This window comes from Xenopus tropicalis, chromosome 5 (assembly GCF_000004195.4).
Source record: "Xenopus tropicalis strain Nigerian chromosome 5, UCB_Xtro_10.0, whole genome shotgun sequence".
In the NCBI taxonomy this organism is placed as follows: domain Eukaryota; kingdom Metazoa; phylum Chordata; class Amphibia; order Anura; family Pipidae; genus Xenopus; species Xenopus tropicalis.
This window is the reverse complement of record NC_030681.2, coordinates 14790227-15282225: the sequence shown is the minus strand read 5'-3', so window position 1 is coordinate 15282225 and position 491999 is coordinate 14790227. Positions and strand designations below refer to the sequence as shown.

Here is a 491999-nt window from a genome sequence, read left to right as displayed (position 1 = left end):
ATCCATTATCCAGAAAGTTTTGAATTATGGAAAGGCCATCTCCCATAGACTCCACTGTAATCAAATAATTCAAATTTTTAAAAATGGTTTTCTTTTTTCTCTGTAATAATAAAACAGTACCTGTACTTTATCCCAACTAAGATATAATTACCCCTTATTGGGGCAGAACAGCCCTATTGGGTTTATTTAATGGTTAAATGATTCCCTTTTCTCTGTAATAATAAAACAGTACCTGTACTTGATCCCAACTAAGATATAATTACCCCTTATTGGGGCAGAACAGCCCTATTGGGTTTATTTAATGGTTTAATGATTCCCTTTTCTCTGTAATAATAAAACAGTACCTGTACTTGATCCCAACTAAGATATAATTACCCCTTATTGGGGCAGAACAGTCCTATTGGGTTTATTTAATGGTTAAATGATTCCCTTTTCTCTGTAATAATAAAACAGTACCTGTACTTGATCCCAACTAAGATATAATTACCCCTTATTGGGGCAGAACAGGCCTATTGGGTTTTTTTTCCAAGGCTATTGTGATACTAATATCTACAGTTAGTACTAGTGGTTGTATTTATAGTTTATGTATGTGAGTGTATAGATTGGTAGGTGTGGGTTAGGTGTGCTGGGTTTACTTGGATGGGTTGAACTTGATGGACACTGGTCTTTTTTCAACCCTATGTAACTAACTATGTAACTGTTTAATGGTTAAATGATTCCCTTTTCTCTGTAATAATAAAACAGTACCTGTACTTGATCCCAACTAAGATATAATTACCCCTTATTGGGGGCAGAACAGTCCTATTGGGTTTATTTAATGGTTAAATGATTCCCTTTTCTCTGTAATAATGAAACAGTACCTGTACTTGATCCCAACTAAGATATAATTACCCCTTATTGGGGGCAGAACAGCCCTATTGGATTTAATTAATGTTTTATTGATTTTTTAGTGGACTTAAGGTATGGAGATCCAAATTATGGAGAGACCCCTTATCCGGAATACCCTTAGTCCCGAGCAGTAAGTAAACCTTTCAAGTAAGTGAATGTAAAATTGATGAAAGTGCTACTCTAAGAACTTTGGTGATTTACATTGATTTTTAAATTCCAGGATATTAAGGGGATACATATAATGTTACTGTGAATGAACTTTCCTACAATGGCGCCACCTGGTGATCAGTTATAATTATAAAATTATTATAAAGCAGTAATAGGTGCATTGTTTTGCGTTAATAGGTAATACCCTCCCTTATAGCCAAGTTAACTTAAATGGAGACAATAACCAGTTTAAAGAACCCCCTCCTTTTACCCTTTTGATGTGACTGTTTAGGCTTACAGATTTGATTTCTCTATCTATCCTATTGCCTTTTACCAGAAAGTTAAGAACATGAGTAGCTTCAGTCTCTACATTTTCCCCAAATAGCATACGGAATGACAAAAAACCCATAGAGTTGTCCTAGTTAAAACAATAGAAGAGAGTATGATAAGCACCAGCCCTATTCACTAAACTCATGTTGGACAAGAGGGTATAATGTCCCACTAAGAATGCAGCCTTAGCACAGTACTGGGGTACAAACTGTATAGCCTGAAGCCTTTATTCTGTGTCAGCTTATATTAGGCATAGCAATACCCCTGTGTATTTAGCATCAATATTATATACATAGCAATGGTCTTTGGCATAATTCTTCATTGCCATAACACCTCATTGCTTATCTGTGTTTGACACACAAATCCAATTTTTCTTCCATCAAAAGCTAAGCCAGACATTTAAATGCTCCTGATTTTTTTTTTTGAGGTTTAGACAGCGTTAGATCCGCATCACACATACTGGTTTGAATTTTAGACAAACAGCTCTATCTTTGATTCATCTGACCACAAAACCTCTTCTCACAATGTAGTTCTAAAGGTGCCCATACACTATAAGATCCGCTCACTTGGCGAGCGGATCTTCACCCGATATCCCCACCTACAGGTGGGTGATATCGGGTAGCAACTAACTTAAAAAAAAAAATAATCCGATTACATTTGTGGTTATGGGGCAGTCGGTTCGGGGACCACATCAACGAGCCGATGCGGTCCCCGATCCGACTGGATTTTCTAACCTGGCCGATCGAGATCTGGCCAATTTCAGGCCAGATATCGGTCGGCCAGGCCGCTCTGTTCTGCCCATGCATGGGCCGATTAGCTGCCGAATCGGTCCAAGGGACCAATATCGCCAGCTATAGTCAGCCCGTGTATGGGGACCTTTACTCTCTCCTCGTCAGTTGGGTTTCTGGCAAACACAATTTGTGGACACTTGTGTGGACTAAGGAGGAAGTGGAAAAGTCCTAAATGTCAGTTGGATCAGGCAAGAAGAGTAGGACAATGGCTGCTACTGCATGTCTCTTTAAAATGGAAGAAAGGATAGCTCTTTCAGCAGGACAACGATTCCAAAGGCCAAAGTAACAATGGAGCAGCTCGACGACAAACAGATGAATGTAGCTCAGTCAAACACTAAGTGCAATTCATCTGACCATCTGTTTGGCACTATCTGAAATATCTGGTGTAAAAATATCAGCCAACAAATGAACAACCTGGAGGAAATGTGCCATAAACACGTACTTGCCCCAAAAGACTAAAAATGGTTATTTCTGCAAATGGTGGCTTACAAAATATTAAAGTGTGGGGGTTTCAATGCGAATGCATTCTGGGCTGCTGGGATACCGGGAAAAAACCCGGTGGCCCAGACACGATCCCTTTTACCGATCCCCCGGCCGCCGGTGTCCTCCCCTGACAAAGCACAGGTGCAACTACATCATACAATGGGACTTTCCATTTTGGGCAACGACATCTTGTATAGCCCTTTACTGTTTCTGCAAGATACCCCAGTGCACAAATACAGAATTCATTTGCAAAGGTGGGAGTGGAAGAACATGGATGACCTGTACAGAACCCTGACTTAAACCCAACTGAACACTGCATCCCATATAGATCAATTGGAATGCTAAGTGCAAGCTAGGCTTCATTCCCAACATCATTCCCTGATTAATGCTTTTGTGTTGTTTATGGCAGATGATTGCTGCTTGACAACTCGCATCAAAACTCTATGCAGCATAAATTGTGACAGAACAAAAGAGGGAGAAGAGAACCAATTAAAAGACACCGCCCACTAATCCCGGTTCAAGCAGTACAGTCGAGAATGGCAAAACCATAAGCAGATACTTAAGAAAACACTTTGGGTATGGCATATACTGTCCATCTTTTTAATATACAAATGTTGGAAGGCATGAGTAAGGCTGTTGCCATGACACCCCAGGATAATGAAATGAGTTAGTGGTGGGATGTGAGGAGTTGTAGTACAAAAGCATCTGGAGGGGAATGTCGAACATGACAGTTCCCGCAGCACTGAGATGGCCTGAATCTACTTTACTACTAAGCACCATTTATTGCTGGGGGGAGAGGAACCTTGTTTGCAGTGAAAGTGGCGTACACAGCATTATTATGGGGCGTTTTACATTCCATATCAATAGAGGAGTTTCTGAATACCTCACGTCAAGCGCAGATGACAGCTGAACAGGAACAAAAACGTAAATTACACCTTTTCAGCGGATCAAAATGAACATTGTTCTTCTGTTTGTACATTTAGTTCATTCTGAAGTAGCTCTGCGCAAAATCCACTTTGTGGCATTATAAGGATCCACGTTCTCTCGTTTCAGCACCAAATTAACCGTTTTCTCCGGTAACAAAAAGGTGAACATTTTTCTTCGACTGCAGCATCTGTGCGGCCCGCTCTGCCCCCACCACAGCAGCCAGTCTCTGGGCATCGTACTTAGAGTACAGCACCGTGCAGGTCCATGTGGCTTCCTCCCCGCGGTGCCATGCCTTCATCATATTGCACACTTCACTGTAGAAATGGGGATAAGTTGGGAGCTCATAGAAGATAAGGTTTCTGATACCTTTCAATGTGTATCTAAAATTAAAAGAATCGAGAGGCAGATACAATTATAATTATGGAGCATCCTGTGCAAACCCATTCAGCCAATAACAACCAATGAGCAGTGAGCTACTCTCGAGCAGGTCAAACCTTTGCTCATGTTACCATCTATCCCCCAGGACCAACTATATCTGTGAGATGCATTAGATAACAATGACGGGGTTGGCCCACTCACCTCTTGTAGAAGTGAAACCTCTCAGTGACAAGCAGAAACTGTCTCTCCCCCTTCAGGAAGAACTGCCGCGCTCTGGAGACTCCGGACCTGTTTGTGTATTCGCAGATGTGCGTGAAGTTCAGCTCTTCCTTCTTGAAGTAGTTCCGTAGTCGCACGTAATCGAAGTAGGAAGGGATATAGATGAGCGTATGAGACATAATGGCATCTCGATACTGCGGCAGAATCTTGCTGGTAAAGAACTCAAACCTGAGTGAGAAAAGAAGCTGCTGTCAGATTGGGTGCAATGGACTAACATTTGGGTACATCTCAGACGCAGAATAGAGTATTGGACCCCTCTTAAACCACACAAAAAATAAAATTCATTTGAAAGAAAAAGATAACTTTCTGCCTTCCTTCTGCTACAAATTAAGTGCAAGTATGTTTGTTGACACAGAGAAACCATGAAGCTACCAATACCTCCGAAGGTTGCAGAAGCTCCAGGTTTTCTATTGGGGACAGTGTAAAATGGACGCAGCAGACCTGAGTGTAATGAATCCGTTGCACACACCAGAAGTGATGCCAACCAGATTTAGAACCTTTTTAGTGCAATTGTATTTGATTCAAAGTGTAAAAGAAAACTATATCAATGTTAATACGTTGGCTGCAATTGTGTCAGTGCAACGCCCCCTGGTGACCACCAGGAATTATAGGAAAAAAAACCATTACATTGTGGGAAGAAGACAGAGCAGTTGTGTCCAAAATTGTACTTTGCACCCTGCAGCTGCAGTCATAAGTGAGCCCTATTGTATCAATGCCTTGAGTTACATTTCAAGCATTGGCAGTTCAAACTATCATGGGTCACCTCCCCTTTATTTGCATCTTAAGAACTACTCATGTATTGACCCATGTATCTGCACCTTCAGTACTGGGACTGGGAGGTCCTGTGACATACACTGAAATGCCACAGGTCTGCGCCAGAACAGCTAATAAAGATTAGGCAATACGGTTTAAAGGGCCAGAACATGATATTGTGGCATCAGGGTTGCATATATATCACTAATTTAATGCCTTAGTCCTATGGGTTTTAATGTCTTTGCCCTGGTACCAATTAAATAATGACAATGAGTGGAGATGCCAGCACCCTTATTCAAAAAATAGCAGCAACGTTTCGGGGGTGTACCCCTTCGTCAGGCATCATGCTTTGCTGCTATTTTTTTAATAAACACGCAGGGGCTAAGCCCCGCTTGCATTGTACTCGTTGTGCCAGTCAACTATTTTTTGCTGGACTGTGTTGGGAGTGTTGACTCTCTGGGCTGTGCACCGAGTAGGAATTGTTGGAGGAGGTAAGGGTGTGCTGGGTGAACGTTCTTTGATGCCAGCACCCTGTCAGTCTGGGGCAGTTGGGCAATTACCTTGCATCTATAACAGTAAGCAGGCTGTCTGCCTCTAATCTCTGGAAGACGTGTGGGAGCTGGACCACAACATGACTGATAGAGCCAGTAACGGGCATGTTCCTAACTGCCACCTACAAGAAAATCGAGACGATCAATTACATAAATAAGTGATTAAATAAGGAAATACATACAGTCTGTACATAGGATTTATTTTCTTTTTTAATGAGAGAAACTAAAACTACCCATAGGGGTAGGAAATTTGACATCACTTACCTCTTGCTTTGTCTACCCGCTCTTTCCTCACTCTGCTGCCAGTTTCAGGCTTGTGCAGACTAGTTTACCAATTACCTGGCCTTTCAATATCAGTGCCCAATATCAGTGCCCAGTGCAAATCCTCACAATGAACAATATACCTTTCAAAAGGCAAGTAACATAAAGTACCCCAATATAAAGGCAGGACATTAAACAGATGGCGCTTACCTGCCCGCAGTAATTAAAGCAATGCTTGTTGAATATAGAGTTTATTTGGGGCTCCTGCAGGGAGCTGAACAGCAGTGTCTGCCGATAGTACTTGGCCCAGTTGCTGAGGTTCCACATGCGGACACGAGAGAAATCAACCCCGTGAGAGTCTGTAGGCTGCAGGTTAAGGTGAGCCATCAGGTGCTGCAACAGAAGGGAATGATATCAGAGAGTGACAAATATAATACACACACACACACATATATATATATATATATATATATATATATATATATATATATATATAAGTCAAGCTGTGTGTCTGCACTCTAAACCAGATGGGTGCTGAATGCTCGGTTGTTTCCTAGGTTAAATATACTGTGTGAATACGTAGTCAAGGTGGCTAACATAAGTTTGAAATGAGAGACATACAAGGGAATCGTATTTTGTGTATATAAAAAAAAAATTATGTTTTGTTATAGATGTTTACACCATATGCACATTCTATGGATTTCAAACTGAATAAGTCACACATGCGTATACTGGCACCTATTGGTGAGAGAGAGAAATCACACTGACTTTTTTATGTATGAACACTATATACCATTGGATTGGTTAACTATATATGATTTGCACTGTGATGCAAATTATGATATATATATATATATATATATATATATATATATATATATATATATATATATATATGAAATAGTGATTTGTGATCCAGCAAACAATGCAAAAGCCTAGTGACCAAAATGACTTACCAACACATGCTCCCAGTTCTGCATCAGGTACAAATCTGCTTGATCCAGAATGAGAACCTCTATGGAGGACAGGAAATCGAAATCCCTTTTCTTCTCCCCCTCGCTGCCAATGATGGTACGCAAGCCAACGGGGGAGGCGATAATGATGTCCGAGGAGTAGAATGGAGAGTACAGCCTCATGCTCTTCTGCAAGATGGCCACTCCTAATAAGACATTGGCAAGAGTATAATATCACTATCCGCCGATGAACTACCACTCGGTATTGCCAAATGGGATGATCTGCCTACGTTTTGACTATGATGGGGGGCATTCTACAGCAAGCTGCAAAGGGAGGTTCTCATTCAACATGATACAGAGGGGCCTGTTTAACACAAATATCCAGTGCAACAGGACAGCTTTACCTATCCTAAAGTGATCGTCAATGTTTCCAGCAAACACAGCTTCATAATCTTCAGGCCTCTTCAAGTTTGGGGGTCTGTCTTCGGGTTCCGATCCAAATTCTTCCTTGAACCGCTTCTTATTGCTCACGTCGACTTTTCTGCCTCCGACCTCCATCAGGCTTATTAATATCTGCACTATGCGTAAGGCGGATTCTCGGAACGGCACAACAATGAGGACCTGAAAACATTAAAACACTATGCAGTCTTTAAACGGAAAGGATTTCATTTTACATGTTTACTCAATACAATGCTTGTTTTGTCCCCCTTTCAGTTTTAGGATGGTATTGAAGAAATGGACATTGCTTTTTTACTACCTCCAAACAAAAAACTATATGTATGTACAAGTCAGCAACCTGTAGCTTCAGCGCAGATCCCATTAAAAGGCTGCCCTTCCCTATAGCTGATAGACAGTATAGTACTAATACTAATAGACAGTATAGCCAGGAATTATGTGTGGCTCTTAAAGCGGATTAAAGCCATTTTATTCAGACCAGCAATGCCCCTGAGAGCTGTACTCACACTGAACAGAACATTTTTGGGTTAGGGTGTTGGCAGAAGGGGAGATTTGTTGCTTACGGTGGGAAAGCATTTTTCTGCTGTGACCCTGTGTACATATGGAGTATTTTATTGGATACCAAATGATGACTCCTATGGCAAGGCCAATGTATCATATGCTCCTGACCTTTGATTGGCCCAGCACAATAAAGCAACCCAGTGTCATTATCTGGTTCAAATGTGTATTATGGTATACTGCATAGCCGGTGGAAAGAAAACCAATAGATTGGAGGCACCTTAATACATATTTCTTTACCCAATATGCAATATTATTATTATTACAGCACATGCAAACCCTACATTTTCCTACCATGTTTATAAGTAAGGCCTATGAAGATTCTCATTCATCCAGGTCATGATATACAGTATCTAGTAGAATTAAGTCTAAAAACAACTGGACTTTTCTGAGTTTTTCCTTGAAATCCGAGTGGCTTCTTCAGTTCCAATGACTGGTAGGGAATTCCCCAGCATTTAAACCCTTGAGGGATGTCTGTGACTGTACTTACCCCCTCAAGGGTTTAAATGCCGGGGAATTCCCTACCAGTCATTGGAACTGAAGAAGCCACTCGGATGAAAGGTGAAATGTTTTCAAGGAAAAGTCCAGTTGTTTTAGACTTAATTCTACTAGATACTATATAAGTTAGGCATATCTTCCCCACACTAACCACATCACTTGTACTGCATATACCCCCTCCGCTCTCCAGCACATAACATTTTCCTAAAACAAACAGCAGCTTTCACCCAGTGGCCATTTTCACTCTCACACATCTTCAGTGACATTTACATCTCCAAACAGCACGTGCAAGTTCATGCAATGAAGAATGCAGGCTTACACAGGCAGAACCTACATTGATAAAAAAGTCCTACTTGGATTGAGCATTTGAGTAATGGTTAAGCTGAGCTCAGGAGAGGAGGTTAGAAGAAATATCTCCAGCAGAGGGCACAGCTAGAGCAGAGTTTCTATGGAAACCAGCAGCGCCATCTCGTCATTGGCTGCTACACTGAAGGGTGTCTTTGGTAACCTGAGTTAAGAAGAACTGAGCATGCTCAGTAGCCAAGAGCCAAAGTCAGTTCCTGAGGGAGGGGCCAAGTGAGTTACAGGAGAAGAAGGAATCCTAAGTGATTAAAGGGATGCTGCAGCCTTACTATTAACCTTTGGACACCCAGAGGGCAGCTATTTAAGATTTCAAAGAGGCTGGTCACTGATTAAATTTATTTGTGGGGGGTTAACATGTCCTTTAAGAGTACGGGCACTGGTCTTTAATAAAAAGTAATCCATTCATGTGATACCTTTGGTCTGGTCAGGCCCTGGTCCCTTAGGTCTTCTTCATCCAGTCCGGGTTTTTGATCTCTTTTCTGAGAGTTGTTATTCAATACCTGGGCGTTTGCTTTCAGAACATGGTTCAGCGCATGGAGACAGTACACATGTCTGATCTCTTCGCCCTGCGCTGTAGGGCTCCGTGCCGGGAAGAACAAGTCCCTGTAGGAGTTCATGATACTGAAAAGCTCTCTCTGTAGGGGGGTGAAATTCTGTTCCTTATCAACAGACAGGAAGGGACTGTTCACTTTGGGCCACGTGGAGAAGAGCGGCTTGTGCAAATACAGCTTCTGTAGGTCAGTTTCCTTCTCGACTTTTAGGGGCTGGAGCTGAGGAAGAGAGCTCGAGACACCCAGCTGACCCAAGGCCGGCCACTGAAACCAAAAGGGAACAAGGGATGCCAAGGAATGAAACAATTACATACAACGTCAGGTATACAAATGAGTGAGACAATAACCCAATGGTTCTGTCATATAAATATATGGAGAAGGAAAGTCATTTTAGCATTTATTAACAATAGATTAGCCACATAAGTGCCAGCTAGAATGTAATATTTATTCTGCAGAAAGCTTTACCATACCTGAGTAAAGAGCCCTAGAAGCTCCCTCCATTTACTTAAGATAGCAGCTGCCATTTTAGCTTGGTCTCAGTAGTTTCCTGCTGCAGCTTTAGGGGCTGGTAGCTCAGATCACACATTCTGATGAGAGGGGGAGTGAATTTTTATGGGAGGGGGGAGCAGGAGAGAGGGCAGACTCTGGCCCCAGGAATGAAGGATTTTTCTGATACAGGAAGCCTGATACTGAAGAACATGTATACACAAAAGAAGACAAGAAATCCTGTGTTTCTTTTGATAGAGGACTCGGTGCAGCGTTTCTGTGAGTGCTTATGGCTGTATTTACATAGACCTTTCTGATAAAGCTTACTTAGTTTTTACCTTTCCTTCTTCTTCTGTTCTTTTCTGTTTTTTTTTTTTATTTTAGAAACCAAAATTTTAATTGAAGCCAGTTAGTCCCCATACCTTGAGTGATGCTTTTTTAGGATTTGTTCCTATCTTACTGATGTCTTGCTCTTCCAGTTCCCTGCCAACATGCTGTACAAATGGGTCTGTAAAGAAGAAAAAAAGGCATCAGTCAGAATCTGCTACATATTTACTGACCCCCAACTCCAAAGCAGCAGCAAATATAAAATACCCATTAGAAGAGGCAATAGATTTACAGATGATGAACAGTTTTTTTAGCCAACTGAATAGTACTCTGCCCCCTACTCTGCCCCCTACTCTTATGAGCATCAGGCAGTTCCATAAGGAGTGCTGTATAACTGCTCTGTTCAGACAAGGCTAGCGAGTACTAAAACCTCACTGAACAAAGGCAAACGTGGATAAAATAAATAGAAATGTTATCATATTATACTAATAGGGATCCTTTAGTATGACAACGTGTAGGCAATTAAAGGGTAACTGAGAATGTAAACTCTTTCCAGTTCTAGACAGATGAAAAAAACACCAGTTATACCATTAATGACTTAAATACCATGATATGGGGCACAGGGCTAAGGTTACAGTGGGGTTCTCTTTGCGCCCATCATGCTAATTATTTTGTACCAGCCAATTGGAAGCACAAAGCATGGAAAAGAACTGGCACTTTGGTGTCAACACAATGACACCAATTTTGCTTATTGCTTGCCCCTATGGATGGGCACTGGGACTCATTGCGTGCCAGTCTGTACAGAGCAAATGCCCCACACAGCCCCAAACCAGGCATCAGCAGACACGAGACAGCCAACGTTACCTTCTGTAGCCACTGTGGGACAGGGGACACTCTCATCCTTGGAATCCTCATTGTCCTCATCCATAAAATTGGTTTCTAAACTGAACTTCGATTCATGTTTGGCATCAGTGAATTCCCCGGCTTCTTCTGCAGCTGGATCCCCAGCTCTCTCCTCCTCCTCATTGTCTCCCGCTTTCTCCGCCTCAACAGGTAACTCTGCAAAAATGACACCAATTTTTTGGCTTTTATAGGTGACAGAAAAACTTTAGAAATGTTATATTTGGGGGGAAAAAGCATTTTGTTTTGTTAATCCAACTAAAGTCTTAAAAGGGCCAGTAACACAAGGAAATGAAATTATACTAGTAACACGTAAAGGGGTGGTTCACCTTTAAGTATATTTCAGAATGTCCCATTTCCTAGCAACTTTGCAACTGGTCTTCATTACTTTTTTTTTTTTATAGTTTTTGAATGATTTGCCTTTCTCTTCTGCTTTGAAATGGGGGTAACTGACCCCAGCTGCCAAAGGCTATTGCTATGTGAGTCTACAATTGTTGTAGTTACTTTTTATTTACTTACCGTATATACTCGAGTATAAGCCGATCCGAGTATAAGCCGAGGTACCTAATTTTACCTAAGAAAACTGGAAAAACCTATTGACTCGAGTATAAGCCTAGGGTGTCACCAGTAGGGCTGGTGCGAGTGAGCCAGCACACAAAGTGTGCTCAAACTTTGGTTTAGTTGATTATCCCAAAAAAAGGTTGCATTGTGGGATAAAAATGGCAACTTACCAATTTTGCACATAACGCTTTTATATCTTTTTCCCCAATTGGTTGCCCTTCAGCTACTGCCAAGCGAATTAAAGTTCCCTCAGTCCCGCTCTCTGCCTAGGCCAGCTTCCCAGAAATATGCGCATAAGATATATAAATAGAGAAACTAATAAGATGCAATGATTGTGGGAACTAAGGGGGCAATGTACCAATCTGCAGATCAATACTACTCATTTGCAACGCAGACCAGGACCAGAAAGGAAAGGAAAGGAGGGGAATGAGACGGACTTGTGTCAGTGCACCTGCGCTCTCCCTATGCCAGCTTCCCAGAACCGCCATCCTGCTACCTGTGCGCTCAGACTTTCAAGATAAAATTAATTCAGTGGTTGCACACTAGGCTGTAGTGATGGATAAAAAATTCAGTGTCAGTTAGCTGGACAGGGTAGGGAGGGTCAAAATCAAGTATTCTACTCCCCTTTGATGAAATAATAACATTGACCCCTCCCCTATGGTGGCTGATACGAGTCATCAAAGGGAAGTCAGGCTGGGGGTGTTGGGCATGAAGTGGAACTTTGAGCTGGGTTGGGTGCAGGTTGGATGCAATGGATTAGGGTAATGGTTAAATATTTCTGACCTGTTCATAATTAATATCTCCAGTGCGCTCTTCTACGGTGTGCTCATCTCCGGTGCGCTCTTCTGCTCTGCTTGGCGCCGCAGTCGCGCCAGTGACGTCACGCGCCCGTTCAGTTACTCGTGGCCTGATCTTACAAGGTCTAAGATCAGGCCACGAGTAACTGAACGGGCGCGTGACGTCACTGGCGCGACTGCGGCGCCAAGCAGAGCAGAAGAGCGCACCGGAGATGAGCACACCGTAGAAGAGCGCACTGGAGATATTAATTATGAACAGGTAGCAGGATGGCAGTTCTGGGAACTGACATAGGGAGAGCGCGGGCGCACGGACACAAGTCCGTCTGGGGGATCGGCACAAATTATCATACTCGAGTATAAGCCGAGGGTTACTTTTTGAGCACATTTTTAGTGCTCAAAAACTCGGCTTATATTCGAGTATATACGGTATCTGCCAGTTTAGGCTCTCCTCTATTCATATTCCCAACTCTTGTTCAAACAACTGCCTGGTTGCTAGGGTAAACTGCCCCATAGCAACCCAATAGCTGCTAAAATACCAGACTGGACAAGCTGCTGAACAAAAAGCTAAATAACTGGAAAACCATAAAGAGTGAAGACCAACTGCAAACTGTCTTAGTATGATGCAGACAGTGACAGTCTAGTTAATTTAAAGGTAAACTACCCCTTTACAAATACATTTGCATAGCATTACCCCTAAAGGGGCATGATATAAACAGACCTACAGCATGTGCCTGATCTGATCAGTATGGCAGTTAGCAGTGACACCTTTTTGGTTACACAGTTACTGTTATTTCACATGGGGAGAGACTTACACTTCCAGCTCTAAGGATATGGGAACACTGAATATTTCTGCATCAAAATATAATTACCATCCATTTGCCCGTGGCCTTCCCCGTCACTCTCATCTTCATTATCCTCATCCTCTGCTTCCGATTCCTCACCCACCTCTTCTGCCTCATCTTCCTCTTCTGCTTCTTCTAGGGCTTCTTCTTCCTCATCATCACTTTCTTCTTCCTCTTCATCAGACACAGTATTCAAGGTGGCGAGCAGCTTGTGGTACATGTTAACCGGCTCGGGATCACTCTCTGCCTCGCTCTCACTTCGGGATTCATCCTCCGAACTCTCAGGCTAAAATACAGACAAGTCAGACTTATAGTAACTAGAAATATCAGCAACGCATTTGTATTTTATATAAAAGCAATGTACAGGTTTCTGTTATCTAGAATGTATTCCTGGGCTTTCTGGATAAGGGATCTTTCTGTAATTTGGATCTGCATGCCTTAAAGAGGTGGTTCACCTTTAAGCTAACTTTTAGTACGTTATAGAATAGCCTATTCCAACAACTTTTCAATTGGTCTTCATTATTTATTTTTATAGTTGTTTTAATTATTTGCCATCTTGTCCCAACTCTTTTCAGCTTTCAAATGGGGGTCACTGACCTCAGCTCAAAAAAAAACTATTACTCTGTGAGGCTACAGTGTTATTTTTACTTTTTGTAACTTTCTTTTCTATTCAGCCCCTCTCCTATTCATATACCAGTCTCTCATCCAAACCACTCCCTGGTTGCTATGGTAATCTGGACCCAGCAACCAAATAACTGCTGAAACTCCAGACTGGAGAGCTCTTGAACTGAAAATGAAGTAACTAAAAAAGCTACAAATAAAAAATGAAGACCAACTGCAAATTGTCTCAGAATATCACTCTCATACATAATACTAAAAGTTAACTCAAAGGTGAACAACCCCTTTCAGTCTACTAAAAAATCATTTAAACATGAAATAAACCCAACAGAATTTATTTGCCCCCAATAAGGATTAATTATTTCTTAGTTGGGATCATGTGCAGAGAATAAGAGAAAGATGGCCTTCCCTTAATCTGAAGCTTTCTGAATAACAGGTTTCCGGATAACGGATCCCATACCTGCACTAACATGGCTGGGTAGTAACATGAAAGATCACACACATACTCCCTTATGCCTTCACATAGATATTACAGTTCTACACCCATAATTAGTTGAAATATAAAGCTAAGGGGAAGTAAAGCCACAAACTATAATTCTGTATCTGTCCATAAAGTAGGTTTAAAGTGTTTTAACGTAAATTGAAATTTCCACCCATCTCTTCCATTGTGATTTATGTTTAAAGAAGGTTTTAAATAGACATTTGCAGTATATATTGGCAACAGCTACATTCTTGTTTAAACTGGAAGGCTCAGGCATTACAGTCACTCACCAGTTGAACCACCTGGGTTGTTTCTTGTTTCTTGGAGACTCTGCAAAGAGAAAAGGGATCAGATTTACAATGTTTAATAACAAGCTGGTGGGCCCACCAAGACATACAATCAGTAGTCTGTACCAACCCCCTGAACCTCAAAGTACCTACTAACCTAGCTGTTTAAAGGGGAACTCCACCCAAAAAATATGCAGCCTTTTCTTGATTTTTAATGTTATAATATGGTTTGGAACAGTTCCCTAAGCCCCGCCCCCTGTTCCCCTGCTGATTCGGCTGGCTACTTGGAGACTCAAATAAAATGTCCTCAGCCTGCCTTCAGCCTGCATCCTCCCAATCCCACAATTCCCTGCACACTGATGTCAATAAGGAAAGGAACATCACAGTACAATGCATTGTGGGTTATGTAGTTCCTGCATGCTGTCTGTATGCTGTCTGTAAGCTGTGGAGAAGTTGTTACAATTTGTAACATCAGTGTTTTACTCGGTTTTATGTTCCTGCAGGGTAACACTTACTATATATATATATCTTCTACTCATGTCCCCTTTAGGGCCTCTAATGTGGCCCCTGACTATCCATAAGGCATTATACATTATGTTGATAATACTGCAAAATACCACTCAGTGCAATTATTATTATTATTATTATTATTAACATTTATTTATAAAGCGCCAACATATCCCGCAGCGCTGTACAATAAGTGGGTTACATACATTGGACATACAGAGTAACATATAAAGCAATCAATAACCGATACAAGAGGGGAAGAGAGCCCTGCCCAAAAGAGCTTACACTCTACATCCAATATATTAACTAAAGGCACAACATTGTCTCTACTCTTCTTGCTCTTACACCTGTATGTGCCCCCAACATTCCCCTTGATATCGGGACATTTGGGAACAGGATAAGTAACATGAGTATAGTTACCGGGACACCGGGACACTCTGGGCTGATTCTCCATTTCCAGATTCTGCCCAATATTTATATTCACCTTCCCAGCTACCCCTCCTCTATCTGAACATGTCATTGATCCCTTTGTCCCCTCCCCAAGGCAATAACAGTAACTCTGGCCTATAATGTTATGTATCATTGCTGTTCCATGTGCGCCCCCAAGTGGTTACTCAGGGCAGGGCAGGGGGGGGCACTACTATGTGTCCCCCCTTTTACTTTATTTTCCTGACACTCAAGCTGCTATTTTAACTCTTGCATTGGCCATGGTGTGTTTGCCTGGGAAATGTCAGACTCTAAGAGAGAAGGTTTGAGTCCCCGCCATCCCATCCCATCCCCATACCCGGACGATATGCTCCGAGGCTACTCACGCATCATAGAAGGGGTGCTGCTCCCCAAATTCCTTCAGGTGCTTCTTCTGTTTCTTGCTCAGGGCGCTGCCAGCCTCCTCCCTCCGCGGCTTCCTCCGCTTCCCCATCTCTGCACTCTAACCACGTGTGCGCCTCCCTCTCCGATTGGCTTCCGGGTTCTGTCGCATAGTTGATGACGTTGACCAATAATCACAGAGAGGGGCGGTACTTTTACGCCTGGTTTTACCTCATGACGCAAACATCAGCCGACTGCGAGGTACCGGCTCCCAGAAGGCAGTGCGCCGCAGACAGCGCCATGGAGCCGGAGATGCAGCCGGAGTTAGAGGGAGAGTCGCTGGCCCAGCGGGGGCGCCTCCCTGAGCGGTTACAGAGGCGGGACGAGGAGCGGCAGCGGGAGGCGGACAGGAAGCGGCAGGAGAAGGAGGGCCGCGCTGTGCTGGAGGAGAGGAGCGCCCATTTTATCGCCTCTTTCGGCTCTGACAGGGCGGGGATCGAGGAGCTGTTGGGCAGCGAGGAGTCGGGGGCCCTGGGGGAGGCTGCGGCTCGGTTGCAGCGATTGCAGAAGCTTCTGAATGACAGCCTCATGTTCCTCCCGCCCTATGATATCCGCCAGGCCCAGGACTCACTGGCCCGAATGCAGGGGGCTCTGGGGGCCAAACGCCAAGCTCTGCAGCCCCGGGGCAAGTTTGCCTTCAAATCCCGCAGGAAAGAGGCGGCCCCTGCAAGTAATACCACCCCTGCGGGGAATCCCACCCCTGCAAGTAATCCCACCCCTGCGGAACCTCAGGCCAAACCCAAAGCGGCGGAGCCCCAGGCCCTGTGTGGGCTGCGCGGACTCTCAGGCCAGGCCCTGTGTATGGAGGCAGCTGAGATCCAGAGGAGAGATGTTGCGCTGAGCCAATTGCAAGACTGCACCGTCACCCTGAGGGGCTCCCCCGCCACCCTGCATATCCGGGGCCTGCGGGGCTGTAAGGTGCTGTGTGGCCCCGTCTGCACCTCGGTGTTTGTGGACGACTGTCGCGACTGCCTGTTTGCCTTTCCCTGCCAACAACTGCGCACTCACAGCACCGAGCGCTGTCGCTTCTACATTCACGTCACCAGCAGGGCCATCATCGAGGACTGCGCCCAACTGCACTTTGCCCCCTTCACCTGGTCCTACGAGGGGATCCTGGGCGACTACGAGGCGTCCGGCCTAGACAGGGCCAATAATAATTGGAACCAAGTAGATGATTTCAACTGGCTGGCCAGGGATGTCCCATCTCCAAACTGGGGTGTCCTTCCAGAGGAGGAAAGAGTCACCGACTGGGCCTGATGCTCTGGGGACATTGGGCGGCCAAGGAGGATTGGCACAAGTTCAGGTGGAAGCTGGACATTGCTTGGAAGACCCAAGAGGAAAGGATAAAGCATGAGCGCTACATTGCCTAAAGGGATTTATATTGGAACTCGCATTCCTGGCTTCTAAACAGTTGGAGCCTTTTGCCTCAACCCTTATTTGCTGGCCGTACAGACATGGTGCGGGCCTACAGGTGTTTGGGCAGAGTGACCGGCCATTGGTATCCAGTAGAGGGGACTTGCCTGTGTAAATAGATGTTATACGTCAACTGGAGCATCGGCGCTAAGGGGAGCAGAGGTCCCAACTGGAGCTGATGTCTCCGTATACAGACTGTGTAAGTCTATGTATCAGTGGGCAGTACATCTTCTAGAAGTGGAGTCACTGTTTCTAACGCTCTCTTGTTTGTGGCTGTGAATGGGCCCTGCACATAAGGCCGAGTAATTCATCAGGCTGCCAGCTGCACTAACCAGAGCTTGACTTTGCTTTTAATTTTGTTTTTTAATGGCTGATGTATGTAAAGGTGATCACTGGAGCCATTGGCCACAAATGCATGGAACATCTTGGGGTGGAGTTTTATTGTCCTACGTTCAACAGACAAAATACTGTGCCTTAACCATTCGGCTTGGCCCAGCTCCACCCACAATGTAACCGAGAGGGAAGATTCCATTTTACTCCGTGAGTCTGTAGTGTCTGTGCCGCTGGGAGGAGGAAGATCTAGAAGACGGGCTGCGTCTCCATGAGAAGATCGGGGCTCCTTGCCATAAAGCCTTTGCGCATTGCTGGGAGAAATAACCGCACATCTGGCGCCTCCAAGTTTTTAACAAAGAGATTTCTATAGAAATATAATTTATCTTTATGCTTTCCCTAATTATATTACATGTTAATTACCCCTGTGTATGAATGATCTGCCATTAAATTGTACTGTATTCTAGTTGGGACTCCAGCACTTCTATCTAACCAGGGGTTTGTTTTCAGATTGTCTGTGTGTAGCAATGGGGCCCGAGAGGCACACATGATATAAGGTTACCATACGCCTTGTTTGGCAGAGTCACACAATGTGCAGATCTGTCTAGTTTGGCCTCCCATGTACTGTTGTAAACTGAGCTATTTTATTAAATATCATACTGTGAGCCTACAGAGACCCATTGGGTGAGGAATATGTGAGCAAATGTCCTCAGCCAATGATTCTCAAACCTGGATGACTTTGGCCAGATGTCATTAGAGTTTGGCAGCCCCCATACATGGCCAATTAACTGCCAACTCTATCTGGAGGGGTCGATACATCAGCTTTTATCGGCCTGTGAGTGGCCACCTTAGGTTTACTCTGGGAAGATTATCTGTCTTCTGCTGGAGAGAGGCGGCCATATCCCAGCTTTGCAACACTGTAGCTAATTGTGGCCCATGCCATGCTGATAGGCTGTCGCTCAGCTGCCCATACTGCACATTTGCAGTGACACAGTGGCTTTTCTGCTACTTTAATTTATGGTGTGTGGTTCCTCTACTTGTGCTTAACTGTCGACTTTCAGTCAATTCAATGTGGGGGGTCCAAGGCTGAGGCACCCCGGCAGCTGGGGAACAGACCCTAAACTGACAGGATAGTTAGTTCTCTGTTGAGGCAAAGTCTGGGCTGTAATGGACCTGTGTTGTTTTTGTTCATTACAGTAATCATGTACATTACAGAGACCCCTCATACCCCCAGCTACTCACTCCTCTGGGACAGTCGCCTCACACAAGCATTTCATTGATGGCTGAAGCTCCACACACAGTGCTTGATTCATAGCAGGTAATGGAAAGATCCCTGTGAGGATTAGTAATGGGAGCAAACTAGCCGTGTAGCTTGTTATTGGCCCTGGGTTGGGTAGAACCATCTTTCCAGGTGCCGCTGCTCCACATGGGGGAACAAATGTGCAGTTATTAAGAATAGTTTGTGATGTATAAAAGCCAAACATATACTGACCCTGATTTTATGTCCCTAAACTTTGTTTTGCCGCAGTCCTATTCAGCAGTGGGTTTTTCCCCCCAGATTTAACACTTTCCTGGAATTTCCTCAGTTTTGAGGCTGTCACCTTGTATGAGGATCCATACAAACATCTGACTAGGTTTCTATTGTTGCATTAGTTTTGGCCAATGACCTGGATAATCCAAACCGCAGGACGTGAAGAGCCACATCACATGCTTTTTCATCAGGGCCAATAACCTTCGCTCTACCAGGATTGCAGGATTATCAGTCTAACCAGCCCTGTGACTGGCCAAACGTGCCCAGACAGTCGGGCAGTATGATGAAGTTTGACCAGATCTTGGCATGTGTGGCCATCTTAATGAAATAAAAGTTGCCTACCAACCTCAGTATCCTGCTAGGGACGGACAGTTGCTGGATGTGATACAGTGACGAGTAAAGGTGGTCATGCACGTGCCGTCGGCCAATGACCAGCCTCATATTAATAAGAGTTGAGCCCTCTTCTAGGCTGCGGGTGTGCCTAGGGATCTAGTATGATCAGGGGCCCATCTAGCTTTTAATAATATTTCTCTTTCTTTCTACACATCTGAGTGCACACACACCTTACTTACCTTCTGCCCGGGGCACCCAACCAGTGCCAAGCAGTGCAAGTAAAACGAAATATTTAAATACTTGGGGAGAAAGTGAAATAATATCTTACAAAAGCTAGATGGGCCCCTGATCACACTAGACCCCTAGGCTATAGCTTAGGTTACCCTGTGCGTTACTCTGCCCTGCTGATACACTCCCACAGGGCCACCATCAGAAATCATTGGGTCCTGTACAAGTCATGTGTCTGAGCCCCCGCCCCCCCTGAACACAGGTATGCTGTACCAATATTTTGGCCACACCCCTTATATGTACTAATGTGACGGTAAAAGAACAGGTAGGTGGGCTTTGCAATGATAAAGAGGTTGAACTTGATGGATGTGGGGGGGGGGGTGATACAAGCTCACAAAGCATTATACTGAAAAGCAGGGGTAATAGAGGGAATACCCTGCAACTGCTGGGGTGGGAAAGAACTACACAATGTCCAATTTGCCCCCAGTGTGATTAAACCCTTCCACAATCGGGGCCAGAACTATGGGGGAGGCAGAAGAGGCACGTGGCTAGGGCGCACCCTCTCCCTCCACTCCCCTAGTCAGAGCCCTAGTTGCCACTTGTCAGCGCCCCACAAACACACACACAGTGACACTGTGGGGGGAAGGGGAGTGCACACTAATGTGTGTTGTAAAAATGCTGAGGTGAATGAGCGCTGGCTAGTACATGAAAGCCCTCATGGACAGAAGTTCTTTGTAGATCCACCGCAAAGGAACAAATGGGTTAATGCATTTTTTTGCTATGGGTCAAATTGCCTTCTGCCTAAGTTCACTGGTTCCCAGTAATGCAGTGAGTACAAACCAATAGGGGTGAATGGGCTGCCAGAGGAATAAAAGGATAATAAAAACATCACATCTTAGTATTAAATGCCTGCAGCTAAATTCCCTTATACTCCCAGCAGGGGGCGCACCCTGAACAAAGATTCGTGTATAATTAAGCTTCTTAGCCTATTGCTGGTGGAGAGTAAATACCCTTCAACGGGATAAAGTGCAATGGGGTGTGTTTTGTGTAGAGGAAAATGACGATAATAGCTTAATGAGATTGTGTTTCAAATACCTAATTGCTGCTTTATGTTGGTGGCTGCACGCTATCAGTAAATGCTCATTTCTCCTTTTAAGATAAATGAATTTGAGGAATACTGGGTCTGTACTGGAGGGACTTCCACGGTCCTAACTAACGCCTTAGGTCTAATATATCACTGATAGATATATTTATATATTAGAGATGTTGCTCCTAATTAACTTCTTAGGCCTGATATATATCTAAACGATATATTACTATATTTTATCTAATAATAATCTACCTTTACCTGTAGGGAGAATTAGTGGTTTTAATAGAAGTCACAAACAAAGATTGGCCCCTGACACCTCCTGGGCCCCCCAGGGGCAGAATGGAGTTGGGAGGAGCTGGTGGGCGTGGCACTGTGTCAGGTTCAGAGCTGGAGGTGAATAAGGACAACAGTGTGGCCCCAGGTGCAACATGGGATATCACTAGGCAGATTCCCCAAGTTGTCTCGTTAACCTATTTAGTCGCCAGTTACTGCGCACCCATCTGCCAGCCGTAGTATGTCCGCTCTACGCACGGTCAGGGGCTTAACTCAGTTTACAAGGCTTATGGATGTCCTGAGCAAAGGCTTTTACTGCTTTAACCCCTCATCCCCTGTAAGGGCAGATTGTAGGAATAAGCACCTGCAAGAGAAACTGCCTCCGTTTCTATGGTTACTCTTGGACAAATGCCATGGCTCCCTGCTACTCTGGACACACGGTTTATGTCTTTAAAAGTGTCCAAACTGGGTGACCTCCTTGGGTCCATCACGTGTCACACTGGTGACAGAAGCACTTTATGGCAGTGATGTTCAACTGGTGCCCCATGTCTGTGGGGGTGCTGAGAGTTTATAACAAAAATGTTGAAATCACTGTTTATTTACATCATGCCCATTTTCCTTTGTAGTACAGGTATGGGACCCGTTATCCAGAATGCTCTGGGACCAAGGGTATTCCGGATAAGGGGTCTTTCCGTAATTTGGATCTCCAATAGGGCTGTTCTGCCCCCAATAAGGGGTAATTATATCTTAGTTGGGATCAAGTACAGGTACTGTTTTATTATTACAGAGAAAAGGGAATCATTTAACCATTAAATAAACCCAATAGGGCTGTTCTGCCCCCAATAAGGGGTAATTATATCTTAGTTGGGATCAAGTACAGGTACTGTTTTATTATTACAGAGAAAAGGGAATCATTTAACCATGAAATAAACCCAATAGGGCTGTTCTGCCCCCAATAAGGGGTAATTATATCTTAGTTGGGATCAAGTACAGCTACTGTTTTATTATTACAGAGAAAAGGGAATCATTTAACCATGAAATAAACCCAATAGGGCTGTTCTGCCCCAATAAGGGGTAATTATATCTTAGTTGGGATCAAGTACAGGTACTGTTTTATTATTACAGAGAAAAAGGAAACCATTTTTAAAAATGTGATTATTTGATTAAGATGGAGTCTATGGGAGATGGCCTTTCCGTAATTCGGAACTTTCTGGATAAGAGATCCCATACCAGCCGTTGTAGGAAAGTTCATTCATAGTAACATTATATGTATCCCCTTAATAGCCTGGAATTTAAAAATCAATGTAAATTGCAAAAGTGCTTAGAGTAGCACTTTCATCAATTTTACATTCACTTACTTGAAAGGTTTACTTAATGTTCGGGACTAAGGATATTCTGGATAAGGGGTCTCTCCGTAATTTGGATCTCCATACCTTAAGTCTACTAAAAAATTAATAAAATATTAAATAAACCCAATAGGGCTGTTCTGCCCCAATAAGGGGTAATTATATCTTAGTTGGGATCAAGTACAGGTACTGTTTTATTATTACAGAGAAAAGGGAATCATTTAACCATTAAATAAACCCAATAGGGCTGTTCTGCCCCAATAAGGGGTAATTATATCTTAGTTGGGATCAAGTACAGGTACTGTTTTATTATTACAGAGAAAAGGGAATCATTTAACCATGAAATAAACCCAATAGGACTGTTCTGCCCCAATAAGGGGTAACAGTACAGGAACTGTTTTATTATTACACAGAAAAAGAAAATACATTTAAAAATTCTGTATTATTTGATTAAAATGGAGTCTATGGGAGATGGGCTTTATGTAATTTGGAGCTTTCTGGATAACAGGTTTCTGGATAATGGATCCCATACCTGTACCATCTTATCTTCCTGCCAGGTACATTCTCTTGGCATGGGCATTAATGCCAACCTATTGCAACCAATAAAATGATTGTATTATGAGGTAGTGGGCATCCAGTAATCCCCCAGGAGCTAAAAGTATCTAAGAAACATTACAATACAAATCATAATATGCCCTTTGTACTTCTATCTATGTTGTTCTCCCCAAAGAGCCTATCTGATGCTGGGTCCCTGGATAAATGCCCTTTTTCCCTGCCCTTGGGCAGTCACTGAGCTTGGGGACTTATATCTACAGTTAGTATTAGTGTTTGTATATATAGTTTATGTATGTGAGTGTATAGATAGGTAAGTATAGGGTGTGGGTGCTGGGTTTACTTGGATGGGTTGAACTTGATGGACTCTGGTCTTTTTTCAACCCTATGTAACTCTGTAACTATGTTCTGAACCCTCTTGCGGAACTCATTTCTCCATTATCCCCTCATTCCGTGCCTCCTGGTGTGTGAAAGGAGAAATCCACTAACCAGTAAAAGGAGGATTATACCTGGTGCTTATGTAGTGGCCAGAGCTTCTCCCAAATGGGATGAAGGAGATTAGAGGTATTAGGATGACGTCTTGCGAATGTCAGTTTAACCACCTGAAACACTGAGTCTCTCCCTTCTTTGGTGGAACGGGGCCCCCAGAAGTAGGTGTAGGTGTTGTCTCTGCCGATTTCCCTTTCGTGATTGTGCTATTAATATCCTCCCCTTCGGTGACTCCAGGATTCCTCTTGCCCCACGTAGGGTCTCCAGTATGGAACAACGTCACCTCTTGCCTCCATTATTCGAGGACTGACTGCTAATCTCCGACAGATCTTAATACGGAAATATTGATATATCTGCTGTTTCTGCATCCCACCCATTTGCCACCATGGCCCTAATGAAAACGAAATTTAACCTAAAGAGGAGAGTGAAACTAGCCCAAGGGCTATGGCTGATGAACTGGTGCTGCGTCTTGGCAGGCATTGCCCTCTTCAGCATGGGGATATTCCTGAAAATCGAGCTGAGGAAGCGCAGTGAGATAATGGACAACGAAGAGAGCCATTTTGTACCCAATTCCTTGATACTGATGGGCGCCCTGGCCTGTGCCCTCAATGCGTTTGCAGGGAAAATCTGCTACGATTCCCTGGATCCCAACAAGTTTGCCAAGTGGAAGCCCATGCTGAAACCTTATCTGACCGTCTGTCTCCTCTTCAACGTCTTCATCTTCTTCACTGGCGTGGTCTGCTTCTTGGCCAGGGGCTCCTTGGACAGCACCTTGGCCCACGGCTTAAAGAATGGTATGCGCTACTATAAGGATACTGACACCCCCGGCCGGTGCTTTATGAAGAAGACCATTGACTTGCTGCAGATCGAGTTCAAGTGCTGTGGAAACAAAGGCTTCAGAGACTGGTTTGAGCTCCAGTGGGTCAGCAACCGCTATCTGGACTTCAGCTCCAAGGAAGTGAAAGAGTGAGTATGTGGAGGAGGCTGTAGTAGTGGCTTAGTAACCTGTTAGTAACTCACAACTGGGAGACCAAGAATGGAAACATACTGTAATAATGATACACACAGTAGGGATTGTTAACCTTACTCTAAAGAACTACAAACCCTTAGCACCCCCGTCCTCAAGTGAGCTGGTGAGGGGATTCCTAAGGTTGTCACTCCTACAGCAGAGGAACAGGTCCCTGTCCCACAGAGCTTACAGTCTTAATGAGGAATGGGACATAGGAAGGGGTAGGGTGCAGTTCTATAAGATTTATCACTATAGGGTGCTGTGGATATGTGGTAGCTCCATGCCCAGCTCTAATTGGTCTGGAAGACCAGAACATATAGTAGTGGTTTCTATATTATATATATCAGACATTACCACTTATAGTTAGCAGGTAACATTTATCCTATGCCTGATCTGTCAGCTCTTGTTAAACTACAAGTTCCAGGCCTCTCCTATAGGGAGTTGGTGGGAGGCAGGGGTAGTTCAGCAGCACCTAGTGGGCTATTGGACCTCTCTGTAAAGTACGGGATTAACTCCCGAGCCTGCCCTGGTGTCCCGGTTGCCCACTTACCTTCTCGTTAGCCTCCTAATCTCTCATCATGGCCCACCCTGTAGTTTTTGCCTTGATTGGCTATGGGTTTGTTATAGCCCCACCCACACTGAAAGTCTGTGACTCACACAGATATCCCTTGGATAAAATATGAGAAGCTGGGGGTCTTTACTCCAGTGAAACCCACCTCGCTACTGTATTAGCCCTGATAAGGAACCCCCATGTCTTTTGTACTATTTAAGATTATACATTTGGGACAAGCTTTTGGCTTTAAGAAAACTAATTTTATATATTTTATATATTTTTTTAATTATTTGTTTCTTAAAAAACACTGATTTGAATCACATCGTTCATAGTTTTTTGCCTGTAATTGTATCTTTGGGAATATCATTTTTTAGTAGGAGTGGCCCTTGGGCAGACGCTGGGGGGGGACTCTGTTATGCTTTGAGCTAATGTCCCACTTGGATATTACTGGCCGCTATGCAAGTAAAGGTATTCGTCCCACACGGAACAGAAATGTCAGCGGATCTTCATGGTGTAGCGTAACTACAAGTATCCCACAAGCCTTTGTGGTCGAGGCCTCTCTGCTCTAGAATAATGTTATTAATTTGACCATTTGGGCAGTTTTGTATTTCACAGATTCTCTTCCTATTGACTATTACAGGTACAGGTATAGGGTAGGTTATACGGAAACCCATTATCTATCAAGCTCTGAATTACAAGAAGGCCACCTCCTATACAGCTCATTATAAACAAATAATGTTCATTTTTACAAATAATTCCCTTTTTTCTGTAATAAGATTACAATAACTTGTAACTAAGCTGTGTGAATCCATATTGGTGGCAAAACAATCCTATTGGGTGTATTTAGTGTTCCGGAAATCCCCAGGTTCCAAACATAATAGATCCTGTACCTGTACCACTAAGCAAGGTTGGACGGGGCCTGCGGGACACCGGGATAAAACCCAGTGGGCTCTGCCGACCCAGACCCGATCCGCCCCTCCTGCCCTCCCTCCCCCAACTGCAGCAAAGGATAAGGTATGCATGCAGTGGGGGGAAGGGTATTGGGCAGGTGAGTGGGCAGTCAGGGGCCCCTGGGGTCCGACCCTGGCACTTAGCATTGCTGCCTTTCATCACTTGGGACCTAGCTGGGCCACTATCTGCAAGGGGCTTGTATGCTCTCCCTATGTCTGCGTGGGGTTCCCCACACCCCTAAACATACAGGCAGCTTTACTGGCTCCTAGCCTCCTGATCATCTGACCCTAGTGTGTGGGTGAATATGATTGGGACTTCAATTGTGAGCTATACATTGCCAGTCACTCATATCAACAATCCATCTTTACCCCCCCCGTCTCCTCTTTCTGTGGTTCTGCCCCAGGAGTTACACTCCCTCCCTGAGTCCTAGGGTTGCTGTTGTGTTTTACATTAGCCTTACATTAGCCTTACATTAGCCTTACACTAGCCTTACATTAGCCTTGCATTAGCCTTACATTAGCCTTACACTAGCCTTACACTAGCCTTGCATTAGCCTTGCATTAGCCTTACATTAGCCTTACACTAGCCTTACACTAGCCTTACATTAGCCTTACACTAGCCTTACACTAGCCTTACACTAGCCTTACACTAGCCTTGCATTAGCCTTGCATTAGCCTTACACTAGCCTTACATTAGCCTTACACTAGCCTTACACTAGCCTTACACTAGCCTTACATTAGCCTTACACTAGCCTTACATTAGCCTTACACTAGCCTTGCACTAGCCTTGCACTAGCCTTGCATTAGCCTTACACTAGCCTTGCATTAGCCTTGCATTAGCCTTACACTAGCCTTGCATTAGCCTTGCATTAGCCTTGCACTAGCCTTACATTAGCCTTACACTAGCCTTACACTAGCCTTACATTAGCCTTACATTAGCCTTACATTAGCCTTACACTAGCCTTACACTAGCCTTACACTAGCCTTGCATTAGCCTTGCATTAGCCTTGCATTAGCCTTGCACTAGCCTTACATTAGCCTTACACTAGCCTTACATTAGCCTTACACTAGCCTTACACTAGCCTTACATTAGCCTTACACTAGCCTTACATTAGCCTTACACTAGCCTTGCACTAGCCTTGCATTAGCCTTACATTAGCCTTACACTAGCCTTACATTAGCCTTACACTAGCCTTACACTAGCCTTACACTAGCCTTGCATTAGCCTTGCATTAGCCTTACACTAGCCTTACATTAGCCTTACACTAGCCTTACACTAGCCTTACATTAGCCTTACACTAGCCTTACATTAGCCTTACACTAGCCTTACATTAGCCTTACACTAGCCTTACATTAGCCTTACACTAGCCTTGCACTAGCCTTACATTAGCCTTGCATTAGCCTTACACTAGCCTTACATTAGCCTTACACTAGCCTTACACTAGCCTTACATTAGCCTTGCATTAGCCTTACACTAGCCTTACACTAGCCTTACACTAGCCTTACACTAGCCTTAGCCTTACATTAGCCTTAGCCTTACATTAGCCTTACACTAGCCTTAGCCTTACATTAGCCTTACATTAGCCTTACACTAGCCTTGCATTAGAGTTGCATTAGCCTTACACTAGCCTTACACTAGCCTTACATTACCCTTACACTAGCCTTACACTAGCCTTACATTAGCCTTACACTAGCCTTACACTAGCCTTACATTACCCTTACACTAGCCTTACATTAGCCTTACATTAGCCTTACACTAGCCTTACATTAGCCTTACACTAGCCTTACACTAGCCTTACACTAGCTTTACACTAGCCTTACACTAGCCTTACACTAGCCTTACATTAGCCTTACACTAGCCTTACACTAGCCTTACACTAGCCTTACACTAGCCTTACATTAGCCTTGCATTAGCCTTACACTAGCCTTACACTAGCCTTAGCCTTACATTAGCCTTACATTAGCATTACACTAGCCTTGCATTAGAGTTGCATTAGCCTTACACTAGCCTTACATTACCCTTACACTAGCCTTACATTAGCCTTACACTAGCCTTACATTAGCCTTACATTACCCTTACACTAGCCTTACATTAGCCTTACATTAGCCTTACACTAGCCTTACATTAGCCTTACACTAGCCTTACACTAGCTTTACATTAGCCTTACACTAGCCTTACACTAGCCTTACACTAGCTTTACATTAGCCTTACACTAGCCTTACACTAGCCTTACATTAGCCTTACACTAGCCTTACATTAGCCTTACATTACCCTTACACTAGCCTTACATTAGCCTTACATTAGCCTTACACTAGCCTTACATTAGCCTTACACTAGCTTTACATTAGCCTTACACTAGCCTTACATTAGCCTTACACTAGCCTTACACTAGCCTTACATTAGCCTTACACTAGCCTTACATTAGCCTTACACTAGCCTTACATTAGCCTTACACTAGCCTTGCATTAGCCTTGCATTAGCCTTACACTAGCCTTACACTAGCCTTAGCCTTACACTAGCCTTACACTAGCCTTACATTAGCCTTACACTAGCCTTACATTAGCCTTACACTAGCCTTACATTAGCCTTACACTAGCCTTACACTAGCCTTACATTAGCCTTACACTAGCCTTACACTAGCCTTACACTAGCCTTACATTAGCCTTACACTAGCCTTACACTAGCCTTACATTAGCCTTACACTAGCCTTACATTAGCCTTACACTAGCCTTACACTAGCCTTACACTAGCCTTACATTAGCCTTACACTAGCCTTGCATTAGCCTTACACTAGCCTTACATTAGCCTTACATTAGCCTTACATTAGCCTTACACTAGCCTTCCATTAGCCTTACACTAGCCTTACACTAGCCTTACACTAGCCTTACATTAGCCTTACACTAGCCTTACATTAGCCTTACATTAGCCTTACATTAGCCTTACACTAGCCTTACACTAGCCTTCCATTAGCCTTACACTAGCCTTACACTAGCCTTACACTAGCCTTACACTAGCCTTACATTAGCCTTACACTAGCCTTACATTAGCCTTACACTAGACTTACACTAGCCATACACTAGCCTTACACTATCCTTACATTAGCCTTACACTAGCCTTACACTAGCCTTACATTAGCCTTACACTAGCCTTACACTAGCATTACACTAGCCTTACATTAGCCTTACACTAGCCTTACACTAGCCTTACACTAGCCTTACACTAGCCTTACACTAGCATTACACTAGCCTTACATTAGCCTTACACTAGCCTTACACTAGCCTTACACTAGCCTTACACTAGCCTTACACTAGCCTTACATTAGCCTTACACTAGCCTTACACTAGGAAGCCAGCATTCTCACAAACTGCTGCACAGAATCCAAATTAAAAAATACATTTTTTGTACAACAAACCTCATTCAAATAATAATTACTTGTATATTTTATAGTTTCCAGGTTTTTATCATTTAATTATAATCTCGATTTTAACCTTTTAATTTAAACAAAAAAAAAAGAACCGGCAGGGGAGGGTTGGCCGACGTTAGCCAATGGGCCGGTATTTAGGAAGTGCTGTGTAGGCAGGAGAGGGGCTGGGGGGGGGGGGGGGATATAAATAGCTGCTGATCAGATCATTCTTATCCCTGTTTGAGGATTGGTCTCCACTAATCCCGGAGAAAAGACAAAAGTCCCACAATGCACCGTGATAAAGAGATGTCTTTGCATGGGAGGCAGCAAGCTGTGGGATTTCATTAACCCTTCTTGTGCCAGCAGGGCAGCCATTGCACTGACCCCTTTCATATACTGTGAAAATATTATTCCCCCCCCCCAACAGCAAATATGTTTCAAAGGAATTTGAATCCGAATTCATTGCTTTCAAGTGCTACAACAATGCGGATAAATTGCAAATATTGTTTGTAATGTTGACTAATGCTTTAAAATAAAGGGGCTCATTAAATAAGATTTATCAAATGGAAATCTTACATAATATCAACTGGGCAAATCCTTATTCCCTGCTTGCAGCGGGAGTCAGGGAGTAATGATTCCATAGGGTGTTAATGCTGCCACTGAGCTCTAACACCCCATAGAGCAGAATGGTAGCAGTCAGACACATTCTACCCAACTGATTCCTCCATCTTCCCATTTATTTTCTGCTTTCTTTCTGTGCAGTCGCATTAAGAGCAATGTAGACGGCAAGTATTTGATCGACGGGGTTCCCTTCAGCTGCTGCAACCCCAGCTCCCCCCGGCCCTGCATCCAGCTGCAAGTGACAAACAACTCAGCTCATTACAGTTACGATCACCAGACGGAGGAGTTGAACCTGTGGACCCGAGGCTGCAAGGAGGCTCTGCTGACCTACTACACCAGTATGATGAGCTCCATGGGAGGAATGGTGATGCTGGTCTGGATCCTGGAGGTAAATGGAAATCTGTTTGGAACTTTACTTCTTCCACAAGCTCTGGTTGTAGCACATCTTCTTGTATTGGAAACATCTAAACAAGTTGCCTAATCTTCTTCTATAGGCCAAAAATAGGTTTCCCCTATAGCAGGGATCCCCAACCTTTCTTACTCATGGGCCACAGTCAGTTGTAAAAAGGAGAGCAACACAAGCACCATAAAAGTTCATGGAGGAGCCAAATAAGGGCTGTGATTGGCTATTAGGCAGCCTCTATGCACCCTATCAGCTTACAGGGGCTTTATTTGGTAAGAAATCTTGTTTTTATTCAACCAAAACTTGCCCCCAAGTCAGGAATTCAAAAATAACTCCCTGGTTTGGGGGCGCTGAGAGCAACATCCAAGGGGTTGGGGAGCAACATGTTGCCCCTGAGCCACTGGTTGGGGATCACTGCTCTATAGGTAGTCTCCTCCTCCTCCAGGCTCGTCTAATGTTCTCCAGTGGTTCTGAATAGCTGTCTGAAAATGCAGGGACTGCTGTGAGTTGGACATCACTGAAAGTTTCTGAGCTTAGTGTATACATAGGAGAGGGCAATTCTAACCCCTCAATAGCTTCAATTCCAAACAATAAACAGAATTCATTTTTATCCAGCAGGCCATGTAGTTGCAGGCCATGTAGTTGCAGGCCATGTAGTTGCAGGCCATGTGTATTGCAGGCCATGTGTATTGCAGGCCATGTAGTTGCAGGCCATGTAGTTGCAGGCCATGTGTATTGCAGGCCATGTGTATTGCAGGCCATGTGTATTGCAGGCCATGTGTATTGCAGGCCATGTAGTTGCAGGCCATGTAGTTGCAGGCCATGTGTATTGCAGGCCATGTGTATTGCAGGCCAGGTGTATTGCAGGCCATGTAGTTGCAGGCCATGTAGTTGCAGGCCATGTGTATTGCAGGCCATGTGTATTGCAGGCCATGTAGTTGCAGGCCATGTAGTTGCAGGCCATGTGTATTGCAGGCCATGTAGTTGCAGGCCATGTAGTTGCAGGCCATGTGTATTGCAGGCCATGTAGTTGCAGTCCATCATGTAGAAATTTATAGGATAATGTAACACCTTAGTTGGAACCATAAGGAGATATTCAGTCATCATAGAGCCACAGCCATTTTAACTAGTAGGGCAAATATATCGTTTGGTCATTTCCCTGTAAATTATATCCTTATAAACGGTGCTTAGTGATGTCCTCAGTTATAATCGGAGCTTAGTGGTGTAATTTCTGTCACATGACTCACTGAAACTTGTATATTATAATAAACGTACCCCCTGTTGTAAAATATGAGGATATTAGAAGTCACCTTTGGCCTTGTGCTTTTATATGGTCATGGAACTCCTTGGTGACTTATAATATCCCTATATGTTACAATAGGGGGCACTTTATTCACTATATATTATAAGGAACTCCTCTGTGACTTATAATATCCCTATATGTTACAATAGGGGGCACTTTATTCACTATATATTATAAGGAACTCCTCGGGACTTATAATATCCCTATATTTTACAATAGGGGGTACTTTATTCACTATATATTATAAGGAACTCCTCGGGGACTTATAATATCCCTATATGTTACAATAGGGGGCACTTTATTCACTATATATTATAAGGAACTCCTTGGTGACTTATAATATCCCTATATGTTACAATAGGGGGTACATTATTCACTATATTATTCCATGAACATTATACAGATTTTATACTTAATAATCTAAGGATACTAGAAGTCACGGAGAGAACACCATTATAATATAAAGGCAACAGACAGAGGTCTCTTATAAACTTAACAGAACTGCAACCAGGTATTGGGGGTGGGACATTAGTTTTCATAATAAAGGTTTCTGTAATTTATGTCATACAAATGACCTCACTAATCATAACTAATGACATCACTTAGCATCATTCAGGGGAAAGACATCCCATTATATAATATTGTTGCCCTACCCATCCCATGATGGGTTTTTAGTCCGACCACGTTTGGGTGGTCACAGGTTGGACCTGGAAACGGTTTGGCATGATCTTTTCACTTACTAACAAGCTTCCTGGTATCTCATCTGCAGATGGTTGTTATGATTGGCCTGAGGTTTCTGCACACGTGTTTGGAGAGCATTGCCAACCCTGAAGATCCCGAGTGTGAGAGTGAAGGTTGGATACTGGAGAAAAGCCTAAAGGACACAATCAAATCCTCCTGGGAATTGGTGAAGAGTATGGGTAAGCTGAACAAGGTGGAGACCGCTGGTGGTGAGGGAGACAAAGAAGCAGGAGTAGCGACTGTCAGCTGAACGGACTGTCAGCCGGACTAAGTGGGACTTTTATTAAATAACCATCTCAATGTAAATATTCTCACTGCAAGCAAAGCCAAGTGGGCCGTCAAGCCCCCCTGCACGTGTCTATCCATCAGGCTTCTCTCTACAGCACAAGTGCAATGCCTCCGGCCAATAGGAGTGCTTCCCACCTTGTATCCACAGCACCTCATATAGAGTCCAACACTGAGCAATAGCTTTATACAATAAATACACTAATATTTATGACACGTTGGGTCATTGCTAAGTAAAGAAACCCCTTTTTTCTTATTTCAGACTTTGTAGATTGTCAATGAGAATCCCTGTAACCTGTATATAAGTTAAATGTTATTACATATGAAGCATTCAGAGACATTCACGCCCATCCTGTAGCCAAAAACTGTATAAAAGTCACCCACCTGGAAAAGCTTTGGTATTAAAGATGCCAATGTGATCCCTCTATATGGTTCCAGCTCAGCAGCCTGGTCTTTAGCACCTTAAATCAAGCTTTTCAGGGGCGGGAGTTCGTGAATACCATTTATCCAAATGTGAGTTTCAAGCTAAGTACATAAAAACTCACCCATGTTCTATTCATTCCTATGGGATTTTTAGAAGCGTATTAATCAATGGGTGAAAGTTAGAACTCACCAATAAAATAGACATGTGGCCGGTGCCTTGATCTAAGACTAAGGGGCAGATTTAGCCAAATGTGAGCTTAGAGCTAAATACATAGAAACTCACCCACGTTCTATTCATTCCTATGGGATTTTTAGAATTGTGTTTATCAAATGGTGAGTTCTAACTTTCACCCATCTAAAAATCCCATAGGAATGAATAGAACATGGGTGAGTTTTTATGTATTAAGCTCTAAACTCACATTTGGCTAATCTTAGTCTTAGACCAAAGCACCGGCCACATGTTTATTTATTCCCACTCATATTTTGAAATGAATATACTTTTATTAATTCTGACTTCATTATCATTAGAAAATGTAAAAATAATATGAATTTGGATTGGGGCACAATTGGTTTTCTCCTCTGCATTCACTTGTCGGTGTTGCACCTAAGGCTTCAGCCACCTGTTGCATTCACTAACTCTGCATGTCTGTCCCTTAGTTCTTAAAAAAAAAAAAGGGCTGGCCCATTAGCGTGTAACCTGGTATAACTGCTTAACACAGGTCTTGACCCGTTACCCATAATTCCATTTGAATTTGGCACATGGTATCATTGAATCTGTGAAGGCCAATCAGTGAACAAATGTACAAGGAACAACTGTATAAATGTATCTTGGGTTATGCACAAACATACAGCAATGGGATCCACTACCCGTTATCCAGAAAGATCCCAATTATGAGACGGCCATAGAGCCCATTCCAAAGTATTTTTAAAAATGATTTCCATTTTCTCAGTCATAATAAAACAGTTCCTCGTATTTGATGGGAAGTAAAGCTGCAGGAATCTCTATATGGAGGCTAAACAATCCTATTGGGTTTATTTCATGTTCCAATGTTTTATAGAAGGCATACTGTTAGATCCCTTATCTGGAAAACACAAGCATCCCAGATAACAGATCCCATATCTGTATGTGCAAACTCATTCCAGAACAAGAGCTCAGGTTCATACCTATGTCTTCTCTTAGTCCTTCCCTCGCCCCTTCCTTTATCCACGGAAATATCTGTAGAAGCGAGTGAGGAGTGAAAATATTCCGCTTTTGCACCTGGATAAAGTGTTTTCTACTGGACTTTCCCAGCTTTAGCTAAAATATCCCCTAGGAAATACAAAAAGTGATTGAAACAAAAACATTAGTTCTGTTGGCAGTGACGGAAGGTTTATGCAAAAAAAGTATGTAGGTTTTATGATTTTGCCACTAGAATTTTGGATAAAAAAACTTACATTTCTCTCCGTTAAATATTTTATTTCTGAGCATTTTAGTTAAGCACGGGTTTTTTTTTCCCCTTCTCCTTCTGTACAAGAATGATTTTTCGGAAAATGTGATTTTGCTGCTATTCGCTAAATCATTTTTGAAATGTATAAAGTGTTCACTGACGTTTCTCCTATGGTCAAAGCGTAGCAAGTTTATCAATATTTTATGGAAATTTTGTTTTCGAAAACACAAATTATTGTGAAATTTGAGGCTGGTTTATTTCGTTCCCCTAGGGAAAGAGAAAACAGAAGAAAAGGTTCTATAATGTTAGTGAATCTGCTCCATATTGTAATGAATACTGTTCTAAACAGTTTAGATACATTACATGGATTTTATTTTGAGTAGTATTTAAGGGGATAATACTCCTGAAATACAAATTAATATTTAAAAAATAAAACATTAAAAAAAAATGTACATCAGGCAATAATATATATATATAAATAGAATTCCATTTTGTGCAGGTTAGACCTTTAGACCTAGGTGCCAGCTATGGGTTGCTGAAATGCAGCGATACTATTGGCTGAATAGGATACAGGGCACATCTAGTGGGGCACCTAGCTGGCAGCTATCGCCAACGGATGCCCAATAATAGGGCAACAAATGTAGAAGATTATATTTGGGCAGTGGATTAGACAACTGCCCCATATTTGTCTGGTTAAAGGAACAGTAACACCAAAAAATGAAAGTGTATAAAAGTAACTAAAATATAATGTGCTGCTGCCCTGCACTGGTAAAAGTTGTGTGTTTACTTCAGAAAGTCTACTATAATTTATATAAATAAGCTGCTGTGTAGCCATGGGGGCAGCCATTCAAAGGAGAAAAGGCACAGGCACATAGCAGATAACAGATAAAACACTATTGTATTCTACAGAGCTTATCTGTTATCTGCTATGTAACCTGTGCCTTTTCTCCTTTTTTCCAGCTTGAACGGCTGCCCCCGGGGCTACACAGCAGCTTATTTATATAAACTATAGTAGGGTTACTGTAGCAAACACCCCAGTTTTACCAGTGCAGGAATGGCTGCCCCCGGGGCTACACAGCAGCTTATTTATATAAACTATAGTAGTGTTACTGTAGCAAACACACCAGTTTTACCAGTGCCGGGCAACAGTGCATTATATTTTTATTACTTTAAAGCTCTTTCATTTTTTGGTGTTACTGTTCCTTTAAGTATTCAAGGTGGTGCTAACTATCATATCCAAAGTCTTAGGTAGAAGAGCAACAATATAAAAGCAACTCTTTAATTAGCGGAACCTGTATCACTGTCCCCTTAAGGTGGCCATACATGCTAAGATCCGCTCGCCTACGGGTGGGTGATATCAGGCTAATCCGGTCGTTTATCCTTGGCGCCAAACTATCACATTATAATGGCGGGTATAGGCGTCATTCGGTTCGGGGTCCGAATCAATGAGCCAATGTGGTCCCCGATCCGACTAATTTTTTAACCTGCCTGATCGATATCTGGCCGATTTCAGGCCAGATGTCGGTTGGGCAGACCCGTCATTAGTGCCCATACACGGCCCGATAAACTGCCAAATCTGTCTAGGGGACCGATATTGGCAGCTAGAATCGTCCCGTGTATGGGGACCTTTAGTCCCTTAAGCCATGGCAGCAGGCAGCATTTGGGTCAGCACTGGAGGTTGCTGCTCACTGTGATATCAATCCCAACACAAGAGCCAATCCAGTGCCAAAAGAGAACGGGAACAACATGGCTTCCTTATATTTCAGAACATGAGTCAAAGAGTTGTTGCTTTTAAGACCCATTGGTGCTATGGCCAATAAAAAGTAAAAAAATATTTAAATACAGTAAATGACTATCCTGTCGAGCAAAATGGCGCTCTAGAATTCCATACTCCGGCAAGAAATCCGTTCAGCTACTACAAATGTCTTATTGTCGTTCCATTAACATCACAAGCATCAGGGTTGAAAGAACTGTGGCACTCAGCATTGCCAAACAATTATACACTGATTACATTACACATTGTGATATTACCAACAGCCCAATAAGCAACATTTGTGTTAGGGAAATGCTATTACCTGCAGTTTGTTACTCTAGCTTCTAATATTAAACATATTCTGCAAGAATTTCTTGTTAAATGAAAATATTACATCTTTTACTTTTGTCGTTGTGGCTTTCTTGCTTCAAAACCGTGTGTGTGTCGCTGTCTGTCCCACGTTTTTCATTTTATCTGGTCTTCGTCGCAGTTTTCTCGTTGTTTCTAATTAAGAAATATGAACATTTGCAGAAACAAGTTCCTACGTTAATACTAAAAATATATGAACCATCCTGTATTGGCCTTACATGAGTATCAGTGGGGTTCCCAAGAGTTGGCCAAATACTAAACCAAATCCAAATTTGTTTAAAGGGGAACTCTGGCTTCCAAACCAAAATTTCTTAAAGAACTCCACGCAACACAGAAACCTCTGTAATACCTATCACTGTAATCTGTGATTCAAAAAGTATGAATAAATATGCTGAAATCCACCTGCAAAACAGTTCTTCTCTTTCTGCATCATTTGAAATCCTGGCAGGGGAGGAGGGACTAAAACATTGATGTTACAAATTGTAACAACTTCCCCACAGCTTACAGACAGCATGCAGGAACTACATAACCCACAATGCATTGCACTGTGATGTTCCTTATTGACATCACGTGTGCAGGGGATTGTGGGATTGGGAGGATGCAGGCTGAAGGCAGGCTGGGGACAGGCGACTACTGTGACATTTTATTTGAGTCTCAAAGTAGCCAGCCAGATCATCAGGTGAACAGGGGGCGGGGCTTAGGGAACTGCTCCAAACCATATTAATTAATTACAAAACATGCCTATTTTTCGATTGATGTATATGGCAAAGTTGCTTTTTAATAAACTTAAGTTGGGTGCAGTTCCCCTTTAATCATAATTGAAGGCATTAGTAATATTCACATTTTTTTAGGAAATGGACTTTTAGTTGTCCAGTTTATTAGTCACACAAAACGAATGGTTTAAACTTAATAAAAGTACTCAAGTTTAGTTCAATCCAGTTCCCAAACTAAAGGCTCAGTTGGGCAGAACTCTACTCGTTTAGTTCATGTACGACGGGGAATCTGAGTTGAAGGTGCTAAGGAGGAGCTCAAATAATGTTTCGACTTCTTAAATGTTCTGTCCGCTCTTCTACACAAGTGGTGCTAAGTGGCCCTGCTTACACTAGGGTAAAGTAGCTTTGGGAGGGTAGCTTTTCGCTATAACTATATCTATATCATAATGTAGTTTTGCTCTTGGGGAGTCAGGGTAAGTTGGATTTTGAATCACTGGAGGCTGAGCAGCCAAATACAGAGAGAGTATCTGAGGTTGGAACTATCAGTAATTCTCATACTGGTGCTGGAGATTAACCATATGACTATACAGATGGCCGACTGAACTGTAATGTTCACTGTGTACAGAAGAGAGAGGGGAAAACTCAATTTCAACTCCTCATCTGTCAACCCAAAGTGCAGGGCTGTAAGCTCCACTGTGTCCAACGGAAGGGACATTTGGTTAGCAGAAAGATATACGGTAATAGCATTCCCAGCGACCATGAACTCTCAGCTCTGTATGAGGGATGTATAACTCCTGCCCCTCTGAGCAGCGGTAAACCTACAGCATCCCGCAATAGACTCTCAGGGACTACTGTGCCTCAGGAGAAATTGGGTGATGCAGGTTTTTAAGGTGTTTTGGAAGTTCTTAACTTGATGGCCCATATATAGGGTCCAAACCTTGGTTCCTTCTCTCTGAGTTGAGATCCATTAAAGGGGTTCACTTCTGACTCTTTCCAGCTTTCAAATTGGGGTCACTGACCCCGGCAGCCTAACAGCCAAAAAACTATTGCTCTGTGAGGCTACAGTTTTATTGTTATTGTTACTTTTTATTACTTATCTTACTATTCAGCCCCTCTCCTATTCATATTCCAGTCTTTCCAGAGAGCTACTGAAATTCCAAACCGGAGGGCTGCTAAACAAAAAGTTAAATAACTGAAAAAATACATGGATATATGAAAGAGATACTTCTGTGAGTAGTGATGAGTAGTGAAACGTCTTCAATGATTACTTAGCAAGTCTTTCCCTTCAGTTACTTTAGGCTAGTTCTATGTCTTCAATAAAGGTTGCCAAATTGGAGATACGAATGTCATCATTTTTAAAGGCCATTTTTTTCTTCCCCCTTTTCATTTTCATTTCCTGACCCCTATTAGGGAAAAGCTCTGTCATCAACATAGCTAAATGCAAGTTTACGAAAATGTGTCCCTAAGCATGGAGAATGGAAGAGTCCAGTCTAAAACGGACTCTGATCGTACAGGTATGGGATCCGATATCCAAAAACCAATTATCCAGATAGTTCCAAATTACAGAAAGGCCATCTCCCATAGACTCCATTATAAGCAAATAATTCCAATTTTTAAAAATGCCTGTACTTGCCAATTTCCATGGGCACTGATCCCATTCACATGCAGCCCCTCAGTACAGATTTATAGGGAGAAACAGAGAAGCCAGAAGGGCTACTGAATTGGGCCCACTGGTAATAATCAGAACCCTGAGTCAGGTGATTGTGGGGACATCCTAGCTACAGAGCTTTACTGCGGCATTTGGAAGTGTCCAACAACTGCCCTAATCTACTAAACTGCTGACGGAGCTTTGTAATGAATCACTGTGTCTATGTGGATATTAGGAACACTAATATCATAATCATCTTTAGAGTTGGGGCAGGTAAATGCAGATGCTGCACTTTCTAATATTGGACTAATCCGGAGCTTAACACAGAGAGACAATGGAGCACAAACAGTGCTGAGCCAGCCCTTCTTCAGCCCAATGCACCCGATCCGGGTCAGTCAGTTCAAGAAAAGGACAAAGCCGAGGACGGCTAAAGCATTTATTGATAAGTTGTGTATTTTTATACATATGTTACATTCAAATATTACAAGAATTTCATGTATATTAAAGATGGAGTAAAACCCTTTTTTTTCCCCCCAAATAGAATTCCATTCAAATATTTGTACATAGACATTTCTACAATAAACATAAATACATGCTAAGAAATATTACATGGAATAAATGAAGGAGAGATCAGAAGGAGTCAAAGGGGCGTCTGACCCTTTCAGTTCGGGGAGCAATGCCTTCCGGGCACGGCCGTCGAATGATTCCTATAAATCCATGTACAAAGGAGGATTCTGCCATGTAAATCAGTCTACGAGATCACAGCACCGTACGTCTAAAATGCAAAGGACTCATTCGAAAAACTTTTCACTACTACATGACGACAAGGGTTCCGAATTAGAGATAATTACGTTAAATTGAGAGAAAGGGGGGAAATGGCTAATGAAAGACCCATAGAAAAGTTGGGCTGAGTGATGAATGAAAAAGTGACCCTGTTTGTATCGTTACGGCTACCTAGTAGCCAGTGGCATATTGATCCTGTTTCAGGGAAAGCCTCCTTTGTAGAAGTGGAATCACGTCCCTACATGGGAACCCTCAGTCACAGCAGCACAAAGGGAATTCAGGCAGAACAATAAAGACAGCAGAGCCAGTTGCTTGCAAGGAGCCCACCAGTGTGCAAAGCATGCTGGGAGTCCTAGCCTGTGCAGATTTCCAATAGTTCAGTGTGAATAATCTGCATTAAGATTCACAGGGCGTAGAGACCTACTAGATTTTCCCATGTAGGAAAGTGATAAAAACATCACCTGGTCCAGCAGTTCGGCTCATGTCCCAATTCCCTTCCCAGTAAGCCAAGCGCCTATTAGTCTTTGAACAAACCACAAGCACCCATCATTTAAAATTATGCAAAAAAAAAAAAAAAAAGAATAAGATATACCCCAAGTTCAGGGTTTACACATCTCACTGCCGTAGCGACTTTACCTCGGTTTTGTAAAGGGACAGTGAAGGTGACCATTGGAAAATATATCCTAGAACCTGTAGAAGTTCTTTTTCATTGGTTATGGGAGCCCTTATTATCCTACCTAGAAAAGAAGAAAACAGCTTCCTAATGTTCACAGCCCATTTTACAGCTTCACACAAGCCAACCAACCACACGAACAGGCAGATATGAACGTCAAATCAATTTATGGCCACAGTGGGGCTTGTAAAAGGTATAACACCCAACAAAATTGGTGTCCCCCCATTATGGATGCCAAGCTTCCTATCCTCTGTATGTTCCACTGTGACTCTTTCCTGGCTCGGTGATGTAGAATTTGAAAGGAATATATTCTGCACACACAGGGCCCTTCATGCAATGATTATAGATTAAAGCCTATACTATATCCTCTGGGGGAGGCTAGGCCTGATATGTACACCGGCACAGTAGGAAAAGTGAATTCAGGGCTAATGCTTCTTGTAGTTGCCCCATTAAACTCGCCATGGTTATCTCTGCATTCAAATGGCCTGCTGTGCCGGGGCACTTTCAGGCAGGTATCTGGCACAATATTGTTTTCGTTATAGATAAGCGAGCCTTCTCTGCTATCTTCTGATACAGGTAAGAAGCAATGTGCATTTGAGGGGAATTACACACAGAAAAAATGCCTTGCGTTTAGTAGCAACATTGGCAGACATCAAAAATGTCCACAATCAATTCCCATTGACTTTAATAATAATGTCCTCAACTGAGTTATTAGTGTTGGCATGGGTCAGCCAAAACCTGCACGACCAAACTCTATCCATGGCCCCCACCCTGCCCCCAACATCAGCTAAATTATATATTTGACCCCGCCCTGTTCCCTCACATGACATCAGAGAGTCTGGTATAACAGTAATGATGGGAGACGGTAGGGCTGGGAGAAGGTAGGGCTGGGAGAAGGTAGGGTTGGGAGAAGGTAGGGCTGGGAGAAGGTAGGGCTGGGAGAAGGTAGGGCTGGGAGAAGGTACGGCTGGGAGAAGGTAGGGCTGGGAGAAGGTAGGGCTGGGAGAAGGTAGGGCTGGGAGAAGATAGGGCTGGGAGAAGGTAGGGCTGGGAGAAGGTAGGGCTGGGAGAAGGTAGGGCTGGGAGAAGGTAGGGCTGGGAGAAGGTAGGGCTGGGAGAAGGTAGGGCTGGGAGAAGGTACGGCTGGGAGAAGGTACGGCTGGGAGAAGGTAGGGCTGGGAGAAGATAGGGCTGGGAGAAGGTAGGGTTGGGTTGGATGATGGTAGGTTAGGGTTGAGCACAGACTTTTTGCCCACCCGTGCGTCACTGCTGCTCAGCGCATTCCCACTTCAAGTGATGTTTGCATTAAAAAATGTGGCAGTTTCGAATGATCACTGTGCACTGCCATTAAAGTCAATGGGAAGCGATTCTGGGCATTGTCAAGTAGACATCAAATCAACCCATTTTGATTGAAATAATAGCACATAATATTTCACTGCATTCTCTATTTGTTTAAAACCTCAAGTCAGAAATAACTGCATCTGTATAACAAAGTTGGTGACAATAAACCAGATCACAGAAAGATCAGATGGCATGCAATTTGGCCACAGATGGAAATAAACTCCTAGTTGCACCACACTTACACAGCTAGTTGGCCAGCCTTCCAAACACACGGATCCAATCCGACTGGGAATATCTCTGGCCAACACAAGGGGGTACACATGCAGACCCGTTAGCCTCATTCACGGCAAAATGCTGTTCTAGGTGGCCCTGGACTGACTAACTCCCCAAGCCCGGATGAAAGAATACACGGAGGGGGCATTTGGGCCAATACAAAGATGCAAAGGCTGTTGAAATTGGTTAAGAGTGCCGGAGTCAGCAGCTATCTGCCTGAGTATTGGTACATTGGGGGAAGTATTTCAAGTTCACACAAGCGTTTAGAATATAAAACTAGGTTATAACTAAAGAACTGCCCCGTAGCCACAGAGTGAGAGTGCTGCCCCCTTTAGTTTAGACTAATATGTTAGGCTGGATTCACACCCCATGCTATCTGTTCAGTAAAGCCTTACCTATATTATGGTTTGTACAGGAAGCACAGGAGTATATCGGTAAGTTTGTCATTTACGGATGACGTTTAAGGTGTTGCTAAGAAAACTTTGCTTTTTATTGGATAAACTAGACAGTGAAATATAAATTAAAGATCTGCATCTGTTTTGCGGTCACAGTTTTTTTTTTCCTTTTTTTTTTGTTGCGTTAGAAAAATGGACTGCTAAAAAATAAAAAAAAAATAGAGTCTAAATTATAAATGCTGCCATTCAATGCCAGTTAGAGTCTGATTGGCTTCTTGGGCATGGCCAATTTCCTCTGTAATACTGTGCTGCTGCCACAGCTTCTGGATCTTTTTGTAGCGTTCCTTACAGAGGTGCAGGGGGTTTCCGCGTCTAAACAAAAAGAAAGCAGCTGTCAGTATGTGATGTGTGTAGGAATGGAGGGGCAGTGAAGCTCACCATTAATGGGTAGTGAGAACAGAGGGATAAGCTCTCAGCATGCCAACAGGGCCAATTACTTCTTACCCTAGGGACCAATACAAGAGGATATACAGCATTCTGGTTGCTGCAACTTGTAGCCACTGCCTACTGCTGAAATCCCCAACCAATACCCCCAGTATAGATATACAGGTGAAGACACACTGAGCTACTAGTAGCAGCTACTTTTTCACGGCTACTAAACCCCAGAAAATACCCTGCCATATACAATACTGAGAATTGCCTCTGCTAAAACACACATAGAGGCAATTATCAGTAAATAATCAAGATTGTCTATTTTAGTAGCCACGACAAGTAGCTGCTACTAGTAGCTCTGTGTGTCTTCACCCTTAAAGAAAAAAAGCAGCAAACATTTTCAACATACCGGAGGCCTTGATCTGTCTCTCCATAGTCATCTAAGTAAGGAGGAGCATAGAAGCAGCCCTTTGTTTTCCCAGCCAAAAAGAGAACTTGACACTCTCTGACTCTGTAAAAAATGAGGACATTAAAGAAGGGGTTACAGTTTGGCAATGGCAGATGTCTGTACTGAATCTGTTCAGCGATGCATTATGCTTCTCTCTCTAATTATTATGGGGCAAACTGTGGAGACTCAAATACTAGAGTTCTCCGCAAAATCACTTTGGCACTTTAGAATTTGATGGTGGGTTTGACATGGAAAGTGCCACTGCCTGTAGCTTTATTATACACAGAAGACTTCTGCCACCTAGTGGAGAGGAAGCCCTGCTACACTTTGTGCATAATGATGTACACATAGCAATCTGCCAACCAGACACTACTGAGCAACGTTTTCCAAAGAAGGTTATTTTATGGCCTGGTTTAACTTACAAAATACATCTGCACAAAAAGGCACTTATTACATACATCTGCCTATGCGAAATTCTGTTGTCCGTTTGTCCTCCAAACACAATGTGAACCATTACCCCCCACCCCACCCATCCTCTTGCCTTGTTGACTATTGGTAGAAAGGATATAGAATCTGTATCCACCCATTCTAAGGTGCAGGAAGTTGAGCATTGTAATACAATGGCAAGTAAAATTCATAAAGAGGCTACTTAGGGTACTGGACACATGTTCTAGGCCACAGGTTAGAGAATAAAGGAGCACAATCCATTTAGCTATACTGTTTTGCATCTGTTGCAACTAACAGCACCAACTTGATAACTGAAATGAGTTGAATGTACATAAAATCCTGATGGAACTGAATAGAATGTAAGTGTGTGAGCTTTAGGGATGTTTGGAGCGCCACTGGGGCAGGGACTGGTGTGAATAATGAAAATGATGCAGAACATGTCGGTACTGTATAAATAATAACTTCATTAGTCTGAGTTTTTAAAGGAGACATATAGGATAAACAAAAAACCTCTTGTAGGCAATTATGAATAATATAAGGTGCTGGTTTCACTTTGGTCTAAAAATTAATTCTATCTGTATAATGGCTCCTTTATTGGAGCTCCCTATAGATTCTCTCAGGTCCCTGTCTGTGTTTGAAATGAGGGGAGGGCGTGTCCTAACAGTCCCTGCCAGAAGCACAGTAGGAGGGGAGTAGCCAATCACACTCCTGCACTCAAACAAGCAGAGAGGCTTCAGTTCCCTATCAGGTCAGCCTAGCTGCTGATCCTATCCTACAGTGCAGTGTGCTGAGTGCCGCCGGCCCCCCTGCACAGCCTGGGAAAGTAAACAGCAGGAGGTGAAACAGATGGGCGGGACTAGTGGGGTTTTTAAGAAATTTTCAATAAATCAGCCTAAAACACTACTTTTTAAAGCACATTCCCTTCTATACTTGAATACAAATGAATACAAATCACTGGCACAATATTGTTTTTCACACTAAATGTCCCCTTTTAAAGAGCATCTGTGTGTATATTTTTTCATTAGCTGCAAACATTTTAATCTCCTGACTTAACAGACATTTATGAGAGTCATTCTAAATCCCATTCAGCCTACTGATAAGTCAACAAAGTAACACGGCCCAAAAGTACAAACCGAAGGAAAATGCCCATGCCAGATCCACATGTGTAGGTATGGGCAGTGCAGGCCCCCACGTCGTCCCCATCCAGTTCTGTCTGGCAGCAGTAACTCTGGGAGCACAGCATGGTTCCACACACCAGGCAGAGCGTAGGGGCCCTGCTTTTGTCTCCACCAGATTTAGGGCACCTACAATAGAAAGAAAACATATAAGCTTGCCTATATTCACTGATACATTTGTACCTTGGCTTCCTCTTACTGCAATGCAGCTCCAAGATTAGAAAGGGAAATTTGGGGAACACTCCGTAATAAAGTCACCTCTACAGAATCCCCCAGAAGACAAAACAACAGAAAAGCAAAATACAGTCATGATTACTCACGTGAAATTAGATGCTTGATTAATTAGGCTGCTGTAGTCCTCTGGGAGATCGATAAGTTTATTTGATTCCCTTGGATAGCTGAACAGAATGGAAAATAAAGCTCTTTAGGAAATAGGACAGAAACCCCTGCGCTTACAGAACACTGAGCATCTGTTATGGGCGTGTAGAGAAGTAGCCTTTAAATAGTAATTTTCATCAATAAAAGGAAAGATCCCAACAGGTAATGTATCCCTTCATTTGGAAAGAAGTGAAATATAAAACACTTCTTAAAAAAACAAAAGCAACAGGTACATACAGTAACTAGGCTGCCCACTTCACAGTGGGTTGGCACAACATCCTTATGTAGATGTCATTTCTCAGTCCCCTGATAAATAGAACCAGATTTTTGATGGCAAGAATCTGTCATTAATTTAATCTGAGCCTTGGCTGTTTCTATGGATGAACATTTCATTTCAGCAAAGAGGGAAACAGAGATACAAGGCCATAGTCAGACTATGAGCAAATCACAGTTTAGCCAGTAGAACCTACCTAACAGCAGTGCATTCCCCATTCAGAAACCTTTTCACCTCTGCATGTTTACACCATCTTGAGTGAGAAAAGCAGAAAAGTAGAAATAAGTGAAGTCACAAAGCAATGGACACTATGGCAATCTACACACAATTGTCATAATTAAACCAACCGGAATTATGCATAAAGTATATCATTTTTTCCTTAGGGAATAAATGCAAAAGCTATGAGGCCCAACTTATGGCTCAGATGTAATATATGAAGGAGGAAAGTCAAAGGAGTTAGAATCCATTTAGGACTTAATAATATTATATCACATGCTGTAAAGAAGCAATTCAGAAGAAAAGAAAACAAGAAAATGATAATAGTTGTAGGAAACTATTCCAACAGGAAACTGAAGCTGGGTTATGAAACGATGGCAAGGGAGTCAGAAGAAGTAAATCCTCTTAATGAATTTACTCTCAGTATGTATAACAGAGGAGCCACTGCTACATGACAGTACTGAAGGCATAGCCCGAACAAATTGCCAAAAGACAGACAGAGGACATGGTAATTAAACACTAAAGGTAATATTTAAACCAGGCTCTGCTGCTTCATAAAATACAACCATAATGGCTTCAGTTTTAACCAGGCTATTACTTATAGTTTGCTGAGACTTGCTTACATCTGGTATGGGTCCAATCAACAACTGAAACATTTTAAAGAATGGTGTTGCAATGTTTACAGATGCACAGATTTCTTTGTCAAATGCAGCTGCTATATAATTATGTATGCATATAACTAGTAGCCTAAAACGCAATGCCTGCTTTACTCACCTATTTATTAATGTTTCCATTACTTTAGAATTCTCTTGAAACAGGCAGACCAGGTTGGTTGGCAGAGAAAGGTAACTACAGAGACAATCAAACTGGCTCATTCCACTCACTGAAAAGGCAAAATACAACTCATCAATAGACAATATATGAATTGTACATTCAGAATATATCTGTCTTCCCAGTCATACGGGAAATAGGGGACTATGGGCATATGAGCTGGGCCACAACCCCACTGGGAAACCTTGAGGCACAGGTTACATAGCAGATAACAGGTAAGCTCTTTAGAATACAATGGTGTTTTATCTGTCATCTGCTAAGAAACCTGTGCATTTTCTCCTTTGAATGGCTACCCCAATGGCTACACAGCAGCTTTGTTTATATAAACTTTCTGAGGCAAACACACCAGTACATTATATTCTAATTACATTTATACACTTTCATTTTTTGGTGTTACTGTTCCTTTAGGTAGGACTTATGTGTCTGTATCAAGTGCCAATACTGAACATCATAACTGGTTTTACAACAAATATTTACATACAGAACCATTCAGTTTCCCATGGCTTGGATAAGCGGCTACTTTTTTGTTTGGGTGTTATTAAATAACTATAAAACAGTGACGTGTTATCTTGCATTATTTTGAGAACTGTGTCCTAGTGGCTATGTTTGTAATACACAGGGGTGTGAATAAGGAAGGGAATGGTAGAACTGGACATGAAAACTCACCGAGAAACTCTGAAGGTGCCGGAACACCATTTAAATAATGGAAAAATAACGCAGCACACCTCAGGTACGGCAGGATTGAAGTTTTGATTGCTCTGCATAGGTGCCACCCAGAGGATAATTCTTTCATTGTGCTTAAATGAGAAAGGGAAACCATAAACCACCGAAATACACTTATAAACGATTAACAAATAATAAACTATCTTCCAGTTCAATGGTGTTTCTGATTATATAATAAATTCGTAGCTTGGTTTTGCTGTCAAAGTGATATAACGAACTTAGCTGTCAATATAATGAGAAATTATATTTAACAATGTTTACAGCAAATGCTGGGTTTTTTTGCCATTTACTAAATGGCACACACTGTTTAACGGATAACAATCGGAAGGTTTTAATGAGATTTTATCACTAATTGAGCTTTTACAGCCCTGTCTCCAGGTGTTAAAGCTAGAACCAACTGTGTCATCTATACCACACAGGCAGTAAGCAAGCCCAGAAATGGAATACAAAATATTTCCTTAATTTTCTTCAGGTAAGTGAAGCTAAGCATAAATACAGATGGAGAAAACTTTATCTAGACATTTTAAATTGGTTATTATCATGGTGAAATTAATGCTGTGATAAATGCCATGGCACTTAAAGTGTGTAGAAGTATTACTATGCCTTTTTTTTTTTCATACAATCTTCAGAAATGATTTCCAATGGTTGAAGCTCAACAAAGATGGGTTAGACAAACAGGGGAAGAGAATTAGAAACCAAAGCATGAAAGAGGCATCGCCCACCTTCCACTGCACCGACAGATGGTCCTATACAAAGACATTGCTGCCTGTTCTTCTTCTCCATCAGTGGATTCCTGCTCCATGCCATTTTCCTCTGTGAAGAATAATTGATAAAACTATGATTACTATGACCAGTTTTGTTGATTTTTTGTGCTTTACAAGCAAACCTTAATTACATGGAATACTCTAACACAACTCTTGTTTTCAAAGCTACATTCCTAAAGTGTGTCAACAGACTTCTTATTTTCATGCAATGTACCATAAAGCAACAAGAGAGGTGAAAGTATGCCATTTTTACCCACTGACTGTTTCATTAACTACCATGCTAAAGTACTAATGGATACACTAAACTAGGGCTCCCCAACATTTCTTACTCGTGGGCCAGAGTCAAATGTAAAAGGACTTGGAGAGCAACACAAGCATCATATAAGTTCATGGAGGAGCCAAATAAGGGCTGTGATTGGCTATTAGGTGCCTCTATGCACACTATCAGCTTACAGAGGCTTTATTTGGTAGTAAATCTGGTTTTTATTCAACCAAAACGTATAACTGCCAGGGGTTTGGGGGCACTGAGAGCAACATCCAAGGGGCTGGTGAGCAACATGTTGCCCCCAAGCCCCTGGTTGGGGATCACTGCACTAAACCATACAGGCAGTGTATATTTAGCTTTAAAGTCCCTAGTTACTTGCCAGTTACATTCTCCCTGACTTATTGCAGATCCCTTTACAAAGCAGATGTTTTACCTGTGGAGCAGGAAAGCACTATCTGGACAATGTGTGCCATGGTCACCAGATGGAAGAGATGGAGATCTCCTGTAGCAAGGCTGTTCCCTGAAAAGTCCTGACACTGTAGAGCTGGGAATGAGACCACCAAGCTGACCTGAAAGACAATCATTTATTTACTGGATGAAAAATCCTAAACTATTAACCATAAGGGGGTGGATGGGTTCATTTTATACAGTAAACATCTGTTTAAAGACCGGTTTTATTAAATCAGTTTAGGTATTTTTTCCTTGTAATACAGGAGGTAGATATAATTAACGAAAGTAATTTTTCTCACTAGTTGTATGATATAAAATATTGCTAAATTAAAAAGCCATGTCACAGAATACAGTTGCAGAGTTAAAGATATTTTAGGGTGCTCTTTGTTTTAAAATATCTCAGAAAGGGCATTAAAATCCACGTTTGCTGTAGGGCTGGGGGAGTGGTGCAAACAAGGCTCTCTCATGTTTTGCTTGCCCACTTAGGGAAAGTTGCAGTGACATGAGGTGGGTAACGCAGCGCTACTCACCAGTAAATGAAACATATCAATATCAAGTATGCATGGGGAATTCTCGGCATCCTCATTAGGCACAATTGCTGGAAAAAAGTAATAAAATATGCAGTCACATTAAGGAACTGTATCATTTACACCCCTCTACCCATGACACTAGAACATTTGCTAACTGGGCAGAGGCCACAGGGTTGGTTGACATATGGAGGTGGAAACACCCCCAGCGTAGACAATATTCATGTTATACTGTGGCTTCTTCTGCAATGTCTCGAATTGATATATGTTTGGGATTGAGAGATCTTTTACCTCATGTGACCGAAATTGAGTTCTTGACTAGGATGTGTTCTGATCATGCCCCTCTACTAATATCTTTAAGAAGGTCCAATAGCAACCCTCTAGGCCATTGGAGACTCCCTGCAAAATGGATAGTGAATCCCAAAGTAGAGGAACGGGTTTTCCCCCAACTAACACAATACTGGGACGTAAACCAGGGTACAGCCAAGGCCCACGTAGTCTGGGATGCTGGAAAGGCTTTCATTAGGGGAATGTATATCTCCTTAATTAAAGCAGCCCGACAGGAGTATGGCCAGACTCTCTCTCTTGCACAGGATGCACTGGCTAAGGCAGAGGCAGATTTATCTCTAGTACAATCAGACGAGACCGAGCTAGGTATGCAAACAGCACAGAGAGATATAGACTTGCTCCTTACAGAGAAGTACTCGCAACGTGAATTACACAGGACCGCAGCCTGGTATGACAAAGGTGACAAAAATGGAAAGCTACTGGCATTACTGGCTAAGGGAGATGTCCCTAGAACTGTAATACGTAGTGTGAGAGATGGGACAAATGAGCTTACTGATCCAGAGCAGATGACAGAGCATTTTCGGCAGTACTTTAAACGGACTTACCAAGTGCCCCTAGATAACTCAGTGCAGGGACTTACTGAATATCTAAATGACATAGAATTCCCAGAGGTGCCACTTGACCTGGTAAGACAGCTTGACAAAGACATCACTGTTGATGAAGTGAAGGAAGCAATTAAAGCATTCCCCTCGGGCAAAACACCTGGCCCAGACGGGATACCCATAGAATGGTACAAGAAATATGCCGACTTCCTATCCCCCAAAATGGTAGAGTTATTTAATGGCAATAATCAACCTAATACTTTGCCGGACTCCTGCTACGATGCCTATGTCACCCTTATTCTTAAACCGGATAAGCCACCTGAACAATGTGAGTCATACCGACCTATATCCCTATTAAACTCCGATATCAAGATATTTGCCAAAATATTAGCAAATAGACTCAAACTAGTAATACCAGAGCTGATTCATCCAGATCAGACAGGCTTTATGCCCTCTAAAGCCACAGATATTAATTTAAGGCGCTTATTCACTAATCTATCTATTTTGCATGAGAACCCTGGGAATAGAATTGTGGTGGCACTGGACACAGCCAAAGCCTTTGACACTGTCCAGTGGCACTACCTCTGGGAAGTGCTGACCCGATATGGCTTCGGTCCTAGATACAGAAACTGGATTCAGATGTTGTATGCACGCCCACGTGCCAAGATTCTAGTCAACGGCAGGCTTACTGAGGCCATATCTCTTGAGAGAGGCACGCGCCAGGGGTGCCCTCTTTCCCCAATGCTGTTTGCCCTAGCCATTGAACCTCTGGCGATACGTATAAGGGCACATGAGGCAATTGAGGGCTTACGCATAGGAAACATCACAGAAAAAATATCACTCTATGCAGATGATATGTTGTTATATTTGGCAAACTCACATCAAGCCCTGATGAATCTCCTGGCAGTGCTCTCTGAATTTGGTCGATATTCTGGACTTAGAATTAACCACTCTAAGTCAATTATATTCCCTATAGACCCCCTACCCCCAGGTACCCCGGAATACATATCACAATTACAAGTCGTGTCCTCATTCAAATACCTTGGTATCACGGTACATAAAGACTTAAACAAGTATGAACAACTAAACCTAAACCCAGTGGTGCAGGCGTTAACCAACAAAGTAGCTATATGGCAAGACCTGCCTCTCTCCCTCCCTGGCAGAGTCAATATTCTTAAAATGATTTTTCTCCCAAAATTCTTATATCCGCTGCATAATGCCCCAATAACTCCCCGAGCAAAATGGTTTAGTGGAGTGGACAGAATAATTAGGGAATTTTTATGGGCAGGAGACCATCCACGGCTAAATATTAAAATACTACAAGCACCTTCCTCCGGAGGAGGCCTAGCTCTACCAAATTTCAATTTCTACTTTTTAGCAGCCCAGCTAGTTTATGCCCACTGGTGGATGGTCCCCAACATTAATAATCCAGCAGTGGTCCTAGAGGCTGCCACACTAGGTTCATATGAAGCTCTGGCAAAGCTTCCCTACCGTGGCACCTCTCCTCTTTATGCCACTACACCCCCTATGGCCACAGTGGTACGGGCCTTTCAAAAATCACAAAAGCTGGCCCATGGCTCTCTTGAGACTTGGTCGCCACAGACCCCACTCTGGGGCAATAAACAGCTCTCACACTTGCATGCACTCCCGGATATTGCAAGATGGGCACAGCTAGGCATTAAAACTTTAGAGGACATTGTCGCTGGGGGTGAATGTAAAACATATGATACACTGAGACAAGAGATGCACCCCCCCCCCCGGATATGCTCTTTAGATTCCTGCAGCTACGCCATGCCTTTAACACCCAATTCCCTGTTAGGCCCTTAAGGGTAGCCCGAACAACTATGGAGGTCTATCTCCGCAGAGAGGACCTGGTAAAACCTCTGTCTTGGTTTTATACCATATTGTCTGCCGCAGGTCACTCCCCTCTACAGAAAGCCAAAACCAAATGGCAAAGGGATATCCCCGCACTTGATGATGAGATGTGGTCGGACGCCCTTAAACAAGTGACGGAAATATCAATCTGTATGAGGGACAGGTATGTTCAGATAAAATTTTTAAATAGAGCATACCTAACTCCTCACCGTCTGGCCAAAATCTTTGAAAATGTATCTGACCAATGTCCCAAATGCAGGAGTGAGGTAGGCACTTTGTTCCATGTTTTTTGGTCCTGCCCAGAGATACAGAGATTCTGGGGTGAAGTTTTACAGTTCCTTAATGAGAAACTTGCCCTCCCAAACATACGCTCTCCAGAGGTTTGTCTCCTAGGTCTAACCGGTGACCTGCAACTCCGCTCATACTCTAGACTGTGCTATCTGCAGCTGCTCTACTATGCTAAAAAATCCATCCTAATGCATTGGAAGTCCTTAGACCCTCCACCCTTCCAATTTTGGCGAAAATTGGTGGATGACTCACTCCCCAGCCAGAAACTGACTTATCTAGCAAGGGGATGCCCCGAAAAATTTAACGCCATATGGGATACGTGGCTAAACCTATAAAGTAGGTGAATATGAACAAATTTTAAATCTGTAGAGCCAGAACTGCTACCTTAGCCTCACCCCTTCCCCCCCCCTTTTTTCTTCTCTATCTCCCCCTTCTCTTTTTTCATCTTTAATATGTTTTCTACTGTTTAACTGTTTGTAATAAAAAACATGCAAAATAAAATCTTTTAAAAAAAAAGGAACTGTATCATTGCAGGTACAGGAGCTTTAACCATTACATCACATTAGTTGTGATTTGTAATGAAACAGCAGAATGATCCTATTGTTTGCACCACAGATATGCGCCTGCACTGACCCACCCTCACATTGACCTGCCACTCCATATATAAATAGAAGATTTCCCCCCCACAGGGTGGGATAGAAGGGCTAGGCTAGCGCTGAGTAAGGCAAACCTCCTGGACTCATGGATCAGGTGGGAAATACTAAGATCTGCGTGGAGAACATGGAGAACAAATAAGCCTTGTGTGTGTTTATATTTAAAAAGCTGGGCATAATCGGTGTGTATTTAATACAAAAAACACATTGTGAATATTGATTTGCACTACAATTGTCCTATTGTTATCTGGCATCTGTCCTTACTGCCTGCCTCTTACACTTTTCTGACCCAACATCATAAGTTTATGGCCTGGAACTTCAAAAGTCACTGGGTGGTTGCTGTTCTATGGGGATTAAAAAGCAGAGTAGACTATTTTATATTTAACTCACTAATGCCCAAAGCACATGATTGCACCCAATGGAGAGTGGATGAAAAATTTTCTCAATAATACAATCAAGGTCAGGATAAAGACTGAGTTCTTTGACACTACTTTGAGAACACAATGAAGCAATCACCTTGATGGACTTTCCATTAGAAGCAGACCAAACAAATAATTTCCCTTTACTGCTGATGCCACACGGGGCAGATTCTACACCCGTACCAATGCAATGACACAGGGTACAAGCACAACAATAAGATCTTTGAAGTGTAGGGGCAGATTCTCGGCCTGTGTCTATGCATAGCCCGAGAAACATTTTTATTTTTTGGTGTTACTGTTTCTTTAAAGGAATCTTTTCCATCGCAGCTGCCAGATTAAAACCACAGATATCTATCGGCATTCAACATTATAGATTTACATACATTTGTCACATATTCTTACTTTCAAATAGACGACTAAAGTGTTTTTCCATCACAGGAAGAGGGCACACTGTCCAATGTGCTGCAGCAAATCTGCTCAGTGATTTTAGGCAGTCATCCTTAAATGGAAAAGTAAACTAGATGAGAAAATATACTGGATTTTAAGCTTATATTACATCTATGCATGTGCATAAAAACAAAGCAGCACTAAAGCAATATGACGCTGAATATAAGCACCAGGAAACTGGCTGAAGGAGTACAGTACCTGTCTGCATGGCAAGTTCCCAAATAACGGCCTCTCTTCATCTGCCAAAATGCGTTCTATAAAGAGCAACAGTAGAGATCTGAGTAAAATTTTTAAAACCAATCTCATTGTTAAAGGGGTTGTTTAGCTCTCCAGTTTGGAATTTTAGCATCTATCTGGTTGCTAGGGTCCTGTTTACCCTAGCAACCAGGCAGTGTTTTGAATGAGAGACTGAAATACAGGTATGGGACCCATTATCCAGAATGCTTGGGACCTGTGGTTTTCCGGATAAGGGGACTTTCCGTAATTCAGATCTCCTACCCTAAGGGGCACATTTACTAACCCACGAACGGGCCGAATGCGTCCGATTGCGTTTTTTTCGTAATGATCGGTATTTTGCAATTTTTTCGGAAATTATCGCGACTTTTTCGTTACCAATACGATTTTTGCGAAAAAACGTGAGTTTTTCGTAGCCATTCCGAAAGTTGCGCAAAATCTGGCGATTTTTTCGTAGCGTTAAAACTTGCGCGAAAAGTCGCGATTTTTTCGTAGAGTTAAAACTTGCGTGAAACGTTGCGCCTTTTAAGTTTTAACGCTACGAAAAAGGCGCGACTTTTCGCGCAAGTTTTAACGCTACGAAAAACTCGCCAGATTTTGCGCAACTTTCGGAATGGCTACAAAAAACCCGCGTTTTTTCGCGCAAGTCGTAATGGCTACGAAAAACTCGCGGTTTTTCGCGCAAATCGTATTGGTAACGAAAAAGTTGCGATAATTTCCGAAAAGTCGTAAAGGCGCCGAAAAAATCGCAAAATGTTCGTTTTCCAATCGGAATTTTTCCAATTCGGATTCGAATTCGTGTCTTAGTAAATCAGCCCCTAAGTCTACTAAAAAAATAATATAAACAGTAATTAATTCCAATAGGATTATTTTGGTTCCAATAAGGGGTAATTATATCTTAGTTGGGATCAAGTACAGGTACTGTTTTATTATTACAGAGAAAAGGGAATCATTTAACCATGAAATAAACCCAATAGGGCTGTTCTGCCCCCAATAAGGGGTAATTATATCTTAGTTGGGATCAAGTACAGGTACTGTTTTATTATTACAGAGAAAAGGGAATAATTTAACCATTAAATAAACCCAATAGGGCTGTTCTGCCCCCAATAAGGGGTAATTATATCTTAGTTGGGATCAAGTACAGGTACTGTTTTATTATTACAGAGAAAAGGGAATCATTTAACCATGAAATAAACCCAATAGGGCTGTTCTGCCCCCAATAAGGGGTAATTATATCTTAGTTGGGATCAAGTACAGGTACTGTTTTATTATTACAGAGAAAAGGGAATCATTTAACCATTAAATAAACCCAATAGGGCTGTTCTGCCCCAATAAGGGGGTAATTATATCTTAGTTGGGATCAAGTACAGGTACTGTTTTATTATTACAGAGAAAAGGGAATCATTTAACCATGAAATAAACCCAATAGGGCTGTTCTGCCCCAATAAGGGGTTAATTATATCTTAGTTGGGATCAAGTACAGGTACTGTTTTATTATTACAGAGAAAAAGGAAATCATTTTTAAAAATGTGAATTATTTAATTACAATGGAGTTTATGGGAGATGGCCTTTCCGTAATTCGGAACTTTCTGGATAATGGGTTTCCGGATAAGGGGTCTGATACCTGTATATATTTCCTATATGAATAGGAGAAGGTCTGAATAGAAAGACAAGGAATTAAAATTAACAATAATAATAAAATTTTAAGTTCATAGAGCAATAGTCTTTGGCTGCCGGGGTCAGTGACCCCCATTTGAAAGCTGGAAAGATGTAGAAGAGGAAGGCAAATAATTTGAAAATAATAAAAAATGAAGACCAATTGCAAATGAATAGGATATTCTATAACATTTTAAAAGTTAAGGGGAATTCTTACCAATTGTTTGTATCGTGTACGCACAGCTTCCCCAGCACATAATTGGGACCCTTGGGTCCTGCTCGTTTGGGTGCACATTCAGCCCAACCTTATATGTTGCCGTCCCGAATGTTGTCAGCATCTCCCTAATGCTCTCTGAGTATGGATTTCTAAATGATGTAAAGGAAGTTGAGAGTTAATTAACCATTTACCTACGCTTGATTTTATTTTATAAAGTCACATTGCAGTGTATATATGGGTTAAGTTCTGCATGACGTAAAAGGATGGGCAGACATTAATGCAAAACAGAAGATATAATCATCATACTTTGGTTGGAAATCAGGCCGGAAACCTTCAGGAATATCCACTTGTGCTGGCATCTCGGAATCTGAACCAGCTGCAGAGAGTAAAGAAAAGCTGTTCACAAAAATCAATCCCTTTATTTTGGTAATATTGGTATTAGGCTCCTCTTTTCTGAACTCACCTGAACTGCTTTTCTCTGCATGCAGCGCACACAATGCTTTGAGTTGCTGAGAAGTAGTGCTAACCCATTCTGCTAAATCAGGCTGATCAGAGAAATCCAACCTGTGAAAGAATTAGCTGTACGTGAGAAGATTTACCCATAACAAGGAATAGGATGCAGTCAAGTAGATGAATCCTGGGACAAACAATTCATTATGGCTTAAAGACTAAATCCCTTTTTAAGCCTGGTTAGGTAAGGAAGAGTCACTAAAGGAAGTCAATATAGAAGAAATACTATATCTAAGCAACTCAGTGTTCATAACAGTCACCATGGGATGAACTGACCCAGTAAGAATAAGTTTTTCCTGCCAGTGGCATAACTCATACATTCCCTCCTCTCGCTTAGCTGCTCATTAATCTGCTGATGATGAAGAGAAGCTGTAAACCATGGAGAGGGAGAACCCACATTGTTCAGGGAGCCCTGTTCCCCTGGGTTCTGCCACTGGTTTCTGATATTATATGTGGTCTAATGAAAAACTGTGCTGATACCAGACAGAAGTTGTGCAAGAATATACCCCTTAGGGCCCATGCACTTACTTGCTGCTCCTTTTGAATGACCTGCAAACTCGGGTTTTCTCAACCTTCTGCCCCTCATCAATACAGCACAGCCTGTGTCCACAGTGATGTATCAGCACAGGTTTTTGCACTCTGTTCTGGGCTTGTGGGACAGGGAACTAATTGCATTGCACACTGCTCTGGGGTTTGCAAATGAGCCCTACATATAAACATACACTATAATCATTCCTTAAGGTGCCCATACACGGGACCGATATCGGCAGCTACTACCGACGGGCCTGCCCGACCGATATCTGGCCTGAAATTGGGCAGATATCGATCGGGCAGGTTAAAAATCTAGTCGGATCTTTGATGCGGTCCCCAAACCGACTTTACCTATACCCGTTGTTACGACCTAATTAGCCTGGATTCTCCCGATATCGGGAGAAGATTTGCTCGCTTGGCCACCTTTAGCGTACACTGCCTGAATGTGTCAAATAAGCACCTCCAAGTTTACACAGCACACAAAACAGGAAGCTGATTTTGGGTTAAAATAAACATGTTTACATAACCAAATAATCAGACTTGTTTGTACAGGTTCATATTTATTTTTAGGAGACAAATCATACATTAAAACATACTGAAGATATTAAAAACAAATCTAACCTGTGGTATAAACTTCTTGGTGGTGGAAGCATGGGGATGACGGTGTTACTTAGACACTCACAGAGGGGGCAGAGAAATTCACCATTTTCCACATCGTAGCTAGTATGTACCCGTAAGCGCTGCTGCCTTCTCTGCTCCTTGGCTTGCACAGCATCAAAGTACCTACAGAAGACTTGCATTAGTCACCATAAGAGCTCAACTAATCCACAATTAAAGTATACTCGCAGTTACCATTGTGTTTAAACTTATCAAAGCAAGCTTTGCATTATCCCAAAATCTAATGTATGTGGTAGAAATTATAAATCAGTACCTGTACTTGATCCCAACTAAGATATAATTACCCCTTATTGGGGGCAGAACAGCCCTATTGGGTTTATTTAATGGTTAAATGATTCCCTTTTCTCTGTAATAATAAAACAGTACCTGTACTTGATCCCAACTAAGATATAATTACCCCTTATTGGGGGCAGAACAGTCCTATTGGGTTTATTTAATGGTTAAATGATTCCCTTTTCTCTGTAATAATAAAACAGTACCTGTACTTGATCCCAGCTAAGATATAATTACCCCTTATTGGGGGCAGAACAGCCCTATTGGGTTTATTTAATGGTTAAATGATTCCCTTTTCTCTGTAATAATAAAACAGTGCCTGTACTTGATCCCAACTAAGATATAATTACCCCTTATTGGGGGCAGAACAATCCTATTGGGTTTATTTAATGGTTAAATGATTCCCTTTTCTCTGTAATAATAAAACAGTACCTGTACTTGATCCCAACTAAGATATAATTAATCCTTATTGGAGGCAAAACAAGACTATCTTCAAAACAAGGGTTTCTATAATATTTAAATGATTTTTAGTAGACAAGTAATGAGATCCAAATTTGGAAATATCCCCTATTCGGAATACCCCGGGTCCTGAGCATTCTGGGTAACAGGTCCCATACCTGTACTTCTATTTCAACAATTGACTCTGTAATTATGTATCTATGTATTATATGGACTAAAGATGAATGAAAGACACAACACTAGTGCACATCTGGTATAATGCTAAAATTACTTTCTTGCTAAAAAGAAACTTACATAAAATATTAGTGCATTTTTCATGAGAAATAACATTAAACTCTGCTTCTGTGTTTGCAACACATACAGGCTATAAGAAATGCAATAGTTTACCTCTGCCAGCAGTGAGCGTGCATTATATGTCCACAGCTTCCTGTGTGAGTGCCACAAGCCAAGTCTGGGTGCATGCACAGCGGGTCATATTTTTCTATATAAAATAAACGGGTTAAGGCATTACTATTAATAACATATATACAGATTCACCGTTTCTAAGAAAAACAGTTAACAGAAAGACGTATGGGCAGGAAGCCCCCAAGTGTTTGCATTATTATCTCTCTTATACTGTACATATCACCACTTGGTTATATCAACATGAGCTAAAGGTACAGCCCTGTGGGCATTTGGCAATGCTGCTGTGGCCAACTATGTTATGTGGCTTTTCAGTGAGGGATGCTGCAATTAAAACAATTGAGTGGAATGCCAGTGCGCATATGAGAATCTAAACTACAGCCCCAGTAAGGCTACATAATGTTTGTCTATTCAGTTGTGAATAATGTATCAGCATTTCATCTGCAGCAGACCTTGGGTGACAGCACTGTGGGTGGCTATGTTTCGGGGAAAGCTGCAAAATTCCCTTGGGACTTTTCCTCTCATGCCGCAAACATGATTTGTGGTTTTCCACTAAGGCTATCATGCTACCCCAATTTGATAATTATAAAAACATGTGTTGCCCATGTTAGGGAGCCATATTTATTCCCTTTCTTATATACAAATAAATTGGATATTATGACCATTAGCTTCTGGTCACTCCAAGTAAAATATACCTGAAAGTGCCTTTCAGAAGGCTGCCAGCCTTTCTTAACACAAACAAAACAAAAAGTTGCAAAAGTAGAATTAATCTCCTTCCTCTGGGGGCACAAAATACAAACTGGAAAGGGGGGTGAGGTGAGGTCCTAAAAGTAACAAATGCAGGGATTTATTTTAACAGTTAGTGCCCATCCTTCAAGCCTGGAGGCTTTAGAGGATGTTAACCCCCACAAAAAAAAGTTATCAGTGAACAGACTTTTTGAAATCTATAAATACCTGACACTTCTGTTGTTAAAAGCACTAAATCACTTAGGATTCCTTCTCCTCCTCTAACCCACGTGCCCCCCCTTAGGAATTGACTTTGGCTTTTTGCTTATTGAGCATGCTCAGTTCTTCTCAACTCAGGTTACCAAACACACTCTCCAGTCTAGCAGCCAATAAAAAGATGGCAATGTTTTTTTCTCCTAACCTCCACTCCTGAGCTCTGCTTAACCATTACAGAGCTCAATCCAAGCAGAACTTTTTATCAAAGTCAGATCTGCCTGTGTAAGCCTGCTTCAATGCATGAACTTCACAGCACACGTGCTGTTTCCAGATGTCAATAACATGGAGTATGTGTGAGAAGGAAAATGGCTGCTGGGTGAAAGCTGCTATTTATTGGAGGAAAATGTGATGGTGCTGGCAAACAGAGGAGATATATGCAATACAAATTGTGTGGTTTGGGTGGAGCAGGGGATGTGGTCAACTTATATACATCCTAGGAAAATGCAGGGTTTACATGTCCGTTAACCCGATACCAATGTCCCCCAATGCTAAGCAAAAGGAAAAACACAAATGATAATTTCCATAGGTGCAAAACATTCAGTCTCCACAAAGTTTATTTTAGCAATTATATTTTTGATCTAATAATTTAGTATTTTAGCAATGATAATTAAAACCCCATGTTTAAGTTACTACAGAAGTGTCTGATTGGTTACCTGGATCTGTAATGACTCTGCTCCTGTTCTTGGAGAATACCGTCGATCTCTGAATAAAAGCTGCAAGAACCATGGCTTTGTTGTCCACTGTGAAAGCTTGCTCTTCTTGACACAGGATGCAAGTAACCAGCTGCCTTGGTTCACTGATTCGGGTTTGGTGAGGACCCAAAGCGACAAGTTTGGTGTCCATCATTGCATGACAGCTGTTTGAACAAAGAGTAGGACCAATGACATCAGGATTCATTTTTAAGCAATGAAATGTGTTGTGAGAGACTTTTTGAAATAGATTCAAGCAAACATTTTTAAAACAGCAAAGGCAGAAAAACTAAGAAGAAAAGTGGATTATCGGTATTCCAATGCACTTTAAAGGAGAAGGAAAGGTAAAAACTACTTTAAGTAAGCTTTATCAGAAAGGTCTATGTAAATACAGTCATAAACAAAGCTGCTCTATCAAAAGAAACACAGGATTTATTTTCTTTTTTGTGTATACATGTTCTTCAGTGTCAGACTTCCTGCTCTCAGAAAAATCTTTAAGCACAGGCACAAGTCTGTGCAGCTCTCTGCTCTCTTCCTCCCTTCTCCTGCTCCCCCACTCATCAGAATTCGCTCCCCCTCCCAACTCTGTGTAATCTGAGCTACCAGCAGCTAAAAGCTAGCAGCTAGGAAGCTACGGAGACCAAGATACAATGGCAGCTGCTATCTTAAACAAACAGGGGGTGCTTTTAGGGCTGTTTAAGAATCAATTTAGGGTTCTAGCTTGCACTAATGTGGCTAATCTATTGGCAGTAAAATACCTTTCCTTCTGAAGTCTTGGTTGGAGGGGAGTTTATTTCTGACACATTGTTTTACATCGCAATAGCAAAGGACAGAGAGAAGCTACTTGTAGTTGCAATTTCATTTTCAAATAACTATAAAGAATCACTTTTTCTAATTTATATGTATAATAAACAAGAGCCATGAATACCTTGTAAATTGTATTCTTAGAAATGGCGCTTTTACTTAGAATCGGTACTCAGTGATGTAATTTCTATTATTTGACTGAAACATATGTATTAATAAATAACATGTAAAACATGAGGCTTTTAGAAGCCACCTCGGAGTTTCAGTGATAATAAAAAAAAAACTGACCAAACTGACCAATTTGGCCAATTTGCCAAATGTAGGCCATTCTATAACATACTAAAAGCTTAACCTGTGATCGTATGCAGTGGAAGTCGAAGCATTTAACTCATCAGTCGTCTGTTGAAAAAGCTCCCTATTTTCATCGATGAAATGTCGCTGCATTTCTGACATCTGAGCCATAATCTTCTCTCTACGGAGCCTGGCAATCTCAGCTTTTCTTTTCCTCTCTGCTTTGTCTTTATCACGAGTATTCTATTTGAGGGGAAAGAAAAAAAACATTGGTAGCCAGGGGTCAAGGTTTGCATTGGTGCCAGGGCAGGGACCCCCTAAAACATTGGTAGCCAGCCCAGGGCCCCCAAAACCATTGGTGGTCCTCCCTCAGTGTCCTCATACTATGGCCCGTTCCCCACTGCTTCCTGCTCCCCCCCGTTCCCCCCTGCATCCTCCGGCTCCTCACTGCGTCCTCCCTTTTATGAGGTTACACCCCGTGCGTACGTGTGACGTCAGTACGCACGGGGCGCAACCAATCAGATTACCCACTGACCACCAATGACATAATTATATATATATATATATATATATAATTTTATTTTTTTGTATTATGTACTTGATTTTGCACTGTCTTCTTTCTTTGCTATCCGCTCTTCTATTAATATTAAAACAATTAACTCAATTAATTAAATGTATGTAAAAATGTATTTGTAGAAGTATAAGAATAAAAATACCTCCTCCAAAACACTGCCCTCTGTTTCAACGACTGGGCTTGTAGATGGATTTTCTCTGATTTTTTTAATGTTACTGACCATCTGGAACAAGAAAGAAAAAATAGTGCCAAGCATATCCATATTTATTTACTTATATATTTTATACTACTTATAAAATATTCAGCACCAAGAGCTTAAACTTAATTAAAAAGATAACTAAAAATTGTTCTTAAATACACACCTTTAATATCCAGCGTATCATATCCTTATGCACTTCCAAGTGTGCTGCATTTTGCAATGTTTCTAACATAGCCAAGATGCTTGGTGATGCATTTGGGACTTCCCCAGGCCCTATATAGTGATGTACAAGAAAATAGGGTTCAATCCCCACAACAGCAAAAGCTTACAGTATTTTTTTAATAAAATGAAATAAACATACTTAAAACTTGGTGGCCATGGTGTGCAGGAGATTTGACTTTAATTTTGTGTTGTAAGCTTAAAACTCTCCTTATCCCTCCCTGCTGAATAGCTTTGTCAAGGAAGTCCACTTCACAGGATTGTGCTCATGTTCAAGCAACATCAATGGATAGGGGACAGTGGATTGGGGACAGTGGTATTTATGGGCTGCATTTGGACCAATATGATACCACAGCTGGTTATATTTACGTAAAGCAGCCCAATAACCCAGCTACCTAAGAAGCTGTTACTTCTTTAAGGGCAATGGTACTGGGTAAGATTAGATGCCTGTGGGTAAATCTGCACTACTGAGGGCAACAAATCTCCCAAAAATAACTTGCCAGTGACTAACATTGTGATCCTGCAACTAAAACATATTACTCAGGGTAATCTGTCTTACTCATGGGAAAATGTTAAGGGAACAATTTCCTGCGATTAAAGAGATACTGACACCAGAAATGAAACATTTTTTACATCTGCAATAATAATGACTTCCCATGCTATTTATAATTTTGCCACAAGTATTCACCTGATGCTTTTATATTCCCTATCTGATCCTCCATGTTCCTCTATGAGGGGGCTGCCATATTTGTGCAGCAGGAGGCCGTTAGCATTAGAAGCTATAACTGACAGGCTGAGAAGGGACAGTCAGGTTGGCAAAACAGTCAGGTTTAGGAACTTCAAGTAACAATTACTTATAAAAGCAGCCCTATCAGCGAAAAGTGATCAACATGACCTATAGGTAACTTTTTACGTAGATTACTATTTTAAAAAGTAGTTTTTTCATGTCAGTATCACTTTAAGGCAGATCACTGCATTGGCAAGGCACTCTAAGGAGATTTGTTGCCCATGGTAGAGGAGATTTGACCGCAGATGACAATCCTACCATGTACTATTGCCTTAGGGCTAAAGATGTCTGCTGTACTGTCGACAACTTATTGTGGTTTTATCGAAACTACATAAAAGGAAAGTTGACACGATTTGAGGTCAAGCCCTTCATCAGAGAAATCTATTCGGGCTGATCTGGATATGTACAGAAGACTGCAGCCTAAAACTTCCCACACATTTTTCACCAACTCTGTTCCAACCTACTTGAGATCTTTTCCGTGAAATTAAAGGTGACAATGTTGTCCTCACTGATATTCTGTAAGTGCTGGTGCTCTTCTTGCAATGCCATCCCAATCAGATGCAAAACCTGGAAAAATTAAACTATATATAAAATACAAATATTCCACACTATAGTTTAGAAAGGGTTACTTAAAGGGATATTTTTATAAGGGTACTTTTAATTTCTAAATTACACCGTTACATAGCAAATAATTCACTCTGCCATTTAACATTTTATTCTTGTACCAACAAATGTATTTGTAGCTGTAATATTGGTGTGTAGGCGCCATCTCAGTGCATTGTGCCTGAGTCTGAGCTTTCAGCCAGCGCTACACATTAGAACTGCTTTCAGCTAACCTACTGTTTCTATTGTTGGACTTGGATTTCTTACTATTTCTCACTATTGAGTGCTATTCTGATACCTACTGGGAGCTGCTATCTTGCTCCCTTCCCATTGTTCTGCTGATCAGCTGCTGGGGGGGAGGGGGGATATCACTCCAACTTGCAGCGCAGTAGAAAAGTGTGACTGAAGTTTATCAGAGCACAGGTCACATGGCTGTGGCACCCTGGGAAATGAAGAATATGGCTAGCCCCATATGTAATTTCAAAATTAAATATAAAAAAAAGTCAGAAGCCATCCCCTCAGATGAACTCCATACAGACTGATGGGAAGCCTCAACAGTGGTTTTTCTCAGTCCAAAAGGAATAACCATAACCAATAACCATAGCCAATTCACCATATGGCAGGAAGAGTGTCCCACATACAATTTCCACATCCCGCAAAGAAATTAAGTTGAGATCAAATTTGAAAGTAATTGTTTTTTTCTAGTTGGAACCAGAATTTTTTCAGTATACTTAACAAACATAAATCCCCCAATTAAAATGCTGATAAATGTATTTAGATGCATGGAGTCAAATGTATAGATGATGCTAGCTAGCTATTATTAAGGTTTGTGTTTGAGATTTGCAAATGTAATGCACTGATGTATCCAACACTTTTGTTGGAACAAGGCTGCTAACTAAGAAGGATGTAGAGGTAAAAGACACATCTCCGTCTATTTATTAGTAGATGTAACTTAGCATGCGTGCATGCCATTTAGTATTCAAAATGGCAGTGTTTCATTATTACTAGAACAATATATTTTTTTAATAATCCTGGGTATGGATTCCCCTTTAACAGCACAAAAGTAACTAGTGCATACCCTTTGAAGCATGGATTCCGACCATGCGTATCCATTTGGCTCTACTGCCCATTGCAATACAGTTCCCATGATGCACAGCATGACATCTGATTGAAGAATGTTAATCAAACTGGCAAATAGCGGACAGAACGGAGGCAGCACCGGTGGAGGGAGAGCTGAAACACAAAAGAATTTTGAGTACAGTTTTGGTTTCATTTCTTTCCAATCTTTTTTATGATGCTATAAACCCTACATTTAATTTTTTTATTACAGTTTTTTTTAGTTTCAAGCTTCTGTGACAGATGAACCCAATTTTATGCTTGATTTGCAATGACCCCTAAGCTTCTCTACAGATGCACAGAGCACAATGAGCATGTGCAGTGTCACTGACACTTCTAACAGAATGCAAGAAGGGGAGCTCAGCTGTGCACAGCTTTGAAGACCTAGATGATCACTGTTACAAAGATGCTGAACCTTTAGGACAGTGCAGTAAGTTAAGTATATCAAATATAGCAGTTCCCCTTTAAAAACATATAAAAATAAATAGCTTGAGACCTAGCCCTTTATTAGCCACATTTACATCATTTTAAATTACTGTTTGGTTCCACACAACTATTAATTATAAGTAACGCACCTGTATCTTCGCCAATCTGCCTCTTCAGTTTGCGCTGGGCCTCCTCTGCCTGTAAGGAACAGCAAAATACAAAAAAGAAATCTCACTTCTATACCCATTCAAGAATTGAGGATGATGCTTACAACTTTATTCCAATGTAAAAATGATCATGCATAATGTAAGAAAATACCAATAATAACAGAGGACAGAAAGGAATAAACAAATACAGCTATCAATAGCAATTACATTTTTGTTAAAGGAGAAGGAAAGGTAAAAACTCAGTAAGCTTTATCAGAAGGGTCTATGTAAATACAGCTATAAGCACTTACAGTAATGCTGCACTGAGTTCTCTGTCAAAAGATACAGGATTTGTTGTCTCTTTGTTTTCCTGTGCTAGAGACACGCAGCTCTCTCCCCCCCTTGCTCCCCGCTACCTCAAGAATGCTAAGAACTCCCTCCCCCCCCTTAGGAATGTGGATCTGAGTGAATCAGCAGGAAGCTGACTCATGGTCTAACTGAGCATGTACACTGGTCTTGGTGCAGGAGCGAGGCATTATGGGAACATTCTTTACACAGCTCAGCAGGAGAAATATGGGGAGACTTAAGGGCACTATTGAGAGAACTGAAGTTGTGCCTGCAGCTTGAGATTAACTCTTTATTAGCCTTTCCTTCTCCTTTAATAAACATACATTGGAAGGAGGGACACATCAAGCCCATGTGAACACACACGTGGGGGGGATGCAGAGTTCCGAGATGTATCATGTGTGCCTAAGTTTATAACATTTATGCAATGTTATAGACCACTGAGGGAAAAATAGCACAAATAGGACCCCCTGTTTATTGTATTTAGCTTGCAAATTTAAATGCTAAAGCTAACATTTTGGTCCCATTGCATAAAAAAAACATAACCACTAAGCTTAACATTTTAGTCCCATAGCAAGAAACTTGGCTAGCCTTGACGGTTTATATTAAAACTGTGTTTTTGATTTTTTTTCTACAGCTAAAGAGAAAAATTACCTTGGACTGTTCGGCCCTTGAGAAATGAAAGTAAAACAGGTTGAAATCCTTGGTACATTCAGGCTTCAGTTCATACAGTCCACGTCCTGTTAGGCCTGGTTTTCTTAATGGAAGCAAAAAATATGCGTTAGTGTTGCAAATTAATGACTTTGTGCATGTAGAGAAGCAGGCGTTAGGACTTACTTAAATGAAGCTATCGTTTCAATCACAGTCTCCATTCCAGTTTCCTTATTTTCCTGAAAGTAAAACACAATGAAGCTTTATTTATTATGACACAGGAATGTTGCTGCGGCTGAGCAGGATTTCAGCCTTTTGAGTCCTGTAGGTTGTAGGACCAAGTTGTAGCATAAATCTGTGTTTTACATATATTCAGATTTTGTGCAATCCAGATAAAAAATTTCCTCAATAACATATTTCAATTAACAGAGGCAGAAGAATAGTGAGTTTATTAGGTGCAGCTGCATTATACTACAGAGTAATGTAGGGCAGACTGTCTACTTATACTTACATCCTCGGGCAAAGCCTTGACCAGTTCACTGTGGGCCATTGGTTTGATGCTCAGCTGATGGATAATTTCACGTTTTATCACATCTGTTCCGCTGACTTGTCCCACTCCAGGACAGAATCTCTCCCCTATATCAGACAGCAAAAAAAAAATCATTGATTGGACGCAGTTCTGTCTGGAATATGGACCATAAGAAATTTCAAGAAATGTAAAAGACAATGTAATTGACAGCCACATTCATGGGTAGAGCAGACTACTCTGCACCTTTTAGTCACTATATAGCAAACGTTTTCAGTTATTTTTTTGTTTGTTTGTTTGTTTTTTTAAAAATTTAAGCTCCCCTTAAAAGGAATACCGTCAGGGGAAGACATGTTTTTCCAAAATGCATCAGTTAATAGAGCTTCTCCAGCAGAATTCTGCATTGAAATCCCTTTTTCAAAAACACAAACAGATTTTTTTACATTTAATTTTGAAATTTCACATGGGGCTAGTAGTGCTGGGCGGTATGACCAAAAATTTATATCACGGTATTTTTCAAAATTATATCGGTATCACGGTATTTGACGGTATTTTTTTTTCCCCATGCATGATTAGGTGACCACCCCAAACACCCGCCACCCGCACCCCCCCCCGCCACCCCAAACACCCCCCCATCCGCACGCAGCCCCCCCACCCGCACGCACCCCCCCACCCCACCCCAAACACCCCCCCATCCGCACGCACCCCCCCATCCGCACGCACCCCCCCCACCCCAAACACCCCCCCATCCGCACACACACCCCCCACCCCACCCCAAACACCCCCCCATCCCCTTCACATAAATATAACCCCCCACCCCGCCCCATCCCACCCCCCCCAAACACAACCCCATCCCCTTCACATAAGTATAACCCACCCACCCCCCCATCCCCTTCACATAAATATAACCCCCCACCCCATCCCACCCCCCCCCAAACACAACCCCATCCCCTTCACATAAGTATAACCCACCCACCCCCACCCATCCCCTTCACATAAAATATAATTACTGGCCAGGCACCCCCGACAGCTCACATTGGTATCCGACTCTGAATGCGTCCTAGCGATGGCGCTTTTGTAGAGTGTGCGCGCTGACGTCACGTGCGCGCTGACGTCACGTGCGCGCTGACGTCACGTGCGCGCTGACGTCACGTGCGCGCTGACGTCACGTGCGCACCCGGAAGTATTCAGCACACCGGTATGTCGAAAATTCATTCGGTTTAAAAAAAAAAACCGGTGATCGGTTTTTACCGGTATACCGCCCAGCACTAGGGGCTAGCCATATTCTTCATTTCCCAGGGTGCCACAACCATGTGACCTGTGCTCTGATAAACTCCAGTCACACTTTACTGCTGTGCTGCAAGTTGGAGTGATTTCACCCCCTCCCTTTCCCCTCCCCAGCAGCCGATCAGCAAAACAATGGGAAGGGAGCAAGACAGCAGGTCCCTGACACCTGTATTGCTAAAAGTGGAAAATATCAGGATAGCACTCAACACTAAAAATTCCAATACCGGCTTATGACTCTTTTAGTTACTTTGAGCAGGAGAAATAATAACTTGTTTAAATAGCTAATTAAAAGCAGTTCTAATGTGCAGCACTGACTCCTTCTGAAAGCTCAGACTCAGGGACAATGCACTGAGATGGTGCCTACACACCACACATTACGAGAATAACATTTTAAATGGTAGAGAGAATTATTTGCTATGTAAACAGTGCAATTTAGACATAAAAAGTAGGAAATAGATAGGAAATACTCATTCCATTCAGACTTAACCCTAACTGACCTTCAGGCTAAGCTCCCAGGGGCACCTTGAAGAGCAAATAAGCATTCTCTACAATTTCCCCTAACAGAAACAGATTTAGGACACAATTCACTACATCAGACTTCCATGGCCATCATTCTGCAGAATTACTTACAGGTCCCAAATTATTGTATTTCCAAAATATGTAGTGCGAAAAAAAAAGCTGATTCCACTTTCTCTAAAGTGCACAAAAGTAAATCTTAAAAAACTAGCATCAACTAGTCTGTACTTCATTAAATGCCAAAATCAAACCATATCATGTAAGAGCTTACCAACTATCATGATAATTAGATGCAGCATTTCTTCAATGAGTGTGTTATTCTGTTGAATTATATCCTGAAAGAGAATGGGTGGCATGTCAACTAAATAGCTAATATGCATTCTACTATAAATAATCCTTCAGTATAACTACATCACAGATACGAGTAACCTTATACATTCCCCACACAATGAATGCAATAGAAGTTACCTTATTTGTGTGTTCTTTCCGGAATCTCTTGCCGTAATCTGGAGTGCTAAAAATCTGATACAGTTCGAAACGACTGAGCACAATCATTAGAAAGTGGTTTGGATCCATCATAGACGCTCCAGCCTACAGGAACACACAATGCTACATTTCAAAAAGGATATTTCAATCATTATTTTTATTACCCTCTTTAAAATGAAATGAAAATCAGAAACTAATAGGGTCAGCCCCACCCTCTTTTTAATCACTAATACTGATTTATACAAACCCTCATTATCACATTTTTGTCTCACATAGAACACTAATGTTTCTACTTGGGTAACACCCATACGGCAAGATAAAGGGGCAAGATCCTGAGACCCAGCCCTGCTAAAAGACATGCTAAGACCCCAGGCAAGAGACAAATGTATATTCTCCTTTTAAATCACAAACAAAGTATGAATCCCTTTTAATGTGCACAATAAATCAACAATTCTTCTGGCCTCATTTGCAAACATTCAGTAATAATATAATATTCAGTAATGCCCCTCCCCCTAAAATGTCTAGTATGTATGTATGTATGTATGTATGTATGATGACACTAAATTGTGCAAAACTATAAGTTCCATGCAGGATGCTGCCGCTTTGCAGAGCGATTTGACAAAATTAGATAACTGGGCAGCAAACTGGAAAATGAGGTTCAATGTTGATAAGTGCAAAGTTATGCACTTTGGTAGAAATAATATAAACGCAAACTATCTACTGAATGGTAGTGTGTTGGGGGCATCCTTAATGGAGAAGGATCTAGGGGTTTTTGTTGATAACAAGTTGTCTAATGCCAGGCAGGGTCATTCTGTGGCTACTAAAGCAAATAAAGTGCTGTCTTGTATAAAAAAGGGCATTGACTCAAGGGATGAGAACATAATTTTGCCCCTTTATAGGTCCCTGGTAAGGCCTCACCTTGAGTATGCAGTGCAGTTTTGGGCTCCAGTCCTTAAGAAGGATATTAATGAGCTGGAGAGAGTGCAGAGACTGCAACTAAACTGGTTAAGGGGATGGAAGATTTAAACTATGAGGTGAGACTGTCGAGGTTGGGGTTGTTTTCTCTGGAAAAGAGGCGCTTGCGAGGGGACATGATTACTCTGTACAAGTACATTAGAGGGGATTATAGGCAGATGGGGGGGGTTCTTTTTTCCCATAAAAACAATCAACGCACCAGAGGTCACCCCTTTAGATTAGAGGAAAGGAGTTTCCATTTGAAGCAGCGTAGGTGGTTTTTCACGGTGAGGGCAGTGAGGTTATGGAATGCCCTTCCTAGTGAGGTGGTAATGGCAGATTCTGTTAATGCCTTTAAGAGGGGCCTGGATGAGTTCTTGATCAATCAGAATATCCAAGGCTATTGTGATACTAATATCTACAGTTAGTACTAGTGGTTGTATTTATAGTTTATGTATGTGAGTGTATAGATTGGTAGGTGTGGGTTAGGTGTGCTGGGTTTACTTGGATGGGTTGAACTTGATGGACACAGGTCTTTTTTCAACCCTATGTAACTATGTAACTATGTAACTATGTATGATGACTGCACGTCGCTCTGTACAGACAGCCTCTATACATCTAGCCTATTTCTGCATAATAAAGTCAAAATGTGTTACCTGAAGCATGACAATATCTTTGTCAAACATCTCTTTTCTACATTTTACATTGTGATAGTAATAAATCTGTGAAGGAAAGAAAAACAACAAGGATTAAACCATAACAACATTGCTTGAGTTTAACAGACGGGGTATATCTAAAAGGTTCATGACGCAATTACACATAATTTCAGAAGCCCAGTATTTAAAGTGGCATTATACACAAAAGCTCAATAAAACATAGCCTAGACGTGTTAAATCACATCAAGCACTTGTGTAGCAGCCACAACCTCTGATGAAGTTCCCAGAAGGGAATGAAATACATTAGGCTATAAGGGTATTATCTTGTCTGTACCGATTCTCTTGGAGAGAACAAAGCTGGAATAAAATGGTTGCTTTTTCTTTAAATTTGTATTACCTTCTGGGATTACTGCGGAGGAATCCATGTTACCAGTGCTCGACTAGCCTTGCCGCCATCCAACACTACATATGCAGTCCTACAGTGAGGTGAGCCTGCTAAATCTTCATTCTCGCTTGTTCTTTATACTCTAATTAATAATCAACTACTATACCAGATACATAGAAATGCACACAGCTGTTTTATAATTTTCAACGACCCCTTAGCTTAGCCAAGACTACACTGCGCATGTGCGGTGTCATTGACACTTAAAAGATTGCCTAACAAGATCCAAGAAGGGAAGCTGCAGTAGACAATTCTAAAACACAGTATATAAAGTACAGTTTTTTATCTTTTGTAGGCTTTAAATCTTATAGAAACATGAAACAAATTCCTTTACCTGATTCACTAATGAAAAGCCATTTCTTCTCCACATTCCGGCATGTACTTGTGCACATAACACCAAACTGCGGAGAGGATGCTCAATCAGCATCGGTGGGCTCAGTTCACTCTGTATGAATGACACAAGCCACAATTCAATCAACAGACACAGCAGCAAAAATCGCACATTTAAATACAGGTAAAAGAACAACAATATTGTGCGTAACAATATTCCTACTTTCTAAAGAAAAGCAACCAGCTAGTGAAATGTCAGAGACAAAGTACAGGTATGGGATCCATTATTGAGATATCTGTTATCCAGAAAGCTCCAAATTACAGGAAGGCCATCTCCCATAGGATCAATTTCAATCAAATAATTTAATTTTTTAAAGTTATTATCCTTTTTCTCTTTAACAATAAAACAGTAACTTAGTACCAGCTAAGATAGCATTAATTCTTATTGGAAGCAAAACAATCCTGTTGGGTTTATTTTTTATAATTTGTACAGAAAGATCCTCTTTCCTGAAAACCCCAGGTCCCAAGCATTCTGCATAACAGGTCCCATTTGTATGCTACTTTCTATAATAATCAAGGTTTACTTCTGCTGGAACTCACCATATTATACAGAACAGGCAAATTTTGGCCAGTTTTAGTTTGTTGGGTAATCTGTCTTTTCCCACCTCCATGTGGGTTATTCTCTTGCCCCCCCCCCCCAGACCCCCAAAAATATACTCTGCCCCAGATCATAAATATATCTGAAGCCAATGGCCATAAAAATAAATGGCTAGCGAGCTGGGCATAAAAAAGATCAGCGATGTATGAAACCAGTGGAGGAAGATACTTCAATCAAAATCAGAAATTTGATCATAAAAAAATATGGACATATGGAAATAAGGGTATAGCATTAAAAACAAATAATGTTTATGTTGTGGCTATAGTTGTCTTGTCTAGGCACTTTACACAATAATTGTCATCATAAATACAAATCACCAATACGCTAAAAGCATACTCACGAAGGGAAGCTGCTCTGGAAACTTGTAAGCTACTTCGCTTTTACTCAGCAAGGCATGTAGCCCTAGAGATCAAAAGAGAAAGAAAAACAGTAATATACACACGTTACATGGTTATACCTGGTTTAACATTTTTAGTGCCATGCCAGACAAGGAGATTAGTCACCCTGCGATTAACCTCTTCAGGCAACTAATCCCCTCTGAACCCTTTCCCACCGGCAATTATGTAAATCGCTGATGGGAAAACATACGAATCGCCTGGTTTTTATGAAGTCTTTTGAAGTTTACCTGCGAGGCAATTTTGGACAACTTCAGAAAGCCAAAGCGACTCTTATATTTTCCCTCTAGCGATTTACATTATTGGTGGTGGGAAAGCATTTGGAGGAGTTAATATAAAAGAGGGTTAACTGGTCCCTTACAGTGTGTGTGAATGGGATAGAGCCATTAGATTGTAAGCTCCAATAGTTTAGGGACTTTGTAAATGATGTATGATTTCTGTAAAGAGCTACAGAAAATGTTGGGGCTATATAAAGAATAAATAATAATAATAAAATGTCTAGAGGGTTATAGGCCTTATACTTACATTACCTTGGGATGGTATTATTGCAATGTAATTAGATATTAGAGAAAAGTAACAGCAGAGAACTCATATAAATGTCAGAACTAATATATACAAGAGGGAAAAATATTCAGTTAATGTGGCCCATTTTAACTCATTCTTGGGCTTGTTTGTCATTGGGTGAAAACACAAACTTCCCAAAATGAACATTATTTGCTTACCTGCAAGCAAACGTGAAACAGGCAGGTGAATGCTGACTTTCTCCTGAGAAACACAGTATCTTATAGTCTCTACTGAATGCCCCGATATACTAAGAGTAATAGGTTGCTCCCCATCAGTAAAACCACTGTGGCACTGCATCAGGACAATAAGGCACTTCTTGTATGCTTCAATTAGGACGTGTTCCTATAAAACAGAATGGAGACATAAGACCACCCAGTATACCCCAGCATACCGTCCCCCCCATGATGATGGGGACTGCTCCTAAAAACCACCCAAAGTGAAAAAAATAGCTTTGAAGAAAAACCTAAGGCAGAAATAATTTTAGAGTCCTCCAAATGCCCCACCCCTTTATAATGAAGTGAGTCTGCACACCTAAGTAAAAAAAGTTTAGCAAAGTGATTTTTATAGGTTTGAAAATTAATGGATGTTCTTAAAAGCAACATTTTATAAACCAGCAAGAAACTACTGCTCATTTCGCCACCCAGGTGGTGTGCAAAGTTGGGTTTAGAATCTGGGTCAGTGCTCAGATCACAAAATAGGCACCTATCCAGACCTGCAAGAAGACCACAGTCAGATATCAGTCAAGATATCAGTCAGAGGCCGTCAATTAATGCCACAAAGGGACCAATATCCTGCCAATTTGGATAAAGGTGGCCGGGTCTGCCTATAATACTGGTCTGTGTAATGCCAGGTTCAGACCACTAAGACAACAATTAAGACACTCCTTCTCCATGTATAACTCTCTCTGTGTACTAATACATATATTTATATATACACACATATATTAATACTCACTAACAAAGAGATGTAAGGGATCTATTGTCCTGAAAAGGTTGAAGTAAAAGTATTCGGTAAATTATAACGACAACTTACATCACAGGAACACCAGTCTTGAATCATTGAAATGATGTGAGTTAGTTTCATCTGCAAAGTGAAAGCTGCCTCCCACTCTGGCTCCATCTCAATATGCTGGCCAACCTGGCGTGTAATTGGGTCCATCCCCTGAAAGGCAAATGTGTATGTATGAGTGATCCTCACTTTAAATGATCTGTAACCAACAAAAGCCGATCTCAGACAGCTACAGGAAGGTACGAGGGGAACTGAATAAGGGGGGAAAAGCCACTGTGCACTTTGACTCTGTCAGTTTTTCTTATTAATTAATAAGCAAGCATTCGAGAATGCAAGTTTATTTGAATTAGAAAAACAATCTCAAATTCAACTTGAAAATTCATATATAAGTCCATAACTGTACACACACATACACAGTTATATATTTATACATCACACCCCGAAAAGTTATGAACCCAGCAACCACAGGACTTAAAAAATATACAAAAATCCTTTTGTATAAACTTTGCTCACATACAGATCACTGGGAACAGGATGCCCAAAAAACGTCAGCGCACGTAGATCCCAGTGCTCCGTATGTGCGCTAAATGGTTGCACATGTTTGATCCTTGGGGGGGGTGAAGGGGGGGCGGGAAATTTATTACAAAACCAGCGCTGAGTGCTGGGTTCATATTTTCTATATATTTATATATATGCTGCAAATCCATAATTCTGTGGTCAGAGTATATACATCAGTTATAATGCACAACACACCTGCATGCATTTTAGCAATTCAAGGAAGGCTTCAAACCCCTCTAGGAATTTGCAACGTAGGCCATCTGTCCACTCAAATGGCTTGCTTATTAGCACATACCTGCAATATAAACACTGATTTATAACTCATCAGACCCTTACACAGAAAAACAGTAAGTATGCAGTTCTAGCTCATGACTATGACTATGATATAAATGTTAAAAGCTGTAACTCGTTAAACTATCATAGCTAACAAATTATATAGTCGAGAAGTAGAGCATCTACATAAAAATTATATATATTAAACAATAAACTTACTGGTTCTCTTAAAGGGGAATTAAACCCTAAAACTGAATATGGCTTAAAATGCCACATTTTATATACTGAACTTACTGCACCAGCCTAAAGTATTAGCATCTCAATAGCAGCAATGATCCAGGACTTAAAACTTGTCACACTGGATCACCATCTTGGAAAGTGTCTGCAAAACTCAGTGGGCTCTGAGCGGCTGATGAGAAGCTGAGCTTAGGGGTCCTCAGAAATAATCAAGCAGAAAATTAAGTTAATCTGTCATAAAGGGTGATGTTACAGGGCTGATTATTAATTTCTGATGCTAACTGCAATGGTTTCTGAGCTGCCATGTAGTAATTATCTATATTAATTACTAATCAGCCTTATATTGTGTATATTCTATATATACAGTATATTGTGAGTGGACCCCTAAGCTCAGGTAAGTGACAGCAGCATAGAGAATGTGCAGGAAATCAGCAGAAAAGAAGATGGGGGGCTAGTGGGGCATCTTTGGGGGCATAGATCTTCCCTGCTAAAGGTCTGTTGGTGCCTTGGGCTGGTACAGAAGGCCAAAAGACAATGCACAACATTTTTTTTAATCTTTAGTTAGGATTTAGTTCTCCTTTAACCTCTTTTGAAGATGACCCAAACTGACCCAATAAATGGTATTATAATTACCTATCTCCTGTTGCCCTACACTAGTAAAAATTGTGTATTTGCTTCATAAAGACTACTATAGTTTGTATTAGCAAGCTGGTGTGTAGCCACAGAGCAGTAATTTAGGGCTCTGGCACATGGGGAGATTTGTCACAGGCGACTAAACTCCTTCGTGTGCCAGAGCCCTTAAGCTAAAAGAAGAAAAACAGGTTTACATAGCAGATAACATATTCCTACACAGGAAGATAAACAGGTATCAAATCTTAAGGTGGCCATACACGTGGCGATCTGACGATGTTTCGTACGACCATCGGTCGCACAAAACATCGTAAGATCCGCCACACACCATTCAGGGCTGAATCGGCAGGTAAGGAGGTAGAAACAATAGGATTTCTACCTCCTTCTGCCGATTCAGATCTGAAGGGAGAATTTTGGTCAGGCGCCTTCTGTGGCGCCTGATCAAAATTTTCCAACTGGTCTGATCGGCGAGTCGTCCGATATCAGCAGGTTCCTGCGATATCGGTCGACTCGCCGACATACCATACACGCACCGATTATCGTACGAAACGAGGTTTCGTACGATAATATCGGTGCGTGTATGGCCACCTTTATAAAGCTTCCAGACTCAAAATCTTTCCTATGCACAATGAAACATCGAACTGGGATCGACACATTCAAACTTTAAAATAAAAATTTGCTTTTGATGTTACTGGTCCTTTAACAGGAATCACAGAGGCCCTCTCTGAATAGGATCGGGACCCATTACTTGATGAAGGGGACAACAAATACCAACATGCTAAGAAAGACCCAGTTTTGGAGTCAGGGGCTTGTTGGGCCATGTATGGAGCCCTCCATTGGAAATATGGCGTTACAAACCACAAACACATTTTTATAAGCTTAGGCTGTTTCATTGTACAGAGAGACTCGTGGCCCAGATGCAGATAAAGCTCTCCAAGTATTTTCTATGAATAGTAAACCCACAATATGATAGTAAACCCACAATATGATAGTAAACCCACAATATGATAGTAAACCCATAATATAAAATTAACTGGACAGCACTGATCTAGCTCTACCCTCTCACACACTGCACCCTGAAGCTGTACTTTTCATATTTATAAGTCACTCACTTCAGATCCATAATGAGGCTCTGGACTCTCCTAAACTTGAAAGCTTGTAGAGCAGTATATCGTTCAAACTGAAATCTGCCCTGAATATCCCGTGTTCTCAAGTGGTCCATGAATGTCTTTATTACGGTTGCCATCATATTCTCTTCCGTGATCAGCATTCGAGCCTAGGGCACAACAGAATTAACTATTGTTGCGTCTACTATAAACAGTTTAAGATTTTTTTAACTAAGGAAATCCAAGGACTGGCATTTAGTTTTGGTAAAATCTCTCCAATTACAAAGCCACAGCATCCTGAAAATACAGAACCAACCGCTTATGGAGTACTTTAGGCAGTCAGGTTGCTGCATGCTTGATTTCTATAGCATACAAAGCAACAACTTAACTTCTGGTTCTCCTTGGGCAGTCAGGTCTTTATTTTCAGCACCAAAAACACAATGTTGACTACTATACATGTTAAAACTCCAGAAATTGGGTCCTGGAGATGGCTCGCCATTCTAAATTTTCATACCATATTTAAAACTTAAAAAGCAATAACAGTAATGATGACATGCGACAGGTCTTCCCAACTGGAAGTGCAAGTCAGACAGGTATGAATGGCAAGGGCAAAACAGCACAGTGGGTTGACTAGTTAGATAAGTTGGCTTTTCCACATCAGCTGATCACCCACTAACCATGCTGAACGCAGTCATCAGTCAACCCAGCCTGTTGTAATTACATTGTACTGAAACACGCACACAGTGTATGTTGATGGTGGTACATGCTGTACTTTTATGTAAGATCACCCATTTCTATCTTTTTTTCCCCATTCACTTATTTTTTTTTCTGTTATTTGACAACAAACAAGACAGGACAGCTAATGTTGTGTAATAGTCATGTGTTCCTATACAGCTAGGTTTTTATAGGGCACGGCAACCCAAAAAGTAAATGTTTGCCTAATAAAAGAAAACATAATTTTAAGCAAATTTGCAATATGCATTTATAGTTTTTAGTGATCTAAAAGTTATTTTAATTGTAATTGTTTTCAGTTGAAAACAGCATTAACTCAACTCCTGGTTTTGGCTTATTAAACCAGTGTTTTTCAACCTTTTTTGGGCAAAGGCACACTTGTTTCATGAAAAAAATCACGAGGCACACCACCATTAGAAAATGTTAAAAAATTTAACTCTGTGCCCAGCAGCAGTGCCCCCCTAGTACATTGGTGCCCAGCAGCAGTGCCCCCTAGTACATTGGTGCCAAGAGCAGTGCCCCCCTAGTACATTGGTGCCAAGAGCAGTGCCCCCCTAGTACATTGGTGCCAAGAGCAGTGCCCCCCTAGTACATTGGTGCCCTGCCTACGGCACACCAGGCAACATCTCGCGCAGTGGTTGAAAAACGCTGTATTAAACAATGTTGCATACGTCTCCTTCTAAAAATACAGGTCTCTTAATCAGCTGGTTTGTTTTACATTGTTTCAAAAGTTAGTGCCACTAGGGCAGAGGAAAGAAAGGGGAAAACATTGCTTTTAATTGCAATTACATATACAAAATAACTTAAAAACCATAATCAATGTACATTGAAAAGTTGCTGTTTTCCTTTACTGTGAAAAACTTTATTTTTTAGTTAACAGCGATTCTGAGCACATTGCTTACATTAATGCATACAAACACAAAATTCAGGCCCAATGAACATTAAAGGAGACATAGCCTATAAAAATTAAAAATTAAGAATGTACCAGAGAATTATACTCTTCTAGATATAGAAGGAATGTGCTTAAAAAAAGTTGTATTTCAGACTGATTTATTGAGAAATTCCACCAAAACTCCACTAGTCCCGCCCATCAGTTCCACTTCCTGCTGGCTGAATTCTCTGGATGAGCTGAGGAGCCAGCAGCCCTCCGTACACTGCACTATAAGATAGGAACCAATCAGCAGCTAGGCTGACCTGATAGGGAACTGAAGCCTGTCTGTGCTTGTGTGAGTGCAGGGCTGTGATTGGCTCTCCCCCTCCTACTGTGCTTCTGGCAGGGACCGTTAGGACACGCCCATTTCAAACTGGACAGAGAAGTGATAGGATCTATAGGGAGCTCCAATAAAGGGGCCATTTTTACAGATAGGATTCATTTTTAGTGAAACCAGCACCTTATATTATTCATAATTGCCTACAAAATTAGGGTTTTCCCATTTTTCCTATATGTCCCCTTTAACTACATCAATTTTTGTTACACTGTCAATTTAGATTCCAAATTTTTTTTTTCTTATTTTCTTATTTGGTTGGGTGATTAGAAGACAAATTTCACTTTTGAAAACAAGGTGTCCCTTAATGGTGTGTGCACAGTCTGTTATGGTTATTAACAAGTGTTGGCTGGATATTAACTTTATAGGTCTTTAAACAGACTTTAAGCTTTATCAGAAAGGTCGTGTAAATACACACTTACAGTAATGATAGATAGAGTCATCTATCAAAAAAAACACAGGATTTCTAGTCTCTTTTCTTGTAAACATTATGTTCCAGTGTCTGACTTCCTCTATCAGCAACATCTTTAATTGCTGGGGCCAGATTCTGCCCTCCCCCTCCCTTAGGAATGTGTGATCTCAGCTATGAAGGCTAGAGACTGCAGGAAGGAAGCTGCCTAAAATGGCAGATTCTATCTTAAGCAAAAGGAGAAAGCGTCTAAAACCGTTTACTCAGGTATAAATATATATTTTGTTCTAGGTGGCACTAATGTGGCAAATCTATTGGCAGTAAAATGTCAAAATGACTTTACTTCTCCTTTAATAAAGTATGAGCATCTTGCAGGCTTGTGTATAGGTGTAAAGTATCTCAAGTGAAGGCATGGTGTGTACCTTATAGGACTGAGTACAGACTGCCATGGATACTTATAAGTAAAGGCATGGTGTGTACCTTATAGGACTGAGTACAGACTGCCATGGATACTTATAAGTAAAGGCATGGTGTGTACCTTATAGGACTGAGTACAGACTGCCATGGATACTTACAAGTAAAGGCATGGTTTGTACCTTATAGGACTGAGTACAGACTGCCATGGATACTTATAAGTAAAGGCATGGTGTGTACCTTATAGGACTGAGTACAGACTGCCATGGATACTTACAAGTAAAGGCATTGTGTGTACCTTATAGGACTGAGTACAGACTGCCATGGATATTTACAAGTAAAGGCATGGTTTATACCTTATAGGACTGAGTACAGACTGCCATGGATACTTACAAATAAAGGCATGGTGTGTACCTTATAGGTCTGAGTACAGACTGCCATGGACACTTACAAGTAAATGCAAGGCGTGTACCTTATAGGACTGAGTACAGACTGCCATGGACACTTACAAGTAAATGCAAGGCGTGTACCTTATAGGACTGAGTACAGACTGCCATGGACACTTACAAGTAAATGCATGGTGTGTACCTTATAGGACTGAGTACAGACTGCCATGGACACTTACAAGTAAATGCAAGGCGTGTACCTTATAGGACTGAGTACAGACTGCCATGGATACTTACAAGTAAATGCAAGGCATGTACCTTATAGGACTGAGTACAGACTGCCATGGACACTTACAAGTAAATGCAAGGCATGTACCTTATAGGACTGAGTACAGACTGCCATGGACACTTACAAGTAAATGCAAGGCATGTACCTTATAGGACTGAGTACAGACTGCCATGGACACTTACAAGTAAAGGCATGGTGTGTACCTTATAGGACTGAGTACAGACTGCCATGGACACTTACAAGTAAATGCAAGGCATGTACCTTATAGGACTGAGTACAGACTGCCATGGACACTTACAAGTAAAGGCATGGCGTGTACCTTATAGGACTGAGTACAGACTGCCATGGATTCTTACAAGTAAAGGCATGGTGTGTACCTTATAGGACTGAGTACAGACTGCCATGGATTCTTACAAATAAAGGCATGGTGTGTACCTTATAGGTCTGAGTACAGACTGCCATGGATACTTACAAGTAAATGCAAGGCATGTACCTTATAGGACTGAGTACAGACTGCCATGGACACTTACAAGTAAAGGCATGGCGTGTACCTTATAGGACTGAGTACAGACTGCCATGGATTCTTACAAGTAAAGGCATGGTGTGTACCTTATAGGACTGAGTACAGACTGCCATGGATTCTTACAAATAAAGGCATGGTGTGTACCTTATAGGTCTGAGTACAGATTGCCATGGATACTTACAAGTGTAGGTAAAGTGCATACTTTACAGGACTGAGTACAGTCTTCCATGAACACAGTCTCTCACGGATACTTACAAGTGAAGGCACTGTGAATATCTGTACCGAAAGGTCAGTGATAGAGAATTCCCTGTCGTGGTCGTCTTTCACATAATCATTCTGCAATCGCTCATAGTTCTAATAAGAGGACGGTAAGAAAGACAAGGAATGGCATCTATCAGTTCAAACACAAGCATTTACTCACCAGAGTGGGTACAGTGAAGAGCTGAACAGACAGAGCAGCCACCGATACTGCTCGATCGTGATCATCCTCCATAAAATCTCTCTGCAACTGCTGGTAATTCTAGACAAAAGGGTGGGAAATTCACCTCTAATCCACACTGGTCTTGAATGTGATTCTTAAACCCTCTAATGATATTGTTAGGTGCTGTTACTCATGTCTATAGTGCTCAAAAACAGACCAATAAAGCTCCAAACACCCAATGCATTTGTTCTGACCTGTATCCTGTACAGCTGTTCCCATGAGCTATTTGTAGAAAAGGGAACTTATGATTAATTAGACCAGTAACAACTTAAATTAAGTCAGTCTTCTGTGAAAAGGTATTCAATGGCTTGCCAAAGCTAAAAATATTAAACCATCTCAATATATTTCCAGGAACCAAAAAAAAACAAAAAACATTTTGCAATTAGTTTAGGGCTGCAAAAGAAGCTTATATGGCTTATTTTGACTATGTATTTGGTTGCACCACGTCTTAAATCACTATAGTTTTATTGCGTTTAACATTTCCTTTCCCTTACAATTGCAGTTTTATTAAGGCTGCCATATTGGATGTCATGGGGTCAAGGAGTTGTTAGTAAAGCCTGGCATGTGAACAACATTCAAGCCTACAGTCCTACAAGGAGTGAAGACAAAGAATTCCAGGGCTAAGAAGCTATAGGGGCTACTGAGCTTGCAAAGGAACTTACTATGCCTTTGGAAATTTTTTAAAATCATTGTGACACTTATGAAAAATACTATTTTGTGTAATTAAAGAAATTGTAATTCTCAGCAGCTTTTCAAAATACTTCATTTCCACAACACAACATACATTTTGTGATTAAAGGAGAAGGAAAGGTTGAAATGATCCGGAAACCCGTTATCCAGAAAATTCTGAAATACAGGAAAGGCATCTCCCATAGACTGCCATAATTCAGATTTCCTTTTTTCTCTGTAATAATAAAACAGTACCTTGTACTTGATCCTGAGATATAATTAATCCTTATTGATGGCAAAAAAATCCTATTGGGTTTATGTTGGGTTTATTTATTTATACTTAAAGTATGGAGATCCAAAATACAGACCCTTTATGTGGAAAACCCCAGGTCCCAAGCATTCTGGATAACCGGTCCCATATCTGTATTTAATTTACTTACCCAGTACCCTGGGCCGGGCAGTTTTCTGCTAACAGGAGCACTGGCCCAGGTTCTTCTCAGCGAGCACCATGGAGTGATCATCTTTCTGTTCTTGCATGGGTACCCATGTTCAGTTAAGTAAAAAGCTAAACTTTAAAAAGAAAAAGCTGCTTTTCCACTTTACCACATTTGCATAGCCTCTATGGTAGTGAAGAAAGACGACATAGAGGATTGCTTTGTGGTGCTCGCTCAGAAAAACCCCCGCCCAGGGCAGTTTTCTACCAACAGAAGCACTAGCCTGGGGGTATCAGGTAAGTAAATAAAATCACTGGGGGGCACCCCCTTGAGATTTCACCTTTCCTTCTCCTTTAAAGAAAGAAAATGATGACAGAAGTATACAATGGACTGTGTGAATGGTAGACTTGGATGGAGAAAGCAGACTAAATCAATATTGTTTCAATGGTGCATATAGTCAGAATGAGAAGTGGATCAGCAAGGAAAAGATAAAAAACTGCATAATATATCAGTTTAATTTACAAAACAACTTTAAGAATAATTAAATATTTTAATTCATGTATATTGTCTAAAATTACATTTCCTTACACAACAGATTAGTCATAATTTATTCTTTTTTTAAATAGGTTTAAAAGCTATTTAACAGCTCACGATCTCTACATCTTCATGATTACAATTATTTTATGTAATCTGAAAGTTATTTATTACTTTTTATCAACAACATAAACAAGCATATTTGATGTGCAAAACAATTGCTTGGTGAAGAAAATAAAAAAAAAAATCTTAATTCCGGCTTTGTTAACTCATTCCTGGTGTATAGTCAGAATCATGCTATTTACATAAAACACCTTTAAATCTTTAACTTACTTTTGCAAAGCGAATGGCAAAAAGTTTCTTATACTTTAAATCCATTAGCAGACTGCTCATGAAAAGTTGGTGATAGCAGTTTCTAGCACCTAAAAGTAAAAAAAGAGCATGTTTTATCTAGCTTCTAACATGAATATCAATAAAAGGCACCCATGTGCATGGAAACGTTTAGAAACTTAGGGGCAAATTTATCAAAATGTGAGTTTAGAGCTTAATACATAAAAGCTCACCCATGTTCTATTCATTCTTATGCGATTTTTAAAAGCGTATTTATCAACTAGTGAGTTATATTTTTCACCTATTGATAAATACACTTTTAAAAATCCCATAGTAATGAATAGAACGTGGGTGAGTTTTTATGTATTAAGCTCTAAACTCACATTTGGCTAAATCTGCCCCTTAGTGTGAAGATTCTGCAAAACATTACAGAATCACAGGCCAGACAAATGAAATCATAATCATTCATGAATAGGAACTAGAGAAGTAAATGGCTGCAAGAAGGCCACAAATAAGAAGGAAGCATTAATAAAAATCAGGATGAAACAATGGCATATACTATTAGGCAGGAAAATGTTGAGGTCTGCCAGAACATGGGGTATTAATGGCATTAAAAACAGGGACACAGAAGGTAAATTCCATTTAAAGTCCATTTTACAATTCAGTAAAGCCAGTATAGACTTAAGGTGGCCATACACGCACCGATATTATCGTACGAAACCTCGTTTCGTACGATAATCGGTGCGTGTATGGCATGTCGGCGAGTCGACCGATATCGCAGGAAGCTGCCGATATCGGACGACTCGCCGATCGGACAAGTTTGAAAATTTTGATCGGGCGCCATAGAAGGCGCCTGACCAAAATTCTCCCTTCAGAGCTGAATCGGCAGAAGGAGGTAGAAATCCTATTGTTTCTACCTCCTTACCTGCCGATTCAGCCCTGAATGGTGTGTGGCGGATCTTACGATGTTTCGTGCGACCGATGGTCGTACGAAACATCGTCGGATCGCCACGTGTATGGCCACCTTAAGCCCCACACCAAATCAACAGATCAATCTCTCTCTCTCTTTGTTACAGCAACTCACCCAACAGAAAAATTAGGAGGGAGAGGGAATGGTTTCCTTCACGGCAATACTAGCTGGAACTTTGAGAGGAAAGTTCTGGCTTAGTGATGCCAAAGGGCTCAGAGAACATAAAATACTGCATAATGAAAGTCTTGTGGGAAGTGTGTACAGCAGAAATGGAGACTTGACTGAGGTAAACTGACATATAGTCAGGACCAGCAGTGCAGGTAAAAGCAAACTACAACAGATTTTTATTTCTGCAGCAAATACATTTACCTTTAAAGTCATTGAAATTTCTTAATTCATTTAATTTGAAATATTGGTTATAATTAAGTTTTTTAATTAAGTTAATTATCTGCTAATTTGTTTTATATACTTCTGCTGTCAATCCAAGCACAGGTCTGTAGAATTATATGAATGGAGCAAGTGAAGTGATTTATTGTTTTACCTTTCCAAAGTTTTGAATCACACAACATCAGTCTGTCTACAAGCGAAGAGTTTTCCCCCTCTGGACCTTCCTGTAAACCAACCTGGCAGAGGATGCGACGAAGTCCACCTACCAAAAAAGTATTAAAAAAAAAAAAAAAATCACTTATGCTAGATAAACCTGATGGAAAAACAGTACTGATACAGCTTAGCACTGGAAATGAGTTTAAGGAGAACTAAACCCTAAAAACAATTATGGCTAGAGTTGCGTCATGACTTTCATATTCTATACATATATATGCACTATATTGTGAGTTGGTCCCTTAGCACAGGTCAGAGAATGTGCTTTGAATCGGCAGAAAAGAAAATGGAAAGCTACCGAGCCATGGATCACAACTGCTTATGGTTTGTGGTTGGGCTTTTACAAAAGCCTAAAATATAATATGCAGTATTTCTACCCTATTTCTTTATTAACCTTTATTTGTCTCTCAAGGGTTCAGAACAACTTGATGTGGCCATCCTGAGTACTGGTACTGAAAGAACACAAATGTAGAGATCAGTCAAAGGCCCCTTTGCAGGCCCTGCTGAAAAAATACTAACTGGATTTTGATCCCTCCAGGCGGTGGTATAGTCTGGCAAGTAGGGCCAATGTAGCCCCCTGAGAGTGGAGCTTACTTTTATTGTCTTTGCCTGCTAGGTGGCTAAGGCATTTGTTGCCCATGTCTAATAAAATTACCAAGAGAAGAAAGCAGCTGAACATGTCAGCAATCCTGTCCCTAAATGCAAAAAAAAAACAAAACACCACACACAGTAAATATGTACCTGAGGACCCAATAACTTGGCCGAGCCAGCTGATGAGCTTCAACCCAAATGTCTGGTGTGCAACAATAGCAGAATGCATGACCTGCACTTTAAGAGGTTTTGTTTGTCGACTAGTGTTCCTCTGAGGAAAGACAGAATATTAGTAAGTAAATGACCTTCAGGTGACAAAGTGGCAAAAGAAATTGCTTGTTTTTGGTCCCCATAAAACTTAATTATTCTTATCTTATCACCAGCTTGCAAGCAGATACTGGTCATGGGTACTAAAATAGACAATGCTCATCATTTACGGATAACTCGTGTGTTTTAGCAGAGGCAATTCTCTGTATTGTCTATTGCAGGGTATTTTCTGCCATTTAGTAGTCATACTAAGTAGCTCCGTGTGTCTTCACCCTAACACAGTGATCCTCAACCAGTGGCTTGCGAGCAACATGTTGCTCACCAATCCCTTGGATGTTGTTCTCAGTGTCCCAAAACCAGATAGCCGTTTTTGAATTCCTGACTTGGTGGCAAGTTTTGGTTGAATAAAAACAAGATTTCCTACCAAATAAAGCCCCCTGTAAGCTGATAGTGTGCATAGAGGCCCCTAATAGACAATCACAGCCCTTATTTAGCTCCTCCATGAACTTTTATGATGCTTGTGTTGCTCTCCAAGTCTTTTTACAATTGACTGTGGCTCACAAGTAAGAAAGGTTGGGGACCCCTGCCCTAACAGGTGAAGTTAGCCTACAACTGTGTCCTCCCTGGCAACTAACTTGCCTTGCATAGCTCTATCTGAAGTGCTGTTTGGGGCATGTAGGCCTGTTGAGCATATTAAATCATTAAGGAAAGCTCAAGACTCGTTGTTTGTTACACCATGCCAGTTTAAGTTGTCTTTACGAACTTAAAAACAGATGTTTCTCACCACTATGACCGACTTTGCTTGCTCGCAAGACTGAAAGTCCCCATTTCGAACTGATCTCCGCCCCTTAAAAAGGAAATAACATAGTAGGTGAGAAATATAAACACCTTAATTAATATATATTTGCAATCATGCAACTGGCACAAATGCAATAGGAGTTGAGATACTTACATCCCTGTCCACCGTTGTTGCAAAACTGATGGCTTCCTTCTGGCTGCAGCTGACAGCTTTCTGAAGAGTGTATATAACCTGCTCATATGTGTGTACTTCATCATTAAAAAGCATGCAGTAATAGGTATCATCTTTCTTCCTGTAACAAATTGATGCAATTTTTAATAATAAGTGATAGCTATCACACTTTTACCTCTTTTAAAATTATAAAATGCTATAGAACAGTGCCCCCAGTGGACACATTACCATAAAAATGGAAGAATATTGGCTTGTTCGATAAAGTCAAGCAAAAGTAACCTTGTCATATTCTGAAAGAATCTCCATGCACACTATTTGGTTGTAATTATCCATTGTTTAGTATAAGGAGCCTTTTAAAAGGCGTGGTTCACCTTATAGTTAACTAGTATGTTATAGAATGGCCAATTCTAATCAACTTTTCAATTGGTCTTTATTATTTATCGTTTTTGAATTATGCGCCTTCTAACCCTTTGCGGCTTGCAAATGGGGGTCACTGACCCCAGCAGCCAAAAAACTATTGCTCCTTGAGGCTACCGTTTTATTGTTATTGTTACTCCATATAACAAATTTTTCTATATGGGTCCTCTCCTATAAATTTATCAGTCTCTCATTCAAACCAAGTCCTGGTTGCTAAGGTAATTTGGACCCTGTCAACCAGATATCTGTTGAAACTCCAAACTGGAGAGCTGCTGAACAAAAATTGAGATAATTAAAAAACTACAAATAATAAACAAGAACAATTGCAAATTGTCTCAAAATATTACTCTCTGCATCATATTAAAAGTTAACTCAAAGTTTAAAACTCCCTTTTAGGGCAGTCATCAAGTTTAAATGTTTATCCCCTTAGATTCTATGAGCAAGCCAAGCAAGTTTCCATTAATGGAACACCTAACAACTTTTAACTTGGCAGAAAGATACTCACACACACTCTAATCCATCAGGCAGCTCATTCTCCTTCTCCCAGGTCAGAATATCCACTGCGTAGCGAAACATAATGGCAAACATATTATATGCTCTTGCTATCATATCTTCTGACAAATGAATTAGTGGGTCCTGGGGAAAGTATATGATATTATTATTTAAACAAATACATATTAAATAGACAGATACGAGAGCAAAGACATTCTGAGTGACCAAAATAATAAAAAAACACCCTGGTAAAGGTAGCACTTGGGTTTTAGAGTAGGTGGTCCTGGAGTGCAACAGAACATACTAAAGTAGAGAAAACCAAATAATGTTTAGGATAAGTATAAGTGAATAACACCCTTAGGGATTTGGTATCCTTTACCACTTGCACCTAAATGATTGTAAATAGTTTAAAAGCGCTAAAACATTACATAAACTGCTTTACAACACTTATAAACTATGTCTGTGAAGATTCTTATTCATTCAGGTCATGGTATATCTGTAGTAATAAGTCAGATCAACTGGACTTGCTGTGGTTTTCTTAAAGATGTTTCACCAGTCATCCCTCAATTCAGAATCTTCTCAGGATCTTCATAATTCAGAATTGAGAAAGCCAGTGGGATGACTGGCGAAACATCTTTAAGGAAAACACAGCAAGTCCAGCTGATATGACATTACTATGGGGCGGGGGTGTTAGCGTGAGTCTACATGGCTCATTGACAATTACATACAAATAAATGTGAAGTGACCACACTGTAGCACTACATAATGTAATTCACATTATATGTTTAATCATTAAATACCTCTGTCTCACTTTCGGAGATATTCAGTGCATGTTTCTGGCAGTATGGCCCTCCTTTCCATGCTTCAGCATCTCCACAATCACAGAATCCTCCACCCCCTGACGTTGTCATCTGCAATAGATACAGAAAGAAATAGCACCTTGGATCCCCAGTGAGGTGTAGTAACAGTGCAGTCAAGTAACAAGTGATGTGCTCTTCAGTGCATTCTCTTTCTTACAGATTATTTCACAGTCAACTTGGCTATAACACACCAATCTACTATGCACAAAACATTTATCATCCTAACACTACAAAAGCATACAGGAATAAATTGATATTAATGTGGGATAGTTTTGAACAATGCTGTTAGTATCTCTAATTCCTTGACAAAGATAGAAGAAGCAACCTGCAGTAATAGGCAGGACATATCCTGTAGCAAGTACAGAATTCTGTGAATGCTATGAGTATTTAAATCAGTAGGAACCCATGACTTAGCTGTTTACTGAGTATTATTACCTAGGGCCTAGTTCAGTCTTTTAATATGAAAACTTACTATTAATACATCTCTTCTATGAACAAATAAGACACATGACATTAAACGTACCCGATATCGGTGCTCTCTATGAACACTTCCTAAAAAACACTCCATGCATAAAACGCATGTTGGGTCGACTGCACAGTCCCTGGAAAATATAAAAGCATAAAGAAAGGAGACTGAATAAAAAAGCTAAGAAAACATTGGTAGTTATAACACTTTTGCTCTACAGATCTATTAGATTTAGCCAACAGCATATATTTTTATAGACTTAAGTATTGCAGTAGAAAGAATTATTTTCCATGGAACTTCAGAAACAATTGTCATCCAAGCATTTTCCAGCTCTGTCATCCAAGCATTTTCCAGCTTGTCGGGTGGATTTCAACACTCTCATATTTGCGTCCGCTGGTGCATCTGGGGGTCAGGTTTGTATTGCTTGAAAAATGCCTTCAGCCAGTGTTTTTGACCAATCATCGCCTGACCAATGAGTGCAGCGTGATTCCCATAGGAACAAAGAAAGGGCAAATCTCAGAGTTTCGTCACTGAACTGGAAACTGTTCCTGTGACACATGGAACTGTCTCATCTGTTATTACCCTTTTGGTTATTCATTTTCACAACACTTAGGAACAGTTTTGTTAAAACTGTCCAGTTTGCAATACATCAGTTATGAAATCATTAAATGCAATAATTATTTATTAAACTGCTGTTTAAAGAGTTGTAAAAAATGTATCTTTTAATTTAATGCAATGCCTATGAATGGGAAATCACAGCGTCAAAAAATTTAATTCTTAGTGCTTATATAAATCAGTAGTACAGGTATAGGACCCATTATCCAGAATGCTCTGGACCATGGGTACTCCAGATAAGAGGTCTTTCCATAATTTGGATCTCCATACCTTAAGTCTACTAAAGAAATCAATAAACCATTACTCCAATCCAATAGGATTGTTCTGTTTTATTATTACAGAGAAAAAAGAAATATGTTTTAAAAATCTGAATTATTTGATTTAAATGGAGTCTATGAAAGACAGGGTTTCCGTAATTCGGAGCTTTCTGGATAATGGGTTTCCGGATAAGGGATCCCATACCTGTGTCAAGGAAAAACAGCAATAAATATGTTGTTTGCAGTATACCTTAACCATTTTTAACTGATTTCAATTAATTTATTTTTGTAAATTTATATTTTAAGAATGAATTACCGTCAGATACCCCAGTGACAACAGAGTACAACTCTCTAAACTGTTACAACCTGATACATTAGTTGCTGGTGCAATTTTATGTACCTTCTGTAATACTAAATATTGCCCCTTAACAGTGGGGCTTTGCTTTCACACTGAGCCTCTTACAGCTGTAATGTCATATGGCTAATCTGGTCACGTAAAATCAGAGCACTCACCACTCTAATGAAATGCAGCTTTATGGCACCCACTGCAAAGGGGAATGTACAGCTGTTTAAGGGACAGTATTAAGTTAAACCTTTTGAGCTGCCACTGGAGGTGATTTCGGAAACAAAATAAATTGATTGTTAAGACAGTAAAAAAACAAAGTACAAGTATGGGATCCGTTATCTGGAAACCCGTTATCCAGAAAGTTCCGAATTACAGGAAGGTCATCTCCCATAGACTCCATTATAAGCAAATAATTTAAACTTTTAAAAATGATTTCCTTTTTCTCTGTAGTAATAAAACAGTAGCTTGCACTTGATGGGAACTAAGCTATAATTAATCCTTGTTGGAGGCTAAACATTCCCATTGGGCTTATTCAATGTTTAAATTATATTTTAGTAGACTTAAGGTATGGAGATCCAAATTACAGAAAGATCACTTATTCGGAAAACCCCAGGTCCCAAGCATTCTGGATAACAGTCCCATATCTGTAATTAAAAAGGCATTTATCCTGCTTAAATTTATTATGAAGGTAAATTACCCCTTTAAATAGTAGCTGCCAGTGGGCGCCAATCACATCCCACTGGGCTCTACGGCAGAGATGCAAACTAAGAGGGTTGTTACTTCTAATTCCATGGCAGGGTTATTTCATTAACAGCTACTTTTGGCTGGCCATACCCCCCCCCCTCCCCTTTGCTGGCTTCTTGTAAAGGATGTATATGGTATCTATAACTTGCCAGCCTGAGAAAAATGGTATAATCAAGACAGAGAATACATTTGTCCAGCTAAAGGCCTGCAGGCTGGATGTGGCCCTCCAAGAAATTTCCTATGGCCCACAGCATGCGCAAGCCCTCTTTGTATGGCATCATTTGTCACTGCATGTTATTGTATGGCATCATTTGTCATCACATGTTATTGTATGGCATCATGTCATCACGTGATATTACAGATAACTGGCCCACAGCATGGAAAATCTTGGACACTGCAGAAGCAATAGGCAAGACTGAAACTACAAGCTGAGTCTCTAAAACACTAAGACAATCCAGACTAATCAAATAAAGAATGAAATATAGTTCTTAACATTTCTTTTAGACAAAAGGAAAATACAAGAACCGAGGTATAGTCGTCTAACGGAGGTCGTTTACGTGAAACCCTGCTACTATTAAGAATGAGCATGATGACAGGATCTTATGAGAAGCTATTTTGGGAAGCCGCTTGTAGCTTGATGACGGCGAGATTAGGTGAGACAGATAAGTGAGTCATTGTGACAGGAAGTGGTGCTGAACTGTAGCTTCTCGATTCACAGCAGAACTGTAATTGAGGTCAAGCTTACGGCTGGGTTCAAATATCTATTTCCTGTTTGTGAAAACCCAATCTATTTATTGAAAGCCACCATTTCAATTCAAGGAGATAGATAGTCTTCAAGAAATACTCTTCTACGATCAACTGCATCATGGAGTTCCTCCTGCAGACTTTCCGTCGGCTTCTACAGCAGAGACAACATATCTGTATACAAGAACCTCCTGAACAACTATGGACATATTAATACAGAAATGAATGCCGGCAAGAAGTTGCAGCTTAACAAAGTAGTGCAGGAGACACCAAATTATTATTTTTACTTGGCCACGTGTAAATGTGCATCTTTAATAGACAATAAAAAAATACACCTAAAATATTATAGAAGATAATACATTATACACACACATAAAGGTCTGCACTCAAAGCTCATAAACGAAAAATATTTAATCATATATGAAGTCCAAGTTAAAATTAATACAGAATGACCTCTCTCAGGGACCTGTATATCCACAAACAGTGAAAAACTACCTTCTCCACCCTAATAAGCCCAAATAGGCTCCAAAAAGCTTGTCACAGTTAATATGTGTTGAATAAGAGGATAATAAAAGTCACCTTGGAGTTCCAAACCTGTATAAAAGCACTCAGCCTCATGCCTTAAAGTGGTCATGGAACTCGTCGGTGACTTATAATATCATTATATTACAACAGGGGGTACATTATTCACTGAATATACTACACGGCCAAAGTGGACACCTGTCTGTCCAAAATGTCTAATGGCCCTCCCTCTGCAGCAATAATAACCTCTACATTCTGGGAAGGCTTTCCACTAGATGTTCATTACTGGTATATTTGCTTCCATCCATAAGTAAAAGGTTGAGCACTAATATTGGGGATCGGGCCTAGCCTGCAGTCAGCATTCCAGTTCATCCCACAGGAGATTGGTTAGGGTGAGATCCTGGTTCTGTACAGGCCAGTGAAGTTCTTCCGCTCCCATCTATGCAAAAAAATTCTTGCCGCAAAGTAGGAGAACACAGTCCATCAGCAGCTGGAACAAACAATTCTGTATACAGCTTGGTGCAAAATTTGGTTAAATACAAGTAATGTCTTGTCTGAAACATAAATGTCTCCAGAATTGCATGCAGATAGTGGGAGTCTCAAACTTGCCTCAAACACAAGAACTACTAATATTTCAGATATCTTTGTCTATGAATATGTATAGGAACATCTCTAATAAAAACAACTACATTTAAGCAGGACACTTATTTGCAATTAGTGCAGGTGAAGACAGCTTTATGCTACAACTGAAGTTGTATATTTTCAAAGCTCATTTTACCCAATTATGGCAAGCAAATCACCAGTGTAAACTCTAGAACTTGTTTTGAGAGCTTATTATATTACCTTTAAATACTTTAAACTACTTTAATTGTTGAGATTTAAAAAAAAAAAAAAAAAAAAACTTAGCAAGGGAAAAAGAAAACACAACCATGAATAGATAAAGTAGCAGAAAACTGGCAACAATGTTTCAATGGATGTCCTGGAAAGGGGTCATTATGGGATAATAATAGTTTCTTATTAAATACAAAAGAATTTTAAGAAGATTAGTTGTTAGTTTCCAAGTCCAAATGTGTTTTAAGTAAGGTTATTCCAAGAGTCTAAAGGTGGCCATACACGTACCAATTACGATCTTTCGCATGAAAGATTGTTCGTTTCCTCTATTGCTATTTAGGGTTGAATCATCGGATATGTAGGTAGAAACAACAGGGATTCTACTTCCACCTGACAATTCAGCCCTAAATACAGTTTTTGCTCGGGCACCTTCAATGGTGCCCAATCGCCGAGATGACTGATACACAAGGCTTTTGCCGATATCGGTCGTCTCATCGATCTGCCATACATGCAGCAAATATCGTACAAATGAGGTTGTGAACGATAATATCGGTGCGGTTATGGCCATCTTATATTTTGTCTGCTCTATAACTACAGTGAGATTATGTCTGCTCTGATTTCCTTGGATTATTTTGCTTGCTTTGCTTTTGGTTGACAATGTTTCATTTTATTTAACTAGACAGAATTATGATTGTGTTCTGTGTAAACAAACCCCCTGTAAAGTATTATATTTATTTTAGATTACTTTAAAATAACGTGAGGTGAACAGAGGTGATGTCTCTATGCATGCAGACTACACCCTCCTTTACCTTGCAAATCCAGATAAAGCACTTAGATTAACTAATAACAACACTCATACGGCCTACTCCCGGCCTCAGGATAAACTTGAGTAAATCCATACTATTTGCTATAGACCCTAGGCCCCCTAGTGCCCCCACACAAACTCAGGGCTTACCCTGGTCTGATACCTTCAAATATCTGGGGATCTGGATTCATAGAGACCTTAAGAAATTTGTGGACTTGAACCTTGCCCCAGCTTTTAAACTCCAAAATTAAGGCATGGGCATCTCTACCTTTGTCCCTTAATGGCAGAATAAATCTCTTTAAAATGGTCCTACTCCCTAAACTGACATACTTCTTTAGGGCTCTGGTACACGGGGAGATTAGTCGCCCGCGGCAAAACTCCCTGCTCACGGGCGACTAATCTCCCCGAGTTGCCTTCCCCCTGCCATCCCACCGACGAACATGTAAGTCGCCGGCGGGATGGCAGACGCGGCGGCGCGATTTCGCGCGATTTTCCCGAAATCGCCCCGCCGCGTCTGCCATCCCGCCGGCGACTTACATGTTCGCCGGTGGGATGGCAGGGGGAAGGCAACTCGGGGAGATTAGTCGCCCGCGAGCAGGGAGTTTTGCCGCGGGCGACTAATCTCCCTGTGTACCAGAGCCCTTAGGCAATCTCCCCTAATGATTAACCTTAAAATAACGTGGCAACCAATTGGAACTATTTGAAGTTTCCCAGATGATGGCTGGCAGTGCTGACTGTATTCAAAAGAAAAAAGAAGCACTAAATGGGCTATTTAGAGAGCTGTAGACCATCTCTAGCTTTTTTAACCCACTTTGCCTACAGGAGGAGCGTGTTTAAAGGGCACCTATCACCCTGAAATTGCTTCCCCTACCAAAGGTGCGGGCTAACAGAGCCCACAATCCTATTGGGGGAAACAATAGATTTTTTTTTTTTTTTTTTTTTTTTAAATAGCCCGCCTTCAGTGCTACAGCTCCTGGGGCGGGCAGCCATGGTGGGGCACAGACATGTGCGTAACGAGCGAACACCACAACTCGCACCTTTTGGGGCCCAATTATCAATATACGATTGAGTCCTAATACTAAAAATGTTTTCAAAGTTTTAGAACTGTGTGTATTTTCTACGATATTTTCGTTAATTTGCGTGACTTTTACATACTTTGTGACAATTTGTGTGACAAAATCGTATTTGACACAATGACTACGAAAGTAGTAGTATTGTTCCTTTGGCCAGGTTGGAGCTGTAGAGTGCCATTGAGTCCTATGGGAGGCTTCCAAAATCATGCACTGAAGGATCAAAGTCAGAAAGTTTTTTGCACCATTTATGATCGTTCGGATATGAAAATTTCGGAACTTTCAGATCGTACCATGATATTTTCATATGACCACAATGCGATCCGAAATTTTCGGATCTAATACGATTTTTTTCCCACTCGTACTTTTTAAAGTCAGACTTTGATAAATCATCCCCTACCTGTATGTGTCTGACATAGCGAGTGAGTTGCACCCACCATTCCTACGTCACACGCATGTGTATAAAGAGTGAGCAGAGAGCCTTGCTCTTTATGTGCATGCACCCTAAATAACATGGATACAAAAAAACCAATGCGTTTCAACCCCACAAAATGAGGCCTTCGCCAGGGGCACATGCATTAAAAGAATACATTTCATGCGCTCCTGATGAAGGCCCCTTTTTGTGGGGTTGAAACGCGTTGGGTTTTTTGTATCTAAGATGTAATAGATTCTTTTTTTTTTTCTATATTTTGGTGTGCTCTGCTCCTCAATCTATTGCAGATTAAAATTATATAGATCCTCAGTTTGACACTGTTCCTCTGAAATTCCAAGCAGGGGCTGCTTATGTGTATCATAAGGTTACTGACACGCTGCCAGCACATTTTTAGCGACGGAGAAATGTCTTGACACTGCACTGTACCCCCTCTTATTAACGTGAATAGAAACCATTGAAAACAGGTGACTTCCATTCCAGTCAATGACAGGAGGCCCAGGGGGTTCAGCCGTTTGGAAAATTCCAGTTACAGTAATGGGAAGTAATCCGAGACAGTTCTTGGAATTCTGCTCCCATGCATCGTCTCTAAGTAATATACTGATACTAAATATTGCATGTCCTATTAACACTGACGTGGCAGTGTACTCCATGAGCTGAGGGCTTGGGCTGAACACTGGCAGTAAAACCCCCCTCAATTGACCCTTTGTTGTCTAACAAGAGTTGTTGGTAACAAGAGTCCAATACACAGGGGGGCTGATATGTGGTAATCAAATTTTGTACATTGCACGCTTTAAGAATAGAAAAAGCAGCTTTTTATAGAATATGAAGACAAAAAAAAGAATAACCATTACCTGCATGAATATGTTGGCTCTCCCACTTTAAATACCCGGCCACACAGCTGAGATGGCTTGTTGGCTTGCTTAAGCTTTGGAAATCCAATTGCAGGGTCCTCGCCGCACAGATACCACTCCATAGGGCCCAACAGAACGTGCTGGACCACCATGTCCTCATTTTCTGGAGTTGGGTTGGAGCCTTGACAGTAAATTTTGGGTACATAGTAGGCAAGGTGCTGATAAACTTCTTTAGGTAGATCAGTTGCTTGGAGCCATTTCTTTTAAAAGGCAAACAAGACAAAAACATCATTTTAGGGAAGTTATATAAAGAAATGCTTAGTATTTCACAGGAAGTAGCCTTATTATAATTATCTGTATTACATTTACAGAAATATGACCACAACAGCAAACAGCAAGCGCCTACTATGTCACAACAGAGAATACATTTGCTAATCACTTGCAGTGCCTGCTCTTTATCAGCAGTGCCTAATGGGAAGCAAAGACCAACAGGCTTAAAATTATAGCTTAGTTTATAAATAAACACAACTGTAAACTAAGCAGTATTAAATATTGCTGGAAATGGTTAACAGGCATATGCCGCTGCCCATTACATCATTTCCTGCTTACAATCTATGGTCCCCATCACAATGCCCCACAATGTGGGTCAGCGACTCTGGAGACCACCAGAGTCGGCGGAAGAAAAAACTCTTACTAAACAAAATCCTACTTTTAATAGGATATAAACATGGCGGCTCCTACGTGTTTTCTTTTATGTTAAAAAATGTATTCAGTATTAAAAATTGGGAATTGATGATACTAACATTTTTTGCCTCTCTATTTCAGTATAGAAATGATCATAAAACACAGTAAATAACAATGAAACTAATACAAAGACAAAAACCGAACAATGAAAATACATTTCAGTGAATTAGAGCAAAAAGTAAAATTACCTTTCTAAATTCTACACATAGCCACAGTTTCAAATTTAAAAAAAGATTGTCTCTCTCTCCAAGGCTCCACCATTACAAAATCCCACTTAGAGCTTACAGGAACTAGTAAGGCCCCAGATACACACAGCGGCAAACCTGTCTCGCGTTTTTATGCGTATTTCTGCTACATGTGCCTGCACCCGAGCATATTCCATTCACTCAGGTGCAGGCACATGTAGGAGGCGTAGGGCGGTATTTTCGGCAAACGCTTTTCCGCTTGCCGAAAATATCCGCCCTATGCCTTGTCTGGCATTAGCCTTATTGAATAGAGAGCATGTAACACTGAAGATAAACAAGGCTGTCAATATGGTCCTATCTGACAGTTCTACACAGACACTGCCTCTGATTCAGGGACCAATCAGATGAGCTAAATTAGGACCATCTGGGTGACCAAACTAGGAAAAATCAGATAATGGGTTGTATCATTAGCATTAAAGATAAAATGCAGTTGTACAATACAGTACATACAATAAGAATCTGAATGAAGTAAGCACTGAGGTTAAACATGCAGAACACGAGGCAGGAATGTGTCCCCTTAGGGCTCTGGCAGACGGGGAGACTACGCGGTGCAGCGATTTCCCCGAAATCATGGAAGTTTCCTCTTTCGCCGGTGGGATGGCATTTCAGGGAGCATTTCTCCCCTTGTGCCCGAGCCCATAAAAGGTGCAGTTTATTATTTAGTTAATTATTTCTATACTGAACATTAGTTAATAATATTGTGCATGGACTTCTAAGGAAATGTAAATCCTACAATAACATTTTGCCTAATTAAAGAAATTGCCATTTTAAGCACTTTTCCAGCATCAATGAAATAAGTTATTCTGTGGTTTTACAAGTATACTGAAAAGCAGCGTCTATCTGTCCCTTTATTTCTATGCCCTGTTGAGCAGAAAGCTGAGCCTAAAGCAAATGGCGCCCAAGACATACCCCACCTCCACGGCTTCATAAACAATATAGAATACTGATCGTATTTAAAGTCTCTTATTTCCATGGGACGTAACTAAATTTTAATTATCACGCTAGCTTCCCCTATAAGGGGAACAACACTGGAATTACTGAGTCTGGGTTTTAAAATGTAAAGGTTGCTTAACCTGCACTACGGTTGCAGCAATATAGAATTCAAGAAGACCCTGCTGAGTGAGACTGGGGGTAGACAAGGGTTTAACTAATATCACTGTATTACTAAATTGCTACTGACAATTACCTATACATAATCAAAAGAGCATACATTGAAAAATGTATAATTTATTCTATACTTTCAAATCCACAGCCCTGCCTCTTCTCATACATATCTTTATCACAAAGTAAAGGTTATTTATTTTTACAGTAAATAGATACAGTAGCTAGGGTACACCAATGACATAAGGCCTTTGAGTTCATCAAGGTCGTGAAACCAGGAAGACCATTAGCTCTGGCTCTAAAAACACTACTGCAAAGCATCTACGCCTATCAACACGTATGCCACTACCACCATCAATATACATAACTAAACGTCAACTAAATTTAAACCAACCATGCCAAGATACCGTACTGGGCAAAAGGCATTTTTTAGGGTGCATTATTCTAATGGGAATACTAGTACTGTAAGACTAGTATTCCCGGTAAGTACTGTAAGAAAAAATTTGTTGCAAAAACATTCTACCAAAATTCCAGTCAAGAATCCTATAATTTATTAGAACTTTTATACTGTACTCTACAGAGCATTATGACAGCTGCCTCTCACAATAATACAAATTCATTGACACATGAACCACTCCATGCAGAATGCCCTGGCTCAGATTTTTTTTTGGGGGGGGACCTTCGTTTGCCATGGGCATTCTTTATTATTTTTATCATGCTGTGCAAAAAGTGGAGAGAAGTATTACCGGTGATGTTGCCCAGGGCAACCAATCAGCAATTAGTTTTCAACAGTTGGAAAACCAAAGCAACGCATCTGATTGGCTGCTATGAGCAACATCACCGGTAATGTTTCACTCCACTTTTTACACAGCGTGATAAATATACCCCTATATGACAGTATCCCAAGCCATTTTTTTTTTAATTTTTTTATTTTTAAACTGCAAATATATTTCCCCTAGAAGAACCCAATTTATAAATAAAATACATTACAATCTACACATATTACAGTATTTAAAATGTCTGTCTTTATTGCAGACTAGAATACAATATTAGCAATATGCGCGGAGATATGCTTATATTTAATAGCTGGAATACCTACACTATATAACTATATATATATATATATATATATATATAGTCCATGTAGATGGTAGCACGCCACAAACCAGGAGTTAAATGCCTGGGTGCTAATGCAAAAAATACATAAAAACTGCAGTATAGGCCAGCACTCACAGGACTTCTAGGATTAGGACTTCAGACGAATAAAGATGTTTTTACAAGAGATCTTGAAGCATGGTTCTTTATTATTATGGAACCATGCTTCAAGATCTCTTGTAAAAACATCTTTATTCGTCTGAAGTCATAATCCTAGAAGTCCTGTGAGTGCTGGCCTATACTGCAGATATATATATATTATATAATAAACTATATAAAACAATTACTGTGGTGGTTTATTTATAGCATATTAAGTGAATTGTGGAATTGTAGTGGTGCATATAAAGAAACGTACACAGACTCAGTCAGCTGTGCATCTGTGTTAATGAGATAAGTGCAATCTACCGCTTTCTAACTGTTGATGTTAATATTATACCTCGTCCAGCGAGAAACCAGTCTGTGGTGCATGCTGGGAATTGTAGTACAAGTGCTAGTAGGCGACAAACTGCTAAGGAGGTATGTGTGTGCTTACACCGTTACAGACACATATGACAGGGAGAACAGCTGTACCCCTAGCTGGCAGCTTCTAGTTCCCCTGGACAGGTACAGTCTGGTTCTACACCAGCTGCAAACACACAGCGGTACCGGGGAAACTATTCCCAAGTACCGACGGACCCCTGGCCTTTCTCGGCCACGTACCAAGGCCACCTCCCCGGCACAGCAGGCCAACAACTCGCTGTCTATTCCTGGCACTTCAGCTTCTTGCTCTGGAGCCGCCATCTTCTCCAAGCTGGAGACTGTACCGGAAGCGGAAGCGCGTCACAGCGACATTCTGAAGTAACTGTGACAGGCGAAAAACGTTCTGACTGAGCAGAAAATAGTTTCTGCCTCAAGTTCTGCAATCCCTCAACAAACCGTTCAAATGCATAAATAGAGTATCGCAGTTTAGTCTACAATCTATTCCAAGTGTGGGGGGGTGGGATCCATGTGCGGAATTAGTGATTTAGGTAAATTAGTCCAAAAATGCCCAAAATCGTGTTGTGAGTTGTGAGAGTTGTAGTTACGCAGTAGGTGGAGAGTTGCAAGTGTGAAAAGGTTTTTACCATAAGGGTGTTATTGTCTGCCTGACATTAAAACCAACCCTGCTGGTGATTGCAAGCTGTTGAAATCAGTAATATAACTTAAATTGCTGATTGATATATATATATATATTTTTTTTCTTTTAAATCTTTTATTAACAGGGTCGGACTGGGGGGTGCAGGGGCTTCTGCCTCAGGGGCCACTACATCCCAATGGTCCCCGCCGCCTTCACCCCCCCTGCCGAGGCCCCCAACACCCGAGCGCTTCTAAGGGCTCTGGCACACGGGGAGATTAGTTGCCCGTGACAAATTTCCCTGTTCACGGGCGACTAATCTCCCTGTGTTGCCATCCCACCGGCGAACATGTAAGTCGCTGGTGGGATGGCACACACGGCAGCGCGATTTCGGCAAATCGCTGAAAATGCCTCGCGAGGCAACTTTGGCGATTTGCCGAAATCGCCTGCGAAGCGTGTACCATCCCACCGGCGACTTACATGTTCGCCGGTGGGATGGTAGTTCGGGGAGATTAGTCGCCCGTGACAAGGGAGATTTGTCGCGGGCGACTAATCTCCCCGTGTGCCAGAGCCCTAAAGGGAGACGGCGGATTGCGGGAGCGCCCTGGGGGGGGATCAGATCTGGGCCACTAAGGCTGGGGATGATTAGGACTGTGACACATGGGACATTAGTCACGCCACGACAAACCTCCATTGTCGCTGGTGACTAATCTCCCCGCAATGCCATCCCACCGGCTAGAATGTAAATCGCCGGTGGGATGGCATACGCGGCGCCGAACTGGAGATTTGTCACGGCGTGACTTATCTCCCGTGTGTCCTTTCCCGTGCTCCTATATCTGATCCCCTGGCCCCTGGCTGCTTTCCAGTTTAGTGCTATTGTATTTTTAGCAAACATGCATAAGGTAAGAATTAGAGTTTGGTGCGCTCTATTGAGTGGCAGTTCTTCCACCTGGATGAGTAGTATAACTAAAGGGTCTAATGGAAGGATTACATCTGCCTTATCTTGTATGTTCTTAGGCTGATGCCACACCAGGCGTAGGGCTGATTTTTTCGGCAAGCGGAAAAAACGCTTGCCGAAAATTCAGCCCTACGCCTGCTACTTGTGCCTGCACCCGAATGAATGGGATACGCTCGGGTGCAGGCACATGTAGCCGATATACGCCCGAAAACGCGAGACTTTGCATTCTCTCGTGTTTTCGTGCGTATATCGGCTACATGTGCCTGCACCCGAGCGTATCCCATTCATTCGGGTGCAGGCACAAGTAGCTTGCGTAGGGCTGAATTTTCGGCAAGCGTTTTTCCGCTTGCCGAAAAAATCAGCCCTACGCCTGGTGTGGCATCAGCCTTAGCCACCTTCCCCAGAACCGTTGCGGCTTTTGACATGTCCATACCATATGAAGAAAGTCAGCTGGTGCGTGTTGACATCCAGGATATCCTTGGCTTGTACCTGTATTTATCTTGCTTAATCTTTGGGGAGTGAGATATGTACGGTGGAGATATTTTAATTGCGTCAGTCTATCCCTACTACTTATGACCCCCTCTTGCATAGATTCCAGTATATCCCCCCACTGATCTGGTGTCAGCTGGGGGAGGTCCTGCTGTCATTTATTATATATTTTATTCAGAAGGGTGGGAGAGAGGTTTTTTATAGCTCCTTCAATGTGTCATGGTCTCTAGACTCTTTGGGGGAGATTTACAAAGACCCGAACGCGTACGGACGCTCCTAGCGTATTCCCGCTGAGCGCCCACGCGAAAAATTCGGAAAGGCTCTGCCGCTGTTTGCAATGGTTCGGTACGAAAATTCTGTGACTTTCGGATCGCCAATACGATATTAACGTGACTAATACGATTTTTTCGTAAGCATTTTCGGGATATTTGCGATCTTCAGAAATTTTCGTTTCCAATCTGAATTTTTCCCATTCGGGATTCAAACTCGTTTTTTAAATCTGCCCCTTAGGAGCTGTGTTTATTGGTTGTTGGGAAATTGAGCTGCTGTTGCATGTCTTAACTGGAGAAACGTGAAGAACATTTTATGAGGGATAGAAACATTTGTTTTTATTCTGAAAAGTGTACTAGTTTACTCTCCACTATTATATTTTATTCCATGTTTTAAGCTGGTCATACACGCACCGATAATATTGTACAAAACCTTGTTTTGTACGATATTCGGTGCCTGTGTGGCTGCTCAAAGAGGCAACCGATATCACAAAAGGCTGCGGATATTGGTCGACTCGTCGATCGGCAAGGTTTAAAGATTTTGATCGGGTGCCATTGAAGGTGCCCGAGCAAAGTCTACGTTCAGGGCTGAATCAGCAGGTGGAGGTAGAATTTCTATTGTTTTTACCTCCATATCTGACGATTCAGCCCTAAACGTCAGTGGAGGGTGGGAACGATCTTTCGTGCGATCAAAGATCAAAATTGCTACGTGTATGGCCACCTTTACCCACACGTGTATCTGGAATTTTAGCTAAGTGTTGTAGATTGGGGTTGGCCCATAGGGGGGTATAGACAGAGCAGTGGTCCTGTAATTTGGGATATAACTGTATTGCGTTTTTCCACACCTAGTCATCAATGGTGTGGCTTTCTTAATTTGGGCTGTACCATTAAGGTACCCCTAAGCCCCCCCTTTAACTGGAAGCTGTAACATTTAAAGTGAGTTTCTTGGGTATTTCCCATTCCAAAAAAATGTTATCATGAAGCTTTTGAGTTTATAAAAGATTTTATTGGGGATCACAGTCGGAGCTTGTCTGAATACATATGTTAACTTGGGAATAACCACCATTTTAAATAAATTTATACGCCCCGTTAGCGATAGAGGTAGGCATCCCCAAGTTTTAGTTTTGGCTTCAAAGTATCTGAGAATTGGGTTAATATTAAGTTTGATATATTTGTTCAAGTCTATATGTAACCAAACCCCTATATATTTGAAAGTGTCTACCATATTTGAAAAGTGACAAAACATGACCTGTCACAAGTGTGCTTTGTCTTTCTTTACCTGGGTGTTGGTGCCCATCTCCGCAATGGTGTAAGGTCGGCGGCAGAATGGTGATGGACCGGACATCTTGCCCTGTTTTGGCATAAATTTGAAATAAAAGGACCCTGAGGACCAAGGTTCAATTCCTGATTATAGGTCTTACTTACTTTGTGAGTTCCTGGATGTGTTGGCCCCAATCTCAGAAAAGAAAAAAAAAATACTTTTTGTGGTACGTGATACTTTTTATTGACAGTTATATGTTAAAAATGCAAACTTTCAAGAAAAAAATTACATCACTTTATCAGGCATGATGTGACAGTGCATGTGCTGCTAATCAGTAGAAAAAAGATGGAATCTACTGGGGGGGGGGGGGCATACACAGAAGATCTTCACTACTAAATGGATTTGGTCACTTTGAGAAACCTAAAGCATAATACGTCATTTATCACTACTGGCAGGTGCAAAAGTGCAAAGTTTTTCACACTGTCTGTTTTTAGCACTTTGCATCTAGTGCAATATGCAGAATACAGGTATGATCCAGACTTAATTATCATTAAGGGGCATGATTATGTGCTAGCCTGTGCTAGTACTCATGTTCAGGGAATACATAAATGACCCCTAACGTTGGCAGTTTTCTTGACTGATCACCTACCAGGCACTCTGTAACCAAGGGGTTTGCAGATCCGTAATGTAACTCCTTTTTGGCTATAATAGCCCTTGTCCAGCTAGTTAGGTTAGAGCATGATGTCCATTGGACTCTCTTTCTTAGGTTGGGCTTCACTATGTGGAAGAGTATGTATGGAAGGTGTTGTTGTATTACACCTCCCATTGCCAGTTGTAAATAGTGAAGGAAAAGAAAGATGCCAGTTAACGTTTATTGTCCAAGACAATAGTAATGCCATATACCCTTGTCAATACTGTGGTCCCTTTGCCAAGGCAGCAGAGCCTGTAAAAGAGAATACTCCCGCTGAGTTCTTACTAAATAAACCTGACTCACTTTCTAGAAAGTGTTATAACAGTGTGCAGGAAGTGGTCATAAGGCACATAAGCCAATAATATACAGATAAGTAAATAACAAAATAGATAAATGGGCATCCGCCCAGTAACTGTAAAATAAGGAAGTGTTAGGGTTTAAAGCTATAGGGAATGTTAACCCTATAGTTTCCTACAGTAGTTACACCATGGAGAGGCATCTAGTTTCCACTGTCATAATAATAACCGTCTTGTGCTGCTATTTGTCCCATGCATTTTCACATGTACTGTATGTATGTATGTATATCTTTAGTTATAAAGCGCTACTTATGTACGCAGCGCTGTACAGTAGAATACATTAATACAAACGGGGTTATTAAGATAATAATAGATAAATACAAAGTATAACAATAAATACAAGATACAGTTGCAACTAGAAAGGGAAGTTTGAGAACAAACTTCATGTTGGGTTGAAAAACATGAAATCACTGAATGAAATCTGATTGGCTGTTGTTGGCTCTGCCCACTTTTTCTAACATTGGACCACTATTATATAGGTAAACCACTGTGCAAAGTTTGGGGACCCTGGTTTTAATAGTGTCTGAATGGCAGCAATTTAAATTTTCCCACTGAAAGTCAACGAGTGATGTCTGATTGGCGGTTGGTGGCTCTGCCCACTTTTTCTTACCTGGAACTGCAGTTACCCAGTGACTAACTCTGCAAAGTTTAGGGACCCTGAGATTAATAGTTAAAAAACGGCAGCAGTTTAAATTTAAACCAAAAAAAGTCAATAAGTAAATTGTGATTGGTGGTTGGTGGGTGTGCCCACTTTTTCTAACCTTGAGTCGAAGTCACCCAGTGACAAACAGTGGGCACCCTGGCATAAATAGTGTGAGAATCACAGCATTTTATATTTAAACCAATAAAATTCATTGGATGAAATCTGATTGGCTGTTAGCGGCCCAACCCACTTTTCCTATATTTGAACTGCAGTCACCCAGTGACCAACTTTGCAAAGTTTGGGGACTCAGGCATAAAAATTGTGGGACTGACAGCATTTTACACTTCACCATGGAAAGTAAATAGGTGAAATGTGATTGGCTGTTGGTGGCTCCGCCCACTTTTTTTTCTAACTTTGAACGGCAAATACCCAGTGACTAATGAAAGTTTAACAACCCTGGAATTTATATTTAAATAACGGCATTAGTTTAAATATAAACCAATGAAATCTAATGGGTGGAAATGGATTGGCTGTTGGTGGCTCCGCCCACTTGTTCTAACCCGGAATATGTAGTCAGCCAGTGACTGACTGTGCAAAGTTTGGGAACCCTGACATAAATAGTGTGAGAAAGGCAGCATTTTAAATTTAAACCAAAAAAAAAGTCAATAGTTGAAGTCTGATTGGCTGTTGGTGGCTCCACCCACTTTTTAAAACCTGAAAATGCAGTCCCCTAGTGACCCCGGTGTTAATACTGTGAGAATAGCAGGACGTTGAAATCTGATTGGCTGTTGGTGGCTCTGGCCACTTTTTCAAAACTAAAACAGGAGTCCCCTAGTGACAAACTGAGAAAAGTTTGGGGACCCTGGGGTTAATACTGCGAGAATGGCAGCAGGTTGAATTTCCCCATTGAAAGTCAATAGGTCAAATCTGATTGGCTGTTGGTGGCTCTGCCCATATTTAAAAAAAAAAACAAAAAAACTTGAATGCGTAGTCACCCAGTGACTGACTTTGCAAAGTTTGGGAGCCCTGGCATCAAATCAATAAAAATCAATAGGTGAAATCTGACTGGCTGTTGGTGGCTCCACCCACTTTACAAAACTAAAACTGCAGTCCCCTAGTGACCAACTGGGAAAAGTTTGGGGACCCTGGGATTAATACTGGTTGGATTTCCCCATTGAAAGTCAATAGGTAAAATCTGATTGGCTGTTGGTGGCTCAGCCCACTTTTCTAACCTTGATTTGCAGTTACCTGGTGCCTAACCCTGCAAAGTTTGGGGACCCCGGCGTTATTACTGTGAGAATGGCAGCAGGTTGGATTTCCACCAAGTTAATAGGTAAAATCTGATTGGCTGTTCACAGCCCCGCCCACTTTTGGGCATCCAACAATCATCATATTTGCATTCAGGCTGAGCCCATGACTGTGTGATTCAAGTTTGGGGAGTGTAGCCTCAAAGCTGTAAGTGTGGCAGCAATTTCCCCATAAAAGTCAGTGGGTGAAATTTGATTGGCTGTTGCTGGCCCCTCCTACTTTGGGGGTCATCCAACAAATGTCCCTGTTTCATTCGGGGTGACCCCATTATTATGTTATTCAAGTTTGTCGGGTGTAGCTTCAAATCTGTAAGTGTGGCAGCAGTTTGAATATCTTCCCTGTCAAAGTCAATGGGAAAATTGGGGGGTTCGGAGCGGCGCCACAAAAAGACAGGGGGCGGGATCACTTAGAAAAGCACAAGCAACCTGCTCCGCTATAGGGCGAAGATGTGTGGGGAGTTTGGGTGTTGTACCTCTAAAATTGTAGGAGGAGGAGTGTTTAGAAAATGGGGGGCGCTAAGAAGAAGAAGCGAAAGAATCAGCTGAAGGGGAAGAACAGTCTGTGGGGTTTCAGCCCAACACAATAAGTTAAGAGCCAAAGACACAAGAGGATGGAGGTCCCTGCCCTGTAGAGCTTACAATCTATATGGGAGGGTAAGAGCCAAAGACATAAGAGGATGGAGGTCCCTGCCCCGTAGAGCTTACAATCTATATGGGAGGGTAAGAGCCAAAGACACAAGAGGATGGAGGTCCCTGCCCCGTAGAGCTTACAATCTATATGGGAGGGTAAGAGCCAAAGACACAAGAGGATGGAGGTCCCTGCCCCGTAGAGCTTACAATCTATATGGGAGGGTAAGAGCCAAAGACACAAGAGGATGGAGGTCCCTGCCCTGTAGAGCTTACAATCTATATGGGAGGGTAAGAGCCAAAGACATAAGAGGATGGAGGTCCCTGCCCCGTAGAGCTTACAATCTATATGGGAGGGTAAGAGCCAAAGGCACAAGAGGATGGAGGTCCCTGCCCCGTAGAGCTTACAATCTATATGGGAGGGTAAGAGCCAAAGACACAAGAGGATGGAGGTCCCTGCCCCGTAGAGCTTACAATCTATATGGGAGGGTAAGAGTCAAAGACACAAGAGGATGGAGGTCCCTGCCCCGTAGAGCTTACAATCTATATGGGAGGGTAAGAGCCAAAGACACAAGAGGATGGAGGTCCCTGCCCCGTAGAGCTTACAATCTATATGGGAGGGTAAGAGCCAAAGACACAAGAGGATGGAGGTCCCTGCCCCGTAGAGCTTACAATCTATATGGGGGGGTAAGAGTCAAAGACACAAGAGGATGGAGGTCCCTGCCCCGTAGAGCTTACAATCTATATGGGAGGGTAAGAGTCAAAGGCACAAGAGGATGGAGGTCCCTGCCCCGTAGAGCTTACAATCTATATGGGAGGGTAAGAGTCAAAGGCACAAGAGGATGGAGGTCCCTGCCCTGTAGAGCTTACAATCTATATGGGAGGGTAAGAGCCAAAGACACAAGAGGATGGAGGTCCCTGCCCCGTAGAGCTTACAATCTATATGGGAGGGTAAGAGCCAAAGACACAAGAGGATGGAGGTCCCTGCCCCGTAGAGCTTACAATCTATATGGGAGGGTAAGAGCCAAAGACACAAGAGGATGGAGGTCCCTGCCCCGTAGAGCTTACAATCTATATGGGAGGGTAAGAGCCAAAGACACAAGAGGATGGAGGTCCCTGCCCCGTAGAGCTTACAATCTATATGGGAGGGTAAGAGTCAAAGACACAAGAGGATGGAGGTCCCTGCCCCGTAGAGCTTACAATCTATATGGGAGGGTAAGAGTCAAAGGCACAAGAGGATGGAGGTCCCTGCCCCGTAGAGCTTACAATCTATATGGGAGGGTAAGAGTCAAAGACACAAGAAGATGGAGGTCCCTGCCCCGTAGAGCTTACAATCTATATGGGAGGGTAAGAATCAAAGGCACAAGAGGATGGAGGTCCCTGCCCCGTAGAGCTTACAATCTATATGGGAGGGTAAGAGCCAAAGACACAAGAGGATGGAGGTCCCTGCCCCGTAGAGCTTACAATCTATATGGGAGGGTAAGAGCCAAACACACAAGAGGATGGAGGTCCCTGCCCCGTAGAGCTTACAATCTATATGGGAGGGTAAGAGCCAAACACACAAGAGGATGGAGGTCCCTGCCCCGTAGAGCTTACAATCTATATGGGAACTTACAGACACAAATAAGTATAAATGCCATAGGTCACAGTGGGCGACACTACAATAGAAGTGCTAGTTTCATATAATGCAACGTTGCCTGACAGTGTAAGTTTCAAGGCACCTCCCCCAGGCTAATACCCACATTCCCTTCAATACAGTGCCTGTATACACTCCCATAAGATTGCTAGCGGCGCGGTTCCCTGTATTTACTCCTGAGCAGCCCCCTCACAGCCCCCATTCTAGTGACTGGTCCGAGTGGGCGGGGCCGGGGATATCCTTTCCTTTCGTGCAGTTCCTGATAGCACCCCTCCCACACAGTATAGTGAAGCCAAAGCAGCCAGAGAGATCCCTTCCACCAATCATCTGACAACTTTATCGCAAACTGACAGAATGAAAAAAAACAAAAATGCAAACAGGGCTGTAAAGTAACAGAGGCCAATCGTGGGAGCCAGTACAGTAACCAATGAAGAGCGAACCCCAAAAACACCAATGACTGTCCGCCTTACATTTGCAACTTCAGGAACTTGCCTTTGGTTTCGAGTTTGCTCGGCAGAGGGAGGCTTGTGCATGGCCAATCCCTGCTGCTGTGCCAGCCCCACGGCTTGTGAGGAATCCCTAACGCCTTTCTGGGAGAATTCAGCCCGCTGACCCCCTGCCGCCTTTTAACATGACCACTGCCAGACTGGAAAGAAAAAGTGAAGGCACCAGAAAAATAAGGTAGAGCCCTTTTTATTGGTGGATTTTGCAATGCTTGAACTGTGTTTATTTCCTAAAAGTGCGTTAATACTGTAGCTGCATGTAGCTGTGTCCCGCAGTGCAAGTGGCCTGCAGCCGGTCGCAGCTGGGGCTGTCACTGCGCTTGTTGCACTCAGAGGTCGGCTTCCCCGCCTGCGGCTGTCACTGCACTTGTTGCACTCAGGGATCAGCTTTCGCTGCAGCTGTGCTTGTGCGACCGAGCGACTGTCAGCCTGCAGCAAACCGCCTGGCAAAGAACCCGTACAAAATGTCATTCTCAGTCGCTTTCCAATATACATTCAGTAAACGTTGTCAAGTGGTTTCAAAGTCAATTGTACAAAATGTCATTTTCTATCAAAAGCAGTATCTGCCCACTTCTGTTCCCTGCACTGTTGGTTGCGACTTCTGCTTTCAGTTGCAGTAAATTGCACGCTTTCAGTTGACTTTGCGACTGTCGTAATTGTGTCTGGAACTGCATTCTTTTTCATTATGCAAAGAACAGTTTTTGGGTGGAGGAAGACTTTTATGTTGCAGTGCTTGCCAGGTCATGCCCATTCTAACACATACTGTGGCATTATATATATATATATATACTGAATCAAACACAACCAGCACCAAGGGTCTTGTGGTTCAGATAAATATTAGTGTATTATAATTGCATGTACAACCGACGTTTCAGTCCCTTTTGGGACCTTTTTCAAGTTATTCTGTGCACAGGGACAGCAGTCTTTGGAGTGTGGTGCTGTTGCGTGGACTCTCATATTATATATATATATACACCCTGTTTCCCCAAAATAAGACACTGTCTTATATTTTTTTAAGCTACAAAATATGCACTAGGTCTTATTTTCGGGGGGTGCCTTATTTTTCGAGGGGGGTGAAAAATCAGGGGGGTGCCTTACTTTCGGAGGATGTCCTATTTTCGGGGAAACAGGGGTATATATATATGTATGTATAACTTTATTTATAAAGCGCCACAAGTGTACGCAGCGCTGTACAATCTTACAGAATACAAAATTACACACAGGGAGGACAAGTGATATAATAAATAAATAGAGTAAATATATATATATATATATATATATATATATATAAGTGCCATGTGGTATGAGACACAGTGGGAAGGAGGTCCCTGCCCCGTAGAGCTTACAATTATATATATATATAATACGTCCACAGAAAGCACTCACAGCAATCAAACTTCAAAAGATAGTCCTTTATTCAGTGCCCATCAACGCATTTCGATCCTCATAGGATGGTTGGTCAGCACCTGGCTAATGTCTTTAGAATGTATGTATTTAATGTATATAAATGTTTGTACAGGTATAGGACCCGTTATCCAGAATGCTCGGGCCCTGGGGTTTTCCGCATAAGGGGTCTTTCCATAATTCTGATCTTTTACCTTAAGTCTGCTAATAGAATTATTTAAACAGTAATTAAACACAATAGAATTGTTTTGGCTCCAGTAAGGATTAACTAGATTTTAGTTGGGATCAAGTACAAGCTGCTGTTTAATTATTGGAGAGAAAAAGGAAATCATTTTTAAAAATGTGAATTATTTGATTGAAATGGAGTCTATAGGAGATGGCCTTTCCGTAATTCGGAACTTTCTAAATAATGGGTTTCCAGATAAGGGGTCTGATACCTGTATATAATATATATAATCCACTGGAAGGGGCACTCAGTCCTGTTCTGCCCAAGTGCCGTTGAATGCAATACCTTGTACATTATATATATATATATAGTACACAGAGAGGAGCACACCCTATACAAGTCCAAATGCCCTTGGTGCAGGTCAAAACCAAAAATATAATAGAAAGAGTGCCGCGCACACAGGGGCTTGATACAAAATAAAACATTTTTAATGAAAAATTTCAACGTTTCAAACTCGAAACGTTGGAATTTTTTCAATAAAACCTTTTTCTTTTGTATCAAGCCCCTGTGTGCGCAACACTCTTTCTATTATAGAAAGAGTTGCTGTCATAGGGAACATAGATTATTACAGCAGATAACAGACTTTATGATTCAGTGAAAAATCCAACATCTGTTTGAATGCAGTGCTTTCTGTTGTCAGCAAGAGCTGGAGGACCCCAGGTTGGATATTACTGATGTTTAAATGAAATACTGATGAATTGTTTTCACATTTGATTTGATGTTGTAACTGGGTAACTAAGTAAATTTATTTTAGGGTCCCCTAAACTTTCAGAATATTTTAATGAAACTGCTTGTCATAGTACAGGTATGGGACCTGTTATCCAGAATGCTCGGGACCTGGGGTTTTCCAGATAATGGATCTTTCCGTAATTTGGATCTCCATAACTTAAGTCTGCTAAAAATCATTTAAATATTAAATAAACCCAATAGGATTGATCTGCCCCCAATAAGGATTAATTATATCTTAGTTGGGATCAAGTACAGGTACTGTTTTATTATTACAGAGAAAAGGGAATCATTTAACCATTAAATAAACCCAATAGGACTGTTCTGCCCCCAATAAGGGGTAATTATATCTTAGTTGGGATCAAGTACAGGTACTGTTTTATTATTACAGAGAAAAGAAAATCATTTAACCATGAAATAAACCCAATAGGGCTGATCTGCCCCCAATAAGGGGTAATTATACCTTAGTTGGGATCAAGTACAGGTACTGTTTTATTATTACAGAGAAAAGGGAATCATTTAACCATGAAATAAACCCAATAGGATTGTTCTGCCCCCAATAAGGGGTAATTATATCTTAGTTGGGATCAAGTTCAGGTACTGTTTTATTATTACAGAGAAAAGAAAATCATTTAACCATGAAATAAACCCAATAGGGCTGATCTGCCCCCAATAAGGGGTAATTATATCTTAGTTGGGATCAAGTACAGGTACTGTTTTATTATTACAGAGAAAAGGGAATCATTTAACCATGAAATAAACCCAATAGGACTGTTCTGCCCCCAATAAGGGGTAATTATATCTTAGTTGGGATCAAGTACAGGAATCATTTTTAAACATTTGAATTATTTGCTTATAATGGAGTCTATGGCAGATGGCGTTTCCGTAATTCTGAACTTTCTGGATAAAGGGTTTCCGGATAAGGAATCCCATACCTGTATAAGGGAAGATGAGTGAAAATATGGGTAACTGAAAGAACTCAGAATTCTCCAGGGATTTGGCTGTATTTACCATTGTGTCTGTGTGTTCTTTCAGTCGGTAAACATAGCAACGTATATTTAAGGATGTTACTGAAATCCTATTGGCCCGTGTCTGGATGACAAAATAAAGCCTGCAAGTTCATATATGCAGTTTATTTTCAAATTTTTCAACGTTCCATTGTTTGTTTTTCTCCAAAGACAGAAAAACAGCAACATACACAGGCCAATCCTGTCAGGTTGCACAAATACAAGAGATTGTCTATATGTTTGAAGAGTGTCACCTGTGTATAATTGTTCTGTGCCATTTTGACAAACACTATTAGTATATTTCTAATTAAAATTGCTGGAAGCAGGACGGCTGCCATACTGGTTACACAAGAATTTAGATTTTAACTCATTTAGGGAAAGGCTGTTTAAGGCAATTGCTGGCTGTTTCAGGTGTGTGTTTTGTTTTCTTAATCCCTAAATACAGATTATTTGGGCAGAGGTTTTCAACTGAAAGTCTCATCAGTTTTTTTTTTATTTTTTCAACAAATTCTTTCTTTGTTAATGAAAATGGCATCATGTGATAAGTACAGGTATGGGACCTGTTATGCAGAATGCTTGGGACCTGGGGTTTTCCGGATAAGAGATCTTTCCGTAATTTGGATCTCCATAATTTAAGTTTGCTAAACATCATTTAAATATTGAATAAACGCAATAGGCTTGTTTTGCTCCCAATAAGGGGTAATTATATCTTAGTTGGGATCAAGTACAGGTACTGTTTTATTATTACAGAGAAAAGGGAATCATTTAACCATTAAATAAACCCAATAGGGCTGTTCTGCCCCCAATAAGGGGTAATTATATCTTAGTTGGGATCAAGTACAGGTACTGTTTTATTATTACAGAGAAAAGGGAATCATTTAACCATTAAATAAACCCAATAGGGCTGTTCTGCCCCAATAAGGGGTAATTATATCTTAGTTGGGATCAAGTACAGGTACTGTTTTATTATTACAGAGAAAAGGGAATCATTTAAACATTAAATAAACCCTATAGGACTGTTCTGCCCCCAATAAGGGGTAATTATATCTTAGTTGGGATCAAGTACAGGTACAGTTTTATTATTACAGAGAAAAGGGAATCATTTAACCATTAAATAAACCCAATAGGGCTGTTCTGCCCCCAATAAGGGGTAATTATATCTTAGTTGGGATCAAGTACAGGTACTGTTTTATTATTACAGAGAAAAAGGAAATCATTTTTAAAAATTAGAATTATTTGCTTATAATGGAGTCTGTGGGAAATGCCCTTTCAGTAATTCGGAACTTTTTGGATAATGGGTTTCCGGATAAGGGATCCCATTCCTGTAATACATATTATATTTATGTGATAGCCTTAATACAACATACAAGCAATTGTTCCCATATTGTACTGGGCTCAGAAGCTGGGCATGATTTACTGTACTCATGTTGGAGCAAAGTTGTGGAAATGTATTGTCTTATTTATTTTTGTATGCTGAGTTAAAAAACACAAAATTTAGTAAAATGCAGAATCTCTCACAAATCAGTAGCCAATATAGGGCCTGTGAAGTCATTACTGCAGGGAGCAATGGTATACAGTTATACGCAACCTGTTATCCAGAATGCTTGGGACCTGGGGTTTTCCGGATAAGGGTTTTTTTTTTCCATAGTTTGGATCTCCTATCTAAAGTCTGCTATATCAATTAAATATTAGCTAATAGGAACCCAATAGGATCATTTTGTTACCAATAGAGATTAATTATATTTTAGTTGGGTGCTGTTTATTATTACACAGAAAAAGAAAACCATTTATAAAAAATGTTAATTATTTGATTAAAATGGAATCTATGGGAGATGGCCTTTCTGTAATTCAGAACTTTCTGTATGATGGCTTTCCAGATAACAGATCTCATACCTGTATGTGGATTCACATCACAATTGCATGTAATGTCTTAAAATACTGTGCATGTTCTATATATCATGCAGGAATAAAACGTGCCTCAGTTTGGAAAGCCTCTGTTCACAGAATCATTTGCGTTTACATTTTGCTGCAAAGTGGATAAGGTAGCTGTTTTTTTGAATGTTCAGTAATAATAATAATTAATTTGAACAGTATCACGAGAGGTAGGCTGGAGATGCAGAACTTGCTGCAAGTGCTTTTTATTGGCACAACTTGTTCCAAGCCCTTTGTCAAGGAAATTATTATAATTATTATTAGTATTATTATTAACACATACTTATAAAATGCCAACATATTCCACAGTATTGTACAATAAATTGGTGTATATATTAAACATACAAGAAAACATACAAAACAATCAATAACCGATACAAGAGGGAAAGAGTACTTAAAGGGCCAGTAACACTACAGTAATGAAAGTGGTCAGTATCCATGTGACTATAATGTACTGTGGGTACTAGTTAAACTGTGTATTTGCTTCAGAAACACTATATATATATATCATAGGTCATTCATTGGCAAGACATTATTTATTTGTAGGTGCTAAATAATCAGATGCAAATATTAAATATGAAAAGATTTACATGTAACCACAAGCAGCTCTCTGACCTTGCCGCCCCTAGTCCACCCATTTCTATGCCCCTGTGATTTTACCACCCTTTCCCCTTTAGACCAGTAACATTACCCAGGAAAAGTGATTGCCCTAGCTCCATTCTATTTTTCGTATTCGTTAATTTCAAATATTTTGGTCCTTGAACATGAGGTATGAGAAATAATCATTCCCCTATATTTCTAAAGTTACACAGCACTGTTTGAATAAATACTCTTTGCACAATTATGCAAATCCCCTTGAATGTATGTATACGTGTATATATGCAAGAAATATGGAAGCCCCAACTCATGTAGATGCAAATAGGCTTGTAATCATCATAACATAACCACAAGATGTTTCAATTGTAATGTTTTCATAGCAAGAGAAGGATGTCTTTGTTTGTTTGTTTGTTTGGATGTTTTTTTTTTAAAATATTTTATTCTGTATTCATTTTTGGTTAATGCGAGAAGGTTTTGAGCAAGTATACCCTCTTGGACTATAATGGTTACGTGAAAGTGTTATATTCATTCACCCCTAGTGCTGCATTATGGTTGTTATTTTTTTCCTGATTTGTACACAAGTGAGGTGTTAATTGGCTTCTTGTAGCTAACACTTGTCTGTAGCCAACATTTCCTCTAATTTCATGCAGTCCATAGAGTTCATTTACTATGCAGAATGTGTAGTGTAGGTTGCACTCTGTACTGTGTGCAATATGGAGGCCTCCATGCTTACAGATGCAAGCGAGCACTCTGGGGCACCTTACAGCCCCACACACTGTGCCAAGGAAAGGGCCATGCAAGGTGTTACCCAGGTCCTGTGCTGGCAGGGGTTAGCAGTGCGGTGCAACTCTGCCCTGAGCACTCACCCTTACAAAATTATGTTTAGCCTGTGTGTTTTGTGCCCCTAGAGCGGGGAGCACCAGCAAGTGCTAAATATTGTGTGGGCATGAACAGTAGGTGCATGAGGGGCAAACCTGGGAAGCCTCATTGCTGCCCCCTATGCTCTCTGCACTATAAGAGATGAATTCCCAGTCAGAAGATGGAGTTCAGCTGGCTCTGCTCCATCTCCGCTCCATCTCCGCTCCATCTCCGCTCCATCTCCGCTCCATCTCCACATAGAATGTTAAGTTGAAATTTTTTATACTGAAGCCAGGACAGTGCGCTGTATTTGCTGAAGGGCACAGTCCTATAAGCATTTGCAAAAAACAATTATTTTAGACTGATAGGGGTTAAAGAAACATATATTTATTTTTCTCCCAGCCCAGGGTTTTTTTTTCTGACCCGCATATCCCCGTTTTTAAAGGGGCTAGCAAGTTTAAAACCTTCCCCATTTGTAGCAGCTGTAAAACCTAACAAATCCCAAAGAATCTTGTGAAGTGTGTCATCATAACCCCACCCCAAAATTCACAGCCCCGTCCCCAAATCTTACTGCCCCATCCCCTGACATCACGCGTCTTCATTGCCCAGCAAATGGGGCTTCTCTTGTTATTCACCCTGCCTCATGGCTGAAAAGGGGCCTATTTACAAACATAGGTGCAGAAGTGCAGTTACTAATAGTAACCAAACAGCAATTTATTTTGAAAAGTCTACTTGAAGCTGGAAAAAGAAAGCAAAGAGCAGATTGGTTGCTACTGGCAATTGCACTTGTGCTGTTTAATCAGCCTTTTACATATAGGGGCATATTTATTATAGTGTGTAAGCCCACATTACCCACAGCAACCAATCAGCAATTAAATGTGGTTGCTATGGGCAACTTCACTGTTAATGTTGGCTTACACACTATAATAAATATGCCCTATAATGTTACCTGTTCCTAAAAAAAACATGCAAGCAAATTATTATGGTCTGTGAAGGCACAACAAGAATAAAATGCAAAAAAATGCAGATATCTTTGGTTATAACTATGGTTATTGCAAACTGTGCAAATGGGTCCTGTCCCAGTCACACCAGAAATAATTAGTGGCAGATCAGGTATGAATATTCCAAGTGATGCAGCATGTAATTAGGCTACACCCAGTTTAACCATTATTTCCCTGACACTGTGGGTTCTGGATATCGTTGGTCAGGTTAACAGTACATGTGGTATTTTACAGTCATATTTCCCTGAAAGCCAAACAAAAGTCTGACAGGTGTCTCTGTGCCAAGTCTGTCACTTTACTCACCCCCGTTATAAAAATGTGTTGGGTTTTTCTATTATCGCTACACACATTTCCCTGTGCATCAGTCGCACATACTTGTTTTTATTAGTTCAGCATAAGCACATGCCTTCCCTCAAACCTGGTTATAGAAAATCCTCCTTTTTTGTTTCGTTTTGGTGCAAACGACTTGTGCAGTATTTGCATTTAGCTGGCCTCCCTCAATCTGTCACATTTGAACCCAGAGAAGAACATTTATATGTCTGAGGCTCCATTTCAGCCTTGTTGTTTCACCGTCCTTGTTGCTGTAATATGTACAGGTATGGGACCCATTATCCAGAATGCTCGGGACCTGGGGTTTTCCAGATAGGGGTCTTTCCGTAATTCAGATCTTCTACCTTAAGTCTGCTAAGAAAATTATTTAAACAGTAATTAAACCCAATAGGATTCTTTTGGCTCCAAAATTATATCTTAGTTGGGATCAAGTACAGGTACTGTTTTATTATTACAGAGAAAAGGGAATCATTTAACCATTAACTAAACCCAATAGGGCTGTTCTGCCCCAATAAGGGGTAATTATATCTTAGTTGGGATCAAGTACAGGTACTGTTTTATTATTACAGAGAAAAGGGAATCATTTAACCATTAACTAAACCCAATAGGGCTGTTCTGCCCCAATAAGGGGTAATTATATCTTAGTTGGGATCAAGTACAGGTACTGTTTTATTATTACAGAGTAAAGGGAATCATTTAACCATTAACTAAACCCAATAGGGCTGTTCTGCCCCCAATAAGGGGTAATTATATCTTAGTTGGGATCAAGTACAGGTACTGTTTTATTATTACATAGAAAATGGAAATCATTTTTAAAAATGTGAATTATTTGATTAAAATGGAGTCTGTGGGAGTCAGTCTGATAGTTGCTAGTATGTGGTATACTTTGTAATGTATATTGGGAGGAATTTGCCCACAGAGTGAAGTTAAGGTGACACGTGCCAAGGTTTTTCAGCTGGCAGAGAAGCTCAGGAACCAGGATTGCAGCTTGTCATTTGCACGGACGCTGCCTGTTTTTCAGGCCCGAAACATTGCATTTCTACTCCATTAAAGCAAATAACTCGCCCCAGAGTCTCATTCGGTCACTCCTCCACTGAGCCCAGAATATGCCATGTGTGCCACAAGCCCAAGAACGTCAGGAATAAACTAGATCATACGTGGTACGGCTTGATATCACACCTCAGCATTCTGGTTGTTGTGAGACAGCAGGGAGTTATCCATTAATCTGCAATGTAGCAGGGACACCAGCAAGGGGAAACTCCAACAGTAACCAGCGAGGGCACGTTACTGAGCCCAGGAATATCGTGCCAATGGAAGACTATCCTACATTAATGGATAACTGATAATCCGTGTGTCTTGCCAGGTAGGCAATGAAGTTTTATAGATTCCAGATAAGATAGAAGAGAATTAGCTATGCAGGAATCGTTTGATTGGAGCGCTGAGAAAAAGTTTGTTTAATAAGTAATAAGGAAGCATTTAAGATATTCATATATATACAGGCATGGAACCGATGATCAAGAATTCTTGGGACCTGGGCTTTTCCGGATAAGGGATCTTTTTGTAATTTGGATCTCCATACCTTAAGTTCTGCATCCAATAAGGATTAATTGTATCTTAGTTGGGATCAAGTAGAAAGTATTATTTTATTATAACGGAGAAAAAGGAAATCATTTTTAAAAATTAAAATTATTTGCTTATAATGGAGTCTATGGGAGGTGGCCTTCCCGTAATTCGGAACTTTCTGGATAACGGGTTTCCGGATAATGGATCCCATACCTGTATATGAAACATTTAGGTAAGATATACAAAATTCATATAAGCACAAGAATTCTCTGCACTCACTGATTATCAGCTTGCTAAGGACATTATGACATTTTGTGCATTAAGCAACCAAAAAATTACCCCCCCTCCTTTAAACAAAACAGGGATTGTTTGTCCATATATTGCAGTGTATTCGAGTTGCAGGCAAAATGAATCAGATGAAAGTGAGTGTAGGACTGGCCAGACCAGAGGTGACTGACACAGTTGGCCAGCTTGTGTATACAGGTATGGGACCTGTTATCCAGAATGATCGGAACCTGGGGTTTCCGGATAAGGGGTCTTTCCGTAATTTGGATCTCCATAACTTAAGTCTGCTAAAAATCATTTAAATATTGAATAAACCCAATATGATTGTTCTGCCTCCAATAAGGGGTAATTATATCTTAGTTGGGATCAAGTACAGGTACTGTTTTATTATTACAGAGAAAGGGGAATCATTTAACCATTAAATAAACCCAATAGGGCTGTTCTGCCCCCAATAAGGGGTAATTATATCTTAGTTGGGATCAATTACTGGTACTGTTTTATTATTACAGAGAAAGGGGAATCATTTAACCATGAAATAAACCCAATAGGGCTGTTCTGCCCCCAATAAGGGGTAATTATATCTTAGTTGGGATCAAGTACAGGTACTGTTTTATTATTACAGAGAAAGGGGAATCATTTAACCATTAAATAAACCCAATAGGGCTGTTCTGCCCCCAATAAGGGGTAATTATATCTTAGTTGGGATCAAGTACAGGTACTGTTTTATTATTACAGAGAAAGGGGAATCATTTAACCATTAAATAAACCCAATAGGGCTGTTCTGCCCCCAATAAGGGGTAATTATATCTTAGTTGGGATCAAGTACAGGTACTGTTTTATTATTACAGAGAAAGGGGAATCATTTAACCATGAAATAAACCCAATAGGGCTGTTCTGCCCCCAATAAGGGGTAATTATATCTTAGTTGGGATCAAGTACAGGTACAGGTATAGGACCCATTATCCAGAATGCTCGGGACCAAGGGTGTTCCGGATAAGGGGTCTTTCCGTAATTTGGAGCTCAATACCTTAAGTCTACTAAAAAATCAATAAAACATTAATTAAACCCAATAGGATTGATTTGCATCCAATAAGGATTAATTATATCTTAGTTGGGATCAATTACAAGCTACCGTTTTATTATTGCAGAGAAAAAGGAAATCAGTTTTAAAATTTTGAATTATTTGATTAAAATGGAGTCTATGGGAGACGGGCTTTCCGTAATTCGGAGCTTTCTGGATAATGGGTTTCCGGATAAGGGGTCCGATACCTGTACTGTTTTATTATTACAGAGAAAAGGGAATCATTTAACCATTAAATAAACCCAATAGGGCTGTTCTGCCCCCAATAAGGGGAAATTATATCTTAGTTGGGATCGAGTACAGGTACTGTTTTATTATTACAGAGAGAAAGATGGTTAAATGATTCCCTTTTCTCTGTAATAATAAAACAGTACCTGTACTTGATCCCAACTAAGATATAATTACCCCTTATTGGGGGCAGAACAGCCCTATTGGGTTTATTTAATGGTTAAATGATTCCCTTTTCTCTGTAATAATAAAACAGTACCTGTACTTGATCCCAACTAAGATATAATTACCCCTTATTGGGGGCAGAACAGCCCTATTGGGTTTATTTAATGGTTAAATGATTCCCTTTTCTCTGTAATAATAAAACAGTACCTGTACTCGATCCCAACTAAGATATAATTACCCCTTATTGGGGGCAGAACAATCCTATTGGGTTTATTTAACATTTATATGATTTTTAGTAGACGTAAGGTGTGGAGATCTAAATTATGGAAATCCAATTGGGTTTAATTACTGGTTAAATAATTTTGTTAGTAGACCTAAGGTAGGAGATCGGAATTACAGAACGACCCCATATCCAGAAAACCCCAGGTCCTCAGCATTCTGGATAATGGGTCCCATACCTGTACTAAAACTATTAGGAGTGGCGCATCTAAAGAAATGACCTGGCCTACCATACTGCCTTTCTGTACATATAAGTGAACTGGGAAATCTATATTTTACTTATGGGTCCCAGACCTTCAGGAATTTTTTTTTTTTACCTGTTAATTGAGGTTTATTGCTGGGTGCCCAAATCTCACATAATCCACACATTAGGGGGCTGATTTGGTATACTGTTGATTTGGTGCCCCTTTTCTTTGTTACAGTCATGACTTTTTACATTGATTGCTTTATTTTTTTTCAATCTTTGGACTTTTTTTTTTTTTTTTACGAAAAAAAGGCTTTCCACTTAAAGGGGAACTCCGGCTTCTGAAGCAGCCCACCTAATATCCCTATTACTAATCTGTCCCTTCAAAAACTATGAATAAATACCATTTCATATGCTGAAATCCAGCTGCAAAACAGCTCTTCTCTTTCTGCATCATTTGAAATCCTGGCAGAAGAGGAGGGACTAATTACAAATTGTAACAACTTCTCCACAGCTTACAGACAGCATGCAGGAACAACATAACCCACAATGCATTGCCCAGCTTTGTTCCTTTCCTTATTGACATCACATGTGCAGAGAATTGTGGGATTTGGAAGACACAGGCTAAAGGCAGGCTGAGGACAGTTCCCTCTCTGCCATTTCAAATTTTATTCTTGAACCAACAAATGTATTTGTAGCTGTAATATTGGTGTGTAGGCGCCATCTCAGTGCATTGTGCCTGAGTCTGAGCTTTCAGCCAGCGCTACACATTAGAACTGCTTTCAGCTAACCTATTGTTTCTCCTACTCCCATGTAACTGGAGGAGTCCCAAGCCGGACTTGGATTTCTTACTATTGAGTGCTATTCTGATACCTACTGGGAGCTGCTATCTTGCTCCCTTCCCATTGTTCTGCTGATCGGCTGCTGGGAGGGGGGGGATATCACTCCAACTTGCAGCACAGCAGTAAAGTGTGAGTGAAGTTTATCAGACCACAGGTCACATGGCTGTGGCACCCTGGGAAAGTAAAAATATTTCATAAAAAATCATGCAAAGGCTGCATTTTTATCTTGATTTTTATATTGCAAAGTTGCTTGCTATTATGTTTACTTTTCAAAAATCTTTAGTTGTGTTTGGGCTGAGTTTCCCCTTTAAGACCTGGCAAGCTTTTTAGTTTTAAATATGATCTTGGAAAATAATTCATTAATGATACATGCCCTATTTATGCATGATGATTATCCTTTACTGCAGCTCCCCGGCACTAAGCACTGTAGTCAAGCTTGTTATCAACTTAATCCTACTCAAGTAGTAGTTTGCTTTGAAACTAAGAAAACAGTTCCCATTCTCATGTTGCTTATGATAATATTTGCGTGTCCCGCTGGAAAAGGGGCCACAAGTGGAAAGGGTTATAAGGTTATAGGTCCATTAGTTCAGGTAGCATTGGGACTGGCTTGTCTGGTCCCTATACATTGCTACTTACCAATGGGCGCCATTGCCGTTCATGCTGCATATTACAATGCATTGACACTACGGGGGAGTTTGATTCTTTTTCTCGATGCTCGATTTTTTTGAGCTTATAAAACTCAAAGTCAAGTTATGGTTCAAAAACTCGAATGTCTGGTATTTATTAAGTGCAAAAAACCCAAAAAGTCAAATGTAAACATTTGCCATGTAAAAGCGTGTGAGTTTCTATAGAAGTCAATGGGAGATGTCATAGGCAAAGTCAAGCCGTATTATCAAACTTAAATTTTTCGAGCTTTTAGAGCTCGTAAACTTGCAAAATTCGAATTTGAACGGGTTTTCCTTATTAATAAATAAGTGACCATTTGATTTGCAATTTTATTTGTTTAAAAAAAAACAAACTCGAATTCACAACTCGAAAATTAATAAAAAGACCCTACATCTTTGGTTTTTCTATTTCATAAATTGCCTGCCTGTCCCTGGAATGATTAGGGGAAATCACTGAAATAAATTCAGGCTGGATCCAGAGAAACGGTGCATAACACATTTATTGACTTGTGCATAGACAGGCTTTACTTTTCCTTTACGAGACATCCTGCTACACATCGACAAGCGTAGATGGAAAATCCATACACAAGAAGTGTTTTTGTCCTAGGTAAATTCACCATAAATAAAACCCTTCACCTTCATGATTTCAGGAATTATGAACCTAGAAATGGAAAGAAGTGTTGCTTGTATTGTTCTGTTATATAAAGGTTATAGTTATATAAAGGTTATTGTTTCCTCCATGGTAAGTGAAGTCTGTGAATGATATAGGTACTAAAGCTGCAGATCTGTGGGTTCTTCTTGTTTCTGGTAAGATATCCTGCCACTCACACAGCAATCTGTGCAGGAAGGATTAGTGCTAATGAGAGGGGGCTAGTGTGCCAACTGATATATGTTATTTTACACATTATTGGTGATACTTTCGCCACTGGGAGAACACTTGTGAGTAGAAACGTGGTGATTTGCGCATAAATTGCATATTTTACTTAGCTTTGCATTCATAAATGAGCCCTTTTCCATATTTTTACAATTTATGTATCTCTTGATACAGGTATAGGTATCGGACCCCTTATCTGGAAACCCATTATCCAGAAAGTTCCGAATTACAGAAAGGTCATCTCCTATAGACCTTTAATAATAATCAAATAATTCTAATTTTTCAAAATGATTTCCTTTTCTCTGTAATAATAAAACAGTACCTGTACTTGATCCCAACTAAGATATAATTACCCCTTATTGGGGGCAGAACAGCCCTATTGGGTTTATTTAATGGTTAAATGATTCCCTTTTCTCTGTAATAATAAAATAGTACCTGTACTTGATCCCAACTAAGATATAATTACCCCTTATTGGGGGCAGAACAGCCCTATTGGGCTTATTTAATGGTTAAATGATTCCCTTTTCTCTGTAATAATAAAACAGTACCTGTACTTGATCCCAACTAAGATATAATTACCCCTTATTGGGGGGCAGAACAGCCCTATTGGGTTTATTTAATGGTTAAATGATTCCCTTTTCTCTGTAATAATAAAATAGTACCTGTACTTGATCCCAACTAAGATATAATTACCCCTTATTGGGGGCAGAACAGCCCTATTGGGCTTATTTAATGGTTAAATGATTCCCTTTTCTCTGTAATAATAAAACAGTACCTGTACTTGATCCCAACTAAGATATAATTACCCCCTTATTGGGGCAGAACAGCCCTATTGGGTTTATTTAATGGTTAAATGATTCCCGTTTCTCTGTAATAATAAAACAGTACCTGCATTTGATTCTAACTGAGATATAATTCATCTATATTGATGACAAAATAATCTTATTGGGTTTATTTAATTTTTAAATGATTTTTCAGCAGAATTAAGGTCTGGCGATCCAAATTACGGAAAGACCCCTTATTTGGAAAACCCTAGTTGCCGAGCATTCTGGATAACAGGTCCCATACCTGTGCTAAAATTTCCAGTGGGGGTAAATAAGAATATGTTTGTTATTGTTTAGGGGCTGGTTTCGGTGCAGTGGGACAGAGGTCTGTGCGAGGTGACAAGGTACTTGCAATGCACAACGGTTTCAGTTTGTTTCCCTTTGTGTTTTTCGCCAAGACTGCTTCTGCGTCTGATTTTCGGAAACAAAAACTCCATTTGGGTTATTAATGCGCGAGAGACGACTAAACTACAGCAACTTGAGAATGATATGCGGTTGCCTTCAAACCTTGACCTTTAAAATACTTTGCTTTGTAGGTTTTACATAACAATTTCCTGCATGCACTTACATCAAGGAGGGTTTCCTAGTTCTTTTTATCATTTTACTCCTTTATAATAGGAAAAATCAGATTAGCAGTGTTAAATAGATATAGTCTCACAATTACACACATGGTGTAAAAAGGGGCTCATCAAAAAAAGAGAAATTTGTGCTTCTCTCATTGCTTTATAGTTCTCACACAGCAAACAGAATGTAAAGGTTAATAATACTGTTTGCTAATAAACCAGTCACCCCAGTTAAAAATTTAGTATTTTACATTTAGGTCTGTTTTAGCTTTAAATTCACCCATGTGACGGGTGGTTACGTTCACAGTAGTGATGAGCAAAATTTTTCGTCAGGTTTCCGTATGAAAAACGCCTATAGGCGCCAATGTCAAAAGAAAAAAAAAAGTCACACATCTTGGAAACAAGTGCACGAAAATACATAGATTGGCTTCAGTGCATTTCATTTTCTCTGTTTTTGCCATTGCACTGTCAGTGTGGTTTTATAAACTATTATAATTGTAGTTTAAAAGTATATCTGAGGCTGAAAGAAAGCATTATGTGGCCTATCTTTCTCATGCTTATTAATTTTGTAATTTTTTAATTGGGTAAAATTCGGATTAAATACGATAATTTCTGATGATCGAAAATGCTTACGAAAAATCGTATTAGTCACGATAATATCGTATTGGCGATCTGAAAGTCTTGAAATTTTCGTATGCGAACGATCGTAAAAGGCGGGAAAACCTTTCTGACTTTGAACCTTCTGTGCATGATTTTGGAAGCCTCCCATAGGGCTCAAAAACAGCAAAAATACACACAGCATGAAAACTTAGAAAAAATACGATTTTTTTGTATTTGGAAGCAATCGTACTTTGATAAATGGGCCCCTAAGCGTTCAGTTCATTATATGGACAACTGCAAATTGAGTTCCTGCTACTGAGATGTACTTGTTTGGGCCATTGAAACAAATGAACAGAACAATGCTGTTTGGCCATCCACATAGTCATCCAAAAGTTGATTGATCAGATACATTGGTAAGACACTCCAGTATGGGTGTTGCAGCAGAAAAGGATAGGGCAGATCATTTCATAAGATTCTTAGTTCTTCTACTTGAAAGAAGAGATTGATGCTTAAAGTACAAAGTAAAAGTTTCTTTCACACACATACCAAAAGCAACCGAGAGGAGGGAGAGAAGCAGGAGAACTGGAGAACTTGACTTAAAGCCATGGCTAAACTGGCCCAGAACATAACTTCAGATTCCTAAAGAAGGAAAAGGAACCACCTTGGGTGATAGATCTGATAGGTTTCTGCAGGTAGTAACAAGGGCTTGATTTTACTTTTTATATGACCTTTTGGGATCTCTGACCTCTCTGAGCTTTTAAATAAAACGGCTATTCATGGTTTTACAAAAGTTCCCATAGTTTTATAAAAGTTTTTATAAAATTAGGCTATCCGTATGGGGTTGTTAATAGTGATGAGCGAAATTATTCACCAGGCAGGGATTTGCAGTGAATTTCCGTGTTCCACCATTTTATTCGCGAAACGGGCACAAAAATTTTCACATGACAAAAAATTGTCTCCCGCGGCAAGCAAAATGAAAAGGAAATTTTAAAAGATTCGCGAATTTTTCAGTGAAGCAAAACGGGACAGATTCACTCATCACTAGTTGTTTGATTTCTATCCTCTGAGTAGTACAGAAGTCTGTATTTGGTATGTATTACCCTCTTTTAGTCACTAGGGGGTTTTAATGAGATCTACTCTATAGAATTCCTGCCTTTTTTATTTTTTTCAAAGGAACATATAAAACAAATATATATATACAGTAAGCAAAATAAAGTGCCTTGTTATGCATACGTTCCTGGACTAAACAACATACAGTTTTGATACAAATACATCATTAAAAATTGTGGTACATATTCCCAGAATCCTTCAAATATTGTGACCAACATTTTCAAACTTTTTCATATTTTGCTGGAATCCCTCTATGCATATCAACCAACAATCCAGCCAATGTAAAACCTAAAACCTTCTTATGGAACACATTTGTGTTCCATAAGAAGGTTTTTCCCACTTCACAACATTCGAGAGGTCTTCAGAAACCTATTAAAGAGCCACACAAGGAGCAAGGATTCCCCAATGGTCTTTAGAAGATTGGACTTAGATATCAACAAGTATGGTAGTATAGTTGTCAATATGCAGCAGCTCCAGAAAGTCTGGATATGGTCCCCATGTTGGTGTCACAGATCCTGCACATTATGGGAGTGCTTACAAATCTGTTTGCAATATTTTGATATGGCTTTTCTCTGAGGAAGCTACACAGCTACACATAATTGCAAGATCTTATATGGGAGGGCAGCTAATTTATGCCAAAATGTTGTATTGTGGACATATTTAGGTTCCTAAATTGTTCATGGTTGGAGATATATTAGATGATCTTGTGGGGAGCATATTCTTTAGTTTCTTCCTGGCAGATTTAGGGCCTTAGCTACCGATATCAGACAGTTAGGATTGAGCACATTCAACTTCAGTCCAAAAGACCATGAAAGATTCAGCTATACTCTGTTTAATAATAGCAACATACTATGGCGGTAGAAGTGTGAAGCTTTTGCGTATGCCTTTCTAAAATGTATAGAGGAAATTCACGTTGGGCTTGTTTATTCAGCCTAACCAAGGGAAACTGGGCCTATTCCAACCACATAGGTCCTGCTCTTCCTGTTTTAGGAGTTGCAGTTCTTTTTCTGTCTTAACCTTATAGAATTGTATTAAGTTTTATCTTGGCCAAAAAAGTTGAAAGTAAAAAGTCTTTCTATCCTGCCCAAAAATCAGAAACCTAAAGAGCGCTTTTTGTCACAACCAATCATTCATAGTCAGTGAACAATGTACCTTAGTGTATAGTGTTTGTAATGCTGATATATATGTTTTCACCTCCCAGTCAATAGCTATTTTAGCCTATCAATATGAGCAGAAAGGGGCCTCCAGTAGCGCAATACTGAATATCCACTTCCTATTGTCCCTGGCCTCCCTTCCTGGGACAAACCCCACCCACTTGAGACTAAGGGAGGTGACAGACGGGGAGATTAGTCGCCCCGCGACTGAGGTGTTTGCTACAGAAACCCTACTATAGTTTAGCCCCGGGGGCAGCCGTTCATGCTGGAAAAAAGGAGAAAGGGCACAGGTTACATAGCAGATAACAGATAAGCTCTGCAGAATATAATGAGGTTTTATCTGTTATCTGCTAAGTAACCTGTGCCTTTTCTCATTCGAATGGCTGCCCCTGGGGCTACACAGCAGCTTCGATTATACAAACTATAGTAGTCTTTCAGAGACCAGTTGCACCTTCAGGGTACAGCAGTATTGTAATTACTTTCAATTTTTGGTGTTACTGTTCCTTTAATGCTGCAGTGCTGCTCTGAGCTGCAACCATGGCAAAACCACTGTACGCTGTTGCACCCAGCCAACCACACTTTACCTTGTGTGACTGGGTGTAACCATATTCAGTTATTTGGCTGCAGGCAAAGTTGGAAGTGCTGAGTTTTACAGCAGGAATGGAAGCAGTGCTGACATACTTACAGCTGGAGTACAATTCAAAATCTGGAGCAGCTTCATTAAAGGGGGAGCTTTTAGGCTGAAGACACACGGAGCTACTAGTAGCAGCTACTTGTCGTGGCTACTAAGATAGACAATGCTGATCATTTACTGATAGTTCTACTACGTGTGTTTAGCAGAGGCAATGATCAGTACTGTCTATGGCAGGGGATTTTCTGGAGTTTAGTAGCTGTGAAAAAGTACCTGCTACTAGTAGCTCTGTGTGTCTTATTAGGGCAGGGCACTGCGTATGCTGTATTAATTAAATACATTTATACAAACAAGAACAGTTAGAATGTATGTTAAGTATGTAAAGTTTGCTAATTATATGGCTTCATTTACATTTTTAATTGCTAGTGCCAGCCCACTGTCTACACTACTTCTTATTTGTGACATTGACAGGGACCAGAGAGAATCTGTTGGGAGGCCCAATGAAGGCTTGACATCTTTACAACACCTTGTAAAATTTTTGGCTTCTTGCAAAGGTCAAGAGTCGAGTCTAGTCATCCAAAAGGAAAAGTGTCATGTTCTGTTTTATGTGGAGAATTATTTAAAGTGTCATTTGTTTCATGTGTAATCTTTTATTAAATCACAAATTCTACTTCATTCTTTTAAAACTCGGTGTAGTGTAAACATGTATTTCTTTTGTACAACTGGCTCAATTTCAGATGTTTGTTCTATGCTCACAGTTATTTTCAAGTTATTTTCCAAAAACCTTTTCATAAACTGTAAAGGAACAGTTCAGTGTAAAAAATTAATCTGGGCAAAATCGACAAATTGAAAATGTTTTCAGTATATCTAGTATAAATAAATCTAAAGCAACTGGACTTGCTAAGTAATCACTGAAGACGTTTCACTACTCATCCGAGCAGCTTCTTCTGTTCAACTGAACTGAAGAAGCTGCTCGGATGAGTAGTGAAACATCTTCAATGATTATATTATATATATTTTATTATATATATAATGATTATATTTATTTATACTTGATATACCATGACCTGGATGAATGAAAATCTTCATAGTCATATTGTTTTCAATATAGTTAGTTAGTGAAAAATCTATAAAGGCTGGAGTGGGCAGATGTCCAGCATAATAGCCAGAACACTACTTCTTGCTTTAAGCTCACTACGCTGTTAGTTAGTCAGTGACTTGTGGGACATAACTGTTCAGTTAGTTGCTTTTGAAACTGACCTGCAAACTCCCTGAACAGTTATGTCCCATGTTCCCCCCTCCCCCTATTCTTTATAACTAGGGCTCAGTGGTGGTAAAAAGGGTGCTGCTAGCAGTGGCTAATAATAGACGGATGCAAAAGAAATTGTTTTTTAAGGTCCAATACATCCAACATTTACAATATTCATGTTATAATTTTAAGAAATATGGATTTGAAAGGGAGTAGTTCTCCTTTAAATTAACGTTTACTATGATGCAGATTAGTGACATTTCAAGACAATTTGCAGTTGGTCTGCATTTTTAAAAAAAATTTTTTCTGTTTTTCAGTAATTTAGCTTTTTTTTTTAGCCACTCTACAGTTTGGAATTATGCTAGCTATGTGGTTATGGGGTCCAATGTACCCTAGCAACAAGGTGGTGGTATGAACAAGAGACTGTAATATGAATAGGAGAGGGCCTAGGGGTTTTGGCTGTTATGGGTCAGTCAGCACCATTTGAGAGCCGGCAGAAGAAGAAGGAAAGTAATAAAGAAAATAAAAGCTGAAAACAGTAGGTCAGAATTACCTACTAAAGGTGAACGACTATTGTAAAAAAAAATTGATATCACCCGTCTCTGCATTTATATAAGGAAGCAGCATTCTGCTTCTAAACTTTTCCTGTTTGGTTCGTAACCACCAGATATCTCCGTTTCATCGCTGCTTTACTGTTGCAAAATACACTTTACTCTTACGAGGATTCTAAAAATAAAAATGGATATTGAAAAACATCATAGAGACTGAGCTACGCGGGGCTATTCGTAGCTACGCGGGGCTATTGCTGGTCCCACTACGGCTACCAGACTTACCCCAATGAAGCGGCCGCGTCCCTCCTCTGTGTCTAATGCACTCAGTCCTCTTGGTCATCAGAGAGACCCTTTATAGATTCCTAAAGCGCCGGTATGGGCCTGTAGCCTCTGCCCTGGGGCTCGTGTTTAGCATCAGCAATGTAGTCCTCATAGCAGCAACACTAATGGGAAAATGGAGTTTGGAGCACAGGGCACAGAAAGGTATTACTGTAAAAAAATCCCTTCAAAATACCCTTCTTATATTTTAAGCGACAAACACTAAATTCTTGAGAACTATGTGGGTGCAGTCTTTATATACTTAATTGTATAGGTTGTGCTATTCCTGTTATTATAAAGACAACTGTTTACCGCCAGTAACTTCTCTTTAATCTGTGTGAAATATTAACGTAGGGGCTTCATCACCGGCCCAGTCTGGGGCTTTCAGCCTCTGGCTCTTTGGATTTTTTTCCACAGATCTTTAAAGGAACAGTAACACCAAAAAAGGAAATGTAGCAAAGTAATTAATTTATAATGTACTGTTCAACTGCGTCGGTAATATTTGTGTGTTTGCTTTAGAAACCCTACTACAGTTTATATAAATACTCTGTGGTGTAGCCATGGGGGCAGCCGTTCAAGCTGGAAAAAAGGAGAAAAGGCACAGGTTACATAGTAGATAACAGATAAAATGACATTATACTCTACAGAGCTTATCTGGTATCTGCTATGTAACCTGTGCCTTTTCTACTTTTTTTCAGCTTGAATGGCTGCCCCCAAGCCCCCCAACAGCCAGCATATCCACCGTTATTGGCACAGTAGTGCAGCACCTACCAGCCTTTAGCCTTGATTTGAAATTCATATGGTGATTGATTTATTACAGTCTGGTACTTTTTTTTTTACCAAGTGCTAACTGTGTTTAAACATAATACCTTTCACTTTCCTAATCATTAAGCCGCATTCATTTTCATTGTGTTCATTTTATCTCAAAACTTATTAATTTTCTTAGCAATATTGCTCAGCATGGAAAGCAGGAAAGGCCCCGTAACAGTTTAAAACGTTGGTTCTTTGTGTGCACAACTTCTTTTTTTTAATAAATAAACTTTTTTTTTTTTTTTAATATTTTATCAAGTCATGACAAATGCTTAGCCTTTTCTCTCTCTCTCTCTCTCTCTCTCTCTCTCTCTCTCTCTCTCTCTCTCTCCCTCCCTCCCTCTCTCTCTCTCTCTCTCTCTCTCTCCCTCCCTCCCTCTCTCTCTCTCTCTCTCTCTCTCTCTCTCTCCCACTCAGAGATGGACTTGATAGTATTGGTGCTCAAAGCATACTACTTTGCCCAGCACCCTGCTAGCCCCCTTCTCCCCCAAAATGCTTACTTACACACACCTGGGGTTTTCCAGATAAGGGGTCTTTCTGTAATTTAGATCTCCATTTGTTAACTCTACTAAAAAACTATTTAAACACTAAATAAACCCAATAGGGCTGTTTTGCCCCCAATAAGGGGTAATTATATCTTAGTTGGGATCAAGTACAGGTACTGTTTTATTATTACAGAGAAAAGGGAATCATTTAACCATTAAATAAACCCAATAGGGCTGTTCTGCCCCCAATAAGGGGTAATTATATCTTAGTTGGGATCAAGTACAGGTACTGTTTTATTATTACAGAGAAAAGGGAATCATTTAACCATGAAATAAACCCAATAGGGCTGTTCTGCCCCAATAAGGGGTAATTATATCTTAGTTGGGATCAAGTACAGGTACTGTTTTATTATTACAGAGAAAAGGGAATCATTTAACCATGAAATAAACCCAATAGGGCTGTTCTGCCCCAATAAGGGGTAATTATATCTTAGTTGGGATCAAGTACAGGTACTGTTTTATTATTACAGAGAAAAGGGAATCATTTAACCATTAAATAAACCCAATAGGACTGTTCTGCCCCCTGGCTTCCGCTGCATTGTTTCAAAAGGCATAGAAACGGACATGTTTTCAATAGCAAAATATATTAAAGATTTACAAATAACTGTAAAACAAATAAAAACATGTAATGAATGAAAATTGGAAAGTTGCTTATAATTCCAGTATTCTTCATTAGTGCTGAGTGTGGATCGTATTCGGTGTATGTACGAGATGTTTGTAAGCATAACTCCCCCGGAGCTCTATTTTAATTGTGGACAGACTAATAACTGTAATTTCTTGCAATGTCGTACTCTGCGTTACTCCTACACAGGGCACAGTTTTACTCACTTATACACCTACCAGTAATTCACATCCACTGCTGCCCCGTTACTGATAGTGGAGTTACATCCTCGTACTGCAACTCCCACTGACTGCAGCCAACACACAGCACAGGTGCAAAGGCGTTCATGAGAGGGAGAAACCGACAAAATTACACCTTGGGGATTTTTCATTCCGAGTTAAGTTTGTAGATTGATGTGAAATTAAATGACTTGTTCATTTTGCGAGTGAGCAAGAAAATGAAACAGGTTATTAGTCATAGGGCCCTTCATAGCGTTGCTTTGTACTCCTCTTTGTTTGGGTGTGATCTTACTATATATTACTCTGCAAATTTTCAAGACTCTTGTCCCATAGCACAATCCTAGATTCAAGGGAAACTATACCCACAAACAATGTAAATTGCATAAAAAAGCTCATATGTAAAACCCTGCTTCATCTAAATAAACCATTTTCATAAAAATATACTTTTTTAGTAGTATGTACCATTGGGTAATCCTAAATAGAATATTGCCATTTTAAGAATTAAGGGCCGCCTCCTGGGATCATAGGATTCACAGTGCACACAAACAAGCCAAGGCACACATACATGCTAGGCCCCATCAGCCAATGAATGGGCAGAGTTCTGTATTTTACTCCCACACTACTTTCTGTTACAGTTAGAGCTGCATCACTTCCTGTCAGCTGATCTCTGAGGGAGCACACAGCCCATCACTAAATGGCGGCTCAAGGGAAAGGATGTAAAAGAGCAATATTTACTGATATATATATTCCAGTTTGGCGAGATTTGTTAATAGGTCACTAAACATAATATAAACTAATTGTTGGTTAAGTATTCATTCTGTGGGTAGAGTTTTCCTTTAAAGAAGAATTTACCTATAGTGACATTTTTTGCAATAAATGTGGGGCAGATTTTAGAGCTTAATACATAAAACCTCACCCATGTTGTATACATTTGTATATAGTTGTATATATAGGGAATAATCTTCCCCCTGTTGTATAATATATACGGATAGTATAAGTCACCGAGGAGTTCCATGACCATATAAAAGCACAAGCAATGATTATAAAGATTGTACTAGACCAGTCCTGAGCCTCTGACACAGTTGATGATTTCACGTTACTTTATATTCTCTGCTTTTTTTAAAATTCAACAGACTGCACTGTCATGTGTCTCATCTGCTCTATAACCATCTTCTGTTGGTCACACAGACTCCGCTTCCTCTCCCCATTTATTTTCTTTTGGGGTAACTCAAGGGTCTGCTCTTTGAACCCTGCTATTCTCAATCTCTACGACTGGACTTGGATTTCGGTATTATCTTAAAGCGGATAGCACTCCTATCTCTCCATTCTGGGGCTGCCCTGTTTTCTAGCTCATGTTACAGCTTCTTTCATTTGTATTATTTTGTTGACTAAAACTTAATATGGACAAAATTGAACTGGTTAAATTTTCACCTTCTAATTTTGTTCTCCTAACTGCAATATATCCCCCGTTCTCCATGTACCCTATTTAGGAATTATTTTTGAGTCTTCTCATTCACTCCCTACAGGCAGACACTGACAAAATCTTGATTCTTTCAGCTTAGGAGTATTTCTTGTATTTGACCCTTCCCCACACATTTGATGATCAATGTTCTCAAACATGGTCTCATCATACATCACCTCATTAGTTACAAATTACGTCCCAAAGGGCAACCTACACTCTGCACATCTGCATCTTAAATTGTTATTCTAACACATGCAGATCACATTCTGTACCCATTACCTGGAATTCCCTTCCCAATTTCATCAGACATTCCCATAGCCTCCAGTTCTGGAACCCACTTCTTCAAAATAACAGTGTAAACCTTTCCAGCTTTTCATAACACCTTTATTCTTTGCCAACACCCCTAACTACTGGTGCCTTGATTTTTAGTACATACTAACTACTAATATCAAGACTTGGAGGGCAATACAGATAACCCTCTCCCTATGTTTTTCTCCCCTTCGTTTTAAGCCCTTTTGAGCAGAACCCTCTCTTTATAACTAACTACTAAAGGTCTCCATACACGGGCCGATTCTAGCTGCCAATATGGGTCCCTTAGACAGATTCGGCAGCTTATCGGCCCGTGTAGGGGCACTAACAACAGCCTGCCCGACTGATATCTGGCCTTAAAGGGGAAGGAAAGGCAAAGTCACTTGGGGGTGCCAAAATGTTAGGCACCCCCAAGTGACTTTAACCGCTTACCTTGTACCCCGGGCTGGTGCCCCTGTTAGGAGAAAATAGCACCAGCCCGGGGCACCTGGAGCGCAGCACTTCCTCCTTCCGCCTTCCACTTCCTAAACTGCCGGTGGCCGGGCATGCACAGTAGAGCGAAAAAGCCGACTTAAATGTTTAAGTTCGGCTTTTCACTCTACTGCGCATGCGCGCGCAGCGAAGCCGGAAGGAGGAAGCGCCGGCAGCTACCCCGGGCTGGTGCTGTTTTCTCCTGACAGCGGCACCAGCCCGGGGTAAAAGGTAGGCGGTTAAAGTCACTTGGGGGTGCCTAACATTTTGGCACCCCCAAGTGACTTTACCTTTCTTTTTCCTTTAAATCGGGCAGATCTCGATCGGGCAGGTTTGGAAATTAGTCGGATGTCTTGTTGCAGAGCGGAACCGACGGACGCCTATACTCGTCGTTCTAATTCAATCGTTTGGCTTCAGGGCATTATAGCATTAATCCTTACTGGATGCAAAATAATACTATTGGGTTTAATTAATGTTTTATTGATATATTAGTAGACTTAAGGTACGAAGATCCAAATTATTCTTCCGGAATACCCTTGGTCCCGAGTATTCTGGATAATGGGTCCTATACCTGTACCATTAAATTTCCTAATTAATTGTATTAGAAAATATATAAGCACTCCATTAACAACCTACAATTTACAGAAATTGCATTTGCACAATAGTTACAAGTAATGACATTTTCCTATAACAATGGAAGCTTTTCTGTTTGTCAGTTTGCAATGGACCAGTGTTATCTGCTATAAAGATATCTAACAATCTTTACAGAGCAAAGAAACATAAACTGATATGCATAGTCTTTGGGAGAAATATAAGTCATATATTAAACCTTTGATTGTGTGGATCATCTCCCTATAGCACAGTCGCTCCCCCCCCTGTCCTCTGGCCAAGTACATTTTTAGTGCAACTCTAGTTGAAAAACATTATGTTCTGAAATATAAAAGCCAGTCAAGATTATCTCATTGTGCTTGAAAATAAATAGGAAAATGCAGTTAACGATATTTTACTGCAACTTTTTCCCTAAAAATGCACTGAATCATGGGAAAAAAACTGTGATTGTGGGAAAAGATGTGATTGTGGGCTTACATATTCCCCTAAGCTTCTACTAGAGCAGCAAATAAATACCAACCTATGCATAAAAGAGGGTGAATATTATATGTATATTGTTGGATGTCAGAAGGAACCAGCATCTGATATTATATTTATTTCTGATCTTTTACTCCCAGCTAACAATTTAAATATATCTATCTGATTTGCTTTGCATTTACTTGCAGCTAAAAACAAGTAGATGTGCCTTGTATATTAGCTGTGACTGTAGAAGCATTTTTTATCAACAAAAATGGTTCAAGGTCAAAATAATGTAGGATTTAGGGACCAATTGCCATATTGACCATATGCAGGGTTCACATTTAAGCTGGCCATACACGCACCGTTAATATCTTCGTACGATATTCAGTGCGTGTAAGTCGGCAAGGCGACCGATATTGCAGGAAGCTGCTGATATCGGTCGACTCACCGATCGGCCAGGTTAAAAGATTTTGATTAGGCGCCATAGAAGGCGCCTGAGCAAAATCTGCCTTCAGCGCTGAATCGGCAGAAGGAGGTAGAAATCCTATTGTTTCTACCTCCTTATCTGCTGTTTCAGCCCTGAACGTTAGTGGTGGATTGGAGCGATCGAAAATCGCCACGTGTGTGGCCACCTTTAGTTTCTTGGTTCCAATTTAGTTCGGCAGATTTATTATCTAACAATTGTCAGATTCGTACACTGGATATAAAAGCAAGAAAACACAAGCGAGATTAAGGGCTGATTTATCAGAAATCAAGTCTGTGGAAAAAAATGGATGCTGGAAAAAAAGGGGTGAGTATTTTTTGAAACCTGGAATAGTTGTAAAAAAGTCACCAGAAAGGTTGTGTAGAAATCAGTGGGAATATTCTCTAACATAATTACATTGTTTATTTTCCCAGTTTATAACGACATTCAGCTTTTTCAGCCTCACTGAGAATGAATAGAAAATGTGATTCTCACTTGTGTCGCGTTTTTTTCCGGTGAAAAATCAAACCCAAGAATAGTCACATTTTTTTCTTACATAAGGTGCTGCTCAAAGAAAAAAATAAACTTTAATTTTAATCGTTAAGGCCCTAAGATCTCTACTTTTTCTTACTTTCTCTTTTTTTCCTACTGTCGTATTTTTACTTTTCCTGAAACTGATCCTAACATTGATCGTACTTTCTTTCTTCTTTTAATTGTAAAAATAAACCCCAAGCATGATGGATAATAAACTGCCCTTTAAGGTAATGTAATACTTTCACTCTTGATGACTAAAATTACCATTTTTTTAAAAAAATTTGTCTCAAATCTGAATATTGCAAATTAGGAGTCATATAGGGTTTGGTAGTGCATAATCCAGAACTTATAGATTCAATGGATCCTTTAGTTTAACCGGTATACCGTTTTTAACATACCGCTATACCGGTATGCGCGCCTCCTGCTGTTTTTCTCCAATCACATCCGGGTTGCGCCCGTGCGTACGTGACGTCGGCGCGCATGTGACGTCAGCGCGCACGCGACGTCGCTAGGACGCATCGCTGGAGCTGGAGGAACCACAAGTTGGGTAAGTTCTGCTGGGGGGTTGTGGCTGGGGTTGGGGAGTTGTGGGGGGGTTGGGGGGGCTGGGGTTGGGGGGTTGTGGCTGGGGTTGGGGGGGCTGGGGTTGGGGGGGTTGTGGCTGGGGTTGGGGGGCTGGCTGGGGGGGTTGTGGCTGGGGTTGGGGGGTTGTGGCTGGGGTTGGGGGGGCTGGGGGGGTTGTGGCTGGGGTTGGTGTTGGGGTTGTTGGGGGGGGGCTGGGGTTGTTGGGGGGGCTGGGGTTGTTGGGGGGGGGGGGTGGGGGGCCACCAATATTTATTATTTATTTTTTATTTATATACCGTCAAATACCGTGATACCGATATAATTTTGAAAAATACCGTGATATAAATTTTTGGTCATACCGCCCAGCTCTAGGATCCTTAGTTATGAATAAACAGTGCTATTCAGATCTTATTTTTTAAACCTAAAAAAAACCTTATGAGGTTAAAGGGACAATACACCCCTTGCTCAACACGAGTGCAATGGATAGGACTTGTACTGAATATACTTTTTGCCTATTGCTTTAATCACAACAGATTTATGGTTTTTGTTATTTCTTGAGCTAAACAGGTCAAACAGGGAGACAGAAGCGACTCCATGTTTGGTTCTTGCAAGGTGGAGATAATATTAAAGTGAAGATAGAACCCTGAATAATTTTTAAACCATTAGTCATTTGGGATAGTTCTACTGTGAAATTTAGCAGCCACTTAAGTTTTAATCCTTTGCTCGACCCAAACCTTTTTATGTACTTCTCATAGCCAAATGAATACCCTAGCAACCAGAAAGTGGTTTGGAAGCCTTGCTGCAGGGTGGCAAAAAATAAGAACTAATAGCAATAAGGTTATTTACATAATCTCAGCTTTAAAATATCACTTAAAATAGAACTAAATCCATAAATTAGAAATGACGTTTTTCATTTTTACCTTCAGACTTTATAAAGTGGTAGAATTACCTACTAAATTACAGGACAAGAGCTGATGTGCTGAGTAAAACATACCGATTTAAATGACTATGAAGATTTGCATTCATCCAGGTCATGGTATATCTAGTATAAATAAATCTAAAGCAAGTGGACTTGTTAAGTAATCATTGAAGATGTTTCACTGCTCATTCAGTTGAACTGAAGAAGCTGCTCGGATGAGCAGTGAAACGTCTTCAATGATTACTTAACAATCCAGTGGCTTTAGATTTATTTATACTAGATATACCGATTTATACAGGAACAGGCAGAAAACAATTCTGAAGAATGGGCAATTGGTCTGGGGGAGGAGGCAGCCCTTAATTGGGCTACTGCATGCAGTTGGATCATAGGCAATGTCACCTGGAGAAAATGGACAGGGGAAAAAGTCATTGACTCTGATGGAATGTAAAGAGCAGGTCCCTGGTTCTAGACCAGACAGTTCCTATTATATAGATATATTCACAGCAAGACCACCCCTTGATGATTCCCCCTAACAAATCATTTCTAGTGCCTTCTGTTTCCTACCATAATGCAACTGTTTGGTTCCACTGAAGGTGGACAGTGTGGGCTTCTCAATGCATGAGGTGGATAGCAAGGATCGGCATACAGTATAGGAAGAACAGTATGAAGAACATGTTAGAAATTGAGAATAAAAACAGCTCTTTTTAACGCTTTTTTGAAGCTTGATTCATTTGTTACAAAACATAGTTGCCTGTACCATTTATATTTTTCATATGGTTTACAGCTTAGCTCGCGAGAGGAGTCTACTAAATGGGATGTGGTTTCAGGGTTCCTGACAAGTAAACCAGGGTTTCCCCTTCATATGTTTCCCTGTATATAAACTGTTAAATGTTAATTTGTAGTACAAGTTAGAGTACTTTGGGTTGTAGCTTTAGCATCTCTTTAAATATGAACACATTTAACTATTTGTAGTTATATGACATTGTGTTCAATCGTTTTCATATATGCATATGTTTATTCACCTAAAGGCCCAATAGCATCAACTGAAATGGTGGTGTCTTCTGCTTCCTCATCATTAACTATGTTACGGGGAAAGATATAACAATTAAGGAGCCTCATTATTAAACTAAGTAAGCTTTATCAGAAAGGTCTTTGTAAATACATCCATAAGCACTCACAGAAATGCTGCACTGAGTCCTCTATTAAAAGAAACACAGGATTTCTTGTCTCCTTTTTTGTGAACATGTTCTTAGGGTATCTGACTTCCTCTCTCAGAAAAATCCTTCATTCCTTGGGCCAGAGTCTGCCCAGTCCTCTTCCCTCTCCTGCTCCCCCCTCCCATAAAAATTCATAAAACTCACTCCCCCCCACCCTTAGGAATGTGTAATCTGAGCTATAACACCTAAGCTGCAAGCAGGAAGCTATGAAGACCAAGCTGAAATGGCAGCTGCAATCTTAAACAAACAGAGAAAGCTTCTAGGGCTCTTTACTCAGGTATGGTAAAGCTTTCTGCAGAATGAATTAGGTGGTGAATCTATTGACAGTAAAATGCCAATATGACTTTATTTAGAAATGACCACAATGATCTCTTTATAGTGTGTGGAATAAAGATAAGTAATAACATTTCATAATAACTCGATCAGATTTAGCACAATGGATTTTTAACTCTTTCATCTGACATCTTTCTCGTATTGAAGAACAACAAGTCTTTTTTGAGGCAGCAACAAGTTCTTGCTTGTAGAGCCTTTATGGGTTCTGGTGGCTTCCTGTTGCTTCTATATCTTCATCACTGTCGCAGTGCTAAGAAAGTTCATACATACCCACAGGCAAGAATAAAGGGAGATTATAAAAAAAAAAAACAAGACAACAAAATGTAGAGTTAAACCTTTCAAACGTTTTTAGCTAAAGGTGAGATCTTGTAACAATAAATTTGCTAACCACAAAAAACAAAGATCAAGATGAAAAGGTGTAGCCCTTGCGTTAAAATGAACTCTTTCTTGCCTGTGAGACGGGATGGACACGTATTTGATACTGAGTCTCTTGATCAAGATCCATAGAATGTAGTTAACATGTTTATTATTATTATTATTATGTATATTATAAACATGATTTGCTTATACTGTTTATGTGAATCCTTTTCTCTAAGAAATAATGTTATATATATAAATGTTATCCACTCTGTAGGCTGTGTATAGAATGTTTTATCAAGGATACCCAGGAAGCTAGTGTTATATGAGATACGGCTCAGCGGTGCTATGTACCTTGTGTCAGCCTCAACTACTGCTGATATTATTTCTCACTGGAGTCCAGTAGAATATAGATGCCCCAGGCAATGGTTCATTAGCTTATGGCTATGCAGGAGGTATCCCAGTAGGTAGGCAAGGAGAACCTCTCAGGACATGCTGGAATTTTAAAAATGTAGAATAAATGCCAAGTTGTCTGTTATTGTGTATAGAATTGCAAGGAAGTGTCTTTAAAGGACAATGAAAGGTTAATATAAATTAAAAGTAAGTCTAAAGGCATTCTTTTTAAGTACTTACTGCATATCTAAATTCCCAGATCCCTGCTTGCTTCTCTGAGATATGGTGCTGGCAGCCTACAGCAGTGTGAAGCCTACAGTGACATCACTGAAATCTCTCTCCCCTTCCTGCAGGTGCCAGCGGCAGCCTTCCTATTCTCTGAGCATGTGTGTAACTTGATCCTGTCTCCTGTTCTGAGCTACACATACCCACCGGCCAATCAGAAGCGGATCTGGCAGAGGGGGGGGGGGAGGGAATGAAACACATGTGCAGTATGAAGCAAGGAGGGAAAGGAAGGGAGAATACCTTTTTAGAGATGGCTGCCTAAGTGTGACTGAGTAAATATTTGAGGTGAGCCAAAAGTGTGGCGTTTTTACTAAATAGGAGGAATATTGGGCAGTATGCTTTTTACATTTTGACTTGCAGTCTCCTATAAAGGAGAAGGAAAGCTTAGTAAGCTTTATCAGAAAGGCCTATGTAAATACAGCCATAAGCACTCACAGAAAGTGAGTCCTCTATCAAAAGAAACACAGGATTTCTTGTCTCCTTTTTTGTAAACTTGTTGTTAGGGTGCCTGACTTCCTCTCTCAGAAAAATCCTTAATTTCTGTGGCCAGAGTCTGCGCAGTTCTCTCCTCTCTCCCCTCTCCTGCTCCCCCCTCCCACCAGAATGCAAAGAACTCCCTCCGCCCTCCCTTAGGAATGTGTGATCTCAGCTATAACGGCTAGAGCTGGAAACAGGTAATTATTTAAAATGGCAGCTGCCATGTTAAGCAACCGGAGAAAGCTTCTAAAGCTGTTTACTCAGGTATGGTAATGGTTTCTGCAGAATAAATATATTGTTCTAGGTGGCACTAATGTGGCAAATCTATTGGCAGTAAAATGCCAAAATGACTTTCCTTCTCCTTTAAATAATGTAGATTAATCCTAAATAAAAGGGGTTGTCAGAAGGAAGGGCCTATCTTCAATACTGTTTTAGTACCCACAAACTTCACGGTTGGACTGATGTGTTGGTTTTTGGACATATCTTCCCTTCTCTATTGGTTTTGCCCTCTTTTTTTTGGAAATATATCTGCTTGCAAAGACTAAAGTACTAATGAAACATACAACCAATGAATGTGCGTCGGTCTCTGTTATTCTCCTTTAAAATACAAGTCAACGGATTTGTCTCATTTAAAAGAACTCTGCTCTGCTTTGTAGGGTAATCATGATGAGTATATAGAGCGTATAACACAACTCAGTCACCCTACGTTGTTCATGTATTTTGAGCAGCAAGAGAGCTTTTCCTTTCCCTGCCAAATACAACTTTGTAGCCATCTTGGATTTTATAAGGCTTGCCTTAAATACATGTACTGTCCTGCACATCTACAGGCTTTAGTATGGCACCATGGCTCACTGATGTAGTCAATCCAAGATGGCGGCCACAATGGGAGTGAATGCAAAAGTGTTTGTGCTGCAATTTTGAATGTGAAAAAACAGTGAAATATAGCAATTTGGGAGATAAAAATACATGAATAAAGGGACGATTTATCAAAATTCAGGATGGTGTTTTCTTTGTAATTCATGTTTTTCCAAAAAATGCAGTTGCACTTATTTTTTAATCTGTTTTTCAAGATTCAGCAAATTAAAAAGACTGAGTAAAAAAAAAATTCAGCGTCTAAAAGCTGGTGAGCTTCTGTAGAAGTCAACGGGGGGAGGGGTTATTTTCATAATTCCAGCTATTTTCGAATTTGAGTTTCCTAAAAAAAAAATCTTTTTCTATTTTTTTTTTTAATCTATTTTACAAAACTGAATTTTCAAAATTCATCAAATGAAAAAGACAAAAGTTCAGCAACTTAAAGCTGGCGAACGTCTGCAGAAGTCAACTGGGGATGTATGTATCAGAATTCAAGCTGTTTCAAAATTTGGGTTTTCAAAAAAAAAAAAAATAACAAGATATTTCAGACTTGTCAAAAGTGAATAATAGATGTTTTTAATGCAGTTGACTTTTCTCCATGTGATTTAACAAAATCACATTTTTTTCAGATTCCGTTTTTTTTGTAAATGCTGACAATCAAGAAAAACTGCTCAATTAAACTGGTCAATTTTTTTCTAATTTTAAAAAAATCTAAAATTCCATTTGAAATTTTTGTGAATCTGCCTCTCTATCCCGTAAAGCACGTTACCAAGTCTGATAAGCATACATTCTTTGCTGTGTATATTTCCCTTAATAATGTGATACTTATCTGAAAAAAGAAGAAACAGAAAGTGGGTATGGAGCAGTTTGGTGGGACAGCCCCTAGACTGAAACTCTCCCTGAAACACACACGTACCTGATCGTTCTACCTTTGCGGGAAACAGGACATTTGAAGTGGCCAAAAGCCTACCCCCCCACTCACTGCCTCAGCCTACTGTATGTACAGCTTGCACCCTCTCTGATTTACTATGAAACAGAAAGACGCAACTGAAAGTAGACACATCTGGTTAACCCCTTAGGGTATAGTGCTTTAATCATTTGAAATATGCCCTTTCCTTGCATTACATTATCAGACAGAGAAAAATGATTGGCTGCAAATAATGATTTATAAAAGTGCAAAAGTACAAGATAACGAATTCAACTTGGATGTTAAACTATAAAGTACTAAATAAAAAAGAATTTTAGGTAATATGCTACAAATGATGTGTATACGTTATCAAGAGGTAATGATTGTATAAGAAGGCAATGAACTGTTAATTCCTAGTTAATTACGTACACACGCAGATATCGTTTACCTAGTGAATTTATACACTATGGGGCACATTTATCAAAGTACGATTGAGTCTGAATACAAAAAATTTGTATTTTTTCCAATTTATAGAACTGTGTGTAATTTTGCGATTTTTTTTTTCGTACCTTGTGACAAAATTTAGGCAACAAAATTGGAAAGGGAAAGGTTTTCCCGCCATTTACGATCGTTCTTATATGAAAATGTCTTGACCTTCGGAGCGCCAATACGATAGTATCGTGACTATTGTGATTCTTTCGGAAGCATTTTTGTGACATTTCCGATCATCAGAATTTATCGTATTTAATCTGAATTTTTCCCATTTCGGGATTCGAACTCGTAACGAAACGAAAAACGAAATTCGTTTTTTTCTAACCTTGAAAGTCGTATAAACTTTACACGGTATAAATTTGAATTAAACTCGATCATTGTTGTATTTATAAAATGTCACAATAATGCTTGAATCGTTCGTAGGAAAATTTTAAGTTTACATTCAAAAAACCCCAAATTTTTCAAGCTGAAAGTATTGTTGAAACTTGAAAAATTTGAGTTTTAACAGACATTTATTTCCATGAATCCTCTTTATTTTTCCCAAACAGGAATTGCTCCAGCAGCCATTTTAGGAGCATTGGCGCTTATTCTTGGAAAACAATAATGTGTTTAAGTTTCACTTGAAACTGGGTAAAATAGAAAACAATAAGCGGGTTAACTTCTCTTTGAAACCTGGTGAACCAGAAAACAATGAGGGGATTCACTTCACCTTGAGAATGTGCCAAGGACAGGCTGTCACTGACTGTTCTGAGCCTCCATAGGACTCAATTGTACTTGACAAATCAAACCTGACGATTTTTTTTTTTTTTTTACAAGAAAAATAAATCACAAATTATGGGAGTTATTTTTGAAAAACTCAAATTTTTCAAGAAACAATATCAGAATAATCAAGTACTGGCAAAAACCCATTCATAAATTTTGAAAATATCTAGAAGTAAAAAAAAAAAAAAAAGGTGTAACTTTTTCTCAAAATTGCTCAATAAATGTGCCCCTAAACCCACGGAGCGGTTCAGCCGCCCATGACTGGAATACTCTTCAGTAGCCAAAAACTATTACAGTGCAACAAATTTGCTAATTTGTATGTATTTTTGCACCTAGTCAATTCCGCTCCTACTTGTAGAGGTGATGGACACTGACTTATATGTAAGTATGTAGGTGGGTTGCACCACCCGCTTCTACTGCTGTTTCCCATCTTGAATCTTTCTTTGTTGCTGCTCCTTACATTTGGAATGATTCTCTAGAGAGAAACTTCCCTCAGTCCATTTGTGCACTGATTATCCTCTTGTTGGTGTCTGTAAGTTACCCCCTACTTATCCCACTAAGATTAAAGGAGAAGGAAAGGCTAATAAAGAGTTAATCTCAAGCTGCAGGCATACCTTCAGTTCTCTCAATAGTGCCCTTAAGTCTGCCCATATTTCTCCCGTTCAGATGATCTGAAGCCAACCAGGAAGAAAAAACACTGAGCTGTGTAAAGAAAGTTCCCATAATGCCTCACTCCTGCACCGAGACCCAGACTCGTGTACATGCTCAGTTAGTTAGACTATGAGGAAGCTTCCTGCTGATTGGCTCAGATCCACATTCCTAAGGGGGGGAGTGAGTTCTTAGCATTCTCGAGGGAGGAGGGAGCAGGAGAGAGCAGAGAGCTGCATGTCTCTGGCACAGGAAAACAAGTCCTGTTTATTTTGACAGATGACTCAGTGCAGCGTTTCTGTGAGTGCTTATGGCTGTATTTACATAGACCTTTCTGATAAAGCTTACTGAGTTTTACCTTTCCTTCTCCTTTAAAAGCTGTGCAGGGCAGGAATCTCCTTTTGCTTGTCTTTTTAAGACCTAGGGGAATTTAACATTCGAGTTTTACCGCAATTGAAGCTTCTGAAACTCAAATTTGCAAAATTTACTAAGTGCCAAAAACATAAAAAACTTGAATGTAAATGTTTGTGAGTTCCCATAGAAGCCAATGGGAGTTGCTATAGTTTCCATCTCGCTCGTGGCGTCGGACCTAAATACAGCCCTGGTTCTACCTGCAACAGCATCAACACTGTACAATGTATGATTCACTTCCTTGTTGGTTCTTACCGTCCATACAGTGATCTTCAAGGGTAAACGTTAAAAAATATAAACCAAAGACCCACACCTTTATAAAAGAAAAAAAATATTTGTCAAAAATTGTGCAAAATATGTTTATATCAACAGTTATGTTAACCCTCTTAGTGCTGTGCCATCATGAAAATACCATGGTGCCAACACTGTAGCATTTACAGTTACTTGTTACCCTTTAATCTTTCCAGTTCTAGGTGTTTAGTGCTAACATGTGCAGCAGCAAAATCAAAGAGAATTGGAACTGGTATGGGATCTCTTATCCAGAAAGTTCCGAATTACAGAAAGGCCATCTCCCATAGACTCAATTTTAATCAAATAATCACGTTTTTAAAAATGGTTTCCTTTTTCTGTGTAATAATAAAACAGTACCTGTACTTGATCCCAACTAAGATATAATTACCCCTTATTGGGGCAGAACAGTCCTATTGGGTTTATTTAATGGTTAAATGATTCCCTTTTCTCTGTAATAATAAAACAGTACCTGTACTTGATCCCAACTAAGATATAATTACCCCTTATTGGGGCAGAACAGCCCTATTGGGTTTATTTAATGGTTAAATGATTCCCTTTTCTCTGTAATAATAAAACAGTACCTGTACTTGATCCCAACTAAGATATAATTACCCCTTATTGGAGCCAAAACAACCCTGTTGGGTTTAATTACTGTTTAAATAATTTTATTAGCTGACTTAAGGTAGGAGATCCAAATTACAGACAGACCCCTTATCTGGAAAACCCCAGGTCCCGAGCATTCTGGATAACGGGTCCCATACCTGTACATGAATTGCTATGAGTATGTGCCAGCCCAAGCCCATGCTAGGAATAGCTGGGCAATGAAGAAGTTGGTGGCCCAAGTCAAGTATCCTGGGCCAGTGCATTTGTTTATAGAAGAGGAGTATTGGCCAGGGGCAACTTAGTGTTTTTAATCATGGGGTGGTGCCTAATGGAGTGATACCCCCAGTGATTTAAGGTTTCCTTTTCCTTTAAACACACACAGAAACATATATTTGGAATCTTTGAGTCACATTGGCTGTCCACAGTCAGCCAAAGACAATCGGGTGGGTTGGTATATCTATAGGTGGCCCAGTTCCTCATGCAATAATTACTGTTAAACAGTAAAAGATAATGACAGAGGGTGAGGGCGGTGCCAGTAAGGGGAAGATATTGCTGTCTCTGCTGATCAGATGCCATTTGTTACTGTTCTCTGTGTGTTTATCAAGCCAGAGAGTACCGGTTACTGTATTTGGGTCAGTGGAACAGCGAGTGCCTTGGCTTTGCTATACGGTACAAGATACAAGAAGTGAAACAAAACACACTGGCCGACTTCACTCTGAGGTTACTAAATCACAGTCACTTTTAAAAAATTGGGGAAATAGGCAACTTTGTTTTTATTTTTGGGAATTGTAAAATATGAATAATGTCTGACTTTTTTCTTACACTTAAGAATTTTGTCACGCTATTAGGTTTTTACCACTAACTTTTAATTTCATTTACAGTCTGCCATGAAAGCCCTAGAGCAGGGAAAACCAACCTTTTGTACCTCTGAGCCACAATCCAACATAAAAAGAGTTGGGGAGCAATGCAAGAATTAAACATGTACCTTGGGGTACCAAATAAGGGCTGTGATTGGTTATTTGTAGCCCCTATGTGGACTGGCAGACTACAGGGGGCTCTGTTTGGCAGCACACATGGTCTATATGCCTCCAAAACTTGCCTCCAAGTCAGGAATTCAAAAATAAGCACCTGCTTTGAGGCCGCTGGGAGCAACATCCAAAGGGTTGGGGAGCTCCAGAGCCACTGGTTGGAGATGGCAAATTTTCCCATTTTAGATTTCCCATTTTTCCAATCTTCCAATCTATTTCAGTGAAGCTCTGATGATGCCTGACCGCATTCTTTGCTTTTTGTACTACTTCATACACTTATCTAAGGGGCACATTTATCAAAGTCCAATTGTTTCCGAAAACAAAAAAAAGTAGTTTTCAAACTGTGCGTATTTTTTGTGACTTTTATGCAACAAAGTCACCGAGTAGTAAAGTTTTGGATTCATTAAAGCTTTGGTATGGTGACTTTCCTTGGGCCAGGTTGGAGCTGCAGAGTGCCATTGAGCCCTATGGGAGACTTTCCTTGGGCCGGGTTGGAGCTGCAGAGTGCCATTGAGCCCTATGGGAGACTTTCCTTGGGCCGGGTTGGAGCTGCAGAGTGCCATTGAGCCCTATGGGAGACTTTCTTTGGGCCGGGTTGGAGCTGCAGAGTGCCATTGAGCCCTATGGGAGACTTTCCTTGGGCCGGGTTGGAGCTGCAGAGTGCCATTGAGCCCTATGGGAGACTTTCCTTGGGCCGGGTTGGAGCTGCAGAGTGCCATTGAGCCCTATGGGAGACTTTCCTTGGGCCAGGTTGGAGCTGCAGAGTGCCATTGAGCCCTATGGGAGACTTTCCTTGGGCCGGGTTGGAGCTGCAGAGTGCCATTGAGCCCTATGGGAGACTTTCCTTGGGCCGGGTTGGAGCTGCAGAGTGCCATTGAGCCCTATGGGAGACTTTCCTTGGGCCGGGTTGGAGCTGCAGAGTGCCATTGAGCCCTATGGGAGGCTTTCCTTGGGCCGGGTTGGAGCTGGAGAGTGCCATTGAGCCCTATGGGAGACTTTCCTTGGGCCGGGTTGGAGCTGCAGAGTGCCATTGAGCCCTATGGGAGACTTTCCTTGGGCCGGGTTGGAGCTGCAGAGTGCCATTGAGCCCTATGGGAGACTTTCCTTGGGCCGGGTTGGAGCTGCAGAGTGCCATTGAGCCCTATGGGAGGCTTTCCTTGGGCCGGGTTGGAGCTGCAGAGTGCCATTGAGCCCTATGGGAGACTTTCCTTGGGCCGGGTTGGAGCTGCAGAGTGCCATTGAGCCCTATGGGAGACTTTCCTTGGGCCGGGTTGGAGCTGCAGAGTGCCATTGAGCCCTATGGGAGACTTTCCTTGGGCCGGGTTGGAGCTGCAGAGTGCCATTGAGCCCTATGGGAGACTTTCCTTGGGCCAGGTTGGAGCTGCAGAGTGCCATTGAGCCCTATGGGAGACTTTCCTTGGGCCGGGTTGGAGCTGCAGAGTGCCATTGAGCCCTATGGGAGACTTTCCTTGGGCCGGGTTGAAGCTGCAGAGTGCCATTGAGCCCTATGGGAGACTTTCCTTGGGCCGGGTTGAAGCTGCAGAGTGCCATTGAGCCCTATGGGAGACTTTCCTTGGGCCGGGTTGAAGCTGCAGAGTGCCATTGAGCCCTATGGGGGACTTTCCTTGGGCCAGGTTGGAGCTGCAGAGTGCCATTGAGCCCTATGGGAGACTTTCCTTGGGCCGGGTTGGAGCTGCAGAGTGCCATTGAGCCCTATGGGAGGCTTCCAAAATCATGCACAGAAGCATCAGAGTCAGAAAGGTTTTCCCTCCGTTTACGATCATTCGGATACGAAAATTTCATGACTTTCGGATCGCCAATACGATATTATCGTGATTATTCCGATTTTTTCGTAAGCATTTTCGTGACATTTCCGATCATCAGAAATTATCGTATCTAATCCGAATTTTTACCCATTTTGGGATTAGAACTCGATTAGAACTGCGGTCTTGGTCTTGACTTGGCTAAGCATGTGAGTCCTTGGTGATAAAACTGATATATAATGCAACTGCGGTAGTTGTAGCTCAGTTATATAAAGAGCATTGCCCCTTTGTGACTGCAGTGCTGCTGGAATTCTGGGAAAGAACGCTGCATTGTGAATATAACACATGACAATTGCACTTTGCTCACTGCACTTGCGGACGTTCATGTGCCCTTATATGTTTTTGTGTTCACTTATTATTATAATAAGGTTTTTCTGGGCCAATGAAGTATGCACATTTCTCATGTTTAAATGTTTGTACTTATTGTGTAACTGTATGCTTGAGAAAGGGGCGTGGCCCCAAAATTTTGCACTTCCAGCAGTAAAGTTGCATGGGTTTGCCCTGCTGCACTTGCCCTTATTACATTTATTCTTAATTAATTCAGCATATGCTTTTGATTAGTTTCTCCCCAATTGCAGCATCTAGATTCCCTAACATTGCCCTGCACGCAGCCACCATGTTGCACCAAACAGGTACATGTGCCATGTAAGTCAACCATATTGGATTCCAATGAGTATTATCCAGTTTGGTGCTTTTTGCTAGGGACTGAAAGCAATGGGATTAAACATGGGGGCTGCAACAAGGGAATATGGCCCTTTTTGGGTTACAGGGGTTAGTGCAGGGGACCATTGTATTAATGATTTTTCTTCTGTTTTAATCACTGTAGATTAAAGATTTGTTTGGTTTTGCCTACCCTGTTGCAGCTGAATATTTAGTTAATATAAGTTTGCAGTAGCACACTTACTTACATTTTACTAATTGGTGTCCCTAGTGGGCCCCTCTGCCTCGAGCCCCCCGTATACCTGTGAGTACAGACTTCTAACAAGTTGCAGTATGACATGCCTATGTATAGTAGCTTTCTGTCCTATATGAGAAAACAACTTTATATGACAACTTTCAGTTTTAATGTATTGCTCATGTTCATTCACTTCAGACTTCCTGAGGTTTTTACCTTTGTTTCACACACACATCACCTGGTTAGTAAGTCAGAATTTCCCATAGCATAATATAATAATAATATACTAAATATCATGTTTTGTCATGTAGCACTTACAGGAGCCAAGTAATCAGAGATCTAATTACTGATTGTAGCTAGCCCAATGGAACATTCAATAAATGTGTATTCTTATAATTGAAAAACATTGCAACTGCAAGCAGCATTTTGGTTTTCATAAATGTACCACTAATGCAAAGAGATTGGTAGTTAGAAGGCACGTATGCCATTAATTCATTTTTTTGTTAAATGTCTTCATTTGAGCAAACGTGGCTGCTCCTAGTCATTTACATTAATACAAATAATGCTGATAAGAATGGCTCTGTCCAAAACATCTATGTCAATATATTTTGCTAAATATTCATAGAGAATTGCAGTGAATAAAAATACTTTTTAAGCATATTGCAAATCTAGTAGCAGTGTGGGACCTGTTATCCAGAATGCTCAGGACCTGGGGGTTTCCACATAAGGGATCTTTCCGTAATTTGGATCCCCACAATTTAAGTCTTCTAAAAATCATTGAAATACTAAATAACCATTAAATAAACCCAATAGGGCTGTTCTGCCCCCAATAAGGGGTAATTATATCTTAGTTGGGATCAAGTACAGGTACTGTTTTATTATTACAGAGAAAAGGGAATCATTTAACCATTAAATAAACCCAATAGGGCTGTTCTCCCCCCAATAAGGGGTAATTATATCTTAGTTGGGATCAAGTACAGGTACTGTTTTATTATTACAGAGAAAAGGGAATCATTTAACCATTAAATAAACCCAACAGGGCTGTTCTGCCCCCAATAAGGGGTAATTATATCTTAGTTGGGATCAAGTACAGGTACTGTTTTATTATTACAGAGAAAAGGGAATCATTTAACCATTAAATAAACCCAATAGGGCTGTTCTGCCCCCAATAAGGGGTAATTATATCTTAGTTGGGATCAAGTACAGGTACTGTTTTATTATTACAGAGAAAAGGGAATCATTTAACCATTAAATAAACCCAATAGGGCTGTTCTGCCCCCAATAAGGGGTAATTATATCTTAGTTGGGATCAAGTACAGGTACTGTTTTATTATTACAGAGAAAAAGGAAGAAAAAATTAGAATTATTTGCTTATAAAGGAGTATATGGGAGATGGACTCCATAATTCGGAACTTTATGGATAACTGGTTTCCGGATAAGGGATCCCATACCTGTAGTAAAGTGGCAATAACAACTATTAAATGCCCGGGTACTGATTCAGAGAGTGTGTATGGACAACAGATTTTGGGCAAGATTTAAAATAGATTTCTGTTCCTTTGAGTTTGATCTATTCAGTTAGGTAGGTACGTAGCTTGGCACGCAATGCCAGATTGTGCTGTAACATGTTTCTCTTGGCACACTCCATTTTAATCAAATAATTCAAACTTGGAAAACCTATTGGGTTTATTTAATGGTTAAATGATTCCCTTTTCTCTGTAATAATAAAACAGTACCTGTACTTGATCCCAACTAAGATATAATTACCCCTTATTGGGGGCAGAACAGCCCTATTGGGTTTATTTCATGGTTAAATGATTCCCTTTTCACTGTAATAATAAAACAGTACCTGTACTTGATCCCAACTAAGATATATTTACCCCTTATTGGGGGCAGAACAGCCCTATTGGGTTTATTCAATATTTAAATGATGTTTAGCAGATTTAAGTTATGGAGATCCAAATTATGGAAAGATCCCTTATCTGGAAAACCCCAGGTCCCAAGCATTGTGGATAACAGGTCCCATATCTGTATTTGATTCCATAGCGTTCATTAACAATAAACTAATATTTTCTATTACTTCAATATTTGGCCTCAGTTTTGCAGAGACCATAAAAAAGGTTATTTGTTTTTAAGTCATAATTAATGTTTGTTGATCTTGTAGACATAGAAGATTTGATCACGTGGCATTTGAACTAAATTCTTTTGTTTTACAGTCATACCAGTCTCAATATCTTCTGCGTATTTTTATCACACTCCGGCGTAGCAGTAAGAACCTTGGCTTCCTGTGCTAACATTTGCTCACCATATTGACCCCTTTTAATACAAGTGAGAAATGGAGCCGTATACCTTTTCTTATTATATAGAATGCTCGGGACCAAGGGTATTCCGGATAAGGGGTCTTTCCAAAATTTGGAAATCTTCATATCTTAGGTCTACTAAAAAATCAATAAAACATTTAATTCAACCCAATAGAATTTTTTTTCTGTAATTCGGATCTTTCTGGATAATAGGTTTCCCGATAACGGATCCCATACCTGTAATAGTTGGCAAATTCATAAAAAATGTAGCAACCTAAGACCTGACAAAAAGCCGTAGTAATCAATGGGAAGTATATCAAATTGGCATTTGTTTTTTAAAATATTCTTGAGTGCAGTTTAACTCCTGAGTGGTAGGAAAAGGGAAAATACGCAGGGTAAAATGACTTTTGAGGGGGGGTGGGTTATATAGGCAATAGTAATGTGCTGGTAGGGAAATACTCAACCCACTCCCCACCCGAACCCGACCCGGCTTCCTCCCTCAATGACGTCACAAAAAGGGGCGGGGTGTGCCGGGCGCACCCCTATAAATTAGGGGAGCCAAAAGAGGAATCCAACAGTGTAAGGTTGGGGGTGGGGCAGGTAAGCGGAACCCGCCCATAACCCTCAGTTGATGTGCCGCGGTCAGCCCGAACCTGCCCAACCCACGGGTCCCACGGGTATTGGGCCGGCCCACACATCACTAATAGGCAAGTATACTCTAAAACAGCATATATCCAAAGTGTTGCTTATTTTTTACAGTGCTTATGTGGAAAATCAATCACAACTTTTTTCATAAAACTTCAAATTAACTAACACCAGAAAAAATAAAATTGTACAAGACCCCCTAGTACATAACAAGTTAATAGTGGTAAAGAAATTTACTATATATATACGCTTACTAGCAGTGTGTGTATTAGGTAAGCATTAGTCATTTTCCCACGCTGAGTGAAAACCTCAAGTGAGGATGTTGCATGTTATTGATTAATGAGTGTGTCTGCTTAGTATCCAGTCCCTTGTGGGTCTGTGTGTGCTGCCCGCCGACTGTATATTCTGAGCAGCCATTTGTGCCCCACACACATATTCTACTAACGATAAAGCAGTGAGTCTGTGTGTGCTGCCCGCCGACTGTAGATTCTGAGCAGCCATTTGTGCCCCACACACATATTCTACTAACGATAAAGCAGTGAGTCTGTGTGTGCTGCCCGCCGACTGTATATTCTGAGCAGCCATTTGTGCCCCACACACATATTCTACTAACGATAAAGCAGTGAGTCTGTGTGTGCTGCCCGCCGACTGTATATTCTGAGCAGCCATTTGTGCCCCACACACATATTCTACTAACGATAAAGCAGTGAGTCTGTGTGTGCTGCCCGCCGACTGTATATTCTGAGCAGCCATTTGTGCCCCACACACATATTCTACTAACGATAAAGCAGTGGGTCTGTGTGTGCTGCCCGCAGACTGTATATTCTGAGCAGCCATTTGTGCCCCACACACATATTCTACTAACGATAAAGCAGTGGGTCTGTGTGTGCTGCCCGCCAACTGTATATTCTGAGCAGCCATTTGTGCCCCACACACATATTCTACTAACGATAAAGCAGTGAGTTTGTGGGAAACACAGAGGGATTTGCCAGGCCAAGAAGCAGATTTATTAAAGATTGAACGGGGGAATTTTGAAGGTTTCTCGGCAGTATAAAATGTTATTATATTTATTAGCACTCTTCTGAATGTCAGCAAAGTATTTTAACAAATTGGCTCAATTATCATTTTTGCTTTTTTAAAATGTGCTAGTTCATCAGAATAAAATCAAATGGTTCGAGAAGTTAAATTCAATTCTTTAAGTACTGCAAAAGCTAAAATATATATTTCAACCATAAAGGACTTGTAAACTCCACCCCCCCCCCCACACACACACAAATGTAATACTTGCCACACTTGTTGTCCAGAGGTTCATAGTGACGCTGTAGCATCCCCTTAATCACTTAGATTTCCTTCTCCTCCTGTAACCTACCAGCCCCCCTCCCTCAGGAATTTGCTTTGGTTGTTGGCTTGTGGGCATGCTCAGTTCTTCTCACATGACAAAACACACCCTCTATTCTAGCAGCCAGTGAAGAGATGGCATTGCTGGTTTCTGTAGAAACTCAGCTCTATCGTCTGCTCCTATTTTTTTCTCCTAACCTCCTCTCCTGAGCTCAGCTTAATCATTACGGTGCTCAAACAAAGCAGAACTTTTTATCAGAGACAGTTGTGCCTGTGTAAGCCTGCATTCTTTATGAAATGCCTGCTGAATAAGTGTCTGTGTGTGTATGCTGTTTGCAGATTTAAATGTAACTGATGTGTCAGATGAAAGCTGCTATTTGCTTTAGGAAAATGTGATGGTGCTGGCAAGCAAAGGGGATATATGCAGTACAAATGATGCCATTTGGGTGGGGGAGACGTGCCCAACTGATATACATTGTAGGCAAATGTAGGGTTTACATGTCCTTTGAAGGATTATAGAATAGTGGAATTGTCATCGTTGGAGCTCAAAAGACCAACAGTCCATCTTGCTTGGGAAAAGTTTTCCCCCAGTTCTCTTTATGCTGGTAAAAAATCCCTTTCTATGATTTGACCAAAAGACAGCATAAGGTGGCCACACAGGGGCCGATTTTATCTGACAATAAGGCTTTTTCAGTCTGAGTCGGGAGCTTATCTGCCTGCGTATAGGGCCCTCCGGCAGGCCTACCCACCTATATGTGGCTGAAAATCGGATTGACAATCTGAAATTACATCTAATATCTACTTTATTACTTTATTATCTATTATTGTCTGTTATTTCCTAGATACTATGCAATTTACTTCAAAATGTCTAAACCTTTAATAAAAACAGTGTGCAACCTGTATTTATTAGCTTCTCATGATAGTAAGTTTTGCAGTTGGCATTTGGTTGAGTTAATGCTTATTGGTATTTATTATACATGTATAGGACCCATTATCCATTCTACTAAAAAATCAATAAAATGTTAATTAACCCAACAGGATTGGTTTGCCCCCAATAAGGGGTAATTATATCTTAGTTGGGATCAAGTACAGGTACTGTTTTATTATTACAGAGAAAAGGGAATCATTTAACCATGAAATAAACCCAATAGGACTGTTCTGCCCCCAATAAGGGGTAATTATATCTTAGTTGGGATCAAGTACAGGTACTGTTTTATTATTACAGAGAAAAGGGATTCATTTAACCATGAAATAAACCCAATAGGGCTGTTCTGCCCCCAATAAGGGGTAATTATATCTTAGTTGGGATCAAGTACAGGTACTGTTTTATTATTACAGAGAAAAGGGAATCATTTAACCATGAAATAAACCCAATAGGACTGTTCTGCCCCCAATAAGGGGTAATTATATCTTAGTTGGGATCAAGTACAGGTACTGTTTTATTATTACAGAGAAAAGGGATTCATTTAACCATGAAATAAACCCAATAGGGCTGTTCTGCCCCCAATAAGGGGTAATTATATCTTAGTTGGGATCAAGTACAGGTACTGTTTTATTATTACAGAGAAAAAGGAAATCAGTTTTAAAAATATAAATTTTTTGATTAAAATGGAGTCTATGGGAGACAGGGTTTCCGTAAATTGGAGCTTCATGGATAAGGGGTTTCCATATAACAGATCTCATACTTGTACTGACATTGTGTCGGTGACAGGCAATACTTATTTTTATGGAGGGAAGATATCTTTATTGTTTTCTTGAACTTATCGGCAGACACATTTTAGCCCTACAAACTGAATGTCACAAACCAAAAAGAGAGGAAGCATTCGCTCATGTACGTTCCTATCACTGAGGGGGGGGACTTGCCCACAAAATACTTCTACCTCTAAAACCAATGAATTCATGAAACTGCTTATCGCAGGCCAAGGAACCAAACTGAACATGTATTCAGCTTTGTCTGGTGAGTGTCGCTTTTATTATTATTATTATTATATTTAGATTATTTCTTCAAAAATATCAGGAAAGACTATTAAAAGTATTTTCAGAAAGATTCGTTATAAATAAAGGAACAAATGTTTGAGCCAAAATTGGGGATTTTTACGTCTGCACGAGGGGTATTTAAAACTTGATTTCAGGGTTGAGACTCGCTAGAAATCAAGCAAATATATTTTATATGGATTACTAATTATTAACCTATTTTATGGTACCTGGAGTGCCTTGGCTGCTAACAGAACTATCCTGGGTTCCAAAAGAAACCTAAAGTAATAGTCTATTTTAACATTAATCATTTTGGGACATATTTTCTAATGGTCAATTTTTTTCCTGTTCAAAAGCCATTTTCCAGCTCGGAGGTGTAACTGGGATCTAATTTGAGCAGTGCCCCCGATGTCATTTTTATTTTGTGATTTGTATTGTACGACGTGTTTGTTATAGATAAATGTAAAGAGCTGCATAACTCGCCGGCGCTAGATAAATAAATGATAAATAAAGCCTAGTGCAAAAAATGTTGGAAATTTGACAAAATTCTATCAGCTTGTAAAATCACATGTAAAATGTCAGTAAAAAGTTCTGTGGTGTATGGAATTTCCTAAATAGTGTTCTAACTAAAATATATAAAGATCTTCACACTAATAGTAAATAGCAGGAATATATTTACCCGCAAGAAAAAAAAGAAACAGGAAGGAACAAAAGTGAAGCAGGTTTATTTTCCATTGTCAGTCAGTCAGTCAGTCAGGAGACTAACTAGGCTCTGTCGTACAAGGGATCTCATCCCTAAAATGATTTTACACAATCAAACAAGTAATTCTGAGCTACTCTCCTATCTATATATATATAGTAAGCGCAGAATTGAAATGTTTTCAAAATGATTTGTAAATGTAAATCCATGTAGTATTTGTTATCCATTTGGGTTTTACAACAATTTAGAAGTCAGTTATCCTCTGCTACATTGTGTCACGAGTTGGATCAAGTCCCATGAAAGGAAAAGTAATGTAAGTAAAGTAATGTAATAGTAATGTAAGTCATTCTAAGCAACTTTCAAATACAGGTATAGGACCCCTTATCTGGAAACTCATTATCCACAAATTACGTTAATAGAGTTCCCATAAACTCTATTATAAGCAAATAATGATCATTTTTAAAAATGATTCCCTTTTCTCTGTAATAATAAAACAGTACCTGTACTTGATCCCAACTAAGATATAATTACCCCTTATTGGGGGCAGAACAGCCCTATTGGGTTTATTTAATGGTTAAATGATTCCCTTTTCTCTGTAATAATAAAACAGTACCTGTACTTGATCCCAACTAAGATATAATTACCCCTTATTGGGGGCAGAACAGCCCTATTGGGTTTATTTAATGGTTAAATGATTCCCTTTTCTCTGTAATAATAAAACAGTACCTGTACTTGATCCCAACTAAGATATAATTACCCCTTATTGGGGCAGAACAGCCCTATTGGGTTTATTTAATGGTTAAATAATTTCCCTTTTCTCTGTAATAATAAAACAGTACCTGTACTTGATCCCAACTAAGATATAATTACCCCTTATTGGGGGCAGAACAGCCCTATTGGGTTTATTTAATGATTAAATGATTCCCTTTTCTCTGTAATAATAAAACAGTACCTGTACTTGATCCCAACTAAGATATAATTACCCCTTATTGGGGGCAGAACAGCCCTAGTGGGTTTATTTAATGGTTAAATGATTCCCTTTTCTCTGTAATAATAAAACAGTACCTGTACTTGATCCCAACTAAGATATAATTACCCCTTATTGGGGGCAGAACAGCCCTATTGGGTTTATTTAATGGTTAAATGATTCCCTTTTCTCTGTAATAATAAAACAGTACCTGTACTTGATCCCAACTAAGATATAATTACCCCTTATTGGGGGCAGAACAATCCTATTGGGTTTATTTCATGTTTAATTGATTTATTTAGTAGACTTAAGTTATGGAGATCCAAATTGCGGAAAGACCCCTTATCCAGAAAACCCCATGTCCCGAGCATTCTGGATCACAGGTCCCGTAACTGCATATACCGAGCTTTAAGTTTTCCCCATGATATTTCTTTATATCACTTTCTTGCACACACAAAAAAATAGAATAATCAATCGACAATATACCAGGGCAGAGCTTTGCCCTCAGGGGGTGGAAGTCACCTTTCCCTCAGCGTTACAGTAATAAGAGTCATCAGTAGCAGATGCTGTGTGACAGGACTGTATTCCAGGATATGATCACGTTCAAACTGAAAGTTTATAACTGGCACCGAAATGTTTTGAATGTGTATGAAATGGAGAAACTTAGTCAGACTTATAGAACCAGACTCGCTAATTCAGCAAATTTATGTAATGATCCCCGGTTTTACATTCTGAACTTATTTTTTTTTTCACTTCTGAAAATTTGAAACACAGCATTAAAAAATTCTGCCCAAAAAAAATTCTGCTTTTTTTTTGTTTGAGTATGCATATAATTGTTATTTAATTCTAAAGTTTTGTACATACTGTATATATTGAATTGTACAATTTATATACTTTTCGCCCAGACACGAAGGCCTAAAACTACATTCATGTTCCAGGTACCAGTGCATAAACAAAAAAGGAAAATAATACCATATAAAAAATGTATTCTCACATACAAATATGAGGGACAGGTATGGGGTCCCGGAAATCCATTATGTTCCAAATTACGGAAAGACTCCATTTTAATCAAATACCTGTACTTGATCCCAACTAAGATATAATTACCCCTTATTGGGGGCAGAACAGCCCTATTGGGTTTATTTCATGTTTAAATGATTCCCTTTTCTCTGTAATAATAAAACAGTACCTGTACTTGATCCCAACTAAGATATAATTACCCCTTATTGGGGCAGAACAGCCCTATTGGGTTTATTTAATGGTTAAATGATTCCCTTTTCTCTGTAATAATAAAACAGTACCTGTAATTGATCCCAACTAAGATATAATTACCCCTTATTGGGGCAGAACAGCCCTATTGGGTTTATTTAATGGTTAAATGATTCCCTTTTCTCTGTAATAATAAAACAGTACCTGTACTTGATCCCAACTAAGATATAATTACCCCTTATTGGGGGCAGAACAGCCCTATTGGGTTTATTTAATGGTTAAATGATTCCCTTTTCTCTGTAATAATAAAACAGTACCTGTAATTGATCCCAACTAAGATATAATTACCCCTTATTGGGGGCAGAACAGCCCTATTGGGTTTATTTAATGGTTAAATGATTCCCTTTTCTCTGTAATAATAAAACAGTACCTGTACTTGATCCCAACTAAGATATAATTACCCCTTATTGGGGGCAGAACAGCCCTATTGGGTTTATTTAATGGTTAAATGATTCCCTTTTCTCTGTAATAATAAAACAGTACCTGTAATTGATCCCAACTAAGATATAATTACCCCTTATTGGGGGCAGAACAGCCCTATTGGGTTTATTTAATGGTTAAATGATTCCCTTTTCTCTGTAATAATAAAACAGTACCTGTACTTGATCCCAACTAAGATATAATTACCCCTTATTGGGGGCAGAACAGTCCTATTGGGTTTATTTAATTTTTTTTGGGGGGGGGGGACATATTTATGAATGTTCTTTATTAAATCAAGCAAAATTGATTTACAAATGCTTGTTCTTTTTCAAGGGCTTACCAGGTTGGTCAGGTGTTATTGTCGTTTTCTGTCGCTGAACTCCTCCCACACAAAAATTTCCTTTGTGATTTTTATTTGTGTTCTTAAATCAAAGACAAATTGACACCATTAAGAAAAATCCCAAAGACTTTGATTAAACACTCGACTATTAGAAAGCATTAATAACATTAAAAACCCTGGAAAAACCATCAGCATTCCCCAATTTTGATAAATCTGCCCCTCAGGGGGTTATGTATTGACTTTTGGGTTAATATTATTTTTGTATTTTTTTTTTTTTTTTTTACTTCTAATAACCTTGAACTCTAAAAAAGAAAGTTTTACCTTATTTGTTAAAAACTACAAATAAAAAGACATGTTCAGATATAACCATGAAAAAACTTGAATTGTAATGTATTCATATTTTTCTCATCATTTTGAATGGGTCGAGAAGCTCAAACTATTTTTATAAAAAAACTCAAGTTGACTAAATAGTTGATATGTTGCCTAGGAGAGCTCCCATTGGCTTGCTCGTCACCTCGCAAGTTTTTGATGCTTAACTTCAATTCAATTTTTTTTTGCTTAAATATCGAATACTCTTGACTATGAAGATTTTTATTCCTCCGGGTCATGGTATATCTAGTATAAATAAAGCTAAAGCAACTGGACTTAAGTAATTATTGAAATGATTACTTAACAAGTCCAGTTGCTTTAGATGTATTTATACTAGATATCGAATATTTTTGTTTTTTTTATACCATTCTTCAAATTCATAATTTTTAGAGCAAAAAAACCTGAATTGCAGAATAAAAATACAAACCGGATTCCAAAAAAGTTGGGACACTAAACAAATTGTGAATAAAAACTGAACGCAATGATGTGGAGGTGCCAACTTCTAATATTTTATTCAGAATAGAACATAAATCATGGAACAGAAGTTTAAACTGAGAAAATGTACCATTTTAAGGGAAAAATATGTTGATTCAGAATTTCATGGTGTCAACAAATCCCAAAAAAGTTGGGACAAATAGCAATAAGAGGCTGGAAAAAGTTAATTTGAGCATAACGAAGAGCTGGAAGACCAAATAACACTAATTAGGTCAATTGGCAACATGATTGGGTATAAAAAGAGCTTCTCAGAGTGGCAGTGTCTCTCAGAAGCCAAGATGGGTAGAGGATCACCAATTCCCACAATGTTGCGCAGAAAGATAGTGGAGCAATATCAGAAAGGTGTTACCCAGCTAAAAATTGCAAAGATTTTGCATCTATCATCATCAACTGTGCATAACATCATCCGAAGATTCAGAGAATCTGGAACAATCTCTGTGCGTAAGGGTCAAGGCCGTAAAACCATACTGGATGCCCGTGATCTCCGGGCCCTTAAACGACACTGCACCACAAACAGGAATGCTACTGTAAAGGAAATCACAGAATTGGCTCAGGAATACTTCCAGAAACCATTGTCAGTGAACACAATCCACCGTGCCATCCGCCGTTGCCAGCTGAAACTCTACAGTGCAAAGAAGAAGCCATTTCTAAGCAAATCCACAAGCTCTGGCATTTTCACTGGGCCAGGGATCATTCAAAATGGAGTGTGGCAAAATGGAAGACTGTTCTGTGGTCAGACATGTCACGATTCGAAGTTCTTTTTGGAAATCTGGAACGCCATGTCATCCGGACCAAAGAGGACAAGGACAACTCAAGTTGTTATCAACGCTCAGTTCAGAAGCCTGCATCTCTGATGGTATGGGGTTGCATGAGTGCGTGTGGAAAGGCAGCATCAATGCAGAAAAATATATTCAGGTTCTAGAACAACATATGCTCCCATCCAGACAACATCTCTTTCAGGGAAGACCCTGCATTTTTCAACAAGATAATGCCAGACCACATTCTGCATCAATCACAACATCATGGCTGCGTAGGAGAAGGATCCGGGTACTGAAATGGCCAGTCTGCAGCCCAGATCTTTCACCTATAGAGAACATTTGGCGCATCATAAAGAGGAAGGTGCGACAAAGAAGGCCCAAGACGATTGAACAGTTAGAGGCCTGTATTAGACAAGAATGGGAGAGCATTCCTATTCCTAAACTTGAGAAACTGGTCTCCTCGGTCCCCAGACGTCTGTTGAGTGTTGTAAGAAGAAGGGGAGATGCCACACAGTGGTGAAAATGGCCTTGTCCCAACTTTTTTGGGATTTGTTGACACCATGAAATTCTGAATCAACATATTTTTCCCTTAAAATGGTACATTTTCTCAGTTTAAACTTTTGTTCTGTGATTTTTGTTCTATTCTGAATAAAATATTAGAAGTTGGCACCTCCACATCATTGCATTCAGTTTTTATTCACAATTTGTTTAGTGTCCCAACTTTTTTGGAATCCGGGTTGTACAAACATTGTCAAATACCCTATGTCTAAGCTTTTACAAAATGAATAACAAGAACCTGATGTTTGTAGCACTGGTAATGTTTAATTTTTAGACTATATATATAGCCCTTTAAGCCCCTAGGTCCCGGTCATAGCAGAGAAGTAAAGCTTAAGGGGCAGCTGCTTCTCCGTGCTACTGCGCGGCAGCCTGACTTAGGGGAAATGTATTAGTTCACCTCAGTGATAACTTTCAGTATGATGTGGATGATGTTATTCTTACATTATTTTATGTTATAGTGGTTTTAGTACCAGTGGAATATAAATAACTTAAATAGTAGAAGGACTGGATCATTTGGTCTATTAACAACAAAATCAAAAAGTGAAATCCAAATTTAAAAGGAAATACATACATTTCTCCCTTTCATTCTCATCCCCCTTCCCGAGCGAATAAGTACTTTAGCTTTTTCACTTTAGAGACAGGGATCCCCAACCTTTCTTACTCGTGAGCCACAGTCAGATGTAAAAAGACTTGGGGAGCAACACAAGCACCATAAAAGTTCATGGAGGAGCCAAATAAGGGCTGTGATTGGCTATTAGGCAGCCTCTATGCACCCTATCAGCTTACAGGGGCTTTATTTGGTAGGAAATCTTGTTTTTATTCAACCAAAACTTGCCCCCAAGTCAGGAATTCAAAAATAACTCCCTGGTTTGGGGGCACTGAGAGCAACATCCAAGGGGTTGGTGAGTAACATGTTGCCCCTGAGCCACTGGTTGGGGATCACTGGTTTAGAGCCAGCAAGGGGCTGATATTGAAGGGGGCTTTGAGGACAGAGGGCTCCCTTTGTGGAAGGCTTCTTATTGTAGAGATCTTTGACGTTGGAAATTATACCTTTAAACACCCTCATGGAGATGCTTTAAAGAATTTCTCAATAGAGAATAAAGGGGAAGACGATCAATGTTCCTAGTGTGTTCATGGCTGCACTGCTTTCTGATTTAGAGCAACTAGCAGCATTCACATTCGTAGCAGTAAAAATGGAATAGCCTACAGCAGTGATCCCCAACCAGTGGCTCAGGGGCAACATGTTGCTCCCCAACCCCTTGGATGTTGCTCTCAGTGCCCCCAAACCAGAGTTATTTTTGAATTCCTGACTTGGGGGCAAGTTTTGGTTGAATAAAAACAAGATTTCCTACCAAATAAAGCCCCTGTAAGCTGATAGGGTGCATAGAGGCTGCCTAATAGCCAATCACAGCCCTTATTTGGCTCCTCCATGAACTTTTATGGTGCTTGTGTTGCTCCCCAAGTCTTTTTACTTATGACTGTGGCTTACGAGTAAGAAAGGTTGGGGAACTCTGGCCTACATGGTACTGCTTGGTAGCGTCCATACGCAGTATAAAATTCATCAGTTTATAACGCAACCTGTATAACAAGTAAAGTTTATGAACTTTGTTTTGTATAGAAGAGACACGTACATTTTGTTTGTTTCTATTGTAACTGAGTGTGTTAACCTTAGTGATTGTGTGAGTGCTTTGTTTGCTATTAACCTTGATCATTTCATTGGTGGTTACACAAAGGCATTGAGAAGCTGTTTGCAGGTGTTAATACAGAAGGTCTGCCATTAGACCAAGCAGGGGTCAACTAGGAAATGTAAATATTTTTCACGTAACATGTCATTTATATCTATGCATGATTACCAATATATCTAAACCCAGTCATGGGACTTTTTTGTTAACAACCGCTATCTGTTTGTCCATGTCCCATTACATCCAGTTACTTTCCAGAAAATCTCCACACCCTGCCCATTGTTGACCAACAAACTTTTTCTCAGATCTGCTCTGGAAAATTTGAGACTGTTGGCAGGTATATTGATGTTTTGTAAAGTTGGCGACTCGAAGAATGATCTTAAAGGAGAAGCAAAGACATTTTGGCATTTTAGTGCCAATAAATTAGCCACAAAAGTGCAAACTAGAGCGCTATGTTTATTATGCAGAAAGCTAAGCAGCCATTTTAGCTTGGTCTCAGTAACTTCTGTGCTGCAGCTCTAGCTGCTGGTAGCTCAGATTACAGCACAGTTGGGAAGGAGGGGAGAGATGGGAGGGGGAGGAGGAGAAGGGAGGGGGAGAGAGGAGCAAACTGAACAGACCCGTGCAGTGCCCTGAAGGATTTTTTCTGAGAGAAGGAAGTCTGATACCAAAGATTATCTGTCCATAAAAGAAGAAGATAAATCCTTTTCTGTGAGTGTTTATGTCTGTATTTACATAGACCTTTCTGATAAAGCTTCCTTAGTATTTACCTTTCCTTCTCCTTTAGAGATATCCGACAGATTGGAGCATTACAGAAGCAATACTGACTGAATCATTTCATATATAAAATGTTTTAAATGGTCTCACTTGTATGTTATCAGGTATTATAGCCACTGTATATATATTTATATAAAGTAGCAAAGAACCAAATACACATTAGTAGTATATTCAGTTACATAAAGTAAATTCTATTCCGATGCATTGAAATGATTTACAGACAATACAGGAAGGATAGAGAATTTAGCGTGATTCACTTATTGAAAGCTCTAGTCTACTCCTCCAGTCGTATAATTTCCAGTAGAGAGTATAGGTGGGATTGGGGGGTTTGGGAATTCTACTGGCATTTTTTCCAGCAGTTCAATTTTTTTTATCCCACTGATTGTTCATTAGAAATTGTTCTCCTGCTTTGAGCAGCCACATTGTATTATACCCTAGTGGCTAAAATCTTGCAAGCCTGCTAAAAATTCACTGAAAAGATTTGTTAAGTTGCAAAAACTTACATTTTATATAGTAAATAGTGTTTGTGTAAATAGAAAGCAAGCTTATAGTATATCCCTCACTCTTTGTTTTATATATTCTCTCTCACTCGGGGCATAGGGCTCTTCTGTTGTATCCATGATGAGGAACTTGCTTTATGTATATTTTAGTGCTTTTTTCCTCTACCTGTTGGCGGGAATATATTAGCAATGCATACAGTGTCTGCCAATCAAAACGTTGCACCCTTGCCCCCATAGAGCACTGAGCTACAGATCTGATTGAACCCCCATCCCTTTGTGTGTGTAGCTTTCACCATACAACTCCCAACAGTATCATAGCCCTCTCCACCTTGTCTTACTTTGCAAACATAAATAGCGCTTGCCGTTTCCTCACATTGCCTCTCCACACTGGTGGTTTCCAGGTGTTTATACTTAGAACTTGTTATGGTTTTGTGACACACAGGAACTCACTTTGCCACATGCTGTTCCTTTGATTATTTATAGTGGTTTTTGCATTGTGCTGCAGTTTATGCCTTATTATATCATATATTTCACAGGTTAGGTGGATTCTCTTTTGCTAATGACAAATTGACATTTTTGTAGTGCCAGACCAAAATGGTGTAAGGGTGCCAGCCTACTGGAGCTGCCCAATTCTCACAGGCTGATTTGACACCATTGTTGTTGAATTTTTTCGAAGGATTAAAGTTGTACAGACACTCTGTGCTGTACCATCATTAATAAAAATAACATGTATCAAGATGCCCTTAGTTGGATTGACTTCTGTGAGATGGAAAGTGGGGAAAAGGGAAGAGAATGAATGTAGGTGGTTTAGAAGACTGGAATTTCCAGAGGGTATGGGTAAAGGGAAGGAAAAAAATAGGGGTACGAAATAGAGCAAAGTAGGGTAGGAGACTGGGAATCCCATCTTATTTGGGGATCCAATCTTCTAGATTTTATTTAAATAAGGCATGATACTGTATGTATAGAACCAAATTAGGTTAAAGGACAATGAAAGGTTAATATAAATTAAAAGTAAGTCTAAAGGCATTCTTTTTAAGCACTTAATGCATATCTAAATTCCCAGATCCCTGCTTGCTTCTCTGAGATATGGTGCTGGCAGCCTACAGTGTGAAGCCTACAGTGACATCACTGAAATCTCTCTCCCCTTCCTGTAGGTGCCAGCGGCAGCCTTCCTATTCTCTGAGCATGTGTGTAACTTGATCCTGTCTCCTGTTCTGAGCTACACATGCCCACCAGCCAATCAGAAGCGGATCTGGCAGAGGGGAGGGGGGAAGGGAATTAAACACATGTGCAGTATGAAGCAAGGAGGGAAAGGAAGGGAGAATACCTTTTTAGAGATGGCTGCCTGTTCTAGAAAATGTGCAGTAAGTGTGACTGAGTAAATATGTGATTAGGTGAGCCAAAAGTGTGGCGTTTTTACTAAACAATAGGAGGACTATTGGGCTGTATGCTTTTTACATTTTGACTTGCAGTCTCCTTTAAAAACAAAAAAACAGTATCATAAAATGGAAAAACATTTAATTACAATGTACTATTATTTTCTAACCTTATTTATGACACGACACAATGCACAAAATAATAGAACCATTTCCCTTAAGTCCCCCACAAACTGGTGTTATTTTAAAGCTGGCCATACCCGCACCGATATTATCATACAAAACCCCATATTGTAAGATAATTGCTGTGTTTATGGTGGATCGACGAGACGGCCGATATTGCAAAAGCTTCGGATAATGGTCGTCTTGTCGATCAGGCAGGACAAAAGATTGCGTTTAGGGCTGAATCAGTAGAGGTAGAATCCCTGTTGTTTCTACCTCTATATCTGACGATTCAGCCCTGAATGTCAGTGGAGTAATTGGTACGTGTATGGCCACCATAAGATTAATGCAGAGCTTATTCTTTTGGGGTAATTAAAAAACTGGTAGGGTGTTATACCAGAAATCAGTCAGATTTGAAAGAGTCAAACTATTTGCACCAAAGAACGATGGTTGTTTTTGCGTGTAATTTGTATGTTTGATGTATCTCGATGGAATTTAAATCCTTTCTGTTCCAGAACCCTCCATTTCTTTTACTTTTTAGCCATTCCTTGGTGGATTTACTGGAATGTTTAGGGTCATTGTCATGTTGCAAGTTCTACTTTTGGTTGAACTTCAAGCATTTTGGTTGAGCTTCAATCACCCTCTGGTACAATGAAGAATTTATAGTAAATTCAGTGATGCTGAACTGCCCAGGGCCTGATGCAGCAAAGCAGCCCCAAATCACACCTTAGCTTTATGGTTAGTTTCAGGTTCTTCTGATGAAATGACGGTTTTTAAATTTTGCCGCACATCTTCTGGTACCGTGGACAAATAATTTTTGCTGGTCTGTCTAGAACACATCATTCAAGATGTTTTTCTAGGTGTTCATGGGCAAACATTAGTCTTGCCATGACGTTCTTTCTGGTTTGCAAAGGTTCCTGCTGGTACACTTCCCATGCAAATCTAGGTTGTCCAGTCAGTTTGTAATGGCCATCGATAGTGGCAAGAGCTACCAGCAGATGAAATCCTGGATCTCTTTCTAGGGACTTTTTATTCATCTTCTTGCATTCTGCTCTCAGGCTGAACTTGCTGGGATGGGCTTGGACTGGGCTAGTTGACATTTTGAAATCTTCTAGACAGTGGAATGATTGATGTGCAACTGTTTGGAGACCTTTTATATTCCTTTCTATATAACTTTCTTCCTATAGGCCGCGGGGAGCTTTTTCATGGTGATACCACTTAATTTAACAACTAGTCGAAAAGCAAACAAAAAATAAGGCAGATTTATCTTGGGTTTTTAATCACTTATACCTAATCCGGTGAATCCAGTAGCATGTTTCAGCTAGTGATAAACATAGGGAGTATATTTGATTTGTCACATACAGAATTGTTCATGTTGTATAATGTTTATTTAAATTACACAGTGGACCGTAATATATAAAGGGTGCTAAAATGGTGATAAAAAATGCCATGGGGTGTACTTATTTTGTTCACAACTGGACAGTATATATTGTAGATTGTTATACCTGCATAATGCATACAAACCATATTCTCTTGTCTTTTAAAAGTAGATATTCATTTGTATTCACACTATATAGTATGGTCAGTGTGAGACCTGTGTGGATGACACCAGTGGAAAGTTTCATTCACGCTATAGGGAGTCTGTGTGTACACATCAAACGCAGCACAGAATAGAGTTACACAGATACAACACGCTGTGTGGTTACTCGAGAGAAACCACAATATTCTAACGTTAATGACAAAATAAAAGGCTATATACAGGATTCTCGAGAGAGAGTTTTGTTTAAACGAGGGTCTCTGCATATAAATAATATAAGTAGGTTCTTTGTTAGGTACAACGTATGTCGTTTTGTGCTTAGAAGTATAATGAAGAAACCACAGTGTTTTTGGTACCAGGACCCGCTTTCTCCGTCTCCAATGTCGAATTTAGCGAATACCTGTTGGCTTGCAGTGGTTTGGTTAGCTTGGCTTTTTAGCTGGTTGTTAATCATAAGCTCTTTGAAATAACCTTGTCTGAATGTCACATTAAAGAGAAATACCACCAGAATAAGTTTATATACTATATAAACTATATATATATACTATTTTAGCACGTGTGTCTTTCAACAAAGCATTGCATTTAGTATTGTAATAAAGTAAATGAACTGTTACAGTGATCCCCAACCAGTGGCTCCGGGGTAACATGTTGCTCCCCAACCCCTTGGATGTTGCTCTCAGTGCCCCCAAACCAGGGAGTTATTTTTGAATTCCTGACTTGGGGGCAAGATTTCCTACCAAATAAAGCCCCTGTAAGCTGATAGGGTGCATAGAGGCTGCCTAATAGCCAATCACAGCCCTTATTTGGCTCCTCCATGAACTTTTATGGTGCTTGTGTTGCTCTCCAAGTCTTTTTATATTTGACTGTGTCTCACGATTAAGAAAGGTTGGGGACCCCTAGTATAGTAGACACATAATTATAGACTTTAGACCACCACGTGGGTGACCATACAATGCAAGATTTACTGAGGTTGCCAAACAAATAAATGTAAGCCCAGTTTGGCCAAGCTAGGTGTCTGGTACCGAGTAGGCGGCTTTTATTGGCCCGGTAATTTTGATGTAAGTAACAAGGGCATTTCTGCACGTCTTCTGGTAAAAGGGTTTTGCTTTATTTACTGCTCAGTCATTTTGGAAGAGAATCTACAGAAGACAGCAAGACAGACAGTATTATGATAAAGCACAAAAATGTAGGTCACTTCCTTGACCGTAGTTTGTCATCTCTGCCGCTACAAAGCTGTCGTTATGTAAAAGCCTCAGTCAGTGAAGCAGAATCCGCAACCAAAAATGGAAAATCTAACTCAAGTGATATCCATAGCGCATAGAGGGACACACTGGTGTAAATACTGACTATTAGGGGCACATTTACCGAGCAATTTGGGGATAAAGTCGAATTATTTCTTCTAGATAAGTCAAGTACCATTGAGTCCTATGGAGGCTTAGATTAGCAGAGGAATAGAATAGTCAGTGACACATTTTTCAAGGACAAGTTAATCCCTTCATTGTTTTCTATTTCACACATTTTCAAGGGAAAGTTAACCCCCTCATTGTTTTCAGTTTCACCCAGTGTAAAATATTATTGTTTTCCAAGAATAAGCCTCAATGCTACTAAAATGGCTGTTTGGGAAAAATAAAGAGGATTCATGGAAACGAACGTCCGTTTAAAGTCGAGTTTTAACAATACATTCAACTTGAAAAATTCGTGATTTTCGAATTTATACCATTTCGAGTTTAAACGACTTTCAAGGGCAGAAAAAAAAACACATTTTTGTAAATGTGCCCCTTATAGTCATATTTACTGTACTTTCTACACAAAATAAATAATATACCCAGCAGCTGCTGGGGGCCCAGGAGTCTTGGGAATATTTTCGGTTATTTTAAAGTAGTAGGAAGGATTCAAACAACAACAAAAGACCCTCTGCACTCACCCATTAGCAATGTATAGAGGACATTAATGTTGTTGTTTATATGTATGTTGTGGTCATTATCTCATTGCACCCCTGCCTAATGGTGTAAAATGTAGTGCTTGAGCACACCTTCCCCTTGTTAGCTATAGTAGGAGGGATTTTATTATAAATTATAGGGGAACTCCAGCTTCCGGACCAAAATGTGTTTAAGAGTCCCATAAAACACAGAAATCCCAAATATACCCGTCACTATAATCTGTTTCTTCAAAAAGTATGAATAAACACCATTTTTATATGCTGAAATCCAGCTGCAAAACAGTTCTTCTCTTTCTGCATCATCTGAAATCCCGGCAGGGGAGGAGGGACTAAGAATTTGATGTTACAAATTGTAACTTCCCCACAGCTTACAGACAGGAACTACATAACCCACAATGCATTGCACTGGGATGTTCCTTTCCTTATTGACATCACGTGAGCAGGGAATTGTGGGATTGGGTGGGAGCAGGCTGAGTAGTAGTCAGCCAGATCAGCATGAAAACAGGGGTAACCATATTCCAAATCATACTACAGGTAAGGGACCTGTTATCCAGAATGCTCGGGACCCAGGGTTTTCCGGATAAGGGATCTTTCCGTAATTTGGATCTCCATAACTTAAGTCTGCTAAAAATAATTTAAATATTGAATAAACCCAATAGGGCTGTTTTGCCCCCAATAAGGGGTAATTATATCTTAGTTGGGATCAAGTACAGGTACTGTTTTATTATTACAGAGAAAAGGGAATCATTTAACCATTAAATAAACCCAATAGGGCTGTTCTGCCCCAATAAGGGGTAATTATATCTTAGTTGGGATCAAGTACAGGTACTGTTTTATTATTACAGAGAAAAGGGAATCATTTAACCATTAAATAAACCCAATAGGGCTGTTCTGCCCCCAATAAGGGGTAATTATATCTTAGTTGGGATCAAGTACAGGTACTGTTTTATTATTACAGAGAAAAGGGAATCATTTTTAAAAATTAGAATTATTTGCTTATAATGGAGTCTATGGGAGATGGCCTTTCCGTAATTCAGAATTTTCTTGATAATGGGTTTCTGGATAAGGGGGTCCAATACCTGTATTACATTACAAAAACCATAAAAAGGCTACATATTGTTTAATTGATGTATATTGCAGAGTTGCTTGTAATTCTGTTTGTTTTTCAAAAAGCTTAAGTTGTGTTTGGGTGGAGTTCCCTTTTAAATAAAATCAGTAGGTGCCACAGACGGGTTTCCTTTTTCTTTCTTTTAGATCATCTATGCACAGGGGCCTCTTTTTTGAAAAGCTAGGACTTTCCAAAATTGACTTTTCCTTATTCATTTAACAACATTTTCTCATTAATATTAAATGAGACCTGGTCCCCACGTTCAGGTAACCGCTCTGGAGAAAGTGAGGTCATTATATCATTAAAGGGATTCTGTCATGATTTTTATGGGGCACTTTTTATTTTTGAATTACACCGTTTACACAGCAAATAATTCACTCTACCATTTAAAATGTTGTTCTTAACCCAACAAATGTATTTATAGCTGTAATATTGGTGTGTAGGCGCCATCTCAGTGCATTGTGCCCGAGTCTGAGCTTTCAGCCAGCGCTACCCATTAGACCTGCTTTCAGCTAACCTATTGTTTCTCCTACTCCCATGTAACTGGAGGAGTCTCAAGCCGGACTTGGATTTCTTACTATTCAGTGCTATTCTGATACCTACTGGGAGCTGCTATCTTGCTCCCTTCCCATTGTTCTGCTGATCGGCTGCTGGGGAGGGGGGGGGATATCACTCCAACTTGCAGCGCAGCAGTAAAGTGTGAAGTTTATCAGAGCACAGGTCACATGGCTGTGGCACCATGAGAAATTAAGAATATGACTAGGCCCATGGGAAATTTCAAAATTAAGCATAAAAAAACTGTGTTTATGAAAAACAGATTACAATGCAGGATTCTGCTGGAGAAGCTCTATTAACTGATGTGTTGAAAAAACACATGTTTTCCCATGACAGTATTGCTTTAAGTACTTGAGTACATGCCTCCGGTCTCATCCCCACTTGTTTGCTTAGCGTTACTCCTATTTGGCACTCCGTAGCAGTAACACCAGGCAGATGAATGATGAGAGCCAGGGCACGTGCAAACACTATTAATGCAGAACTATCCCGACTGAATCTTTCCCTGCTGCTAATCTCTGCAGTTGAGTGAAACTCAGATCTGTATCTGAGCAGAAACTCAAGAGTTTGGGTAAGTGCATTCTATTGGCTACCACTTGGGAAAGACTTTGCAAAAGAAGTGTACATCCCCTTTAAAAACTGAAGTTGTTTTTTCAGCCTAAATGACTATGAGAAGTGGGGTTACAGTTACAGCCCCTTGATAACCATTGACTCACCGTCGCCTTCAGAAGTAAATCATTAAAATAACCGCCACAATTTCTGAATAAAAACCTTGATCACATTGATATTAAACAGATCCCAGTATTTTAAAGGAGAAGGAAAGTCATTTCGGCATTTTACTGCCAATAGATTTGCCACATTAGTGCCACCTAGAACACTATATTTATTCTGTAGAAAGCTTTACCATACCTGAGTAAAGAGCCCTAGAAGCTCCCTCTGTTTGTTTAAGATAGCAGCTGCCATTTTAGCTTGATCCCAGTAGCTTCAGTGGGCAGCACTAGCCCCTGGTAGCTCAGATTACACATACTGATGGGAGGGGGAGTGAATTCTTATGGGAGAAAGGAGCAGGAGAAGGGAGAGAGGTGAGAGCTGCAAGGACCTTTCTGATAAAGCTTACTTACTTTTTACCTTTCCTTCTCCTAATCTATTGGCATTAAAATGCCAAAATGCCTTACCTTCTCCTTTAATTCTACTGGATAATGTAAGCAACTTTGCAATACACATCAGTTAAAAATTATGCAGCCTTCATGATTTTTAATGTAATAATATGGTTTGAAACAGTTCCCTAAGCCCCGCCCCCTGTTCCCCTGCTGATCTGGCTGGCTACTTTGTGACTCAATGTAACAGTAGTCACCTGTCCTCAGCCTGCGTTCTCCCAATCCCACAATTCCCTGCACATGTGATGTCAATAAGGAAAGGAACATCACAGGGCAATGCATTGTGGGTTATGTAGTTCCTGCATGCTGTCTGTAAGCTGTGGAGAAGTTGTTACAATTTGTAACATCAGTAGTTTAGTCCCTCCTCCCCTGCCAGGATTTCAAATGATGCAGAAAGAGAAGAACTGTTTTGCAGCTGGATTTCAGCATATAAAAATGGTATTTATTCCTATTTATGAAATAACAGATGACAGTGATAGGGATATTAGGGGTTTCTGAGTTGTGTGGGGCTCTTTAACAAATTTTGGTTCAGAAGCTGGAGTTCCCCCTTAAGCTTATTGTATATGTGAGTTATATACTCACTTTCCCTTGGTGTTTGTATCAGTGCACAAAACTGCATGTATTTCTGCTCAATAACACAATTTAATGTCATACTCCTATTTCTGGTTATAGTATGTGACAGTTTCGGTGTATTCTTGTGGCTTAGGCATTGTCAGGAAAAGCGACATTTAGATGCTAGATAAGAAGGTAATTGCACATGTGCTGTTAATGCGCTTGTTAAGATCTACGCATTTCTTTCTTTAACTGTATATATATATAGAGTAATTAGTAGCACTAAGTCTAAAACAACTGGAGTTGGATTGAAAATGTTTCACTACTTATCCAAGTGACCTGGGTGTATGAGATCCTTCATAGACATAGTAACTATATACAGTGGTGTGAAAAACTATTTGCCCCCTTCCTGATTTCTTATTCTTTTGCATGTTTGTCACACTTAAATGTTTCTACTCATCAAAAACCGTTAACTATTAGTCAAAGATAACATAATTGAACACAAAATGCAGTTTTTAAATGAAGGTTTACGTTATTAAGGGAGAAAAAAAACTCCAAATCTACATGGCCCTGTGTGAAAAAGTGATTGCCCCCCTTGTTAAAAAATAACTTAACTGTGGTTTATAACACCTGAGTTCAATTTCTGTAGTCACCCCCAGGCCTGATTACTGCCACACCTGTTTCAATCAAGAAATCACTTAAATAGGAGCTACCTGACACAGAGAAGTAGACCAAAAGCACCTCAAAAGCTAGACATCATGCCAAGATCCAAAGAAATTGAGGAACAAATGAGAACAAAAGTAATTGAGATCTATCAGTCTGGTAAAGGTTATAAAGCCATTTCTAAAGCTTTGGGACTCCAGCGAACCACAGTGAGAGCCATTATCCACAAATGGCAAAACCATGGAACAGTGGTGAACCTTCCCAGGAGTGGCCGGCCGACCAAAATTACCCCAAGAGCGCAGAGACAACTCATCCGAGAGGCCACAAAAGACCCCAGGACAACATCTAAAGAACTGCAGGCCTCACTTGCCTCAATTAAGGTCAGTGTTCACGACTCCTCCATAAGAAAAAGACTGGGCAAAAACGGCCTGCATGGCAGATTTCCAAGGTGCAAACCACTTTTAAGCAAAAAGAACATTATGGCTCGTCTCAATTTTGCTAAAAAACATCTCAATGATTGCCAAGACTTTTGGGAAAATACCTTGTGGCCCGACGAGACAAAAGTTGAATTTTTTGGAAGGTGCATGTCCCGTTACATCTGGCGTAAAAGTAACACAGCATTTCAGAAAAAGAACATCATACCAACAGTAAAATATGATGGTGGTAGTGTGATGGTCTGGGGTTGTTTTGCTGCTTCAGGACCTGGAAGGCTTGCTGTGATAGATGGAACCATGAATTCTACTGTCTACCAAAAAATCCTGAAGGAGAATGTCCGGCCATCTGTTCGTCAACTCAAGCTGAAGCGATCTTGGGTGCTGCAGCAGGACAATGACCCAAAACAAACCAGCAAATCCACCTCTGAATGGCTGAAGAAAAACAAAATGAAGACTTTGGAGTGGCCTAGTCAAAGTCCTGACCTGAATCCTATTGAGATGTTGTGGCATGACCTTAAAAAGGCGGTTCATGCTAGAAAACCCTCAAATAAAGCTGAATTACAACAATTCTGCAAAGATGAGTGAGCCAAAATTCCTCCAGAGCGCTGTAAAAGACTCGTTGCAAGTTATCGCAAACGCTTGATTGCAGTTATTGCTGCTAAGGGTGGCCCAACCAGTTATTAGGTTCAGGGGGCAATTACTTTTTCACACAGGGCCATGTAGGTTTGGATTTTTTTTCTCCCTTAATAATAAAAACCCTCATTTAAAAACTGCATTTTGTGTTTACTTGTGTTATCTTTGACTAATAGTTAAATGTGTTTGATGATCAGAAACATTTTGTGTGACAAACATGCAAAAGAATAAGAAATCAGGAAGGGGGCAAATAGTTTTTCACACCACTGTATATCTTAGTTGGGATCAAGTACAGGTACTGTTTTATTATTACAGAGAAAAGGGAATCATTTAACCATTAAATAAACCCAATAGGGCTGTTCTGCCCCCAATAAGGGGTAATTATATCTTAGTTGGGATCAAGTACAGGTACTGTTTTATTATTACAGAGAAAAGGGAATCATTTAACCATGAAATAAACCCAATAGGGCTGTTCTGCCCCAATAAGGGGTAATTATATCTTAGTTGGGATCAAGTACAGGTACTGTTTTATTATTACAGAGAAAAGGGCATTTTGCATTATTTGATTAAAATGGAGTCTATGGGACATGGCTTTCCCATAATTCAGAGCTTTGTGGATAATAGATATCCAGATAACAGATCCCATACCTGTGATGTTTAATCCTCTCCCTGCCTCAGACAGCAGTTATGAGACACCAATATCTCTACTCCAGAGCAACTCTGAACCTGAATGTCTAAAATAATTGTTGCTATAGAGTCATAATAGGCCAAATATTTAATCCAGAATCCGGCCCCCCTGAAGGGAAACAGGTGCTGGACATATTGCAGATAAGAGCGAGCAGGTAACACTGATACGTTATTGTTATTAGGGTGTGCGAGAGGATTGTACAATGTTGTGCCCTACTTTTCCTGTAATTAGCTGCGGTGCCAAAGTAACAATACGCTCCCAGGTATATGTGCATGGATAACCCAAGCAGTATAATTACTGGAGTAGGCATGGCTTCTGTAAGCCTTTAAACCAGATTTGTCTGAATATCCACTTACATAACCGTTCCATGCCGAGGCCATTTAGCTAATTATTGATTTATTTTTTCTATTAAAGAATCAAGAAGTACATTTGGTGTGTATTAACGTACTTTGATGTATTAATATAAAACAGGGTATTTGCCCAGGATGGTAGAATTTATCACTGCTTTTAACACTATGGGGCACATTTACTAAGCAATTTTGAGAAAAAATTGTTTATTTTTAACTTCTAGATATTTTTGAGATTTACGAATGGTTTCCTACTCGATTTTTCAGATATTGTTTCTCGAAAAATTTATTGAAAATTTTCCCCAAAAAATGTTTTTCTAAAACAACTCAGATCATTCGTGATTTATTAACATTTAGTCAACTATTTTTGGCAAAAAAAAAAAAATGGAGACTGAGAATAGTAGAGGAATAAAATAGTCAGTGACAGCCTGTCCTTGACACATTTTCAAGGGCAAGTTAATCTGTTCATTGTTTTCTATTTCACCCAGTTTCACGGGGAAGTTAATCCCATCATTGTTTGTATGGCTGTGCTCTTCTGCCCGAATGAGGCAAATAGTATAATGTTATAATAACAATATAAAACATTTGTTATTGTGGAATACAAAATAACACAATGTGCATTTGTTCCCATACATAATAAAAAAATAGAAAAGTAGTTGTTATAAAATAGAAGAGAATGTTGGTGATTGGTATGATCCATAAAAAACCCAAATGATAGGCTTTATAATAATGTAATAAAGAAACGCCTGTGTAAGCCTACTTTACTGGAGTTAAAAGTGTCTGCCCTCTCCTCTGTTGTGCCATTACAGCCAGACTGATGCCAGTTTCTTATAAAATTTAAAACAGTTTGGACCACCCTCAGTAAAGGGGATTTTGCTAATAGGCACCCAAAGACTGACCAAAGTTTAAGGGCAGATTTGTCAAAATGTGAATTTAGAGCTTAATACATAAAAACTCACCCAAGTTCTATTCCTTCCTATGGGATTTTAAGAAACGTATTTGTGAATTCTTACTTTCACCTATTGTTTTGCTGATCGACTGCTGGAAGTGGGGGGATATCACTCCAATTTGCAGCGCAGCAGTAAAGTGTGCCTGAGTCTGAGCTTTCAGAAGGAGCCAGCGCTACACATTAGAATTGCTTTCAGCTAACCTATTGTTTCTCCTACTCCCATGTAACTGGAGGAGTCCCAAGCCGGACTTGGATTTCTTACTATTGAGTGCTATTCTGATTCCTACTGGGAGCTGCTATCTTGCTCCCTTCCCATTGTTCTGCTGATTGGATGCTGGGGGGGGGAGGGGGGATATCACTCCAACTTGCAGCGCAGCAGTAAAGTGTGAGTGAAGTATATCAGAGCACAGGTCACATGGCTGTGGCACCCTGGGAAATGAAGAATATGGCTAGCCCCATGTGACATTTCAAAATTAAATCTAAAAACTGATGCGTTTTGAAAATAACATGTTTTCCCATGACAGTATTCCTTTAATATAATTGTCCTATTGAAAGGGTTTTTGTCCAGTTTTAGTGTGAAAGAGTGTTGCTCTCACCGGCAGATCCGGGTTCGCTGAGAGCAGCCACAAACATCATATGGAAAAATAATGATACATTTTCCTTTTTTTAACAGATGCATTCATTAGAAAATTAGATGGAAGTCAAGGGAAAACGAAGCAATATTCCACCACAGCTTTTATGAATGTAGAGGTAAGATGTGTTTCTTTCTCCTTTAGCTGCTTTCCCTCAGCTACAGCTCCCATTGGGTCAGTGAGAGCATCTTGTATTGCCATTAGGTACCAGTAACGTACGCTTGGTGCAGGGCTCAGTACTTTCCTGAGCATTTATGGCTAAAACATTCCTATTTAATGTTGAAAATATTTTTTAGTTGCCTTAAGGCAGTGATCCCCAACCAGTGGCTCAGGGCAACATGTTGCTCCCCAAACCCTTGGATGTTGCTCTCAGTGCCCCCAAACCAGGGAGTTATTTTTGAATTCCTGACTTGGGGGCAAGTTTTGGTTGAATAAAAACAAGATTTCCTACCAAATAAAGCCCTCTGTAAGCTGATAGGGTGCATAGAGGCTGCCTAATAGCCAATCACAGCCCTTATTTGGCTCCTCCATGAACTTTTATGGTGCTTGTGTTGCTCCCCAAGTCTTTTTACATTTGACTGTGGCTCCCGAGTAAGAAAGGTTGGGGATCCCTGCCTTAAGGTATGGTCACCCAAATTACAGAAAGATCCCTTATGTGAAAACCTCTAGGTCCCGAGCATTCTGGATAACATAGTAGCTATAATTCATACATACAGTATTAGTTACGGTGACTTTTACCGGTGCCCAGTTGTTTCATCAGCTGACTCCTCGTTGAGCCCTCTGTCTCATTTGTCTGTTCATGGCATTTAGATATAATTTCCACTTCCCAATTACAAACCTTTCCTTAGCTTTGTAGTTTAGTCCTAAATGTGAAAACAATCAGAATAACCGTAAGACAGGTCTGCACTTCTGTTGGAAATTGCTGGGACACAACTCCAACTTTTCAGCCTTTTTCCCTGCTCGGCCCCCTCTCCAGCGACCTCTCTGCCTGTTGCTTCTCAATTCATCACCTTCTTAATTCATATTTTAAAAGGGAAATCTATCTTGGAAATAACCGTTAGTATGATGCAGATATTGATTTTATGAGATTAGTTTAAGCTCATTTTGTAAGATTTTGCAGGCTTTACCATAGGGTTGCCATCTCTCCTGCCTGGGAATTCCGGCCATGGAGGCGGGGCGTGATGTCACGGGGGCGGGGCTATGACACAGCGTTTGGCTAATCGCCACGTTAATGTTATAGAATCCTGCCCGTTTTCCAAATTGGGTAAATCGGCAGGTAGTTTTGAGCTGGACAGCCCTACCAAAAACCAGGCTGTCTGGGTCAAAACCATACAGGTGGCAACCCTACTTTACCATTTAGCGTCTGTGATGTAGAGTATGGCTATGGGCCATCAATGCCTGGTAATTGAATTACTGAATTTGTTGAATAACTTTCTCTCCAGACTCATCTTCCAATCCCCCATTCAAACCACAGTCTGGTTGTTATGAAAAGTGGGCAAACTTCTCTAAAGGAGAACTTAAGCCTTCATATGAATATAGCTAGAAACTTTACAGCAAGACACAGTGATTGTGTTTCAGATATTTTGCCATCCAGACTCTGCCCTGTTTGTTTTCCAGTCTCCCAATTTAAACCCCACGCGTGGTCACTAGGGCAAGTGAAACCCTGGCAACCAAATCACAGGTCGGTCCCTAACACCAAGAATAAAAAATAAAGACCAGTTGCAAATTGTTTTGGAATTCCTCTACAACGTGATAAAATTAATATGGAAGTGAAAAGCTTTATTAAAGGTTTGGTTCACCTCTAAGTTAACTTTAAGTACGTTATAGAGCACCCTATTCCCAGCAACCTTGCAATTGGTTTCCATCATTTATTTTTATTCTTTAGAGTATTGTATTGCTCAGAAGCTACAATTTAATTGTTATATTTACTTTTTATTAATTATCTTTCTATGCAGGTCCTATCCTGTGGATATTTCAGTCTCTCTATTGATCTACTGCCTGGTTGCTAGAGTAAATTAGACCCTAGCAACCAGATACCTACTGAAATACCAAACTGGAAAGCTGCTGAACATTAAGCTAAATAACTGAAAAACCATAAAAAATTAAGACCAGTTGAAAATTGTCTCAGAATATCAATGTCTATGTAACTACTAAAAGTTCATTTAAAGCCGAACTACCCCTTTAATGTGATACTTGTGGAGCAACCCAAGCTATGGATATAAGATATTGCATGTTTGTATAGGTTTCAGCCCAGCCTGACACTTTTTTATTAACCTACTAGACATTCCTGGTGATAATGAGTTTATCTTTGGTTTCAAAAACCTCTCAAACCACAAAAATCAGAATGGTGATCAATGGGCCCCTTTTGTGTGTTTCTAAGCACCCAGTTACATGGGAACGGCAGCAGATGTCTTGTCGATATATTTTCTATACAAGCTATTGCTAATCATGAGGTTTCTCTTTGCCTTTGCAGATGGATGGCCTTTACACAAGAATATCTCACACAGCTTATTCTTTATTGAAGATGTTGAGCAGCTCAGACTCCATTTTCTTCTGCACTTAGGATAAGCAGAGGGCCCCGGGGCACATAAATGGGTGCACTGAATACTTAATGCCATATAGTTTCTGGTTTCTCAGGGACTTTATCCTGTGTGGGCCTATGCCCAGAATATCAGGGGAAGATCACTATGGAAGATCAGCAGCTATTCAAGGGCAGCCTTGCGCTTGGCACTAACGAACATTTGTACTTTCAACAACTACAGAATGAAGCAAGCAGCCAATCTCTCGACCACAGCTACGACTCGCTGGACACGAATGCCTCAGAGTCTTCTTCGTCGTCTCCTCATTTATCCCAGGACTCCAGGGATCTCACTTTGCCCGCAGCTACTAAAAGTGTCAGATCTGTGGATGCAGCCGTGCCGGCCAATTGGACTTATTCTGGTTCTGGCAACCACGTCCAGGGGAGAAATCATTTAAACAGCTACGACCAAAGCTTGCCGTGGAATTCCCAGGCGCAAAGTGAAGTCATAGACTCTTTCCAGCTGCCCTGTTTTAATCAACTCAGCGAAAACCGATCCAAAATGACCAGCGGTGCTTTACACAAACTCGACTCATTTACAAAGGTATTTGCGCGGCAGAATTTACGCAATCCTTCCGCATCTCAGGGACTTCATGAACAGCCATCTCTAATGGATAGTGAGAGTGCGCTAAGGCAGCTGCTTTCTGTCAAGCCCGGGGCGGAGCAGCAAACTCTTACAGCGACCATGGAAAGGTTCCAACAAATGCAGCCAAACCAGGCAAATTCGGGCCAGAAGCACCAGATGCAGGCCATGCAGCACCCACAGCAGCATATTTACTATGAATACCCTCAGCATGGGAGCCAGATGCATTCACAGTCTTTAATGCAACAAGGGCAACAGTATTTGCAGCAAATGCAGTCTCATCAGGTATTGCCGCAGCAAGCGCAGCAAATGCAACAATCTCATTATTACATACAAGCCGCTCAGTCGGGGCAGCAACGTGCAGCTTCTCAGGAAATACAGCAGCAGCGCCAGTTCTCAGGTCAAGCGCCTCAGTATTACCATTCGCAGACACCGAGGCCGGAGCTGCACCCAACGTTGCAGTCGCTGCATCATCATCACGTGCAAATGCAACCGCCTCCGTATCACAGGGACTGCAATCAAAAGGCTGAGTATTTCCAGCAGGATCAGACGCAAGCCATGCAGCTCATCCAGCTGGGGTCAGTGCCGCAGTATGTCTATCAGAACTCACAGCCATTCAGGCACGTGTATAAGCAGAACATGGCGCCGCAGCAGCAGTCTCTGCACCAAGAGTCAAGCCAGCAGAAGCCATATGAAAGCCAGCCACAAGTTGTCATGGAAACTGCGGTTGGATTTACAAATGTAGACGCCGTAGATAATTATAATGATGTGGGTGGTATTGGAAACGCCATTTCCCAGCATGCTGTCCTGGCACCGGACTCTACATTCATGGTGAATAGCAGAGGAACCCATCCGTCTTCTACTGCTGCCTGGCCTCAGGTAAAGGGCCACACTATAACTCTCATACACAGATAGGTGGGGATCTCCCTATAGATCCTCTCAGGTCCCTGTCTGTGATTCAAATGAGGGGGGGGGGGGGGCATATCCTGATGGTCCTTGCCAGACGCACAGTAGGAGGGAAAGCCCCACTTTAAATGATGATCATCCAGGTGAACAGTAAAAATGTATAAAATATATATATTGATGATCAGCAGCACTGGGTTATATTTTGCAAAATTGTGTATTTTAAATATTTGCACAATACCCAGTGTGTATGATCTCCTCCCACCAGTGGGTGCAGGCCGGCCCTGTCCTTACCCTGCTAAACCTGGCTAGTGTTGGCCCACTGCTCCAACCATCAGCATCCAGCTGAGCTAGGCTTTGTGATATTCTGGCAACTTGGCATAAGATTTCATAGTGTTCCTAAAAGCAGAGGGGGTAATTTACATAACCCCCAGGCAGAAATGCAAGAGCAGTAAGGGGCACAAGGTTGCACCCAGGGATTGGCAGTGCTGTGCCACCGGTGCCAGTATTCTGGAGAGAGGGCAATGTTGGTAGGTGCAGGCTGGTCCTGCCATAGGGCAGTCATTAAGAACAGGAACCTGTTGGGGGCAGCACTGAGGGTATAAACCTACATGACTCTACTGACCAACTTCTCGTGGATTTCACCCGTTTCTTGCATTTTGCACACTGCCTTCCCTTTGGTGAATGACCCCTCGGGTGCTCAGTGTTCCAGACTGTATGACGCATGTTGTAAAGCAGGTTTTCTACTTCTTTTGTGTCAAAATGTTTGTTTCTGCATTTTCTCACCCAAAATGTATCTCTTTTTTAGATTGTGTCAGATGCCAGTCTTCCCACTGTTTCACCAGATCACAGGTACATTTTTCAATTGCATTGAGTTTAGTAAGTAAAATATACGATACAGACACATCCAGTGACACGGGTCCATACAGACACATCCAGTGACACGGGTCCATACAGACACATCCAGTGACACGGGTCCATACAGACACATCCAGTGACACGGGTCCATACAGACACATCCAGTGACACGGGTCCATACAGACACATCCAGTGACACGGGTCCATACAGACACATCCAGTGACACGGGTCCATACAGACACATCCAGTGACACGGGTCCATACAGTAATGGGCAGGACGGCTTGGGTGTGGGGGTTGGATCAGTTATAAGGGACACGTGGAGAAAACCTGGCATCCTATTCCTTGTACAGGTATGGGACCCATTATCCAGAATGCTCGGGACCAAGGGTATTCCGGATAAGGGGTCTTTCCGTAATTTGGATCTCAGTACCTTAAGTCTACTAAAAAATCAATAAAACATTAATTAAACCAAATAGGATTGTTTTGCATCCAATAAGGATTAATTATATCTCAGTTGGGATCAATTAAAAGGTTCTGTTGTATTTCTACATAGAAAAAGGAAATCAGTTTTAAAATTTTGAATTATTTGATTAAAATGGAGTCTATGGGAGACGGGCATTCCGTAATTCGGTGCTTTCTGGATAACGGGTTTCCGGATAAGGGGTCCGATACCTGTACTGTAGCACTGTCTAACCAGCAGCCTGAGTTGGAGTTTGTATAACTACAACTCCCATCATCTTCAGGTATGAGAGTTGCTAGAAGATGACATTCAGGAACCTGAGTGCCACCTACTCGTCAGTTCTGCCCCGTTAGTAAGTAAAAGCAGCAGCCTGAGTCACATGAGTCTAATTAAACACCTCAACTAAATATTAACAGAAAGATTATAGATAGAGATGTAGTTCCTGTAATTTTAACTTGTGTTTTCTATGTAGCAAACCACACGGGGAGCCCCTCCCTGGATTGCTCTTAAATGTCACAACTGTTAAATGGGGCTGTTGGTTCATGTATTCCCAATGTACTTAGATTTGCCCAGTTACAGCTGGACTGACGCCTCCATTTCTATATTTTTTTGGCACTTTGGATCAAGGAGTATAATATATTTGTACCCAATAAGTATGCAGTAATGAAGTGGCAATTAAATGTAGCTTAATTATAAAATAAAAAATGACTTAATTATAATCCTGTTCTAGGGGGTGGGATCCCTGACACTTAAAAATGCCAGTCTCTGTATGACAAGTGATTGAGCCGTAGGTGTGGTTTATATTTAGTTATTGTAACTCCCTGGAGCGACGTACCTGCACAGGAACAGACTTTGTCTTCCAAGAAAAACACCCGACTACACAGCTGCCTTGTCAGTCACATCCCCAGATGGAGCCCCTTAGTTTCCTTATTAGCCATTATTTTCAGTTCTAGCAGGCCAATACCCAGTTTAAAAAACAGAGGGGTTAGAGGACACCCCTGCCTTGTGCCACGTTTCAGTCGTATGGTGAAAAATCAGTTCTCCAACAATAACCCTTGTCTGGTGATGCACACTTAAAGGAATACTGTCATGGGAAAACATGTTTTTTTTCAAAATTAGTTAATAGAGCTTCTCCAGCAGAATCCTGCATTGTAATCTGTTTTTTAAGAATGCAAACAGATTTTTTTTTTATATTTAATTTTGAAATGTCACATGGGGCTAGCCATATTCTTCATTTCCCAGGGTGCCACAGCCATGTGACCTGTGCTCTGATAAACTTCAGTCACACTTTACTGCTGCGCTGCAAGTTGGAGTGATATCTCCCCCCTCCCAGCAGCCGATCAGCAGAACAATGGGAAGGGAGCAAGATAGCAGCTCCCAGTAGGTATCAGAATAGCACTCAATAGTAAGAAATCCAAGTCCGGCTTGGGACTCCTCCAGTTACATGGGAGTAGGAGAAACAATAGGTTAGCTGAAAGCAGTTCTAATGTGTAGCACTGGCTGAAAGCTCAGACTCAGGCACAATGCACTGAGATGGCGCCTACACACCAATATTACAGCTACAAATACATTTGTTGGTTCAAGAATAAAAGGTTAAATTGACCCCTGATATTGCTGGACAGCAGCGTGTTTTAACCATTTGGCTGTGCGAGGAATTGTAGGCCAGCCACATTTGGGTAAGGCATAGCTGAGCAAAATCATTTCTCTCTGTCTGTTGAAGGGTTCATTTACCCTTTATGTACTCCATACCCATCTCCATGTAATTCATTCAAGTCTTCTCCCTGTTTCTGTTTTCATCTTTCAAAATAAAGTCAAAATAGAGGCGTGTATTCTGAGAGGCCAGACTCCAGGAACCGACTCACGTGCTCCATGTGCTTTAAGGAATTCAAAAGCCTTCCTGCCCTGAACGGCCACCTGAGGTCCCATGGGGGGGTGAGACCCTCCAGCCTAAAGCAAGTAAGTCAGCAAACCCAATGTGCCTGTGTATTGTGCTGCCAGATAATCCGTCAGGTACGGCCTCAAAGGAGTTCGCTTGCTGCAGACTCAACTGCTCAGGCAACCGTGTCTCACAGTGTGCCCAGAACCCATGTAACAGAGGTAGCAGGGTCTCACTTAAAGGGAAACTACAGTGGTGTGAAAAACTATTTGCCCCCTTCCTGATTTCTTATTCTTTTGCAAGTTTGTCACACTTAAATGTTTCTGCTCATCAAAAACCGTTAACTATTAGTCAAAGATAACATAATTGAACACAAAATGCAGTTTTTAAATGAAGGTTTACGTTATTAAGGGAGAAAAAAAACTCCAAATCTACATGGCCCTGTGTGAAAAAGTGATTGCCCCCCTTGTTAAAAAATAACTTAACTGTGGTTTATCACACCTGAGTTCAATTTCTGTAGTCACCCCCAGGCCTGATTACTGCCACACCTGTTTCAATCAAGAAATCACTTAAATAGGAGCTACCTGACACAGAGAAGTAGCCCAAAAGCACCTCAAAAGCTAGACATCATGCCAAGATCCAAAGAAATTGAGGAACAAATGAGAACAAAAGTAATTGAGATCTATCAGTCTGGTAAAGGTTATAAAGCCATTTCTAAAGCTTTGGGACTCCAGCGAACCACAGTGAGAGCCATTATCCACAAATGGCAAAAACATGGAACAGTGGTGAACCTTCCCAGGAGTGGCCGGCCGTCCAAAATTACCCCAAGAGCGCAGAGACAACTCATCCGAGAGGCCACAAAAGACCCCAGGACAACATCTAAAGAACTGCAGGCCTCACTTGCCTCAATTAAGGTCAGTGTTCACGACTCCACCATAAGAAAGAGACTGGGCAAAAACGGCCTGCATGGCAGATTTCCAAGGCGCAAACCACTTTTAAGCAAAAAGAACATTATGGCTCGTCTCAATTTTGCTAAAAAACATCTCAATGATTGCCAAGACTTTTGGGAAAATACCTTGTGGATCGACGAGACAAAAGTTGAACTTTTTGGAAGGTGCGTGTCCCGTTACATCTGGCGTAAAAGTAACACAGCATTTCAGAAAAAGAACATCATACCAACAGTAAAATATGGTGGTGGTAGTGTGATGGTCTGGGGTTGTTTTGCTGCTTCAGGACCTGGAAGGCTTGCTGTGATAGATGGAACCATGAATTCTACTGTCTACCAAAAAATCCTGAAGGAGAATGTCCGGCCATCTGTTCGTCAACTCAAGCTGAAGCGATCTTGGGTGCTGCAGCAGGACAATGACCCAAAACACACCAGCAAATCCACCTCTGAATGGCTGAAGAAAAACAAAATGAAGACTTTGGAGTGGCCTAGTCAAAGTCCTGACCTGAATCCTATTGAGATGTTGTGGCATGACCTTAAAAAGGCGGTTCATGCTAGAAAACCCTCAAATAAAGCTGAATTACAACAATTCTGCAAAGATGAGTGGGCCAAAATTCCTCCAGAGCGCTGTAAAAGACTCGTTGCAAGTTATCGCAAACGCTTGATTGCAGTTATTGCTGCTAAGGGTGGCCCAACCAGTTATTAGGTTCAGGGGGCAATTACTTTTTCACACAGGGCCATGTAGGTTTGGATTTTTTTTCTCCCTAAATAATAAAAACCCTCATTTAAAAACTGCATTTTGTGTTTACTTGTGTTATCTTTGACTAATAGTTAAATGTGTTTGATGATCAGAAACATTTTGTGTGACAAACATGCAAAAGAATAAGAAATCAGGAAGGGGGCAAATAGTTTTTCACACCACTGTATACCCCCAAACAATGTAAATCCCTGCTCCATCTAAATAAACCATTTTCATTGGGTAATCCTAAATAGAAAACTGCCATTTGAAGAATTAAGTGCCGCCCCCTGGCATCATAGGATTCACAGTGCACACAAACAAGCCAAGGCATACATACATGCTAGGCCCCATCAGCCAATGAATGGGCAGAGTTCTGCCTTTTGCTCCCACACTACTTCCTGTTACAGTTAGAGCTGCATCACTTCCTGTCAGCTGATCTCTGAGGGAGCACACAGCCCAGCACTAAATGGCGGCTCAAGGGAAAGGATGTAAAAGGGCAATATTTACTGATATATATATTCCAGTTTGGCGAGATTCTTTAATAGGTCACTTAATATGATATAAGCTATCTGTTGGTTAAGTATTCATTCTGGGGGGATAGTTTTCCTTTAACAGGTAATTCCAAAAGTATTTCTATGAATCATGCTTAGTACTGCAGAATACTAATGCAAAACCATTGGTGGCTATATTGTGATGACGACAAATGATGTCAGATTTCACTAGCATGCTTCGTGTAAAGGGATTATAACACAATAGGAGGGCTATTTATCCCTACAGATTTTCAGTGGTAAATTTGGGACACATAGACAGCCTACGCTAAGCTGAAAGAGTGAGTAGGACATAGTAGAAATGGTTTATTTCATTAGTATTTTATTATCAATGTGTAGATTATTTAAATCTCAGCTTTGCCTTTAGAATTTGCACATAAAGTTTTTTGATATTTTATAAGATAAATATAATGTAGTTATTTATTATTAGTTAACCTCATCTCACCCTCTTTTCTTATCCACAAACTCCCAGAATGCCTCAATTCATTCTAGAGCTGCGAATGCCACATCATTTCTCAAGAGCTTGATGGGAGCTTGTGGATCAGAGCAGCTTTAGGGCTTTTCATATAATGGCTATAAGAATCCTGTTGGCTGAATTGTTTGTGCAGGAGGAAGGAGAGAAGCAGCAGGGGAGCGAGGCGGATAGCGTCCCCCCAATTGTTATGCCTGTGTCTGTGCCTGTAACCCTTCCCCTGCCTGAGCCTAGCCTGCAAACCAGCTGCAGAGAGGGGAAAGAGCAGCCCGAGAGCTGCGTGTCCGATGACGACATGCCAGTCCTTACACGGATGTCTTCCTCCCCGCCGTCCCCGCCCAAGGCGGTCAGCTCTTGTGCATCTTCTGTGAGTGCTTATCCTTTACTGCCGCTTGTTTCTTTGCCAAGTAACCATTCCACACTGTGTGCTACCGAGCCAAAGGCCTGGAGCTGCTGCTGTATTGCACTCAGATACCATTACACCATGATTATAATGGGTAAAAGTAGATTTCCCCAGTATTCATACTGCTCAGTAGCCCCAAAATACTTTCATATTGTTTCAGGCCTCAGAAGACTAAATGGTTTCCCTATGGTGACCTTGCACATAAAGGTTTTCTCTTTTAATAGTGATCCCCAACCAGTGGCTCAAGAGTAACATGTTGCTCCCCAACCCCTTGGATGTTGCTCCCAGTGGCCTCAAAGCAAGTAATTATGTTTGAATTCCTGGGTTGGAGGCATAAAGACCATGTGTAATGCCAAACAGAGCCTTCTGTAGGCTGGCAGTCCGATTAGGGGCTACCAAATAGCCAATCATAGCTCTTATTTGGTACTCCAAATACATTTTTTAATACCTGTGTTGCTCCCTAACACTTTTTCCATTTGAATGTAACTTGAGAGTAAAAAAAAGGTTGGGGATCCCTGCATTATCTGAATAACCACGTGGGAGCCATAAATTAAAGATCCCTGAGTGTAATACACAGTTCCTGAGAAGAACAATTTGTACCCGTTTTTGCTACACATGCAGTTCCGTGTGTTCTTAGCCCTTCTTTAATGTTGTATCATTTGTCCCTATTGTGTTGTATGTACTGTACCATGTGCTTTTTCCAGTGCCTTGCCCAAAAGCTTGCTTCTTGCACAGATCACATGTCCCTTTACCAATACGTAGAGCAAAATGTTTTGGTTTTACTGGGACAAACTGTAAAGGAAAGTGGAATATTGGGTTGGGTAAGTCTCCAACCAACGAATGGGGTAATTGTTGGTGAATTGGGCAGTAGCAGCTGTGAGTTTCTTGGGACAGGTTTCTTCTGGAGGAGTAAAACAATTATATACATTGGGGATGTGCAACCTGTACTCCATACCTCAGTAGCCTTTGTTTGCAGGGAGTAGCAGTTCAGCCCTTGCATTGCTCTATTCCCAATGCCTATTACAGAACTCAGAGTAGAAGCAAAGTCGCAGTCAACACTGGTGGCTTAGTGCTAGGGATTATCCTGTGTTTGGTGCATCCTCTTTACCTCCCTTCCTTCCGGCCACCTCCCATAACGTCACAGTTCATGAGATCCATATGTCCTACCTACTGATAGGTCAGAAACTGCCACCCAGTTGTGTGCATTATAGTATAAATCATTCAATGCATAAATACTATTAAAATAAGTTCAGTAGTAATAGTAGTAAGTATGCTCTTTGCCCCCAACTCAGTTTAGTAAGTATACCTGTTGACCCCAACTGGTTTTTATTGAGTTAAATTGGGTTTGTATATTGTTCCTGCATGTTCATTTGGGTGAGCATTTCAGGCAGTAATGTTATGGGCTCTGGATCTGATAAACTGGACTTCTGAGCTGCAGTAGATACTCTCAGCTAATTCATAATGAAGGACAATAAGTATATATATGCATGCTCTGATACAGGTTCACTTTTAATGGAGTAACTATAGGGGAGAGCAGACCCCACACTGCCAGGGCACTGCCCAGCACCAGTATCCCCAGTACCCCACCTCTCCTGACTGCACCCACTAGCCTTCCGACACCCCATGGAGGGGCAGTGGGCTGCGTGCCAGTTACTTTCTGCAAGACCCATGGTTGTAGAGTTAAGGTGGCCATACACGCTAAAGTTCTGCTCACTTGGGAAGATCGCCAAGCGAGCGGATCTTCTCCCGATATCCCCACCTACGGGTGGGCAATATCAAGCTAATTCGGTTGTTTGCCCATACACGGGCCGATAAACTGCCGAATTGGTCTAAGGGACTGATACCGGCAGCTAGAATCGGCCCGTGTATGGCCACCTTTACTCACTCACACATCCATAAGGCGGTGGAGGAGAAGGGCACATATAGTGACAAAACATTTCATGTGTGTCTGTGTATAGAATTTTTCCTGCAAACATGCCTGTAGTGCTAATTCTGGTGCAGGACAGAGGCCGATAGCTCAGCATGTATCTGCCTTTAACATAAAAAGACTATGAACAAATCCCCAGGCTGTTTCAGAGTGTCTCCCTCAGCCGCAGAACAATTAATAGTGTGGGTTATAACAGGAAAACCACACATATGACCACCCAGACCTGGCTATCAGCAAGGAAAATTGTGTTGGGTTAGATAATAGGGTTTCTGGCTAAAAACTGTGAAATTCTGTTTAGGAAATGATTAGAAAGATTCAGCAAAGCAGCTCGAAATCGGGCAACTCAGAAGAAAGCCTCAAACCTCAGCAGGAAAAGAGAAAGTACCGACATCGGCCAGAACCGCTCTTCATCCCTCCTCCTGCCTTCATTGTCAGCTCATGTCACTCGGGTGCCACCCTGTACCAAAGCCAGCTGCGCTCTCCCCGCGTCCTGGGGGACAGTTTGCTGGGGGGAAATCAGGAGTTACCTACATACACTCCCCCTCCCATGCTGAGCCCTGTGCGCCAAGGGTCCGGCCTGTTCAGCAGCGTCATCACATCAGTACACAACGCACACCTCCCGCTGACTCCGCTCACACCTTCACCCAGAGTGCTGCTTGGGCGGCCCAGTAAGTACCTGCTTCCCTCTTATGGCTATTAACTATTCCCAGCAACTTGGCAATTGGTCTTCATTATTTTTATTGTGTTTGAATTATTTGTCTTCCTCTTGTACATCTTTCAAATGGGGGTCACTGACCCCAGCAGTCAAACAACTATTGCTCACAATTTTATTATTAGTTTTACTTTATAGTCATATCCTGTTTTATTCATCTGCCTGTCTCTCATTCAAACCACTGACTGGTTGCTGAGGTAAACAAGACCCTAGCAACCAGATAGCTGCTGATATTCCAAACTGGAGAGCTGCTGAAGAGAAAGCTAAATAACTGGAATGCTGCAAAAACTAAAAAATGAAAACCGATTGCAAATTGTCTCAGAATGTCAATGTCTGTGTCATATAAAAGTTAATTTGAAGGTGAACCAACCACTTTAAAGGAGAAGGAAAGTCATGTTGGCATTTTACTGCCAATAGATTTGCCACATTAGTGCCATCTAGAACAATATATTTATCCTGCAGAAAGCTTTACCATACCTGAGTAAACAGCCCTAGAAAACTTTCTCCGTTTGTGTAAGATAGCAGCCGCCATTTTAGCTTGGTCTCAGTAGATTTCCTGCTGCAGCTCTAGCTGCTGTTATCTCAGATTACACAGCACAGTTGGGAGGGGGAGCAGGAGAAGGGAGGGAAAGAGGAGAGAACTGTGCAGACTCCGCCCCCAGAATGAAGGATTCTTCTGAGAGGAAGTCAGATACCGAAGAACGTGTTTACATAAAAGGAGACAAGAAATCCTGTGTTTCTTTTGATAGAGGACTCAGTGCTGCGTTTCAGTGAGTGCTTATGGCTGTATTTACATAGACCTTTCCTTCTCCTTTAAATTGCCCAGAATTATATGAGCAGTATAAACATTATTGCACATCTAGCAGCCCAAACAAGTAGTGGTTTACCTGCCTGGACAGACTACCTATTTGACATGTTTCTAGGCACATGTTTTTCTGAGCTATTACTGTACCATGACAGTGTTGTGCTTGTTATTCAGACAGCATTGATGTCGGCTGTACCACAGTAACACCGGGACCAGGAGAACAGACCACTGATGTTGAACCGTAAGAAATATTTTACTCACTATTTTTATTTATTTTATTTCCTGTTATTGATATAGTGCGAAACATTTGCACAGCGCTTTACAGAGAATTTTCCTCATTCCCATCAGTCCCTGTCCCAGAGGAGCTTACAATCTAAGGTCCCTATCACATTCCCACCGGTCCCTGCCCCAGTGAGCTTACAATCTAAGGTCCCTATCACATTCCCACCGGTCCCTGCCCCAGTGGAGCTTACAATCTAAGGTCCCTATCACATTCCCATCAGTCCCTGCCCCAGTGGAGCTTACAATCTAAGGTCCCTATCACATTCCCATCAGTCCCTGCCCCAGTGGAGCTTAAAATCTAAGGTCCCTATCCCATTCCCATCAGTCCCTGCCCCAGTGGAGCTTACAATCTAAGGTCCCTATCACATTCCCATCAGTCCCTGCCCCAGTGGAGCTTACAATCTAAGGTCCCAATCACATTCCCATCAGTCCCTGCCCCAGTGGAGCTTACAATCTAAGGTCCCTATCCCATTCCCATCAGCCCCTGCCCCAGTGAGCTTACAATCTAAGGTCCCTATCCCATTCCCATCAGTCCCTGCCCCAGTGGAGCTTACAATCTAAGGTCCCTATCACATTCCCATCAGTCCCTGCCCCAGTGAGCTTACAATCTAAGGTCCCTATCACATTCCCATCAGTCCCTGCCCCAGTAAGCTTACAATCTAAGGTCCCTATCACATTCCCATCAGTCCCTGCCCCAGTGAGCTTACAATCTAAGGTCCCTATCCCATTCCCATCAGTCCCTGCCCCAGTGGAGCTTACAATCTAAGGACCCTATCACATTCCCATCAATCCCTGCCCCAGTGAGCTTACAATATTAGGTCCCTATCCCATTCCCATCAGTCCCTGCCCCAGTGAGCTTACAATCTAAGGTCCCTATCACATTCCCATCAGTCCCTGTCCCAGAGGAGCTTACAATCTAAGGTCCCTATCACATTCCCATCAGCCCCTGCCCCAGTGAGCTTACAATCTAAGATCCCTATCACATTCCCATCAGTCCCTGTCCCAGAGGAGCTTACAATCTAAGGTCCCTATCACATTCCCATCAGCCCCTGCCCCAGTGAGCTTACAATCTAAGGTCCCTATCACATTCCCATCAGTCCCTGTCCCAGAGGAGCTTACAATCTAAGGTCCCTATTACATTCATTCACATCCACCTTACTGCCCACTGAGCCACTGTGCCAACACTCCCTTTTGCTTTTGTCTTGTAGGGAATTCTGGGAGGGGCTTATCATTTTCATAAGGAAAACCTATAAAATAGTTTATTGCCAGATTCCCTCATAGATTCAATGGGATTTTTGTTTTCAGATTCGATTGAATCCAGTCCAGGCAAACCATTAGTGTCATAGAAACCATTATTTGTAATAATTATGACCTTAAAAGAGGTTACGTACAGAAATGTATATGGATTATGTAACTGAATTCATAGGTTCTGATAACCAGAGTATAGTTTCACAATTAGATGAATGAAGGCCTCTCATAAGAGCAGAGTCTATTATTTTTACATGAATTCATGCAGATTACTCGGGATGAACGATGTTCCCAAGTGTGTTTGCAACTTCCTGTGGAGCTGTGAGAATGTCCTTAAAAGCCACACGGTTGGGCAGAATCCTGAGACCCTCGGCCTTAAAGCGCACGCTAAACTAAACTTTCAGGTGGAAGTTGTGTTCTCTTTAGCGAGAACTGAGCCTTAGGGAGATTTAGCAAATGGTGCTGAGGGCAACACCACTACTTCCCTCCCCAAAAGGTGCTTTACAGCTTATACCACATTCTTTAACCAAGGGGAAGGAATATTATTCTAACAATGAAGTAAATCTAATGAAACTGAAGAAATACAGACAGGACAGATATAGTACAACTCAGAAGGAGCAGAATACAGTATAATGGCCTTTAGTGACCGCATTACCATCAGGGGATTAGTTGGTTTCTCTAAAACGAATACATTTGCATGTCGAATGCTCACTTATTTATTAATAAGAAAAACTGAAATATGAGTTTGTAAACACGAAAAATTCAAGTTTGCAAATATGGTGTGACTTTGCCTAGGACGACTCCCGTTGACTTCTGTAGAAACTCGCAAGCTTTTAGGTGGAAAAATTTTCCATTCGAGTTTTCGATTTTTTAGCTCTTTATAAATACCAGACATTTAAGTTTTTGAACCATAATTAGGGCAAAAAAAAACCTCTATTTGTGAAAAAAAAAATCAAACTTGAACGTTGATAAATAACCCCCTTAATCTGGCCATACATGTGTAGCTCTTTAAAAGATCTTTTTGTTATCATTAACTAACGAATACAGGATTCGGTTTGGGATTCGGCCAAGATTCAGGCTTTTTCAGCAGGATTCGAATTCAACCTAATCCATGGTCTTGGCCGAACCAAATCCGAATCCTTGAAATCACATGACTTTTTGTAAAAAATACACGGAAGTTAAAAAATCTTCGCCATGCGCACAGCTAATCCTTTACGAAGAATTCAGGATTCGGCTGAATCCAAAAATAGTGGATTTGGTGCACCTAGTTATCATACTTAAATCGGTCACTCAGGAAAGAAAAATGATGTGTATGGCCAGCTTAAGTTAAGTTTATCATACACTTGCTGGTCCTGTACAATATCCGACCAATCGGCCTGTAGATACCATATGAGTGGTGACATTTGGGTTGTTCCGTTGTATTTGGGCCAACAACCTGAACATTCAGAACTGCAGGAAGTGAGGATATCCGTGGTACATAAATATTGGCCAGGATTGTCCAGACAGCACAAACATACTGAAAATCATATCACCAACGTTTGGTATGATATTATCAGTACATGTATGGCTTCAGCCTGATATACTAGTAGCAACACAAGCTTCAATAATCAACTCATGCTCCCATGTAGAGAAAACCCACAGTTTGTCTTTAAAATCAGGCCTGGTGAAAATAAGTATCAGAATAACTGCCATTTTTTCCCCATTCTATTTAAAGACGGATTAATATAGGGTCAAGATTCCAGGCAGAGATTCCAGAACTTCAGGCTCCGTTATCCCTTTTGGCAGAAGTGGACAATGCAACTTTGGTTTGGAAACCGTTGCCAGATCTAGAAAGCAGAGACTCCCAACAAAGAGGTATGTCTGTCCTTAACTCGAGTTAAATCCTTTCGAATGATGGCTGGGGGAGAAAGATTTCCAGTTTTCCCTACTCTTATTTTCCTAATGGCTTCAGTGTTCCTTTTTATTTTACCTCCTGCCTTGTACCCCCCCCCCCCCCAGGTGTTAATATCACTTTGTTTCTGTCTCCTTATTTACCCAAAGCCCCATGTCTCCTGTTGTGCCTTAGGCTGATGCCACACGCGGTGTAGGGCTGATTTTTTCGGCAAGTGGAAAAACGTTTGCCGAAAAATCAGCCTTACGCCTGCTACTTGTGCCTGCACCCGAATGAATGAGATACGCTCGGGTGCAGGCACATGTAGCCGATATACGCATGAAAACGCGAGAGAATGCAAAGTCTCGTGTATTCATGCGTATATCGGCTACATGTGCCTGCACCCGAGCGTATCCCATTCATTCGGGTGCAGGCACAAGTAGGAGGCGTAGGGCTGAATTTTCGGCAAGCGTTTATCCGCTTGCCGAAAATTTCAGCCCTACGCCTCGTGTTGCATTAGCCTTATATCTAAAAACTGTCAGACTTTCTCCCAATCTCTCTGCCTTCAAGAGATCTCTAAAAACACATTTATTTAGAGAAGCTTCCGCTAATCTAGTTTAACATAACCTCAGTGTGCTGCTAAAAGCAATACCCTGTGCCCCACCTTTCACAATTCTGGTCATGCCCATTCCCACACCTTGTGTCTCAACCCTTTCTCCTTGTAGATTGTAAGCTCTTTTGGGCAGGGCCCTCTTCACCTCTTGTATCGGTTATTGATTGCTTTATATGTTACTCTCTGTCCAATGTATGTAACCCACTTATTGTACAGCGCTGCAGGGTATGTTGGCGCTTTATAAATACAGGTAAATGTTAATCTATTCCCTTCCCTTTCCCACAGCACCTCCCCATACACTCTTCCATGCTCCATCACTTATCTCTCACTTGTGCTTTACATCTTTTATAATCTACCAAAAAACCCCACTCCCTTTATTCCAGTGGTTGTCAAACCTTTTAAGCAGGGAAGCACCCAATCCAGGATTCAGCCAAGATTTGGCCTTTTTCAGCAGGATTCCGATTTGTCCAAATCCATTCTGCTGGAGGAACCGAATCCGAATCCCTGCGCACTATGTACGCGGTTCTCTTTCACCCTTTTGTATCCTAATTTGCATTTGCAATTTAGGGTTACAATTCATTCCGATATTCATTCCGAATTTTTTACGATGGATTCAGGGTTCGCCTGAATCTGAAAATAGTGGATACAATGCATCCCTACTTTTTAAGACCCGCTAGAAGGTCCAACCTTTAGTCAAGGCCCACCTTATCTTATGAAAGCTAACTGACTTTTAATCTGGGTTTTGGGTATATCTAGGAGAGCAAATAGACTTTCTTTCCAATTCTCAGGTTGAGATCCCCCCCCATGCCAATACTCCTAACCCCAGGGGGGGGCAGCCCTACAGTTTAGGAACCCCTGTTTTATTCTCCCCTCATTGCACCAGCTCTGTCTTCTCACTTCAGTTTTACCATTTCCCTCTCCAAAGTTCCACCTCCCGTACTATATTCTTGCTATTGTTTTCTGTAAAGGAACTCTTCAATGTAACTTTCCATAAACGTATCTCTTATTGTTATTCCTTGTTTATATAGTGCTATTTGTACAGAGCGCTGTACAGACTTTTCACATCAGTCCCCAGAGGAACATACAGTCTTGGTTCCTATCACATTCATGTGACACAGACCGGGGTCAGTTTCATAAAAAAGATGTTAAAAAAAAGAGTGGCTGAACTTCTTGAACTAGGTAATTGGACCCAGTAAATAGGAGAGGTTATGTTAAGGTCCAGTGGCCCGGGGACTGGTAAAACAAGCCTCTTACAAAGCAGTTGCTGAGTAGCGCAGCTCAGGCACACACTTGGGAACACATCCAATCCCTGTTGAAAGCCGGGTCGGTACTTATTCTGCCGAGTGAAGCAATTTATTTGTTCTGCATTTCGCTGAAGGACACTAAATATTTCCTTAGAATTCTGGTTGTTGTTTTATCGGAACCCGAGTAGTGGTTGGGCAACAGTTTACTTACTTACAAGTGAAATGTACATTTTATTTTCCTAACTTACATGGTTGCTAAGCATCTTGCAAATGTATTTGGGGGGTAGTGGCAGGGTATTACTAATGAAGGGGGTACTTCATCTTAGTATGATGTAAGATGTAGTACAGGTATGGGATCTGTTATCTGGAAACCCATTATCCAGAAAGTTCAGAATTACAGGAAGGTCATCACCCATAGATATTGCATAAAACAGCTCATATGTAAATCCTGCTTCATCTAAATAAGCCATTTTCATATAAATATACCTTTTTAGTAGTATGTGCTATTGGGTAATCCTAAATAGAAAACTGCCATTTTAAGAATCGACGGCCGCCCCCTGGGATCATAGGATTCACAGTGCACACAAACAAGCCAAGGCACACATACATGCTAGGCCCCATCAGCCAATGAATGGACATTGTTCTGCCTTTACTCCCACACAACTTCCTGCATTACTTCCTGTCAGCTGATCTCTGAGGGAGCACACAGCCCATCACTAAATGGCGGCTCAAGGGAAAGGATGTAAAAGGGCAATATTTACGGATATATATATTCCAGTTTGCCGAGATTCTTTAGTAGGTCATTTAACATAATATAAACTGTCGGTTGGTTTTTATTCTGGGGGAATAGTTTTACTTTAAACATAACCTGCTGCCACGTTGCTGAAGCTTAGTTCCATACATGGGCCAAGAGATGGAATATTATTCTAACAAAGGACAAATAAGCCAAAAGGATCTGCCAGCATTTGGCACCTTCTTTGCACTCACTGGCTACTAACTACGCCCTGCCAACTGGCTTTCTTCTATTCTTTGTCTCCCATGACTTTGTTCCTCTCACACAGTGGACGTTTTCCTGAGCCTATCCTGTTCCAGCGTGGTGCCTGGGGGCGGAACCAATCTGGAGTACGCATTGCATGTGCTGTATGAGTGCAACGGTAACGTCACGGTAAGAAACCAATGGTATCACTACTCGTGGTAAATTATAAATATGTGTGTTTCCGTAGGAAAATATATGTGTGTGTGTGTATGTATATAATTAATTTAATATAATTTGTATTGATGGGTTATTAATGGCTGTAAAGTCAAAGCCAGTGTAATTTAGCTTAGGTTTGTTATTGTAATCTCATTTCACTTTGGCTTACTCTGTTCTACACTGCATTTATTCTGCTTTTGTGTTTTTCAGGGTGCGCTGGAGACGCTGCTTTTGAAATGTCCCCCAAGGCTGCATACCCACCCCTTAGCCAATTATCACTATGCAGGTATTATTATTATTATTATGCAGCACAGTGTCTGATATTTCCTACTGAACTTGGCAAGCAGGAGGCAAAACATGGAAACTCCTTTGACTTGAATGGTAATTCCCTGCACCTTGTCAGTGCTCTCAAGGGCCTGCCAGTTATTATAGCCGTAACTGACTGACCCACTAGTGCACCGGCAGGATCAAGGCATTTACTATACAAGTCATTGGAGGGGGCAGCTCATAGTCAAGGCATTTACCATACAAGTCAGAGGAGGGGGCAGCTCATAGTCAGGGCATTTACCATACAAGTCAGAGGAGGGGGCAGCTCATAGTCAGGGCATTTACTATACAAGTCATTGGAGGGGGCAGCTCATAGTCAAGGCATTTACCATACAAGTCAGAGGAGGGGGCAGCTCATAGTCAAGGCATTTACTATACAAGTCATTGGAGGGGGCAGCTCATAGTCAAGGCATTTACCATACAAGTCAGAGGAGGGGGCAGCTCATAGTCAAGGCATTTACCATACAAGTCAGAGGAGGGGGCAGCTCATAGTCAAGGCATTTACCATACAAGTCAGAGGAGGGGGCAGCTCATAGTCAGGGAATTTACCATACAAGTCAGAGGAGGGGGCAGCTCATAGTCAGGGCATTTACCATACAAGTCAGAGGAGGGGGCAGCTCATAGTCAGGGAATTTACCATACAAGTCAGAGGAGGGGGCAGCTCATAGTCAAGGCATTTACCATACAAGTCAGAGGAGGGGGCAGCCCATAGAGTTTTATTCACCAAGGTGAAAATTGGGTGGGTGGCAAATAGCTGGGAATTGCCCCCTGTGTTGTTGCCCTTAATCAGGGTCATTAGAAGTAAGAGTGGCTTATGTGAAAAGCTGTTGCTATTATGCTGCATCATGTTTTATCCCCTGACAATTATTCAGCATGGAAAATATAATGTGTCTGAAAACCATTGTGGTCACTGAGTGCCATGTGTATTGTAGACAATAAAACCACAAGCCGTCATTCAGTCGGAAGTGCTCCTCACACGGACAGTAAGCATAATAAGCACGGGGGGGGGGGACAGAAATCAGAATACTCATTATCACATGTGTTTGCAAGGAAGCGCTGTGGTTTGCTTATACTATACTTGTATAGGTTTATATGTACAGGGAGTTTATTTAGGCACAGTAATACGTGTGTACAAATCATAGCTTGTACCTTGGGCTGTCGGGGTCATTAGCTCACAGTATAGAGCCCAGCGTAACCATGCACTGTTCCTTGGGCCTTCCCAGCACCTGTACTGTGCGCACTGCAGCAGATTAAAGGAAAACTATACCCCTAACAATCTAGGTCTCTGTAAAAATAAATCACATAATTACAGTTTAGATGTAAAACCCTGCTTCATCTAAATAAACCAGTTACATAACAACATACTTTTTAGTAGCATGTGCTATTGGGTAATCCTAAATAGAAAACTGCCATTTGTACTAAGGGCCGCCCCCTGGGATCATACGCTTCACGGTGCACACAAACAAGCCAAGGCACACATACATGCTAGGCCCTATCAGCCAATGAATGGGCAGAGTTCTGCCTTTTGCTCTCACACTACTTCCTGTTACAGTCAGAGCTGCATCACTTCCTGTCAGCTGATCTCTGAGGGAGCACACAGCCCATCACTAAATGGCAGCTCAAGGGAAAGGATGTAAAAGGGCAATATTTACTGATAAACATATTCCAGTTTGGTGAGATTCTTTAATAGGTCACGTAATATGATATAAACTACTCATTGGTTAAGTATTCATTGTGGGGGTGTATAGCTTTCCTCAAAAAATCCTGTGTAAGGGAGCTTTCATTAAGGAGGTTTGTCACCTGTGATAAATCTGTGCTATTGTGGGTGGCAAACTTACATTTAGATTGCTGCAAGTAAAGCATTTTACTAGCAGAGATCCAGCTTAATCATGGGAAAATGCAAAAGAAGTCTCTGATTTCCCACAATTAAGCCCCATTGCCACGAGTAATGTGTTTTACTTGCAGCTATTCAAATGTCAGGCAATGGGAAGGCATTTTCAGTAGGTTTGTTGCCTTTGTTGCACAGATTTGCTATGGGTGACAGATCTCACCAAGTTGGATTGGAATGTATAAGTATTATTAGTAATGAAGGACCTCATCCCCATGTATAATAATAGGCACTAAGGCACTAAGTTTGCCCAGAGGTACTCGTGAGGTTTGTTAATAAAAGAAGACTATTGGGGTTATGTAATAAAAGGCATGACGTTTGCCCACATGCAGTAACCCATAGCAACCAATAAGATGTTTGCATTTAAACAGGTTACCAGGAAATTCTGCCTGCTGGTTGGTTGCTATGGGTTACTGCATTTGGGCAAACTTTGTGCCTTTTATTACATAACCCCAATAGTCTTCTTTTATTAACAAACCTCACAAGTACTGCTGGGCTGATGATTGGTTAGAAGGGATTTTTCTTATGTATGTACAATGTCCATGACTAAAACGTGACTTAAGACTTTGCTTGTCTGTTAAATTTCCGCCCAGAATAGGAAGGAGCCCAGAGAGTGCTTCTAATAAAAGAGTTGCTGGGTTGGGTTCCTATTTCCCAAAATAGAAAAGACCAAAATTAGAGCATTTCTGAATATGACTGTAAGGATGGCACTAGGTGACGTGGCAGAGCCAGGTGATATCGCAGTGGCAGTGGCAGTTTTTATTAGTGGGAGGTGGGTGGGTAGAACGAGGGGGGGTATGTTCTGGAGGAAGGGGCACATTGCCTGTAACAAGTGAGACGGAGCCTATGGCACAAGCAGGACTAACTGGTTTAATAAAATCTCTGGAATGTTTATTGTAGATATGTGTCTGGTTGTTCCGTGTTCACATACAGCAAGAGAACTAGTCAGGTACAGAACAGTTATGTCTTCCCAACAGTCTGGCAGCAGTGTGTCCTACTCGTCTCGCTGCTATTCTGCCCCATGCAATGCACTCGCGCTCACGTTACCCATCAGAAAACTGGGTTTCTGCTGATAATTCCACATAACTGCCTGCATAACGGGCAATCTGACCCAATTGGTTGGATCTCCTGACCTGTGCAGCACCTTATATACAAAGCTTTTTTTTTTTTTTTTTGCAAACAATTGAGCCACGTGGGGAACTGGGAGGGGACTTTGTGGCCTTTCCCAAAAAGTGACCCAAAAAGTGCTCTTAAAAAACAGTAACATCAAAAAATTAAAGTGTTTTAAAGTAATTAAAATATAATGTGCTGTTGCTCTGCAAAAAACTGGTGTTTTTGCTACAAAAAAATACTACTATATAAATAAGCTGCTGTGTAGCCATGGGGACAGCCATTCAAGCTGGAAAAAAGGAGAAAAGGCACAGGTTACATAGCAGATAACTAGTAGATAAGCCCCATATAATGGGGGTTTAGCTGTTATCTGCTAAGTAACCTGTGCCTTTTCCCCTTTGAATGGCTGCCCCTGGGGCTACACAGCAGCTAAAGGTCCCCAATACACTATAAGACCACCTACGGGTGGGCGATATCGGGTAGGAAGTTGCTTTAAAAAAAAAATAATCCGATCGTTTGGCCCTGAGGCAATAATCCGATCGTTTGCGGCCATGGGCAGTCGGTTCGGGGACCGCATCAACGAGCCGATGCGGTCCCCGATCCGACCGGATTTTCTAACCTGGCCGATCAATATCTGGCCAATTTCAGGTCAGATATCGGTCGGCCAGGCCCCTCGTTTCTGCCCCTACACGGGCTGATTAGCTGCCAAATCGGTCCAAGGGACCCATATCGGCAGCTTCTATCGGCCTGTGTATGGGGGCCTTAACTTATATAAACTATAGTAGTCTTTCTGAGGCAAACACACCAATTGTAGCAATGCAGGGCAACACTACATTATTTTGTTATTACTTTTATACACTTTCATTTTTTGGTGTTACTGTTCCTTTAATCTATATGTGAATGTCCCACATAGTGTATACATACAGCCTGTGTATTTACATAGTCTCATGTGGAAATAAAAGCAACCTAGAGCATGTTGATTTGCCAGTAGTGCCCTGAAAGAGAGAAATGCTTTATGGCAGCTGACAGTTTGTAGGACGGCAAGCAGATGTGTGTATTGCTATGGCAGCAAGCAGCTGTGTTCATTCTCAGGACAGACCATTCTACACGTTTAATACATAATTATTTTCATTATATTTTAGGGTCAGACAAATGGAGCGCTACAGAAAAGAAGAACTTTAACAAGGCATTAAACACCTGCAACAAAGACTTTTTTCATGTACAAAAGATGGTAAGTTACATTTTTCTATTAAATTTCTTAGATGTTTCTTTAGACAACATTTTAGCAGGACTGCATTTCTTTAAAGAAAACCTATACCCCCAAACAATGTAGGTCTCTATAAAAATATATAGCATAAACAGCTCATATGTAAAACCTGCTTCATCTAAATAAACTATTTTCATATAAATATACTTTTTTACTAGTATGTGCCATTGGGTAATCCTAAATAGAAAACTGCCATTTTAAGCACTATGGGCCGCCCCCTGGGAAGTAGGAAAAGGACATGGGGTTGATGACCCAAATAGGCGGGGATATGAGGTGATGGCAGGAGGGTGGGTTAAGGAGCGCATCTAGGCAGAGATAAAGCAAGTTCTTGCCAGACTGGGGCAGATCAGGGTACTACAGATTTAGAAGCAACTACTTTGCCAGTAAATTTGTAATTCCGGCCCTGGATTTGGCATGTGTTAGTGGCTAGGCTGGTTAATATACTGGCAAGGTGGCAACTCTGTGTATTATTGTGACACAATTACGTTTGGTTTACTGTTTTGGCTATTATTTTGGTATAACTAAAGCTTTGTGATTAGCCCACAATAGGGAGGCTTAATCCTAAAATGCCCTTCAGCCTCTGAGCAAGCAGATGATAACATGGGAATGCAAGGTTGGCCTAGGCTAGGATATATATAAGGTATATAGGCGTTTAACTAGCTGCTTGGGTTTGTGCTGCTAGGGTTGGGTTTGCTTTGTTCTTGCTGGTAATTAAGCTCCGTACAGCAACATATCAGGCACTGGCACCCACTGGCCGTACTTACAGTGGTGTCAACAGAGCTTAGAATTGATGCTTTTTTGTATGTTGCACTATTTGGAAGACGCTTGGCATTACATTCCATCTAGTGAACGCTTCCCAGCTTCCGCACCCCATTAGTTCTAGGATCTGACAGCCACAAGGCCCTTAGTCACTATTTCTTTTTTTTTTTTGTATAGTTGAGATGTGTGATGCTCTTACTGATTGATGCCCCTCCTGCATTTCAGATTAAGTCAAAGACCGTGTCACAGTGTGTGGAATATTACTACACCTGGAAAAAGATCTTACACCTGGGGAGAACTGGGCACAGAACTCGGTGTGCTGTGGTTAATAATGAAGATGGTATGGTAAGTGCTAATGAGAGTTGGCGACTTTATTTCTTTCACATATAAATAAGTGATGCATCAAATCCAGAATTCAGTTTGGGATTCGGCCTTTTATAAACAGGATTTGGCCAAATCCACGCTCCTGGCCAAATGGGATCCGAATCCTTAAAATCAGGTGAACACGGAACTTGGAAAAATTTTGCTGCACGTTTTGCATGTGGTTTTCTTTAACCCTTACGTATCCTAATTTGTATATGCGAATTCAGATTCAGTTCAGTTCGGTTGAATCTTTTAGAAAGGATTCGGGATTAGGCTGAATCTGAAAATAGTGGATTTGGTGCATTTTTAATTTAAATAAGAGCTAAGAGAATCTCCTACCCATGCAACATGACAATAAAGACCATTAGAACCTTAATATATAAATACAGATGATAGGAAACTTACAGAGGTACTGGGCTCCTTGGGATCCCCTTCAGCGCCTCTCTGTTTGCACTTACATTCCGTACAGTCCCAACGCTACCGGCACATTATGTGATTTGCAGTTTCTATAAGCAGAAACAGAAGTTTAACAGTGAATGTGCTGCTGCCGACTGGGGCCTTTTTCTTTTTTAAAAACCAAAACAAAGAGGAAAATGCAGTTGCCTGCTTCTAAATGAAATGAAGTTTGCCATAGGCTATACCACAAGTGCATTCATAAACCTTGTACATTTTATTAATACAAAAATACAACAAAAGCAATGTATTAGTTTCAATCTGATCTCAGCCTATTAAAAACCAGCGTGACCAGGGAAACATCCTTCTGGATTTCAAACATGACAGTTGGTCATATCTGAATTATTGTTGTTATTGCTTGAAAAATAGAGAGCTTTCTAATATTTGGGGCTGATCCCTGTAGGAGGCCCAAAGCAGTGGAAAGGGACCTATTACAGTGAAATTTGAGGGTAAATGCACAATTACTTTCTTAGATATCCCTGGAACAATAGGAGTGATTGTTATGGCCCCAGTCCTAAGATGCAGCAACAGTATAACCATAATAATCCAAGCTTTACAAGTTATCCACAGCAGCTGATCTGGTCAGGCCATTTTGTGTGTGTCAGTGGCACTGCACATGCTCAGTGGGCTGCTGTTAAGAAGGCCATCTTTTGTGTGTCAGTGGCACTGCACATGCTCAGTGGGCTGCTGTTAAGAAGGCCATCTTTTGTGTGTCAGTGGCACTGCACATGCTCAGTGGGCTGCTGTTAAGAAGGCCATCTTTTGTGTGTCAGTGGCACTGCACATGCTCAGTGGGCTGCTGTTAAGAAGCTGAGCTTAGGGGTTGTCAGAAACCCATTAACACATAAGCACAAAGTGGCATCACAGAAGCTAATGCTGCTGGGTAACCTGATTCTGAATTACTTACTAACTGCACTAGTATTTATATTATATATATATATATATATACACATACATACATACACTGTATATTGTAAGTCAGCAGACCCTAAGTTCAAGTACTCGGGGCATCTTCAGAGGCACAGATCTTGGCTGGTACAGAGCCACAAAACATAATGTTCATCATTTCTTGCCCAATTCTTTGTTGAGATGTAGTTCTCCTTTAATTATAAGGAAGAAGACTCTGTACATCTTCCTGTTCCAAAGAACTGCTTTGTATGTGGAAGTGGCTTTATTATGAAGTGTTCTACAAGGAAATGAAATCTGCCATTTCTGTTATGTATGAAAACGGAGCTGCTGTTGTGTTTCTACTGCGTGTTACTAAGCAACTAGGGTTTGAGCCATAGTACATTCTATGCTATTGGAGGGTATTATGTTGCCATCTTGTGGCTCAGTTTAGAACTACAAGTAGATTTAGAAATGCATTAGCCTTTATTCGAATATAAAGAGAATTACTTTTATCAAAATTGCACTATTTTATATGATATATACAGTGATATATACTGCTAGTGTGCCCATTGGGCCTGATGCAGTGATTGAGGCACAGGGTGCAGCACAGCACTGAACTTTACCCTTACTGTAAGTACAGGTATGGGACCTGTTATCCAGAATGCTTAGGACCTGAAGTTTTGCGGAAAAGGGATCTCCCTGTAATTTGGATCCCCGTACCTTAGGACTACTTGAAAATTATTTAAACATTTATTAATACCAATGGGATTGTTTTGCCTTCAATTAGGATTAATTATATCTTTTAAACACCCTTTTTATGAATCCATCTCACATCTTATTGATCACCCCAATATGAACAAACTTCGTATGATCTCCCAAACAAAAAGAATATTCCTTTCAATAGGAGAATATCCTTAAGATAAGGTGGGAGAAACGTGGTCCTCCTTTCTAGGAATAAAAAAATCACTTCTAAAGAACTATTAAAGGCCATAAAAAATTACAGAAATTGTATTAACTTAGAAAGTTGGATCAACAATTTTGATTTATTCACCCCCAGGTCATAGAACAATTTATCAGAAGACTCTAGATTCATATCATTGTGCCAGAAATGTAGGGAACATAAAGTAGACATTTTCCATTACATGCAGTTAAGCCCAGCTATAAAAAGTTTCTGGAAATGGCTTGAGTCATAAGAGATATAACTATATATAATATACAATTACACCCACTATTTGCATTATTAGATATAAAGAGTCTGTTTGACTGGTAAACAAAAATTAACCTTTTGCTTTCCCAAAGGAAATACTTAATTTCTGTTTTTTTATATTTAAATTGGATTAAAGAAAATGCTCCTAAAGTATAAGCTGTAATTTGATATCTACATAATCTTTGTTTACAAGAAGGTATAAGATATAGGGGGCCATTCACTAACCACTGGATTTTTTTTCCTTCCCGATTCGAAACTTTAGCACTAAAAGTCACCGGGAAAAAAAGTTGTGGCTTTTACGAGATTTACTATGCGTCCAAACGGCTAAAAATCTGAATCTGACAATTCCCCAGCTAAAACTTGCTGAGACCATGTAGAAGCCAATGGCAGATGTCCCTTCCCTTTCCTGAAAGATCCTTCTTTTGCCTTAAAACTTTAGAGGTTCCGGATTTTTGACGCTGGTTTTTGTGCAACTATTAAAAAAATTTAAGTTTTCGGGGCAACAATTGCCATTTCTGCAACTTTTTCAGTTTAGATTTTTTTTGTAAATGTCAGATTTGTGGAAATTAAGTTAAGTCAAAGGCGGCCAGTCTATCTAAAATCCTTAGATGTCAATAAATATGAAGGCATAGACTACAATGATGTTACTGTCTTTAATACCATTCACATTACTCACTAATCGTAATAGTAATAAAATTGCTCTGTTCAGAGAACATAAACGAGAAACAGGTTTATTTTATTTTATTTTTTTCTTGTTAATTCAGAAAGAACAATGTTTTCATACTTTGAATCAACAAATCCTTGTAAACATTCTGCTTATTTATTGTAAGACTCAAAGTGCAACAGGAGCCAAATACAGTAAAGGTCCATACTGGGCTGATCCAATTACATGGGCCGATGTGAAAGCCGACGCAGTGCTCCTGCACAGGATTTGCACATGTGGCCAATAGCTATCTGCCAGATTTTCGGTTACATATCAGTATACTGCATTGTGATTAAGTGATAATTGGAGGTGGTGATTCAGTACATTGTATAAACCCTGGAATTTCCTAATCAGGGCTTGAACTAGGGGAAGGCAGAAGAGGCAGATGCCTAGGGCACAACTGTGAGGGAGCACTATACATGTACCTCTTTAGCCTACCCCTAGTCCAGGCCCTTGCCCCCCCCTACCACCTGTATGACAACATTAACACCCTCCCCCAGACTTCAGTGCAGGTGCGGGCTCCTGTTTGCACACTCACGCACATGGGGGGGGGGGGGTTGCCCAATGAGACTGGCCAGTTTGCCTTGGGCACCCAGCCAGCTTGGCCCACCACTGTTCCTAATATTTGCTACACCAGAAGCATTGACTGATGGCCCTATTTATTATCCGTAAAACCAGATCATTGACATGGGTTGTATTATACAATGCCAAAAAAATAGTTGTTTTAAATTGGATGGGTACCAATAATCAGTGCCCAGAAAAGTTTGAGAAAATATAGACCCCCTGGCTCAGGGCAAAGCCCAGGATACACGAGGGTGCCCAGTGATTTGGCCTGTCTCTGTATACACTCACTTTACTGATGTTTAGCTGAACTGCAAACTGCCTTTGGTGTCACACTGAACACCCTGTGCCCCGCTGCTGTACATTGGTACCGAGCTGTACGCCACTGTCTTGCTGTAAATAATAACTGCACTCATTTGGCAGGTTTGATTGGCCCATGTGTGGCCACATTAACTAACTTTCCCCCATTTTATCATTCCCATTCCTTACAGAGCCTTTTCACACCACCCTCTTCCATGCTAAGCCCTGCTGCCCCACACCTCTGGAATTCAATGCCTCTTTGTATTCTGGAGAATATGTGAGTGGCACTTAAGCCGCAGCTCCAACTACTGTGAATAGCCCTTCACATGGTACATTTGTGGCTAAAGGGATCTTTAAGCACCGGCTCAGTATGTTTTGATCCAACACACTGTATTCCTGCTCTGCCAGGATCACAATATCTATATAGGCATTTATCTGTGCCCCTTTTTCCTCCATTGCAAATCTACAGCAGGGTGCTGCACTCCTACTGACCCCACTAATACCCATACATATAATAACTTCTTATTTTGTGCGTAACAGATCTTGCCAGACTAATTTAGTCGCCTTTTATGAGGAGGTGAGTAGGAACCTTGATGCTGGAATGGCAGTTGATGTCATCTACTTGGACTTTGCTAAAGCGTTTGATACAGTACCTCACAGAAGGTTAATGATCAAATTAAGGAATATTGGCCTAGAACATAATATTTGTAATTGGATAGAGAACTGGCTGAAGGATAGAGTACAAAGAGTGGGGGTAAATGGAACATTTTCTAATTGGGCCAGTGTGGTTAGTGGAGTACCGCAGGGGTCAGTCCTTGGTCCTTTGCTTTTTAACTTGTTTATTAATGACCTGGAGGTGGGCATAGAGAGTAATGTTTCTATTTTTGCTGATGACACTAAATTGTGCAAAACTATAAGTTCCATGCAGGATGCTGCCGCTTTGCAGAGCGATTTGACTAAATTGGAAAACTGGGCAGCAAACTGGGAAATGAGGTTCAATGTTGATAAGTGCAAAGTTATGCACTTTGGTAGGAATAATATAAACGCAAACTATCTACTGAATGGTAGTGTGTTGGGGGTTTCCTTAATGGAGAAGGATCTGGGGGTTTGTGTAGATAACAAGTTGTCTAATTCCAGGCAGTGTCATTCTGTGGCTACTAAAGCAAATAAAGTGCTGTCTTGTATAAAAAAGGGCATTGACTCAAGGGATGAGAACATATTTTTGAAAGTGCAGAGACTGCAACTAAACTGGTAAAGGGGATGGAAGGGTTAAACTATGAGGTGAGACTGTCAGGGTTGGGGTTGTTTTCTCTGGAAAAGAGACGCTTGCGAGGGGACATGATTACTCTGTACAAGTACATTAGAGGGGATTATAGGCAGATAGGGGGGTTCTTTTTTTCCATAAACACACCAGAGGCCCCCCTTTAGATTAGAGGAATGGAGCTTCCATTTGAAGCAGCGTAGGGGGTTCCTCACGGTGAGGGCAGTGAGGGGGTTGGGGAATGCCCTTCCTAGTGATGCTGTAATGGCAGATTCTGTTAATGCCTATAAGAGGGGCCTGGATGAGTTCTTGAACAAGCAGAATATCCAAGGCTATTGTGATACTAATATCTACAGTCAGTATTACTGGTTGTATATATAGTTTATGTATGCGAGTGTATAGATTGGTAGGTGTGGGTTAGGTGTGCTGGGTTTACTTGGAAGGGTTGAACTTGATGGACACTGGTCTTTTTTCAACCCTATGTAACATTTTTAGTACTTCATTGTTGTCCATTATCTGTTTTTCTAGTTAAACTGTTGTTACACAGGGAGATTTATCAGCATTTAGATTTCTATGGTTTTAGTGTAACCATGAAAAAAAAACTAATTTCCACTGATACCACAAATGTCTAGTCATTTATTAAAAGATTTGAATTAAAAAAGCAGGAACAAAAAAAGACACGGAAAACTGTGACTTTTTTTATACTGTTGCACAAACAAAAGTGTAAAAAAAAACCTCAAATACAAAAAAGCAAACGAATGTAACTATGTAAACTGCTATTATTGATTATGCACAAGAAAAAGAAGTTTCAAAAAACAAAAAAGCAAAGAAAGATCTTCCAGCTGTAAAAAGGAACCTGCCAGTGACGTCTATATGATCATGACAGCTTTTTGGTGTATTTTTTCTTTCGGAATTGTCGCATTATAAAATGCAAAACAAAATGTGAAAAAGAAACCGAACATTAGTAAATGCAGCCTTTATTGTAATCACGGACACAATCCCATTTTACACTGATTATAAATGATTATGTGAGATGTTAGGGGTGCTTTGACTGGTGCAGCAATGAACATAACCTGTAGCGGTTGAAATGACTGCTGTTTGGTGCAGGGCCCCATTGGGGCAGACAGAGATAGGTGGGGGGGGGGGGCTGTTTGGGCCTCTGTGTACTTGAAATGCCAGGGCCTAGTCTAAATCAGGGCCTGGTTTGGGGTTCTGGTTTTCCCTCTGGCTGGGTATGGTGAGAGTATTACTATGGTTTCTCTGTAGAACTGACCCTAACAGCCAAATTGTTTTCTGACAGACAAGTGCTGACGATGACGCAGAAGAGGACGAAGAACTGGAAGACAAAAGATATGAAAGTGGCTGTGAACTGATGCAGAAATCCCCAGACCTGCCTCGGGCCGCTGGCGCATATGGTGTTCCGACTATTGGCTCGTTTGTTTGTGAGATGGGCAACTGTGGCGCTGTAAGTCATAAACTCATAGACAGCGGGCACTTTCCAGGCTCATATGGGCACAGCCCTCTCTACCTCTTGTATTTGTCTTTTATTTATTTATTTTGTATGTTTATTGTATACATTCATTTATAGTTCAACGCTGTTGAATATGTTGACGATTTACCAATATATGTTAAAATAACATGGGAATTGGTAACGGGAACTATTGTAACAAATAAAAATATTATAATATAAGCTTCATCATCCTGACATCAGAAACTCTTCACTATCTGTTTCCCTCTCAGCATGAGCCTGTCTTCACTCTCTCTTCATGCAGGAGTTGGCTGTCAGATTTTGATTGACAGATAGAGGCAGATTTACTAAAGGTGGCCATACACGCACCGATATTATCGTACGAAACCTCGTTTCGTACGATAATCGGTGCGTGTATGGCATGTCAGCGAGCCGACCGATATCGCAGGAAGCTGCTGAAATCGGTCGGCTCGCCGATCGGCCAAGTTAGAAAATTTTGATCGGGCGCCATAGAAGGCGCCTGACCAAAATTCTCCCTTCAGAGCTGAATCGGCAGAAGGAGGTAGAAATCCTATTGTTTCTACCTCCTTACCTGCCGATTCAGCCCTGAATGGTGTGTGGCGGATCTGACGATGTTTCGTGCGACCGACGGTCGTACGAAACATCGTGAGATCGCCACGTGTATGGCCAGCTTTAAACTCTAACATTTCTTTTTTTTTTTATTCTAAAATTCAATAAACTTGTTTCCACGAATGTCTTACATTTACTAAAAGGTCTGAAATAAAAACATCCACGTGGGAAAAAGAGGCAGAAAAGTCGGAATTTGAAACGTCTAAAGTTTCAAAGCAAAAGAAGGATCATTCAGGGAAGGATCTGCCATTGACTTCATGATCTCAGCAAGTTTTAGCTGATGAATTGTCGGATTCAGATTTTTACGCATAGAAAATCTCGAAAAATTTGCTTTTCTTGTTCTCCAACTTTTAGCACTAAAAAACCCAAATTGGGGGAAAAAAATTCAGAGTGTTAGTAGATGGCCCTACATAAGATTTGGGGGACACTCCCTTTCCCCTTTTCCTGTATTAGAGCTCACTCAAATAACTGGTTCCAGCACAAAGTCTAACAGAATAGCTGACTTTAGCACAGATCTTGCATGTAGAGAGACAGTATTTCTGGTGATTTTAACAGCTGTAGTACATCTTCTAGGCAAAAAGAGGGCACCCCCAAAGGCTAAATAAGATCTGTCAATCAAAATCAGACTCCTCTATCCTGCATGACGAGAGAATGAAGAAATAAACAGATTGCGGAGAGGTTTAAAGTGAAGAGTATCTTCACTATTTAAGAAACAGTATAGAATTTTATATAGATTTTATTTAGAAAATGTCTTATTTCAGTGCGATAAAGCTTATAATTCATATTCATTAAATGAGTTAATTAGAATCTGGCTTATGGGTTCTGTGTATGGAATTTATGAGGAGTCGTACCACCTTCATTGACAGGAAATATAAACCTATCCAAGATAACATTCTCACCATGTCTGACTTCAGTACTTCTTCCCCTAATGCTTCCATCTACTTTTATCTCTAGTTCCTTCAAAGACCCCTTTACTTTTCTGTCTCAGCATTAAGAATGTCTCCTTTTGCCCCAAATATGCCCCCAAAGCTCAGTTTTACTAACCTTGCCAAAAGCCAAAGGCTCCTACACTTGTGAGGTCTGCCTAAGGGCAAAGACACATGGGGCAATTAATCGCAGCGACTTGAAAAATCGGTCTCATCGACTTATCGCAGTGACTTTCCCTCCATAGGGTTACTGTATAAGTCGCTGCAACTAATCACACATGGTTTTTCGCTGCACGGATTTGTCGCTGCAACTTTTTAAAAAAAGTTGAAGCGACTAATCGCTGCATGTGTCTTCAACCTAAAGACCTTTCTAAAATCTCATTTTATCACCACCCTGCAGGTTCCTACCCCTCCCCACAAAGCCCTCAGTCTCCCATCTGAGCTTTGCTTACAGCTTATATATCCCTAACTTGCAGATTATGAACAAACCAATGTGCATTTGAGAAAACTGCAGCAAGAAGTATCGTAAGGCAAGATGTTCTGTAATACAGTTGTATTTAGTGCAGTTTCACGTTTGGAGCTTTTGGAGGGCCATTTTGTGGATTTGTGGAGCTGGTTTTGTTGCTTGTAGTAATTCACAAGCTTCTGGCTCCCCACAGTTTGTCTTTCCTCTCCAGGTTTTGCTTCAGTGAATAACACTACAGGCATGTGTGTGAGGCTTCAGGCTGATGCAAGAGATTCCAGGGAAGCTGGAGCCTGACATACAGTCTATGCACTTACGCAAAGTGTAGCTTTCCTTGCAGCAGGATAAGAGTTTAATTTGCCAGGAGTTTTTTTTTATAAAAACTGGTGCTCGATAACAGACGCTACAGGACGCCCATGTAAAAGCAGCATTACGCTCACAACAGCTTGGCCTGGGGCTATCACTTTCATTTATCTAACCAGTGTAGAGATAAAACCAACAGATCCTTTACTTTCCTAAAATTTATTTTACTTGCTTTGCAGATATTTTGTTCCCGGCAGGCTCTGAACGGGCATGCTCGTATTCACGGAGGAACAAGTGTACCAACTAAAGGCTTTCCAGTCCCAGGTAGCACTAGAACAAAGTCCAACACTCAGAGTGGGTACTGCTCAGTGAAAAGCTCTCCGGCTCACAGCAACACCAGCGGAGAGACTGATATGTCCACAATTTTTCCGTGCAAAGTGTGTGGCAAGTAAGTACAATTTAATCATAGTCCTGTGCGTAGTTAATCAGTGAGCAGCAGAGTGCAGCATTGTTACATTTTGTGTTCTGTACAATTGTGAGTATTCAACACTCTCAATGACCTAAAAATTACTTGTGGCTTACTCTGTAGAAAACAACAAAACCTTTTGTAGCCAGCTACAAACAGCAGCAGAACAACTAGTTGTTTACGTGCCATAGTGTGTTATCCCCTGTGACCTGGCCATAGTTATGACCTCTCTTTTTGTCTCTATTTATCTGAGGTCTAAGGGCAAATACACACAGGGCGATTAGTTGCCCCGTGTGTGAGAGTGTGATTTGTCACAATGACGTCATTATACTCTATGGGCGAAAAGTAGCCGCCATTAGTTGCGGCAACTGGGTTAATTAAAAGTCGCGGGGCTAATTGCCTCGTGTGTCTTCGCCCTAAATGCCAAGAAATCATCATTAACGGGTCACATATGTCTTTCACAATAGCAGAACAAAAACACTTGTAGTAGCCCGATTTTACATTTCCCAGGGGACTGCGTTAAAACAGCACAAAATTCAGAAAATCATTAAATCGGGGAAAGAAAAAATGGAGGCAGACAGAACGGCATCAATTCAGGGAAAACGTAAAATTGGGGTTCTACTATGGTTTATGCTTTTTTGCATCATGACTTTATACATAAACACTTTTTAAGGTGGCCATACACGTAACGATCTGGTCGCCAAGCGAGCGGATCTTCTCCCGTTATCCCCACCTATGGGTGGGCAATATCGGGGGAATTTAGGCTAATTTGGTCGTTTGGCCCTGGGGCCAAACGATCGAATTATAACGACTGTTAAGGGCGCAGTCGGTTCTGGGACCGCATCAACGAGCCGTTGCGGTCCCCGATCCGACTGAATCTTTTAACCTGCTGATCGATATCTGGCCAAGCATGCCAGTCGTTGCTGCCCCTACATGGCCGATAAGCTGACGAATCTGTCTAAGGGACCGATAGCAGCTACAATCGGCCCGTGTATGGGCACCTTTAGTGTCCAAATCATTTACAGTTTATGTATATTCTTCTAATGTAATTGCTTTTCATCGCTGCACATTCAGGGTATTTTTCAAGATCAAAAGCAGGAACGCACACATGAAAACTCACCGGCAGCAAGAAGAGCAACAGAGACAAAAAGCCCAGAAAGCTGCAGTAGCAGCAGAGATGGCAGACACCATTGCAAGGACCATAGTAAGGACTACAGTGCCTGTTGAGCACATTCTGCCTTTCGATCACCCGAGCCTTGTAAAAAGCATGGAGCAAGACTTTGATAATGATGTTGCCCAAGATTTGGAGGATGTCCTAGAAGAGACAGACATTATTCATGCTGATCTACTCCTGGATGATGAAGATTTGCTTCAAGATGGGGCTGTTCTGTAGGGAAACCATTAGGGTCCACTGTGTTTTATTAAGAAAAAAATAGAAGTTTACTATTGGAGTGCCTGTTGTTATCTCCATATGAACTTGTTTTTTTATATGTGTCAAAGCAATTTGGGGCGTTTGGGTTCTATTGATATGTTAATAATAACTTTTGGTGCACCTTATTAAGCACTGGAACATTTTATGCAGAAAAATCCTCTCAGGGCTGATGCATTTGTAACCAGCTTACACCTTTTGCAGATAAGTGCCCCTTACTCCCCAAGATCCAGCCTTTAAGCAATCTTCTGAAGGATTAGTTTAAGTGTTGCACTTGAGGTACCTTGATGCATTGAAGACTCAGTTTGGCAGAGTATTCCATTTCTTTATCCAGATTCAGTCTTTCAGCAGTGTATTCAAGGAGGTGATTGAGCCGCAGGCCTAAATGGAGGTTCTTTGAAGCAGTGGAAGATGTTTCGTAGAAAAACCCAGGTGACTGGGTTCAGGATCTCAGATCTGGCAAATTCAATTCCCCCGACATTTTATTATTGTCCATATTTTACTGTTTAGGTGAATATACAAGTGCAGACAGAATGTTTAGATAAAATATGCTGTTTTAAGGCAAGTACAGGGGCAGAGATACAAATCTGGTTGAAAAGTATCCAGAATCAACTGACAGTATACCCAGCTTTAAAACAGTTCACATGTTTAATCTTGAAAGAGTAGCTGGCCAGTTAGTATCTGTATAAGCAAAATCCCATGTAAATATGAACTTGTAGACCTGCTGTCTGTGGCTATTCATTCTGGTAGATCCACCAAGAGAGACCTTTGCACCTTGTTTGAATGCCACCCAAATAAGATTGAGCAAATTATTCCCAATAATCCTTTTGGCCAATGATCGTATATGCTTGCCAGTGCAGTCACAGACTTGAAATTACCAATACGCTTGATTGGAGTCTTTTTGATTGTAAGCAGATTCCCCATTTGAATTCAGGTTGTTGGGACCCATACACCAGGTTAAGATGTTGGTCATTGTGGTCTAAAATATATTTGCCCATGTGTAATCATCTCTGATTTAAAAAAAATGACTTTCTTAAATAACTGTTATGAACGCAATGTTAAAACATCTGTTTAAAGAAAGAGAATGTAGTATATGCACAAAGTAAAGATTATCCAAGGGAACCAAAGATATACACCTGAATATTGTACATATTCTCTTGTACCAGGAAGTACTATCACAATCATGTATGTCCATGTTTGTGCCATTAGCCCCATGGATCTACCTGTCCCATATTTTCTACTTTTTTCTTTATTTTTGGGTATCAGTGATCCTTAAGGTGCAGCAATATTGCTCAGATACAAGACACAGCCTCCCCAGCAGCACAATGACCAGTATAGGCTAGACAGATGGATACATCACCAATTTTGTGTCCAGACTGAAAGCAAAGCCTTTCTAATGCCTTAATATATAATGTGTGGTGATCATTTGTAACAAATTCCTAGCACTAAAGAAAATACTGTAGTCACAGCCCTGAATAATGTGATATGTCAGGGTAGAAAAGAAAATATAAAAATTAAATGTCCTAAAATACATCACAACCAGGGGCGGGCCAACCCGACCGGGCGCCCTAGGCAACCCGGTTGGCCAACTCCGCCCACCTCCCCCCCCCCGAACGGCGCATGTGCGCCAAAGCACAGGAGGCGGTGCAGGGGGGGGCGGGGCGATTAGATCGGTCATTGCCTCCGCCGCTAATGACAAGCGGAGGAGGCAATGACAAAGTAGCACTAGGGGTAGGCAGGAGAGGTACCTGCCTGGTGCCCCTCAATCGTTGCGCCCTAGGCAGCTGCCTCTTCTGCCTACCCCTAGTTCCGGCCCTGATCACAACCCTGCCTTTCAAATAGTCAAAATGCACTAAACTATACAGCATTGCTACTTTTCTGTGATGCATTTCTTGGTAAAAAGTAGGACGGGTAAGTTGCCGGGCACTATACACAAACCATGGTTCCTTTTGCAAAAAAAAAACAAAAAACTGAAAAAATTGACATGGGACACTAGCTTTAGGCTAATGGCACACAGGTTGTTTACTTCAGCGGAGTATATAGGCCAGTAGCCAGAGGGGCAGATTTACTAATCCATGAATCCGAATCCCAAAAGGGAAAAAATCGTATTGGAAACGAAAATTTTGCGAATTTTTCATCGCCGTCGTGATTTTTTGTATTTGTCACGACTTTTTCGTCGCTGTCGCGACTTTATCATATTTTGTGTGATTTTTTCGTATTGAGCGATAGTTAACGGCAGAAAAACCTATCCGATTTTTTGTGACGGCGACGAAAAAGTAGCGGAAAATATACGAAAAAGTCGCGACGGCGTCAAAAAAGTCGCAAAAATACCGATCATTACCAAAAAACGCGTTCGGACGCTTTCGGTCCGTTCGTGGATTAGTAAATCTGCCCTTAAGTCTGTACGGTTCTTTAACTCTTTTGACTGAGGCTACAGTCAACGCTAGTATCCACCAGTGTTCACAAAACATTACATTGCATTCCGTGCCGTAGGAGACAGATTACAAACCAGGAAATGATGATGATGCTCACGAAGTTGATACTGTATAGACCTTTTCTGCACTTACATGGTTACGCCAAACTTACAGAGCATTTTTTTGTTAAATAATGTTAATATATTCCCAATAATGGGGATTTGCATTGAACTTTAAAACAGACTCGTGGAGTTTGCACTTATTGTCTAATTGTATGGTTGGGTTTCTTATTGGATTGTAAAGAATTAAAAAAAAAAAGTTTAGTTTGACCCTATCAGTCATGTGCCTTAATTCTATCAGCCGGCTGCCAAACAATGATTTGTAATGATTTATCCTACCGATACCATGAACTGATGCAGCACTAGAATTCCATTGCATATTGTATTTGTCTAAGGCTAATGTCCCACAGCGAGATTAGTCGCTGGGATTTTTAAAAAAAAGTAGGGATGCACCAAACCCACTTTTTTGGGTTCAGCCGAACCCACTTACTTAGCAGGATCCGGCCGAATCCTGAACCGAACCCTAATTAGCATATGCTGATTAGGAACGGAAGGGTTTAAAAAAATTTGTTTTCACTGCCCATTTAACCTTTTCGGAATTGTAATTAGCATATGCTAATTTATGCTAATTAGGATTCGGTTCGGCCGGGACCGCACAAACGGGCGAAACAGAATCCTTAACAAAACGCTGGGATTCAGTGCATCCCTATTAGAAAGTGAGTTCCAGCAACAAGTCGCTCGTCTTTTCCTAACAAGCGATTACAACAACAGATTCTATTTCCCACAAATCCAGGTGTCATATTCCCCGCCCACAATTAGAAATTACATTCAGTGCAATGGGGAAATCGCAGTGACTTCCCGCTCAGTGGGTTTTACTTTCAGTGATTCCAATAGTTCTAAATGACTGCTTACTTTGTAAAATGCAAAAAAAAGTAAAAAAATTTTTTTTTAACACGTGTTGAGATGGAAAAATGAAATGTTAATAAATAGGCTCCTTGGGCTTGAATATAGTACCTTTTTCTTATTTTCAATTGGAGCAAAATGAGTACATTCTCTCTGCTTTAAAGAATGATCGGGTTTGCTAAATATTAAAGAAGAAGGAAAGTCATTTTGGCATTTTACTGCCAATAAATTTGCCACATTAGTGCCACCTAGAATGCTACATTTATTCTGCAGAAAGCCCTAGAAGCTCCCTCCATTTGTTTAACATAGCAGCTGCCATTTTAGCTTGGTCTTCGTAGCTTTCTTCTGCAGCTCTGGTCGTTGGAAGCTCACATTCCTAGGGGTGGGGAAAGCGAGTTCTTATGAATTTTTATGGGAGGGAGAGAGGAAAGAACTTAACAGACTCGTGCCCCAAACCTGAAGGTCTTAGGGCTCTGGCACACGGGGAGATTAGTCGCCCGCGACAAATCTCCCGTGTCTCAGGCGACTGATCTCCCCGGATTGCCATCCCACCGGGGAAAATGTAAATCGCTGGTGGGATGGCACACGAGGCGGAGCGATTTCAGTGAGATCGCGCAAGTTTCCTCTCACTGAAATCGCGCCGCCGCGTGTGCCATCCCACTGGCGACTTACACTTTCGCCGGTGGGATGGCAGGTGATGGCAACTCGGGGAGATTAGTCGCCTGAGACACGGGAGATTTGTCGCGGGCGACTAATCTCCCCGTGTGCCAGAGCCCTTAAAGGAGAGAAAATCTGATACCAAAGAACATGTTTACAAAAAAGGAGACAAAATCCTGTTTCTTTTGATAGAGGACTCTGTGAGTGCTTATGGCTGTATTTACATAGACCTTTCTGATAATGCTTACTGAGTTTTTACCTTTCCTTCTCCTTTAAAAATAAAGCGTAGCAAGGCTGCAGCCCATGTTTGAAACATATGTAAGGATTTCCTTTTATGCTACCCTCTAACCATATGAGAATGGTGTTTGCTTCTCAAAACCAGATCTGATTGGTTGCCTCTTAGGTACACATGAAATTCCCAAATTCTGCTGCTAAATCATATCCCCTGTCTGAGCTCAAAAAGAAAACTTCTCAAAACGAGCTGTGCTATTCAAAAAGCTTTTTGGGTGTGAATTTCCTCTCGTTACATTATTAGTGGTGCTTGGGTAATGCAAAACAACATGCAGTTGATCTTAATCTCTGGTTAATAAGTTCACTGACCCTACCAATCAGTTGTTTGAATGGAACTTTGCACGAGAAATAGGCAGACGTGATAACATAGCTCTTTTAATAAATATTACAGATTGTAGATCTACTGCACAGTTTAAAAAGATAAGAGGGGTCATTTACTGACACAAGTGCAGTTGCAGTCATGCTAAATTGCACGCAGTCAGTGCCTTAAAAAAATCCTATTCATTAAAGGTACTTGAGTTAAAACAGCTCCTCACACTTCCATATAGTTGTGCTCAACACTGCTTGGCCCATAATGCCACCTGTTCTGAATGAAGCACATGGGAACCCTCCGAAGGTGGAGGTTGCTCCGTGGTTCCTACAGCAGCCTGTCTCAATACCCACAGAGCATTTCCACAATTGCTCAGATTTTGCTGCATCCCCCCTTGAGACCATAATACTTTGGATTTATGAGGAAATGCTGCTTTGTTTTTACCCACATTGCAATTTCGACCTAAAGTGCATTTGTGGGTTGTACATGACCCCCGAGATGTGTTCTCATCCTCTTCTGGGCTATGGAGAGGTAACCATGAAGGGCTCTCTCTTCTCATCAGTTTTTTTTTTTTCTACAAATTTTGCTTGTTGTAACTTTTTTAGATGTATTTTAATTACAAAATGTACAGCTGTATAAACAAGGTTGGTTGAATGAAATCTTTTCATATATGTCTGAGAATCGTTTTATTTTAGTTACATACAGAGTTATTTTGTGGGTGTTGGTATCTGCTTAAGCCACGTTGTACCTGTTTCAGGGTATATATAAGAATCTATTTTATGACATAAAAGTTATATTGCAAAAAGTATTGTAACTATTTTTCCATTGACAAGGTGTATATATGTTTTTTAGGTGTTTGATCTGTATAAAAATAGAGCCGAGTGTTATCTTTAACCGTGAAAATTGGTTAAATAAGAATGTAAGACAGGAAAACAAAACTTTTATAGTTACCAGAATGAACTTGTTTACTGCCTTTATTGTGTATTTTCTGGTTACACATTGTATGATCCATTGTACTTTTATACTGTGTATTTTGAGTTAAATTAGTCACTGTACAGCTGATGTGGTTTTTACATTTAGCACTTTGTACAAAATGCTGTCTACATCTCATAACCAAGAGAAGGCAGTCAGCATTTTATTTTCTTGTTGAAGTTTTTGTATTTCAGAGTAATACAAATAAATAAATTGCGGGTAAATTTGTGTTTTGTTTTTTTATTCTGTTCCTCTCTAATCCACCTCTTTTCACAAAGAAGTATATACATGCCCCCCAGCAAAAAGCGCCTATAGATATGAAAGAGGATACTCCAGGCAAGAGAATTACCCCAACATTTTGGCAAGATTACATTTGTCAAGGAAGAATTCCCTTGACAAGGCACTAGTGATGTGTCGAGTCGAGCTGACAAGTACAGTAATTATGCAGTTTGTGGTTGGGCTGAGCTCTTCCTACGTCCTCCCCATATCTGTTCCATTCTTCCAGCTCTGACACCATCTGTTTATAGACGCGCCCTTGCTCCGTCCCCTCCATGACTTCAGAGGCAGGGAGGGCACAAGTATATAAATGGACTTAGCTCAGAGTGCCAGGTCGGATGCGGGTAGCTAGAGAGCAGGTTATGGTTTTTTTCGACCCCCACATCACTACAAGATACCCCATGACAATGTGATTACAATGTAATATTTGGTGAAGATTATTCTTAATTGCAATACCAATTCTGTGCATTTGACTTTTTCAGTGTGCAAAATATATTCACTTTTAGTCTGTATTGATGCTTTAATGGGAAAGAATTTGTTAATCTTTGCACCCGTGTTTAGATTTATAACGGTTTATGGATAAAGTTTTGTTGTCCCAGGGTGCCCCCCATTCTTCTTTGATTTTTAAATAGAGGTTTCAGCAGACCTATCAGAAAAGGATCACATCTACAAGTCAAAGCGGTTCTCTGCTGACAGGAATTTTTATGTCTGATAGATATCTCGATGATGCTTAGACAGAAATAAGTCCCACGGCCCATTGGTTTGACCCCATACACTGTCAAAGAAAATAAATTGGATTGTGTATGGCCAGTTTAGCTTTTTTCCTCTCATCATAGTTTTACTTTCTTCTTTTACCTTTTTCTCCTACCTTTGTTCACTCCTCTTATTGTGTCACTCTAGATCAGCCAGTTCCACATTTGTCTTCGCTTTTTGCTTGTTTGCTCTCTTGTTATCTTTTGTCTTCTTTTCCTTTCTCCTACTCCACTTATTTTTATCTTCTTTGTTGTCTTTTGATTTCTTCTTCTTTAATGACCACTTATTTCCCACTTCAAACTTTTTTATTTTCTCTGTTCTATTTTTTTCCATTCAGGTTAACAGCTTTATTGCTAAAACAGAGTGTTAGAACACTAAGGGGCTGATTTCTCAAAATTCGAGTTTGCGTTTTTTATCACGAATCAAGAAAAAAAATCATGAATAGCCGGTATTTATTGAAGAAAAAAAATCAATGAAATTATATTATATATATATATATATATATATATATATATATATATATATATATAGCAAAAGCTAGCGAGGTTCAACAGAAGTCAATGAGAACTGTCTCAGACTCAGGCACAATGCACTGAGATGGCGCCTACACACCAATATTACAGCTACAAATACCTTTGTTGGTTCAAAAATAAAATTTTAAATGGTAGAGGGAATTATTTGCTGTGTAAACAGTGTATTTTAGAAATAAAAAGTACACAATAAAAATCATGACAGAATCCCTTTATGGATAACCAGAGAAAAATAGCTGTGGACCATTGTCTAAAGTGTGTTAACCTCTCTGCAATTTTGTACCTATTATTAGTCTGCCCTGCCCTGCCCTTTCATACAAACACTTTTCACTGTTTCATAGCCTTGGACTGAAATCAAGGTCCCAAAACATATTCACCAGCGCATCGCCCACCATTTTTCTCTTGACCAGCAAGCTCAGCTCCTGCCTCTAACAGAATAATCTTAAAAAAGCGCACAGTTCTATTGCCCTCTGTAAAAAAAATATTCTATTTTGTCCAGCGCAGTGGGGGGAGCAGTTACGTTTCTTTTGCCAACAGATCCTACCCTCCACTAAGCCATTTTTCCACTATGTCTGGCATGATAATAAGCAATCTCTGTAAAGTGGAAACATGTCAGCACTATAATAAGAAAAATCTGCACTACCCTTCACTTCTCCTTACAGATCCAGCTGTTTAAACTCTAACAAGCCCATCAATATGTGACCAAACCATACCAATTATTCAATCAAATTCACTCTACCGCAATATTGGCCAGTATGTCGTCAGCTTAAATCTACTGCAGTTGTTAATTTGCGGACATCTTGTGATTACTGTTTAAGACACCAAAACGGACACAAAGCACATAGGGTGCTTTAAGCTAATGCCAGACAAGGCCTAGGGTGGATATTTTCGGTGAGCGGATATCCACCCTACACCTTGTCTGGCATTAGCCATTAGGTTAGTCAATACAAGTCTGTCAACTTCTGAACTTAATATGTATTCCTTTTTTTGCCCCCTTTTTCTGCTGTAATTTTCCATAGGTAGTAACTATTTATTGGGCCTGTGGGGGGCTGTTTGGGTCTCTGTGTACCTAAAATGGCAAAGCATATTTTGAATCTGTCTGGACCTAAAATTTACTCCAACTGGCTTTGAGCAGCATTACCGAAATATCTACCTATGGTCTGAACTATCAGCTTGCCTGCTAACCAGCATGTTGGTGCAACTTTGCAATACACATGTCCAAACTGCACTGATATCTAGCCATCTGGTCAGGGAAATAAGGACATCACTAAGTGCAACGGCATTGAAGATTTCTGGTATTTTGCACTTCTGCACTTTCAAGCATTTCTCGATGGGGCCAATAGAGGGCGTCGGAGTTCTGATGTCATGTGTTCAGGCTAGAGGGAAAAAAAAAAATCCACAAGGCAAATTTCCCAGTGTGCCATTGCCCTGAATGTTGGCAACATATGGGCAACACAACAATGCAAGCATTAAACGAGAACGTGCCAGTTTACAAACAAGCACCTCTCAGAACACAACGGCACTTGATCGAACAGAGCACACGTGGATAACGGCCACTTTTATTTCTTTTCTTCACATCGATTATATAAATCCAGCTAAAATAAAGTAAGAATAAACGCTCTTGGTTTTAAAAACTAGAGTCATAAGTAAATGATAGCTTAATTCTAAATAAAAGCAATTATGGTTTATAGGATTTGAGAATTTTTTTTTTTTTTTGTTATAATGTTTTTTGAGAGTGTGTGTGTGTGTGCGTGTGTCCCCATCTCCCTGTGCGCTCTCTCTCACTCTCGCTCGCTCTATCTGCTCCTTGTGGCTGAGAGAGGCTCATGTTTCTCACTCTCTCTCTCTCTCTTCCTACACTGCCAGCCCCTGATGTGATGGCGAAGAAACCCCGTTGACAAGGCACTGCTTTTTCATGACGGTGAGTTTCCCTTTGAGTGTATTATAATTTTGTGATAAAAATTTCAAGGAAAAAAAAAAAAAAAAAACACACAAACCTCCTTCCTCCCTTCCTTCGGGGAGGGAAAAAAAAATGAGACGGGGAAATCTATCTCCAGACAGACAAGAGAGGGGGAAAAAAAAAAGGAGTAAATTTAAAAAAAAAATAAAATAATTAAATAAAAAACCCAGTTGCCAAAAGCAGGATATTAGGTTTCAGCCTACAGAGCTATTGGCTCTCACTTTTTTCTCTTTTACTCCTCTCTTTTCAGAATTTGGCAGCTAAGAAAATGTCTTGTGGAGAGAATAATAAAATATTTATTTCTGGTTAGATGGCAGGGGGTGGTGGTTGAAGGGAGGAGGAAGAGGAGAGGGTTGTTTTGTTTCCTTCCCTACAGGAGGTGGCAATGAACCCCCCCAAAAAAAGTAGCCTTTGACAGGGAAGAAAGCAGCATATTAGGTGACAGGGCTGGCTGGGAGGGGAGTGTGTGGCCCTCCAGCTGTGGAAGCACAACTCGCAGGGCGTTGGGAGTTGCAGTTGCACATGTGGAGGGCCACAGGTTGCCTTAGTCGATGCAAATTGAAGTAGGGAGGGAAGAGAAGCCTTCTTCCAATGACTCATTGATTTGTGCCGGTTTTAAAATACTTTTTCCCCCCCTTTCTACTCCCACCTCCCATGTCAGAACCGCCACCCTGGAATCATCATCATCATCACCATTAGGGATGGGAGAGACAGGGAGGAAAAAATAGAAGAGAAAACTAATCTTTAGCAATCCCCTCCCCTCCTCTCCTCTCCGCTCCTATTACCCGCTTTAAGCTCTTCTGGTCGGCCGCGGCGCTGAGGGAAGGAGGCTGCCGCCAGGCATGTCCGGCCCCAAGCTCTCTGGGCTCCGCTGGCTTGCGATCCTTCCGCCGGGCTCCGAGCGCCGCTGCCTCAATACAATTCACTACAGTCGGCACCTTTTTACCTCGGAGTTTCTTCTACCGCCGCCGCCGAGTTACGGGTTTTCCTGTGGATATTATTCCGCACTGGAAGACGCGGCGAGGCCGATAATGGAGGAAATTTATTTTTTTTTGTTTTGTTTATTTTTTACTATTCGGATTTGATTAACCTGTCATTTTATTGATACGTTACTGGGATTTTTTTTTTTAGAAAATCTATTTTATGCCGCCGGAGGACCGAATAAGACAGACGCGGCCTCCGCACTGACGGAGCTTGTTTATTCGCATCGTTTCAGGGGTTTTATTTCCGTGCGCGGCACTATTTCGTCTCTTGTTTGCGGTGTAGGAATACATGTTGTTTTCACGTTGGATGTGTGTGTATACACTGTCCGTGTGTATATACTGTGTGTAACTGAGTGTTACGTGTTGTTAATGGGGTGCGGGGAACATGGCGGCTGCTCTTGGCTTCAGGCCAGGCAGGATGGCGCACTTCTACTTCGGCGTCCATTTTAGGCAAATGCCCTTGTGTTGGTGCTGTGTGAGATTTATTCCTTTGTTTGCGCTTAAGTTTCGTTGTTAGTCAGGGCTATCTTGTACCGAAATTGATATAAAGCGGGGCTATTTGTCATATAGCTGTGTCCAGGTATTTGCAAAGCAATTTCCTTTTTATGGTACAGGTATAGGACCTATTATCCAGAATGCTTGGGACCAAGGGTATTCCAGATAAGGGGTCTTTCTGTAATTTGGATCTCCATTCCTTAAGTCTACTAAAAAATCATTAAAACATGTATTAAACCCAATAGGATTGTTTTGCCCCCAATAAGGGGTAATTATATCTTAGTTGGGATCAAGTACAGGTACTGTTTTATTATTACAGAGAAAAGGGAATCATTTAACCATTAAATAAACCCAATAGGGCTGTTCTGCCCCCAATAAGGGGTAATTATATCTTAGTTAGGATCAAGTACAGGTACTGTTTTATTATTACAGAGAAAAGGGAATCATTTAACCACTAAATAAACCCAATAGGGCTGTTCTGCCCCCAATAAAGGGTAATTATATCTTAGTTGGGATCAAGTACAGGTACTGTTTTATTATTACAGAGAAAAGGGAATCATTTAACCATGAAATAAACCCAATAGGGCTGTTCTGCCCCCAATAAGGGGTAATTATATCTTAGTTGGGATCAAGTACAGGTACTGTTTTATTATTACAGAGAAAAGGGAATCATTTAACCATTAAATAAACCCAATAGGACTGTTCTGCCCCAATAAGGGGTAATTATATCTTAGTTGGGATCAAGTACAGGTACTGTTTTATTATTACAGAGAAAAAGGAAATCCAGTTTTAAAATTCTGAATTATTTAATTAAAATGGAGTCTATAGGAGATGGGCTTTCCGTAATTCAGAGCTTTCTGGACAACGGGTTTCTGGATAAGGGATCCCATACCTGTACATTTCTCTGTAATAGTGGTGCATTTGTAGTGAAGCACGGTTAAAACCTTAGGTTGCTGTGTCTGGCAAGTTAACCTGGTAACATTGCACCCCTTCCTCCGGGTTGGAGAAAGGAAAAGTAAGGGCACAGGTGGTATATCATGGAAAACCATTTCTGCCTGGAGTGGACACATTGCTCCATTATGTTATTGGGTGTAGGTGACACTCCTGTATATAGTAATTAGATTTGCATGTAAGGAATAGGGTTGCCACATTTTCTGGGGAAAAAATACCAACCTTACTGTATGTTTAATCTCATTTAATTGGCATACTGGCCAGGTGGCAAACCTAGTAAGGACCCTACAGCCTGGAGACATCCGGCTATTATGGAACTATAGTGAAATTGGTAGGATTATGGCGTTATAGAGTGTAAATCTGCCTGCACACAGACTGGGCCAAAAGGGGCTCTAGCAGATTAATGTTGAAGGCAGAAAGTAGATTGTTGTATGATGAGTTTTGCACCAAGCCTGGACGGTGACCAGTGTTGGACTGGGATGCCCGGGGCCCACCATAAAACCTTAGACCATGGGCCCACTCTCCAAAATATTTTTCATAACTCAGTCTTTATTTTTTTCTAGTTTTTTTTTTGTTATATCTTTACATACTATAATCTATTCTAAATATTTAGTTGCATTGTTTCCATAGAAAAATAAGTAATGACCATGAATTAGGCCAAATGGCTAGAAGCAGGAGGGCCCACTGAAACCTGGGCCCACCAGGAATTTTCCTGGTATCCCTGTGGGCCAGTCCAACACTGACTGTGACTCAAACGCCCTGGCTAAGGCTACCGCAGGCCCATTAGTGGGGCCTGTTTTTAAAAATGTCTATGACAGATTTCAAGTCTGGATCAATCCATGTGATAATTACTTTGATTTTAGTGAAAAATGTTAATGTTAGATGGTGAAATGTCACTGGATTTGTTAGGTGATGTTTGTGTCTGTGCAGTCCTTATGAGCCTAGGAGCTTTTGGTTCAGTGACACTAGAGCAATTTATTCCCAATTGTTCCTTTTTTGAGCACTGACTGGGGAGCACACCGAGTTTTGTCAAAAACTAACTAAACTGGGTGAACAGTTCTGATACTTTTTAAAGGGGAAGGAAAGGCTAAGTCACTTGGGGGTGCCAAAATGTTAGGCTTAGATCGCTTACCTTGTACCCTGGGCTGATGCCCCTGTTAGAAGAAAAAAGCACCAGCCCAGGGTACCTGTAGGAAGCGCTTCCTCCTTCCTTTCTCTTCTGCCGGCGAAATCCGTCGGCCGGCGCATGCGATAAGGAAGGAGGAAGCACTCGCTGCTACCCCTGGCTGGTGCTGTTCTCTCCCTACAGGGGTAAAAGGTAAGCGATCTAAGTCACTTGGGGGTGCCTAACATTTTGGCACCCCCAAGTGACTTAGCCTTTCCTTCTCCTTTAAAAAGTCACCCACCGCAACTAATCGTCATGTGTGTCTTCGCCCTTACTATCTATGCTGTCACACAGTTGCCATCCATTTCAAGAAATTAAAGAAATATTTTAAAGTTATATGGTTTTAATTTTTTTTTTAATACTTTCGCTTAGCATACAGCCATTTCCCCCCCCAATTTATATTCTGTAGTTTGGTATATTCTGAGCTTGTATAATTTTTACTTGGTAGTTAAATATTAATGTAACTTGTTTGTATTAAAATCATACTAGTTTTATATTGCTGGTGTCCTGAAATTGTGTGTTTAGTTTGTAAAATTATACAGCAGCCTGAATCGGAAAGTTACAATCACTGGGGCACGCGCGTGACATCACTTCCGCCGAACTATCCGACTCCCTACCCCCACTACCCTACCTCTCGTCGGATTTCCTATGGAAATTCATGGTGGACACTGGGCAATATTTTATTTATTTTTTTAATAAAAACAAAATACATGGGCACCTGAGGGTCGCCCCCAAAAGCTGCGCCCTAGGCAAAGGCCCTTGGGTGCCTTATAAATACATCCTTGCCCCCCAGTGATAGTAATCAAGTACCTGATACACTAAGCTGGTGCTCCTGTTAGCTGAAAACTGCACTGGCCCCGGGTTCATGCAAACGAGCGATCCTCTTCTTTTCCTCATTTATCTTTGGAATCCCGGGGTCAGAGCATGCACAGTAGAGTGGAAAACATGTTTTTTTAAGACAACATAAACTAAGGGGGAGATTTACTAATCCACAAATCCGAATCCCGAAAGGGAAGCAATCGGATTGGAAATGAAAATTTTGTAAAGTATTTTGCGCGACTATTTCGTCGCCACCGCGATTTTTTCTTATTGAGCAATTATAAACGGCGGGAAAAACCGATCTGATTTTTTCTCGGAAAATATACGAAAAAGTCGCAAAAATACCATTACGAAAAATCGCATTCAGACGCCTTTGGACCATTCGTGGTTTTTTAAATCTCCCCCTAAATCTGATTTTGTGTTAATCCACTTCTGTAACCAGATATAGGGCTTCAAATAAGAAACTAAATTATGTATATTTTTCATAATATACATATTCAAATTATAATCTCATATTAACTGAATGTTTTTCAAATCAAATACAGGTATGGGATCTGTTATCCGTAAACCCGTTATCCAGAAAGCTCCTAATTGCACCCATAGGCTCAATTTTAATCAAATAATTCAAAACATGGATAGCAGGTCCCATACCCATATATTTTTTATACATGAAAATACAGCAGATTTGGAAAACACCATGTCTCTCAAATGTCCCAATACCAAATGTGTATATATTTATGGAGATTTCTGACTTTAATAGATCAAAAACTTTTCTTTGTTATGGTCAGATAATTGAAACTGCAGTAAATGGAAATTATCTGCTCTTTAATTTACACAATGACACGAAGCATTGGCAGATAAAGATTTCAAACAGGACTATGTGATAGGACTGCAAGATGTCAAAAACAATACCTGACATTACAAATATAGGCATATATGGGCAGCTTTTTATTGAGGTTAACAGGTGCATACTGGACACAGTATTACCAAATGCGATGAACAACTTTTTGTGCTAAAAACGTCAGCTCCCCACTTGAAATGGCCCTGCATATTTTGATCCCCCCGCCCCCATCTCAATCACCTCAGAACACTTAACTCTTTCAGTGCTGTCTCTGATCTGTATGTGTTGTCTTTTACATAAATGTTCATCATACAGAAAAGACCAAACTGCAAATGTACAGCACTGGAATTATAGTTTTTTATGCATGTGCCAAATATTCTACATTATTAAAGGAGAATGAAACCATTCTGACAACCACAGGTCCCCCCTAAGTCTCGAACGGCACCACCAAGGACTTGCAAAACATCATCTACTGATTTTCTTAACTGAAAAATGCAGAGTAGTGCAGCAGGGTTGGCAAGCACTTTGTCCCACTATTTAATGTCCTCTTCACTGCACAATTGCTTGCAGATAGCATGGACAGGTGAAGCCTAGTCTTGATTGGTTTTAACTGAGTATACTCCTATGGCGAAGATCGCAATGAAGAGAAGCCAAACACAAATAGTAACCACTGGGCTACTATGAATTTTTCAGTCAGAAAAATAAATAGTTTAGTGAGCCTTTGGTAACATAGTTCGGAAGGAGGGGGAGGCAGGCCTGGGGTTTTCAAATAGCTTTAATTTTTCTTTAAAGATCGTGTAAAAAAAAAAAATGATATAACTAAAAGAGGGTAATTATATGATGATAGTGTTCCTTTAATATGAAACCTTACTTATCAAAAAGAATGTGCTTATGTTCCCTTAGTAAGATACATTCTTTAATAAGTAGCCATCTGAGGAGTTCCGAAACCATATAAAGCACAAGACCGGCAGCCCTGTGCATTAAGAACGGTCACAGAACTGCAGGGTGACGTCCAGTATTCCACTTGCCTCTTCACTCACTTTATCTGTCAGCACTCTCATTGACCTCTATGTGGAAGAGATGACAGAAACAATATAGCAGTCGCTAAGTGCATCTCAGTGCTCTTATTGACAACCACAAGCATTCCTATTACCATTTAGGTATGAGCAAATGTGTTAGCACTTCTGTGCTGTGCCTCTTTAAGTTATAAATGGTGAGTTTTGACTGTTGATATGGTTATCGTTCTCTTCCCTGTGGGAAATTTAGATAATATTGTGGATATATTATATTGCTATGCTCTATTGAGGCATATCCCTTTAAGTATGATATTTTTCTGACTGGCATTGCTTGCTATATATACAACCTTCTGTGACAAGTACTCATAAGGATATAAAGTGCCTAAATATGTTTTAAACACAATATGCATAATATTACAGTTAGAATGACCCATAAAGTTCAGTCCCTTAAAACCATTCCCAAAGCATATATGTAGCAAATAAACTACCCCTATTGAAAAAATAGGTGTTTCATGACCATTATATCCTTATAAACAATGATATCACAACAGATAGCGTACATGCTGTTATTAGATATGAAGACATTAGAAGTCACCTTGGAGTTCCATGATCTATATAAAATAGCCTTTTGTCTATATGTGATCATGGAACTCCTTGATGACTTATTTATATCTATATCATATCCTTAGATTTTTATAGGGGGTATATTATTCACTATTTATACAGACCGCAACAAGAGATCCTGTGCACATACCCATTATCAATATATATATATAGGACATTAAGACATTCTATACATTGAGCTACCAATAAATGCCCTACCCTTTAAAGGAGAAGGAAAGTTAAAAACTAAGTAAGTTTTATCAGAAAGGTCTAGGTAAATACAGCCATAAGCACTCAGCACACAAAAAAGCTGCACTGAGTCCTCTATCAAAGAAACAGGATTTCTTGTCTCTTTTTTTGTAAAGATGTTCTTCGGTATCAGACTTCCTCTCTCGGAAAAATCCTTCGGAGCATGGGCATAAGTCTACTGTTTGCTACCAGCAGCTACAGCTGTAGCATGGAAGCTAATGAGACCAAGCTAAACTGGCAGCTGCTATCTTAAACAAAAAGAAGGAGCTTCTAGGGCTGTTTCTATAGAATAAATATAGCGTTCTAACTTAGAACAAAAAAGGAGACAAGGAATCCTGTGTTTCTTTTGATAGAGGACTCAACGCAGCTTTTCTGTGAGTGCTTATGGCTGTATTTACATAGACTTTTCTAATAAAGCTTACTTACTTTCCTTCTCCTTTAAAAAGGTATAACAATATAAATTCACCTCCGAGTCACGTGATTCGTCTCACCAGGTCTCAGTGATACCAGTGTACTCAGTGTAACAGAAAAATATGTCTAACAGTAACTATAGGTCTAACTCTACAAAATTATGTAAATACAGGACCAAAATGTAGTAACATCTGATGTCTGCTTGCAAATACAATGGTATTGAAGCTGTAAAAATTGAACACCCCCCCCCCAAAAAAAAATCAGCCCAGTACTCTAGAAAACCAAACCCTTCTTCTCTACACTACGACTTTGTCCCCTCTGAATCTCATCTGCTGTAGAGATGACCAGATTTAATTCATCAAAGTTATTTTATTACACCTCCCCATGTAAGTACAAAACTTGTTATTCTGATAAAATAAGTAATTTTGTCTTTAAATGACTGTATTCCAGTAAATATAATGCATATTTTTTTTGGCATAAAAATAAACTTTAGTTTTGATGATAGTGTTCCTTTATATCTCTTTCCTCTATTCACAAGAGAAAGCTACAAAAACTCCTTCTTCTGCTCACAAGGGATGGCACTGTTACATCAGTTGTTCTTGAAATAATGAATTCCCATGAGAAATCCCTGTACTGAAGCTGCATGTATTTTTATTTGTTAAAGGGGCAAATAAAAAATGAAAATACTTGATATATATGTATAGATACTGGATATTAATAGGTAGTGTAAATAGTTAATCTGTTTTCTGTTATACACAAGACCATAATGCCCTACTAGACACACTATGGGGGAGATTTACTAATCCACGAATGCTCCAAGTGTTCGATCGGCGTATTTTCGGCAACTTTTTTGTACCTGCGCGTATTTTTCGTACTTTGCGACAAATTCATATTGTCGCGCTGAGTACGAAAGTTTCGGATTCATTCAAGCTTCGTTATCGTGACTTTCCTTGGGCCAGGTTGGAGCTGCAGAGTGCCATTGAGCCCTATGGGAGGCTTTCCTTGGGCCGGGTTGGAGCTGCAGAGTGCCATTGAGCCCTATGGGAGACTTTCCTTGGGCCGGGTTGGAGCTGCAGAGTGCCATTGAGCCCTATGGGAGACTTTCCTTGGGCCAGGTTGGAGCTGCAGAGTGCCATTGAGTCCTATGGGAGACTTTCCTTGGGCCGGGTTGGAGCTGCAGAGTGCCATTGAGCCCTATGGGAGACTTTCCTTGGGCCGGGTTGAAGCTGCAGAGTGCCATTGAGCCCTATGGGAGGCTTCCAAAATCATGCAGTGAAGGATCAAAGTTGGAAAGGTTTTCCTGCATTTTACGATCATTCGGATACGAAAATTTTGTGATTTTCAGATCGCCAATACGATATTATCGTGACTAATACGATTTTTTCGTAAGCATATTTGTGATATTTGCGATCTTAAGAAATTATCATATCCAATCCAAATTTATCCCATTCGGGATTCGAACTCTCGTTTTCATGAATGTGCCCCTATGACTGGTTGCAAATGGTTTCTATAAACTGCTGTTATATATATATATATATATATATATATATATATATGTTCTCCTGAACATCAACAATCGCCAGTGTGAGACAGGGATTCAGTTGCTAAGAAATTACCCTGGTTCCTTTGTAAGCTCTCAGACTATTGGATGCCTTGCAGTTGGAGTCATCTTTGATGGTCAACCACTTCTAGATACAATAAAAACGGTCTTGAATTTCCTCCATTAGTACACAATCTGTTTGACTGCTGTTGATTGGTGGAGTCCAAACTCTTTAGAGACTTTTTTTTGAGGTTCTCAGAAACCTGCTTTGTTCGAACCATGATACACATCCACATATATGTGATCAGGCTTTGCTAGATCCCCATGCTTTAAATAAAACTGGGTCTCTCACTCACACCTGATTGTCATCCCATTGACTGAAAACATCAGACTTTGATTTCACCTTCAAATTATACGATAATCCTAAGGATTCACTTACTTTTGCCACATGCAGATATGTTACTGGATCATTATTTTTCAATAAATACATGACGAAATATAATAATTTTGTTTTATTTCTTTAACTAGGTTTTCTTCATCTACTTTTTAGACTTGTTTGAGAATCAGATGATGTTTTAGGTCACATTTAAGATTCACAAACTTTTGAGAACTACCGTATATCACTGCTCTGAATTATTGAACCAGCATAAATTTTGCCCATATAACCACATTGTCTTATATTTAATGCTGAGGTTACATAGTGCTTTACAGAGATTGTATAACACTTTCTATTGATCAATGCCCAGTGACACATTTCAAGGTCCTACACACATTAGGACATTAACAGTTTGATCAGAACCCAATTTACCTATACTATACATTTTTTTGCAGTGCAGATGGAAACCTATGCAGATAATGCCCTGTTCAAAAGTAAACTCAAGACCCCAAAACTGCAAGGTAATAATGCTAGCCACCAAGAAACCTAAACCCTGAGTACCTTAGTGATACCCACATGTTCCTATAAGGAACATATCAGTATGGTTGGGTTGCACTCCAATACATTGACACTGACACATTGCTTTAACTAGTAGAAGTGTGTCAGTTTCCCCCCCTAAGCCACACCCAGCCCATCAGAATCTACCTTCTGAAAGGGTGAAGAGACACTGGGCTACTAGTAGCAGCTACTTTTTCATGGCAACTAAACTCCCGAAAATTCCCTGCCATAGACAGTACTGAAAATTGCCTCTACTAGAACACACGTAGACACAGTTATCAGTAGATGGTTAGCATTGTCTGTTTTAGACAAGTAGCTGCTACTAGTAGCTCTGTGTGTTTTCACCCTAAAGAAGGGCTAAAGTGGTTAAGCACAGCCTGTGACAGTATCACACCACCTCTCAACCCAGCATGATAAATGGAAGCGATGTTCTCTCTACAGTAGGTGTAACAACTGGGCCACCAGAGTACTCCAGGATCTAATGGTAGTTCCAGTGGGCCTGAACCAAGGACAGTTACCATCAGACAATATAACACCTACAAACCTTAAAGGGGACCTGTCACCCTAAGATATAATTCCAAATTCTTATCTTTTGGGTTAGTCAAGCATAATTTACTTCATTTACACTATATAAATTAATTAAATCTTGTTTCCTTTAGTCTTGTAATTACAACACTACAGCATGCACGTAGGAACCACTTTGTTAGTAAGGATAGCTTGCATCATGCCAAACTCTTGTTTATGTGCCAGAATGGGAGACTGGTGTCCATGCCCATGCACTGGCTACACAATTAGATAGTGAGGAGGGAGGGGGAAAGTGAGTGTTGAATGGAAACTAAAAGTAATTGTCTGCCCCGCCTCTATGCCTAATAAAATGTACCCAGTGAGTAAACAGAAACCTCAAGCTTCCAGACTATAGAAATATATGAAAGCTGATGTGTAAGTAACAATGAAAACTTGTTTAAGAAATGCGGTATAACTGTAATATAAAGGGGGTAATATGTAATGACTGTCTCCCTATAAAGAACAGTTGTTGCTAAGTACAGTCCGTGGCTGTTGAAGATTCAAAAGCAGATGTATTAAAGATTGAACTCAGAAATGAATGACAGTTAAATAAAGAATGTTGGTATGTAAGTCTGAGGGAATTTATTATTTTATTTACAGCAGATACCTTCTGCTCGTAACAAGATTACAAATATTTAAAAAGATTTTTTTTTTTTTAAATAGTCAATAGTTTAATCAACATCTGTAATATTACGTAAGCATTTAACCCCAAGTATTACCCACCCTGGCCTGGCCATGTGTTTTTATTTTTTGATTTGTTTTACCCAATCAAAAGACCCCTGTACATGCTCAGTTAGTAAGACTATGGGGGGGATTTATTAATGCACGAACGCTCTGAATGCGTTTTTTCCGTAATCGTGTTTTTTTATCGTGTTTCGTACCTAGCACGACTTTTTCGTTGCTTTCACAACTTTTTTGTACTTTGCGACCAAATTTTCGCGACACGAAACACGAAGTTTCGGATTCCTTCAAGCTTCAGTATCGAGATTTTCCTTGGGCCAGGTTGGAGCTGCAGAGTGCCATTGAGCCCTATGGGAGACTTTCCTTGGGCCAGGTTGGAGCTGCAGAGTGCCATTGAGCCCTATGGGAGACTTTCTTTGGGCCAGGTTCGAGCTGCAGAGTGCCATTGAGCCCTATGGGAGACTTTCCTTGGGCCAGGTTGGAGCTGCAGAGTGCCATTGAGCCCTATGGGAGACTTTCCTTGGGCCAGGTTGGAGCTGCAGAGTGCCATTGAGCCCTATGGGAGGCTTTCCTTGAGCCAGGTTGGAGCTGCAGAGTGCCATTGAGCCCTATGGGAGGCTTTCCTTGGGCCGGGTTGGAGCTGCAGAGTGCCATTGAGCCCTATGGGAGACTTTCCTTGGGTCGGGTTGAAGCTGCAGAGTGCCATTGAACCCTATGGGAGACTTTCCTTGGGCCGGGTTGGAGCTGCAGAGTGCCATTGAGCCCTATGGGAGACTTTCCTTGGGCCAGGTTGGAGCTGCAGAGTGCCATTGAGCCCTATGGGAGACTTTCCTTGGGCCAGGTTGGAGCTGCAGAGTGACATTGAGCCCTATGGGAGACTTTCCTTGGGCCGGGTTGGAGCTGCAGAGTGCCATTGAGCCCTATGGGTAACTTTTCTTGGGCTGGGTTGGAGCTGCAGAGTGCCATTGAGCCCTATGGGAGGCTTTCCTTGGGCCGGGTTGGAGCTGCAGAGTGCCATTGAGCCCTATGGGAGACTTTCCTTGAGCTGCAGAGTGCCATTGAGCCCTATGGGAGACTTTCCTTGGGCCAGGTTGGAGCTGCAGAGTGCCATTGAGCCCTATGGGAGATTTTCTTTGGCCGGGTTGGAGCTGCAGAGGGCCATTGAGCCCTATGGGAGACTTTCCTTGGGCCAGGTTGGAGCTGCAGAGTGCCATTGATTCCTAAGACTTCCAAAATCATGCACAGAAGGATCAAAGTCGGAAAGGTTTTCCTGCATATTATGATCGTTCGGATATGAAAATGTTGTGACTTTCGGATCGCCAATACAATATTATCATGACTAATACGATTTTTTTGTAAGAATTTTCGTGATTTTTGCGAATTTGTCCCATTCAGGATTCAAACTCGTGTTTTAATGAATCGGCCCCTATGAGTCAGCTTCCTGCTGATTGGCTCAGATCCAGATTCCTAAGGGGGGGAATGAGTTCTTAGCATTCTTGAGGGAGGAGGAGCAGGAGAGGGGAGTTTCTGGCAAAGGAAAACAAGAAAATCAGACACAAGAAATCTTTTGACAGAGAAGTCAGTGCAGCGTTTCTGTGAGTGCTTATGGCTGGCTGTATTTACATAGACCTATCTGATAAAGCTTACTGAGTTTTTACCTTTCTTTCTTCTTTAATATCACATGAATTTATACCACTGGACAATTTAAAGTGAAAATATTGGGAACGATTTTTACTCATTTGTATATGCAAATTAGGATATGGATTTCGTGTGGGATTCGGATAAACCTTTTGAGGTAGATTTAGGGGCACATTTACTAACCCACGAACGGGCCGAATGCGTCCGATTGCGTTTTTTTCGTAATGATCGGTAATTTTGCGTTTTTTTTCGGCGTCTTTACGATTTTTGCGTAAAACCGCGAGTTTTTCGGCGTCTTTACGATTTTTGCGTAAAAACGTGAGTTTTTCGTAGCCATAACGAAAGTTGCGCAAAGTCGCGATTTTTTCGTAGCGTTAAAACTTGCGCGAAACGTCGCGCCTTTTAAGTTTTAACGCTACGAAAAAGGCGCGACATTGCGCGCAAGTGTTAACGCTACGAAAAAATCGCGACTTTGCGCAACTTTCGTAAAGACGCCGAAAAACTCGCATTTTTACGCAAAAATCGTAAAGACGCCGAAAAAATCGCAAAAAATACAAAAAAGTCGCAAAATGTTAGTTTCCAATCGGAATTTTTCCAATTCGAGTATTATAGTTTTAGCAGTCAAATATTTTTTAAGGCGATTTTTATGAAAACATTTGAGATTTTGTAGAATGAAAATGAATAGGAGAATGTGATTTTAGCGTTTTTGCTATTTAAGTTCTGTTATAAATAAGCTAGCAATCAGGATTTTAGAGAATTCAAGTTTATTTGAAGCTTTTTATTTGAAAAACATTTCTATATTTTTTTAATGTTTTTTTCAGCTTTTGTAAATTTAAAGCCAAAAATATCTTTAAAAAAATAAATAAAATCAAGGATATTGAGAACTATGATGTAAATAGTAACATGATTTTTATTTGTCTTTTAGGCAAAAGGGCTATGTTTCGTAAATCTGTCTTTCGTTGCAGATTATTCTTGATCACAATGGACTGGTTTCAATTATTGGAACATGGAGTCACCTATAGATGGAAACAACAGAAGTTATGTTAAAACTTTGGAAAATAAGGTACTTTCTGGAATTAGTGCATAAAAAAAAGTGTCGAGATAATCAATGTAGAGATTTTTTGGGAAGCAGGCCAGGTTCTTAATTATTGTTTTTACAACTTGAACATTTTTTATTATATACAGAAATTTGCATTAATTTTCTGTTTGGCTTTACAACCCCTTATTTTAACTTGGTGTTCAGATTCTGTGTATTTGTGGTGACTGAATCTACAGTTAAGGGTAAGCTGCAGATTGTCAAATTGCATCGTAAAGATTGTATGACTAAGTATGTATAAGAACAAAGGTGTTCTTTTTTTTTTTGTACAGCTAACATGGATGATGACTCTGGTCTTCTTGATTTCATTGGGTAAGATCACATGTAAAATCATTAGTTAATAGTTACAGAAAATTGTATTTTCTTTAACAGTCTTTGAAATGTAGAGTTATTACATGTCTTGGAGATGTATATAGTTATAACTTTAGGAGATTAATCTAATTTGATATAGATGAATTAGCCTATCCATTAACCCACTCAACTGATTAGCTGTAATCAAAAACTCGTTTGAGTTGATTTTGTCAAGGAGATCTGTTTATAAATAATAACCATAGTTGGGTGCGTCCCTGGTTATGGGAATCTAGCCTTGGAGGTTTGGTGTGTTGTGAGGAGAAGCCCCCAACTTTTCATATTGTTTTCCATCTAGATTTTCAATGTAGTCTATTAGCTTGTAGATTGTAAGCTCTTTTGGGCAGGGCTCTCTTCACCTCTTGTATCAGTTATTGATTGCTTTATATGTTACTCTGTATGTCCAATGTATGTAACCCACTTATTGTACAGCGCTGCGGGATATGTTGGCGCTTTATAAATAAATGTTAATAATAATAATAATAATAATAGCTGGGGATTGTGCCTTGTGTTTGCAACTTCATATAAACAATGGTCTCCTTTCCTTTCAAAGCATATTTGGTTTTAGGGTTGAGGGAAGTACTTTTTTAATGTAACTGCTATAAACATCATTTTTCAAAACAAAAAAAAATATGTTTGTGAATATTTTAATTAATTCAAATTTTTCAGAACTTGAATTTTAAAGATTTAGCAAATAAAAAAAACCTGAAAATTAAAAAAAAAAAAAAAAAATCTCATTGGCAGCTATTTTTATTGAAATTTAATAGGAGAATGTGATTTTAGAGTTTTTGCTATTTAAGTTCTGTTATAAAAAAACTAGCAATCGAGATTTTAGAGAATTCAAGTTTATTTGAACTTTTTTATTTGAAAAAAAAATAAATCATTTTTTTTTTTTAGCTTTTGTACATTTAAACTATGGTACTAGTACTATGGTACCTACTAATGGTATTAGGGATGTGCCAAATCCAGACTTTTTTTGAAGGATTCGGCTTTGGCCGCGGGATCCGCGGTCCTGGCCGAACCAAATTAGCATACATTAGCATATGCTAATTAGAATTTGGAAAGGGTTAAATGGTCAGGGGGAAAAGATTTTTAACCCTTTCCGATCCTAATCAGCATATGCTGATTAGGATTCGGCCAAATTCTTCTGGCTGGGTTCGGGGGTTCGGCCGAACCCCAAAAAATGGGTCCGGTGCATCCCTAATTTATATATATATTTTTCCCTGAGGAAGAGCACAGTTAGTGCTCGAAACGTTGGATTTCTTTGCTTAAATAAACTTATCATTTTTTGCCAAGTCCTGGTGTGTGCAGCTCACTGTCTTTCTTGATAAAGGTCCTAATGAGGACCGAAACGTTGGTTTTTAAACAATGAGTTTTCAATAAAAATTTTTTTTGAATTTTAAGGGTGTGCCGGCCATGGATTATTTGAATACTGAGATTTTGGCTGTGCACCCCACAGAATACTAAAGCCTTGGAGTGCAGACACCATCAGGACTGATATATATATATATATATATATATATAATTTTTATAAATGTTCCAAACATTGCAACATATTTGGAAGATACAAGGAAATAAAACAACCAGAATTTACAGAGTAGGTAGGTAGACCAATCTTGGCTGTCATGGGAGAAAAGTTATATTTTTATATTGAGTTGTGATGTTTATTATTCTATATGCTTAAATTAAGTCCCCTCTTTTTAAATTTTGGGCCTTGTTCTTTTGAGGGCATGCAGGCTTCTTTTCTCCTACTAGGGCAGTTGTGCCTAATGGTCTAAGTTTTAGTTTGCTTGTTGCACCATCAGAAACCAGTGCCATCTTCCCTTTACATTACTCCCCACTTTAAGAAATGTTGATTATCCCAAAAGTGATCACGCAAGGGTATAACTGAGGCTGTTATTTGCATTAGGGGTATCTGAATACAGGTATGGGACCTGTTATCCAGAATGCTTGAGACCTGGGGTTTTTCCGGATAAGGGATCTTTCTGTAATTTGGATCTCCATACCTTAAGTCTGCTAAAAATCATTTAAATATTGAATAAACCCAATAGGATTGCTTTGCATCTTAGTTGGGATCAAGTACAGGTACTGTTTTATTATTACAGAGAAAAGGGAATCATTTAACCATGAAATAAACCCAATAGGGCTGTTCTGCCCCCAATAAGGGGTAATTATATCTTAGTTGGGATCAAGTACAGGTACTGTTTTATTATTACAGAGAAAAGGGAATCATTTAACCATTAAATAAACCCAATAGGGCTGTTCTGCCCCCAATAAGGGGTAATTATATCTTAGTTGGGATCAAGTACAGGTACTGTTTTATTAATACAGAGAAAAGGGAATCATTTAACCATTAAATAAACCCAATAGGACTATTCTGCCCCCAATAAGGGGTAATTATATCTTAGTTGGGATCAACTGTTTGAGCAGGGGTGATGTCTGGCAGCATCTTAAGTAAGACTTCATTCATTCCTATATTGAGATCAGTAAAGGCTTTTGGCAAGCCTTTAAAGCATTGATTGTTTGTCCTGCAGTCTAAGGGGCTGATTTACTAACCCACGAATCCGACCCGAATTGGAAAAGTTCCGACTTGAAAACGAACATTTTGCGACTTTTTCGTATGTTTTGCGATTTTTTCGGATTCTGTACGAATTTTTCGTTACCAATACGATTTTTGCGTAAAAACGCGAGTTTTTCGTATCCATTACGAAAGTTGCGTAAAAAGTTGCGCATTTTTCGTAGCGTTAAAACTTACGCGAAAAGTTGCGCATTTTTCGCATAAGTTTTAATGCTACGCAAAATGCGCAACTTTTTACGCAACTTTCGTAATGGATAGGAAAACTCGCGTTTTTACGCAAAAATCGTATTGGTAACGAAAAATTCGTAAAGAATCCGAAAAAATCGCAAAACAAACGAAAAAATCGCAAAGTACCGATCATTACGAAAAAAACGCAATCGGACTCCATTCGACCCGTTCGTGGGTAAGTAAATCAGCCCCTAAATGTTGCTTGATCTTGTATAATGTCAGTGACTTCTCAATTTGTGCACATTATACTCTTATTTCTTCCACTGCCTCCTCCCTACCTACAAGCTGACTTAAAGTTAATTGAGGGGTAAAGGTAGCTTATCGTAAAACCCCAGGTGTTATATTGGCACTTTAGTTTCATGCCCGTTCTGGCCAGTCCAAGCAATGGTGGGTGGCAGGTTCATACAGGTTATAAAAATACAATTTCCCCCTTAGCCTTTAGTCTATATGTACCATTCTGGCACCTGATTTAATGACACGGTTTTATCTAAATTTTTCTTCTTTTTTAAGTGACACCCAAGAACTGAATTTCTTTTGGCATGGATCTGGAAATAAAACCGTAAGTTTTTCAAACAAATTTGGCTGACAACAAGTTCAAATTATTAAAGTTCTTAAAAATGATCATTTCCTACCTTACAGGTTGATGAAGAACTAACAAGTACATCTCTTTCTGCTCCTAACACAAATTCCATATTCAGCAGTGGTAGTGTAAGTATCAGAATGGATAGTAAGAGTAACGTTATGGATAGCAATGTGTTTATGTTGCATTAACTAACTCTAAAGACCTTAATCATGTGGATGACCTGAATGCAGCAATATAAAACCTACTGGGGATTAATGTTATAAAATATACAATGTTTGCTACTGGTTTTGTAACCCATAGCAACCTATTGTAAAATGTGTGCTACATGATATTTATAAAGCTTTTGTAATAGTTTTCATGATTGTTTAATTTTAATAAATATTTATGTTTAATAGTAATTTATTTTTAATTATTAGCATGCTGATCCCAAATCGTCAATCAAAGGTGTGCATAACCAAGCAGCAGAAGGCCATAACGATGGATTACAGTCTTTAAGCAGTCTTCATTTTCTTGATGATGAACTTGAAACCTCCCCTATTCATGATATCAATGAAGACCAACCCTTTGACATTCTTCAAAAATCACTGCAAGTGGCCAATATCACCGAACAGACATTGGCAGAAGAGGCTTATCTGGACGACAGTGTAGTCTCCAGTCAACATTTTGCAACTGCTTCAGTTCATTCGCATTCATCCTCATCCTTTACTCAGGCTACAAGTATCCCTAATTACTCAGGTCAAACACTGCATTCAGTAGGAGTGCCTCTTGTGCAGCAGCAAGTAGGCACATCATTTAGAAGCAATACAGTAGGTGTTCAGCACGGTTTTATGCAACATGTAGGAATTATTCCTAGCCAACATATTCCCAGTAGTAACCAAAATTCTTCTGGACAGATTCATCTAATTGGTTCTATTAATAATCAGCCTCCAGTGATGGCTATTAATAACGTAGATGGATCACAAATAATACTCAAAAGTGGACAACAAATGCCTGCAAATTCTAGTGGGGGATCATTTGTTCGACAGAATGGAAATGCAATGTTTGGAAGCCCTGATTCCAGCCCAGCAGGGCATCCTGTCGCAGTTACATCTTGTGGAAGTAACTTTCAAACCTCTTTACCTGTTCATAACATTATTATACACAGAGGCTCTGTCCCTAATGCTAATAAAATGCCTATTAACATTCAGCCAAAGCCTGTACAAGCTGGACAGATACCATATAATGTGAATAATTTAGGTATGCAACAACATCATGTGCATCAAGGGATTCCCTTTTCTTCTGCTAATTCCCCACAAAGTTCAGCAGTTAGCCAGCAACTGCCTGTTCATCAGCAAAACCCTCAGAAACCAGTAGGTCAACAACCTGGAAGCAGCATTGTCATCCATTCTCCAATGGGGCAAGCACATGGGCATACCAACCAGTTTGTTATACCTGCAGGTCTTTCTGTAAATTCTAATCCAGTACAACACATTCAGTCCATAAATACACAACTTGTACAGACCCAGACAGCCCATCTTGGTCCTCATCAAGTATCTGCAGACCATGTAATGCTTAGTGGAAACATAGCTAATATGGTTAGGCCTAGTCAGCCATATTCTGGGCAAATGCTAAATAGTCAAGGGACAGCCGTGCAGCTTATTTCTGGTCAGACATTCACTGGACCCAGTGGACAATTTATTGTTAACCATGGAACGTCTCATATTGTTGGAGGACAGATGTCACAAGTATCACCTACAGTTTTACACTTGTCACCGAGTCCGGGTAGTAACACTCAAAGTAGATCAACTTTTCCTTCATTGCCACATAGCAACCCCAACATGTCTTCTTCGGGTCGTTTCACTGTGTTAAGTTCTGGAACTGTAATTCAAAGCATGGGACCATCCTTTCACACTTCTACAGGCGATCAGCAACAAAGCAGAAGCCATTCTGGAATAAGTGAATCTCATGTTCAAACCTCAACTGGCCAGCCTGCTAACATTTTTAGCTCCACGTCTGGCTCTCAACATACATTTTCCTGTGGACAGGTATGATATTGTTTCCTTTTGAATTGATAAAATCATTTATTTTTTCCAAATGTGAATAGAGGTACTTGGAGGTTTTAGATTTTGTGAATTTTTGTGCAAATTAGTAGAGACACAACTATTTTTGATTGGCTGTCCGGTTTTGTAAAGACATCAGGAAAGAAGGGTGATGGAGCTGCTCTGGATATTACAAATCAGATAAAGCTCCTTAAACCATTTCCCTGTTAAATTATGAAACAAAGATATGTTGTTGAGCATATTTAACTTTAAGGTATTAGGGCTCTGGCACACGGGGGAGATTAGTCGCCCGCGACAAAACTCCCTGTTCGCGGGTGACTAATCTCCCCGAGTTGCCATGACCCGCCATCCCGCCGGCGAACATGTAAGTCGCCGGCGGGATGGCACACGCGGCGGCGCGATTTCCCGAAATCGGCGGAAAAGACTCCCGAGTCTTTTTCGGCGATTTCGGGAAATCGCGCCGCCGCGTGTGCCATCCCGCCGGCGACTTACATGTTCGCCGGCGGGATGGCGGGTCATGGCAACTCAGGGAGATTAGTCGTCCGCGAACAGGGAGTTTTGTCGCGGGCGACTAATCTCCCCCGTGTGCCAGAGCCCTTACAGATTGCAGGTATTAAATAGGTGTTAATTCGTTGTAGTACCCATTGTCACCAGTTGTGGACACTTTTTGTTCGAAGGGTAAAGGAAGAATGTCAGAAACACATTGCACTGCAAATATATGTTTTTTGAAATAGAGAAACTTTTCAATGTAGCATTCCCTAGCTAAATTGGCAGAATTATCATTTTAATCAACAGAACATGGTCTATGACATTTCATTTTTTCTGAAAAAAATAGGTATTTACTGGTAAAATCAAAAGTGCATAATGTAAAGATTCCCAGGCACACCTGTTTAAGCAAGTTATGCTTGGCCCGCCACCATGTTTCAGTCAGCATGTAATAGTTAAACAAAATACAACTGCTGGTAACACACCATATTTCTGTGCCCATTCTCAGCTTCTCAATTTAGATATGGCATGTTGGGGCCTAAAACATTCCATGCAAACAGTAAAATCAGTGTGGCGCAAAGTATTTAGTGCACCCAAGGCTAGAGATTCATGAGCGGGTAGAGGGGAGTGATGAGAAACCCAGAACCCTTGCACCTTACTGCTTGCTATGTTGGCATCGACCAATCCTTCAGGACCTGTAGCCAAAACAGCGTCTATAGAAAGTTCTTACAGTCACCTGTTAGAACCCAGTGTCACTATCATCAGCTGTTATTTTGTGTTCAAGAAAATTTTTAACTGCCTGGGAACTGATCTGAATTGAACTACTGAAAAAAAATCAGAATTAAATAAAAAAGTATAACGGAGTGGTTTCCCCAGGATTAAGATGGCTGGCCTTTTCTTTTTCTTCTAATATGTCAGGCCCAGAAAGAAGTTATGGACCACGTGTCTCCTGTTTCATCACTGAATAACCAGGAAAACAGCAGACAACACCAGCTGTGTACCACCTCACTAGCAGGTAAATACAGCACGAGAAACAGCAGGATAAACTTACTATTTATCTGTTGCTTGTTTGGTTGCACCGAATCCTGGGTTCAGCCAAATTCTAGCATTTTTCAGCAGGATTTTAAACATGGGTTTAGTGCATCCTAAGTTCCTAGGCATTTGAGCAGAGCACATATTTGCCAAGAAGTAGAATAATGCTAAAAATTCTTAAACAGCAACTATTTATTTTGTTTCTCCTTTTGCTCTACAGTGCTACTTTTATTCTTTTTAAAGACAAAACATGGATTTGTGGCCCGTTAATATAATAGTTGTATTTTTGCTGTTACTAAAGCTGTTTCATTTTAAATAATTAATAAATGCTTTATATCACAGGGCACCACTCTGGAAGCAAACAGATGCATTACACTGTATCGCCTGCACAACCACAAGAAAATATAGCTGGGACACAACTGCGACCTGTGGAGGTTGGGAATTTAAACTAAATGCATATTCATTTATGTGACGCCCATAAAAAAAAGTCTGGCTCATTTCATTTATCTTTCTGTGGCCCGAGGCAGTTCAACATGTTCATTAAAGGACATGTAACTCATCAAAAAAAGATGAATGTAAAACTGCTTAAAGTGCTCTTCTAGAGATTTTTGCAATTGACAATTTTTTTAGGAGTTTATACTTTGCTAATAAGCAAACAAAAGGAATTCTGGGAATGAATTCCAGACTCTTGAAAAAAATCCCATTTACATGGGTTTATCCTATAGGCTACAGCTCACCCACTGGGTTTGAAGCTGAAGCCAGGACAATAGCTGATCAGATTCCCAACTACAGACCGGCTTCACCCTTCTTGGGGGCTCATCAGTGTAGTGCAGGGTTTTCTGATCAGCTTAGGTAGAGTCACCATGTGGTTCTACAAACAAATAAATAGGGTTGAGGAGACTGTCTCACACAGACAAAAGCAATTTACTCTGCTAATATAATTACATTTTAGAGAAGACGATCAAAGTCTTCTCATGTTATTCTATTTAATAAAGACAAGAGGAAAGTTTGATGTTTATCCGATGTTTCCTAAGCAGAGTCAGTCCCGGATTTGTGGAGAGGCCACAAAGGCCCGGGCCTAGGGCGGCACAAACTTGGGGGCGGCATGCCGTCCGGCCGCAGCAAAATCCTAAAATGTTGTTCCCATACGGAGCAATGGGGACTTCTCCCCACTGCTCCGTATGCAAGTGCGGCCTTCCATGCATGCGCGACGACCGGGGGCGGCCTGTTTGGAAATCTGGCCCTGAGCAGAGTAACAGCTTAGTTTGCTCTTCTGAAATTTACTCCTGACTGTAGCCTGGTTGGCCAAACAGACTAGCATGTGGCTGTGTTTCTTCAATTTCATCAAATTAACACTTCAAAAATTGCTAATATCTTGCATCACTTGTTGCTTATTTTTTGGGTTTTATATTTCTCTTATTTATCTTATGATAAAAGCAATAAAAAAATTGCTAATATCTTGAAATCTAGTAAAAAAAAACATAAATACATGTAAATTACGAAGGTGTTTTGAAGAACACTTTTGCATTTATTTGTTTTGAGGGATTTGTGATATTTGCCTGCTATATGTATATGATGTGGGTGTGTTGAGAGTGGGGGGGGGGTAATATTTTGGCTGCTAGTATTTTAGTAAATATATTTGTGATTGCTTTCTATTCTTGAAAACATAGTATGATTAAAAAATGTTAATTTAGATTTTTTTTTCTAATTTAAGGTTGATGGACGTTCAGGAGTAATGAAGATGTCTGGTCCTAGGCAGCTTAGAAAAGCATCTTTGTGAGTTGATTTCTCCTTAAATTTGTAATTGTTTATTTTCAGATAAATTTATTTTGCACCTTTTTGGTATTTTAATGATTAAATGAAGTCTGCTGTCGAATTGCTATGGTCAATGTGAATGTAGTTTGTAAATGTATTGCCGGGATAAAGAGTTAAAGAGCAGTTAACTTTGGGGCAGACTTATAAAAATGTGATATTGTGATTTTACCCAGAATTAATTTTTTCAATTATTTTTGTATTTCAGTTTTCTAAATTAGAATTTTCAAAATGTAGCTAACAAGAAAAATCTCAAAAACATAAACTAAATCATTCGGTAGTTAAAACCTACCGAGCTTCTGTAGAAGACAATGAGAGGTCTATTATTAATGCTATTATCAAATTTAAGATTTCTAGAATTCAGATTTTGCAGAGTAGAAAGTTATTTAATATGATATACTATTTGCATGATTTTATGTGACCAATATTTTGAGGTTTTAAGTATTTGGGGGAAAAAATACAATTTTCAAATGGTTTATTAGCTAGCACCTTGAAGAGTTTTTAAAAAATCGTAAAAAAATCTAATTATAGGGTATACCTGTCTCCTTGTGTGTTGGTGCAATATTTATTTCATTTTATAGTTCTTTACAATTCAGACTAAAAAATCTTGAATAGTTTAGAAAAACCGTGGAACGATTTGTCCCATTGAATTCACTAAATTTAAGATGCTGATTTTTTGTAATTCAAGCTTTTCAGTTTTTTTATGCTTTATAACGATCAACATTTTATGTTTTAAAAATTTGAAATCATAAATATTGCAGCAGTTGTGGTTAAACTGCAAACTCAATTATCTAGGACTACTGCTGTTTATATCATCATAATTATAAAAGTGGACTGCCCCATCACTTCAAACAACACAAAAACATGATAATCAATTTCAGATTTTCTTAATATATCACTGTATACATAAGGTATAAGAAAACTATAAGGTACACTTTCTATTAAGAGATTTAAGAAACTGAGTATTTTGATCCCCATCATCCTTTTAGATCAGGCCCTGTATTTTGATACAGGTATAGGACCTGTTATCCAGAATGCTTGGGACCTGGGGCTTTCCGGATAAGGGATCTTTCCATAATTTGGATCTCCATACCTTAAGTCTACTAAAAAATAATGTAAACATATTTAAACCCAACAGGATTGTTTTGCCTCCAATAAGGATTAATTATATGTCAGTTGGGATCAAGTACAAGGTACTATTTTATTATTACAGAGAAAAAGGAAATCATTTTTAAAAATTAGAATTATTTACTTATAATGGAGTCTATGGGAGATGGCCTTTCCGTAATTTGGAACTTTCTGGATAACGGGTTTCCGGATAAGGGATCCTATACCTGTACTAGTTTATCCCCCAAGTAAGGCTAAAAAATACTGCCATCATTTTCACCCTGCCCAGAATGACAAATGAATCACCCATAAATATCACTTATTAGACTATTGCAATAATTACTTTTGGTTGGCCACAATAAATGAGATGTTTGGATGCAGGGGATAAAGTGTTAAATGGATTCAGTATAGTATTCAATGGATATACCTGGTTTAGTCTTATAAAGGTAACATATGCCTGTTCTTTTTCTTTAGAATCCTTCAGCGATTACACAAGGATCAGCAGCATGCTGTTTTTCTAGATAAAAACCCATTTGAGTCTTTGAGTGATGCTGCTGAAAGACTTCTCCCATACCATGTGTTCCAAGGATCACTTCCAACAGATGATGATTTGAAAAAAGGTATATTCATTTAATAAACCTTTTTTGAAAATGTTTAACGTTACTTTGTTTTAAAGTTGTTTTTAGACAACCAGCTGCCAGCGCTATGGTTCCCCCACAGTTAACTCTAGATAGCTACAGGAATTGGACCTCCAATCAAGTCAGAATATTATGTGTCATCAACTGTCTCAATTTGCAGATTTAGGGGTCACTTTGAAATACTAAACTGCATTGGCTTAATGGTGTGGACTGATACACTTTGATCATTTGCAGGACCAGGCATTCCCTGCTTAGTAAAGGGCTCTATATCAACAAACATATAGATATAAAACACATACATACATACATATATTTATTTATATACATAAATTCTCTCTCTCTTTTCCTACAACTGAGGATACCCCCCTAAACATTCTGAAAAAACTTCCATTATCATTGATCATTTTTATTGCAGTGGACAATGAATTTGAGTCTGCTTCAATACATCTTCTAAAGAAGACACAGTCAATGCTGAACAAGTATCGCTTGTTGCTGTTGGAAGATGCAATGGTATGTAAAGTGAACTCCATATTTTTTTTATTAAATCAAAAAGCTAAACATGGCATGGCAACTATGATTTCTGTGTGGCTGCCCCCAAAGTGGAACTAAAAGCACTAAATTAGGGGTCAGCCTGAAGTAGTATAAATGTTAGCTTGGCTTAATATTTTACAAAGCCAATGTTTTGTGTTAATTGCGGTTGGTTTCATTTTCTATTATCAGAGGATAAATCCTTCGGCGGAGGTTGTAATGTTGGACAGAATATTTAATCAGGAAGAAAGAGCTACCCTAACATGTGAAAAAAGATTTGCACTGGTTGATCCAGGTGAGTTGAAATATTTACTTAAAGAACCTTTAAGACAATATAAATTTATTTATATAAACTAGTAATTTACTTACAAGACCTGAATATATCTGAAATAAGGCCATACATCAAACTTAATGTCTCTAGCTTTGCTAAAGCGCTCTTAGGTAAACTTTTTGTTTCTTGACCAGGAGAAAATGGCAGTAGAGTTGTGGCAGTTGAAATGCATGCAATTGAAGGCTTTGTAAGTGCACACCATGTCATGTCATCATCCCTTTGCAGTTTACTTACTGCCATAGATCTTTGCACCTGTGGTGTTTGTTTTGTACCTGATGCTGGAAATGTGTTATAAAATGTTGCATTGTTGGTAAAAAAATAAAATGAAAAAATGGTGCCTCTTATTCACACTTCTTTAGTAAATAAGCCATTGAACTTATATTGAAATAACCTTCCCCCCTTCTGGGCCTCTTTCCCCCAGCATCAAAATTTACATTTTTCTTGGCTTTTTACTTTATTTCTTTTTTTTTCCTCCCCATTTTTAATTTGATTGCCCAAGTGTCGATTAAGATTTTATGTTCTCCTTCCATCTGTACTCACTGTATATTTTGGCACAGTGACGTTTCAGTAAAAAACATGCTTCTTTATCATTATTTAATGGGATGGATTTAGCTTTGAAATACCTTTCCCAAGAGCATTCTATTTAGGGAGCAGCAGTGCTCCACCTGGGATGTTTTTTTCCAGTCTGGCATAAATGGCCTCTTTCGCACTTCTTTTAATCTGTCTTCTCGGTCCAAAATATGCACATTGCTGTCCTCAAAAGAGTGTCCCTTTTCCTTAAGATGTAGATAGACTTCTGAGTCTTGAGGAGTTAGCCCTCCTATGTTGGGCCATTCTCTTACAGAATGGTTGTTCTTTCCTCAATGTATAGATCTGAGCACTCTTCACTACACTGAAAAGTGTAGACCACATAACTTTTCATTTGCATTGATGTTACATAGGGTTGAAAAAAGACCACAGTCCATCAAGGTTAACCTTTCCACGTGATCCCAGCACACACAAACCAATACTGACCTATCTATGCACTCACATACATAAACCATATATACCAACATTGATACTAATTGTAGATTTTAGCATCAGTCTAGCTGTGAATATTATGTTTGTTCAAAAAATCATCCAATCCAATTATTTCTACCAAAGTGCATAACTTTGCACTTTTTAACACTGAACATCATTTTCCATTTTGCTGCCCAGTTTTCCATTTTTGTCAAATCGCTCTATAGTCTGTCAAATCTATCTATCATCTATAGCTTATAGTTTTGCATAACTTAGTATCATCAGAAAAAATAGAAACAGTACTCTCTATGCCCACCTCCAGGTCATTAATAAACAAGTTAAAAAGCAATGGTCCAAGGACTGACCCCTGCGGTCCTCCACCAACAATTCAGGCCCAATGAGAAAATGTTTCATTTACCACCACACTTTGTAATCTATCCTTCAGCCAGTTTTCTATCCAAGTGCAAATATTATGTCCCAGGCCAATATTCCACAATTTCATCATTAATTTCTGTGAGGTACTGTATCAAATGCTTTCAAAAAAATTGGGTTTGTTGAAAATTATGAAGTTCTTCTGATGTTCGCCTGCTATGGTACTCCCCTCTGTGTTGGTCTAGTCCAGTGGTTCTCAACCTTCCTAATGCCGCGACCCTTTAATACATTTCCTCATGTTGTGGTGACCCCCACAAAAATATTTTGACCATGCCCACTTTGTGGCCACGCCCCAATTGGCACACCCCATTTTAAAAATAGTTAAAATAGTACCCACGATAACCCAATAGACAGAACCCCCATACAGTGCCCCCCATACACAGTGTCTCATTTACCCCCATAAACAGTACCCCCCCATAGACAGTGCCCCCAATTGACCCCATAGACTATGCCCTCAATTGCCCCACAGACAGTAGCCCCCATAGAAAGTACCCTTCATACACAGTGCCCCCCCATACACAGTAGCCCTCCTTACAGTGTCCCCCCATACAGTGCCCCCCATACACAGTACCCCCCCATACACAGAGCCCTCCAATTGCTCCCATAGAGAGTACCTCCAATAGAAAATTCCCCCACAGACTTCTTGCGGCTCCTGCTCCTTATTCGGCTCCTCGTACGGCGGCGACAGGACCTTTTATAAGGTTGCGCCCGTGCGTACGTGTGACGTCACACGCAACCTTATAAAAGGAACTGTCGCCGCCGTACGAGGAGCCGAATAAGAAGCAGGAGCCGCAAGAAGAGACGGTGCCGGAGCGGTCGGCTGCAGCCAGCGCGTCCCGCTGGCCTGGATTGTTTAATGAATGTTCTGCATTTTTCGTAATGCGGGACATTCATTGAACAATCCGGGACAGCGGGACGCGCTGTAAAAACCGGGACTGTCGCGACCCCTGTGAAAGGGTCATTCAACCCCCAAAGGGGTCACGACCCCCAGGTTGAGAACCGCTGGTCTAGTCTTTTTGCTTGACTTTAATTTTGTTTTGATAAAGGCCCAGTCTGAGTACCCACAAGTTTTAGAGCTCCTTGCAGATGTTTGTATTTATTCTCTTTAGCCTCTTCATTGGTTGCCACAGTTTTAGTCCTTAGAACCCCCAGTTTATGTTCCAGAAGGTGGTAGAAATCAAAGAGCAAGTACTGATCAGTGAGTTTCTTGTATACTTCAATATCCAGGTTCCCCCCTCTTTGATAACTATTGCACAAAAAAGAGCTTCTCTGAAAATACTAGTTTGTCTTTCACATCTTCCCTCATGAACTTGATGTTTTTGTCCAGCAAGTTTATGTGTTCAGCGAGGGCTGGATCCTCATGTGCTTTAATTTTGACCCAGGTGTCATCCACATATCTGATTTGGTGTGGTTCTCTTGAAGGTGTTCAGGGCTTTCTTTTCCACTTCTTCCATGTAAAGGTTTGATATGAATAGAGACACAGGCAAACGCATGTCACAGCCATGTTTTTGTTTATAAAAAAACTTCCATGTGCTTAAAGTAAGTGGTATTAAGACATAGGTCCAGTAAGGAACAAACTTGTTCTGGGTTCAGATTTGTTCTGCTGCTGAGGGTGGTGTTTTGGTCCAGCCAATTCCTCACTGTATTAATTGCATTGGTCATGGGTATACATGTAAATAGAGATGTAACATCATAGGACACCTCATGCACTTTGTTAACAAAGTTCATGGAGTTATGAATGTGGTGTACTGTGTTGCCAATTGGCCTCAGAGGGGCTCCTTCCTTGTGTATTTTTGGGAGTCCATAAATGCATTGAGTGGCTTCACCTGGGTCAAGGCAACGATACAAAACCAGACTGATGGTAGACATGCATATGTCTACCTTCATAGACGTATGCATCCAGAACCATTGATTCATGTTTCCTCCCAATTTTCATGGGAATTTTTTTGGTTAGGCACACTAGAAACATTGTCCAAGTATTGCTTATGTCCCAATGGATCAGTCTCACCCATATCTCTTCAGCAGCACTTTATAATATGGTTTTAAGTTAGTTACATACTAGACAGTGAACCAGTAAGACTTTTAAATGTTGTACTCCTAAAACTCTAAATACTTTCTATGCATCAAAAAGTTAAATGTGATTATGTTTCAAATTATTAATTTATTAGAGTGTTGGTTTAATAGCCTTATACTTTGTTTGCAGATGGCTACTTGTCAGAATTTTGTTGTTCATCCAAATATCAAGAAGAGTCTATGGCTGAAACGCTGCTTGCTGAGCTTGATGTAAATTCCAGCAAAACTGTAGCAAATTGGTGTCAAAACCTTAGAGATAAAAAAGACCGAAATGATTTAACTGAATCCAGCAGAAATGATATTATTGGCCTTGTACCTGATAGCGTAACACCACAGATACCCAATGCTCCATCATTAAAAAAAGAGGAGGTTTGTAAAGATGGGAAGCTAAAGAAAATAGGCGTCTCTCCAAGAAAACATCAGCTTGGTGAAGGATGCAGGCAACATCCTTTAGGATTATGTAAAGTATCAGAGGAAGAAGACAATCCTAAAGGTCCTAAAAGACCCAAGCTAATTTCTGAAGGAACAATGGGAACAGCAGAAGAGAAGTGTCTCCAAGCTACAACTTCAGGACCATCTGCAAGAAATTATAATTCACCTTCGAGCATTTTAGGTCGATCTGATCCAAATGTGAAAAGCTTAATACACAGTTCAAAAACAAACGTGTTGGACCAGAAATTAACAGAAAAGCACTTAGAGAACAAACCTGGTGGAAGCAGTTCAAGACAAACAAAGTTTTTGAAAAGCTCACCCACCGCATCCAATGAAAACTTTGTGGACAAACGATTTTCAGATACCCGAGAGAGTGTATCAGAAACAGATTCAGTTTTAGAAGCAGCTGTAAATAGCATCTTAGAGTGCTGAGAGAGATTTTTTTCTTCTCCTGAAGGAAAACCTGCATAAAATGCGACTCAAGAGCAATAGTTACTGTATCCATAAATGGGCCCTCGAAAGCTGGGCTATTTGCTAAAAGCATCATTTTAGTGCTCACCTGCTCTGCTTCAACGTTTATGAGCACGCCTGCCATAGACAATCAGGATGGATATAGAACTACAAATCTATTTTTTTTTTGTTGTTTTTTTTTTTTAGGTATACATTAATTAAAATCAAATTGATTTAATTTTATTTTGTTCTTCTTAAAAGCTGCAATCTTCTCAAAAGCAACAAATACAAGCACTTTTCATTTTTTGTTGAGGAATAGCAGCTGTGGATAGAAAGGTACCATTACATTACCTGTGAAGGATACCAAAAGAGTAGTCTCCATTGTCGAGTCACTTCATTCTCATGGGTCAGAAAGGCAACAAATACCATAGAGCAAATTCTTTTCTATCGCATTCCTCAGAATAGTTCAGTACTAATTAGGTCCATTTAGCTCCATTTACGTCCATTCAGTTGCACAAACTGAAAATACTGCAGCTTTATAGAAATAATTGAATGTTGTGCTTTTGCTGGGAAAAATATTTTTTATCTTTTAAACCATTGTCAGCAGCTTGAAACAGAACAGAGCCAGAGCCTCTCAGTTGATGCGTAATGTATGTCTTTTTTTTAATCAATGTTATTGGTTGTATGGTTAGGAATCATTTTTAGTTACAATAACAAGAGTCAGTGGCAAACATAAAAACATCTACGTTACCAAATTTCACTGTGGTATGGAATATTTGGGGTCAGTTGAATGGTTACTAATCTGGCCTTAACCAAGTGCATTTAAGGAAATATGATTGTCAGCAATCCAAAGACCCAGAGATAAAATTGTGCTGCTGTTACATTCCATATTTAGATACTGAATAGTACCCAATATATGCTTTGTGCTATTTTCATTTGGCATAATTACATTTAGGGTCTTTGTCCTACTGCAGTGGATTCATTGGCCCAATGTAGATAAATCACCCACTGTAGCTAGAGTATACAGTTCACATTAAATTATCACCATGCAATACTTTAAATTCACCACATTAAAGATATGCACAGCTGCACATTCAGTTGGTTGCCCCCTTCAAAACAGAGTAGCAACAGGTTTATAAGCCCCAGTGCATAATATGTTCGTGTTGCTCTCAAACACAAATGCCCTATCTATTTTAATACATTAAAAATCGTGACCCTTTGCTCATTCTCAAAGCACATTGTGGCAGGGGCAAGTTTGGGAATGAATAGGGTGCAGGACAGGGCCCTATGTGCCTCCCATTGCTAGGCCTTTATGAATACAGAGCTACTAAATCCCTCTACAACTGTGTAAAAAAACATAGCGGCTTGGTAAATGCGACTTCTGACCACTGGGCAATACTAATACTATAATACCCATAACTCATTCCTGCATTTTTGTTGTTCTTACATTTAAAGCAGGCATTACATGAAGTAGTATGGTTGGTAAGTTTGGTAACAGTTAAGTTACCCAACAGCCCCAGGGCAAAAGATTTCATATACCTTCATGTGATACCGCTACACTGCAGTTGGTTAATGGCCAATAGAGAACCTGGAATTAACTAGACTTTCTTCTTGCTTCCCATGTGAGCGATAAAAGTGCCAGGATTCACAAGATTAAAATCTGCACTTCCTATGAAAAACCATTTATACTTCATTGCCTAAAAGCTGTCTATTTTATTAGTGTGCACAACTGTACTCACAAGGAAACAAGTTGGGTGGACAAACAGAAAAGAGACATAAATATGTACATCCATTTATTCACACATGGCAAATGGCGTCAATGGTCAGTATGTAAAATTTCAAATCTTTAATGGAATATTTTAAAGGCACCACGGCCCCAGTTAGTGATTTCTGGATACATACTGACATTAGGGGACCAGCTAGAGGTCTCGCCATTAGGAGAGACGTACATAAATAAATGCAGCACTCATGTAAAAAAAGTAGCGACTTAAGACATTTTGACGCCTAAGAGGTGGACGCAAGATGTCTCACATGCCGTGCCTGACTGGGACTGCCCATTCTTCTCCTGTTTTGCACATTCTTAAGTTTATCATTCTCGTAAAGTGGATTGGCAACATAATTTTAATAACTACAAATTATATATCTGGTCTGTTCATTTTTATAAATTAACCTAGATCATCATTAGTTCACACCAGGGGTGTCTAGCTATTGTCTAAATTAAATTCCTGATATCCTTAGCCTAGAGCTTTATGGAGCACTAGCCCAGTTAAAATCACCTAATGTAGCTAGCTGCCCTTAGGCAACAGATTCAAGTGCTAGGGCTAGGAAGGCATTTGCCTTTAAAAAATTCTATTAACATTTATAAGGTAACAGCATATTTCACTGTAGTGTACACTTCAGTATAGAGGTTAAGTCATCTCTATGCTTGAAACTACATATCCTGTGACCCCTGACAAGTTAACTAAGATAGTTTCATTAACTGCTATAAAACGCTATACTCAAATCTAATTAGGATACAAGTGCTATATAGATACTTTCTACTGCCTTCTTACTAGAAAGAATGGCACACTCCATATAAACACAGAGAAATAAGAGGGGTGGTTAATGGACTAGTCAAGGAACAAGAACTGAGGTTAATGGACTAGTCAAGAAACAGGAGTGGAGGATAATGGACTAGTTAAGGAAACAGAGGAAGTACTTAGTTTACCGAACTTTCCATAGGTGCTGCAATATGAACTATATAAAGTAGTTATTGTAGAAATCTCAAACTCTGGTGGTGGGCTTTACCTATATTGTTCTTCCCAATACTGTTACGAGAGAGGTACCCAGACTTTATTGATGTGTGGTCTACTTTTAGCAAAGTTTTTACATTTGGACTTTCCACCTCAAATCTTACATTACAATAGAAACTGTTGTTGTATTTGGATTTTATAGAAATTCCAAACAAGTCAAATAAGGCAGCCCAGTAGATTAGCTGGACTGCTGATCTACTGGTCACCAACTGAAGAGCTACTAGTAGATCACAATCTAAATTTGGGGTACCCCTGCAAGACTAGATGGACACTTATAAAGACAGTAGTATACAATATACATCAGCATATGTACTTAGTAATAGGTAAGGTCTATAACATTTTAGATAGATATGTTAGAGATTGTAAAATGCGGTTACAGTTTGAAGGCTAGTGTTTTAAAGTAAATCAAACAAGAAACTAAATCAATAATGGCCACAATTTCCCTCCACCAACACTTATTTTTGTGTTAAGCAGTGCTTCTCAAATTGCAGAGCAAAAACATCAACAAAAGTCTCATATAATATCAAAATAATATTTCTTTGGGGGGAAAAATGTTTGAATTTTGAATTGTCACTGGTGGTTTTGCTGTTTTTTGTACCCACTTAACTTTGTCACCATTCTCACTAATTGCAAGCACAATGGTTTAAAATGAATTCCTCAAAAATCTGACCGGATAATGTGGTGGTGTGGGGCATACATTTTGCATTTCAAGTTATGGACAAAAATACCTTTTGGGAGACTCTGGTGGCAATCATTTTATGTTTGCTCCTGTTTAATATGCCACAACAAAAATGTCTGTAGGAATTAACTCCCTCATGTAATCATGCATGTTAAAGCTGTCTAGCTACCATGTGTTATTTTGCAGAAGGCCACAGTTTTCTCTATTAATTAGTACTGTTGTGAAAATAAATATAACTAACATTGTTGCAAGCTGCCATATATTATTCTCTTCAGCAAATTTCAGACAATTTTTATTGCTGCTGGAATGTGGAAAATACATCTTGACCAAGGGCACATGAATGAGTATCAGGCAGAGATATTACAATGTTACACCAGTTTTCTAATCATTTATCTTACTCAGTTTATACTGATATAGCCCTTGTACGTTTAACGACATATTGGGGGATAGGATGATGATATATCGGTGATAGATTTAGGGTCTTACAGTCTGACATACCTGAAAGAATGTATATGTGAATAAGTAATGTGTGAAACCTTTTTTCAAGGAAGGTCTTTACTTTTTTCTTATTGTCATTTTGTTTTATTTTGTGCCATTTCTATGAAATAAGCTGATCAACATTCCCATTATTATGTTTTAAATAGCAATCCTTAATGACAGTTATACCTAGGTGCCTTGACCTAGATAATTGACAAACCTGCCCTTGTTATTCTAAAAATGGGATCCAAATGGGATGACTGTCAAGGACCGTGCAAAGCAGCAGTTGTTGGTAGGAAGAATGGGGTATAGAGGTCAAGGCAGCAGCAGTCCAGACAGCAGTCAACAAAAGTCCAAAAACTTTGGGGTGACAGTTTAAGAGGCATTCCCTTACTATCTAAGGGGCAGAACTTAATATAAATTTACATTCTGAGTTTAGAGCTTAATACATTAATACTCACCCATGTTCTATTTATTCCTACGAGAACTGTAGAAGCATATTTATCAGTGGGTGATCAATTTATCAGCATTTGATAAATACGCTTCTAAAAACCCCATAGGAATGACTAGAACGTGGGTGAATTTTAATGTATTAAGCTCTAAACTCACATTTTGATAAATCTTCCTCATAGTGTTCAACCGTCTTTGGCTTGGCGCACATATGACATATTTTACCAGATCACTGTCCATGTGCTAAGCCAAAAGCTGAATGCTGGGAGAGCAGAAAAGATAGCGCTGGGGAGTGACATTTGTGTTTAGGGAAACTACAATTATAAGAATTAGAATTATAACTTATCATTATATACAAATATATAGTGGCTGGTCTCCTTTTGGTAAGGCAAAGCCTCCCTATATCTTCACTATTCTCCTCCTATGAACTCCCTGTTGGGGCCTCACAAATCGGTACCGCTCAAGTTTTTGCCTTGTGTTATCATTTAAAAAATACCACCAAGGGGCAAAAGGTTGGACAGTCAAATGTTATATACATAATGGAGCCCTACAAAGTATTTTTAGCCTAGGACCCCACAACTACTAATGCCCTTGTTATTCATTGCTGATATGTGTCCAGTTTAAACTGGCCATACATTGAAAGATCCGCTTGTTTGGTGAGCCCCAATACGTCCATATTGAGGTGGATGGGAATGCAGGCTGTCAGGGCAAGGACTGTATCAATGATCCTTACCCCAGCAGGAATTCCAAAACTGTCTGATTGATATTTGGACTATTTCTGACCAGATATCGGTTAAGCAGGGTGTGCGAGGGCCCCACACAAGCTTCCAACTTGATCAGATGGGGCCAAATCGGCAGTCTAAAACTGCCGATGTATGGCCACCTTTAGTCACAAGGGTACATGCCTACAACCACAATTTTGGTCCCTGATTCAACATGGTACATTATTCAGCACTTGGAGATAGATACAGTAATATAGAATTTCTGACTAACTTCAACATAAAGGTTTCAAGCAATATATATGTTTGTGTTTGTAAGCGTGTGTATGTCATATTAGTACTACTAACTACTTTACATGTCAGTGCGGGTGTTTCAGTGCTTGTACCTTACAAGAGACACTTTGGGAGTTAGAAATCTACCTGTAGGCTAAGAGGCAGGTTTCTTCATTTTTGTGAGAGGTATGGTTTGTAATCACAGTTTATTTTTGCAGCGATTTTCATATTTAAGAAAAATCTTGAATGGCTTAATCTTCATCATGGGAAAAAAACCTGCACATAAACTAAACCGATTATCAGTTTGTTTAAAAGCTGATGTTATAAGTCCTGTTGAGTTGTATGGCATGGTGTTAGGTGGCAACAATTTTTTTTTGTTACAAGTTTGATTTGATGAATTGTAAAGATCATGGGAGTTGAGGCATGGCCATAACCTTCAGTATGAATAAATCTGCTCCTACGTGATCTTTCAAGTGAACATGGGTCTAATTCCTTTTGTACTAATGCCAACTTGTGGATCACTCATCACTTTGCTCCAGCTTCTAACACGTTTAATTCATGCTTCCCAATACAGACCTTAACTTGCGCCAAAACCAGTCCTGCCCCTTTTTTATAATCTGTATTTTAGGTCCACCCTTTAGAAAAAAAACAGAAAGGATTTGTGTGATTCAATAATTCATATCTGATTAAATTGACCCTAGTGTGTGCTCTTTGTAGGGACCCATTGTGAATCCACTCACTGTAGGACCCACTGGTACAGGGACTAATGTGAATGATGAACAATCTCTGTAAAGCGCTGCGTAATATACCAGTGCTATATTAGTGATGCATAATAATATCTTATTGGCTTCTCACTCTGATCATTTTGTCTAAACTTTACCCACCTTTTTCGGCACAAAAACAAAGCCTTTTAGCTGCCCTGTTACTGCCAGATAATGACAGCATATAAGATCACGTAAGACATATAGTGCTAATTGACACATACAGTTCAATGTGAAAAGAAATCACTGCCTTATACTGTGCATTAAGTGTATTCATGATCCGTGTTGTAATGCTCAGACTGACGCGCTTTCTACCATGTTTTGTACTTTACCATTTTGAATCACGTTTTTTTTTTTTTTAATAAATATACTTTTGAAATGATAGCATATTTTATTAGAAATTTAAAGCTGGCACTTACTGGAGTGGAAATAGGCATTTGCTGTAAGCCGCTGCATAGAAACAGTTTATTCGACCTTTCTGTTTGTTCATTTATTAAGCGTTTTTGCTGAAAAAAAGCATTTGTTTGCATAGAATGTCTCGCAGATTGCTTTGTATACATTTTGTAAAAATATTTATAAAATGTTTTGTAAAAAAAAATATATATACAACAAAAAATAATGAATTCCAGTTCCATTTTGTTATGTTGGTTAAATGCTATTTTATGACACAAGCTGTGAATCCACTGTTTAGTTCATGGTTAGAAAGCTATTTGGCTGTAAATTACACATTAAAATGACCAATGCAATATAACCAAATACTTGGGGAAAATGTGAGACTGTGATTGTCTTGATTGAAAATTTGCACTATATGAGCTGTCCCTCTTTACAGAAGATTTTAACAAATTATATGAAGGTCTTTGTAAAAGGAATAATTTTGAAAAGGTACTGGAAAGGCAAGTCCACCCAACTTTACTTATAACCTCAATAATGTGGGATAGTACAAAGATACAGTGGCTTGCAAAAGTATTCGGCCCCCTTGAACTTTTCCACATTTTGTCACATTACAGCCACAAACATGAATCAATTTTATTGGAATTCCACGTGAAAGACCAATACAAAGTGGTGTACACGTGAGAAGTGGAACGAAAATCATACATGATTCCAAACATTTTTTACAAATAAATAACTGCAAAGTGGGGTGTGCGTAATTATTCAGCCTCCTTTGGTCTGAGTGCAGTCAGTTGCCCATAGACATTGCCTGATAAGTGCTAATGGCTAAATAGAGTGCACCTGTGTGTAATCTAATGTCAGTACAAATACAGCTGCTCTGTGACGGCCTCAGAGGTTGTCTAAGAGAATATTGGGAGCAACAACACCATGAAGTCCAAAGAACACACCAGACAGGTCAGGGATAAAGTTATTGAGAAATTTAAAGCAGGCTTAGGCTACAAAAAGATTTCCAAAGCCTTGAACATCCCACGGAGCACTGTTCAAGCGATCATTCAGAAATGGAAGGAGTATGGCACAACTGTAAACCTACCAAGACAAGGCCGTCCACCTAAACTCACAGGCCGAACAAGGAGAGCGCTGATCAGAAATGCAGCCAAGAGGCCCATGGTGACTCTGGACAAGCTGCAGAGATCTACAGCTCAGGTGGGGGAATCTGTCCATAGGACAACTATTAGTCGTGCACTGCACAAAGTTGGCCTTTATGGAAGAGTGGCAAGAAGAAAGCCATTGTTAACAGAAAACCATAAGAAGTCCCGTTTGCAGTTTGCCACAAGCCATGTGGGGGACACAGCAAACATGTGGAAGAAGGTGCTCTGGTCAGATGAGACCAAAATGGAACTTTTTGGCCAAAATGCAAAACGCTATGTGTGGCGGAAAACTAACACTGCACATCACTCTGAACACACCATCCCCACTGTCAAATATGGTGGTGGCAGCATCATGCTCTGGGGGTGCTTCTCTTCAGCAGGGACAGGGAAGCTGGTCAGAGTTGATGGGAAGATGGATGGAGCCAAATACAGGGCAATCTTGGAAGAAAACCTCTTGGAGTCTGCAAAAGACTTGAGACTGGGGCGGAGGTTCACCTTCCAGCAGGACAACGACCCTAAACATAAAGCCAGGGCAACAATGGAATGGTTTAAAACAAAACATATCCATGTGTTAGAATGGCCCAGTCAAAGTCCAGGTCTAAATCCAATCGAGAATCTGTGGCAAGATCTGAAAACTGCTGTTCACAAACGCTGTCCATCTAATCTGATTGAGCTGGAGCTGTTTTGCAAAGAAGTTGGCAAGGATTTCAGTCTCTAGATGGGCAAAGCTGGTAGAGACATACCCTAAAAGACTGGCAGCTGTAATTGCAGCAAAAGGTGCTTCTACAAAGTATTGACTCAGGGGGCTGAATAATTATGCACACCCCACTTTGCAGTTATTTATTTGTAAAAAATGTTTGGAATCATGTATGATTTTCGTTCCACTTCTCACGTGTACACCACTTTGTATTGGTCTTTCACATGGAATTCCAATAAAATTGATTCATGTTTGTGGCTGTAATGTGACAAAATGTGGAAAAGTTCAAGGGGGCCGAAAACTTTTGCAAGCCACTGTATATACATATATAGAGCTGCTTCAAGATTGCCAGATGAATGACTGGACCAAAGATTGAATCACATAGGGAACCCTGTGCAGTAGCAATGCATTAGTAGAAGATTTTTTGACCCACACCAACCACCACCTGACCCATGGCTGACCTGCCCCATTTCTGACATCATCGGAGGAGTTGGGAGGGAGGAGCATGAGTATATAAGTACCGTGGCGCTGCCCCATTGCTAGTTGGATTGGGACAGCATGGAGAGGCAATTGGGGGTCAGATGCTTGGGGCCAACCCGTGCAGAGACATTGGCTGTATATTGCATAGGGATGAAATTATTCACTTGCTTTGATCGATATTTAAATAGGCCCTTACTAGATATCATTTGGCAAGCTGACATTTTTAGTCCCATTCAAAATGAATTGCAGGATTAATAGCCATTGTCTGGCTAAGTACAGCCATGTTTTGTCTAGGGTGGGGGCTCCACTGTACTTAGGAATGTTATAGAAAGGACATGTTGGAGGTTAGATTTCCTAAGTCATTTCAAAAAGACTAAATTTAGAGAACATCCAGCCTGTTACAACACGGACATTGTGGGGTCCATTCATGAAACCACAAATTTTTTTTTTGAGAATAAATCGTATTTTTTCTAATTTTGTTATGCCCACGATATTTTGTGCCATTGAGCCCTATGGGAGACTTTCCTTGGGCCAGGTTGGAGCTGCAGAGTGCCATTGAGCCCTATGGGAGGCTTTCCTTGGGCCAAGTTGGAGCTGCAGAGTGCCATTGAGCCCTATGGGAGACTTTCCTTGGGCCGGGTTGGAGCTGCAGAGTGCCATTGAGCCCTATGGGAGACTTTCCTTGGGCCGGGTTGGAGCTGCAGAGTGCCATTGAGCCCTATGGGAGACTTTCCTTGGGCCGGGTTGGAGCTGCAGAGTGCCATTGAGCCCTATGGGAGACTTTCCTTGGGCCGGGTCAGAGCTGCAGAGTGCCATTGAGCCCTATGGGAGACTTTCCTTGGGCCGGGTTGGAGCTGCAGGGTGCCATTGAGCCCTATGGGAGACTTTCCTTGGGCTGGGTTGGAGCTGCAGAGTGCCATTGAGCCCTATGGAAGGCTTCCAACATCATGAATTAAAGATTTCAAAACCAGAAAGATTTTCACGCTGTTTACGACCGTTCGGATCCGAAAAATTTGTGACTTTTGGATCACAACCACGATATTTTCGTAGACCGAGAAAAGAATTTTGGTGACATCTTCAAACATTAGAAATTATCGTGGTTTTTTCCAATCGTGATTTTAAACACCCAGAAATCGTGGTTTCATGAATGGGCCCCTGTGTGTTTAAACCTAATTTAGAAAGTACAGATATGAAATAACATTACTGTTTGTAATTTTTAGATACGTATTTATCAAAGGTACGAGTTCACCACTTGATAAATACGCCTCGAAAAATCCTGTAATAACGAACAGAGTAGAGGAATTTTACCAATAAGGGGTAATTATATCTTAGTTGGGATCAAGTACAGGTACTGTTTTATTATTACAGAGAAAAGGGAATCATTTAACCATTAAATAAACCCAATAGGGCTGTTCTGCCCCCAATAAGGGGTAATTATATCTTAGTTGGGATCAAGTACAGGTACTGTTTTATTATTACAGAGAAAAGGGAATCATTTAACCATTAAATAAACCCAATAGGGCTGTTCTGCCCCAATAAGGGGTAATTATATCTTAGTTGGGATCAAGTACAGGTACTGTTTTATTATTACAGAGAAAAGGGAATCATTTAACCATTAAATAAACCCAATAGGGCTGTTCTGCCCCAATAAGGGGTAATTATATCTTAGTTGGGATCAAGTACAGGTACTGTTTTATTTTTACAGAGAAAAGGGAATCATTTAACCATTAAATAAACCCAATAGGACTGTTCTGCCCCAATAAGGGGTAATTATATCTTAGTTGGGATCAAGTACAGGTACTGTTTTATTATTACAGAGAAAAGGGAATCATTTAACCATTAAATAAACCCAATAGGACTGTTCTGCCCCCAATAAGGGGTAATTATATCTTAGTTGGGATGAAGTACAGGTACTGTTTTATTATTACAGAGAAAAGGGAATCATTTAACCATTAAATAAACCCAATAGGGCTGTTCTGCCCCCAATAAGGGGTAATTATATCTTAGTTGGGATGAAGTACAGGTACTGTTTTATTATTACAGAGAAAAGGGAATCATTTAACCATTAAATAAACCCAATAGGGCTGTTCTGCCCCCAATAAGGGGTAATTATATCTTAGTTGGGATCAAGTACAGGTACTGTTTTATTATTACAGAGAAAAGGGAATCATTTAACCATTAAATAAACCCAATAGGGCTGTTCTGCCCCAATAAGGGGTAATTATATCTTAGTTGGGATCAAGTACAGGTACTGTTTTATTATTACAGAGAAAAGGGAATCATTTTTCATTTTTAAACATTGGATTTGCTTATGGAGTCTATGGGAGATGGCCTCTACGTAATTCAGAACTTTCTGGATAATTGTTTTCCAGATAAGGGGTCCTATACCTGTATATGTTTCTGAAGCTAAGAGGGGTGGGTGGTCTCTACAGAAACACATAAGCCCCATCAGACACTTATGGAACCTTATCTAAACTCATGCCCTGCTAACGGTATCCATGCAGCCGCTCCCCTCATAGGAATGACTCTTCCACTCCCCGTGTTTGTTCCTATCTGCTCATTCCTGTCAGTGTATCCCACAGCTAAGCCCTAGCCCCTGAGCCTTCAGGCACAGTTATAAAGTTACCATATTTCCTATGACCGCTTCCTCCCGGGGCCCGAGTGAGGGCGCTGTGTTCCTGTCAGGGGGCAGAAAGTGAAACAGAAAATAGAAGCGCCAGTGGCCCGTCTAGCCTAGACAGGATCGTGTTGCGCAGCTCGGGTGATTGAGCTGCAAACCGGATTGGCGAGACGCTGAGGAGCGCAGGATAATTTGTCCCTCACTTCCAGAAATTACGGTAGGACGGATTCCCGCGCTTTGGGATATTTCTGGGACGCGTTTCCAGTCAGAGAGAATGGGGAGTGCGCATGTGTGGAGTTGGCTGCGGTTACAATGTCATATGCATGTCAGTGCGTGTATGCAGTATGAGTGCTCTGACCCCCAATGCTATAAAACAGTACTGTGTCAATAGTTGGGATTTAGAAGCCACAATATAATGAGACACGGCCACAGTTGTGGTAACTGGCTTTACCTTCTTGCCCCAGGTGGGCTTAGCTTCACCTTGTTAGGGTGAGGTACTTAGTAGCAGCTACTTGTCACAGCTACTGAACATCAGAAAATACCCTGCCATGAACAATACCGAGAATTGCCTATTCTAAAACACACATTGAGACAATTATCAGTAAGGGTGAAGACACACAGGACTACTTAGTAGCAGCTACTTGTCACAGCTACTAAACATCAGAAAATACCCTGCCATAAACAATATTGAGAATTGCCTCTGCTAAAACACACTTTGACAATATGTGACAATTAGGGCTCTGGCACACAGGGAGATTAGTCGCCCACGACAAATCTCCCTGTTCGCGGGCGACTAATCTCCCCGAGTTGCCATCCCACTGGCGACAATGTAAGTCGCCGGTGGGATGGCACACGCTGTGCAGGCGATTTCAGCAAATCGGCGAAGTTGCCTCGCGAGGCATTTTCGGCGATTTGCCGAAATTGCACCGCTGCGTGTGCCATCCCACCAGCGACTTACATTGTTGTCGGGATGGCAACTCGGGGAGATTAGTCGCCCGCGAACAGGGAGATTTGTCGCGGGCAACTAATCTCCCCGTGTGCCAGAGCCCTTATCAGTAAGGGCAGTGACACACGGAGAGATTAGTTGCCGCGTGACAAATCTTTGTTGTTGTGGGCGACTAATCTCCCGCAATGCCATCCCACCGGCTAGAATGTAAATCGCCAGTGGGATGGCATACGCGGTGCCGTGATTTGCCAAAGTCACGCGAAGTTTCCTCTCAAGGCAGCTTTTCTTAGGGCTGCAATTATAAATTAGCCCTTTTCACGTACCCTTGAATATCAGGACAGTGCTGGCTAGGGTAGTTTAAGCAGGCAGCAATATAGGCTGATCCTTATAGATGGCCATCAAGGGTTACCATGGAAATTTGAGCAAATATGACTCTGGGGTATGGTTCTACAATATGCAATTATGGGTATACCACACACAGGTTCGTAGTGGGTATCAAAAGTCTGCTTTGCAGGAGGCCTAGGGATGGATTTAAATTTAAGTGATTTGTAAATTTGTAATTAACACTGGAAGCAATATCCACCTGTCCTTTGTTATCCCTTCTGCTGTTTCTCCTGACTAAATTTACTGTGGAAACAGTGACAACTCTCCTCTAGCCAAAACTCCAGTTCCCATAATGCCTTGCATGATCTGTAATGAACAGACCTGTGAAGACGGAGAATCTCCAATGTGTGCAGGGCATTGTGACAACTGGAGTCTCCTCTGAAAGGTGAGATGATTTTATCAGCATTATTCTGGTGCTATACATAGTCAGAACCAGCAGTGCAGGGAAAAGCCAGGGCCACACTGATGCTGCTGTCTATATCAGTTACCTCTACACATTTTATTTACTTTTATTTTGTTTGTTCCCATTAGATGGCACTGCAGTGCAGTATATATTCATAGAAAATTAGTCAGTGGGCTGACATGTCTATGGAAAACCATTACTGACCACATTTAGCTGTCCGCACCCCCTTGCACTGATATGAAACTCGCCCACTAGCTTCTTGAACATGAAATAGTAGGAAACTGTGGGAACTGATAAGAAGGGCTGTAGACAGCCAGCCCAAAAGACAGAGTAGTGTTAGTAAGGCCACGAAATATCACAGTTTTGACAGCGGTCCAGGTAGTTTGAAATATTGTGTACCTGTATTTTCCAATTAAGTATTGGGATCTATATGATACTAAGCTGCCACTGTCTCAGGCTGACTGGACACAGCCTCCCATCTTATATCATGTCATACCAGTGCTGTTAAACGCCACTCTGAACTATGTTCTTTAAATTGGAACAATGCAATCCTATATTTATTGGTGCCAATAACTGGCATGTTATAATCTGAATATTTGGGTGTAGTGCTGGACTTGACAAATCCGGGATGCACCTAGCCATAGCTTCCGAAGGGAAAAGGGATTGGTTTATAGCCCATACGTTATACATACTATAGCAAGGCATGATGGCTTTTGTACACAAATGATGATTAGCTGATGGGCAGGCCCAGACTGGCAACCTGCTCTATTTTTTCTTAGCCCCTTAAGTGCCAGCAGAATTTCACATTTCAATTATGCTCAGTGCCAGACATTTTTGAACATTTTGTGCTCTCTCATTTTAGGAGCATTTACTGTGGGGGGTAATTTAGGTAGGAAAACTATAAATCATGTTTTTTCAGGAGAAAATAAGCTTTCTAAATCTTCCTGAGTTTCCACTGGAACAAGATTTAGTACAGGTATATGACCCGTTATCCAGAATGCTCGGGACCAAGGGTATTCTGGATAAGGGGTCTTTCTGTAATTTGGATCTCTATACCTTAAGTCTACTAAAAATCAATAAAACATTAATTAAACCCAATAGGATTGTTTTGCACCTAATAAGTATTATTTATATCTTAGTTGGGATCAAGTACAGGTACTGTTTGATTATTACAGAGAAAAGGGAATCATTTAACCATTAAATAAACCCAATAGGGCTGTTCTGCCCCCAATAAGGGGTAATTATATCTTAGTTGGGATCAAGTACAGGTACTGTTTTATTATTACAGAGAAAAGGGAATCATTTAACCATTAAATAAACCCAATAGGGCTGTTCTGCCCCCAATAAGGGGTAATTATATCTTAGTTGGGATCAAGTACAGGTACTGTTTCATTACTACAGAGAAAAAGAAAATCAGTTTTAAAATTCTGAATTATTTGATTAAAAAGGAGTCTATGGGAGACAGGCTTTCCGTAATTCGGAGCTTTATGGATAATGGGTTTCTGGATAAGGGATCCCATACCTGTACTCTAAAAACAAAAAAAAAATTGCTATTTTTCTTATATTTTTCAAAATACATGATTTCAACTGATTTGGAAAGCTTCATGTCTGTTGAACGTACCAATACCAGATATGTATAATTTTATGGAGATTTTGATATAAATCAAAAACTCCCATCAGTAAATTGCAGAATTTTCAAAGCACTACGCAGAATATTATAGATTCCAAAGCCAAATATCCTGGAACATTAGGTTTTCCCAAGGAAACCATATATTTTTGACACATTCTGCCAAATCTGATATGGGTAGCCATGTCTTTCTGCTCCTAAGTACCAAAAAGCAATACTTTTCTGAACTTTGCAGTTTCTATAAAGATTTATGATCATTCAAAAAAATTGCTTCATAGCTTCCAATCTCAAGCCCAAAATGAAGTAAGTGCACACAAATTGCCCTGGAGATCACTTCAGCTACTAAACTTCAACACATTTACATCATTTTTGTGGGGTAACAACACAAAAAAATACATTGACCCCCCCCCCAAAAAAACCCCATGTATTTTGGAAAGTACACATTCGGGAGAATTCAAAATGGGCACCCATCACTTTCTACTTGAAACTATGAAGTCACGATGCTTTCCTAAAACTGACGGTTTTGATTAAATACATACAATGAAAGGTTAATATAAATTAAACGTAAGTCTAAAGGCATTCTTTTTAAGTATTTACTGCATATCTACATTCCCAGATCCCTGCTTGCTTCTCTGAGATATGGTGCTGGCAGCCTACAGCAGTGTGAAGCCTACAGTGACATCACTGAAATCTCTCTGTCCTTCCTGTAGGTGCCAGCGGCAGCCTTCCTATTCTCTGAGCATGTGTGTAACTTGATCCTGTCTCCTGTTCTGAGCTACACATGCCCACCAGCCAATCAGAAGCGGATCTGGCAGAGGGGAGGGGGGGAGGGAATGAAACACATGTGCAGTATGAAGCAAGGAGGGAAAGGAAGGGAGAATACCTTTTTAGAGATGGCTGCCTGTTCTAGAAAATGTGAAGTAAGTGTGACTGAGTAAATATTTGATTAGGTGAGCCAAAAGTGTGGCGTTTTTACTAAACAATAGGAGGACTATTGGGCAGTATGCTTTTTACATTTTGACTTGCATTCTCCTTTAAAGCATCCACTTTCAAGCACCTTATCTTTCACACAGCATTAGGTACCAAGAAAAACCATCCTAAATATGAAAGCCAAGGGTCCACTGAACAGCTTGATGCCTATTGTGCATAGGATTACCAAAGTATACATATTTCATGGCATATATTTCTACTACCAAAAAATACACCGCCTTATTTATGTGTGGTAAAAGTGGCAAATAAGTAAGTTGACCCCAGAAAACCTCATATTTTCAGAAAATACACATTCTGCCGAATGTAAAATGGGTAAATATGTCTTTGTATGGCAAAGACATATCAGCAAAGCTAAGCTAAATGTAGTGATTTTCATGTAATTTCTGAAAATTGCCTCAAAGCTTGCAATTTACCCTGTTATATACCCCACATTTCGTAAGTTGCAACATAAAACATTCTAAATATGAACGCCACAGGCCTAATGAACAGTTTGATGCCCTATATGCATAGATTTAGCAAACTATGTGGGGTACAGAGGCACCCAAATGAAAATAGTGCATATGAATTTTCATGTCTGACACTCTGGCTGCTCCAATATAAGCATCCATTATGTGCAATAAGACCCCCCTAACTGTATAAAGACCCTAGAAAACCATATATTTTTGGAAATTACACATTCTGACAAAGCCAAAATGGGTAAGTGCGCCATCCTATCAAACTACAAAGCTATGCTAAACGTTGTGGTTTATATGAAATTTCTAAAAATCGTCACAGCGCTTGCCAAACATTTTGTAACGCACCAACATAAAACATCCTAAATATGAACGGTAGCGGTCTACTGTTTAAATTTACTGTTTAACTATGTGGCGTACAAAGGCACACAAATTAATATATAGCAGGCAAAAATCAATGCGGAATGCAATAAAATCACTAAAATCCAATCAACACATTAAATCAATGCTTTTTTTCCTCCTAGTATAATCAGAAGTCAGAATCACAGTCTGAATATTTTGCCTTGGCCAAATGAGTTTTACAGAAAAAAAAAAGTAACAACACCTATGCAGAATTGAAAATGTAATAAAATGGGCAAAAACACAATAAAATGACTAAAAAAGCACCAAAAATATTATCACCGAAATAACATACAAAAGGTTTGCGCAGTATGGTTAGTGAATACACTTTTCGCAATGGCAATAAAGCATATCTTCTCTGCAATAAAAACATCACAATGCACTTAAAAAAGACGTATTTACCCATATTGACGTATACCCATTTTGGTTTTGTCAAACAGATTTGTTTGGCGATAATATAATGTAATATATTTATATGTAGTTTCCCAAAAATCGGCACTCACCATTCAAATAGACATAGGCCGGGTGCTGACCCACAAAATGCATCTAGTCCAAAGAGAGCACTCACGGGCATAGGAATCAGTGAAAAAGGTCCTTTATTCGGACATACAGTAGTCTCTACGCGTTTCGATCCACAAGGAATTGTCATCAGGATCCCGGTGACGATTCCTTGTGGATTGAAACGCATAGAGACTATGTCCGAATAAAGGACCTTTTTCACTGATTCCTATGCCGTGAGTGCTCTCTTTGGACTAGATATATATGTATATATATATAAGAGTAGAAGACCATTGTGTGTTTAAAATGGAAATTTCCATCTTCTGGATAGGAAAGATCTGAGAAAGTTATGTGAGGTTTCAAATGTTTTTCCCAATCGGAAGAACATCAGATCATCACCCTTATCCTTCTCCTGACAACGTTCTCAACAAGTGCTTTGACTACTTCATGTTTGGAAAGTGCATTCATATTAACAGTACTTTAACCCTTGATATCTTGGAGTTAAAAAAAATAAATAAATAATGAATGTAGATAGCAAAAATGCTTAGAATAGCACTCAATTTTACATCAACTTATTTAAAGGTTTAATTATCCTTTGAAAGTAAAAATCTCTCTCTAGCCACACCCTTGAGGAGTTTGACATGTAGCATTTCAGTTGTTAATTAAGTGCTAAGGAGAGGGACAAATAACCAGTAATTTACATTGTATCAAAATAAAGCTACAGTTACTTTCATACCTATATTGATCGTTCATATCTGACCAACTTTCATTTTTCTTTCCTTTCAAAAAGCGAAGTATTGTTTCATGGGTTTTCTAAACCACAGAACAGTTTGGTCAGACATACGTTATATCTCAACAGGAAACTGATTCACTGATTGCTATTAATATGGCTCTATAAATTTCCTTTATCTCTGCATTTAAAATAGTAATATGTGCCTTGTGTCAGAGTATGTAGGCATGTAGGTGTGCGTGTATGTATGATTGCCCGTTTTGGTTAAAGCTGCACAACTGTCCAATTAAATTAAGTATTTTTTTTTCCATTCCTCATTTCCCATTTACTGTAAGTAGGGGTGTGAAGAATCTTCAGAGATCAAACAGGAAAAGGAGGGTTTCATTTCCTGTGCTTTACTTTAGTAGCTGAAAGCACTCAGCTAAAAAAGCTGCTCAGCTGAACCCCTGGAAAGAGGAGCTCTGTACGGCCTGTAAGTAGCTCTGATTCTGCTATGTATTCTAATGATTTACTTTTTATCTTGCCACCCCTTACTGGGTGGGGCGGCATATTTTAGAATTAAATTATAAATAGCATAAATAATAGAAATTTACTTTTTTTAACAATGGTTTGAACATGGCAGGTATAATCTTTAAAAGTTAGCAATATACTAAAAGTAAGGGGTCTGCAGCAAAATAAATATAGCATTTTGCTAGAGGACAAGGTGGAGTATTATTTAGCAAAATTTAATTGTTAGGGGTTTTCCTTGTCTTTAAAAATCCAAAACAAAGCAAAGGGAGCAGCTTGTACAGTCAGGGTCTAAAATACATGGTTCTTTGAAGCTTAGATTTCTCTGATGCTTCTGCATTGCACGTCCTGAATGATGCACAAAGTAGGGGCATGCCAGGCACTGCCCATATGCCGCCATTATATTATGCAGCTTATATCTCTGCTGCAAACATCTCTTTCATGCTAGCCTGGTTTCCCAGACGTAAGAAGAATGATTCCAGAGTTTTGGAATTCATGATTGGCATACAGCTTGACTGGCTTGTTTGCAGCAGGGAAAATGTTAGGAGGTTTAGTTTAGTAGAGGTTTAGTAGACCCACTATAAATATTGATTATTAACTACATTTTGTTATTTCTTCTCTGGAGGATCCATCATGGCCTGCGAAGACCTCTGTCCTCTCCCGGTGACACTTGGGAGACAGAATTCCAGCGCAGCGGTTTCTCTGGACTTTGTTCCCAAACAGGAGTACTTATTTGTTGAACAGTTGCAAGACCGATACAAGTGTGCCAGTTGCCACCTGGTTCTTCACAATCCTCACCAGACAGGATGTGGTCACAGGTTTTGTGAGAAATGCATCTCCAACTTAATGTACGTTTGGTTTTTACCTTGATGGGTATGTTTCAGTTTCTCATGAAAGTGCTCCCTGCATAACCTTGTTGTCAGCCTGAGAATAACTGTGATTATATTAGTGTGTCAATGTATTTATAAGCCAAGTTAGACAGATTCAAGCACTGGTTCCATGACCAGGTCCAGGCTCAGGTCCACAAATAAAAACCATAAAAAATACAGAAATGGAAATCCAATGAAGAGATGGCATTGCTGGTTCCCATAGAAACTCAGCTCTAACTGTCTGCTCCTATTTTCTTCTTCTAAAGCAGAACTTTTATCAAAGACAGTTCTGCCTGTGTGAGCCTGCATTCTTGGTGAAATTTACGCTGAATGAGGGTCTTTGTGTATGTATACTGTTTGTAGATTTAAATATAAAAGCTGCTATTTGTTCTAGGAAAATGTGATGGTACTGTCAAACAGAAGGGATGTATGCAGTAAAAATGTGTGGGGGAGATGTGCCCAACTGATATAAATTGTAGGAAAATGTAGGCTTTATCATGTAATTTAACTGTTAAGCTTTGCCCCCTTGTCACTTCTCCAAAGCCCAGATTGCAGGGCCATTAGGGTATGTTTTGGGGTGAACTCTTATTTTTTGTTGGAGGTGTTGGACTAAAACTGGAATAAAATTATTTTATATATCTGTAACCTAAATGGGGCAATGGCATGTAAAGCAAAACTGACTTCTATCCATTGAAAAGGATAAATGATAATGGAAAGAGTGGGTTGTGTGGGAGGTTATCTTTTATCTGTAAGGTAGCAAGAACCTAGATGCACTGAAGAAATCCTTTCCACACAAGTAAAGCATCACATTCCTACATCTGCGCATCACTGTCCTTTTCTGTATTTGTTAAGAAAACAAAACTGATTCTTTTTTCTATAGAGAACTCAGTGAAACTCCACAATGTCCAATAGATATGGAAAATATAAAATCACATGAGGTAGGTAAAATATTAGTACAGTATCTTTGTTTTTCTTCTTTTAAGGAATCCGTTTGTTTTTTCATTCTTCATTGGAAAGAGAGATGTGTCGTACATGTATCTAGCTTCTTTCCCATTACATTGTCATTTTAATTTCTTTATTTGTTGCTTTTGTCTCACACACCTCCTATACCCAGAACACTAAAATTCAGCTCATTTTCACTACTGTTTAATAGAAGAACTGGAAACAGAGTCAGTGACCACCCCTGCAGTGAATGGGTTATTAGTACAGTCAGAATGAGCAGTTAGAAAACCTAAAGTTAGTAGGAAGGTTCACACCCCCAGTGTTCCTGTTATGGAATTATTTAACCTACACATTACCTGTTTTAAGGAATCTTCTTAGAGATCTAAAAGCAAGGGGAGGGTGAGGACATAACAACAAAAACAAAAAAAGAAAAAAAAAAACATGAGCTGAATTCCTTAAAAATCTTGATCAAATAAGCGTATAATCATCATAAAATGTAATGAAAATTCAAGCAGTCTAAAAACTGCTCTACCAGTGAAAGGTTATGAGAACCTTATTACTGTACTGTAACTTTAAATGTAAAAAAATTAAAGAATAGCTTGGGGCAACTTCTGTTATAGCATAACTATTTCATGAAATTTTATATAGGGGGCAGAAGATTTACCAGTAAGCTCTCAATAATATCACATAATAATTTTTTTCAGATTTTTAAGGACAACTGCTGTAAAAGGGAAGTCTTGAATCTGTTAGTCTACTGCAAAAATTCTCCCGCTTGTGATGTAAAAGTTATGTTAGGACGATATCAGGTGAGTAGAGAATTGCAATTGTTCATAGTCACAATCAATTATTCCTTCTCGAATTTGTGTGTGCTCACGAGTGCACAGCTTAGAGGGAACATTGGTCAGGATCCCAGTATTAATATAATTGTTCCTAATAAGGAAAGCCTAATTTCACCATTATAAGGGACCATCTCTCTGCAGCAGCCTGTTACTGACACTGTGCTCTTTGATTTTCTCCAACAAGAAAACTTGTGAACATGTTTGTTTCTTTTTTACTGATTGTGAGTGCTTGTGCAATATCAGTCCACAGGGAAACACAAAGCCATGGATTTAAAAGATAAGAATTGCACCTTGGCTCCTGTAATAATTACACTTCATTAAATTTTATATAGGGGGCAGAACATTTCGTTACACATTCACTTGGGTAAGGAAAGATCCCCCCCATGCATCCATTGTGATCCATTTACCTAAAACAGAGCTTAACAAATCAAAAACTTGTTTGCACAGTGACAGAGCCACCAACACACGTGTTAGATGGCATCTTATAGAATCTGTTTTTAAACTTTTTTCCCACAGCCAGACAAATTGTTGCATTAATTTGGAAATTGCCTGTGATCCCTGAGCCCCAAAAAGTACATATGAGAGAAAGAGTAACTGCATACGCTTCCTCATTCTCTTTTACTATTTATGCAAAACATAAAATACATTGGATATTAACAATTCTTAAGGATAGTAACAGTTTACACGGATTTCCCAAAACCACTTTTATTTATTCATCCAACCGTTATGCTCTGGTCACAGGAGCACCTGGGGCAATGTCTGTATGAAATGACCCTGTGTAGCAATGATGGATGTCATGACCAAATGATCCGGAAAGAACTGAAGGGCCATCTGGAATCAGAGTGTAAATTAAGACAAGAAGCATGCATATACTGCAAGCAAACGATGGCTTCCATCAACCTAACGGTAATGAATGAGATATTGTATATTGCAAATCATCCTCCTGGCTCTTGATAACCTTATTCCCACATTACTACCTCTCTTTCTCATTATTTAGATGTTGCTTGCATGTGGCCCATAACCCCATTTCAGTCCCTCCTGTCAACTTTTCCTGTTCTTCATTGCTTCCTACTGACTCTTCTGTCATTAAACTTGTGGTATTGACAGTCCTTTAACCATGAGTAACAGCTTTTGCTCTCAGTGAAGGCCATTCCCTTCTGTTTTTTGCCCACCTTGCTATGTTTACATTTCCTCTGTTATTACTATCCTCCCATCTATCTGTGATCACATTAACTTCTAATGACCAGCAGTCGGAGGGTGCCCTAGCAACCACATAATGTAATATGTCTATTTCTAAGCTTTAAATCTTTATTCTTACAGATTCACGTAGGCCTGTATTGTCAGTTGTATCCAGTTCCCTGCCCAAATGCCTGCCCTGTTACATGTCCAAGGGCTGAGGTACGTCCTGAGTATTTTTCCTCTTGCTAAAATAATAAAAACAAGAGCCATTCCCCATAATGACACAGGTCACATTCACATGAATTTGCTTTCTGTAACCCGTTATCCAGTGGCACCCCACTTAATGATTATTAATAATGATTATTTGTAAAAAAAATCTAATTACACATACCTGGTGCTACATAAAGTGGAATGTTTTTTTAAGCGGCAAAAAATGTTTACAAAAATACACTTGCATAATCCATCACCATTTTTTTAAAGAAAGCATGAAGGAACACATCAAATAAACCTCCCTTCCATATAAAAAAATAGGACCTAATGGGGTCATCTTTGGAGGCACCAATCTAAAGCATTGGGGTTGCCTTGGGATGGTACAGAAGCCAAAAACATAATGTACAGCATTTCTTTCCTACTTCTTTAGTTAAGCTTTAGTTCTCATTTAAACAGTAGGCTGAGCCAGTAACACTTTTACAGAATCTAGGAGACAAAGCAAGAGGCAAATTATACCACTGGAATACATTATACCAATACCACAAGAAAATAAAAAAATGAAGGTATTGTAGCCCTATATTGTCAATCGGGGTGAAAGGTTGAAAACCCACATTGGTTGTACATAGAACCATATCCAATTCTGTACCACGGGGTATTCAACAAGTCCCTCTGCTTAGCCTGTCTGGACTACATGTTCTCTTGCAGAAATAATTACAAGAAGATTTTTTTTTCTTTTCAGCTGGATAAGCACCTGTGTGAGTGCCCTGAAGCTGAGCTACAGTGTACTTTCAGTAACTATGGATGCAATGTGATGGTATTGTATCATTCCTTATCGGTTCACTTCTTGCTTTGAATATTTCTTTGGGTGATAGTGCCACTAATGCATTTAAATGCCAAGTAAATTATTATAACTTGTATTTATTCAGTTGATTGTGCTCCTGCTAATCACTGATTGCTTGCTATAGGTTACTGCCCAGGTGCAGATGTGCTATTCAACTGAGCCCCACTAAGCGTCTAATCGACCCTAGAAAAAGACAGCATAGCAGAGTGCTCAATAGAGTCAGCTCCCAATGTGCACACAAGAAGCATTTATTCAGTTTTAATCCCTGCAGCCAATAATGAAGAGTTGTCCCAGACATGAAGGCGTATGGACTGCCTGTCATCCACAGAGCCCCCCCACATTGCATTTTCCCCAGGACCCTCTCAAAGCGTGGGAGTACTACAGATTATTAAGGATGCTGTACTAGTTACTAAAATGTAAAAGATTAGTTTCCATCACCATTTAAAAGCACACAGCCATAGGCCTAGTGATGTTTATAAGCCTTGAAAATTACAGTAGGGAAAAAATAAATATATACTGTATATATATATATATATATGCTGAAAGGATAATATTTCTCTCAAGTAGTTTTGTGCGACATACTGACCATGTAGTAAAATTTCTCCCACCAAAAAGGACAAGTGAAGCGGGATTCAGTGGGGGTGCTTCAAGGAACACTGGCTCAGGGAAAAAACAGGGATTAAATTCACTGGGATTAATATATTGGCTTTCCCAGTGAAATGGGTTGTCATTGTACTTTAATAGAGAAACAAACATTGCTTCCTTCCTCTAGGCTGAGATTTTTTTTGGCTGCTGTTGATTCATTTCCCTCCCCCCTGCTCTAGGTAAAACGAAGTAAAGTAAAAGAACATGAAGATACGTTTCTCAGGGATCATATGCTCTATGTTTTGAACAGGAATATGAAGTTAGAAGAACAGGTACTGTCTGTTCTGGTTTGCTGTAGGAGACCCAATCATGGCCACTCATGCTGTACTTATTTTTGTTTATTTATTCATAGCTGAAGTTTTGGAACTAATCTTAACACATAGGGGCACATTTACTAATCCACGAACGTCCGAAAAGCGCCCGAATGCGTTTTTTTCGTAATGATCGGTATTTTGCGATTTTTTCCATAAATTGTCGCGACTTTTTCGTAAATTGTCGCGACTTTTTCGTAGCCGTTATGACTTGCACGAATTGTCGCGACTTTTTCGTAGCCGTCGCACCGAGTACGAAAGTTTCAGATTCATTCAAGCTTCAGTATCGTGACTTTCCTTGGGCCAGGCTGGAGCTGCAGAGTGCCATTGAGCCCTATGGGAGGCTTTCCTTGGGCCGGGTTGGAGCTGCAGAGTGCCATTGAGCCCTACGGGAGACTTTCCTTGGGCCGGGTTGGAGCTGCAGAGTGCCATTGAGCCCTATGGGAGACTTTCCTTGGGCCAGGTTGGAGCTGCAGAGTGCCATTGAGCCCTATGGGAGACTTTCCTTGGGCCAGGTTGGAGCTGCAGAGTGCCATTGAGCCCTATGGGAGACTATCCTTGGGCCGGGTTGGAGCTGCAGAGTGCCATTGAGCCCTATGGGAGGCTTTCCTTGGGCCAGGTTGGAGCTGCAGAGTGCCATTGAGCCCTATGGGAGACTTTCCTTGGGCCGGGTTGGAGCTGCAGAGTGCCATTGAGCCCTATGGGAGACTTTCCTTGGGCCAGGCTGGAGCTGCAGAGTGCCATTGAGTCCTATGGGAGGCTTCCAAAATCATGCAAAGTCTGAAAGGTTTGCCCGCCGTTTACGAGCGCTCAATACGAAAAAGTCGCGACAATATACGAGCAAGTCGTGACGGGGACGAAAAATCGCAAAAAATACAAAAAAGTCACAAAATGTTCGTTTCCAATCCGATTTTTTTCCTATTCGGGATTCGGATTCGTGGATTAGTAAATCAGCCCCATAGAGAAGTGGTTATTGATCTTAAAGCACCGCTATGCCATCATTTTTAATCTCTGTTATCCTTTTTATGTTGTTTATTTTCACTTCTCTATATCCCTTTCGCCCTTTTCTTGTCCTATCATCCATGTCTGGTTCCCTTTCCTCTTTTTTTAACACATTCTTTACTCTTTTGCTTCATCTTCCTCCTATTTAACTGTTTTTATCATCCCTTTCTGCTTTGTCATTTGTTGTCTTATGGTCCTTTGTCATGTTTTATTTTCTGCCCCTCTTCACCCCTTTTCTCTGGTGCTCTCCCTTTCTCTGCTTCATGTTCTGCTTTTTAATATCCTGTTGGATTTGTCCCATTACCTTTCTGTTTTGCTATGAGCTTGTCTTATCGGCTCCTTATGGTTTCAGGATGAGGAGAAGGTATACATTTTGTAAACATGGATATTTGTCCAAAAAGGCAATTTTCAAGAGTTACATTTTGACAATTAGTTTTAGTAGATTTAGGTAGTTAAATGGTAAATCTGCCCAAAGTCTTGTTGAGATATCACTTCCCCAATCCCATAGCTGAATGCTTTTAGGGTATTCTGTGACTGTAAGTTTCTGACCTTGATGCATTCCAATGGTGCTTCTTATAAACTGCTGATGGGGGGGGGGGAAGAACTGCCTCTTTAGAAAACATAAGAAAACATTCAGCTGGTTGGAAAGTAAAATAGTTTTTAATGTCAAAATCAATTACTTTGGTAACATTTGATGATGATGATGATGATGATGATGATGATGATGATGATGATGATGGTGATGATGATAAAAATGAGGGAAACTGTTGGAAAAGCTTTAAAACATATTATATAAAAATGTGACAATATTTATTTCTCTCTCCTCCCTTTCTCCAGAAACCTCCACAAACCTCAACCTCGTATATTTTTCTTTCTTTAGCACTATAGATATCTTTGTACATTTACATCTGTTTCTCAGGTGCTGGGCTTACAGCAGAACCTGGATTTAAAGGAGCACCAGATCCAGCAGCTATCAGACACAGTTAAATGGTGTGAGAAAGAATGTCACCAATTTGGGCAGTTTACTGGGAGCAATGGGAATTCTCTCTCAAGCACTAAGGTAATTTGATTTTATATATTCCATAACTATGCAGAATAAAGCCATTTCATCCTCAGGCTAGATCTTGTTTAAAGAATTGTTGTTTATAGACAGTTATATTGTTAAAGCTATGCGGCTGTAAGAACATTGCCTTATTTAAATTTCTATTTCCTCCCACTGTTATTACCTAGACCCTGGCCAGTTATATTGATAAATCTATGTGGCTGGAAGAACAAGTCATACAGCTGGTAAGCAAAGAACACAGTCGGCTTGACCTGCGGCCAATTTTAGACACCTTGGAGTCTACCAAGCAAAGGCTAAGCACCTTGGAGGCCTACAAGGATCGTATAGGTATATTTGCCTCTGTGCTTGTGTATTTGTTTTTCAGTCTTCTGTAGTCAGAGGCTCAGTAAGAAGTGTTAGTAGGCTGCTTGGTGTTTATACACAAGAAAGTATGCACATAACAGTGCTTTGTAAACAAAATGCAGCCCTTAAATGCTATATTTAATCAAATTATTGGTTATATTTTGGTATACACAAAAGAAGCATTGGCTATCCCAAATAATTTGTCATATGCCAGATCATTAGAGCTTCCTAGTTGAATTTCTAGGGGTTAATTTGGTTACTCTGCTTAAAATATGTTGACCTTAGTTGGGATAGATAGGTATCCAAAAAAAGTTCTTATTACCTTCTGCCATCTGAATTTAATTCCCCTAGGAATCAAGCTTTAAAAATCTATCCATCTAGGATCTCCCAAAAAGTCATTTTGGCATAGCTCACTCCCTATCTGTATATGAAGCCCCTGCAATTTATGTCTATTCACCTCTTATTTGGAAAAAATTTAATGAATTGCCAGCAGCAGTCTTGGAATCTCAGCAGTGAAATTCAGGGCTTAGGCCACAACCCTGAAGGTCAGTTGGGGTAATAAAGAGTGAATACTGATGTATTTAACCCAGAAACTACAGCAGGATTATTTGGTGAAGGTGAATGAGATGTCGACTCGCGATCGGGCAGGTTAAAAGATTTTGACTGGGCGCTATTGAAGGCACCTGAGCAAAATCTACCTTCAGGGCTGAATCAGCAGAAGGAGAAATCCTATTGTTTCTACCTCCATATCTGACGAATCAGCCCTGAACGTCTGTGGAAGGTGGGACCATCGGTCGCATGAAAGATCGAAAATCGCCACGTGTGTGGCCATCTTTATGCTCTGTCTTCGCCAGATCAGCTTATATCAAGCTGTTATGGTCATATTGGGCTCGCTACTTTACCTGTTGGCTCTAATTTAATGTTAGAAATGTTAACAGTTGTGACCCTGATGATTTATTCCCTACTTCTGACACATTTTGTTTATCTGCAGATAACCTGGACGGTCAGTTCAAAAAACATGACGTGTTGCTAAGTAATCATAAGATGCAAATGACTAGCAATGAGGAGCGGTTTAGACTCGTAGAGGGTACAAGTTACAATGGCAAACTAATATGGAAAATCACTGACTATGAGAGAAAGAAAAGAGAGGCAATGGAAGGGCGCGCAGTATCCATATTCAGCCAGCACTTCTACACCAGTTGGTGCGGTTACCGACTCTGCGCTCGGGCCTACCTAAATGGGGATGGCTCAGGGAAAGGGTCCTTTCTGTCGTTATATTTTGTGGTAATGAAAGGTGAGTTTGATTCCATCTTACTCTGGCCTTTCAAGCAGAAGGTGACACTGATGTTGCTGGACCAGAGTGGGAAGAAGAATCACATCACAGATGTTTTTAGAGCTGATCCTAACAGCAGTAGCTTTAAGAGACCTGACAGTGAAATGAACATTGCCTCAGGCTGTCCTCGATTTGCCTCACACGCGCAACTGGAAAACCCAAAGAATGGCTGTTACATTAAAGATGACACCTTGTTCATTAAAATTGTTGTAGATTTAACAGACCTGGAGGAGGCGTAAAAGAGAAAACTAACCTATAAATTATACTGTATCATATAAGAAGTGCAATACTCAGAGAATGTAATGATATAAATTAATTTATTTGACATTTTTTCATATACCAGTTTGTGTCTCATTCTCTAAGAATAATAGTAATAGTTAATAGTTTGGTCATGGAAAGGAACTCCCTTTTACTACAGGAAAGGAGCAACATTGGAGAGAAAGGATAAGGAAAGTCAAACCACCCCCTCAAAATCACCCCCAGTAATTGTAATAGCTTACCTGATACCCCGGGTTGGTGCTCCTGTTAGCAGAAAATTGCCCCGGCCCGGAAAAAGACTCCAAAGAAGATGGCAACAACGATCTTCTGCAGAAATACCCTGGGCCAGTGCAGTTTTTAGCAAGCAGGAGCACCAGCCCAGGGTATCAGGTAAGCTATTACAATCACTGGAGGGTGATCTTGGGGGGGGGGGGGGGTTGACTTTCCTTCTCCTTTCTCTCCAATGTTGCTCCTTTCCTGTAGTAAAACTTCTCCTGTAATCCCAATATGGGTTAATATTTCCATGACAACAGTAAAGGGTGCAGGAGAGCAGTAGAATTCTAGCTGCCACTATTGCACCCAAGTAAAAAAAACACACAGAACACCTTTGCTATGAATGGGGTGCAAGTAGTGGATTGGATAGAGGGGACTGTGTCACTTTGACACTAGCATCCTATTTGCTGGGCACAAGTCTATTGTCACTATTTATGCAACCAGGCTGAATCAAATCCAAACTAAGAATTTACCCAAGTGCTATAGAAAGTGCTAGAATTTGGTGCATCCGTACAAGAGAGCCTATTGCGTTAAACACGCCACCATGTGCTGCTCATAATGAAGGAAAGGCAGCTTGCATGACATTTACAAATGGGAGCAAGTGTTTCACTTATGTAGCTTAAACTTTGAGGCACAAATACTCATTGCTGTGGGGTTGTGGTGGCCTTGGTAAAGTAAACAGTAACACAAACCTGTTAGCATTTGAGTAGCGGATTCAGTAAGACATGAGTAATTGTGGAAGTGGTTGCTTAGAGTTTGTAGAACAGGCCACATTAATATTTGAAGAAGTGCAGAAGTGAAGGATCAGCAGAGGGATGATTCTGAGGTGAATGTCTCTACAGCTGCAAAGATTGTTCTATTAATGTGAACTGTTAGATTTGTGAATGTTGTACAAAGGCAAACAACCCCTTTAAAGAAAAAGTAACACTACATTTGTTTTAAGTAAAAAATCTATTCTACCCTGCCCCAATAATTGCCCTATCCTTCCCAGCGATTATTATTTTAAATGCTTTATTAGAAAATACCTTGTAAAACGTTGCATCCGGTCATTTCAAATACGGTGATCCGGCGGTCCAAAGATATGCAGAATCAACTATGCGAGATGTCTCTCCTTCTGCCTCGCAAATTGCAGTCTGTCTGCTTAGGTCTCTCACCTCTAAGAAGGTCCTAGAATTCTACAGCAATACTACTATCCAAGAAGCTGTGAGGACCCCTTTTTCCTAATAACCATTAACTAAAATTGGCTATATTCACAAGCCATGGTCACTTAGGCGGTGGTCTGTGCTGAGGTTACATTGCCACAGCTCTGCTGCAATATTTTCTGGCATTCATTAATGAGGAAAATATAAATGAGATATTTCAGTAAAAATATAGTAGCTTGCAAAAGATGCGCCTCAGACCAGGTGTGACCTACCTCACACCTACGTAGCTGCCCTACGTAGCTGAATGATATTGGCCCCTTAGACCGTTTCGGCATTTTATCGGCCCGTGTAGGGGCACTAACGACGGGCCTGCTGACCGACATCTGGCCTGGAATAGGCCAGATATTGATCGGGCAGGTTAAAAATGTAGTCGGATCGGGACCGCATCGGCTCGTTAATGCGCTCCCTGAACCGACTGTGGCTATTACCGTCATTCTAATTCAATCGTTTGGCCCCCAAGCGAGCGCATCTTAACGTGTATCGCCACCTTAAAATTATTTTCAATTCCATTATGGAAATGGCACACAGGGCAGTTGCAATCTTTATGCCACCTGAGTTGCCTCCCTATTGGTTCCCAAAGCAGTGAAGTTAACAGCCCGAAGAACAATTTGGGTTATATGCTCTTTGGTCTCGCACTTAGCCTATCCTGTAGCCAATTAGGGGTAAATATATATATATATATATATATATATATATATAGTAGAAGCTTTGTAGAAGCACTAAAGAAATACTAGAGCAATGCTAGACTTCCAAAAGTCTAGCTTTAAATGGGCCAAGAACACATTTCCTAATCTGATACCAATGGTTATGATTCAAAAATGTGTTGCATGTTGCCCATTGTACTTTGCCCCTTTAAAAGTTTTGTTAATTCAGAATATTTACGCAAGGTAGTCCTTAATCAAAAAGGGTTTATTGGATAACAAATCAAGACATTGACCATTTTTTGGTCACATTCAGATGATTTAGGTGGTCTTGCAAAAATCTGTGGCTAGGGAAATTGGCCACACGTGAGTCTCTTATGACCTCCCATTCTTTCAGGCGTCTCCCCGCAGCATGGCCGTATTCCTGTTCCTTGGTCATATAAGGGCGACTTATCCAGTATTCTGTTTCTGCTTCTACCTCCAGGCGCTCAATCATATTTCGCTTCATCTGCCAGGTCACAGGCCTGGGCCTCCTGTACTTTCCGATCCACTGGCGCCCGGGAATTCCTTTCCGAAACAGTATATTAGTCAGAAACATGTTTCTTGGTGTCTGAAATAGAAATAGGAAATGGAATATGTCAGATAAAGCCTGTCTTTCCAGTAACATATGAAGAGCTTTGGGTTATTCTACAAAAATTGAGGCAACTGTATCTTTTTATTAGAAACATTTGGAAGGTATTTTGAGTGAACATGACTTCTAGATGAATCTGTATAGAAAGCCTAGTCATATACAAGTGGCAGGAAACGTAATGGCTGTGGTTAGTACAGCAAGCGTGGGAAAATCTACAAGAAATGTGTCCATTCGGCTTTCTTAAAGGGGAAGGTAACCTTTAAAAAAATGTTTACTTAGAAAATAAACTAAGGAACCTTTCAGTTGGACTTGATGTTATTAAATTTTCTATTCTGCCTCTCCCCTGTCTGCCCCTGAAATATGCTCGCTGGTTGTCAGGATTGACCCTGGCAAACCAAAAAGCAACAAAAAACAGCTTCACTTGCTTCAATTAATCTTATATTATTAGTCTTTCTATCCTTGTCCTCACCTCAACATCTTGAATTTTTTTAATTCTTGCTATTGATTATTTCTGTAATGGATATGCATGGCATTAAAGCATAAGTAAAACTTAAAACAAAATTGCTTCTTTTGCAATTTACCTTCATTATATTTTTTTTTCAGTTTCAGAGCTATTTTAGTTTTTATTAAATTATAAAATTAATTTTGTAACAATAGTGCCACCTGCTGGTCAGTTCCTATAACTGCACAGTCCAGTCAGAGATATAACTTCAGAAGGAAAACAGAGAAGTGTTATGATGTTGCTCTGCTTAGGGAAGAGATCAGAAGGCTCAGATGCCCTTTCCCATCTCCTTCCTGAGTGAAGCAACATCAGAAAATGTTTATGTTTTCCTCTTCTTTTTTAAAAGTTTACTATCTTTTAATATATACATATTCATACATATGCCCCTAACAGTCAGCTTTGGACTCAATTCATTATACAGGTTATTTAATTACAATTTTGCTTGAAAGTACAAGATTTCAATGACTTAAAAAGGGATCATGGAGACCCATTCTGAGCAGGGACCCATAGCAAACAATCCCTGTACCAGAATGCCAATGCACAAAAAGACAAAGCGCAGTGTTCATTATGTTTGTATTATACTCAGTGATGGCTTTTATAGAATAAAAAGTGACTGAGAAAAGCCCATTGAAGTGGTTAAGTGAGGAAGTGTGCTGGCCGCCATGTTTGAGAGTTGCAGGAAATATCTACACCAAGCACAGTCCCACCCTTTTCTTAGGCTGCAGTTTGCAGGGCATGGATTGTGTATATTTACAAGATTTAGCAATATAAAGCCACAACTAGTCCTTCAGAGAGACAAACACCATGAAAATAATGTAAGTTAGTATAGGAACCAGCATAGTGTAGGCAGGGGGTATCTGTGCTCAGCTGCATATGTGCCAATCTTGGCATTAGTAGGTATCGAACTGGAGCCCAGGGCAAACCCATGGAGGAGTAGAACTCCAATCCATAGCTAAAGGGAGAGTTCACCAAGTAATTTCCTGCACCAATTGGAATTACACTATGATACAGGAGCCAATTAAGTTTCTGAGCTCATTAAGTTGGATTGTGTAGGAAATGTGCATAAACACTATTTTAACTAACTAACTAAATATATATATATATATATGTGTATATCTGATTCCACATAGAGGCAGGGGGACTCCTAGTCCCAGAGTCTATCACTTCACAGTGGAATAAGGTGGGGTTGCATTACATTGTGATCCTAGGGTTTAGGAAACTGTTCCTACAAGTAACATGGCTTACACTTAAAGGAACAGTAACGCCAAAAATGAAAGTGTATTAAAGTATATAAAATATAATGTACTGTTACAGGTAAAGTTGTGTATTTGCTAAAGTAACAGTACTATAGCTTATATCAGTGCTGTCCAACTTCTGTTGTACCGAGGGCCGGAATTTTTCCGACCTACGTGGTGGAGGGCCGATAATTGAAGCCAGTTTTGACCACTCCCCTTTTTGAAACTGCACCCACTTGAAACCACACCCATGTTATCACATGACCATACCCATATGAATGGTTGTAGTACAGCAAAAACCTGCCATACTCTGCCTGTGTGTGCCATACTCTGCCTTCCCTACCCTGCCTGTGTGTGCCATACTCTGCCTTCCCTACCCTGCCTGTGTGTGCCATACTCTGCCTTCCCTACCCTGCCTGTGTGTGCCATACTCTGCCTTCCCTACCCTGCCTGTGTGTGCCATACTCTGCCTTCCCTACCCTGCCTGTGTGTGCCATACTCTGCCTTCCCTACCCTGCCTGTGTGCCATACTCTCACTGTGTGTGCCATACTCTCACTGTGTGTGCCATACTCTCACTGTGTGTGCCATACTCTCACTGTGTGTGCCATACTCTCACTGTGTGTGCCATACTCTCACTGTGTGTGCCATACTCGGCCTGTGTGTGCCATACTCGGCCTGTGTGTGCCATACTCGGCCTGTGTGTGCCATACTCGGCCTGTGTGTGCCATACTCGGCCTGTGTGTGCCATACTCGGCCTGTGTGTGCCATACTCGGCCTGTGTGTGCCATACTCGGCCTGTGTGTGCCATACTCGGCCTGTGTGTGCCATACTCGGCCTGTGTGTGCCATACTCGGCCTGTGTGTGCCATACTCGGCCTGTGTGTGCCATACCCTGCCTTCCCTACCCTGCCTGTGTGTGCCATACTCTGCTTGCTCTATGATGCCTGTGTGTATGGCACACACAGGCAGCCTACAGTGACACAATGCTGGCACTGCTCCTACAGTCTGCACAATAACTATATATTAAAAAACGTTTTAATTGCAGTACCACCTCAGTATATGTTCTTTTTGTAGTGTGCAGGAATTATTTGTGGGTTTCTACTGCTCCTGAGGTGTGAACAGGGAACAATGTGGGTGATTACAGCCTGAGTCTGAGGTGTGAACACTGCAGGGGGTGAACAATGCAGGGATTAAAAGGTGTGAGCAACACAGGGGATTACATATTTAAACAATACAGCCTGATTACAGCCTGAATCTGAGGTGATAACCATGCAGGGGGGCAGTTAATCACAGTACTGATACCATTTAAATCTTACACAAGAGTAAGCCATCAAAGCAGCCAGACAGGTGGGGGGCCACATAGAGGGGGGTCGCGGACCGCCCGCGGGCCGCCAGTTGGACAGCACTGGCTTATATAAATAAGCTGCTGTGTAGCCATGGGGGCAGCCATTCACCCTGGAAAAAAGGAGAAAAGGCACAGGTTACATAGCAGATAACAGATAAGCTCTGTAGAATATAATGGGGCTTTATCTGTTATCTGCTATGTAACCTGTGCCTTTTCTCCTTTGAATGGCTGCCCCCTGGGGCTACACAGCAGCTTTGTTTATATAAACTATAGTAGTCTTTCTGAGGCAAACACACCAGCTGTAACAGCACAGGGCAACAGTACATAATATCGTAATTATTTTTATACACTTTCATTTTTTTAATGAAAATCTTTTTTTAATCTGTGGAATCTGGTATGTCTGTGTAAAAAAACATATTTATTTCTGATTGAGACACAGCCTGGTGTGGCACCACCTTGTAACTGGGGGTGCTGTTTAATTATGTAAAGTATGTAAAGAATAAGCAAAAGCTTTACAATACATAATACAATAAAGGGTCAGGTAACTGAGACTTATCAGCACTCCAGCTGAGTCACCCATATTTATATCCCTGGTTGGGGTGAAGCAAGGGGGCATGAACAGTGAGTAACAGGGTGGGGACAGGGGTGGCCAAAAACCTTTTGGATTTTGCTCCTGGGAGATTGACATCTCCAGTAATCTGTAAAGAGAGGATTGATCATTAGGGCTAAACTCCACAATCGTTTGTTTTTTTGAGAACGGATCAACAAACACATGACAAATCGCATGTAGTTGTGCGCGTCAAAATATAATGGGACTGATACAAAAATCATGCAACTTTTTTCCTTCTGACGCGAATGTCAGATGTGAACACAGCATGCTGCGTCCGTGTCCCACGTGATATTGTTGCATCCAGAGATTTTTTTTTCTGCATTAAAAAACATTAACTGTCGCAACTTTATCTGATCCAACTTTACGTTACAGCCTATGGAGATCAGATTTTGTAGGATCCTACTAAATCTTGTGCTGTTGCATGGAGAATCAGATTAAATAAGTCGCACAAAATCTAGTGAAAAACGCTTGTGGAGTTTAGTATGGTGGCCATACACAATAAGATCTTCTCCCGATATCCCCACCTATGGGTGGGCGATATCGGGCTAATTCAGTCATTTGGCCCCAATTAGAACGACGGGGATAGGCATCAACGAGGTCCCCAATCTGACTAAATTTTTAAACCTGCCTGATTAAGATCTAACTGATTTCATTAGGCTGTCGAATCGGTCTAAGGGACCAATATTGGCAGCTAGAATCGGCCCGTGCATGGGCACCTTAAGGCTAATGCCACACAGAGCATATTTTGCGCAAGCTGAAAAACGCTTGCAGAGAATACGCTCCTACGCTTGAAAATCTTCATACCTCTGCCTGCACTCAATAGCATTGAATACACTCAGGTGCAGGCACACGTAGCTGATATCCGCCAAAAGACACAAGACTTTGCATCTTCAGCGGATATCGGCTACATGTGCCTGCACCTGAGTGTATTCAATGCTATCGGGTGCAGCATTTTTATGCATATGTAGCATATTCTCGACAAGCGGTTTTCGGCTTGCTGAAAATATGCTCCATACGCTCGTGTGGCATTAAGCTGGCCATATACTCACGATAATATCATACAAAACCTCGTTTCGTACGATATTCGGTGCGTGTATGGCAAGTCGGTGAGTTGACCGATATCGCAGGAAGCTGCTGATATCGGTCGACTCGCCGATCGAGCAGGTTAAAAGATTTTGATCGGGCGCCGTAGAAGGCGCCTGAGCAAAATCTGCCTTCAGCGCTGAATCGGCAGAAGGAGGTAGAAATCCTATTGTTTCTACCTCCTTATCTGCCGTTTCAGCCCTGAATGGTTAATGGCCGATTGTACGATCTTGGTCGCACGAAAGATCGGAAATCGCCATGTGTGTGGCCACCTTTAGTCTTATGCTGCTTATTGTTCTTCATGAGGCCCAGGGTTACTTCCTAAATCCAATCAGCAGTACTTCTGGCACCAACAGTTAAGAGTTTTAGTTAATTATCTATTGTAGTCTATTCAAAGATATTGACAGTTTTATGCTGCTAACACCACCCCTTCGTCTCAGCAGCTTTTAATCATCACGATTGCGCCCCACGACTCGTACCAGAAGGCACAGGCCTAGATGAGCGAGCTGTCCCTTATGTCCCAGGCGCAATTCACTAACCTGTGCAAATCTGTCGCCTCCTACAGACTGGGCAAAATAGTGCATTGGTTTGCAAAAAATGCAATTATGCTGGAATTCTGGAGAAACTAAAAATAAACTTCATCTCATGGAATCAGGGTACTTGCTAAATACAACCAATAAATGGGGCAAGTCCCACACAGTGGAAGCCAAACCTTCTATAATGAGCCAGACTAACTGTATCTGAGCCACAATCTCTATAAATCTAATACAACCACTTACCTGTCTGGCAGCTCCCTCTCATCTACCAATCACCCATATGCTCTGTAGAACTGCCAGTCCGGAGCACTTGGGATTCTGACAGCAGCAGTACACGCTCCTTCAATGTCCTTCAACATCCGGTGATACAAAAGCAAACGGAAGCATTATCCGCCATATTATATGAGGGCAAAACTGGGAATGTAACTCTTGCTACGGAACCTTATTTAGGCAACGGATGCCCCTAACAAACATGGCTGCCTTTGGCGCACACAATTGCCGGCTGACGCTTGAGGAAGTTACGTAATAGAGACGGAACGGACATGGCGGCGCTGGGAGACTTGCGGAAGGAAGAGTTCTGATGTATAGAGAGAGATATAGATTTTGTTAAAGCTTTCCCAGCCTGTTGCAAGAACAAGGTTTGTGTGTGAATGGGCAGCCTTTATTGGGAAGGAGCTCTGGGCCAGGCTTATTACCCGAATTCGCTACACTTGGTATATGAGCCACAGCTCCCAGCTTTCTAAGCAAGATGTTAGCTTCATTTTTTTAGGTGGGAGCAAAGTTTGTTGAATCCTTTTATTAAATAGGCAACCAGTTAGACTGAGACTGATGAAAGGAAGGCTATACGTTTTCTGAATGGCATTGTCTGACTTACATATTATAGGAGAAACAGAGTCAGCTGACCCCATAACACTCACATTCACACTCTCACTCACCTACACTCTCACACACCTACACTCTCACACACACTCACACACACACACACTCTCACTCACCTACACTCTCACACATTTACACTCTCACACACACTCACTCACTCACTCACTCACACACACTCTCACACACTTACACTCTCACACACTTACACTCTCACACACTTACACTCTCACACACACACACTCACACTCTCACACACACACACACTCACACTCTCACACACACACTCACACACTTACACTCTCACACACACTCATACACACTCACACACACTCTCACACACACTCTCACACACACACTCACTCACACACTTACACTCTCACACACTTACACTCTCACACACTTACTTACACTCTCACACACTTACTTACACTCTCACACACTTACACTCTCACACACTTACACTCTCACACACTTACACTCTCACACACACTCATACACACTTACACACACTCTCACACACACTCTCACACACTTACTCTCTCACACACACTCATACACACTTACACACACTCTCACACACTTACACTCTCACACACTTACACTCTCACACACTTACACTCTCACACACACTCATACACACTTACACACACTCTCACACACACTCTCACACACACTCATACACACTTACACACACTCTCACACACACTCATACACACTTACACACACTCTCACACACACTCTCACACACTTACACTCTCACACACACTCATACACACTTACACACACTCTCACACACACTCTCACACACTTACACTCTCACACACACTCATACACACTTACACACACTCTCACACACACTCTCACACACTTACACTCTCACACACACTCATACACACTTACACACACTCTCACACACTTACACTCTCACACACTTACACTCTCACACACTTACACTCTCACACACTTACACTCTCACACACTTACACTCTCACACACTTACACTCTCACACACTTACACTCTCACACACTTACACTCTCACACACTTACACTCTCACACACACTCATACACACTTACACACACTCTCACACACACTCTCACACACTTACACTCTCACACACACTCATACACACTTACACACACTCTCACACACACTCTCACACACTTACACTCTCACACACACTCATACACACTTACACACACTCTCACACACACTCTCACACACTTACACTCTCACACACACTCATACACACTTACACACACTCTCACACACACTCACACACACTTACACTCACACACACTTACACTCACACACACTCACACTTTCACACACACTCACACTTACACTCTCACACACTTACACTCTCACACACTTACACTCTCACACACTTACACTCTCACACACTTACACTCTCACACACTTACACTCTCACACACTTACACTCTCACACACTTACACTCACACACTCTCACACTCACACTCTCACACACACTCTCACACACACTCACACACACACTCACACACACACTCACACTCTCACACACACTCACACTCTCACTCACACACACTCTCACACACTCTCACACACACTCACACTCTCACACACTCACTCCCACACACTCACTCCCACACACTCACTCCCACACACTCACTCCCACACACACACTCCCACACACTCACTCCCACACACTCACTCCCACACACTCACTCCCACACTCTCTCACACACACACTCTCACACACACACTCTCACACACACACTCTCACACACACACTCTCACACACACACTCTCACACACACACTCTCACACACACACTCTCACACACACACTCTCACACACTCTCACACACTCACACACTCTCTCTCACACACTCTCTCTCACACACACTCTCTCTCACACACACTCTCTCTCACACACACTCTCTCTCACACACACTCTCTCTCACACACACTCTCTCTCACACACACTCTCTCTCACACACACTCTCTCTCACACACACTCTCTCTCACACACACTCTCTCTCACACACACTCTCTCTCACACACACTCTCTCTCACACACACTCTCTCTCACACACACTCTCTCTCACACACACTCTCTCTCACACACACTCTCTCTCACACACACTCTCACACACACTCACACACACACACTCACACACACACACTCACACACACACACTCACACACACACTCACACACAGAGAGTGAGTGATGTCAGGAGAAGTGGGTATATAAAGCAGCGTGTAGGGCTAGGATGGGTTAGGCACAGTTAAGGTCAGAGTAGGTTGAAGAATCTTTAATCTGTAGTATTTATGCTGTCGCGTTTGCTTGATCTTCTTCCTTACGTTGTAGGCAATGGCAGACAGACATCAGGATAAGTCAAGTATAAGGTCCACATCCTCCTGTGAAGAGAAAATACACAGAGGTAAGTTGAACCCTGTTTTATATAATTAATATTTTGCAGCTCACTTGAAGATACATTTCACATTTACAGGGCAAACGCTAATCTGTCATGTCATAAACTGACCCCTGCAGCCTCTGTCTCTGCACTTTGGCTTCTCATAATCAGAAGAGACCAAGGCTTGAAACTGTGTTTATTTTGTGGACTTACATCTCCATCTTTTTTGCCAGAAGATATGCTGATGTGTTTTGAACCCCTTGGAAAGGCTTTATAAATGGGAGTGTTTGCTAGCACACATCATTCCTTGCTATATTAATTGCTTTTTACACTACTTCAACTCTGAATTATATAGCACCATCTTTATTTGTGTTAACTTACAAATCGAACTGAAATTTATTTAAATTAATTGGTAGGGCAAGCAGTGGTCTTGATGCTCAGTGAGTCACGTGGATTTTAACCCATGAAAGCAGTCGCACTGCAAGTCCTGGAGGGCATTGTCGAATGCTGTCACTTTGAACAAGAGTATCAGAGGATAAACCTTGGACATGATGTGTTTGTGTTTTGCTTTAGAAAGGGAAAAGAGGAGACGAAAACGTAGCAGAAGTCGATCATCATCTGTGTCGTCCTCTTCTTCAAGCTCCTCCTCGTCTTCATCAAGCTCCTCCTCCTCTTCACGCTCATCGTCATCTTCTAGCTCCAGCAGCAGAGGTAAGTTATGGCTGCCCTTTGTATATCAGGGGGAAAGGCCCCTTGTTAATTCTCAAGCATAGCAGTTTTAACCTGCTGTATAATCATATTATTCTGTGGCTGAAGAAGTAAAATAATTTTTTTTTTTACTTTAGATTCACCAAAAGCTAAATCAAAGAAAGCAGCAAAAGAAAAACATAATAAAAAGGTAATGTTTTTTGTGAAGCATTTCTTTGACCTGTAGAATTTCCTGTATCCTGAAAAACATTTTACATACCGTACATAATTTTAGGGCTTGTTCAGATTTGTGTGTCTGTTGGAGTTGTATTTTTTATCGTTCCAATACAGTACAGCTGTAATTCCTATTATTAATGCGATGAGTGTCCTATGATCTGATTTGGCTAATCAGTCTGGGGAGTCAGAGTCCGTTATGATTAATTATAACTGGAAAGACAGCAATTAGTACAGGAATGCAGGTTAAGTGAGCTTTGATCTATGGCACAAGTGTGTTTTGCTGCCCTCCAGCAGAGGGCAGCAAGATGCCTGCCTTCTATCCTGATAGAAATACATTAAAAGCACCAAATTGAACCGAAATGGAGCACTCACGGCACAGAAATGAAAGCTAAGTGAAGTATGCCATATTACTGCCTAATGCACATCACCTATGTTGTGTTTCATTCATTGTTGCCAGAAAGACAAAGGCAGTTTGTGCACTGCTGTTTTCTGTCTGATTGCAGTGTTGGACAAAATGCTGTACCTTTAAGGAACAGTTCAGTGTAAAAATGAAACTGGTAAAATAGACAGACTGCGCCAAATAAAAAATGTTCTCAATATAGTTAGTTAGGCAAATATTTAATCTATAAAGGCTGGAGTGAGCAGATGTGTAACATAATAGCCAGAATACTACTTCCTGCTTTCAGCTCTCTAGGCTGTTAGCAGTCAGTAGCCAATCAGTGACTTGAGGGGGGGCCATATAGGACATAACTGTTCGTTTTCTTTTGAATCTGACCTGTGTGCTCACAAACTAACTGAACAGTTATGTTCCATGTGACCCCCCCCATAAAGTCCTTGACTAAATAAGAGGTATGAGAGCTGAAAGCAGGAAGTAGAGTTCTGGCTATTTTGTTAGACATCTGCTCACTCCAGCCTTTATAGATTATATTTTTGCCCAACTAACTATATTACAAATATTTTTTATTTTGCGCAGCCTGTCTATTTTACCAAGTTCATTCTTACACTGGACTGTTCCTTTAAGGTTGATGCTACACAATGCTACTTCTCTCTGTCTCTCACATTCGTTAGGGCTTATCCTTTGCTCACTGGTCCATGACTTGCTTGTTGTGTGCAGTGGTAGCCTGGAGCTGCATCATCATGCTACTTACTCAATAGGGAGCACAAATTAAATCTAAATCCTTTTCTGTCCTGCAGAAGAGGCATAAACTGTCCAAAATAAGGAAGAAGAAAGAAAAGAAGAAGAAGCAGCAGCAGCAGCAAGAGGAGTCCAAGCCTGTACAAATATCCAAGGTAAATAGCAACTTAATGAGGTGTATACTCTGTGGGAATAGGGTTACTGCCCTTGTGGTGGATATTCACACTAGCACCCAGCATTCATATACATACAATATATACAATCACCTTACTAGAAATGGTGCCTTTGGTGACTTCAGGCTTCCCACAGTTGAATATAGGAAGGTAATAGAACATGAAAGTAACCAAATCCCCAAAACAACCCTTGGCACAGTCCTTGCTGAAACCTGATTTTTTTACAAACCTTGTGAGAGCAGGTTTTTTTTGTATTATTTGCCCCTTTATACTTGAATTGTGGTCTCGTATTTCATCTAACTTTCCTAGCTGTGTTTCATCATCATTCCTTACAGTTTCTAAAAGATAAAAAGAAGAATGAGAACTATAGTATGATAACTGGAAAAAAGATAAAGATGAAAGTGAAGAAGAGCAAAGAAGATAAGGAGGTAAATATATAGGAGTCTGCTTTCCTGGGTAAAATCCATTTTAGGGCTCTGGCACTTACATGTTCGCCGGTGGGATGGCGGGTCATGGCAACTCGGGGAGATTAGTCGCCCGCGAACAGGGAGTTTTGTCGCAGGCGATTAATCTCCCCGTGTGCCAGAGCCCTTAGGGGTGCATGATAAATATCTTGTAAATGAAAAGACACTAAGGAGGTTATGTAATTAAAGGTACTAAGCTTGCCTAGGACCTGTAACCCATTGCAACCAATCAGCAAGTAGAATTTATTGATGACCCGTCTAAAAACAAACATCCTATTACTTGCTATGGGTTACTGCTTCTGGGCAAACTTAGTGCCTTTTATTACATATGGGCGTAAGATACCATATGGAGAAATTTGCAACAGATGTACGTTTAAAAGTGGTAACCTAAAGCAATAAATATGAATTGTTCAGCAGAACTATGTTTGACTTTACTCCTGATTTGTACCATTCATCCCCATTATGAAGTTAAACTGGTGTTATTTATAAAGGTTTGTATTTTGGTTTACTCCAAAAATGGTGTAAGATGGCCATACACATGCTGATAAAAGCCGTCAACTTGTCCCCTAAAGCTTAGCCAGCAGCAGGCCCAAACCTGTAAGAGGGGCTGCTTGCTATTGATTGAGCCTGTGGGGGCTGTTCGGGCCTATTTTGAATCCCAGTCTAGACTTGGTCAGCTGCTTATTGGCCTGTATATGGGGCTCTCACGTTAGTCTGGCTCAAAGATCAGCCAAATATCCATCGGGCAGGTTACAGAATGCCAAAATAAATTTTGTGGAATGTAATAATAGAAGTATTATGAACTCCAACTATGTTTTTACTTTTTATACTCTTTTCCAGAGAGATAGAAATCGGGCTAAACTTCTGGAGTTCCTGAACTCGTCTATGTAACTGACAGACCCTCTAGTCACCTGTACATTTTTAATAAACAAGGTTTTTTTTTGTTATTTTCATGCATTTAAAAATGGAAGCCTTCACAAAAAAAGGATTCTGCTGAATTAAATGGCCACTCCAAGCAGCAGGTAATCTTCCAAATGTCACAACTTGCCACTTTGGCTGCTCCTTCTTGCTCAGGTGGGGTGGTTTGGCATGGAGTTTGCTTTTATGATTTTTGTTGCAGAATGCATATTGTGATTGGTTACTTAGTAAAGGCTGCTTGCAAGGCTCTGTTACATCAGCCATTCTCTGCATGGATCTTTGAGCCAAATGATCGACTATGGGAAGAGCAGCCAAGAGCCGACAGTTTTTTGTTTCTTTGGGAGCAATTGGTCACAATCGGAGCCCCTTTCCTCACAATGACACATTGATAGTGTAACATATACTCTAAAACAGTGTTTCTTAAAGGGGTTGTTTACTTTTACATTAACTTTTAGTATGAGTAGACTGTGCTGTTCTGAGACAATTGCCAATTTGTGTAAATTTTTCATTTTTTATGTTAACGAATTAGGTTTTTGGTTCCAGTTTGAAATGTCAGTAGCTATCCGGTTGCTGTAGTCCAGTTTACCATAGAAACCAGACAGTGGTTTGAATGAGACTGGAAGATACATAGAGGGTCTGTATAGACAGACAAGTAATAAAAGTAACAATAAAACGATTTCTCGGAGAGAAAGTGGCTCCATGTGTCAAGCCAGAAAGAGACAAAAGAGCAAATAGTATAAAAAATAAAGACATGGAAAAGTTGCTAAGAATATAACATTGTATAATATGCTGAAAGGTAAGTTAAAGGTGAACTATCCCTACCTTTTTTTTTTTTTGACAAGTTGTGGGATCAGCTTTGCAACCAGAAATGCACCTCGTTTCAATAATTTATGTTCATTTGGAGAAAGACATTTCACAATATATTATGCCTCAAATGCAGCCTCTATGTTTAGCCCCAGGCATATTCCTAAAGCTGTGCTGCCCCTCCATCTTACATGCAGTTGCCAGGCAGCCCTCACTGCATTTAGACTTGTGCATATACAGTATACTCCAGTTGTCTGGATTTAATAAATTGTGCAAATCAGTCAACCCCCCCCCCCCCCCCATTGAATTCAGCTTTCTTTGTCCCATAACTTTCATTCATTTTACTTTATTTTTAATGTTTGTGTATCTAGAGAAATTGCCTAAATGTGCTTGAAGGAACAATGGTGATTTCTGTGAAAATGTATTTAATGTCCTAAATATTTCTGAGCTATGGCTGATAAAGTAATGTTTCCATATATCTGTAACCATGTTATGGGCTTGATGCATAAGTCCACAAAGCGCTGCTTTAACAGAAGATATTGCAACAGACCTATCAATCAAAGTCAGGGATCATTTCTATTCCCCATATTATGAAACTGCAAAACACTGTTGTATGTGACGCATCAGCCAACTATAACTCTCAGACTCTGCTGCCAGCCAGAGCCTTGCCGAGCTCTCCTATATCCATCTCCTGCCAGCCAGAGCCTTGCTGGGCCCTCCTATATCCATCTCCTGCCAGCCAGAGCCTTGCTGGGCCCTCCTATATCCATCTCCTGCCCGCCAGAGCCTTGCTGGGCCCTCCTATATCCATCTCCTGTCAGCCAGAGCCTTGCTGGGCCCTCCTATATCCATCTCCTGCCCGCCAGAGCCTTGCTGGGCCCTCCTATATCCATCTCCTGTCAGCCAGAGCCTTGCTGGGCCCTCCTATATCCATCTCCTGCCCGCCAGAGCCTTGCTGGGCCCTCCTATATCCATCTCCTGTCAGCCAGAGCCTTGCTGGGCCCTCCTATATCCATCTCCTGTCAGCCAGAGCCTTGCTGGGCCCTCCTATATCCATCTCCTGCCAGCCAGAGCCTTGCTTAACCACCCCCATATCTATCTGCTTCCAGCCTGAGGAGCCTTGCTAGCCCCCCTGTATCCATCTGGTTCCAGCCAAAATGATAATAGCATTATATCATTTTATGACAGCAACTTGTCCATTTATATATCTGTATGTTAAAAATGATAAATCCTGCGATGAGGAAAAGGAGTGACAGCAAATAGATCCTTTTCCTCATTGCAGGATTAATAGTTCTCTTGATTTGTTGTTTTGTTGTCCCATGTCTTTCGGATGATTGTGAGGTTCATTTGTATATATTTTGTATTTTCATTAAAAAAACAATCATATTTCTACAATGCAGTCACATTGTTTTTGTTCAAGATTGAAAATAGAACCCTGTACAACCCTATACACTATATGGCCAAAAGTGGCAGACACAGGGCTATATCTGCCATATAGGCACCCATGAACCTATACCTAGGGTGGCAGGTTTAGGGGGCGGACCATGGGTCTATATAGCAGAAAAAAATCTCTTACAAGTAAAAAATCACATTTGCCAATTAGGGGCAGGCTGAGGGCCAGTGCCTAGGGCAGCAGCAAACCAACATACAGCTCTGGGCAGACACCCTTTGTAGAGTGGGGTGTTTAAGCGATACCTAAGCATATAGCCATGTAATCTTCAGCAAATATAAATTGGCAGGAGGGTCATACTGAAGAGCTTATCGTCTTCAATATGGCATAATTATACAGGTATAGGAACTATTATCCAGAATGCTCAGGACCAGGGGTTTTCTGGTTAAGGGCTCTGGCACACGGGGGAGATTAGTCGCCCGCGATTAACTCCCTGTTCGCGGGCGACTAATCTCCCCGAGTTGCCTACCCCTGCCATCCCACCGGCGAACATGTAAGTCGCCGGCGGGATGGCAGACGCGGCGGCGCGATTTCGCGCAAATCGCCGAAAAAGACTCGCGAGTCTTTTTCGGCGATTCCCTGAAATTGCCCCGCCGCATCTGCCATCCCGCCGGCGACTTACATGTTCGCCGGTGGGATGGCAGGGGTAGGCAACTCGGGGAGATTAGTCGCCCGCGAACAGGGAGTTAATCGCGGGCGACTAATCTCCCCCGTGTGCCAGAGCCCTAAGGGGTCTCAGTAATTTGGATCTCCTTTGTCTACTGTCTACTATTGTCATTTAGACAATAATTAAACCTAATAGGATTGTTTTGCCTCCAATTAGGGGTAATTATATCTTAGTTGGGATCAAGTACAGGTACTGTTTTATTATTACAGAGAAAAGGGAATCATTTAACCAATAAATAAACCCAATAGGATTGTTCTGCCCCCAATAAGGGGTAATTATATCTTAGTTGGGATCAAGTACAGGTACTGTTTTATTATTACAGAGAAAAGGGAATCATTTAACCATTAAATAAACCCAATAGGGCTGTTCTGCCCCAATAAGGGGTAATTATATCTTAGTTGGGATCAAGTACAGGTACTGTTTTATTATTACAGAGAAAAGGGAATCATTTAACCATTAAATAAACCCAATAGGGCTGTTCTGCCCCAGTAAGGGGTAATTATATCTTAGTTGGGATCAAGTACAAGGGACTGTTTTATTTTTACAGGGAAAAGGGAATCATTTTTAAAAATTTGAATTATTTGCTTGGATTTTATTGGAGATGGCCTTCCTGTAATTTGGACCTTTCTAGATAATGGGTTTCCGGATAACCGATCCTATACCTGTACAATGCCACCTTTGTCACATTTCTGCCCTGCTAGTGCTGTCCGGATTAATGATTCTAAAGAAGCAATGACTTGGAGCAACAACAAACCCACACTGCTTTCAGAATGACATATTGGTGTCCAGATGCTTGGCCATATTATAATGTAATTATAACTGATTCCTAACTGTGAAATCAAAGTACAGCAACCTTTAAAAACACACTGGACTGGTTAACTGAAGTTAACATTGTTTTTTACTGGGCCTTTACCAATCGTGGTGAAGTGCTGTATGACATGAGAAGCGGCATATTGGGTATTGTGTCCATTCATTGCATTCAGCAGTCCCATTGACACAGACCCTTACACATGAGCATTAAGTCAGTGTCGCCTTTATACCACTGTTGTTCTCTTAGAAAGTATAATTTTCCGACTGGCTAACATGATACAGCACCATTACCTAGAACAGGGATCCCCAACCTTTTATACCAGTGAGCCACATTCAAATGGAAAAAGTGTTGGGGAGCAACACAAGCATGAAAAAGGCTCCTGGGGGTGCCAATAGGAGCAATAATTGGCTATTTTATAGCCCCTATGTGGACTGGCAATCTACAGAAGGCTCTGTTTGGCATTATACTGGGTTTTTATTCAACTAAAACTTGCCTCCAAGCCAGGAATTCAAAAATAAGCACCTGCCTTGAGGCCACTGGGAGCAACATCCAAGGGGTTGGGAAGCAACATGTTACTCCTGAGCCACTGGTTGGGGATCACTGCCCTAGAATCATATTGAACCTGTGATGGCTGCAGAATTACAGACAGTATCATGAGTGCACTCTCCATTGTTCCTTTATTTATTTATATAAAGTCATGCCAAATAACAAGATAAAGAAAATGTTATATATAATCTTACAAATCTCATCATTCTTAATGGCTTCTCCTATTCTAGAAATTGAAAAATTGCTCCCAAATTGAGAAAAACAGCAGAGGAATGTCCAATTACCAACATTGGTGAAACAGCCATTGGCTAATGCTCCAGGCCCCTTGGCCAAAATAGTCAAAAGTCCCTCCCACACCCTGTGCCCAAAAAGAAATGCCATATGGGCCTCAAAACTGCCCTTAGATTTAATGCAGTGAGTTGTAGCTATATAATATAAATCGTACAGCATGTGATTGGTCACAATATAAATGATGCCAATAGAATGGTTCCCAAGAACACTAATAAACCTATCACGTAACAACTAAATATGTAACGAAATAAAGAAGGAACTTCCATAATACAGTACGGAGTGGAAAACAAAGGCTGGAGGCCTTTGGGTGACTGTTTTCCTTGAGTTCATATGGGCATTTAGTACAGACTGAGTAATTAACAGGAGATCTCTAACAAAGTCAGATGTTTCTAGAAAAAAAATCAAAATGATTGGCCATAGAAGTATTTGGTGTTGTATCACATTTTATCATGCTGAAAAACGCATGGTGCTCATTAGTGATTTCAACACAACTAAATGGCCATTTATCCCTGCGTAGAGCAATATGGCAGCTGCCCATGCATAGACCAAACAAGCGAGTTTGCATTGCCCAAGAATGCTGAGGTGCTGTGAGCATCTTACTGTATATGTTAATAAAGAATAGATTGTTTTAATCCTTTTTTAAGGTTGAATTAGTTCTGGTCATTGGGTTGCAGTTTCCATCGATTGGGTGAAGTTTAGTCATCTTTTGTGGTACGGAACTCCGGCATGCTCCATACTCTACGGGCGGGTTCAGCTTCTCGCTCAACATCCTCAGAAATAGTCTTAATGTCACTCATGAAAGGATAGATTCGGGCTCTGGACTTGAAGGTGGTGAGGGACATGCTCATGGCTCTCTTTGTGGTCCACTGTCGCGCCAGTTTCTTGACCTCATCTTCCTCTTTCATTTTCTCAGCCGCTTCCTGCAGGACTGATCGAAAAAGGTGAGGAACCTCCTTGACATCTGGGTCATATTCTGCTACAATCTGCCTGAACCTGCATAATGGCCAAAGAGAGAAATGTTATGTGGAGGAAGAATTAGCTGGTAGAAGGTGTTTGACGCACCTTTGTAAGCAATGTCCTGCCTATATGAAATGCCACTGTAATTCAATATATCTGACCTTTGCCTTGTATAACATTCTGATGCATGTTCTATACAAACACTGGCCAAACTGGACTCACTACAAGCCTAGTTTCTCATGGGAATCTGCTCAGAATAGAATATAGTTGGATATGTTGGCAAACCCTTGGCATCAGCATGTTCAAGAGAATTACAGACAAATGGACACTCTCCCAACATCTCCCTAGATCTCCCAAAAGATCCAGGTGTTCGTTTGACTGGCAAACTGGATGTCACACTTTTTGGACAATGATGTTGCAAAATGCAACAATTTGCCACTATTCTTCTCTTTACTGACCTTTCTGGGGGATATCCTAATTTGTGCTTTCCCTGTTGAAAGGGTTGTTGGTTTCATCCATTTGCATTCTAAATCTTGCATGGGCCTATAGGCTGAATAACAAACACACTCAGGCTCATTTATCAATACTGGGCAAATTTGCCCATGGCACGAAACCCACAACAACCAATCTGTGCTTGGCTTTTTTTCAGCATCCAGCTGCAGATAGAAAAATGAATGCAACAAATTGATTGGTTGCCATGGGTTACTGCCCATGGGCTAATTTTCCCAGTGTTGATAAATTACCCTCACTGAGTTTTTATAGAAATTGGCTTTCAATATTTAATGTGCAAATACAGATAAAAGCACCTGAACCAAAGCTGGCTGCATGTGATATCTACTGAACAGAACATTGGATTCATTAGAGAATTGCTCTACATAAAGTTATGTCAGACTTTTTATGTTGAACAATTTGCATTTGTTAAATGTGCGTTATAAAGCAGAGTGCAAGGAGGCCCCAAGGTGCAATTAATAGGAGGATAGTCTAAAACTTCTTAGACTATTATACATATATATCCTATTCCCACTGAACAAACTCTGCTGTAAGAGAGGAACCTCCAAGTTTGAGGCTGTGTACACTGATCAGTGTCCATCTTGATTTCTACAGTTACCCAAGCAGCCCACCCAGATGAGACTGAATGCACATTCACCCAGGAGGTGTCATTATATGTCTATGGGGCAGATTGCTAAATCTGTAGAGAGGATCCAGGAACAAGGAGAAGATGTGATGCTCCTACACTAATACCCCAGGCCAGTGCAGTTTCCAGCAAACAGGAGCACCAGGCCAGGATCTTGGGTAAGCAATTATAATCACTGGGGAAAGCCTAATATTTTCCATACATGAGCCACTGAAAGCAGGTGAATCGTCCCTTCCAGATTGAGATGTCTCTCACTGAACCTATGAGTGGTGCCCACTGATATGCCTGCCCAACTAATATATGGCCAAAAATCAGCTAGAAAGCTATCTGGTAGGTATCTCAATCCAGTCAGGTGAGTACAACATCAGCATGTGGATGTTTTCCTTTCCCAACAGATCTCCGTAGGACACCAGTATGATCCAATATTTGGCCAGGAGGGGCCAAAAGATTTATTTATTTGCCAAGCTGTATGGTCAGTTTCAGTAATAGGCTTCATGTTAGCACCTCATTCCTTCAACTACGGACAAGGCAATGGCATTGCACAGCTGTAACTAGGTTACTAGTCTGTATATTATTGTGGTGGAAGGTATTGTTATGATAATTATTTATCAGTGTTTTGTAACTATGTCCACCCACCTAAGCTATTTAAATATAAACTTCAAAAAGAAATACATAATAAAATGCTCTGATGTTGGTCTTTGCATTCAGATAAAAGCGTTATATTCAGCCAGCTGTCCAACATCAAACCCTAATTAGCAAGGATTATGAGTTTATTTTTATCTACCTCCTGTGTACAAAGTACCTTACCCTGTATTATCCCATAAATGGTAAAACCCCATTATAGGGAAACCTCACAGTGGAGCATCTTTCAGTGTATTCACTCAATTTCAGGGAATTTATTAGACAAGTAAGTCTCAAACTATGGAGCATGGGCAGTACAAATGTTATTGTATCAAATTGGTGATTGGTAACCAGGCCAGAAGGCAACAGCAATATCAATAATTAAATATGACTGGCTGCCCTTTAAGCATCTAATCACTTTTTAATACATAGTACAGGTATGGGATCCCTTATCCGGAAATCAATTATCCATAAAGCTCCGAATTACGGAAAGGCCATCTCCCATAGATTCTATTATAAGCAAATAATTCTAATTTTTAAAAATTTCCTTTTTCTCTGTAATTATAAAACAGAACCTTGTACTTGATCCCAACTAAGATATAATTACCCCTTATTGGGGGCAGAACAGCCCTATTGGGTTTATTTAATGGTTAAATGATTCCCTTTTCTCTGTAATAATAAAACAGTACCTGTACTTGATCCCAACTAAGATATAATTACCCCTTATTGGGGCAGAACAGCCCTATTGGGTTTATTTCATGGTTAAATGATTCCCTTTTCTCTGTAATAATAAAACAGTACCTGTACTTGATCCCAACTAAGATATAATTACCCCTTATTGGGGGCAGAACAGGCCTATTGGGTTTATTTAATGGTTAAATGATTCCCTTTTCTCTGTAATAATAAAACAGTACCTGTACTTGATCCCAACTAAGATATAATTACCCCTTATTGGGGCAGAACAGCCCTATTGGGTTTATTTCATGGTTAAATGATTCCCTTTTCTCTGTAATAATAAAACAGTACCTGTACTTGATCCCAACTAAGATATAATTAACTTTTTGGAAGCAAAACAAGCCTATTGGGTTTATTTAATATTGAAATGATTTTTAGAAGATTTAAGTTAAGGAGATCCAAATTACAGAAAGATCCCTTATCCGAAAAACCCCAGGTCCAGAGCATTCTGGATAACAGGTCCCATACCTGTAGCTGACTACTTGCACACATGAAATGAAAAAAAGAAGGAACAGTTCCCTATTCATTAATAATGGGATGGCATTTGGCACAGGTGTAGGGTAGAAACCAGCATGGTGGCCGTACCTGAGAATGATAGGGCCGCAGTACGATGGGTGCACCTTGCTGCATGCATCCTCCAGTTGCAGCCTTTCTCCGGGGCTGATATCGAAGCTGTGCTTGGGGTAACTGACCAGCCAGCTGTAATCCACTCCCGTCTTAATCTTCCGATACTCGTTTTCTTTATCCCGCTGTAGCCTCTCGGCCTGCTTTATCTGCCAGCCCAGCTCCATCATGAGTGTGTCCACTACCATGTCATTGGGGTTTCGTGAGGGAAGCCGTAACTGGGAATCGCTCCATCGGAACCAAGAAGGGAAAGCCATGGCTCGCTGGATGAAGGACACATGAACAAAGATGTCAGCGTATAATGGGAAAACATACTTTATTTTCTTTTAGGATTTATTATGGTTTAGTTACAGAGTTACATATTAAATTTGGGATGAAAAAAAGACAAATGTCCATCAAATTCAACCCTTCCAAATGATCCCCCAGTGCATCTATACACATACACATATACATATAGAGGCCTTATATCAGGGGGCTCAAACTCAATTTACCTGGGGGCCGCAGGAGGCAAAGTCAGGATGAGGCTGGGCCGCATAAGGGATTTCACAAAAAAAAGTCGTGAGCTGCTGATTGCGGAAATGACGTTACGCCATCATAACAGTTATTATGGGAAGACGTTCTGTGTGCACAATTAGCTGCTAACGTCTTCCCATAATAACTGTTATGATGGCATAACGTCATTTCCGCAATCAGCAGCTCCCGCCCGCCATGCCTTGCATTATCCCTTGAATCGCAATAAAAATCGCGATCCATTTATTCGGCGTTGGTGCGGGCCACAAAATATTGTACCGAGGGCCGCAAGTGGCCCGCGGGCCGCGAGTTTGAGACCCCTGCCTTATATACTGATACCTGAGGCTTCTTGCTGCCCCTGGTAACTTTGGGGGTGCTGCTGCCTGAGGCGAGTTTCTTAAAGGAACAGTAACACCAAAAAAATGAAAGTGTTTTAAAGTAATTAAGGCAAATGTACTGTTGCCCTGCAGTTATAAAACTGGGGTGTTTGCTTCAGAATGGCTACTATACTTTATAGAAATACCCTGCTGTGTAGCCATAAGGGCCAATATTCAAGCCGAAATAGGGATAAATGGCACAGGTTATATAGCAAATAACAGATAAGCTCTGTATAATACAATGGAATACAACACGGTTCTTATCAGCTATCTCCTATGTAACCTGGGCCTTTTCTCCTTTTTCAGTTTGAATGGCTGCCCCCTTGGTTACATAGCAGCTTATTTATATAAACTATAGCTGCCTTTCTAAAGCAAACACACCAGGTTTACCCGTGTAGGACACTAGTACATGATAATTCAATTACTTTAAAACGATCATTCTTTTGGTTTTAATGTTTCTTTAACCCGCCTCATGGCAGCAGCACCTTTAGGAGATAGTGACCCCAGAAATTATACAATTTGTACATCCATGGTAACACTTTGCATGTTGTTTATAGTTTTTTCTTAAGATTATGTGTCCAATATTTTTACATTACTTATTTGACCCCCATGTTCCTCTATGAGGGGGCGGCCATATTTGTGTAGCAGGAGTCTGTTAGCATTAGAAGCTGTAACTGACAGGCTGACAGTCAGGTTGGCAAAACAGTCAGGTTTAGGGACTTGAAGCAACAATTACTTACAACAGCAGCCCAATCAGTGAAAAACAACACAACAATTTTTAGTGTCAGTGTCGCTTTAACATCACACCCCCAGATCCTCCAATACAGTAATACAGAGAGGGGAAGAACCGCAGACACTCCAGTAGGAAAACTGGAAAGGTAATTACAGTGTTATGTAAGGGACCTGAATTCTCTGGTAAACACGTCCCAGTGGGCTGACACCAGCGCCACACGTGTAATTATTTGTAGTCTCATCTGGAAATGGAGAAGATATGTGAGCAGCCAACAAACAACAGTGTGCTAAAGCATAATAATAACAGGTACATGGATGATAAAGGTAGATAGTTAATAGATAAATCATTGATACAGACTGATCATGTTGATGAGTGTCCTTTGCACCAGTGGAGCTTACAGTCATACAGGGTCAGCATGTCAGAAGCCAATTAACTTGCCAGTATGTGGAAGGAAAGTGGAGGAGTGGCCAAGGGAGACCCACAGGCCTGGACTGGCAGTCAGTGCAGGTTCGGACTGGGTCTGCTGAGTACTGGAAAACTTTCCAGTGGCCCCTGGCCCTGATGGGCCCCACAAGCCCAGACCTGATCCCTACCCGCAGCCCCAGTGGGCCCTGCACCCCCAGTCTGACCCTGAGTCTGTGAGATGCCATAGACAGTCGCTATTTATTGGGCTGGGGGCTGTTTGGGTTTCTGTGTACTGGAAATGCCAGGGTCTATTTTGAATTCCAGTCCAGACCTCGAGACACACAGACTCAATCCCTGAGCAAGGCCAAACAAAACAAAGGATGGCCCTCACAGCTTTGTATCAGTAGGCGTTTATCACTTCCCTCTCCAGCCCTTTTTGCATCACTTGACATATAACCCAGTTATTTATAAACAGATCACTGATTCCAAGACGGCATTAATAGGCCATGTGAGGAGCTAAGCTGGCATGGGCATTAGCGCGGGCATAAACAAGCTCTGCCGTCTGCATCAGATTTGTGCTCCAGAGACATCAGATTACCCCGACCTTTCCCCTTAATTCTTCCAACCTTAATGCTGATTAAATCAACTGTGAAATAATTAGAGTGCAATATGGAAATGCTGTTTACTATCCGTGCTTGGGAACCACTGCTTTATAGGGTTCCCTTTATAAACTGTACTCTGGCATCAAGCCACGGTTACGTATAGCTGTAAACTGTTCCAGCACTTTCCATGTTGTTCCAGCAGCTGCTTCAGTGCATTTATCTGTCTCACAGGGCTGCATTATAAGGTTGCCCTACTGGAGGCCCAGAGGCCAGATGTCTCAATAATGATGGCCTACAAACTGCCCAAGGGATACACAGACTTATTTTGTGTGACGTCATAATGTTATAATTCTGCCCCTAAACATTTGCTCTGTTGATTATTTAGTGCTCCTTGTGACGCACAGAGGTTTAGCCTACTATGTGGAACAGTGGTGAGTTTAGAGCCATATGGTTAACTAAGCTGCCCAAGGCTGATTGCTCCTGCGAGCTCCAATTAATGTGGGATTTAGGCAACAGTGTGTGTATAGGAGACGGTGCAATGCAATATCCTTCCCTCTGACCAAATGTATTTACCAATTGCACTGTCCTGTGGCTTCCAATGCAAATCCAGCTTCTTGCTAGGAACCCCTTTACAGCGTATAGATATTGTAGAATGGGTTGCTGAAGTATAATGGTTGCTGGGCATCAAACATATACAGAATCAGACTGACTGGCCAGATAACCCACTGGCCCCAGGTCCTGGTGGGTGCCAGCCAAACATTTCCATCAGCCAAACATTTCCCACAATCCCTTATTTCCACTTTAGGACAATATACTACCAATAACATTGAGCACCACCTACATCTAATTGTGGGACCTTGCTGTCAGGTTCTCTAGTCTACAGGGCCCCAGTCCAACACTGTCTCTTAATTGCATCATATTGGACAACTGGTATGACCATATCCTAAAAGTTTTACTCTTAATAAAAAAAATCTTAAATAATATCTAGACCTAAACCATGCTGTATGTATCGCTGCAAAATAAAAATGATTTCTTTTGGAATGATGGCACTAGAAAGACATATGAAAGCTCCTCTGAGTCATACTACATGAAAAATAGCTTAATAAAAGCAGCTTAAAAGTGTCAGGTCTGCGTTCTAAATACGAACATTAGTCATTGTCAGCAGCCATAGTCTGAATCTAAATTATCTGTAGTCTTGGTGACCAGGATTCACTGTATTATTAGTTCTGAAAAAGAGTTATACATTAGCGTATGAAGATGTGTAAGATAAATACTAAATCGCTGACCCTGCCCCAGTCTGTAGGAAAGGGACGAAACAATATCTTGTAGTACACAGGGATGGTCATATTATATATTTACTATACAGTGATTCACATCACTAGTTCCAAATCAGTTCATGCAGTGTCCCTTTGTTACACTTGTTTGGCAGATAATCCCATACTGTAGGTCTTCAACTCCAGGGAAATCAAAGCTGTATTTAGAGGCCCAGCCTGAGGCCAGTTAGGGTGACAGTCAGGGAAAATACTTGATTGCTGCCCCACTTAAGCTGGCCATACACATTACCACCACGTTACAATTCACGCAGGAAACATCGTTCGTTCCCTCCATTGACGTTCAGGGCTGAATTGTCATATATAGAGGTAGGAACAATTCTACCCCTATCTAATGATTTAGCCCTAAACGCAGCTTTTACTCGGGTGCCTTACACGGTGCCTGACCAAAATCTTTTGTCCCATCTGATCCGATATTCGAAGCTTTTGCGATATCAGTTGCCTCATCGATCTGCTATACACACACCGAATATTGTACGAAACCTAGTTTCATACAATATCGGTGCGTGTATGGCCAGCTTTACTCTTGGAGGCTCAATCTGAATTCAGATTAATGTATGTAACATTTACATGTATATATATATATATATATATATATATATATATATATACAAGTGCAGTAGAGGCCAGCACTCTCAGGACTTCAAAATAATATCATCAGAAAAAATAAAGGTTTACAAAAAGTATTCCAGCATGGTTTTTTATTGTCCGACGTTTCAGTTCCAAACAGTAAGAAAGTTCCTGTGTGGAACCGAAACGTCGGACAATAACAAACCATGCTGGAATACTTTTTGTAAACCTTTATTTTTTCTGATGATATTATTTTGATTTATTAAGTCCTGAGAGTGCTGGCCTCTACTGCACTTGTATTTGTATTTTTTGCATTAGCACCCGGGCATTTATTCCTCTGTATGTGGTGTGCTACCCCTGCTGGGACTATATATATATATATATATATATATATATATATATATGTGTTTGGGGGGCATCATGAACAAATATAGGACAAAAAGTAGGGTACTTAAGTTTTACTGCGAAAAGTTCACAGGCTACAATACACTCAAGGGTGAACTTTTGCCTAATGGTGATGATGATGTGCACCATTATGCACGATACAAAATCACTTAGATGCATGCAAGGGGTTCTTAAACAGTTACACTGATTTACACTTGCAATAATGAGCAATTACATTTTCCAGAGAACTACACGTTGGCCTTTGCAGGGCTTGCCCTCAGGTTCCAACAATGAAGTTTACAAGGCTCTTTCCAGAACAATATTATGGAAACCCTCTTCACTTGTCTACAAACACGGGTCCCTTAACTGATGGGGATTGCTTAGCCAGGTCTCCAACCCTACTCACACTCCTGTGTGTATTTGAAAGTAGGATCACACTCTCCACTAGCTACCATAGGGCTCATTAGCTACCATAGGGCTCATTAGCTACCATAGGGTTCATTCTTCACAGGGACCTCCTAGTTTCTGCCTTTGCACTACTTCACTGAGAGGGTCTCCAACAGAAAGATGGACTTTTATTGCCTTTTATTTATACATCAGGGGGTCACATGTCACCAGTTAGTCCATGATAGTGCTGCTCTGGGAAACACTATCATGACTGCTGTATTCCATGCCATTTTGCTGTGGGGAACCATAAATACATAATGTAGGAAATCATGTCCACTCTATTTCTACACTTTACTCCTGTACTATCTGTACAGATCTCCTAATTAGGGACTTGTATGCATTGGCTGGAGTCATCTAGATCAGGGATCCCCAATCTATTTTACTTGTAAACCACACTCAAATGTAAAAAGTGTTGGTGAGCCACACAAGCATGAAAAAAGTCCTTTGGGGATGCCACATAAGGACAGTGATTGGCTATTTGGTAGCCCCATGTGGCCTGCTGGCCCGCAGGAGGCTTTGCTTGGAGAAAAACTGAGCGTCCAAAACTTGTCTTCAAGCCAAAGATTTAAAAAATGGGCACCTACTTTGAAACAATATTAAAGGGGGTGATGAGCAACATGTTACTCCCGAGCCACTGGTTGGGGATCACTGTCCTAGACATATATTTTGGATTCTGACACTGAAAGGGTTAACCACCTTCCTCCAGATGCAAATAAAATGTTCTAGTCTGCTTTTAATGACTCTATGGGAAACAAACCCTATGAAATACAGGTATGGGACCCATTATCCAGAATGCTCAGGACCTGGGGTTTTCCAGATAAGGGGTCTTTCTGTAATTCGGCTCTCCTACCTAAAGTCAGCTAAAAACATTATTTAAACAGTAATTAAATCCAATAGGACTCTTTTGCCTCCAATAAGGGGTAATTATATCTTAGTTGGGATCAAGTACAGGTACTGCTTTATTATTACAGAGAAAAGGGAATCATTTAACCATTAAATAAACCCAAAAGGGCTGTTCTGCCCCCAATAAGGGGTAATTATATCTTAGTTGGGATCAAGTACAGGTACTGCTTTATTATTACAGAGAAAAGGGAATCATTTAACCATTAAATAAACCCAACAGGGCTGTTCTGCCCCCAATAAGGGGTAATTATATCTTAGTTGGGATCAAGTACAGGTACTGTTTTATTATTACAGAGAAAAGGGAAGCATTTAACCATTAAATAAACCCAATAGGACTGTTCTGCCCCCAATAAGGATGAATTATATCTTAGTTAGTACAAGGTACTGTTTTATTATTACAGAGGAAAAGGAAATCATTTTTAAAAATGTGAATTATTTGATTAAAATGGAGTCTATGGGAGATGGCCTTTCCGTAATTCGGAACTTTCTGGATAATAGGTTTCCGGATAAGGGGTCCGATACCTGTATGAGTAAGGAGTATTGCTGAGGACCCCATCACACATTCACACAAAACCCCTATACACCTAAACCCCCAGCAGGGACTGAGTCTGCTGTCTCTTGTTTAGCCCCCAGGAAAGTATATTTATATATAAAGAAAGAAATGACTACAAGTCAGTTGCTTGCTAGCTGAAAGGCAAACTAGTACACAAATACATTGGAAACAGGCTGGCATAAATCAATAGATAATATAGAATTTACCTTTGATGTAACAAAAATATGGAGAATTATCTGTGCAGCCTTTTTGCTTGTTATCCAGACCCCCTTGTCCTGCTCTCCCCAGATCCAGAGATCAAGGAGCTTCTCTCGTCAGGCATGTTCCATGGAGCCACAGGTGTGAGGAAGATGAAGGAGGGGACTTTAGCTCCACAGGTACATGATTATAAGAGCGGGGATGATAAATATTATCCTCTGATGTTGCACTGGGTGTATGCGACGATGCTCAGCTCTCTGGTTATAAACAAAGCTCAGTAGGATTCACGTGTTGAGGAGCAGTGAGTGCAGCAGGCAGAGTGGCTCCAGTTATTGAGGGATAATATGTGTAATCAGTGAGAGGCATTAACCCAAGTGCATTACTTCTTAAAGCAGATTAGCAGAGACTGGGGGTAGTCGGGGTTAGGGGATCTATAGCAAAGGCAAGAGTCCAGCCCTGGCTAAGGGACTAAGGGAGTGACTTCAACTCCAGCAGATATTCCGCTATAGGCAAGATGGCAAGTCAGCCGAGATTCATAAGCAGGATGATAAAATTAAAGGCACACATCAATTCCCTGCCTCTGTTTAATCCTCTTAAGTCATAAATAGCTGCCATAAATATTTCCCTTACATAACTGATCCAGATTTCATGAAATGATCAACTTTAAAGAAGTGTATCGCTTCTTCTCCTTTAATTGCATCGGATAAAATATTACAAAAAAGATCAAATATATATTTTTGCTCTTTATGTGTTTCTTTAAGAGGGAAAAGTTCAACAAACAAATCACAAACATTTGATTTCCAAACTGTTTTTTTTTTTTTATTGACTCTTCTTCTTTAAACAAGGGAATGGAAGAGCACGTTCTATGTCTGATATCTGTCTAAATGCAGAGTGTTACATCCATTTTTATGCTAAGAGGGAATAAAGACTCCCCCGCTGCTGTGGTTTAGTTATATAGTTGCCTAGCTGCAGCTTTCCCTAGTGCAAGGCGCATTTATTATCCTACTGAGGCTCCAAGCTAAACCTGACTGCACCCCTTCCTTTCCTATTTACCTGTAAAGCTGGACCCTGCTGTGTCTTCCTTCTACATTATCTAATCTTGGGCACCAAGAAGGTAACAGGCTCTAGGGTTCAAAGGGCACACTTTCCCCATTAGGCCAGGGCATTATACATCCACCATTCATCTCAACAGGCCACATAGCACAACTATGATGTTACATGACAGGCCACTGCATTGTGGCATCACTCTGCTATAAATACAGGAATAGACTGAGACAGAGATGCCCAACTGACATTTACACCTGCCCAACTATTTCCCTTTTACATCATACTGAGTGATATACAAAGCATAGAACAACCCCTAGATAGATGGACATTAGGACCGGCTGAGTAAAGCTGCCATTAGTGGGTCCAACCAAGAGTGACTCCATGACTCCAGTGACTCCATGGGGCCCTGCATAAAAGTGGGGCCTCATAAGCCAGAATTTTAGCTAGAAAGCAGGACAGACATTATATTGGGGAAATCCTTTAGATCTTATTGGGTCCCACCCAGCGATGGACATGTCTATTCCTGTTTCTATGATAAGTCCTAGACCATGTAACAGCTATAACAGTTTCAATAGTGAAAACAGCAGCACTCTGGTTATTTTGAAAACAGTGACTTTTACTTACTGTAAGTGCAAAAGGCAACGTTTCGGGCTTCAATCCAGCCCTTTATCAAGCCTAATAATACAAATACAATAAAGTGTTCAATACCCGCAGGAAGAGGAGGGACCATCACTGCTGCCCTCCATTTAACCCATACTATTCAGTGCACAAATTTTTTTATACAAAAACCAAAGTGTGATTCCATAATCTGAATATAATACAATCATGAATATTCTGTGGTAAATAAAATGTGACAAGTTGCCCCAAATATATAAGGACAATAATAAATATCTTACTTCAATGCATTTCCATCAACAAAAATTATTTATGGCTCCAATGCCAATAACAGCTATAACAGTTAGCACTGTCTACGTCTAATTGTCATGAAATCTAAATGCCAGGTTTGTTGTTAGACCCTTAGAATCCCAGTCCGCACTGCCCACCAACAACCAAAGGGCAATATGTTAGACAATTCTACTTACTGTATATATAAAGAGGCACAGCCAAATTTGTTTTACTTCTGTCCCTTGAGACCATTTATTGAACAATAATTTTCCTATAATGATCTGATCTAGAACAGGGAAATCTGTGCATATAATATATATATATATATATATATAATATTAATAGATATATTATTGTAATATAATTTCTAGAAGCATTTCAGTCTCACTGGGTTAATAATTAGTCTGTCTCCATGCTGGGACAGCAAAGCATTCAGTCTCAAGGGCCCGGGAATCCTTAGGGGATTCAGACAGACTGGGATTAAAGGATATCCTTGCCTGAATGTAGGGCTTTCAAACAAATTGGCAGACAAACTGGGCCACACTGATACTGTAATGTTCATATAGATAAAGTTATTTCATAGACAGGAATTGGTTTGTTGGTCAGTAACACCAGGAAAAGAAAATGTTCTATACGCATTGATACATAACTACCAAGGGTGTAAAGCTGACCATACACACACCGATATAATCATATAAAAATGGCTGTTTGAAAATGAAAAAGAGACTTTCCCAGCAACTTGGGCCCTGGACCGACGTGTAAATGGTTTCTTAAAAATTCTGTCCCCTTTAAATGTTTTGTGATGATGCTGTTACACAGGTGATACGGGGACGTGTGTTCTCTGCATCAGCACCAAATTGCTCCCAGGTACCACCTTTATCCCGAGGGACGGGGAAAATGCACCCGCGGGTGTCATTGTTTCCCTAAAGGAAAGCCGCAGGGGTAAAGAAGTTTATCATTTGATGCTGCCATGGAGACCAATCTAAGCCTATTTGTCTACAAATGAGTATTATGTGCTCGCAAAGCATGTCCAACACAGGCTACATGGAAACACGCAGGATCAGATTATCAGCACAGGAGGCGCTTAGTGAGGCAACTTTAACCCCTTCAGGGATAGTACAAATCCTTATCTATACAGTCTTATGTACATCCATTTCTTTAGCTTTACACTCCTGTGGTGTTTAAAGTACAACTTTATTCATATATTCTATGGGATAGGAGGCTGGGACTGGCAATACCAGTACAGGTATGGGATCCGTTATCTGGAAACCAGTTATCCAGAAAGTTCCAAATTATTGAAAGACCATCTCCCATAGATTCCATTATAAGCAAATAATTCTAATTTTTTAAAAATGATTCCCTTTTCTCTGTAATAATAAAACAGTACCTGTACTTGATCCCAACTAAGATATAATTACCCCTTATTGGGGGCAGAACAGCCCTATTGGGTTTATTTCATGGTTAAATGATTCCCCTTTCTCTGTAATAATAAAACAGTACCTGTACTTGATCCCAACTAAGATATAATTACCCCTTATTGGGGGCAGAACAGCCCTATTGCGTTTATTTAATGGTTAAATGATTCCCTTTTCTCTGTAATAATAAAACAGTACCTGTACTTGATCCCAACTAAGATATAATTACCCCTTATTGGGGGCAGAACAGTCCTATTGGGTTTATTTAAGGGTTAAATGATTCCCTTTTCTCTGTAATAATAAAACAGTACCTGTACTTGATCCCAACTAAGATATAATTACCCCTTATTGGGGGCAGAACAGCCCTATTGCGTTTATTTAATGGTTAAATGATTCCCTTTTCTCTGTAATAATAAAACAGTACCTGTACTTGATCCCAACTAAGATATAATTACCCCTTATTGGGGGCAGAACAGTCCTATTGGGTTTATTTAAGGGTTAAATGATTCCCTTTTCTCTGTAATAATAAAACAGTACCTGTACTTGATCCCAACTAAGATATAATTACCCCTTATTGGGGGCAGAACAGCCCTATTGGGTTTATTTAATGGTTAAATGATTCCCTTTTCTCTGTAATAATAAAACAGTACCTGTACTTGATCCCAACTAAGATATAATTACCCCTTATTGGGGGCAGAACAGCCCTATTGCGTTTATTTAATGGTTAAATGATTCCCTTTTCTCTGTAATAATAAAACAGTACCTGTACTTGATCCCAACTAAGATATAATTACCCCTTATTGGGGGCAGAACAGTCCTATTGGGTTTATTTAAGGGTTAAATGATTCCCTTTTCTCTGTAATAATAAAACAGTACCTGTACTTGATCCCAACTAAGATATAATTACCCCTTATTGGGGGCAGAACAGCCCTATTGGGTTTATTTAATGGTTAAATGATTCCCTTTTCTCTGTAATAATAAAACAGTACCTGTACTTGATCCCAACTAAGATATAATTACCCCTTATTGGGGGCAAACCAATCCTATTGGGTTTATTCAATATTTAAATGATTTTTGGCAGACTTCAGGTATGGAGATCCAAATTATGGAAAGATCCCTTATCCGGAAAACCTCAGGTCCCGAGCATTCTGGATAAAGGGTCCTATACCTGTACTATTAATTTGTTAATTTGATCTACCACTCCCTGCCCCCTAGCAAAATTCCCTGGACAGTAACTTTTTGCTTTTCCAAATGTTATTATTGATATTTTAACACTAACCATTAGACAAGTATATCTAGTATAAATAAATCTAAAGCAACTGGACTTGTTTTGTTGCTTTAGATTTATTTATACTAGATATACCATGACCTGGATGAATGAAAATCTTCATAGACATTAGACAAGTAGAAACATTACATTATTACAAATCGGCGTATGAAAGGAAACAGAGAACAGAGAGTACCAAAATAGCCGTAAGGACATATCAATTCAATAGTTACCAGATATTTATCAAAACAATCTATTTAACTTTGTCTCTGCTTAAAGTAAAAGCATTGACCTAGTTTTGTGTTTTGTTAAAGTTTTACCACTATAATTAAATCAGTTGAGGGGAAGATAATGCCCAGAATGTGGAACATTTAAGGGGAGGGGGGCTATGTTTTGGAATTACACACACATGTTTGTATTAATGTCATGTCTGCTGCTTTTAACCCTTTCACTGCCAGCCGTTTTGAACAAAGCGGAACTTCTACTGCCAGACAGTTTTTGAACATTTTGCACTGTTTCACTTTAGGGGCCTTTCCTTGGGGGGACTTTTAGTTTACCCAGGAAAACAATATATTGTTTTTTTCAGGACAACCTAAGCTTTTAAAATATGGTAGAATTTTTGTGTAATTCCAATTTTGTAACAAGATATAGGCTTCTAAATGTCTAAAAAATGAAAAAAAATTATATTTTCCATAATATAAACACACATACCAGAAACAAAAATTATTTTATGCATGAAAATACACCTGATTTGGAAATTCCCATGTCTCCTGAACGTGCCAATACCAAATATATATAGTTTTATGGAGATTTCTCACTTGTATAGGTCACAAACTCCCAGCAGTAACCTACCAAATTTCCAAAGCACTGCTCCAGAAAGCTGCATACTTTAGATTTTAAGGCCAAAAATTCCGCTAACAGAAAGTTTATCCCAGAAAATTTTACATTTTTAGAAAGAAGAGATTCTGGGGAATCCAGAATAGGCACAACTGTCTGTCTACTCCAAACTATCAAGTCGCAATGCTTTCCTAAAGTTATTGGTTTTTATCAAAATTTGTGAAATTTTTTTAAAATCGCTTCAAAGCTTCCAGTCTATAGTATCTTAACTCCTAAAGGTCATAAAGTAACCAAATAAAACACCCTAAATATGAATGCCAGGGGTCCACTGAACAGTTTGATGCCCAATATGTATAGGTTTAGCTAAGTATGTGGCATGTAGGGGCCCCAATGTGAACATACCCCCATATGTACTGTCATTTCTGTCATTTCAGCTTCTGCAAAATCAACATTTACATCATTACATGTGGGATAATGCTAGTAAAAAGTACATTCACCCCAGAAAGCCATATATTTTTGGAAAGTACACATTCCCCCGAATCTAAAATGGGTACCCATGTCTTTCTACTCCACAGTACCAAGCCGCAAAGCTTTCCTAAAGTTGGCAATTTTGATAACATTTCCAAAAATCCACTCAAAGCTTCCAGTTTCCAGCATCTTATCTCCCACATAGCATTAGGTACCAAGATAAAACACCCTAAATATGAACGCCAGGGGCCCACTTAACAGTTTGATGCCAAATATGTATAGGTTTACCTAAGTATGTGGCATGTAGGGGCCCCAATGAGAACATACCCCCATATGATCTATCATTTCAGCTTCTGCAAAATCAATAAATTTACATCATTTATGTGGGATAATGCTAGTAAAAAGTACATTCACCCCAGAAAGTCATATATTTTTGGAAAGTACATATTCCCCCGAATCTAAAATGGGTACCCATGTCTTTCTACTCCACAGTACCAAGCCATAAAGCTTTCCTAAGTTTGACGATTTTTATGGCATTTCCAAAAATCACCTCAAAACTTCCACTATGCAGCATCTTATTTTCTACAGGTCATTAGGTACCAAGACAAAACACCCTAAATATGAACCCCAGAGGTCTACTGAACAGTTTGATGCCCAATATGTATAGGTTTACCTAAGTATGTGGCATGTAGGGGCCCCAATGTGAACATATACCCATATGTACTGTCATTTCTGTCATTTCAGCTTCTGCAAAATCAACATTTACATCATTACATGTGGGATAAAGCTAGTAAAAAGTACATTCACCCCAGAAAGCCATATATTTTTGGAAAGTACACATTCCCCCGAATCTAAAATGGGTACCCATGTCTTTCTACTCCAAAGTACCAAGCCGCAAAGCTTTCCTAAAGTTGGAAATTTTGATAACATTTCCAAAAATCCACTCAAAGCTTCCACTATGCAGCATCTTATTTTCTACAGGTCATTAGGTACCAAGACAAAACACCCTAAATATGAACCCCAGAGGTCTACTGAACAGTTTGATGCCCAATATGTATAGGTTTACCTAAGTATGTGGCATGTAGGGGCCCCAATGTGAACATATACCCATATGTACTGTCATTTCTGTCATTTCAGCTTCTGCAAAATCAACATTTACATCATTACATGTGGGATAAAGCTAGTAAAAAGTACATTCACCCCAGAAAGTCATATATTTTTGGAAAGTACACATTCCCCCGAATCTAAAATGGGTACCCATGTCTTTCTACTCCAAAGTACCAAGCCATAAAGCTTTCCTAAGTTTGACGATTTTTATGGCATTTCCAAAAATCACCTCAAAACTTCCACTATGCAGCATCTTATTTTCTACAGGTCATTAGGTACCAAGACAAAACACCCTAAATATGAACCCCAGAGGTCTACTGAACAGTTTGATGCCCAATATGTATAGGTTTACATAAGTATGTGGCATGTAGGGGCCCCAATGTGAACATATACCCATATGTACTGTCATTTCTGTCATTTCAGCTTCTGCAAAATCAACATTTACATCATTACATGTGGGATAAAGCTAGTAAAAAGTACATTCACCCCAGAAAGCCATATATTTTTGGAAAGTACACATTCCCCCGAATCTAAAATGGGTACCCATGTCTTTCTACTCCAAAGTACCAAGCCGCAAAGCTTTCCTAAAATTGGAAATTTTGATAACATTTCCAAAAATCCACTCAAAGCTTCCACTATGCAGCATCTTATTTTCTACAGGTCATTAGGTACCAAGACAAAACACCCTAAATATGAACCCCAGAGGTCTACTGAACAGTTTGATGCCCAATATGTATAGGTTTACCTAAGTATGTGGCATGTAGGGGCCCCAATGTGAACATATACCCATATGTACTGTCATTTCTGTCATTTCAGCTTCTGCAAAATCAACATTTACATCATTACATGTGGGATAAAGCTAGTAAAAAGTACATTCACCCCAGAAAGTCATATATTTTTGGAAAGTACACATTCCCCCGAATCTAAAATGGGTACCCATGTCTTTCTACTCCAAAGTACCAAGCCATAAAGCTTTCCTAAGTTTGACGATTTTTATGGCATTTCCAAAAATCACCTCAAAACTTCCACTATGCAGCATCTTATTTTCTACAGGTCATTAGGTACCAAGACAAAACACCCTAAATATGAACCCCAGAGGTCTACTGAACAGTTTGATGCCCAATATGTATAGGTTTACCTAAGTATGTGGCATGTAGGGGCCCCAATGTGAACATATACCCATATGTACTGTCATTTCTGTCATTTCAGCTTCTGCAAAATCAACATTTACATCATTACATGTGGGATAAAGCTAGTAAAAAGTACATTCACCCCAGAAAGCCATATATTTTTGGAAAGTACACATTCCCCCGAATCTAAAATGGGTACCCATGTCTTTCTACTCCAAAGTACCAAGCCGCAAAGCTTTCCTAAAATTGGAAATTTTGATAACATTTCCAAAAATCCACTCAAAGCTTCCACTATGCAGCATCTTATTTTCTACAGGTCATTAGGTACCAAGACAAAACACCCTAAATATGAACCCCAGAGGTCTACTGAACAGTTTGATGCCCAATATGTATAGGTTTACCTAAGTATGTGGCATGTAGGGGCCCCAATGTGAACATATACCCATATGTACTGTCATTTCTGTCATTTCAGCTTCTGCAAAATCAACATTTACATCATTACATGTGGGATAAAGCTAGTAAAAAGTACATTCACCCCAGAAAGTCATATATTTTTGGAAAGTACACATTCCCCCGAATCTAAAATGGGTACCCATGTCTTTCTACTCCAAAGTACCAAGCCATAAAGCTTTCCTAAGTTTGACGATTTTTATGGCATTTCCAAAAATCACCTCAAAACTTCCACTATGCAGCATCTTATTTTCTACAGGTCATTAGGTACCAAGACAAAACACCCTAAATATGAACCCCAGAGGTCTACTGAACAGTTTGATGCCCAATATGTATAGGTTTACCTAAGTATGTGGCATGTAGGGGCCCCAATGTGAACATATACCCATATGTACTGTCATTTCTGTCATTTCAGCTTCTGCAAAATCAACATTTACATCATTACATGTGGGATAAAGCTAGTAAAAAGTACATTCACCCCAGAAAGCCATATATTTTTGGAAAGTACACATTCCCCCGAATCTAAAATGGGTACCCATGTCTTTCTACTCCAAAGTACCAAGCCGCAAAGCTTTCCTAAAGTTGGCAATTTTGATAACATTTCCAAAAATCCACACAAAGCTTCCAGTTTCCAGAATCTTATCTCCCACATAGCATTAGGTACCAAGATAAAACACCCTAAATATGAACGCCAGGGGCCCACTGAACAGTTTGATGCCCAATATGTATAGGTTTACCTAAGTATGTGGCATGTAGGGGCCCCAATGAGAACATACCCCCCTATGATCTATCATTTCTGTCATTTCAGCTCCTGCAAAATCAACACATTTACATCATTATATGTGGGATAATGCTAGTAAAAAGTACATTCACCCAGAAAGTCATATATTTCTGGAAAGTACACATCCCCCCGAATCTAAAATGGGTACCCATGTCTTTCTACTCCAAAGTACCAAGCCATAAAGCTTTCCTAAGTTTGATGATTTTTATGGAATTTCCAAAAATCACCTCAAAACTTCCACTATACAGCATCTTATTTTCTACAGGTCATTAGGTACCAAGATAAAACACCCTAAATATGAACCCCAGAGGTCTACTGAACAGTTTGATGCCCACTGTACATAGGTTTATCAAAGCACATGGCACTTAGAGACCCCCAAATATACCTTGTGCACACTAATTTCATGGCTTATCTTTACCTAATTCATAAACACATGGCAGTTTTATGAGGGGTAGAAGCTGCAGAAATGTAGGGTGACCCCTAAAATCCCTATATTTTTGGAAAGTACACATTCTGACAATTCCAACAAGGGTAAAGAGTCCTTTCTACACCAAAGTACCAATCTGCAAAGCTTTTCTAAAGCTAGCGGTTTTTATGACATTTCAGAAAATCACATAAAAATATTGCAGTTTGCCGCATTTATCTCACACAATTTCTTGCATACAATGGAAAATCACCCCAAATAGGAACACCAGAGGCCTACTGAACAGTTTGATGCCCAATATGCATAGATATACCAAAGTCTGCGGTATGTACTGACCCCAAAATGAAAATAGCGCCTAAGGATTTCTCGCCTGCCAGCTCAGCTTTTGCACACAGAGCCCCCTGACAGCCTATTATATGCAGTAAGACCCCCAAACTACACAGGGCCCCCCAGAAAACCATATATTTTTGGAAAGTACACATTCTGACAAATCCAACAAGGGTAAAGAGTCCTTTCTACAGCAAAGTACCAATCTGCAAAGCTTTCCTAAATCTAGCGGTTTTTATGACATTTCAGAAAATCACATAAAAATATTGCAGTTTGCCGCATTTATCTCACACAATTTCTTGCATACAATGGCAAATCACCCCAAATAGGAACACCAGAGGCCTACTGAACAGTTTGATGCCCAATATGCATAGATATACCAAAGTCTGCGGTATGTACTGACCCCAAAATGAAAATAGCGCATAAGGATTTCTCGCCTGCCAGCTCAGCTTTTGCACACAGAGCCCCCTGACAGCCTATTATATGCAGTAAGACCCCCAAACTACACAGGGACCCCCAGAAAACCATATATTTTTGGAAAGTACACATTCTGACAAATCCAACAAGGTAAAGAGTCCTTTCTACACCAAAGTACCCATCTGCAAAGCTTTCCTAAAGTTAGTGGTTTTTATGACATTTGAGAAAATCGCATAAAAATGTTGCAGTTTGCCGCATTTATCTCACACAATTTCTTGCGTACAAAGGCAGCTCACCCCAAATAGGAACACCAGAGGCCTACTGAACAGATTGATGCCCAATATGCATAGATATACCAAAGTCTGCGGTATGTACTGACCCTAAAATGAAAATAGCGCATAAGGATTTCTCGCCTGCCAGCTCAGCTTTTGCACACAGAGCCCCCTGACAGCCTATTACATGCAGTAAGACCCCCAAACTACACAGGGACCCCCAGAAAACCATATATTTTTGGAAAGTACACATTCTGACAAATCCAACAAGGGTAAAGAGTTCTTTCTACACCAAAGTACCCATCTGCAAAGCTTTCCTAAAGTTAGTGGTTTTTATGACTATTGAGAAAATCACATGAAAATGTTGCAGTTTGCCGCATTTATCTCACACAATTTCTTGCGTACAAAGGCAACTCACCCCAAATTGGAACACCTAAGGCCTACTGAACAGATTGATGCCCAATATACATAGATATACCAAAGTCTGCGGTATGTACTGACCCCAAAATGAAAATAGCGCATAAGGATTTCTCGCCTGCCAGCTCAGCTTTTGCACACAGAGCCCCCTGACGGCCTATTATATGCAGTAAGACCCCCAAACTACACAGGGACCCCCAGAAAACCATATATTTTTGGAAAGTACACATTCTGATGAATTCAAAATAGGTAAAGTTATTTTTGTACACCAAAGTTACACATGGCAAAGCTACGCTAAAAACAGATCAGGAATACTAATATAGGGATAAAAATGTGCAAATCAATGAAACAACAAAATAAGTCACACAACAGCATAATTAGTGGTCAGAATATCTGATCCAATAGTCACGCTGTCAAAATAAACAGTTTTTGGGGGAAATAAAAAAAAAAAAAAGAAGTAAAATGAAAAAAAAATAAAAAATTTTTAAAAAAGTTTTTGGGAGTTTGTGTATACATGTGCACATGTAAAAGTTGTGTGACAGTGTGTATATGAGTGTATATGAGTGTATATGAGTGTATATGAGTGTATATAAGTGTGCAAAGTTGGAAAAAAAAAAAAATTACAAAAAAAAAAAACCTGTGCTAAATTGTGTTGTATGTGTGTATAAATGTGTATAAATGTATGTAAGTGTGTGTAAAAGTGTGTATAAACAAAAATAAAGTCACACTTACCTGTCCTGAAGATCAGATCGTTTCCCAGCTCCTCCATGCTGCAGCCGTCTGAAGGAAGTAGGTAGGAGGCGGCTCAGGGGGGAAGCAGGAAGCAGTACAAGCAGCAGATGCGATGCGATCGCATCTGCTGCTTGTAGGATGGTCCTGCGTCAATCGCATCGCAGGACCATCCCCCCCAACCCCCTCGGCTCATTGCCGAAGGGGTTTGGGGCACTTCTATCTCTCTGCACCGGCGGCTTTTGCCGCCGATGCAGAGAGAATGGCACAGGGAGGGAAAACGTAGGTACTACGGTGTTGGCAGGAAACTGCCTTTTTTAAAACAACGTAGTACCTACGTGGGTGGCAGGGAAAGGGTTAAAGTCTCTAAGTATATGAACCAAGCGTCTATAAAATATTCCTTTGTTTTTAATTTCCTTATCTAAAATGTACCGCTTCTGGCAGACCAGGTACAGGTATAGGACCCATTATCCAGAATGCTCGGGACCAAGGGTATTCCGGATAAGGGGTCTTTCCGTAATTTGGATCTCAACACCTTAAGTCTACTAAAAAATCAATAAAACATTAATTAAACCCAATAGGATTGTTTTGCATCCAATAAGGATTATTTATATCTTAGTTGGGATCAATTCCAATGTACCGTTTTATTTCTTCATAGAAAAAGGAAATCAGTTTTAAAATTCTGAATTATTTGATTATAATGGAGTCTATGGGAGACAGGCTTTCCGTAATTCGGAGCTTTCTGGATAACGGGTTTCCGGATAAGGGGTCCGATACCTGTATATGGATTTAGGGGCAGCTGCAAGAGCAAGAAATGCAAAATCCCCAATTTCAGGGTCAGACTGGGGGGGACTGCTGCTGCCCCAGTGTCCCCACACCCCCCAAAGTGCCCCGCTGGCCGTGTCCCCCGCAACCCCCTCAGGGGCCTCTGTTGTGCCCCACTAACCCTCCGCTGGGGCCCCCGCAACTCATCCCACATCCTCCCCTTCTGAGGACACCTTCGGGAAAGGAAGCAGTAACAGGAATTGGGGCCCACAAGGGCCGGGGCCCACTGGGTTTTTTCCCGGTATCCCGAACCTGCTCAATTTTGTCAACAAATTTCCTTTTAGTGACAGGATTAGTTTTACTTACTTCATATAAGGAGAGTTAGTTTTGTATGAAACGTGCCACCCCCCCCCCCAACAGTGGGAAGACCCATAACTGAAAGACTTGTTGATCACTTTGGCCTATGACTGCCTTCAGGTCTTACCATATGTAAACCATTATTGGCTTTGGGTCTGTATCAGTCAATACAGAATGCCCGTTCTGTTTTTTTGTACCAAGCCTGATATGGGTGACAACTATAATTTATGTGTCCAGATCTGACGGCCTAAGTTTAACAGTGGGACACCTATAAAATTTAGAGTATGAGCTGCAGAACTGAGGGGGCCTTTAGTTTAGGTTTTTAACAGCCCCAGTCATACATTATAAATCTCACTCACCAATAGCAATCTAGTGCTTAAAGCAGAGGAAAACTCACAGTTGTTGTTCTATCAGATCTCCAGGAGACGCTTCCACTCAGCCTGCTGGGAATGAGCGTGTACGTGCTCTCCTCGGAATGTCACAATATTTAGCTCCAGCAGAAAACGGAATGTGTTTCCCAAGGGTAACAAAGACAGATAAAGACAGTCGAGGTGCTTATCTCCTGCATTGCTGCCACATATTGTTTGAGCTTGTTCAGCCTTAATTATGGCTTGTTATTACCTGCATCTTCTCACCCTTACTCATGGTCCAATAGCAACATACAAATAAAAATAATGAATTTGAATTGACAATTGATTTTTTCATCCGGCACGTGTAAAATATTTCGGCATGTTTGCTATAATCTCTGGTGTCAGCAAACATATCGTAATTGTTGTCTGTGCAAAGGCCCATCCAGTCATTCAGGTTCAGTGGAGGTTCCATAGAAATTCATACTTCTTAGTAAAAGCATTGCCTAGATACACCGATACACAAGCTCTTTTTGGGGGGAATATTTTTGGACACTAATATCTAAACACACAGACACATCAGAAACAGCAGAAATAATTAATGCAGTATTATATTAAGTTGAATGAGATGATCACAGCTGACTAGTAATGCAGAGTATAGAAGAGCACAAGGTTCAAGTACAGTTGCATAGCTTGGTGGCCTTAAGGAAAAAAGGCTAAATCTCTAGGGGTGCCAAATGTTAGGAACCCCCCAGTGATTGGAATCACTTACCTGATACCCCCGGCCGGTGCTTCTGTTTGGAGAAAACTGCACTGCAAGTGAACATTCCTCATCCCAGGGCGGAAGAAGAAGGAAGAAGCAATGCTCACCCACATATACCCCGGCTGGTGCATTTTTCTCCTAACAGAAGCACCAGCGCAGGGTATTGGGTAAGTGATTACAATCACTGGGGGGTTCCTAACATTTTGGCACCCCCCCAGTGATTTAGCCTTTCCTTCTCCTTTACCTTCTTTGGTCTTGTTATGTGGGCTTTTTGATAGACCAAATCCAATAAAATGATACCCTTAATGGCCTATGGAGGTCTTAGTCTTGCTGAGGAGAATCATAATGATTTTAGAAATCACAACTTGTTTAAGGGTCTCTAGCTAGACAGTCCTGCTCTTAAACAAAAAAATGTGCTGATACTATGAAGGCCACAAAGTGTGTACACAACTAGTAGGTTGGTTAGCTCTCTTAAGACCTAGGATATACATAATGAGTGATGTGGAGGGTCAGGCTCTAGTGTAACTGACAAAGAGGGAAACCCAGCAAGTGTATGGCCACCTTTACTCTGCTTCCAGTCTTCTCTTTGTCTATGATGTTATGGACTCTGCTTCTGATTAACCACCTGCTCTTTAATCATAGGATGTGGTGGTGTAATGTCATTGTGGCCATGCCCAGTTAATAAGTTCTGTAAATTCCATAGGGCAGTGATCCCCAACCAGTGGCTCCTGGGCAACATGTCCCCAACCCCTTGGGTGTTGCTCTCAGTGCCCCCAAACCAGGGAGTTATTTTTGAATTCCTGACTTGGGGGCAAGTTTTGGTTGAATAAAAACAAGATTTCCTACCAAATAAAGCCCCTGTAAGCTGATAGGGTGCATAGAGGCTGCCTAATAGCCAATCACAGCCCTTATTTGGCTCCACCATGAGCTTTTATGGTGCTTGTGTTGCTCCCCAAGTCTTTACATTTGACTGTGGCTCACGAGTAAGAAAGGTTGGGGAGCCCTGCCATGGGGGAACCCAACAAAGATGCCCACTCTCTCCCTCTCTCTTTGCCCCAATAATTGTGCCTCCGACTGCAGTGGTTCATCAGTCCACTAGGATCAATGGCTTCAAGTTCGGAACAACTGAGGAATAGCTCTCACTGTACGGAGACAACATTTTCCTGTTTGGCTGATCCCAGGGTCTCTCTTAGGAAAGAGCTAGACATTATAAAACTCTGGCTTAAGATTCAACTGGGACAATTGAGTGCTCTTTCCTGTTCCTCTACTTGATTTGCCTCCAGACATAACCCCCAACGACAACATTAAGTTTAAATAACTCGGAATTACTATTACTTCTGATCTTATTCAATATACCACACTTAATCTAGATGAAGTGTGGGTCAAGCTCATGTTAGGGGCAGAAATAATAAACACAAAATATTTTTTTCCCCCAAAATTACTTTATGTCCTTCAGTACTCTCCAATGTACCTCCCTAACTTAATATTTACTAAAATCCAAGCCATAATCACACCCTTTATTTGGAACAATAGAGTTCCTAGATTTGCATGGAGAAAATGTACAGCTCCCATAGACATTGGAAGACTTGGCCAGGCATTGTAGTAATACAAAAAAGTTTTCTGAGGGATATTTACAAATCAAAAGTATAAAGAATGCAAAAAGGGTCCCAGTATCACGGGGGAACCACAACAAACTTACAAAATGAGATTTAAAAAACAGCTTTATTTATCCTCATATAAAATATATTAACCCCGCGCTTATTGGGCTTACACGTTTCATGCCCATATGGCACTTAGTCATAGGCAGTCATGATGAGCCAATTATTAAGTGCCATATGGGCACGAAATGCGTAAGGCCAAGAAGCGCGAGGTTTCCCCGACACTGTAGCACAGCTCAAGTAAGTGGGTTGGTGGTTGTCAACTGATCCTGAAAACACAATGACTACTTTTTGTCACGGAAGTTAGATTTTTTTTCACCAAATACCTTAGTTTGCTATAGGAAGAAACCAGAAAGGTTAGGGTGAGAAGGGTTAGTGGAGCTCAAAAAGTCTTTCCATTGTGATAAGCTTTGCATTCTCACACAATTTCACATTAGAACCTGATCAAGATTTTTGCAGAGTTGACTACAGGGACTTAACAGGGGTAATTTGCACAATTCCTTCTATAAAAGTTTAAAATATCACTTTGGTTGTAAGGGACATTTATGTGAGCAGCACAAGGCATACCAATACCTTCTTTCATGGCTGAGGCTGCAGTTGTTTCCTACAGAAATCATTAGCAATGGAGACATCTAGTGTTGGACATGGGGTGTTGCACCTAGAGATTGTAATCAGGCTTTTCAATTAAATGCAGGAATATTCTCTGTGAATTAGTTAAGTAGATATATAAGATATTAGGGTTGATTCACTAAAGCGCGTTATTTTCTATCGCACGTTTTTTTGAGTTAAAATAGACGAGAAAATTAGCGCGCGATTCACTACAGTATTACCGCGTGCATTAAGTCGCATATCACATGCGTTAATTGGCATGTATGGCTAACATGGCGTGCGAATAAACGCACTATTTATATGCTGCTACAAGTGATGAAATGTTTCGCCAGGCATGGATTTGCAGCGAATTTTTGGATGTGTGGCGAATTTTTTCATTCGTTTCACAAAACAATCCGCCAATGGCAAAACGCATGAAAAAATTTGCCGCGGAAAAATTCGCCGCACGTGCAAAAATTTTCACAGGCGTCAAAAAATGATAGTCGTGGGCAAAAATTTTTTGGGCCGCACGACATTTTTGCCGTTTTGCGAATTTTTCGCTAAAGATAAACGGAACAGATTCGCTCATCACTAGCGGCTACTATTTATAAGCAGCTACTAATTATATGTACCATTTATATGTGGCGACAATGTACCGTCAAATACTGAACGAAAATAGTCTTCGTGAGTAAATTAATGCAAGTGTGCTTTTAGTGAATCGTGCGTTAAGTCGTGAAAATTTAGACGCAATAAAATTTTTACCGCACGATATAGATAGCGCATGTTTTAACGCACTTTAGTGAATCAACCCTATTAAATGTAATAAATATAAATATAGTATTAAACCCCCCTTATTGGTTATACAAGTAGCCAGGTTTTGCAGGGCATGGAGCTAATAGAAAATTGTAAGGGTTTTATACAGAAACATCAATGCATATGGCTGTATAGCAGCACAGGTTGAACAAATGATAGAACTTTAACGTTCAGAGTCATACAGAAATACTCACCCAGAGGAGATTATTATGATAAGAAGGTTTAAAGGGGTGGTTCGCCTTCATGTTAATTTTTACTCTGTCATAGAATGGCCTATTCCCAGAAACTTTTCATTTTTATTTTGTATAGTTTTTGAATTATTTGCTTTCCTCTTTGGACTCAAATGGGGGTCACGGAACCCGGCAGCCAAAAAACTATTGCTCTGTGAGGCTACAATTTTATTTTTAAGCTTACTTTTTATTACTTAGGTTTCTATTTGGGCTCTTCTATTCATATTTCTGTCTTTCTTTCAAATCAGTGCTGGGTTGCTAGGTTAAACTGGACCCTAGCAACCAGATAGCAGCTGAAATTCCAAAATGGAGATCTGATGAATGAAAAGAAAGGTAATTCAAAAACTGCGAATAATAGAAAATGAAGACCAGTTGCAAATTGTCTCAGAATATCACTCTCTACATCATACTAAAAATTAATTTTAAGGTGAACAACCCCTAACTAACCTCACCTAAATTAGGTAAGGCTAGATACGGAGACTAATTAGTTAGCACTTCTGCCTTCCATGTTGTCTGTGCAGGTTTCCTGTGAGTGCTCAGCCTTCTTCCCTCACCCAAAGGGGTGTCGTTCATCTATGGGCAGGGCTACTAACATGGACACCCCCTCTAGAGGGCACCTGTTGACTTGTATAAAAGCTCAAATGACGTGTAAACCCCCCCAAAAAATTAATTGAATCAGTAAACAATCTACTAAAATCTTTACATACCTGCCACTCCGGTTGTTAAAAGGTTAATAGTAAGGCTGCAGCACCCCCTTAATCACTTAGATTTCCTTCTCCTCCTCTAACCCATTCTGTCCCCTCCCTTAGGAACTGACTTTGGCTATTGGCTACTGAGCATGCTCAGATCTTCAACTCAAATTACTAAACATGACCTTCAGTCCAACAGCCAATGAAGAGATAGCATTGCTGGTTTCCATAGAAACTCTGCTGTAGCTGTGCACTATTCTGGAGAAACATGTTTTTCTACAAACCTCCTCTCCTGAGCTCAGTTTAAACGTTACAGGGCAGGACTTTGTAAGTAAGTTCTGCCTGTGTAAGCCTGCATTCTTCATTGCATGAACTTTACAGCGCACATTTGCTGGTTGCAGAGACAAATGTCACTGAAGATGTGTCAGAGGGAAAATGGCCGCTGGGTGAAAGCTGCTGTTTGTTTTAGTAAAAAAGCGTGATGGCGCTGACAAACAACTTTTATACATTATAGAAAAAAGTAGGGTTTACTTGTCCTTTAAGGAAACAGAGCAGAAACGTTAAAACAAAAGTACATGCTATGTACCATACTAGTATTTATATACTAGCTATTTCTCTTCTGTAGGATCCATAAGTAGACATAAACCCCATTGAAAGCCACATGCAATTTGTCAAGTTGCACCTTCAAAAAGGTGATTTGGACCTGTCCCTGGATTAGCAATGCACCAGTAACCCTGATTTTCATTGGCTGTTGTAGGTTGGGGTAAAGATCCACTGTCCAAGGGCTGAACCTACTGGAAAAGAAACAAGGGTCCCTCCCTGCCCTCATAAGCAAAGCTCCCATAAAGAGCCTTTATAAGGTCGTAGAAGAATGAAGCTGACCAATCATTGCCTTGTGTGTGTCTGGTCGGACTGTAGGTAGAAATGGGTGGGTTTGGGTTATGGTTCCACTGTATCAGACCCACATAGGACTCCAGTACCCCTAAAAATAATATAGCTACATATAGCCTTGTGGTTATAAAAGGAAAGTTTATTCATTTTATGAGTTCACCTTAGTACAAAAGAAGTTTTCGCATATATTAGTAAGGCATGCCTCCCAACATTCGAAAAATGAAAAGAGGGACAAAAAGATTTGGCGCGCCCAGCGCAAAATGTGCTATACCCTCATACTGTACTACCTAAGGAAAACAATAAAGCAACTCCTACATATAAATACAAATATAGAGAGAAGGCAGTCAGTTATAAGTGAGTTATAACTATGTACCAGTACCCTCCCATACACAGTGCCCCCAATGGCCCAATAGACAGTACCCCCCATAGAAAGTGCTCCCAATTGCCCCTATAGACAGTGCCCCAATTGACCCCATAGACAGTGCCCCCAATTGCCACATAGACAGTACCCCCCCATACACAGTGCCCCCATAGAAAGTGCCCCCATTTAATACATGCAGTAATACTACAGCAGATACCCAGGGAAAAATATTCCTCACACATTGGAATGATTATTTACCGGAAGGAAAGTTCTATGGGCAGTGTGCAATAGTATTAGATTCAGGGATAGCTTTGCAGTGCTGGGGGGGGGAGGCAGCAGGGTGCTGTCTGTGAGGCCCGGTAGGGGTTTTATTGAACCCAGGCTGCCCAGCAGTCTGTATAGGATATATAGGACATATGATTGTTATTATTTGGCACCTAAACATTTTGGATGGGATCACTGCCCCCTACTCCAGTATGAGCACTGTATAACCTGAGTACTGAGCTGAGGGAGATACAAACCCACTGGGCTTGTCTGTACTTCTGAGCTTTGTGCAATAACTGTACTGACATTTTACTGTTTAATATGCAATGTATACCTTTATACTTGGTATTCCAGGCCCTCCGTTCCCACTCAAACATCGGCACAGTTACTGGCAAAGTGAGAATATTTCCATGTATTCACCTGACAGCAGCTCTGTATTGGCCATACTCCATTAGTCTATGTTTTGACCAAGAATAAAATGCATTTCGGTCCTAGGACTTCCTTACTGTGTTAGGGGGTAATAAGTCTTCCTTTAAGGTGGCATTTCATTCTTAAATGAACATTTGGTATGATTTTGACCCGGTTTTCACAAGGGCTGTCCGGCTCAAAAACGCCTTCCCGGTTTTCCCACTTTGGAAAACTGGGCAGGACTCTTTGAGACTGATGTGGCGATCAGCCAGTCACTGATCGCCACATCATAGTCCCACCCAATGACATCACCACCCTCCGCCCTGCCCAGAGTTACCGCAAAAGGTGGCAACCCTAGGTATGATGCAGACCAGATCTGGACTGAGATGCAAACTAGACCCATTTCAAGTACACAGAGGCATAAACAGCCCCCCCAGCCCAATAAATAGTGACTGTCTGTGGCACCTTACAGCCCCCCTGGCATTCCCAGTACCCAGAGGCACAAACAGCCCCCCCCCAGCCCAATAAATAGTGACTGTCTGTGGCACCTTACAGCCCCCCTGGCATTCCCAGTACCCAGAGGCACAAACAGCCCCCCAGCCCAATAAATAGTGACTGTCTGTGGCACCTTACAGCCCCCCTGGCATTCCCAGTACCCAGAGGCACAAACAGCCCCCCCAGCCCAATAAATAGTGACTGTCTGTGGCACCTTACAGCCCCACTGGCATTCCCAGTACCCAGAGGCACAAACAGCCCCCCCCCAGCCCAATAAATAGTGACTGTCTGTGGCACCTTACAGCCCCCCTGGCATTCCCAGTACCCAGAGGCCCAAACAGCCCCACCCCCCAGCCCAATAAATAGTGACTGTCTGTGGCACCTTACAGCCCCCCTGGCATTCCCAGTACCCAGAGGCACAAACAGCCCCCCCCCAGCCCAATAAATAGTGAGTGTCTGTGGCACATTACAGCCCCCCTGGCATTCCCAGTACCCAGAGGCACAAACAGCCCCCCCCCAGCCCAATAAATAGTGACTGTCTGTGGCACCTTACAGCCCCCCTGGCATTCCCAGTACCCAGAGGCACAAACAGCCCCCCCCCAGCCCAATAAATAATGACTGTCTATGGCATCTTACAGCAGCGCCTCTGGCATTTGCCGGAACCCACAGATTGCCAGTCTGGGCCTGTTGGAAACAGTTAATATTGAAAACAATTTGCAGTTTGTTGTTACTTTCTTGTTTGAAATATTTTAACTCTTTGCTCTGCAGCTTTCCAGTTTGGAATTTAAACTGTTATTTGGTTGCCAAGGTCCCACTGACCCTACCAACCTGGCAGTGGGTTGAAAGAAAGACTGGAAGATGAACAAAGGAGGGTCTTTAATGATGGGTCACGTCCGCTTGCAAAAACTCTACAGATCCCTATGGGCACACCATTCTGATTTGATATGTTGGCGCCACCTTCCCAGAACTAGAAGAGATTAATCCAGGCAGTATTTTAAATCATAATAACCCAAAACTATTAATGACAAATTCCATCAGTTAATAGAGTTTCTCCAGCAGAATCCTGCACTGTAATCTGTTTTTCGAACCTGTGATCTGATAAACTTCAGTCACACTTTACTGCTGCTCTGCAAGTTGGAGTGATATCCCCCCCCCTCACCCCCAGCAGTCGATCAGCAGAACAATGGGAAGGGAGCAAGATAGCAGCTCCCAGTAGGTATCAGAATAGCACTAATTAAACTAATTGTTCAGTGAAATACACAACCATTTATTGGCTCAGAATTTAAACACAAAAAATCAAAAAACAAAACATACTATATCAAATGGAAAGGTACATCCCAATGCCTCATGGTACCCACTTTCTTCCTCTGATGAAGCACCCAATGGTGCGAAACGCGTTAGGAGAGTGGGTACCATGAGGCATTGGGATGTACCTTTCCATTTGATATAGTATGTTTTGTTTTTTGTGTTTAAATTCTGAGCCAATAAATGGTTGTGTATTTCACTGAACAATGTGTTTAATTAATGGTATGTTGTTTCAGGACCTTTCAGTGTGATATAACTTAGGTTCTCCTTCTCAATCTTATTTCTTATTGATCAGAATAGCACTCAATAGTAAGAAATCCAAGTCCGGCTTGGGACTCCTCCAGTTACATGGGAGTAGGAGAAACAATAGGTTAGCTGAAAGCAGTTCTAATGTGTAGCGCTGGCTCCTTCTGAAAGCTCAGACTCAGGCACATTTTACTGCTGCGCTGCAAGTTGGAGTGATATCCCCCCCCCTCCCAGCAGCCGATCAGCAGAACAATGGGAAGGGAGCAAGATAGCAGCTCCCAGTAGGTATCAGAATAGCACTCAATAGTAAGAAATCCAAGTCCGGCTTGGGACTCCTCCAGTTACATGGGAGTAGGAGAAACAATAGGTTAGCTGAAAGCAGTTCTAATGTGTAGCGCTGGCTCCTTCTGAAAGCTCAGACTCAGGCACATTTTACTGCTGCGCTGCAAGTTAGAGTGATATCCCCCCCCCCCCTCCCAGCAGCCGATCAGCAGAACAATGGGAAGGGAGCAAGATAGCAGCTCCCAGTAGGTATCAGAATAGCACTCAATAGTAAGAAATCCAAGTCCGGCTTGGGACTCCTCCAGTTACATGGGAGTAGGAGAAACAATAGGTTAGCTGAAAGCAGTTCTAATGTGTAGCGCTGGCTGAAAGCTCAGACTCAGGCACAATGCTCTGAGATGGCGCCTACAAACCAATATTACAGCTACAAATACATTTGTTGGTTCAAGAATAAAATGTTAAATCGCAGAGGGAATTATTTGCTGTGTAACAGTGTCATTTAGAAATAAAAAGTACTGCATAAAAATCATGACAGTATCCCTTTAAATTGTTAGCAAATCAAACAAACCTTGTTCCTGACAGAAGGTTTCACAAAGCTTGAACTCAATGAACTTCCATTCCGACCAGGGCGCAATGCTCTGCCTTGTGATACGGCTATAATGGTGCTTTACATTGGGTCCTGGCTACTTTCCAAGAAATAACCTTGATCCAGTGCATTTACTGATAGCATAGTCATAACTCGAGCCATTTTTTTTTGTTTTTTGGACTGTGCATGTTGATGAAAAGTTGGTGCTTGTATCAGCTGGAGTTAATAAGTACCCAAGATTCCAATGTTAGGGGGAAATTACACCCACCCCATTTTATCCCATTTATTCCCTAGTGTGTTTGTGGCTACAAATTGCAGCTCAGCTATCCAGATACTTGACCTCTCCACCAGGTGGCAGAGCAGGAACTGATAGTTTATTCAACTGTACCTTTTCCAACCCTAGGGGGGTTAATACATACATTCTTTTACTGGGTTCCTATACATTCTGTTCCAGGAAAGGGCAAGATAAGGCAATGCAGATGTGGTTAAATATCCTGACAACTGTAGCATAATGGGTAGCATAAGGGTCACAGGCTGCATAATAATTACTGGAATGGTTTCTTATTATATACGGGGGATCACTATGCTATTATATTATGGGGAGTTGGAGTGCAGTGCTATTCTATTATGTAGGGGTGCTGGGGTGGGTAATGTGCCATTATAATAGGGGGTGATAATGTGCATTATGTTATGGGGGACACTGTACCATTATATTATGGGGTTATAATATTATGGGGGACACTGTACCATTATATTATGGGAGATCATATTTACATTACATGCTTAAGTTAGAAATGTGGCATTATATTATGGGGTGATAATGTGCATTATGTTATGGGGGACACTGTACCATTAAATTATGGGGTGATAATATTATGGGGGATACTGTACCATTATATTATGGGGGATCACATTTACATTACATGCTTGAGTACCGTTATATTATCAGGGGGACACTGTGTCATTATATTTTGGGGAACGCTGTGCCAATATATTTTGGAGTGACACTTTGCTATTATATAATGGGGAGATAGTATTGATGAGCTATGTGAGGGTGGTGTGGCATTATATTATGGGGTGACCCTGCATTTTATTATGGAGGACACTGTACCATTATATTATGGAGTGATAATATTATGGGGGACAGTGTACCTTTATATTATGGGGGATCATATTTACATTACATGCTTGAGTTAGAAATGTGCCGTTATATTATGGGGGACACTGTGTCATTATTTTTTGGGGAACGCTGTGCCAATATATATTGGCATGACACTTTGCTATTATATAATGGGGAGATAGTATTTTATTATGTGAGGGTGGTATGGCATTATATTATGGGGGACACTGTAAAATATAATTTGGGGGTTACACTTTGGTATTATATAATGGAGAGATAATCATATTATGAGGCGGGGGCGGGGTATATTATGGGGGTAAGCACTGTGCCATTAGATTATGTGGTGATACTGTGCTATTATATTATGGGGAATGCTGAAGCATTATATTTTGGGCTGACACTGTGCTTTATATTATGGGGGACACTATACCAATATATTATAGGGTTACACTTTAATATATATAATGTGGAGACACTGAGCCATTATATAATGGGGGGGGGGGGCATATTACATTAAAGGCTAGCATTAATTGTGCCTGGAATCACTATGTCCGTATATGTCACCATGTGGCCCAATTTTTTTTTTGGCAGGGGGCCCATTAACATCAAGTTACATTCCTGTAATAAACAGTTATTTATGGAACCTTTGCTTTATTACCACGATCAAATGAAAGAATACAAAATGAATATGTTCTCCTTGGCAACCATCCTTAATCCATGGATGGCAATGTGAATAAGCCTTTGAAGTTTAAATGAGAAAATGCCATGTTGCCATAGTATAAGTAAACATGCAGAACCAGCCCTTGGTTATCTTACATTAATCTGCATTCTTATGGATCTTTTGTAAGCACCGAAAGGAGCCCCGGCAGTTACTTGTGTGAGCAGCGATCCCTGATTCTTAATGTAAATACACCATGAAATGTGCAGAGGTTGTTACCTTCTATCACACTGAGGAGGCTGACGATGAGATCTTTGCAATTACTTGTAGCACCACCAACATATGTGGCCCCCAGACTGGCAATCTGTGGGTTCTGGCAAATGCCAGAGGGGCTGCTGTAAGTTGCTATAGACAGTCACTATTTATTGGGCTGGGGGGGCTGTTTGTGCCTCTGGGTACTGGGAATGCCAGGGGGGCTGTAAGGTGCCACAGACAGTCACTATTTATTGGGCTGGGGGGCTGTTTGTGCCTCTGGGTACTGGGAATGCCAGGGGGGCTGTAAGGTGCCACAGACAGTCACTATTTATTGGGCTGGGGGGGCTGTTTGTGCCTCTGGGTACTGGGAATGCCAGGGGGCTGTAAGGTGCCACAGACAGTCACTATTTATTGGGCTGGGGGGGGGGCTGTTTGTGCCTCTGGGTACTGGGAATGCCAGGGGGCTGTAAGGTGCCACAGACAGTCACTATTTATTGGGCTGGGGGGCTGTTTGTGCCTCTGGGTACTGGGAATGCCAGGGGGCTGTAAGGTGCCACAGACAGTCACTATTTATTGGGCTGGGGGCTGTTTGTGCCTCTGGGTACTGGGAATGCCAGGGGGCTGTAAGGTGCCCCAGACAGTCACTATTTATTGGGCTGGGGGGGGGCTGTTTGTGCCTCTGGGTACTGGGAATGCCAGGGGGCTGTAAGGTGCCCCAGACAGTCACTATTTATTGGGCTGGGGGGGGCTGTTTGTGCCTCTGGGTACTGGGAATGCCAGGGGGCTGTAAGGTGCCACAGACAGTCACTATTTATTGGGCTGGGGGGGGCTGTTTGTGCCTCTGGGTACTGGGAATGCCAGGGGGGCTGTAAGGTGCCATAGACAGTCACTATTTATTGGGCTGGGGGGGGGGGGGCTGTTTGTGCCTCTGGGTACTGGGAATGCCAGGGGGCTGTAAGGTGCCACAGACAGTCACTATTTATTGGGCTGGGGGGGCTGTTTGTGCCTCTGGGTACTGGGAATGCCAGGGGGGCTGTAAGGTACCACAGACACTATTTATTGGGCTGGGGGGGGCTGTTTGTGCCTCTGGGTACTGGGAATGTCAGGGGGGCTGTAAGGTACCACAGACAGTCACTATTTATTGGGCTGGGGGGGCTGTTTGTGCCTCTGGGTACTGGGAATGCCAAGGGGGCTGTAAGGTGCCACAGACACTATTTATTGGGCTGGGGGGGATTGTTTGTGCCTCTGGGTACTGGGAATGCCAAGGGGGCTGTAAGGTACCACAGGCACTATTTATTGGGCTGGGGGGGGCTGTTTGTGCCTCTGGGTACTGGGAATGTCAGGGGGGCTGTAAGGTACCACAGACAGTCACTATTTATTGGGGGGGGGGGGCTGTTTGGGCCTCTGGGTACTGGGAATGCCAAGGGGGCTGTAAGGTACCACAGACACTATTTATTGGGCTGGGGGGGCTGTTTGTGCCTCTGGGTACTGGGAATGTCAGGGGGGCTGTAAGGTACCACAGACAGTCACTATTTATTGGGCTGGGGGGGCTGTTTGTGCCTCTGGGTACTGGGAATGCCAAGGGGGCTGTAAGGTGCCACAGACAGTCACTATTTATTGGGCTGGGGGGGCTGTTTGGGCCTCTGGGTACCTGAAATGCCAGGGTCTATTTTGAATCTGGGCTGGGATCCCTCAAAACTAAAATGAGAGCTGTGTTATCATTTGCCCCAGTGGGTGCAGGACTTATTCCGTTCAAGCCCCCATTGAGGGCCACCCTTAGGTGAGGGCCACCCTTAGCTCATTACAAGGCTAACACTGAAAAAACATTTGCTCATCAGCCATTAGTCCCATAAATATGTGACAGCAAATAAGTGTTTAACTGCAACAAACTGACCTTCGAACTGAGCTTTTACGTATATAAGATGGCTAATAGGCATTCTCCTTACATCTCACTTAAATAAACTGTTGTTAAGCTATTAGTAAACTTTATTAACCATAAACTTTCTATTTAAAGGAACATTAAATTAGGAAGGTAATTACTAGTATGGAACCTACTATCTGGAATGCTCTGGCCCGGATACAAGGTTTTTTTTTTTCCCATTATTTGGAGCACCATGCCTTAAATATAGATTTATTTAATTTACTTCCCATCAAGTACAAGGTAATGTTTAATTATAACATTGAGAAAGGAAATCTTTAAAGAATTTCATGTTTAATTTGCCATCTCGCAAGGCTTTTTCGGCGATTTCGGGAAATCGTGCCGCCGTGTGTGCCATCCCGCCGGCGACTTACATGTTCGCCGGTGGGATGGCGGGTCATGGCAACTCGGGGAGATTAGTCACCCGCGAACAGGGAGTTTTGTCGTGGGCGACTAATCTCCCTGTGTGCCAGAGCCCTAAGGGTGAAGACACACAGAGCTACTAGCAGCAGCAGTTGTGGCTACTAAAATAAACAATGCTGATCATTTACTGATAATTGTCTCTATGTGTGTTTTAGCAAAGGCAATTATTTTCTGGCGTTTAGGAGCCTTGAAAAAGTAACTGCTACTAGTAGCTCTGTGTGTCTTCACCCTTAGAAAACAGGATGATAGATTCCATACCTGTAAGGTATCAAGGTCAACTAACTGGACCTACATAAAAGTTTGAACCCATTCAGAAGTAAAAATACATAATGGGTTATTTATGAAAGTCGACACAAATGCAGTTGTGTTAAAATGAACACAAATGTTGTTAGTTGACACGATAGTAATAAAGCAAATAACCCCCACAAATGCAGAATGCGTATTTACTCACCAGTAGAAATGCTGGCTTTGGGTGCAAAGCCCCAACCCTATAGCCAAAGGGAGCAAATCAGACCAGTAACTTTATTAAGTTTACATGTCCTTAAAACCGTCTTACGTGTTCTGTGCTGCAAGGCGAAATTCCAAAACACATTCTCCAATGGCGGTGTCCCATTTACAACATTTGTGTCTGTCCAGCCTCTACTGAATTGTGTGCAAGTGTGCCTATTGATGCTGGGGAACCCTGGAGCCATCGGGCTGGATTTATATACGTATAGGAACCTGTGGACTAATGCCTAGGAAAGCAGCTTTAGGGGGGCGTCCCAAGGGTTCCCATATATAACCACCCGACCGATATCTGGCCAAAAATCACACAGAGGAGCACATCAGTGTATTGTTACGGTCCCAATGCCATGAATCCCATCAATGTGATCCAATTGTTCAGCACGAGGGCCGAATAATCGGTTCAATGTAATATCGCCCACTTCATGGTGGGGATTTCGGGGAAAGATCCGCTTGTTTGGTGACCTTCTTGTGTACAGACAGCTTGAGGCAATCCTCATGCGTTCACGTGAGTTCTACCATCATGAGTTCTACTATCAGGTCATTTCATGCACTTCCCAATGAGAATTTCCATGTTCATTCTGACTTTTTCAACTTGAAAAAAAAACAAGAAAAGGAACAATACATTTGCTCAGACACACAGAGTACGACTCTGTATAAATGTAAGTACTAAGGTCAGGCCATTAACGGACCCAAGAAAAGACTCTATTCTTCACTCACAGCAGTTCTCTGCATCGTAAGTACATAGATCCCTTTAGGGCTGAATTCTTTTATCTCATAACTTCTTACCCAGTGAAAAATAAACTGTTACACAGTGCCGCCTGTAACTGTAATAATTAGTTCCATTAGTTACGTTTCCTTTGGTGAGCCCCTGTGCAATATTGTGTTATGAGTACCCAGACAATCCTATCTGAGTGCCCACTGTGTGTGTCGGTTTTATAAATACAGTCATTATTCTTCATTGTGGATGTCAGTGGATCAGGATCCAAATCTGTAGAAGACTATGCCATTACATTACCTTAGCCCAATGCCTGTTGGACTTTTTATCTGTTCATGATCACCTTGGATGTCCGTCATTTAGGAAGGGCCCCCTTAGATCATGACCAGGTTACAGATAAGGGGAAAAATGTATATATCATATATATAGATAAATAGATTGTAAGCTCTACGGGGCAGGGACCTCCATCCTCTTGTGTCTTTGACTTTTAACTTATAGCAACTGTATCTTGTATTTATTTGTATTTATTGTTTTACTTTGTATTTATCTATTATTATCTTAATAACCCCCTGTTTGTATTAATGTATTCTACTGTACAGCGCTGCGTACATAAGTAGCACTTTATAAATAAACATATACATACATACATACATATATCAGTGACTTGGCCATGTTTTCAATAATGTCTAAGCAAATATGTTTCTGAATATGAACAAATTTGGGGCTTAAAATGAATATGTTATTATTGCTCTCTTAAATGATCCATAAGGTCGAAACATGTTCTCCTGTGCTGGCCAATTAGAAATGGAAGGTTAGGGGGTAAGACATGGGCAAATAATGATCTGTACATTTGAATAATATACAAAAAAAGCATTAGGAATAAACATGTTACTTGGCATTTGTGCTTTCCTTGTGCAATTATAAATGTGTTTGGCTAATACTACACTAAGCTGTTTCTCGGTTCCAAAATGCTTATACGTAGGCCTAGAGACAGTCCAGTGTGGCATTAGCTTTAAGCTGCCCATATACGCACCTATATAAACTATATTTAGTATGATTTTTTTGGACTATATGCATTCGTTCAGATATTGAGGCCTATCAAAGAATCTATCAGACTGGAATATATATATATATCAGTAAATATTGCCCTTTTACATCAGAGATCACATGACCAAAAATAATGCAGCTCTAACTGTAACAGGAAGTAGTGTGGGGGTAAAAGGCAGAACTCTGTCCATTCATTGGCTGATGGGGCCTAGCATGTATGTGTGCCTTGGCTTGTTTGTGTGCACTGTGAATCCTATGATCCCAGGGGGCGGCCCTTAATTCTTAAAATGGCAGTTTTCTATTTAGGATTACCCAATAGCACATACTACTAAAAAAGTATATTTGTATGAAAATGGTTTATTTAGATGAAACAGGGTTTTACATATGAGCTTGTTTATGCAGTATATTTTAATAGAGACCTACATTGTTCAGAAATATAGGTTTTCTTTAATTTCTGATGGAATTTGAACCTTGCCTTATTTTGATCTGTAAATACCCAAACACTAAGGGCTGGTTTGACAGGAATAACCTACAGGTACAGATGTAAGAGACCAGTAAAATATCATCAGAAAACAAAAGCCCAGAAAGACAGTCAGTCTGAGTCAATAAGGTGTTTGACTCCCCATGGGAACGAGGCGTGGGAGTCACGGGATTACTGACTAACTACCGGTCATTCGGGATTTGCTAACCTGGGGGCAGGTGGAATCCTATGGACTAGAATAGTTTGTGTTCAGTGTAAATGAATGAAGGGGAGTATTTATAAGCTATTAAATAAACCAGTGGGAATTGAAATGTATAACTGGGCACCACTGGGTGCAATGTCACCTGCTCTATACACATAAGGAATAAGAATAGCAGGGGACATGCCAGAAAGCAGAGGTATAATCTAAAAATGGAGATTTTGGAGATAATTAACTCCCCATCAACAAAAGCCCCCATCGAGTGTTGGACTGGCCCACCAGAATACCAGGAATACTCCCAGTGGGCCCAGGGGTCAGTGGGCCCTCCTGCTCCTGACCATTTGGCCTACTTCATGGTCATTCCCTATTTCTGAATAGGAAGAAAGAGGAGAAATAGATGGAAGAATAGATGCTAGCATGTAAATAAAAGAGACTAGGAGAATAAAGAGGTTGGGCGAGGTTTGGAGAGTGGGCCTGTAGTCTATGGTTTTCTGGTGGAAAAGGCATCCCTATTTGTGAACCTGACATATAGATGCAACGTTGCGCAGGGCGGTTCACAGGCACCAGCTTCTGTATCTTCAGATTTTCTTCGGATCAGTTTGCCAACATGCCTGGTTGGAGCTAGGGTGATGAGGAGAGAGGATGACAAGCGAGGGTTTTTTTTCTAATATACAGAGTGGCAGCAGGCACCATGCACCAGATCTGCTTATTCCCGCAGGGGCCAAGCTGACCTAGGCAACCCGTTCGGCCACCTCGCCCCTGCACCTTCCATCCCCCCACCCCCTTGCGTGTGCGCGCATGCACAGTTCTGTCAAGCGGGGAGCGGGTCATTATGCGGTGGAGTTATTGCCCCCACCTCGTAATGACAACCAGCGGGGGCAAGAGAAGGGAGCGCAGACTAAGGGTAGGCAGGAGAGCGGGTGCCTCTTCTGCCTACCCCTAGTTCCGGCCCTGCATTCCCGCAGTCATGTGATGTCATTGCCCAGTGTCTCTCCCTAAGGTCCAGTAACATTACCCGGGAAAGATGGAAACTTTAGATACAGACTTCAGCTGAGGGAAGGGAGGGGTTTGTTTAAACAGAGACCATTATTTCTGGGAAAGTGGGGGAGGTAGTCCAGGTATAACAAAAAAATTATCATTTAGTGCTTTATAATAAAAAACAATTAGGAAAATATGGATTTTGTGAATGAACAGAAAAGGCAGAAAACATTTCCAGCACCTGTGTATGCTGTATGCGTGTACGCTGCCCCTTTAGAGAGATGTGTGGTTTTAGAAATAAATCTAAATTACACCTGAAACATTCATCCCAATTAAGTACTTAAGTATAACCCACAATTGTGTTTCTTGTAACAGCCCCAGAGGACCGTGCGTGCTGGCATTGCTATATAAATATGTGTGTCCCCTAGCAGAGCAGTATGTGGAAATCACAAGAGGCCGTGGGTACCCATTTGTCTTGTCAGAGGATAACTATGGGGAACTCTTGCTTCTGTCTCCACGGTAACGAGCAGTGATTCAGGTTTTTTGCTAATTCACGTTGGCTTGTTGATAAATTGGCCCTCACAACTCAGCCTACTCCCCTGGGATCCGGAGCAGCGAATGCGTTCGAGTATTGGAACGTTCCACGTGTTTACGAGGGAGATGCCAAACTTTCCTGTGAATCTGCCAGGACTTCAGATTTAATTACAAGGAAACATGTTTTGCATAGCGTGCTATTATTTACTGCCCCTTAATTAGACGAGAGATCATTTATCTGAGCAGATGTAGTATCACTGGGCATTCCATGTGCCAATGTGAATTTTAAAAAAAAATCTAAGTTGAAAATGTTTTAAAACCCAGCAATGGGCAGCTCTGATCAGGAAAAATCCAAAAATAAAAATCTAAAATTGCTTTGAGTGCTCCTCCTCGGGGACTGACACCTGGGGGTAGGTCTGTACTGGGTGTCTATATAGGCCCTGGCATTCCCAGTACGCATGAACCCAAACAGCCCCCCAGCCCAATAAATAGTGACTGTCTATGGCATCTTACAGCAGCCCCTCTGGCATTTGCCAGAACCCACAGATTGCCAGTCCAACCTGCACAATGGATGGGACGTGGTCAGTACGGTGCCAACTTTTCTGGAGAAAAATACTGGCCTTCCTATATATTTTTCTTTTTTCCCCTGGAAGCATTGGCTTCCAGTATCATCTTTACTGGCCAGGTGCCAACCCTAGTGGTCAGACATGGCAACTGCCATCCCCATGGCTCTACTCTTTGTTCTCAGCTCTTTAGATGGGGTTCAGAAGGGGTCCCTTTGCTTGGGGATTTAAAAATCACAAAATGGGGGTTTGTTCTCTTGATCCAGGGACTGGTCTGATTGCCATCTTGGAGTCAGAAAGGAATTTTTTCCCCTCTGCGGCAAATTAGAGAGGCTTCAGATGGGGTTTTTGCCTTCCTCTGGAACAACTAGTAGTTAGGCAGGTTATATATAGGCATTATGGTTGAACGTGATGGACGTATGTCTTTTTTCAACCCAACTTACTATGTTACTATGTTACTATGAATTGTTCGCAGGCAGTTTGGAGTTGTATTGACGTTTTCTCCACTAGTGGAATATGCCATGTATGCCATTGAACTTAAATCTCCCCCCACAAAGAATTCCAGTAGGGACTAGTGATAACCGCAGGCATGGATTCGCAGCGAATTTCCGCATTTCACCATTGGCAAATTGCTTTGGGAAAATTCCATGAAAATTTGCCTCAAAAAAATTTGTGCTCTTGCCAAAATAGGCACGGTTGTGGAAAATGGCGCCTATTCTGGTGCGACCATGACTTTTTTTGACATGCAAATTTTTTCACAGCAAATTTTCGTGTCAAAATAGGCGTGGTCGCGTAAAAAAAAAAAAAAGATGCGCCAGACAAGAAAAATTGGGTGTGACAAAAGATTTGTGCAACAAAACGCGTTTTGTTGATTTTTTGCAGATTCGCTCATCACTAGTAGGGACCAATTGCACTTGGCTTACCAATGAGTCCACTCTGTACCATCATGAAAATCATCTGGCGTTTGACAGAGACCCGGCATTTTACCTCAGATATCCAAAGGGAATGATATTATTATAGGGAAGGAGAGGATGATGGATCTCAGTGGCGATGAAGTTGGTTGGTGTAAGAGTAGAGCAGTGAGGCTCCATCCCCCTCTCCATGCTCAAGTTAGGAGAAAAAACAACAAAACAGCTGGGAGTGTTTGATTGCCCTCCCCACCCCCACAATTTTGGGAGAGTAGGGCTCCCATCCCCCATGCTGTGTGCAGTAGGGAGGGGGATTCCTGTGCTGGGGGAGCTGGCTAGATGCTGCGGATAATACTGAGCTTGGGCTGCCCGAGTCCTTGCAGGGCTGCTGTGGCTTCTCCCTTGCCCAGAGGTTTGCACACTTGTTCAGTTCATGCTTCCCCTTTAAAGACCAAAATTTGGTCAGGACTGATAAAAAAGCTACATTGTTGCAGCAACTATGTAGCCATCTAGCCCAGAATATATACAGGATACCAAATCAGTGTTTCCTAATTCTAACCAGCCCCCCAGCTGGGCTTCCCAAGGGTGAATGTGTATTTGCGCCTCTAGATATTCCTCTACCTATGACCCCCTATCTGTATGTATTCCTAAATCTAAGGGGAGCAAAAATCAAAGGTTGGTCCTTCAAGCGGGGTCCTGGCCTAATGATGGACCTCCAAGTGGGGCTTGAACGGATAAAGGTCACTGTCCTAAGGGCTTGGAACTAACTGGCAGGTGATTGGGAACAAAAGGAGAATCATTCCAATAGGTGTGTAGTTGAGACCAGGTCAGGTCTGTGGTTCAAACTAGGTCCTGGCATTCCCAGTACACAGAGGCCCAAACAGCCCCCCCCCCAGCCCAATATATAGTGACTGTCTATGGCATCTTACAGCAGCCCCTCTGGCATAACCGGAACCCACAGATTGCCACTCTTGCATCCTTGGGACACAGCCAGATATGGATCAGCCTGCCTTAAATGGAACCTATCACATGGTTCCCCCCAGTGGAGTTGCGGGCTAACAAAGCCCATACTTCGGTGGGGGGAAACTATAGGGGGCACGCGCAGGAGCAGTTTGACTGTTAGCTCAGGAGGCCAAATAATCAGATCATCCTATGGCCTCATTATCAAACTGGCCAAAGATCACCTTAGCTCCTCCTAGGCTAATGGCACACAGTGAGCTGGCTCCCCATTGCCCTGTCCCACCTACCCCTGCCCACTGGGAACCCCTGAAAGTTCTGATACTGACACTATTTTTACCCAAAATGAAGAGCACAGTATTGGGGCAGCTTTTCCTGGTGTAACTGGGTGGGTATAAGGCCGTACAAACGCTGATTAAATTGTCACCATTAAGGGTCTGGGAGAGTTCAGTAAGACCTGTATGTGTGAGGCCCAGAGACAAGCCCAGCTCTCTAGTGGAAATATCCCTGGGAAAGGTTAGGAGCCTCTTGTCTCTGCGCCGCATAACTAAGTCACAAGATTGGTCATGGGGCAAATCTTAAGCTTCATCCAAGGAATATATTGTTAGCGCTGATCCCTGCATGGTTCTGACTCAGGAACACTGAGCCTTTAATGTTTCAGAGGCCGAGGAACACTCAGTATCTGTCAGTTTAGCTGCTGAGAGCTGTAGTTCTATGTTTGCCACATCCCCCCACCCCCCTAAAATCCACATCCCATGTACCTAATTTGCAGGTTATTTAGATGCAATCTGCATGGCTAAACAGAAAGCAGTGCAGGCAGCAGTATTTAATAGCCCTGAAGCATGAGCAAGTCAGCATAGTAACTTCAAATGAAAAAAGACTTAGTAAAGCCGGTAAATGTAACCAATCCAGAACACACTGCATGTTTAAGGGACAGTTCACATTAAAATGGGCTTTTAGTATAATATAGACAGAAATGTAGTAAGACCAGTTGCAGTTGGTCTTTTTTATATTTACATTTATAATTATGCAGTCCTCAGGCTTAACATCTCAATCTGTTTTTTTCCTGGTTGCTAGGGCAATTATCCTAGCAACCAGGCAGCAGTTTGGAAACAGAGGATGAATAGGGCAGGGCTTGAAATGGAAAGTAAACAATTAAAAAAATGAGAATGCCATGGACAAAACTGCAGCTCTTGAAAGGACTATACTGGATAAAAGAGGAAAAATGCTGCAAATCTGGCGTCACTGGACAGACTTGGCACCCCAGTCCCCTTTTCCCCAGGAGATCCCCCACTGATAGCAACCACCCCCCAGTAACAACTCCACAGCTCCCAATCTCTATAGGACTGCCTAAGGTCCAGACCTTTATTAGTAATAACAGATCATTTTTTTTATTGTTTGCCAACTTGGCAACCAGATAGAATTGTTAGTTGCAGGCTGAAAACAGGTATAATCAGGGTTGCTGCCCGACAGATCAATATCTGTCGGGCAGCAACCCTGATTATACCTGTTTTCACCAGATTGGCCGGTAAAGTACTAGTCAAAGTCAGGTCTGAGGTCTGGTATATATATATGTATGTATGTATAACTTTATTTATAAAGTGCCACAAGGGTACGCAGTGCTGTACAATCTTACAGAATACAAAATTACACACAGGGAGGATAAGTGTTATAATAAATAAATACTATATATATATATAAGTGCCATGTGGTATGAGACACAGTAGGAAGGAGGTCCCTGCCCCATAGAGCTTACAGTCTAAGTGGTTGGGTAACATATAGGCACAAATTGGAAGGTAAGAGTGCACTAGGTATGGGCATTTGCCAAACAAATTTAATGGCAATGTATCTATTACACCCCCTGATCCAGCCCAATACGCACATCCAACTCTAAGGGTCCCCCTAAGGTTTTGAACCCGACAGTCCTGCTCTTAGTAAGGTTGTCTGCTTCAAACCTAGATATTGGGATTTCTGAGCTCTGGAAACAAAGTGCTACTGCAGTGCCAAGTCTGCCAATATCTGCCCGTCGTGTCATTAACCTGCCCCATAATTCCATCAGAGTGCCCTGAAATGCCATCCCATCTCCCCCTCAACATCATAGGTCCATCCCCTGTCCGGTTTCACTAATTGTCCGGTTTCACTAATTGTCCAGTTTCACTAATTGTCCGGTTTCACTAATAATAAGGTTGCAATCCTATACCCCCCCATCACCAACCCTAGTCACAAAATTTCTGTCACTGCCCCGCCCCCTCATGGTCCCGCCCTACTTCCTGCATGGTGAAGAAGCTGCTAACCCTGTGCTGCTTAAAGGCGGCCATACCTGGTCCATCTGCAGCTTATCAGCCTGTGCATGGAGCCCTTTGATGTGCCTACCTGACCAATATCTGGCTGAATATCTGGCCAGACGTCCATCCAGGAGCGAGGAGCATTGGCTTGTTAATACGGTCCTCACACCAATGGCCTGCATCCTGTCAATGTGATCCAATCGATATTGCCCACCTCATCGGGAAAAGTTCTGCCCATTTGGTGACCTCGCCAAACTAGTGGATCTTTCAGTGTGTGGCAGGCTGCATAAAGATGCATAATGCTAATAACTCAAAAGCCATCACATATCAATGGCATTTCATGGGTTACACTTTATATTGTTTCCTTGCAATGGCCAAAATAAATAGACATTTTTTGTATGCTTGTTAGTTCCTAATATGTGTCTAGCTTTTCAGCTTTAGTGGCTATTGAATTGGATAGTGAATCAGCCTTTTTTAAAGAATACCAGACCTTCACCTGCCCTGAGCATACAAAAAATATGACACTGAGCACTAGTCATGTGACCACAAACTGCCAACCTCTGAACCCTGGCCCTTATCAGCAATAAATAGTCTGTAATAATGTCCATTCTTAAGGTCCCCATACACAGGCCGATAGTAGCTGCTGATATTGGTCCCTTAGACCGATTCGGCAGCTAATCGGCCCCGTGTACCGACGGGCCTGCCCGACCGATATCTGGCCTGAAATTGTCCAGATCTCGATCGGGCAAGTTAGAAAATCTAGTCAGATCGGGGACCGCATCAGCTCGTTGATGCGGCCCCCGGACCGACTTTGCCTATATCCGTTGTTATAATTCGATCGTTTGGCACCAGGGTTTAGATTTTATATGTGCAAACATGGGCAGCTGAGTCAAGTTTGGCCAAGTCAGCACTGAACATCATTCTATATACTGTATGGCCAACATTAATCCGCCTCTGGCTGTAACTCAGAAACCCATAATAGTCCTGGGTAAGACAGAATGCCACACATCTGTAATGAGAAGCCATGTTTATTGTGCAAACTCCAGCACACGCAGTACCACATATTTGCATGTAGCACCCAGATTAACACACAAACAAATGGAAAGGTGTATTTGCTCATGTCGACCTAATACCTAGCACCTCGGGCTGTTTTGTAGCCTAAGGATCCTGCCAAGTGTGACCAGTGCAAAAACTGGCTACTCAGCTTCCATTGGCAAATGTTTGTATAAAGCATGTGCTGGCAGGGCCATTCTGTAGCAGAATGTGGCGCCTTGTTGCTAAAGAAAACGGCAATGCCCATTTTCTAAACATTGCATAGCCCTTTAGCCTTAATAACCAGTCAAATCATAAGCTAAATGCAACTTGGAAAATCGTTTATGGTAGGAAAATAGTTGGTCGTGGTATCTGGGCGCTACATCGAGAAAAGTTCTACAGCAGTACGAGGAGGTAATAAACGACTGCTTATCAAGATCTCTCAGCGATTGCCCTATCAGTAAAGCCTCCAGCCAATAGCTGAGCGAGTTTGCACTTTAGACTTTTTATGGGCTGTATCTGAGAATCTCAGCATCTTGGCCAAATGAAGTGTTTATTCAGCAGATGGCATCTAACCTTAACCCGGGCACGTCACCCAAAAGGACCTGAGGCTGAGGGATTATTGCACAGTTGAACTTTATCATGGGATCCTGCCCGGCTGTACTGGGACTGGGTCGGCTTGTTAAGATAATAAAGAATAATATTATGTCATAAATGGACGGATTAGAGCATGCAGTATGACTTGCTGTCTCGTAGAGATTCTCAACCCAACCCCCGTGACCTCAGCAACATCTTTCTACATATACGAAACCTAGTTTCCTTCGATTTTCGGACCATGTGGGCCCCGACTTATCGTCCCGATAATTTTCATACCATGGGGATCGGTCGTTTAGTTGATCGGCCAGGTTAGAAAATTGTTGTCGGATAAGGATAAAATCTGCGCATGTATTGTGTATCGGCCGATATCCTTGGGGGCCCTACAATGGGAGTCACTTTCGTACGATTGGTGCTGCCAACTATTTCATGTTCAGAACATCCTCCCATTTGTTTTTTTTAGGGCTTTATCCTACAATTTCAGTCTGAATGTTTGTTTCAGATCGCTGTATTTAAACGTACGACCGATATCTAAACGTTCGTCGTATTAAAAATAAAATCTGTACGTGTATGGCCAGCTTAAGATCATTTGGTGAAATTGGACTCGGTTGGGCCAACCGATCGAATTACGATGAGAAGAACAGCATCCGCCAGAGCGAGGAATCGCATCAATGAGCCGCTGCGGTCTCCACTCCGATTGGAAAATGAAACCTGCCTGATTTACATCTGCCCAATTTTAGTCAGATATCGGCCGGGGAGGACTGTCAGATAAGCAGATAAGCTGCCTAATCAGCCTGTAGGACTCAAATCAGCAGTTTAAATCTGCCCATGCATGGCCACCTCTAGGCTATGGGCACATGGGGCTGTTTCTCAGACTATGTATAAAAACAAGCTGAGAAAGGGCTGCTCCACTCTTCCCAGCTGGCTCCTGCGTCTGCATGAATAGGCACTGCGTGGGCACGTGTGCAACACATTAAGCAACTTTTTCGTGGAGGATTATAAATCTTTTTTTTATCCATTCACCAAGTCAAAACCTGTCCTCAGCTGAGCAATGCAATATTAATGCACTTTTGGGGAGTTTTCTCTATGAGAGAGACTGGCAGACAGCAGAAATTGTGCTCTGAAGGGATATTGGATTACTGTGGTTATTGGGCAGGCAAGCCCATGTTAATTAATAGGAGGGGTAAGCCAAAGGCACAAATGAATCAAGCTGTTATTGACGCTCCCCAACACAATCTCATATAGTTTGCACAGATCATTTGCTGGTCAGGTAGTGTAAAACAGGCATTTATGTGTACGATTACATAGTTCAAAGCATTTATTTATTAGCTGATGATGGCCCAGTCACTGTGGATTACATTCAGAATACCAATTGCAGGTCCCCTTTTTCATATGAATGAAGGCAGAGGTAAGGATAGATGGGAATTCTGACAGTATCTTAATCCCTACAATAAGCTTAAGGGTAAGAACCCACAAAGCAGTTAAGTCACACGCGATAGATCGCTGCTATTGCGGGTGCAGTGGAAAGCCCATCGCTTGTTTTTCCGAAGATGTACAAAGTTTCTTGCAGGAGGAAACGTCGGGCAACTTCAGATTACTGAGGCGATGCAAAGGGCTTTCTTCCGGCGACTACTATTGTTGCTGGTGGAAAGCTTTTCAGAGCGGTTTGTGGCCCAAGATAGCAGAGATCTACGCGGGCGACTCAACCGCGCCGTGGGTTTTTACCCTTAGGGAGAGGGAGATAAGGTCTGCAGTCTCTAGTTTCGGGTTGATAGGGTGCTCCCCCCCTTCCTGGTCACTGGCTATAAAGTCTTCAAACTCAACGCCGAGGAGTCCATAAAGGAGCCACCAACCCTTTCACGTGTTTTATTTAGACCCAGAACACTTTCAGAGCATGTGTACAGACTGCTGACGTTTATAAAATCCCTACTGGTATTTGCTACTACATTTTCTAAGCCAGTTTCCACCAGCATTGCTTAATAACCAAAAATTGGTTGTATAATGGGCTAAGAAAGATTGAAACATTGGAGAGGGGCACACATTTTTGGGCATCCCTTTAGAGGACAAAATTACTTAATTCTTCCTGGGCTGGTAGATTTTCTGTCTGCTCCCAGGTGGCCTGTGCTTGGATTTTACTTGGGCCCTTGTGCAGTTCAATAAGCTCAGACAAGTTAGATGCTGCACAAGGGAGCGAGAACCAATAGCACAGAACTCTGGGGAAGAGAAAAAAAGATAGCAATTGTTCTTACTTGACTTGTAATTTGCCCCCTCTATGTTCCAGGCTTTCCTAATCCCTTCAGTGACGAAAACATGTCAAATACTCCGACCCATATTTAATTACACAGGTGTGGGACCACTTATCCAGAATGCTTGGGACCTAAATGTATTCCGGATAATGGCTCTTTCTAAAATTTAGATCACCATACTTTTAGTCTACTAAAAAATAATTTATACATGAACTAAACCCAACAGGATTGTTCTGCCCCCAATAAGGGGTAATTATATCTTAGTTGGGATCAAGTACAGGTACTGTTTTATTATTACAGAGAAAAGGGAATCATTTAACCATGAAATAAACCCAATAGGACTGTTCTGCCCCAATAAGGGGTAATTATATCTTAGTTGGGATCAAGTACAGGTACTGTTTTATTATTACAGAGAAAAGGGAATCATTTAACCATTAAATAAACCCAATAGGGCTGTTCTGCCCCCAATAAGGGGTAATTATATCTTAGTTGGGATCAAGTACAGGTACTGTTTTATTATTACAGAGAAAAGGGAATCATTTAACCATTAAATAAACCCAATAGGGCTGTTCTGCCCCCAATAAGGGGTAATTATATCTTAGTTGGGATCAAGTACAGGTACTGTTTTATTATTACAGTGAAAAAAAAAGGAATACTTTATAAAAATATGAATTATTTGATTAAAAATGTACTCTATGGTATACCTTTAAAAATAAAAAATTAATCTTATGGGAGATGGTCTTCCCATAATTCTGAGCTTTCTGGATAACAGATCACATACCTGCACACTGCAACATAAAAAGAAAGAAGGCATTTAGTTTCTGACTATGCCAGGCTACTGCAGCACCTCAAGTCACAAAGAAAAGGAACATTAAATCAACACAAGCAGGAGGGAGCACCGCCGCGCAGCAATGATGCTGGGAGGTACCAGAGTTGTCTGAAAGAACAAACTGAAATACGTTACACTTTTATAATAGAATCTGTAACATTCACAACCAAAGAGGCAAAAACATTCCATAACTTGAGAAAAACATTTTATATTTTAAAGGCATGAGTCTACAGCAGCTGACAGAATTAGTTGCCATTTCCCAGGCAGGCCGACAAAAAGCTGCTTTGCCAGTACGGCAGCATCAGCCATGTTGTATCTAGAAGAAGTACTGAGGCCGCGCGAGCGATCATCCTTGAGAAGGAGAAGCAGCGAAGGCGCGTTACTTGTCACTCATGCACTGAGCAGCAGAGAGATGATCAAGGGTCAGCAGCCACCAAATATTAGATATGCCATCGAAACAGCTAGAGATAAATTAAAGTAAATAAAAAAAAGAATTCTCTGATAAGAGACTGCAAATACTACTCAGTTACCGTCGGTAACGGCAGCGTGTTCTGGGTGAAGCAAAATATAAAATTGTAACAACGACATAAAAAGTTCTATGAATGTCAACTGAATCGTAGTACAGTCCCGACAAGTGGAATTGTTCTGAACATCGCATCATAAAAACTAGCCGGTCCATGTTTCCCTTTACAGGGGTGTAAATCGATGTCCATAAAGGTAAGAAAACTAAAACGTCATGAAATAAAGCAACATTTTGGTATCAAACGCTGGGGTCTACATTCACCTTCAGCTCATTGCTAGGCTTCTCGGAAGCATTAGTCCTTTTGGTTGCATGCTCCGGAGATTCGCTGATCATTCCTAGACTGGAGAAAGAGGCGGCGCCACAATTTGACTTTTTTCCTGAAACGTTCTTTTCCGTGCTCCCGCAACACTGCTTTGGCGCACACTGAGTTCTGCAGGACAGCTCACACAGGGAAATTCTTGATCCCGATTCCACGCTTGAAAATTCCGGCTGGATGGTAGTGGCGTGGATGCCTTCGTCGTGAAAGAAGTCTTTAATACGTTTAGCCACGTCCATGTAAGCGGTAGGATCATGGCACTTTATGTGCGCAGTGGCAATGATGCGGCTTTCGGCTAGCTGCCAGACGTGGAGCTCGTGAACGGCTTCCACACCGTCTAGGTTTTTCAGTTTCTGCTTCAGGGACGATATGTCAATTTGCTTAGGAACAGTTTGCAAAAGGATCAGGGCGGACTCTTTCAGAAGTGGGTAGGTGGTGTACAGAAGAATGCACACCATGATCACACACAGTGAGGGATCGAGGTAAAGCACCCAGCAAGGCCCAGCCATTTGTATTTCAGGAGGTGAAGAAGTGTTGTCTGGATTCGAGGAGAGAGCGGAGACATTGACTTTTTTATCACAGTGGTCTTCTACACAAGGATTAATGCAGCCTTCGTCGCTTGGACACGGGTTAAAAACAAAGTAAAAGACCAAAGCATTTAGCACCACGATAACCGAACCCAACGCATCTCCAAGAACGTGCAGGAACACCCCACGCATGTTAAGCTGAGTGCCATCTTCGTGGATTTCTGGCAAGTTGTTCTCAATGACGTTTCCATTTACTCGACCGTCTACGATATTCTCTGCCAAGGCATCTGTTACAGGAGGAAAGAACAGAGATGCAAGTTAAATATTTCCCCTGCTACTGCAGTATGTGTCAGTTACGGAAATATATGTACCACGTAATGCCTCCTACACGAAGATATAAGGATATTAAAGGAAAAGGAAAGGTTCATTGATGGGGGGAGCAAATGTGAAGCACCTATCGCTTATGGAAAGAAGGGAAAAACTGGATTGCCCGTTTCCGTGTACCCCAGGTTGGTGCAGTTTTCTGCTAACAGGAGCACCAGCTTGGGGTATCAGGTAAGTAATTACAATCGCTGAAGGGGTGCCTAACATTTGGCACCCATAAACCTTTCCTTCTCCTTAAAGGTCACCAAGTAGTTAGGTGACCATATAAAAGTGCGAGAGAGAAAACAAAGCTAGGAATGCACAGAATCCTGGGTTCAATTTAGTATTTGAAGTGAGAACTAACACCTAAAAAGAATTATGGCTATAAATGCTGCACTTTATATACTGGACTCATTGATGATCTAGGCCTTTAAAGTTGTCCTGTGGAGGCTTCCAGTTTGGATCTTCTTTAAAAGTGTCTGTGGCACTGCACATGCTCACAGTGCGCTCTGGACAGCTGATCGGAAGATAAACTTATGGAATGTCGGGAATTATTATGCAGAATATGAGGTCACTTCTGTTGGAAGTCGGTCCCTAAGCTAACATTATTGACCGCAGCCCAGAGCATGTGGTGGGAAAGAAGATGGGGGGCTACTGGGGGCATTTTCAGAAGCACAGATCTTCCCTGCTAAAGGGCCATGGTAGCCTTGGGCTGGTACAGGAACCCAGATGTAATGTTCAGCATTTATAGCCTAATTAATGTTAAGGTCCCCATACACGGGCCGATTCTAGCTGCCTATATCGGACCCTTAGACTGATTCGGCAGCTAATCGGCCCGTGTATGGGCACTACCGACGGGCCTGCCCGACCGATATCTGGCCTGAAATCGTCCAGATATTGATCAGGCAGGTTAACAAATCTAGTCAGATTGGGGACCGCATCGGCTCCCCAGGGCCAAACGATCGAATTACCCTGGATTCTCCAGATATCGCCCACCCGTAGGTGTTGATATCGGGTGAAGATCCACTCGCTTGGCGACATCACCAAGCGAGCGGATCTTAAGGTGTATGGGCACCTTTAAGCTTTAGTTCAGGGCAGATAAAATCACTTTTTCCCCCCACACAGTGCATCCCAGAGGAACACTGTACAGGGTGGAACTGGACAGTACAGTAAATACCTACAGAATAATATGCCGCTCCCAGACTGCAATGGAAATGGCTGACACCGCAGTTATGTTACCCATTAAGCATTATGTGGTGTCACTAAGGGCGAGGCTCAAAGTTGAACTTCACTTACTGGCAATTCAGTGGCAGCCCAGAATGCTTAGTAGGCAACATAACAGCACCTCTCTGCAGTATCGGCCATTTGCACTTAAGGCTGTGGGGGGGGATACAGATGGAAATGCATAACCGCTTTTTATTGACTTTACCAATCGCTAATGACTGTCTATGGCATTTGCCAGAATACACGGCTTATTAGTCTGGGCCTGACTGAATCCGAACCCTTAAAATCACATGACTATCTTTCTTTGCAGGGTTTTGATCTAGCCAAATCCCAAAACAGTGGATTTGATGCATCCATAGATTACAGTGGCTTCCATGGGTGCTAGTATAGGGTGAATCACGTAAGTGGGTGCAGTTTAAAGGGGAGGGCAGAGTGGATATTTTTCCTGATCCATCAGCATCGAAGGAGCCCCTGGGGGGAAGAGATAGATAAAAGCACAAGGCTTTCAGCTGAGTTAGAGATGCCAGGTAGGAATAGAAGGCTACCGGACATCTTATTAATGTTATCCCATCCCTGATAGGGAGGACACACTTATAACATTCACCCATGACACTGACCAGACCAACCTCCCAACTACAACAAATCAATGTGTGATTCTGTAAAATCCCAGTCAATTGTTACGAACATAAAACTGTTACTGACAACCACAATTCCAGCCCCCGAGACAACCAATCATATCACTTAGTCGTAACCACATGTGTGGGGCAAATCACAAATAAATGGGATCAAACAACTGTGAAACAGGCTGCCGAGGGTTAATGAGTGACTTCAGGGATTGTATATAGAAGAACTAAGGGACATGGCATCTGGCCCAACGCTGAATGAATGGGCTCCTGGAGAAGACACATTCATCCCTAGAGAATGGCTCAGCATGAAGCAGGAGTAATAGTGGGAAGCGCTGTAGGCACGCTCAGTGGGAGCCAGTCAGGCAGCAGGGTCAAACTGATAGGGATTGCAGTTGCTTGTGGGACACAACAGTTGGAAATGACCCAGTTTGAAGCAGTCCAATAAGCAAAGCAAGCTGTGCATAGGATCCTAGCAGCTGTGCCGCAAAGGCTTATGGGGCACCTAACAGAGACTGCTCATCATTTCCTTCAGTCCCACCATTCCATTAGTCCCTGCTAGGGATGCACTGAACCCAGTTATTCGAGGGGGGTTAGGGGGGGGCGCGGGCCCTGGTGGGCCCTCCACACCCCAGTCCGACCCTGCCCAGTGCTGCCTACAATCTAAGATCCCTATCACACACACTATCACGAACCAATGAGCTTGTTGTGAGCCTGCATGGTTTTGGAGAGTGAAAAGAATCTCTCCAGTTTGGTATTTTAGCAGCTATATGGTTGCTAGAGTCCAAATTACCTTAGCAACCAGGAGTGGTTTGAATGAGGGACTGGTATATGAATAGGAGAGAACCTATAGAGCAATAGTTTTTTGGCTGTGGGGTCAGTGACCCCCAATTGAAAGCTGCAAAGAGTTAGAAAAAGAAGGCAAATAATTAAAAATCTACAAAAAAATAAATAATGAAAAGATAAACCACCCCTTTAACAACTTGTATTTGGGAGCAACAAGCATCAAAGAACAAAAAAAAGTTGTTGTGGTTAGCCACAAAGTGACAAGTCTTAAATCTTTAACCAGCAATCCGTGCCCACCGCGTTACACAGCAGCGCAGCAAATAGGGGTGTGCCGGCATTAACCCCACAATTTATAGAACACTGTTTAAAAAAACGACACCCTCCCCCCCCCCCCGATACACACACACTTCTGGCAGTTATTAAAGTGTAAAATAACATTTGGGAAAGAATGCGGGTCTCTGGAGGCATGTGGGAGAGATTATGCACTGGCTCTGCTTACACAAGAGGTGTATAAGTCACCGGGCCAACGTCACAAACACAAAACGGCATTTGTCATTTTGCACTCGGCCAAAACGGCTGCGACTTTGCACTCAGCGAGGATCCGACGCTCTCTGCCCATTTTGCACTCAGTTAAACACATGAGCGAGTGGAAGCTGCTCCCGGCACTAGAGAGAATGATTGTTCTCTTCAGCGCACGCTTATTCAGCAAATACTGGGGGTTTTTTTTTCTTTTTGTGCGTGACAAAAGTCAAGATACAGGGAAGTTTCCAGAAACAGAAGGCAGGGACGGCTCGAAGCGATGTATCATGATATTCTGGAATCTGCACTGAAGGCACAACTAGAGGAATAGAATTCAGGTCCAAAACACTAAACTGCATTCACTGAAACTCTGAGCTGTGAGGGTTAATAAGTTCCTCGATTACTTGGCATTTGCTCGTATTTACTTAGCAATTCTATTTGCTTAACCAATTCTTTGGGAGGAGATGCTTTCTGTATGTGGTGCCAGGCTGGGGCAGAATATTCCCAAGAACAATGGTGCCATACAGAGCCAGCCCTAGCTAGGGATTATTCTATAACCTGCAGCGACTTTGTGGGCGAGATTTCTAATCTGTAAAATGCACTGGCAACAAATGGGAAGAACCCCGAGGCTCAGGGGGGGCTGGATATTATGAAACATCTAATAAATGTTCCTTAGCCTACATGTGGCCCCACACGTTAAGATCCTCTTGTTTAATGAGGTCAGATATTGCTAAGATGGGCGATATCGGGCTAAATTGATCATTTGGACCTAGGCCCATTGGATTGAGGACCACATCAATGAGCCGATGCAGTCAAACCTGCCTGGACAATTTTATCCAGATATTGATTGGGGAGGCCCGCCGGAGGGCCCCATACACCGGCACTTAAGCTGCCAAATCACTCCTAAAGTAGTTGAAATGGTAGCTTAAATCTGCCCATGGGTGGCCACCTTTACACAGAGGATTAGGGACCTTATCTGGCCAATATTGACCAGTCATATTAATGCTTAGAACTATGGAGAAAAAAAATTCTGTTGCTTTTAGAGAGAAAGGGTCTAAAGGAACATAACTGTGGATTCAATGGTCCAATATTAGGCTGGAATATAACAGACAGAATAGGAAGGCCACTGCCATAGGTGGGTGTAAGTGAGGCTGAACAGATGCAATAGGCTGATAGGACTTGCAGTAGGAGGATGAACTACATATCAAGTGCAGAAGGGGCATCATTTGGCAAGATGAGATAGTAGGGACTAAATATACCCCCAATGTACAGGGCCATGCAGAACCCAACTAAACAGGGCCATTAGGGGTTGGGAAGTCCTATTTGTAGAGGGTGGGATCCAAACAGCACATGGGGCCTGCCTCAGGACCATTAGATACAAAGTCATGGCCAGTGTGTGTAGATGATGGGGAGGGATACAGGGAGCAGAAGCCATAGGTGCTGATCCACAAGGAGAGGAAAGCCCCACCCGTGGCCCTGCAGCCTACAAAGAGCTGAATGGAGCAGTCTCAATGGGGTTAAACTTGAAGCTTAACTACACCTGCCATAGGTAGAGGGGCACTCGCGGGACCTGCCATAGGTGGGGGGGGACACTCATGGGACCCGCCATTTTACCTGTCATAGGTGGGTGACACAAGCAACCCATGGGACCCCTGGGGGGGGGGGGGGGTTACAAGAAGCCTAGAGGGTGACTACCAGGTGCTGAATGGAGCTTACCAGGTGGGGTGGGAATAATAAATGAATGGATAAATGGATGCATGAAAAAGACTTGACTTTTGTGACAGAAGGGACCCCTATTGGTACTGTCACACAGCAGCTGGGGGGACCCCTATTGGCACTGTCACACAGCAGCTGGGGGGACCCCTATTGGCACTGTCACACAGCAGCTGGGGGACCCCTATTGGCACTGTCACACAGCAGCTGGGGGACCCCTATTGGTACTGTCACACAGCAGCTGGGGGACCCCTATTGGTACTGTCACACAGCAGCTGGGGGACCCCTATTGGTACTGTCACACAGCAGCTGGAGGGCCCCTATTGGTACTGTCACACAGCAGCTGGGGGGACCCCTATTGGCACTGTCACACAGCAGCTGGGGGACCCCTATTGGCACTGTCACACAGCAGCTGGGGGACCCCTATTGGTACTGTCACACAGCAGCTGGGGGACCCCTATTGGTACTGTCACACAGCAGCTGGGGGGCCCCTATTGGTACTGTCACACAGCAGCTGGGGGGCCCCTATTGGTACTGTCACACAGCAGCTGGGGGGCCCCTATTGGTACTGTCACACAGCAGCTGGGGGACCCCTATTGGTACTGTCACACAGCAGCTGGGGGACCCCTATTGGTACTGTCACACAGCAGCTGGGGGACCCCTATTGGTACTGTCACACAGCAGCTGGGGGACCCCTATTGGTACTGTCACACAGCAGCTGGGGGACCCCTATTGGTACTGTCACACAGCAGCTGGGGGACCCCTATTGGTACTGTCACACAGCAGCTGGGGGGCCCCCTATTGGTACTGTCACACAGCAGCTGGGGGGCCCCTATTGGTACTGTCACACAGCAGCTGGGGGACCCCTATTGGTACTGTCACACAGCAGCTGGGGGGCCCCTATTGGTACTGTCACACAGCAGCTGGGGGACCCCTATTGGTACTGTCACACAGCAGCTGGGGGACCCCTATTGGTACTGTCACACAGCAGCTGGGGGGCCCCTATTGGTACTGTCACACAGCAGCTGGGGGACCCCTATTGGTACTGTCACACAGCAGCTGGGGGGCCCCTATTGGTACTGTCACACAGCAGCTGGGGGGCCCCTATTGGTACTGTCACACAGCAGCTGGGGGGCCCCTATTGGTACTGTCACACAGCAGCTGGGGGGCCCCTATTGGTACTGTCACACAGCAGCTGGGGGGCCCCTGGGCGAGTCTAATGCTGGGGGGGGGGGGGATCGCTGAGGCTATGGGGGTGCGGGCCCTATAACATGTACCCCAGCCCGGTGTCTCACCGTGTTTTCCCGGCATCCCCTCCGCCGCCGCGGCTGCCAGCGAGTTCCCGCAGTTCTCCACCAGGATGTTGGTTTCCTCCCGATCCAGGGCGGCCGATTCCCCCGCTGCTCGCTCCCGGGGTCGGTGCGATTTCTTGGCTCCGTGCGAGTGTCCGTGCCCCCCGTGTGAGTGCCCGTGCCCCGCACTGTCCCGGAACATACACAGCCCAATGAGGTTAATGAGCAGCCCCCCGGCACCCACCCCCATCACTACCAGCGGCTGCTCGATGGCTTGGGGCTCGGTGAATCGCTCGATGGCTTCCAGCACGATAGTGAAGCACAGGGCGGTGAGGAACACGGCATTGACCAGTGCCCCCATCACCCCGGCCCGGATCCAGCCGAACGTGTTCTTGTCCGTAGAGCGGGTCTTCTGGGCGAAGCGCACCGCCACTAGCCCGACCACCAGCGCGATCACGTCCGACAGCATGTGGAAGGAGTCGGACAGCATCGCCAGCGAGCCGGTCACCCGACTCACCACCACCTCCACCACGAAGAAGATGAAGGTCAGGGCCAGCATAAAGAGCAGCCGCACCCGGCTCGACTCCCACATGGCTGCGCTGCTGCTCCGGCTACCGAACCCACAGTCGGAAGGTCGCTGCGGCTTAGAAGCAGCGGCGGCGCACGGTAGCTTCCGCCTGTCAGTGGGACGGGGGAGGCGAGCTGAGGGCGAGAGGACCGGGGACCGGCGGCGCAGGCGGCTTCTCTCTCACTGGGCATCGCTGACGTCCGGAGGAGGAAAATAACAGCAACTTTTGCACCCGAAACCCGTCTTTTCCACACGGAGCGAAGCCGGGGGGCGGGGCGCGTCCCCTGGGCCACACCCCCTAGCTAAGGTGTGATTGGCAGGGGGCAGAGTGTAGCTTCCTGCAGCCTAGCAACAGGCGCCATTGCCGGGGCCGCGGCCTGCCCTCTCATTGGCTGAGGAGACGCACAGGGTGACGGACAAGATGGCACCGAATGATTGTCCTCTCTGTGCTGGGCTGTCATGGAGTTTTACCTACCAGGAGCCACATAGATGGGGAACATTCTCCCAGTCAGGACCCGAGTGAAAAATGGGAGGGCTGGCGGTGAAGGGGAAGATTTAGGGATAGGTCTGGCTTTGTAGCTATTGCTAAATGGCAACTTTAGTCCTGTTCCTGAGATCCTAGGAGCTTCCTTTTTAGAGATTATTATTTATTAACATTTATTTATAAAGCGCCAACATATGCCACAGCGCTGTACAATAAGTGGGTTTTATACATTGGACATACAGAGTAACATATAAAGCAATCAGTAACCGATACAAGAGGTGAAGGGAGCCCTGCCCAAAAGAGCTTACACTCTACAAGGAGACATACAGAGTAACATATAAAGCAATCAATAACCGATACAAGAGGGGAAGGGAGCCCTGCCCAAAAGTGCTTACAATCTACAATATTATATACCTGTTTCCCTTTCTATTCTTTATACTGCTATTTCTGACTCCTGAAACAATGTAGGGTAACCAACTCCTGCCCAGCCAGGACTAGAAGCATATATATATAATGTATATTGCAGGTCACGCCCAGAGTTGCAGCTTTTGTCATTCATAGAATAGAGCACAGAAAACATTGCTTTTCTATTTTACAGCCCTGCTTGCATTCCTTAGGCCTGTATTGGGCTAGCAGTGTAACAGCTTGCTTATATATGTACATTGTGCTTGTACCTATGGCCTTGCCCAGACCCACACAGGTTGCGTGCGACTCTCCCCTCTCACATACTGGGGGGGTAGGGGCGCTGCTACCCTGCAAGTTACCAGGGGTGGCAAGAAAATGTAAGAGACGAAATTCAATCTATTAAACTGAAATTTTGTCTCTTTTAGCGCACAGAGTGCTAGCGCTACGGTACAGATTGCGCTTTCTGCACTAGTGATGCACTTTGACCCACTCAGTCACTTCATTTGTGAGGGTGGGGGGACAGGCTTTCCTAAAATTAAATATAAACTGTTTATTAGCTGAATGGGTCGCACTCTCAGTTAAGGTGGCCGTACACGGGCCGATTCTAACTGGTCCCTTAGATTCGGCAGCTAATCGGCCCGTGTATGGGCACTAATGACGGGCCTGCCCGTCCGACATCTGGCCTGAAATCGTCCAGATATCGATCGGGCAGGTTTAAAAATTTAATCGGATCAGGGGCCACATTGGCTCGTTGATGCGGTCACTGAACCGACGGATGCCAATACCCATAATTCTATCGTTTGGCCCCAGAGTTCGTTTGCCCACCTGTAGGCAGGGATATCGGGAGAAGATCTGCTCACTTGGCGACCTCACCAAGCGAGCGGATCTTAGCGTGTATGGCCACCTTTACTCTTACACTTTTGGATGTAGTGCACACAACACCCCAGTACTCACAGACTGGTGAACTAGTTCCGCACTAGGGAAGCACATAGTGGTGTTTTACTTCAGGACCTCCCAGGTACAATTGCTTACGTAGAAACAAATAACACATTATTTAGAAATAGTTCAACTTAACTTTTCATGTTTATTCCAGTCCAGTCCATTCAAAGTCCCAATACCCTCAAGGAATTATGCGCTTACCCCCATATGCTAAAAAAAAATAAAGTTTGCCCAGGAGCAGTAACCTATAGCAACCAATAAAAGGTTTGCTTTTAAACCAGTGACCTGTAAATGATTCCTTCTGATTGGCTGTTATGGGTTACTGCTTCTGAGTAAAATTACTGTCTTTTATTATATAACCCTGTTTGGGGCATCCACAGGGTGCGGATCCTACACTAGAGTTCTTCACATTTGTACATAAACATACAGAATATAAAACTTTGGGTCAGGCTTCTCCATGTTCTTACAACTTACCATATTATTAACAGGACCCACAGGAGTAACTACGAAGGAAGCAGACCCTGCAACTACAAGGGGGCCCAGGAGGTATAGGGGCCCCATAAGGCTCTAATAATTATACATTTTTATTAATAATAAAACAGGTCAACCTCTAGACATTCTGGGGGTCTAAAAATTAATTTGTTGTGGGGCCCAGAAATATCTAGTTACACAAATGACAGGGCCCCAATTATTATCCCTTTGGGCAAGCCTATTAAAAGATCCAAATGCCTCCAGCCCAGCCTGACAAACACAACTGGCATTCTGCTCATGGGCAAGGCTGTGTTTAGGTCCATAGCTAGACTAGGCACCGGCCTAAATGTGCCCCCTAGTGGACGGAAGTGATGTAACGCGTGTGCGTGACGTCAGCACCAGATGTAACAAAACTTTGTGCCCCTAGGCACCCCTGGCTGCTTGCACCCTACCTGCCCCCCAATCCCACACTTACACCCTGACTGCTTGCACCACCCTCCAATCACTGCATAATGTCACATATTCCCTGCCAACGCTCCTGCCACATGTTTCTATGTGTTCTTCACTGGTGACTGGGAGTGGTGGGCGATATTGGGCTAAATTGATCCTTAGGGCATAAGGGCCTATAGACCAAGGACCACATGAACGAGCCTATGCAGTCCTTAATGCAATGGAAAATCAAACCTGCCTGATCGAGATCTGGGCAATTTTAGGTCAGATATTGGTTAGGCCTGTCGGGGGTGCCGATAAATGGGCAGATAAGTTGCCGAATTGATCTGAAGGATCCGAATTGGCAGCTAATCTGCCGGTGTATGGCCATCTAGGTGCTACTAAGCAGACAGTATCACACATGCTACTTTTTGCATGATATCCTTATCCTACTATGATTTGCTTTTTACTACCTATTGATAAGCTGTCGAGCAGTAACTTTTTAAATATGTTATTATAGGATTTTAGAACAGTGATCTTCCCATTTTAGCTCAGAATGTTGGTTAATTTATTGGGGGGTCACTCAACAGCTGAAGATCTTCATTTTTCCTGAAAATCTCATTTTACATTGTATTTATTACAGGCATAGCAAGTTCTGAAAGATAAGATGGCTGCGTGCAAGCCTGATGTCAGCAATGGAAATCTGCTGAGGAAGATAAAGGGAACATGGCTCAGCACAAGCTTTATCTGAGGACTTCGTCATTCTTGTTTGGGAGGATCGCTGCCTGCAAGGACAGTACAAAAAACAATACATTGGCCAGATGAATTGTGGGTTCTGGCAAATGCCAGAGGGGCTGCTGTAAGATGCCATAGACAGTCACTATTTATTGGGCTGGTGGGGGGGCTGTTTGGGCCTCTGTGTAATTGAAATACCAGGGCCTATTTTGAATACCAGTCTGGACCTGCACTAGTGCTTCTGCCAATACAAGTAGCATAAAAAAACGGTATCAGCATCTGATTCAGTTACGACTATGGGCACAAGCCATTAAAGCTTACCATGGAGCAGGGCTTTCTAAATAGAAAGGGGCGTAATCCGTAGTGTTCAAGATTGGCTTTACAACAAACTTTGGTCAGGTACAAAACCAGATCCCAACTGGCATAATGGTATGAGAATGCTGAGAGTCTATGCAAGTAGCCTTATCCATACAGTGGTTCTTATAGGGAAGCATCCCCAGGTTACCCAAACCCATAGGAGCTAAGCAGAGCCCATGTGAGGGGCAGAGGATGAAGAAAGCAGAGTGAGAGCCTGGGGGACCCTGGTTTTGGGGGAGAGATAGACAGTACAGCCCATTTGTTTATAGTTAACATGTGCCCCCTTCCAGGGGCTCTTTAGCTGGGAGAGGTGTATATCTTCTTGCATTTGGAGGAAGACTAGAACTAAATCATTTTCATTCTATGTCCAAGGGCTAGTAGGCATCATACACAGCAGTCATTCAACATGTTCCTTTCATAAATATATTTAACAATTTCTCTTAGTATTATTATTGTATAAACATCAGTATCCTAATGTGCTTTGCAATACATTTTATTTGTTTTTATTGTCACATTTTTTCCTTTTTTAACTCACAGGTGTGGAATTTGAACGGCTCTCTGGCTTAATTAACCTAGCAGCCATACAGCTATTAGAAAGTATAGGAGAGAGGGCCAGACAAAATAAGAACAACAATAAGGTTAAAGCCTTACCTTTTATCGTTATTTTGGCTTTTGGGATCAGCGACCCCCTCAGTCACCTCCATATGTTTTCAGTTCCAGGTTTGAAAGAAGCAGAATAAGAAGGCTAATACATCAAAACCCATAAACGATACAAAATGAAGAGGTACTTAGAAAAGTGAACTTCCCCTTCATTTATCATCTTAAAGGATATATATATATACTGTTATACGCATTTGTGTGAGAAAAGAGGGAATAATTCATTTTTTTCAATGCCTCCGAATATATGAATCTGGGTGATTTTTTTGCCCATTTCCCTATTCAGCCCGGCTCCCACCCTGTTCCACCCCACCCATCCTCCACACCCACTAGGGATATAAATACTGTGACTGGGGATTGGGTGCATATGCTGCTAGAAGCTCCATATTTTCACTTGTAAGTGTAACCCTTGGGGTTGCAGTTACCAAATACTGAAATTGTACAGCGCTGTGGAAGATGTTGGCGCTTTATAAATAAATGTTAATAATAATACTGAAATGAAATATTCTGCTGACCTAATTAAATTGGTAAGCTATTTGACACCTTGCCAGTAGGTGTCACTGTATCTTTCAAGCTTTCAGAACATTTTAGTTCCTTTTTCAAAAAAATGTTCTGAAAGCTTGCTATGGTTATCTTAGTTAGCCAATCAAGGTATCACCTATATACCACTTTTGTTATTTTTTATTTCAAAAGGGTTACCCTGTAAACATTTTTGACCGGCTAACACGGTACATCACCTTTTCCTGTATCTTTCAAGAAATCCCTGATCTGTGGAGAGACCAACAACCCCTGTCTCTGGAGAAAGAGTTTTAGAGGACTACTTCTTTCTGATTTTTGGGAGCTACAGGGACTGCTACATTGGGAGAGAACCCATTGTTAACCTTTATAGAGGGTAAGACCCCAGGGGAATCCTCTCTTAGCTGTTAGGATTAGCCAGCTTGTGTTGTGGGTCAGCACCCACTTAGTGCCCGTCAGGGTAAGCAAGCAGCCCAAAGCTCCAACAGAAGGTTAGTGGGTTAGTACCCTGGTTGTACACAGGAGACACCTGGAAACCCACAATAGGGGCCTTAGCGATAAGGAGGGTGTTTCTTTATAGAGAGGATTGCCATTCTACAAGCAGTGTTCATTGGCAGACCTGGCTGGGTGTGACCATAGAGCATTGCTCATATTTTTTTTTAAAGGTTATATTGAATTATTTACTGCTGTTTTATTAATTCACTGTCACCACTGTAATGTTATCCTTCAGTTGCTGCATAAATAAATATACCTTCTAAAGAATTCTTGGCACCCATTACTTTTCAATTAAATTTACACCACAACATTTCTGATAATCCTCTCACTACAAACAAAGGGCCCAGCCCTGAGTGAAAGTTCCTGGTGAAGACACAGAGCTACTAGTAGCAGCTACTTTTTCACGGCTACTAAACCTCAGAAAATCCCCTGCCATAGACAATACTGTGAATTGCCTCTGCTTAAACACATGTAGAGACAATTATCAGTAAATGATCAGCACTGTCTATTTTAGTAGCCACGACAAGTAGCTGCTACTAGTAGCTCTATGTGTCTTCGCCTTTAGGGCTCTGGCACACGGGGAGATTAGTCACCCGCGACAAAACTCCCTGTTTGCGGGCGACTAATCTCCCCGAGTTGCCATCACCTGCCATCCCACCGGCGAAAATGTAAGTCGCCGGTGGGATGGCGCACGCGGCGGCGCGATTTCAGGAAATTGCCGAAAAAGCCTTGCGGGGCAACTAATCTCCCCGTGTGCCAGAGCCCTTATACTGATGGTGTAGGCCTCAGTTGTGGTGGGTCAGCTGTCCAATGGTACTATACCTTATCAAACATATCTCAGGTAGATGAGATTGTACAGTGAGGAGCATCATTTATCAGCTTTTTTCCAGTATTGGAAGTGGGTCATCTCCAAATAAATACTATCATCTTTCTAATTATAAAAAGTAATATTCTCAGGAGAATGCAATGGTACTTTCCTAGGGCTATCTTCTCCACTAACCCCCAGGGTTCTGTTTTGTGAACATGGCATGAATAGAAACTGTTCCGTGAACCCCTCTACCCAAAACCCAGCACGATTGGGGCAGTCCTCGAAGATGTGGAAAAATGTAATTCCAAACTCTAATATTTACTTTTTATTAAGTCACAGGGCCCACAAAATGGATTTCTGATGGTGAATCAAAGGACATGACGCTGCAGAAATGTTATATACCTGGCTATAAATGGGTAGCATTTCCTCTTATATTCCCAGACAGGAAATGCCCCAAAACACTGGCACAATCAGATTCTTCTTATTTAGATTTGTCAGCATCTTGTGCTTCATTACATCTTGTGGTTATATCCCTGATGTTCTGTATTGTAGCATGCAACTTGGATTGAGCAACACCCTTAACGAAACAAGTGCAAATCACTTAATAATCCTTTTTTTTTTTTTTTTTCTATAAAACCTCTTCTTAAACAACGTCATATGAAATGAGCAGTTTCCTCAATAAAGAAATTTACCATGTATAAATAAGAAAATGTAATACAGCTATGGGACCTGTTATCCAGAATGCTTGGGATCTGGGGTTTTTAGGATAAGGGATCTTATATAATTTGCATCTCCATACTTTTTATACAAAAAAAATCATTTAAACATTAAGTAAATAGGATGGTTTTGCTTTCAATATAGATTAATTATATCGTAGTTAGAATCAATTACAAGCTACTGTACTATTTATTGGGCTGGGGGGGGCTGTTGGGGCCTCTGTGTAATGGAAATGCCAGGGCCTATTTTGAATCCCAGTCTAGGCCTGGCACAAATAGAGGCAGATTTAATCATTTCTTAATAGTGGGGAAAAAAATTGTGACTAATTTTGTTTTTCTGTGATTGCTATTTTATTTGAGAAAAAGCTCAAAAGTGTTTAAATAATTGTGTTAAATTACAGGAATAAAAAAGCCGATCACAAACAAAAGTCTTTTTGTTTCATTCACTTATAATGAGACTATAAAATCTAATTTTAATACTTGGATACTCTAGCATTTCCCAGAACTCACAGATTGCCAGTCAGGGCCTGTTTTGTTCTGTCCAGTTAGTCTGGAACGAAGAGGGTTAACCTGCCTTTCAGGCCCCTGTACTGGTGAAAGAGTAACAAAGGTATATAAATAAAACTGTACCATAATGAAAAATATGTTTGTCAGGGATAGCCTTCCTGGTATGACAATTGCCCCTTACATTCCAGTCCCAAGCCTGTGTAAATCATTAACTGAAAATATTTGTGCACATTGCTACATAAGGGAATTATGTATAATATGAAAGAACTGCCTGGTGCCCTTATTGTGGATTTTAATGACATGGCAATGTCACCAGCCCAAATGCCATAGTCACTATTTATTGGGCTGGTGGGGAGCTGTTTGGGCCTCTGTGTACTTGATATGCCAGGGCCTGTTTTTCAAAGGGTACAAATAGCAGATTGTCTGCTTTTGTACATAGTTGGTGGAAATCAGATCCACCTTCTTTTGCTCTTTTGTATCTGTATTGACAGACCCGGCGTTCGCCTGTGTGGAGCTACACAGTGTGGAGACTTTACACAGACTGATGCTGGGCTTGTCTATGGAGCTAGAGGGGTGAGCACCTGTGTATAAAATTGCAGGTAGAGGAGAGGTGACAATTTGCTATGTGTGCCCTTAGGCCAGTGATCCCCAACCAGTGGCTCGGGGCCAACATGTTGCTCACCAACCCCTTGGATGTTGCTCTCAGTGCCCCCAAACCAGGCAGTTATTTGTGAAATTCTGACTTGGGGGCAAGTTTTGGTTGAATAAAAACAAGATTAGAAAATGTTTTTTTTCCAACATTGGTGGAAAGGGGTAAATACTTTGAACAAATTGATAACAAAATTCCAGAATGTTTGGACAAGGTTAATAAATGTGAATTAAATACCAGAAAAATGTCAGGAATTCCAATTAAATTATTTAATATATCTCACCCTTTTGGCAACTGTCTTAATTTGTGAATGTCACCAAATGAAATGACTTTGGTCCACTGCTATCTAAGTGCTATGTACAGGGAGAGAAGTCCCGTATAGAATACAATTTTTAGTCATGGTCAGTATAGTTTTGGGCAGGATAAGATGTACCAAAATGGTCATAAAAGACAATAGGCCTATCCACCCAGTTTGTCAAGATCCTGCTGCAAGGATACCACATCCTGGATGGAATTAATTGGGCTGCACAGTTTTGTGTCTTTGGCAAACACTGTTACATTGCTTACAATACTCTCCCATAAGTCATCAATGAACAAATGAAGTTAAATAAAATTGGACCAAATGCAGAACCCTGTGGGGCCCCACTAAGAACTCTATTAAAATAAGAAAATGTACCATTGACAGCCACCCTCTGTACCTGGTCATGAAGCCAGTTTCCTATGCATGTAACACAAACATTGCTAAGACCTTAGCTTAGAAAGCAGTCGTTTATGGGGCACTGTATCAACTGCTTTTAAAAAATCCAAATAGATCATGTCTACTGCAACCCCACTGTCCAGCTTCTTACTAACCTCATCATAAGAAGTAATTACATTTGTCTGACATGATCTGTGTCAGGAGCAGCCACAGGTGGGTGGCTGGCAGATAGGAGCCTATATGCTGTGTAATATGGATATAACGGATACTGTTGTATATAGGCAGAAGGCATATTGAGATGCAGAGACATTTATTAAGGATTCAGCAAGAAATACAAGTCCCTAAAACAGGCCAGTGGTCAGAGGCAGGCGGCAAAACAATACAAGTCCGTTAAGCAGGCAGAGGGTCAGGACTGGCAGCAGGAAAGGAGGGTCCGAATAACAGGCAGTGGTCAGGGGCAGGCTGAAGACAGAGAGTAGTCAAATAAACAGGCCGAGGTCAAATACTGGGAGATCCAACTGCAGTCAGGGACAGGAGACGAGGAACGGAACCAGGCAGGAGTCAGGCAGGTATGGTCACAGGAACACGGGCAGGTATGGGTGCAGGAACCAGGTAGGAGTCAGGCAGGTACGGACACAGGAATCACAAAAAGGGCTTAATGAATTGTAACTGGCTTATAAAGCCCGATAATTGTCCAATTGCAACCACCTGGCTTACTAAAGGGAGGAGGAGGCGACGAGTCAGCACAATGGGGCCAAGAGGGATGATTATAATGTTTAGGGCTGGATGCCCAAGGTCTCAAGTGGCTCAGTGAGGTAATGCAGAACCTGCCTAATATAAAGTCCAGAGTTTGAGTACAGGCAGGTCCTGAATCTGCCCTAATACCATTCTCCAGAACATCATTTTGAATGTGGTCCCTTCAAATAACTTGCCCACTACTGATGTCAAGCATACTGGCCTGTAATTGCCAGGCTGAGATCGTAATCCCTTTTTTAAATATAGAAATTACATCAGCTTTTCTCCAATCCATAGGTCCCACACCAGATGAAAGCAAGTCTGAGTAAATAAGAGACCTGGCTAAAACTGAACTAAGCTCTCTCAGTACTAGTGATGAGCGAATCTGTACCGTTTCGCTTCAGCGAAAAATTCACGAAACGGCAAAAATGTTGTGCAGCAAAAAAAATTGATTTTATTATTCTTTTGTCGCCCGCAGCTATTATTTTGTTGCACGGCTATTATTTTGTCTCCTGCGGCTATTATTTTGTCTCCCACGATTATTCTTTTGTCGCCTGCGACTATTATTTTGTTGCGCGGCTATTATTTTGTCTCCTGCGGCTATTATTTTGTCTCCCACGACTATTCTTTTGTCTCCCACGGCTATTCTTTTGTCGCACGGCTATTCTTTTGTCGCCCACAGCTATTATTCATCGCGCAGCTATTCTTTTGATGCCGGCGACAATTTTTGGACATGTGGCGAGTTTTTCCGCAGCAAATTTTTTCATCCGTTTCGCGAAACAATCCGCCAATGGCGAAACGCCATTACTACTCAGTACCCAAGGGTATATTCTATCTGGCCCTGGCACTTTGTTCCAATTATTTTTTGTAAACCTTTGGGTACCATAGCTTGCGTGCATTTGCCACTGACAAGACTGAGCTAAGCTATCTGTGCTCCTATAGGGTGGGTCCTCAATTGTATACCCTGAAGGAAAAAACTGTTTTAGCACATTTTACCTATTCTGTATGCCTTCTTGCTACCAAAATGGAACCACACAGTGACCCATCCAGCAAAATCTCCTCCACCAATATTTATCTTGGCTTGAATTCCTGCACTTGGCACGAAATAGTAATAAAGCTGGCACGCTGGCATTTCCCCATAGCCACTGACTAACAATGAATTACACAGATGTTATGCTGCATAGCACAGAGGGCATAATTAGGCCAACATGAGGAGCTATCATACATTATAATCATGATATGGCACACCCGGGAATGGCTAAATATACCCTGTGACTAAGTGGACTGACTACATCACTGAATTTACTTAATAATGAAGTAGGAATGAAAAGGAGATCATTTATTAACTCCTCAGTCCCCCACCCAAATTATGTCTGGGCCCCTTTTGTCCACGGAAAAAGGGAATGAATATTTCAATAACTGATCTTTCTGGGCCCTTACCCCCACCCCCCCAGCCAGCATTGGGGTCTGCTCCCTATGTGTGTGTGTGTTATAGCCTATTGAAACTGCACTTTTATATACACAATAAACAATAGGCCACACACCTTTTTAAATTAGCAAAACAACTTTTATTTGGCAAACATAAAAACAAGTTACATCCTGTATCACTTTTCTTTGGGTTTATATGGATGTCATGGTGATGTTTGGGTACCACCTTTCTGCACATTGCCCTGAGGGTTTTTTAAGGAGGGCGGGGCTCGATTGCACTGTTGAAAGGTCCCAAGTAGGACCGAAACGGTGACTAAATAAACTTTTATTTTAAATTAAAAATAATTTTGGTCCCTTGAGTGCTATATGGACAATTAAGCGCCATTACCAACCATCTGATTTTTTTTTCTCGTTTTGTATTTTTTCACTAAAAGTCACAGAAAAAAAACGTCTTTTTTTTAGCTTTACTATGGGGGAGATTTACTAATCCACGAACGGTCCAAAGGCGTCCGAATGCGTTTTTTCGTAATGATCGGTATTTTTGCGACTTTTCCGTCGCCGTTGCGACTTTTTCGTATGTCCCGCGATTTTTTTGGCGCCGTTGTGACATTTTGCGTATATTTTCCGCTACTTTGCCGTCGCGAAAAAAATCGGCTTGATTTTTCCTCCGTTTATTATCGCTCAATACGACAAAAATCGTGACAGCGACAAAATAGTCGCGCAAAATACGATAAAGTCATGGCGGCGACGAAAAAGTCGCGACAAATATGAAAAATCGCGACGGCGACGAAAAAGTCGAAAAATTTCCGTTTCCAATGCGATTTTTTCCCTTTTGGGATTCGGATTCGTGGATTAGTAAATCTCCCCCTATGTGTCCAAACGGCTAAAAATCCAAATCCAACAATTCGCCAGCTAAAACTTGCCGAGATCACGTAGAAGTCAATGGCAGAGGCCCCTTCCCTTGAAGATCCTTTTTTTGTCTCGAAACCTCAGAGGTTTCAGATTTAAGATAAAGCGGAGGTTTTGCTGTGAGTTTTCTCCGTGACAATTCGAAAAAGTTGCAGTTTTTCCTGCACCGACTTTTCATGTATTTTTTAGTAAATGTCAGACATGTCAGAGGACAGAGTTTAGTCAAATTTGAAAAAAAAAGAGAAATTATAGAGTTTCAGTAAATCTGCCCCTTTGTCTCGCTAGAGACACCTTTTCTTTAAAAACAAGGGATTTGTTATCGCTACCTTGCACCCTTGGAAAGAAGGAGGCGTGGCTGCGTATCTGTCTGCTACAGGCGGCAGTTTTTCCAACCACAAATAGCCTTCTGAGAATTATTTTTCTAAGTAAAGCAAAAAGAAAAGAGGAATGAGAACTAAGAAATATGCACCATGCATGCTAAAGGGAATGGGAAATCTCATTGCATGCTAATGTACTTTATTGTAACATATCTCTTAAAGAGACAGGGACATTAAACTTTTTTTTTATGGTACAACATATCTCTTTGGAAAACGTCTTATTATTAATATGCTATTATTATATATTATATTATATTGCACTGTGCATCAGAGAGAAATGTCCATTATTCACATCAATTCTTCCACACACTAAGAAAAATAGTGATATATTTGTATAATGATATAACTGTTAAGGGGTTTCCCTAGATTCCATAAACGTGTTACTGGCTCTTCTTGCAGCTTCTGCTTTGTCATTGGTTTCTCGGGTTCTCCAAACCCTCCTCTCTTTATCTCCTTCCAAAGCCCTCCTGTCTGCTTACATTAAACCAGAATGGGTAGTTTGCCAGATGGGTAGTTTGCCAGCCAGCTAAGGGCAAGTGACCTTGTGCCACAGGAGGCATGACTAGTTGTAGGCAGGGACATATATTCTATATAGGCAAAAAAAAGCTTAAAAGAATACCCCCCAGCCACTTAAATATAACTCTGGAGGAGGGTCAAGGGGGGTACCCACTTTCTTCTGGAGTCAGTTCATATTCAGACTGTCCTGCAGATGAACCAATCAGTGAGGGAGGGGGCAGGGTGAAATCCATTGCTTGGGGCAGCCCCCACTTAAATACAGTCCTAGCTGTCTGAAGGTGGATCTATGGATAGGAAAGGTTGGCTTCTGCCTAGGGTGCAGTCATGGGGGGTGCAGATCCCAGCAGACTGTTAGCAGAGGAGTGAGTAATGAGTGACAGCTAGAGGGGTGGTGACAACATCTCGGGGGGCAGAATGGAGTTAGTTTGTGGGAATAGGGATAGATAGCAGCAGGGAGTTGTGAGTGTTCAGGAGGTAGGCTGGTAAGGCGCTGGGCCAGGTAGTATTGACTTGGGCAACCCTAGCAAGGTCTAGGCAAACAGCAACAGGAACACCCTACTAAGTTTACCATTGGTTTGTTCAGAGAGATATAATATCTTCCAACAGAGATATTTAACTGTATTAAGGCCTATCCTACAGGATCAGCCCCTGGAGTTTGCTCGTTGCCTGTAGAAATAGCACAAATCCATGTCAGAGCTCAGTAGGTCAGAAACCGCCTCATAAACCACAAACCAACTCCAATAAAGATGTTTGCCTGTATGTTTTCCTCTGATTTATATATTTTGTTTGCTCATTTCCCCTCTGTTTCTGGTGATGCAACTTCTTTCTTTGGAAACAGCCACATCATCATATTGTGTGACTTAAATGACAGAAATATTTATAGCAGTACATGGTTCACCAAAGCTGCAACAAGATCAGTTGTTATCTGTCTAAAAGATATGAAGATATAATGGTATCTGCTGCAGGGTTTCTTAAGGTGGCCATACACACTAAGATCCGCTCGCTTGGCGAGGTCGCCCAGCGAGCGGATCTTCTTCCGAAACCCCAACCTACGGGTGGGTGAGTCTAACTAAATGGTACGGCGGGTATAGGCACCATCGGTTCAGGGACTGCATTAACCAGCCGATGCGGTCCCCTATCCAAGGGAAAAATTAAACCTGACCAATTGCAGCTATCAGTCAGGGAGGCCTGTCGGTGGTGCCCATACATGGGCAGATAAGCTGCCGAATCGGTCAAAAGGACCAATATCGCCAGCTACAATGGCCACCTTTACTATAATAATATACAGGTATTATCCAGAATGCTCGGGACCCGGGGTTTTATGGATAAGGAATTTTTCCGTAATTTGAATCTCCTTGCCTTAACTCTACTAAAAATTATTTAAACATTTAATAAACCCAATAGGATTGTTTTGTCTTCAATAAGGGGTAATTATATCTTAGTTGGGATCAAGTACAGGTACTGTTTTATTATTACAGAGAAAAGGGAATCATTTAACCATTAAATAAACCCAATAGGGCTGTTCTGCCCCCAATAAGGGGTAATTATATCTTAGTTGGGATCAAGTACAGGTACTGTTTTATTATTACAGAGAAAAGGGAATTATTTAACCATGAAATAAACCCAATAGGGCTGTTCTGCCCCCAATAAGGGGTAATTATATCTTAGTTGGGATCAAGTACAGGTACTGTTTTATTATTACAGAGAAAAGGGAATAATTTAACCATTAAATAAACCCAATAGGGCTGTTCTGCCCCCAATAAGGGGTAATTATATCTTAGTTGGGATCAAGTACAAGGTACTGTTTTATTATCACAGGGAAAAAGGTAATTATTTTAAATTGGAGTTAAATTGGGTTCAAATGGAGCCTAGGGGACATGGCTTTCCCATAATTCTGAGCTTTCTGGATAATGGGATTTCAGATAACATATCCCATACCTGTAATACAACATTGAGTCCATTTTAATACGATCCAGTATTGCCCTGCCCTGTATCTGCTTTGGTTGCATATTGTTCCATAAAGAATCCACACAGACCTCTGCAACACTAAGTGCAAATCACATGGGTGAGAGATGGTGCCATAGCCTATAGCAGTGCTGTCCAACTTCTGTTGTACCGAGGGCCGGAATTTTTCCGACCTACGTGGTGGAGGGCCGATAATGGAAGCCAGTTTTAACCACTCCCCTTTTTGAAACCACACCCACTTGAAACCACACCCATGTTATCACATGATCATACCCATATTAATGGTTGTAGTACAGCAAAAACCTGCCATACTCTGCCTGCCCTACCCTGCCTGTGTGCCATACTCTGCCTGCCCTACCCTGCCTGTGTGTGTGCCATACTCTGCCTTCCCTACCCTGCCTGTGTGTACCATACTCTGCCTGCCCTACCCTGCCTGTGTGCCATACTCTGCCTGCCCTACCCTGCCTGTGTGTGCCATACTCTGCCTTCCCTACCCTGCCTGTGTGCCATACTCTGCCTGCCCTACCCTGCCTTTGTGTGTATCATACTCTGCCTTCCCTACCCTGCCTGTGTGTGCCATACTCTGCCTGCCCTACCCTGCCTGCGTGCCATACTTTCACTGTGTGTGCCATTCTTGGCTGGTTTGTGCCATACTTGGCCTGTGTCTGCCATACTCTGCCTGCCCTACCCTGCCTGTGTGTGCCATACTCTACCTTCCCTACCCTGCCTGTGTGTGCCATACTCTGCCTTCCCTACCCTGCCTGTGTGTGCCATACTCTGCCTGCCCTACCCTGCCTGCGTGCCATACTTTCACTGTGTGTGCCATTCTTGGCTGGTTTGTGCCATACTTGGCCTGTGTGTGCCATACTCTGCCTGCCCTACCCTGCCTGCGTGCCATACTTTCACTGTGTGTGCCATTCTTGGCTGGTTTGTGCCATACTTGGCCTGTGTGTGCCATACTCTGCCTGCCCTACCCTGCCTGCGTGCCATACTTTCACTGTGTGTGCCATTCTTGGCTGGTTTGTGCCATACTTGGCCTGTGTGTGCCATACTCTGCCTGCCCTACCCTGCCTGCGTGCCATACTTTCACTGTGTGTGCCATTCTTGGCTGGTTTGTGCCAAACTTGGCCTGTGTGTGCCATACTCTGCCTGCCCTACTTTGCCTGTGTGTGCCATACTCTGCCTTCCCTACCCTGCCTGCGTGTGCCATACTCTGCCTTCCCTACCCTGCCTGTGTGTGCCATACTCTGCCTGCCCTACTCTGCCTGTGTGTGCCATACTCTGCCTTCCCTACCCTGCCTGTGTGTGCCATACTCTGCCTTCCCTACCCTGCCTGTGTGTGCCATACTCTGCTTGCCCTATGCTGCCTGTGTGTATGGCACACACAGGCAGCCTACAGTGACACAATGCTGGCACTGCTCCTACAGTCTGCACAATAACTATATATTAAAAAACTTTTTAATTGCAGTACCACCTCAGTATATGTTCTTTTTGTAGTATGCAGGGATTATTTGTGGGTTTCTACTGCTCCTGAGGTGTGAACAGGGGAACAATGTGGGTGATTACAGCCTGAGCCTGAGGTGTGAACACTGCAGGGGGGAACAATGCAGGGATTAAAAGGTGTGAACAGTACAGGGGATTACATTTTTAAACAATACAGCCTGAATCTGAGGTGAGAACCATGCGGGGGGGGGGGGGGGGGGCAGTTAATCTCAGTACTGATACCATTTAAATCTTACACAAGAGTAAGCCATCAAAGCAGCCAGACAGGTGGGGGCCACACAGAGGGGGGCCCGCGGGCCGCCAGTTGGACAGCACTGGCCTATAGCATTTAGGAACAGACAGATTTAATATAGACAATTAAGAAAAGAAAGAAAGAAATAAGAGCACTATCACATGGGGCAATTTTGGGCATTTTCCTGCTCTGTTGTCTGCAACATGTATAAATTTATATACATATGTACATACACACAACTACATAAATACATAACAGTGCACATAGAAGAAACATATACTGTATATATTTCCCATATTGATATTAGCGTGCATATTCACATTGTAAGCAGATATCCCAAATGTCCCGCCTCTTTCCTCATCAATGGTAATTGACACACCCCTTTGTTAAAGGGGCAGATTTACTAAAACTCTAACATTTCTCAGATTTTTATTTTTGAAAATGTGACTAAACTCATTTCCACAAATGTCTGACATTTTCAAAAAATCGGAACTGAAAAAGTCAGCAAGGGAAAAAGCTGCAGAAACTGTGACTTTTTAAAACGAGCGGAAAAAATCCAAAAACCTCCAAAGTTTCTAGGCAAAAGGAGGATCTTTCAGGCAACAGAAGGGATCTCTGCCATTGATTTGTACATGATCTTGGCAAGTTTTAGCTGGCGAATTGTCAGATTTTGATATTTAGCTGTTTGGACTCATAGTAAATCTCAAAAAAGCAAAAAAACTTCCAGATATATGTTCAAACTCATAACTTGACAAATTTTGTAAAACGGGAGTGGCATTTAGGGGGGGTGGTCACAAAAATGGGTGTGGTTTAAATGATACAAGAGGGTATAGAAATATGGATGCCGTACACTGCTAAATGCCTGTATAGGAGGGCCTTTTTCTAAGAAGGGGCAGGGTACAAAGTTAAAAAAAATGGGCAAGAAATTTCCCCCCACCAAGAACCCTAAAATATTGGCATAGATACCTGCGCTCCAGAATGGAACACAAAGACCTGTGCCTTTCTCTTGAATACAGCATTGTGTGTAACAGAGCAGCAGCAGTGGGTGGGCGCACCCTTGTTATTTAGGCACAAAAGTTAGGGAGTGCCAATAGGTACAAGGTGCTAGGGAGCCTGTACTTACCCCTGCCCTATGGGATGCTCCTAAGTACAGATTCTTAATCATACAATATTCTGGGTTAAATAAACATTTTACAAATTACCATCCTACCTACAGGGGGAAAGGACATGATTTTGTATGTGATTTTGTATAGCCCATAACAGATTGCAAATGTAATTTAATAAAATCTGATGTTTTTCCAGAATAGTGATGCCCTGGTATTTAAATTGCTTTACCTACTATAAGGGCAGATGAGGGGTTTAGACTTACACCAAGTGCCATTACAGCTGATTTATTCTAATTAATCTGTAGACTGGAATATAACTCATAATTAATTAGCAGCACTATTTAATTAAAACACTGTAATGACAGCATCCATTTATATTGCGTAAACTTGTACTATTAACCCTCCAGTAGGTATGAGACAAGCTCAGTGGGTTAATGACCCTATATTAGCCTACATTTCAGATCCAACCTATAAACTTATATAGGTCAGAAGGAGGAACAGCAGAACTTTTCATTTCTACATATACACATTAGGGGTCATTTACTATGATCCCAGATGAAAGTTCTAGAGCGCTAAAGAGCTGAAAAGTGTGCCCTGCCGGGAAATTCGCCTGATATTGCCCACCTTAGGTGACCTCACCAAATGAGGTACGTGTATGGCCATCTTAAGACTTGGGAGTATGGAAGAGTTGGTACAGGCAGGGTCGGACTGGGGGGTGAAGGGCCCACCGGGGCTCCCGCCCCAGGGGCCCTGCAGGTGTCCCCTAACCTCCCCCCGCAGGTGTCCCCTAACCACCCCCCGCAGGGCCCCCCCCTAACCCACCCTGCAGGGCCCCCCACCCAATGTCCTACCCTGAGCACGTAAATTTAACGCGTCAGGGGAGGAGCGGTCGGGCAGGGGGAGCGCTGAAAGAGTCAGGTCCGACCCTGGGTACAGGCTGAAATAGTTCCCCAGTAATTAAATTCTACATGGAGGCCCAGGAGTTCTAGCTGTGCCATTGCCAACAATTTAAAAAAAGTGAACCAAGAACCTAATCTATAGTAAGGAAAGGAACATTAAGAAACTGTTGTAGGAAAAATTCTGGTTAAAATTTGTTCAGAAGAGATTCGTGGGAAAGAGTGGTGGAGTTGCGAAGAGTTAAATAAGCCACCTCAACTGTCCAGGCATGGCAGATCCAGTATCTGTATGGCAAATGCAATAGAAGTAATATTGACTGCTATGTTAGCAGCAAGTCTAGTCATTGGTTGTTATGGGTTACTAGTCCTGGGGCAAAGTTTGTAACTTTTGCACTCTTCCAAAAAGCTGGTCAGTGGATTGAATCTGCCACTGTATGAAAATTCAGCACTCAATACTTTGGCCCAAATATGCAGCAAATATGAGTTACCAGTGGCCCTGATATCCCATGTCATTAGCCAAATAGCCCTCTAGAATGCCCAGACAAGCCCCGGAAATCTCACAGTATAGCAGGGATCTCTGTGAGCCACACTCAGATGTAAATAATGTTGGGGAGCCACACAAGCATGGAAACAGTTCTTTGGGGGCCAAATTAGGGCTGTGATTGGTTATTTGGTATCCCCATGGGGACTGCTGGCCTGCAGGAGGCTCTGCTTGGGGTAAAACTGTGCCTCTGGCTTCCAAAACTTGCCTCCAAGCCAGAAATGTAAAAATGGCACCTACTGAGGCCACTGGGAGCAACATCAAAGGGGGTGGTGAGCAACATGTTACTCCTTACTTACTGGTTGGGGATCATTGTATTATAGGGTGTAAAGTGTAATAAAAACAAGAACACGTGAGGGAGTAGAATAGGTCAGTTGCTGCCAAGCTCTATTTCTGGAAATTCTATACATTAGAAAGACATTTATAATAATAATGACAGATATAATGAGCAGAACATTTTGAAAAACTTTTCCAGGAAAAATCGCATCTGTAAGTAAAGAAAGAAGAGATAAGGAGCAACGTTATCAGTAAAGGGCCGGGGTAATTGTATCTGAATGCAAATCATATCTGTGACCTGGTTATCAGAGTGCAAAGCTGTCAGATTTCTGTAGGGCCGCCTGACTTGCACTTGGACTTTCCCAGGTCCCGTCCCTGCCTCTCTGGGTGAGGTGAGACAAGAGCGAGGGGGTTTGGGGTTTTTGCTGGATTAAAGGCCTTTGCCTTGGCATTCTTCAGATCCATGCAGGTCCTTAGGCTAATGCCACAGGGGTTAGATTCTCGGCCTGCAGGCACCCACTACTACATTGGCATCAGCCTTTCCTTGTGTCTGTGCCCAGAGCAATGGGGTCAGCCAACGGAGCAGATTCTGAGTAAGCAAAAAATGCCCTCCCCTTTAAACAAAACATGAATTGTTTGCTCCATGTTGTAGCTCCCATCATTCCAATCTACAGTCAGGTGATCCCAGTGGTGGCCAATAAAACTGTCTGGTTGTTTTCATCCTAAAAGCAAGCAGCTAAAACTTCATCATTGTGAGAAATGGATAATGGAGCAGTAGAATTTTTAATGAATCAGATAACAGTGAGTGTAGGACAGGCCAGACCAGGGGTGAGTGAGTGTAGGACGGGCCAGACCGGGGGTGAGTGAGTGTAGGACAGGCCAGACCGGGGGTGAGTGAGTGTAGGACAGGCCAGACCGGGGGTGAGTGAGTGTAGGACTGGCCAGACCGGGGGTGAGTGAGTGTAGAACTGGCCAGACCGGGGGTGAGTGAGTGTAGAACTGGCCAGACCGGGGGTGAGTGAGTGTAGGACTGGCCAGACCGGGGGTGAGTGAGTGTAGGACTGGCCAGACCGGGGGTGAGTGTAGGACTGGCCAGACCGGAGGTGAGTGAGTGTAGGACAGGCCAGACCGGGGGTGATTGAGTGTAGGACAGGCCAGACCGGGGATGAGTGTAGGACAGGCCAGACCGGGGGTGAGTGAGTGTAGGACTGGCCAGACCGGGGGTGAGTGAGTGTAGGACTGGCCAGACCGGGGGTGAGTGCGTGTAGGACAGGCCAGACCGGGGGTGAGCGAGTGTAGGACAGGCCAGACCGGGGGGGAGTGAGTGTAGAACTGGCCAGACTGGGGGTGAGTGAGTGTAGGACTGGCCAGACCGGGGGTGAGTGAGTGTAGGACTGGCCAGACCGGGGGTGAGTGAGTGTAGGACTGGCCAGACCGGAGGGGAGTGAGTGTAGGACTGGCCAGACCGGGGGTGAGTGAGTGTAGGACAGGCCAGACCGGGGGTGAGTGAGTGTAGGACAGGCCAGACCGGGGTTGAGTGAGTGTAGGACTGGCCAGACCGGGGGTGAGTGAGGGTAGGACAGGCCAGACCGGGGGTGAGTGAGTGTAGGACAGGCCAGACCGGGGGTGAGTGAGTGTAGGACTGGCCAGACCGGGGGTGAGTGAGGGTAGGACAGGCCAGACCGGGGGTGAGTGAGTGTAGGACTGGCCAGACCGGGGGTGAGTGAGTGTAGGACTGGCCAGACCGGGGGTGAGCGAGTGTAGGACTGGCCAGACCGGGGGTGAGTGAGTGTAGGACCGGCCAGACCGGGGGTGAGTGAGTGTAGGACAGGCCAGACCGGGGGTGAGTGAGTGTAGGACTGGCCAGACCGGGGGTGAGTGAGGGTAGGACAGCCCAGACCGGGGGTGAGTGAGTGTAGGACTGGCCAGATCAGGGGGGGAGTGAGTGTAGGACAGGCCAGACCGGGGGTGAGTTCAGGACTGGCCAGACCGGGGGTGAGTGAGTGTAGGACAGGCCAGACCGGGGGTGAGTGAGTGTAGGACAGGCCAGACCGGGGGTGAGTTTAGGACTGGCCAGACCGGGGGTGAGTGTAGGACAGGCCAGACCGGGGGTGAGTGAGTGTAGGACAGGCCAGACCGGGGGTGAGTGAGTGTAGGACTGGCCAGACCGGGGGTGAGCGAGTGTAGGACTGGCCAGACCGGGGGTGAGTGAGTGTAGGACAGGCCAGACCGGGGGTGAGTGAGTGTAGGACTGGCCAGACCGGGGGTGAGCGAGTGTAGGACTGGCCAGACCGGGGGTGAGTGAGTGTAGGACTGGCCAGACCGGGGGTGAGTGAGTGTAGGACTGGCCAGACCGGGGGTGAGCGAGTGTAGGACTGGCCAGACCGGGGGTGAGTGAGTGTAGGACTGGCCAGACCGGGGGTGAGTGAGTTTAGGACTGGCCAGACCGGGGGTGAGTGTGACGTAGTTGGCCAGCTTGAATATTTCAATATATGGACAAACAAACCCTGTTATGTTTAAAAGAGAGGGTATTTTTTGGTACTTAATGCACAGAATGTCTTAATATTCTTAGTATATTGATTATGGGTGAGTGCATAAGTTGCTGTCTGTATGAATTTTGTGGTCACACCCTCATTGCACCCCCGCCTAATGGGTTAATATGTAGTGGTGCAAACAACTTTCCCTTTTTTTCTAAAGATTTTCTTATATCACAGGTTTATATTATTGATCTCTCTCGTTTGCTCTAAATGCCCCTCCTTTGGTAAGCACACCTTTAACCAAGTAAGATACACTGTGGAACATTGGCCGCAGGTAGCCATAAACACTGATATCTGATTGCAATTTGGTCACTTTCTCTAGTATTGTCAAATTAACAAAATTAGGCAGATTTAAGTGATTATGGTAGACTGATAATATAGAACGGTGGGTTCAGGGACACATTCCCCAGACCTAGAGGAGAAATCAGTAGACCTTGTTGAGAATTGTTTGCTGGCACAAGTCAAAAAATTGCTGCTTAAAAATATTTATTAAAGGTTTTTCATCATTTACATTGTGTAAGAAAGCCTTACGTGTTTCATTCCACACTGTGGCTGAAAAGTGTGTTCCTATTGGCTCAGGGGTGTTATGGGGGATCCCTAATCTAAAAGGGTAAGGATCCTATAGTTCTTCCTCTTTGGATCAATTCAAAGGAGAATGTGGATTTGGTGGAGAGTCTGAGGCAGGGGTGGCCAAAACGTTGATCACGGTCCACCAGTCGATCCCCCGCTGACTTCTGGTGGCCGGGAAATGCGGAAGTGCGTTGCTTTTATTGGGTATGCGTACATACGCGGGGAGGAGCCAAAATCTATCACCGTGCGAATAGTCTTGGCACCCCTGGTCTGAGGCATTGGGACTCAGTAAAGAAAGTGAGGGCCCCAAGGTAGGCCAGATAGCTTAGTAGAGGTTGTGGAAAGGGACCCCATGAATAAGGGCTTCTACATAGTGGCAAGTTAGCTCCCATTATAGCACCTCTAGAAGTGTGAAACCTAAGGGAGTAGCTGGAATGCAGTCTCCCTTTGTCTATAGGCCCATAATTATATATATATTCTCAGTACAAAATCAGCCTGGGCAAAAGGAATCTGCGGGGTTCATGCACCCCATCTCACCGGCCTTGGCTGGTTTTGAGCAAGATTCTTTTAGCAAGATGTGATAATATACAATGGGCACTTGGGTGCTAAATGTAAGTGTACATACCAGATCAAGCGGCCCCCTTGTTTGCAGGGCAGTGGGGAATTTCAGCCCAAGTCACCATGAATGTTCAGTCTCACATTTTCAAAATGCTTTGAGCTGGGATAGGGTGTAATTCACCTTCTGAATGGCATAGTCATGGCACATATAAGCTATCATGGGGCCCCGTTCTACTAAGTTAGCAGGGCCCACCCTTTCAAAAATAACAAATAGAATGGGGCCCCACTAAAAATACCCTCCCCTGTACCAGCCCTGGGCACAGCAAAGACATGGATACATTTTATTACTGTTCACAGCAAGGAATGGGTCACCTGATTCATCATACTGGGGTAACAGGAACATTCTGGCTAGATACTATTATTTATTTTTAAAACTAATAGATCTTCACACAGGGATACACTGGTGCATTCAAAAATGAGAGAATATAAACACAATCCATCCTGAGTAATAATGCTCGCCAACATTGCAAAAGGGATAAATGATGCAAATTAAACAAACCAAGGAAACAAGACTTTATTTGGACTTCTTGGGTTGACCAGTCCTTTTATATACCTTTACAGATATATAAAAACATTAATGTAACAGTCACCCTGCTATAGTTCCAGGGGTACCCAGGGCACAAATAAGCACTCACCCCAAACCCCCCCCCCCTAACTGGCCTTCAGGCTGGGCCCCCTTAGCCCATAACAAGGTTACAGATATATAGAAACATTGGGGTAACAGTCACCCTGCTATAGTTCCAGGGGTACCCAGGGCACAAATAAGCACTCACCCAAAATCCCCCCTAACTGGCCTTCAGGCTGGGCCCCCTTAGCCCATAACAAGGTTACAGATATATAGAAACATTGGGGTAACAGTCACCCTGCTATAGTTCCAGGGGTACCCAGGGCACAAATAAGCACTCACCCCAAATCCCCCCCTAACTGGCCTTCAGGCTGGGCCCCCTTAGCCCATAACAAGGTTACAGATATATAGAAACATTGGGGTAACAGTCACCCTGCTATAGTTCCAGGGGTACCCAGGGCACAAATAAGCACTCACCCCAAATCCCCCCCTAACTGGCCTTCAGGCTGGGCCCCCTTAGCCCATAACAAGGTTACAGATATATAGAAACATTGGGGTAACAGTCACCCTGCTATAGTTCCAGTGCCCCTGACTGTTAGATAAACATCAACCAACATGTGTTCCTTTTCCTGGTTGCCCCTGCTGAGTTTGCTTACTCTTCCCTGCCGCATTCCCCATTCAGTGCCACTATCATTACAAAGAAACACAAAACGTTTCATTATCCATTACTACTGCACATATTTCTGCTCAGTCATGTGAGCTTGGCACTTGGGGTGCAGCCATTCTTGGGGAGAGCAAGGGGCCCATCATTTCATTTTAGAGACTCAGTGTCCTATGTACCAACAGCTGAACTGCACAGTCAATAGATATTGCAGATACAGAGTGATAAATGAATTTATGGCACCTCAGCCGACATTATATTAGGGGTGATAAATTCCGTGAAAGGTGTTTCTGAAACTCTGCAGAAATCAATAGCGCGCTGCTGGGCTGTGATTATCAGAGGGGATCTGTGGGCACCAGGGGGGATCTATGGGCATCAGAGGGGATCTATGGGCATCAGGGAGGATCTGTGGGCATCAGGGGGGATCTGTGGGCATCAGGGGGGATCTATGGGCATCAGAGGGGATCTGTGGGCATCAGAGGGGATCTATGGGCACCAGGGGGGATCTATGGGCATCAGGGGGATCTATGGGCATCAGGGGGGATCTATGGGCATCAGAGGGGATCTAGTGAGCATCAAAGGGGATCTATGGGCATCAGGGGGGATGGAAAGCCACTGGGGTGTCTGACATTGGTGTGAGAAGTATTGGGAATGGGCAACTCCGCAGTCTCAGTCAACAGAACCATAGGGACTATAGATAAAGCCTGCATCTGACCTGTATCTTTGGGACACTTTTATTACTACTAATTGAAGGGACTAGATGGACCCCCACAAAAAACAACCTCTCTAGGAGCGCAGGTTACATTGGACAACAATATCAAACAATCAAACAATGTAACAAGTCATTTGTACTGATAGGCAGGCATTAAATACCATTCTGGGACCAGGGGCCCTCTCTGTCCATAATTCCAGATAATCAGAAATATGGTAACCAGGGGCATTCTTAACAAAGCAAAATGCAATTTTCAAATGCAAATTAACAAAGCAGAATTTTCCCCCCATGTGTAAGCTGAATGCTGTTTAACGTGTATTAAGGGTTGGACTTTATTGGGGACTTTACTGCCACACGGCTGGCACTGAATTATTACGCATCTTCTGAATTATTATGCCATCTAGTGGTGAACTGTTGCCTAGCAGCAATGTTATAATGAAATAAATACCCAGATCAACATCTTCAATGGATTCTTTGTAGGCTCAACATATGTAACAATAAGGAACATAAGATACTATATACAATGTCCAGTGACCATTCTGAATGCTGCCTTTGTTTAAAAAAATTTTTATGTCTTAAAAAAAGTCAAGTATATTATATATAGTCAGTATATAGCTGCACCCAAGTGCACCATCTCCTCTATAATGGCACCCAACTGCTGCAGCAGAAAGAGATGCCCGATCCCATAAAGTCTGACCAGCTCTTTACAAATAGGATATGAGACTTACTGGACAGTGTAAATAATGTTATTAGAATTCCAGGAATGATGTGCATTTATCTAGTGGTACCCCCTGTAACCCTCGCATGAATAATTTGCACTTGGGGGGATCTAAGATGAAAGGGAAGGGGCTGACAGAGAGCAGGAAGGAGAAAACAGAGGCCAGTCGGGACAAAGAAAGAAAATGGGATTAGCGAGACAATGAGAAAGTACATCAGTAACACAGAAAGGGAGAGAAGAGATGAAGATTTGCTGGCGGGCCCCATCTCCCTAGTACAACCCTGTGGGGCCTATGTATTATGCTGTGTAAAACCAAATTCATTGAAAAAATGGTGTAAACATCTGTGTAAAATAAATGGCGACTTTATCAAGGTGCATTTTATTATACACTGTCCGAACACCAGATTTTACACCATTATTTTACAGTTTACACTTTAGACCTTTGTGTAAGTTTGGAGGAAGGCACTTTAAGAAAAAATGCGTAAAAAATTATGCTGTTTTTCACGAGGCGAAGCCTAGCAACGTGTGGTGAATTCTGTCACCGTTTTTATACCACATATTACTTCTGCCCCTGAGTGTATATCTGTACTGTATTCTCACTGCTGACACACATTCCAGCCCCAAGGCGGCAGGTCTGGACTGGGATTCAAAATAGACCCCGGCATTTCAAGTACACAGAGGCCCAAACAGCCCCCCCACAGGCCCACTAAATAGTCTATGGCATCTCACAGCAGCCCCTGCACAGACTTCATATTGTCTTTCTAGTTGTGCCTTGCAGACTGGGAGATATTTGTACAACAGCTGTTTTTTCCCTCCAAAATCAGAGCAGAGTGGAGCCATGACAGATTCTCCCGCCTCCCAAGGCCTAACAAAGCCAGGCACAGTGTCTTCAATGGCAACTGCTGCTTTCTGTGACTGAATCCTCTCCTACCTTCTGCCCCCCCACTCTGCAAGAGGTTCCAGTTGCTCAAACAGCTGTGCCACCAACAAAGCGGATATTTCCCCTGCCCACCGCCCCCATTAGGCAGCTCTCTAGGCCTGGGGAAGTTTGCTGTGAAGCCTTCACATTCTTCACAGAATTGTAGAGCCTCTGTTTCTATAAAGCATCTCTGTCTGGGGGAGGGTGTAGTGTTTATTAGTTTAACAAGAAATGGTCACAGGTTGGGAAACACATATATAAAATATTACCGCCGCCATCTTTTAGATTTATGCACATTGCCCCACAGAACAGCAAACACCTGAACTTCCTGTGTGAATACAGCACTGCTTGCTCTGGAAATTAGGGACACAGCTCAGTCCCCATGATCCTAGAAGGCATAAATTCACCTCTTGCTTTTTAATCACGGGATATATAATTCTATCAATGCAATTGGCCAATTGGAGACTTTGTGATATGATATCTATGAGTTTTGCTCCGGCTCCCAGACAGATAAGGGCCTGGCCTGGGCACCTCGTTGCACTATGTACTGCACTGTCAGCAGCCCCACAGCTCAGTCACTAGGGCACATTCCCAGCTGCTCCTCTGACAAACGACAATGAACTGCAACTCCCTCACTGGGTCCCGGCTCTTGTGGCTCTGTAGCACTGATCCAAACACCCTGCTCTGTATTTATTAAAGGGGAACTCTACCCAAACAACTTAGGCTTTTTAATGTAATAATATGGTTTGGAACAGTCCCCTAAGCCCCGCCCCCTGTTGATCTGGCTGACTACTTTGAGACTCAAAAAAATGTAACAGTAGCCACCTCTCCTCAGCCTGCCTCCTCCCAATCCCACAATTCCCTGCACACAAGATGTCAATTAGGAAAGTAACATCACACCGCAGTGCATTGTGGGTTATGTATTTCCTGCATTCTGTCTGTAAGCAGTGGAGAAACTGTTACTATTTGTAACATTAATGTCTTAGTCCCTCCTCCCCGGGCAGAATTTCAAATTATGCAGACAGAAAATAAGTTTTGCAGCTGGATTTCAGCATATAAAATGGTATTTATTCATACTTTTTTAAGGAACAGATTATAGTAGTAGGGATATTAGGGGTTTCAGTGTTGTGTGGAGGCTCTGATTTTGGTTCAGAAGCTGCAGTTCCCCTTTAAGTCTTATCTTTTAACCAAAGGATTTTTAGAAGCTTTTTAATGTTCTATGGAACAGTCTGAGCAAAAAGTACTTTTTTTCCACAATATTATAGAATTCCAACTCCCATCTCAGGTCAGTGGTTCCAAAAGAGAGTGGTTGGTTCCTCTGGGGGCCACAGAGCCGTGGCTTGATGAACAATAAATAATGATGGCACACTGGGAGATTTGTCACCTGCGGTTAAATCTGGGCCATCACTTTAGGAGTAAGATTTGGGCACCTTTTTCCTGTCCAATATATCTTTAGAACTATAGATGATACACTAATATTTTCATAGGCTAGCATTCTCTAAGGGGGCCTTGACCAAATGTTGGCACTCAAAGGGGGCTTGAATCAAAAAGGTCTCACTGGCTAATGCCAATATTTCATATTAAAGTATCCGTTCATTGCATTAGACGAAGGAGATTGTGCCCAGGTGTACAGACCCAGTAATGTGTCACATTCTACAAAGAAGTAGTCACCAAACTTATCCCCAGTGGCGACACAGAACCTGAAGGAACCCGATCCCTCCATAATGCTGAGCAATTGTTGCAACACCTCCTCCTGAAGAGTAATGGGCAATTAGGGGCTTCTAGTGGTTATACAACTCTGTACCCCCAATAGCTGTAAGGGGATGATAGGAGCTGTAATGAAACACCACTTCTATAATATTTGAAGCGTATCCTTCCTCCAGGGCCTTTTTACCAAGTGTAAGTTCCTTACCAGTGCTGGTAACAAGTATCTGTATGCAGCTCTGCAGTCCTACACCTACCTTAAAACTTCAACAATAAATACACAGTGAAATGAAAAAAAAAGAAAACTTTTTTTAATAAAAACAATAAAAAAATGTGACTTTAAATAGCACTGAACCAATGCAAAATGTCCAAACATTCCCAGTTGCAATCGCAGCCATACAGTAGCACAAGGGAAACCACTCCCCTGCAGAAATCCATTTCTATTCAAAAAGTCAGTGGGGCTCATTTCTGAGCTGTGTATAGTGATACACTCAGGCCCTTCCTTGCATTCTCACCTCACATCAGGTGAAGAGTCTCTGACCCCAGCAGGGACCTGTATCTGACTGTGCCTTTAGTCTTATTAGAAGGTTCTGTACCACGTTAATACATGGTACCCCCTAGTAGACTAGATGATGAAAAATCTGAATGTGCCTGTCCCTCTGTATCCATGTACACCCTTCCATCTTGCTTGAATCCCCTCTCCCAGTAGGTAGATTGGTTCTGTTTATAACACTATACAGAAGTAGTGTTTGATTCATCACAGCAAGCTTATCCTACTGGCTTCATATTACATTTCGCAATAAATTAGAGAAAAAGGTGCTATCTGCTTATAGGGAAGAATTGAGCAATAACAGCAATTTTTGAGAACAGAACAGTTTTTTGCTATTTTGTATGAGTTCCATAGTTGCGCAAGAGTCAACGCATGCCCAGGATCTGCCGGCTCTTCAGCTGATAATTCCTTTCCAGCTCAGACAGAGCTTTGGCACGAATGTTAGCAGCCTGCAGCCGTTTCTGCAAGTCACTGCACTTCTCTTGCTCCCGGTAGCGATCTGTACTGCTATTCTCTTTACTGTTGCTGCCAAAATGAACATGGCGTCTGCTCCGGGTAGAGGAACTATCCACGTAGGCGTCTGGAATATACATGGAATTAGATTAGCAACTTTGACTCAACAGATAAATGTGCCTTTATCATACCTGACTGATACACTAGTCAGGTGTATAGAAAACCCCCTGCCTGGTTTGGCATTTATGACTTTGTCCATACATACAAATTATTTATTTCTATGCACCTATAGATGTAGGTAGAGGCTGTGTTAAGTCTTTGGTAGCAGTGGAGCAACTAGGTAAATGACCAAGCGTGTTGGTATGGATGGAGACCTAGAGAATACTAGCACAACTGTAACAGTGCCCTTATTTATAACAAAAATGTCTGTTATAGTAAGCAGCCAGAATACCTAGAAAGCAATTTTGCTAAGACAAAGTGATGTTTAACAAGTTTGGGTTGGAAAAGTCTATTTACTTTATGATGTATGTTTATAGCACAGTAATGTGTCCCAGCAGCATCATATAGTATACTCTTTTAGGTATTTTTTTTTTATCTATATTTTCCAAGAGAAGGGGTCTTTCTGTTATATGAATCACCATGCCTTAAGTCTATTAAAAAACAAATCATTTAAACCCATTAGGACTGTTTTGCCTCCAATAAAGATGAATTAGATCTTAGCTGGGATTAAGCATGAGTACTGTTTTATTACATTTGAGAAAATGGAAATTTGGCACATTCCGGACACAGGGTTTCCAGATAACAGGTTTAATACCTGCATATTATTGTTATTAAAACAAGTAAAGATAAAAATAAGAGGCAGGACACAAAACTAAACTAGGATTTAACAATAAAATAGCATTTTTGCTCCTGCTGTACTTAAAGTTTTATTTTTTTTTTCTATTCAAATAACTAGAATCCCATAACAGAATTAGGAAAACCGATGTGGGCCAGGAAGCAGTTTTCAACACAAAATATTAACAAAGCCAAACTGTAGAACATGTAGGACAAGTTTTTACGTTTGTTATAGGGACCTGTGCATCAACACTCCTTCTCCAAAGCCCAGTCTTTTAGAGTGACTTTAAAAACTCTTATTATTTGAACATTACATAATATCTAATATATTGGGATGTTGATGCCTCTCGGATAGCAGGCCATAGGGGCCATTTTAAAGTTCTAGCAGTCATAGGCACAGGATAAAGGAAGACCACACTAGGACAAGGAAAGCAAATAGACATAGTGAGAAAGAATTCTATACAGGTGGGAGCAGCCTTACCAGCAGGAGAGAAAGAGAGGCTCCCAGTACCCTAAATATAGGGCAAATAAAAACCCAGCCAAATAAATTTATTTCACATTTAAAAAAAAAAAAAAAAAAAGGGAGACAAAGACAACAAATAAAGTGCATCATTGCAACTTGAGGAGCCCTGCATATACTCTTACAGGAGCTTAGCCAACATGCAGGGAATAACCCAAACACTAAAACATAGAATGTATCAGAATTTGCTCCATTCATTCCGAGGCTCCAAAGGCTTTCTGTTGGCTCTCATACCTTTGCCATTCTCTAGAGCAGCTTGAAACAGGTGCTGTTCCTTCATCAAGTTAAAGCTCTTCACCAAGGTTTCAGCCCTGTCGATAAAGTATAAGAAAATGTGTCAAATACATACAGGTAAGTATAGTTCCTGATTAATTTACAGATATTGGGAATATGCACTAGCCAATATATATATAAAAATAAAAATCCAGGTCTTGAACATGCTACATAAGTAATAATGGCACTACTACTTGTAATAAGTGGACAGAACTAATCTAAGAGGAGTATGTACCTGTACCACTGAGCTAAGAGCTTAGAATACAGCTTACCTGGCAAGTTTATCTTCTGCCATCCTTTCACGCACACACAGCTCTCGTTCTCTTTCTAGAGAATTAGATACATTTTATGGTTAGTGCTGCCAAATAGAGTCGTATGTGCAAATATTCTTAACATAAAACACATTTTTACACTTACGCTCTAGGCGCTCTTCCCTTTCTCTTAAGGCTCGCTCTCTTGTGTGCAGTTGCTGTTCCTTTAACCGGAGTTCTGAGGGGACAGGGTCTGGCATCGATAGCCTTTCCTGCTCTGCAGCTCTCAAAACTTTCTTTTCAGTTTTCTTTTGCTCTTCCCTGACCAACTCTGCTAATAAGTGATGCTGCAGTATCTCCTCTATAGAAGGCCTTAAATAATCCTAACACACAAGGACAACAGAACAAGCATGTGAGTAAACATTAGGGTGAAGACACACATAGCTACTAGTAGCAGCTACAAAGAAAAGAAAAAACAAAACCTACTCCATTAAAAGATCCCTATAGGTCATGCCAATAGTTCTATACCGATAGGGCTGCTTTTGTAACTGTTATTTGATGTTCCTAAACCTGAGTATTTTGCCAACCTGTCCCCCTTTCAGCTGGTCGGAATTTCTAATACTTATGGCCTACTGCTGCATAAAGTATAGTATAGTAGGGGAAAATGGGGAATCAGATAATGTAAAAATTATTGCAACACTGTCTTTGCATGTTTTACATCTATTATATTTCAAGTTTCAGTATCTCTTTAAACTTTAGTAAACAGCCATTCAAGCTAGAGAAAAAAAAAAAAAAGGCACAGGTTACTTAGTAGATATCAGATAAGCACTGTAGAATATAATGAGGTATTATCGGTTATCTGCTACGTAAACTGTGCCTTTTCTCAAGCTTAGGGCTCTGGCACACGGGGAGATTAGTCGCCCGCGACAAAACTCCCTGTTCGCGGGCGACTAATCTCCCCGAGTTGCCTTCACCTGCCATCCCACCGGCGACAATGTAAGTCGCCGGTGGGATGGCACACGCGGCGGCGCGAATTCGGGACATCGCCGAAAAAGACTTGCGAGGCTTTTTCAGTGATTTGCGCGAAATTGCGCCGCCGTGTGTGCCATCCCACCGGCGACTTACATTGTCGCCGGTGGGATGGCAGGAGAAGGCAACTCGGGGAGATTAGTCGCCCGCGAACAGGGAGTTTTGCCGCGGGCGACTAATCTCCCCGTGTACCAGAGCCCTTAAATGGCTGCCCCCGGGGCTACACAGCGGGGTATTTATATAAACTATAGTAGGGTTTCTGTAGCAAACACCCCAGCTGTACCAGTGCAGGAATGGCTTCCCCCGTGGCTACACAGCGGGGTATTTATATAAACTATAGTAGGGTTTCTGTAGCAAACACCCCAGCTGTACCAGTGCAGGAACGGCTGCCCCCGGGGCTACACAGTGGGGTATTTATATAAACTATAGTAGGGTTTCTGTAGCAAACACCCCAGCTGTACCAGTGCAGGAATGGCTGCCCCCGGGGCTACACAGCAAGGTATTTATATAAACTATAGTAGGGTTTCTGTAGCAAACACCCCAGCTGTACCAGTGCAGGAATGGCTGCCCCCGGGGCTACACAGCAGGGTATTTATATAAACTATAGTAGGGTTTCTGTAGCAAACACCCCAGCTGTACCAGTGCAGGGCCAATAGTATATTGTATTTTTAGTACTTTAAAAACACTTTTTGGTGTTACTGTTCCTTTAAACCTGACACTTAAGCATTTATGAAGCGTTTATACACAATCACAAATTATATCACTGCCTCGTTTAGCGCCAATTACTAATGCATGACATTACAAAGGGAATGCCTACCTTTAGATGGAGCATGTTTGTTATGACTTGATTAAGCTCTTCTGAATAGCGATAAGGAATGCGCCTAAACCTTCCTTCTCTGATCTTTTCTGCCAGTTCCTTTTGATTGTAAGCCGTAAAAGGTGGCCTAAAATAAAACAGGGTTCCCCAAATGAACAGGCTGCAAATTGGCAATTTTAGGTTTATTTCATCTTTTGCTAGATGCACATAGATTTAACACTGAAATAAAACAGTATTTTACTTACGAGAGAGCACAGAGTTCATACAGGAGGCATCCTAACGACCAGATATCAGATTTCTCGTTATAGGACATTCTGTTCATTTGTTCCTGAAACATAAAACAGAAAATTGCCACTGTTGTAAAATTGGCAGCAGTGTTTCTCTAATTTTTCAGGTATTGCTTTGTAGCAGATATATTCATCTCAATGAACTTCAATGTTGCATCTTCAGCTTTAGTTTTTTAGCATCCCCTTAAACCATTAGGGCAGATGGAGCACATATTACACAGTTATTCCATTTACATCAGTCCCTGCTATATCCAGGTAATGTCAGTGACATTGTAGCCATCTGAATGAAAGCATTTTCTACCATAAAGAAACTTACACACACACACACACACCCTGCGAAATGTGTGATAAAAAATTTGGGCCCCTTGGTTAGACATGTATCAGGGTGTCACTGAAGCATAATACCTCATAAAGACCTTGTTTGCCTATGCATTCAGAGTTTTGCCTTGTATTGTATGCAATTCTCTGTTATCAGCCTTCTGTGGTAAATACTACATTGTAACCTTATCTGTTAAATTCTACTCTTTAATGTCTTGGATCCTGCTGTGCCTCACACTATTGTTTATTTGTACTTCCAATCTTTGTCACCACCCCCATTTAAAAGAAAAAGTTAAAGGAGAAGGAAAGGCAAAGTCACTGGGGGTGCCAAAATGTTAGGCACCCCCAAGTGACTTAAATCGCCTACCTTGTACCCCGAGCTGATGCCATAGGCACCTTGTCGGAGATACAATTTCCAAGATGGCCTTAAGCTAGCACTGCACAGTTGCAAGGGAAGAGTCCACCTAGCCACCTCCATATTTCAGCACTGGATATAAACAAACTTTACGTACTTTCCAGACAGAAGAAAATGTCTCAATACAGCCATCAAGACTCAAGGGCAGTGAGGAAACTGGACAAACTAGCCATGCCGCTACAAGTGAGCAAGCGTTTGCAACACTCAGGGAAAACAGTGTTGAAGAGAACAGTTCCAGATTTCTAAGAAAAGACTCCAGTTCCGTAAGCCTAGAATACTAACCCAATACAAGTCACTAGCGTATTCAAACTGCACAATATCACAGCCAGATACTTACTGGAGACATGTAGTATGGTGTGCCAACAAACGTCTTGGCGAAACTGGAGTCATGATGCAGTATTCTGGCCAACCCAAAGTCTCCGAGCTTCACATTGTTTTTGGCATCTAGGAAGATGTTGGCAGGTTTCAGGTCTCGGTGGAGCACAGTGTGACCACCATCGCTTCTTTTGTGGCAATCTTTAAGTGCCAGGGCCAGTTGGGAAAAAATACGTAGGATAAAGTCTTCTTCCAAATATTGCCTTAAAAAAAAAAAAAAAAAAAGGATTTTAAACTAAAAGTGTTACTTTGCCACTCTTGTAGGCAGCCCCCCTAATAAATCAAATCCCTAACCTTAGACCCTGGGGCTGGGGCTCCTCTTCTGTAAAAAATACCAAGGCAATGGGTACTGCCCACCATATGGTTGAGAAATGACAAAATGGAACATAGCTAGTTAGAAAGGGGTGCTGGCCTGGGGTCCCAGCTTAATGATTAGGTTCAGTTGAGGCACCTAACAAATTGGCACCACCCCAGTGAATTTGGCTTTCTGTATATATGTATCTCTTTATATAGCGCTACACTGTATAGTAGAACAATATATTCATAGAATAAAACAGGTGTCAATACAAAAAAAGTAGTTATATCAAAGATTAAAAGCCAAGTATGAAAGACTCAAGAAATTAGACTCCTGCCCCACAGAGCTTACAATTCTTAATCTTAACACATGGCTGTATTGCTGGTTTTACACTAAGAAGCGCAACAGCTTTACTTGTTGCCTTCCTATAATTTCCCCTGACCTGGATAAACTTTCTGTTGCCAGACTCCCTGTGCCAAAACTATAATACACTCCAGTGAATAGCAGCATTGCGTTGTAAGGGTTATGCACAAACATGTCAGGCCTTTACACTGCAGGGAGTTTTGCAACAGCGGACAAAAGATTTTTAATCCCCGTCTCCATAGAAATACTGGCAGAAACATCAATGCCCATCAATGTGTCAGCCCATGTACTAGATCATTACTGGAGAGTGTTCTTGTTAGATGCCGGTACCTTTCTTTAGTGCATTTAGCAATGAGGCTGGCCAGGTCACCCCCTTCGCAGTACTCCATCACTATGTAGAGGGTAGTGTTGGTCCGATCAATGATGCGGTCATAATAACGCACAATGTTCGGGTGCTTGAGTTCTCGCAGCAGATTCACTTCAGAGACCAGCATCTGTTTCTCTGCCTCGGTCATTGTCCCATAGTCCAGTTCTTTCCATACCAACAGCTGGAAGAGGGGGGGGGGGTACAGAACATGTGTTATAAGCACGTCTGCCATTTCCCAAAAATACACTCTCATCAGTCCATATGTGAACCCCAAACAGGTTATGTGGCCTTGACAACAAGCCTACAGAGAGAGGCCAATTGTTCCCCTCAGCAGATGTTACAAGCTGCCCTAAGACTCCTACAGTGCGCTGCCACACAGTTAAAAATAGAACACGGAGAGCATTAAATGCGCGGCAAACACCCTTTAACAGGATCTTAATGATTTGTGCTGGGTATAGCTTTGCCTAATGTTTAAATTCATAAGCATAGCTTCAATATTTCTTCACATAAAAGCAGAGAGACACACTCCCATAGTGTAAGATCAAAGATACATAGTTTAATAAAAATTACACTTACAAACATCGAAGCATAATGAGCGTATCAAACAGTCTCATTATGCTCCGATGTTTGTAAGTGTAATTTTTAATTTATTAAACTATGTATTTTTGATCTTACACTATGGGAGTGCCTCCCTCTGTTTTAATGTGAATTTACTTATCGGTAGATTGGCTTACTACATAAGGTGGCTGCACACCTTACTGAACATGCACCACGAAGACACTTCTCCTGTGAACAGTTACCACATTATATACATTTTGCTTGGCAGACTGTTCATTGGTTCAAGAAGATTTCACTGACTGTTGTTATATACTTTGCGCCCCTTCTTACTCCAATATTGTTTGATATTTCTTGCACTAAGCAGGGCAAAGAGTAAAACCAGAAGCAGTTTTGATCCCAACTTCCTGGTTTTTATAATGTGATTATAATGAGAAACCCTCTGTATAAACAAAAGCCTGCAGGGCAGCAGCCCCTGACCCACTGGGACCCCCCCCCCCAGCCCCTGACCCACTGGGACCCCCCCCAGCACCTGACCCACTGGGACCCCCCCCCAGCACCTGACCCACTGGGACCCCCCCCCAGCCCCTGACCCACTGGGACCCCCCCAGCCACTGTTCCAGTAGTGGGGAAGGGGGGACAACAGCAGTAGAACACCAACAGGTAGATCCTTAAGCGCCGCTGAAAGTGGCCCCTCCTATGAATGGCCCAGATAACAACCCCCCAGGTGCCTTACGAGGAGAAGTTCCCTCACCTTCCCGTCCGACCTCCTGCGAATCTTCTGGCATTTCCCGTAGGAGCCAGAGCCGATAGTGTACAATACTTCGTAATCCTCCACCCGGGACGGCATTCTCTGCCCCCGCACGAAATAAGCCCACCGACGTACAACTCCCAGATCCACCACGTAGCCCCGAACACCTTGACGCCTAAACCCCACACAAGCGTATCATTCCAGCCAGTACTAGGCCGTTTTTAAACTTCGTGGCTTCCAGCTAAAAGACTCGCTGATTGGCTGCCCTAGGGAGCCCGGCCAGGTTAGACCAATGGCTGCAAGCGTTCGTCTTTCAAACATGCAGATTGGCGGATGCGGAACAGGTCAGGCCTTTATGATTGGCTGAGGGCAGGGAAAACACGACTACGACGCTTGACTTTCATAACTGCCGTTTGTAACCTGTGGGAAGCGTGCCTCGTCTCCTGGGAACTGATGCGGCGCCAGGGGAGGGCGCGAAAACACAAACGGAAATTGCACTACAACTCCCACAATGCCATTGGCCCCGATGCTGGGAACTGTAGTTTATAAACTGGACTTCTGAGGTAGTTTAAAGCAACAGTAACACCAAAAAATGAAAGTGTATAAAAGTGATTACATAGTGCAATACTGTTTCCCTGCACTAGTGCAACTGGTGTGTGTGCCTCAAATAGACTATTATAGTTTACATAAACAAAGCTGCCATGTAGCTGTGGGGGCACAGTTTTTTTTTTCTTTTCTAAGAAGAAAAGGCACAGAGTAGTTAGCAGTAAATAGATACCCCCCCCCCATTATATTTTATCTGTAATGGAACCTGTCCTTTTTTTACTTTTTTTCCAGCTTGAATGGCTGCCCCCAGTGCTACAAAGCAGCTTATTTATATAACCTGTAAGGGCTGTGTCACACGGGGAGATTAGTCGCCGCGCGACAAATCTCCCTTGTCGCGGGCGACTAATCTTCCCGAAATACCATCCCACTGGCTAGAATGTAAATCGCCGCTGGGATAGCATACACGGCGTCACAAAGTCTGGGAAGTTGCCTTGAGAGGAAAATTCAGTGATTTTGGCTCCACGGATGCCAACCCAACGGCGATTTACAGCCTGCCCGACTGATATCTGGCCTGAAATAGGGCAGATATCGATTGGGCAGGTTAAAAAATGTAGTCAGTTTGGGGACCATATCGGCTCTTCGATGCGGCCCCCGATCCGATTCTCCTATACCCGTCCCCAGGGCCAAACGACCAAATTAGTGTGGATTTGTCCGATATCGCCAACACGTAGGTGGGGGATATTAGGAGAATATCCGCTCGCTTGGCAATATCACCAAGCGGGCGGATCTGAAGGTGTATGGCTACCTTTAATTCTAATCACCTGTCATTAAGGGTGAAGACACACGGAGCTACTAGTAGCAGCTACTTTTTTACAGCTACTAAACGCTATAAAATCGCCTGCCATAGACAATACTGAGATTTGCCTCTGCTAAAACACATGAAGAGACAATTATCAGTAAATGATCAGCATTGTCTATTTTAGTAGCCGTGACAAGTAGCTGCTACTAGTAGCTCTGTGTGCCTTCACCCTAAAGGGCACAAGTGGCTTTTAGGGGATTCTCATTCAGGTTAATATAGAATACAACCCAGGCCTGTAAGGGGCCCATCTTCCACCTCCTTATTACCCCAGTGCATGTACTTAGCATATGAATGAACCTGATGATGTGCAAACCAGGTGCCATAGAACCTACTGACTGAGGCAGGCTCAATGGGAATTATGGTTGTGTAAACACAAGTGGGCAATAAAAGCACAGTTGAGTCTGTTCTTTGAATTCATAGACTGCTTTGATGTCTGAGTCTTTTGTCATGTTGGGGATTAACTAATGGATTAGTCCAATAAGTGTCTATTGGTAAAGTACCTGTGTTGCAAACATCGTTGCAAAACCTGGTATCTGGGTGGTGTTTATTCTTTGGGGAAGATGTAGGAGTCCAATGGGTTTTATGTAAAAATACAGTCTTGTGTTTCATGCAAATCCCATACATTTTGAATATGGAATTAATGCAGAGCTGTCAATCCCCCCACGTCAGTGACATCACTGACATTCCCCCACAGCTCTGTGGTGAGGGGGCTAGCATATCTCCCCAATTCTCTACATTTTCTACTATCAGGACTGTTACACACAGGTGTATATTTCTGCACTTACAAATGCATGTTGAGCATGTAAAAATGCATGTATTGCGATGTGTTTTTGTCAGTTCCAAATTCAAATCACATAGTGATAACTCTGTAACTGTGAAGATCCCACCACCCCAATAGCTTTTAAAGGGGTGGTTCACCTTATAGTTATCTTTTAGGATGTTACAGAATGGGCAACTTTAAATTGGTCTTCATTATTAAATTTTTATAGTTTTTGAATTACTTGCCTTCCTCTTCCACCTCTTTCCAGCTTTCAAATGGGGACTGCTGACCCCAGCAGACAAAAACTATTGCTCTGTGAGGCTACAGTTTTATTGTTACTTTTCATTACTTATTTTTGTATTCAAGTTCTCTCCGATTCATATTCCAGTCTGTCATTTAAACCATTCCCTGATTGCTAAGGTAATTTGGACCCTAACAACCAGTTATCTGTTGAAATTCCAAACTGGAGAGCAGCAAAACAACTGCAAATAATAAAAAATAAAGACCAATTGCAAATTATCTCATGATATTACCCTCTTCACCATACTAAACGTTAACTCCATGGTGGACAACCCCTTTAAAAGGTTATAGATAGATTAAAATAAACTAACACTGAAGGCTTACATAGTTACATAGTTACATACGGTTGAAAAAAGACCAGAGTCCATCAAGTTCAACCCTTCCAAGTAAACCCAGCACACACAACCTATACTTACCTATCTATACACTCACATACATAAACTATATATACAAACACTAATACTAACTGTAGATATTAGTATCACAATAGCCTTGGATACTCTGCTTGTTCAAGAACTCATCCAGGCCCCTCTTATAGGCATTAACAGAATGTGACATTACCCCATCACTAGGAAGGCGCAGTAGTGCTCTCTCCATTAGAGTGGCTTTTTACTGCCCCTGGTAACTTGCTGGGCACTGCCGCCTTAGGCGACTTTCTAAACTCATAGCAGTAGCGCCTCTGACTGAAGGAATAAATATTATTGCCTTTAAATTAGAATTAAGAGAAGGTCAGATTGATTAAGGCCTTAATCCATTTTGTGAATACATTAGTTTTAGGGTGAAGGCATATAGAGCTACTTGTCATGGCTACTAAAATAGACAATGCTGATAATTTACTGATAATTGTCTCTGTGTGTTTTAGCAGAGGCAATTCTCAGTATTGTCTATGGCAGGGGATTTTCTGGAATTTAGTAGCCATGACAAGTAGCTGCTACTAAGTAGCTCCGTGTGTCTTCACCCTTAGGGCTCTAGCACACGGGGAGATTAGTCGCCCGCGACAAATCTCCCTGTTCGCGGGCGGCTAAGTTTCCTCTGAAGACAACTTCCGCGATATCACTAAATTCGCGCCGCCGCGTATGCCATCCCACCGGCGATTTACATTTTCGCTAGTGGGATGGCATTTCGGGGAGATTAGTCGCCCGCAAACAGGGAGATTTGTAGCGGGCGACTAATCTCCCTGTGTGCCAGAGCCCTTAGGGTTAAATTGCCATTCCAGAAATTGAAAATATATATAATTTCAAACTAGCACTTACCCCAAATACTTACCTAACTGGCCAAACAGCAGGTATTACAGGATAGTCTGGTACACCAAATAAGTTTTTAGTTTAACACTTATCCCAATTGGCCCTTAGGCTAGGTAACCCATCAGTAGCTTAGGCTCCCTTTAGCCCTACATCCCTACAGCCCTACAATTAGTAAACAATTTTTGTTAAATGTTGATGCTAAATTGGGGTTTCTGAGCATGAGTGAGGAGCAAAACTGCAACTGTGTTGTTTTGCTGAAAAATCTGTGAAACTGCAAACATGTCTTGAAATGTAACAGAATGCACTGGCGCCAATTGCTGTTTTTTCCTACATGAAAAAAAACTTTTTTTTTCCAGTGAAACAAAATGCACATTTATTGTGAGAATTTCTATTGGACATTCATAAAAATTTTCAAGACTCACAAAAACACATATTCTGCTGCAAATCTGTATCACCCATCCCTCCTTAAATACTGGCCACCTTAACAAAATCAGTAAATGTCTCATTACCTGAAGCATAATATGTGCATTTTCTTTTCCTTTAGGGCAGGAGGATTGGAAAAAAGAGGACGAGAGAAACTGGTTAAAAGGTAGGTGGGAACCTACACACCAGTTATATTAAAATAGATATTTTTTAATATCAGTATGTACCAATTTGGTAGTAAATCTTGTTTTTATTCAACCAAAACTTGCCCCCAAGTCAGGAATTCAAAAACAATTCTACTGCTACTGTTACAAAAAGCCTGGAGGGTGTTAAGAATCATTATGGGATGTCATCAGTGCAACATAGTCAACAGAACAGGAACTAAATTGCAGTCTGCATACAGTCTATGCTAAAATATTTATTCCCCAGTAATAAACATAAATCTGCTGGAATATTTGAGGGCACAGTGGCCCTTTAAATGAGGAAAGGTTATTTAAATCTGTAAGTAGGTTGGCTTGCAACATATTTATATACCTTTAGGTGGCAGTATAAGTCAGTTTTCAGGATATGTACAAATATCCATTATTGTTTAAATAGTTAAAAAGTATTCTAATCCTGTGTTTCTTTCACAGGAAAAATGTATGTATGTGCATGGGAGCTACAAGCTGTGGTTCTTCAGCTTTGCCTATAAAATAAATGTAATATTTATGCCCAAAAACTTGAAAACTCCATAGAAAGTCACTTGGTGTTTTTTTCCATTTGCGAATGACCCTTCCCACCTACAGGTGGCAGTCTTCAGTACAGGTTCTCCTGGCAATGCTATACTCCTTGGAGCATATTATTACCTGTATGTATAACACATACAACTCATTTCCAAAAAAAAAAAATGCTGGAAAACTGTAAAATGTGACATATGTTGTCTTTGTAGTATTTGCCATTAAATATAGGGTTTATATGATTTGAAAATCATCCCTTTCTCTTTTTCCATATATTTTACACAGTGTCCCAAAGGGAGGGTTGTACCATTTGCCTAGAAGATTTATTAGAGCTCACTCTTTCATAATAAGCATCTTTGGCAGAAATGCTGTCTCTCTACATGCAGGATTTGTGCAAAAGTCAGTTATTTTGTTTGTGCCGGAGTCAGTTATGTGAGTGAGCTCTAACACATCTGCTAGGAAAGCAGGTCCCCTCTAAAAGAAAAAACAGGTACACAGTCTCACTTTGCTTTATCAATAAGTCTGTTTTGTACTGACCCCTCTGCTGAAACCCCCCATACACGCTGTATCTGCTCTATTTGCTCAATACAGCTCATTACTTATGTTCCACTTGAAGCTCTCATTTCTGAAAATACACTTTGCATATTTAATTCTGTTACAGCCTAAACTCGATTAAAAATGAGCCTGAAGGACACTTTGAAAGCAATATATTGCAAGTAATCTAATGCAGGGATCACTCTCTGTTGCAGGAGAGGTCACTGTGATGGTTGAAGAAAGGGTGCTTTCATCAGCAATAATTGAATCATAGTTTAACGTGACTACTCCATTTGCAAAGAGAAGGGAGGGGAAACCATACATGGCAGATTTTAGCTGCTGATTTGGGTCCTTCAGATCGATTTAGCAGGTTATCTGCCCATGAATGGGCACCCCAGATGGGCCTACCTGAACAACATCTGGCCTAAAATTAGGCAAATCCTAATCAGGCAGGTTTGATTTTCCCCATCAGATTGGGGACCACATTGGGTCGTTGATGCAGTCCTTGGTCCGATGGTGCTTATGCCCCCCATTGTAATTCGATCATTTGGCCCTAGGCTCAAATGATCAAATTAGCTTGATGTCGCCCACCTTAGGTGGGCATATCAGAAAAAGATCCACTCATTTGGGACCATGCCAAACAAGCGGATTTTAATGTGTATGGTCACCTTAAGGCAGGGATCCCCAACTTTTTTTTTACTTGTGAGCAACATTCAACTGTAAAAAGAATTAGGGAGCAACACAAGCATGAAAACTGTTCCTTGGGTTACAAATAGGGGCTCTGATTGGCTATTTGGTAGCGCCTATATGGACTGGCAGCCTACAGGAGGCTCTGTTTGGCAGTACACCTGGTTTTTATGCAACCAAAACTTTCCCAAAAGCCAGGAATTCAAAAATAAGCACCATCTTTGAGGCCACTTGGAGCAACATCCAAGGGACTGGTGAGCAACATGTTGCTCACGAGCCACTGGTTGGGGATCACTGCCTTAAGGAAAGGGGCTGGGGGGTTGTAAATGCCAAAAGGAATATCAAGGATACGCAAATTAGACATTAGTAGTGGGATTTATAAAATGGTCATGGTGGTGATTAGGGGCATGAAGGTTTAGGCCAAATGGGAAGGGGCTTCCCGTGATAAAAGTTTACTCTGGCACCAGTGGTAGGTACATAACTGAAACCAAATCAGCAGTTGGTTTACACTGGCATAAAACACAAAATAATAGTAGAGAATATCTGACTGGTTGCTGAGTAGGTTAAACATTTTGTTCCATTTACTACATAACCCGCCATGTACCCAGCTTCACCAGTATGGAACACCTAAATACTCTCATTTACTCTCAACTGTCCTCAGATAATACAAACCTTATTTAAATATTTATGACCCATTAGGGAAGAGATGTCGGGATCATGATTACATGGTGTTTGCTCTGTAGGATTGTGTCACATAAGGTTAGCGAGACGTTCCTAAGTGTACTGGAAGGCATCATTATATTGCTAGTTCCTACCCTTCCTACCATAGTTATACACAAAGAGGTTTTACTAAACTGCCTTGCCCCTAGCCAGTTGTCAGTTGTGCCTATTACTATAAATGATGCACAAGTGCTGCATGTGGAGACACTTTAGTGATGTCCAAGCCACAAAAATCCCGCCCCTAGTGAACCTGCACCCACCTAAGCCTTATGGTGACGTCACAGAGGTACCCCACTTTCAAGTCCAAACCCATCTGGCCCTTGGGTCCCACAGGTATTTGATAAATCAGTACATCAGGCCCGAACTGGGAACCTGTGGGTTCCGGCAAATGCCAGAGGGGCTGCTATAAGATGCCACAGACAGTCTCTATTTAGTGGGCTGGGGGGCCTGTTTGGGCCCCTGTGTACTTGCAATGCCAGGGTCTATTTTGAATCCAAGTCCAGGCCTGGGTGCAGATCATTTCTGAATTATAAAAAACAGGGCTGTACTACAAGAGGTATGTTTTCTGTACTCTGATCAGTTAAATGCATAGATCGGCAGAAGCAGCATACTTCATGTCACTGATTCCAGAATCATAACTATTAACTACACAGAGTGTGAGCCATTGAGACTAAGACGCCCTTTGGGAGCAAACACAGTGCGCAGCATTTTTATCCAACAAACAAAAGGGTTTATTTACTAAAATAATACTGTGTGCAAAGCGCTACGTATTATCACTATGCAGTGTTTTACCCACCTTTCCAGTGTAATTGTGACAAAAGGTGGGCTTGACTGGATTTGTGGACAGAAAATGTGTGTGTTAATTAGGCAACCACATGCAATTGAACTGAGGCCTAATGGTGCAATATGCAATGGGAACCCTGACATATCTGTCTGCTCAAAGCTTGCTAAGTACAGAGCACCCCTGTGCTAAAGTGTATTGCACCTTGCACCCAACCTTGCTTATAAAATGAAAATGGCATATAAACACTGTTTGCAGGTACAAATAGTAGGTACGATATTCAGTTGAAAGGTGCTTTGCTCTCCTCTTGCCTCTTGTAACCATCGCCTGGTTACACGAACCCTTAAACTCTAACATTAGTATCTGCCCTGCCACTTAGGGGGCAATCCCTCAACCATCATGAGTACTAAGTACCCACCCACTTATATAAGCTCTACTGGGAGGGACACCTCCCTCCTTTTTCTCTTAATTAGTGGAATTTCATCTTTGTAACTGTATGAACTGTTTGTTCAACCTGTGTGGTACTTGCACTCTATGTATGTAAATAGCATTACTTGTATAAAATTTAATGTCTATTTTCTTTGTTGCACTCTAAATTATGCATGTTTGGACAGTCCATCAGACTACATATTAACTCAATGTATGTTTTTGTGTGTGTGTGTAAGGTTACGCCTATGTAGGACACTGCTCCTGGGATACTACTTAATGTACCGACCATACACACTGTTCCCCTGCCTCTTTTGCAGCAATGTGCAAGGAGGATGAGAGAATGGTTAATAATTTAACAGTCCATTAAAGGGACAGCCTATATCTTCACTCTTTAGTTAGACACGAAGAATGCAATATGGAGGGATTCCATAATTAGTATTGTAGAGATCTAAGTTCCTTAAGCTGGCCATACACGTGGCGATCCGACGATGTTTCGTACGACCTTCGGTCGCACGAAACATCGTCAGATCCGCCACACACCATTCAGGGCTGAATCGGCAGGTAAGGAGGTAGAAACAATAGGATTTCTACCTCCTTCTGCCGATTCAGCTCTGAAGGGAGAATTTTGGTCAGGCGCCTTCTATGGCGCCCGATCAAAATTTTCTAACCTGGCCGATCGACGAGCCGACCGATTTCAGCAGCTTCCTGCGACATCGGTCGGCTCGCTGACATACCATACACGCACCGATTATCGTACGAAACGAGGTTTCGTACGATAATATCGGTGCGTGTATGGCCACCTTTAGCTGAGTTTTTCAGATAAAAGGTAAAATTCTCTAGATCCTAAAAGTAAAGGAGAAGGCATTTTGGCATTTTATTGCAAATAGATAAGTCACATTAGTGCAAGCTAGAATGCTATATTTATTCTGCAGAAAGCTTTATCATACCTGAGTAAAGAGCCCTAGAAGCTCCCACGGTTTGTTTAAGATTGCAGCTGCCATTTTAGCTTGGTCTCAGTAGCTTTGGTGCTGAGCTGGTAGCTCAGATTACACAGCTCAGTTTGGAGGGGGAGAGAGTTGAGAAAAGGGGGGGGGGATAGGAGCAAACTGAGCAGACTCCTGTTGTGCCTTGAAGGATTTTTCTGAGAGAAGGAAGTCTGACACAGAAGCACATCTATACCAAAGATGGATAGAGGACTCGTTTCTGTGAGTGATTATGTCTGTATTTACATAGACCTTTCTGATAAAGCTTCCTTAGTTTTTACCTTAACTTCTCCACAGGCCTATGTAAGCCCCAAGTGGCTAGTGACCTCATACATGTTGCCTATGGAAGTCATCAACCAATCAACCAGGGTTCTGTTCTAGGTGGTTAACTGTGATGAAATAGAGCCAGAGTTGTGATATTTAAGACCAAGCCCTAAAGACCATCCTAAAAAATAACCAATAACAAAGTAACCTGGTTGGTTAGAAGCTTACTAGATGGGGTGGAGGTGGTTGGTGAAGAATACATTTTGTAATAGGCCTTACATTGATAGAAGACATCAGATTTCCTTGGCTGGACAGTTGTACTCAATATAAAGGGACCCAACAACATTTGCCTCGCTATTGCCCCTGCCCCTACCAAAGATGGCCCTGAGCGCTACGTTCCTCCAGTTGCTGTTTGCTAAAGAACAGTCCTTGCGAAGAGCAGAATCCTAAAAGGCAGCACGATAAAAGGATTCCTGGCTCCTGTTCAAGGAGAAGCCAAGGAAGTCATTTGTATGCAATAGAATCTTTTATGTCCCGAACCTGTATATCAATAAGCCTGTTGTCCTCTCGGAGTTAATAATGGATGCAGTGAGATGGCAGAACCATTTGTATTAGAGAAAGCTCTCGTGATTTGATTTATCTGACTGTCCTAAAAAGGATTTGAATGATATATGAGCAGTTGAGCAAAATGCAGGACGTTCAGTATGGAGTCAGTAGACCTTGTACAGTACGAGATGCCGCTTTTATTGGAGATACAAAGTGCCCTTTTAGCTTGGAAATTCACGCAAAATTTGACTTGAATTTGAAAATCAGGGGTTATTTGCACCAAATACTTTAACCCCCACCCCCAAACCAATATGCAGGGGGTGCAATATCAGGACTTCATTTTGTGGGGGAACCAATATATAATGCAAGAGATGGGAAAAGCGATATCTAATGGCAGTCCTGGCAGGTAGACAAAGGGGAGTGCCCCCCAAATATATTCTAACTCCATATTCAAAGGGGAAGCTCCACGCCCAGTTTATACTGTGTGAGTATTGATAAAGGGGTGTCAAGTCACCAGGATTTGACCAAGATTCGGCCTTTTTCAGCAGTATTCGCCTGAATCCAAATCCTTATAATCGCAAGGCTTTTGTCATGTAAACACGGAACACTGTGGGCTTAGTGCGCGGTTCTCTAACCCATCATTATCGATTTGGATATTGGATTTGGCTGGATCTTTCAAAAGGATACAGGGTTCCGCCCGATTCTAAAATAGTGGATCCCTACAAATCACTCAGCGAAGAACTCAGCTATGTTTGAAAAAAAAATGACTGTGCCTTGCTGAATAATATTTTGAAGTCCTGGCAGATGGACATTGGTCAGATAGACAATGCTGCGTCCACATCCAACATGATAAAGTCGGATTCGGACGCAGCAATTTTGAATTACACTGATTGTCAATGGCAGGAACAAAACACTCCACCTTATCTGATCCAACGTTACATTACACCCTATGGAGATCAGATTTTGTAGGATCTTGTGCGGTCACATGGTATTGCATGGTGGATCAGATTAAACCTGACCCATAAAATATGATGGAAATCTACTGTGGAGTATTTACTGGGCTACTGGGGGGGAGCTGTTTGGGTCTCTGTGTACTTGAATTGGCAGCGCCTATGTTGGATCCCAGTCCAGGGCTGCCCATTAAGGTGGCCATACATGAGCTAATTGTAGCTGCCGATATCAGTCCCTTAGACTGATTCGGCAGCTTATCGGCCCGTGTATGGGCACTAACGGCAGGCCTGCCTGACCAACATCTGGCCTGAAATCGTCCAGATCTCAGCTTGTTGATGCGGTCCCTGAACCGACGGACGCCTATACCCATCGTTCTAAGTCGAACGTTTGGCCCCAGGGCCAAATGACCAAATTAGCCCAATATCACCCACCCGTAGGTGGCGATATCGGGAGAAGATATCGAAGATAGATTCATAAGCATCTGACAGAGTCACCGTATCAACCTATTTCTTTGTTTGCTATTCTCCCACATCCTCTACACCATTGGCTGTTTCCATAAAATAAAATTGGTGTGTATATATATCTATATATTCTTACACATACCAGGGACATTGTAGCCTGCAGTGCTCAATAACCTAATTGGTATACTCTTACAGACTCTTGAGTAAACATCCCCATGCCAGTGTTGCTGAGAATATCAAACTGCACCTCTCCTATAAGCCCTTGAGATGGCGCTCTTATTTATCCTCTTTATGACCCTCACCCCCCCCCCCCCCCCCAGCCAATCAAACATTTTTCTTGTTAGAAAGTCTTTCGTGATTGGTTACCCATCTGATTGGTATATGTATAGGCATCTGCAATTTATGTTGTTTCCTTTATAATTTGACATATATTTTTATGTAGGAACAAGTTCTAAGGTAAAATATCACCTTGTTATGCGCTGATTTTGATTGGAAGAATCCAGATTGGTTTGCACATGAATGGATGTTCCATATTTTTTACCCCAGCGCCACCCCCACCTTGGCCCGACTGACCCATAATGAAACGGGTCTAACAAGACATAAGACTCCTCTAAAGGCAAGGAAAAAGTCATGTATTTGCTTGAGGTTTCCTATCAATAAATTAACTTGTGTACAATAAGTCTTTAATTTCTTAAGTACAAAAGAGTAGGTCACACTTCCAAAACATATGATCAGATACACATTGGCATTTGGCTTACGATCCATTAACACAATCATGGTTGGCAAAAAAACAAAAACAAACAAACAAAAAAAAAAAGTTCTCCTTTATTCTTTTCATATGGCAAATACCTGGTTTCTTCAATTGCTCTTTTGCTTACAAAAGTCTGTCAGGGAAATGCAATGTACAGTCTTCTGGCAGTTGCAGAACTACAACATCACATCTCATCAAGGATGTTGGCAGTTGTAGTTTGACAACGGTTGAACGAAAGTAGGTTAGGGTGAAACTGTCATTCTCTTTAGTCCACAAAGACATATGTAGGCCTCATTAACCATAGTGACTTACTGGGACTGGCACCGGACAAAAAGTAAAACGAACTGAGGTCAGTGGGCTTGTACACACTAGCAACTCCAACCTCAGTGGAGCTTTAATGTTTTATTTAACAAATATTGGAATCACAAGGAAACTGCAACCAAGTTCCATGCTAGAACTAGCTTCTCCTATGCCCGGATCCATGTTGACATGTCAAGGCCAGGACCTGGGCAGATATGGGACAGTTTGGTCTACAGAGATGATCTTTGTTTCATTGCTTTTTATTTAATCAGAGCAATAGGCCAGTCCAGCCAGACCAGGAGTGAGAATGAGGCCTAAACAATCAGTGCTAAAGGAGGGGGCTAAAGAATCCAGTTTTTTTTGTGTATAAATGCATTAATTTAGTAAATAGTTATTTACATTTACAGGATAGTCATCTCAGATATCTCTCATTAAAATCTCAGTAACGGACGGTTTCATGTCTGTTTAAACATTCTATCAGGTTCTTGGCTATACTGTGCGTGCATGATGGGGGATAGTGCCTCTCAGCTCCAGGCCTCACCAACAGAGTGAGATGAGATCTGGCCTAAAGGAATAAACCCCTATTTCCTAAGGCTCTATGAAGTATTAGGCACAGGGGTCGATCCAGGTCTAGCAATAAATCAGCTGTTTGCTTTCTTCCGTAAATGCGGATTGGTTCCTGGACCTGGAAGCAGACTTAGTTCCTATTACTACATAGAGCTCCTCGTTCCCCTCTTGCCATTCAGGGCTGGCGCACAGACATTGCTGCAGAATCAGTGCCGAGTCCCTACTAGGCTTAAAAAAGAACCCAGAAATGTGCATCAAATATATTAACAGGACAATATCTCTCTGGCAACAGCAAATAGTTACAAAAATAAATTCTTCCCTTTCTTCCGTCCATAGCAGGTCCATAAGAGCGGACATCATAACAGGTTCCATTTGTCTGGCGTGCCATATTACACAGGGAAAACACTTAATTTTTCCTACAAAAGATGCCAAGGGGTTTCCAGGATTGTTGGGTTCAGGTCCCCTTTGCAGTCTCAGGCCATCAGGCGCATTTTCCCCAATAACAAGGTTATGAAACATTATTAGAAGAGTCATTAGCTGTAGTACCTGGGGTACACGGCAGTCACTCACCCTAAACCCCCAATTATTTGGGCCCACCTGGGGGGGGGGGCTGGTCTCACAGTTTGAGAATCTCTGCCATAAGGAGTGGGAGCATAGCCCTGCGTGTATACCTATGGGAGCCGTGTATTGGTTTCTCCTGGGTCAGGGAATCTCCAGAGGACTGGGCAGGGCCGTCCTATCTATGGGCCACAGTTTTAGATCCAGATTTGGTAGTGCTGGAAATGGGAGAACATCTACAATAACAACAGCATCGGCAGCTCCCACTCGTACGTGCAAAAACAAATAGTCCACAGTGCAATCTCATTGAAGTCTTATTTTGTGGGGAAGCATCTCATATCATTACAGAGGCACCTCACCATTTTCATAAAAATTCTGTTAAACCCGCATTTTCCAACTGAACCCAATTCCTGTGCAATCCTATCTGTTTGGCAGTGAGGTCTTAATTGCAATCTGGCCACACCAATACATACCCAGCTACACTCAACAAATTATCTAGCAGATTTGATTGCATGGTGAGTAGAACCCACACCCTTCCAGGTTGGGCAATGACCAATTTGTAGTTTCAGTACTGGTTGCAATCCAATGGCATTTTGGTCTGTAATAACCACCAACTACACATGGAGAAAATTGAGTTTCTGAACTGCTCAACCTTTCATGTAGGACCAGCTCTACACAATGTTTGGCTTTATCATCATTATGTTCTCTCTCTAACACACCCTTAACCACTCACCCTCAACATTTTATCTGCCCCCACGAGAGAAACACATCCCATTGCCTAAAAATTAGATCGTCGCTCTGTACCTCGGCCGTTCACATTTGGCATTCGATATTCTTAACATTTGTGCCTTACGGCACTGTTGTGAATTATTCATGTCACCACTTTCAGTCATGGGGCAGTCAACAAGGTTGGATGGCAGTGGCTGTCAACTGGGTGATAGGGCAAAGGTCTCCAACCAGGTCTCAGGACAGTGGCTGTTACCTGGGACATAGGACAGGGATCTCCAAACAGATCACAGGGCAGTGGCCCCTCAGCGTGGAATAATAAACCACGTAACAGGGCAGTGAGCTCTATCCTATACTCCCCCGGTTACTGTTAAATGTCAGCTCCCATCCCGACTGCTATTCAGTTGGAAAAGTGCAGGTCAAAGACCCTTGTAAGAGAGGACACACAGCATGGTGTCTCACCCTCCTCTCACTATCAGCAAATCCGACAGTTTCTGGGGCTTAAGATTTAGCACAAAATTCTCTACAGTTTTTAACTACGTCTTAAAAAGTGCAATTAGAAGAAATAAAAATACACTGTTAAAATTTACATACAAAATTAACAAAAAAAAAAAAAAAACAATGATGATGATGAATCTTGACAAGTGAGCTGACATTTATCCTCAGGAAGCAGGAGACAAGTAAACTAGGTGCTGTGTGTAAACGTAAAAACGACAACGAGCTTCCCGTCTCATTTCAATTGGTTGCGTGATTTCTTAGCGACATTAACGACTTCCGGGAACAGCAACAGCGCTAGTGATATTGGCTTCTGGAGCCCGCCGGGCACACGAGTGGATATGGATGCTCGGTATTCCAAGTAAATGTCAAAATGCGACAATCCGCTCCACCGTGCATCTCTACGTGTACAGCCAGGTTCCGCCCACTTGACACACACCGCCGCCATGTTTTGTGATATCTGACCCATTATGGAGAGTTTTCTGTCCCCACCCCCCTACAGTAAGTTTTACTAATGGTAACATCAACTGTAGATGTCCTCTGCCTAAAACGAAAGCTTTAGACGCTTTCCGCTTCATGATCCAAAAAGACCTGGTCTCTTCTGCTTCCTAAAAACGAGCAAGTCACTGACGCTGATCCATAGGTTTCTTCATTTAAAACTGACCCAGTAAGGATGTAAAAAGCAAAAATTTAAAATTATCTAGAAACAAAACAAAACCAGAAAAAAAAAAAAAGTCCGCTATTTACTCAACTGTGGCGTATTCACATTCACACAGATAACGTGGTGCTCTCTCGCAGGAGCCTGGAACTTCCTACTATTGAGTCCTTAAGTTCCGCCCAGCTTTAAAATAGAGACCGATAAAAATATTGGAGAAGGCAGTACCACATGTAGCCTGACAAGAAGGCCAGAGACTGTACGAGGAAAAGCCAGGAGTTGCTGAGGGCCATCTCCCTTGAGCTGGCTTTGCTTTGGCCCTTCAGGGGGGGAAAAGCACCTGTACAAAGAGCCAGAAAGACAGATTACTCATATAGAAAGGTTCAGTCTTATTAGGATTCATAGTACTCATTTGTATTGAGTGGCAATATGGAGAAAGGGAAGGAAACCCATCTTTGAAGCCTTTTTCTGGAGTATTTGCCAAGTAAAGCTAAGCAGGTTTTCACTTTTCTGGGGCCACTGGTTATTTGATATCTATAGAGCAGAGATCCCCAACCTTTCTTACTTGTGAGCCACAGTCAAATGTAAAAAAACTTGGGGAGCAACACAAGCACCATAAACGTTCATAGAGGAGCCAAATAAGGGCTGTGATTGGCTATTAGGCAGCCTCTATGCACCCTATCAGCTTACAGAGGGCTTTATTTGGTAGGAAATCTTGTTTTTATTTAACCAAAACTTGTCCCCAAGTCAGGAATTCAAAAATAACTCCCTGGTTTGGGGGCACTGAGAGCAACATCCAAGGGGTTGGGGAACAACATGTTGCCCTGAGCCACTGGTTGGGGATCACTGATATAGAGTATATGGCTGCTCCCATGAGTAAATAAAGCAAAGTATATACATTAATAAGCTCTCCTGGGTTAAACAGCCTACACTTGTTGTCTTCTTCTGGCACAGACCTCCACTTCCTGTCCTTTTGGATAGTGTACGGGCAATGTGCCAGTCTGTGGGGCAGGGTTGTGTTACACATGTGCCTCAAGTACTCTGCACCCCAGCTTATGCTGCACATATCCCAGGCTAAGAAGTTCAGAAGGAGGAAAGCCATAGAAGAAGATGGAAGGTAAGAGTGGAATAGGGTCGCTGGCCATAAGAGTAGCACAACTAAACCATTCAAATAATTGTGTTTTAATGGATAAGAAAAGTGCGAGCCTTATGAAATACCAATATGGCTGCTCTTGGATCTCAACCAATGATGTAGAGCAGTAAATGCACTCAGCTGTGTATCAAGTGCATCTACCTGCCCCTCTACAGTCAAAATTGTAGGTATTGCATGCTTGTGTTCATGGAGGGGGGGGGGCATATAATTACATAGGGTTGAGAAAAGACCATAAAGTTCTACCCTTCCATTTATACACTCGCATACATAAACTATATATACAACCATTAATACTAACTGTAGATATTAGTATCACAATAGCCTTGGGTACTATGCTTCATCTAGGCCCCTCTTATAGGCATTAACAGAATCTGCCATTACCACATCTCTAGGAAGGGCATTCCCCAACTTCACTGCCCTCACCGTGAGGAACCCCCTACCCAACATCCCCCGGCAGGGCATTCCCCAACCCCCTCACTGCCCTCACCGTGAGGAACCCCCTACGTTGCGTCAAATGGAAGCTCCGTTCCTCTAATCTAAAGGGGGGGCCTCTGGTGCGTTGATTGTTTTTATGGGAAAAAAGAACACCCCCCTATCTGCCTATAATCCCCTCTAATGTACTTGTACAGAGTAATCATGTCCCCTTGTGTGGGGTTCTGGTTTTTCTTTCATTTTCCTTGGAAAGCCAGACAAAATGAAAGTAATGTGTAATATGTATATAAAATGCAGGGAAGCCACCGACCCGCGGCAAATTCCCCCAAATACCTGTTTCATAGAAATGTGCCAAGAGATCCTCCTTTTCAACAAATCGTTGGTATAACCAATCTGTCAGGGCTTCTGTTTCCATGGGCACGTCTTTGATTGGGTAGATTCTGTTGGAAAGAGACAAAGTGCATCATGGCCTGGGGTCAAATGTAAATTTGTGCAAAAAATTAACCTTCTGACATAAGAACGCTGACAACAAAAGCAGCCCCCCACCAACACATGGATGTGATTAGAGGGATGCTGGGAGAACTCTAAAATGCAGAGAGATAACTGTCCATATCTCCATAAAGCAAAACTGAGCACTAAGTGACAATGGACCGACTCAAGCACCTTGTCCCCAATCACTAAGCCCAAGGCTGGGAACAGAAAGGGCGAGGCCAAAGATGGGGATAGGGAACAGATATGTTGGATAACCTGTGATTACTGTGGTTGTGGTGGGGGATGGGTTGTGTCTTGGGAGGAGAGAATAAAATCTGTTACTTCTCCTTTAATCAGGTTCAGTGAATAATCTGCATATGTTTTAGTAAGCACTAGCTTATACAGCAGTACAGCAGTAGCTCTATATGTTGCACTCATTGAATCAGTTTACACCAGAATGTTATTCTACAGAAACTGCCTGTTAGAGTGAAGACACACAGAACTACTTAGTAGCAGGCACTTTTTCATGGCTACTATATTCCAGGAAATCCCCTGCCATAGACAATACTGAGAACTGCTACTGCTAAAACACACAGAGACAATTATCAGTAAAGGATCAGCATTGTCTATTTCTGTAGCTGCCACTTGTAGCTCCGTGTGTCCCTAAATAATGAATATTAGATCAGGGTTTCTTAAGCAGTTATCCAGGGGAAATCACCTGGAAATCACATGTGTTAATTGCTATTACCTGCTGTTACAGCCAGGGCCAAAACACACCCATCAAACACAAAGCTTTAACGTGCAGAACCTGTACAGCCAGAATAACAGAGTTGTCTTACATTGTGCTTCCAGCTATTTATTTCCTGATATCAAAGCTACTAGTATTAACTGCCTTCCTGGCAGGCCATGCATATCAGCATCCACTTGTCTGGCCAGGCCACTAGAGGGTATATGCCCAGCGATGGGCCAAATCATGATCGCATCTACAGCCCGATGATGTCCAGTGTTTATGGGATTATCCACCTAGTCCTACTTATATCTGAATGAGAGAAGGTCTCATGAGAATCTTGGTCACGATTGTTGTGTTCCATACATAGAATCATAAGTTTCTGGGATTACTCTCAGTTTAGAGGCCATCCAGGGACTGACTGAAGTGATATCCCCCCCCCCCCTCCCAGCAGCCAATCAGCAGAACAATGGGAAGGGAGCAAGATAGCAGCTCCCAGTAGGTATCAGAATAGCACTCAATAGTAAGAAATCCAAGTCCAGCTTGGGACTCCTCCAGGTACATGGGAATAGGGGAAACAATAGGTTAGCTGAAAGCAGTTCTAATGTGTAGCTCTGGCTCCTTCTGAAAGCTCAGATTTAGTCACACTTTACTGCTGCGCTGCAAGTTGGAGTGATTTCCACCCCCTCACCCCCAGCAACTGATCAGCAGAACAATGGGAAGGGAGCAAGATAGCAGCTCCCAGTAGGTATCAGAATAGTAGTGCTGGGCGGTATACCGGTATATACCGAACACCGGTTTTTTTTAAAAAAGATGATAAAAAATTTTAACTTACCGGCATACCGGTGTGGGCGCCTCCTGGCAATTTTTCTTACTATTTCCGGGTTGTGCGCGCTGACGTTACGTGCGCGCTGACGTCACGTGCGCAACCCGGAAATAGTAAGAAAAATTGCCAGGAGGCTCTGTGAGCTGTTGGGGGTGCCTGCGGCTGCCTGGCCCGTAAGGTTTATTTATGTGAAGGGGATGGGGGGGTGTTTGGGGTTGGATGGGGGGTTGGATGGGGGGGTGTTTGGGGTGGTCACCTAATCATGCATGGGGAAAAAAAAATACCGTCAAATACCGTGATACCGATATAATAAAAAAAATACCGTGATATAAATTTTTGGTCATACCGCCCAGCACTACAGAATAGCACTCAATAGTAAGAAATCCAAGTCCGGCTTGGGACTCCTCCAGTTACATGGGAGTAGGAGAAACAATAGGTTAGCTGAAAGCAGTTCTAATGAGTAGCGCTGGCTGAAAGCTCAGACTCAGGCACAATGCACTGAGATGGCGCCTACACACCAATATTACAGCTACAAATACATTTGTTGGTTCAAGAATAACATATTAAATGGTAGGGTGAATTATTTTCTATGTAACAGTGTAATTTAGGCATAAAAAATACCCCATAAAAATTATGACAGAATCCCTAACTCCGTAACTGTAGCATTGTAAGTGTTTATGTCACTAGGGGGGGGGATTCACAGAAGTTGTGATATTGAAACAAAATAAAAGTGGAGATAGATTTGCCGGAACTTCCACCTAATTCACAAATCTTTATCTCCACTTTTGTGAATTTGTTTTTTAAACAGACCGTTTTCAGATTTTGTCATTTTGCCAACAATTTTTTTATGAATTTGCCTTTATCTCTTAGTAAATCTGTCGGTGCCATCAAACCCGGCCCCACATCTACATGAACCTTGGAATAAGGATTTTACCGGCAGGATTTTGCATTTCATTTGCCATTTCACTTTAGGGGCATTTCCTGAGGGGTAATTTTAATTTGTTTAGGACAAGCTGGGCTTTCAAATGGTTTCTATATTTCTGTGTAATTCCACTCCTGTAACTAAATTTAATGGTCTAAATACCTTCTTCTCTAGCCCCTACTCATTACTGGCCAGCAGCAATCCGGCCCACACACCAACATGCCCGGTGAATAGAGGTCCAACGGGACTAGGGCCCATTGGGTTTTTATCCAGTGCCCTGTTTGGCCAGTCCAACCCTGTACCCCAATATCCCAGTTTGGGTGCCAGTGTGTATGTGCGTTTGCTGATCCCCAAGATGGCTGCTGGGAACAGAAGGGGCAGAGCTAAAGGTGGGGGGCAATGCTGTCAGGCAGCTCTGTAGTTCAGGACATGCTATGGGGGTACAGATAAGTTGGGGCAAATGTCAGTGAAGTGATTAAAGAGGGTGCACTGCTGCTAAAACTAAAAATTTGCCAGGGAGGCTTTACTTTTCCTTTACATAAAAATGTATACAATATAATCACTCAAAATGTTATTGCCTCATTGATTAAGCTAAAACTAGCATAATCATGCAAATGTGAGGTAAAAACTTTTTATATATAAGATATAAATTAAACTTTTTTTTAATCAGTGTTTTACTTGTTTATAAAATATCAATGAGGCTTTTTGCACCTATTGTTCTAGGGTGAGACAGAAACTTGTCCCCTAACAATAGTCTGCTAATCCCCATTTATATGTTACTGATCCCCCAATGGGGCCCCTACCAGAGGTGTGAAATGGAGACTGGGGGAAACAAAACAGAAGAGCTTACTGAGTTACACTGAGCTTTACTCCATTTTGAAAATGTCGGGAAAAATGTTGTTAAAAAGGCGTATAAATGTCGTTTAAACAACAAATTCACAAAAGTGTCTGTAAATTGTCTTTCTTTCACCAAAAACAGAAAAGTGGCGGTTGAATCGGAATTTAGGCGGATTTCTGTTTGTGAATCCGGAGAAAGTGTTTTCCACCACTTTTACTCCAAAAAAGGGCTCTCTCAACTTTTGTAAAATCCCCCTTAGGACATGGTAATTGGACTATAAACTTTTCTGAAGCGGGGACTGAAATGAATGGTTAATTCTCTGTATAAATGTCTTTCATAAGAAGTCAGCTATACAGCAGAAATGAGATGCCTTACACCGAGCATTAGGGCACAGGTGGCAACTGCAGACCTTTGAGACTGTTCCAAAATATGCTCATTATTCTGCATTCAAAGTTCCACAGAGACTCAGAACACGGTTATTTCCTTTGTAACCAACATCTGCCTTTCCTGATTAGATTGGGATGTTCTTGCTGTAAGTAAAGGCTCAGTAAATGTATTCATTATTTGTTGAATCTTTGGGGGGGGGGGGGGGGGGGGGGGGGGTGGCCAAACTGTATTAAATATTTTCAGTTCTTGTTCGAGCTTGTGTGCCGGAAAAAGTGTTAAATAGGACAAAGAGAGAACAGGTACAGCCTTTGAAATAGCCACTTCCCAATAGAAACTACCTTTTAAAGGAATACCGTCATGGGAAAACGTGTTTTTTTCCAAAACCCATCAGTTAATAGAGCTTCTCCAGGAGATTTTTTTATACAGTTGCAAGAAAAAGTATGTGAACCCTTTGGAATTATATGGATTTCTGCACAAATTGGTCATAAAATGAGATCTGATCTTTATCTAAGTCACAACAATAGACAATCATAGTCTGCTTAAACTAATACCACACAAATATTTAAATGTTACATGTTTCCATGTTTTTATTGAACATACCATGTAAACATTCACAGTGCAGGTGGAAAAGGGCTCCCCAACCTTTCTTACTTGTGAGCCACAGTCAAATGTAAAAAGACTTGGAGAGCAACACAAGCACCATAAACGTTCATGGAGGAGCCAAATAAGGGCTGTGATTGGCTATTAGGCAGCCTCTATGCACCCTATCAGCTTACAGGGGCTTTATTTGGTAGGAAATCTTGTTTTTATTCAACCAAAACTTGCTACAAAGTCAGAAATTAAAAAATAACTCCCTGGTTTGGGGGCACTGGGAGCAACATCCAAGGGGTTGGTGAGCAACATGTTGCCCCCGAGCCACTGGTTGGGGATCACTGCCCTAGACTAATGACATCTCCAAGAGCTAACTGGAGTGAGGCGAATCTACGATATGTAAAACACTAAACAAGAATGGATTTCATGGGACGATACCACAGAGGGAGCCACTGCTCTCCAAAAAAAACATTGCTGCACATTTAAAGTTTGCAAAAGAAAACCTGGATGTTCCACAGCAGTACTGGCAAAATATTCTGTGGACAGATGAAACCAAAGTTGAGTTGTTTGGAAGAAACACACAACACTATGGGGGGAATTCACAAAAGTGGAGAGAGCCCTTTTTTGGAGTAAAAGTTGGTGGTGGAAAAACTGGTGGAAAACACTTTCTCCAGATTCACAAACAGAAATCCGCCTAAATTCCGACTTAACCGCCACTTTTCCGTTTTTGGTTTAAGAAAGACAGTTTACAGACACTTTTGTGAATTTGTCCTTTAAACAACATTTATATGACATTTTTTCCAGACATTTTCAAAATGGAGTAAAGCCACATTAACATTTTATAAACAAGTAAAAAATGATTTAAAAAAAGTTGAATCTATATCCTATATGTTAAACATTTTTACCTCACATTTGCATGATTATGCTAGTTTTAGTTTAATGAATGAGGCAATAACATTTTGAGCGAATATATTGTATACATTTTATTTAAAGGAAAAGTAAAGCCTCCCAGGCAATTTTTTAGTTTTAGCAGCAGTGCCCCCTCTTTAATCACTTCACTGACATTTGCCCCAACTTATCTGTGCCCCCATAGCATGCCCTGAACTACAGAGCTGCCTGACAGCATTGCCCCCCAACTTTAACTGTGCCCCTTCTGTTTCCAGTAGCCATATTGGTGATCAGCAAACAGCACATACACACTGGCACCCAAACTGGGATACTGGGGTTCAAGGTTGGACTGGCCCAACAGGGCATTGGATAAAGACCTGCTGGGCTCCTTTTCACCGGGCATGTTGGCGTGTGGGCCACATTGCTGTTGACCAGTAATCAGTAGGGGCTAGAGAAGTAGTGCGGGGGCAGAGTAGTGCGGGGGGTTGGCCCTTGATTCACTTTTCCCCACGAAGATGGTATTTAGACCCTTACATCTCGCTGCAGAAATTTAGAAAACATTAGAAAGCCCCTTGTCCTAAAAAAAAAAAATGTATAGTTTCCCTGGGCAAACTAAAATGACCCTTCAGGAAATGCCCCTAAAGTGAAATGACAAAATGAAATGCGAAATCCGGCTGGTAAAATCCTTATTTGGCTGGACAGTGTTTTGGCAAATGGAACTTGACCACTTTATTATTCCTTTTGTATAAAGACGCAAAGGCAATTCGCTGCTCAGAGTCATTAGTAATAAGTTTAGATACATGAGTCATGGCTGCTTGGGAATCAGTGTAGTCTGCAACATACTCAATACTGGGGCCGTTGTCTAGACAAAGCAGCTAAATTGTTAGCTTACCCCCTGCTGAACTATATACTGGCTAAAGAGTTACTGATAATGCATAGAAGTAGGGTGAATCTCCTGTACCATATACCAGCAGGGGATAACAGATAGCGCTCACATGATATCTCCTGTATTATATACCAGCTGGGCACTATTATACGGCTCAGAGAATATCTCCATTACTCTCCTATCCGCTCCCCAGTGTAAATTCTGTTCTATGATTATTTCCATATATTCTAATCAAATTCCTAAAAATAACCCTAAAATGCACTTGCTGATTTTGGCGGCCTTTGTAAGCTCCATTGTCCTTGCGCTGTAGCTCAGCTCACCTATTAATTGGCTTCTTATTGGCAGTGATAAGAAACTTATTTTTTCCCATGACAGTTGCTTTCAGCTGCCATAGACAGCACGATTTCACTCACCGTGACAGGGGCAAGCAGGCATACTTATATGGTGGGCAATTTGATAGCTGGTACAGGTATGGGATTCATTATCCGGAAACCCATTATCCAGAAAGTTCCAAATTACCGGAAGGCTATCTCCCATAGACTCCATTATAAGCAAATAATTCTAATTTTTAAAAATAATTTCCTTTTTCTCTGTATCAATAAAACAGTACCTGTACTTGATCCCAACTAAGATATAATTACCCCTTATTGGGGCAGAACAGCCCTATTGGGTTTATTTAATGGTCAAATGATTCCCTTTTCTCTGTAATAATAAAACAGTACCTGTACTTGATCCCAACTAAGATATAATTACCCCTTATTGGGGCAGAACAGCCCTATTGGGTTTATTTAATGGTTGAATGATTCCCTTTTCTCTGTAATAATAAAACAGTACCTGTACTTGATCCCAACTAAGATATAATTACTCCTTATTGGGGGCAGAACAGCCCTATTGGGTTTATTTAATGGTTAAATGATTCCCTTTTCTCTGTAATAATAAAACAGTACCTGTACTTGATCCCAACTAAGATATAATTACCCCTTATTGGGGGCAGAACAGCCCTATTGGGTTTATTTCATGGTTAAATGATTCCCTTTTCTTTGTAATAATAAAACAGTACCTGTACTTGATCCCAACTAAGATATCATTAATCCATATTGGAGGAAAATAATCCTATTGGGTTTCATTAATGTTTAAATTATTTTTAGTTGACTTAAGGTATGGAGATCCAAATTACAGAAAGACCCCTTATCCAGAATGCTTGGGACCTGGAGTTTTCCAGATAACATTCAGGATACCTGTATCATAAATCGTGAGCTGCCCTTAAAAGTGCAAAAAAGAGGATTTGTGGGGAAATGCAAATGGAGCCATTGAAAAAGTCATAACGACAACCGCAGCGGCCCATTTCTGGGCCAAGCGGTTGCCGGGACATAGGGAGGTTAAGTGACTTCTGTCCAGGGGTCACAAGGGCGTAACCTGTGGTGAGACATATCTCTGGCTATGGGGGGATTAGAACTACTGGCTGGCTGGCTTAAGGCGGGTGGTCTTGACCACTCGGCTACGCTTGCTCCTCCCGCTTGTAGGATGTTTCTTTCGTCCTCTTGTCAGCGTCATATTGGCGGTTGGCCTATCCTAACCGACTGAATGAAACGTTCAGGGTTAAAGCCTGCCCCTTGCACCAACACCTATATAACTAGGGGGATGAATCCTCCATTTAGCAACATTCCCTGAGAAAGCTGATAAGTGAGCCTCAATGTATGAGCTAGTGTAGTATAGTATAACTGGGGGGGGGAAGATATGGCCATGCTGAGTAACCCAAGGCGGCACTCTGCAAATATATTAGAAGGCTTCCTTTTTAAAGGACGTGTCAACCCCGTGCCTAATTCCAAGCAACTTTCCAATGTGAATTTATTAAAAATTATTAGTGCTTTAAAAGTTATTTGGAAATGTAATTGCTATAGTAAGTAGCATTGGGAATCAGTGTAGTCTGCAACATACTCAATACTGGGGCCGTTGTCTAGACAAAACAGCTAAATGGTTAGCGTACCCCCTGCTGAACTACATAGTAACATAGTAACATAGTAAGTTGGGTTGAAAAAAGACATACGTCCATCAAGTTCAACCATAATGCCTATACCTAACCTGCCTAACTACAAGTTGATCCAGAGGAAGGCAAAAAACCCCATCTGAAGCCTCTCTAATTTGCCTCAGAGGGGAAAAAATTCCTTCCTGACTCCAAGATGGCAATCGGACCAGTCCCTGTATCAACTTGTACTAAGAGCTATCTCCCATAACCGTGTATTCCCTCACTTGCTAACTATATACTGGCTAAAGAGTTACTGATAATGCATAGAAGTAGGGTGAATCTCCTGTACCATATACCAGCAGGGGGTAACAGAGAGCGCTCACAGGATATCTCCTGTATTACATACCAGCTGGGCACTATTATACAGCTCACTGGGATATTGGGGAACAAGGTTGGACTGGCTTGTGTTGCTCCCCAATTCTTTTTACATTTAAATGTGGCTTATGGCCAGATTTTGATAGGTGTGGTGCACTGGTGGTGCTTGTCAAACAAGTGGATCTTACAGTGTATTCCTGGCAAAGCAAGCCGCAGTCAGGGCAGGCATCCCTGTGAGTGTGCATTAATAAGAACTACAACTAAATCCTACAAATATCCAATGTCAGTCAGTGCTTTGTGTGGAAGGAGTCTGTAGTGTTCCCCATGTTCTCACAAGAGAAACTGCAAAGTTACCTCAATCTACTACATAGTGAGGGTAAGTAAGGTATTATTTAGTAATGTTAGGCAAACACCTAGGTGAACACCCTGTAGAGTAAGGATAAATACAGGTTTATATACAAGAATAAAAAAGCTCTCTCACAGCAGGAGTAGATCTCATTAGCTCCACCCCCTTCTGGAACTATTTACACACCGTGCACATACCCAGTACTAATCCATACGCTGGGGGATTAGATTTGCCTGGGATTGTCCTGGCAGCATCTATAAGAAGGGATCCAAGGTTACAGCTTCAACAATACAGACTTGTATTTACTAGGGTTCCACCCAATGTTGCATTAAAGTAGAACTTAAATAAGCTCAGCCCGTGGCCTTTTATATGGTCCCATAACTACAGCTTTATACATTACAGAGGATAATGTACCCACCCCTGCTATATAGATTACAGATTTCTGGATTTTGAACCTCATAAGATTTATAACATAGACTGTAATAAAACAGTGCCCCCCAGTGGCCAAAGTGTCATGAAAAACCTTCAGTAGATGGTTTATCCTCTCGGATAAAGCAGTGCCCTGTTCTGCAGAGCAGGGAATGCCAAGTAAAGCATACACTGCCCTCTATACTAATATTGTGACAGTATAATTATTATTTTGTGTTCAGAAGGGAAAACCACCATAGTTTCCTTTAGCCGAGGCCAACTCTCTAGCTCAGATTCAAGTAGCACCAGTCCTTCAGCTGTGATACTTACAGTGTATTTCTGCACCTAGGAGGGTCAGTTTGGGGGAGGCCCTGCCCTGGCTCAGCTGGATAATGGGTAAAAAATAACGCTAGTGACACATGGGGCTGAATCTAGGTCTGCGGGGGAAAATGGACTGGGAATCACCCAGAATGGCTACAGACAGACCTGACTGGCTGCACACAGCCCTAACCTAAACTCAGCAGAACAGTGTGGTATTGTTACACTTACTGCAACTCTTTTTTTTACACGTCAGAGCCCTTTTTTGACATGGCCGCACCTCTTTTGACATGACCACACCCTTCTTTGACACAACCACGCCTTTTTTTGAAGCAACCGCAGATTTTCTCTGCAAAATTTTGTGGAAGTTTCAAGAAACCATTGATCAATGGCAAAATGCAGAGTTTCACTGTGAATCCATGCCTGGTAAAAAATTTTTTTTACTCATTACTACCGAACAGTGTTACAACATCTAGTGGCAAGCCTTCCCTGAAGAGCGGAGGGTAAAGCTTGTAATAGCGAGTATATATTATTGGTTATTAAAGGAGAAGGAAAGGTAAAAACTAAGTAAGCTTTATCAGAAAGGTCTATGTAAATACAGCCATAAGCACTCACAGAAATGCTGCACTGAGTCCTCTATCAAAAGAAACACAGGATTTCTTGTCTCCTTTTTTGTAAACATGTTCTTTGGTATCTGACTTCTACTCTCAGAAACATCCTTTATTCCCGGGCCAGAGTCTGCGTAGTTCTCTCCCCTTTCCTGCTCCCCCCTCCCACCAGAATGCTAAGAACGCCCTCCCTTAGGAATGTGTGATCTCAGCTATAACGGCTAGAGACTGCAGGAAGGAAGCTACTTAAAACGGCAGCTGCTATCTTAAGCAAATGGAGAAAGCTTCTAAAGCGGTTTACTCAGGTATGGTAATGGTTTCTGCAGAATACATATATTGTTCTAGATGGCACTAATGTGGCAAATCTATTGGCATTAAAATGCCAAAATGACTTTCCTTCTCCTTTAATATATCATATATATTGGTATAGACTGGACCATATTAATTCCCTTGGTTTTGAAATGAGGTGTTGGGCACATAGGTTCCCCCTAGCCATGGGCAGCAAGGTGCTGCAGTAGTTGGTGCTGCTATGTTGCAGTGCTAGGGTCCTAGGTTCATGTCAAGCCAGGACAATATTTACCAGGCCAGACTGGCAATCTGTAGATTCTGGCAAATGCCAGAGGGGCTGCTGTAAGATGCCATAGACAGTCACTATTTATTGGGCTGGTGGGGGCTGTTTGGGCCTCTGTGTACTGGAAATGCCAGGGACTATTTGGAATCCCAGACCAGTTCTCTTATGCACAAGGAATATGTTACAGTGACAATGCCCAACATTCCTAGCTGTATGAAGATCCTGAGTGCTGCCTGGCAGCTGGCAAAGTGCCTGCCAAACATAAGAGAATTTCCTTGGGGAGACAAGTTCCCACTCACGCTGCCTGTACAAATGCTCTATATTGGCTTGACTGTAATGGAATTCTCGGCTTTATCTGCCCATAGCTGTGCCACTACTGTAACAATAATATAGTGAAATCAATGTCTTAGTCAGAGATTTCTCTAATCCAATTATTCTGGCATTACTTTGCCTTGATTGGTTTTTGAAGCTTCCTTGTTCAGCCTTCATCACGTTAATCTTCTTTTTAAAGATTTTGTCCATTTGCCTGCATCTAGCACGGATATCCTGCAGCTTGGAAGCCCTGAAGTCATATGGCCGAGCCTGCTTACAGTCATGGAAATATATCACCCAGTCACATTTGCACTGGAAATAAAGCTCCTGTCCCACGGCTCAGCCTTAAAGGGATTTCATTATTATTATTATCCTTTATTTAAATAACGCTTTGCACAGAATGCTTAATTGTTCAGCGGAATAAGGGATGGGCAGCTCTTCAACTATTTTCAAACTTAAAAGGGACACAATCTTTTTTATAGAAGTGCGTTTGGCTTTAGTTTTCATTCAAGATAAACAAAATATGTACAGGTATGGGACCTGTTACTCAGAATGCTCAGGACCTGGGGTTTTCTGGATAATGGATCTTTTTATAATTTGGATTTCCATAACTTAAGTCTGCTAAAAACCATTTAAATAGTAAGTAAACCCAATAGGACTGTTCTGCCCCCAATAAGGGGTACCGTATATACTCGAGTATAAGCCGATCCGAATATAAGCCCAGGTACCTAATTTTACCTAAGAAAACTGGAAAAAAACGTATTGACTCGAGTATAAGCCTAGGGTGGGAAATGCAGCAGCTACTGCTAAGTTTCAATAATCAAAATAAATACCAATAAAATTACATTAAATGAGGCATCAGTGGGGTATATGTTTTTCAATATTTATTTCAAAGAAAAACAGTAAACCAGCTCTGTAAGCGGAGAAGACGGTCAACAAAAACAATATGAGTACTACCCCACGCTCATTGCGCATTGGCAAACTGGCAGCAGACCCGGTCCCGGAGGAGATGTAAGGGGAAATAAGTATTGCTACAGGGAGCCTAGGCCAGGGCACTGGAGGGTCTGTTTGCAGGTGGCCTAATTTGCACACAAAAGGAGAGAGGGTGCTAGTCTAGAGAGACCCATGGCACCCTACTCGAGTATAAGCCGAGGGTGACTTTTTCATCACATTTTGGGTGCTGAAAAACTAGGCTTATACTCGAGTATATACAGTAATTATATCTTAGTTGGGATCAAGTACAGGTACTGTTTTATTATTACAGAGAAAAGGGAATCATTTAACCATGAAATAAACCCAATAGGGCTGTTCTGCCCCCAATAAGGGGTAATTATATCTTAGTTGGGATCAAGTACAGGTACTGTTTTATTATTACAGAGAAAAGGGAATCATTCAACCATTAAATAAACCCAATAGGGCTGTTCTGCCCCAATAAGGGGTAATTATATCTTAGTTGGGATCAAGTACAGGTACTGTTTTATTATTACAGAGAAAAGGGAATCATTTAACCATGAAATAAACCCAATAGGGCTGTTCTGCCCCAATAAGGGGTAATTATATCTTAGTTGGGATCAAGTACAGGTACTGTTTTATTATTACAGAGAAAAGGGAATCATTCAACCATTAAATAAACCCAATAGGGCTGTTCTGCCCCAATAAGGGGTAATTATATCTTAGTTGGGATCAAGTACAGGTACTGTTTTATTATTACAGAGAAAAGGGAATCATTTAACCATGAAATAAACCCAATAGGGCTGTTCTGTCCCCAATAAGGGGTAATTATATCTTAGTTGGGATCAAGTACAGGTACTGTTTTATTATTACAGAGAAAAGGGAATCATTTAACCATGAAATAAACCCAATAGGGCTGTTCTGCCCCAATAAGGGGTAATTATATCTTAGTTGGGATCAAGTACAGGTACTGTTTTATTATTACAGAGAAAAGGGAATCATTTAACCATGAAATAAACCCAATAGGGCTGTTCTGCCCCAATAAGGGGTAATTATATCTTAGTTGGGATCAAGTACAGGTACTGTTTTATTATTACAGAGAAAAGGGAATAATTTAACCATTAAATAAACCCAATAGGGCTGTTCTGCCCCAATAAGGGGTAATTATATCTTAGTTGGGATCAAGTACAGGTACTGTTTTATTATTACAGAGAAAAGGGAATCATTCAACCATTAAATAAACCCAATAGGGCTGTTCTGCCCCAATAAGGGGTAATTATATCTTAGTTGGGATCAAGTACAGGTACTGTTTTATTATTACAGAGAAAAGGGAATCATTTAACCATGAAATAAACCCAATGTTCTGCCCCCCAATAAGGGGTAATTATATCTTAGTTGGGATCAAGTACAGGTACTGTTTTATTATTACAGAGAAAAGGGAATCATTTAACCATTAAATAAACCCAATGTTCTGCCCCCAATAAGGGGTAATTATATCTTAGTTGGGATCAAGTACAGGTATTGTTTTATTATTACAGAGAAAAGGGAATCATTTAACCATTAAATAAACCCAATAGGGCTGTTCTGCCCCCAATAAGGGGTAATTATATCTTAGTTGGGATCAAGTAAATCATTTTTAAAAATTAGAATTATTTGCTAATAATGGAGTCTATGGGAGACAGCCTTCCCGTAATTCTGAGCTTTCTAGATAAGGGGTTTGTGGAAAACTGATCCCATACCTGTACAGATATTAAAATAACTTCTTATTCTCGTTATTTTTCTTGCTTGAGAGGGAAGGGCTTGACTATAAACTTGACGACTAGGCCTCTCTAATCTGGAATTTTCTGCCTAAAGATAACCATACACGTGCCTCAACTTTTCAGGCCAGACTATCAGACAGTTGCGGCTGCATGGCCTACATCTAGTCAGATATCTATCAGGCAAGTATGCCATTCCCATCAAATCAATGTGCCAATGGGATTTTCAAACCTGCCTGATAGATCTTTGGGCAGATATAGGTCAAGCAGGCATCTTCAAGCACCTTGTGTATGCCAGTTAAAAAGAAGAAAATGCAAATAAGAGCCCTACCCGTCACCATTGTTTCAGTGTGATCTGATTGTTGGCTCCTGGGTCAGTGATCAGATCTGCCGGATTGAACCCTGCTAAATGCGCAGGTCTCCATATGTACAGCCAGCTTAAAGCACATATTTGTTATATAGTTAGGCAAAAAAGTAATCCATAAAGGCTGGAGTTGGCAGATGTCTAACATAATAGCCAGAACTCTACTTCCTGCTTTCAGCTCTCTAACCTCTTAGTTAGTCAGTGACTTTATGTCTCATATGCCCCCCTCAAGTCACTGATTGGTTACTGACTGCGCCATCTGACTGTTAAGAGAGCTGTAAAGCAGGAAGTAGAGTTCTGGCTATTATGTTAGACATCTGCCCACTCCAGCCTTTATAGACGGCATTTTTGCCTAACTAACTATATTGAAGACAATTTTTCTGTCTATTTTACCCGTTTTCATTTTTAGACTGAACTGTTCTTTTAAAAACTGTATGGGTCTGATTTTTACTGTTTGGGGCCCATACCTGTGGCAATATTAGCTGCTGGCTTGGCCCGTTGGAGTCAGCAACTTATTTAATGCTTTACCCAAAGATGGCGCAGATATCAACCAAAGGAGGGATAGAAATTCTTAGGAATCCTATGGAGACAAACTGCTCCAAGGTATAGTTGATATAAACACAGTAAGTAATTATAGTTAGTTTATGTGACAATATTGATGGTTGCTGGTTTGATCATGTCGGCAGCCTTTTTAGAAGCGCTACTTTGCAAGGACTTATCTCTGCGTATTAATATAGTCAACACAATAGAAACAGGTCACTATCACTTTAATAAACTCTCCGGCGAGTAACTTACTAATGTACTATAGGCCCCGTGTTAAGGTGCATTATACAACTTTTCTTCCAGATGTCTCAGAAGCCGACATCAGGCTCGGGGGTCAGATCAAAGCTCCAATTGGCTGCAGCATTATTTGATCTCAGCCTATCAGGACTTTTGTCCACCCTGAAAGGGCAACATCAACTTCACATAACATTAATAACCTATTAATGAGAGGAGTCAGCCACATTATAACAACTTTGCCCCCTTTGCAACTTATCAGCCTAAGCAGCCTAATGGCAAAGTTGCTGGGAATGTACTGCCACAGGCTGGCCACCCTAGGTGTAAACTAAATGGCATAGCGATCAAAGGGACAAAAGGTCCAGTTTCAGGGTTGTCCAACTAGGGACCTTTCAAAGCTGTTGCTAACTACTAGAGTCACAAGAAATGCAATCAAAAAGGCCATGTAAGTGTAGTGCAGTGGATTATATGCTGAATATATAGTGTATATCTGCAACCAATAGGATGGAACCCTACCTGTAATAGACATGTGTGACCGTGGGTTGCCTGTAGCCCAGAATCCAGGTTTGGATGTCCATAGGGTGGGCATTGGGGTATCCAATGGTGGCATCTATCACCCATTGCAGGCCTTTTTGTTTTCTTTCTGGAAAAAAAAAAAAACAGTTGAGAGTTAAAAATCTTAAATTCTAAACAAAATATATTTCCCATATTTCAGCTCTCTGGGTTTAATTAAAGGGATGGTTCACCTTCAGGTTAATCTTTAATACATTATAGAACAGCCTATTCTTAGCAAGTTTTAATTTGATCTTCATTATTTATCTTTAATAGTTTTTGAATAATCTGCCTTTCTCTTCTGACTCTTTCCAGCTTTCAAATGGGGGGTCGCTGACCCCGGCAGCCAGAAACTATTGCTCTGTGAGGCTACAATTGTTTTGTTATTGTTACTTTTTATACTTATCTTTCTATGCATGCCCTTCGCTATTCCTGTTTCTTTTCCAAACCTGGTTGCTAGGTTAAATTGGACCCTAGCAACCAGACAGCTCCTGAAATTCCAAACTGGAGAGCTGCTGAACAAAAAGCGAAATCATTCAAGAACTTCAAATAATAAGAAATGAAGACTAATTGCAAAAAAAGTTTATTTGACGGTAACAACCCCCTTACTGGGAATATAATATAATATAATATATATAGGCAGAAGAGAGAATATTTGTGGCCACAGGCAGGACTGGAGGTCAATGAGTCTAACTGCTCCAATAGGAGCCAATATGGGCATTTATAGTCTGGCATTGCCGAAATGAAAAACACTGCCAACTGTAGGGCAAATACCGCCCACCTAGTTAAAGAACGTTCTCCATGGACAGATGTAGGTCCGCAACTATTTCTTTGATGCCAACATATCCTGGTAAGGCATGAAATGCTAGCCCCATAGATTCTTAATACAAGATACCAGGCTTTATAACTAGGTGCTTGGCACAGCTGCCAGACACAAGTAGTTATTGCAAACATCGGGCAATTATCCTTAGTTTTAAAAGCCACACAATTATCCCGTCCCCAATCAATCAGCATCCCGCCATTCTCCTGTAGGCAAACACAGCCCTGTGGGCTTTCCCTATGGAACATCCTCAAAGCTTATTTTTCAGCTACTTAAGTACTGAACGAGCAATTGAAATGTAAGGCATTAAGCCCAGGGCATTAATATTTCAGCAAAAAGGACCGGTTGGAAAGGGTTTTCATTTTGGCTCAGCGCTCTTCATTAACCTAACAGACAATGGAAACCCAAACATTTCTATTGAATTAACATTTAATCCTTCCGGGCCCCTCGCAGAGCCATTGCGCCAGCCTGGGTTTTATCAGATGTTCCCGGGTAATGATCTTGTAAAGTGCAAAAACACTATTTGATCTGTGTCATTTAGTGGAACAGCTACATAGCCTGTGCCAGTTGGACTCTGACATTTCCTCTTCTGTTATCCTCGCTACAATATAATGCCAATTTCACTGTATTTACTTAAGGAGCAGATTTAAGAAAAGAAAGGGAAATGCTGTACATTATGTTTTGGGCTTTGGGAAGATCTGTGCCCCCGAAGATGCCCCCAGTAGCCCCCCCATCTTATTTTCTGCTGATTGCACATGTTCTGTGCTGCTGAGTTTAGGGACCCACTCACACTATACTGTGTATACAGAATATAAATGTCACAAAATAACCTGAGCTTAGGGACCCACTCACTATATACTGTATATACAGAATATAAATGTCACAGTATAACCTGAGCTTAGGGACCCACTCACACTATACTGTATATACAGAATATAAATGGCACAGTATAACCTGAGCTTAGGGACCCACTCACACTATACTGTATATACAGAATATAAATGGCACAGTATAACCTGAGCTTAGGGACCCACTCACACTATACTGTGTATACAGAATATAAATGTCACAATATAAGGCCAATTAGTAATTAATACAGATACCAGTTCAATCAGCACCACATTTTAATCATCAGCCCAGTAGCATCAGCTTATGTGACAGGCCAACCTCATTTTCTGCTTGATAATTTGCAAGGACCCCTAAGCTCAGCTTCTGAATGGCTGCCCAGGGCCCACTGAGCATGTGCAGTGCCACTGACACTTTCCAAGATGGTGGCCCCCCCGTGACAGGTTTGGATCATTGCTGGTATTTAGATGCTGAATCTTTAGGCTTGTGCAGGAAGTACAGTATATAAAATATGGCATTTTAGCCATATTCATTTTTAGTGTTTAGTTCTTCTTTAAGTCAGGGAACGGATCCAAGGGAAGCTCATGTTTTTAACAGGGTGATATGGGAAACGGAGCACTCTTATCTCATTTAGCTCAGTTTTATAAACTCTCCAGTTGATAATATCTACACACCTGCAATTTTGTATTGAGACACTTCCTGGCTCATTTGCTGTTTCGTAACCATTTCTAAGTGCTGCGGTTTTGTTTGCTCTCTACAACCCAATCCTTCTAAGCTTATTCACTTTAGTTGTAGTCATACTGAAAAAATGTATCCTTTATACAGTGAGGCACCTACCAAACACAAAGAAATGCCAACCTATAATGCCCCAACTACGGAACCGAAATCATTATATTCCTGCCAACACTTGGCTATTTAGGCGGATTTATAATGGTATATATATATATATATATATATATATATATATATATATATATATATATAATGGTATTATTCCAAGGTATTATTCTGTTATCCAAAATGCTTGCGACCTGGGGTTTTTGGATAAGGAGTCTTTCTGTATTTTGGATAACCATATCTTAACGTTGGCACAGACGGACTGCGTGCGGGATCAGAATTATTGTCCAGATAATTATTTATTATTCGATCGGACATGTTAGAAACACGGTCTGATAACTAATCTGCGCATGTATTGTGTATCGGCCCATATCCTTGGGGGCACCTACAATGGGAGTCACTTTCGTACGATTGGTGCTGCCAACTATTTCATGTTCAGAACATCCTACAATTTAAGTGTGAATATTAGTTTTAGATTGTCTCATTTAAACCTACGATCAATATCCGAACGTTTGTCGGAAGACCTGTATGGCCAGCTTTAGTTAAACATTAAATAAACCCAACAGGATTGTTTTGCCTACAATAAAGATTAATTATAGATTAGGTAGAATGAAATACAAGTGTTTTACAGAGAAAAAAGGAAATTATTTTTAAAAGTTAGAATTATTTGCATAAAATAGAGTCTATGGGAGATGGCCTTCCCGTAATTTGGAGCTTTCTGGATAACGGATCCCATACCTGTACAGTATTTTCTCTACTGGAATCTATAATTAGCTAGTACTGCTGATTCACAGATCTTGAACCTGTGCAGGTAATGACCGGATGGCTGCATATTGGATACAACTTTCCATAAGGGCAACCTTTTCTGCTTTTGCTATAACTACAACATTTCTTTGGAAAAAAAAACATTTAAGTGGTTTCCATTGCGATATTGATGCTATAAATCCTATCTACTAGTCAGGGCAAAGTCACTTTCTGTCACTTATAGGGATGCCACTCGTCTAGTTTTGACCCCAACAGTTTTCCAAATCAAGGAAACCAGGCAGGACTCTCCTGGACTGACACAGGGTTCGGCCAATCACACCACAGTTGTGCTTAGCTGCAGTCAGTGCCATATGCCTAATCTGTGCCTTTTCAGAAACCTTTGATTTCAAACCACTGATTTAATTAATAACTACAGAATATGATAATTGTGATACTGCCCTCTCGACTGCACTATGTAAAAGAACTGTTAAGCTCCAGTCCTTGGAGGCCATAATAACTTTACTTTTCTGTATAATTACCTTATATATAGGATATATCACACATTATATATATATATTTTTTTTAGTATTCTATGTAATAGATGCACTACAAAATTACTCATTCCATCTACTATGTGAGCACAATAAGATGTGCCCACATTGAACAAAAATACATATAACTGAACCGCAATTTTTCTGCCCATTCCCAAAGGATTCCACATAACGCAATCTCTTACCTTTTACCTCTGTGTTTCCTGCTGTAGGGGTTCCATTTTCCTGCTGAGCAAGCAGTGTATTCAATATGACTTGTGTAGCTCCCAGTCTCGGGAGGGTAACATGGGTCAGATGCGGGAGGCTATTTTTCTTGGCGTACAACTGACTGGTTTCCCTTCGTTTCCTGAGAAAGCCTCCTTCTGGGAACAAAATGATCCACTTACGATCCCGGCTTCTGTAGTACTTCTCAAGATGGTCTTTCAGTAACACGAGCTGTTGATCACGGTAGGCTTTGCCCTGCAATCGGATCCAAGAATAATTAGGGGATAACTAAGGAAAGATCTTCTATCTCTCAACGTTACACACACCTTGAACATCAAGGTCTCTCCTATGGATGTAACCACCAGGCACGTGCCCAATTCCCTTGGAACCAGAACAAATTAAGTTATAAGGAAGCTCAATGTATGGCATGCCCCAAAAAATATATGTATTTATAAGTATTTTACTGTCTGGCCATGGTTAATGGGCAAGGGCAGGAACTGTATTTTGAAAGCTCTCTCTGGATTTAGCACATGGACACAGTTAGCCACTTTGTTAGCTGAAATAAAGCAAATCACAGTATCCAGGGCTAATTAAATGCTTAACCTGGCTATAAGAAAATTAGACTAGAGCCTAGCGTTTCTTCTTCAACTAAATAGTCTATGGGAGAAGTCCCAACCTAGGGGTGTGGCAAGTCTGAAGAACAATTACGTGAGATGTTTGTAGACACATTATTCCTGCATTATCAGCTTGAAGGCCACTTAGGGCAAGATTTGTGGACAACACTGTTCATCTTTGCTACATGTGTTTTGATGCAGTAAATAACAATGGCTCCATCTGTATCATCACTAAGCAATGACATTTAAGAAGACAAACAAACCAGGTGAACATAAAATGCCATTAGAACAGGGATCCCCAAACCTTTTTTTACCCCTGAGCCACACTGAAACATAAAAAGGGTTGGGGAGCAACACAAGCATGAAAAATATTCTTAGGGTGCCAAATAATAACCATGATTGATTGGCTGTCAATCCTATCCTTTATGTGGACTGTCAAGACTACAGGAGGCTCTGCTTGGCAGTACCCGTTTTTTTATGCAACCCAAACTTGCCTCCAAGCCAGGAATTAAAATATAAACACTTGTGTTAAGGTCACTGGGAGCAACATCCAAGGGGTTGGGGAGCAACATGTTGCTCAGGAGCCACTGGTTGGGGATCACTGCATTAGAAGTCAGACCAGCCAATCAGAACTACAGGACCACTATAGATCATGAAGCCAACACAGATGCCAGAAACCTAGCTTCAGAAATATAGACTACAATGTTTTGGTATTAAAAAGAACCCTAAAACCTTTCAGTGTAGTAGCCCTGCTTTAGATTAACGCTCCCCTTTAAAACTAATCATGTACTATTTTTTATAAATCCAGTTACAAACACAACAGTCCTGGATAGTTTATTTGTGCTTTGATTTCCATACAGTCGCCTGCAGACATTTATTTATTGTGACATCTGCTGATAGGGGTTCCACCGCCAAGAATCCCGATCTGGATTTTCTCTGGCAGCACAAGAGAGAGATCAGATCCCATAAACGCCTGTAATTAATCATGAGGGAGTCTCTAAGTAAGTTTGTGCTATGTACCATTTGGAGGAAAACACATCTATTACATATTTCATTCCCTCTGAAGCGTTTCTAGGCAGGCGATGGCCAAGGACATTTGTTTTCCTCCAAGATTATTTGCTTCTAAGTTTGTAATTAGTGTAGCGTTACGGATCTGAAAATATCCTTCAAGCGTAATTATATTAATTATGCAAAATTCCCAAAAGCTTAGGGCCAGAAATATGCTGATAATGGATGGGGGTTGAATACATTTTCAAGTGCCACAAGGAGTCCAGCAGAGCATTGTAGGGAAATATTTTGTCACTCTTAGGGCAATGGCACATGTAGGGTCTCATAAGTGCTACAGAGAAGCAGAGACTAAAAAGCAGGGAGTTGCTGCTTCTCGTGGATAGAGTTGTGTGTAGCCTACTGGCCATTGTCAGATTTACTGGTAAAAAAAAAAAGAAACCCCTGTATGTATTAACACTTGAATGTAAGTAAAGGCTCAGCTAGATGGGGGTTTCTCCCGTGCCAGTTTCCCTCTGCTTCTTTGAGTTTTTTTGTGGGTCAGGTTAGGCCTTCTTATAGATATACAGTGGAGGAAATAATTATTTGACCCCTCACTGATTTTGTAAGTTTGTCCAATGACAAAGAAATGAAAAGTCTCAGAACAGTATCATTTCAATGGTAGGTTTATTTTAACAGTGGCAGATAGCACATCAAAAGGAAAATCGAAAAAATAACTTTAAATAAAAGATAGCAACTGATTTGCATTTCATTGAGTGAAATAAGTTTTTGAACCCTCTAACAAAAAAGGACTTAATACTTAGTGGAAAAACCCTTGTTTGCAAGCACAGAGGTCAAACGTTTCTTGTAATTGATGACCAAGTTTGCGCACATTTTAGGAGGAATGTTGGTCCACTCCTCTTTGCAGATCATCTCTAAATCCCTAAGGTTTCGAGGCTGTCTCTGTGCAACTCTGAGCTTGAGCTCCCTCCATAGGTTTTCTATTGGATTAAGGTCCGGAGACTGACTAGGCCACTCCATGACCTTAATGTGCTTCTTCTTGAGCCACTCCTTTGTTGCCTTTGCTGTATGTTTTGGGTCATTGTCGTGCTGGAACACCCATCCACGACCCATTTTCAGTTTCCTGGCAGAGGGAAGGAGGTTGTCGTTCAGGATTTCACGATACATGGCTCCGTCCATTTTCCCGTTAATGCGAATAAGTTGTCCTGTGCCCTTAGCAGAAAAACACCCCCAAAGCAAAATGTTTCCACCCCCATGCTTGACGGTGGGGACGGTGTTTTGGGGGTCATAGGCAGCATTTTTCTTCCTCCAAACACAGCAAGTTGAGTTAATGCCAAAGAGCTCTATTTTGGTCTCATCAGACCACAGCACCTTCTCCCAGTCACTCACAGAATCATACAGGTGTTCATTGGCAAACTTCAGACGGGCCTGCACATGTGCCTTCTTGAGCAGGGGGACCTTGCGAGCCCTGCAGGATTTTAATCCATTGCGGTGTAATGTGTTTCCAATGGTTTTCTTGGTGACTGTGGTCCCTGCTAATTTGAGGTCATTAACTAACTCCTCCCGTGTAGTTCTAGGATGCTTTTTCACCTTTCTCAGAATCATTGACACCCCACGAGGTGAGATCTTGCGTGGAGCCCCAAAGCGAGGTCGATTGATGGTCATTTTGTGCTCCTTCCATTTTCGAACAATCGCACCAACAGTTGTCACCTTCTCTCCCAGCTTCTTGCTAATGGTTTTGTAGCCCATTCCAGCCTTGTGCAGGTCTACAATTTTGTCTCTGACATCCTTGGACAGCTCTTTGGTCTTTCCCATGTTGGAGAGTTTGGAGTCTGCTTAATTGATTGATTCTGTGGACAGGTGTCTTTTATACAGGTGACTAGTTAAGACAGGTGTCCTTAATGAGGTTGACTAATTGAGTAGAAGTGTCTAACCACTCTGTGGGAGCCAGAACTCTTAATGGTTGGTAGGGGTTCAAAAACTTATTTCACTCAATGAAATGCAAATCATAGTAACATAGTAACATAGTAACATAGTAAGTTGGGTTGAAAAAAGACATACGTCCATCAAGTTCAACCATAATGCCTATACCTAACCTGCCTAACTACAAGTTGATCCAGAGGAAGGCAAAAAACCCCATCTGAAGCCTCTCTAATTTGCCTCAGAGGGGAAAAAATTCCTTCCTGACTCCAAGATGGCAATCGGACCAGTCCCTGTATCAACTTGTACTAAGAGCTATCTCCCATAACCGTGTATTCCCTCACTTGCTAAGAATCCATCCAGCCCCTTCTTAAAGCTATATAATGTATCAGCCAGTACGACTGATTCGGGGAGGGAATTCCACAACCTCACAGCTCTCACTGTAAAAAATCCTTTCCGAATATTTAAATGGAACCTCCCTTCTTCTAAACGGAGTGGGTGCCCTCGTGTCCGTTGGAAGGACCTACTGGTAAATAAAATCAGTTGCTATCTTTTATTTAAAGTTATTTTTTCGATTTTCCTTTTGATGTGCTATCTGCCACTGTTAAAATAAACCTACCATTGAAATGATACTGTTCTGAGACTTTTCATTTCTTTGTCATTGGACAAACTTACAAAATCAGTGAGGGGTCAAATAATTATTTCCTCCACTGTATAGTAATTGGCCAAAAGTATCCAGACACAATATCTCATTCCCAGCCAAGGGTATTAATATGAGGTTACATAGTTACATAGGGTTGAAAAAAGACCATCAAGTTCAACCCATCCAAGTAAACCCAGCACACACAACCCACACCTACCAATCTATACACTCACATACATAAACTATATATACAACCATTAATACTGGCTGTAGATATTAGTATCACAATAGCCTTGGATATTGGTTGGCCCTCCCTTTGTTGCCAAAACAAAACAAAAAGGAAGGCATTCCAGTAGACGTTGGAGCATTGCTGGAGGAATCAGATTCCATTCCGACACAAGAGCGTTAGTGATTTTGGGCACAGATGTTGAGGATCATCCTGGCTCACACTTGGCACCCAATTCAACCCACTAGGGTTAAGATCAGACCAGCCAGGTCTCCTGTATCACTCCTATATCAGCAAAAACATTCTGTACAGACTTTGCTTTGTGCATGGGTCATTATTGTGCTAAAATAGAAGAAAGTCTTTCCCAAACTGCTGCCACAGTGGGAATCACAGAATTGTCAAGAATGTCACAGTGCGCTTAGCCTTAACGGTTGTTTTAAATGAAACCAGGGTCCCTAACTGAAACCACGGAAACCAGACCAAGACCATTATTCCACTTCCACCAATCTTCACCATCATGTATTTAATCAGGGAATTTTCATCTGGCATCTGCCACACCCAAGCTTTTCCATCCGACTGCCAGATTACAAAATGGCATTTTGCACTCCAGAGGACAAATTTCCGATGCAGTCACGCTGCCCTTTAAACCACTCCTGCAGACACATGGTGATATTGGGTTTGATCCCATAAAAACCTACAGATAGTTCTGGTGCTTCTGGAGATTTGGAACTCAGCAGTGAGTGTTCCAACTCAGAAACATGTCATTTTAGATGGTGTGTCTACATACTTTTGGCTAAAAATGTGTCCAGATGCTGTCATTCACATAGGGAATTATAACACTATATACACTAACAAGACAACTGATGTCACATTTGTTATTAGGGGAATGGCCAATGAAAAAGGGCTGATATAAAATATAAAAACAATTTTCTATGTGCCGAATAGGCTGTAGGTTCTCAATAGGTATAGAATCAAGGACAAGTAAATTCTACTTATTTATATTATGATAAGAACACTTACAAACAGGGTTCCTTTAAGGGTGAAGACACACGGAGCTACTAGTAGCAGCTACTTGTCACGGCTAATGAAACAGACAATGCTGATCATTTACTGATAACTGTCTCTACGTGTGTTTTAGCAGAGGCACTTCTTAGTATTGTCTATGGTTTAGTAGCCGTGAAAAAGTAGCTGCTACTAGTAGCTCAGTGTGTCTTCACCATTAAGGGGGAAGACACACAGAGCTACTAAGTAGCAGCTACTTGTCACTGCTACTACATTTCAGAAAATACCCTGCTAAAACACACGTAGAGACAATTATCAGTAAATGACCAGCATTGTCTATTTTAGTAGCCACGACAAGTAGCTGCTACTAGTAGCTCTGTGTGTCTTCACCCTAAGGGCTCTGGCACACGGGGGAGATTAGTCGCCCGCGATAAAACTCATTGTTCGCGGGCGACTAATCTCCACCGTGTGCCAGAGCCCTTACAAGCAAAGTCTGGCTGGTTGCTGCTACTGTTCTAGATTTAAGTATATAAGGTTACACACACAGACCACAGCAAGAACTTACATTTTCTTTAAATAGATAGTTACAAGTTTCCGGTTTTACAGGAACATGTCACAATGCCAATACAAACCTTCCCAGCCCTAACGGCTGCTTACAAAGGTGCCCCCATTTTCCTCTGCCTCCTGTAGCCCTTGGTTACTAGACTGTGTAAGTCACCGACACAGCTTCAAGCAGAGCGGCCATGCGAGTGACATTGGCCTTGGGCAGCAGGGTGAAGTCCCATTAGGCTGAAATAAAGTTTGAGTTTGTCCTTCAGCCTACATTTGTCTGCTCTGAAGCAGTGTTAGTGACTGACACAGGGTAGATATCAGGAGCTGGGGAGGCACAGAAATGTAAAGGGGTCAGTTGCAAGGAGTGATTAGCGCTGGGCAGGTTAATATAGACATTATGATACATTCCTGTTTAAACCTGGAAAGTGTCACTAGTCCCTTAAGAAGAGACATTTGACCACATATCAACAGCAAACATTTTTAATGAAGCTCAACATGAAGCTATGGCTGGGTGTTACACTCTGTGTATCCTTACCTGTCGAATAAAGAAATCGCCGTGTACTAGTGACACAATACCAAAATTTGTATATTTAAATATATGGTCCATAAGCCACATCATCTGTCGTACAACCTGCAACAGAGAAAGAAATGTCACTAGTATGTATTCGGGAAGCTCCCAACAAGTTGAGCTAATACAAGTGAAGTACCTGCCTTTAAGTTAATGATAGAATTACAAAAATACCTTTACTTTCCACTTACACACGAGGGGGTCATTTATAACCGCAAGTGCAACTACATCCATGCAGATTTTCTCAGTCAGTTGCACGTAAAGCTAGTGCTGGGCGGTATGACCAAAAATTTATATCACGGTATTTTTCAAAATTATATCGGTATCACGGTATTTGACGGTATTTTTTTTTCCCCATGCATGATTAGGTGACCACCCCAAACACCCGCCACCCGCACCCCCCCGCCACCCCAAACACCCCCCCATCCGCACGCAGCCCCCCCACCCCCCCATCCGCACGCACCCCCCCATCCGCACGCAACCCCCCCACCCCCCCCATCCGCACGCACCCCCCCACCCCAAACACCCCCCCACCCCAAACACCCCCCCATCCGCACGCACCCCCCCACCCCAAACACCCCCCCATCCGCACACACCCCCCCCCCACCCCACCCCAAACACCCCCCCATCCCCTTCACATAAATATAACCCCCCACCCCACCCCATCCCACCCTCCCCCAAACACAACCCCATCCCCTTCACATAAGTATAACCCACCCCCACCCCAAACACCCCCCCATCCCCTTCACATAAATATAACCCCCCCCCCACACAACCCCATCCCCTTCACATAAAATATAATTACTGGCCAGGCACCCCCCAACAGCTCACATTGGTATCCGACTCTGAATGCGTCCTAGCGATGGCGCTTTTGTAGAGTGTGCGCGCTGACGTCACGTGCGCGCTGACGTCACGTGCGCGCTGACGTCACGTGCGCACCCGGAAGTATTCAGCACACCGGTATGTAGAAAATTCATATCGGTTTCAAAAAAAAAACCGGTGATCGGTTTTTACCGGTATACCGCCCAGCACTACGTAAAGCCCCATTTATTAAAAGTACTTTGCACTTCCCTATAGTTGCCCTTGCACCCCCTGCCTTCCTCTTCTTCCAAATCGAGGGCTGCTGCACCTATTGACGCAAGGGAACCCTCGAGCTGCAGCCACCAAATTGGCCAGTAGCCCCAGGGTTCCTAGAGGAACCTTGGGAACCACCCCCCCCTATGCTCAAGTGGTGTGACTATACGGGTAGTATGCCACAATGGGTACAGTTAAAACCGTGTTTCCCAATAGGTAAAATGGTTTATTTGTGCCTTACATATAGCAATGAGCTGTATGGCCAATAGATTGTCCAGGCCTGAGAGACAGAGGATACAGGGAGGTAAGAGCAGAAATATAGAGAGGAGCAGAGATATGTAGTTGTGAAATGTGAATATTATACAGGTATGGGAGCTGTTATCCAGAACCTGGTTTCTGGAACTGGAACCTGAGGTTTTCCGGATAAGGGATCTTTCCATAATTTGAATCTTCATACCTTAAGTCAACTAAAAAATCATGGATTGTTTTGCCTCCGATAAGGATTAATTATAGTTGCAATCAAGTACAAGGTACTGTTTAACAGAGAAAAGGGAAATCCTTTTTAAAAAATAGAATTATTTGCTTTTAATGGTGTCTATAGGAGAGGGCCTTCGGAACTTTATGGATAATAGGTTTCCTGATAAAGAGTCCCATATATGTACTGTGAATAATAAAAGGAAAGAAATCTGCGCTACTTATTCTCTTCTGCCAGGGCCGCGCTATCTGCCAGGGCTGCGCTACTTATTCTCTTCTGCTGGGGGTCTCGCTACTTATTTTCTTCTGCTGGGGTTGAGCTACAAATCTGCCACCAAATCTGTGAGCCCCCGGCAGCTCCTGCTGTGTGTACCACCAGGCTGTACATTTGTCACTTTATGGCAGGTCTCTTTCACCGATGCCAAGTCCCATTTAACTGATAAGAACAGACATGCACTCTCTCAGCAGGCTGGAGGAAATGGGTTTGTGTGTGTCGGCCAAAGCTAACCCCACGCTGTGCCAATACAAATACACAAAAAAGTGCAATGTGCAATATATTTGTTCTGCAGAGAGAATTGAACCCACACACACACACACAAATGGGTTTGGACTGGTGCTTTACCAATATATCATGGCCACAGTGTAAAGCGATTGGGTAAAGCACCATTCCAAATGTTTTCGTGTGTGCAGCTCCTAATTTTCTCTACAAAGCCGATTTGATATCCTGCCGGGTATCTATTAGGCAACTGCACCCCTACCCAAACACGTTGCCAAACGACAGAATATACTCTGATTTCTTCTTTACCCTGCCAATGCCAGCTGCTGATAGATGAGCAGTGATTTCAGAACATATTTCAACATTTTATTGGCACTATAAAAAAAAATCAATATATTAAGGTGAACTTAACCTTTCCATGTGTGCAAGTGCCTCCTCCAACGTTTTAACTGGATTCTGAGAAGATTGAATAAATTCCCAGCCCAGCCGCGTGTGTGTGTGTGTGTGACACTGCTGCATTTATTGCCAGTGACCTTTAAAGTGCACATTGTCATAAAAAGGGGCTCCAAAACCTATTTTTTTTCATGAAGTAATAAATGGCTTCTAGAGTGCGGCCTTTCCCTGCCTAACCACAAAAGGCACTCAGACAGCTGATTCACTTGTTATGCCTCGGCCTGTATTAGCTCTTCCTCATATATCTTCCAATATACTGCATTGATTCTGCATTTCAGTGTATTGTCTTTACTGTGATGCCAATAGCTTACGATACATAATATGGCTAATTAGTAACGCAAGGATTCTGATTATAAAGCAAACAATGCAGTATACGAGTTTAAAGGGGAACTGATGCTGTGACAAACAGTCACCCAAATACACTACATTTTCCCAGGAGCAGTAACCCACAGCCAACCAACAGGAAGCATTTACAGGTCGCCTGTCTAAAAGCTTACATATTATTGGTTGCTACAGGTTACTGCCCGAGGCAAACATAATGCCTGGTATTTGATATGGGGGAATAGCCTTAATTTTGTTCCTTGCAATATGAAATACAGGTATAGGATCCCTTATGCGGAAACCCGTTATCCAGAAAGTTCTGAATAATGGAAAAGGGCATCTCCCATAGACTCCATTATAAGCAAATAATTCTAATTTTTAAAAATGATTTCCTATTTCTCTGTAATAATAAAACAGTACCTGTACTTGATCCCAACTAAGATATAATTACCCCTTATTGGGGCAGAACAGCCCTATTGGGTTTATTTAATGGTTAAATTATTCCCTTTTCTCTGTAATAATAAAACAGTACCTGTACTTGATCCCAACTAAGATATAATTACCCCTTATTGGGGGCAGAACAGTCCTATTGGTTTAAATGATGTGTAAATGATTTTTTAGTAGACTTAAGGTATAAAGATCCAAATTACGGAAAGATCCCTTATCCGGAAAGCCCCAGGTCCCGAGCATTCTGGATAACAGGTCCTGTACCTGTATAAAAATGTATTAGTGAGCTCCCTAAACAAACAGCTCAGTTACAGGGTGCAAAGGGTAAAATATTCAAGATGTTTCCTGTTTTGAGGACCCTGTGCCTCAAAGGAGTCCCTTGGTAGAAGTAAAAAATAACATCAAGCTGGGAGCTGTATGCCAAACCCAAATTACTAGGCGTATTCCTACCCACCCATTGCACAGCTAAACTGAGTTAATGGCGGCCTTGCTGCTCAGAAGTTAGTGCAATGATAAATGTATTGGGAAACCCCCGATGCCTTCCTAACAATCAGAAAGGTGGTTTATAGCCCAACAGAGAGAATGTGCTACGAACCTTCGGCCAGCCCTTTGTGCCCATAGGGGATTTATAGCTAAAATGCAAGCTGTTCTTACAGAGCTTTCATAAATGAACAAAGCTACTTGAGATATTTGCAATGTTCCCTTTGTAGCATTTGCATTGGGGGCACCTATAGGAAGGATTCACACAGGAAGGATATTCCTTGGAAAGAGTGCACGTTATTGGTGAATAGACAGATGTTCCCACAGAGGCCCAAACTTCCCCCACCAGCCCAATAAATAGTGACTGTCTATGGCATCTTACAGCAGCCCCTCTGGCATTTGCCAAAATCTACAGATTGCCAGTCCGGGCCTACAAGCATCCCATGACTACTAAAAACTTAATTATCATAGGACAAGGGCAAAATGCTAGGCAGATCTTCCCAAGCAGAGGGGCACATGGGATCAGGGGCAGAGGGTGCCAAACACAGCTCTTAAGGAGGACATTTTAGCTCCCAAAAAGAGGGTTTTTTTTTTTTTTTTTTTTTAAAGAAATTTACTTTGTAGTTGTTGTTTAAAGGAAAACTATACCCCCAGAATGAATACTTAATCAACAGATTTATATTATGTTAAGTGACCTATTAAAGAATCTCGCCAAACTGGAATATATATATCCGTAAATATTGTCCTTTTACATCCTTTCCCTTGAGCCGCCATTTAGTGCTGGGCTGTGTGCTCCCTCAGAGATCAGCTGACAGGAAGTAATGCAGCTCTGACTGTAACAGGAAGTAGTGTGGGAGCAAAAGGCAGAACTCTGTCCATTCATTGGCTGATGGGGCCTAGCATGTATGTGTGCCTTGGATTGTTTGTGTGCACTGTGACTCCTATGATCCCAGGAGGCGGCCCTTAATTCTTAAAATGGCAGTTTTCTATTTAGGATTACCCAATGGCACATACTACTAAAAAAAAGTATATTTATATGAAAATGGTTTATTTAGATGAAGCAGGGTTTTACATATGAGCTGGTTTATGCAATATATTCTTCTTTGTTAGAGGGTATAAAGTTTTGCTTTAAAGGAAAGTAAAAACTAAATAAGCTTTATCAGAAAGGTCTATGTAAATACAGCCATAAGCACTCAGAGCTGTTCTTCAGTGTCAGACTTCCTTCTCTCAGAAAAATCCTTCAGGGCAGACTCTCTTCTCTCCCCCTCCCTTCTCCTGCTCCCCCTCCCATTAGAATTCACTCCCCCTCCCAACTCTGTGTAATCTGAGCTACCAGCAACTAGAGCTGCAGCACGGAGGCTACTGAGACCAAGCTAAAATGGCAGCTGCAATCTTCAAAAACAGAGGGAAATTCTTGGGCTCTTTACTCAGGTATGGTAATGGTTTCTGCAGAATAAATATAGTGTTCTAGGTGGCACTAATGTGGCAAATCTATTGGCAGTAAAATGCCGAAATGACTTTCCTTTTTCTTTAAGCCTGTGGAGGCTGCAGTGTATCTTCACTTTAACCTCCTGCTATGTTTTATTTTACTCATCTGCTTGGAGGATTTCTGGAGCTCTGTGAACTCTGACCATCCCTCCAGGCTATTGACTCCCCACACAGGCATAATAAAATATAAAAAAAGACAGGAAAAGAAGGGTAAGGGACAATAACGAAAGCACAAGAAAAGAAAGAGAAGTCCGCACTATATTAAATTATGCACATAATATTAATATTAGGAGTGGGTGGGGTTTAAACGCTGTGCCTTTTTGTTCCATTTCAACTAGTTAAACCACCTATATCTCTCACACGGAAGATACTATCCCGTGTGTTGTGAGTGCACTGCGAATTGCTGACTCATGCAGAAATCAGCCAATCAGAGCAGGTAAAACTGGTCAGCGACTCATAGCATGAGTTTGTTGGTCGCAGCAGGAAACAATGTCAGGTTGAGCATCTCACATGCAAACTGGTGAATATTTTATCAACTGAAGTAAATAATAGACTATTTGTAAAGCAGATTTATTATACATTACTGGATTTTTCCCTCTGATTTTTCTTTTAACACTGATATATAGGTATCCTGGCTCTCTGGGGCCAGTGAGTTGCCTGCTCTGAGAATCCCCATAACCCTGTTTACTGCACCTCTGCCTATCATTGCAGGTCATTAAACATGAGTCTAACAACTAAACAACCACTTATGGGGATATGTAATTAACTACACTAAATTTATTGTTGTAGAATGTATTTGTATTTGTGATTTATTTAAAAGAAAACATCTTATTGGTTGCTATGGGTTACTGCTTCTGGGCAAACTTTTATCACGTATGGGGGGTAAGAATGATAGTAGACAAGGCTTTACATACCCTTTATGATGAAAATAAAAGGGTGGCTGGGAGGTAGACTATTCATATATAAGGCTTATTTCCCCTTTAAAAATGAAACAAGGCTGCAAAAAATGGAACCATACCGTGCCCTTGTCCTGAAGGCACATCATGAGGGTGCAGACATCTCCTGTTGCTTGATGGTTCACCAGCATCACAGCTTCATCTTCTGAAATCGAATGGACGTTATCTCCCCATTCAACAACTGCAATCACAAAAGAGATCCAGACGTTAGTTTCCATTAATTTAATTAATATTATTCACTATTTATTTATTTTAATACTGTCATGGGAAAACATGTTTTTCAAAACCCATCAGTTAATAGAGCTTCTCCAGCAGAATCCTGCATTGTAATCTGTTTTTCCCATGGGGCTAGCCATATTCTTCATTTCCCAGGGTGCCACAGCCATGTGACCTGTGCTCTGATAAACTTCACTCACACTTTACTGCTGCGCTGCAAGTTGGAGTGATATCTCCCCCCCCCCCCTCCCAGCAGCCGATCAGCAGAACAATGGGAAGGGAGCAAGATAGCAGCTCCCAGTAGGTATCAGAATAGCACTCAATAGTAAGAAATCCAAGTCCGGCTTGGGACTCCTCCAGTTACATGGGAGTAGGAGAAACAATAGGTTAGCTGAAAGCAGTTCTAATGTGTAGCGCTGGCTGAAAGCTCAGACTCAGGCACAATGCACTGAGATGGGGCCTACACACCAATATTACAGCTACAAATACATTTGTTGGTTCATGAATAAAACATTAAATGGCAGAGGGAATTATTTGCTGTGTAAAAAGTACCCCATAAAAATCAGGACAAAATCCCCAATACAGGTATACGACCTGTTATCATGCTCCAGACCTGAGGTTTTCCAGATAAGGGGTCCTTCCATAATTTGGATCTCTATACAAGGGGGTGATTTATCAACGTTCCAAATTTTGAATTTGAATTATTGTTCAAAAAACTCAAATGTCTGATATTTATTAAGTGCAAAAACCTGAAAACTTGTGAGTTTCTATAGATGTTGTCCTAGGCAATTAAAGCCATATTTTGCATTCGAGATATTCACGTTTTCAAGTTCAAATTTGTCAACTCAAAAATTCATGGTGTTCAAGTTTATTTTATTAGAATGAGTTTAGCACAATAATAAATGAGCATTTGAAATCCAAGTTTATTCAATTTAGGAAAAAAACTCGAAAATTGATAAATAAGCCCATTGGTCTACTAAAAAAATAGTTTTACTATTAACCCCTATAAGATTGTTTTGCCTCCAATATGGATTAATAAGATCTTAGTTGGGATCAAGTACAGGTACTGTTTTATTATTACAGAGAAAAGGGAATCATTTAACCATTAAATAAACCCAATAGGGCTGTTCTGCCCCAATAAGGGGTAATTATATCTTAGTTGGGATCAAGTACAGGTACTGTTTTATTATTACAGAGAAAAGGGAATCATTTAACCATTAAATAAACCCAATAGGGCTGTTCTGCCCCCAATAAGGGGTAATTATATCTTAGTTGGGATCAAGTACAGGTACTGTTTTATTATTACAAAGAAAAAGGGAATTGCATTTTAATCAAATAATTATAATTTTTAAAAATAGTCTATGGGAGATGCCCTTCCCATAATTTTGGGCTTTCTGGGTAACGGGTTTCTGGATAACAGATCCTATACCTGTAGAATATAAAAGCCTACCTACCTGCTGTTACATGATGGCTAGCCATTCACAGCAGGAACCAGGTGACCAGGCTGCTTTACCTCTGATAATTACAGGCTTAGGATAAGACGCTCAGATACATGAGCTGATCCGGAAAGGTACAACGTTTACCGAAGGCCGAAAAGGCACTGACTAAAATGTGCATCTGGGAAACAGACAACAGTGCATCTGCCTGCTGCTAATAAATCATGTATGTGGTCCCTTTCTAACCCATAAAAGCCAAACATTATCAAACGGGAGAGTCAAATTACATTAAAATATTCAGCACAGTACTGATGCATTTAGTCTGAGTTTATGGGTTGGAATTACTCTGATCGTGCTTCTGAAATTATAATTTTCTATATTTTAAGTACTACAGTTATGGGACCTGTTATATAGAATGCTTGGGACCTGAGGATCGGAAAAAGGGGTCTTTCCGTAGTTTGGATCTCCATGCTTTAAGAATATTAAAAAATAATTTATACGTGAAATAAACCCAATAGGGCTGTTCTGCCCCAATAAGGGGTAATTATATCTTAGTTGGGATCAAGTACAGGTACTGTTTTATTATTACAGAGAAAAGGGAATCATTTAACCATTAAATAAACCCAATAGGGCTGTTCTGCCCCAATAAGGGGTAATTATATCTTAGTTGGGATCAAGTACAGGTACTGTTTTATTATTACAGAGAAAAGGGAATCATTTAACCATTAAATAAACCCAATAGGGCTGTTCTGCCCCCAATAAGGGGTAATTATATCTTAGTTGGGATCAAGTACAGGTACTGTTTTATTATTACAGAGAAAAGGGAATCATTTAACCATTAAATAAACCCAATAGGACTGTTCTGCCCCAATAAGGGGTAATTATATCTTAGTTGGGATCAAGTACAGGTACTGTTTTATTATTACAGAGAAAAGGGAATCATTTAACCATTAAATAAACCCAATAGGGATGTTCTGCCCCCAATAAGGGGTAATTATATCTTAGTTGGGATCAAGTACAGGTACTGTTTTATTATTAGAGAAAAGGGAATCATTTAACCATTAAATAAACCCAATAGGACTGTTCTGCCCCCATCTATATGCTATAAATATTCTTGTCCCACAGGCATAAAAAAAAAAAAGATTACAACCCCCCCCCCCCCCCCACCCCACCAACAAAGACAAATCATGAACCGCATTTTAGTGGGCCACCTACTATGTGCCCATACAGCAATTTCCCAACAAAACACTCTGCTTCCCTTCAACTCAGGTAGGTATAATCAAGTTTCATGGGGGTGCCAAATAAGGGCTGTTATTGGCTATTTGGTAGCCCCTATGTGGACTGGCAGCCTACAGTAGGTTCTGTTTGGCAGTGCCACAAACTAATACAGCAGGAAAGTTAAACCACATGGCAAATATTTTGCACCCCCAAACACCCAAGTCATAAGCATGGCCTGATTGGGCCACAATGGACACGTGCTTTTTAAATGGATTCTAGTGAGTGTGATTAGTGATGGCACTTAGTACAAAGTGATCAGTCTATACAAGGGCCTGTTTTACATTGCAATATAGTGGGTCAAAATCCTTTGGGAACCTATGATCACCCTATTGATCTAAGGGTGAAGACACACAGAGCTACTAGTAGCAGCTACTTGCTGTGGCTACTAAAATAGACAATGCTGATCATTTACCGATAACCATCTCTACGTGTTTTTTTAGCAGAGGCAATTCTCAGTATTGTCTATGGCAGGGGATTTTCTGGGGTTTAGTAGCCGTGAAAAAGTAGCTGCTACTAAGCAGCTCCGTGTGTCTTCACCCTAACAGTGTTGCTCACACAATACTTAAGGTGGCCATACACGGGCCGACTATAGCTGCCGATATCGGTCCCTTGGACCGATTCGGCAGCTAATCGGCCCGTGTATGGGGAGAGCAGATCGGCCTGGCCGACCGATATCTGGCCTGAAATTGGCCAGATCTCGATCGGCCAGGTTAGAAAATCTGGTCGGATCCGACTGCCCCATTGCCGCCCACATAATCCGATCGTCTGGCCCCAGGGCCAAACGATCGGATTATTATTTTTTTTACCTAAATGGTCCCCGATATCGCCCACCCGTAGGTGGGGATATCGGGGGAAGATCCGCTCGCTTGGCGACATCGCCAAGCGAGCGGATCTGCTGGTGTATGGCCAGCTTTACATTTTACATTATATCCCATGAGAATGAGTGTGCCTTTAAGAAAGCCACCATTTAAAATTCCTAGCTCCTGTTCAGCAGCAGACTAGATGGCTAATTGCAGCCTTACTCTCCATTGTACTACAACCCGTGGCCATATATATACATAACTACTAATCACCTGCAAGTCTAGGCAGGCTCGGACTCTCATGGAGAACTGAATAAACATTTATTTTTGGTCTCTAGGCTGGCTGACATTGCACATGGGAGATAAAGTTTTCAAACACAAGATGAAATACGAAGGTAGAAACATATTGGCAATGATAGTCTGCCCGACATGCATGTAACAAAAAGCTGTGAGGCTTAGGCCACAATTCTGACCATTGTGCTACGGTACCCCCAAGTTACACAGACCAATTCAAGTACTGAGCTGTCAAAGCCACAGGGGAGAACCATTCCCATAGCAGTATTTTTTGTCGAAACTCTGGACCACCCATACACTTTATCTTTTGTTTTATCAAAAGGTGGCTATCCACCAGGCCTAGACTGGCAATCTGTAAGATGCCACTGACCATCACTATTTAGTGTACCTGTGGGGCTATGTGGGCCTGTGTACTTGAACTGCCAGGCCCTATTTTGGGCCTGCTAGCCACAGGCTGATAAAGCTGCCAACGTGGCCCTTCCACTTATTGGCCCCCCTCAACAGCCTATCTGACTGATATCTGTCCAGATATCTTCTTGGCAGGTTTAAAAATTCCATATGGGGGAGGACAACATGGATGTGCTTTTGACATCCTCAATAGATCTGCATTGGTCCATATTAGAATTCCATCTTTGGCTGGGGGTCAGCCTAACTAACGGGTCAGCCTGGTTAGGCCTCCCAAATCAGGCAAATAATAGGCAGATCTGTTAGTTTATGGGCAGATTCAGGAAAAACTCATGGGATAATTTATTAGGGTTTTTATCTGTAACTTTTCCCTGGAAAAGTCAAGCTGCCGAAACAAAGACGTTTTGTAGATGGCCTCCCACTGGAACACAGATTCCTAAGATTCAGGGGATGTTGCCACAGAGTGCTGATTCTCTATCAGAAGGCTGGATCTAGGCAAGATGAATGCACATTTGCTGTCCTTGGTAATATATGTGATATTATTTTTCCATAGCACATGTTTTGTAAGGTGAGAAGCGTATCTATGAGCCATACTCCTGGGTATAGGATATGATCAAAGGCAAGTCTTTGTGTGTCTGAGAAGTCATGGAGATAAAATGCAGCCGTGTCATAGAATTGGAATTGCAGGTCTCTGGTTTGGTATCAAGGACTGCCACTTGACCTTATTGCTATTTGAGTTGTTTTAATTTTTCTTCTTGATGAACGTTGGGTGACCGGAAGGAAAGAGAATGGGGACCCCCTCCTAGATGTCAGCAATTCTGTATTCCAATTATAAGGATTTCATTATATACAGTGGAGGAAATAATTATTTGACCCCTCACTGATTTTGTAAGTTTGTCCAATGACAAAGAAATGAAAAGTCTCAGAACAGTATCATTTCAATGGTAGGTTTATTTTAACAGTGGCAGATAGCACATCAAAAGGAAAATCGAAAAAATAACTTTAAATAAAAGATAGCAACTGATTTGCATTTCATTGAGTGAAATAAGTTTTTGAACCCCTACCAACCATTAAGAGTTCTGGCTCCCACAGAGTGGTTAGACACTTCTACTCAATTAGTCAACCTCATTAAGGACACCTGTCTTAACTAGTCACCTGTATAAAAGACACCTGTCCACAGAATCAATCAATTAAGCAGACTCCAAACTCTCCAACATGGGAAAGACCAAAGAGCTGTCCAAGGATGTCAGAGACAAAATTGTAGACCTGCACAAGGCTGGAATGGGCTACAAAACCATTAGCAAGAAGCTGGGAGAGAAGGTGACAACTGTTGGTGCGATTGTTCGAAAATGGAAGGAGCACAAAATGGCCATCAATCGACCTCGCTTTGGGGCTCCACGCAAGATCTCACCTCGTGGGGTGTCAATGATTCTGAGAAAGGTGAAAAAGCATCCTAGAACTACACGGGAGGAGTTAGTTAATGACCTCAAATTAGCAGGGACCACAGTCACCAAGAAAACCATTGGAAACACTGCAATGGATTAAAATCCTGCAGGGCTCGCAAGGTCCCCCTGCTCAAGAAGGCACATGTGCAGGCCCGTCTGAAGTTTGCCAATGAACACCTGAATGATTCTGTGAGTGACTGGGAGAAGGTGCTGTGGTCTGATGAGACCAAAATAGAGCTCTTTGGCATTAACTCAACTCGCTGTGTTTGGAGGAAGAAAAATGCTGCCTATGACCCCCAAAACACCGTCCCCACCGTCAAGCATGGGGGTGGAAACATTTTGCTTTGGGGGTGTTTTTCTGCTAAGGGCACAGGACAACTTATTCGCATTAACGGGAAAATGGACGGAGCCATGTATCGTGAAATCCTGAACGACAACCTCCTTCCCTCTGCCAGGAAACTGAAAATGGGTCGTGGATGGGTGTTCCAGCACGACAATGACCCAAAACATACAGCAAAGGCAACAAAGGAGTGGCTCAAGAAGAAGCACATTAAGGTCATGGAGTGGCCTAGTCAGTCTCCGGACCTTAATCCAATAGAAAACCTATGGAGGGAGCTCAAGCTCAGAGTTGCACAGAGACAGCCTCAAAACCTTAGGGATTTAGAGATGATCTGCAAAGAGGAGTGGGACCAACATTCCTCCTAAAATGTGCGCAAACTTGGTCATCAATTACAAGAAACGTTTGACCTCTGTGCTTGCAAACAAGGGTTTTTCCACTAAGTATTAAGTCTTTTTTTGTTAGAGGGTTCAAAAACTTATTTCACTCAATGAAATGCAAATCAGTTGCTATCTTTTATTGAAAGTTATTTTTTCGATTTTCCTTTTGATGTGCTATCTGCCACTGTTAAAATAAACCTACCATTGAAATGATACTGTTCTGAGACTTTTCATTTCTTTGTCATTGGACAAACTTACAAAATCAGTGAGGGGTCAAATAATTATTTCCTCCACTGTAGAGGATAAAGTATCCCCCATAGTCCTTTATAATGCTATTAGGTGCTACCAAAGGGGTCAGTGACCATATAAAGTCATAAGGCTGGGGGCCATTTCTAACCTACCAACAGCTTCTCTGCAACCTAAAACGTTGGTTCTTCTTCCTCATGTTCTCAGGAGAATCTCTGTTGTCTTATCACTTTACCTTTAATGAAAGTAACCTACTTGGCATTTGTGCGAGAACCCAGCTCGCTGGCCTGCCCTGTCCAACCTTGACAAGAGTTCATGTCATGACATTCAATAAAACAAAAACCAGCCTTTGTGCAGACACATTAGCAATAATTTATTCCAGAATACTAAAACTCTACCAGAGCTGGCAGCAAGCAGTCAGTTATCGCTTCCGCCCAAGTGTATGGGTTCTGATTGCTAAAAAAAAAAAAGATAGAACGAACTTGGGCACTTGCAGGTCGATTTGACCCCATATATGTGGCAAAACTGGTCATTGAGTCAAGTCAAGTGCCCATTGACTGAGTGCACTACTGCATTTATCAGTGAAAATTGAGGCAAAATGGCAAGATGTGCCCCCTTGTGCCTTGGGTGCAAAAGGGCTCCTGATGCATCTGGCACATACTGGTGCTCCAGTTAGTAGGGCATACTGATGTGCAAAGGGGGCACCCATCCCTGTCCCGTACCCCTCTATGTGCTTTATTCACCTGCAGATGCAAATGTTTCTGCCTTTGGAACTGGGCCTGAAGATCTGTCTGACCATTGCATGATTGGCAAAAAAGAGTGGATGGAGCAATATGTATAGGTTTTCCCAGTTTGCCCAGCACAGTAAATTAGCTGAAAAGTCTTGGAATCAATTGCAATACATTCATCCTATGAATTTCCGAAGCATACACTATTTCTTGTACAGGAAGGGACCAATTATCCAGAATGCTCGGGACCTGGGGTTTTCCGGATAAGGGGTCTTTCTGTAATTTGGATCTCCTACCTTAAGTCTGCTATTAAAATTATTTAAACAGTAATTAAACCCAACAGGACTGTTTAGGCTCCAATAAGGATTAATTATATCTTAGTTGGGATCAAGTACAATCGTCTGTTTTATTATTAGAGAGAAAAATGAAATTTTTAAAAATGTGAATTATTTGATTACAATGGAAATCTATGGGAGATGGCCTTTCCATAATTCGGAACTTTCTGGATAAGGGGTCTGATACCCATACCTGTTAAACGTATGGTCTGTACACAGAACTACAAGCCTGCAGACCATAAAACACTAACGCAGGACAATCTCTTTCAGCTTGAGACATCTAAATTATTGCTTAAAGATCCCTAAAACAAGAGAAAATCTGTGGTTTCCCTGCGCTATTACCCCTGGCATCAACGTTAGTGGAACAATGGCAGGCAGCAAGCCAGATGCCTCTCATTTACTGGCCCCCTGAATGATTACGGAGTGATCAACACACCCAACTGCTGGACGCCTGCACAAGTCAAAGTGCTTCATTCATTGACATGAACCTACACAGAATGTTCCAAATGATCATTCTTGGAAAGAATGATAAAAAAAGATTTATTTTAGGAGAATAAAGGCCAGCACTGTAAATTATATTTATCTGCTTTAAATGTAATAAAACGGCTTAATGTGCTCCCTCTGCTGAGGGTTCTGTTGCAATCAAACTCATATTAATTCATGTTAGATATTCTCACTACACATTCACTCTTTGTTAAACAGTCTTTATTTCTGATTTAGTGCAGACAAGGGTGACAGGCTTGCCTGCAGGCTTACAATCTAAAAGTGGATAAGTGGTACAGGGAGGTGAAAAAGAGCTGCAGTCATGTGGCTACCTCTACAAACAAGTGGGCCACCAATATGGTGGGCCAAATCAGGCTGATCCATTTATTTGGACACAAAGGCACTGATCAGATGACACGGTGAGCCCCATTAGAATTAATGGTGTATTTTTCATCCATCCACTAGGGAAAAGAGCATCTTTGGATTAACACCCAATACTTGTTTTTCTTGCAGATCCCACACTCTGTTGGCACATTTAATAGAGAAGCAAAGCAGGGACGTACCACTTACTAAGGGTAAGTAACACTATATTTCCATGGCTCAAACACACTTGGCAAGGAGCAGCTATGCCCTGAGTTGCCTGGCACTACCCCTCCCACGCAGCGCATTTATGGCAAGTGCTGTTGAGTAAATGATCTTCTCACTTTGCTACACACCACACTTTAGCAACAGGTGCCCAATGATGCAGGCCTCCAGGCCTTCCCCTCTGTATCATGTATCTAGCCGGGCACATAAAGCCATCCTCCCATTCCTATGGGCGACCCACAAAATGAGTTAAGGCAATAAGGGCCAAATGAGAGAGACTGGAGAGCTGCCATTTGGGGAACTGACTCATTAGGCTACTGCTCGTCTGCCTTATTAGCTTCAACCAAGTCAGTGATTGCCAAAGAGGCCATTTAGAATCTCCAGCGCACAGAGCTGCAGATATTAGTGCCACAGTATGGCAGGACATAAGGACAAGGCTTGACTGTGCCCCCTGACGCTGGAAATTCAGTCTGGCACCCCAGGGCACAAGTGCTTGTTAAGGGCATGCTCTGTTAATAAACCCTTGAGTCTTGGCTGGAGGAGAGCTAGATTCTTCTACACAGTCAGAACCAGCAGTGCATAAATAGACAAAAAAATATTGCCTTTAATTACATTTACATATAACTGCATAAAAATATTAAAAATAGGGACACACGGAATCCACTATTTTTGGATTTAGACAAAAATATCCCACATCCCCATTAAAGCCCCCTGTGCCGGACTTCAATAAGTAGATAATTGCACATATCAGCGGGAGTGGCTACAGCTTGTGTAGCTTTGTACCAAGTCCCTGGATACTGTGCCACTAAATACTACGGTGTAGACACAACAAGGACTGGACATAAGGATTGGCAGTACTCCAGGTTTCTGGGCCAAGAAAAATTATCCACTCCAGCAACTCTAGAAAGGCTACACAACATTAATCCGACTCCACACTCTGGGAACTGCTCCACTCTCATCCCAATTCAGCTCCAATCCAAGACAGAACACAGGGTCACAGCTTCTGCTACTTTGTTTCAGGAGTCAGAACCATCAAAGCAGAGAATATAAAGAAACAGACACTGCTTTCAATTGCAGCTATATTTGAACCTTTGTTATTAATGTATACACTGCTCTTATGTTTTACAATTTCATCTGATTACTTTGGTCCCAGAAAGGCAGCAGCTTGATTTTGCTTACATGATGTATTATATGGCAATACATTTGCTTGGCATGCAGCATGACAATGAGCCCGGCGAGGCTGCTGGGATACTTGGCCTCTGCTCTTCAACACAGACGCTCTTTTGCAGATGAAAGGAGAATTAATGCAGCTTCATGAATTTCTTATGGGAAGAGAGACCCATGTGGCGTTTCAAGGCCATGTCGGATGTGTTGATGGCACATAATGAAGCCAACCTTAGGATGCAAAGATCTTACACCTCCCGAAGAACATTAGAAACTCCCTGCTGCTTAATCACACACTCCCCTAATGTGGGGTTCCCCCGCGCTCCCATGGTAACTGCTCTATGCGCACAAAGCTCTCATACGCTAGCGTGCAAAGCCACATCAGGAATGCTGGAAGGGGGAAACGTAACACATAGAATGTCACTATTTACTGGTCACTAGAGGGCACTCTTTCAATTGAGTTTAAGGAATTTTATAAAAAAAAAAAAAACCAAAAACAAATATTGGCTTCTTGATGAAGTTCTCTTCCAGGCACTGCTCCTTACAGACAAAAAAAAAGAAAAAATACAAGAAAAACTATGCCTTCAGAATGACTACTTAAGAGTTCATTTTTATTTTAATAAGTGACTTAACATTAATTGACCGTACCATATTGGAATATATATATTGCCCTTTTCCCTTGAGCTGCCATTTAGTGATGGGCTGTGTGCTCCCTCAGAGATCAGCTGACAGGAAGTGATGCAGCTCTAACTGTAACAGGAAGTAGTGTGGGAGCAAAAGGCAGAACTCTGTCCATTCATTGGCTGATCGGGCCTAGCATGATGAAAAAATGACAGAACTCAAAAATCACCACAGTGATTTAACTATATGCCTCTTTCTAGTACAGGTATGGGATCCCTTTTCCGGAAATTCCTTATCCAGAAAGTTCTGAATTACGGAAAGGCCATCTCCCATAGACTCCATTATAAGCAAATAATTCTAATTTTTAAAAATGATTCCCTTTTTCTCTGTAATAATAAAACAGTACCTGTAATTGATCCCAACTAAGATATAATTACCCCTTATTGGGGCAGAACAGCCCTATTGGGTTTATTTCATGGTTAAATGATTCCCTTTTCTCTGTAATAATAAAACAGTACCTGTACTTGATCCCAACTAAGATATAATTACCCCTTATTGGGGCAGAACAGCCCTATTGGGTTTATTTCATGGTTAAATGATTCCCTTTTCTCTGTAATAATAAAACAGTACCTGTACTTGATCCGAACTAAGATATAATTATCCCTTATTGGGGCAGAACAGCCCTATTGGGTTTATTTAATGGTTAAATGATTCCCTTTTCTCTGTAATAATAAAACAGTACCTGTACTTGATCCCAACTAAGATATAATTACCCCTTATTGGGGGCAGAACAGCCCTATTGGGTTTATTTCATGGTTAAATGATTCCCTTTTCTCTGTAATAATAAAACAGTACCTGTACTTGATCCCAACTAAGATATAATTACCCCTTGTTGGGGGCAAAATAGTCCTACTGGGTTTATTCAATATTTAAATGAATTTTAGCAGACTTACGGTATGGAGATCTAAATTACAGAAAGATCCCTTATCCAGAAAACCTCAGGTCCCAAGCATTCTGGATAACAGGTCCCATACCTGTATTCAAATGTTGGCAGGTATGCATACTGCCAGTCTGCCACATTCACTTTAATATAACTGTAATTGTACGGTGATGGTATTGGGGGACAAGCTGTCCAGAATAAGAGGGGCCACCAATTGGATCTTTTCCCAGGGCCCACCAAGGTCTTAAAATTACCCTGTCTATAGAGTAAAGCCCATACACAGTGAGCCCATACAGATGAGTGGGTCCCCGATTTGGCCACCTACATGCTAGGCTAAATCAAGCCGATATCTGGCAAGTTTGAATATCCCATATGGCAAACTGCATAGGCTCGTAGAGGTAGTTCTCCTTCATCAGGCCAACCTTAGAATGGCTGTATAATCTATTTATTGGCACCAAGGCCAAAATCAGATCAGACAGCGGGGTCTAAGCAGACCCAGACTGTATTTTTATTAGTATTATTTAATCATCTAAATTAAATAAACTTACATATTGAATGCTCGCTTATTTATTAATAAGGAAAACTCGTTCTAATAAAAAACTTGAATATCTCATTTGAGCCAGAGAGAGCAGTTTAGTGCTTGAAATGGCAATATTGCAGTATTAACCATCAGGATTATCCAATATTTGGGATTATCCTATGGTACATACCACTAAAGTATAATTGTCATATTTCACTTATATGAAATGCTCTTTTTTTGGCATTTATTTTTTGAGACCTGCAGAGTTTATGGGCGTTTTTTCCCTTTACGGGAGTGTTTTTAGAATTTGCCCCAGGTACAGAAATAGCTAGCTGCTGAAAAGGACAGATGCTAATGTCTGATTCTGCAAACACTGCAATATACGCTCCAAAGCAATAATGGCAAATTAAAAAAATAAAAATAAAAAAGTAAAATTAGTGTAAAAAAGAGAACATCACGTTCCTATTTGTAATTTGTTTTTTTTTTGGGGGGGGGGGGTAATATAAAACAAACTCCCCTTCCTTGATAAGAATTCTATTACAATAATACCGGTAAATCATTTTTGGTTTCTGTATCACATACTTAAAGGGGAAGTACGTTTTTTTTTTTTTTTAACATTAGTTCGATCAATAGGGCTGGTGTCAAACATACTTTATGCCTATTGTTCAAGTAACAGGATAAAAACTTCATAAAAGAAAAAGATTTTTCCATTAAAATAATGTTGCCAATTTGTATTTATTAACAAAAATGCACAAAACGGGCCGGCTGTGACGTAGGAGGGGATGGGGGTGGTGTCAAAATGGGTGAGGATATGATGTCACAGATGTTTCAAAGAGGATAGGGGAAGGAGGAGGAAGGTTTGGAGAGGGTTCTGGGCGGATTGAGAGTTAAAGGGGTGGGCCAGGAGCTGAACTTCAGGATATCGGATCAGATACCAGCCTTGGCAGGTAAAAAAACGGCCAGGTAGCAACCCTATGCTGAAAAGATCATTATTTCGTTGCTCTCTGTCCAAGCCAGGGTGGTCGGTGACCCCCTTGGTGGTGTAAGATCTGGTCTGTAGAAGAATAACTTCACAAGCAGAACCAGGGAAGCACAGGGATTGATCTCTACTGCACATTCTTTGTATTTCCATATCCCTTTTCCAATTGGCCGATACAATTCAGCTGACCAAATTGTTGACTGCCATGGAAACCGGTAAGGAAGGGGGTGCATAGTAAGAACTGTTGTCAATACCTCCTATGAGGACTACATCAGAATATTCAGTGATAAAGAATAGAAGCCCCCTGGTTGGCAGGCAGTGAGAGGGGATCTGTTCAGCATAACTTTTCCAGGCCAATATACTGGAAACTTGTTTTTTGCTAATAAAAATATATTAAAAGGTAGAAACTATTTATTTTCATGACATTACACTGTATGACTTGAACCCTTAGACTAGTGCTGGCCGGCATATTTTTCACATAATGATGAAGCTATACAGAGAAGTTTATGGGATCCATGAAAGCACTGGGGGCCCTAAAGTCTTTTAATGGGTCAAATCCAGCTCAGGACTGTAAGACCTTATTTAGTGCTCCCAAATATATGTACTCACACACACACACGTACACACACGCGCCCACAAGCGTTAAGTGAAATTTCACAGTTCATTGACTCCAGTAATGACATTTCTATACACACCTTGGCGGCCTCTGTGTGGCACATAAATAAAATACAGTTTGCAGGTTGGCAGGACAAATAAGCTCTTTACTGGGTGCTGGAGTAAACTGGGCCCTGGTGGTGACCAATTGCAAATTCTCTGACTATATCACTGTCTACATCATATTAAAAGTTAATTTCAAAGGTGGACAGTTCACCTTTAAGCAAAATTTTCACAGGCACTTTGTTTATGATACGCCCTTCATCAGGTCCTGACCAAATACTGGACATAAGGCGATACAATGGCAAAGTTTGCCTGATTAAGTAAAAGTCACTGCAACAAATTGGATGTTTGCTTTAATTTTCTAAGGTCAGTGACACACGGGGAGATTAGTCGCCCGCGATAAGGGAGATTTGTCGTGGCATGACTAATCTCCCCGTGTGTCACTGCCCTAAACTACACCAGACCTTAAAAAAAAACAACATTGGGCTCAGCTTTAAAAAAAACAAACAAAAAAAAAAAAACGCTTCTATTTTTCCCAAAAAAACTGTAGAAGAAAAGCAAAATTTAAAAAAAGAATAATCTGTCCCACAACTAAGATTGCCACCTATCCGGTTTTGACCCAGACAGCACGGTTTGCAAAAGGGCAGTCTGGGTCAAAACCTCCTGCCCAGTTTTCTAAATTAGAAAAACCGGGCAGGACTCCCTGAGACTGAAGCGGAGATCAGCCAGTTGTCGATTGCAGCGTCATAACCCGTCACAACCACGCCTTTCCCCCGCCTCCATGACATCATGGCCCTGCCTCTTACCCACCCCCCCGACATCACTACCCGCCCCCTGCCCAGCGACAAACGCCGGCAGAGGTGGCAACCCTACCCACAACACACAGGGAATCTTGAAAACCACATTATCTTTCATATATTTTGTTATAATGTAAACATGTCGCCTTTCAATTTTAACAAAAACATACTGTGTTAGTCCAAAGTAGCAGAAGCTGTTCTCCTCCAGGTCTTTTATTTAACTGGCATCTACTACACTGTCATAGGCAGGAGTGTAGAGAATGTAGAAACTGGCTTTAATAGCAATTACATTTACAAAAAAGTAACTTAACCCTAAAACGATATCTGGCTAGAAATGCTGTATTTTATATACTGAACTTACTTCCCCAGACTAAAGAGCCGGCACCCCTATAACGATCCAAATCTTTCAAAGTTGTGTGCAGCAGCTTCCCCCATCTTTGATTTTGTTAGTAGAGTCAATGGCACTGCACATGCTCAGTGTGCTCTGGGCTGCTGGTGACAAGCTAAGCTTAGGGGTCATAACAAATAACTAAGCAGGAAATGACATGAAGCTGATGCCACAGGGCTGGAGTTAACCTTTAAATCATTTATAAAGTGAGTGTGAAAAGCAAGCTTAGCTAAGCGAGTACAAGCCCAGATGTCTGATATAAAGTAGCCTTTTCCCCTGGTAGTATCTGTATACATGGCTTGTTACTCCTATTACTCAGGACTGTACATGAAGGATGCAAGTCAAGTCTCGTTGACTAAAGCATCCCCCCCCCCCAGCACACACAGAGGAGTTCCCTCATTGGGACTGACAGGCCAAGAATGAAGTAACTGGAGCAGATAACGTGAATACCGAGACGCAGGCTGGATGGGCCTCCATGTCGGCAAACATCAGTTATGCAGAAGCAGGAACCCTAATAGCAAAGCCGCACACTGCTCAGAATGGAAAATCCCAGCACCCGTCACTAATAGTATTGCAATCCGGTGGCTCGCCGGCCAACCACACAGCAGGGTTATGGAACATATCCTCAGCCTAATCCTTTAGCCACAATCAGATCATTCATTTCAGCAGCAGCTCAGCCCGTCACCTGGGAAAATCCTAAGTGCCCTGAGCAACTGGGCCAGGTCTAGGGCAGGGCAGAAAGGTGGGTAGGAAAATAATGGTGCAAAAAAACTACTAAACATATTGTTTAACAATTATCAGCTATTTTTGCTTCAGCAAATTTCATTAAAACTGACCCAAATCCTAAATTCTATCCCTGCTAATTAATACTTTTACGGGCTCAAAATCCTGTGGTGGAAACATTGGTTACCAGATAGAAACTTGGGCCACTTGGCCAATGGCACAGCACGATTTTGGGCATTTTGCTACCTAATAATTTAACAGCTCTATGGCAGGGCAACCAACAAAATGTCCTGGAATTGAGAAGAACCACAGTGGTCACAGCACCCTACAAAAACAAGCAACCACCTCCCATTTTTTTTTTTTTAACTAGGGGCATTCCACGCTTGGAAAATGCTGCTGCTGTACAGCAGAGAGTCCTCGAGAAAGCTCATTTCTATGGGATAACCATCGTGATAACCACGATGTTCAAAACAAACAAAGGTGCTTTATAATTATAACTACAATAACAGCCATAAAGCAAAGCAGGACTGCTGCTTACAATAGGGGGGGGGGGGGGTCAGATAGGATCTGTGCCACTGTGACAGAATGCTCTGTTATACAGATAGCTAGAATCTCAGCCATAAAGCAGGGCAGGACTGCTGCTTACAATGGGGGGGGGGGGTCAGATAGGATCTGTGCCACTGTGACAGAATGCTCTGTTATACAGATAGCTAGAATCTCAGCCATAAAGCAGGGCAGGACTGCTGCTTACAATGGGGGGGGGGGGGGGGGGATCAGATAGGATCTGTGCCACTGTGACAGAATGCTCTGTTATACAGATAGCTAGAATCTCAGCCATAAAGCAGGGCAGGACTGTTGCTTACAATGGAGGGGATCAGATAGGATCTGTGCCACTGTGACAGAATGCTATGTTATACAGATAGCTAGAATCTCAGCCATAAAGCAGGGCAGGACTGCTACTTACAATGGGGGGGGGGGGGGGGGATCAGATAGGATCTGTGCCACTGTGACAGAATGCTCTGTTATACAGATAGCTAGAATCTCAGCCATAAAGCAGGGCAGGACTGCTGCTTACAATGGGGGGGATCAGATAGGATCTGTGCCACTGTGACAGAGTGCTCTGTTATACAGATAGCTAGAATCTCAGCCATAAAGCAGGGCAGGACTGCTGCTTACAATGGGGGGGATCAGATAGAATCTGTGCCACTGTGACAGAATGCTCTGTTATACAGATAGCTAGAATCTCAGCCATAAAGCAGGGCAGGACTGCTGCTTACAATGGGGGGATCAGATAGGATCTGTGCCACTGTGACAGAATGCTCTGTTATACAGATAGCTAGAATATCAGCCATAAAGCAGGGCAGGACTGCTGCTTACAATGGGGGGGGGGATCAGATAGGATCTGTGCCACTGTGACAGAATGCTCTGTTATACAGATAGCTAGAATCTCAGCCATAAAGCAGGGCAGGACTGCTGCTTACAATGGGGGGATCAGATAGGATCTGTGCCACTGTGACAGAATGCTCTGTTATACAGATAGCTAGAATCTCAGCCATAAAGCAGGGCAGGACTGCTGCTTACAATGGGGGGGGGGGGGGGGGATCAGATAGGATCTGTGCCACTGTGACAGAATGCTCTGTTATACAGATAGCTAGAATCTCAGCCATAAAGCAGGGCAGGACTGCTGCTTACAATGGGGGGGGGGGGGGGGGGGGGATCAGATAGGATCTGTGCCACTGTGACAGAATGCTCTGTTATACAGATAGCTAGAATCTCAGCCATAAAGCAGGGCAGGACTGTTGCTTACAATGGAGGGGATCAGATAGGATCTGTGCCACTGTGACAGAATGCTCTGTTATACAGATAGCTAGAATCTCAGCCATAAAGCAGGGCAGGACTGCTACTTACAATGGGGGGGGGGGATCAGATAGGATCTGTGCCACTGTGACAGAATGCTCTGTTATACAGATAGCTAGAATCTCAGCCATAAAGCAGGGCAGGACTGCTGCTTACAATGGGGGGGATCAGATAGGATCTGTGCCACTGTGACAGAGTGCTCTGTTATACAGATAGCTAGAATCTCAGCCATAAAGCAGGGCAGGACTGCTGCTTACAATGGGGGGGATCAGATAGAATCTGTGCCACTGTGACAGAATGCTCTGTTATACAGATAGCTAGAATCTCAGCCATAAAGCAGGGCAGGACTGCTGCTTACAATGGGGGGGGGGGATCAGATAGGATCTGTGCCACTGTGACAGAATGCTCTGTTATACAGATAGCTAGAATCTCAGCCATAAAGCAGGGCAGGACTGCTGCTTACAATGGGGGGGGATCAGATAGGATCTGTGCCACTGTGACAGAATGCTCTGTTATACAGATAGCTAGAATCTCAGCCATAAAGCAGGGCAGGACTGCTGCTTACAATGGGGGTGGATCAGATAGGATCTGTGCCACTGTGACAGAATGCTCTGTTATACAGATAGCTAGAATCTCAGCCATAAAGCAGGGCAGGACTGCCGCAGAGAAGTAATCTGAACAGGCTGTAACAAACTGACTTCTTCCAGCCCTGCTAGCCCCACACTAATACAAATGAACTAAACCCCCAGGGCAGGGAATGAAGGAGGCACCTACCAGGCTTGTGCCCACTGTACTTTAATTACAATACAGTCACTATCCTGCCCCCAAGGACAGAAGGCCTCTGCCAACGAGACATGGAAAATATCCTATGGAGGCATACCTGGGAGTTCATTCTTAAGAAGGGAAGGAACGCAACAGAAATTTTCTGAGGGATCAAGAGATTTGCTAAAGCAGCCCTTACGTGCTTATTATTATTTGTTATGGCAACGGCACCCTCCTCCCCCTTCTATAGAGCATCTAGTAGTTGGGTCAGGTTCAGTTATAATGTGGCTCCCCTTTCCTACTGTATCTCACTACCCCAGGAACCCAGTAAGCTGAACTGCTAAACACAACAATGTTTATTTAATTTAAGTCTACTTGTGTCTGCAAGTGCAAACATAAAGAGGGTTAGGCCTAACAGAAGCAGCAAAGGGTAAATACAGAAAGGGCAAGGCCTAGCAGAACCTACATAGTATAAATACAGAGAGGAATGGGCCTAGCAGGACCTGCACAGTATGAATACAGAGAGGGCTAGGCCTAGCAGGACCTGCACAGTATGAATACAGAGAGGTATAGGCCTAGACCTGCACAGTATGAATACAGAGAGGGCTAGGCCTAGCAGGACCTGCACAGTATGAATACAGAGAGGTATAGGCCTAGCAGGACCTGCACAGTATGAATACAGAGAGGTATAGGCCTAGACCTGCACAGTATGAATACAGAGAGGAATGGGCCTAGCAGGACCTGCACAGTATGAATACAGAGAGGGCTAGGCCTAGCAGGACCTGCACAGTATGAATACAGAGAGGGCTAGGCCTAGCAGGACCTGCACAGTATGAATACAGAGAGGTATAGGCCTAGACTGCACAGTATGAATACAGAGAGGACTAGGCCTAGCAGGACCTGCATATTATATATTCAGAGAGGGCTAGGCCTAGCAGGACCTAAACAGTATGAATACAAAGAGGGCTAGGCCTAGCAGGACCTAAACAGTATGAATACAGAGAGGGCTAGGCCTAGACATGCACAGTATAATACAGAGAGGGATAGGTCTAACAGGACCTGCACAGTATAAACACAGAGAGAGCTAGGCCTAGCAGAACCTATATATTATGAATACAGAGAGAGCTAGGCCTAGCAGTACCTGCACTGTATGAATACAGAGAGGGATAGGCCTAGCAGGACCTGCACTGTATGAATACAAAGAGGGATAGGCCTAGCAGGACCTGCATAGTATAATACAGAGAGGGATTACGAAGAGAAAGCTAGGCCTAGCAGAACCTATTTATTATTAATAAAGAGAGAGCTAGGCCTAGACCTGCACAGTATGAATACAGAGAGGGCTAGGCCTAGCAGTACCTGCACTGTATAAATACAGAGAGGGCTAGGCCTAGCAGGACCTGTATATTATATATTCAGAGAGGGCTAGGCCTAGCAGGACCTGTATATTATATATTCAGAGAGGGCTAGGCCTAGCAGGACCTGTATATTATATATTCAGAGAGGGCTAGGCCTAGCAGGACCTGTATATTATATATTCAGAGAGGGCTAGGCCTAGCAGGACCTATACCCTATGAATATGGAGAGGGCTATGCATAGCAGGACCTATATATTATGGATACAGAAGGGGATAGGCCTAGCAGAACCTGCACAGTTCAAATAGAGAGAATACTAGGCCTAGCAGTACCTATATATTATGGATACAGAGAGGGCTAGGCCTAGCAGTACTAGTTACAAGTTAATGCTGTTTAATTACCCTGTCAGAAAACACCCTAGGTTAGCAAGGCTAGAACTAGTGTTTCTTTAGATTTGACTTGTCATCCTGTATTCTATATTTGAATATGCCTGTTAAAAGGAACATGTATATGTCAAGATAGTGTATGTAAACTGAATGCAGTCCAAAGAGAGGGGCAAGAGTGGGCAAGTTGTTAATTCCAGGAATAAAATCACAGTGCATGTCAAACAGGCACAGCGTGGCTGTCTTACCCTTCCTCGGGTAATTATATGTACTACAGACAAACGCCCACAGGACAGATCCCACTTATTGTCAGGAAAACAGAATATGTCTGCTCCACTACCAGGCAAACCTGCTTTCACCTTCAGCGGCCAAATTGACTATTTACACTGACCTGCTACCCCCAGGACAAAGAAACACTGAACTAGCCCAAACAACCGCTGAACTGGCCCAAACAACCAGAGACACAGGAATGTGACAGAAAGCACTTTAGGGCATATTCCTATTATCTCATACACTGAATGAGGGAAGAAAGCAGGTTTCTCAAGGAGCAGCCAATAGACCTTTGAGACAAACCTTTACTTCTGTTGTCCCGTAAAACCTAATTATATACACATATACATTCATAGCTTAAGGGTTCTCCTTGTGTCTTGGGCAGCCAAAAAAAGAAACGGAATGTTCCGTAGTGCCCGCTCCACAAATGCCTAAGTAACTCCAGTAGTTGAGATAATATGCAAGACCTTTAGAACAGACAAATGCTAAGGTTTATTATTCTTGGAGAAAAAAGAAGGCCCATCCCCAGGCTATGTTTAATGATAAGCCAGAGGGGCTGCCGGATTTAGGGCAGGCACACAGCCATGACTGCACATACAGGTAGCCAACTATTTGCCAGTCTTGAGCCGAGCCTATAGGTGTTGTACCCAATCAGCCAACCCCTTCCGTTGGCTACATTTCGGAGGAAAGTGGCAATGCCTGATCCCAACCCAAGGCCATTCCATTTCTCCATACCCACAAACATAACACAAGGAGAAGCAATGTTGCAGTCAAATCTCCTCTCTGCTCCTAATTGCAGGTCTCTATAAAAATATATTGCATAAACAACCTCATATGTAAAACCCTGCTTCATCTAAATAATCCATTTTCATAAAAATATACTTTTCTACTAGTATGTGCTATTGGGTAATCCTAAATAGAAAACTGCCATTTTAAGAATCAATGGCCGCCCCCTAGTATCATAGGATTCATAGTGCACACAAACAAGCCAAGGCACACATACATGCTAGGCCCCATCAGCCAATTAATGGACAGATATTTACGGATATATACAGTGGATATAAAAAGTCTACACACCCCTGATAAAATGTCAGGTTCCTGTGCTGTACAAAAATGAGACAAAGATAAATCATTTCAGAACTTTTCCCATCTTTAATGTGACCTATAAACTGTACCACAATTGAAAAACAAACTGAAATCTTTTAGGTGGAGGGAAGAAAACCAAAAAACTAAAATAATGTGGTTGCATAAGTGTGCACCCCCTCTTCTAACTGGGGATGTAGCTGTGTTCAGAATTAAGCAATCACATACAGCATACACCTGCCATCAAACATGATTTTAAATGTGATTGCTTAATTCTGAACACAGCTACATCCCCAGTTAGAAGAGGGGGTGCACACTTATGCAACCACATTATTTTAGTTTGTTTTTCAGTTGAGTGGTACAGTTTATAGGTCACATTAAAGATGGGAAAGGTTCTGAAATGCTTTATCTTTGTCTCATTTCTGTACAGCACAGGAACATGACATTTTACCAGGGGTGTGTAGACTTTTTATATCCACTGTATTTATTCCAATTTGGGGAGGTTCTTTAATAGGTCACTTAACATAATATAAACTGTTGGTTAAGTATTCATTCATTTATAAAGCACCAACATATCCCGCAGCACTGAGTTCATACACTGAACATACAGAATTACATAATCGATACAAAAGTTGAAGATGGCCCTGCCCAAAAGAGCTTACAATCTATAGATACCTTCTACTGAAGCACAGAAGGGAAATGCAGAGCTCGCTGCAAACAAACACTGATTTAATTGTCCTCAGAGGCAGCTCCTCAGCAAGGGAATTAGTGCGCATATGCCTGCTTGCTAGGGACCTCAATATAAAAACAATTTGAGATAAATCTTCAGAGAATACAGCGGAGAAACAATTGCTGAATAATCGAATGCGAAATTCAATTTTATCAGTCTGAGAGGAAAATGCTCCACATCAATTGCTGCATCAATTTATGCCTAACACAGGAAATAACACTGGCATGCTAGGGTCCAATCCAGAAATACCACAGATGGCCAATTTTCTATACAGTTTAGTCATTTTTAAACCAAACTGCATGCTTGATGGGCCGTGGCTAGGCTCTTCTTCAGGGCAATCTGTCCCATCAAGCTGAGATGTGATTCTATTGATCAACACAAAGGGAAAGCAAGGTGACACAACTTGCTAATAGTAGGGGATCACGGTCTGCAGTGCAACTATCTGGGCCCAAAAGCCCATTTAAAAATCAGACTGATCATATCAGCTTAGCACAATCTGCCCATGCACATGTGACCAAACTGTACCAATATATAAGCATCTACCCCCCCCCCCCCCCCCCCCATTTTTAGCGATGATGGAAACATTTCAGAATCTTTACTAAATGTACACATTTTTATCATGTTTGTTGCTTAGGGCTACTGCTCGTCAGATTAGGGGGAAAAAACGGTAAATTGTAAGGGTGGGGTTAAACTGGATCCATATGGTGGTAGCCACTCTGGAAAACCATAAGGGCTATAGTACTTGGAGCAAATTTGAGCTTTTTGCCTGTTGCCGTTTAGTGGGCAGGCAGCAAAATGCTTGAATTTGACCATTAAGGCTAATGGAGCGATTTAATTGCCCGCAATAGATCTCGGCTACTGGGGCGACTAAACTCTCTGAAATGGCATACGCATGGCTTCATCTTTCCGTAGTTGTGCAAAGTTTCCTTCTGTAGGCTTTCTCGCCAGCGATTCCTATTGTTACAGATGGAAAGGCATTTCGGAGCGGTTATTTGCCTGCGGTACTACAGATCTACTGCAGGTGACTAAATGGCTCCATCAGACATTAGCCCATCAGCCTTCACTGGTAATCGCTCCTACCCAGTAGGTGCCCCCATGGGTCAGGCAATTACCACTTGGGTTACAAACCTACCGAGTAGGTGAGACTTCATTAGTAACCGCACTGACCTCGGGCAGGCAATTACTGCTTGGTCACCTAGTGTAGCCCCTTTAAATAAAAACCTGAACAGTGGGCGCACAGAGGGGAAGTGATTACCACTAAAGTCTATGAAGAGGCAAATTTGAACATTTTTCTGCCGACTGAACCCTGTACATCAAACCAATAACACTAGAAGCAGCCCAACTGGTGGCGTAGACACCTACAATTAAAGGGTTTGCTCACCTCTTAATTAAAGTAATACGGTCACAGGAAAACATGTTTTATACAAAACCCATCAGTTAATAGAGCTTCTCCAGCAGAATCCTGCATTGTAATCTGTTTTTCAAAAAAGCAGATTTTCTTATATTTAATTTTGAAATGTCACATGGGGCTAGCCATATTCTTCATTTCCCAGGGTGCCACAGTCATATGACCTGTGCTCTGATAAACTTCAGTCTCACTTTACTGCTGCGCTGCAAGTTGGAGCGATATCCCCCCCCCTCCCAGCAGCCGATCAGCAGAACAATGGGAAGGGAGCAAGATAGCAGCTCCCAGTAGGTATCAGAATAGCTCTCAATAGTAAGAAATCCAAGTCCGGCTTGGGACTCTTCCAGTTACATGGGAGTAGGAGAAACAATAGGTTAGCTGAAAGCAGTTCTAATGTGTAGCTTCTGAAAGCTCAGACTTAGGCTTCAGGGTGCTATTCTGAGACAGTCAGCATCAAGGCAGCCCCTAAATTTCGCTGCAGCGGGGCAGCATGCCGCCCCTAAGTTTGTGCCCTCGCCACAAATCCGGCATGTAGACAGTCGGCAATTGGCCTTCTTGTTTTATTATTTGTGTTTTTTTAATTATTTCGCTTTTTGTTCAGCAGCTCTGCAGTTTGTAATACTGGCAGCTATCTGGTTGCTATGGTCCAATTTAACCTAGCAACCAGGCAGTTGTTTGAATGAGAGACGGAATTATGAATAAAGGTGGGTCGAAATAAAAAAGCTAAGTAATAAAGAGTAACAATAAATAAAATTGTAGCCTCACAGAGAAATGTTTTTTGGCTGCTGGGGTCATTGACCCCTATCTGAAAATTAGACAGTTAGGTGAAGGCAGCAAATAATTCAAAAACTATAAAAAATAAATAAATAATGAAGACCAATTGAAAAGTTGCTAAGAATAGGCCATACTGTAACATACTAAAAGTTAACCTAAAGGTGAACCACCACTTTAACACCTGCAAGGATATTGTGGTGGCTCACCTACCCTGACTCTATTAGAGCCATGCAAGGTGACCTAGTTGCCCTTGTAGTCTCCAAGCAGTTTCAGCTGTAAAGCCACAGGTTATTCTATGGCAAGAATGTCTTATGAGTAGATCTAAAGAAACAGTGCCCTTCAGTGATACAAAAAGTCTACCTCGCAGCCGTGCAGGCTCCCTTTGTTTAATTTTCCAAGGCAGTCAGACTGTATCAGTGGCCCGGCTGGAATGGAAATGCTTGTTTGGTGCATTTTGAACCAAGTACCTTTTTTACACGGGAGCATTGATGTTTTACTCAACACCTATCACCTAAGCCAAACTCGGGTTGCTATGGAACGTGCTATGGAAAGAAAAACAGGAAGTCAAGCAGACAAAGCAAATGAACTCGCTATGCCAACACCGTGGGCACGGCAACCTGATCCCTTACTAGAGAGAGCTTCCTTTTGAGCCAAACGAGCAGCTGTAAAGTGAAAATATATGTAAAAAAGGAAAAGGCACGAAAAGCAAACTGCTCTGTGCTTATCGGCTCTATAAATACACTATACCGCCAGCGTCACACCCCTTCCTGAAACGAAAACATCAGGCAAATGCTATGCCCCCCACTTTAGTAATCACGGACACTTACACCAATTACTTGTCCTTACAGCAATGGTTCCCTCCCCGCACAGCCCTCGGGCTAAACACAACCGCACCAGATTTCAGGAATAATCAATGAACGAGGAAACCGGCTGCATGGGAAATATAGATCCGTTACCTCCGAACAGGGACAGGGCAAAGCAATACAATGGCTGCGTGCCACTTTTCTCGATAAATAGGTTTTACAATGACGGCATGAGTACAGGTTGTTTTGTACAAATGAATCACAGGCACCTGCGCTAATGTCAAATGAAAAATATGGCAACTCCAGCCACAGCTGTTATCTCAGTAAAGTGCATGACGCGCACCAGATGCATCATAAAAATGACTTGCTTTAGTTCAACCAAAACACTTTTGCCTAAATCTCTGTGTTCTCCATGATGTCAGGGCACGAACTGGGCAGGGCTTTTAAATGTGCACTGCTTTGTGGTTGTTCTTAGGGGTTGCTGAGCGGTTCAGATATCAATGCCTCCTGTCAGTCATAGCTCAGTGCCACCCATGAGTAAAAAGCCCTGCCCGAGAAGACAGGCTTCATTGGAAAAGTCATTTTTGGTGCGTAATAAGGTCCAAGTATTCTGTGTAAGAACTTGCATACTAATTAGAGTACTGTATGGATCCAGTTGGGCAGAACCATGCCCCAAACTGGACCTGCAGCTATGCTCCTTCCCTGTCCCACTGCCCAAACCTACCTGCAAGCTGTTAATGCCTAACCCGATCCTGGACCCACAAATCCATAAGTACCATCACTCCTTAGGCCAATCAACCAGGTTGGGGGGATAATGTATCTTTTTACTCAAGGAGGTTGAGGGGGTTGACAGCCTGCAACCCACCCGGGTACCCAGACAGAGAACCCATGGAGGGTCTCAAAACCCACTTTGCATGTATTCTGCAGATACCCACTGGTAGGGGGTGGCATAAAACCATATGGTCAGTATGAATCTAAAGGAGCTGGAAATGTCATTTGTGAGCCTATGCCACCCCAGATGTACATTCTGCCATTATTGTCAGAGAAAACCTCTCATTACAAGATCATGGAATATATAAAATGGCCACTTACCCGTATACCCAGCGTACCAGCCCCAGGATGCAACCATAGCTAAAAGCCATTTAAACATGACTCCTTCAATATACCAGAACAGTTTTCTGTCTATAACTCTGACTGGCTGCAGAGCTATTAAATATAATACATAGGACGGAATAGCAACCATGTTGTTGACGACCATGAAGGCAAATCTGAGCACCATCCTAAGTATCAGAAATCCCATCCTTCCGGTACTATCCGCTGTGATCGCCATCTTCCCCGAGCGACAGCAACCCCTAAAAGTAGGAAAAAAAGAAAAGGTTATTAAAAGAATACTGTGATAAAACTACTGGGAAAACATCAGTTAATAAAGCTGTTCCAGCAGAATCCTGCATTGTAATCTGTTTTTCAAAAATGCAAACAGATTTTTTTATATTTAATTTTGAAATGTCACATGGGGGCTAGCCATATTCTTCATTTCCTAGGGTGCCACAGCCATGTGACCTGTGCTCTGATAAACTTTAGTCACACTTTACTGCTGCGCTGCAAGTTGGACAGATATCACCCCCCTCCCAGCAGTCGATCAGCAGAACAATGGGAAGGGAGCAAGATAGCAGCTCCCAGTAGGTATCAGAATAGCACTCAATAGTAAGAAACCCAAGTCTGGCTTGGGACTCATCCAATTACATGGAAACAATAGGTTAGCTGAAAGCAGGTCTAATGTGTAGCGCTGGCTGAAAGCTCAGACTCAGGCACAACGCACTGAGATGGCACCTACACACCAATATTACAGCTAAAAAAAATACATTTGTTGGTTCAAGAATAACATTTTAAATGGTAGAGTGAATTATTTGCTATGTAAACAGTGTCATTTAGAAATAAAAAGTACACCATAAAAATCATGGCAGTATCTCTTTAAAGGAACAGTAACATCAAAAAATAAAAGAGCTTTAAAGTAATAAAAATATAATGCACTGTTGTCCTGCACTGGTAAAATTGGTGTGTTTGCTACAGTAACACTACTATAATATATATAATAAGCTGCTGTGTAGCCATGGGGGCAGCCATTCAAGCTGGAAAAAAGGAGAAAAGGCACAGGTTACATTGCAGATAACAGATAAGTTCTGTAGTATACAATAGTGTTTTATCTGTTATCTGCTATGTGCCTGTGCCTTTTCTCCTTTGAATGGCTGCCTCCATGGCTACATAGCAGCGTATTTATATAAATTATAGTAGACTTTCTGAAGTAAACACACAACTTTTACCAGTGCAAGGCAGCAGCACATTATATTTTAGTTACTTTTATACACTTTCATTTTTTGGTGTTACTGTTCCTTTAAGTCAAGGGGATATGAAATGAAATCTTTGGCTTTGAGGGTTTAAAAGTTTCTGGCCTGAGGATGAGGCATGTCCCAGCACAATGCAAAAGATCAGAGCTGATACCCAAACCTTGATTAACAGCTATGGGTGTCAGGCAGCTCCTGCCAAAACCCTCTCATTGCTAACAGGAGTGCTGCTGTCACAAAGCTTCCCTCTCTCACCCATCCATCACTTAGAGAGCAGCGACAACACGTGGATCTCATGGACTATTCCAAACAAAATTAAAAGACAATTCCACCCAAAAGCCTTTTTTTGAATGGCATAATGAAAAAAATATATATAATTCTTACCAACTTTCCAATATGCATCAATTAAACATTTGTAACGGTTTTCAGAATTATTACTAAATGTATCTGCTAGTGAAAACAGTGTTTGTTCTCTGGCTGTGACTCTTGACACGATGTAGCAGACATCAGTTGCCCTTTAGGCCTGTTAATAAGCTGACTGCTGCTACATTGTTACAGAAGTCAGAACCAGAGAAAGGAAAAACTCCCAAGATGTTACTGAACTAGCACTCCCAGATGCAGAGGGTTGCATTATACATGTCTGGCTGCTGGAGATCAGAGAGAATATTCAGTCTATATTACTACTACTTTACATTTTATTCAACTCTACGGAGACCCATATCAATGTGCCAATGCGGCCCTCACACAATGGGATTAGTAACATACCCAATCGATATCTGAATGGATTTTCGCCCAGACATTAATTGGGCAGAATATATAGGCCCTATATATAGACTGCTAAGCTGCCCACTTAGTCTGGAGTAGCCAAGTTGGCAGTTTTTGTTGCCGCGTACATGGGCAACTTTAACCAAGCAGATAAAAGATGATCCCACTTCCAAGAACAGCAGGGCATTAGTTTACTAATATAGGTGCTAAATAGCACCAATGCCAGTTGCCACTGGCAACCAAAGAGCAATTTTTCCAGTGTGGTACAATGAAAGCAGAGATCTGATTGGTTGCTGTGGGTAGCCGCACTAGTGCAATTTATCACTTCTATTATTCCATCAGCCCCTATACATCACAGGGGGAAACATGCTGATATCATGTGGAAATGTGCTTGGGCTGCTACACGAGCCAATCCCAGGAGACTAATTAACCCCTTTAACTGATAGCAGGTTCGATACCTATAACCATGTTGCATGCTGAGCGTGGTCAGTTTATTATGTAGACTCATATGTATAAAATGCATACTCAGAAAAAACCCTGCCCCCCAGAGCTTACAATCTAATGCTGATGCCTGAGGCAGAGGGAGGCAAGTAAGTACAGGAATAAATCCCAATTCACCTAAGGTCACAACTACAGGGACAGACATCCTGCATTTCCTTTTCCCAAGGGCATTTGCCCTCTGTGCCCTAAAAACGACATTCAGTGGTTTGGAATGTGCCGCTGGCTTCTTTGCTTCATTCCTACAATGCCACTGGGCCCTTAGATATATATATATATATATATATATATATATATATATATATATATATATAGATATATAGATATATAGATATATATATATATATATATATACACACACACATATATATACATACATACATAACAGGACAGGGAAGGTCCAAAGGTGTCCAATGCCTGAAATACCCTGATACATGCAATCAGCAGGACTACATATCCCAGCATCCCCTGAAAGTCAGAAGTAGTTCATAAGCAGTAGCAAGAAGCAACAGGGGTGATCAACTAAGGGTTCCTATAATACTGGTTCTATAAGAATTTATTTCACAGAATAAGATAAATATTACACAGCCTTGTGAGGTTTAAAAGACAAATGGCAACAGAACTGGCAATGTCAATAAAACATCAGGGACTTCCAAAGTGCCAGTAGGCATCATGTGGCACCGGAACGCTATACAACTGCAACAAAGTCCTGCTGCCACCTGGTTAGAAGGAACAAATAAAGGGACGGAGTGAGTTTTTTTATGATGCTCATTAGCTCTGACATGTTAATGGGATTTATAATGGGGATTGTGCAAATAAAAACACTTAATTCCCCAGTATGACATTGCCGGGCATCATTGCCCATTTGCGTTGCTCCGACTGCCAGTTACAGGGCGCCAGAGAAATCCAGACTTCATTTAAACAATATTGTGCACAGACAAAGAAATATGTCGGTAGAGCAATAGGGCCACACTTCATGCCCGGCTACTTACCTGTGTTAGGGACACTTACTGTCTGTAGCCCAGCAGGGGAGGTATCGCTATTAAAGTGGGTGCAAAGGAAGAAATACAATTTTGCTCAATGACAGAAAATGTCATTCAAAGCAACTTTATACTGTGCATTAATGACACTTTTGTAAAGTAATGCAATGCTTTTGAAAGCAGGTATCTGTCTGCACCGGAGGTTTAGACTTCTGAGACAATGTAGCAGAGGCCAGCTAATTACCAGCAAAAGGCCATTCAAGGCTGACCTGCCCCCTTACTTTATTACAAGGTTACAGATATATAAAGTCCATTGTTGCATCAGTCATCTAGGTATATCTATGCCAGAATATAAGCCCTCTATGTGCATACGATATATATATATATATATATATATATATATTATTATAAATCATAATGGGAAATTTTGGGCATACCTAACAATGACAATTAAGGATTTTTTTTAGATAAACTAACATTTTGCCCCAAAAAAGTTTCATTTTACGGCACAAATTGCACCTCCCCCAAGAGAGGTACTAATCACTGAATGTAAGGGGGGGGGGCATCAAGGGTAATTAGGCTGATATTTCTGCTAAAGTTCTTTTTTTCTTACTATCAAGTATATTTTTAAAGCAAGGGTCTGTGAAAAAAATTTTTTTTAACCTCTCTTTATGACATTTTTTTAAAGGGGAAATTTGCCCTTACATAAAGTTATAATTTCTTATAGATGGACTTGTTTTAAGCAACTTTACAGATGGTCTTCATTTTTAACTAGCGACTGGGATTGAAAAAGCTAACAAGCTTTAGAGGTCAGCGACCCCGGCAACCAAAAATGACATTTTCTGCAAGATTTACAATTATATGGAGCTACAACCATACAAAGTGCAGAGACTTAATTATAAATGGAAAAGGTATCTACATTGGGTTGGTGGTTCTAGGAAATATATAAATATACACTATTCCTATTAGAACCATACCAAAGGCCAATAAGGTATAACTGCTGCCCTGTTTGCGAGGGTCATGGAGTTGCTATGGCCAGCCAGAGACCTACAGGTCCCCAACAGGTTGCAGGCCTGGCTCTCCCAGTACCTTCAATCTGCCCCCTACTGGTGACTGTCTGACTCACATGGAGCTCTGATTTGTAAATGTGTGCTCACTCTGCCCTCTCCTGTAACATAAGAGATGGGTGGGTCGGGAATTGGTTTAAAAATGAAGGGGATCTGAATCTGAAGGGATAAATAAATGGAGCTCAGGGATGTCCTACATAAAACACTCCAGCTGCTGTTGTACTACAACTCACTGCATCCCTGTCACAGCCTTTGTAGTGCCCCTAAAATACTGGAGGTTCAAGACAAATGACCTCCCTGACCTACCCTATAACCAGCCCTGGGTACAGAAACTGGTCCAAAGAGCTGACAATCAACCCAAGCTCATATGTCAGACTATACATATTTATATATATATACAGACAGTCCTGCTAAAGAGAAGTACACACAGCATATCCATACAATGCTAAGCCTACAATAATGAGATTTAGGCTAAATAAGACCATGTGACCATCCCAAAAATGAATAAATGCACCAATGCATCATTCTATCCCTAGGTCAGATAATCTGCCAGGCCGACAGCCTTCTGCGAACCGAGCAGTGCCAGAACTACAACTCCCATGTTCCCCAGCCGGCAGGGTTGACTGACAGGCTGATTTGTGAGTTAGTTGAATGGTGGGCGGCCCGGCATGAATGGGCAGGCATGTAGGCCCAGAGGCAGCCCTACACACAGCAATGGGCAAGGGCACAGATGCCCTGTACCAGTCAGAGAGGGGCAGACTGCAGACAAGCGGATGGAGGCACTGGGACACCGTGAGAAGCACTGCGCATGCGCCCCCAGCGCTACATATAACGGGTTCCCTCATCCCGCTGCACTCTCCCGCTCAGCCCCAATAACTTCCACTTACGCCCAGGATCCCTGCTCACCTGCGGGGCCCCCCGTATCCCGGTGTGTGACAGACTCGGTCGGAGGAGCTGGGGGTAGGACGGCCTTCCTCCTCCACCTCCACCCCCTCCTCCCAGCAGCGCGACTGAGATCCCCCTCCAGCGCTATTCGCACTAGGAGAAGGGAGGCTCCTCATTGGACGAAAGGGATGAGGGATCGGCCAGTCGCTGCTCGGAAGCCCTGCCTCTCCTCCGATAGAGGGGGTGGGGAAGGGAGGAGGAATGGCGGCCCTGAGCTCTCACAGCAAAAAGAGATGTCGGTGCCGGGGATTGGGGAGGAGGCTCGGGCAGTGAGTGGGCAGTGGGCGGGGCTGCGCGCTTCCATAGCTGGGGGGTGTGACCGCTGGCAGGAATAGACTAATTGCTGGGACTCCGCAGCTGGGCCCTATTGACTAGTGGGAGAGTACCGGGCACCTTACCGGGCACCTTACAGGGCACCTTACAGGGCCACTGGCTTTCTCTGTCATTGTGGGGTCTGTGAGTGATACAGGCCCAGCTGAGGGGCCACACATGGATACTGGGACCTGTGTGAGGCTGAACTGGAGCTGCTTACTGGGGCCACTTAGTGGGAAGTGTGAGACTGACTGGGAGTTACATACTAATACCGGTCTATGTAAGTGACTGGCAGGAATGAGGCAGTGCATGTGTTTTACTGGGAAATGTGAGGCTGAACTGGAGCTGCTTACTGGGACCAGTGCTTATATTTGGCTGGCAAATGTATGGCTGAACTGGAGCTGCTTACTGGGACCAGTGCTTATATTTGGCTGGCAAATGTATGGCTGAACTGGAGCTGCTTACTGGGACCAGTGCTTATATTTGACTGGCAAATGTATGGCTGAACTGGAGCTGCTTACTGGGACCAGTGCGTATATTTGACTGGCAAATGTGAGGCTGAACTGGAGCTGCTTACTGGGACCAGTGCTTATATTTGACTGGCAAATGTATGGCTGAACTGGAGCTGCTTACTGGGACCAGTGCTTATATTTGACTGGCAAATGTATGGCTAAACTGGAGCTGCTTACTGGGACCAGTGCTTATATTTGACTGGCAAATGTATGGCTAAACTGGAGCTGCTTACTGGGACCAGTGCTTATATTTGACTGGCAAATGTATGGCTAAACTGGAGCTGCTTACTGGGACCAGTGCGTATATTTGACTGGCAAATGTATGGCTGAATTGGAGCTGCAAACTGGGACCAGTGCGTATATTTGACTGGCAAATGTATGGCTGATTTGGAGCTGTTTACTGGGACCAGTGCTTATATTTGACTGGCAAATGTATGGCTGAACTGGAGCTGCTTACTGGGACCAGTGCTTATATTTGACTGGCAAATGTATGGCTGAACTGGAGCTGCTTACTGGGACCAGGGTAATATTATACTGGCAAATGTAAGACTGTACTAGAGCTGTTTACTGGGATCATTGTGTATATATAACAGAGTAGTGAGACTAAACTGGGATGTGTGTATGTAACTGAGAATAGTGAGACTGAACTGGAAATTCTTACTGGGACCAGTACAAGTATATGACTGGATTCCTGGAGTTGTGGGACAGGCTGAACTGAAGCTCAGTGCTGGAACCAGTGTGAGTCAGGCTGAACTGAAGCGCCTTATTGTGTTCAGTGTTTTTATCTGATTGGGAGGTGTTAGATTGGAAGGAAGCTTACTGGGACCAGTGTGTATATCTGACTGGGATGTGTAAGTGGCTACATTATGAGTGCTGTGGACAGGTTCGTGCCTTACTGAGAGCTAGGGGACATATAGAAATGGGCATGCTTACTGGGCCAGTGATGTATTGGACTTCCACCCACACCAGTTTATGGGTTTCAGGGCCTACCTGACTGAAATCAGGTCTAAAATTACCCAGATCGGGCAGGATTGATATTGCTCACCTTAGGTGGGCATATGGGTGGGAAGATCTGCTTGTTTGGCAAGGTTTGGCTAATCTTATTGTGTATGGCTAGGCACTAAATGAGTGGATCTTATAGTGTATGACCAGGTCGCCAAATGAGTGGATCTTATAGTGTATGGCCAGGTCACTAAATGAGTGGATCTTATAGTGTATGGCCAGGTCACTAAATCAGTTGATCTTATAGCGTATGGCCAGGTCGCCAAATGAGTTGAACTTATAGTGTATGGCCAGGTCGCCAAATGAGTGGATCTTATAGTGCACTATTCTCCAACCAGTGGCTCAGGGGCAACATGTTGCTCCCCAACCCCTTGGATGTTACTCCCAGTGGCCTCAAACCAGGTGTTCATTTTTGAATTTCTGGTAAGGAGGCATGGTTTGGTTGCATAAAAACCAAATATAATGCCAAACAGAGCCTTCTGTAGGCTGCCAGTCCACATAGGGGCTATTAAGTAGCCAATTATAGCTCTTATTGGCACCCCAGGAACATTTTTCATGCTTGTGTTGCTCCCCAACACTTTTTCCATTTAAATGTGGCTAACGGGTATAAAAGGTTGGGGATCCCTTTTATAGTGTATGGCCAGGTCACCCAACCTGTGGATCTTATAGTGTATGGCCAGGTCGCCAAACGTGTGGATCTTATAGTGTATGGCCAGGTCGCCAAATGTGTGGATCTTATAGTGTATGGCCAGGTCATCAAACGTGGACCTTATAGTGTATGACCACCTTTACGTGCCCTAAAAATTGCTGATCAGTTAAGCGAAGCCAATGGGACAGCACTATCTTCTGGTGGGAGGTGGTATAGAAGTTGATTTCCCACCTCTGTTCTAACAGACTTTGGATTGTTTCTGATTTTGAGGCTTTCAGCTAAAACCCTGTAACCCCCAACTTACACCACCTACTAGCAAGGTTGTGGCAATATTCCTTACCTTGGCAAAGGTATTCAATATCTTCTATTTAATCTGACAACTGATGGATTCTCCATAAAGAGTGTAATTGTAGAGGCAACCAGTTATGCATAGTAAAAATGCCAATGGCTCTTGTATGTACAATTCACTGAAAGAGAAACACTTCTTGTCCTGCATACCCAGCTTAGCATGGATGGGTAAGTGTTGTTTGAAACTATCAGTTTCTCAGTAACAAGAACCAGACGTCTTTTTAACTGATCTGTTGCACATGTGTACAGATATTAAAGTTGGAACGGGTGCACGGAACCTTATCTCTAACAGAACTGGTAAATCGATAGTACTGGTGTCATGCCTACTCCGACATGTTATTCCATTCAGAACAACAGGTACAGGAGGCGGCTCGGTTACATTAACAGGCTGTTCCAACACTTGTCATTCAAGGAGAAGCACTGATTCTCAGAAGGAAGACTCAGGTTTGTATTTGCCACTCGGTGATGCCAAAAGGCGACTGATATCCATCAATGTCAAAATACGTCCGTATAACTGGTGTTCAGCAAGGTTATACAGGTATTTAATGACTGTGATGGGCAATATAGGAACTTGTGCAATATAGGAAATAATGTAGAAGAATGTGAGACGTAATCTTAAAGTTTAATGAGCTGATTAAATGTGTTTCCTGCAGCCTTGTGCCTTTATGTGGTCATGGAGCTCCTCTGTGACTTCTACTATCCGTATATTTACCAGTGAAAGGTACGTTAAGCATACACTATACTGATACAATGATATCCACTCACTGCTGAGTTCAAGATTGATTCTGGAAGCAATGTCGGCGCAATAACTATTCATGGGGAAATACCAGATGCAAACTGTAAGGCCTGACAAAGCTGAGCCGGCCAGTGTGAAATTCAAAATAAATATGGACCCTAGACACAGGTCCAATCCCCAATTGTAAGTCTTTCTAGTAAAAGTGCTTTCTAAAATGCGTATTCTGTCTGACTTGCCAACTCCGATTGTATGCAAGGTCTGTACAGAATGGATTTGCTGACCTGGGAGTGGACAAACTTGACTGGCCTGCACCAAGCCCTGACCTCCGCCCAACTGAACCTTTTTGGAATGAATAAGGATGCCAGCTATAAGCCATGCCTTATCACTGTAATCACAAATGCTTTTATGGTGGAATGAAAGCAAATTCCACCAGTAATGTTCCAACATCTATTGGAAAACCTTCCTGAAAGAGTAGGGAATGTTGGTGCCTGGACTAGAGGACCAGCTTCATATTAATATCTTGGTTTGGAGAATAGATGTAGGACAGGCAGGTGACGGGATACTTTTGGCCATAGAGAGTGTATTTGGCAGTGAGTGACAGAATAAAGTATATTCTTCATATATAGACATTATGTTTGCTGAAATGTTGCAGCAATAGATCTCCTCTTGGGATACAGAGTGTGGCCTTGCTGTTATCTGATAACTTGGCCCGTGGACTGCACTTAGTTATCGGAAATCTACATGGACATCCAAATAGTCTAACTGCCCTGTGTGCTGATGTTCCATCCACCGGGCAAGATGAGGCATTGGCAAATATGTTTTTTAGTTTGGACAGACTGACCAAATCTGGGCATTTTTGGCTACCATTCACCTTAAATTGTGTCTACTGACACAGACTGGTTATGGCTCCCATCTGAAAGGAGTCAGGATATGAGCCAGTAATGTCGAGCTAGATGAATGGCTAGCGAATCTGAGAAATGTAGCTAATGTGCGACTTTTTTGACATGCACAATGTTTTTTGACTTGACAGCGAATTTTTTTGGCACGTCCACGACTTTTTCCACACTAGGCACATTTTTGCAGCATTTTTGTGAAAAAATTTGCCATTGCAGAATTTCACAGCGAATCCATGCCTGGAGAAAACATTCACTCATCACTATCTACAACAGCCGGAGGCCCGCAGCATCAGTAATTATTTGGAGCTGAACAGGCACGCATAACAAACTTGTGGGCCTTCCAGCAGATATCAGCTCCACCTTTGTATTTTTGCCTTGGTGGGGATGAGATGGTCAATAGCAGAAGAAAGGGCACTAAACAAAAGGAACATAAGGAATGTGTCCTATGAAGAGGCACACTCATACAGTTCTACTGACTGGCATTGTAGTGCATACGCCCAGCCATCGGAGGACTGCTGATTGTGGGCAGAGTCCAACTCGCTATGCCAGACATGCCAGAAATTGTTGTGGATATAAGTAGCATTGGAAACAAACCACTACACAACACTTGTCTCCTCTGTTACATATTTCAGCCTCCTATTTAATTCCATTGCCACCCGGCCTTTAACTTGAGTTAATAAGAAATCAGTTTACAAATCATAAACTTAAACATATCCAGTAGATTGTGCCAATGTCAACTTACAGCTCCATTCTCCTGATCAACTTGTAAACAATTGACGCTGGGGACAGTCCAGTAGGAGTTGCCAGGCAATTTGTGGGCAATGAGTAAATACAAATATGCAGGAAACAAAAAGTGTGTGCAGATAATTAGCTATACTCACCCCTGAAGTTACGGCAAAAAAATCTGTTTGGAATTTCGGCTCTTCTAACAATGCAGCCCCCCAACCCCCTCTGATGCAAAAAACCTATGCGCAGAGGGGCTCATCAGGGAGGCATTAGGGGCCAAAATGCCCCTGACTTTCCTAAATGCCTAATGAAAAATACCTTGAAAATAAAACTTACAGAATAAACAATCATATTGTAGTTTACTGTTGTAGGAGAAGAAAAGGCAAATAAAGAGTTAATCTCAAGCTGCAGGCATACCTTCAGTTCTCTCAATAGTGCCCTTAAGTCTCCCCATATTTCTTCCGTTCAGATGATCAGAAGCCAAACAGGAAGAAAAAAATGCTGAGCTGTGTAAACAAAGTTCCCATAATGCCTCACTCCTGCACAGACACCCAGACCAAATGAACATGCTCAGTTAGTTAGACTATGGGGCAGATTTACTAATCCACGAATCCGAATCCCGAAAGAGAAAAAATCGTATTGGAAAGAAAATTTTGCGACTTTTTCGTCGCCGTCGCGATTTTTTGTATTTGTCGCAACTTTTTCGTTGCTGCCACAACTTAATCGTATTTTGCACAACTTTTTCGTCGCCATCACAATTTTTCCGTATTGAGTGGTAGTAAACGGCGGAAAAACCAATCCGATTTTTTTTCGCGACGGCAACGAAAAAGTTGCGGAAAATATACGAAAAAGTCGCGTAGGCAACGAAAAAATCATGGGACATACGAAAAATCGCAACAGCGACGAAAAAGTCGCAAAAAATACCGATCATTACGAAAACGCATTTGGACGCTTTCGGTCCGTTTGTGGATTAGTAAATCTCCCCCTATGAGTCAGCTTCCTGCTGATTGGCTCAGATCCACATTCCAAAGGGGGGGGCTGAGTTCATAGCATTCTTGAGGGAGGGGGGAGCAAGAGAGGAGAGAGCTGCGAGTCTGTGACAGAGGAAAACAGACACAACAAATCCTTTGACAGAGAACTCAGTGCAGCGTTTCTGTGAGTGCTTATGGCTGTATTTACATAGACCTTTCTGATAAAGCTGACTTAGTTTTTACCTTTCTTTCTCCTTTAAAGGGGGCGCACTCATAGCTGTAAACAAAAACTGCAATGAATGTTTAAAGGACAGCTCAACCCTAAAAAATATGGCTAGAAATGCTTTATTTTATATACTGAGGTTACTGTACCAACCCAGAGGTTCAATAGCACTTATAACAGTAATATTCTGTTTCACTGAAGATGTCCACAGGAGCTCCACATCTTGAATCTTGTTAGGCCATCTTTTATGGGCCTGCAGCCAGGGCCATATTTATCATGGGGCACCTGAGGGCCAGTGCCTTGGGCGGCAGCCTTAGGGGGCGGCTCTTAGGGGCCTATATTTTCATTTTTTTTTTAATTTAAAAAAAAATTCCTCCGGCGAGGATTTCCGAAGGAAATCTGGCGAAAGAGCTGAGAAGGTGGGGTTCGGGACGCACCCAGAGGCATAATGTTGGGCATCATGAAAAATCATGAGAATACTAGCAAAAGCAAAGGTTGCATCTGTCATGCCAGGATTGATTACTAATCAGTGCTTTATGTGAGCTTGAATTAGTGAATTGAATTTGTGAATTAGCAGCCTTGTGTCATAAATGTTATATTCTCTATATACAGTATATTGTGAGTGGGCCCCTAAGCTCAGGTTATATTGTGCCATTTATATTCTGTATATACAGTATAGTGTGAGTGGGTCCCTAAGCTCAGGTTATACTGTGACATTTATATTCTGTATATACAGTATATTGTGAGTGGGTCCCTAAGCTCAGGTTATATTGTGCCAATCATATTCTGTATATACAGTATATTGTGAGTGGGTCCCTAAGCTCAGGTTATATTGTGACATTTATATTCTGTATATACAGTATATTGTGAGTGGGTCCCTAAGCTCAGGTTATATTGTGCCAATCATATTCTGTATATACAGTATATTGTGAGTGGGTCCCTAAGCTCAGGTTATATTGTGACATTTATATTCTGTATATACAGTATATTGTGAGTGGGCCCCTAAGCTCAGGTTATATAGGGACATTTATATTCTGTATATACAGTATATTGTGAGTGGGCCCCTAAGCTCAGGTTATATAGGGACATTTATATTCTGTATATACAGTATATTGTGAGTGGGTCCCTAAGCTCAGGTTATACTGTGACATTTATATTCTGTATATACAGTATATTGTGAGTGGGTCCCTAAGCTCAGGTTATATTGTGACATTTATATTCTGTATATACAGTATATTGTGAGTGGGCCCCTAAGCTCAGGTTATATAGGGACATTTATATTCTGTATATACAGTATATTGTGAGTGGGTCCCTAAGCTCAGGTTATACTGTGACATTTATATTCTGTATATACAGTATATTGTGAGTGGGTCCCTAAGCTCAGGTTATACTGTGACATTTATATTCTATATATACAGTATATTGTGAGTGGGTCCCTAAGCTCAGGTTATACTGTGACATTTATATTCTGTATATACAGTATATTGTGAGTGGGTCCCTAAGCTCAGGTTATACTGTGCCATTTATATTCTGTATATACAGTATATTGTGAGTGGGTCCCTAAGCTCAGGTAAGTGACAGCAGCACAGAGAATGTGCAGGGAATCAGCAGAAAAGAAGATGGGGGGCTACTGGGGCTTCTTTGGGGGCATAGATCTTCCCTGCTAAAGGGCTGGGGTTGCCTTGGGCTGGTACAGAAGCCCACAACACAAGGTGTAGCATTTCAAGCCTAATTCTTTGTGGAGATATAGTTCTCCTTTAATATTTCCTGTTGCACAATTATGGGGTAATGTAATAAACAGTGCTAAGGTTAAAAGTGTAACTTTTTTTTACAGATCCAAATGGTTTAGTGGCACGTTCCCTCACTTTTTGCGGTTTGGCAGCTGAACATTTCAAATACCTGACTCATGACAAAGCGGAATCGGCTTGCTGCACCGGGGTGTGACTCAGGGTGAGTGGTTTGCAGCAGGATACATGTCAGATTGAGAAACTCACAAAAAGCGCATTACATATCTTAGCAACGGTCAGAAATGAACAATAAAGGCTATTGTACAACAGCACCCACAATGCCACCAGAACATAAACACTTCTACTTCTGTTCTATTCATGGCTGTCTGATCCCCCGTTCTCTTAAAGTGGACCTGTCACCCACACATAAAAGCCTGTATAATAAAAGTCCTTTGCAAATTAAACATGAAACCCAAAATTTTTTTTTTTAATGCTATCATCCATACCTGTATGCAGGCAATATATGAACTGACATCTCAGATTTTCATTTATGAGTACTTACACTTTTCATTCAGCACTTCCTAGATGTCACCCATAAGGCGAATACACAAGATTTTGGGGTTTGACAAAATTTTCCTTAATAACAGTGTCCGCAAAATGGCACCAACCTGCTTGCTGTGATTGTGACTTCCAAGACTGAAGGAAACAAAATGCAAATAATTTGTATAGCGTAATTAAAGTTTATTTTGTTCAACTAACATGATAGCAATGGATTTGTAATTATTTCCTAGGGTCCCCTTTAATATAAACTGGCCAATCGATTTCGTTATGCACCAATGCAGTAATCTCCTTATAGCTACACGCCAGTGTAACTCACTAATATGACTTGGTCCCTACTGGAATGAGTACAACAAGTATATTTATTTTTAGATTGGGTACTTGGCACGGGCCGCTTGTTTAACCGCGGGAAGCGTGAATATGGAACAAAACCTCTGAATCTCCCATGAAAATGATCTCATGAACATGAAGGTGTTTCCAGGCAGAGGCACTTAATGATTGAAAAGCACTGAAGGATAATCATTTTGCCGTTTCTATGGAAATATACAGTAAGTGGTTCATTACTTTTGTGGCAGATTTTTAAGTATCTTTGTAGCCGAGGTGATAAATGGTAGAGCAATGAAAGGATGAAGAACCCTGGCGTAGCACTGATTGGGTATTTAGACTGTTAACAGCAAGCAGGGCAGCTGCCATGCCCCAAATGGTGAGTTACAGCTCCCAGCATCTCCTCACTCAGGGGCTTAGGCAGTCCTGTTGTCTCATATAACATATCATCATATCCATTTCCCAGCGTCGTCTTTTTAGCCTGTTTGTTTTATATCTGAAAAAAATCTCTATGCTTATAAACATGCATATATTGTGGTCTACGTCATGCTAGAAGTTTGCTTAAGGAGTACTGGCCCTTTAAATGAGAATAGGAGGTAGTCAGAAGAAAATAAGTAATGAAAACAGTGACTCAAGTGACATCAGGTCTAACAGAAGCTCAGAAGAAAAACAAATGAAACCATCAAAAAGACCAGTTTCAAAAGTTGTCAGACCTTAGTAGGGATGCACCAAATCCAGGATTCAGTTCAGGATTCTGCCTTTTTCATTACGATTCGTCGAATCCACGCTCCTGGCCGAACCAAATCCTTAAAATCAAGTGACTTTTTGCCATAGAAACACGGAAGCTGAAAATTAGGATTCGGTTTAGTATTCGGCCGAATCTTTTATGAATGATTCGGTGCACCCCTAGACTTAAGTTGGCCATACACATTCAGATTTTAGTCTTCTACCAACAAATGTTTGGATATCGATTGTACATTTAAATGCAACGATCTAAAATTAAAATTCAGACTGAAATTTGTAGGATAAAGCCCTAAAAATAACAAATAGGAGGATGTTCTGAACATGAAATAGTTGGCAGCACCAATGCTACGAGAGTGACTCCCATTGTAGGTCCCCCAAGGGTATTGTCAGATACACAATACATGCACAGATTTTATCCAATCAAAATTTTCTAACCTGTCTGATCACCATAATACAATAATGATCTTGTACCATGTTAATTCTGATCACACACGGAAAATCGCACAAAACGAAGTTATCGGTACGTGTATGGCCAGCTTTAGGATTAAAATTAAAATTTTCATGGTTAGTTTTTTGAAACCAAGACTAAACTCATTTCCAATAAAACAACAATTGTCTAGTCATTTATTAGAAGATCTGAATTGAAAAAGCACAAACAAAAAAGACGTGGAAAAAAAATGCGAAAACCGCAACTTTTTTGTATTGTTGCACAAATGCGAGTGTAAAAAAACATGAAGAAAAGAATGATCTTTCAGTTGTAAAAAGGAACCTGCCATTGACATCTACATGATCTTGCCAGCTTTTAGATGGAGTAT

The 491999-nt window shown here is 41.5% G+C and overlaps 14 protein-coding genes and 4 long non-coding RNA genes across 27 annotated transcripts; 10 read left to right on the top strand and 8 right to left on the bottom strand.

Moving 5' to 3' along the window:
* Window positions 1–3225: 3225 nt before the first annotated feature.
* utp25 (UTP25, small subunit processor component) lies at window positions 3226–15916 on the bottom strand. Its single transcript, NM_001008034.1, is given in 12 exon segments — window positions 3226–3946; window positions 4146–4391; window positions 5537–5649; window positions 5999–6181; window positions 6745–6947; window positions 7146–7362; window positions 9030–9431; window positions 10076–10161; window positions 10845–11039; window positions 13108–13366; window positions 14470–14509; window positions 15786–15916. Coding segments are annotated over 12 exon segments (2298 nt in total). The 5' UTR covers window positions 15893–15916; the 3' UTR covers window positions 3226–3699.
* Window positions 15917–15942: 26 nt separating this feature from the next.
* Window positions 15943–18075, top strand: tbcc (tubulin folding cofactor C). Its single transcript, XM_002934676.5, has one exon. It carries the CDS (start codon window positions 15958–15960, stop codon window positions 17095–17097), a length of 1140 nt encoding a protein of 379 aa, XP_002934722.3. The 5' UTR covers window positions 15943–15957; the 3' UTR covers window positions 17098–18075.
* A 5199-nt stretch (window positions 18076–23274) lies between these two features.
* prph2 (peripherin 2 (retinal degeneration, slow)) lies at window positions 23275–32905 on the top strand. Its single transcript, XM_002934683.5, has 3 exons — window positions 23275–24391; window positions 30104–30350; window positions 32438–32905. Exons 1-3 carry the CDS (start codon window positions 23811–23813, stop codon window positions 32657–32659), a joined length of 1050 nt encoding a protein of 349 aa, XP_002934729.1. The 5' UTR covers window positions 23275–23810; the 3' UTR covers window positions 32660–32905.
* Window positions 32906–39449: 6544 nt separating this feature from the next.
* Window positions 39450–100843, bottom strand: ubr2 (ubiquitin protein ligase E3 component n-recognin 2). 3 transcript variants are annotated; one of them, XM_002934690.5, is made up of 47 exons: window positions 100694–100842; window positions 96750–97009; window positions 89589–89667; window positions 89006–89116; window positions 88219–88349; window positions 87279–87417; window positions 87111–87173; window positions 86210–86330; window positions 85410–85517; window positions 83902–83990; window positions 81706–81804; window positions 77439–77602; window positions 75382–75481; window positions 74653–74781; window positions 73779–73962; window positions 73002–73063; window positions 72008–72118; window positions 71232–71297; window positions 69604–69726; window positions 69407–69470; window positions 67318–67442; window positions 66993–67045; window positions 66810–66912; window positions 65814–65862; window positions 65201–65355; window positions 63984–64086; window positions 62677–62786; window positions 62457–62537; window positions 61802–61983; window positions 60610–60812; window positions 58940–59033; window positions 57764–57925; window positions 56565–56665; window positions 56408–56477; window positions 56102–56250; window positions 54193–54248; window positions 53950–54046; window positions 49426–49493; window positions 48879–49014; window positions 48139–48229; window positions 47360–47490; window positions 46637–46745; window positions 45843–45899; window positions 45315–45392; window positions 44953–45123; window positions 43334–43435; window positions 39450–42864 (listed from the first exon to the last, which is right to left on the bottom strand). In XM_002934690.5, the coding sequence occupies exons 1-47, from the start codon at window positions 100772–100774 to the stop codon at window positions 42723–42725; spliced, it is 5262 nt and encodes a 1753-aa protein (XP_002934736.2). In that variant the 5' UTR covers window positions 100775–100842; the 3' UTR covers window positions 39450–42722. The 3 variants fall into 3 exon arrangements, with proteins under 3 accessions (XP_002934736.2, XP_031758769.1, XP_031758768.1); XM_031902909.1 differs by lacking the exon at window positions 81706–81804 and adding an exon at window positions 81872–81970 and having other exon boundaries at window positions 56408–56665; window positions 100694–100843; XM_031902908.1 differs by having other exon boundaries at window positions 56408–56665; window positions 100694–100843.
* Window positions 100844–109629: 8786 nt separating this feature from the next.
* Window positions 109630–215731, top strand: trerf1 (transcriptional regulating factor 1). 2 transcript variants are annotated; one of them, XM_002934680.5, is made up of 16 exons: window positions 109630–110005; window positions 178693–178769; window positions 181125–182691; window positions 183524–183567; window positions 185847–185991; window positions 188753–188983; window positions 191245–191614; window positions 192638–192704; window positions 195708–195847; window positions 198782–198885; window positions 199123–199198; window positions 203380–203468; window positions 204489–204608; window positions 211300–211464; window positions 214029–214237; window positions 215330–215731. In XM_002934680.5, the coding sequence occupies exons 3-16, from the start codon at window positions 181339–181341 to the stop codon at window positions 215646–215648; spliced, it is 3432 nt and encodes a 1143-aa protein (XP_002934726.3). In that variant the 5' UTR covers window positions 109630–110005; window positions 178693–178769; window positions 181125–181338; the 3' UTR covers window positions 215649–215731. The 2 variants fall into 2 exon arrangements, with proteins under 2 accessions (XP_002934726.3, XP_031758391.1); XM_031902531.1 differs by lacking the exon at window positions 109630–110005 and adding an exon at window positions 171384–171470.
* On the bottom strand, window positions 140562–226285 carry LOC116410914. The gene is made up of 3 exons (XR_004222750.1): window positions 225595–226285; window positions 205032–205132; window positions 140562–140859 (listed from the first exon to the last, which is right to left on the bottom strand). It is a non-coding gene; the product is annotated as an uncharacterized LOC116410914 (long non-coding RNA).
* LOC116410915 lies at window positions 219925–221518 on the top strand. Its single transcript, XR_004222751.1, has 2 exons — window positions 219925–220518; window positions 220631–221518. It is a non-coding gene; the product is annotated as an uncharacterized LOC116410915 (long non-coding RNA).
* On the top strand, window positions 224621–261800 carry bicral (BRD4 interacting chromatin remodelling complex associated protein like). Of its 3 annotated transcripts, none has more exons than XM_002934681.5 (13): window positions 224621–224770; window positions 238665–238762; window positions 239068–239107; window positions 242460–242508; window positions 242589–242657; window positions 242949–244556; window positions 245976–246072; window positions 246432–246523; window positions 247804–247865; window positions 249483–249628; window positions 250062–250156; window positions 250367–250469; window positions 254140–261800. In XM_002934681.5, exons 3-13 carry the CDS (start codon window positions 239073–239075, stop codon window positions 254871–254873), a joined length of 3090 nt encoding a protein of 1029 aa, XP_002934727.3. In that variant the 5' UTR covers window positions 224621–224770; window positions 238665–238762; window positions 239068–239072; the 3' UTR covers window positions 254874–261800. The 3 variants fall into 3 exon arrangements, with proteins under 3 accessions (XP_002934727.3, XP_017949608.2, XP_031758392.1); XM_018094119.2 differs by having other exon boundaries at window positions 238625–238762; XM_031902532.1 differs by lacking the exon at window positions 224621–224770 and adding an exon at window positions 237517–237656.
* Window positions 261801–266435: 4635 nt separating this feature from the next.
* traf5 (TNF receptor associated factor 5) lies at window positions 266436–283226 on the top strand. 3 transcript variants are annotated; one of them, XM_004914082.4, is made up of 12 exons: window positions 266436–266594; window positions 273145–273278; window positions 273939–274161; window positions 275063–275120; window positions 275829–275930; window positions 276705–276869; window positions 277284–277361; window positions 278092–278166; window positions 279018–279110; window positions 281071–281211; window positions 281382–281541; window positions 282548–283226. In XM_004914082.4, the coding sequence occupies exons 3-12, from the start codon at window positions 273947–273949 to the stop codon at window positions 283126–283128; spliced, it is 1668 nt and encodes a 555-aa protein (XP_004914139.2). In that variant the 5' UTR covers window positions 266436–266594; window positions 273145–273278; window positions 273939–273946; the 3' UTR covers window positions 283129–283226. The 3 variants fall into 3 exon arrangements, with proteins under 3 accessions (XP_004914139.2, XP_017949607.2, XP_031758350.1); XM_018094118.2 differs by having other exon boundaries at window positions 273142–273278; XM_031902490.1 differs by lacking the exon at window positions 275063–275120.
* A 2286-nt stretch (window positions 283227–285512) lies between these two features.
* Window positions 285513–291603, bottom strand: mrpl57 (mitochondrial ribosomal protein L57). Its single transcript, XM_002934684.5, has 2 exons — window positions 291449–291603; window positions 285513–285873 (listed from the first exon to the last, which is right to left on the bottom strand). The coding sequence occupies exon 2, from the start codon at window positions 285859–285861 to the stop codon at window positions 285547–285549; it is 315 nt and encodes a 104-aa protein (XP_002934730.3). The 5' UTR covers window positions 285862–285873; window positions 291449–291603; the 3' UTR covers window positions 285513–285546.
* Window positions 291604–291694: 91 nt separating this feature from the next.
* LOC733493 (putative uncharacterized protein DDB_G0271974) lies at window positions 291695–295451 on the top strand. The gene is made up of 4 exons (XM_031902360.1): window positions 291695–291843; window positions 294440–294512; window positions 295059–295196; window positions 295331–295451. The coding sequence occupies exons 2-4, from the start codon at window positions 294443–294445 to the stop codon at window positions 295417–295419; spliced, it is 297 nt and encodes a 98-aa protein (XP_031758220.1). The 5' UTR covers window positions 291695–291843; window positions 294440–294442; the 3' UTR covers window positions 295420–295451.
* A 194-nt stretch (window positions 295452–295645) lies between these two features.
* Window positions 295646–300295, top strand: LOC116410875 (glutamic acid-rich protein-like). Its single transcript, XM_031902247.1, has 4 exons — window positions 295646–295651; window positions 296565–296699; window positions 297053–297145; window positions 298022–300295. Exons 1-4 carry the CDS (start codon window positions 295646–295648, stop codon window positions 298070–298072), a joined length of 285 nt encoding a protein of 94 aa, XP_031758107.1. The 3' UTR covers window positions 298073–300295.
* Window positions 300296–302482: 2187 nt separating this feature from the next.
* rd3 (retinal degeneration 3, GUCY2D regulator) lies at window positions 302483–327345 on the bottom strand. 3 transcript variants are annotated; one of them, XM_004914080.4, is made up of 3 exons: window positions 327246–327345; window positions 306702–307003; window positions 302483–303661 (listed from the first exon to the last, which is right to left on the bottom strand). In XM_004914080.4, exons 2-3 carry the CDS (start codon window positions 306995–306997, stop codon window positions 303364–303366), a joined length of 594 nt encoding a protein of 197 aa, XP_004914137.1. In that variant the 5' UTR covers window positions 306998–307003; window positions 327246–327345; the 3' UTR covers window positions 302483–303363. The 3 variants fall into 3 exon arrangements, with proteins under 3 accessions (XP_004914137.1, XP_002934741.1, XP_004914136.1); XM_002934695.5 differs by lacking the exon at window positions 327246–327345 and adding an exon at window positions 325730–325994; XM_004914079.4 differs by lacking the exon at window positions 327246–327345 and adding an exon at window positions 313762–314232.
* A 27863-nt stretch (window positions 327346–355208) lies between these two features.
* On the bottom strand, window positions 355209–363670 carry slc30a1 (solute carrier family 30 member 1). The gene is given in 2 exon segments (NM_001007939.1): window positions 355209–356673; window positions 362910–363670. Coding segments are annotated over 2 exon segments (1482 nt in total). The 5' UTR covers window positions 363499–363670; the 3' UTR covers window positions 355209–355780.
* A 1929-nt stretch (window positions 363671–365599) lies between these two features.
* LOC116411098 lies at window positions 365600–370299 on the top strand. Its single transcript, XR_004222842.1, has 3 exons — window positions 365600–368078; window positions 368709–368843; window positions 370104–370299. It is a non-coding gene; the product is annotated as an uncharacterized LOC116411098 (long non-coding RNA).
* Window positions 370300–392116: 21817 nt separating this feature from the next.
* LOC100328980 (NIMA related kinase 2) lies at window positions 392117–400710 on the bottom strand. Its single transcript, NM_001171185.1, is given in 9 exon segments — window positions 392117–392957; window positions 394419–394495; window positions 394730–394784; window positions 394875–395091; window positions 396555–396681; window positions 396800–396882; window positions 397912–398152; window positions 398938–399155; window positions 400284–400710. Coding segments are annotated over 9 exon segments (1329 nt in total). The 5' UTR covers window positions 400380–400710; the 3' UTR covers window positions 392117–392742.
* An 11440-nt stretch (window positions 400711–412150) lies between these two features.
* lpgat1 (lysophosphatidylglycerol acyltransferase 1) lies at window positions 412151–481710 on the bottom strand. The gene is made up of 8 exons (XM_018094115.2): window positions 481418–481710; window positions 475952–476211; window positions 449746–449864; window positions 443462–443557; window positions 436946–437219; window positions 432927–433053; window positions 417455–417561; window positions 412151–415876 (listed from the first exon to the last, which is right to left on the bottom strand). Exons 1-8 carry the CDS (start codon window positions 481570–481572, stop codon window positions 415725–415727), a joined length of 1290 nt encoding a protein of 429 aa, XP_017949604.1. The 5' UTR covers window positions 481573–481710; the 3' UTR covers window positions 412151–415724.
* Window positions 481711–483966: 2256 nt separating this feature from the next.
* Window positions 483967–490787, top strand: LOC116411123. Its single transcript, XR_004222879.1, has 3 exons — window positions 483967–484723; window positions 489666–489781; window positions 490489–490787. It is a non-coding gene; the product is annotated as an uncharacterized LOC116411123 (long non-coding RNA).
* Window positions 490788–491999: the final 1212 nt, after the last annotated feature.

Bases quoted from the DNA above. Each gene is read 5' to 3' on its own strand.
- tbcc (XM_002934676.5), top strand. From the start codon at position 15,958: ATGACGTTGACCAATAATCACAGAGAGGGGCGGTACTTTTACGCCTGG.
- prph2 (XM_002934683.5), top strand. From the start codon at position 23,811: ATGGCCCTAATGAAAACGAAATTTAACCTAAAGAGGAGAGTGAAACTA. The intron at 24,392-30,103 runs GTGAGTATGTGG...CTTTCTGTGCAG, and splicing joins AGCTCCAAGGAAGTGAAAGA to TCGCATTAAGAGCAATGTAG. The intron at 30,351-32,437 runs GTAAATGGAAAT...TCTCATCTGCAG, and splicing joins TGCTGGTCTGGATCCTGGAG to ATGGTTGTTATGATTGGCCT.
- ubr2 (XM_031902909.1), bottom strand. From the start codon at position 100,774: ATGGCGGCTCCAGAGCAAGAAGCTGAAGTGCCAGGAATAGACAGCGAG. The intron at 88,350-89,005 runs GTATTTAATGAT...TACTTTCCCCAG, and splicing joins TCTCCGAAAGTGAGACAGAG to GACCCACTAATTCATTTGTC. The intron at 87,174-87,278 runs GTAAGTATCTCA...TTCCTTTTTAAG, and splicing joins CAACAACGGTGGACAGGGAT to GGGCGGAGATCAGTTCGAAA.
- trerf1 (XM_002934680.5), top strand. From the start codon at position 181,339: ATGGAAGATCAGCAGCTATTCAAGGGCAGCCTTGCGCTTGGCACTAAC. The intron at 182,692-183,523 runs GTAAAGGGCCAC...TCTCTTTTTTAG, and splicing joins CTACTGCTGCCTGGCCTCAG to ATTGTGTCAGATGCCAGTCT. The intron at 214,238-215,329 runs GTAAGTACAATT...CTGCACATTCAG, and splicing joins CCGTGCAAAGTGTGTGGCAA to GGTATTTTTCAAGATCAAAA.
- bicral (XM_002934681.5), top strand. From the start codon at position 239,073: ATGGATGATGACTCTGGTCTTCTTGATTTCATTGG. The intron at 249,629-250,061 runs GTATATTCATTT...TTTTTATTGCAG, and splicing joins AGATGATGATTTGAAAAAAG to TGGACAATGAATTTGAGTCT. The intron at 250,157-250,366 runs GTATGTAAAGTG...TTCTATTATCAG, and splicing joins TGCTGTTGGAAGATGCAATG to AGGATAAATCCTTCGGCGGA.
- traf5 (XM_004914082.4), top strand. From the start codon at position 273,947: ATGGCCTGCGAAGACCTCTGTCCTCTCCCGGTGACACTTGGGAGACAG. The intron at 281,212-281,381 runs GTAATTTGATTT...GTTATTACCTAG, and splicing joins ATTCTCTCTCAAGCACTAAG to ACCCTGGCCAGTTATATTGA. The intron at 281,542-282,547 runs GTATATTTGCCT...GTTTATCTGCAG, and splicing joins GGCCTACAAGGATCGTATAG to ATAACCTGGACGGTCAGTTC.
- mrpl57 (XM_002934684.5), bottom strand. From the start codon at position 285,861: ATGTTTCTGACTAATATACTGTTTCGGAAAGGAATTCCCGGGCGCCAG.
- LOC733493 (XM_031902360.1), top strand. From the start codon at position 294,443: ATGGCAGACAGACATCAGGATAAGTCAAGTATAAGGTCCACATCCTCC. The intron at 294,513-295,058 runs GTAAGTTGAACC...GTTTTGCTTTAG, and splicing joins TGAAGAGAAAATACACAGAG to AAAGGGAAAAGAGGAGACGA. The intron at 295,197-295,330 runs GTAAGTTATGGC...TTTTTACTTTAG, and splicing joins TTCTAGCTCCAGCAGCAGAG to ATTCACCAAAAGCTAAATCA.
- LOC116410875 (XM_031902247.1), top strand. The intron at 296,700-297,052 runs GTAAATAGCAAC...CATTCCTTACAG, and splicing joins AGCCTGTACAAATATCCAAG to TTTCTAAAAGATAAAAAGAA. The intron at 297,146-298,021 runs GTAAATATATAG...ACTCTTTTCCAG, and splicing joins AGAGCAAAGAAGATAAGGAG to AGAGATAGAAATCGGGCTAA.
- rd3 (XM_004914080.4), bottom strand. From the start codon at position 306,997: ATGGCTTTCCCTTCTTGGTTCCGATGGAGCGATTCCCAGTTACGGCTT. The intron at 303,662-306,701 runs GTACGGCCACCA...GCCATTATGCAG, and splicing joins TGCGGCCCTATCATTCTCAG to GTTCAGGCAGATTGTAGCAG.
- lpgat1 (XM_018094115.2), bottom strand. From the start codon at position 481,572: ATGAGGAGCCTCCCTTCTCCTAGTGCGAATAGCGCTGGAGGGGGATCT. The intron at 443,558-449,745 runs GTATGGTTCCAT...TCTCTGTTGCAG, and splicing joins GCCTTCAGGACAAGGGCACG to GTTGTACGACAGATGATGTG. The intron at 415,877-417,454 runs GTATTTGGGGGA...CTCTTTGTACAG, and splicing joins GGCACATTTCTATGAAACAG to GTGCTTTTCCCCCCCTGAAG.